This window comes from Pan paniscus, chromosome 5 (genome assembly GCF_029289425.2).
Source record: "Pan paniscus chromosome 5, NHGRI_mPanPan1-v2.0_pri, whole genome shotgun sequence".
In the NCBI taxonomy this organism is placed as follows: domain Eukaryota; kingdom Metazoa; phylum Chordata; class Mammalia; order Primates; family Hominidae; genus Pan; species Pan paniscus.
In genome coordinates, this window is record NC_073254.2 from 130,026,872 (window position 1) to 130,603,587 (window position 576,716).

A 576,716-nucleotide genomic window follows, 5' to 3' on the forward strand; every position below is an offset into this window, starting at 1 on the left:
GAAGCTATTTGTCTTGAAGAGGAAGATATTGTCCTTATTAACAAACAGGATGTCAGTGGGAAAAGAAACTTTTTTAAATCTCAATTTGGGGATTTTAGGAGTACAAAGTTCTTTAAGGATGGTCTGGGTAGTAAACTGGCACATGCCTCAGTGAGGCAGGCTGGGGGCCAACCAGTGAGGCACTTTGTAAATCTGGCTATGTAGCCTAATCCTTGGGGAGAGATTTTAAAATATTTCAGTTTCCAGGCCTCACTCCAGTTCTACAAACCATTTTCAAAGAGTGGAATAGAAATATGTGTTTTATAAAGCTCTCCTACAAGAAAATCACTCAGCTAGGGGACCATAGGCTGAAGACGAACAAGCTGTGTTTTATGAGGCTAAATAACAATACCATCCTCTCTGTGTTTAGTTCCCTTTTGTCCCTCAGCCCACAGCACAGCGTTGCTTAGACATTCAGCCTGGTCTAGTGTGTCCTATTAGCTGCATGTCCATTCACATGTCAGAATATGAAAAGTGGCCGAAGTGGTATCTGTGAGGCTTCCCTTCAGAAATTAAGTCAAAGAAAAACCTGGTTCCGATCCTGGCAGTTACTATAGGCTTAGACAACAATCTCCAACCCTCAGAGCACTGGCTTCCTGATCAGTTAAATAATTAGTGAATAAAGAATGCATGTAATACATATAAGACAATGCTTACTGGTGCCTAATACACGATATTTTTAAAAAATCTAGCTACCTTACCTATGTGGCGAGAAGTAAAGAGTCTCTCTTCACTGCCAGCTTTCTGCTATAAAATGCAGCAATTTCCTCCCATCTCTGGTCAAGGCGAGCCAGGCTCAGGTGGAGGATATTAACAATAATTGGGCCATGTGGGCGGCCCATGGGAACTAGGCCCAGGTCATGCATTAGACATTTACAAAAATATAAACTTGCATTTGAATGATGGAGGATTTATTTTTCATATTTCATAATAGGTCTATGTCGTAGAAAATGATTCAAAGTTGGATTTCTTCAATCAGCCCCCCTACTGTAAGATAAAACTTGTCTACATAAAGCTTTCTCCGGAAATCATCTCCAGAATTAGAGAAGACTCAGCATTTACCTTTATGAAAGATATTTCCAAATATAAAACCAAGTGCAAAGATGAATTGTATGCTGGGAGCTCTACCAGCTCTCATTTTCCAGGTCTTCTCACTAATTTGCCCTTTAATGTACACCCAAACCACCAGAGGTTATCATATTCAGCAACTCTTTATTGTATCTGCTATATGGCATTGGGATAGATGATGGGGCTGGTTTTGAGGTGTGATGGTTTGGCTCTGTGTCCCCACCCAAATCTCACTCTCAATTGTAATAATCCCCATGTGTTGTGGGAGGGACTTGATGGGAGGTAATTGAATCACGGGGGCAGGTCTTTGCCATGCCATTCTCATGATAGTGAATAAGTCTCACAAGATCTGATGGTTTTATAAAGGGGAGTTCCTCTACACATGCCCTCTTTCCTGCCACCATGTAAGATGTGCTTTTGCTTTTCTCTTTTGCCTTCTGCCATGATTGTGAGGCCTCCCCAGCCATGTGGAACTGTGAGTCCATTAAACCTCTTTCCTTTGTAGATTTACTCAGTCTTGGGTATGTCTTTATTAGCAGCATGAGAACAGACTAATACGGGTGAGAGTGGAAAAATCAGGATACATGAAGAGAAATACAGCATTCTCCCTGCCAGAAGAGCCAACAGTCTAGTTACAATAAGCCTATCTCCCTTCCATGGTCCGAGGCCCCACACCATCTTCCCTGCTCTCACTGGCCTCACCTCCTACCATTCTCCCCTTGCTCCCTCTCTCCCACCTCACTGGCCCCTTGGCTCTTCCTTGGTCCCAGCTTGTTCCTACCTCAAGACCTTTGCCATGTGGGCCACTCTGCCTAGATGCCCCCCACCGAGCCCACTGTGCACAGACACTACTTCTTGGATTGGAGGGGTCTGAGCACTAATGTCACCTCTTCTGGAAGGCCCTTTCCTGACCATTCGGTTCAAATTGGCATCCCCTTTCCTCTTCTCTCAGTCCCTTGTTGAATTCCTTCATGGTGTAAAACTTCTTACCATTTATTACTGTTTTATTTATTTGTCTGTTAGCTGAGATTTTATTTATCTCTCTCACAAGAATGCAAAGCCCATTGCAATATTCTAAATGTTTGTAATGTGTGGTTGGTGCCCAACAAAGACTTTTACATAAATGAATGAGTAGCAAGTTACATAGCAAAGGAAGAGGAAAGATTCAAAATTAAAGAAATTAGAGATTAGAGTTCAGAGGTGGAAGAGACAGCCCCCCTGGTGCTGAGATAAGATGGCTGGGATACCTTTTCTGAATGGTAAAAGGCTGACATTTTCCCTAGACTTGTAGGAATGGGTGTTGGCCATATCCCTCATGGTCATATCCCTAGTGGTCTCTTGGCAGAAAGCCACGGGGATAATCATCTAATAAGCCAGTTGATGTTTGGGGGTATCTCAATAAGATGCCAGAAAACAGTGTAGTGTTTTCAGGTCCCCTGAGTCCCACTTTATCAACATGAAGTTGACTCTGAGGAGCCCAGCAAGAGGGGCCCTGAGAGGCCACCCCTTAGGGCCTACATTATCCTTGCTCTCACATGAACAATAACAGTTCACATTTATTGAGCACCTATTTATGTGCTAGGCATTAGTATTATCAGTTAATGCCCACAGCAAACCTTACTCGGGAAACTGAGTCAGTTAAGTGACTTCCTAAGGTCACCTGAGCTAGGAATTGATAACACTGGGTTCAATCCAGGCATCCAACTGCGGAGCCTGTTCTCCGAGACCCTGAAAGATGCTGCCTCCCAAAGCTGTTCATACACACCGCCGGATGGTTTTACTCCCAACCACTCTAGCCCAAATGGAGTTTGCTAAATATTTAAAAGCCATTCTTTAGTTTGACAACTATTTTGGGAAACTCTATTAACCTTTTCTTTTGAGAAAGTGGGAGTGCAGTTAATTTATCTATGACAGTGGTGTGGTCTTCACACACACTATGATGTTTTTAACAATCTGATTATTCAACACTTTTCCCAGGACAGGATCTTACCCAGCTTTGGGGGCCACATGGTCGATCTGCTGATTTGCTGAAAGTCTTCAGAGATGTCCTTCCACCACTTGACAAATCCTCCTCCTCCTCCTCCTCCTCTTTCTCGACACGCTGCCTTTGGATTTCTTCCCCACCTTGGCTAGTGTACAATCTCAAATTAAAATGCCAGCTGGAAGACTGGCACACACAGTCACACGCCAAAAGCTCACGTGGAAGTGGCAAGTGCTGCTATTACTGAGAGATCGCTGGTAGCATGCAAGGGTGGCAAGGCACAAATCTTCCGTCTTTCTCTTCCTAAGTGATGCAGAGGCACAAAAGCACAACTTGACTGAAAACTCAGAAGTGGTGTTGTGGCTCTTGTTTGATGTTGACATCCAGTTGTTGGGACTGTCCATACAGTGTGTGGGTGAGTGTGTGTCTAGGAAGGGGACAGATCCTTTTGGCTAACTGTACAGAACATGGCAATATCAACATCTGGGTCTGTTAGGAAAGAGTTTGGAGAGATAAGAGCCCCCTGTTTTTTCTTCTCCACATGGGTGACAGCTCCCACAGGAACCAGGTATGCCCAGAGCTGCTTTTCATCTCAAAAGTCTTTGTTCTGATAAAATCTACATAAAAGTTTTAAAGGATCCCAGTGTGGTATTCCACACAGTGTTACAGAATACTATATTTCCCCTCAAAATGTGTGCTTCCTTAGGTCTGTTGCAATTCAAAACCAGATTGTTTTTCCTTCATCAGCCAACAGAAAAATATAAAATCATTGTTGGCCAACTTCTAGAAAACCACTAAAAGACATTTTTAATTTTAGGTGAAGTATCAAATAGTACCCTTTTTGCCTCCTGTTTGCTTTTTGTGACAAAGCCATTCCAACAAGTTATTTCGAAGACATTTCTAAAAGCCTGTGACCAGAAACAGGCAGAGCTGAATCTTCTTACTGAACAAGAACGTTCATATGCACCTTGAGGTATGTTATCAGGGGTCACCTTGAGGTGGAAATCAGATGCTGGCATGACCAGTAATAAAAGATGTCAGATCCTGAATACAGTTACTTCATTGGGTGATTGTTACATTTTCTTTGGAAAACAGTTTTGCATAATCTACGAACTTTGGACATACCCATGTCTTATGCCCCAACCATTTTCATTCCCATGGAATTAGAATTTCCCAAGGTACATTCTAGGCATTATAGTTCTATCAAATGCTTCAGATATGCAGACGTGTAAAAATGTTCACAGCAGCACTATTTGTAAAGGTGAAAACATAGAAACTGCCATCACGTCTCTCAACAGTAGAATAAATTGAGATCTAGTCACACAATATAATTCTACACAGCAATGACAGTGAAAAACTACTGCTACACACCCCATCGTGGACGAATGTCACACACACAGTGTTGAAGAAGGAAGCCATACACAAAGGCATACGTATTGTTTGGGTCCCTTTATATAACAAAGGTCAAAGTCATGACCAGTGACAGATACACTAGTGTTCACTTTGCCATCGATAATTGGGCTATATATTTGTGTTCGGCCTATTTTTTCACATGTGAGTTATACTTCACAATAAAAAATGACTTTTTAAAGAGAAAATGAATAGGGAGGAACTAAAGTCCATGCATATGTCCATATTCTCAATTTGGGAAAAAATGTGGCTTTGTCTTCATCCTCTTTTCCTGAGTGTATAAGGCCAGAAGCCAAAGGCAAGAGCAGGACATTCCAGGAGCCTTTGTGATTGCTCTAAGTCACATCTGCTCTCGAGCTCCCATTCCACTGTGAAAAATACCTAGTCTTGAACTTTGGAGTTCCAAATTCCACATGATCGACTTCCTCAAGGCTTTTCACTTGACGAACAAATTGCATGCCAAGAAATCGTCAAAATTCTATCAAGCTTAATTATGCAATTTCTGTCTATAAATGACATACCTCCTGTACCCTATGACACCCACCTATGCACTAATAAGATGTGACAGCTGCATCACCAACAAAGCCTCCCCCGCCTGCCATTCTCTTCGGAGGTGAGCACCTCCTACTCGGGAGGAACTGACAGCCCCTTTCAGAAATGTGAAGGCAGTGAAGTCCCAAACCAGAAACAGTGTGACCACCTAGGCTCACCCAAGGACCGTCCTGTGCTTCTGGGCAACCAATGGATGTAGGGGGTTAGGAGGCAGTGGGGATTCGTCACATTTTCACCTTTCACACCAAAACGCATTCCTGTTGGAAGTTGTAGTGTTCTTTCCATGAAGTCATGTGTTTTTTGTTTTTTTTTTCAGACGGAGTTTCACTCTTGTTGCCCATGCTAGAGTCCAATGGCGCAGTCTCGGCTCACTGCAGCCTCCACCTTCCGGGTTCAAGCGATTCTCCTGCCCCAGCCTCCCGAGTAGCTGGGATTACAGGCATGTGCCACCATACCCTGCTAATTTTGTATTTTTAGTAGAGATGGGGTTTCTCCATGTTGGTCAGGCTGGTCTTGAACTCCTGACCTCAGGTGATCTGCCTGCCTTGGCCTCCTAAAGTGGTCTTTTTTTAATAAGGTGAAAAAAAAATTTTTTGCCAAGGTCATGTGCCATGCTTTTCTATCCACTGGCCAGGAAATCAAAAGGCACTCCCTCCATGAGCTTCCTGCAGTGAGGACTCATCTGTAACCTCATAATGTTACCACCTCTAAGGCAAAGGGGAAAATGTCTGTTCTCCAGGTTCTCCTTGTCTTTTTTACCCTTTTTGAATCAGTAAACAAATGATTGAAAGCTAAGTTTCCGAATCTTAACAGAAATAAAAGTTCTTCCAATACTGGCTATAAACATGTTCTTTTCCAATATATTGGGGCTGGTGAAAGAAAATAACCAGTGGACTAGAAAAAAAAAAAAAATCCCCTTCCCAACTCCCCTGAACCACACACCGGATCCCTTGCTCCACTCTCACCTGCTTTGAGTTCAGAGGGAAGATGCCAGGAAAAAGGAGCTTAGAGATTAACCAGCATATGCAGCCTCAGATAAAGTAACAGGACTGGGATGTTTTTTATTTATTTTTTATTACTATTATCCAAACTCTTCTGTATACAAAGGTACAAATTCCAGTAAAGGCTGCAACATTATTCCATTGGTGCTGATTCTACTAAAAGCACTTGGATGATAGTTATTCTGGCATTATTTTTGCATGCAACAAGGCAATGCAATTGAATATAAGTATTGGGGGAAGTGTTTGTAGATGATTTTCTAGAGCTGGTTCAAAGGAAGGGGTGTGTTATTTGTTTTCCCTAATATATTGTTAATGAGAAAGAAAAGGGAACGTGTTAGCAATAAAGGGAAATTCAAGGGCTGAAAATTTATCTAAATCAGTGGCTGCCAAAGTGTGGCTCTTGATTGGTATCCTTAGCATCACTTGGGACCTTACAGAAATGCAAATTCTCCACCCCACTCCAGACCTCAGAATTTCTAAATGTTCCCAGTGCTTGGACTAATGTCCAATTCCATTTTCACTTTCTTTTACTCATGTAAAAATAGCTACTAGCACCTTTGGATTTTTTTTGTAGTCATCATTTTGGGGTACTTGTGTGAATGGGTCTTGTCCTCTTCATTCTAAATTATACGGTTTCACATTAATACAAAATCACCCAGTCCTGCCTTAGGCTGCTCAGTGTGAACTAGGTCAGTTCAGCAACTCAGTGATCTGGTTTTCCCATAGCTGGTAGGAGAAAAAGGAAAATTACTAATGCAATTTCCCCTCAAGAAGCAGCTTGTTTCTCATCTTTAATTAATTGTTCCTTTCTTCCGGAAACTCTATTATGAGTTAAACCATGAGTCCCTGAGCCTCTGTGAGACAAAAGAAGCTATTTTTTCTATCCCTGGACTTCTGTGATCTCCTGGGGGAAGGGGAGGGTAGGTTTGGCAGAAGGAAGCGTGAGAGGGGCTGGGTAGACAAGAGGATGGTGGGTAGCAGTGAAGTCCAGAGCAGATCGGGGGAGGGTGACCATGGGGAGCACCCTTGGGGGAAACAGAGCTGGGTGCCCCCGTAAGAGGAGGCCTGTCTGACTCTGTTCAAGACATATTTTGTCACATGAAATCATTTTGGGCAGAAACCGATGAAGAGAAACATGCAAGTGACGTCACCAAGGACAGAAAGCTCCCTGAGCTTTACCAGAGCCATAGTCACCCACACAGGGGCCTCTGGTGACTGTTATGAGGGGACCCCAAGGGACAGCCAGGGTCTTGTCAGAACACGCTCTACTTCAGCAGCTCCCCCAACCCCATCTACCCTCCACATATTTCCCAAGGGATCATGACTCCCTAAGAGTCCTGACACTTAAATAGTGCTTTTCCATTTACAAAGTCCACTCACGATGTCCTTGCTTCATTTATGGCACATAACAAGCTTGTTGTGAGTGTGGTGGGAGGAATGTTTGCCCCTCTCCTGAGAGAAGAGAATGGAGGCTCAGAGAAACTTAAAGTCTCAGTCAAGATCACCTGGCTGGGAGAGTGGGGTGTCGTACCAAACCCCTATTGACATTAGTAGGATGGCACCAGATTCAAGAGGCTGAAGAGACCCAGAGCCAGCAGAAGAGACATAGGGTTTTATTAGTGGGAACTTACACACAGGGCAGTCCCGGGGCTGCAGGCTAGACAGGAGGACTGCCACTGCTTGTGAAAAGCATGCAGTTTGTATAGCATTTTCACTTAGCACCCTCCCTAACAACCCACACCTGGCAACCTTCATTTAACTAAAAACAAAGGGCCTCCATCCTCTGTATGGCCTGAGTTCCACAGGATAGGTAGGGGCTCAGATGTTCCTCACAGATAAAAATAAAATAAGTACAGGGGCCACGCCCAGATTCCTTAGCTCAGAACTGGGAACACACAGTCAGGTGTTTCTGCCATGCAGGGTCATTCTCAGGGTGTGCTTAAGTGAATTTACTGGTGTCAGGTGCATCTGCCATGGACACGTGGTGGGGGGAGAGCGGTGTCCCAGGACCATGCCCCAGTCTCCTCTCTCAGGTGAGAATGCTCTCCTGTGCACAGCCTGCCTCCCTGGGAAGCAGCACTTAAAAGGACCCAGAGTGACTCAGAGACTGCAGAGGCTTAATGCCTGCAAAACAGGAGCAGGTGTGCTAGATTTCTTTACTCTGAGGTACCCTCGACCGCTTCCAGCATCTATTAACACCATGGGCTACAAGGTACCCACGCTTGCCAGCCACCCTGGCTGGGTGCATGTGGCTGTGTGTGTGTGTGCATGAGCCAGGAGCGCCACCATGCACGCACCCTTATTTCTGGCCTGCTGGCCTCAGGAAAATCCTTTTTCCCAGCCTTGGGCTATATTGAGCAGCCTGCATGGCAACTTCATCTTCTTTACCTTCCCAGGCTGTCCACAGTTCTGGATTCTGGTAAACCCTTCACTATGTTATTTGGTAATCTCACAGGTAGGTGGTGTTTCACTCAGTAACTAGTTATTGGAGAAACTGTTTCACACGATTCTAGCATTCCATAATTCCACAGCCTCTTTATATGCAGAGAGAGAGAGATTGTCATATGACTTAGGTACCTGTGGAAAATTCTGTGTACTGTTCCCCTTTCACAAAGAACATTAGCTTGTTAAAGGCTCTGAGAATTCCTACAGTCAAGAAACCTATTGAACTTTATTTGCCCAGCTTCCCCCAAATGCATTTGATTACAAACTGCTTTTTCATGGGAGACCTATATACTCACAGGACATTTTGGGGATGGGATCCTACATCCTGCCCTTCTCTCCCTCCGTTGATTTTGAAGCATGTTCACATGTGCAGCCTTCAGAGGACTGCTGCTCTGATTCTTGGTTATCCCTGGCCCAGTATCCTAGGTGTAGGAGCTACCCTGTCTCTGAAGCCTGGTTACTTCTCATGAGTTCCTCTCAATTGCAAAAAGGACAGCATAGCTCCCACCTCCTGTTCTGAAGCCCAAAGCCCACTCAGACTGCCCACCAGGCCCCCACTTTCCTGTCTGATGGGTGGTTTTGTTTTCTTAATTATAGGACAGAGAAGACTGTGGTGTTCTGCACTTGGGGAATGGTCGTGGGGCAGGACTTCAGCCCCACCTGTTACTCCCGGCTTCCCCGGTGAAGGACAAGTCAGGCTTCCCCTGCAAGTAGTTTCCCACTTGTTAGAGGTTCACAATAACAGAAACCCAGCCAGGTTCCAGGGACATTAACGTGGAGACTTATAGGAAATGACTGAAATGCAGACCTGGGCTTGGGAGGGAAGTCAGGGTCAGAGCTGGAGAGCTGAACTCAGAAGGGAGGATGGGAGGGAAGGCAGAGCTCCTTGAAGGTCGAAGGGAGAAGTAGAACATGAGAGCCTTGAATTATGAGGACCAAACTCTGAAGACAATCAGAGTTCATTTGGCATCCTCCACCTGAAAAAAACCCTCATGCTATTCTCATTAGACTTATTGAGTACAACTTGGAAAGAGCTGGCATGGGCACTATAAATACCGAGAGATTTCACAGGAAAAAAAAAAAAAACCAAGGAGGCAAATATCAAAGTTACCATTTTAAAATTTTATAAAAGGTACAAAGAAAAAAAGTAATGAAACAAATGAAACTCCTCAAAGAGTAACATTTTGTACAATGTGTTTCTGTATAATACCTTTGGGAGGCAGAGAAAAGGAGAACAGATGTGAGATCACTTCTATACAATAATTGCAATAAAAAATTTGGATATCTTTTATAAATGACAACTCATCATTAAGCTGAGGATGACTTTCAGTTCACCATCCACAGCTACCATCTAAAGTCTGCAAACTATCTCCAACCACACAATACTCACTTCCAAGCACTGTGGGTTTTGGAGCTCTCCATCTCCAAGGAAAAAATTCTGATTCCAGTAGACATGTCCTATAGGAGCAGGTCAAGCATATGAGAGAGAGCAAATGCAATTAGTTGTCAAAAATAATTAGACTATAACAAGAAAGCTAGAGATCAAAACCATTTTCACTATCAGGTCAAAATGTTTTGAAAGATGGAGCAGAGGAAATGAGAGGAGAAATCACAATCTTAGTGATGTTAAACAATGATCTACTGTGTAAAAAAGATGTTCTTTCTCTGCACTGAACAAGCTGCCCCTAAACTCCCCCTTCCAGGCTTGGCAAAAGATGATTTGTGAGGCAGTAGCACCAAGCCTAATGCGCTCATTGTCACAAAAAACCTGAGATTGCATTCTATTTCTCCTAAATTAGTCACTTCATGAGATTGGTTCCAGGTAAAAATCAAGTGTCCTCTTGCTATCTTTGGCTCTTCTTACAGGAGAGTCTGTCTCCAGCAGTTTCTAAAATTTAGCACTTGCATTGTAACATCAACAAAGATAACAGAAGGTCAGGCTGGGTATGTGCACAGTATGCCCCAGTGGGAGCCCGCATGTGTGTCTGTGGCCCACAGAGATTACTGCTCTTGGAGCCAGGCCTTGGTTTGATGGTCTTTCTTGGTGAGGTTTTCTCTTATCCAGAGGACACGTGAAGACAAAAATCCAAACGAAGTGTTAGCAATGAAAGGCTCAGCACCTTCCCTGTTTTTCTGTGGTCATCTTGTTTTAAAATGTACCCAGGACTTGTTTAAATCAGATGTGGTAAAACACAGAGACATGGAAATGACTGTTATGGAGGCAGAAGTTTCTACTCACAGAGCCCTAGAAACAGGAAGCCTGCCCACCATGCAGAGAACCACACAGGAAAGTACCAGCATTGGGCAGGAAGCAGAAGCAGCGAGAGGAAAGCTCAGGCAAAAAGCTCTATTGTGGCTATCGCAAGAGGGAATGAGGCAAGGTAAGTATCCCGTGAGTGGCTAGTGTGAATAATTTCAGCAGGCTCCAAGCAGCACTATCCCCTCATCTCACCTGTGCAGGAAGCCTTCCCACAGCACCACCTTATCACATTGCTTAAGCACCATGGTTAGGAGCCGGAGTTAAAAAGACACCTGCATGTCAGAATCACCCCGGCTTACCCATTAAAAATATAGTTCCTTGGTTTCCTCCAGACCCACAGAATCAAGATTTTCCAAGGTGGAGCTGAGATCTTATGTGACGGTTAATTTTGTGTGTCCACTGGGCCACAAGGTGCCCAGATATTTGGTTAAACGTGTTTCTGGATGCAATTAACATTGGAATTGGTAAACTGGGTAAAGCAGATTGACCTCCCCAGTGTGGGTGGGCCTCATCCAATCTGTCAATACGCTCTGTAATCTTATCACGTGCTTGGAATCTGCAGACACAAATCCAGGTGTGCATTCTCCATTTCTCTGTCCGTTCCCACCCATGAAGACTTCTCTGCTTCAGCCCACACATAGTTCTTTCTCTTAAATGCTTGGTGTACCAGTGATCAGAACTACACATTTTGCAATCTCCTGATCACTACAGCTTTATATGAAGTCATAAAATCAGGTATTGTAAATCCTGTGACTGTGTTCTTTTTAATCAAAATTGTTTTGGGTATTCTGGGTACAGATCTATTCTAGATCCTTTGCATTTCCCTACAAATTTTAGAATTAGCTTGTCAATTTCTGCAGAACTCCCTCAGGGATTTTGATTGGAAATGTGTTGAGTGTATAGATCAATTTGTGGAGAAGTGGCATTGTGATAACATTGAGTCTTTCCGTCTCTAAGCATAGTATAGGTCTCTGTTTATTTAGGTCTTCATTAATCTCTGTAAGCTATGTTTTACATTTTTTCATTGTGCAAGTCTTACACATATTTTGCTAAATTTACCCCTACATATTTAATATTTTCATGACATTATAAATGATATTGTTAAATTTCTAATTACTCACTGATTGTATAGAAAAATGATGATTTTTGTATGCTGGCCTTATACCCTGCATCCTTGCCAAACTCATGTATTAGCTCTAATAGTTTTTGTAAATTTCTTAGGATTTCTTTAGACAACCATGTCATCCACAAATAAATCATTTTATTTCTTCCTTTCTGATCTGTATGCCTTTTGTATCTTTTCTAATCTTATTAGATGGGCTAGGAACGATAGTTTAATATTAAATAGATATGGTGAGAGTAGACATCCTTACTTTGTTCCCAATCTTGAGGGCATTATGGTCAGCCTTTCCCATTTAGTTTAATGTTAACTATAGGTATCTTTGTCAGTGTCCTTTACCTAGGTGAGAATATTTCCTTCTATTCCTTGTTTTTTGTTTGGTTTTTATGAATCAGTGTTGAACATTATCTAATGCTTTTTATGCATCTGTTGAGATGATTATACTTTTTTTATTTTTAGTCTGTTTAATGTGATGGCTTACACTGACTGATTTTTGTATGTTATATAAATATTGCATTTCCGGGATAAACCCCACTGGGTCATGGTGGTCCATTTTGTACATTGCTGGATTCAATTTGGTAATATTTTTAAAGGATTTTTGCACCTTTTTTCAAAAAAATGGTTCTTGAATACTTATCTAATATTTGCATTATCATATTTTGATTCTCACAAAAATCTTTTGAAGATAATATGTCAGTGCATCCTAGGCCTCTGATATCCCTGTCAGTCAGGCACTTATGCTGACTGACTGACTTATTTATTTTTGGCTATTACTTGTTTTGTTGATTGATTGAGACAGAGTCTCACTCTGTCGCCCAACCTGGAGTGCAGCATTGTGATCTTGGTTCACTGCAATCTCTACCTCCCGGGTTCAAGCAATTCTCGTGCCTCAGCCTCCCAAGTAGCTGGAACTAGAGACGGGCACCACCATGCCCAGCTACTTTTTGTATTTTTAGTAGAGATGGGGTTTTACCAGGTTGGCCAGGCTGGTCTCGAACTCCTGAGCTCAAGTGATCCACCTACCTCGGCCTCCCAAAGTGCTGGGATTACAGGTGTGAGCCACTGTGAATGGCCACTTGTTGTTTTAATAAATCTCTTACCGCTTTGGAGCTGAAGAAATGAACTCTCACCCAAATTAAGCAACTTGCCCACAGTTTCAGCATCAGTTAATGATAGAGCTCAGAGTCTCACAGTCCCTGCACTGCCAGTGGTGAAGTTTGCCAAGAGGCATGGCAAAGGCATGACAGGCTCTTCTGCAGTGGTGAGGGTGGGCTGCACGTGGTGTGGTCCTGGCCAAGGTGAAATGTGTGCTATTAATGTCCTGCCCATCCTCTGCTCCCTATCGCTCTCTGATAGATGATGATAGAAGGATTTCTGCTGTAAAAGATACTCATAATTTTACCTTGAATAGTCTTCCTGGGAAGTGTTCAAAGAGCTGTTGATGCTTCAAGACTCGTTCTCTCCCTGGAAAGAGAAAACAAAGAGGCCCAATACCTCCCGTTCTTTTAGGGGAGAAGTAGTACTTTCATTTACACTGTGGCCCCAAGAGATACCAAAATGGGTGCTCAATAAATGTTGCTGACGAAATGACTTTTTCCAGAAAAATATAAGTGCTTGTACCCAGAATGCAAGATTAGCTGCTTTCAAGAAATGAGCCTGGTTACTACAAAATGCAGTGTGCTTGTTGTGGGTTCTGAATTTATTGTAATGTGCCTTTCCTCTTCATCCCCTCTGCCTCCTGCCCTTTCTCTCTTCACACTGGCCTGGAAACCTGCTCTTCCCATAAAATGAGATAGTGGGGAAGGAACATATTTTGTGTTAATATCCATGCCAGCATGAAAGGAAAGGGTGTCCTGGTTGAGTGAGGCCTGAGTCACGCAGGGTGGGCTCTGTCCCCACCGTGGGCCTGCAAGTGTGGAAGTTAAAGATGTTACCATGTTAGGGTGCCATTTCCAAAGGAACCTTGTGATGTAGCCTCAGCAGGAATGGCTCCACTCATGATGGCAACAAAACACAGGACATATTTAGCAATAAGCCTCACGTTACATACATGAGATCTTAAAGAAATCTAAAAAACATTAGCAAGAGACATAAATGAAGAAGGGCACTATATAAGCCCTGAATATGGAAAAGAGACATAAATGAAGAAGGGCACTCTATAAGACTGAGAGAACTGTTGATAAAATGCCAATTGTTCTTCTCATTACTTTATAGATTGGGAACAATCCCATTCAAAGTAAAGGACTTGGCATCTGACAAAAATCTTATTTTTGACTCCCTACAAAAATAGACTGATCAGGCTTTGGCTTCAGCTGTCTGACCCTTAACAAATTACTTGACCTCTCTAAGCATCACTTCCTCATCTGTACAGTGAGGACAGCAATAATCCCTACCTTATAGAATACTGGCAAAGATTAAATGGCAGAGTGCAAATGAAGAGCCTGGCACAGTGCCTAACACAAGGTCAGCACTCATTACATATTAGCTGTTATGATTATTAACTAATTTTAAACAAAAAATATTCCTTTAAAGAACATCAGAGAAAACTAGCTCGACCAGATATTTAAGTATGATTTAAAACAATGAGTAAAAGCAACAGGCTACTGACAAAAGAAAATGGACATGTGAATAAATAAAGAGAATAGAAAGTATAGGAGACTTACTCTTATTGTGAAAACTTAATTATGTGATAAAGGAACCATCACAAAATAATGAGGAAAAGAAGGATTATTTAAATGTTCTCAGGAATGATAATTAGGCTATTTTGAAAGAAATAATCTAACCCTTCATATCATACACTGAAAATAAATTCCATATGTGTATTAAAGAGTTAAACATTTTTTATAAAACAGAAAAATCAGCAGAAAACAAAACTAAGTTATTATCAAATCTCTGGGTTAACTTAAAGCTATTAAGTGATCAAAGAAAGTACAAAAGTAAAGATCAACAGAACCAACTACATAAAAGTGTAATAGTTTGATAGGATAACTAAGAAAATAGAAAAAATATTTTTATTAAAAATGTAATGAATATTTACATAATATGAAGAAATTATGATTTATGAAGAAATTATTGAGATTCATTATTGAGAAATGATACAATCCACACAGAAAAGATATTGTAGCGGGACGAGCCACAGACAAAACTCCTCAGACACCAAGTTAAAGAAGGAAGGGGTTTATTCAGCCGGGAGCATCAGCAAGACTCCTGTTTCAAGAGCTGAGCCCCCCAAGTGAGCAATTCCTGTTTCTTTTAAGGTCTCACAACTCTAAGGGGGTCCACGTGAGAAAGTCATGATCAATTGAGCAAGCAGGGGGTATGTGACTGGGCTGCATGCATCGGTAATCAGAATGAAACAGAACAAGACAGGGATTTTTACAATGCTTTTCCATACAATGTCTGGAATCTATGGATAACATAACCGGTTAAGTCAGGGGTTGATCTTTAACTACCAGGCCCAGGGCATGGCACCGGGCTGTCTGCCTGTGGATTTCATTCCTGCCTTTTAGTTTTTACTTCTTCTTTCTTTGGAGGTAGAAATTGGGCATAAGACAATATGAGGGGTGATCTCCTCCCTTAATATAAGTAGCAAAATACATATGAAAAAATGTTCCGCATCCCACTCCACACAACCAAAAATTCATACAAGAGGGAGGAACCAAATTGTATGTATTACCATGAACTATTACGCAGCCATAAAAAGAACAAAATAATGTCCTTTGCAACAACATGGTTGCAGCTGGAGGCCATTATCCTAAGTGAACTAAGGCAAAAACAGAAAACCAAATACCACATGTTCTCACTTATAAGTGGTAGGTAAACATGGGGTACTCATGGACATAAAGATGGCAAAAATAAACACTGGGGACTATCAGAGGGGGCAGTGGGAAGGGGCAAGTTTTGAAAAACTAACTATTGGGTACTATGCTTAGTACCTGGGTGACGGGATCATTCATACCCCAAACCTCAGCATCATACAATATACCCAAGTAACAAATCTTCACATGTATCCCCTGAATCTAAAATAAAAGTTGGAAGAAAAATAAAAATAAAAGGAAGAAAGGTTAAAAAGAAAACCCAGATGCATTATGTTAAAAAATTAAATAATAGATTAGCCAAATATAGAAAATCTTATGAAACCCAATGTTGATGAGACTGGTAAAACTTGTGTATTCATATATTGCTAAATGTTATTGCAATTTGAAGCAGAATTTTGACAATTCGTCAATACATATTAAAAGCCATTGAAATCTTCAAGCCTTTCAACTCTGAAATGCCATCTGAGTAATATATTCCAAAAGAAAAGAATGCTTTACCAAAGCACGATCTATACTTGTGAAGCAACTGGATAAATGTAAGTGTATAAGGAAATAATTAACTAACTTATATATGTAATTAATATTGTCATTTACAAAGACAATTATGAATATGCTTGCATAACATTAAATTTTTGTATGATATATCATTTGGTACAAAAGCAGAATTACAAAATAAGAATGATATATTGTATAGGATAATTGGGGTAAATTTTTTTCTATTTTATATTATGGCTATTAATGTTATCTTGCCAAAACAATTGAAAAATTAAAAGTTTCATAGCTAATAAATGTATCTTTTAACATTAGGCATTATAGGTATCTCAAAAATATGAAAATATCGTGCTCATTTATTTTTTATCTTTTAGTTAAATTACAAAATGGAAGAGATTTCCCCCTAGAATTAACATCTATTTTACCATGATGTTAAAATAGTAAATCTTGTCAAGAATGAAGACTGAAGTGAATGTCAGTCTTCCCCTCAGGCCAACTGGAATACCCTCTCTTCCTCAGATCTGGGGAACCTTTACTCAAATGAGTACTGACCTTTTCACTTCCCTAAGATATCTATCATGCCTAATGCCAGAAGAGCCTTGTATTTAGTAGCTATAAAACTTGTAATTTTTCCTTTGTATGGACAAGATAACATTATTATTCTGGCCCTTAATGCCCTGGAAGAATCCACTGTTCAGCTCTGGGTTCCCACAATCCTTGCAACATCCCAGAGGTTGTCTCTGATCAGTTACACTGGATCCAGAGAAGTCCGTTCCTCTCTGGAATCCACTTCAACAAAGGGATACTCCGGAGGCTCAAGAATATTGAGAATGTGGACTGGATTCAAAATCTACTGGCAAGTTTGTGATTTTCAACTTGGTCAGGAGCTGAAACATCCAACGTTCTGAAGTCATGATATTTCTAATTTACGCATGAGCAAGGATAGAATTTTTGCAAAGTCAAAAATAATAATGGTAGTAAGAAGCATTCAGATTTCCTGACAAATCTCATGTAAGTCCATATCAACAAGTCTTCTTTCTGCCCAACAAATCTTCTCAGAAAAATGATGTGCTAAATATACCATGTGTAGAAACAGGCTTGTTTTTATCTATGGCCACTGTGATTGAACTGTGATTATGTTTCCTTTTTTGCTTCAGTTGCTAGGAGGCTCAGTCAATTTTGCAGCCCACTTCTACTCTTGTATAGGACTTAATGTTAGGTAGCTCTCAGTCCCATTTTGTGCTGCTATAACAGAATACCACAGACTGGGTAATTTATAAATAACAGAAATGTATTTCTCACAGTTACGAAGGCTGGGGAGTCCAAGATCAAGGTGTTGGCATCTGGTGTGGGCCTTCTTGCTGCATCCTCACATGGCAGAACGGCAAGAAAGGAATGAACGTTGTGTCCTCACAGAGGAACAGAAGAGAAAGAACCCATTCCCACAAGCCGTTTTTATAACAGCATTAATCCATAGATGAAGGCAGAGCTCTCATGACCAACTACCTTCCAAAAGGCCCCACCTCCAACACTGCTGTGCTGGAAGTCAAGTTGCCAACACACAAATTTTGGGGGACACATTCAGACCATAGCAGTAGCTATCTTAGTGTTTTTGCCTCACTCTTAGCTTTATCTCTTTTCATTATTTTCCCTTTGTTTCCATTTCCTCAACTGTTTATCTTCTATCCTCTTACAGATAATTTTATAAGCTGATTCCAACCCATTTTTGAAAGAAAGCACACAGATTAATCAGATGTTGGATTATGCTTGTTGCCACAGTGCCTCTGATTGTATTTCTTTTGACATTAGACAACCCGAAGAGGTGCACCTGGAGACAGGTGCCTGGGCCACCCTGGCTGTGTTTGGCATGCTCCCTGATACGCCCTGCTCTAAGAAACCTAACTGTGGGATCAAAGCCATCGCTGATTTGAGCCCTAATAATTTCACCCCCACAAAAATTAATTAATTTGATCTCTTTAAAAAAGTAGGATATTGGCCGGGCACGGTGGCTCAGGCCTGTAATCCCAGCACTTTGGGAGGCCAAGGTGGGTGGATCACAAGGTCAGGAGATCGACACCATCCTGGCTAACACAGTGAAACCCCGTCTCTACTAAAGATACAAAAAATTAGCCGGGTATGGTTGTGGGCACCTGTAGTCCCAGCTACTCCAGAGGCTGAGGCAGGAGAATGGCGTGAACCGGGGAGGCAGAGGTTGCAGTGAGCCAAGATTGCACCATTGCACTCAAGCCTGGGTGACAAACAAATAATTTCAGCTATTCAAAAAAAAAAAGTAGGATATTAACATTTTTTAAATGCCAACTTTATGCACTGGTTTTGGATTTAGACCTATAAGTTTTAACAAAGGTATACACCTGTGGATCAATCACCCCCATTTAGGATATAGCAATTTTCAGCATCACTCCAAAAGTTCCCTTAAGTTCCTTTCCAGTCAATCCTTTGCCCCCATACCCTACCCCATCACCACTTATCTGATCTCTGTCACCATAAATTAGCTTTTTAGAGTTTCATACAAATAAAAGCATATATATTGTCTACATCAGAAGTTGGATTATTGGTACTGTTGAGTAGTAGTCCACTGTATGGATGCTCTACATTTTGTTTAAATATTCATCTGTTAATGGACATTTGTGCTGTTTCCAATCTGGGGCATGTATGAATAAAGCTACTATAAACATTTGCATGAAAATCTTTCTTGCAGGCCTATATTTTCATTTCTTTTGGCCAAATATACAGGACTGAAATTGCTGGGTCATATGGTAAGCATATGTTTAATTTCATTAAGAAACTGCCAGACTTTTCCATGATGATAATACCATTTTACACATCCTTCAGCAATGTATGAGTTCCAGTAATTTCAAATCCTTGCTAATGCTTTATATTGTCAGCTTATTTTTCAATGTTAGCCATTCTAGACAGAGTGTCATAGCATTTCATTATATATTTAATTTGTATTTCCCTGATGACTAATAACTTTGAGCATCTTTTCATGTGCTTACTGACCTTTTGTATATCTTCCTTTGTGAAATGCTTTTTCAAAGCTTTGCCCATTTTTTCAGTGAGTTTTCATCATCTTCTTGAGTCTTCTGAATATAAGCCTTTTATTATTTTAGATAGATTTAGATTCACAAAATATTCACAAATATATTTGATAAATACATATATTTAAATATTTGTGAATACAAATAATTTCATTTATATAATATGAAATATAAATATATATTTAATATTTATATATTTATATTTATAAATATATATTTAATATTTATATATTTATATTTATAAATATATATTTAATATTTATATATTTATATTTATATATTTATATTTATAAATATATATTTTATATTTATATGTTTATATTTATAAATATATATTTTATATATTTTATATTGATATGTAAAATATATTTATATATTTATAATTTTATATTATGTGAAATAAATATACATTTATATATAATTTATATTATAAAGAATATTTTCTCCCAGTTTGTGGCTTGCCTTTTCATTTTTTAAAATAATTTATTTTGAAGAGTAGAAGCCTTTAGTTTTGAATAAGCCCAATACTTCAATTTTTTGTTAGTGGTGTAGCTTTTTTGTCCTAAGAATTCTTCATCTACCCCAAGGTCACAAAGATTTTCTTCTTTTATGTTTTCCTCAGAAGTTTCACAATGTTAGTTTTTATGTTTAGGTCTGTGATCCATTTTGAATTTTTGCATATGGTACAACATAAGATTCTAGGTTCATTTCTTTCCAAATGGATATCAACATCATCTGCTAAAAAGACTGTCCTTTCCCCATCTAATTAGTTTTTATTGAAAATCAAATGAATGCACATGTGTGGATCTATTTCTGGCTATTTATTCTGTTTTCCTGATGGTTATGGCTATCATTATGCCAATACTAACCTGTCTTGATTAATGTCTTGTTAGGCAGATAGTATAAAATCTCCCAATTTGTTCTTTTTCAAAATAATTTCAGCTATTCAAGGTAATTTTGCATTTTCCTATGAATTTTAGAATCAACTTGTGAATTTCTATTTTTTTAAATACCTGTAAGAATTTTGATTTGAATTGTATTGACTCTGCTGATCAATTTTGGGAGAACTGATGTCTTAACAGTACTGACACTTCTAATCCATTTGTGTAAATGTCCTTTAATTTCTCTCAACATTGTTTTGTTCTTTTCTATATAGAGGGTTTATAGGCTTTGTTAAATGTATACCTAATTATTTCATCTCTTTGGATACTATTATAAATAAATGGTGTTATTTTAAAAATGTCATACTACTGGTTGGTGCAAAAGTTATTGTGGTTTTTGCCATTGCTTTTGTACCAACCTGATACAATTGTTTGCTGCTGCTAGAATATAAAAATACACTTAATTTTTGCATACTGACCCTGTATTGAGCAACCCTGCTGAACTCAATTTTTATTTCTAGTAGCTTTTTTTGTAGATTCTTTAGGATATCCTACATACACAATCATGACATCTACAAATAAGGACAGTTTTACTTCCTGACTCTTCAATTTGTATGGCTTTTTTTTTACCTGATTGCACCAGGTAGAATCCAGTATAATATTGCACTAGAGTTGTGAGTTGCCTTTTTCTTGACATTAGGTTAAAGTGTTATCTTTCACCATTAAATATGTAGTGAGATGCAGGATTTTTGTAGATGCTCTTTGTGTAAGTTTAACTTGACTTATATGTAGCTCCGTGCTTATTTCTGAAGACATATGGAGCCATGAAACTGACCCTTGGCCACTATAGGAATGAGATATTTTGGCTAGTGATTTATAATGTGCTATTTAAAGTTCAAAACTCCCCTAGAAACACCCTCCATCAGCTTGTCTGCATTTTTATTGAAAATGTATAGCCTGATGGCTGGAACCTAGTGTACTGAGTACACAATCTGGTTTGGCTATATGACTGTAGAAAAATGAGACTGGCTTGGGATTTTTATGGTAGTGATGGGGTGGGTCAGGGTGAGCGTTCCTGTGCAAGGTGAGGAAAGGGTCTTACATGGTTTGAACCTTCCGCCAATGACAAAGGAGACAGCACTTGGGCTATCAACTTGTCCAGATGTGGGGCACAAAGGGAAGAGCAAGGGGTGAGGCCTAAAAGCTTTCAGCAGTCAAACATCTAAAAATGGTGCCAGACTTTTTATAATGAGGGGTGGTCATATTTTCTACATTGTCAAACTTAGTAACATAAAAATATTCATAATATCCCTGTATTGTCCTTTTGATGTCTGTGGAGTGTTTGTGATGTTTCCTCTTTCATTCTTCATGTTGTCAATTTGTGTTTTCATTTTTGCTTGATTTGCTGAGCTACAGGTTTATCTGCTTTATTGAGCCTTTCAAAGAACCAGGCTTTGGTTTTATTAATTTTATCTATTGCTATCCATTTTATATTTCATCAATTTTCACTCTTTGTCTCTCCCATTCTTCACTTTTCCTTATATTTATTTGTATGTTTTGCTTCTTAAGGAGGATGCACAGATCATTCACTTTAGACCTTTCTTATTTCTAAATGTAGGCATGTAAAGCTAACACTTCCCCCCTAAAGCATTGCTTTAGCTGCACCCCACAAATTTTGTTATGTTGTATTTTCATTATAATTCACTTGAAAATATTTTCTAATTTTTCTTATGACTTGTTTGACCCATGGCTTGTTTAGGAAAGTATTATTTAATTCCCAAATCTTGGAGATTTCCCAGATTTTTCTTGGTTAATGATTTTTCACTTTGTTGTGGTCAAAGAATATACTCTGCATAATTTCAATCCTTTTAACTTATTGAGACATGATTTATGACCAGCATATGGCCTACAGTAGTGAATGATCCATTTACATTTGAAAAAAATGAGTATCCCGCTGTAGCTGGGTGGAGGGCCCTATAACTGGGGGCAGCTTTAGATGGAGTAGTCAGGAAGGGCTTCTCTGGGAAAATGACATTCAAAATTTATCAGTGGCAAAAAGGAGCCAACCTGGCAAAGATTGTGGAAGGAGCAGGCTGGACAGAGGGAACAGCTCGGGCAGAGACCCTGAGAGAGGGGAGGAGGTGGCTGGGTGAGAAACTTCCAGCAGGCCCTGTAATTGCTGTCATTAGAGGACAATAACCTCCTCACAACTTATGCTTAGGTTTTGGGGAGCTGCTGTTCTACCTGGCCTAATTCCTCATATCTACGATCCTCCTTTCTCCCCAGCCCTACCAGAGGCAGTAGGGACTGAAGGGCTGGGCGACCGGTCACCCATGTGGTGGGCCTGGCTCTGGCCTTTGCCCCAGGTATGATTTCCAGGAAGCTGCCTTATTCCCAAGACCCACCAGAATAAATAATATTTCTAAAACAATAATAGCAGTTGTCATAGGTCATACAGTGCCAAACACACACATAGCACATTTCATGTCATCCTTGTATAACTACTTTGTGGATAAGTATCATTATCCTTTTCGCCTGTGAGGAAAGTGAGGCTAGGGGAGGCTGGGAAATTCACACAAGTTCACACGGCTTTGAAGTGGCTGAGTGGGGGTTTAAACCCAGATTTGTCTCACATTGAAGCCTATGCTCATAACCATTAGGCAACACCGCCTTGACTATACCACCATTGATCCCTGAATTGCCATCTTAGTTCCTATCTTGATGCTGCCAAGTTTCTCAGCGTATTGAACACTGGGACCTGCCTTGTTCCTGCCAACTCTCCTGCCTCAGGCACCACCCCATGGCCAGAACCCTGCTCTATGCTGACACCCTAAACCCCACTGGCCACCTGTGTGAGCCTGGCCTGTGCCAGGATACCCTATAGTCACATCAGGGGCTGCGTCCGCTTTGCTGTACTGGTGCGATTCCAGTTTCTGCCTGCTGGCCTCGGCGTCCCCCCAGGCCTCCCTGACCAGGGAATGGGTCCAGTTCCAGGTCTCAGCCTCTTATTGGCAGCTTCACTCCTCTGTGATTCAATAGACTGGCCCCAGGATCTGGCAGAATTTATGCTGCCCACCAGCTTCCACATTCTTCTGGTGTTTCATGTAGTTTTCACTCCTGAGGTTTTTGGGGACTCCCCCTGCCCTTCGCACCCTGAACAACATCTCCAGCCATAGGCTGGAGAAACCATAGGATGGAGAAACCCCATCACTGAAACATTTTTACACTGTTACATCCAATATATGTATGTTTAGTTATACACCAATCATAGACATGCACTATTATACCAGTATAGTAGATATATGATAAAGCACAGCATTACACAGCGAGATAAATGCAACTCTCTAATGCATACAGACATATTTGTGTGTGTATAGAATATACACAAAGCAATATTTTTTTACAGGAATTTGCATGTGGTGCAGATGAGAGGTACATCCCTCCTCTGCAGACCCCTTAACCACAGGATCCAGACAAACCCCTCAGGGCAGCTCCCTGGCTGTCCATCCTGGACCCCCTCTCTCCTAAAGCTGAGCCTCCTTCTCCACCCCAGCCCAGGCCTCTCCCTCTTCCAGGCAGCTCACCCTCCACTCTCCTCCATCCCAACACAGGTTGGGGAGTCAGAACAGCCTGGGATTAACTTTGGACGGCTGCCTCCCAGCTGTGTGACTATGAACAGTGTATGGCGCCTCTCCAGGCTTCAGTTCTCTTCTGTAACTTGGGATCATAGCACCAACTTTTCAGGGTGGTTGTGAGGACAGAAAGAGGAAACACCTAGAAGGGAGCCTGGCCCAAAAAGGGTGGTCAACGAATGGTGGCCCTCACTGTTATCTTGCCAGATGAGTTCACTTCTGCCTCCAGCCCTGCTGCATACTGATCCTTCCTTCCCTGCTGCGGGCCCCTTACCTTTCCTCCCCACCACTCCCAATCCTCCAGGCTGGTGCTTCAGGACCCGGTTAAAGTGCTAACTTTTCTAACCACTCCAGCCCACTGAACTACTCCCCAGATTCTCCCTATGCCGGGATCCCCTGACCGGCTGCCCTTAGGCCCAGGAAGCCACAGATTGCTGATTAACCCTTTCTGTCTACTGTCACTGCCCCAGCTGCTTATAGGCTCCTAAAGGGCAGAGGCCACAGAGCTCCAGCATCTTTGGTACCCACCACAGACAGTGCTCAGGCAAAGCTGCTGAAGTGGATCAGTGCCGTCAATCACAGGGATCTGAGGTCTTCCAAAACCCTCCACCCCGTTGCATTTTACCACCCCTTGTCCATTTGCTGAAATCACAAGGCTGGGTCTGTGGGCCTGTGAAATCCCTCAGGCCCCTGTAGAAGAGGCCACTCCAACCAGACACTCCAGCAGGTTCTGCTGAGCACAGATCAGCATCTAATCACGTTTCCATCACAACACGGTGAGAAACGTGTGACTGGCCCTTAGCAACGGTCTCTCAAGAAAGCTACCCCTATAGAGAGCTCATTAAGTTCGCTGCACACACGTGAGGCAAAATCTAAAAACAGACCTGTGCTGTCTGAAGCCTCCTGCAGCACGTGGCAGAAGCTGGAAAGGGCAAGGACAGAGCTTTGCTCTAAATAAGGGCAGGGAAAGAGAAAGCCCCTGAGCGGGTCCAGATCCCAGAGAAAGATGGCACTGGACTCCCCTGCTGGGGTGAGCATCTGCAGAGTGGAGAGCCCTAAGGTGAGGCCAGGCCAGCCACCCCCACCCCATCCCACCCCACCCCAGCCACAAGCTGCTCCCAGGCCCCGGTGCTGGGGAGCTCTCCTTCACCCCAGTAAGCCCCTGTGTCGTTTGGAACCCAGGAAAGAGCATCACCTGGAATTGGCCGTGATGAGAGTTTGAAATAGTAAGATAAGAACTTAACATTTAAAACTTAAAATTCATTTCAATCCAGCAAACCTCAGGAACCTACCATGTTGCAAACCACTTTCCTGGGTGACCCAGTCCTCACTGTTAAGAAGTTTACAAGAACATGTAAGACTTACAACTCATACCCACAATTCAGGATGACACACAGTGAATGCTGTAATGGAGAAGCAGGCAATGCATTCTGAAGGCAGAGAGAAAGGAAAACCACCACCAAACAGGGAATCAGGGAAGGCTGCATGGAAGAAACGGCGCCTGCCCGGGGCCTTGGCTCCTAACTCCTGGTACCTGAAAGTTGTCTTCCTCAGTGTTCAATTGCATGCAGCTAGCGCTGGTTAAGTAGTTAATTAAGAAGGTGTCTTGAGAACTTGGTTACTGCCTGTTCCCTGGTTTGCTGAGGGAAAGTTGCGGCTTCTGCTAAGTTTTAAACATAGCGGAAACCACTTACAAATTAATGGTGGAATTAGGCTGGGGTGCAGGCTCACACCTGTTATTCCAACACTTCGGGAGGTCAAGGTGGAAGGATCACTTGAGCCTAGAAGTTGGAGGCCAGTCTGGGCAAGACAGCAAGACCCTGTGTCTACGAAAGAAAAAAAAAAATTAGCCAGGCGTGGTGGTGGCCTGGGTCTACAGTCCCAGCTACTCAGGAGGCTGAGGCATGAGGTCCGTTTGAGCCCAGGAGTTCAAGGTTACAATGATTGCACCACTGCACTCCAGCCTAGGCAGCAGACCGAGGCCCTGTCTCTAAAAAATAAAAGTTAACTATTAATGGTGGAATTAAAATAGAATGTATTGGTCCTCAAAATATGGTCCCCAAACCTGCAGCATCAGCATCACCTGAGAACACTGTAGAAATGCACATTCTTAGGCCTTACACCAGACTTACTGAATAGAAACTCGGGGAGTGGAGCTCAGCAATCTCAGTTTTATCCAGCCCTCTGGTGATTCTGACGCATGCTCAAGTTTGAACAGCTCTCATGTAATTACTTGAAGCTAAGATGAGAAATGATTGATTTCTGTGCCAAAAACAAACAAACAAACAAAAAAACCAAACTTGTAGAAACTGCCCAGCTTGACTGCCTCCCTCAAAAGAGTATTTGTTGTCCAGGCACAGTGGCTCACACCTGTAATCCCAGCACTTTGGGAGGCCGAGGTGGGTGGATTGCTTGAGCCCAGGAGTTTGAGACCAGCCTGGGCAACATGGTGAAACGTTGTCTTTAGGGAGCCAACTGGAAGGTGGCTAGAGGGACTGGGAGCACAGACACCAAGGACCCTGCAGCCTTAGTCCCTGTGCTGGTCTTCTCCCTTCCTTATGGAGACCATGGTGGTACCATGGGCTCTCCTTAGCTCACTGTGGTGGAAAAGTAGGAAAGCCAACGGGGGCAGCATAGGCTGCGGAGTTAGCTTCTGCTTTTAAAATGGTTTTGAAATGCAAGGCAGTCCCAGCCACCTTCATTGAATGCTATCCTTGATGCAAAATCAGCACAAGGGGTAAACACTGATCCTTTTCTGTGGAGTACACACACAAAAGACAGTCTTTCTGCATTAAAGGGATAGCAAACCTGGAAGGTGAAGCAAAAGGGATGTGCGTTCCACTCTGACGTGTGTTTGAAAAGAATGAAGAAGAGCCGGCGAGGGAGTCAGCATCTTCACCTAAAGGTCTTGGCAGGCCACTGGACAACAGTAAATGGGTCTGAAAAATAACATCACACACAGCTGGAGAGGGAATGTCCAGGGGAGCCCAGAGTTTGAAATACAGGCTATCAGACATGCGGGCACTGGAGCCTGGGTCAGAAGTGTCTGGGTCCACACAGGCTGCAGCTGGCAAAGGGGTGGCATGAAGATGGGGAGCCTCTGTGTAGTGTTAGCTGGGAGAGTCCTGCGCCATCCTCAGAGTCACCAGGAGACTCCATTCCCAGGAGGCAGACACTGAAACGTCTTTCTCTTAGCGAGGAGGCAGCTGTCACACCTGCTTCTGAGAGAGCCACACTCAAAGCTGGAACACTATGGACTGTGTTTCTCTTTCAGACCCATGGGTCCGGTAAAAGTTGGCAACAAAGGAGTTGCTGAGACCTGGATATGGGGATGATGAAAACATGCTTTGTGAACTGCAATGCACTATACAAATGTTAGGGGTTTTTTAAAGGAAATTAGCATCAACATGAACTACAGTTCATCAACATGGACTACAGTGTGAGCAGGCATCTATGGTTCCCAGGCTCTTAGTAGCTAGAGCTGGTTGCCTTGCTCTGACTCTCCTCACTGAAAATTAACCAGTTCATTTATTTCTTCCTTTACTCGGTGCATTGGAGTCACACTTACTGAGCACCTACTATGTGCTAGGCACTGGGCCTACTAAAATGAAGAAATGGATGATACCCTCAAGAAATTCACAGCTTGGTAAAAATGTTCCAAAGGTACCAGTCATGCCAAATGCATGGAAAAGGGTCTGAAAGGAAACAAACCAGAAGTGGCTTTCTCTGGGGAGGAGGGAAGGAGAGGGTACTATTGAATTCTTTACCAATAAAAGACTCAGCTATAGCACCCGTGTGTACCCCTGGGTTCCAATAGATGACTCTGATGTGAGTGGGTGTTTTACATGCAACCAGATGAAAATGGCTTTGATTTTTGATTTTGGAATAAACTGCTTTTTCGATTAGTCAGAAGTTCTATGAAATGTTCCCAGCTGGCTCCTGGGTAAATGTCCCAAGCCTGCAGACTACACGAGCTCCAGACAACATTTAATTATTTCCTATTTCACACTGCCCATGCAGAGGCTGAATTTTGCTTCACGTGCACGGAGCTACTTGGGCTCATTTTCCTGCTGTTTTCAACTTCCCATTGACCCAAATCCCTCTCTGGCCCTAGGGATTGAGACTTTGTGTTCCAGTTACATAAATTCTAGGCCTCAGAATAGCCACGCATGCTGGCAGCTCTTTACCCTGTCGCCTGGGCCCTCACATCCTGCCGTGGTATCCTTTCAGATGACCACAGCTCTCTTCTGCCCTCCTGGGTGGGCAGGGCCAGAAGGGCCAGGAAATAGCCCCAAATGGGAGGACTAAACCCCCTAGCCGAGCACCCTGACCACAGTGCCCACTCCTCATTACAGGACACGGGGGAAGAAGGCTTCCTAAGTGTCCTCCAAGAAGTTTTAAACATAGCAAAAACCACTTACAAATTAATGGTGGAATTAGGCTGGGGTGCAGGCTCACACCTGTTATTCCAACACTTCGGGAGGTCGAGGTGGAAGGATCACTTGAGCCTAGAAGTTGGAGGTCAGCTTGAGCAACACAGCAAGACTCTGTGTCTAAAAAAGAAAAAAAAAATTAGGTGTGGTGGTGGCCTGGGTCTACAGTCCCAGCTACTCAGGAGGCTGAGGCATGAGGTCCGTTTGAGCCCAGGAGTTCAAGGTTACAATGATTGCACCACTGCACTCCAGCCTGGGGAACAGAGTGAGGCCCTGTCTCAAAAAAATAAAATAAAAAATAATCATTAATGGTGGAATTAAAATAGAATATATTGGTTCTCAAAATATGGTCCCCAAACCTGCAGCATCAGTATCACCTGAGAACACTGTAGAAATGCACATTCTTAGGCCTTACACCAGACTTACTGAATCAGAAACTCGGGGAGTGGAGCTCAGCAATCTCAGTTTTATCAAGCTCTCTGGTGATTCTGATGCATGCTAAAGTTTGAACAACTCTCGTGTAATTACTTGAAGCTGAGAAATGAATGATTTCTGTTGGAAAAAAAACAACTTGTAGAAACTGCCCAGATTGACTGCCTCCCTCAGAGGAGTGTCTGTTGGCTATGCATAATGGCTCACACCTGTAATCCCAGCACTTTGGGAGGCCGAGGTGGGTGGGTCGCTTGAGCCCAGGAGTTTGAGACCAGCCTGAGCAACATGGTGAAACCCTGTCTCTACAAAACATTTTAAAAATTAGCCAAGCATGGTGGCACATGCCTGTAGTCCCAGCTATTTGGGAGGCTGAGGCGGGAAGATCACTTGAGCCCAGGAGATTGAGGCTGCAGTGAGCTGTGATTATGCCACTGCACTCCAGCTGGGTGACAGAGATCCTGTCTCAAAACAAACAAACAAACAAACAAAACCCAAAGTATTTGTAAGTGGCGATTCCTCAGACTTTAAATTCTACACATGAACTAAGTTTTTTGAGGACATGAGAACAAAATTGCATTCCTTTGCTAGGGACACACACACACACACACACACACACACACACACACACACACAAAGACTGGGTGGCTTAAACAAAAATGTATTTTCTCACTCTTCCGGAGGCCAGAAGTCCAACATCAATTTCCTCTTCAGGGTTGGTGTCTTCTGAGGTTTCTCCTTGGCTTGCAGAGGGCGCCCTCTTGTGGCCTCTGCATGCGGTCATCCCTCTGCGCACGAGGCCCTAATAGCTCCTTGCAGGTTCAATTTCCTCTTCTTATAAGAACAGCAGGCAGATTGGATTAGGGCTCACCCTAATGGTCTCTTTAAAATTAATCGCCTCTTTAGAAATCCAGTCTCTAAATACAGTCACATTCTAAGGTGTTATGGGTTAGGGCTTCAACATATGAGTTTTGGGGAAGCACACTGCCACCCATACAAGGAGTCTTCTCAAAATGGACGGTGTGTCAGCATCCACCAGTCCTCTCTGAAACCCTTTCCCTCGGTGTGTGGGACCAAGGTGAGGCACACTGGACCCTCTCTTTCCTTCCCCTCAGCTCCCTCATAACCTCACACCGCTCTCCAAGAGGCAGCTGATTCTATGGACCCAACTGCCTCTAAAGTAGAAAAGGAAAAGGAGAAGCTCAGGTGAGAGCATTCGTGAGACCAGCAGGGAGAAGGGGCAGCAGAGAGGGGGCCGCCTGCCTCTGTCTCTGCGCGCGGTGTCAGAGCCCCGGCACCGGGAAGTGGTCGACTGGGGGTTTGGTAAAAAGAATTTACCGACAACAGTACAGCTTTGAAAAAGGAACGCTTATTAGAAAGGAAGAACGCTACAAAAGGGTGCAGTGGGGCACCTCAGCGAGAGGACTGAGCGCACCCTGGTGGATTTTCCTTACCAGCATTTATGAACCTTTTAAGGTGGGAGTTGAGGGTTGTAAAATGAGTTTCAGCACGGCATTCCGGAGATGTATAGAAATTTTAGCTGCTTATAAAAGTTGAAAGAGGATTGGAATCTCTGAAAGTTTAAAGATGCCAACTTTATTTTATTTATTTTTTTGAGATGGAGTTTCGCTCTGTCGCCCAGGCTGGAGTGCAGTGGCGAGATCTCGGCTCACTGCAACCTCTGCCTCCCGGGTTCAAGCGATTCTCCTGCCGCAGCCTCCCGAGTAGCTGGGATCACAGGCGTGTGCCACCACGCCCAGCTAATTTTTGTATTTTTAGCAAATACGGGGTTTCACCATGCTGGCCAGGCTGGTCTCGAACCCCTGACCTCAAGTGATCCGCTCGCCTCGGCCTCCCAAAATGCTGGGATTACAGGCGTTAGCCACTGCACCTCAGCTTAAAGGTGACAACTTTAGATACTAGAGAAGTTTGATTACTTCTAAATTCCCCAGATAAGGAGTTTTGCCTCCAGATGGCCTGTTTGGTGGTCACCAGGTGGTCTTTGCTCCTTTCTGAATTGCTCAGATAAGTTTTTATCTCCGGGGCCTGTTCAGTAGTCACCAGGTGATTTTCGCTCTCCTCAGTCTCCAGAATTGAGACAGACAGGGAACCATCTTAGGGGCCTGCTGGGCTCCCCCAACCACTGTCCCCTGCCCAGCATGGAAAAATTTTGAGTCCCTTCAAGGGAAATTCCAGGCACCCAACTAGCCCTACGGCCAGCAATTAGAGAATTGAATAAATAACCCCCTAAGTGAGAAGATCATAATAACTTTTGCAATAGCCACCCAAATAAGTCAGAGTCACAAGATGTTTGTTTCCCTACAGAAACTAAAGATAACATCTTGACATATGTCCTTGAGTTGTTTTTAAGAAACCAGGACTCCCACCTGATGGAAAATGCCAGCTGTCTTCACAGTGATCTCAGACAGACTGAAGCCAAGAAGTAGATTTTAAAAGTTCCAGAAATTCTCTCACTTTGGAGACGCTCCCCAACACACCACACCCTGCCACCTTTAAAAACCCCTGCTTGGAAGCCATCAGGGAGTTCGGGTCTTAAGCGTTAGCTGCTCATTCTCCTTGGCTCTGCTCACTGCAATAAATGTCTCACTTTCTCTCACTGCAAATCCTGGTGTCATTATTTGGCTTTTTCTGTGCGTTAGGGAAGCAGACACAAGTTCGGTTTGGTAACAGAACCAGAGGTGAAGTAACCTCTCAACCCCACCCAATTTAAAAGGCTAAGCAGGGTGCAAGTTTGGAGCCAAATCAAGGCTAAACCACTTGGGAGCTGTGTGGTTATGGATCAGCCACTTACCTTCTTCGTGCTTCTGTTCATTCACTTGTTCTACAAAATAAGCATAGGCTTTCAGACACCACCCTAGATCTTAATTACATGTTGGTAAAATGGGAATAATAAACCCAATTTTCTGAGTTGTTAGGAACATTCGACATAAACACCTAGGACAATGTCTAACCTATTAGTGATTGGTTGGGGACTTGGTCTGTGTTTGTCCACTTCTGTGTCACTTCAGTACAAAGGAGAGTAACTGGGACTCAATCGATATTTGAGAAAGGAAAGAGAGACAGAGGTGAGGGGAGACTAGGAGGGAGAGGAGATAAAGAGGTGAGTGTGGGGGACTGAATGGTCGGTGTCATTACTGCTACCGCTTGGGATCGCCTGGACCCTGGGCAGTCTGAGAACATGGTCACTTTGGTACCAACCCTGAACCGCATCACTTCCTTTCTTCCCCAGCAGGGCTCCTAGGAACAGAAGACTTTGTTCTCCGAGAGATTCCAGATTAGATTCCAGGTTTTTTTTTTAACTTTATGTATACACATTTAATGAGAATAGGCATAAACCAAAAAGAAGAAAAAAATCAGGATAAAGTGTCACTATCATTTTGTTTGCAAGGAGGAGTCAGGAAATGGAACAAATTACCAGAAAAATATTCTAAGGCCATCCTGAAGTAGCTAGGTTACATAATCTTGAGTCAAATGCCAAAGTTAAGTATTATACCACTTAATCCAAATGAACAAAAGGGGAATCAAAAGTTTATCCTGTTTAGGGTAATAATTTTTACATAGAATATATAGTGATTTGTTTCTCACAAAGTGGTACTGGTCCATGAAGCAACTGAAATGTCCCTCTGACACTCTGTCTCCTCCATCTCCCTCCATTTTTGTTCCCCCTCACTTCTGACACCAGGACCTTCTTGCTACTCACAGACTGCTTAGGGCCCCTCACCCTGAAGGAAAAACAGGAGGGAGTGAGAGGACAGAGCCCTGGACCCTCCCACATTCTCCCCCTAACTCTGTACAAGGCTGGTCCCCTTCTTGATATTCCCAGACACCAAGTCTGTGGAATTAGCTAGTGAACAAATTCTCACTGTGGTGTGGTCATCACAGCGTAGTGTGTGACCCCTTCCAAGGGCAGCTGCCGTATCGTGGGGCCTTGAGGCACGGGAATAGGAATTGAAGGTAACGAAGGGTTAAGGCTTAAGCAAAAGAACAACAGGTACAGACAGTTCTAGGCAGGATTAGGTAGCACACAGCCCACATCGTGGCTCCTCTAATAACAAGACAGAAGTCTCCACTTCAGCCTCTGATTAGTCTCAGGCCAATCCTTCATAGGGAATAACCAATTGGAGGCCTCTAAAGGGCACCTAGGGGTGTTACCAAATTCTTTTAGCCTAATAAAAACCCTAAATCAGGGGGCTCTTGAGCTGCTTGCTCGAGCCTGCTCCCACTCTGTGGAACGTACTTTCACTTCAATAAATCTGTGTTTTCGTTGCTCAGTTCTTTTGTTGCTTTGTCTTTTGTTGTTTCATTCTTCTGTTGCTTTGTTTGTGTGTTGGGTTCAACACACCAAGAACCTGCACAACTCACAGTCAAGACCTTCCATCTGGTAACAGCCTGTGCTTTAAGCCAAAGACAATAATTATAGAAAGTTATCCAGGAAGGGACTTTTACAGACCAACTGGCCTGAACCTGCACCTCCAATGGCAAATCTGTAGCCCCACAAAAAATGCAAAAATGAAAACTAAGCCCCCAAACAGAATGTCTCCTTTTGACCCCCTGACCCCTAGTTTCCCTATAAACCAGACTGTTCATGATGGCCTACATTTTTGGCTTGGCAGAGACAAGCAAAAAAAAACCAAAAAAAAAAAACCACCTTCTGTCTCATTGCCTTCTTAGTGCCCTCAAACATTGCCAGGCATGTCCTATTATTACCTCTACATCTGATAACTAATTTCCTGACACGTGGAGCTCTCCCAAGAAGCCATTCCCACGACCAGAGGCTTCAAACTGGGCTGCTGTAACCCTAGTCCACACAGGACATTAGACCAGCACCCCCACCCCAGCTCCCCTTCTCCCCCACACACTCCCTTTGGGCCATAAGAGAAACCAAGTGTGCCTTGCTTCTCCCTGGGGCAGAAATCACCAGACCGAGAAAATAGCCACTTCCGTTTTTTTGTTGTTGTTTTGGTTTTGTTTTGTTGTTTTGAGACAGAGCCTGGCTCTGTCACCCAGGCTGGAGTGCAGTGGCACAATCTAGGCTCACTGCAACCTCCACCTCCCAGGTTCAAGTGATTCTCCTGCCTCAGCCTCCCAAGTAGCTGGGATTACAGCTAATTTTTTTTTTTTTTTCAGTAGAGACGGGGTTTCACCATGTTGGCCAGGATGGTCTCGATCTTCTGACCTCTTGATCCCCCAACCTCGGCCTCCCAAAGTGCTGGGATTACAGGTGTGAGCCACCGTGCCTGAGCTGTTTTGATGCCAGGAAATCGAGGGCCTGAGTTTCCTGTATCTCAGCAAAGTAGGTGGGGATTGAAAGGCCTTCCCTGCCCTGCTGCCCAAGCTGAGCTGAGAGCTTTCCTGGTGCCCGGGCAGGGGTGGGGTGGGGCGGGGGGCAGGGCAGACATGCACAGGCCTGTCCATGCCCACATGTGTCTCCAGCACAGATGCCAACCACAGAGTATGACAGGAAGACCCCACTTCACTTCTGCAGACCCAGCAGCAAGCAGAGAAGGATTAACCCTGAAGCGAATGAAGCTTTAGTACCTCACTTCAAGGATCTGGGAAGGGCCCCAGCAATGTGTTCCTATGTCATGTGTCTTTGTAAACTGTATAGATTTAAGCTATCTTAACCTCAGCCAGTGAAGACTCTTTCCCTCCTGGTGTCCCCTCCATCACACAGTGCCTTTTGTAGAGTGACAGAGGATGTTCTGAGCATCTGGTTAAGGGGAATTAAATACAGGAAACATTTAATTGGGATTTCTTGGGATATTTTATATGGTCCACCGTTACTTCTATGTGTTAAGTAATTGCTAGCTGTTGTGAGGAATGGCTTCAGGAAGTCTCACCGCCTTCTTGCCCCAGAGGTGCAAGGCCAGGGGCTATGCAGCAACGGTGAGGGAGAGGCAGAATTTGGAATGGATGGAGCCAGAAGCGAGTCTGTGGAATATTCATCCAGTTCTCACAGCTCACATGAGAAACCTGACACCAGGTTTCAAACATTTGACAACAAATCTGAAAATGTACATAACACTGCCAATAAACAGCAGGAAGAAACTTTGGTAAAATAGAATAAAGAAATGTTTTCCACCATGTTTGAGGAAAAGTGGATTATCTTTCTCTTCTCTCCATAAAAAAAAAAAAAAAGAATCACAAAGTTGTCATGTGAAGAGGCGATTGAAGAGTATGGAAGAAAAAAAAAAAGATAGGGAATGAATGAAGGGAATAAAGTGTTAATATAGTGTTATAAGGGTGTTTCAAAGAGTTAATTAATAAAAATAGTATGTTGTTTGAATTTGATATTTGTGGAATTTCTGATTCATTGTGACTTCTTTTCTCATTCTAAATAAATGCTTTTATACCTAGATTTTTAATGTGTATTTTTGTTTCAAGAAAGCCTCCAAAATTATATAAGCTTCAGGCCCCACAAAACTTGGATGCAGCATGGCAGGAAGTCACTAAGGTAACAATTTAGACCCATCAGAAAGAAGTCAACCATGTAACTAACAACAGCAATGGCATTCTGCCTTCTGCAATCCCAGAGAGCTTTTATATATAAGAAAGGCAATTTAGCACTGACAAGCGCTGGGTTCATAAGTAATAGAACCTTTCCTTTCCTTTAACACGGTTAAAGGAAACATTCTCACTTGCAGATGAATAATGCACACTAATTTGTGCAATTTGGTAGTTCGGACCTCCAAAGGAAGGAGAGATCCAATGTCAAGCGAACTTTGTCATTGTTTCTGGTAAGGTGGGGCTGGGGGGTCTCTGATGGGCATGGGGAATCCTGTCCCACTGCAGGGATATATGGGAGGACAGAAACTTCCCCTGACCTCAATTAGAGGAGGGGAAGACTCATATCTCTGGAACAAATCTCTCCACTGGCTCACCCAAGCCTCAGGAAAGGTATGAATGGTTTTAATTTTGAGTCTGCTTTGACAGCCATTTTTCCTTGACTTTCATTTTCTTCCTTTCTTTTCAAATTATTTTATATTTGGGGAAATGAGGCATCAACCAAAAAAATCAAGTCAACAACATACTTGTGTCTATTAGGAGGACAGCTGGGAGCATGCACTGGTGGTGGCTGAGGCTGGGATTTTGACAGGGTTCTCCCGGTTCCCATTGTTGTGACTCCTGAGCCACGACAAGGGCCCCAAGGAAGGCTGAACATGACAAATGGCTCACCCTGCCCTCTGTTTATTTCTTTAAATGTTCACTACATTATTTAGTAACTACTCTTAAAAATTATTGGAAGATTCAGACTTCAAACTATACTACAAGGCTACAGTAACCAAAACAGCATGGTACTGATACCAAAACAGAGATATAGACCAATGGAACAGAACAGAGCCCTCAGAAATAATGCCACATATCTACAACCATCTGATCTTTGACAAACCTGACAAAAACAAGAAATGGGGAAAGGATTCCCTATTTAATAAATGGTGCTGGGAAAACTGGCTAGCCATATGTAGAAAGCTGAAACTGGATCCCTTCCTTACACCTTATACAAAAATTAATTCAAGATCAATTAAAGACTTAAATGTTAGACCTAAAACCATAAAAACCCTAGAAGAAAACCTAGGCAATACCATTCAGGACATAGGCATGGGCAAGGACTTCATGTCTAAAACACCAAAAGCAATGGCAACAAAAGCCAAAATTGACAAATGGGATCTAATGAAACTGGAGAACTTCTGCATAGCAAAAGAAACTATCATCAGAGTGAACAGGCAACCTACAGAGTGGGAGAAAATTTTTGCAATCTACTCATCTGACAAAGGGCTAATATCCAGAATCGACAATGAACTCAAACAAATTTACAAGATAAAAACAAATAACCCCATCACAAAGTGGGCAAAGGATATGAACAGACACTTCTCAAAAGAAGACATTTATGCAGCCAAAAGACACATGAAAAAAAGCTCATCATCACTTGTCATTAGAGAAATGCAAATCAAAACCACAATGAGATAGCATCTCACACCAGTTAGAATGCCGATCATTAAACAGTCAGGAAACAACAGGTGCTGGAGAGAATGTGGAGAAATAGGAATGTTTTACACTGTTGGTGGGACTGTAAACTAGTTCAACCATTGTGGAAGACAGTGTGGCGATTCCTCAGGGATCTTGAACTAGAAATACCATTTCACCCAACAATCCCATTACTGGGCATATACCCAAAGGATTATAAATCATGCTGCTATAAAGACACATGCACATGTATGTTTATTGCGGCACTATTCACAATAGCAAAGACTTGGAACCAACCCAAATGTCCAACAATGATACACTGAATTAAGAAAATGTGGCACATATACACCATGGAATACTATGCAGCCATAAAAAATGATGAGCTCATGTCCTTTGTAGGGACATGGATGAAGCTGGAAACCATCATTCTCAGCAAACTATTGCAAGGACAAAAAACCAAACACCACATGTTCTCACTCATAGGTGGGAATTGAACAATGAGAACACATGGACACAGGAAGGGGAGCATCACACACTGGGGCCTGTTGTGGGGTAGGGGGAGTGGGGAGGGATAGCATTAGGAGATATACCTAATGTTAAATGACGAGTTAATGGGTGCAGCATACCAACATGGCACATGTATACATATGTAACTAACCTGCATGTTGTGCACATGTACCCTAAAACTTATAGTAAAAAAAATATATTGGAAGAAAGAAATACATGTTTATGCCTTTAAAAATCCCCTGTCTCTTCTGGTAGCAAGACCTTGGAGCCCAGGTCCAGATGCTAGTGAAGGGTACAAGAGTAGCTGCAGCTGGTACACCTAGGATTCTCCACATGAGGCCACCAGGGCACCTTTTCCAAAATCACCTGGGGCTTTTTAAGATGCAGATTTCCAGGGTCTCCCCTCTGAACTTTACCAAAGTGCCCAGATGCCATCCTTACCCTGAAATTCTGAGGTCCAACCCTGTGCCTGGAGGATCCAAGAGCAAGTCCCTTGGACTAGAAGTATCCTTTTGTGGAGTACAGGAATCCCAGGTCCCTCACTCTCTACCTCAGGAGGCTCTTTGGCTTTTGTAGAGCAGCTACTGGAGTGTGATGGTTAATATTTAGTGTCAACTTGATTGGACTGAAGGATGCAAATTATTGATCCTGGGTGTGTCTGTGAAGGTGTTGCCAAAGGAGATTAACATTTGAGTCAATGGGCTGGGACAGGCAGACCCAACCTTAATCTGGGTGGGCACCATCTAATCAGCAGCCAGTGCAGCCAAAATATAAAGCAAGCAGAAAAACGTGAAAAGCCTAGACGGTCCTAGCCTCCCAGACTACATCTTTCTCCCATGCTGGTTGCTTCCTGCCCTCAAACATGGGATTCCAAGTTCTTCAGCTTTGGGACTCAGACTGGCTTCTTTGATCCTCAGATTGCAGACAGCCTACTGAGGGGCCTTGTGATCATGGGAGTTAATACTACTTAATACACTTAATACTCCGTTATCCATGTAACTTCTGTAGCCCATGCATCAACTGACTCTGCCAGATGATTCCACAGTAGGGCATGGAGTCATTGACCAGAAGCCAGAGCTGATGACTCCATGCACCCCTCCCAGACGTGGAAGAAGAGCCACACCACAGTGCATGGGGGATGGATTCCTCAGCAGTTTCTAAAAGGGCCAGGTGATGCAACCCCAAAGTGTGGTATATGAAACTCCACAGGGGATGAACTTTGATCTGTTGAGGATAGGAGTCAGGAGGGATTCCGCAGATCAAGTCACCCTCTATTCCTTCCTCCAGGGGGCTTCGTGTCAGGCTCATGAAGTAGGAATGCAGGAATCCACCCCGTGGCTGCACTGGTGCCTGGATAGATAGTCATTAGTTGCTGTAGAGATCTAACAACACAACAGCAACTCAAGTATCTAAACCTTTCTGAATCTAGCTTGGATGACTCCCTACTCAAGCTTACTTTGGGCCAGAAGTCTTAGAACTTAAAGAATCTGGGGAATCTCATAGATGTATCTAATACATTATTATGTGTTGGAAAGAATTGCTGTCTGGGTTCTAGAGCTGTGACTGCCTGTCTGTTTGGTATTAACCCCACATCATAGGGCAAATCACTCAACTTCTCTATGTGTAGCAGAGGGTTAATGGTTAAAGGAAATATTCTCACTTGGAGATGAATAATGCACATCACTGTAGGATTGGTCAGTTGGGATCTCAAAAGGAAGTTGAGTTGGGGTTAGACTTCAGAGCTTCTGGGTAAGAAGAGGCAGTTGGACACCTTGTTAAAAATGCAGCTTCTTGGCTCCACCCCAGAGGTCCTGTTTCAGATCTGGGGTAGACTCTGGAAATCTGCATTCTGAGAAGCCTTCAGGTGATTCTGGTGAAGATGGCCTGGTGACCTTGCTTGGAGAATAATGGCATTAACATTAATTCTTTTCTTGCCGGGTTGTTATAAGACTTAAAGTAGAGTCACAAACATGCTTAGAACGGTACTTAGCACATCATAAAATACTAAACAAAGTTCACTCTTTTTATTGCTCTTGATTTTCTGTGCTAGGTTTTGAGGATATAGCAGTGAATCAGGTAAACGTGTTGCCTACTCTCAAGTAGCTCCAGGGAGGGGCGGTGGGGGAGGGGCGGGTTGCCAAGACCTGGTTTGGAATTGGAGAAGCTCTCCTGAACAGCAGCCAGGAGCTTCCTACCTTTCCCAGGGTGATCATCTCGGTTCTAGAATTTGAACATAGAAATACTCTAGGAGTGGCTATCTTGTTGGAAAGGGATAGGATACTTGTCTTAAAATCCTGTTTGCATGGCTCTTTACAGAATATCAAAAGATGCATGAGATACATGTCAATTGCACATACCAAACACTGGCAGGGGAAGGAGGATCTGGTTCCCCCGACCGCAGAGTGGGAAACCAGGCAGGAAGCTGCTGTTTACCAGGCATAGCACCAGGTCCTTTCACATCAATGGCATTATTTAATCCTCATAATAGCTTGTCAAGCTGGTGTTGTCACCACATCTTTATATGTGAGAAAACCAAGTCTCAGTGAGAGTACATTAAACCTAAGGTGTCATAGCTAGAGAATGGTAGTGCTGACTAATGTCAAAGCTGCTGTTCTTTCCAACACATAATAATAATGGACTCGATACATCTTATGAGCTGCCTTAGACTATTTAAGCTCTAAATCTTTCCACCCTCCATTATCCATGTAACGTCTGCAGCCCCTGCATCAACTGACTCTGCCAGATGATTCCACAGTAGGGCATGGAGTCACTGACCAGCAGCCAGAGCTGATGACTCCATGCACCCCTCCCAGACTTGGAAGAAGAGCCACACCACAATGCATGGGGGATAGATTCCTCAGCAGTTTCTAAAAGGGCCAGGTGATGCAACCCCAAAGTGTGGGATATGAAACTCCACAGGGGATGAACCTTGATCTATTGGGGATAGGAGTCGGGAGGGATTCTGCAGATCAAGTCGCCTGTTATTCCTTCCTCTGGCCTGTCCAAAAGGCATCTCCTGGGGCCAGCTGACAGGCCGTGTCTTCGTGAAGCCTTGGCCAGGTCAGCAGCAGGGCCTGGCATTTGCTTCCCATCCTTCCCTGCCTCACACTGGCTGCCCTAATATTGCACTTCATTAAAAAGCATTACTACTTCAACTTTGCCTCAGATTCTGTTTTCCAGGGAATCCAGATTAAGCCAAAAAGAATAGGAAACATTTAGATGGATTATCTCATTTAATACTCATGGCATCCAAATAAAGTGTTATTATCCCACTTTTACAGATAAAGTAACTTGTGGTTAAAATCATACACACACATGAACAGTGCAACCGGCATCCAGACTCAAGCAGCCTGACTAGGTCCCACTCCTCTAACTCGGCAGCAGGGACCGGAGCCTGATTAGGTCCCACACCTCTAACTCTGCAGCAGGGACCGGTACACTCCTATCAGCCTCGTTCATCTGATCCTCTATATGCCTCACCTCTGGTAAATATTTCCTGTGGAAACAAATGCTAGATATACTCGACTATTCATTCTCTCATTCTTGTAAAAGAATACAACTTCAGGACACTAATAGCATATTCCCAGCCTTCCTTGCAGCAAGGTACAGTCAATTAGTTCTGACTACTGCCATGTAAGAAGAAATGAGATAAATGGCTTCCAAATGGTGCCTTCGAAGAGAAAGAGACAGCTTCCCCTTCTCTTCCCCTTCTCCCTTGGCTGGAATGCAGACATGGTAAGTGGAGTCGTTGCTGCTTAGACAATCAGATGGAAGCCACATGTTGGGGATGGCTGTGGAATGAGATGAAAGAGCCTGCGTCTCCCACACCATTGAACCAGCATACCAGCCCTGGACTTCTAGGCTTGAACAGTTATGGAACTGTTCTTCTTTCTTGCTTTGTCCACTGCTGTTTTCGTCTTTGCTATAGCATCCGAACTTGCATCCTAATATACTTTTCAATAGGCAGTTAATTTTATGTGTCAATTTGACTGAGCCTTGGGATGCCCAGATTCAATATTATTTCTGGGTGTGTCTGTGGGGATGTTCCTGGACGAGATTGGCATTTGAATTGGTGGGCTCAGTAATCCCACAGTGGGGACTCCCCTCCCCAGTGTGGGTGGGCATCATCCATTGAGGGCCTGAATAGAGCAAAAGGCTGAGAAAGGAGGAATTCACCTATTTTTTTCTTCCTGCCTCTCTGCTTAAGCTGGGACATCTCATCTCATCTTCTCCTACCCTTAGACTGGGGCTTACACCTTGGCTCCCCTGTTTCTGTGACCTTTGGACTCAGACTGAATTACCTTTTCCTGGGCCTCCAGCTTGCAGATGGCAGATCAGAACCTCTCAGCCTCCATAATCACATGAGCCGCTTCCTCATTTTATATATATATTTATATATATATATTTATATATATATATTTATATATATATTTATATATATATATTTATATATATATATTTATATATATATATTTATATATATATTTATATATATATATTTATATATATATTTATATATATATTTATATATATATATTTATATATATATATTTATATATATATTTATATATATATATTTATATATATATATTTATATATATATATTTATATATATATATTTATATATATATTTATATATATATATATATTTTTATATATATATATATCCCAGTGCTTAGCCTCCATAATCATGTGAACCAGTTCTTTATTATATATAAATATCTATATCCTATTGGTTCTGTTTCTCTAACACAGACAGTACAGCACAAATGGTTAGGAACAGGGCTGCACAGTCAGACATCTGGGTTCAAACTCCGGAGGACGGCTCACATTCTTTCCTACTAGTTGCTATTCACCTTTGACAGCCACTTTCTAGACCTTCCTCAGGGACAATTTTCTCATTCATGTACCACACATATGCAGCGTAGCACAATGGCTGAGCCCAAGGACCCCGGACATTTAGGCTGAAATCCTAGTTCCGTATGTTCTAAGTATACGACCTCGGGCAGGTTACTTAACCTCCGTGTGCCTCAATTTCTTCACATGTAAATGAGAATACTAGTAGTGCCTCCCTCATAGGGTTTGGTGAAAGCAAGGGAAACCAGAGCCACCCACTATATGAATCCAGAGCAGACCAGCTTCCTAAGGCTTAAGGGTCCCTGTCATAGGACGTGGTATGTGATAGGCATTTAACAAATGTTAGTTGGTGTCCTTGCTGCTGATGATTATTCTTCCCATATGAGCCTTGTATATAACAGGTGTCAATCCTTTCAGAAGGATTGAATGAATAGAGGCCTAAACCACATTCTGTGGAGTAGAAGAAGTCACAAACACAAACCAGGTACAAAGGTGAGGTGTTTTACCCCAGATTGAGTACTGTGTGAGATCACTGCCCAACAGAGGGAACATGGCTCTCCAGTCTGGCAACTGTCGCAAGCATCACTCCAGTTTCAAATGGAAGGTTTCAGTGTTGTTCCTGCCAAATCCTGGCCTAGGTCGTGGCTCCTCACTGACCTCCCCAGCGTGGGTAGGCATTCCACGCAGCCCTGAGGACCCCACAAGACTCCATGCAGACTGTCCACAGTGCTTTCCCTCTGGGATGGGCCCCCTCTATTTGGGGGAAACCACAAGAATTTGAAATTATCATTCCAAATTGGTAAGTATAATTCTTAACCAACGATGGAGTTCCAAGTCAGTCAGTCCTCTCAATCCAGATGTGCAGTATGCACCCTCCCAGGACAGGGCGCCCTGTTGCACCGGAGGCCGACTCCACAGAGTTCCTTCTCAGCCAATGAATATGGCTCTTTTTAAAGAAACAGGGCCTCCCAGAGCTACTGCAGCAAGCCTCAACTTCACAAGCCTCTGCTCTCCTCTGTGCAGGACAGTTGGAGTCAACCAGTGGCAGGAGCATGGAGTCAGACTCCCTGGGTTTAGTGTTCAAATTCTGCCTCTGTTACTAATTATATGGTCAGGTTTTCCTCTCTGAAACTCAATTTTCCTTCATCTGTCAAACGGGTATAATAATAGTATCTACCTTCCTGGTGGTGGTAAGAAACAAATGAAAAACTTTCAACAGTGTCTGGCACATAGCCCGAATAAAAGTTGGCTGCTATTATGGCTCTGTCTATTTTTAGATCTGGGGCACACAAGCAACTGGCAATGGTCTGTGTGTTTTGGTGTAGTTTCCTCTCCTTTCTGCATCCTTACCCAACCTGGACCAGTCCCTTCAGCCCAAGGACCCAGCTGGCTGCATCCTCATCACCAGGCAGCAGCTCACACTGGACAGGTTGCCCTGTCTCCCCAGATCTCACCTCCTATCATGAACATGCCCCTCTATGCTTTCAAATTAAAAGCAAATGGAGAAGAAATATTTCAAAACACATTCTAAATTAAGCTTGAATAAACAACTCAGTTAAGCCCAGCATGGTCAGCATGGCTTTTCTGTCTTCCTCAACCCTTCCCCTCTGAGAGATGAAGGCGGGTCACTGTGGAGAAGCGTGCTTTACCCGGTGACCCTTCTATTACCACCTGCTAGCAAATAGGTGCAGGAGGCTCAGGGAGGACCCTGCTAGGCACTGCCTCATCGCTCCACCTGGCAGGGTTTCTAAAAAGTCCTTTGATTAGAGTCTAATCCCAGACTCACGAACAACATTCTTCCCTTGAACAGACTGGCAGGATTGTATAAAGCAGGGAAACACTGCCACCTGTTGATCATCCAGAATGCCTGTTTCATCCCAAACACATTTCCATGAACACTTTTAAAAAAGTAAAAAAAGCGTTTTACTAGTGCTGAGTACTTAACAATCCAATATCCTATATTTTTGTATAGTGCGTCAATTTTTACACAAATAATGAGTAAATCTACTTAAATCACCTTTTAATACCAGTTCCCTATTCTCAAAGTCACCTTTGAATAACCAGGTCCCCATTGCATATATTAAAGTTATGTAGGGTCAAAGGAGTAAAGGAGTCTTGAACTTCAAGCCTGGAGTTGTGGGCTCTGACTTGCACAGCCACTGCCTAGCTGTGGGACTGGGCAAGGCTCTTTGCCTCGAGGGCTTTCTCACCAGTAGTTGAGGGCAGGGGACTTCCAGCTCCCATACTGTATGGTTCTGGGGACATGATGGCAAGACATTATGAGTGAATTTTCTGAACTAAGGACAACATCGAAAATTCTACTGCACAAGTTCTTTTCTTGGTGTCGGGGTTGGTGTGTGGTGAGGGTCTCACTCTGTTGCCCAGGCTGGAGTACAATGGCACACTTACAGCTCACTGCAGCCTCAACATCCCAGGCTCAAGCGATCTTCCCACTTCAGCCTCCCGAGTGGCTGGGACTGCAGGCATGTGCCACCACATCCAGCTAATTTTCATATTTTTTGTAGAGATGGGGTTTCATTGTGTTGCCCAGGCTGGTCTCAAATTCCTGGTCTCAAGAGATCTTCCTGCTTTGGCCTCCCAAAGTGCTGGTATTACAGGTGTGAGCCACTGTGCCCGACCCAGAAATCCTATTTTAAGACAATTAAACAGAGCCCTCTCTGACACCTTCCCCAGTGTACCACACTGGGGCAGTTCACTGGGCCAATGGAAAAGAAGTACATGAAGTGAGAGACCGACTGGGGAAATGGCTGCGCATCCATTCTCCCCGCATATATCGGAATTGTTCCCTCCCATTCTTTCAGAGAGGGGGGTGTGCTCAAACTATCCTTGGCTGCAGCTGCCTCTAGGTGCCCAGATGCCCCAGACAGAGTGTTCAAGAGCAGGGACCTTCCCCAGCATGAGGAACCCCAGGGGCCATCAGCTGGAGACCCAGAGAGGTTTGTCACCTTTGACTGGCAGCAAGCCAGACCAGTCCCTCCTGACCACTGCAGACACCTGTGTGCATGGCCCTGGAGGGTGAGGGTGTGGTGCCAGTTAGGACTGTTTCTCACACCTGGTAAGACAGGGGCTCGAAAGTTGGAGAGTCAGCTGGAAAAGGCACTGGGGGTGGCAGTGCATCTCAGACTGGAGGCCACCAGCAAGGCGTCTTGCTGTGTTGAAAAGCCAGTAGATATGGAACTGCAGAATTCGCCTCACAGTCTGCAGTCAGGGGAGCAGCCTCAGCACTCATCAAGCCTTCGGGAAAATAACATAGAAAGCTGCAGCGTAGTCCCAGGGAACCCACAGGAAGGCGAAAATTGACATCATTTGGACCCGACTGAGTGGAAACCCACAGCCGACCATGACCTTTGCTCATCTTCCCCAGGACACTGAAGCTTACCAGGAGAGAAGTGGCCTCAGTAAAGTGTGAGGGGTGAAAGTGTGTTTTCACTGTCCTGTTCAGTTTCCTTCCTCCATCCTAATCCTCTCTTCCTCTCTGCATTTGCCCAGGTGTTGGCTGCCTTCCAACTATCAAGAGTATTGACCAATCTGCTTCAACCAAGAGCTCCCTTCAAAGAGCAATTTGCATCTTATTAATGGACTCCTGGAGACAGAGAGGCCTTCAGGAAATTAGCAGTGAGAGCAGGCATTTGGGGATGGGAGGCCGGGCTGTGGTCTCCAACGCTGGCCCTAAGAAGGCAAGGCGGCAGTGATTCAGGGAAGTTAGACACGCTGGTGTTCATAGAGAGGGTGACAATACCCAGAGGACAAAATAGGAGTAAATGAGTTCTCAGTTCAGCATAAGATATATAATGGCTATAAGGAAAAAACTACAGTGACAACCATTGTTTTAAATGATTTACCACACTGGAGTGGGCTATCCTGTCATTGTCTGACTTGGTAGTTTCCCTTCCTTTTCCTTTCAGGTGCTGCATTTTCTAAAACTTAATTTTTTAAATTAAACGGATAACACACAGTTTTGGTTTTAGAATTATCTTTTAAACTCCATTACCCAGTGAGATATCATGAGAACAATTTGGAAATGACAGTAGTTTTTAAAATCTTTGCACAACACAAATTTAAACAAAGTTTCAAAAGCACAAATCAACTTGACATGATGAAACAGAAACTTCTTTAACGTTGTATCCATTAAAATGACTTTACCCAGCTGTTTATGAGTTCCACACATTTTTTGTTTATTTGTTCGTTCATTTAAAAAAATGTATTCCTTCATCCACAGAACCCACCCTCATTCTTTTCCTATCACTTTCACATAGGCAAATATTCCATCAGATTATGTATGTGTATTTTGCTTTTCAGTGTTCCTATAAAATGTATGTTGTTATTTTGTATACTTGTACTTTATTTATGTGAGTGGTATTGTATTCTGTGGCTCGCTTTCTTTCTTACATTTTTTCTTTTCTTTTCTTTTCTTTTTTTTTTTTTTTTTTGAGACAGGGTCTTGCTCTGCCACCCAGCCTGGAGTGCAGTGGCACAATCACTGCTCACTGCAGCCTCAAGCCATCCTCCCACCTCAGCCTCCTGAGTAGCTGGGACTATAGGAGTGTGCCACCACACTCTTTTTTTTTTTTTTTTTTTTTGTATTTTGTAGCAACAGGGCTTCAACATGTTGCCCAGGCTGGTCTAGAACTCCTGGTCTCAAGCAATCCACCTGCCTCAGCTTCCCAAAGTGCTGAGATTACAGATGTGAGCCACTGTGCTCGGCCTCTTTGTTACATTTTTCATTGAGCATTCTGTCTTCAAGATCCATCCAAGCTGCCATCTCATAGTAACTTGGCTGGGAATGACTGCTGCAAAATAACCCATGCTGTGTGCCCATCACATGTCACCTCTGCTCTCCTCGTGAGGGGCACCAACTTCATTTCCAGCTCCTTACTCCAACAAACAAACTGTACTGAGCAATCTCCTTGTAGAGCTGGTGAGAGTTTCTTCGGGATAAATATGCAGGAGAGACTCGATGGGCATAGGGTTGCATATACTACGCTTTTTAAAATGGGACAAGATTGCTCTCTCCAGAAAGACTGAACCAGCCACTCCTTCCCTCTATCAGTGCATATTGGTTCCCACATTCTTATAAAAAACTGGCATCATCCAACTTCATATTTTTGCCAGACTAACTGGTATAAATTAATTTCTCACATTTTAATTTGCATTGTCTAATTAGTTATTTTTTAGCATCTCCTCATATGTATTATGTAGTGTTATATAATTAGCTTCTGGGGTGGCTGTACATTGCCTGTCCCTATACTTTACTCATTTTTCTATTGGAGCTTCTTTTTATTTTTTAGTTGCAGGAAGTTCTTGTATAACCTAAATATTAATCCCAGGTCTAGTTTAGACATCGCAAATATTTTCTCCTATTCTGTCATCTGTCCATCTTAACTTTGTCCCTGGTGTTTTTTATTGAACAGGAATGTTTAATCTTGATTTAATTCAGTTCATTTGTTTGCTGTTTGTTATGTTGTTTGTTGTTGTTTTGCAATGTGATTTGTGCTTTTGAAATTTTGTTTAAAAAGTCTTTCCCTGCTTCTGGGTCATAAAGATACCTCTTGTATTTACTTGGATTAACTTTATAATTTTATCTAGAAAACATTTTGGTTTCTAGTCTATTTCCAGTATGCCAGCGATGTGGTATGGAGTAGGGACCCAGTTTTATTTTTTTTCTATATAGTGAGCCAGATTTCCTAATAACATTTTTACTACACAATCTGTCCTTTCCCTATTGATTTGTGGCAACGCCTCTGTCCTTCATTCATTTCCACATATATCTGTGTTTGTCCCTGACCTCTCCATTCTTCTCCATTGACCAACTTGTCTGTTCTTACTCCAAAACTACACTTAAAAGATTAATTATGGTTTCACAGCATGTCACCATCTAGTAGGATTAGCCCCCTCCCCATCTTTACACTCTTTTTTAAGGTTGATTAGTCACGAATCTTTATGTCTTTATATAAATTAATTTAACCAAGTGCCTCAAAAAACAATCTAGCTGGAATTTTGATTAAAGTTGCATTTGATATGCAGCTTGATTTGGATAATAATTGACATCTTTTTAATACATGTCACACCATTCGAAGTTTGGTAAAATTCGCCTGGGAGACTGACTAAGCCTGTGATTTTTGTTTGGAAGGTAGGCTTTTGACTTCAATTTGTTTAATTCTACTGACCTAGTTCAAGTTTTATTTCCTGTACCAATTTTAGCATCTCATATTTTTCTATGAATTTCTTTCTTTCATCTAGCTAGGCTTTCATATCTAATGGCAGATGGGTATCTGTGCTCTTCTATGCTCTTCTCATCTTTGTGTTGCGATCTCTTTCTTCCCATTCTGTATTTTCATTTATGTCTTATTTTTTTCTTAATCCTTTTTTTATAGATCTCTTTTTAATACTTCAAAAAAAATTGGGCCAATCCTTTCAGTTGATTTTGTTGTGCACTATTTTATTTATTTCTGCCCTATGATGGTTTCCTTCTTTTTTGTTTGCTTTGTTGCTCTTTTGTGATTTTTCCATTAATTGCTGACTTCGTTTATCATTAACATATTGTGTTTCCTAATAAATGTATTTAATACTAAATTCTTAATTAGCCAGGCATGGTGTTGTGTGCCTTGTAGTCCCAGCTACCTGGGAGGCTGAGGCAGGAGGATCTCTTGAGCTCAGAAGTTCCAGGCTGCAGTGAGTTATGTTCATGGCATGGCACTCTAGCCTAGGCAACAGAGTGAGACTCTGTCTCAAAAAGAAATACAAAAAATTTTTAAAAACCTAAATTTTCCTGAAATTTTCAGCTGGATCCCACAATTTTGATATAGTTTTAATATTTTTAAAATTTATGATTTTCACTGAAAGGCTATTTAGTATGTTGTTCTGTTTCCAAACATAAGAGATTGTTTAGCTCTATTTTTCTTACTGACTTCTGCATATGTTTATTAGTTTATTGCCTGATAGATATTTTTGTCAATGTTCCATGTGTACTTGAAATCTTTGCTTGTTCCATTTCATTGGTAGGTCTTTGATATCTCTGTTCTTTTTTTTTTTTTTTTTGTCTGCTTGATCAACCTGCTTCTGTAACTACAATTATAGGATAGTCTATTTCTCTCTGCAGTTCTTTCAGTGGTTGAAACATTTTGAGGCATTCTAATTACACATATATATGATCAAAATGGATGTATCTTTTCTTTTTGTTACTTCTTTTATGAATATATATTGTCTATCATCTACCCTTTGTGATATTTTGTGCCTTAAATTCTTATTTTGTAAGATACTAAATATCTTACTTGCTACACTTTGTTTTACTTCATGATTACCTGGTATATATTTTTCTATATAATTTTATTCTCAATTTTCTGTTTTACTGTCCTCAGTGTGTGCTTCTAAGACAGCATATTGTTGTATTATATTTTGTTTTTTAATCCAATCCGACAGTGTCTTTGGTGAGTTTAACCCTTTTGCTGCTAAATTAGGATTTTGTTCCATTGTCTTATTTTCCACTTGCTTTATTCTGCTTTTTCTTTTCTCTGTTCCTAAATTCCATTGAATAGAACAAGCTTTCTTCTGTAAGATTAAAAATTATACATTGCTTTTGCCTTATGGTGGTTGACCTTCCATACTCACGTTTATATCTATTGTTTCATTAAACTTAGCAATGTCTAGATCATCTTTCTTGCTTTACTATGAATCTCATGTTCCCCTGGGCTTCCTCTCATTTTGCTACATCATGCTGATAGAACTTTAGTTCTGGGCTGCTATATAAATATATTCCCTCCCATTCTAATTTTTAAGACAATAGTAAACTCTACCAAGATATATGATTACCCTTTCTTCCTATAACTTGCTTCACCGTGTGGATTTATTTCTCTTATTATTTAAGGACTTCTCAAAGTGTTTTCAAGAATGGATCTTCCTGTGGAAAAAACTTCTTTTTTCTGTATATGCCTCGGAATATTTTTATTGTGTCATTACATTTGATTAAGATACTGGTGGGATATAATTCTTTAATTCCAGAAAATTTATCCCCATTATGTCTTCAAATATTGCCTTTTGTCATTTTTCCTTTTTTTCTTTCTAGGTATCTGATGCAGATGTAGACATTTCTCTGTCTTCCATATCTCAGCTTGTTTTTAAAAACTACATATTTTCTTTCTCCTCTTACCCTTTTCTGTTGTGTTCTGGGAGAGTTTTTCAATCTGATCTCCCAACTAATTGCTTTTTAGCTATATCCATCCTACTAGTTACCCCATCTATGGAGTTATTTCATTGCTTGCCTTTTCCATACCTAATATTTCTACTTGGTTCTTTTGTGTGATTTTTATTTTTGTTAATATAATTTCTTATTTCTTGAGACATATTTATAATGCTTATTTTAAATTCTTGGTCCACCTGTTCAAATACTTCTGCCAGACGGTACATGTTGTGCAGTTTGCTTGTTCATTTGGTAGTTGTATTGCTCTAGTCATTTTGGCTTTTGAACTTCTTTTTCTCTCCTCTCCTCTACTTACGCTACCTGGTAATGTTTCCTCTGTTCCGTTTTGTGATGTGTACTGGGAAAAGCCCAATGATGGCTTAGGCTCTTGGTGGAGAGCCCTATGCACTGTGGAATCACGACTGATTCCTGTGGGCTGTTGGCTTAGAGTAGCCAGAAAACTTCTCTGGTCAAGGTTTCATCTTAAAACCTTTAGGATAAGGCAAGATAGAAAAGAGATGGTCCCCATCACTTGGGCTGTGGAGAGGACATGATGGATGAATGTAGGAGGTTAGTTGTTCAGTCTACAGCTGTTTTCATCACTTTTCCCCTTTGGCAGGGCTTTGATGCTGCCATGAACTTGCCCTGCAGACACCTGCACCAATAGCCCAGGCTGCTGCCACAGAGCTCTGCACTGAGGAGGTGGCAAAGGACTGCCTTTCTCCACGCAGTCTCTTCACTGCTGCTTCGGGGTTTCTCCACCTCAGGATATAGCCACCCCTCCACAAACTGCAGTTCAAGAAAATCTTCATGCCCCAGGCATACAATTTCATTACTCACGCACACGCACACACACCACACACTTCTTTGTGCTAGGCTTTCTGCTTTCATGTCAAAAATTCCCAAAGGGGAGCGGGAAGCCCTAGGCCACTAAGGTGAGCTTCAAATGCCTTTGCAACTTCAACAGCAAAATGCCAGGCTCCAGGGGGATGTGACAGAGGGCTCTGGGTGATGGGGCTTCCCCTCAGTGCTGAGGTGGTGCTTTCCACGCAGGGTCCCCGAGAGGAGAGGCTGACAATGAAGCCCCGGGAATGCCTGCCCCACCATGGCTCCTGTTTATTGGGGAGTTTTGTTTGTTGCTTTCATTGTTGTTTTTGTTTGTTTTCCCAAATGTACATTTCCCCATTGCTTCTGTTTTTCTACAGCATTGATTAGCAAGTAGCCTGAGCTAGTTTTACCATCTTGCTAGCAACCTATCATAGTAAATAGTTAATCAATGTTTGTAATTGATTGGCAACGCTAACAAAGAAGTATGTCCTTCTTTCCAGTTTGTTTTCTTAACAAGAAAATGTTCAACTGGTTAAAAGGTATAGGTATATCCCTGACAAAAGGGGATAAAAAAAGGAATGGATTATTTTATTGTGTGCCCACTAAATCCAGGCATTTGTTAAATACTAAATATGTGAGTTGAGTATGAAATTTCCTCCATAAATTTCTTTTCATCTACTTCTCTAAATTAGATAAACCACTCTGGACCCCCACCCACCTGGCTAGGAGAAAAGTCAGTCTTGGTGATGAAGGAAGCTTTCCCTTCCTTGGATCTTACCGAAGTCCCAGAAGAATGAGTCTTCTGCAGCCTAGATCTTTGCTGAAAGGGCACCTGCTTGTTGGCTCCCACTGGCCTGTTGGGGGACTCTGTACTATAGTTGTGTACTGTTGCTATAGTGCACGGCCCAAGCCCTCCTCGGCTGGTGCAAGAGGGGATGGAGCGTTGGTGGCTGGGGGCTCACACAAAGTCTCCTTACCCTAGTCTCTGGAGAGAGGCTGCTCGGCTACTTCTGCGCCAGCCACCACCAGCCCAGGGATTTTTCTCTGAGATTTTCAAAGTAACAACCCATCATATACAATCTCCCTACCCCTAAATGCATATACCACCTCCTAGAGGACTAACTAGAAATGAGATGGGTCCAACATTCCCAAATTCCAGAATCCATGTCCACAGATCCGCTCTCAGTTTTAAATAACTTTTCTTCCTTTCCCATCACACACTCTATGTTTATTTATTTATTTGAGATGGAGTCTTGCTCTGTCACCCAGGCTGGAGTGCAGTGGCACAATCTTGGCTCACTGCAACCTCCACCTCCTGGGTTCAAGGGATTCTCCTGCCTCAGCCTCCCTAGTAGTTGGGATTACAGGCATCTGCCACCACACCCAGCCCCATCACACAGTTTAAAATCAAGGCTATTTTCATCTCTTTTACTCCAAACCTTGCCTCCGTCCAGCTGGGCTGGGACCATTCAGCCTCCTCCCACTAAATAAGTTTGAAACAAAAGCTTTTTCTCTCCTCTGAGGGCCATTGAGTTGAAGGACAGCTCAGAACTTTAAAAACATGAGTCCACTTTTTCCAAAGATAAGCCTGGGCAAGATGAATCAGTTGGTTTGCTGTTGTTGTCACCATACTATATATGTGCTGTGTCATTTGATTCCCTCCCACAGCCCTGCAGGAGTTGCTATAGTGCACGGCCCAAGCCCTCCTCGGCTGGTGCAGGAGGGGATGGAGTGTTGGTGGCTGGGGACTCACACTAAGTCTCCTTACCCTAGGAACCCTCTCCACAGTGGCCAGTGGCTGGCTGATGGGGAATTGTAGATGAGGTACAAAGACCCAGGCCCCCTTGACTGAAGGCGGTGCAACTCTGAAAGGCCATCCCTCAGAACATCCTGTGAAACTGGCCGAGGCCTTGTGATTGTCCCAACCACTCCCCTGCCCAGTCCTGAATCCTTCCTGCCCCTACAGGCATTGGCCTCCACTCCCCATCTCTGCCTCAGAGTCTGTTTCCCAGGAACTGGACCTAATGCACCCCAGGAGATAGATGGCAATATTCCTACTTTATAGATATGGAAACCGAGGCTCTGAGAACAGAAGTAACTTGGTCAAATGGGAAACTTGGCATTTGATTACAAAATCTGACTCCCAGGACTTTGGATACTTTTTGGTCTGAGGGATTCCCACCCTCACTTGGGCAGGAATGTGGAATATTAACATCCCCTGGGCTGTTCACTCCCAGTTCCCTCTGCCTGGTGCCTGTCACTCCATGCCCCAGGCCTAGTTTCATTACACACACACACACACACACACCACACACACCACACACACTTCTTTGTGTCAGGCTTTCTGCTTTCATGTCAAAAATTCCCAAAGGGGAGTGGGAAGCCCTAGGCCACTAAGGTGAGCTTCAAATGCCTTTGCAACTTCAGCAACACAATGCCAGGCTCCAGGGGGATGGGGTAGAGGGCTCTGGCTGATGGGGCTTCCCCTCAGTGCTGAGATTGTGTTTTCCACACAGGGTCCCAGAGAGGAGAGGCTGACGACGAAGTCCCAGGAATGGCTGCCCTGCCATGGCTCCTCATTGGCCCAACCTCCACCCCTTGCCCTCCACCCCCATTCCTGAAAAGACCAGAGCTAGGGGAATGCTGTTTTTCAGTTTCCAAGGCAGAATCAAGAGTTGTTGCATTCTTTAAGAACAAATGCAATCTGCTGTCAGAGCACAGCCAATAACTCTCCTTCTGGGGCAGTCATTATAATGCATTCACTCCCTCTCCCTCCCTCTCCCTCCCCGTCATCCCCATATTCGACTGCCACATGCTGAAACATTGTCTAAGTGTAAACACTTTGGTCTTTGCCTAGGATCTCATAAAGAGGTGGTCCTGTTCATGCTGTAGCAAAACCACCCAGAGCCTGCCTGATTCAGAAGGGAGCCCTGACTGTGAGCTAAACCTCATCTTGCACAAAGGGCCTGCTGCTCCCCACAGCAAAGCCCTGCCGGGCTGCCGGCCACAAGAAGCATCAAGAAGAAACTACAAAGAACCACCTGCTGTGTTTCTAACCACTAGGTCCTCATGTGCAAAAACCATATTGCTCATTTCATGCAGGGGATCCAAAATGACTGTGGGACTGCATGTGGCTTTGTGGTCCCCTGAGACCTGGCCCCGGGCTCACTCTCATGCTTTCCCGGTGCTTCTCTCATGAAAGTGCCCAAGTGTCAGGGCAGATGAGGAGAGGGCAGGGGCCATGGGGCTGTGCTGTTGCTCCTTGGAAAAATCCACAGTCAGAGATGCTCTGAAGCTGGGAAGGCCTCTGGACATAGGCTGGCGTCTGGCTTTCACACTTGCAGCCCTGGGCCTTGCTGCACAGTCAAGTACCCATGGTTTGGAGTTGCAGCTTTCTCTATTGGTTATTAAGGTGAGAGTTCCATTTGTCCTGCTTGTTTTTTTTTTCCCCTAAATGTTTTATTAAAATATGGAAAGGAAAAGAAAGTCGAGTGGATCACTTTAAAAGCTTAGAAGAGTTCTGCCATTTTGATAGCAGAGGACACTTCCAATGTCGGAAGAACAGAAGTCTGTGGGTGCCCCAGCCCCAGCAGGGGCTCCTCCTCTTCTGATGGTGATGGGGCAGCTGTGACCCCTGCAACCCTCGGTGTGTGCAGACCCCTCTTCCCCTCCCAGGGCCCCTCCCAGTGCTGAAGAGCCAGGCTGCTCCTCTCCTGTTCCCTGGATGCCCACCATTTCATTTGTGTGCTCAGCAGCATTTTCATCGAGTCCCAACCCTACATCAAGGCTGGGAACATGATGACAGTGAGGGGAAAGAGAAGTTTAACAGCTGTCACAGAGCTCACCAAGTCTAGGAAGGAAGACCAACACTAATCACAGAATCAGACAAATCAAAGTAAAATTATAACTGTGCCACGTGCCAAAGCAATGAGGCACATGGTACCATGAAAGCATGTAACAGAGGCCCTGCCCTAGTGAGGCTTCCCTAGGAAGTGTGACTGAGCTGACTCATGGAAGAGCAGGCAAAGAGGGGAGATGCCAATTCCAGGCAGAGGGGACAGATGTGCTAAGGTCCCGTGGCAAGAGGGAGTGTGGGCCTCTAGGGAACTGAAATAAGGCCAGGGACGGTAGAAATGGGAGACTGAAGGGAGTGTGCTATAATCTGAGACCAGAGGGGGACAGATCAGGTAGAAGAATGGAAAGTCTTTGAAGTATCTGACGCAGTCACGCAAAATAATCAGATTTGCATTTTTAAAAAGTCACTATTGGCTGCAGCAGAGAGCAAAATAGAATGAAATGGTAGAGATGGGTTAAGAGGTTACTTCTTGGACCAGAGGTGGCAGCTGTGCAGATGGGGAAGGAAACAGGCATCAGAGCTCTTTCTGAAGAAGGGTCACCAAGGCAGCAAGGCTAGGCAGTGGATTCGATGCGGTGGGGAGGGAGAAGGTGGTGTTAAGAAATATATGTGGGTTTTGGCTTCATAACTGGTTATGTAGTAGGAGGGGGATCAAATTTGAGGGAAGACAACGAACACGTTCAGACATGTTGAGTTTGAGATGCATAGAAACATACAGGTTGTGGAGTCAGAGGCAGTTGGATGTCTGGGAATCATTTCATCTATAATCAAATTCTATTTTATTTTTTTCTCCTAGAGATACAAAATAGATAATTACTGAGAAAAAAAATTGGGGAAACTTTCCACACACATAATTTGTGTCTAGAAACATAGAAACAAACATTTCTTTAGAATGTACAAAATGATTCCACATACAATCTGTTATGGTAGAAAGCCTTCTAAAATGGACCTGGTGCAAGAAATCCTAGTTGAAGTCCTAGTGACAGGAGCTCTGGACTAGAAACCTCATTTATGGTAGAGGTGGCTACCAAAGCCCTCGGCATGGTGAGTTCACACAGGCAGCAATTACAGAATGGGAGGAGACAAGAACGGGACGGTGGATGGGAGGAACTCCAGTAGTTAATGAGCCTGCCAAGGAGGCTAAGAGGAGCTTGTAGAGAATTAGAGACAAGGCAGGAGAACGTCAGGTCTCTGAAGTTAATGGGAAAGAAGTGTTTAATGAAGAAGAGGACTTTGCTTATGGCCATGATAGACTAACAGGGACCAGATTTGCCCGCCTTCTTTAAACAGCTACTAAAACAGACAAGGTATATCCAACGATGATTCTCAGACATTCAACCGTGGTTTTCAGGCAGCACAGGACAGTGATCCCTGAGAGAAGAGAAATAAATGAGGTGTGTCTCCTGCAATTGACACAGCCAGCTGTCTGAGAGTTTCCAGGTGCCAGCCAGGGAGGGAGGAGCAACAGAGCTTGATGGTCTTCCTGGGTCAAGAAGAAAGAAGTGAGTGTTTGGGGAGACCAATTTATTCTCTCCTCTCTCTTCTTCCAGAGAGCTTTGAAACCTGTGATCGCACTGAGCTCTCCCTGGGGCCTGGAACTAGCTGCAAACAGCCTCATGAGTGGGTGAAAACATGGCAGGCAGCCTAGGTGGGAGAAGTGATAGAGGGGCCCATTCTGCCTGGAGAGTGCAGGTCCATGGGGGAAAGGAGGGTCAGCCTTCCAGGTGTGGAAGGACTGGGTACAGGGGTGATGCAGGCTGAGTGGATTCTCAGGGTCTTCAGGACTGCCAGGGTCCTAGCCAGGGCAGGCACCTACTTCTCCGCCGACTGGTGGCTGCTCTTACTCAAGTTTGTCTTTGGAGAAACCTGTCTGGAGTTCAACACACCTGTTTGTTAACTTCATGGTAAGAAACAGCTGAAAGAAGCCCACCCACCAGGCCTGGAAGCCCAGCTCTGTGGGAGAGACATGGCTACCATTTTGTCCAACATTTGTTTTCCAAATCACTGTGTCTTGTTTTAGTCTATGCAGTCCCCAAGCTGACCCCATCCTTGCATACCTCAGAGGCGGTGACAGGCCAAAGGCCTCCTTTCTTTGGTGTCAGTCATTAGTTAGGACCAACATCCTTATACAGAGGCAGTGATCCCCAAATCAATCTGCCCAAGAGCCTGAGGTGTAGGTGCCAAAGACCTAGTGCTGCCAGCAGCAGCCCACAGAGCCACGAAGTCACACAGACCGGAGGGAAAAGCAAAGCCGAATCTCCACCCAGAAAGTCAGCTCTAAGAGTGGGCCAGGGGCTGTTCACTCCCAGCCATTCTGGAGCCTGGCCAGGTGAGGCAGCTCCGGGAGGCCAAGAGAGGATGGGGCTGAGGAAGTGATGGGAAGTGAGACCCAGGACCATGCCAAGCTCTGCCACCATGCCTACATTGTGATGCTGAACTAACTACAATTCTGGTTAGTGATGTGTGTGTGTTTCCTCGAGAGCAGCTCAATTCAGTGGGGAGAAAGGCTCTATGATGTTCACATAATGTTCATCACCCACTATACTAGTGTCTGAATTTCTACCCAGAACACTTGTGCCTGTCAGACAAGACAGCAGTTCAATTAGCCTCCAAATGTCACAATTTCTAGTAATTACAGTCATACACAAACAATAGAAAAAGCACAACAATGGGTCTGATTTGAAACATTAACTTTCAAAAATGCTCACAAATGAATCATTTCATCTATAATCAACTTCTATTTTATTTTTTTCTCCTAGAGATAGAAAATAGATAATTACTGAGAAAAGAATTGGGGAAACTTTCCACACACATAATTTGTGTCTGGAAACATAGAAACAAACATTTCTTTGGAATGTACAAAATGATTCCACATACAATCTGTTATCCTTGTAGAAAACCTTCTAAAATGGATTTGGTGCAAGAAATCTGAGTGGAAAAACAGCTGTGGTTTCAGGCATGTCAAACCTGAAATATGCATGTATGCATGTGTGGGTGTATGTGTATGCTCCCCATAATAGGACCCTGTTCTCCTCACTCTCTATGTAACCCACGCATAAGTGGGCATGAAGTGATTAAATAACAAAACCCCAAGCTGCGGTACCCAAGGAGAATATCTGATAGAGCAACATTAAAAAGTAGCATAGAGTCAGTGACTGCTATGCAGTGGGAAGACTTGGTAACTATAGCAACTTGCTTTAGAAGTTGTTCTTTCCCTGCCAAAAATCAGGTAAGCCTTGTCAGCACTCCCACTGACACACCACAGGGAGACAGAAGCTGTTCAAGAGAGGCAGCAGGCCAGCCACACAAAGGGCACATGAAGGAAATAAACCTTCTTAAGTTTCTGCACTACATGGGTCTATGGAGGAGCAAATTATGAACAAGAATGAGTAGTACAACTGAAGAAGGCTGAACATAGAGGATTTTTGAACTCTTGAAACAGAATGACAATTATGTGTAATGACTACATCAGCCCAGTTGTGACCATTCTAATATAAACTGGCATGGAGCACAGGAAAAGATCAGCACACAATCAGGAACCAGGATGAGTTATTAATAGGACCCAGACAGGGTACGGGTATTTCCTTCAGGCTCCTAGAAAAGGCTTCAGCAAGTCCACAGAAAGGAGGACCGGAGTTAACACTAGTTACCCACCATATATAGTTAGATTTTGTAGTTGGCAGCAATTTTTTTTTAAGTTTAACTTAGTAAACTGCATAGTTGATCCCATAGAAGAATCTCAGTTCTTCTCATCGAATGCTTTATATTAAAAATCCTGGAGCAAATACCATTAGACGAATGTTGCTATGCCAGGTGAACCTCAGTGACCTTCGGCAATCCAGTCTCTGAAGTCGGCAGAAGGTAGGCATCTCTCACACTGAATTGGTGTACTGTATTGGACACGGCCTGAGGCTCAGCTCACGCATCTTGCTGCAGCACTCAGTGCAGCTGATTACTGCCTCCTCGTCAAACATTCCCTCCATGCGACTTCAGGAGAACTCACTCTCTTGTTTTCCTCCGACCCCACCAAGGCTTTTGCTCCCTTCTGCTTGTAGGATCTTCCTTCTATTGCCCAACTCTACATGACCTAAGTCTTTGAAGTCTTCCTCTTCCATTTCCTGCATGGACTCTTTTAATGTCATGGTTCTCACTACCTCTGCATACTGATGACTCCTATTAATATCTGTAGCTCTGGACGGGTGCGGTGGCTCATGCCTGTAATCCCAGCACTTTGAGAGGCCGAAGTGGGTGGATCACTTGAGGTCAGGAGTTCGAGACCAGCCGACCAACATGGTGAAACCCTGTCTCTACTGAAAAAATACAAAATTAGCCGGGTATGGTGGCACACACTTGAAATCCCAGATATTTCAGAGGCTGAGGCAGGAGAATCAATTGAACCCAGGAAGCAGAGGTTGTAGTGAACCGAGATTGCACCACTGTACTCCATATTGGGCAACAAGAGGGAAACTCTGTCTCAAAAATAAAAACCAAAAAAATCTGCAGCTCTTGGACTCAAGACTGCTGTAGCTGACCTCCCTCTCATTATGTCCGCATGGATGTCTGACAGGCATCACAAACACAGCATGCCCCAAACTGTCTTCTCTTAGTAGACAGGTGGTTCCACCATGAAAGTACTTCCCAAATCGGAGCCCTCCAACTCTGCTCCTCAGCCCCTGTCTGCCCCCAGCCAACACTGGATTGCTCCTGTGGCCTCCTGAGTTCCCTGCCTTTGCCCTTGCCCTTTTCTATAGTCTATTCTCCATATCACAGCCAGGTTCTTTTAAAAATACAAATCAGATCCCATCACTACCTTGTTCAAAAACTTCCCTTGTTTTTGTGTCACAGGAGGAATAAAAACCAGAGTTCTTGCCGCAGCCACTGAGCATGAGCAGGTGTGCTTCCTCTTCAATTCCCTACCCTCTCCTCTTGGCTCACTCTGCTCCTGACGTGCGGGCCTTCTCTGCTGCTTCAAACATGACTGCAGAGCCTCACACTTGCTGTTATCTCTGCCTGGAATACCTGGAATCACTCATTCCCTTTATCCCAGTTTCTGTTTTCTCCTTAGAGAGAACCACTCTGCCTATTTTATTTAACAACCCCCACTCCTACATTCAATTCTATTCCTTTATCCTGTTTTATTTTTCTTTGCCACACTAGTCACTGCCTATATTATCATAGGTAATTTGTCTCCCTCAGTAGAATGTGAGGTTTATAAAAACAGGGACTTTTTGTTGTTGTTCACTGCTTCCCCCTAGGACACATGAATGGTGCCTGGCACATGGTGGGTGATCAGCAAATATCTGTTAATGAATGAATAAACACACACATAAAGAAAACAACTGTATTTTTGTGTAACACATTGGCTGTGACATATAATGGTCCAGCAGTTTTTAAACTTCTTTTGATTTCGTTGCTAAATGGTCTGGTTTCTTTAACAAATCAGGTGATAAAATAAATCATACTGCCAGAGAATTAACATTTGGGGTTAAACATGGCTATTCCATTCCTTTTCTATAAAAGAGATTTCAGAAATGTAGCTAATAGAGGAGTCTGAATAGAATTAGAAGTAGGATTTTAGACCTGGAAGAGTCTTCTCCCTATATCCTCCTCCCCAAGAGCAAATATAAACTGTGCCTTCCAACCTGCGTGAGTTAGGAGGAACCTGTCCTAAGCTCATTCACAAAGGCATCCTAATACAGGTGCTTTTCTCAGAGGACTTCTCTTTCTAGTTGCTAAAAATAAATAAATAAAATTCCCTCTATATCATTACAGAATTTTAAATATTAACTACCATGTACTGAGCATTAACAATATGCCACCTGTTTGATATTCACTTGTTTAATCCTCACGGCAATCTTGTGAGGTGGTACTGTTAGCAGTCCCATTTCACAGATGAGAAAATGAAAGCACAGAGAGGCTAAATGACTTGTCCAAGGTTACAAAGCTAGTAAGATGTATAGCTGGGATTCAAGTCAAGGAGGTTTGATTTCAACATTCATGCTCTTCATCACCTGCGTAGTCTCTCTGTACTTAGCTACAAGAGGCATTATAGACCACTAAGTTCAAATGACTCATTTTAACAATGAAAACCCTAAGGTAATGAAAAGTTGGGTGACTTGACTGAGGTCACACAGTAGGTAATAGTTGAATGGTGGGAGGTGGGAGTGGGAGGTCCAGGTCCATGTTCCCTGCTCTTCCCAGTTGGCTTGAAATATCCCAATGAGAGATTATTGCCCCTGGAGAGTGGGTGGTAAAGAAGTTTTATGATGGAATCAGTCCTAAGTACTAACTGCTAAACATAGGGCCAATGGAGCATTCTATAGAAGTGGCTAAGATTAAATAAAGCAAGTATTTGGAACTCTATCTTAGCTCAGTTTAAGAGGCAAAGAATGTCTTTTGTATTTGTAATATTTTTTTCCTTTTTACTTCTTTCATTATAAGGTAGTGTCTGGTGTCTACTTAGAAAGTACATTTAACTAGTTTCATTCTGTTGTTTTCATGTATAATGAGTGATTATACATCTTCTAAACTTGGTGCAGACTATACTCTCTCTGTTTCTTAATTTTGTTACATTCACAGACTATTTTGTGTTGCCCAGATGGAGTCTTAGTTCTAAATAGCATTGCCGGACACACTCTGATGTTACCACACCCAAATATACAAGGTGAAATATGAGACCCTGAGCAAGTCATTTATTTCCTCTGGGCTACGGTTTCCTCATCTTTAACTCAAGGGAATGGAGTTAGATGGTGTCCATCTTACTCTGTGGTGCCTTCTAATTCTATACACAGAATAATAACCATAGTCATAAGTAACACTTATTTAACTATTACCAGGCACTGCGATAAGTGATTTATGTGCATTCCCCTTTAAATCCTCACAGCATCACTAAAAAAGGGGTACTACTATTGCCCCAATTTTACAGATGAAAAAGCTAAAGCTTAGAGAGGTTAAGAAACTTACCCAAGGCTACATACACAGCAAGTGAGTAGCAGAGCTGGGATGCAAAGGCTGGCAGTCCACCCCAGATCCTATACTCCTAACCACTATGAGGTGGGAAGGTGCTCTTTCACAAAACCATGGAGAGCAGAGGCACCCACAGAGCACTTTCCATTATAGTACAGATGGAGAAATGAGAGCCAAGAGAATTTGAGTGGCTTGTCCAAAGACACATTGCCAGGCAGTGGTAGAGCTGACATGAATTCTCTTCTGGGCTATTTACTATGGCTGTTTGGCTGTTCCATCAGGTGGACTCTGGAGAATGGTCGTCTCCTCAATCAACAAGCTTCTGATTGGATTCTAGGCTTGGTTTATTCATCTTTTGTCCAGGAACAAAGTAAAAATAGATTTTGGCAATCAAGAACACAATCCCATTTACAGTGGCCACAAGAAAAATAAAATAAAATGCCCAGGAATACATCTAACCAAGAAAGTGAAAGATGTCTACAAGGAGAACTATAAAAGACTGCTAAAAAAATCAGAGATGACACAAACAAATAGAAAAACATTCCATGCTCATGGATGGAAAGAATCAGTATCATTAAGACAGACTTACTACCCAAAGTAATCTGGAGATTCAACACTATTCCTATCAAGCCAGTAATATGAATTTTCACAGAACTAGAAAAAACTATTCTAAAATTCCTATGGAAACAAAAAAGATCCTAAATAGCCAAAGCAACCCGAAGCAAAGAGAACAAAACTGGAGGCATCACATTTCCTGACTTCAAACTATACCGTAAGGCTGCAGTAACCAAAAAGCATGGTACTGGTACAAAAACAGACACACAGGCCAATGGAACAGAATAGAGAACTGAGAAATAAGGCCACACACCTACAGCCATCTGATCTTTGACAAAGTTGACAAAAGTAAGCAACAGGGAAAGAACTCCTATTCAATAAATGGTGCTGGGATAGCTGCCTAGCCATACGCAGGATGGCTGGGTTTTACAAGGACCCCTACCTTTCATCATATATAAAAAGTAACTCAGGATGGATTAAGAACCTAAACATAAGACCTGAAACTATATGAATCCTAGAAGAAAACCTAGGAAACAGCATTCTGGACATTAGCCTTGGGAAAGAATTTATGACTAAGTTCTCAAAAGCCACTGCAACAAAAACAAAAATTGATACATGGGACCTAATTAAACTAAAGGGCTTCTGTACAGCAAGACAAACTATCAACAGAGTAAACAGACAATCTACAGAATGGGAGAAAATATTCAAAAACTGCATCTGACAAAGATCTAATATCCAGAATCCATAAGGAACTTGAATCAACAAGCAGAAAAAAAAAGTAACTCCATTAAAAATCAGCAAAAGACATGAACAGAAACCTCAAAAGATATACTAGTGGTCAACAAACATAAAAACATGCTCCACATCACTAATCACCAGAGAAATACAAGCCAAAACCATGATGAGGTACTATCTCACACGAGTTATCCATGGCTATTATTAAAAAGTCAAAAAACTACAGATGCTGGTGAAACTGCAGAGAAAAGGGACGCTTCTACACTGTAGGGGAGAATGGAAATCAGCCCAGCTACTATGGAAAGCAGTTTGGAAATTTCTCAAATAACTTAAAACAGAACTACCATTTGACCCAGCAATCCCATTAGTGGGTATATAACCAAAACAAAATAAATCATTCTACCAAAAAGACACATGCACTCATATGTTCATTGCAGGACTATTCTCAATAGCAAAGACATGGAATCAACCTAGTTGCCCATCAGTGGTGAATTGGATAAAGAAAATGTGGTACATACATACCATGGAATACTACACAGCCATAAAAAGGAACAAAATCATGTCCTTTAAGGCAACATGGATGCAGCTGGAGGCCATTATCCTAAGCAAATTAATGCAGAAACAGAAAACCAAATACCACATGTTCTCACTTATGAGATCTAAACAGTGGGTACTCATGGACATAAAGATGGGAACAACAGACACTGGGAACTACTAGAGCAGGGAGGGAGGTGGGCAAGGGTTGAAAAACTATTGGGCACTATGCTTAGGACCTGGGTGATGGGATCAATCATACTCCAAACCTCAGCATCACACAATATACCCAGGAAACACACCTGCACATGTACCCACTGAATCAAAAAGTTGAAATTATTTTAAAAACTAAATAAAATCCATGTTTCTACCAAGAAAATAAATTTTGGAAGTTTATGCATCTCCCACACATTTGATTTATATTTTCATGATTGACTTAAGCTTGACCCTATGTGTCCTTTTTTCAAGAAAAATACAATTTTATTTGCAATTTGGATTCAGAATTCGTTCTGGGTTTCACAAGGATCTCTTTGGTTGTCAATGTCATGTTCAGTGCTTCTCCACAGAACTTTACCCACAAGTCCACTGAAAGATGGTATACAGAAAGCTGAGGCTGAATTGAACTTAAAGTGCCTGCATCTTCTCCACAGGCTAAGCCTTAAAATAGTGTTTGTTCTCCATCTCACTATCTACAGATTTTGAATTTAAGATCACTTTCAGATTAGGGCAATGATTCCCAACTCTGGCCAGACAATAGAATCATCTGAGGGACTTTTACAAAATGATCATAATTTGGGACTCACCTACCACTGAAACCACTGGAAGGTCAAATTCCATTGATGGCATTTGAGTGGGAACATGATATGGAAATATTATGTTTTAGGAATGTTGGTCAGGTTACTATATCCCTAATTGAGATCTTTTATATATATATATATATATTTTTATTATACTTTAAGTTCTAGGGTACATGTGCACAACGTGCAGGTTTGTTACATATGTATACATGTGCCATGTTGGTGTGCTGCACCCATTAACTCATCATTCACATTAGGTATATCTCCTAATGCTACAGTATTTTTTTTGACAGTCAGGTCTGCTGATGCTTAAACCTAGGTTGACAGAGTCCTGAATCATGGGTTCTCCCATGTACCTCATTCTTTCTTCCCATAGTTCCCTGGAGTTTACCTGACTTTCCTTTTTTGAAGTTCTCATTCCACATAGAACAGTTTGTAGAAAAGTATGTGTCCCAATACCATTCCCTGTTTCACTAATCTTGGAGAGATATTTTATTCACGTGTCACAACACTCAAAAGGCACACAATATAGAGCCAAACACTACTAGCCTGTCTACTTCTCCGTCTTTCGGCCTCAGTTTTCCTCCCTGAAGTCACCACATTTCTAGTTCTTGAGGTGTTCTTGCAGAGCTGGGTTATGCACACACAAGCAAATGTTGCATACATGGATTAACTAAAATGATATCCTTTTAATCACTGTTCAGTAATTTGCTTTTTCCCTTTTCTCTTCTATCCCTACAACTAAGCATGTAGGCCCTTCTTCTTCATTTAAGTATTTTTTAAGGAGAATGAAAAGGGCAATGACGAGGGTCCAGAAAGAGGATCCAGAACTGTAAAAGTTCTCACAGTGATATTTCTGAGGTCCTTGTACCTAAGAACTTCCTGCTTTTTCCCTTTTTCTCTACCTGAGGGTGTTATTCAATCTTATTTTCCTAACCCCTTTCAACCTTCTGAGTCCCTGACCCTATTCAGCATTTTTCTTCTGTCCTTTCTTCATGATACTGACTCTCACTAGGAAGTGGGTCTGAATTTACAGTTAGGATGGAACAATACTTATGAATAGCAAACCATTCAGGGACTTCCTAACCTCATTTGGAAATTACACATCTCAGAGGAATTTATCGTCACCTTGAGCAACCTCTCAACACAGTAAGTTAAGCAAGGGTCTCAGTTATGATGTTAAGAGTTGGAATTCAAAGAAAGGGGTAAATAGGAAAAACAATGCAAGAGAAATGTGATGCAATTTGATAAATGGCTAGGTTCAGGGAACGGAGAGAAAGAAGTGAACTCTCTACGCCTTAGAATCAAGATTTTAAACTCAAGAGACTGAAAGAATGGTGGGATCACTATCAAACAAGACATTCTTTCAAAAGCTGCCTTTTTTTTTGGTTGAATACTGTACACATCAGATTTTGGAGGCAGACCAAGCATGGGAAAATCTGTGGAGTAGCAGTTTGTCTCCAACCCTTTTCTGTACTTTTTCTGGCCCGCCCTTCTCTCTGACTCCATGGGCCATTCTTCCACTGGATTGCCTGTCATCTAACTCTTGCTAAAGTGATGAACAGTATCAGGTGTGGGCTGATAATGGCAAAAGTTGCACCCTGTCCCAGGGGTAGCTACAATTTAAAAGGAGACTCAGGAAGAAATAAAGAAGACCTAAGACCAAAAAAAAAAAAAAAAAAAGCATCTACAAGAGTGGAATTAATGTGTCCTAGTTAATTTTTTAGACAAGCTGGTAGACCTCAGATCACATGGTGGTTTGTTAATCACAAGGTTAATTCTGTTCTATTGGGACCACTTAATTCCAAAGCTTCTCTTGCCTGAACACAGACTATAGCCTACTGATAGGGTTTTAGGCCTATTATTCTGTGAAGCACAAAGTTACTCTGTAGCCATCCATTCAGTTATTTTAAAATATAACAATAGAGGCTGAATAATATTCTTCTATATTTCCTGATAGTCTTTTTGGTGGAATTTTCTGTGGTCCAAATTGGCCTTCCCTTACTGGGACTATGTAACATTTAATATCTTGTTTAAAAAGAGAGAAAGCTTCATCATTACAACCAAAACTTTAATAAAGACACATGGCTCTTTTAAAAAGAAAACTGCCCACATTCCTAGTAAGTTGAACACAACTGAAACAGCTGATCTGTTATTATGCGCATGTACACTCAGACCAGAGCCAGGAACTCAATAGTACACACATACAACAGTCACAAATTTAAATCCAGTTGAGTTTACCAGAGGTCCAGCTAACTTAGATATAAACTGCTTAACCTCCTCTAGGCATCTGACCTTGAAAATATTCACACTGATAAGAAGCAGTATCACACAGTGGTGAAGAGCACAGGCACTGAAGCCAGGCTATTTGGGCTCAGATACTAGCTCTACCACTTACAGCATTCCCCCTTATCCATGGGGGTACGTTCCAAGACCCCCCAGTGGATGCTGTAAACCAGATAGTACTGAACCCTATATATACTATGTTTTATCCTATACAGCCATAACTATGATAAAGTTTATGAATTAGGCACAAAGATTAACAACTACTTGTAAAATAGAATAAAAGTTATGTGAATGTAGTCTCTCTCCCAAAATAAGTTACTGTGCTAACTCTTCTTCTTGTGGTGATGTGAGATGATAAAATGCCTCCGTGATGAAATAAAATGAGGTGAACGACATAGGCATTGTGACATAGTGTGAGGCTACTACTGACCTTCTGCCAACACGTCAGAAGGCTCATCTGCTTCAGGGGATCCTGGATCACTGAGCCATGATGATGTCAGGATTTTGACATCATCATGTCATCACCTGCTTCAGGTGATCCTGGATCATTGAGCCATGATGATCCATGGCTGGATGTCAGGAGCAGCTCATGATATTAATGGCCAGGTAGTGTATCCAGCATGAATATGCTGGATAAAGGGATGATTGATGTGCTGTGTTGGACAAAGAGGGGTGGCACAAGATTGCATCACGCTACTCAGAACAGTGCATAACTTAAAACTCATGAATTGTTTATTTCTGGAATTTTCCATATACCTGTATTATTATTTCTGGACTGCAGGTAACTGAAACCTCAGAAAGCAAAACTGTGGTTAAGGGAGGACTACCGTACTACTTAGGTGACCTCGAGACATGTATTTAACCTGCTGTGCTTTGGATTCTGCAAAATGTGGACCACATTAATAACTACTCTGTAGAATGGCTGTGAATATAACATAATACATGGAAAGCACGTAGAATGGAGCATAGAACATCGTGCCATATAAGTGTTAGCTGTGTTCTTACTTAATAATAGAAACATTTTATATTCAGATTTTGTGGGCAATTTTGCAATTAATTTTAGTTTGTTAAAATGTGACCAATGGAAAAAAAGTATTAGCTTTTTTCTTTAATTACTTCTCCCTCTTCTACTGTAAGGTTTCCCTCTGACATCCCAGGGTCTAGTAATGGCATCCACATGTGACAATAAACTATAGCAGTTAAGCCACAAGCTAAGCGGCTGAGGTATCAAGGGCACTTTGGGGTCATCCTTAAATATCCACTACCCATGAGGGCAACACAAATCTTTTTATTTTTTAATTTTTTTGAGACAGGGTGTGACTCTGTCACCTAGACTGGAGTGCAGCGGCATGATCTTGATTTAGTGCAGCCTCATCCTCCTGTGCTCAAGTGGCCCTCTCACCTCAGAGGGGTGAACAGCTGAATAGCTCCTGAATAGCTGGGACTCCAGGCATGCACCGCCACACCTGTGCTCAAGTGATTCTCCCGCCTTGGCCTCCCAAAGTGCTGGGATTACAGGCACGAGTCACTGCACCTGGCCAAACCTCTTTTTTATACCCCTGCTTTATCATGCTTTCTATGGCCAGGAGATCCAGTTTTGACTGAACTTAGCCAACAACTTCTCACTTCTGTTTCAAGCAAGCACACCTGACAATAGAGACAAAACAGTTAAAAGACATTGCATAGGAAATACATTTCGTATTCTTGTCATCTTTTTTTTTAAATAGTGTGCATGTGAAAGTCCGATTTTAAAGAGGTGACATGTGAATATTAGTTCCTTCAGTTAAAGGAGATACAAAGTCCATATGAACATATCATTTCAATTGAAGGCAGATCTGTGGTACCTCAGAGTTTGGATAAAACTAATACCACTAAGAACTTAGATAACATCTGGATACTGAATGAACAGGTCTTTTTCATCACAATGTTTTATTAATATTGCACTGTGGAGCTACATAAATATTTGTTGAATATTTATACTAGGTGTTTTCCCTTTATATGAAATGTCTGTCGTGTAAATGTTAATATTTGTTGATCTGTTGCAGAGTAATGGTAATCTTAAGCATTTAAATAGTGAGGTTGAAAATATTTATTTAAAAGTATCATCATTTAGATACTATATCCTCTGTGTTTTGACATTAACTAGGATAGCTTTTTCTAAAATACCATAGCAGAAAAAAATTCTATTCCATCTTGTTTTAAACAATCTGTATTTTTGTGGAGTTCAGCAGCATTTCAATACAGAAACAGTGAGTTTACTACTTTTAACTTAGCTTAGCTAATGAACACCAAATTAAAGTCACAGCCTTAAGACAGTTGGTACTGCTGTTGATAAAAAAAAAATTTACTTTGATAGCATTTTTAGGTATAAAAGTGGAGTATTTTAAAAGAGCTTCAGAAATCTGCAAGTTTTCTGAGAAGACAAATTATTTCCTGCTAAAAATATAGGGCTAATCAAGTATCAATGTTAGGAATCTAATCTTGTTGACAAATTACAGAAACACAAAAAATATGTCTAAAATGTAGCTCATGCTAGGAGAATATATAAATTTACATGCTATATATATATATTTTTTTTTTTCCTTCAATCAATTTTCTGAGAAACAGAATGAAGTCTTTTAATTTTGTATCAGTCTAGGAATAGCTCTGTTTCATATTCCATTCTGTGTCATCTCATGTTTTACTCTTTTACCATATCTCTAGAAGTGGATCTCATATTGGATAATGGGATACCTGGCACAATTTATCCATGGATCTCAAAAGACCACATCTAGAAAAACATGACTTTTACCAAAGAAAAACACAGGGTTCTTCAGGGTCACATAACATGCAACAATGGGGCTGTAAGAGCTCAGCTGGCCACAACTGAATTAAGCACAATGCTCCTTTCTCTAAGCTGTGTTTGCTGAGACATCATTTACAGGGTCTCTCTCAGTATTAAAATCACAAGATACCTTAAGACACCTTAAGTCATAAAATTAATCCACTACCTCATCTCTTGGGTGTGAAGTGAGAGGGGCGTCTAGGAAACCTGGGCCCGAAACACTTCCTCAAAATGCCAAACATCACCTGTTAATTATCATTCTGTAGGTTGAAGTCTTTCTGGTCCTTAATATCTCCAGTTAAAGATCCTATAGACAATAAGTTATTAGTGATAAGCCTTTTTGGTGATTAGCTTGTTAGCTTACTGACAGTATATAATAAACCCACTGGAGATATGAAGAGGACTGGTGAGTTCTGTTGATGAGATGTGAAGAATTAATTTCTGCTCAGAAAGCCAGAAATGGGTAAGACATTATGATGTTAGGGGCCTGTAGAGTTGCCCAGCACAGAGAGGGATGTGTGGGGTGGGATGAAATGGAGAGGGCATCCTTTTGAGTGAGGTGGGAAATTTACACTGGAAGGAGAGAATGAAAGGTATCAAAAGTAAAGTCTTGGCTAGGCATGGTAGCTCATGCTGTAATCCCAGCACTTTGGGAGGCCAAGGTGGGTGGATCACTTGAGCTCAGGAATTCAAGGCCAGCCTGGGCAACATGGCAAAATCCTGTCTCTGTTGAAAATGCAAAAATTAGCTGGGCATGGTGGTGTTCCCCTGTGGTCCCAGCTACTTGGGAGGCTGAGGCACAAGGATCCCTTGAGCCCAGGAGGTGGAGGTTACAGTGAGCCGAGATTGCACCACTGCACTCCAGCCTGGGCAACAGAGTGAAACCCTATCTCAAAAAAAAAGTAGTCTCTCTTTCTCTGAATATCCATACAGATGCATGTATACACACACGTGTGTGTGGGTGTGTGTGTGTGTTTCCTTCCCTCCCACCCCTGGCTGGCCCTAGCTGGTGATTCTAACCTAGCATCAGTGTGGTCTTTCACAGATTTTTAACTCTAAGATAGGGTTTTTAAATATAACTTTTGAAACAAAGCTTTCTGTGTAGAAAAGCATACTTCCTGTTAAGAGATAATCCTGTGGTCTAAAGATATTTTGACATATTTAAGTGTTCTATGTGATTATATTTGCATAATTGTGATTATGCCTATAAGATTTTAAAAGAATCTGAATATATGTGTCCTCAACTCTAAAAAAAATTATTAAATGTTACCTTCAGGGGATTATGATTATCTTCAATGCTGTTTTTTTCTTGTGAGAAAACCTAAGAGCTGCTTCCCATGGTATACCTTCCGCTTCCTCCAAACTTGCCCTTTTGTCATGGTTCAATCATTTGCTTTGGTTTACTTTTAGCTGCTATTTAGAAGTTCTTCTTCCTCCACCCAAAGGGAGGCGGCTTCCTTAAGTTCAAGATTTTACTTCACTCTTCTTCCTTAGTTGAACCTCCATCCTTTCCCCTTCCTCTGTATCTCACCATGATAGCTATATTGTAATCTTTACTGTAGTACAATAGATATAAGGTAAAAATCGTTGACACATGTTAAAACTGTCCTGTTCAGACCAATCTGTGAGCCCTTTAGTTTTCAGTCTTGTGGAGGTGGGGGGTGGGAGAAGGGTTGGGGGACTGTTTGTCCTGAAGGCTTTTAAGCCCCATGCTAGGTTGAGTTCTCCCTTTCGGACACTGTCTTTGGAAAAGAAGTATATTTTCCTGTCTGGGGCCAAGTCCACCAGCTTTGACATCAAAGCTGCTCCCTTAGCTTTCTAGACCAACCTGCCCACTGTCTTCGAGGCTCTGCTCAGAATCAGACATACCTCACTCTACTCACCTTGGGCATCCATCTCCCAACCATCTCTCATTAGCAGATTCCAGACTTTAAGTTTATTCTTCCCTGTCCTTGCAATCAGATTCTTACAGTAGTGAGCTGAGTGTTCCCAGCCTCTCCCTCTATCGAATTTTCTCCCTCTGGTTCCCAGGAGAATATTTCTAGACCCACATCTTTGAAAAGCCTCCTTGGTGCTGTATATCCCATCGCAGTCCTTGGAATATCTAAGTCATACCAGGGAGGGTCTTTCTTCATGACAGTCACACTGTTTATGTGCACATGAGAATATCAGAAAGTTAATCATTTCTTCGTGGGAAAAGAGAAACTTCATAAGGTTCAACCCAGTGAATGTTAGCAATGAGAGATTAAATAAATCACTTACAGTCTATTCCTCCACTGGCATACTGTTCTGGCACTGGGAGTGAATGAACTAGAGTCCTACATATTATCATGGATGAAACTCACATACATATTGTTGAAGAAAAAAGCAAGCTGCAGAAAAATATGTAGTATACCATGAATATAGTTTGAAAGCTATTAACAACGCTATCTTTTATTTATTTATTTTTTTTGAGATGGAGTCTCACTCTGTCGCCCAGGCTGGAGTGCAGTGGCATGAACTTGGCTCACTGCAACCTCTGCTTCCTGGGTTCAAGCAATTGTCCCGCCTCAGCCTCCTGAGTAGCTGGGATTGCAGGCATGCACCACCATGCCCAGCTAATTTTTGTATTTTTAGTAGATGGGGTTACGCCATGTTGGCCAGGGTGGTCTTGAACTCCTGGCCTCAAGTGATCTGCCTGCCTCGGCCTCCCAAAGTGCTGGGATTACAGGTGTGAGCCAATGCGCCCGTCCAATGTTATATATTTCTTAGGGATACACACACACACACACGCACCCACACACATTTTCCTGACACCATATATGTGAAATATGCATGTAATAAAAATATAAATAAAGGTATGGAAATAACACACTAAATTCATGGTAGTAGTTACAACTGCAAGGAGACAAGAAGTAGCTTCAACTGTATTGGTTAGTGTGTATTTCCTCAGATGGGTGGAGGATATGTGGAAGAGAATATATTCGTTACATAGTTTACAAATTTTATTTATTGCATAACAAATAAAAATAAAATGCATTCCAGCTTTTGCTGTAACAAGGTAATTCAGGTATTTTATTAAGGTTAGCTAAAATGCTGATAGAATCATTTATTATTTGCCTTCCTACAATGTGAAATTATGGTAAGTTGTTGGTGGTTCCATTTTCTTAGAAAGACAGCCTCTGTCATTTTGACAGTCTGTTTCTCTTGTTTAAGCACAAGTCACAGTAGAAGACTTTACGCCTAAATAAAACCAGCTCTTTTCTGTCCTAAAATTAACTGGAATCAATGTGGATCTGGCACTAGGTTTCTAAACTGGCATAAACAAATTGGCTACAATTTCTGCTCGTATCTTCAGGTTTCAGTGTTATAAATCACCATTGGCCAATAATAGAATCATATTTTCATGAGGTATAAACCACTCCTAATAGTCTTCCTGAATTTATCAATTTTCTATTAAAATATTCAAAGAGTATTTTCTGCTTTTTCTGGCATCACAGTGGTGCCATGACCATGTGTACAGAATCCCACATAATTAAAAAATTAATGTTATCAAATGATTCATTTGTAACTTTTCTTTAAGCTACTTTTCTTTTTCTACACATAAGACTGGTACCATATGCAGTTACTACAAGCCATAATTAATAGTTGTGTGGTATTAGCATTTGTGTTTTCAATATGAGATTATCAAAGTTCTTTTGTTGTAGTTTTCTAGTACAAACCATATGCTACCAACATGTACAAAATCCTTATATTATTATTATTGTTTTGAGACAGTCTCTCTCTGTTGCCCAGACTGGAGTACAGTGGCACGATCTCGGCTCACTGCAGCCTCCGCCTCCTGGATTCAAGCGATTCTCCTGCCTCAGTCACCTGAGTGGCTGGGACCACAGGCGTGCACCACCATGCCGGGCTAATTTTTGTATTTTTAATAGAGACAGGGTTTCAACATGTTGGCCAGGATGGTCTCGATCTCCTGACCTCGTGATCTGCCCACCTCGACCTCCAAACTGCTGGGATTACAGGCATGAGCCACTATGCCCGACCGAGAAAATTATTAATATTTAAAAATTTTAAAATCATACATAATAGACTTTAATTTTTTTCTTTGTACTGTTCTTATTCTTACAACTCTTCTGGAAATTTTAAATTATTTCCAAATGTTTTCAGTGGTTTCCCAAGCTCCAATTCCCACATGAGTGTTACGAATGGACCTAGATAGATGACCCAGCACATGCAGTGGGTTGCATTACAGGAAAGCTTTGGGTAAATGCTGTTTTAGAGCTGGCAAGTTTATAATAAGCAAGTTTACTCTTTGCCCTGGAGGGAGACATTATCTCCTCCCTCAAGGTTGCCCACTACAAAAACAACCCTGAGAAATGACCCAGATAAACAGAGGTCAGGGCCTCACTGGAGTGCAAGAGTCATGGAGGACTGTCTCCCAACAAAGTCCCTCTCAGCAACAGTTAGATGACTAGTGGGAAGCATAGTGCAGGCTATCAGTCATAAACCAAAACATTTTCAGCATGGAGCAAATGTGGGTAGACTGTCTAGGAAAACAGTAGATAGGAATAGATGGATGGGAGGGGAAGTATAACTCATCCAAGGTCTCATCTTTGTTTATGTAGAAGAGGTAGAGAAAGAAAGCAGATACCTACCAAATAAGGAGAATGGAACCTCCCAAGGAAGATGGGAAAGAGCTCTCTTGCTTGTATTGTCTGTTTCTGTCCCACAATAGCTGCTTCCTCCTCCCTGGGCCTTTCCTTTCATCCCTTGTCCTCTATCAGATGGCACTTTGGTCTCTGCCTCTGATTTGGACTGCTTTCCTCTCTGGTTTGGATGTTTCCCTGTCCTGGGTATTAGCTGCAGTTGTTTGTATCCCGACCCTCCTTTGCATCTTAGAACTCACTGAAGGTTTATACTTTATAATGAAATTAATAGACTTTAATTTTTTTCAAACATTCAAAAACCTTTCTCTCATTCCCAAGCTTTCAAAGATATAGAGTCACCAACATGCTCAATTTTTTTTTTAATCAAGAATTTAAACTTTTAAATCATATATGGCTTTCATCTATTCCAGAAAACATTTATTGGCCACTCTCTTTGTACTGGTACTGTGTTAATGCAAGAGATACCAAGTTTAACAAGACGTTGTGTGTAAAATCCCAAGGATTTTACAATATCTACCTAGAAAATACAAGATAATCCATAAACTAGTAGAATTATTAGGCAAGTTCAGCTAAGCATCAATATTTAGAAAAATATTATGTATCACCACTTAGAAAACATAATTAAAAACATAACTTTAATTATAACTAAAAAGATTAAAGGTATCTAATAATCTAAGTATAAACAGATAGTGAGCTGGACTGTTTTCTATTCAGTTACCCTAGAACTGTTAAAAGCAAGGACAAAGTCATGAAGTACACCATCTACAGGAACACTACCATAAACAAATCACCTATGGGGTCAGAATCCTCTCTCTAGGAAATGCAGAATTACTGTCATCCACCACCATTCCTTCCCTGTGTATTAAGTAGAGGATTGACAAGGACAGATGGAGTGGTCAGTAGTGGCCTTATGAGGAGTGTGGTAATCCATGGTTATATCTGAGTAGGGACGGATAGGGCAGAGGGTTCAAGTGACTAACAGAGACTGTAGATCCCTAACAGTGGATTCTCTAGCAGGCTGCTGGCTGAGCTGCAAAATCTGGAGGCTGAGCCTGATGTTGCCATCTAAGTGTGGAAAGGAAGTCCTTGGGATTGGCTTGACATGTGTCTCCTGAAAACTGCTGTCATATTGTATCTGTGCAATCCATGCATTAATAGCAATCTATGCAATTCCAATCAAAATCTCAAAAAAGGTATTTATGGTATTGGGTAAATTGGTCCTTAAATTCATTTGGAAGAATAAAGGACCATGAATAACCAAGATTATTTTTAAAAAGAATCAAAAGGAGCTTGGCTTATCAGAAACTAAGACTTAGAAATGGATAGTAATTAGCGAAATGTATTGTTGCTGTAGAGGAGGACTGTTATATCCCCCAACTCACTCACACATGGGAATGCGATATACGAGAGAGGTGGCATTGCAATTCAGTGGAGATAGAAGGGACTGTACAATAGTTCATAAAGAAAAATGGTATTAGATTCCCTATATCATACCCTAAGCAAAACTAAATTCTAGAAGGTTTAAAGACTTAATGTGAAAAGCTAGTTTTTAAAGCTTTCAGAAGAAATTATATGAAAATATCTTTATGATCTCAGGGTACAAAAACATGTTTTAAACCTAACATGAAAAGTATAAACCATAAAGGAAAATAATATCAAATTAAATACTAAAAATTAAAACTTCTGCATAGTAAAACTCAAAAGGCAAGCTACAGATTGGGAGAAGATATTTATATAGTGCATATTATTGTATAATATAATAAGGAAAAGGCAAATATCCTATTAAAATGGGCAAAGGATATTAATAGATAATAGGATGGGGAAACTTAAATGACCAACATACATATGGAAAAATGATAACTAAAGAGATATTGCTTCACACTTATCAGAATTGCAAAAATTATCAGACAGTATCTATTCTTGTTGGAACTATCAGATAGGGAATTTTAAATCAACAATGAGTACTAGATGGGTTAATAGGTACAGCAAACCACCATGGCACATGTACACCTATGTAACAAACCTGCACGTGTTCTGCACATGTATCCCAGAACTTAAAGTACAATAAAAAGAAAACAATGACTACTATGTTACATAAGACTACATAAGTAGCCTTATGTGCCTGGCATATAATAATTATTAGTAAATATTAGTTAAATGAATGAAATTAATGAGCGAAAAAGAAAAATGACACCTGGAACCTTTCTCAAAGAAAGCAAGGTTCAAGAGTAAGGATGGAAACACTACCCATTTAACTTTTTGAAACACAGTAATTCGTTTTGTTTTGTTTTTGTAGAAACAAGGTATTGCCATCTTCCCCAGGCTGGTCTCAAACTCCTTGGTGCAAGGGACCCTCCAGCCTCAGCCTTCCAACATGCTGGGATTACAGACATGTGCCACCATGCCTGGCCACAATAATCTTTATCTATTTCTGCTTCTGTATTTTTAGCACCTCACAGTAACTAATTCTGATAATCATGATGCTGATTCATTCATTCTTTCATTATTTTAACAAACGTGTAGACCTCCTATAAACTACAGCCTATACTGAAGGTTGGGAACCCAAAAATGAACAAGATACAGCTCAAGATTTTCACAGTCTAATTGGAAACAGTAATATAAACAAATTTTTTTTTTTTTAGATGTTATCTCGCTCTGTCACCCAGGCTGGAGTGCAGTGGTGCGATCTTGGCTCACTGCAACCTCCACCTCCCGGGTTCAAGTGATTCTCCTGCCTCAGCCTCCCGAGTAGCTGGGACTGCAGGCGTGGGCCACCATGCTGGGCTAATTATTGTATTTTCAGTAGAGATGGGGTTATAATACATTTTAATAAATGCTACATTAGTATCATTTTTTAAATGGAAATCACATACAGAATATTCTTTTTTAAAAGTCAGAGAAATTCATAGTCGCTTTCGGTAACAACACTGACGTCAGACATGTGCTGTGGAGTCAGACAGACCTGGATTAAAATTCAGGCCTTATCCAGCCCTTACTCCATAGAAGCTGTGAGACATGGGCCAAGTTACAACTTCTCCAAACTTCAGTTCTCCTCTGCAAAATGGAGATAATACCTTTTCCTACCTTATCCTAATGTTAAAAAGATTAAATGAGGGAAAGAATGTAAACTGCTTAGGACGGACAGTGCCTAGCACAAAAATAATAGTGGTGGTGGGTGGGGGTGATAATAGTTAACACTTCTTTTACAGTATGCAAAATTTTAACCCTTCATTATCTGAAAAAGAGACTTATCCAGAATGATTTATTTCTTAAAAGACTCTAGAGTGCTAATATTTTGTTTTAATGAACATGTATTGCACAAAGAACTGGGAGCAGAAAGATGAGAAAGAGTCTCTAACCTCTAGCAGAAGTATGATGAGTGATACCTGCTAGGATATCATTTGTAATCAACGAAGATTCTACAGTCACTAAAAAGTTAAAATAGAACTGAAGTTCAAATAAATGTTTCACACATACTTTCCCTCCCTTAAGCAAGAATGCTTCAAAGTAAAGTGCCACTGGGGAATTTTGATTTTTGATGAAGTTTTTGCAAGTCGTTCAGCTTCAAATAGCATCCTGTAAGTTCCCGAGCAGTAAATCGGGAGCCAAATGGGAACCATTTGACAGGTCTGTCACTTGCTTTTTCTTATTCCTCAAAATACTACAGGGATGCACTGTCTCCACTTATGTAAGCCTCTGTATCTATGCTTTTGAACACTTTGTTAGTTAAAAATAAGCTGAATTGTTCACAGTTCTCTTTTTTTGTTTTGATATGTCTTTAAATGCAGCTGCATGCAACAAACGGTTTAATTGTGGTCTTAACGAACTCAGTCGAAATTTGGAAACTGTTTTTGGTTGTTGTTGTTTTGAGATGGAGTTTCACTCTTGTTGCCCAGGCTGGAGTGCAATGGTGCGACCTCGGCTCACTGCAACCTCTGCCTCCTGGGTTCAAGCGATTCTCCTGCCTCAGCCTCCCGAGTAGCTGGGATTACAGGCATGTGCCACCATACCCGGCTAATATTTTGTATTTTTAGTAGAAATGGGGTTTCTCCATGTTGGTCAGGCTGGTCTCGAACTCCTGACCTCAGGTGATCTGCCCGCCTTGGCCTCCCAAAGTGCTGGGATTACAGGCGTGAGCCACCGTGTCTGGCCTGCGTTTTTTATAAATCAGGGTAGAAAAAACATTTGGCTATTAATACCACTTTTTATAAGCATCAAAACTGGGCTTCACATTAATTTCCTTTTTCCTGATAAAGGGGCTGGCTAATCTCTTCTGATAATGATGGACTAGGTAATTTGGATCTACTATCTTTTGAGGACAATTAGAAAAGCTGCACAAACTATTAAAGGTATATGCTTGAAACTACCTGAGATATCCAAATAATAAAGAATTACCAGGCCAAGATCTGGGAGCATTTGATAGCTCAATTTTGGGGATCACGTTTCTCCTGGATAAGTTTATGATTCCTGAGAGGACTACTGAAAAAATAAGCAGTACTTCTGACACACTCAGAGTGCTAGGAGGATAGGAGCTAAAGTACGGAACTGGCCAAAGTGGGAGGTGAGGTGAACCTCCTCACTTTAGGTTGAGTCCCTAAAGGGCTGCACCCTGCAACTAAGGTTGAATCAGAAACAGACAGGCCTTCCAAGGGCTGCAATTCAATCTTACTGAATAGGGGCCCCAGATATTCGAATTATCCAACAGAGACTATAAAATAGCTATCCTTATAATGTTCAAAGACATAAAATATAAGATTAAAAATCGACAGAAAACTAGTAGCTTCTTAAAAATAGGAAATTCCAGGAATGCTAACAACGTAACAGAAATTAGGAACTTGGCCAATAGGTATAATAAGAGGTTAGACACAGATTAAGTAAATTACAAAAGAGGCCAAAAGAAAATATCCAAATGAAACACAGACAAAAAGATGGGAAACATAGAAGAAAGATTAAGAGACAAAGGAGAAAGTAGTAAAGTCTAATATGTGGGTAACTGGAATTTCAGGAGGAAAAGAAGGGCAGATAACTTTTTAAAGAGATAATGACTGAGAATGTTACAAAACTAATGAAAGATATCCAGCTGCAGATTCAAGAAGTCCTTTGGATTCCAAGAACAATAAATAAAAAGAAACTCCTGTCACCACAGATTCTATAGACATTAAAAGGACAATAAGAACATATTATGAATAACTTTATGCCAATAAACAATTTGGATGAAACAGACACAACTGAAAATCCAAATAATCTGATGCCTTTTAAATAAGTCTTTTATAAAAATCCATCACATAAACAAAACTCTAAGCCTGGATGGTTTCGCTGGTGAATTTTGTCAAACATTTAAAAAAGAAAATACTCATCTTACACAACCTCTCAGGAAATAGAGGAGGGAACGCTTTTATGAGGCCAGCGTAATACCACTAGGAATATCTGAAAAAGACATTCCAAAAAGTAAACTAATATTTCTCCTAAACAGCAGAACAAAAATCTTTATAAAATATTGGCAAATCAAATCCAGTAATATATTTAAAAGATCATGATCAAGCAAGGGCTTAATCTAGAAATGCAAGGTTGATTTAATGTTTAAAAATCAATGTAATCCATCATATTAATAAAAAAGGAGAAAAAGCATATCATCAGTTCAATAGATATAGAAAAACATCTGACAAAACTCAACTCCAAATCAACATAAAAACTTTCAACAAATTTGGACAGGAAGATAACTTCTTCAAACTGATAAAGGGCATCTACAAAAACTCTACAGCTAATATCATGCTTAATGGTGAAATACAGAATGTGTTCTCATTAAAGATGGGATCAAAGCAAGGATGCCTGCTCTTATCACTCCTATTCAATATTGCACTATAAGTCCCAGCCATGGTAATAGAACAAGAAAAATAAATAAAAGGCATATACAGATCAGAAACAAAGTATATTGCCTCTATTCACACAGTATGATTGTTTACATTAAAATTTATAGGAATCTACAAAACAACTATTAGAACTAATTAGTGAGTTTAGCAAGTTTGTAGGGCACGAAGTCAATAAACAAACTTCAACTATACTTCTGTCTGACAGCAAACAATTGGAAAGTGAAATTTTAAAATTTAAATACTGTACTGTCAAAAACATAAAATACTTTAGGAAAAAATATAACAGAAGACATGCCAAAACTACAAAACACTGCTGAGAATTCAAGAGGGCTTAAACAGAGATAAACCATCCTTATCAACTGGAAGACTCAATACTGTTAAGCTGACAACACTCCTTCAAGTTGAGCTATAGATTCAATGCAATTCCAGTGAAAACCCCATGAATTTTTTTAAACAAATTAAGCTAATTCTAAAATTCATTTGAGAATGCAAAGGACCTAGAATCTCTAAAGCAATCTTGAACAAATTGGAGGGTTTACAGTACCTGACCATGACTTACAAAATGTACCAGTCATCAGAACTGAGGTGCTGGCAGAGGACTGACAAATCAATGGAACAGTAGTGAGCCCAGAAATAGACTCATACTCATACAGTCATTTGATTCTTAACAAAGACACTGAGGCAATCTGTGGTGGCCATGAAAATGTACCATTCATATCTCCTGCTGAGGGAAACATAGTTGACTGATGGTCCCAGCTGCCAGCCTTCTGAGTCTACTACCACATTTATGCTATGACCAAGCTTACCTTATGCTACTCACAGCCAATGAGCACAGCAGGGTCAGTAATACTGGCCCATTCCTTTAACAGGCAACTTTGGCTTGAGGATTCCCCATATGCCTGGCCCAAACTTTCTTATAATAGCGCTGCAGTCTACAACACTTTCCAACCAATCCTCCTTTTTCCCTCCTTTCCAATTGGAAGGTTTTTACATGCTTTCTCTGGTCCCCTCCCTTTTTTTCGTCATAGGCATTCCCTCCAATAATTCTCTTACACATCTAATCCTTGTCTTGGCATATGCATCTCCAAGGGCCTACACTAATAATACAGGTGGTGGCAGAAGTAGTCTAAAAACATGTGTTAGAATATTGGACTGGCTTCTCTACTATCTGGTGGGCAAAGAGAATGTCATCCTGAGTGGTATGTGGGGCATGGGTAGTCCCTGGCACAAGGCAATGGCCAAATTGCTAAAGATTTCATCAATGGTAACCTGGAAAAACATACTGGTGAGAATGCCCTTGCATGTGTAATGATTCAGGCATTTGAATGAAATGGGGAAAACAATGCCTACAAGGACAGTAGGGTTTGCTGGTTATTGCTAAGTTGCTATGATGCTCTGCAGAGGGATAATGAGAAAGTGAGAGCTGTTAACAGGCAGTTAAAGTCTAAGTATAAAAGCTTAGTTTGGTAGCTTACGAGACCCTTCTTTCTGGCTATGGAAGAGCAGATACAACTGAGCAGCTGACTGAAGATCTGTTCATCAGAGAGTTCTAGAGACATTTAAATGCTCAGTTGAAGCAGGTGTGCTCTGTTAAGGCCAAGAAAACTTGCATGAGGGCACATGAACAGAGTGGTCATACTGACAGAAATAAAGGCTATATAATGAGCTCCCATGCTTACCAAGGCCAATATGGCTACTGCTGTCTCTGAATGTCCTGTTAGCTGCCCATCAGATTCTAAAATGTTGTTAGATACACAAGGAGCCAAGAATAATAATCTTGAAGAAAAACAATAAGGTGGACAGGCTTGCTTTCTGGATATTGACACCAGGGTCTCATTGTAAGCTACCAAACTAAGCTTTTATACTAAGGCTGTGACGATTAAAAAACTGTGATACTGTTATAAAAATAAAGTCTATAAACAGACATGTATTTGTATCTATACATCAACATTATACAGTTGTATATCAACATAAATAATACATGCATATTTATTTGTTGCCTGTATTTATGTATTCTTGATAAACTGGCCCGGCGGAGCAGTGAGGAAAGAACAATCTTTTCAATAAATGGGCCTGTCTTGACTGGAAAAAAGAAAACCTGAAACTTAACTCCCACCTCACACCACACACAAAGTTAATTCCAGATGGACTATAGAAGTAAATGTGAAAGGTAAAACAACAAAGTCTCCAGAAGACGATATAGGAGAAACATTTAACTTTGGCATAAAAATACAATTCTTAAACAGGACACAAAGATTGGATAATATGGATTATATTAAATTAGTAATTTCAAAGAAAATTAAAATAAGAAATAAGCCACAGAGAGGGAGAAGATATGACAATAAACACATAAAAAGATGTTCAACCTTACTAGTAATCAGAAAAATGAAAATTTAAGTCACACTAAGATATTGCATACTAGAATGCCTAAAATGAAACAGACTAATACCAGAGGGTGACAAGGATGTGGAACAACAGGAATTCTCAGACTGCTGATGGGAGTATAAATTTGTACAACGTTTTTGGAAAACATTTTTGGCATTATCCACTAAAGCTGAAAACACGCTTATTCTATGATCTAGTAATTCCACCTCTAGGTATACACTTAACAGAAATCCCTGCAAAAGAACAAGAAACACATGCAAAAATATTCACAGCAGTATTATTTGTAAGAAGCCCCAAACTGTATACTAAAATATTCATCAACAGTAGAATGGGTAAATTGTGGTATGTTTATACCATGGACTACTATAAAACAATGAAAAGGAACAAAATAGTTACATGTAACAACACGGTTAAATTTCACAAAATTTTAAGAGAAGTCAGACAATAAAAAGCACGTACCTAAAGATTCACTTTAATTAAAGTCCAAAATAGAGGCAAATTGAACTATAGTATTCAGGAACACATGCTGAGATGGCAAACGTCTAAATACAAGTGATTACCATCGATCAGGATAGTGGCTATCCTTAGGGTTGGAGTTAGGAAAGGGGTGGTGATTAGGAGGGTGCACAAGAGGCGCTTCTGGAGTGATGGCAATATTCTATTTATTGACCTGGATGGTGGTTACACTGTAATAATAGATTACTGAGTTGAAAATTTTATGTACTTTTCTGTATGCATGTTCCATAATACAAAGATTAAACCACCAAGCAAAAGGAATGAATCAATTTTTGAAATCAAGATGAAAAGCCTGGTATTTGGTTAGTAGGCCCTTCTCTTTGAGTTATTTTCTTAATACGTAGTTTACATTGAATTATCCACATTCTTTTGCTGAGACCCTATGCCAGACATTTCTGAGATGGCTGGCTAAGGTAAAAAGTTTATTGCCAAAGAGCTGTAGAAAATTAACCAAACCAGAAAACCTACTCATCTGACAAAGGGCTAATATCCAGAATCTACAGTGAACTCAAACAAATTTACAAGAAAAAAACAAACAACCCCATCAAAAAGTGGGCGAAGGACATGAACAGGCACTTCTCAAAAGAAGACATTTACGCAGCCAAAAAACACATGAAAAAATGCTCATCATCACTGGCCATCAGAGAAATGCAAATCAAAACCACTATGAGATATCATCTCACACCAGTTAGAATGGCAATCATTAAAAAGTCAGGAAACAACAGGTGCTGGAGAGGATGTGGAGAAATAGGAACACTTTTACACTGTTGGTGGGACTGTAAACTAGTTCAACCATTGTGGAAGTCAGTGTGGCGATTCCTCAGGGATCTAGAACTAGAAATACCATTTGACCCAGCCATCCCATTACTGGGTATATACCCAAATGACTATAAATCATGCTGCTATAAAGACACATGCACACGTATGTTTATTGCGGCATTATTCACAATAGCAAAGACTTGGAACCAACCCAAATGTCCAACAATGATAGACTGGATTAAGAAAATGTGGCACATATACACCATGGAATACTATGCAGCCATAAAAAATGATGAGTTCATATCCTTTGTAGGGACATGGATGAAATTGGAAACCATCATTCTCAGTAAACTATCGCAAGAACAAAAAACCAAACACCACATATTCTCACTCATAGGTGGGAATTGAACAATGAGATCACATGGACACAGGAAGGGGAATATCATACTCTGGGGACTGTGGTGGGGAGGGGGGAGGGGGGAGGGATAGCATTGGGAGATATACCTAATGCTAGATGACGAGTTGGTGGGTGCAGCGCACCAGCATGGCACATGTATACATATGTAACTAACCTGCACAATGTGCACATGTACCCTAAAACTTAAAGTATAATAAAAAATAAAAATAAAAAATAAAAAAAAAAGAAAATTAACCAAACCAAAAATCAAACCTAAAAATATGGCCTACTTTTAATATGCTCTAAAAACCACAATAGAATCGAGCATAATTATTTGTTTTTTGAGTGGAAGGAAATTTCTTTAAAGGAAAAAGGATTCCTGCCCACAGAGTAAATTAGGCAGATAACTCAGACACGAAAGGGACAGACAAAAAGTCAAATCCCTTTGCTGCTTCCTTGTTTCAAATTACATAACTTTCAAGGCAGAATTATCTTTGACAGAATCCTTAGAAGTAAGATTTTTAGATTTAAAAGATAGCGGTATAAAGGATAGCTGAGCATGTTAAAATGGGAATAAGACAGAAATTGTGTAGGTGTTAACATGAAAAAAAGGGGGAACTGCATAATATACCTAAGTAGAAAGAAAACCAAGATGACGTTGAGTCTAGGGGAGTGGAATGAAAAGTCTTAAAAAGATAGGAAGAGTCATCTGCATGATTTGACAATCCAGGAGAGCCTGTGAATGGACTTCATAAAACAAGATCAGACTTGCATTACAGCAAATTACATGTGAAGAACTTCTACATGGGAGTTTAATTGTGGGATTCAGATATTAAGGAGATTGGTCAATCTTCCTAAGAGATAGTCCTTCCACCCCACTCAAACCCCAAACTCTGTGCAAATTCAACTGTTTCTGGCAATTGTCTTCAGACTGCTGAAAAAAATCATACATGGTAAATTGGATCCACTATAAATTCATTGTCAGCAACCTTAACAATGGCTTCAATATTGTGATAATTTCCTATTTCCTTGGAAAGTTCTCCCATTTTTCACAATGACTATTGTTAAGCCATCTCTATTTTTCTTAACATTGTTTACACTCCTCTTATTCCCCAATCACCCTAAGCAGTGTTGTCATCTACTTCAAAGAAAAAATAAATCTCAATTTTTTGGCATCAGACCTTCAATTTAACTACTTATACCATCTTTTTCTCCTTCCTGCATATTGTTTCCTTCCACAAATATAAAATTAATTCCTCCCTCCATCCATGTCAGTGATCCTCTCCCTGCCTAATGTCCCAAACTTTATCATCCATTCTCCCAAACCTGTTCCTCCTCTAATGTTCCACCCAACAGTAAGTCAGCCCTGGAAGTCATCCTTGACTCCTTCCTCTCCAATTACCAAACCTCATATATTCCACATCCTAAATATCTCTTAAATCTATCTCATTATTTCTGTCCTCTGCCACCATTATAACTATCATCTGTCCACCCATTCTAACAGCCTGAGTGGTCTCTTGACCTCCAAGCTGACTTCTCTCTAATCCATTTACCACTTTGTAGCCATCAGCTATCTTTCCAAAATGCTGTACTGGTAACTCACTTCTTCAGTTTTATTGCCCATGGAATAAAATACAAACTCCTTACTATGTTTCCTAAGATCCTCTCATGATTTGCTCCTGCTTATCTTTCTAATGTATTTCCAGCTATTGCATTGCTTGTATGCTCTGCACCAAGCATTTGCTTACATTCACACGCATCTGTTTCCTTTGCCTGGGAGACTCCACACTCACTTCAACATTTATCTGTCTAGGTTGATCTCAAACCTTCAGTGTCATTTCCTTTTAGAGGCCTTTCCTGACTTCCTAGACTAGGACTGTTCTCTTTACTATGAGCTACTTGACAACATTCATTGTTCTTTGTTAATTTATCTGTATACTCAGAAAGTAGGGCTCTGTCTATTCACTGTTGTGGCCCCAATACCCAGCAGTCTCAAAACTCTGCAGGCATCAACAAATGCTGCTGAATAAATGAAAAGAAATATAATAAATATATAATAAAAAGATTAAATAAACCATTAATAATAGGAGATGTGCTCCTTTATCTGGAATGGTATAAACAGTTCCTATAGATTTTCATTAAAATTAGAAGTATAACATTTCATGGTTTGCATAGGTAAGAATGAAATGGATGCTTTAAGTAATATTGGAAGCTGTTACAATGGAAAACATACTGTGACTTAATGGCTTTTGTGTCTTTTATATTGTTTCCAGGCCAGAAAGGAAGATATGGAATTTTAATACTCCTGGAGACACTGGTGTCAGAAGAGTAGTATTGAAAAAGCTAGCTTAAAGGCAGGATAAATAAGAAATCTATCAAAAAGTCTTTGAGTATAACACATACATATACACAAGGATTACATTTATACAGATACTACAAAATATTCAAAATCATTACCACTAAACAAATATACAAAAAAGAAACTATAAATATCTTGAGAAAGATGACTTCAATACATACTCAGTTATGTTTTTTTTTTCTAAAGGAAAAACACAGCAGCTGGCCTTACAATAATGAGAAAAAGGTATTGATGACTAGCCTTCTAAAAAAAAGTGCCTGAAATGTTCATTCAAGGCTGGTATTCATTCTTTATTCAGAGCCTGGCTGTCAGGCTTGAAAAGCAACAGAGATTACTGATGCATTCTAGGGCCAAATCATGGAGGACATAAATTTGCTCTTAGTAGAGCAGTGAATAAAGGGAGGAAAAAACTTATTTGTATTCCAAGGGTCCTATGCATTCTGTTTGGCTTCAGTAAGATTATTTTAATTAATTATAAGCTATATGGCACAACTTGGAAATACCATAATTTGATATTCCATTTCATTAGTTCAACACAGCAAAGCCATCCTTTAAATCCTGATACTGCATGATTAGTATCTTGCATTGGTTTATTTGTACTTTTCTCCTAAGTAGATATTACAGAAATAATGAATTCTAAAAGGAATTTTTGAACTATTTAGGAGCTTTAAATTTATTTTAGGTTTGCTTCAGTTTGGAAAAGTGGTTTTAAAAAAAAGCTGGGGTCAAGATATATGTAGTGGAGTGAAAATGAAAAAATAAACAGCAGTGTTATGTTTGCTAAGTACAAACTTAAAGCTGTGTTTTGAAAGTAATTCATGAGAATTCCCATGAAATTAAAACACATGATCAATTTTGCTGTCTTAAGAAATGACTTCAGAAACACTAATAAGTTTCACATTTTGGTTAGAAGAATCATTCCTATACTTTTCATTTATTAAAATCACACATACAAAGTTTTGATGAAATCAGGATTAGTTTTAAATCAACTATGTTACTGAGATTAGTGGAGAAAGAAATTTTAAACAGGAGCAGTGCCTAGGAAGAAATAATTTTAAGAGGCCTAGTGGACCAAACAAAAAAGAATGTATTTCTGAACCTGTTTATGTGAAGAGATATTGTGAGCTGCGTATTTAAGACAACACCCTTGCTATTGGGCAAATCTATTTGGCAAGCTCAAATAGGAAATAACTGTGATGCAAAATGGTATGAGTATCACTTGAAAAAAGCTTATAATACAAGAATTACAGGAATTCAAAAGGAACTTGAACCCAGGAGGCGGAGCCTGCAGTGAGCCAAGATCATGCCACTGCACTCCAGCCTGGGCGAGACTCTGACCTACTGTCACTCCAGCTCAGAGTGAGACTCTATCTAAAAAAAACAAAGAAGAAATTCAAAAGGAATATGAGCTCCAGTTGTAATTAGAGAAGACTTCATGAAAATACAGATGTGAGATGGTTGTTAAGGGGCAGAGCTTTCTAAAAGTGGAAATAGAGGAAGACGTTTCATGATTTATAGAACACAACCTAAATGAACATTATTATTATCTTTCAATAAATATTTACAACATGAAAATGATTTGGAAGTCATCTCATCTGCCCAGATTGATTATAAGTCATGAAAAGCAGTGGTGATGGTTTAAAATGTCTTATAAATCTGAAGCTTATGACTATCCTTCATTAGGAAATGATACAGAAAAACTCCCTTTCCTCCATAATGATTGCATTTCATCCCAAACACCACTGCTGCTAGGTTATTTCCCTCTCCTCCTGTCTCATTCTCCTGGGAAGGAGAAGGAGGAGGAGGAGAAGGATCAGCATAACAAAGGCAACAGACTGAAAGCTTCGAGGAGGTAGAATAAACACAGAATATGTGAATTAAGGATTAAAAAGCATTCATTGGATTTGATAATATAGAGGTAAATGGGTGATGTCGACCAAAACAAGTGAAGCCAATTGTTTCCCCCGTGGTATACAATGCATTTTTTTTCCTGATCCTATGCTTGTGCATGACCCTGATGAGTAGTAAATCAATTCAACAAGAAGGTTGAATTGTTACCCAGTAACTTTCATTCTTCTTAGGGTATGAAAATTGGCCACTGAATGTTCTGTTCCAAAATTCCCTAAGCAAGTTAAGCTAAATATCTGGATTAAAAGATTTATTTTGATTTTAAAATGGACACTACATATCTGGTTTATTTAGTCTGCAGGCACTTTTTCATCTTCCAAAAATATTCTGAAAAACAAAAAAAGTCTATCATAGGCTACTGAGCATATACACTGCAGGGCTTTACTGATTAACATGTCTACTTCTATTATTAAGAAATCTTCACCAATTTCCTTTTGTAACATCCTTAGCTGCTTCAAAACCAGTACTATTATGTTTTGGTTATCTGGCCCCAAATATATATATATATATATTTGAGTTTTATAAAATATATATACTAGTTGCCTCCTTCTGACCATAAGAACACTTAGATAGACTTTAAACTGTGACATATTTTCTTGAGTTACATTTGACAATATACATTTTCATGAGGTTGGAAAGGAACCTCAAATGGCTCTCTAATCTCTTGTTCTTTCTAAGCTACCCAAAAGAGCAAATCAAATCTTTTATTAAAGCTATCAGAAAAAATTTTTTTATGTCCAAACTGAATTGCCACAATAGAACTTGGTTCATTATTCCTATTCTATAAAGATTACAGGTCATTAGTTATCTGCCTAAATAGCCTCCTCCAAATTATCAAGTTACTAAGTGACCTCACATATCAACTATCTATTGCCACAATAATGCTGGCAGCTCAAAACTTAGGTGTAAGACAATAAGCATTTATTTTTGCTCATGAATTTTGAATCAGTGGACTGGGCTGGGCTGGACTAGTCTAGGCAAACCTTGTCCAGGCTTGCTTATCTGTCTACCATCAGCAAGCAAGTGAGTTTGGGCTTGGCTGGTCTATGATGGTCTCACGTGAGATACCTCTCCCCCATGAGGTTTCTGATCTTCAGCCAGGCTAGCTTGGGATTATTCTCATGGCAGAGACAGGTTTGAGAGAGGGAGGTAGGGAGATGGAGGGAGAGAAAGCTAAAGCTTGCAAGGTTTCTTGAGACCCAGGCTTAGAACTGGCACAATGTCACTTTTGCTACATGCTATTATTAGCCAAAGCAAGTTTCAGGGACACCCAGATTCAAAGACATGGAACAGAACTCACCTCTCGATGGAAGAACTGGAAATTGTACTGCAAAAGGAGTAGATATAGGCAAGGCTGAAGACCACAGTCACTTTTACAATCAACTTACCCAAACTTCATGGAGTCGTTTCTTCAGATGAAGTAATCTGCTATTAATGGTGCTTCCCCTCCACCCCTAAATCTAAGCTGTGCAAACATTAACTCATTTTATCATCGCAAAATAGAATTTTTCTTTTTCTTTTTCTTTTTTTTCCAGACAGGGTCTCACTCTGCCCAGGCTGGAATGCAGTGGCATGATCTCAGCTCACTGCAGCCTCAACCTCCCCAGGCTCAAGTTATCCTCCCACCCCAGCCTCCCAAGTAGCTGGGACTAAAGGCACACCCCACCACGCCCGGCTAATTTTTGTATTTTTTTTGTAGAGACGGGGTTCTCGCCATGTTGCCTGGGCTGGTCTCAAACTCCCAGGCTCAAGTGATCCACCAGCCTCAGCCTCCCAAAGTGTTAGGATTACAGGCATGAGCCACCATGCCTGGCTGCAAAACATAATTTCAAGAACACTGTTAAACTGAAATTAAGGTATGCTGAAATTAGATGACAAGTTGAGGTTTTAATTTAAAACCACAAGCAGTTGAGAAATACAAAGTTTATGAACTTAGGGGGAAAATGACATAAAAGCTACCTTACACAGTAGACAATATGAAGCTGTGCAATTAAGAGGAAATTATGTAGCCTAAGTGTTTTTCAAATTTTCATTCACTATTTAAAGCCTACCATACAGTATTTGATAAATTATGATAAATCATTTTATTCAAAGAGCAACACTGATGAACTTTTAAAGTGAACCATTTATTAAATCAGACTGTTATTCTTAACAGTTATGTAAGTTACATGTATGTTTAAGTCAGAGTATTTCACATGGAAAAGTTTTTAACTCCTATAGGCAAGCAAAATCATATCACACAATATATAAGTGGGAAGGGGATACTGCTAAACATTCAAATAAGGCAAGTATATAAAAACAATAAAACAATAATGAAAAAATTCAAGCATTCCTTTAAGAGAATTCAACACTACAAGCTAAATGTACTTTCTGAGTGTATTCGTATAATCAAGGCAGTGTTTCTTCTTTTAAAACATCAGGAAATGGAATAAGGCTCATTAGTAGATACAGCTGCCCTCAAGATTTCAATTTCAGTTGCTTTCTTTAAATTAAAATTCACAAAGTACACAATTAAGATATATCAAAAAACTGAATCTGCTACTCTAACAACAGCTGTCCATGCTTAATACTTAGTGGTTTATTTGACCAAATTAGTCTTTTCAGGGGGAAAAAAAAGATAAGCCACTGTAAAACATTTAGTTTGAAATGTATGCTAATATTTTCCTTAGAAATCAAAAGTTATGGAGGAAAACGGTCATTTATTATAAGGAAAAGAAAGCAAAACACTAGAATGACCAAACATTTTCAAGGAACAAGCACCACAAAGGACATCTGCATTCAGTTTTGTAATATTTATCAATGCATTTTTCTTACTCCAACCAATCTACTTCATCAAATTCTGAATCATCTTCCGAATCACTATATTCAACAGCAATACGGCGAGACAGGATGGTGGCAACATCGTTTTCAATGCGTTCATGCTTAGCTTCCTGTTCACGCTGCTCTTCTACTTTGCGTAGCTGAATACCTGATACAGTGAATCCAAACCATTCATTTAAATCAAAATACGAGATACTAGATATTATTAATATTTCTGGAATAAAATCAAATACACATGAGAAATACTTATAGGAAAATAAAAAGATCAGAAAAGAATGTGAAGAAATCATACTGAGAGAGGCATTAAATCTTTATGTTATCTGTGTTATTAGTTGGTAAAACTTACCAGATATCCCAGTAGGTATCTACAGTTTATTTATCCATCATGGTCTACTATACCTCCCTGCTCACCACCCCCTAAAAAATTAATGAGGTGGTACATTTCTTCTATCACCTCAATGGTCAAATAAATTAAACATTGTTGAATATATTTTCTGTGGCTTCATTATCCATTGTATTTGAGGGAAAGGCACTATTATTCATTCTATATGCTCAGTGCCTGGCCTATAGTCATTGCTTAGGAAATAATGACAATAAATGAATGAATATGAGAAGTCTTTCCTTTGTTACTAAGGGAGGAAACTCACTCCTCTAAAGGCATCTGGTAGAGCAAGTGTCATGGATACCCAAAATGAACAGCCTTAACATTGAAGAAAATACCATTTTTAAAGGAGTTAATATACACATTAAGCATAATATAAAGGGTTTTAATTAAATGTTCTATAACATTTAAGTCTGATATATTAAATTTCTCATTCACTCAATAAAAATTTTAAGTATACCTACAAAGCATGAAAATAAAATGGTCAAATGTGATATATTTTCTGGAAAATAATTTTAAATATAAGTTGGATATAGCTTTACTTTCTAAAGGCCATTTGTACACAAACATGATCACCTAAAATTTTATAGATAAGGAACACATTTTTGTCTTAAATATTTAGAAAGTTTCCAATGCTACTATAGCAATGCTTTTCATGGAGCTGAGAAAATTACCTTTTCGTATTGCTTCCAGTAGCACACTCCTGGCATCACTGATTACAGGTAGGGTTGATGGATGGCGCTTTGGCTCCGAAGCAGGTATAACTTGTGATGGAGGAGATGGAGGCATTAATGGAACATGGGGACCTGGGGCAGTAGATGGAGTTGGATGTAGCCCAGAGGGAGGATGAGCAAGAGCTGTAACTGTGACAGGTGATGATGGTCGAATGCCAGGTGGAGGCAGAGGAGGCGGTGGTGGGGGTGGAGGCAGCCCCTGAACTTCACCTTGTGGGAGTGGATGAACTGGTACAGTCTCACATACTGGGGCAGCTCTAGCTACTGGTGGAGAGGGCTGTACTAGAGGAGGTGCAATTGGAGGAGGAGCTGGGTGAAGAACTCCAGGGGCAATCTGAAGAGGAGCTGGAGGTGGTGGTACTGCTGGAGCTTGCAAAGCAGTGGCTGGAGGTGGAGGTGGGGGAGGTACTGGAGGGGGAGGAGTTGAAGTCATTGAAGCTCTTAATGAGGAAGTTGACAAGGCAGATGGAAGAGGTGGTGGAGGAGGTGGGGGAGTGGGGCTCACAAACACAGGTGTTCTGCCTGTAGCTGGTGACTGAGGGCGATTTTCTATCAAACCTGTAGCAGAACTGAAATGACAAAGAGATTCTAGCAAGTTATTAAAAGAGAAAAACCTAAAGAGAAAATCTAACCACACAAACTATAAACAACTATCAGTAATTATATCAAAATAGATCCATTAACATGCTCCTATAGAAATTTAACATCTTCAACAGTATTTAGAAAAAAAAAGAACTAAAAGCACATCAATAAAAAAATTAATGAGTGGTGCTTTGGTTTGTAATAGTCTAAATAGTCTCATTCTCTCATGCAACTTTGGCATCCACTCAGATATTTTATGCTTACTTTAATAAATAAAATGCTCAATTCTATACTGACAGGAGTCTCTGTAATGACTCAACATTGATCATAATGCAATTTTGTAGCAATAAATGTGGCCAATACAATGCTATATTTATACTGAAACTATTAAGTCTCATCATATGCTATTTCAGTTAAATCAATGACAGCTAATTACAAACCACAAAAAGAAATTTACAGCTCTCTCTTTTCCTGAGGATGGAACACCAAATGAGTCAGTGATAGAAAATTGGATTTTTAACTGAAAATTGTAAAGCTGATCTCTATATCTCTATTAGAAAATTTCCCTAATATTTCTCTATTAGAAATTTATCATTTGGATAATAACTGACAAGATTAAACTTCAAAATAGCTTTACTGAAAGATTATTATAAGCAACTGCCAATCCTCTCTGAAATTCTTTAAGTATTTTCCTTAATACCAAATTAGTATTAATAATCACATCTTTGGTTCCCATTTCTTAGACTGTTACCCACATTCCAAAAAAATCCTTAATTTTTCTTAATACACTGCACATGATATGCTTGATAACAACACTATAATAAAATGAAACAGGCTTTAATCTTTAAATTCTTATTAGCTAAATTTTCCTAGGAGAGTGTGTCAGCTCTAACCAGAAGATTACAAATAATGTCCCACAGACCAAATCTGACCTGCTCCCTGTTTTTATAAATAGAGTTTATTTCAACACAGACACATTCATTTGTTTATGTATAGTCTATGGTGGCTTTCATGCAACAATGGCAGAATTGAGTACTTGTGACAAAAACTGTAAGGCCCGAAAGCCAAAAATACTTACTATATCGTCCTTGAAAGAAAAAGCTTACTGACTCCTAAGATAAAACATCATATGCTTGTTCCAACATACCTGATACAGGTGGGTATCGGTTTTGCATCTCCTGCTCCATGCATTGGTGGAGGCGGAGGTGGTTCATGTGGTCTGACTAATACCCTTTCCTCAGCTCTAGTCAGAAGCTCACTCATCTGACTAAATGGCAAGGCAGAAAGTGAGTAAGATCCATCCATATGATCCACGTATGTCTGAGGTCTAAAAGAAATATATAGTATCAGTGAATTATTCTTGAATTATTGGGAGGAAAGGGTTCTACATGAGATATTAAATATTTAAAGTTTATCCTTTCAATGCCAATATTTTAACTATTTTTAAGAAACTTTCAGAAATGTATTATATTAATCCTGCTTTTAAAACAAAGAATGCTGCTCACAATATAACCCTTACTTGTTGATTTAGAGATCTACTATGATGACCATCAGTTATTTTATTATTTTATAACAGAATACTAATTCAACTCACAGGATGAAAAGCATTACGTACATAATTTAATAAACAAGAAAATAATTAACTTTTAGCAAATTGTGTGGAAAGCTATCTGCCTCTATTTAGTTCTTTACAAGAAGATGCCAATGACAGAAAGGTAGAATAGGAAAATGAGTTTTCTACTACTAGTATATCTCGGTGTGCTCTTAAACTTAAATGACTTCTAAAAGTCTTGCACCAGAGAGAAAGGCCTCCCAGATACTAGCAGCACAGAGGTGGCTAGCTATATTGTTTCTGTCCTTCTGCTGTTTTCAAAGGTGCAAGGGTACTCAGAAAATAGCTGAGTAACATAGCAACATGTGACTTAGATGTAAGCAAAATTTTAGATAACTCGAACATGTTAAGATTTATAAATATTTGCTAGTACATTTTTGGGACAAAGTTGGATTTAACAGATGTGCACACAGCAAGTCAGAAATTATTGTATTTAGTGAGTCAGATAAGTACCTTAATTACTCAACTGTAGTAGAAATAAATGTCTAAAGTTTATTAATTTTTTAATGTCAATTCTTTCAGTAATACAGATAAATAGTATCTCTCAGATGTATATTTCTCCTAAAATAGGTCAAGATGTTGCACACTTATGGCCCAATCATTTATATGTATATTACTTAAAAGAAAACCTTAAGCTCTTTTCCATTAAAAAATCATATGACTAGGCTGGGCACAGTGGCTCACACATGCAATCCCAGCACTTTGGGAGGCTGAGACAGGAAGATCACTTGAGGTCATGAATTCAAGATCGGCCCAGCCAACATGGTGAGACCCCATCTCTACTAAAAATACAAAAATTAGCTGGGCGTGGTGACGTGTGCCTGTAATCCCAGCTACTTGGGAGGCTGAGGTGGGAGAATCGCTTGAACCCAGGAGGCAGAGGTTGCAGTGAGCTGAGAGCACACCACTGCACTCCACCCTGGGCGATAGAGCAAGATTCTGTCTCAAAACAAACAAACAAACAAACAAACAAACAAACGTATGACTATACCCAAATAAATGTCTTCATAGACAGACGCCAGTTTAATGTGTTTGCTGGTAGTATGTTATTTAGTTAGGGCCCCTGGCCACTAAGAAAGGAAAAAATCTTTTCTACAAAAGGGATCAATACTTTTGTTTGAAAGTCCTAATATATCTGAGGTGGGCAATGTGGCAAAGAAAGGAAGTCAGGGGAAAGTAAAAGGAACAAAACAGAACCCCTTCTTCACTCCTATTTTATATGCAATAAATCAACAGTATTTCAAAAAAAACCCCAGACCCTAAACTTTTATTACAAAATTCTAGCAGACTGTGCCTGAAATATCGAGAGGCTATTGAGACGTCACACTAAAGCTAAAACCCTAAAGATCAGCCACTCCAACCACTTCTTTCTAAGATGACAAAACTAAGGTCCAGGTATGAAAGTGACCTGCTCAAGGCCTGACTTTAGTAGGCTCACAGTGGTCAGGATTTTGAAATAATCTCTATATTTATAACAGGGTCTGCCTGTTCAACAGTTTAGGACTCAAGACTTAGAAGTACAGATACTACAAATAAAGCCAATGTTTTATCATTTAAAAAAAAAAACAAAAGTAAAGAAACCTTGTTTCAAAATGAGAGGCTGGGCCATTAGCAACTTCAATATGCTTATGTAAGAGATTAGCATCATCTTCAGCCAGCTCTGGACCTTGGGCCAGCTTCTGCCATTCTCGCCGCCTGTCATGAGGTGCTCTTGGCACTTTTTCTGGTTCATGAGGACGATCTAGATTTTTCTGCTATAACAGATGTATTGAAACAAAGTCAAATGCTTAAGCGCTAATTTTTAAAAAAGAGGTTATAACAATCAAATTAAACTCTAACATCAACACTGAAAAAGACAATGTCATCATAATATAGTAAAAGTAACACAGAAATGGTTTACTTGTACATTCAGTTAAATCTTAGCCAGTCTGCTGTAATCCCAGTTTCCTGCCATGTTTTGTTTAACCCCTAATTTGAACTGATGCACCAGACACAAAATAGTATGCCTAAAGAATACAATTTGAGGTCAGAAAGTCTTTCAGATGAAAAAAGACTCATGAACCCTTGCTCCACAGGCATTAGTTTGAAATTTCTACGATGAATGGCATTGTCTGCCTCTAATCAAAACGTAACAATTTACTAAGGTTATGTTATCTGGGAAGTAACTGATTAGCTAGCCAACACATTAGAAAAAAATCCAATTATCTAATTAACCGATAATAACTATATCACTCAACAGAAAACATTGTCTTTAAACAATAAAACAAAAAGTGATTCAAAACTGGGGGAGAAAGTACAGAAAGGGCTAGAGTAAGTGTTAACAAATTCAAACGCCCAAAGCGGCCAAGCGGATAACATACATGAATGAAGCCAGTCGGGTGTAAGATGGGGCATGAGGTGAGCTAGACAGATATGTCCATCTCAGGCACTCTAGTTCCAAAATTTAAAAACTTCTGTGTTTGGCAAACAAAACACTCCCTACAGGCATAATCTGGCTTGCCAGTCACCAGTTTGCAAATGTTAGCTAGAACACTGGGTTACCATCTAGCAAAGAAGACAATACAATGGCATTATACAGGGATTAGGGAAAGCAGAGATAGCTACAGGAGAACCAGAAAGATGATAAAGACAGAATTTGCCTCCTTCATAATTCAACCTAAATCTAACTTTGCTTCATCCTTCTGTGTTTTCAGTTATCATTAACATGAAATATAAAGCAGATACAAGTGAATTTTATTAGAAAGTGGAAAATGACAATAACAGAAATTTCATGTGAATATAATAACCTCTCCAAAACATTTAGGAGAGAAATGTTTAGGATGTGCTCTGTAGCAACAAAATACTAGCTTAATCTTCGTTACCAATATCTGTACAAGATTCCATTGCTCCTTACCAAAATGTTCCTCTCTTCCTTGGTACACCTAACTCCTATCTGTTCTTCAAGATTCATTATAAGCTTTGTGGGAAGGGTTTACCCTGCCTGCTAGCTAAAGCAGATGCTATTTTGTGTTATCTAAACCCTTTATGCATACCTCTGCTATGGCACTTATTATGCCATACTCTAATAATCTAACTGCTCATCTGCTCCCCATCAGACTGTGTTCTTTCTGTGGAGTTATAAAGACTTCAGTATTTAACTATATGGACCCAATAAAATAAAACTGTCAAAATACAAGATTAATGAAGTTCAATATATGCAACAAAACACAAATATACAAAAATTAACCTCAATTTTTTAATCTCTTGTAATACCTTCTGCTTCCTCTTTTCCTTCCTCTTATCCTCTGTATCTTGCAACATTTTTTCTTTCCATAGATCAAAGAAATATGAAGGATTGGTATAAAACTTCAGACCTTCTTTACCATCATCTCTGAAATATAAAATATCAATTAAAACACACATTAGTAAGACTTAGGCAATCAGAATAGAAATAATTTCACTAAAATGTTTATCCTCTTACATTAATAAAATACAGCATGTTAAAATAGTGCCAAAATAAAACTGAATATTGCACCAATAGAAAATTTCTCACAAATATGAGGAAACAAAGAAAAGTGGTAAAGCAGATGCTTTTCCAAGTTAGTACTAACAATTTAAAGTATAGCTGGGCAATTTTCATCCCTAATTTCTGCTGAATCCCAAATTTTCTAAAAAGTCCTTTGGGCAATTCCAATAATTACAAATAGCTCTGCCAAAGATAAAAGCCTGAAAAGACAGTAACATCATCTAGAAGACAGAAATTTTGCAGTTTCTGCCAATACTATGATTTATTTATTATCTTACTAAATCCAAAAGATATCACGTAATAGTCATTCTAACAGTCACATTTATATCTAATTATCTGCACACTGACTTACAATTTCAAATAACTCCGTGAATACTATTTTATTCAGGTTGTGTTGTACATCTTAAATTACCCATTTAACAAACCATGTGAAAGAACTTCAAAGAAAGGCTAAATAATTCCAGATTTTATTCTAAGTGGTAAAAAGCATTTTAAAAAGGTACTACCTATTCATTATGTAAGAAGTTAATGTATACAAATCAAATCAAGAGTAGACGAAACAGGCCGGGCGCAGTGGCTCACGCCTGTAATCCCAGCACTTTGAGAGGCCAAGGCGGGTGGATCACGAGGTCAGATCGAGACCATCCTGGCTAACAGTGAAACCCCGTCTCTACTAAAAATATAAAAATTTAGCCGGGCTTGGTGGCAGGCGCCTGTAGTCCCAGCTACTCGGTAGGCTGAGGCAGGAAAATGACATGAACCTGGGAGGCAGAGCTTGCAGTAAGCCTGGGTGACAAAGTGAGACTCCGCCTCAAAAAAAAAAAAAAAAAAGAGTAGACAAAACAAGCAAAAATTATAATGTTTATTTTGTTAGTAGGACAGAATTTTGAGCTTTTTCCATTTGATTAAAAATTAAATTAAAAGGACAATAATAACTCCTTATCTCTTTACATTAATAAGTTTACCAGTGGCTTTTCTTAACTTGTAAAAACAACTCTTTTAAATAGGTCTTGTCTTTTGTATGCCACAATCTTAAGAATTCATCCAGTGAATAAAAGCAAAGGTTTTCCAAAGGTGGTGGACAGAGAGGGCTCTCTGTGTTGGCTAGAACCCCAACGAAATAAAGAATGTTTGGGGATTTAGCATTTCAATCTGAAGTCTGAGATAAATAATAGGGCTACTATTTATTAACCTACCTACCTATAAGGAGTGAGTATATTGAGAGGTGGAGGCTGTTCACAAACATCGTATGTCTCCTGTAGTGGAATAGGCAAAGTCTTGCGATCGAAAAGCTGCTGGTCTTGAATTGTAGAACTTCGGAAAGCTTTCCTCATTGTTATATCTTGCAAAGACACTAAAACAAAAATCAAGAATTCATTTTATTTTATTTTACTAAGATGATTTAACATAAGGGCAAATTCACATACTTTATTTGTCTAAAAGTCAGCATGGCTCAAGAGGTTGTGACCTTAGTGGCTTATGAATCAGAAACCATATTTTAAATGTTCTATCATTATATTTACCCATATCATTCTGTGCCTAATTTTCCCATATCATTCTGTGCCTAATTTTCCCAATCAGATAGGTTTTAATTAACCTTTGATTTTGAAGGCTCAGAGGGCCCTAATGACACCTGAAACATATCTACATTTCAACCAAATACACCTTTTTCTTTCTTCTACCTGCCATCATGGGCCCCCACCAACTTAGGTTCTCTTCTCCTATAATCTTCTTTTCCATCTCCCTTTATTCCTTTTGTTAGCTTACACCAGTAACTCTGAAAGGAATTACTTATTAGTGGCATTGTGGGCTAAACACGCTGTTAACCTCTATGCTACATATACTATAAATATTGTATGTGTACTCTCAAGTTAAAACAAACTTTACTGTAAAGTAAATACTTTTAAGTATTAGGTGATCTATATTATTCTCTTTTTCACTTATCTTTTATCTGTACTATAAGGATTTCTACCTAACTATAAGCTCTTGAAGACTCAGACTATCTTGTACATTAGTATTCCCAGTCACTAGCACAGCCCCATCACATACATGATTTAAAAACAACTTCATTTATTTTGAACTGTGCAGCATGTTAAAATAAAAAATATACAAAAATGCTGCATTCTTAATTCTTACAGTGATATCCCGATATTAAAAAATAAGGTAATTTCTTGATATTTAATATGGCCTTAAGTATACAGACAAATGCCCTGTAACATAGCAAGGTCAGTGTAACAATCCTAACAATTCTTTTTTTTTTTTTTTTTGAGACAGAGTCTCGCTGTGTCACCCAGGCTGGAGTGCAGTGGCACGATCTCGGCTCACTGCAACCTCTTCGTCCCGGGTTCAAGCAATTCTCCTGCCTCAGCTTCCCAAGTAGCTGGGACTACAGGCACCTGCCACCATGGCCGACTAATTTTTTTTTTTTTTTTAATTTTTAGTAGAGATGAGGTTTCACTATGTTGGCCAGGCTGGTCTTGAACTCCTGACCTCATGATCTGCCCACCTCAGCCTCCCAAAGTGATGGGATTACAGGTGTGAGCCACCACGTCCAGCCAACAATTCTTAAGTTATCCTTCTCCTTAAAATAATATTCCTGTCATCCCCTCAAGTAAATTCACTCAACATGAACATGGGACCAATGGCACAGAAGGTACAATAGGCTGGGTCTGCAATGGTGGCACCATAATTGCATTTCTAGCAATTCCACTGCTGCATGACCTGTAACACACTTATAAATACTAAATTAAAATTCAGAGAAGCAAAAAGTTTTTCCCCACTATCACTAAAAAGTGGCACTGGAGATACAGTATTTAATGAGTACATACTATATGTGCTAGATGGTTTCACTAAATTTCATTTCATTTAATCTTTACAATTCAGTAAGACAGGAATTATTACTCCATTGTGAAATATAAGAAAGCTAAGGCTAGGAAATAGTATATAACTGACCTGAGGTTAAACAGTTAATAAACAGCAGAGCCAGAACAGAAAAGTCAGATCTGTCTACCTTTGAGGCTAATCTTTTTGCCACAATACCACACGCTGTTCTCAGGCTCCTGCCAGAAGTGGATTGTGTTTTCTGCAGTCAAAGTGGATCAATTCTTGCCACTCTCCTGCCCCACTTATTAATCAATAAGTATGTAATTAAGATGAAACCTAGTGTTTAATCTCGCCAAACTTCCTTGGTAAAGGATGTAAGAAACATGTAAACTAATAAGCATGATGTACTTTTCTATCTTCAACTCCTCTCATTTATCGTTTGTCTTATTATTAACAGACTATTGTGGTGAAGCTCCTTCCACTTGCCAACAATAACATCTGATATTAATAAAATAGAATTATAAAGCAATAAATTAGCATAATGCTTATAAACATAATTGACTTAAATATAATTGTACAAGTCTTTGTTTAAAATTCATTTAAAAAATATTTTCAAAATTGATAGTTTTTAGTTACTACAAAACAGTTAAAAAAACTGATACCACACTGTGCTATTTAGTACTGTACACATGATGTTTTTTTTTTAATTCCCACTGAATTAAAAAACCTAGGTTAAATAACTGAAAACTCCTTCAATACAACCTCTCCAAAACAATTTCAAATTAAGTAGTTCAGCTTTTAGATTCTGAATTCTTCCCCCACTGCTCCACAAAATTTTAAAGGAAACTAGGTATAATTCTGACAGTATAGCTGTTGACATATTAAAATTTGTTTTTTAACACAAACATCTTAATTTATTTACTGTTATCTGTATTTTCACTTTCAAGTTTAATGGTGGCTCTAAGACATTTGTTAAAATGTAACAATATTTTGAAACTAAATGTTGATTTTTATTTCTGTTACATATGAGAACTGCCTGTGTATTTCTCTATTATTTGATGGCATAAATTTATATTTAAGTGATAAACAGTTGAGTTATCTGAAAAACAAATTTTGGCTATAAATTATGTATTTGAAAGCATGACCATAAAATATTTTTTCACCACTAACAATGATTTTATTTCAAGAATTCCATGAGGTGTAATTAATGTATTGATACATGCACATGTTTCAAAGGATACCACCAAGAAAGACAACCTAAAGAATGGGAGAAAATATTTGCAAATCATATATTTGATAAAGGATTTAGATCCAGAATATACACAGAATTCCAACAAGTCAAAAATAAAAACACGAATAATACAAATTATAAATGGGCTAAGGAACTAAATAGACATTTCTCCAAAGGAGATATTCAAATGGCCTGTAAGCACATGAAAACATACTCAACATCATTAGCCATCAGGGAGATATAAATACATGTTATATGAATGAACCTTGAAAACATTATGCTAAAAGAAGCCAGTCACAAAAGACCACATACTGTACTATTCATTCATATGAAATATCCATACAGACAGATCCATACAGACAAATCCATACAGGCAAATCCATACAGACAGAAAGATCAGTGATTGCTAGGGGTTGAGCTGAAGGGGAAACAGAGTGACTGCTAATGAGTACAGGGCTTCTTTCTGGAGTGATACAAATACTCTAAAATTGATTGTGGTGACGGTTGCATAACTTGAATATACTAAAAAACACTGAATTGTACACTTCAACTTTAAATGGGTGAACTGCAAGGTATACGTAGGTTGTGAAATATATCTTAATAAAGCTATTTTTTAAGTATTATTTCCTTTTCTTCTTGTATCCAGAGCTCTGAGTTTACATTTTACAAGTGGTACAAATCTAGTATGCCAAGTATTTGCCTCTCCTTATTTACACATTGGATTATTTCAAAAGTAGCTGGTTCCATCACTAAGACATCTATCATTACATTATATTTTTGTTCTTTCCACTGACATCCTTTAGTATTTTTATTGTTAAAGTTTAGATCTATTATATAATTTGCATTTATACTAAAAATTAGATCTATTATATAATTTGTGTTTATACTATTTAATGCAACAAAAATATTTTGAAGAGAGTGTAAGAAATTCCATTAAACAATTCTCTGTGGTAGGTAAGTGCAAATTATGTTCTTAGTATTGCATTTCTTTTTGTGAAACAAACAAAAAGATGCATTTGGGAAACATTGGCATTCAATGTATTCTATCAAGGCATAAAACATGATTTTACCACTGAAGTTTCTACAATTATTTTAGCCTATCTGATTATTCCTGATTTAATATCTTGGTATAGAATGTTTACACCCTACATACTGGCAATTTGTTTTTGAAATGTTCATTTAAAGTAGGAAGTTGCATTCAGTTAAATAACTAACAAGACTTTAGCAATATGCACATACAAAAGCATATTAAAAGCAGTTACATGGCCAGGTGTAGTGGCTCATGCCTATAATCCCAACACTTTGGGAGGCCAAGGTGGGCAGATCACAAGGTCAGGAGTGCGAGACCAGCCGGACCAACATGGTGAAACCCCATCTCTACTAAAAATAAAAAAATTAGCCAGGCGTGGTGGCAGACACCTGTAATCCCAGCTACTCAGGAGGCTGAGGCAGGAGAATTGCTTGAACCTGGGAGGTGGAGGTTGCAGTGAGCCGAGATTGCGCCACTGCACTCCAGCCTAGTGACAGAGTGTCTGTCTCAAAAAAAAAACAAACAAAAAAAAAACCAGTTACATTCTTGTAGAATCAACCTAAAGATTTCAGGTAATTTTCTAATAATTTTTATTTCTAAGACAAAAGTATACAAATAAATTATAAGGGAGAAATGAAAAGAGAAAGATAATGAAGAGAATGGAGGAAAATGTCTGGTTAAAATGACTTCTTTATGCAAAAAAATTAGGAGCTGTTTAGTGTACAAAAAGAAGAGATTTAAAACAGAGTAGAAAAGAAAAGCCAGGAGAATCATACTGATGGCATTTTTAGATAATTCACTGATTTATTACAATATGTACACCAAAGGACATGGGTATGATCTGTAATAAATTCATGATTAATACTGTTAAGTATATCATTCATCTCATCTAACTTAAAATATATACGTAGAAGAAAATACAATATTAATAAGCTTACATTCTTCTTCCTTTGGATCAAGCTGTGTAACACTAACAGATAAACGGTCCACACGTTCTTGCAATGAATTGACTCTGAAGGAAAAACTATGTGCTTCATTGAATAATTCTCCAAATATATCTTCAGCATATTTACCTAAGCAAAAATGACACATATATCATAAAATTTAACATCCAGAGCACTGAGTTTTTATCTTTGCAAGCAGTAGAAATCTAGCATGATATTTGCCTCAGATACTTTGTGATCAGAGATAAATAATGAACAATGTAATATTACAACTGGTGACCTGTTGAATTTGGAATTTATTTGGAATTACAGTTGACCCTTGAACAAAATCGTTTAACTGTAATAGTCCACTTACATGTGGATTTTTTTCAATAAATACATTGAAAATTTTGGAGATTTGAGACAATTTGAAAAAACTTGCAGATGAACCACATAGCCTAAAAATACTAAAAATTTTAAAGTATATTTTAAAGATATGAATGCATAAAATCTATGTAAATACTAGACTATTTTATCATTTACTACCACAAAATATACAGAAATCTATTATAAAAAGTTAAAATTTATCAAAATTTACACACAAAACAAAAACATACATAGTGCCATTCACAGTCAAGAGAAATATAAAGAAATGGAAAGATGTATTAGGTTGGTGCAAATGTAATTGCAGTTTTTGCCAACCTAATAGTACTAAATCATAACAATAAATTTAAGTGTAATACTGTATTACTGTAACAGTTTTATAGCCACCCTCTGTTGATATTGCAGTTAGCTCTAGTGTTGTTACTATCCACTTAAAATGCTGTTTGAGCAGTTCTCTCCACTAAATTGCATATAAGAGTAGGAAGTAATCTTTCATGGTTCTTGTGTATTTTCCATCATGTTTTATGCAATACTGTAAACCTTGAATACATTGTGAGACTCATTCAAAGTGCCACCAGTGATGCTGGAAGTACTCTCAAGTACAAGAAAGTCATAACACTACAAGATAAAGTTGAATTGCTTGATATGAACCACAGATTGAGGTCTACAGCTGTGGTTGCTTAGCATTTCAAGATAAATGAATCAAACTTAAGGGCAATTATAAAAAAAGAAAAGGAAAATCATGAAGCCATTGCTGCAGATACACCAGCAGACACAAAAACCTTGTACTTTTTGCGAATACCTTTTAATCTTGTATCAAAATGCAATTTTTGTGGGTGCATGGCTGTTACAAGAAAGCATACATACAGACTCTAACATGATTTGAGAAAAAGTGAAGTCCATATATGACAACTTAAAGCAAAAGGAAGGCAAAGGATCTAAACCTGGAAAATTTAATGGCAGTAAAGGATGGTTTGATACTTTCAGGAAGAGGTTTGGCCTCAAAAATGTCACAAGAGAAGCTGCAGCTTTTGTCAGCAAAGAGGCAGCAGATGAGTTCCCAGATGCCATTAAGAAAATAATTAGTTTCCATGTATGCTGCTTGAAAAAAAAAATAATAATTGGCCAGGCATGACAGTCTGTAATCCTAGCACTTTGAAAGGCTGAGGTAGGCAGACTGCTTGAGCTCAGGAGTTCGAGACCAGCCTGAACAACATGGTGAAACCCCGTCTCAACCAAAAATACAGAAATTAGCTGGGCACGATGGTATGTGCCTGTAGTCCCAGCTACTTGGGGAGGTGAGGCAGGAGGATCACTTGAGCCTAGGAGGTCGAGGCTATTGTGAGTCGTGACCATGCCACTGTACTCCAGCCCAGCCTGGGTGACAAAGTGAGACCTTCTCTCTCTCTCTCAAAGAAAAAAAAAAAAAAAACAGAAAAAAGAAAAAAATTGAGTAGAAACAATATCTGCCTGAACAGAGTTTTAATGCAGATGAGAGTGTCCTATTCCAGAAAAAAAAAAAACTGCTACAGAGGACATTTATTAGTAAGAAAAAGTGAACACCAGGATTTAAGGCAGGAAGGGACATGCTAACTCTATTGTTTTGTGCAAATGCAGTCGGGTTTATCATCAGAACTGCCCTTATCTATAAAGCTGCTAACCTCAAACCTTGAAGGAAAAAGAAGGCCAAAAGAAGAAGGCAAGACAACAAGAAGGCATGGACAATGAGAATCCTTTTTCTGGATTGGTCCCATTGACGCTTTGTCCCTGAAGTCAGGAAGTACCTTGCCAGTAAGGGAATGTCTTTTAAAATTCTTGTGATAACTGTACAACATCTCTGGCCACTCAGAACCCCATTAGTTTCACACTGAAGGTGTCAAAGTGGTCCACTTGCCCGCAAACATGACAGCTCTAATTCAGGCTCTAGATCAGGGGTTCATAAGGACATTTAAGACTCATTACACATGGTATTCTATGGAAGACTGTCAACACTATGGAAGAGAATCCCAACAGAGAACATCATGAAAGTTTGGAGGGATTATACCATCAAAGATGCCATAGTTATTACTGAAAAAGCCAAGAAAACCATCAAGCTCAAGACAACAAATTCATAAAATTTGAGAAAACGGTGTCCAGATGTTTTGCATGACCTCACAGGGTTTGTAACAGTGCCAGTCAAGGAAATAATGAAATAGACAGTGGATACAGAAAAAAGGGTGGCGATGAAGCGTGGCAAGGTATGGATCTTGGAGAAATTCAAGACCCAATTAGACAGCACACCAGAGGAATTAACAGAAGATGACTTGATGGAGAAGAGTGCCTCCAAACCAGTACCAGACAATGAGAAAGAAGACATAGAAGAGGGGGTCACTTCCAAGACAGCTGAATAGGAACAGCTCCGGTCTGCAGCTCCCAGCGAAACTGATGCAGAAGACGGGTGATTTCTGCATTTCCAACTGAGGTACCTGGTTCATCTCATTGGGACTGGTTGGACAGCGGGTGCAGCCCACAGAGGGCAAGCTGAAGCAGGGCGAGGCGTTGCCTCACCCAGGAAGTACAAGGGGTCAGGTGATTTCCCTTTCCTAGCCAAGGGAAGCTGTGACAGACTCTACCTGGAGAAACAGTACACTCCTGATCAAATACTATATGCTTTTCCCACAGTCTTAGCAACCGGCAGACCAGGAGATACCCTCCCATGCCTGGCTCGGCGGGTCCCACGCCCACAGAGCATTGCTCACTGCTAGTGCGGCAGTCTGAGATCAACCTGTGACGCTGCAGCTTGACGGGGGAGGGGCGTCCACCATTGCTGAGGCTTGAGTAGCTCAAAGTAAACAAAGAGGCCGGTAAGCTTGAACTGCTCCGTAAGGTCTATTCCTTCTATAAATTCCACCTCTTGGGGAAGGACGTAGTAGAACAAAAAGCAGCAGACAGCTTCTGCAGACTTACACATCCTTGTCTGACAGCTCTGAAGAGAGCAGTGGTTCTCTCAGCACAGCGTCTGAACTCCGAGAACGGACAGACTGCCTCCTCAAGTGGGTCCCTGACCCCCGTGTAGCCTGACTGGGGAACACCTCCCAGTAGGGGCCAACAGACACCTCAAACAGGTGGGTGCCCCTCTGGGATGAAGCTTCCAGAGGAAGATCAGGCAGCAATATTTGCTGTTCTGCAGCCTCTGGTGGTGATACCCAGGCAAACAGGGTCTGGAGTGGACCTCAAGCAAACTCCAACAGACCTGTAGCTGAGGGGTCTGACTGTTAGAAGGAAAACTAACAAACAGAAGGGACATCCACACCAAAACCCCCTCTGTAGGTCACCAACATCCAAGACCAAAGGTAGATAAAACCACAAAGATGGGGAGAAACCAGAGTAGAAAAGCTGAAAATTCGAAAAAAAAAAAAACAAAGCGCCTCTTCTCGTCCAAAGGATTGCAGCTCCTTGCCAGCAAGGGAAAAAAACTGGATGGAAAATGAGTTTGATGAGTTGATAGAAGTAGGCTTCACAAGGTTGGTAACAACAAACTTCTCTGAGCTAAAGGAGCATGTTCTAACCAATTGCAAGGAAGCTAAAAACCTTGAAAAAAGCTTAGATAAATGGCTAACTAGAATAAAATGTAGAGAAGACCTTAAATGACCTGATGGAGCTGAAAAACATGGCACAAAAACTTTGTGACGCATGCACAAGCTTCAATAGCTGATTTGATCAAGTGGAAGAAAGAATATCAGTGATTGAAGATCAAATTAATGAAATAAAACGAGAAAAGATCAGATAAAAAAAGAGTGAAAAGAAACAAACAAAGCCTCCAAGAAATATGGGACTATGTGAAAAGGCCAAATATATGTTTGACTGGTGTACCAGAAAGTGATGGGGAAAATGGAACCAAGTTAGAAAACATTTGTCAGGATATTATCTAGGAGAACTTCCCTAACCTAGCAAGGAAGGCCAGCATTCAAATTCAGGAAATACAGATAACACCACAAAGATATTCCTCAAGAAGAGCAACCCCAAGACACATAATTGTCAGATTCACCAAGGTTGAAATGAAGGAAAAAATGTTAAGGGCAGCCAGAGAGAAAGGTCGAGTTACCCACAAAGGGAAGCCCATCAGACTAACAGCGGATCTCTCGGCAGAAACCCTACAAGCCAGAAGAGAGTGGGGGCCAATATTCAACATTCTTAAAGAAAAGAATTTTCAACCCAGAATCTCATATCCAGCCAAACTAAGCTTCATAAGCCAAGGAGAAATAAAATCCTTTACAGACAAGCAAATGCTGAGAGATTTTGTCACCACCAGGCCTGCCTTACAAGAGCTCCTGAAGGAAGCACTAAACATGGAAAGCAACAACCGGTACCAGCCACTGCAAAACATGCCAAATGGTAAAGAACATCGATGCTAGGAAGAAACTGCATCAATTAACAGGCGAAATAACCAGCTAACATGATAATGACAGGATCAAAATAAAACATAACAATATTAACCTTAAATGTAAATGGGCTAAATGCTCCAATTAAAAGACACAGACTGGCAAATTGGATAAAGAGTCAAGACCCATCAGTGTGCTGTATTCAGGAAACCCATCTTACATGCTCCATGCAAAGATGCACATAGGCTCCAAATAAAGGGAAAGAGGAAGATCTACCAAGCAAACGGAAAGCAAAAAAAAAAAAAAAAAAAAAAAAAAGCAGGGTTTGCAATCCTAGTCTATGATAAAACGGACTTTAAACCAACAAAGATCAAAAGAGACAAAGACAGCCACTACATAATGGTAAAGGGATCAATTCAACAAGAAGAGCTAACTATCCTAAATATATATGCACCCAATACAGGAACACCCAGATTCATAAAGCAAGTCCTTAGAGACCTACAAAGAAACTTAGACTTCCGCACAATAATAATGGGAGACTTTAACACCCCACTGTCAATATTAGACACATCAAAGAGACAGAAGGTTAACAAAGATATCCAGGACTTGAACTCAGCTCTGGACCAAGCAGACCTAATAGACATCTACAGAACTCCACACCCCAAATCAATAGAATATACATTCTTCTCAGCATCACATCACACTTATTTTAAAACTGACCACATAATTGGTAGTAAAACACTCCTCAGCAAATGTAAAAGAACAGAAATCACAACTAACTGTCCCTCAGATCACAGTGCAATTGAATTAGAACTCAGGATTAAGAAACTCACTCAAAACCACACAACTACATGGAAACTGAACAACCTGCTCCTGAATGACTAATGGGTAAATAACAAAATGAAGGCAGAAATAAAGATGTTCTTTGAAACCAATGAGAACAAAGACACAAAGTACCAGAATCTCTGGGACACATTCAAAGCAGTGTGTAGAGGGAAATTTATAGCACTAAATACTCACAAGAGAAAGCAGGAAAGATCTAAAATTGACACCCTAACATCACAATTAAAAGAACTAGAGAAGCAAGAGCAAACATATTCAAAAGCTAGCAGAAGGCAAGAAATAACTAAGATTAGAGCAGAACTGAAGGAGAGACACAAAAAACCCTTCAAAAAAACAATGAAACCAGGAGCTGTTTTTTTGAAAAGATCAACAAAATAGACCGCTAGCAAGACTAATAAACAAGAAAAGAGAGAAGAATCAAATAGACACAATAAAAAATGATAAAGGGGATATCACTGCCAATCCCCCAGAAATACAAACTACCATCAGAGAATACTATAAACACCTCTACACAAATAAACTAGAAAATCTAGCAGAAATGGATAAATTCCTGGACACATACACCCTCCCAAGACTAAACCAGGAAGAAGGTGAATCTCTGAATAGACCAATAACAGGTTCTGAAATTGAGGCAATATTTAATAGCCTACCAACCAAAAAAAGCCCAGGACCAGACAGATGCACAGCCAAAGTCTACCAGAGGTACAAAGAAGAGCTGGTACCATTCCTTCTAAAACTATTTCAATCAATAGAAAAAGAGGGAAACCTCCCTAACTCATTTTATGAGGCTAGCATCATCCTGATACCAAAGCCTGGTAGAGACACAACAAAAAAAGAGAATTTTAGGCCAATATCTCTGATGAACACCAATGCAAAAATCCTCAATAAAATACTGGCAAACCAAATCCAGCAGCACATCAAAAAGCTTATCCACCACGATCAAGTCAGCTTCATCCCTGGGATGCAAGGCTGGTTCAACATATGCAAATCAATAAACGTAATCCATCACATGAACAGAACAAATGACAAAAACCACATGATTTTCTCAATAGCTGCAGAAAAGGCCTTCAACAAAATTCAACAGCCATTCATGCTAAAAACTCTCAATAAACTAGGTATTGATGGAATGTATCTCAGAATAATAAGAGCTATTTATAACAAACCCATAGCCAAAATCATACTGAATAGGCAAAAACTGGAAGCATTCCCTTTGAAAATCGGCACAAGACAATGATGCCGTCTCTCACCACTCCTATTCAACACAGTGTTGGAAGGCTAGAGCAATCAGGCAAGAAGAGAAAGAAATAAAGGGTATTCAATTAGGAAAAGGGGAAGTCAAATTGTCTCTGTTTGCAGATGACATGACTGTATATTTAGAAAACCCCATCGTCTCAGCTCAAAATCTCCTTAAGCTGATACGCAACTTCAGCGAAGTCTCAGGATACAAAATCAATGTGCAAAAATCACAAGCATTCTTATACACCAATAACAGACAAACAGAGAGCCAAATCATGAGTGAACTCCCATTCACAATTACTACAAAGAGAATAAAATACCTAGGAATCCGGCTTACAAGGGATGTGAAGGACCTCTTCAAGGAGAACTACAAACCACTGCTCAACGAAATAAAAGAGGACACAAACAAATGGAAGAACATTCCATGTTCATGGATAGGAAGAATCAATACCGTGAAAATGGCCATACTACCCAAGGTAATTTATAGATTCAATGCTATCCCCATCAAGCTACCAATGACTTTCTTCACAGAATTGGAAAAAACTACTTTAAAGTTCATATGGAACAAAAAAAGAGCCTGCATAGCCAAGACAATCCTGAGCCAAAAGAACAAAGCTGGAGGCATCACGCTACATGACTTCAAACTATACTACAAGGCTACAGTAACCAAAACAGCATGGTACTGGTACCAAAACAGAGATATAGACCAATGGAACAGAACAGAGCCCTCAGAAATAACACCACACATCTACAACCATCTGATCTTTGACAAACCTGACAAAAACAAGACATGGGGAAAGGATTCCCTATTTAATAAATGGTGCTAGGAAAACTGGCTAGCCATATGAAGAAAGCTGAAACTAGATCCCTTCTTTACACCGTATACAAAAATTAACTCAAGATGGATTAAAGATTTAAATGTAAGACCTAACACCATAAAAACCCTAGAAGAAAACCTAGGCAATACCATTCAGGACATAGGCATGGGCAAACACTTCATGACTAAAACACCAAAAGCAATGGCAAGAAAGCCAAAATAGACACATGGGATCTAAATAAACTAAAGAGCCTCTGCACAGCAAAAGCAACTACCATCAGAGTGAACAGGCAAACTACAGAATGGGAGAAAATCCTTGCAATCTACGCATCTGACAAAGGCTTAATATCCAGAATCTACAAAGAACTTAAACAAATTTATAAGAAAAAAAACAACCCGATCAAAAAGTGGACAAAGGATATGAACAGGCACTTCCCAAAAGAAGACATTTACACAGCCAACAGACATGAAAAAATGCTCATCATCCCTGGTCATCAGAGAAATGCAAATCAAAACCACAAGGAGATACCATCTCATGCCAGTTAGAATGGTGATCATTAAAAAGTCAGGAAACAACAGATGCTGGAGAGGATGTGGAGAAATAGGAACACTTTTACACTGTTGGTGAGAGTGTAAGTCAGTTCAACCATTGTGGAAGACAGTGTGGCAATTCCTCAAGGATCTAGAACTAGAAATACCATTTGATCCAGCGATCCCATTACTGGGTACATACCCAAAGGATTATAAATCATGCTACTATAAAGACAAATGCACATGTATGTTTATTGTGGCACTATTTACAATAGTAAAGACTTGGAACCAACCCAAATGTCCATCAATGATAGACTGGATTAAGAAAATGTGGTACATATACACCATGGAATACTATGTAGCCATAAAAAAGGATGAGTTCATGTCCTTTGCAGGGACATGTATAAAGCTGGAAACCATCATTCTAAAAAAACTATCACAAGGTCGGAAAACCAAACACCAGATGTTCTCACTCCTAGGTGGGAATTGAACAACATGAACACATGGACACATGGTGGGGAACATCACACACCCGGGTCTGTCGGAGGGTGGGGGGCTGGGGGAGGGATAGCATTAGGAGAAAATACCTAATGTAAATGACGAGTTGATGGGTGCAGCAAACCACCACGGCACATGTATACCTATGTAACAAACCTGCACACTGTGCACATGTACCATAGAACTTAAAGTATAATAATAAATAAAAAAGAAAGTAAAGAAGCAGATCTCCGATTTTAAAAAATGGAATCCAAAAAAAAAAAAAAAAAAGAAGACATAGAAGAAGTGGTGTCAGAAAACAAATTGACATTAGAGAATCTGGCAAAAGCGTTCCAATTATTCAAGACTACTTTTGATTTATTTTACAACGTGAACCCTTCTATGATACAGTACCGAAACTAAAGCAAATAAAAGGAGGATTGGTACCATATAAAAACATTTTTAGAGAAATGAAGAAGCAAAAAAGTCAGAAATCAAGATGTGTTTTTGTAAAGTTACACCAGTGTGCCCACCTCTACTACTTCTACCTCCTCCACCTCTCTGCCTCTGCTACTCCTGAGACAGCAAGACAAACTCCTCCTTTTCCTTCTCCTCTTTGGCCTGCTCAATGTGAAGATAACGAGGATGAAGACTTTTATGATGATCCACTTCCACTTAATGAACAGTAAGTATATTTTTTCTTATGGTTTTCTTAATAACATATTCTTTTCTCTAGCTTACCTTATTGTAGGAATACAGTATACTACTACACATACAACATAAAATATACATGTTAAATTAAGCAACAGTTTATGTTCTCGGTAAGGCTTCTGGTCAATAGTAGGCTATAGGCAGTTAAGTTTTGGGGGAGTCAAAAGTTATATGCAAATTTCTGGCTTCACTGAGGATCTGTGCCCCTTACCCCTACACTGTTCAAGGGCCAACTGTATTTTAAACTTTAAACCCTATCTAAAGTCACTCAGCCATGACAAAGTGGGGAAAAAAAAAAGAGATACCCTGGGAAGCCTGCTTTTAAACCTTGTTCTACTACTTTCTGTTAAATGATTTGTGTCTAAAACAGAAATTACTTGCTTTATCTATATCTGTCCACCTGATGAGGGTTAGAGAAGATTATGATGTAAAGGTATATGCAAATAATATGCCTGTCAATCTGAAAGCATTTATATGTAGACTGTAGCATTTATATATAATCAGCATTTATATTAGCTAGAAATAAATTTTAGGCCAAGTGGCAGAACCCAAGATTCATCAAAGACCTAGAAGATTATCTGTCCCAGGGATGCCCAAGATATAGATTCAGAAATTTAGGAGATCTTTTACACTCTCTTGTTACAATTTCTGGAAAAAAAAATCATAAATCTAAAATCACTGTATTCCTCTAGTTGTGTAAGTTCTTATTACTGAAAAGAGTAAGCCAAAATAACTGGAAGAAGATCCCTGCCATTACTGAATTTTGAGCAGAGGGAGAACCAGACATTTAAGCAAATATTTAAAGCAATTTAATAAATAAGTCCAAATATTTGTTCTATTCACTGTGTGACCTTGGTATCAATTTCCTTATCTGTAAAATAGGAATAAAAACATCTGTCTCTAAAAGAAGCAAGAAAAGAGCCTTGAAGTGCACCTGATACAGAGGAGCTCAATAACAGGCAGCTCTTAATATAAGGTAAGAGCAACACAGCAGAGATAGAAGCACCTCACTTTCAGGTGTCAAAAGTTATTTGGTGATCAAGATACTTCCAGAGACAGTTTCTCTGGCAGATAAGGGAAGCATCCCAAATGGAAGAAAAAGCAGGTATAAAGTTACTCATTTATTCAACAATTGGTAGGGATACAAATGCTAGGTGTAGATATAGAGATGGAAAAGACTAATCTTGGCAATAAGAACTGACTATATTCCATAAGAGAAAAGCCAGGGGAAGAGATCCCTTAGGTATTCAGAATCCCAATGGTTGTTAATGAAAGGAGTTAGCTAGCTTGCTTTAGGCAGACAGTAAGGGAAGGGTCCCCAGAGAACCTCTGACCCACCCCACAAGGGCTTACACCAGATGCTTTGTGCAGATAAGGGAACTTGCACAGGGGGCTTGCTTAAACATGCCCACAGCGGACTAAGGGCCTGCATGTGCACTAGGGAAATGTGGTGAAGCCACCAGTAATCTGTGCCTCATACAAATAGGGAACCCAGCCCCATCAGCTTCTCTCTCTCTCTCTCTCTCTATATATATATATACATATATATATATATATACGCCCTTGTATTCAACTGTGACAGGGCAACCTGGAACCTGCTTTCAGGACCCCTCTCTTTGCTGAGAGCTTTCCTTTCACTTAATAAATTCTACTCCATTCACTCTTAGAGTATCTGTGTGCCTAATTCTTCCTCATCGTGAGACAAGAACATGGACCTAGCTCAGCTAAGGAGTAAAAAACCTTGCATCATTAAGAAAGCAATAAAATGAGAAAGAGGAAATTGATATAAAGTGAATTATAGGTTTGTGGTAATTACCTAATACAAAACAGAATTATGTTCTACTAGGAAAAATCTCACAAAAAACAGATGTACTGGCTGGGTATGGTGGCTCACACCTGTAATCCCAGCACTTTGGGAGGCCGAGGTGGGTGGATCACTTGAGGCCAGAAGTTCAAGGCCAGCCTGGCCAACATGGCAAAACCCCATTTCTACTAAAAATAATACAAAAATTAGCCAGGCATGATGGCACTCGCCTGTAATCCCAGCGGCTTGGGTGGCTGAGGTACAAGAATTGCTTGAACCTGGGAGGTGGAGGTTGTAGTGAGCCAAGATCGCACCACTGCACTCCAACCTGGGTGACAGAGCAAGACTCTGTTTCAAAAAAATAAAAAAAGGAAGTACATTTTTGTGAGGAAAAGGTCAGGAAGATATCCAGCCCTAAGCCATGTGGATCCCTGCAGTTTACTTTCATTGCTATATTCTCAAGCACTTTCAGTACTAATAATAGCACCAAAGTGAAAATCTCCATTATCTAGAAACATTTTGGATAGCCAAGTTTTCTAAGTAATTCAGAGATTATTATCTAATACATCAATTGTTATTTTAACTATTTTCGATGGAAACTTGTGAAATGTATTCTAAGCTTCCCTCTTCTTAAATGGAATATAAAATTAAACATAATTTAATTTTTTCTTAGGGACTCATGGGCATGAATTATGAAAATCAAATATTATCCTAGGCCAGAAAACAGCCCTGAAATGTATAAGGATATTTGCTTTACATTAAATGGCTTCTTTCCAGTTTTTATGTTGCATCTTCCCTTACATCACTTTGTCCTTTCCTGTGAACTACCTCCTTTTGGTTGGGTTCAGTGATGCCTCCTTCTAGTATCTCCTCCCATGCTTCCTCCTTTTATCCTCTGAAGCATAACTGTTTGGAAACCACATCATCAAATCTGTTTGAACTATCAAGATAAAAGTAAACAGGTTTTGAGAGAGGGATCAATTGGTTATTTTATGTGCATGGTATTTAGTGCATGAGTTTATTTATTCTGGCTATCTAGAGGCCTTTTAAATTTAATTCCAGGTTCTCAACTATGTCAAGTGGGAAAGCTGCCAGAGAAGTTAATTTCAGGGCAGTAAACTATTGTCACACCTTGCTAGAATATTTTATGGGTTTTCTCTTTGTTTTTGAATCTCTACAAACTGCTTAAACAATGCCTTCCAGGTCTCTGATTCTAAATGTGAAGCACCCAACACCTAATTTAGTTATATTGTTACAAGGTATTTATAATTTTCAGAGTTTCGCTACAGCATAACCATGTGCCTGATGATAGATGTTGCCTGTATGGACTATATAGACTTAAAAATCCCTTAAATTTTCATCTTTAAGTTTTGTAACAAATGGGTTAGTACTGCAAATTATCACCCTTAATCACAATATTAGTTCTAAATTCTATATTGGGTATATACCTAAAATAAGATGCCTGTACTGGATCCACAATTCATTTTAAGAAATATGTTATACAAAATTACTAATGCCATTTCTATGTTCTTAACATGTATTTTAATATTAGCATGCTTATATACTTCTGTATGTACATAACATATATAAAACAAATTTTATATGACATCATGTTATACTTGATTCAATCCGTGCTAGGTCACAAAAAATCTGCAAAATATCTTTAAACAATATAGTTAATCATATTTAATCTGGGAACTCTAACACTTTTTTTATTAGCCTCAAGTAAACAATACAATATTTTAGTGATTCACTAACCTGAAAAAAATGACCACTGAATGGAACAAGGAATATACTTAAAATTCAAATAAAATAGCCTTTTATTTATTCTTACTATTTCACAGGCAATGCAAAAATTTAGTACTCTCACAGAGAATATTCAAATTTAACTTTTTATGTTGCTCTCGCTACAGGTATGCCTAAACTTTCTTACGGGAAACAAATTAGATTAACAACCTCTTGTGCTAAGTACTCAATTATAAAAGAAAGGACAAAAGTTAAAAGGAAAAGAAAAGAAAAGCCAAGCCTGCTTATCAGGAGAATTTATATGGCTGATGAGATAAATCTAGGACCACTTGGTGGATATTATCTCTGCCAAGAACACCTTGTTTCACCTTTAAAATGAAATATCAATGTCTTATGAAAAAGCTAATCCTTCAATGCAAAAGACAGACCAGATTTTTAAAATTTTCTGATTAAACTTAGAATAGAAAATAATTTGTTTAATTCCTTAACCAAGTTGCTCTATTCTGTAAATCTGCAATGAGAACATATTGCCTGTCTCCTTCTCCCTAATCTGCCTCTTTCACTGGCCTTTATTCTCTGGCCAACCTGCCAGAGGCCAAGTTCATTTGCTGTTTTCACACAATGCTGCATATCAGATTCCTGACTTATATTCTAATGTCTCTTAGACATCCCACTTGACTAGCCTACCCCTCTGACTAATAATGACCCCATACCTCTCACCTTAGATCTTTGCTAATATAAAAATATTTCCCTAAACTAATTAAATATATATATAAAGAGAGGGACACTAGTGTTTGAAAACACAAATAGTTGAGGCCTCTAAACAGAGTAAATAGTGATAATAACCAAGGAAAAGTACAACTCTGGTCCTTTCGCAGATTATATATTTTTAAAACAATCTCAATAATTTTCATTCATCATGTGTTTCTGTTCCTAGAGATTCTGTCCGTATTTTCCTTTCCCAGAAGAAACATCATGCAGAAGAGGTTCTTGTAAAACTCAATAATTATACTCATGTGACTATATTTTTCAGGATAATTTTGTACTCTTCTCACCAAATCATACTCCCAAATTAATCAGAAGCACAACTTCTTAATACGCTAAAGCATAACATTCTGGTTTGTAAGTATATTTTTAATTGATATATACTTACTTAGGCTACTTAGTTGTCTAATTATATTTGCCAAGGAAATATTGGTTACACATTCCAGTTCATTCTTAATGCCTCTAGGCAGTGCTGTGTGGCACAAGTGCCTAGGATCGATGTTTCTTTTCACTAGCGGCATCTTGAGATTAACCTTTGTGCCAGTTCACCTGTAGGAAATCAAAAATAAATTAACAATATTAAATTTCAGCCAACGCAGAATGAGACTTTATTTTTCATTGAAGAATAAAGCACTGTTGACCCTTGAACAACATGGATTTGAACTGCCTGGGTCCACTTACTGGTGGATTTTCTTCCCTCTCTGCCTCCCTGAGACAGCAGGACAAACCCCTCCTCTTCCTCCTCAGCCTACTCAAGGTGAAAATGACAAGGATGAAGACTTTATGATGATTCACTTCCACTTAATAGTTAATTATCTTATGATTTTTAATAACATTTTATTTTCTCTTGTTTATTTTATTGTAAGAATGCAGCATATAATACATATAACATACAAAATATGTTAAACAACACTTTATGTTCTCGGTAAGGCTTCTGGTCAACAGTAGTCTGTAAGTAGTTAAGTTTTTGGAAAGTCAGAAGTTACACACAGATTTTCAGCAATGCAGAGGGTTGGTGCCCCTAATCTCTGGGTTGTTCAAGGGCCAACTGTATTTGCTTGTATGAAGACAATAAAAATGAAATTACCCAACTAAAATAATCAAAATTGATTTAACTTCCAATTACTAGAATATCAACATTATACAAAACGTTTTTTAAAAACTTGCTTTCAATGTCAGCTGTTGCATGGTGAATTCACAATTATCACCATTATTCTCCTAAAAACACTGTTTTTATTTACTATAATAGGGATTTTGTTCTAGAGAGTGTGAGATGTCCTCTCTAAGGAAGTGCATAAAAGGATTAAGGAAGCTGTAAGAGTAAATCAAATTTACATTATCACACAAAATGTATCAGGTGTTCAAAAGCTCAGATCAAATACTCCAAGTAGCCCTGCACCTGAAATCTCATTGGAATCTACCAAATCTTTATTTAACTGATCAAAAAGTTCAACCATCTTTGAATTATAGGCTGCTCTCACTTTGCATGCTTCGCATATGCACAAATTTGAGTGACTCGAGTTAGTAACAACACTGCCCAACACAATGATTCAAATTTCACTTACTACAGCATATTAACTGTGAGTAATTGCACAAATACAAACTTCATTTCTAGTACTCTAGTCCAGGACTCCCCAACCCCCCAGCTGCAGACCAGTAACAGTCAGTGGCCTGTAAGTAACCAGGCTGTACAGCAGGAGGTGAGCGGTAGGTGAGCAAGCATTACTGCCTGAGTTCCACCACCTGTCAGATCAGTGGCGGCATTAGATTCTCATAGGAGCACGAGGCCTATTGTGAACTGCACACGTGAGGGGTCTAGGTTGCATGTTCCTTATGATAATCTAATTAATGCCTGATGATCTGAGGTGGTACAGTTTCATCCCGAAACCATCCCCCACTCCACACACCCCCACCCCCTGCCCGTGGAAAGACTGTCTTCCACGAAACTAGTCCCTTGTGCCAAAAACAAGGAGACTGCTGCTCTAGTCTACAAATCACTGTTAAGAAGAGCTGTACATCATGATCAGTGACCAATCACCACTTCTTTCAAAGTCAGTTGATGATTGGTTACACCCTCATCTGTTAGTCAATTCACCTACAGACAGCAAAGCATGCATCTGTTGCCTTCTTGCCTCCCAGTGCTAAGTCTACATGAAATTTTACTAAATAGGTAGATGAAAGCAGGAATTGGCCAACAAAGACAGAAGTGCAGCAAAAAACAAACAAAAAAACAAAAACAAAAAAAATGGTAACACTGGAAATGAAATTCAAATCCAACGTAAGTGGGGTAACAGATGAAGTAGCTGACTGTGGAAATGTTGCCACTGCCACTGTTTGAGAGCTTCTAGATATGCAGCCTGAGGAACTTAGCGAAGGCAAACTTACAGACATAAATGAGGAATGTGGTTGTGACAAAAAGAAGGAATATGTTCCAAAGGAAGTGACACTAGCAAAAAAACCTTCACATTTAAGAAACTCTTGGAGCTACTTCGTGACAGTGGAAGCACAAAAGATAAAATGTTGGAAGCTAATCCTAATTTAAAAGAAAGGAGTGTGACAATTTGCCAAGGCACAGAAAAGATGCTCACTTTGCTAGCTCTGCTATTGTAAGTTACACAATGAGAACTGCTCAAACTGCCTTTGATAAGTTTTTTTTACAAAGAAATAAAACACTAATTCTAATTGATTCCAATATCTTCAATGACATTGTGCTAAGTAAATACTTTTAAATTTCCCTATACATTTTAACCTACAATAGAAGAGGTTTTACTGTCTTGATAAAAATTTTTAAAGAGCGTACGTTAAAACACTGTAATTTTCCCCATTTTTAAATTAAGATCATTTTTCATGGTTTCAACTTATACTGTCATTTTTTACAGTCCTGCACTACTGCAAAGTGGGAAATGACTGACTGTACTATCAGTGAACAACGGTTACTAAAGGAAACAATTTATTAATTACTGAGCTTTAATGACTAACAAATGAGAAGTTTGGGATAAACCTAATTGCAGTTAAGTGTTACTTATCAACATGCTTTTAAAAACTTTTGCATAAATTTGTTTCCTCTGACCTATTTGTTTAGCATTCTCTCCACATTTTTAATCCATTCTAAAACTGTGCAACATGAAATGTAGAGAAAAAAAGCATACAAAATTGTACACCTCAAAAATTTAACCAAACTCTCATGTAACCCCATTAAGAAATAAAATATTGCCTGTACCAATTGCCAGAACCCTTCCACTTTGGTCCTCTTCCCATTCTTGCTTACCTCCCCAAGATAGGTAACCTTTATTCTTTTTATAATAAGCATTTCCTGGTTTTTCTTTTTCTTTTCACAACTTACATAGGCAACTTTAAACACTATAGTTTTGATAGCTTTTTGAAGTTTATATAGACTAATATGATACATATTATTTTATGCCTTGCCTTTTTCATTCCACATTGTAACATTCATCCATACTGCTCTGTGCAGGTTGTTCATTTTCATTGCTGTATAATAGTCCACTATATGACAACACTACAGTTTATTTACCCATTCTAATGTTAATGAATTGTTTCCAGTTTGAAGCTATTATGAATAGGACTATACTGATCATTCATGCACATGTGTCTTAGTGTACACATTTCTATTGTGAATATACTTCAGGACAAGAACAGCCAAGTTAAGGATACACACAACTTCATCTTTAGGAAATGATGCCAAACTGTTCCAGAGACTGTACCAACACTTTACTTTTGGCAGTTAAGAGGCTGCTGCTCCACATCCCCATAACACTTGACACTGCCAGTTTTTAAATTCTAGCTGTTCTTGAGGGTATGTCGTGGCTACTTGTTGTAGTTTTGTGTTTCCCAATTATTGAATTTAAGCACCTTTTCATGTTTCTTGATCTTTTGGATTTTTCTCTTGGGAAGTGCCTGTTCAATCCTCTTGTCCATTTTTGGCCATTTGTTGTGTTAGGGCTGATGTGTAGAAACACTAGATATGAGCCATTTGAAGGTTATAGGTGATGGGAATCTCTTCTTTCACTTGCTATTCCACTTTCTTAGTGATGTCTTTTAATGAACAGAAGTTTTTACGCTCCATGTGGTAAGGATATTCTCAATCTTTTCAAGTTTAGAACAAAAGCATAGTTTCTAAAATCTTTTTCTACACCAAGATCATAAATATGACCTTTCACTTTATCTCTTAGCTTTGTTTTTTCTTATAATCTGTAACTGATGTGGAATTAATTTTGTGAATGGTGTGATGTAGCAGTTAGGTTTCTTATATATTATTTCAGCACCACTCATTGAAAAGCCTAGTATTTCTCCATTGCTCTATGGTGGCCCTTTTGTGATAAATCAAGTTTCTATGTATTTTTAAATCAGATTTTGAGCTACATACTATTCCATTGCTCTTTTTGACTAACCTAGAGCTAATGACAAACTGACTTAATTAATCAGGCTTTATAGTAAGTTCGCTCTGTTGCTCAGGCTGGAGTGCAGTAGTGTAATCTTGGTTCACTGCAACCTTTGCCTCTTGGGTTCAAGCGATTCTCCTGCCTCAGCCTCCGGAGCAGCTGGGACTACAGGTGCCACAACACCTGGCTAATTTTGTGTATTTTTAGGAGATGGGGTCCTGCCATGTTGTCCAGGCTGGTCTCAAACTCCTCAGCTCAGACAATTGACCCACCTCAGCCTCCCAAAGTGCTAGAATTACAGGCTTGAGCCACTGTGACTGGCTTATAGTTAAGTCTTGATACACAATAGGGCAAGCTCTCCAATCTCGTTCTCCAAAAATGTTCTGTTTATTCTTGACCCTGTGTATTTCCATGTAAATTTTTAGAATAAGATTATCAAGTCACACATAACACATACACCCACCTCTACCTATTGGGAATTAGACTGGAACTGTTATTAAACCTATCATATTGGGAAGTACTGATATTTATACATTTCTTTCTATCCACGAACATAATACTTTGCTCCAACTACTTCAGGATTTTTAAAAGTCTCTTAATGTTTTATAGTTTTCTAAAGAGAAGTCTTATACATCATTATTTATTTGTATGTAGATGTTTTTATAATACTGGAACCACAATATATATTGTTGTATATATAGAAAATAAATTGATTTTTTAATATTGACCCTATATCCCAAGACCTTCCTAATCTCTAACCTATCTGCAATTATTTTGGATTTTTAAATGTACACAATCATATGTGAATAGTGACGATTTCCTCCATTCTAATCCATTTTATATATTTTATTTCTTTTTCTTGCCTTACCACACTAGCTATAATCTTTAATACAATGTGAAATACGTATTTCATATACATAAGGATGATGGCAAACATCCTTGTCTTTTTAACTCAAGCGGAAAAGGCTTCAACATTTCACAAGGCGTCTGTAATACGGTTTTTTTGTGGTTATTTTGTTTTATAGACACCTTTTAATAGATTAAGGAAGTTCCTTTATTATTATTTTATTTTAATAAGTTTCTGGGGGAACACGTGGTATTTGGGTGCATGTATAAGTTCTTTAGTGGTGATTTCTGAGATTTTGGTGTACCCATCACCCAAGCAGGGAACACTGTACCCAATGTGTAGTCTTTTATCCCTCACCGTCCTCTCACCCTTTCTCCCAAGTCCCCAAAGTCCATTGTATCATTCCTATGCCTTTGCATCCTCATAGCTTAGCTCCCACTTATGAGTGAGAACATACAATGTTTGGTTTTTCATTCTGGAGTTACTTCACTTACAGTAATAGTCTCCAATTCCATTCAGCTTGCTATGAATGTCATTATTTTCATTCTTTTTTATGGCTGTGTAGTATTCCATGGTGTGTTTGTGTGTATATATATATACACACACATATACACCATGGTGTTTGTGTGTGTATTCCATGGTGTATACACACACACACACACACACACACACACACACACACCATGGAATACTACACAGCCATAAAAAAGAATGAAAATAATGACATTCATAGCAAGCTGGATGGAATTGGAGACTATGACTGTAAGTAAAGTAACTCCAGAATGAAAAACCAAACATCGTGTGTTCTCACTCACTTTTCTTTATCCACTTGTCGACTGATAAGCATTTGGGCTGGTTCCATATTTTTGCAATTATAAATTTGTGCTGCTATATACATACTACATACATCCATATTTTTGCAATTACAAATTGTGCTGCTACATACATGCTATATACATCCATATTTTTGCAATTACAAATTGTGCTGCTATAAACATGCAAGTGCAAGTATCTTTTTTGTAAAATGACTTCTTTGTACAATGACTTTTTTCTAGTATCTTTTTTATATAATGCCTTCTTTTCTTCTGGGTAGGTATCCCATAGTGGGACCGCTGGATCAAATGGTAGATCTACTTTTAGTTCTTTAAGGAATCTCCACACTGTTCTCCATAGTGTTTGTACTAGTTTACATTCCCACTAGCAGTGTGAAAGTGCTTTTTCAACACATCCATAACAGCAGCTATTGTTTTTTGATTTTTTTTATTATTGCCATTCTTGCAGGAGCAAGGTGGTATTGTGGTTTTGATTTGCATTTCCCTGATTATTAGTGATGGTGACCATTTTCTCATGTTTTTTGGCCACTTGTATATCTTCTTTGGAAAATTGTTTATTCATGTCCTTAGACTACTTTCTGATGGGATTTTTTTTTTCTGATATTTGAGTTCATTGTAGATTCTGAATATTAATCCATTGTCAGATGTACAGAGTGTGAAGATTTTCTCCTATTCTGTGGGTTGTCTGTTTACTTTGCTGCTGTGTAGAAGCTTTTTAGTTTAATTAAGTCTTATATATTTATCTTTTTTTTTTTGTTGCATTTGTTTTTGGGTTCTTGGTCAGGAACTGTTTGCCTAAGCCAATGTCTAGAAGGGTTTTTCCGATGTTATCTTCTAGAATTTTGTCTTGTTTTTATTTTTTTGAGACAGAATCTCGTTCTGTTGCCCAGGGTGGAGAGCAGTGGCATGATCTAAGCTCACTGCAACCTCCACCACGCCCAGCTAATTTTGTATTTTTAGTAGAGATGGGGTTTCACCATGTTGGTCAGGCTGGGTCTCGAACTCCTGACTTCAGGTGATCCACCCACCTCAGTCTCCCAAAGTGCTGGGATTACAGGTGTATGCCACCATGCTTGGCCTTGGGTTGATCTTTTTATAAGGTGAGAGATGAGGATCCAGTTTCATTCTTCTACATGTGGCTTGCCGATTATCGCAGCACCATTTGTTGAACAGAGTGTCCTTTCCCCACTTTATGTTTTCATTTGTTTTGTTGAACATCATTGGCTGTAAGTATCTGGCTTTATTTCTGGGTTCTCTATTCTGTTCCATTGTTCTATGTGCCCTTTTTTTTTTTTTTTTTTTTTTGGAGATGGAGTTTCGCTCTTGTTGCCCAGACTGGAGTGCAGTGGCACGATCTCAGCTCACTGCAACCTCTGCCTCCTGGGTTCAAGCGATTCTCCTGCCTCAGCCTCCCGAGTAGCTACGATTACAGGTGCCCACCACCACGCCTGGCTAATTTTTTTTATTTTTAGTAGAGACAGGGTTTCACTATGTTGTTCAGGCTGGTCTCAAACTCCTGACCTCAGGTGATCTGCCTGCCTCGGCCTCCCAAAGTGCAGGGATTACAGGTGTGAGCCACCGCACCCGGCCTATGTGCCTATTTTTATACCAGTACCATGTTGTTTTGGTTAGTATGGCCTTATAGTATAGTTTGAAGTCAGGTAATGTGATGTCTCCAGATTTGTTCTTTTTGCTTAGTCTTGCTTTAGCTATGTAGGCCCTTTTTTGGTTCCATATGAATTTTGGGAGTTTTTTTTCTAGTTCTGTGAAGAATGACAGTGGTATTTTGGTGGAAATTGCATTTTGTAGATTGCTTTTGGCAGTATGGTCATTTTCACAATACTGATTCTACCCACCCATGAGCACGTGTTGTGTTTCCATTTTGTTTGTGTTTTCTATAATTTCTTTCAGCAGTTTTGTAGTTTTCCTTGTAGAGGTCTTCCACCTCCTTGGTTAGGTATATTTCTAAGTATTTTATTTTATTTGTTGCAGCTATTATAAAAGGGTTTGAGTTCTGGATTTGATTCTCAGCTTGGTCACTATTGGTGTATAGCAGTGCTACTGATTTGTGTATATTAATTTTGTATCCTGAAACTTTACTGAATTCATTTATCAGTTCTAGCTTTTTGGATGAGTCTTCAGGGTTTTCTAGGTATATGATCATTTTATTGGTGAACAGCGACAGTATGACTTCCTCTTTACTGATCTGGATGCCCTTTCTTTTTCGTTGGATTGCTCTGGCTAGGACTAACAAAGTTCCTATTACTAGCTGCCCAAGATTTTAAAAAAATCATGCTATCAGATGTTTTTCCTACATTTATTATCATGTTACTCTTACTCTGTTAGTGTGGTGAATTATATTGACTGTGGGGTTTTTTTGTTGGTAAACAACCCTGCACCCTTGGAATTAACCTAATTGTATGAGATGTATGTGGTAGGGAGAATAATGGTCTCCTAAAGCTACCCATGATCTTATTCTCCTGAATCTATGAATATGTTACATTATATGGCAAAGGGCTTAGAATTAAGGTAGTCAATGGAGTTAAGATTTCTAATCAGCTGACTTCAAAATAGGAAGATTATCTTTTTTTTTTTTTTTTTTTTTTTTACCAATTACTGGATTTAGTTTGGGTTTGTCATTACTTTTTGGCCTTTTGGCTAAGATCAAGTGTAGTTTTGGTTTGTTAATATAATTAGTTTTTTGCATTTACATCCATGAGAGAAAACAGTCCATTATCTTTTTTTTTTTTTTTTGAGATGGAGTCTCGCTCTGTCGCCCAGGCTAGAGTGCAGTGGCACAATCTCAACTCACTGCAAGCTCCGCCTCCCGGGTTCATGCCATTCTTCTGCCTCAGCCTCCCGAGTAGCTGGGACTACAGGCACCTGCCACCATGCCCAGCTAATTTTTTTGTATTTTTAGTAGAGACGGGGCTTCACTGTGTTAGCCAGGATGGTCTCGATCTCCTGACCTCGTGATCTGCCCGCCTCAGCCTCCCAAAGTGCTGGGACTACAGGCATGAGCCACTGCGCCCAGCCAAAATGGTCCGTTATCTTAATGTAATGTCCTTGAAAAGTTTTTTGTTTTTGTATTAATTTCTAGAATAAGGACATTGTGGTCAGAAAATATACTTTGTATCACTTCATCCTTTTAAAATGTATTTACACTTTATTGTCCAAAATAGTCAATTTTTGTAAACATTCCAGGGATACTGAAAAAGAATATACATTTTATTATTGGTGGTTGCAGTGGTCTACGTATGTCCATTAGTTACATCTGCTAATGTACCTACATCTTCTACAGCTTTACTGAGTTTTGTCTACTGGTCTATCAGAGAGACATGTTAAGACTGTCCACTAAAACTATACAGTTGTTAAATTCTCCATATGATTTATATATTTCAAGACTATGTTATTAGGTATATTTACCATTATTAAGTTTCCTCTATCTCTAATAATATGGTTTTTGCTTAAAAGTCTATTTTTTGTAGCCGTACCAGCTCTTTTGGTTGTGTTTGCATGATAGAGCTTTTCCTTTCAACCTTCTTCTATCTTTGTTTTAAACATGTCTCTTCACAGAATACAGTTAGCTGCTGCCTTTTGCTTTATTTTTCTTTAACTTAGTTTGTTAACATCTTGACTACTTTTATTGGTATAATGCTAACGTTCTTTCTGCCCAAGATATTCTACTTGCCCTACTCCTACTTGTTCTTCAAATTTTAGCTCCAATGATAACATTCCCTGATCCCCCAGTCTCAATGAGATGTGGTCCTCCTGTTAAAATTTTCTCACAGCAACTTCTAATTTTTCCTTATGACACTTGTCTCAGTTTGTAATTATGTATCTTCATGATTGATTTCTGTCTCCTTTATTAGTCATAAAGCAGGTTTCATGTGTTTTACAGTATCCTTGGTGCCTGGCACATAAGAAATGTTAAATATGTATCTGCTGAATAACTCAAAATTTCTTAATTCCAGTTCATATCTCTCTCCTAAAGCTGCAGATATGCATATGCAACTGACTTCTAGAAATTTTTACTTGGAAGTTCCATAAAACCTATTAAATTCAAAACATTCAAAACTGAATTCCTTATATTTTCCCCTTCAAATCTAGGCATCATCTTCAATTCTGCCATACCACTGCAATCTCTTCTCTATATCCAATAGAGGATCAAGCCTTATTAATTCTAAATTAACATCTCTCATATTCTGATAATCCTTTTCTATTCTAACTGCTACTACTTTAATTCAAACCATAGTCCTCTCTCACTTGGTTAGACTTATGAAAACAGGTAATTCAAAATCTAAGCTGTTGGACTCTATTTTGCGCCTTAAAGGAATGTGATTATGGGACCTCAGTCACGTGACAGGCAGCTGTAACTTATGCAGCTGTAACCTTTGTTTCTGATTATATACTGGCCTCCTTCCTTACCTACACTGTTTTATAAAATGTTGCAGATGATGAAAGGACCCCAGGGAAGACCTCTTCCTTCCTCACTGCTGATTTTCATTATGGATTAACTTCCCTCTGACCTTTCTCACACAAAGACTTTGTGGCTATCACACTGATAAGATGGAATGTTAAGCATACTCTTTAAAATCAGAAAGGAAATTTAAAAACAGCTGTAAAGGAAAGAAAAGCCAGGTGGAAAAGAAAATAAACTGTAACTAATTACTGTAACTCATAAACCAGACTTCTATTAAAAAGAAGTTGCAATCCTATCAAATTTCTGTTTTCCTCCTATGTAAGTATCACAGGGTCCTTAGGGTGTGTCACTTTTCCAGCTGGAAACCTCTGTGGCCAGTGGCACCTGTGCCAGAGTTTTGCTCAGGGCCACTGGGCTTGTTCCGCTCACTCAGCCTGGCAGGCTGTGCAGCTCATACTACCAGCCTGGATCCCACACCTGCCAAGGGTGAGCCAGGCACGGAGTGGCAAGGGGTGTGTAAGCAAGCACAGGGTCTGGCCACTGTGCATAGCCAAGCATGCTGGCTGCAGTGGGGCAGGGAGCTCCAGGTGCTGGCACAGGTGTTGGCTCCCTGAGAGGCTGCGGCTGGACTAGGTATACCACAAGTGGCTTCCACCACAGGAACCAGGGAACACTGTGGTGCCCAGAAGCTTGGAGACACCAGGAACTGCAGAGCCCCAAAGAGAGTGTCACAGCAATGGCTTAGGAAGCTCCTAGGTCTGGGATCTCCAAAGGCCACAGCTGTTTTCACCTTCTCTCTTCTCTTCTTCTCATTGCCTACAACGTGGCAAGTGAGGATCATGTTTCAGCTGTGTTATAGCTCTTCCAGTCCTGCCATTCAGCAGGTCCCGAGTTCTTGTCCCACGTCTGGGAAGAATGAAGCATGTGAAGAGGAGCATCACTGAGCGACAGAACAGCTCTCAGGACACCGGAAGCGGGTAGTCCCTTTTCACAGGCAGATCATCCCAATGAGTGTCCAGCTCTCAGCAGAGAAGAGACCAGGAGTGGGTAGCTCTTCTCCATAGGGAGGTTGTCCCAATGAATTGAGGAGACCCAAAGTGGGTAGCTCCTTCCTGCAGCTAGTAGTCCCAATGTCTGTGTGAATCTGGCTGAGTCTGAAGTTTTTATGGGCTCAGAAGGGAGGAAGAGCATGCTGACTGGTCCATAGGCGGCCATGGGTGGGCTTGGAAAAGACACCATAAGTTCTCACTGTGGTCCACAGAACTGAGAGCCCAGCCCCCAGGCTACAGGCCTTCCCTGGCTTAAAGATGGGGTTTCACTTGGGACCCACCCTTTTCCACTCAGGAGCCTGTCTGCCTCCTGTCACCATCAACATGCTGTCCATGGCACCCAGGCTGTTCATGCTGAGAGATGCCTTCAGGCCTGAGCCGAGCTTCCCTCAGCCTCACTTCCATTTTCCTCCCATGCTCATAGGCACCCAAAGTCTGGAGGGGGTCAAGGTGGCAGGGGTTGGTGTGTCAGTACTGCCTTGAGCGCACACACACCTGGCCAGCTTGTGACACCACCCGGGCTTAGCCACAACTTTGCTCTGCCCTGGAACAGGTGCCGGGATGGGGGAGAGACCAGGGAGTGGGAGCAGGCACTTCCAAGCCTGTGGGGGCAAAGAGATTTCCCAGGCCCCCAAGAGCACGGGGATGGCCAGGACCACAGCCCGTGGCTGGGTGGCTGCAGTTGTGCCCAGTAGCACAGGGCTCCCACCCCACCAACTTGGTAGAGCACAGGGCTCCCACCTGTTCCCAGCCCTGACCGCTCCTCCCCCGTTGCAGCCAGCATCTTTGCAGCAGCTGCTACATACGGGCTGCTGCTGCCATCATAAGCAAAACCTTAACTTTTAACTTCAGAGCACTGACCCCATTTCTCTGGAGTCTGCATCTCCTGAATGGCTATTCCCAGCTTTTTGCTTGAATAAACTCTTTAAACTGGATTCTGATTCTTTCAATTATCTTAGGTTGACAGACTAGACTTTCTTCCTCCAGTCTTATATTTTCTCCTTGTCATTCCATCTACACCACCACTCCCACCAATTCAATCCATCCCACACCACTGCTTTAAGAATAGAGCAGATCCCCTCCAATCCATGGAGGATACATTCCAAGACCTCCAGTGGGTGCCTGAAACCACAAATAGTACTGAGCCTATATATACTATGTTTTTTCCTATTCATACCTGTAACATTTAACTTATAAATTAGACACAGTAAGAGGATAACCCAATAACTAATAATAGAACAATTATAATAATATACTATAACAAAAGTTGCATGAATATGGCCTCTTGCTCTCTCAAAACATCTAATTGTACTTGTAATATTATGAAATATTTATTTGGTTGGCTTTCCACCCAATTTTCTGGGATACAACTTCTAAATTCCTTAGAATATCTAAAGCATTGCTTTTTTGTAGGATTGGGGCTGGTCACCTGAAAGACAAATGCATGATTAGAGGGTTGGAACTTTCAGCCCCATCCCCCTAACATCCAGGGAGGTGAGACAGGCTGAATGTTAAGTTGACACCAATAGCCAAAGGTTTATTCAATCATGTCTATGTAATGAAGCCTCCCTAAACACTCATAAGGATGGGTCTGGAGAGCTTCCAGAGAGGTAAACACATGGAGGTTCCTGGAAAGTGGTATGTCCTGGAAAGGCATGAATGCTCTATGCCCCTTCCCCTATAACTTGCCCCATGCATTCTTATCTATGTTCCTTGTAATACCCTTTAATAATAAATTGGTAAGTATAAGTGCTTCCCTGAGTTCTGTGAGCCACTCCAGCAAATTAATCAAACCAAAGGGGGAGTCATAGGAACCCAACTTGAAGTGGGTAGGAACAGAAGCTCCAGAGGCCTGAACTTGCAACTGGTATCTCAAGAGGTGGCAGTCTTGTGGGACTGAACCCTCAATCTATGGGATCTGACACTATCTCCAGGTAGATAGTGTCAGAATTGAATTGAAGAACACCCAGCCAGTGTCTGCTGAAGAATTAATTGCTTGCTTGGTGTGCGGGGAAAAACCCCACACAACTGATCACACAAGTATTCTGTGTTGATTGTTGCTGTGGTGTGAGAGCAGAGGAAAAACACATTGAGTGTGTTTCTTCAACTCACAGTACTGAACTCCCCCTTCTTGTGATGGTGTGAAATGATAAAATGCCTACAGGATCAGATGAAATGAGGTGAATGACATAGCTACTGTGACATAGTGTTAAGCTATGTCAGAAGGAGCCATGACAATGTCAATGGTTGAAAGTCAGGAGCTGAGGATGTCAATGACCAATGAGAAGGAAGCATATACAGTGTGGATATGCTAGACAAAAGGATGAATCACATTCCAGGCAGGATGGCACAAGATTTCATCATGCTACTCAGAATCACATGCAATTTAAAACTTATGAATTTTTTTTTCTGGAATTTTCCATTTAATATTTTTGGGCCATGGTTGACCACTGGTAACTAAAACCACAGAAAGCAAAACCATGAATGAAAGGGGGACTATTGTATTATAAAAATTTTGAATCTGGAAATGTCCTTCTGCAAAATCAAACCCTTCCTTGGTTCCTTGTTGTCAGGGTAAAGTCCAAACATAATATACAAGGTTCTTCAGGATTTAGCCCCACCTCCTCACTTCTACCCTCATTTCTCACTACACTCCTACATTATACTCTAATTATTCTAAATATATCTTACTGTTTTATAGTCCTGCCTTTCCTCATGCTGCTCTCTGCCTGGGATGTATTTCACTTTTTTATCCTCAGAGAGAATATATAATTGTTCAAGACTAGACTCAGGCAGCAACTCTTTTCTGAAGACTAACTGAATCCCCCAGGCAGATGTAACCATCTACTCTTTGATGCCCTCAACTTGGATCCACAAATGCATCTACCGAATTACTACCAATTATACTTTACTATACTGTGCTTATTTGTTTACACATCCATGCCTGAATGTCAGCTTTTAGAAGGCAAAAATCTTGCCTTACTCGCCTTAGTCAACTTGTATCTCCAAGATCTAGAACACAGATGTTCAACAGCTAATCAATACATAAATGGAAGAAATAACAAAATCATGAGCTTTAAGGAAGCCAAAAAAGAAAAAATAGGTTGCTGCGGGAAGACAGACACACATACACTTATCTTTTTTTTTTTCTTTGAGTCGGAGTCTCGCTCTGTCACCCAGGCTGGAGTACAATGGCATGATCTCGGCTCACTGCAACCTCCGCATCCCAGGTTCAAGCGATTCTCCTGCCTCAGACTCCTGAGTAGCTGGGATTACAGGTGCGCACCGCCACGCTCAGCTAATTTTTGTATTTTTAGTAGAGACAGGGTTTCACCGTGTCAGGCTGGTCTCGAACTCCCGACCTTGTGATCCACCCGCCTCACACATACACTTTCTAAAGCAACTACTTAATCATGATTCTAAGGAACTGCTTTTTTGTATATGCATGGAAAAGAAATACATTTGAGAAAAATATCTTAGAAATGTATTACGGAATCATAGGCTTGCTTGTTTCACTCTCCCAAGAAAAAGCATGGATGGATCATATCTTACTCATTTCTTCATCTTTATGGGCTAGCTCAGAGTTCGAGGGTATAAAATCACACACATTTTGATGAAAGGAATGTACAGCATACAAACTAGTTTTGAAATATTATCCAAATCGCAAAAGAAAAATGGCTTTCATTGTGATTAAAATAGTGCCTTTAGGTACAATGCAGAAGCTTTTTAGAGAGAAGACCTTTCCTCATCCTTTCTTTTTACTTCAGTTTCAACACCAGATCCATTTTCTTATTTCTCTACCTTATTCCTTGGTGATTTCTAATGTCATTTATCTAACTCAACTATCAAAATCTCAGTGGCAGAAAGTAAAATAAAGCCTAATAACTTTATCTCCTAAATCCTGAGAAAACTGCCTGATTCCCATTTTAGAGCAATCCCAACACCATCTTTTTCATGGGATCCTTTGTCAGGCTAGAAAAGAATTTTTAAAAAATCAAAAAACAAAAGAAACCCTAAATGCTAAAAGGTATAATTTAATCATCAAGCAAATATAAAATCAAATTCATCTCAGTATTTTTAATACTGCAAATGATACACTGTTTAAGAATTTAAACATTGCATAGAATGAACCAATTACATATAATTTAACATCTTTTAATCCATCAGTGCCTAACTTGCTTAATAAGGGGGAACTCTTTTATTAAAAAGGGCTAAATTATACGGTGCTATAACATAAAATAACCAATTTTTGAATTTCCCAACTATTATATAACACCTGTGGTTCCAAAAGTAATTTGGTTTCCCAATGATGTAAAAAAAAAAAAAAAAAAAAAAAACTAAAGCAATTCCCAAGTTTCTTCGTTTATTTTCCTGTGTTCTTATCAATTAAACTATCAATTGCTGAAGCAAACATCAATAGATTGTTGAGAGTACGTAAACTAAAGAATATATCCCCTAAAAAGATTTTAAAATAGTTTTTAAGAATAACTTAGCTAAAATCTTAATACTCTGTTTTTAATTTTAAAAAAAACCTTTTCATGGGTATACTTTTAAATCCTGATATAGATTTTAACATTAAAAATAAAATGAGCTACAATACTGTTTATAAGATCTCACAATATCTTATATTGAAAGCCCTCTTTTAAGAAGGCAAGGAAAATGAAACTACTGAAATCTAACCATAGCAAAATGTTTGACAGAATTCTAAATTAAGTTTATTTTGATGGCTACTGCTAATATTGATAATATATTCTCTGTTAAAGAATGCCTTCTCTTGATTCAAAATGAGGCATATATATGTATGAGTATAAGCAATATATAAAGTATTAAAAATAACCCAAGATCAGATGTCATAATTATTTTATGAATTGAGAAATCAGAAAAGTACACTATCTAAATTCTGATTTCAGAACTCAAAAAATGGCCTGTAAAGTTTATTTAAAACGTTTAAAGGACTCCTTGTAGTTAACAATTCAGAGGAAAATAACTCTGAAAATAAAATAGCTGCTTATTTTAAGATGTCACAAAAATAATTACATTAACAGTTAATAATTGCTTTATGGGTTATATAAAGAACATAAGAATTAAAAGTATTTTATTACCTAATCAATGACAAGTGATTAATTCTTTACATTCATGGTCAATGAAATAATTTATGATCATTTAAAGGTGTTTCAGTATTTTTAAAATGACATTAATGTTAACTAAAAAATTATATGTCATAGAAATATAATTTTCATTGTTGGACATTTGGGTTGGTTCCAAGTCTTTGCTATTGTGAATAGTGCTGCAATAAACATACATGTGCATGTGTCTTTATAGCAGCATGATTTATAGTCCTTTGGGTATATACCCAGTAATGGGATGGCTGGGTCAAATGGTATTTCTAGTTCTAGATCCCTGAAGAATCACCACACTGACTTCCACAATGGTTGAACTAGTTTACAGTCCCACCAACAGTGTAAAAGTGTTCCTATTTCTCCACATCCTCTCCAGCACCTGTTGTTTCCTGACTTTTTAATGATTGCCATTCTAACTGGTGTGAGATGGTATCTCATTGTGGTTTTGATTTGCATTTCTCTAATGACAAGTGATGATGAGCTTTTTTTCATATATTTGTTGATGGCATAAATGTCTTCTTTTGAGAAGTGTCTGTTCATATCCTTCGCCCACTTGTTGATGGGGTTGTTTTTTTCTTGTAAATTTGTTGGAGTTCATTGTAGATTCTGGATATTAGCCCTTTGTCAGATGAGTAGGTTGCAAAAATTTTCTCCCATTCTGTAGTTTGCCTGTTCACTCTGATGGTGGTTTCTTTTGCTGTGCAGAAGCTCTTTAGTTTCATTAGATCCCATTTGTCAATTCTGGCTTTTGTTGCCATTGCTTTTGGTGTTTTAGACATGAAGTCCTTGCCCATGCCTATGTCCTGAATGGATATGCCTAGGTTTTCTTCTAGGGTTTTTATGGTTTTAGGTCTAACATGTAAGTCTTTAATCCATCTTGAATTAATTTTTGTATAAGGTGTAAGGAAGGGATCCAGTTTCAGCTTTCTACATATGTCTAGCCAGTTTTCCCAGCACCATTTATTAAATAGGGAATCCTTTCCCCATTTCTTCATCAGGTTTGTCAAAGATCAGATAGTTGTAGATATGTGGCATTATTTCTGAGGGCTCTGTTCTGTTCCATTGGTCTATCTCTCTGTTTTGGTACCAGTACCATGCTGTTTTGGTTACTGTAGCCTTGTAGTATAGTTTGAAGTCAAGGTAGCGTGACGCCTCCAGCTTTGTTCTTTTGGCTTAGGATTGACTTGGCAATGCGGGCTCTTTTTTGGTTCCATATGAACTTTAAAGTAGTTTTTTCCAATTCTGTGAAGAAAGTCCTTGGTAGCTTGATGGGGATGGCATTGAATCTATAAATTACCTTGGGCAGTATGGCCATTTTCACGATATTGTTTCTTCCTACCCATGAGCATGGAATGTTCTTCCATTTGTTTGTGTCCTCTTTTATTTCATTGAGCAGTGGTTTGTAGTTCTCCTTGAAGAGGTCCTTCACATCCCTTGCAAGTTGGATTCCTAGGTATTTTATTCTCTTTGAAGCAATTGTGAATGGGAGTTCACTCATGATTTGGCTCTCTGTTTGTCTGTTATTGGTGTATAAGAATGCTTGTGATTTTTGCACATTGATTTTGTATCCTGAGAATTTGCTGAAGTTGCTTATCAGCTTAAGGAGATTTTGGGCTGAGACAATGGGGTTTTCTAGATATACAATCATGTCATCTGCAAACAGGGACAATTTGACTTCCTCTTTTCCTAATTGAATGCCCTTTATTCCCTTCTCCTGCCTGATTGCCCTGGCCAGAACTTCCAACGCTATGTTGAATAGGAGTAGTGAGAGAGGGCATCCCTGTCTTGTGCCAGTTTTCAAAGGGAATGCTTCCAGTTTTTGTCCATTCAGTATGATATTGGCTGTGGGTTTGTCATAGGTAGCTCTTATGATTTTGAGATACATCCCATCAATACCTAATTTATTGAGAGTTTTTAGCATGAAGGGTTGTTGAATTTTGTCAAAGGCCTTTTCTGCATCTATTGAGATAATCATGTGGTTTTTGTCTTTGGTTCTGTTTATATGCTGGATTAAGAAAATGTGGCACATATATACCATGGAATATTATGCAGTCATAAAAAATGATGAGTTCATGTCCTTTGCAGGGACATCGATGAAGCTGGAAACCATCATTCTCAGCAAACTATCACAAGGACAAAAAAACCAAACACTGCATGTTCTCACTCATAGGTGGGAATTGAACAATGAGAACACATGGACACAGGAAGGGGAACATCACACACCGGGGACTGTTGTGGGGTGGGGGGAGGGGGGAGGGATGGCATTAGGAGATATACCTAATGCTAAATGACGAGTTAATGGGTACAGCACACCAACATGGCACATGTATACATATGTAACAAACCTGCACGTTGTGCACATGTACCCTAAAACTTAAAGTATAATAACAAAAAATATAATTTTCATTTTTCACAATACAGTATTAAATACTTATTCAAACTAAAGGATTACATTATGTGACCTAAAGGAACAGGTTAAAATAAGTATTCTAATAAAAACAATTTCAATATTTCAAATATGTTAAGAATTTTGGGTAGGGCAAATACTTATTAAGAAATGTCCTCCCTTCTTAAGAATAGAAGCCACTTAATTTTGCACAATTGGCAAGTTAAATAATTTGAGTATAAGAATGTTTAAATAGAGCTTTGCTCTTCATAGAAATAATTTTCTTAATAAACTCCCATGCCAATGACAAAATACTTTATAATTTTGACAGATATTATTAAATATAAAAATTTAAAATAAGAATGCATGAAGAACTGCACATTAAAAATATATCTAATTTTTTATTTAAAAAATATATATATCTAATTTTAAAACCATATTTCAATTATACAAAACCACAGGTCTTTAAACAGTGATTTAATATAAAATATATTTGAAAGGTTATTGTTTAGAAGTGTATCAGAAACAGAATTTTATAATTTACCTTTCCCTAAATCTATAATGCACATTATCTCAAACTGTTTCATTATTGTAAACTAAAAAACTGAAGTTAAAAATAACTTCACTTACCAGTGAAATAGAAGCTTGTGTTTCTTGTGTAAAACAACCTCAGGAATATATAGAAATCATAAATTTCCTCTTTGTTGTGAGGAGCAAACTTTAAAACTACTCACTACTCATGAATCTCTAAAGGAGATTCATAGGAAAATGACAAAACCAATTTAGGTACTCACAGGACTAAAGAACTAGTCATCATGCTGAACATCTCCAGTTATTTGCTCTGAGGTACTCTGGCTCTTGGTTTAAAAAAAACTGCCCTAAGAACAGTGCTATCTTTACCAAAAATAAATATATACATAATTATGTCACCTGAGGCCAGGCGCGGTGGCTCACACCTGTAATCCCAGCACTTTGGGAGGCCGAGGAGGGTGGATCATGAGGTCAGGAGATCGAGACCATCCTGGCTAACACGGTGAAACCCCATCTCTACTAAAAATACAAAAATTAGCCGGGCGTGGTGGCGGGCACCTGTAGTCCCAGCTACTAGGGAGGCTGAGGCAGGAGAATGGCGTGAACCCGGGAGGCGGAGCTTGCAGTGAGCCGAGATCATGCCACTGCACTCCAGCCTGGGCAACAGTGCGAGACTCCGTCTCAAAAAAAAAAAAAATTATGTCACCTGAAGTCACAATAGCAAAGCATTAAATTTTGATAGGCTACTAAAGTCGAAAATAACACATTGCTAAGCAAACTAAAGCAAAAAGGAAATGAAGAAATAAGCTATATACTCAGCAATTCATAACACTGACATTTCTGACAGAGTCAAGAAAACTGTATGCTAATGAAATAATCAATAGTATTATACACCTATAGAGTGGAAAGAAGACTGTATATAGTCATCTTAGTAATAAAATCCACTAAATAGTAGTATTTTCTTATGTGATTCCATGTTACTCTCAAAGAAAATATGCACTTTCTTTAAATTAATATAACCACTACTGAAACTTACTTGACAAATCATTATACAAGCATAATACTGCACCAAGGTTATTACTGTATTATTTTTCTTTTGAGACAAGGTCTTATTCTGTCACCCAAACTGGAATGCAGTGGCGTGATCACAACTCACTGCAGCTTCAACCTCCCTGGCTAAAGCAGTTCTCCCACCCTCAGTTTCCCAAGTAGCTGGGACTACAGGGTGTGCCAGCACCCTGGCTAATTTTTAAATTTTTTGAAGAGATGAGATTTTGCCATGTTGCCCGGGCTGGCCTCAAACTCCTGGGCTCAAGTAATCCTCCTGCCTTAGCCTTTCAATGTGCTAGGATTATAGACATGAGCCACTGCACCCAACCACCAAGTTTATTTTTAGTGGTTTAAAAGATGTTAAAATTGAAGTTTGAGGCATCTAAACCACAAATGCAGAACTAAGCTACTTGAAAAACAAGATTGTGTTCTTCATATTGCAAGTATTTCTAAAAACATATACCTATCAAATACATTGTACTTTATATGAAAAACGGCAGTACTGACACACTGCCATCCATTCATTCATTCATCTAACCAACCATTTACTGAACATCAGTGAAGCAAGTACTGTGTGCCAAGTGCTAAAGATAAAGGGGTGAGCAAAAGCAAACAATCCCCCGTGTATTTCCTAGAATCTAGTATCTAATTACACTTATAAGTATAATGGAGTAAAAGTAGGGGACACTATAAAGGGGACCTGTCTCCTTAAGGAAGTAATATTTAAATTAAGAACAAAAGGATTATTAGCTAAGCTAGCTAAGCTGGGGAAACTGAAGCTTGTGCGTGTGTTTTCATTCTTAGAATGAAAGGTGGACAGGGAATAATAATGAGAGCAAGCCATCATGGGTGAAGTGCAATCAGAGACTCTAGGGTTAGTAGGGGGTCAGATTAGGTAGGACCTTGAAGGTCATATTGACGATTTTCTATGTTGTCCTAATGGAAAACCCTTGAAGGGTTTTAAGCAAAGGAGTGCCAAGATCAGGAATGACCATTCATTCTAATTGCTCTATGGAGACTTGGGCAGTGGGGAATGGCAGAATAAATGCAGGTGGACCAGACAGAAGATGAATAAAGTAGTCCAGAGACAGAGATGGTAGTCACTTGGACTGTGTGATAGTGATACAGAAGCATGTCAACTCAAGATATATTCTGGAGGTAGAAGGAAACAGGCTGATGATTGATTAGATCACCAGAAGGGGTGAAGCCCAAGTTCTTGGCTTAAGAAACTTTCTATAGTCAACCAAAAACTGAAAATTATTTCTAAAGCAGATCAATTATATCAATATATGACTCCCTATCCACAAAGTCTATGGGATTAGGAAAAGATTTATGACTAACTCTAGTAATATGTACAACCAAGTAACTGGGCTCATGGAGAGAGTAATTTAATGGTATTTGGGACAGGGGTAGTGGGAGAATGATGAGTTTTAAAGCCAAAATTAATTGAGAAAGCAAGAGAACATTTAGTGGCTTTCCTTTTTTTTCCCCTTTCATTTTTTTCCTTACATTTCATTATTCTGTATGGCATATGCCCACTTTACCTATTTCAGCCTGAAGGATAAATCTTAGATTTACTTAATTGCTTTGTTCCCCTACATCGTTGCCATTCTCTATGCCCTGTAACTTCAGTCCACTTGACTTCTAGAATAGAGAGCCAGGGTAAACACAATATTCCTGGCATTTCACCTTCCAATGCCCCACAATTCATATGAAATGTCATCTTCTTTCTGTAGGAGACAGCATGGAAGAGGAAGACTCTGTCTAAAAAAAAAAAAAAAGGAAAGAAAGAAAAAAACAAAAAGAATCTTAACCTGGAAGAGAAATTAAAACACCAACTAATTCATATCCGATTTTTGCAGATTAGCAAACTTACCTGAAAAAGATAAGAAACTTCTCTAAGTTCACAAAATCAGTGGCAGAGATGAGACTAGATTTTGTCTTCAGATTTTGCATCTATTGCTTGCTCTACTGTATTTTTGTCAGTATACATATTTTAATTTTTTATTTCAAGTTTCTGGGGTACATGGATAAGTGATTTGGTAGTGATTTCTGGGATTATGGTACACCCATCACCTGAGCAGTGTACACTGTACCCAGTATGTAGTCTTTTATCCCTCAGCCCCCTCCCACCCTCTTAATCTGTTACTGTTTATTATTACTATTATTATTTTGTAGAGATGGGGTCTCCCTAACTTGCCTGCCCAGGCTGGTGTCGAACTCCTGAGCTCAAGCAATCCTCCTGCCTCAGCCTCCTATTACAGATGTGAGCCACTATACCCGGCCTTGTTACTGTATTTAAGTCTATTTTGTATTCTCGACAAATTGGCCTCCCAAATTTCACAATACCGTAAGAGATTTTCAATGGTATTTTGAAGCTCCAAATAATGTTCCTCAATTACCAGATGACTACTTCCTTCAATAAATATTTACAGATTACATATTATGGTTAAAATATAGAAAGTGAAAGGAATAGAAAAGAAGTAAAATAGCTTCACCACCCAGCAGCTTACAAAATAATCAGGAAGCAAAAATATGTAACAGAAAATGTAAAACAATAAAAATGAACATATAGCTAAGGTCTAAAGTAGACTAAGGTAAATTATTATGCATGTAGAGAGAATGAAATCAAAACAAGCTAAAGAGGTTAAAGGAAGACAGTAATTTAGACCTGTTCTGTCCAATAAATTAACCAGCTAGCCACAAGTTGCTAAATTAAAACGAAGTAAATAATTTAAAAATCAGTTCCTCAGTCACACTAGCCACATTTCAAGTGCTCAATAGCCATACTGGACAGGGTAGTTACAGAACACTACCTTCACTACAGAAAGTTGTACTGGACAGCACTGATGTCCATCACAAGTAAAACAGCAAGTTGAGAATAAGAGAGGAAAAATAAGGACACTTGCTTGAAAGGAAAACAGAAGCAGGAATAAAAGATTTTTTAAAAAAGCAATCAAATTGAAGATTTTGAACTTTGGTGGTCAACAAGGAACAAATAAGTTCCTTAAAAGGAGTAAAAGGGCTGGGCACGGTGGCTCACGCCTGTAATCACAGCACTTTGGGAGGCTGAGGCGGGCAGATCACCTTACATCAGGAGTTCGAGACCAGCGTGGCTAACATGGTAAAACCCTGTTTCTACTAAAAATACAAAAAATTAGCCAGGCTTGGTGGCACGAGCCTGTAATCCCAGCTACTTGGGAGGCTGAGGCAGGAGAATCACTTGAACCCAGGAGGCGAAGGTTGCAGTGAACCGAGATCATGCCATTGCATTCCAGCATGGGCATCAAGAGTGAAACTCTGTCTCAAAATAAAAGAGTAAAAGAGGACAAACATTTGATCTTAAAAAGATTTTAATGTGTATTATGGAGTAAATGTGGAATGACTAGAGAGAGTAAACCACTGGGTCATAGGGTATATATACACATACATACATACAGCTTTAGTAAATATTGTCAAATAGTTTTCAAAGGGCTTGAACTAATTTATACCCCCATCAGCAACTTACGAGAGTTCCAGCTGTTTGACATTCTTGGTAACACTTGGTATTACACACTAGCAATTTGAGGATCCAAGCAAAACTAACCACATTTCATTCTAAAGTTTCATCTAGTCTACTAAAATTTTTAATTTCCAAAACCTTTGGCCACAAATAACTATAATAAAATATTAAATGTATTACTCTTGATTGAATGCTTTCTAGGAAATAAACAAGGTGGAGATAAAAGCATCCTACATGTTATAAAAACAATTATTTCCTACATTCTGTAATATAAGAATTCTATAAACTCAAGAATTCCAAGATTGGTCTAAACAATAGGATCAACAAAATGCACACTTACATTCATTCATCTCTTGCACAAGTTTAATAAAGTAATAGTAATTTTTAAATACTACTTTATATTTGTAGACATACATGAAATCACAATATTAATCACAATTTTGAGTGAACTTAAAAAACTTAAAAATCACCTCTATTATGTTTACTTTTTAGCTACATCCTCAACTTTCTACTGTTTCTTAACATCATAGATGAAAGAAAATTTAAAAATATAGAAAAAGTGGTAAGTATATTATTATCTTAGTTCTATTTCCCCACTGGACATGGAAATGCTATGCCAAATCAAATCAGTGAGAAAAATCAACTTACATCTTATTTGGGTGACACAACCATCCCATTATATGCACATATTATTATATATTTTTGTCCTCTTTTTAGAAAAAAAATATAAACTTTATTGAGGTATACGTGAAGCACAACATACAGCATGTGGCAGGCAGAATTCTAAGATGGCCGCATGATATCCAGTCCCTAGCACTATCCCTATGATTATATTACATGTTAAGAGAGGTTTTAAAGATATAATTATGGTCAATTATCAGCTGACCTTAAAATTGGGAGATTATATGGGTGGGCTTAACCTAATCACATGAGCCCTTTGAAAGTAGAGCTTTCTCCAGCTGACAACGGAGAAAGGAGGCAAAGATTTGAAGCATGAGGGAGATGTGGCAGCTACTGCTGGCTTAAAGATGGAGGGAACCTGAAAGCAGTTCTAGGAGCTAGAAACCTTTTTCTGACATCCAGGGAGAAGACAGGAACCTGGAAACCAGGAACAATAATATTAAATCCAACAAAAACTTACTCTGGCTAACTATTCTCCTTAAGTTGGGATTCTGTTATTATTTCATATATGTCTGTATTATCAAAATTCTTCTAAACTTTGATTTTGTCTTCACAGTCCAAGAGAAACAATTCACAATACAATGAAGAATTATATCCATCAGGAAAAACAGAATCTGCCTCTGTACTTGTTAGATATTAAAAGAGAAGCTTAAGATTGTACAACTACCAGGAACTTGAATGAGCTTGCAAGGTGATTGTTCCCCAGAGCCAACAGAAAAGAAATGTAGCCGTCAGTGCCATGATTTTGGACTTCTGAGTCCCTATGCAGAGAATCCAGCCAAGCCTACTCATACTTCTGACCTATAGGACTATAAGATAATTACTAGAGATGTTTTAGCCTGCTAAATGTGTGGTAATTCATTAAGCAGTGATAGAAAACTAATGCATTGCACATACTGGTGTAAAATTTGATTAGGTTTAAAACAGTTTTAACATGGCTTAATACTGTGAAATCATCACAATCATCCCCCAAATTTTCTCCTTTGTAATCCCTTCCTCCCCTCATGTTTCCAAGGACCACTGACCTTTCTGTCACCATAGATTAATTTGCTTGTTGAATTCTATATAAATGGATTCACAGAGTAGTAACTATTGTCTGCCTTCTTTTGTTCAGCCTAATGATTGAGATGATTGAGATTCATCCATGTTGTTGCACTTGTTTATGGAAATTTGGGTAATATTCCGGTTTTGATTATTGTAAATAAAGTAACTTATGAACATTTTATACAAGTCTCTATGTGGATATGTTTTTGTTTTTCTTGGGTAAATACTTAGCAGTGGAATGGTTGGGTTATACGTTTAGCTTTGTAAAAAACTACAAAATTGCTTTCCAAAGCAGTTTAACCATTTTACATTTCCACCAACAGAGTTCTAGGTGAAGATAGGGAGCCAGGAAATAATAATGGCAAAATAGTTTAACCAAATCTACTGTTCTGGTTTCTGTTCCAGTTTGACCTTATGGCAGATAAAAATAACTAGCTGTACAATGTAATGATAAACTGACATTTTGAGTCCAAAAAGAAAGTTTAAGACTGATTTAATAAGAGCCCTAATATTTAAAAGAAGCCATAGATTAAATCAATGTTGATTTCTCACTGTATCCTCACCCAAACTTGGCATTGTCAACCTTTTTAATTTTAGTCAATCTACTGCATGTACAGTGGTATCTCATAATTTTAATTTGCATTTTTCTATCCTGCTTAAAGCTAACACAAGACTGGACATGGTGGCTCACATCTGTAATCCCACTTTGGGAGGCTGAGGTGGGAGGATCGCTTGAGCTCAGAAGTTCGAGACCAGCTTGGACAACATAGTAAAACCTGGTTTCTACAATGTGCTGCTACATTCCAGCCTGGGTGACACAAGATCCTGCCTCAAAAAAGAAAAAAAAAAAAAGCCAACAATAGGAAAACTTGGATTTGTGTGTGTCTGGTAATTTGAGGTTTATGCTATACGCCTGGATTTAAAAATACTCAATTAGAATGAATAGAATATTATAAAACATTTGATAAGAGGGACTGTGCTTGTATTTAAATGTGACAATAACATACCTAAGTTTGTTTTAAGTAGGGAGAAGAAGAGTTGAGGATACATTTGGAGTGAAAAATTAGAGGGATTTCTTTGAGTTCCAAAAGTAAATTTCAGGAGAAGTTGTGAACTCTCCTTTTCTATATCTGAAAACATGTTAGAGGAAGTGAGGTTCTACAAATTATTTGAATGATGGCAAGGAAGACGGACTCACAGGCAGAGACTTAAGTCTCTTTTCTCTAAGTTTACTTTTTTCCAACATAATTCTCAATGTTTTTATTTTGTGGTCTATATACCTAATATAATACAATATCATATGGATTACAACGATGTGAATGAACACTCCTAAAGAACATTCTAAAGTACCTAACAATATCATATGGAAACACAGGACTTAAAAACAGCTTTTAATATCAAAATGGAAGAGGATGAAGCAAGTAATTTATTGATTTCCTTTAGAAAAGAATTCTAAAGGTAATACCTAAAATATATTAATACAGGCATGGTTTGAGCCAGGACAGTAATTGCGTATTATAAAAAAGTACCTTAAGAGAAAGACATAAATAGAAAGTTCCACAAAATTTCACTTGATTGAATTTCCATACAGAAGCAATGGGCATAAAAATTGTTGTTCCCTAGACTTCACAATTTATCCATTATTAAAAACATTTTAATAAAATGATTATGAAGATTATACACTTTTCTGTTGATTAATAAAATTAACTATCCTAACTATACACCTGAATATAATTACCTTTGATTGATATTTTACTTTATATAGGAACAAACAAACACACCACAAATTTGGAAATATTGCAACGGAGTCATTCGAAGATTTTAAATATTTTTCAGCCATGGTTTATAACTTTATTGTACTAAAAAAAATCAGGGAATTTGGATAAAAATTGAAATGCAAAGACTAAAAGGATCCAAAGCCTGGATCTTACGTAAAGTTGTCCTTGGTGAAAGTCAGGCACATGTAAAAACTTCTGCTAAGCACATCCTAACGCCAAATAAGATATAAAAGGACATAATATGCTAAAAATATAAATGGGACAGCTAGTATTAATGAAACAGATACTTCTGAAAGAGATACCTTCACAGTGGAAGACTTCCAGCTAAGGCATTCAAAAGTAATGAACCAGGTGCTCCTAATACCCTGAAATAATCAGACTCTTTACAGATTTTCAGCTTTGTCTATAGAGTAAATCAATATAGATTTACTTAATCTATAGTTCTCCCTAAGTATCAGGGCTCTTACTAATTCAGTAACTCTTAAGCATTATTTTTGGCCTCGATATACCAACATACCATCACAATGTACACCTAAGTATGCTTTTTATCGGCTATAAGCACAAACTGGAACAGAAACTAAAAAGGTAGATTTGGTTAAACTATTTTGCCATTATCATTTCCTGGCTTGGAATGAGATTAAGAGAGTTCTTTGAAAGCAAATCTAGGATCAATAGCTTAAAGTGATGAGAAGACATTTAATTTGAACAGAAAAAAAATCTTTTTATACCAGACATTTCCAATAAGGAAATTATTTGCCTCTAGAAGAGATTACAGGTTGGACTACATTATTTCTAAAGTGCCTTCTTGTTTACAATCTTATATAAAAGGAGAATCTTAGGGAATGAGGAACCCTCACATGAGCTTCTTTGACCCCAAGATAAAATAAGTGAGTAATTCACTCAGGTGACTTGTCTGAGTCAATGTTAACTCCATAAGCATAGCAATTTTTTTTAAAAAAAGATATGATTCATGTTGGAGTTAAGAATGAAGATTAGAACCAGCTACTATTCTATTTAGAATGGATGTCTACTTTCTTCCCTATCTAGCTCAATCCAATTAATCCTTCAATGTCCTGAATGAATCCTTCCTTTGCCATGAAAACCTTCTTGATAAACCCAGTTCATGGTGAGTTAGTCCTTCCTCTGAATTCAGAGTTCTATTTTTCTATGCTAGTAATTATTATTATTAACCAAATAGCCATTTACTGCATTGTGATCTTTCTTGAATTGTTTCTTACACTATTTCAGTTTTCCACGCTTACATCTTGTCTATTCAGTCATACCATAAGCTCCCTGAAGACAGGGATCATATCTTACATTTCTCCATATGTCCCATAGCAACTAACAGCATTTTGCGTTTTGACTATTCAGAATTAGTTGAATAAGAACAGAAAATTACAGATTACTTTAAAAACTGGGGAAGGCAAATTCGGTAGACGCAAGCACAGGAAAAGAAAAAAGAGCAAATAAGTAAAAATAATACACAGGTTAGTAGCTAGAGTCAACCCTGCATTTGGAAAAAACACAAAAACGAAAACAAAAAACAGTCTGTTGAGTTAAAGACAGTAAGGTTCTAGACTAAGCTCCATGCATAGTTAAGGTGAGAACCATTGATATAGGGGATAACCGTGTGACACTGCCAGAATCTGAGAAAAGGAACATTATCACTGAAGTGAAGTGACATTACAATATTTTTTCCACACCTTTACTTTTATCTTTTGGCACCTGATAGGGGTCTTCAAATAGCAACTCCAACTGACACCAGACGGTACCTGTTGGAGCCTAATGCCGGGCTATGGCCAGCAAACCAAATAAATATCACTATTCATGAGACACAGTTAGAAGTTAAGCATCCCTTATCTGAAATGCTTGGGACCAGAAGTGTTTCCAGTTTCAAAAATATCTGAATACTGCATACATGTAATGAGATCTCTTGGGGATAGGACCCAAGTTTAAACATGAAATTCATTTATGTTTCATATATACCTTATACACATGGCTTGAAGGTAACTTTATGTAACACTTTAAATAATTCTGTGCATTAAAGTGGTTTTAAGTACCTACATGTGAAATTTTCCACTTGTGGTATCATGTTGGTGCTCAAAATGTTTCGGATTTTGGAACATTTCAGATTTTGGATTAGGGATGCTCAACCTATACCTTGGGAAGCATCTATTTCTTTAACATAGCTCTAAAAGAACAATGGCTTCAGCAATTTTTCAACTCCTATTTAGTATTAAAATAACCTTTTACATTCAAAAACACCATCTTGAAAGTTTTATCTAGTTAGAATAAGTCTAATTTAAAAACAGAATATACACTTCCATCATACACAAAATTATATTTAAAATGTTAGTTATACTTGTTACATCACAGTAAAAAACAGTATAGTAAGAAAAACAGCTGATTTAAAATCAAGTGTCTAATGAAAACTATGAGCAAGGAAGAATAATATGTTAGCTAACTGCTGGATGGACTAAAAATAATGGGAAAACGAGATATAGGACTCTTTTAAGAGCACTTGTAATTTACCACTGAAGAATTGATGAGGATTCGGGTTTTAGACTGTTGGTAGTTGGAAACAAGAGAAGAAAAATCATTAGATACGGAATAAGAAAGGTTTTGAGCCTAGGAGAGTGTGCTACCTTTAACAGAAATGAGAAGCTGGTTCCAAATCTATTGTAAAACCACCAACATTTTCTAATCCTGTCCCTACACACTTAATTTTTAAATGCAGAAGATGCTTTCAAGACCAGTCCACTTTTATTAGTATATAACTTTTGAAGCAGAAATGAGAAGTAGCTTTAAATTGACACCTGCTATCAGGAGTTGCTATTGAGATACATTACTTCTTAATTTTACCTTGAAGATTTTAACGATTTTGCAGCCATAGCTTCCACTGCAACTTTACTCCAACAGCTATCATCAACAGTTGTTTTAACATGCTGATTTCTCCAACACTGTTTAAAATTGAGAACAAAAATAATATCCAACATTTATTATTCCTTGTTTCTAATACTCAAAGAACCTACCTTTTTCTTTGAATAATTAGAACAATGAAACATGAGGCCTGAGGAATAATTTAAGCTTAGCCAATTACTTTTAATTATAATAGGAAATGAGAGGATCAATATAGTAAAATCCTTATTAATCATATTCTACCAATTATGAATTTGAAATTATCTCGATGAAATAAATGCAATTCTTGCTTACCCAGAAGTCTGAAACATTTTTTCATTAAAAAAAACTTTACCTATTGCTACTAAAGCCGTATCTGACTGGAAAATCTTTAGCTGTTAAAACTCAGGCTCAATAAATCACAAAGTCCTTTCAAGATGTCTTCCTCTAACTTCTAAGTTCAGAAGATAAAAAAGCGGTATTCTAAATTCATTAATTCAACAAATATTTTAAGTACCTTTTTACTTATGTTATAGTCTTTTACTCACGATGTACTGTTTAACTGTACTAAATAGTGTATTACATTTTCTACCAACTAACCTCATTTTACTCATTATCACCATCTTATTTAGAAGAAAACATATGTTCTTAGGAGGGAGGAACTAACTAGTCTAAAGTTTCATTTAACTAGCAATGAAACTCATCCCAAAATCCTACCAAATGTTGGATAAATTTGGCTATCCCTCTTTCTTCCACATACTGATCCCCCGAATAAGCTTATTATACTCACATGAGCCTCTTAGATAGCAGTGGACCATTCTTCAGTTAAGAGTACCTTATTTTACCAGATTAAACTTTACTTGTCCAGATATTTTTACATGGTCAAGATATGTGAGACCTCATTTATCGCACTGTATTATGTTTTCCCTGAAGAAAACTGATAGTATATGTTGCTTTCTATAGCTTTTTTAAAAAACTAAATAGGAATCACCCATTCCTTGCCATTCAGCAAAAAACTGGGGAGAAATTATACCTTTTACAATGAATTATTACAATAATGTTTACATTCCAGATTTCTCACTTACTATGATGAACCATGTTACTTTGCACTTTATGAACAAGCTACATGAAAGGAAGAACCAAGGCCCAGCCTTAACCTGACCTCTATGAAAGGACCACAATTTCAGCAAGAACCTAATCCCTATAGAAAGTATTCAAATAATATGATTACCCACATATGCAAATAAAGAAAAGAGGTCTAACACAAAACAAAATGGAGGACTTTGTTATCACCAAATGAGTTTAAATAAATCTAAAGTTTATTATTAAGCAATTTTGAAAGCGTACGAGTCGTAAAATTCAGAATTCTATCTGTATCACTGATGTATGTGAAGTACAAACTGGGCACTTCAGTGAATATATTTTAAGAAAATACATTCAATGTACTTTTCAAAGAGTAAAAATAATACAAACATATCAAGTATTAATACTTAAGAATAAAAAACTTTGTTTTTGGGGACAGGTCCTAGAATATAGACAAATTCTGCTTCTCCTCTCCTACTGTTTGGTAGACTCTTCTGAGAGTCGACTCTGACCTAATCACAACTTAACTTTTTCATTATTCAGCATTCTCAAAACAAGCAAGATATAAATTAAGATTTGTCATGCAGACAACGTATTTCTTGCTTCAAAAGGCATAAAGGAAAAGACAGAAGCAGACTTATTCTATAAGGTTAACATTACCCTAATGCAAAACTAGATAAAGGCAAAAAAAAAAAAAATCCAAAAAACTAAAGGCCAATATCTCTCATTAACAAAAATGCAAAAATCCTCAACAAAATATTAACAAATCATTCCAACAATGTGTAAAAATAATTACATACCAGGACCAAGTGAGATTCATCCTAGATATGCAAGGCTGGTTCTACATACAAAAATCAATTAACATTATTTATCATATCAACAGGCTAAAGAAGAAAAGCCTGCATGATCTTATCAAAAGATACTGGAAAAGCATTTGACAAAAACCAAGGCCCATTCATTACTAAAACTCTCCCCAAACTAGGAATAAAAGGTAACTTCCTCAACTTGAAAAGAAGATTTACAAAAAACCTACAGCTAACATCATACTTAATGGCAAGAAACTACAACCTTTCCTGCTAAAGTCAAGAACAAGGAAAGGATGTTCCCTCTTACAATATCACACCAAAAGTCTTAGTTAATACAAGAGAAGAAAATAAAAGTATGCTGATTGGGAAGGAGAAATAAAACTGTCTTTGTTCAAAGATGACATAATTGTCTACATAGAAAATCTGAAAGAATCAACCAAAAACTCTTGGAACTAGTAAGCAATTACAGCATGGATACAAGATTAATATATAAAAGTCAACTGCTTCCCAACATCTTAACAATGAATACGTCATATCCGAAATTAAAAACATAATAACATATGTTGCAAGCCCCACAAAATGAAATAAGCATAAATCTCATAAAATTTGTACAAAATCTATATGAGAAAAACTACAAAACTCTGATGAAAGAAATAAAAAAACTAAATAAATACAGAGATACTCTATGTTTGTGGATAGTTTCTTATTTGGGGCTGCTATAATGAAGTACCACAGAATAGGCATCTTATAAATGACAGAAATTTATTTCTCACAGTTCTGGAGGCTGGAATTCTATGAAACTAAGGTGCTAGCATGGTCAGGTTCTAGTGAGAGTCCTGTTCCAGGCTGTAGACTTCTTGTTGTGTTCTCATATGGCAGAAAGCTCGAGAGAGTGCTATGGGGACTTTTTTAAAAAGGCACTCATTCATGAGGACTCCACTCTCATGATCTAATCATCTCCCCAAAGTCCTATCTCCTAATACTATTACATTGTTAGGATGTCATCATATGAATTTGGGGGTGGGGGATGGGGACATATATTCAGTCCAGAACAGATAAGAAAACTCAATATTGTCAAGATACCAGATCTTCCCAACTTGATCTGTAGATTCAACACAATCCTAATCAAAATTCCAGCAAGTTATTTTGTGACTATCAACAAACTGATTCTAAAGTTTATTATAGAGAGTCAAAAGACCCAGCAGAGCCAACACATTATTGAAGGACTGACACTATGCAACTTCAAGACTTACTATAAAGTTACGGTAATCAAGACAGTGTAGTTTTGGAGAAATAGAAAAATAGTTCAATGAAACTGAATAAAGAGCCCAGAAACAGACCCGTGCAAATAGTCACTGATCTTTGACAAAGAAGCAAAGACAATACAAATGAGAAAAGATAGTCTTTTCAACAAATGATGCTGGAATTGGACGTCCACATGCAAAAAACTGAATCTAGACACAGACCTTACACGCTTCACAAAAATGAACTCAGAATTGATTATAAATCTAAACATAAAATCCAAAACTATAAAACTCCTAGAAGGTACCATAGCAGAAAATCAAGATGACTTTGGGTTTGAAGATGACATTTTAAATACAACACCAAAGGCACAATCCATGAAAAATAATTGGTAAGTTGGACTTCATTAAAATTAAAAAATTCTGCTCTGTTAAGACAATGTTGAGAGAATGAGAAAACAAGCTACAGACTGGGAGAAAATATTTGCAAAAGACTAATAAAAGACTGTTATTCAGAATATACAAAAAACTCTTGAAATTCAACAAGAAAATGAACAACTTGATTAAAAATTGGGAAAAAGTTCTCACCTCAACAAATACTTCACCAAAAGAGATACACTGACTGCATGATTGCAAATAAGCATATGAAAAGATGCTCAACATCATGCATCATGTGTCAGTAGGGAATTGCAAATTAAAACGAGATATTGCTACATGCCTATTAGAATGGCCAAAATCTAAAACACTGGCAATACCAAATGATGGAGAGAATGCAGAGCAAGAAGAACTCTCATTCGCTGCTATTGAGAATGCATAATTGGAAGACAGTTTGGCAGTTTCTTATAAAATGAAACAAACTCTTACCATACAATCCAGCAAAAACATTCTTTGATATTTACCGAAAGAGGTGAAAACTTACACCCATACAAAAATCTCAACATCGATGTTTTAGCAGTTTTATTCATAACTGCTGAAACTTGGAACCAACCAGTATGTCCTCGAGTAGGTAAGTAAAATAAAGTGTGGTACACCCAAATAATGGAATATTCAGCGCTCAAAAGAAATGAAATATCAAGCCATGAAAATACATGGGAGGAACCTTAAATGCATATTACCAAGTCAAAGAAGCGAATTTGAAATGGCTACATACTCTATGATTCCAACTACATAGCATGATAGAAAAGGCAAAACTATAAAGGGTGAAAAGATTAGTGGTTTCCAGGGGTTAGAAAGGAGAGAGGATAAATTGGCAGAGTACAGATTTTTGGGCACTGAAACTATTCTGTATCATACTAAAATGGCAGACATGTGAAATTACACATTTCTCGTATCAAAACCCATCAAATGTACAACACCAAGAGTGACCCTGGTATAAAATATTAACTTTGAGTGATTTATCAACGTAAGTTCATCAGTTGTAACAAATGTACTATTCTGGTACAGAATGTTAATAGGCTATACATATGTGGGGTCAGAGAATATATGGGAACTCTCTGTACTTTCTGCTCAATTTTGCTATGAACCTAAAACTGATCTAAAAAATAAAAGTATCTTAAAAAAGAAGTTGGAAGATGTGAATGTACTTAATGCCACTGAACTATATACACTTTCAAATGATTAAAATTGTAAATTTTAACTCGTGTGTATCTTACCACAATTAAAATTTTAAATGTCATAAAAGAGTTCTAGCAACATTAGAAACTAAGAAGGGATTCTATTCAGATGTCTGTTGCCTTCTATCTTTTCTCACTCTACCTACCTGACCTTTTGCCTCTCCTTTGAATTCATCTATTTTATAAACATGATCATTTAAGAATGTATTCCCTTTAAAGCAATACTTTTTCTTTTTTTATAATATATTGTTACATAAAGCAAAACTTTTTCTAACTACTTCTTTCTGACATGGATCTTCTGTACCAGTGAAAGTGTGGTCCTTAAACCAGCATCAGCAGCATCAACATCACCTAGGAACTTGTAAGAACTGCATATTTTGGTATCACCCCTGAACTTCTGAATCAGAATCTGCTTTTTAACAAGATGCATGATAAAGTCTGAGTACAATGTTCTAGAAGCCTTAGTTCTCGTGCACCCTTCTAGCTCCCTTTATGTTCCTGGCAAGATGCATGAATTCCAGGAATAAAGGAAGCAAAGCACAAAAGTCAAATAGATAGGTACAGTTTTTGTAAAAGGACAAGGGGTAAAAATGCAGTAGTGCAAAGTTATATTTTAAAGATGTCAAGGATATAGATGGGAAAACAGAATCATTCATGAAAAAATCAGTGATACACCAAGCCAAAATACGATAAGCCATTTATTCTCTATTATTTAGGGAATAAAGGAAATGGAAAAGCAGATGAATGCTTATGAAAAAGAAACAGTGTCTTGGATCAGGAAACCAGGGAGAAAAAAGACTAAGAAGAGAGTTTACCAATTGAAAAAAAAAAATGCCCTACAATAATTCTCCTAATCTGAGTCCTCATTTTGACCAAAATATTTCTGAACTCTTTTACCCTGAAAAGATTTTAAATGTCTTAAAAATATCAGTGGTATTCCCCAAATTACATTTTCACACCAAAGTATAGTCTTTACCAAGACTATCCTGAAGACAATGAGAACAGTTAGCTTACTCATTTTATAGAGAGCAAGGCTCAAAAAATGACCAGGGACACCAGAAAGTCAACATGAAATGAAAGGTCTTTCAGTTTTAGTGTTACATTCATTAAAATAATAAACTAATATTGGTATTTTATACCCTAGCAATGGATGAGAATTTTTTATTTACTGTGTCCTCAAGCAAAAATATTGCTAGTTGTATTTAATCTGTAAAATTTAAAAGCAGAGTAGATAAAATAGCAGTTAAAGGTAGACAAAATAGCAGTTAGGAGTACAGAGTCTGACCACAGATCAGATGGGTTTGAATCTTGGCTCTGCCATTTACAAACTGTGCAAAGAATCTTAACTTCTCCGTCCCTCTGTGGCTAGTCCTGCCTTCTTTGGCTGGCTGTTTATGAGGATCAAATAAGATACAATGATTAGCATAAAGCCTGGCATATAACACACAAAACTCAAAAATGTTTATTTTTTGTGTGTGAAAAAAATTTTAAAGTATTTCTTAAAGCAGAATCTTCCAAGGATAAAGGGCTATGCTATCTTAATATAACTGGAGTTGCAGTCATGAGTTTCAGTCAGTGATGGACCACATATATGATGGTAGTCACATAAGGTTCTAAGGGAACTAAAAAAAATTCCTATCACCTAGTAACACTGTAGCCATCATGCAGTGTTAGCCATCATACACAATGTAGACATCATACATAATGCAAAGCATTACTCACATATTTGTGGTGATACTGGAAAAAAAAACCCTACTGTGCCGCCAGTTACATAAAAGTATAGTTACAAATACTTGATAATAATAAACTACTATATTACTGGTTTATGTATCTACTATCCTATACTTTTTATCATTATTTTACACTGTACTCCTTCTACTTATTTTTTTTTGCAAAGTTAGAAAGAGCCTCGGGCAGCTCTTTCAGGAGGTATTCCAGAAGGCATTGTTATCATAGGAGATGACAGCTCCATGCTTATTACTGCCTCTGGAGACCTTCCAGTGGGACAAGATGTGGAGGTAGAAGACAGTGATATCAATTATTCTGACCCTGCGTAGGCCTAGGATAAGGTGTGTGTTTCTCAGTCTCCTTTGCTAGTGCATCCTTTTCTTTAACTTCTGTACCTCTAATTCTTTGAGGACTCCAGGACTTAGTCCTTGTACCTTTTCTCTTATTTTTATCTAAACTCACTTCATTAGTAATCTCATTCATATTATGTTTTCTTAAGATGAGATACATCTATAACTTACATGTTTCACTATAACCCTCAAATAAGGTCAACTATAGATAATTCTACTAATATTCGGTGAGGCAGCTACAAATAAAAAACAAATTCAAATAGAAACAACATAATTAAAAATAAGTGACTTAATTTTCAATAAATCATCACCATCTTTCTGTAGTTTAAGTTCAATATGATTAGTATAGTCACTTAAAATTCAAAATAATAAAGCTAAATTGATGATAACCAAAACAAATATTTGTTTATTCTAGTCACTGATTACATTGGAAACATTTACATACCACACTGAGTATTTAATGAAAAACGTAAATCATGATTTTGTCTACGGTCCTAGTTCCCTAGCCTTAAAATTTAACAGTAGCATCTTATGTTAATATAGACTTTTTCCAAAAGCCCTTTTATAACAATTATCTCTTATACCTCAAAGAATATTTAATTAGAATAGTAAAATAAATACTATTTTCACCACACTTTCTGGTTCTAACATGACCTCTCACATAACAGTTAATAACGAGTGAATTTAATTAAAATTGTTGAGGAACTCATAAATCCATCCCTACTATATGAAATACATATTGAAATTCATGTTTAACTGATAGGAAGTCATTAATGTCATCTTTCTGTACTTAGTATAGCATTACCAAAAAATTTACATTTTATTTTTAATGCTAATGAATGAAATTAAGTTCTGTATGTACAAATCCTCTGAAACACATGCTCTATTTCATTTCCTTCTGTGATAGTGAAAATGGTGATTTTTATGATGTTAACAATACTGTATATGAGGCATGCAGTTGTGCACTGCCTCTATCACAATGAAAAAGACTTGCTTTTGCAAGCAAGAAGAATACATTTTAAAATACAGGAATCAGCAGCAATACATAACCACCTTCATCCCTCCAAGATTCCCACTTCAAATGATGTGGCTTTACTACTTGCCAAGCCTAGAGCAACTGTTAGAAGTATATAGACAAGAGCAAGGCTTTTAAAACTGGACCCCATCTCTCTCGAGTACTCCACTGCCAGTACTTCCAGTCCTGAGGAGTAGCACCTTTCCTTCTACTACTAAGCACATCAAGTGTCTGTGCACAGACTTTTTTAATAGTTCTGCCTATGAGATCTCCATCTCCGAAGTGTCTCTTTCTGATATGAATATTCTACCCTATCCATTCATTGCCTCATTATTATAAAACAACTTTGTCCTTACCAAGTTCCTGCAATCCTGTCATTCTCCTCTACTTTCAAAACCATCAACACACTTTTGCTTTGCTTCCCTTCCTACTCACTAGCATCTCACATTCCTCTTCAGAGATCTGGCCAGACCACAAGGCCTTATCCCCTGTCCCAACAGAACAGTCATATTAAGAATGCAACACATTATATCCTTTGATCACAACTTCAGCATCCTCTTCTGTCTCTCCTTTTTCTTTCCACTAAATGTTAGGCATCAACAGTTTTGTTATACCTAGTTCTACACTTTCTCCTCTTCATAAATCCATCACTGCTAGATCTTTAACCATCAATTCTAAATTACTTACACAAACTTAAACAATCAACCCTAACAGTCCTGACAATATATACTCCTGTGCTATCAGTCTGCCAGACAGCTCCACAGGGACATCTCACTAACTCAAATTCAAAATATCCAAAATCAAATTCATTATCCATCATTCCCCACTCTCCCCAAAAAGGAAACTTATTCTTTGGGCTTCTCTATTTCTAGTAACAGCACCAAATCACTTAGGATTTGAGATCATCTTTAAATTAAAGCAAAGTACTGGATTCTCCATTAACCAGTTCAGTCAACTTTCAAATGTATGCAAATTGCTGGTAAAACAGTTGCATCTCATCAAAAGGACACAATACAGCCATTTTCATTCAACTCCTTTGATGGTACACAAATCTGATACACTGCACATGACTTGAACTCTGAAATCAGTCCCCAACACTCACCTCCAGTATTGCGACCTAACAAGTAAATCAAAATAATCCCATTTTTTCATTACATCTAGAGGAAGCTTAAGTCAGGGGTAAGCCCAAGGCAGTTAAATTTTAGTGACTATTGTAAAAAAATTCTGTAGTGGTCTATACTTAAAACTTAGTTTCCACCACAAATAATGAGAATCATACTTCTTCACAGGGTTGTTGTGAGGATTAAATCAAATACGTAAGATATTTAGTACAATGCCTAGCATATACAGGTGCTCAAAATGTTTCCAAAATTAAGAAACCAAACAGCAAATCCATGAAGCTCAGAGATCATCAAGCACGATAAATACCAGAAAATCTACACCTAGGCATGTGATGTTCAAACTGCAGAAAACCAAAGACAAAGAAAAATTTTGAAACACAGAGAGAAACCACTTTACCTATAGAGGGACAAGGATAAAAATTAGATTGGACTTCTCCTCGGTAATCATACAAAAAGAGAGGCAAACTAGGACAACCACTTACAAAACATTTTAAAGAGAAAGAAGTATAATTGATATGCTAAGAGAGGAGAGAAAAGGAAACCATACAAAGTGCTCAATTAAAGTCAGAGCAGAAAAAGAGAGGACATTTTTTGGGGGTGGAGGGGGTGAAACAGAGGTTCCTTCCATCACTCAGACCGGAGTATAGTGGCGCAATCTTGGCTCACTGCAAACTCCGCCTCCCAGGCTCAAGTGATCCTACTACCTCAGCCTCCCAAGTAGCTGGGACTACAGGTGCATGTGACCACACCTGGCTAATTTCTGTATTTTTTTGTAGAGACAAGGTTTCACTGTGTTGCCCAGGCTGGTGTCAAACTTCTGGGCTCAAGTGATTGGCCTGACTCAGCCTCCTAAAGTGTTGGGATTACAGGTGTGAGCCACCAGCCCAGCCAACTTTTTCTTTTTAATGAAACAAAGAACAAGTGCAATGAATAAAAAAAGTTGCAAATACAGTAGATTTTAATACAATTATATCAATAATCACTTTAAATGTGAATGGTCTAAATATGCCAATTAAAAGATAAGAGACAGAGTAGATTAAAAAAAAAAGACCTAACTATATATTGTATACAAGAAACCCACTTTAAATGTAGAAATAGATTAAAAGTAAAGAAATGGAGAAAGATATACCATGCTAACATGAGTCAAAACAAATCTGAAGTAGCTGTATCAATTTGAGACAAAGTAGGTTTCTGAGCGGGGGAAATTAACAGGGATAGAGATAGGCATTGCATTACGATAAAGGGGCAAATTCTCCAAGACCTAACGATTCTTAATGTATATGCACCTAACAGAGCATCAAAATGTGAAGCAAAAACTGATAAAACCAAAAGGGGAAACATGAACTCATGATCAGAGCTGGAGATATCAACATCCTTCTATCGGTAATTAACTGACAGGCAAAAAATCAGTAACAATACAGTAGAACTAAATACCATCAATCAACTGGATCTAACTGATATTTATACAGTACTTCAACCAACAACAGCAGAATACATGTTATTCTCAAGCTCACATAAGTCATTCACTGAGACAGACTATATTCTGGGCCATAAAACACACCTGAAAAAATTTAAAAGAACAGAACTAATACAGCATATGCTCTCAGACCACAATGCAATTAAACCAGAAAGCAATCTCAGAAAGATAGATGGGAAAATCTCAAAACATTTGGAGATTAAACATCACACTTCTAAATAACACATGGTTCAAAGTCTCAAGAGAAATTTCTTAATACTTTGTATTAAGTGAAAATGAAAATTCAATTTATCAAAATGTGTGGGATACATCAAAAGCAGTGCTTGGAGGGAAATTTATGGCACCAAGTATATATACAGATGGTCTGCAGTTTATGACGGGGTTGTATCCCAATAAACCTATTTTAAGTTGAAAATATCATGAAGTCTGTATTAGAAAAGTAGAAGGATCTATAAAACCATAAAAACCCTAGAAGAAAACCTAGGCAATACCATTCAGGACACGGGCATGGGCAAGGACTTCATGACTAATACACCAAAAGCAATGGCAACAAAAGCCAAAATAAGACAAATGGGACCTAATTAAACTAAAGAGCTTCTGCACAGCAAAAGAAACTACCATCAGAGCGAACAGGCAACCTACAGAATGGGAGAAAATTTTTGCAATCTACCCTTCTGACAAAGGGCTAATATTCAGAATCTACAAAGAACTCAAACAAATTTACAAGAAAAAAACAAACAACTCCATCAAAAAGTGGCCAAAGGATATGAACAGACACTTCTCAAAAGAAGACGTCTATGCAGCCAACAGACACATGAAAAAATGCTCATCACCACTGGTCACTAAAGAAATGCAAATCAAAACCACAATGAGATATCATCTCACGCCAGTTAGAATGGCAATCATTAAAAAGTCAGGAAACAACAGATGCTGGAGAGAATGTGGAGAAATAGGAACGCTTTTACACTGTTGGTGGGAGTGTAAATTAGTTCAACCATTGTGGAAGACAGTGTGGCGATTCCTCAAGGATCTAGAACTAGAATTACCATTTGACTCAGCAATCCCATTACTGGGTATATACCCAAAGGATTACAAATCATGCTACTATAAAGACAAATGCACACGTATGTTTATTGCGACACCATTCACAACAGCAAAGACTTGGAACCAACCCAAATGTCCATCAATGACAGACTGGATTAAGAAAATGTGGCACATATACACCATGGAATAATTAAGGCAGAAATCTATGAAATTGAAAACAGGAAATCAAGAGAAAAAAACAATGAAACTAAATAAAGATTCCTTGAAAATAACAAAATTGATAAATTTGTAGTTGTGTATTGTGATGTACCACACAGGGCTTTTATTTTGGTTTAAAAAAAAAATCAGTGCCACTATTCAAAATAGCAAAGATATGGAATCAACCTAAGTGTCCATCAATGGATAATTAAAGAAAATTTAAATGCAAACAATGAAATACTACTCAGCCATTAAAAAGAATGAAATCATCTCTTTTGCAGCAACATGGATGGAACCAGAGGCCATTATCCTAAGTGAACTAACTCAGAAACAGAAAGTCAAATACCATATTTTCTCATTTATAAGTGGGAGCTAAATAATTTGTATACATGGACATAAAGAGTGGAATAATAGATAATGGAGACTCGGAAGAGTGGAAGGATAGATGGTGGGTGAGGGGTGAGAAATTACTTAATGGGTACAATGTACACTATACTAAAAAGCCAGGCTTTGCCACTATGCAATATATCCATGTAACTAAACTGTACGTGTACCCTCTAAATCTATAAAAATAATTTTAAGAAGTGAGTGCTAGTCTTCATCCTCGACTAAAATATAAAATGCTTCACTGTTCCTCCCTTTTCGTTTAACCCTTCCACAATTCTCTGGCATAACCTCTAGCACATGCATGTTATAAAAATTTAGCAAATTTAACACATTTAGCAAGATGTCCCTATTAAAACAACTAGAAAACAAACTTACTTTTGTAGCATAAGGTGAAAACGTAACACACTTGATTTTTTTGGTAAAGGAATCAAACAAGTTATTCCATGCCCTGACACATAAGCTTTTCTTCTTTTCAAATAAGTTAGTCAATGTAACTTTATTGGAGTAGACCTGGCTAGGTTAGGAATAAAGAATGGCTACATGCTGGACTAACTACTATCAAGCACACCAAATTAAAAAAACAAAAAAACAAAAAAACTTTGCTGTCATCATCATCCAACAGATGTCATCACACCCAAAACCCACCTACTTAGAATTCCTTTAGGACTTTTAGTTTAAGAAATGGTACCTTTGCAGCATAAGGGAGTAGGAAAAAAATGGGACTTTGAAATCACACATATCTGTGCTCAAATTCCACCTCCATTTCTATTAGCCATGTGACCTTGAGCAAATTACTTGATCTATGAGAGGACTCAGTTTGCTGGTTGACAAGTACCACAAATACAATTCTAACAGTTTACGCAAAAAGGAGGGCTTACGACAAAGGTAACTAGGATGTCTCTGGAACCCAATCTCAGGACCATGGACAAAGGAACTCAAATACAGTCAGGACTCTGTGCATCTGCTTCTTTGCACTCTTTGTTCTAGAAGCCCTGGCTTATCTAGCCCACAGGGCAAGAAACAAGGCCATTAACAGTTCCAGAGTTTTGTATCTCACAGCTTCAGCAACTGAAGAGAAAACAAATTATTCAACCTCTGGGCATGGAGGACCCAGGAAAAGTTCTGAGTGACTTGGCTTAGTAAAAAAGTGTCTAAAACCAGGCCAATAAACCACAGAAATGAACAGAATTGTGATTGGTATCTCTGGCCCCTTCCAAGCCAAAGTGATCTTTACAAAAGACAGATCTGATCCAGTAATTAACCCGATTAAAACTCTTCATGGCCTTCCCCAATAGACTTAAAATCCTTAACCTCGTTAAACCAAGCCTCACGTAGGCCCTCTGCATAGTCTGGCTTCTGTTTACCTCTGCAACCTCATATCAAGTCACAATCCCTCTTACACTAAGCTTTAACTGTTTCACCTGTTCTTTGAATTCTCTTCCTTTTCCACCTAGCTTCCACTAATCTTGCCTCTAAGAAGCCTCCCCTGACTCCCAGTGTAAATCCAGTTCCCTCTTCTTTTCCTTTATAGCATTCACCAAAATTTCTAAGTACAAATGTATTTGTTCAACACCTGTTTTTTACTATACTGTTAACTCCAAGAGAATAGAGACCTATCCTTTTTAGCACCTACTTGGCCCTCAATAATTATGTGCTGATTATGAACTATGAATCACTGGTTTAACAAGGGGGACCCACTAAATGAACCAATTACAAATGAGGGGACAGTAGCAGGCAGGCAGAATTGTTATTATCAAGTTATTAAAATGACTGCTCCAACAGAAACTTATCAGTAAAAGGGGAGATAAAGCAGTTCTGAGACAATCTGGGCTTCCGCTAGGCAGAACAAACAACTTGTTCAATTCAGTTAACCTTTTTCTTCAATTAAATCCTTATAGGGCTATGATAGCAATTAAACAAGATAAATAATAAATGTGACAGCATCTATACAGAATCTTGTACATGTAGCAAGCAAGCAATGTCACTTCTTTTCCTTTTGGACCATGTTACACATTATTTTTGAATATCACTGATCTCCAAATAATTATTAAATACTCCAATGCATATGACAAAAATAGCTGTTTCATGACCTCTTCCCTCACAGCACCCTGATCTTTCCACATGGAACAGAATGACTTCTCTTTTATTCTGTAGTAATTGCATACACTCAAAATCCATTTAGCTTAAACCAAAAACAGGCACTGGGAACACAAAAATGAAGCAAAGCAAAATAAAACAACCAAACGCTTACAACAAAACTGTCCTCAAGGAGTTCACAGATTCACTTTCTCAATCTGCCTTCAGCTCCATCACATCCATACCAAAGCTCCATAGCACCCCAGGTAAGGCTGCTACAAATACAAGATGCCCCGTATTTTATGGGGCAATAATCCATCTTTATATCTTCATACTCCCACTTCATGACCTCATTCCAAAATTTTTTCCTTAAAAAAATTCTATGGAGACTGACTGGATATGATCTTTCTTCAAAGTATGAATAAAATCTACCCTGACTTTACCAATAGCTCAAAATAAGGAAACAAAGGAAACAATCCAAAAGAAAAATCCTGTTTCTTGACAGTGCTGGGAGTTTATTTTTAAAAATTAAAACAAACAAAAAACCCATCACAAAAATAACACCTTTAAGAGACTAAAAAATCTTGCTTCTGAGAACAGGCACGTGTGAAAGGATCAAGACTACTTTCTTTTTCAGAGGTAGGTCCAGAAAGAAGAAATGTCCTCATAAGAGGGACGTAAGCGGTAACTTTAGGGAAAATGAACTCTCAGGAAAAAAAGGGGGTTACACCAAGCTTCGAAGTATCTTAGAATTTTATTTGTAGCTAAAACAGATCTCCGAAGTCATCTACTTCCACCTTTTCATTTTATAATCAAACATCTTGAGAAGTAAAGTCATGCAGAAGACTGCATTTCCTTCTAATTTTTGTCATGCCCTAACTTCTTGTCCCAGATAATGTAAGCCTATGCCACTCACTGAACTGAGAAACAGCCTCCTCTTCAAGTCCACTGGGTGAAAGAGAACAAGTTCCTAATAATGTTGTCATGTCTAACACAAGAGTTACAGATCCTAGCATTTCAAGGTAGATCTGAAACTTATTTTTCCCATAGAAAGACTGTCATACAAATTATTATAGGTATTTTAATATACTTATGCTAATTATTAACATAATTTTATAATTTCTTTAGTATTAACATAATCCTATAATTCAGGTATTTTATTATTTAAATAGGCTTTAGTGGGCTGTCTGTGACTCTAACCACTAAGTATACCGTTTCTGAGAAAATAAGACTCAAGTTCCAAACCATTTTACAAGTTGTAAAATGTAATCAATTGTGTAGTAAGTTAGAACTACCAATTCACAAAGACTCAAAATTATAAGCTGAATGTGATAAACTTAAAACACAAGATTCTTAATTTTATAAAAAGTTCTACTTCAGGGGTCATTTATTTTTAACAACTAGGTACTCAAGCATTCAGCATAGGATTTAATTTACATATATCTTTTTATTACTATTTCACTAGAAAACGTAAGTCACAAAGAATCAAACACACTTCTATCTAGTGTAGGAAAAACAAAAAATATGTTAACATACATCTTCATAAAGTGAGCTATAAGAAGAAAATTGTTAATATTTCATAAATCAAAGACTGCTAACATATACATTATTAAGTATCTAGTGCCAGTTCAAAAGTGTACAGGTAATGGAATTATATCTGAGCAGGTAAATGAAGTTCAAAGAACCTCGAAATTCATTTTTCTCTTTTCTCCTGAGATAAAGTTATACATTTCATTAATTATAATGTTTGATAAATCTTTAAAAATGTTTCACTAAATATATTAATTCAATGGATATTCTTTACCCATTCATTTTATTTGTTCAACAAAGAAAATTGAGCCCCTGCTATTTGTTAAACACTATACTAACAACTTTGGATTTATGACAATAAGCTGCAGGTCAGTTTCTCTCCTCCAAGAACTAAGAAAAACCACGACTTTACTGCATTTACCCAAGTGACGGTGACAGCTAAATTTTAATTCATTTAAGAAAACATTATAAAACAAATTCTCAAAAACGAAACCATACAATAGTAACTTTAAACACACTTTAATAGTCTTATCTATATGAAGTTTTCTCACAAAGTAACCAAAAGCACTGTTTTGGTAAAAGTGCTAATAACATAATCTTTTGATAGTAGTCCAATAAGGAAATCACAAGGTACTATGTACTGTGATAATGAAAATCAAACACTTGGAAAAGATATCTTAAGTTATTCCTAAAATAAAGCAAAATGTATAATTAAATATAGTCTTATACAATATTAAAACTGTCTCTGAATATATGAATATTTACAAACATGAGTAATAAAGTAACTCTATAGCATACCTTATAAATGATCACAACTATGTATTTTGGATTGTAACACCTGCAAATTTGTAACAAAAAAGGCCTTAATATTTTTCGAATATATTATTCTTCACTAACTTAATTCAATATTCTACTTATTATCAAGTCATAATTTTTGTTTACTATTAACTATTTTATCTATATGTTTAACTATATGTTGGTATTAACTGTAATAACCTTTATGTCTGCAATTATTTAAAACCCTTGATAGATGAGAAACATTTTTCAGTTCAGAGGCATACCTCTCCAAAGCAAAAATCAATGTTAATCAGCCATTCTAATATGCCATGGAAAATCCTGACATTTTTTCATTGTATTTTTCACAGAAATTTTTTTATCATTCATCAGCTAAAAGATTTAAATTTTCTTTAAAAGGACTACAAAAACACACCTTTCCTGAATTTATGCACACTACCTACTAAATATTATCTCCATTTACATATAAGGAAACCAAGGCACAAAGGTGTCCATTTTGTAAATTGCAAGGTCATTTCCTAACCAAGCAACTAATCCTACACCATCAACTTATATTATATGTACGCCACTTCCAAGTGCCATAAAACAATTACTATACCTTAAAACTGCCTCTGCAATGCTTATGTGATTCTCTTTTATCAAAAGGGTAAATGCAACAAGCTTAAACAAGGAAAGATGGAAAAGGAAAATTATAAAAATAAAACACTTACTTTTTATAGTGAATCATTTATTTTTAAATAATGAGATGTAAACAGTTTTTAACATAAAAATCAAGTAACCAACAGTTGTTTCTTGTATTTGCAAAAAAAAAAAATTTCATCCTTCAGGTAGATCACGCAAAACTGAAGCCTACTCATACTTGTAGATTCAAGTTAAAAAAAAAACACTGGATTCTAAAACAAGTAATTAAATACATGATATTGCAAAGAAAAAAGTGAATAAAAAATAAAATCAGATAAATTAGGGAATGACTGATATGATGGTTAAAATCCTCATCTTAAATATTAAATCCTTCCATTCAATGGAAGGCAACGATTAGTAATGACATATTCTGCTACCGAAAAACAAATACAAAACTTTTCTTATTCAAAACTTCCGAAATTTTATATCAAATACTTCATTCAAATATTCAATATAAACAAAAATGTTTCCTAACAGAAACTTAGAGCATAAAGGATAAACTGTTCCTGAGAGTTCAAATTGAGACTGCATTTCTAATTATGATATAATGCTATGAACAATCAGAAAAATGAATGTTACCTACCATGCAAATTTAAATTTAAGAACATTAGACGGATTGAATAACCAATAAGTCAATTACATCAATTAGTGAACAGAAAAAAGACCTTAGCTAATCGTGAATCTAACACCAAAGAAAAAATTTAAGTCGAATCCACCGCACATCTTATTACATAGAAAAGGAAATGATTAGAGTAAGTCGTATTTAAGTACCTAGTCTAGCTGGGGATCAATTAATTAATCGGTTATAGGGCAGGTCGTGAATGTTGAGATCGGATGTGCTTTCTTTCATCGTTATTCCAGTTCATCATCCGCAAGTGCAAGAGAAGGTGTCAGAGTACCGAAGCTAGGGGGCATGCTGTAGCAAGGGGAAAAGAAAAATGGGAAAGGTGCAATGGATGCTGCATAGTTGAATAATTATCTGGGTGGCACAATGGGCGAGTCCTGCCGACATGAGCGCTGAGTGAGCGGCTCCGTAACTCTGCCCAAGGCAGCCCCCATGAACAGGCACCAGAAGCGACAGCACCGCTTCGCCTCCCCTTCCAACGAAGAAAAGGATGCCCGCACTCGCTTTACCGTTATGTTTTTAGACACCGACTCGCGGAGCAAACACGCAAACGCACGAGCTCGCTTTACCTAGCCTCGCGCACGTAGGGCGAGCAGGGGATTCTCTGTCGCCCGGGGCTACCGCCTCCCCCGGAAAGAGGCACGGGGCGGACCGCGGGCGCGGGTGGGCAGGGAAGCCCGGGCGGTGGCACCTCAGGTGAGACCCGCAGTCTCTCCAGCGAGAGCAGCCCCGGGGCGGTCCCTGCAGCCAAGCCCCAGGCGCGCCCGCCGCCGTCTCCCTCGGCACCCAGCCCCGCTGGCGGGTGGGCGGTGGGCGCTCGGAAAACCCGCGGATGGGGGTGGGGGCCGGGGCGGGGAAGGCGCGCCCATCCATCCCCGTCACCTTTGCGGGCCACACACCACTCGGTCTGCTCCGGCCAGTAAGGAAGAGTTCCTCTCCCAACACCCCCTCCCCGAAAAAAGCAATTCCTCAGGGACTCGCGCTCACCGTGAAATCTTGGGGGCTCACGCCTTACCCCTTCTTCATGCTTCGGCAGCGGTCGCCGGTCCCCCTCGGCTCGCGGGACTCCACCTAGGGCCCCCAGGAGGGTCGGGCTCTGGGGCGGAACCCGCTCAGGGCAGCGGCCCAGGCGCCAGGCCACAGGGAACGCCGCCTGGGGCGCCAACCGGCCGCCGGACCCACCGTGTGCTCGACGCGCGAGTGAACAACACCGCGAGCTGCCGTTCCCCCCGCCCCCTCCCCGCGCGAGACGCTCCACAACCGGGCGCAGGGACCCGCGCCAGAAGCAGGGGGGACCGCGAGACTCTTTCCGCCTATGGTCCCATCCTTGCCCCCCGCCCCAGGAGCTATTCCTGGCCAGTCAGAGGTCTCAAAACTTCAGATTCTCACTTTCCTCTTCAGCCTCCAGTGCCCAGGTGCAGCCGAGGTGGGAAACCCAGCCTCCGCCCACTCCCTCATTAGTGGGGCCGAAGCTCGCTCTTCCCCCCTTTCCTGAGGTTCTGTGGTATTGCCCAATCCTCAGTTTGGGGGAGGGGGACGAAGAGAACACTGCTTGGCGAGGGAATGAGGGAAGATGATAGCCAATTGAATGGAACATCCATTCGGGGGCGGGGTCAAAGAGGGACACGCCCCCGTTCCGCCCCCTCGTACCAAACTACACTTCCCATTGTGCCCTCTCGCGCTTCCTGCCGCGCTGCACGCTGGGAGTGCAGGACCGCGAGGCCTCAAGGTATTTTGGAACTCGTATTCTTTAGTCAACTAGGTCCTAAAAGTTATAAACTATTATAATTCTCCCTTTTTCCCTAGATAAACTTTTTTAAGCTCTCAGCTCGACAGTAGTTATTCTAATAATAATTAGCTTATTGTTTCAAAATGTAAGACATTATTTCTTAGCAAAGAAAGTTAATGATGTGTTCCATTGCAATCTGTCAGGACCTGGGAGCCTCTTCTTCCGCCCTGGCAGGGTCTCCGCAGAAGATTTGTTGCCGTCATGTCGGCTGCGATTGCAGCTCTGGCCGCTTCCTATGGTTCGGGTTCAGGGTCCGAATCGGACTCGGACAGTGAGAGCAGTCGGTGTCCGCTGCCAGCCGCCGACTCCCTCATGCACTTGACTAAATCGCCTTCATCAAAGCCGTCTCTAGCAGTGGCAGTGGACTCGGCTCCGGAGGTGGCAGTTAAGGTAAGCACTTTTGCTACTAATGCAGTGTGGGAATTGTTGGCTTCAGCTCCAGAACTGCCAGCCGCTTGTTAGGTACCGGGTTACCTCTTTCTCAGTGCTCAGAGATAAGTTGCTAACGTTTGAATTTCTTCTCCTTCCCACATGCATCCTCGGGAGAGGCAGAATTGGAAGTTCGGAATAGCCCTCCGATGCTCTCTGCCCTTGCCTCCCGCCATCAGAAAGCAAGTGGAAGGAGGGGATGAAATTTGAATTTGTGGATTAGGGACATAGCCTGGAAAGTGCAGGTGTAATCTCGGAACATAAGTGAAATTAGATCAGGACTTCCCAAACTAGAGTATTGTGTGAGCAGTGGCCTCGATTTGTCTTATTTTTGAAGAACTAGGTTCTAATCCTGACACCACCACTTATGTGAACTTGGACAAGTTATGCAGCCTCCTCTCTTTCCTCACCTGTACAGTGGAGATCATTTTCAAAACATCTGTCTACATGAAAAGATGAGTGTGAAAATTGAGTGAAATTACACAAATAAAGCATATAGCACAGAGCCAACTAGTGAGAGTGCAGTAAATGTTTTATGATTGTGTGTGTTAATACAGTGAGAAAAAGGCCTTGGATTTGAGAAACAGCTGCATGATCTCAATGGAGGAAGCTGATTAATAAGGCAAGAGTTTCCAGGCAGAGGTGACAGGCAAGCCTGAGAACGCAAAGAGCCTAGTGGGTTTGAAGAACTGAGGAAAAGCTGATGTGTCTAGAGCCTGATGAGAGCATCTACCAATTGGTAGTGTAGGCCCAGTAGAGCCCGAGGTAGGTGATCAGCTCAAGATGTGAAGAGGGGAGGCGGTGTCCAAAAATTCCTTTGTATCATGTCCCCAAGTCTAGTTTAATGACTTAAGAAGTGTTTTACAGGTTTTTAACAAGCTGTATGTGAATTTTACTTTTTAAAAATGGACATCTGTCATGAAAGAATGCTTAGAATCCTCCTAACTTCCTATCAAAACAAAACTTTCCAAACTTAAGCCCCTCCAGTAACCTCCTGAGTCTTCTCCTTTCACAGCTCAGCTTTTTGGAGCTCTCTTTTTGTCTTCGTCTCATTTTCTCCTCAACCCAATGCAGTCTGGCCCTATCCTCTTGGGAAACTACTGTCTGTGAGTGATGTCCCAGGTCTTCCAGTTGTCAAGTTCAGCCATCTGACTTAAATGTCTGCATCAAATGACACTGTTCATTAGTTCCTCTTTCTTGAAACTTTCTCTCCGTTTCACTTCCATGGGGCTCTACTCAGCATTCTGTTCCAATTATTTTACTCTCCCTTTTCAATACTGGTGTTTCCCAGGACTCTGCTCTTAGTCCTCTTTGCATTCCACATATTCTCCCATACCTTCAACCTCAGGCTGTGCTGCTTCTAGCTCAAGGTGAACACCGTGAAATGGTTAGCACAGGCTCTGGAATTAAGACTGTAATTCAAATCCTGCTTCCAGCACTTACCCACCTGGGGACCTTGGATAAGTTACTTAAATGCTCTGTACCTAATTTTTGCTGATCTGTAAAGTAGGAATAACAGTAGTACCTATCTAACAGAATTATAATTGTCATAAAAGATGTAAAGCCCTTTTAACAGTGCCACACACAATGAACACTAATTAAATGCTTGCTATCCTTTTATTTCCAGTTCTATCCTCCTTGCTAGCTTACGAACTTGAGAGGTATATAAAAATCTCCCACTGTAATTGTACATTTGTCTTTTGCAGGTTGGCGCTCAGCCACCTCCAATTCAGTGTGTCGAAAAATTATTTTCTTTCCCTCAAAATCCACTTCTGTTTTTCCTATTTTGATCTGTCATCCCACAATCCACCCACTAGTTCAAGCTGAGAACAAAGGAGGTATCCTTTTCTCTTCCTTCTTCCTCAGCCCCTGAAGCTAGTCATTCAATTGATTCTAACATTGCTGTTTCATTAATTTCTCTCATATCAACTCCTTCCTTGCTATTTTCACTGGTGCAGGCTTCATATCTTCCTTATTTCTCCCAGGAGTTATTCTTTTCTTTCTCTTTCAGCCTCTTTGGGTAGTGGGTTCTGTCCACTTTAACTCAATGATATTCATCAAATCTCTCTCTTCTGCTGCCACTGTTTAGTTCAGATTCTCATCATTTCTCTTCAGACAGTTGTAGCCTTCTAACTGATCTTTCTACTTCTTCCTTTCTTGTCTCCCAGTTTTATACCCCATTCTTTTCTCCACAGTGCACTTAGAATGATCTTTGTAAATTCCACTTACATCGTATCACTTCCCTGCCCAAAGACACCATGTTGTCCAATGGGTGATTTCTAAGTTTTTTTGGTAGCATGTGAGTCCTGCTATTCTCCCATGCTGAACTCTTTACAAAGCCCCGAAAGCCGAATTTTCTTTCTTCCTCTGAAGATTTTGCCCACGCTAGTCTTTCTGCCTGGAAATCCCTTGCCTAGTGCCTCCTTCCCCCACTCCAAACACTGTGGTCCTTCAGTCTCAGTGTATATGTTTCCTCCTATTTTACCTTAGCCCCTTTATCATATCTTAACTATAGCACTTAGCACATTGCTGTGACTTGTTCATCTTTTTCTTTCCTCTGGACTGTGAGACCCTGGGGTCCAGAGACTCTTGTATCCATTCGTTTGTGTCTCCAGTGCCTAGTACACAAGATTAGGGAAGTATATTTGGTAAGAGAATGGAATGAAAAAGAAAGTCTTGTAAAAGTATGCACATTAAGAATCAGAATTTTAGAGCTGGACATGCAGTGGCAGGGATGGGGGTGTTTGTCTAGAGCTCACTTAGTGCAATCACGAATAAATAAGGGAACCCAGGAGGAAAGGTTGCGTAAGGTACCAGAAGTCCATTAGAGGTAGAGCTGGGGCTAGTCCACCCAGTGGTCTGGGTTCTATGAGAGAGTAGAGGGCATTGCTCATTGTTGGTTTATGAACCAACACTTGTTTATATGAAGGGAAAACAAACTTACACATAGTAAATATAATGATTGCAAATGATTGGAAAATTGGAAAATGACCAAGGGAGATGTGAAGCATGCAAATATATTCATCTGTAGTTGACTAATTGTATTATGATTAATAGCAAGCATTTTGGCAGAGAATACATTTTTGCAGCGTTTTTAATCTATGTTTTTTCTGAGCTGTTTCCTGCAGTTGAGTATCTTTTAATATGTTATTGGTGATTTAATTTTTTTTTCTTTGGAAGCAACTATTGGGTTGTCATTTCCTTTTGATTTTTAGAAGACCTTTACATATTCTGGATACTATCCTTTGTCAATTGTGTGTGTTGCAAATTTTTTTTCTTTTGTGACTTGTCTTCTCACTTTTCCCTGTTGTTTACAAACAATTATTTATGTAGTCTGTGCTTGTCAAATTATTCCTTTATGTATCGGGTTCCTGTTGCTTGTTTGAGAAATCCTTAACTCATAGTCATGAAAATATTCTCTTGTATTATCTCTTGAAAGCTTTTCACATTTAAGTCATTAATCCATATGAAATTAACTTTTGTCTATAGTGCGAACATTCTTAATAATATGGCTTGATAGGTGATAGGGCAGTTCCCTTGCCCTTTTTTGTTGTTTAAGAATGTTTTGGCTGGCTCTTCTTGGCCCTGTAATTCTATATACAGTTTAGAATTAAGTTGGAAAGTTCTGCTAATACCCAGTTGGGATTTTGTTTGGAAGTACATTGAGTCATAGGTCAACTTGGAGATAATGTTATGTCCGTTCATTTGTTTAGGCCTTTTTTTAGTTTAGTTTTTTTTTTTTCTTCCAAAGTTTGTAATTGTCTCCATATCAAAATCTTGTACAGTTTTATTGGAGGTATTTCTCGGTGGATCTTATTTTTAGGCTGTTAATAAACAGTATTGTATTTTTCATTTATTTAACTTTCTAACTTAACTACTATGTAAGTACTTTCTACTACTTACATAGCCATATCAGCTGCAAATATGACAGTATTTTTTCTTTCTTTTAATCATTATTTCTTTTATTTATTGTTCTTGCCTTGCCATGCTTACTACCGCCTCCAGGAAGATCTAAAATAAAAATAAAAAGGATGTACCAGGCAAATTTTAACCAAGAAAAAGCTAGCACTGTTTGTGTTAACATCAATAAAAATAGACTTTAAAGCAGAAAGCATTACTGGAGACAAAAGAGTCACTTCATCATGATAGAAGGTTCAGTTCACAAAGAGATATAAAACAATATAAGCTCAAAATATTTCAGCAAAAATTGACAGAACTACAAAGAGAAATGGACAAATATACAATTACAGTGAGAGATTTTTATATCTCTCAATAATTGATAGAACAAGTAAAAAATATCAGTAATGATACAGAATATGTGAACAACAAAATAAGTAAACTGCATCTAAAGGTCTTAGGGAATATGGCACTTAGCAACACAGAATGTTGTTTTCAGGCACTGGAAACATTTTGAAACATTGAAACGTAATGAAACATTTTTTAAGTGACCGTGTGCTAGACCAGGGATTGGCAAACTTCAGTAAAGGGCCAGACAGTAAATATTTCAGGCTGTGCTGGCCCCATGTAGTTTCTGTCACTTCTTTCTTTCTCTCTTTCACCCTTTCTTTTTCTTCATCTTTTTTTCTTAACCCTTTAAAAATACAAATACCATCCTTAGCTTGTTGGTACAAAAAAGCAGACCGTGGCCTGGATTTGGCCCATACACTGTAGTTAGCCACCCCTGAACTGGAACATAAAATTAGTCTCAACAGATTTAAAATCTTGTTACCGTATTCTCTGGCCACAGTGCACCTACGCTAGAAACTAACCACAAAAAGATAGCTATAAAATTTCCGTATTTGAAAATTGTGAAATTGCAGTTCTAAGCAACTATACATCGGAACATGTGAGGTGCAGCCATGGCAATTTTTTTAAAAGTATAGTCATAAACACATATCACAGAAAAAAAGAAAGGCAGAAAGTTAGTATGCTAGGCATCCATTCTTTTGGATTTTTAAAATCATTACATTATCTCCCTGTGCTTGTTTTAAGTCATGCAGTCAGTTTCTATTCTTTAAGTGGTTACCCCTAGAAAGCACAGCACATTCGATCAGTACTTTCACCTTCTACTGAGCAATGCGAGAACCTTAGAACCCTTGAATTTTATTCACATCCCCTGTACTCCTACTTTAGCTGTTGTTGTCTGGTATAATACATGCACTTACATATACACACACATCCTCCACAAGATGATGGTGAATGATGATGATTCTTACATCTCATATGCAAGATACCACTTTCTGCCTGTAGCACATTCTTTACAATGTCCTTTAGTGAGGATTGACTGGTGGCAAATGCTTTCAGTTTTAGTTTGTCTTTTAAAAAGTTTTGGCTGGGCGAGGTGGGTAGATCGCCTGAGCCCAGGAGTTCCAGACCAGCCTGGGCAACATGGAGAGACCCTGTCTCTAGAAAAAATACAAAAATTAGCTGGGTGTGTTGGCGTGTGCTTCCCAGCTACTTGGGAGGCTAAGGTAGGGGGATCGCTGGAGCCAAAGAGGCAGAGGTTGCAGTGAGCCAGAATCACGCCACTGCACTCCAGCCTGGGAGACAGAGTGAGACCCTGTCTCATAAATAAATAAATACATAAATAAAATGCTTTCATTTAACTGTATTTCTCGAAGGATATTTTCACTGGGTCGTTTCCTTAGCTGGCAGTTTTCTCTCAGCACTTTTAAGATATTCTACTGTCTTCTGATTTTCATTGTTACTGATAAATCAGCTGTTGGTGTAGCTGTTTCCCTTTGAAAGTGATTTTCTTTTTTCTTTTGACACCTTTTAAGACCCGCACCCCATTTTTTTGAGATATGGTTTCATTCTTTAGTTTTATTATAGGATACACATGTGTAGATTTCTTTTTATTTTTTCTGTTCAGAATTTGTTGGATTTCTTTAATTGTGGATCAATTGGTTTGGAATGTGGACCTTTGGACATTTCTTAGCAGTTGTCAGTTCTTATCACTTCACATATTATTTTAGTCCCATTCTCTCTTCTCTTCTGGAACGCCAATTACACATATTTGTGTTCTCCAGTATATGTATGACAATGAGTATTTTCTGGATAACATTTTTTTTTTTCTTTGAGACGGAGTCTCGCTGTCTCCCAGGCTGGAGTTGAGTGGCGCAATCTCCGCTCACTGCAAGCTCCGCCTCCTGGGCTTACACCATTTTCCTGCCTCAGCCTCCCTAGTAGCTGGGACTACAGGCACCCGCCACCACGCCTGGCTAATTTTTTGTATTTTTAGTAGAGACAGGGTTTCACCATGTTAGCCAATAAAAATTTTTGAATGCAACATTGTAAGGTTTTGCACTTTAGAAATCATGCAATGGACCCTATTGGATTGCAAGAGTTGGTTATTAAGTGACTTTAAGGTTACAAAAACAAAAGCAGATCTGGCTTTCTCTCATTTCAACCAGTGACTATGTTACTTCCCCCGAATGTATTCTTTGCCTTAGCATAGCCAACTAAAGTAAAATAAAAATTCTGCCTCTAATTTTGAGGCATATTTTTCAGTTTTTTCATGTGTGGTATTTCTTGTATTTGTGAGCTATTCAAATGGACGACCTTTTCCCTCTGCAATCTGTTAAGGGCCAAACTCAGAGGATATCTTTATCTGAAGTTCTGTTCTTTTATATCATTCACCTAAATTCTTCTATTAGGAAGTTTAGTCATTTCTGTTTTCTGGGAGGAAAAAAAACTATGCCATAAATTGATAAGTAACTTATAATAATAATATTTGTGATCCGCTTTACAGTTTACATGGTGTTTTTATGTCTCTTTTCTTATTTGGGCACAGGAAGAAATGTGGAAAAGACTGAAAAGTGAATATTACCCAGTTTTATTCTCAAATTACTTTGAATCAACAAAAAGATAAACTATTTAAACTTATTTGACCCACAGGGTGCCCTTCACTTACTGCATTTTAATTTTTGTGGATAATTGAAACTGAATAGAAATAATTTGTTATTCTGTGGTAATTCCAATTGCATACCTAATTGGTATTGAATGCCTCATGGGTATTAAAACAAGGTTGTGGTATTGTCCAAGTTTTCTAATTAAATTTCTGTAAAATAACAGCCCTTCGTTTTCTTGAGAGTTGTTCAATTTGTTCTATAATTTTAGCAGGAGTCAGAGACTGGGATTTACTTATATTTTTTATTGGCTGCCAGTGTTGCTTATATAAACAGTAATTTCTTAAATTGTACTTTGCATTTAAAAATTGATGTGTCATGATACTCTTCAAAATAATTTCAATTTGGAATATTTTAAATACCCTTAATTGGAAAGATCTCATATCCCATATTATAAAGTGGTTCTAGCAACTATACACTATAAAATCCTTTGGGAAGATATGAATGTGGCTAAGCCTCATGTTATTTTAAGCAGTTTGTCACTATGGGTTGAATATTAAGCGGGAAAAGCATTTAATTTAGCTTTTATGCAGTTTAAGCAATTTGTATGTAACCTGTTAACTTTATAGTACTGAGTTTGCTATTGGGCCATGTGCAAGATAGTATCTTTCATCAGTAAAGATTCTAGTGTTCATTCTAGGGTGATATAGATAATATATGTCATCTTTTCAGTGGCCTAGCATTTGAAACCCCTTTCTTAAGGGTCTTAATTTGAAGAACATCCCTGTTCATCACCCATCTTCAGAAGCTGAAAACCCAGATTATTCTAATTCAGCTCCCTTTCAGCTGAGGCTCAGGACTGTTGGGTGGGTGTATCTGTTGGGCTCAGCCAAACAGATGCACCAACCTAAGCTTTCTAATCTGAAATTTATCCACAAAGAAGCCAGAAAGGAGGACTTAAACTGGCAATGATGGTCAATGTTTTCTAGTTTCTCAGGCCAGCAGTTTCAATAGCAGCATCCAGTGGTAGCCATAGCAGTTTAGTAGTGGTATTCAGTCATGGTAAACAATTATCCTCACTGGATGGGTTCTGTGATGATTAATTTTGAATTGTGATTTCATCTATTAAGCGTATACTGACCCTTTATTTCTGCCTACTTGTCAAAGCTGATTCTCCACACTTCCTGGTAATTCTAAGAGAAACTCATAAGGATTTTATAATGCTGAATCAGCCTGCTGCTTGCAACTAAGAACCCTGACTGATACACCTAGTTACTCTGCCAGTGATTTTTTAATTTGTCACTAGTTAGATCTCTTTAACATTGTTCATTGTGGTTACTTTGAGCTCTTCCCCTTCCCATTTATTCTATTAGTAGCTTGGGTTAAGTGACTTAATCCTGCTAACACTTAACCTCACAGATTATATGAAATAGTGTGTCTGCTCTGGTGCTAGCATATTAGTGTTGTTAAATTCTTTTTTTTCATATTATTTAGCCTCTTCTAGAGAGCTGTAAACTTATTTATATATTATATAGTCTATTGTCTGTCTCCTCCACTAGAATATAAACTCCATAAGGGCAGGTATCTTTGTCTATTTCTGTGGGCCCAGGACAGTGCCTGGCACATAGTAGGCACACAATCAAAATCTGTTGAATGAATATATGAGTCTGGAGCTCCATGCTTGCTTTATAAATTTGCCTGTACCCTGACTACACCAAGAAAATAAAAGGATCAATTATGATTCCTAACATCTCCAAACATCTGTCATCTATCACCCATTCTTACCTTTGTCATCTCTATTTCATCCCAAAGAGAGCGCTCCTCTTTTCAGAGGCTAATCTTCCAACTGTGTCCTGAATTTTATTCCCTCCTACCTCTTCTAGGGCAACTGTACCTTTATCTGGTCCTTTTTGTCATGTGTCTCTCCCTGCCATCACCTGCCTTCTAGCCTACGATTGACCACATCTTTGACTTAGTCTCTTCTTAAGGAAGAAGAAAAACTTGACCCTGAAAATCCTTCAACCTGACACCCCATCTGTTCTGTTTTTTACCACCAAATATTTTCAGTACAGATTTATATGGTGGTGTTTTTCTAGATCCTCATTTACACCTCTGCCTCTTGCAGCTGGCTTTCCATAGTCCTTACTAACAAAGTCACTCTCACAAAGGCTTTTTGTGACATAATTGCCAAATCCAATGATTGTTGGTCAGCCTTATCCTACTTAATTTCTCTACAGATTTGGCTTTTCTGTCTTCAATTTAATTTAACAAATATTTATTGAATATGTGCTGAATGCCCTGCGTTCTACTGGGCAGTGAGGATATATGATGTACATAAAAGCCATGTGCAACAAATAATATATCACAAGTACTATCAAATAGAGTACAGCATTTTTTTAGGACCACAAACAAAAACCCAACAGTTTTCCTGAGGCAGGAGGAGGGAAGGTATCAGGAAAAATAAGAAGGCGACATAAAATAATAAAGGCATTGCCTAAGGTACAAGGCGGTAACATTGCCTACAGCACAGAAAGCATCAAAGTGCTTGCTATTTTTAAAAATCAGCAATTAGTCTAATATGACAAAAGTGAGGGTGTATTAAAGCAGATAAGGAAGTATTACAATAGGCCAGGCAAGATATAATAAAGCCCTAACTAGGCCATTGTAGCTGGGATGCAAAGAGAGGAGGGTAGAAGTGAGATTACTGGAGAAGTATTCAGAGGTAGAATCAGCAAGACTATGCCTGATTTTTTAGTGAAGATGGAGTCATGGGGGAATGGTAAGTTCTATTTTGGACACAGCATAGTGTTTGATGCTGTGGGACATTCATATAATGAAATTTAGTAGGCAGTTGGATATGTGGATCCAACTACCACGTTGGTGGTCACATAGTTGAGAACACCTGGGGTGGCCTGGTTGTAGTAGGACACCTGCAGGGTGGGAAGCCAAGCTCAGGGGGACCGAGCTAGGGGAGGGTCCTGGGAAGGGGTGGGAGCCCAGTGGGCACGAGGCTGGTGGTGAGTCAGCCTTGCTGGCCTTCTGGGAGGGCAGAATATTCAACCCAACTCCCCAGGGTCTTAGATTACACAGTTGCCTGGCATGACCTCCTCCGGCTGATCTCCCCCAACCCTTCCTCGGGCGCTGACAACCCTGGCTTCCCATACCACACACCACATTGTCATCGTTAGGTGTGATTAAGGCTGCAGATAAAAATGGGGGGTGGTAATTGAAGTCATGAAAAGGATAAGATAGGGTAAAGATATGGGCAGGTTAGAGAGGAGAGAAGCTCAAGGGACCTGATAGGCTCTGAATCTTTAAGAAGTAGAGAAACTAAGTTGCCTGTTTTGATACAGGGGCCGTGGTAAAGTCTTTCTAGAGTGGTCAAATTTTGGAACAGTGAATGTGGGCTTATGGTATTATTTTTCTTGTCGGTTTTTTAGTCTTTGGTCATCAGTTGGTCTAACTCTACCAGATCTTCACTTGTCTGTGGCATTGCTGCTTCTCCAACATCAATATCAGCTTCATGAAATCCCACCTATTTTGCAGAATGTCTGATGTTACTTTGCATTATCTTTGCATTGTGTTAGGGGATATATCCTGCTGTGAACAAGAGGCCAGCAGATTAAAGATGGTGATATGATAGGGATAGTTCAAGGGTTTGGTTATACATTTGTGTGTGCAAAATCCGCCTTGTGTAGTTTACATTTTAGTGGAGAGAGAGAGAGATAATATATATATCCACTGAGGATAAATGTAATGGAGGAAAATAAAGCAAGATAAGGGGGAAGCAGAAAAACTGAGCAGAGACTTAAAAAGAGAGATAACAATCATGTGGATATCCACAGGAAAAACATTTCATTCCAAAAGGAAATAACGGTAAGTATAGAGACCCCGAGGCAGGATTGTTCCTTGGCCTATTCTAGGAATAGCAAATGAGTCAGTGAGGCTGGGGTAAAGTGAGCACAGGCATAGTGCTAGATGAAGACAGAAGTTGGTAGGGGCAGGGGGCTGATCATGGAGGGGAAATTCTCAACCAGTTAGACTCAACTCCGTCATTTTATGACAGCAATGTTATAATACTGACTTTATTGAAATACAATTTGTAGATGATATATAATTTCTTTACAATTTTTAAAATAGAACATGAGTGCACTATTTTACTTACCTTTACTTACTTAAGTAAGGAAAGGTACTTACAATCAAATATGTTTTTAATAGTGAATGTTCAGACAGAGCAATACAGGAAAACAAAAATGCCCTGTAAAACTACTCTAGGGAACCTGCCTACTTCCTGAGAACCAGTGGTTGTCAGGCCTTTGTTAGGCTTTTACTCTGACTGGGGAGGTTACTGGGGGGTTTAGAGCATAGGAGTAGCATAACCTGACTAATATTTTGAAAGAATCATACTATCTCCTGTGGGAAGTGAGGCTGTAGGTGGTCAGGGACAGAAAACAGGGAGACCAGGTAAGAAGCTACTCCAAAAACCCAGATACAAGATGTTAAGTTGAACCACTGCAATAGAGGATGTCAGAAGTGGTTGAATTCTGGATTTATGTAGAAGGTAGAAGACTTGATGATGGATTGGATACAAACTATAAAATAAAGAGGAATCAAGGAAAACTCCAGATTTTTGCCTGAGCAACTGTAAGGGTGGAATTGTGATTAACTAAGAGAAGGCTGGAAGGATTCATTGTGGGAGGGGAGGCCACGAGTTCCCTTTTGGATATATTAAGTTTGAGATGTCTGTTAGATATCCTGGGAGAAGAGATGTCAAGTTGAAGGTTGGATATACAAGTCTCTAGAAATCAGGGGAGGTCCAGGCTAAAGATACCAATTTGAGAATTATCGTATTTGTAAGTGGTGGAGTTATACAAAAGTTATACTACCAGTGATTCTTCAGTGGAGATGAGATGTTTATTTTCAGTAATCTGGGGAATGAATTTAAGATGTTTGAAATATTAACTGAGATTAAAAGACTTTAGATTTAGAAGATTCAGGCCCTGTCACTTCCTTTTGTTTCCTCTCCAGTACCCAACCAAGTGCAATTTGGTTGCATATCTAATACAGTTTGCTGAGTGAAAAAAGAAATACCTCTCTTGAATTTGGCAGTAGAGGTTCGGGTCTTTTGAGTTAATAACAAAGAAGAGTTGGAATCTCTTAAACTAATTTAAGGCTTTGAGTAATGTTAACTTATTTAGTTTTAAATTTAAAAATTTTAAATTGTTAATAAAGTCAGTATTTCAAAAAGAAAATTTTTTATGTATTTTAACCTCTAACTGTATACATTAATTTTATTAGAATTATTAATCATATGATAAGTTATAACCATAAAATAGATGTTAAAGATGGCTAGTGTGACTTTAATGTGGCTTCTAAAATAAAATAGTCATTTATCAGATCATTAATATTTATTTGGTATTCTTTTTAGGAAGATTTGGAGACTGGAGTTCACCTTGACCCTGCCGTCAAAGAAGTTCAGTATAATCCTACCTATGAGACCATGTTTGCTCCTGAGGTAAGAAAACATATTTAAGGTTCTGACTTTTGCTAAAGAATTTAAATCATAGTAGATAATTAGGTATAGCAGTGAATTTTTAAAAGTTTTATCACATAAGCATACTATTTAAGTTTTTAGAAAATACATGCTTCTTTTTTTTTTTTTTTTTTTTTTTGAGACAGAGTCTCGCTCTGTCGCCCAGGCTGGAGTGCAGTGGCGCAATCTGGGCTCACTGCAAGCTCCGCCTCCTGGGTTCACACCATTCTCCTGCCTCAGCCTCCCGAGTAGCTGGGACTACAGGCGCCCACCACCACGCCTGGCTAATTTTTTTGTATTTTTAGTAGAGACGGGGTTTCACTGTGTTAGCCAGGATGGTCTCGTTCTCCTGACCTCATGATCCGCCCTCCTGGGCCTCCCAAAGTGCTGGGATTACAGGCATGAGCCACTGCGCCCAGCCGAAAATACATCCTTCTATTCTCCAAAAGTTTAGGTAGTGTGCTTTTGTGAAAATACTTTTAAAAATCCACTAGCTGCTTATCTGTCTACATACAGATGTCTGATAACATGGAACTATGTCTTTTGAAAAAGGAAATCTGATTCTTAAATATGAACTTAGTTGACATCTTCCTCTCAGTCTTCATGAGGGAGTATTATAATTAACCATAAAGGAAAATATTGGGGCTTACCAGCATCAATATGTAGTATATTACAAAACATCTAATTACAGATGCCCCTGAAGTGTCATACTGATGCACTGCCAGAAAGTAGTCACAGTGTTTGATGCCTGCTCTGAATAAAACAAAGTACTGGATTTTTTTTTCCGTCTCCTGATGAAAAAAACCAGAAACCGCAAATATTGTTCATTTAAGAAAGTCTTTGAATATTATCCATTTAGGGAAGTTTACAGAAAAGATTAAATTTCTAGATATTTTGCCTTTTAAAATGGAAAAGAATGCTTGATTGATGAAATAGAGATGCCAGAAAATGGTAATTATAAAACCAAGAAATACAGCTTCGGTTGATATCAGAATCTTTAAGAAGCACTTTCAAGATGGAGGTGAGGAGCTATATCTTATGGTATCTTGGGGGAAAATGATGTAACATTTTTCATTTTGTAGCATGAATTAGCCCTTTTGTGACATGTTAGAGTCAGAGCTGTTTCATATAGTACTTTTCCTGCCTAGGTTTCTGTATTCACTTAAAAGATGACCATTGAAGTGTGTAGCACAGCCAGAGATGTCAGTGCTTGTGTTTAGACAGAGCTGCAGCGATTCACTGGGTCTGCACTTAGCAAAAATCTTCCCATGCTCTGACACGACGGCACATTTTAATTTTTATTCCATTGTGTCTTAAATCCTTCTAGCATATCAGACTACTGGTGGTCTCATATCCATTGGCACCATTTTAGCCACCCCACTGAAGAGAGGTTGTGTATTATATGTAAATATATGTTTCATGATTTTTTAAATGAAAAGTACTTTAATAAAATGGAGCCATTGAATTAGGAAAATAAGAAAATTTGGAAGCATTCTGATATGTAACATTCTCATGTCATTTTATTTTCTCTGAAGCCTGCTTTTTTCATGAGTTCTTAAATTTCATGCATAACTAATACATTGCTGTGTAATTAGTTTCCAAACTTTCAAGAAAAATTTAAAAGACCAGTTAAAATTTTTTTGTCATTCTCTTTGTGGGATTTCAGTCCTTTAATGTTCTTTTTCCTCGGGTTGGAGAACCTCACATTAAATGTATAAATTAGTTTATGTGAGGAGCACTACAGTACTTCTTTACAAGGTAAGAAAGGACTGATAGGACTTAAAAGGGAAGCAAAATTATAATTGTTCCTGGTTGCCAAATGAATCCTCTGTAACTTAACAAATTTTGAACTTTTGTCTTCTATGACTAGGATGTGTATCACTTGGCAAAGTCTGGAAAAGTATCACTAGGAACTTCACCAGTTTAAATTTTAAGTTCCTGTATTTTGAGTATCCATTGTTAGAAACAAGATATAATCCCTCTCCTCAAGCTAGTGTTTACCAGAGAGTATGTGCTGTTTGTTGGTTTGGTCAAATGTGTTTTTTTAAAAAGATAGAGACCAGACTATTTCTTATTATGCCTCTAAAGTACTACTCAAGCTTAAGGAAAAATTGCATCTGGTTGTAAATACTTTTAAAAATTCCCTGAAAGAAGTAATGTTTGAATTGGGCAATTCAATCCAGGTCAAGAACATGAGATTTGGAGTTAAGCGGAATACTTATTAGCTCTGTGTAACCTTGGACGTTCTTAGTTTTTTCGTAGGTAAAATGAAGATAATTTTTATCTTATTGAATTATAAAGATAAATCAGATAATGTATGATATAGTTAAAAAATCCTTCCGGCACAGAGTAGGCATTTAACAAATGGTCCCATCATTGTTATTTTTATTAATTATTGGCATTGGTGGCTAGGTAGGCTTTTATGAGGAGAGACTTCAAGAAGAGAACAAACAGCATGAGCCGAATCATAAAAGATCTAAAGAACAGGAATGCCCGAGTCCTTACCAGAAGAAAGAATTGAGAGATAAGACTAGGATGGTACTTTGTATAACATTGCGCAAGGCTTTGGGGGCCAAGGTGAAGAGTTTTATCTTGATTTAATCAATGATAAATAGATTTGTGAGGGTCTTAAATAGGGGAGTAGCATAATCAAAGCTGAATTTTTAAGAAGGTTTGTTTGGTATGAGTTTGCATTATGGAAAAGAACAGGGATATAGATTAGTGAAATAAAGCCACCATTTATTACTGTATGCCAGGTACCATACTGAAGGATTTACATACCTCATCTCCTTCAGTCCTCACTAAAACCCTATGAAGTAAGTACCTGTGTCCTTATTTTATAGCAAGGAAACCAAGTCTTAAGTTATACTGCCAGCAAGTGGCAAATTTAGAGATTTGAGTCCAGATCACTCTTAATTATCTCCCTATAATTGGAAGACCAGTTTGAAGGCCACTGTGGAGTTTGCAGGGTAACCCCTATGCCTTTGACTTTGCTAGTTCTGAACATTTACTCAATTGCTTATTTTATTTTATAAAATGTTGTTTCTCTCTTCTGACCAAGGACTTTTCCCAAATTGTCTAGCTGGTTATACAGATAATTTTTCTCACATAATGGATAGAACTCGAAGACATAGTAGCCATTGTTTTAGTCTAGTAATTTCTTCATTTCACTCAATTCTTTTTAAATCTGCTTAGACAAAAATGTATTAATTACCTTCTATAAACTCATAAAATCCGTAAGTCTCAGGAAGAATTCCAGACTCTTTAAAATAGTAGTACTTCAGAATAGAAAAAATATAAAAGTTAAGAGAAAAAAAAAACACCAGTTACTGTTAAAAATCTGGCTATAAAGGCTGCTATAAATATTAATGTTATGATGCACTTTAGAAATCATATAGCTCAAATCTTCTATTTGTAGATGAGGAAACTGAGACCGAAGATCATAGAACCAGCACTAATGAAATTTTCTCATACTAATATTTTTATGCCTTACTAGATATGACATAATATCCACTAATAAAATTGAATTGTGGGGATCTTCTCTTAATTTGCAGGAAATAATTAACAGACTCTTCTCACCTTAAAATTTGTTTATAAATCTTTTAAACAATAATGACTGCAGTAAATATGAATGAAAAATGTACCAACAATCTAGTATACTATTATATGTTCAGTAATTTGGGTTATTTTTCTTTATGTGAACTTAGAACTATGATTTTATTTAGCCCATTTTTAGTAGTATAAATTGTCTTAATTCCTGCAATGTTATAATATGCTGCTAAAATGCTGACTCACCAATACTCTACCGACTGAAGATTTTTGAGATCCACACCCTTATAGTATCAGATCTCTGAGAGTTATCAACCAGCATCTTCACAAATTAAGAGTGCTTTTCTCCCAACCCTGTAAGTAAACCACTACTTCATTCAGTTGACAGATGTTTAAGAATACTTTTCCCTTGGGAACATCATACATACTTTGGGTGTAGTGATCTGAATTAGTACTTACATACTTTTTAATAAATTAATTTTTTAATTAACAAAAATTGTATATATTTACAATGTACAATGTGTTTTTTTAATATGTATACATTGTAGAATGGCTAAATCAAGCTAATTAACATATGCATTACTTCATGTACTGATCATTTTTTGTGGTGAGAACACTTAAAATCTACTTTTAGTGGTTTTCAAGAATACATTGTTATTAACTGTAGTCACCATGTTGTACAATAGATCTTTTGAACTTATTCCTCCTAACTGAAATTGTACATCCTTTGACCAACATCACCCAAAACCCCTCCATTCCATTCCATCCCCACCCACCCACCCAGCTCCTGCTAACCATTCACTCTCTGCTTCTATGAGGTCAACTTTTTGAATCCCACATGTGGGATCATGTGATACTTGTCCCAGCACCTGGCTTATTCCACTTAACATAATGCCCTCCAGGTTAATCTATGCTGTCAGAAATGACAAGATTTCCTTCTTTTTCAAGGCAGAATAGTAGGCCGTTGTGCAGACATACCACATTTTCTTTATGCATTCAAACATTGACAGCCATTTAGGTTGATTCATGGGAATACAGATATCTCTGACATGCTGATGTCATTTCCTTTGGACACATACCCACTTGTAAAATTGCTGGGGTTATATGGTAGTTCTATTTTTAATTTTTTGAGGAGCCTCCATACCATTTTCCATAGTGGCTGCACTAATTTCCATTCCCACCAACAGTGTACAAGTATTCTCTTTTCTCCAGAACATCCTTGCCAACACTTGTTACCCTTTATCGTTTTTATAATAGCTACTCTGACAGGTTAGAGATGATATTGTGATTTTAATTTGCATTTCTCTGGTGATTAGTAATGTTGAGTACTTTCTCAAATACCTGTTGACTTTTTTTTTTTTTTTTTTGAGAGGAGTCTCGCTCTGTCACCCAGGCTAAAGTGCAGTGGTGTGATCTCAGCTCACTACAACCTCTGTCTCCTGAGTTCAAGCGATTGTCCCACCTCAGACTCCTGAGTAGGTGTCTACAGGCACACACCACCATGCCTAGCTAATTTTTTGTATTTTTCATAGAGATAGGGTTTCACAGTGTTGGCTAGGCTGGTCTTGAACCCCTGACCTCAAGTGATCCACCTGCCTTGACCTCCCAAAGTGCTGGGATTACAGGCGTGAGCCACTGCACCTGGCCCCTGTTGGCTATTTATATGTCTTTTGAGGAATGCTGAGAAATTCAAGTCCTTTGCCAATTTTTAATTGAGTTATTTATTTTCTTGCTATTGAGTTGAGTTCCTTGTGTATTTTGGATATTAACCCCTTACCAGATGTATGGTTTGCAAACATTTTCTCACTTAAATGTGTATGTTTTATGTAAGGAGATTGCAATTATAATTTACTATATTGTTCTTCATTATTGTTTGAGCTAAAAATTGTTAAATACGCATATGAACTTGAACATATTATACATTCATATTTATGTTATGTATTTACTTATATCTTGTTATAAATCACGTGAACACAAATTTACTCTTAAACTCAGTTAACTACCAAAACTTGAAGTGTTTGGAAATCAAATTTGTGTGTTTTCCATATGTTCTGTTGTATTTTTTTAATGGTTGTTCCAGAACTAAGCGAGTTGCATATTCACAGGGACCAAGAACAGCTGAGAGACCTATCTTGAGTAATTGGGAAGAGCTGAGTCCTGCTAAGTAGTGTTCGCTGCCTTCCTCTGTTAATATTCAATGTCTTTAAGGTCAGCTCCAATAGCTACCAGTAGATGAATCCTCCTCCCACTGATTCCTTGTATCACTGGAAGATTTTTTTGTTGCCTCAGCTTAAATCTGTATGAGACATAGGCATATGTAAATTTTTAGATTGCTTTATGTGTAGTAGGCATATGTGAAGTTTTAGATTGCTTTCGGTATAGTACCTTATATTATACATAGCCTTAATATATGGATCTGTCTTTGTATAGAAATCACAGTTCTTTTACACTGATAATTTTTCTTTAAAAAGTGGAGCTAGTGGCGGGGCGCGGTGGCTCATACCTGTAGAGATCCCAGCACTTTGGGATGCAGAGGCGGGCGGATACGAGGTCAGGAGATCGAGACCATCCTGGCTAACACAGTGAAACCCCGTCTCTACAAAAAATACAAAAAATTAGCCGGGTGTGGTGGTGGGCACCGGTAGTCCCAGCTACTCGGGAGGCTGAGGCAGGAGAATGGTGTGAACCCGGGAGGCGGAGCTTGCAGTGAGCTGAGATTGCGCCACTGCACTCCAGCCTGGGCGACAGAGGGAGACTCTGTCTCAAAAAAAAAAGAAAAAGTGGAGCTAGTTTGGTATGTATGGCCTGTAGAAAAATTGTTCTTTCTTTTTTAGTAAAATCTGAATTAAATAAGAATATGGAAATTGTAGTCTCCTTTTTTTAAATGGAAAGTTACTTAAAGCACAATGATTGGTCATCTGTTATTTGTGATGTGAGTAACAGTTAAGAACAATGGGGATTTTTATCACTTTAGATTCCCCACCATGCCCCCTCCACCCCACCTCTGACCAGAAATAGCAGATGCTGCTCTGTGGATGATAGCTTCTGTGGATGATAGCTGACCGTAGCGGGTAGAGAATCTAGGAAACTTTTAAATCATTTTGTTATCTGTAATTTTATGGCTGTTCCTGTTTTTGTAATAAATTTCATGACTGAATGAAGTTGACTGCTACTTCTAGCATTCAGCAATCTAGATTTTTTTCCCCGACATTTTTCACCCATCAGGAGGCACAGGAAGGACTAATATGGGCTGCAAAGTCTTGCACTATATTATAATTAAGAATATATACTAATAAAAGCTTTGCATATAAATCAGATATTTTAAAATTGAATCATTTTAAACATATAAATGGAAGCTGTCAATATATAGGAATGTTGTAGCAATTTATTTTCTTCTAAAGCAGAAAAAAATGTAAGGCACAGCTAACATTTAAATTCAGATTTTCATACATAGTATAATGTTGATATCTAGAGAATGCAATGTACTGGTTAAGAGAAGATGAGTAATTTTATTTGTGGCTCTGGAAATGTATCGTAGAAGAGATGGTTTCTAATGGTAATGACCTACAATGTTCTAATGTCAAAATAATTCATCATGACGGTGGGTCTTACAGAGTTCAGATGAAAATATCCTATTATTTTCGCCCTTTCCAAAATGGGAAGCTCATTTGATTCTTTATTTAAAAACAAACAAAAAAAGAGTTGGATTTTCCCAGTACCTTTTATAATAGCATTAAATTAATAGCACTTGACATAATATATTCTGGTAATTTTTTACTCAATTTTTAAAAGTTAGAGGCTCTGATGGTGCATTTAAGGAACTTTATGATGTAATAGAATGCTTGACTGCTGTTTATTCTAGCCCTGGTTCTACCAATTAATAAAACTTTTGATCCTAGGGCAGGTAAAATACATTGCCTTTGGGGGTTTTTTCTTCATTTGCAGCATGAGAAGGAGAATACTTGTTTAACTTGTCAGGATTAAATAGCATTTGGAAAAACATTCTGGAAACTCAAAAGTATTATAAGCAAATAATAATTTGGCACTATTCGGTGTAAGAAAAATAATGTGACTCTTCATAGTGTGACTTCTCAGAGTGGAGATATTTTATTGACATTTGCAATATCTTTTCCTAGGGTCTTTTTCAAGCACTTTATTTTTGTTGTCTGTTTTTCTATCCTCCACCCCCAGTGGAATTCTGATTAATCTTTCCTTCATTAGTACTTTCTGTATGCCAGGCACTGTGGTAAATATTGAGTATTCTGAGTCTCCCACTTTGAGGAACTAGTGGAAAAGGAACATGTAGTTTTTTTAAAAATTATATCACAGTACCACTGTTGATATAAAAGTCACCCCAAATCCCCGAAATCATGGTTTGGGGAAACTATAGTAACTCTCAATTATCTAGAGCATCACTGTGAAGTAGAACTTCTGCAATAATGTGAATGTAGTAGCTGACAACCACATGGGGCTACTGAGCTCTTGAAATAAATAGCTACATATAGATTTGAGTGAGAGGGGTTCCTCTCCTTCTGTCCCAGGGGCTGACAAATGGTGCTAATCAGCCATTGCCCAGCTGCACTGAACCGTATCAGGCTAATGTGTTCCCAGATAGGTTAATAGGCCCTTGTTTTGTACAGTTATTCCAGTAATTCTAACTTCCATATACTCAGAACTTTTGTGTCTTTCTTATTTTATTTTATTTTTTTTCTTGTAACATTGCAGTTTGGACCAGAAAATCCCTTTAGGACACAGCAAATGGCTGCCCCTAGAAATATGCTTTCTGGATATGCTGAACCAGCTCATATCAATGATTTCATGTTTGAGCAGCAAAGGAGAACTTTTGCAACATATGGTAAGGTGATAAGACTTAAGCAGTTTCAATTTTGGCTTTATTAGAAGTGTGATCTGTGTGTGTTAGTCTGTTTTATCTTCTGGCTTTTAAAATTCACTGGATTCCTTCAGAAAGGATAGTATGCCTTCCTATACATATCCTTAAATATTTATATAAATGGGAAGGTGAACTCATATTTTTAGCTGTCATTATAAATCCACTGTGATTTCTGAGTACTGGAAATATTCTGTGATCTTAACCAGAATGCTCTTTGTTGTCGTACTAGGTAATGGACATTTGTTATTTTATATCCATTACATGTAGGTTGCTGTTAAAGTTGGCAAATGAAAAGATAGTGTTAAGAGGTTACTTTTTTATCTTATTATAGGCTATCTAACTTTACTCTGTTTCTCAAATCTTATCTTGGAAATGCTTTCTCTTGATCACTGAAGGGTATCAGGAAAGAGAATAGTGAAAAATTCATTATGTAAAATAATTACATCCTACCAGTGGTGGGATTTTAAAAATTTAATGTGCGTGGAAACTGCTTGTATAGAGGATTATCATGTATTAGATCATATTTCACCATGGTAAGATTGTAATAGACTTAGAATGTACCAAATATCACAGCCAAGGCTATATACCACTTAAATCACCCAAAACAGTTCTATGACACTTCCAGTCCAATAAAATGGTTACAAATATGTTATACCCATTGCTTGTATAAGGGGTCCCATGTAAATCTAAAGTAATGTGCAGCACATAAAAATAAACTGTTACATCATGATTTTGTTATATTCTAACCTATAATAAGAGACTTTTAAAGACTTATTGTCTTCGACTTTAGAAGGACTTTAAGCAATAATTTAGTTCTCTTGTTTCCTTTAAAACAAAACAAAAAAAAGTCCAGGTAAGTTTATACCGATACCTACTTTTCTTCTTAAATTACCTTATAACAAGAATAAGGATTTAAAACTCTTCAGCTGGCTTTAGACCTGGTTTCAGAAATGGGTTGTATTTGTTTGTTTGTTTGTTTGTTTGTTTTAAGTATCTGGTGATTTTTGCCTCTCCCACTAGGAAGTGGTGAGGTAGGACACAGGTTGAACTATTGAGTTAAAGACAAAAAATGAATTTGGGGCTATAGTATATTAGGCAGCCTAAAATAAAGGCAGCCTATAGTATATTAGGCAGCCTAAAATAAAATAAAGTGGGAGATTTTTGCCTCTCCCACTAGGAAGTGGAGAGCTAGGGCACAGGTTGAACTATTGAGTTAAAGACAAAAAATGAATTTGGGGCTATAGTATATTAGGCAGCCTAAAATAAAGGGAATGGCCAGTTACAAAACTAAGAAAATTTTGGTTTGTCTCCTTTATGATAGATCTTAGATAAGGTCGATCTTATTTATTAAGTTCAAGTGAACTTAGTAAGATTTAGGTTTAAACTGAGGTTTAAAGAGACAGTTTATTAAGTTCAAGTAAACTTAATAAGTGAACTTAGTAAATAAGATCAGTCTTGTCTAAGCTTTAACAACTGTCTCTTTAAACCTTACTTTTAACACTGTCTGTTTTTTCTTTGCCCCCAGGTACTGAGCAAGTATATGACTTCTATTAGTTTGTCCTATAATTTTCTTATAGAAAGTTCTTATCTGACTTCTGATAGTAATTCCTATACCAGATTCCTATCAACTTTTGTTGTTGTTGTTCTTGTTTTTTAATCTTTCCACATGAAATGTAAGGCTGTGAGACCTTTCTGTTACCTTCCCTCATTTGCAAAGTGCTAGGGAGCAAACCTCTTATACCTTGTAGTGGTGTTATCTAACAGACATACAGGAGGTGACACATGAATTCAGTTTTACCTCAATCTCATAACCCTGGGCTATCACTGCTGGAATATAATACAAATATTTATTTTAATTTTCTTCCCATTTTTAAATGTTGTAAGATTGTTATAATCTCAGTGAATTATTTCTGGAAGATTTATATTCTACAATGCAGTTAGTTTATCATAGAGCCCACCTGTAGAGTCCTTATCACTGAAAATAGTCTCATTTACTGTGTCATCCCATTTACTTACTCTACAGTTTTGCTTTTAGCTTGCATTTATGGTATTTCTCCTGACTTCTCAGCCCCTCAGTGGTTGTGTGATTTTTGTCCTGTTTTCTGCCTGCTCCCCTGCCAGTCTTACTTGGGGCTTCTCAATGAAGTTTCTTCCTTTTGTTTGACTTTCATCTAGAATTTTCTCTACACCCACCTATAGAAGTGGAAAATAGAATTTTAAATAAATACTTTTAGTCTCACAATAGTCATTATTAACATGAGTTTTAACTTCAATATTTGAAATCCTTTATTAACATTTTTATTTTATTTTTTTTGAGACAGTCTCGCTCTCTTGCCCAGGCTGGAGTGCAGTGGCGCGATCTCAGCTCACTGCAAGCTCCGCCTCCTGGGTTCAACGCCATTCTCCTGCCTCAGCCTCCCTAGTAGCTGGGACTACAGGCACCCGCCACCACGCCTGGCTAATTTTTGTATTTTTAGTAGAGACGGGGTTTCACCATGTTAGCCAGGATGGTCTCGATCTCCTGACCTTGTGATCCACCCGCCTCAGCCTCCCAAAGTGCTGGGATTACAGGCATGAGCCACCGTGCCCGCCCTTATTAACATTTTTAAATGATTTTTTAAAAATAATCTACTGAACAAAGATATAATTTTTAAAAGAATTACTTGTATCATTTAGATTTCAGTTTGATTCCAGTTTTCACTATTAAAAATGTGATGTATGTTATGCTACAAAGTGCATTTTAAAACATGGTAGTGAATATTTTTGCACATAAAACTTTACATGTTCTTATATTATTTTATACTATTTTCTTAAATGAGTTCCCAAACGTAGGTAAAAGAATATGTGTTTTAAAAGCTTTTGGTATATATTATCAAATTGCTTTCCAAAAGAATTCTCTCAACCTACTCTACCACCACAGTGTATAAAAGTCCTATTTCTCTTTTTTTTTGAGACAGGATCTCGCTCTGTCACCCAGGCCGTGCAGTCGTGGGATCTCTGCTCACTGCAACCTCTACCTCTGGGGTTCAGGCAATTCTCATGCCTCAGCCTCCTGAGTAGCTGGAATTACAGGCGTGAACGACCACACCTAGCTAATTTTTTTTTTTTTTGTATTTTTCGTAGAGATGGGGTTTTACCATATTGGCCAGACTTGTCTCAAAACTCCTGGCCTCAAGTAATCTGCCTTCCTTGGCCTCCCAAAGTGCTGGGATTACAGGCCTGAGCCACGATGCCCGGCCCTATTTCTCTTCATCAAAGATCTATATGATTGTTTTTCCTTTGTTTACTTGATAATCAAAGTATTATATTTCTTTATTGCAACTTGATTTTTCCGGACTACTAGTGAGGTCGAAGGTTTTTTCATATATTTATGACCATTCTTTTGCAAATTGTTTATAGTCTCTTCTCATTTGCCTAATGGAATTAGTTTTAATAATTATTATTAGTTTAATAATCTTAAGGGTATAATAATAAAATCAATATTATGGCCATTTCAAATAAGACTGCCGAAGGGAAGAAAGTAGACATTAATTCCATTAAAAAGATAAAAGGGAAAACAAGCTTCAGGAAGATAGATAAGAATATTTAAGAAATGTAGAAATATTCACTTATTTGAGACACAAGATAGTGAGAAAACAAATTGGACTGAAATTTAGTAGTGTTAGAGTTAGATCTTGTTCTATCACTGGCTGATTTGTAGTAAGACATAAGGCCAAATATTTAACTCTTATTTGTAAAAGGAAAATAATACTGTTTCCTAATCACCTGGGGTGGAAGGCAGTAGTGGGGATGGTGGTATGGCAGTAAAGATTTTTACCACAGAGGATGTGGAGCAAGAGGAAAGCATAACTTATTTTTCTGAGTAACAAGACAGTGGCCAGATGAGTTGGGGAATGGTGCTTACACAGAGACAAGGACCAGGGATACCTCTTCCCTCTCTGTCTACTCCTTCACCCTTCCGGACGCGTCATGAAATGCCATTTATGTAGACGTTAAGTCTCCTTTCAAAGTAGAAATTTACATTCTAGCTAGATACGTTTTTTATTATTGAAATGGAAACTTTTAACTTGGTATGAGCTTATAAAAGTCTCATTTTTTGGAAAAAGTTATGTGTAGAACACTTCTGTACATCAAAGAGATTAAAGACAAAATAACTCATGGGATTTGAACCTGTGATTTCAGAGATTCTACTCCAAAGGCTGATTTTCTGCCACCAAGCTCTCTCCTCTGGTTAAGAACATATTTTAATGCTGAAAAAAACTATATGCAAATCAGCTAATAGCCAGGTGGTTGGTTCTGTTATAGCATATCATGAGGGTGAGTTCAGCACTTACATCCTTAGCTTGTTTGAAAAGCATGCTTCATGATGAATCTTTTTCTGTTCCCCAAAAGAAGTTCCCTATATTCTGTTTTTTTGTGTGTGTGTGTGTGAGATGGAGTCTCGCTCTGTCGCCCAGGCTGGAGTGCAGTGGCGCGATCTCAGCTCACTGCAAGCTACACCTCCCCGGTTCACACCATTCTCCTGCCTCGGCCTCCCGAGTAGCTGGGACTACTTTGGATGAAAAATGAAAATAATAAGTCTATCCTCTAGGATGTGCCCTTTAGAAAAAATGGGCTTAGTACTTTTTTATGTATTCTATTATCGTACACATGAGTTGTAGGCCATAAACTGATCAGTGATTTAGCACTCTTGTGAATATACCAGACTAATGTTACCAAACATTTACTGTGCTAGCACACCCATTTGAGAAAAAAACTGATTTGAGCTAACTTAGGTAGACTTTCTTTCCTTAAATTCCCATGGACCACTGAAGACCACATTTATATGTAGCTACATACTTTATAATTAGTTTAAAAAGCGCATTCGTATGCTGGTAGATATCCTTCCTTCTCTTAAGGAAATATAAAGAATGATTGATGAAATAGAAATATATTAAGATTGGGAAGGAAGACTGTCCTTACTGCAAATGGTATTTTCAAAATAATAGCTAGATTTTATGTAATCTTCTTACCCTTTTTTATTTAATAATTTACATAATTTGATAAACTTAGCCCTGCAATATCTATTACCAAGAAGAAAAGGAAAATGGTTTCTAGATTTCCAAGTGCATCATGTACATGTATTTTCAAGCTCTTAGAATATTTAAAACTAAAGTTTGATGTGTTGGCCAGAGAGGCTCTTAGTAATGTAATGTCAGTATGCAAAATTCATCCTATAAGAAACATATTATGCTGGAGTCTAGCCTGAGCTTTGGGTTCTAAATAGAAAAATATAGCTTTGGGTTCTAAATAGAAATATAGCTCAGGGGCTGGGAGTGGTGGCTCACACCTGTAATGCCAGCACTTTGGGAGGCCAAGGCGGTGGATCATTTAAGGTCAGGAGTTCAAGATCAGCTTGGCCAACATGGTGAAACCCCATCTCTCCAAAAAAATACAAAAGTTAGCTAGGGGTAATGACGCATGCCTGTAATCCCAGCTACTCTGGAGGCTGAGGCAGGAGAATTGCTTGAGCCTGGAAGGCGGAGGTTGCAGTGAGCCGAGATTACACCACTGCACTCCAGCCTGGGTGACAGGGTAAGACCCTATCTCAAAAAAAAAAAAAAAGGAAGCAATATAGCTCAGGGCAGAATTAGAGATCATTTTTGACATCTGGGAAAGAAAATGTGAAATGTGTATATTTGTATTATAATAATAAAATGAATTTAAACAGCAAAATGGAGTTAATAATTTTCACTTTTTTGCTTTCAGGTTATGCATTAGACCCTTCATTAGATAATCATCAAGTGTCTGCTAAATATATAGGTTCTGTAGAAGAAGCTGAAAAAAATCAAGGTAATTTATTTGAAACATTTGATATCATATATACCTACATATCTATAATTAGTGTCTTGCAGAGTGACTTTAATTAGACAGTAAAAAATAGTATTTAGCGCTTTTTTTTTTAAAGTTGAAACAATGGAGCGATACAGTTTAGAGCAATATAGTTCAGAAATGTTACAGTTTAGAGCTTGCTTTTGCCGCTTACTAGTTGTGTAATCTTGTAGGGAAAATAATGATACATATCTCTTTGAGTTACTTTGAGTACTTGGCACCATGCCAACCCTGTAGAAATCACTCAATAAATTACAACTAATGTATAGATAATTTTGGCAATTGATTTCTCAACATTAATGTCAAGCTTCATTTTAACAGAGTAGAAATACTTTATTTGGTAAGTCTGTGAAGATTGTCTTTGAAGAGTTGCTTTGAAGGCTGAGTTTGAATATGTGTTGTATGTATGCTTGTATTCATATTCATTTTGTACTTACGATAAGACAAAACATCATACGCTGAACGCTAACTTGTCACAAGCCTCATCAGTCCATTAGAATATTATCCATAAAATGCAATTTAAAAAGTAATTTGCTGGTTGGTTGCATGGGACATTTGTGCTTAGTAGCTATAGATCCTATGTGATCTGGCTGGTCTCTGTATATGAGCTAGATTATTGTTAAAATAGAATTTTAACAGGCTTTTGCTATAAAACATAGCCTGAATTAATATAGGTAGACATTTCTTCTTTAAGCTAGACCTCTGCAAGTCCCATCTAAAGGTAGCTAGATTCTTAGTTAACTTGTGACTATGATTCCACAAACCTTTCTTTTTCCAAGTTAATGACTATACACAGTATGCCACCTCCTACTAATCAAATCAAAATCTCAACCAGAAACACCCTCCTTCTCCTTTTCTTTTACTGTTAACGTTAATGATATTAGAGGTCAAGATGAGACTGAAATCACTTGGAAGGAATACCATTTCTGGTGAAACCTTGTTTGATTTACATTTTTGCATTACAAGTGAAGTGAAGATAAGTTATTAAGTACTTACAGTAATTTAGTTTAATTTAGTTTTAAAATGATAAATTACAGTTTATTCTTGCTTCCAAATGTCACTTTATTATTACTTAGCAATAATGAGTTTCTGAGTTTTTTCCAGAAAGTCGTACAAATCCACTGACACAGCTTTTTGATTCAATAAAAGGCTTGTGCGCCATTGTAGGAGTACATATTTGGGTCTCTTCTTTAAGTATACAGTATTAGAATTTGCAGAATATTGAATTAGTTTTAAGTGTCTTTGCCCAGAAGGTTGAATCCCTTTTTCTGTAGCATGAGTCAGCGTATGTGGTAGATTCATGTAGATTGTTTTTTAATAACTCTGGGGTCACTTGAACAATCATCTTTCTTTAACCATATAAAATAAAATTAAACATATGTTCATATTTCTTTAGAAAATGTACATCTTTGTAATCTCTCAGTTTTTTTTTTTTAATTTTTTTTTGTTAACGTAGGTTTAACTGTATTTGAAACTGGTCAGAAGAAAACAGAAAAGAGGAAAAAGTTTAAAGAAAATGATGCATCCAATATTGATGGTTTTTTGGGACCATGGGCAAAATATGTGGATGAAAAAGATGTAGCCAAACCTTCAGAAGTAAGCTTTGATGTTTTTAATTGTCAATTCAGGTATACGCTGTATCTCTATGAAGGATATCTACATTAATAAACTTGAGATTTCTTTAGAGAACCAACTGACTCATCAAAATTTTTCTGCCTTTAGTTGATTGAAAATATACAATAAAATTTATTTGTTTTTCTTTGGGATATTTTTATTTACCTTTTCTGCTGATTTGTTTTCTCTCGTGCTTTTTTATTAAAATACAATATTGAACAATTTTCATAAAGATTTCCTTGATATTGCTATTAAGCTGCCATGGTAGCTACTCTTCTGATACTAGACATTCAGATAGTAACTACAAAATCAGCCTTCTGTGACACTAGAATTGATTATAAATTTTATTGATTTATGAATTTATTTAAAATTTTCAACAAATTTTATCTCTATATATATCTTAAAAACTACTATAAAGTTTGTAAAGTAAATGCTCTGCCGTTCCCTTCCTCACCTCCTAATCTCACTGTCTCCATGAGCCAGAGAGTGTTCTAGGTCACAGGCATACAGCAGTGGACAAGATCAAGAAAATCATGACCTCATGAAGCTTATATTCTAGCTGTTACTTACATCCAGTAAATCTATGTTTATAATAATAGAAATAAACAGGTGATATCTAAGATGAATAAACTTATTCTACTATTTTTTATTTATTTTAGATTTTATCTGTTGACTTGTTATTATAGATAGAGATTTACTACTACCCCATCTTCTGTCCCCAGCTCCTCCCAAAAAAATTGTGTCACAAATGTATAGCTATCACTTATATCCTTAGGAGTATGTAAAAACAATTAACTGAAAAACAACATTATGTGCTAAAATTCAGTTTCCATTCTGAAACTAGATTTTCTGATTGCCTTGTCTTTTTACTTGTATAACTAGTATAACATGTTAAAATTTATTTCTAGGTGTCACAGAAGGATGAGTTTTGAAAACTGATTTTATATAGTTGAAAAGTATTATCTAGTATCCATTATGTATTTAGTACCATTTCATAATTTGTGGAAGAGGTAATCAGTCTCTGCTTATAGAATACTTGAGCTTGGCTGGGCCTGTAAGCCCAGCACTTTGGGAGGCCGAGGCGGGCGCATTGCCAGAGCTCAGGAGTTCGAGACCAGCCTGGGCAACACAGTAAAACCCTGTCTCTACTAAAACAGAAAAAATTAGCCAGGCGTGGTAGTGTGCACCGAGTAGTCCCAGCTACTCGGGAAGCTGAGGCAGGAGAATTGCTTGAACTAGGAAGAGGGAGGTTGCAGTGAGCAGAGATTCGCGCCACTGCACTCCAGCCTGGGCGACAGAGCGAGACTCATCTCAGAAAAAAAAAAAAAAAAAAAAGTGTTGAGCTTGTTATCCTGGGAACATACTCGGACCAGATATGTAGAAGTCATTATAAAGAATTTATAACCAACTTTAGGTATAATGAGGTTCTAGAACATTCATTTTAAATTTCACTCCTTAATTTTCTTAGGAAGAGCAGAAAGAATTGGATGAAATCACAGCAAAGAGGCAGAAAAAAGGAAAACAGGAAGAAGAGAAACCTGGGGAGGAGAAGACAATCTTACATGGTAACATATTTTTTGTACATCTTCATTTTTATGAAAAACCTTCATATTTACTCTGTTCACTGTTCATACGATATCAATTACCCTTACTATCAGCTGTAATAAAATCATTATGTTAAGTATAATTGTGTTAGACAATTTGTATGCCAAGGAAATTACAGCAGACTTCTGTATACTGATAAAGGAGAAAAAATAGCATGATTAATGATAGCCACAGATAATTTTTTTCCAAGTGTGAATGAATTTTATTAAATGGTAGATAAAAAAGAAACTTGAATAGTCCACAATCTATTCTTTCGTAAGATAAAGTTGACTCTTTTGGTGTATTAATAGTGCCCCAGTCATTTTAACTGTTTTTAATGAAGCCAAATACTCAGGTATCCTCACAGTTCATAATCGTTATTCAGCTATATTCAGAATAAACTTGGATTTTCATGTGAAAAGATGGAGCTTAAGGCTCTCATACTTATTTTGACTTGTAGAAGGAAATGTATATTCACCAAAATAAATCGTAAGTATTCTAGAATGTACCTGTTAATAATTAGTTATATTTAGGAAAATACATAGTGATTATCTAAAACTGTAAAGAATAGCTTACCGTTTACAGTGTTGCTTATTCTAATGTTATATTACATCAGATATTTAGGTTTGATGAAGCCATATTTGGTTCTTCAAGCTTCAGTTTTATCTCCAAGGAGTCTATTTAGTACTATGGTACTTAAAACTATAATAACAATAATATAATAATAACATTTATTGAGTACTTACTCTGTGCCAGGCATGCTGCTAATTGCTGTATATACACTATGTCATTTAATTCTCACAGGTGACTTTATTGTAAAATTTGTGATGAAAGTGGGAAAAGATAAATGAAAAGGAACTGGAAGGGCATAAGAGAGGAAAGCAGGGGAAAAGGATAGTTGATATATTTTGTTTTGTTTTAACTTCCTTCTTAACCTGTTTTATTTCTGCTTCTTTACCAGTGACTAACAAGGCCCAAGTATTATCTTCCCTTGCTATAATTATGCCACAGTGAAGTCTTTATAGATTACTAAGATGTGTAAGTGATGAAAAGAAGTATAGATCTTATCTAAAGGTCTATAATCTCTGGGTATTTAGGAATTTCGAAATACTACCTCTAGTTGTAAATGATAGCAGTTATTTTAAGCACTTAAATCTTAGCTGACTCATGATCTTGACATCATTGGAGTGTTATTACCTAAACCTTAATATGGAATGATATATCTGTGAATAAAATGTTATTTTAAGAATGTTAGGTTTCATGACTATGGGTTGTATTTGTTTATTGATTTTCTTTGCCTTTTTGTTTCAGTTAAAGAAATGTATGACTATCAAGGCAGGTCCTATCTTCACATACCTCAGGATGTTGGTGTTAATCTACGGTCAACTATGCCACCTGAGAAGTGTTATCTTCCCAAAAAACAAATTCATGTGTGGTCTGGACACACAAAGGTAAGCAAGTTGGTTGTTTCTGTTTGCTGTAATGTTATAATAATGAAGCCAACGTAAAGTTTTAGCTGTTGATGTGGAACATTTAGTATTTCTGGTAAAGGTACAGGGAAGTCAAATTGAATGTAAGCCTGAGTTATGCTTTGGAGATGCCCACACATCCATCACAAGTGACTAATCAGTCTTCAAGGCCATCTGAATTGGCCATGACATAGCATTCATGATTTAGCGTCCTGTATCCTTGTAGCCAGGCCTTTCCCCACAAGCTCCTGCTACAGTCTTCTTCCTTTTGGGCACCAAATCAGTGAGTAATGGGCTGGTACTAGCACCAAGTCTCCTGCTTAGCTTCAGTAATTTTGCTTTAGCTCTGTGGTTATCACACTTCAGAGATGAGATGCGCCCTGGTTTATAAACTATGGTAATTTTTAAACTAATGCAGAGATAAGGGTCATGAAAAATTTGATGTTGATATTCTTTGTCATCTGTACTATTCCAACTTGTAATTTCCAACTCTTTGCAAAGAGCAAAGGACTAAGTAAAAAAAGGAAGAGAAGTGGGGGCATTAGCAATTTGATTGACTCAGGATTCCATTGGGTGAGGAACTCAATATTAAAGGTTAAAAAAAAAAATCTTCAAAAGCTTAGTGTCAATAAGGCCTGCTCTTGGAATGCTAATGAAAGTTATTCTGGGGTGAGATTTTTGGAATGAAGAAAAATAGCAAATTAGGCTGCTTAATATATACTGTCTTTTCTTGATGCTTCATTTGAGCTGATCTTTTGAATGCTTCTGGTTGATAACTGTAATACCTTTTTATAGGGCGTCAGTGCAGTCAGATTGTTTCCTCTCTCTGGCCATTTATTGCTGTCTTGTTCCATGGACTGTAAAATTAAGGTGAGTTTTCAGTAACAGAGTAGGAGTGCTGCAAAGCTAGTTCTTTGTTTAAATCTGTTTGATTAATTATAAATAAATTTGGGTTTGTTAGGCAATTAGAAGCTAATTATTTTCTCTTAGATCCTGTAAATGCAGCAATTTATGAACTACTTCCAAACATAAAATCAACTATGGCTCTGTGGTCCAATTGGCTAGGCCCCTTTTTTTGTTGTTGTTTTTGTTTTTTGTTTTTTTGTTTTTTTTTTTGAGATGGAGTCTTGCTGTGTTGCCCAGGCTGGAGTGCAGTGGCATGACCTCAGCTCACTGCAAGCTCCACCTCCCGGGTTCATGCCATTCTCCTGCCTCAGCCTCCCCAGTAGCTAGGACTACAGGCACCCATGGTGGCTAGGCCCCTTTTTAAGCTTAGACAACTGATGAGAATGTAATCCAATCATTTTGGCTTTGGATATATAAATATTTAATCACTAATCATTATAGAGATTTTGTATATGTAATAGTTTATTTGTTTCTCCAAACCTTATGAAATAGAGAGGACATAGGTTAGAAATCCCATTTTTAGAAAGTAGAAAATGTAATTCATCCTTTTTCTTCTACATACTAGTAGACACCAAGTAACTGGACTGCTCCCAGCCCCTTCTTTTCACCTTTTCTAGTCTTGGGAAGCTCCATCTTTAGCTTCTGTTCAGTCATAGAATGTGTGGTAGAAAAAACTCCGTTGCCAATGCATCTCAACCTGAATATGCAGGATGTCTTGAAAAAAAATTTGAATCTGAAAGGATAGTTCTTACCAGTTTTGTGTCTTCTCTTTGTCCGGACCATTATGATGGTTCAATAAATACCAACCCTATAGTGCTCTTGGGGCTTGAAAAGTTGAGTCATTAAAATTTTATCATTTGTAAATAATTCATGGATATTAACAATAAAAAAGGCCACTTTTTTTAATAAGAGCAACCATTTAGGCATTTGTCTCTAATAGCTTAAAATGACAGGCCAACATTTTGGAGTAAAAACCCCCATTTTACTTAACTTTTACTTTTACTTTTACTTTGTACAAACCATGTTAATTGAGATGTTGGTCTTTTCTTTGACCAACCAAAAAAGCATAGAATTCAGTTAGTTCACTTCTATAAACATTCTATTATATGCAGGGGACTGAAAGTAAAAGCTTATAAAGGCACTGTCCTTCCCCTTAGGATGATCATTTTATTATGATATAAATGATTATTATAGAGGCAAGCACAAGATATGCTGGTTTCAAAGAGGAAGCATACCTTAGTAAGTTGGTTATCTAAGTAAAGGATGAGGAAACAGGAGTAGAGTATGCTTGAAAAGAGTGAAGAGAATGGATCAGCATGGTGTGTGCTGAAAATAACAGTTTTGTGCTTGCTGGAGCATAACATCTAAGAGACAAGGAATGATTGCAGTCATGAGCAAGAAACCAGGTCTCAGAGGTCCTTTCCTAGTATGCTACAGTAACTGAGACTGTGTCCTATTGGCACCAGTGGCAAGGAAATGCTTTCTATTTTAGAGTACTAGCAACATTGTTGAGAATTGGATTCAAGGCAGTCAAGAATAAAGCTAGCCTTGAAGCTATTGTATTAATCCACCTTAGATATGCTGAGAATTATGAGCCTTTTATTTTAGTCTAGATCATCATTTTCTTACAGCTTCTGTAATACTTGTTATTCAGAAAAGTAAACAGAAAAGGCTTTCAGTATCAAAATGTTATATACATGGCAGTTTTAATAACAATTCCTTTAAACGTCATTTGTAGTGCTACAAAAGTAGAAACTTCATCCTAGAAAATGTATGAAATAGAAAAGAACAATATGAAAATGAAAACTCACCTGAATTAACTCCATCTATAGTTAAGTCTCTTTTTTGATGTAAATATCTTTAAAACTCTTTAGTTTTGAGTGTGTGTGACTCTGTGTGTGTGTGTTCCAAATAATATAACACAAACTGGCAGCACCAAGCTATATTTAATGATATTCAGTGTTTAATATTTAATGATTGAAGCTGTGCATTTACACACACAGATGTGCACACACATAACCAGCATAGGGCTGTTGTTATTAATTGAAAGACCTTTATTAAATGTAATATTTCCATGTGTTGTTTTTTTTCTCCCCCAGCTATGGGAGGTTTATGGAGAACGGCGCTGTCTGAGAACATTTATTGGTAATGCTTCTTTTCTCTCCAACATAAATCTGGGAAGAATTTTTAAAGTAAGATAACATCATTGACAATAACTTTACTACACCGATAGGAAGTAAACTCTTCATAGATTTCAGCTGAATCTGGAAGGAGGAGTCAGTGTCCCCAGTTAGACAAAGAAAGAGAACTAGGAAGCAAGAGCAGCGGATGCAAAACAAAAATGGTGTGAGACAGCGTGCTGCTGAGGGGTTCCACGTACATTTCAGGATTGTCAGAGTATGGGGGATGGTGAGAGACAAAAGCGGAGAAAAGTAGCAAGAGAGGGACCAGAGTATGGAAGACCTCCTGTGCCATTAATAAAGAGTTTAGCCTCTGTTGTGAGGGCATTGGGGAACCATTAAAGAGCTCTTGCCGGAAAGCAACATGATTTGAAGTTTACAAAGATCAAATGACAATATGCAGGATGATTTGGTAGGGCAAGCCTGGAGGAAGGGAAATTAATTACACAGTTATTTCATAGGTCTGGTTTAGAGATGATGAGCGCCTGAACCAAAGCAGCAGAGAGAGAAAAGAAAGGAACTACGTATTAGAGTTAAAGTCAGTGAGATTTAGTAACGGCATGTGAATGATCACAGTGAGACAGGAATCTAGGGTGACTCCCATGAGGCTGGATGAACGATGGTGCCATTCACCAAGAAGGAACATAAGATGATGGTTAGGTTTTAGATACACCAAATTTGAGCTGCCTTTGGGATATTGAGGTGAAAATGTCCAGTAAGCAATTAGATAGCCAGAGATCGAGCTTTGAAGAGAGACTGGGAATTGACAGCTAAAGCATAAAAAAAGGATGAGATTGAGAGAACTCCTTGAAGAAAGAAAGAAGGCCAAAGGGAGGACAGCTTTGTGACAAACCAGACTTTTTGGTAGAGAAAGGTTTATTGTCTTTGTCAGATTTCATGTGAAGGCTAGTTACTCATTCCAAATTTAACTGTACCACGTTGAAACGGTGTGACTCGTAGTGGCTCTGTTTTTAGATTAAAGTGGGAGTCTGTTCAGCAGTGCTTTATGATTTTAAGGCCTCCCTGCACAAATTAATACTGCCTAAGATGTCACCGCAGCCTAAAGGAAGACTTGTGGAAGGCTCTCAGCTGTGTACAGGGGAACAAAATGTCTCCATCAGATAGAGTGGATTTGGTCCGCATCTGTCTCCCCTCTACTGGCAGACCATTTTTCTGTGGAAAACTGAAATTTTCCTCTTGAGGGAGATGATAGGAGCTCTGACTGGGACTCCAGCTGTAGAAAAGGATGCCTAATTACCATGGCACATACCTCCTGATGGGAGTTCACTGGAGGTGATGGTTTAGAGCTGCTGCATGTGGTTAACAATTTGTGCCATGCTCATTTTGCACAATTGTACGTGTCTTGGTCATGGTGGGGTGGCAAAAATAGGAACATTTTTGCTTTTGTTTAGCCACATTTTATTTTTCCCTGTAACTTTTAAAAGAGTTGAGTGATCTGGCAATATTCATTTTTAAGTAAAGTATAATAATCAGCACCTTAAAATTAGTGTATTATCAAAATATCATCTTAAAGCAAAAGAAGCTAGCCTGGGCAACATGGCAAAACCCTGTCTCTACAGAAAATACAGAAATTAGCCAGGCGTGGTGGTGTGCACCTGTAATCCCAGCTACTCAAAAAGCTGAGGTGGGTGGATCGCTTGAGCCAGGAAGGTTGAGTTTACAGTGAGCTGAGATCCAGCCACTGCACTTCAGGCTGGGCAACAGAGCAAGACCCTATCTCAAAATAAAAATAAAAAACCATGCAAGCTAATATAGTTTTCAGAAAGTCTCCTACATTCTGAATCAGTTTCTATGAAATTTGGTAATGTGATCACAGAAATATACAGTTATTGAACAAGGGCTACAGTTTCCTGAACTTTAGGTTTGGGGCACTTTGTTTTCACTTGCAGCCTGGTGGACAATCTGAGAGTGAACCTCCAAAATTCCAGCAGCCATTTCTTTCACTGGCAATAATTGGTCTTTTACATTTCCATAAATTCTTGGCTAGCTAGTCATCACTTGTATGTACTGCATATTAAGTAATTGCTATGGCAGACTTAAAAGAAAAGTTAAACCTTTTCCTCTTGGTTCTTAACCAAGATGTTATGCATCAGAATCACCTGAGGAGCTTCTTCAAGGGGAAAAAAACGCCCACATTCTGAAGCCCACACATAACATATTCTAAGTCAGTAAATCAGGCGGTGGCATTCCAGTGATCTTGACTCACAGCTGAGAACCACTGCTTAGTGCTGTTTCTCTTTATGGTGTTAATGTTTTAAGAGAAGAAGATATATGATACTTCACCTCATTGCTGTTTCTGTTGACTCCACCTTTAGGTCACAGTAAGGCTGTTAGGGATATCTGCTTCAATACTGCAGGAACACAGTTCCTCAGTGCAGCCTATGACAGGTATCTTAAGCTCTGGGACACTGAGACAGGTAAGAGTTCACTTATGCTAATACACATTCATCTTACAAGTTATTTATATTTGAAATGGTGTGAGTAGTCTTTTGTGGCAAAATGGCACCTTCTCTAACTGCTGATTCTCATACCATTCACTGTCAGCAAATATCACAAAATACATTTGTAAGTCGAAACTGAGCATAAGTAGCTCTTTCACTGTGAAACTTGTTTCCACCAGATAGATTTTATAAAGCAAACGTACTGACAAATAAGCAAAGTGGAAATCTTGTATAGGCCATCTAATTGATTTTTTTGTTCCCCTACATCACCTAGCACTGTGCATTGCACATAACAGAAGTGCAATAAATGTCTAATGAACAAAATTAAATGTATTTGCGCAAATTGATTAAAATGTAGGTCTAAACTTTCACAGGCCAGTTGGTTTTATATATTCACAGCCATACTAATTGCTGTTTATTAATTGATTCACATTAATATGTCGTGGCTAGTATAATTTTATGTAATTATAAAAATTATCTTACTATCTTATTGTCTTACTATCATTACCCTTACTGCATCTGAAGGATAATGATAATAGTTAATGTTTATTAAACATCATTTAACAGGCATAATTGCTAAGCACTGATATTCAGTATCTCCTTCAATCTTAATTTATCCCTATTAGGTAAGTACTATTATTATATTATAGATAAGGAAACTGAGGCTTAAAGAGCTAACTTTTTCAGGGTCACACAGCTAATAAGTAGCAGACTTGGGTTCAAACGAAGCTCTCTCTGATGCCAGAGCCCATATTCTTCAGCACTTTAGCAGTGGTTCTCAATTCTGGCCACACATTGTAATCATCTGAAGAGCTTTAATATTACTGATGCCTGAGTCCTACCTTCAAAGGTATTTATGTAATTGGTATGGCTATAGACTAGATGATTGTACTGTGTAGCCAAGGCTGAGAGACTACTATTTTGCAGGTTCTTTTAAAAATCAAGATAAAATACACATACAGTAAAATGTATGAAGTGCCTAAATATTCAGTGATTTTTTTTTTTTTTTTTTTTTTTTTGGTAAACATATCTATGCAGTTGTCTACCACAAAGATCAAGATATAGAACATTTGCAGCACTCAGTAAAGGTTTCTTATGCCCTTTTCCAGTCTGTGCCCACTGCCAGTAACCATAGTAACCACTTTTGTCATCATTTTCCTCTTCATTTTTCCTCTTCTTAAACTTCTTATAAACGAAATCATACCATTTTTTCTCTTTTGTTTCTAGCTCCAGCATAATATCTGAGATTCCCTCATGGCTTGTACCAGTAGTTTGTTCTTTTTTATTGCTTGCACTATTCCATTATATGAATGAAGTTATAATTTATTTATTCTACAATTGGTAGTACCGATTTACTTTTGAAAAAATTATTTTTAATCATTAAAAATCTGTGAAAAAGAACAAATGTAGTTTACAGTAAAGAGCAAGCAGGCAGCCCTTCCTCAAAATGTATTAAGTAGGTGACCTCTAGATCTTAATCTCACAGTCATCTTTAAGTGGTCAAATTTATTTTACCTATTTAATTTGAGTCTTTGGTTTTAGGACAGTGTATATCAAGATTTACAAACCGAAAAGTACCTTATTGTGTCAAATTCAATCCTGATGAAGATAAGCAAAATCTCTTTGTGGCTGGGATGTCTGATAAGAAGATTGTGCAAGTAAGTCTTTCACAGTATTTTGTTAAGACTCCTAAGCTTTATGTTGTATAAGGGGATGGAATAAGTTAATAAGCTAATATTACGCATTTAATGTTTGCTACTTTTAGGGACGGCTAATGCACCATTCTTAGCAGAAAAATTTACATTTATAAAAATATCGTGTTGAAGATCTTCTCCTTCTCCACTTTCCAGAATTATGGTCTTTCATAAATCCACTCTACTTCTGTCTTTACCTTTTTTCTTGCCTGATATACAGTGGGACATTCGAAGTGGAGAAATTGTGCAGGAATATGATCGGCATTTGGGAGCTGTCAACACCATTGTTTTTGTGGATGAGAATAGGAGATTTGTGAGCACATCTGATGATAAAAGCCTAAGAGTTTGGGAATGGTGAGTTTCCATCAGTAGAAAATCTGATTTACATAAAGCAAGCAGTTAAAAATTATATAGACAAAGATGAAGCCTGATAATATGCAACCATTTGAATATTTTTTGCAACTGTGATCCTGGCTTGCCAATCAAACTGTTTTAACTATTTAAGTACTGACAATATGCAGATTAAATCCAAACATGCTACCATTTATAGTCTTTGGATAGTCTTTCCAAAGGATGTGTATATTGAGTTGTTTTTCTTATACGGATGACAGATTTGTATTTTGCTGTCTTACATTCTTTATTAGGTACCTTATTCATCTCTGTAAAATAACTGACAAGCAGTAGGGGGACTGAGCATAAGATCATGGCCCTAGAACCACCCAAAGAAAATAGTGGTGTATATCTTAATTTTTTAAATGTCTACTTTTTATGATTTTTCAGTACTGAAAATGCCCCATGTATTAGTCTGTTTTCACACTACTGATAAAGACATACCCAAGACTGGGCAATTTACAAAAGAAAGGTTTAATGAACTTAAGTTCCACATGGCTAGGGAGGCCCCACAATCATTGATGAAGGAGAAAGGCACTTTTTTTTTTTTTTTTTTTTTGAGACGGATTCTTGCTCTGCCACCCAGGCTGCAGTGGCGCAATCTCAGCTCACTGCAAGCTCCGCCTCCCGGGTTCACGCCATTGTCCTGCCTCAGCCTCCCAAGTAGCTGGGACTACAGGCGCCTGCCACCACGCCCAGCTAATTTTTTGTATTTTTAGTAGAGATGGGGTTTCACTGTGTTAGCCAGGATGGTCTCGATTTCCTGACCTTATGATCCGCCCACCTTGGCCTCCCAAAGTGCTGGGATTACAGGCGTGAGCCACTGCGCCCAGCCAGAAAGGCACTTCTTACATGGCGGCAGCAAGAGAGAGAATGAGAGCCAAGTGAAAGGGGTTTCACTTTATAAAACCATCAGATCTCATGTGACTTACTACCACGCAAGAACAGTATGGTAGAAATTGTCCCCGTGATTCAGTTATCTCCCACAGGGTCCCTCCCACAATACATGGGAATTATGGGAGTACAATTCAAGATAAGATTTGGGATGGGACACAGAACCAAACCATATCACCCCATATCATGACTCTGGTACAAATGTTTTACTTATGGAATATAGTCATATTATATTGGTTAATTGTACTTTACTAGGGAAAAATATTTTTCTAAAGTTAAGCAATATACTAGTTTCATTACATATCATAGTGTGTTCTATAATTTAGTTGCAAAAAAAATGCTTACTAACCTTTTTGTTAAAACGAATGATTGGATGGAAGCCGCCATGTTTTTACAGTCAGTTATGAAGCACAGCTCAACCATGAGTCCTCCTAGCAAAGACTAAAAAGTGTGTCTTTCCATCCCCAGAAGCTTTTCTGCTTTAACAAGTGGAAAGCCTTGAATCACAGCCAGTGGTTTCCTCTTTATACTTAAGTCCCTTTGGGGACCTCAGCAGGTCCCTAAACATTGTCAGGACAATCTGGGTGACTGAGCATTTAATGTAATTTAATTGTAGTTTCTCCCACACTCACCACCACCACCACCACCACTATACCCCTTCAGATTATCCCCAATTAGTAGAGAGTAGTCTTAATATATAGCCCATGTTAGAGGGTACCTTACAGCTAAGATCTTTCTTAATTCAGAAATATTTTTTTACAGAGAATCTAATATGGACCCCAAGTTTTATATGAGCCACCTTAGATCACTTGCACAAACTCTGGATGCATATACATGTTCTGTTTTGTTTTATATACTTTAACAGGTTGATCATACTCAAACTTTCTGATGTTTCTACCTTCAGATATTTTCAATTTTAAATATAGAGTGGTATAAAAGAAGTTGGTAAATATTTAAATAATTGAACAATTACAGGGCTTAAGGACATGTGTATGTGGGTATTCTGAAGTAAAACATTGGTCAGGAAAGAATTTTTATTAAACTAACAGATAATGTTAGCATGTTTCTTTTTTTTTTTTTTTCATTTCCTCTCAGATCTTAGGAAATACTCCTAAAAAGTCATGATACTGTTTTGTTACAAATGATGACATTCTTTAGATTTTACTGTAACTTGGCTGGGTGCAGTGGCTCATGCCTGTAATTCGAGCACTTTGAGAGGCTGAGTTGGGTAGATCACTTGAACCCAGGAGTTTGAGACCAGCCTGGGCAACATTGTAAAACCCCATCTCTACAAGAAATACAAAAATTAGCTAGTGTGGTGGCACAGGCCTGTAGTCCCAGCTACTCGGGAGGCTGAGGCAGGAGGATTGCTTGTGTCTGGGAGGTCAAGGCTGCCGTGGTCTATGCTTGTGCCACTGCACTCTAGCTTGGGTGACAGAGCAAGACCCCATCTTAATAAAAGAATTAAAAATTAAAAGCCAGGCACAGTGGCTCACGCCTGTAATCCCAGCACTTTGGGAGGCCGAGGCAGGCGGATCGCGAAGTCAGGAGTTCAAGGCCAGCCTGGCCAACATGGTAAAACCCTGTCTGTACTAAAAATACAAAAATTAGCTGGGCGTGGTGGCGGGCGCCTGTAATTCCAGCTACTTGGGAGGCTGAGGCAGGAGAATTGCTTGAACCTGGGAGGTGGAGGTTGCAGTGAGCCGAGATCATGCTATTGCACTCCAGCCTGGGTGACAGAGTGAGACTTCATCTCAAAAACAAAAAAAACAAACAACAACAACAAAAAAAAACAGTTTTCAGCTTAACCCTTACTATGAGAACCTTCCTGACCAGCCCACAGATGAGGTTAGGTGCCTCCTCTCCATCATCCCACACTGTCATTGGCTTTCCACAGCTTTTAGCATACTTCAAGTACTTGTTTATTTGTTCTCTTTCCTGACAAGTTCTTAACCATGAGAGAAAGAACAGTGTGAGTCATGCTTACTGTCTGTTCCCAGCACAGTGCCTGGCACACAATAGTGCTGAATCTGTAAAGAAGTCATTATTGGTGTAATTATCAATGATGTTACACTGATTGAGCTCTTTCTATATGCCAGTCACTATCCTAAGCATTTCACGTGAACTATCTGATTTAGTGTGCAAAGCAATCTTATAAGATAGGTACATTTGTTATTCCCATTTTATGTATAAGGAAATAAGATAGTTTAAGTAATTTGCCCAAGGTTATACAGGACACGAAAGGGCCAGAGTTCACACTCTGATCAAACTGATTCCAAAGCTTGTTTTTGTTTTTTGTTTTTAAGAGACAGGATCTCACTCTGTTGCCTAGACTAGAATGTAGTGGTGCAGTCATTGCTCACTGCAACCTTGAACTCCTGGGCTCAAGCGATCCTCCTGCCTTAGACTCCTGAGTGACTAGGACTACAGGTGCGTGCCACCACGCCTGGCTAATTTTTAAATTTTTTGTAAGAATAGGGTCTCACTCTGTTTGCTGGGCTGGTCACAAACTCCTGGCCTCACAAAGCTTGAATTCGTGATCATATGAATGGATAGTTAGATGAATGAGGGGACTGGTAAGGAGAGAAGGTATTAATTAATAACTTGTATTTGATTTGATTAGTGAGAAAGTAATAAATGTGAGGGTCTGTCCTGCTACAAAGATAAATAGGAAGCAAAACCAACTCAGGATCCCCGGAACTGTGCTTCACTGCATAAATCATCCCAAAGAGCAATTACTAGTGATACTGGCCACTTGCTTAGGAGAGGAAGGGAGGCCCTGACCTCCTCAAAGTGACAGCTGACCTCCTCTATGGGAAAATTAGCAACACTGGGGCCTTCAGACAAGTGGTGTTTGCCAAACTTTTATACTTTGTACCTGCTTAGAGTACCATAATGATAAAAGAAAACAAAGGAAACGGCTTTCTTAAATAATACTATACAAACTAACTCTTATGTTCTAAAGGAGAATAAAAGCTATATTAGATATTCAGCAACTTGTAGGGTTTTTGTTTTGTTTTGTTTTGTTTTGTTTGAGACAGAGTCTCGCTCTGTCACCCAGGCTGGAGTGCAGTGGCACAATCTTGGCTCACTGCAACCTCCACCTCCTGGGTTCAAGCGATTCTCCTGCCTTAGCCTCCCGAGTAGCTGGGACTACAGTAATGCGCCACCATGCTCAGCTAATTTTTGTATTTTTAGTAGAAACGGGGTTTCACCATGTTGGCCAGGATGGTCGCGATCTCTTGACCTTGTGATCTACCCGCCTCAGCCTCCCAAAGTGCTGGGATTACACTGCACCCGGCCAACTTGTGGTATTTTAATCGACCAAATGCATGAAATGTCATAGGCATGTTTTTTCCAGAAGGCATTTATTTTGGTAAAATATTTTTTAAATAAAATTTTATAGAAGTTGACACTACTGTTTATCATTTAGCTTTAAAAATTCAGACTTTTATTAGGTTTTTTTCGTGAATTCATTTTTAAACTGGAGATTATTTGCAAGATGTGAGTTACTAGCTTATTATACTGAATTACAGTATCCAATTAGTGCTGTGTTTATTTGTTTATTTATTTATTTATTTTTGTGATGGAGTCTTGCTCTGTCACCCAGGCTAGAGTGTCAAGTACAATGGCATGATCTCGGCTCATTGCAGCCTCCACCTCCTGGCTTCAAGCAATTCTCCTGCCTCAGCCTCCCAAGTAGCTGGGATTACCAGCATGTGCCACCACACCCGGCTAATTTTTGTATTTTTAGTAGAGATGGGGTTTTGCTATGTTGGCCAGGCTGGTCTCGAACTCCTGACCTCAGGTGATCCACCCACCTTGGCCTCCCAAAGTGCTGGGATTACAGATGTGACCCACTACGCCCAGCCATGTTGTGTTTATTAAATATAACTATGCCTAGCAGGCATTTTTGCTAGAAATAATGAAGTCCACCGGGTAGTTCAAATTCTTCTTCCACAGCTCCTGGTATGAAGATTCCTTGAAATAAGGTATCCATTTGAATATTTTTGTTTACTTTTGTTAACACATTGATCAATATGAACCTGGACTATGCTTAATTTAGAAAATTCTCATGTTTTAATTCATGTTGTAAAATTATTAACCACTAACAATACGAGGAGGGAAGAAACAAGCCTTTTTTCATTTGCAGCTCTTTTTAATACTTTTGGGTCATTATAAATGTCAGTTCTCATTGGTACCATAGAGGTATAAAGGGTTGGAGATCTGACAAATGATGTTATTCCCCAGGTTATACCTGAAAATGTTTTCCTCTGACCATGACCCTGATAGAAGTTTTTTCTAGTCATTTCCTCCTTCTGCTGGATGGATGGATAAATAGAGAAAATCCTTATATTAAGGCAAATTACTATTATTTTCCAGTTAATCAAAGTATTGGAACTTGAAACAGGGTTTGAAATTGAAATTGCTGCTGTATAATCTGTGTTATTCATCAGATTACAAAAAAAAATATTTCTGGTCTCATGAAAAGCAACAAGACCAAAACTCCTTTCAGAAAAGAATTTTTAGCATGGAGAATATTAAAAATGAAAAGGCACTTAGAACTTTTGATGGTTCTAAATTTAGGTGGCTACTTTTTAATTTTTTTTTCATTCTTTCATCACTCACATGAGTTTGTTTTTTTTTTTTTTTATGTTTTTTCTCCTTCACCAAACACATTTGAAATGCTTTACATGTAAACTGAAGATAGTCCAGGTACCAAGCATTTATTTATCATCATTTATCATCATTTCTGGATGGGCTAGATCAGCTCACAGATCCCTACAGCTTTGCCTGCCATCCACCTGCATTGCTGCAGGCTGTTTAACACTCTCACCTCCTCAAGTTAAGGTAGGCTAGCCAGTAAATAACACTTCCCCATAGGCTTACCTCAGACATCTTGCTTCACCCTACCATGGTACATTTTTTATTTAATTTTTGTTTTTATTTCAACAGCTTTTGGAGTAAAAGTGGATTTTGGTTACATGGATGAATTATATAGTGGTGAATTCTGAGATTTTAGTGTATCCATCACCATGGTACATTATTAAAGAACTTTCTTTCAGTAACAAATTTTTTAACATAAAGGCCAAAGTTTAAATGAAATAGAAAACAAAATCACCGCCACTGCTATAATGATCATGGAAAGTGATTTATGAAGTACAGAATTTACCATAAGCAGTACAGTGTCATCTTGTGATTTTTCTTCTTCCAGAAAGTTTCATGAAAGATTTATTAAATATATAATATCAAGAGTTTGCTTTTATTTGCATATTATTCCTTTGTTCCAGAGATAATTCTGAAGGTACTTTTTAAAAGTTGCTTATTCTGATATGCTATTTAAAATTTTTAGGGATATCCCTGTGGATTTCAAGTACATAGCAGAACCCAGTATGCACTCAATGCCTGCAGTGACTTTGTCTCCAAATGGTGAGTTAGTATGTAGATTGTATTTTTAAATGAGCTTCTAAGATACAGTGTGATTTCTTTATTCAAAAGAACTTTGGCCCCTTCCTTCTTGGGGAAGTTTGTCACCGTGCCATTACTTGTATAAGGTAATCTTTACAATATTAGAAAGAATTACTGGTTTTCATATGCAAGTCACCTCACCTACTTTTCTGTGTCTCTTTTTAAATAAAAATAAAAGAAACAATGATTTACAGTTAACATTGATTGAACATCAGATTTTTATTTAACAGTTTTCTTTTCTTTTTTCTTTTCCCCTCCTCTCCCCTCCTCTCCTCTCCCCTCCCCTCTTTTCTTTTCTTTTCTTCTTTTCGAGACAGGGTCTCCCTTTGTTGCCCAGGCTAGTCTCAAACTCCTGGGCTCAAGTGATCTTCCCTCCTCAGCCTCCCAAGGTGCTGGGATTACAGGCCTAAGCCACTATGCCCGGACAGAGTTTTCTTTTCTAATTCTCCTTCCAAACAGAATCACGTTCAGTAAATCATTTAATAATGATTTGGCCAAGGCAGAAGAATCACTTGAACCCAAGAGTTCGAGACTAGCCTGGGCAACATAGAGAGACCTCATCTCTACAAAATAAAATTTTAAAAATCAGCTGGCATGGTGGTGCACATTTGTAGCCCTAGCTACTTGGTCAGGCTGAGATGGGCAGTTTGGTTGAGCCAGGAGATTGACTATGATCATGTGACTGTACTCCAGCCTGGGCAACACAGCAAGAACCTTCTCTCTAAAAAAAAAAATAGTAATAGTGATTTATTGTAAACTCTTTCAGGGGATAGGAAGTTTTGGTCTGATTCTCCATAATGAGAGAACACTTTAGCAATTCACTATAAAAGATTTTCTCAGGCAAAAATTAAGAAGATAAATCTATTTAATATTGTTTAATCCATTGTCTTTTAAGTACAAGATAATTTGTGCTACAGATATACTGACAATATACTGATGTAATTATAGCTTTACATGAGAGTCTTAAAGTGGGAGTTCTGATGTTTGGGGGACCTTGTCATTGAAACCACTGTCAATTCACATAATTAACTCCAAGTGTAGGGCAAGGAAGAATTTGCTGTTCCATCAGGGCCTCTGACACAAGCAAATGGTAATAGTTGTCAAATGCTCTATCATTTTTATGAGAAAAGCAACCTAACTGAACCTTTTTTTGATCATTGCTAGATTATATACTTCGTCACTGTGCATCTATATTTCATGTAGCGTATTTTTAAACCACCTATTACAGATTTTGTGCCCATCTTGAACAAGGCCATTTACCCACTCAGGCATTATTTAAGTCTGTTTCCTTAGTAAGTAATGTTTACATGTACAGTTGGCCCTTTGTATCCATGAGCACCATATCCTGGGATTCAACCAGCACGAATCCAGAATATTCAACAAAATAAACAATAAAAAATAACAATACAACAATTAAAAACAACACAGCATAACAACTAGGTACAAAGCATTTACGTTGCATTAGGCATTATAAGTAATCAAGAGGTGATTTAATGTATACAGGAGATATGTAGGTTATATGCAAATACTATGCCATTTTATATAAGGGACTTGAGCATCTGTGGATTTTGGTATTGGGTAGGGGTGCAGATCCTGGAACCAATTCCCAACAGATACCAAGGGATGACTATATATAGGATGCAAGTATAGTCATGCATTCCTAACAACAAGGGTACTTCTGAGAAATGCAGTGTTAGGTGATTTTGTCATTTTGTGAACATCACACAGAGTACTTACACAAACCTAGATGGTATAGTCTACTTACCCTAGGCTGTATGGTATAGCCTGTTGCTTCTAGGCTTTACCCCTGTATGGCATGTTGCTGTTCTGAATAATGTAGTCAGTGGTAAGCATTTGTGTATCTAAACATAGAAAAGGTACAGTAAATTCTCAACATAGAAAAGGTACAGTAAAAATTTGGCACTATAATCTTATGGGACCACTGTCATACGTGTGGTCCATCATTGACCAAAACATTGTTAAGTGGTGCATGACTATAGACGCTGCAGTTTAGGCTCTAGGGGCTTTGATGAATCCTAAGTAGAGAAAAGCATTGTAGCCTTTTAAAAAGTTACTATAATTTTTAAAATTATATCTTTTTTTGTATAGTTTTATTTAATAACCCTAGGCTTTCACCCCTTAATCTTTCTTTATTCTGTAATTACCACAGATAAGTCTCTTTCTCCTATTTCCCATAGTTCTGTTGTCTATACTTACTATAAATTAATTTCATTTCATAACTTTTAGCTTATTTCTTTAACATTAAGCTTGGAATTTCTATATTTCCTTATTTTTTAAAAAACTTTTATATGAGAGTACTCAATGATATAGGATCGTATATGCAAAAGCCATTAGTTTATATATTAATACCTCTTGCCAGTGACATATTTATAACATTTTACAGGTGGTATAGTAAATTTATTTTTTAGTATTATAAAGTATTTAGGAGCAAAACTTATATTAATCACAGTGAACATATTTAAAATAAAAAGTTTTAAAAATTGTTTTAGTCTTCCTCTAAAATACCTCATTTATTGAATTTACAGGAAAATGGCTAGCATGCCAATCAATGGACAACCAAATCTTAATTTTTGGAGCACAGAACAGATTTAGATTAAATAAGAAAAAAATTTTTAAGGGCCATATGGTAGCAGGCTATGCTTGTCAGGTGGACTTTTCACCAGACATGAGGTAAGTTTAAATCTTCTAATCCATTCTTGTATTCAAATATGATGATATAAACTGTTGTTGTACAAATAACACTTGACACATCACTCTCACATAATATGTTTTTATGAGAACTCGATAATCTGTCAAAATTGTCAAAATGCTGGATATAAAGGCAAGAACAAATTAGGAAAATTACATTTTGCTTTTTTTAGGTTCTTGCTTCAGTATATTCCCTTCTATTACTTAGGCTTATGCCCTTTAGCCACCTAATAAATCCCTGTCTATATAACCAATGCCTTATTTTCTCTGCTTTTCTAAGCAAGACTAGAAGTGCTATAATCACTGTATTGCTATGATTGAATGAACACCAGAAGAATTAATTGTGTATTACAGTGTTGCAGTTACAGCTTCACTACAGCTTGTCTGTGCTGAAACCTCAAATCCAGCTTTTGAATATTTCTAGGTCACACTGGATTTGTGAAGCCTACAGCATGGTTCTTAGTTAAAATGTATAGGCAGAAGTAATTTAGAAATCCCAGTAACTTTGTTTGTTTAGCCTAGTAATTGGGCCTACCTCTGATTCAGTCTTAGATGTATTCAAAAGATATTAAAGCCAAAAAGTAATTATGAAAGTGTTAGAGCCTACTGTGATAGAATAGATCTAAAGGTGTTCCCTAGCTATATGTGGAATTGGTTCTCCAGTCTCTGTTTCTGACTATCTAGAGACTGATTGTGTAACCTCATTCACTGTGGCTCCTGGGACTCCCAGTCTTCCCAGTTAAAAATAATTTTCAACTCTTAGATTGGTTGGGAGGTTTTTTTAATAGAATTTCAAATTATAGACTGCTTCATGTTCTACCATCTTATTCTGAGTATTGTATATTTGCATTGGATTTTTTTTTTAATGTTAACGTGAAAAGATAACGTCCCTATTCCTCATTCGCCTTACCAATTTAAGGTATTTTAATAATTTGAATTTATCTTTCTTCCCATTATAGTTATGTGATTTCAGGAGATGGAAATGGAAAATTAAACATTTGGGACTGGAAGACCACAAAACTCTACAGTCGATTTAAAGCTCATGATAAAGTGTGTATAGGTGCAGTGTGGCATCCTCATGAAACTTCTAAGGTCATAACATGTGGTTGGGATGGTCTCATTAAATTGTGGGATTAATGAGATTAATCCTTAAACTAGCTGGGATCATTTTTGATCCATTGTCATATTTATATTTAATTATTAAATGTATCTGATGATAACTTGATTTACAGATAATGTTGATGACATTGACCCTTTGTTTAAAAAAAGAAACTGTAAATTTGACATAATTTCATTTGCAACTTCATTTTGTTTTTTATAAATGTTATTTATACAGAAAGTGGCTATTGACTTTCTATTTGACAAGTAGTTATAATTGGCAAGCAGTTTGAGTTTATACTCATGACATACTGAAAGCATCTCTTTGGGGTCAAGAAAGAATCCCTAGTGGATTTGGGATTCTAGAGGAGGTGTTATAATTAATTATTCAGAAAAATGCATGTATTTACCTCTTCAACCAAAAGGGCAGTAAAGAATAGGGATAATATATTTTAATGTAAATTTGGAAGAAGGATAAAATCACCCACAGTTACTCTCCCTATTATTTTCACTGGGTCAAGTTTTAATCTTTTGGCTTCATGAGTTCCACTCCCTTTGATGATATATGTTGTATATTTTTAGTTGTAAAGCAGTAATCTTTAACTGTAGCATTCCTCTAATTATAAACAGTGAAAAATCAAAATCAGTCCAGAGTTCTTTTGTTGACTTAATTCCTGATCAGTATAGACAGGACTATATATATTTAATCAGAGAATTACATTATATCTGAAGATGGAACTCAGGAGAATGCACCAAGACTTTGAATTGTATTTACATTCACTGTCAGTAAAGACCTGGCTACGCTTTGAGAAATCAGGATCTCCTAGGTCATTGCTTCGCAGCTGTAATTACTGAAATCCTCCTCATAGGAGATAAAGTACGAGGGGTAGAGTCCAAGATGTCAACTTGTAATTTCTTTGAAGTCATATGTTTTATCTTTAAAATTATTCTTATTTTACCTGTGAATATATACAACAGGACTTTTTAAGATTAAAAAATTTTTAAACCTCTATGTCTGAAAAAAAAAAATGACACTCCTGGAAGATGGCTAGGGTTCCCCAGTTTGAGAAGCAGTGGCCATGGTGAAAAATAGTGTTTGAAAACATCAGATTATAAAATCAAGATAGGCCGGACGCGGTGGCACATGCCTGTAATCCCAGCACTTTGGGAGGCTGAGGCAGGTGAATCACCTGAGGTCAGGAGTTCAAGACCAGCCTGGCCAACATAGTGAAACCCCGTCTCTACTAAAAACACAAAAATTAGCCAGGCATGGTGGCTGGCGCCTGTAATTCCAGCTACTCAGAAGGCTGAGGCAGGGAGAATTGCTTGAACCCAGGAGTGGAGGTTGCAGTGAGCTGAGATCATGCCACTGCACTCCAGCCTGGGCGACAGAGCGAGACTCCACCTCAAAAAATAAAATAAAATCAAGATAACCTCTTGAATGTAATAGCTCATAGCACTTTAATTTGGCAAGCCATTTTTCCTGTTTTATTATAAATCTATATTAGATGTTTGAATATGGTTTGAAATATTTCACTACCGTGCTGAAAAAGGTTGGTTGATAGCAGCTTGGAGTGCTAACTGGAAGATCAAAATCATGTCTCTTGCTGATAACCTAAGAGCATTAAGCTCTGAGTCCAGTGAGGTCATAGCAGTGTATGCTCCTTGCCCTTACGGAGTGTCTGTTTTTAGAAATTTAGATTTTAAAAGGCGTGGGACATACGACCAGGCCCTATAGCCACATAAATATAAATTTCATAGAAAAAGAATAAAAGCGGAGATATATTTTTTGACACAGAGGCACCCAAAGAAATACAAACATTGCCTAGCTGCTGCCATTTCTGTAACTGCCCAGAAGGGTGACAGATTTCTGAAGGGGAAAGGATTCAGATATGACCTTTTCTTTAGTCCCAACCACTAGTTTTAACAAATGTGAATTATTGAAATGTGAAGGGACAAAAAGAATCATACATTTAAACTGTCTTGTTCAGCATACCAATATTGTATGTTACAAATCATCATTTCTAAATCTGGATTGATTCTGTTGTGTTTTTGACTGTTTCTAAAGTAAGTGTGTATAAAAGTTGTCTCCTTTTTAAAAAGATCATATTTTTAAATAAAGCATTTTTTGTAGAAAGTGCTATCAAAACGTTCATCTTGTTCATCTTTAGTCTCCTTTTGAGTCTTAAGTGTATTGAGACACTAGATTAAGCCATTTGCAGTTTTAAATGGGTCATATGGAGATAAATAATGCTTTAGAGGTGGATGTGGTTTATTCAGGTATATCAATGGGTTTATAATTATATAATAAAATACATGGCAGTACCCTCAGAGCATATTAACACATTCCATATTCATTTAGTGGTGGCACTAAGTCGTGATTACACAACATTTTAGAGTACATAAATGAGTGGGGTTATATTTCAGCATAAAAAGTCTCAAGATCACATTGTTACTGGACTTAGGTGGTTACCATCTGGCTCCTTTTCCTTATTGCAGCCTTTTTGTCATATCCAGGACAGATTTCCTTCCTAAAAGTTACGATAAAAGTGATGCTTTAGTGAAAGATTTACTAGAATGAATATTTAAATATTGAGTCACAAGCTGGAAATATTTTGTCCTAAACAAGGAACAAATTTTAAGATTAAAAAATGGGAGTAGTGTTACACAGCCACATTTCTAAGTAGTTCTTGAGGCTACATTGTGGGGCTGCCTGGTATCCTTGGTATATTTATAAAATACCTGTAAGAAAACATTGACTTTGAAATAGCAAACCCTTAGATGGTAACCATAAATATCACAACACTGGGAACAATTATAGAGACTTTTCTTGGAGAACATTGTTTCTCAGGGTATGGACTGAGAACCTCTGCATCTGAATTACCTAGGGGTTGCGTTGCTTACTGAGATGTAGAATTCAGAAGAAAGTAGGAATTATTTGGGGGAGCCATTGTGAATTCAGGTATGGGAAGGGATATAAAGTGGCATCCAGGCACCCAGTATCCTTCAGCAGTATTAAATGTGGGTCTCAAAGTGAGACCTGGGGAAACTGATTCCATGTATCATCACAGATGCATATTTTTCACATTTTGACATTTTTGAATAGGGCTCTAGTTAAAATAAATGAATGTCCTAGTTTAATGGGCAGCATTTAATTCTTTCTTAGTATATCATAAAATAATTGATGAAATACAGTAAAAACAAGGCAAGTACGAAGGGCCTGAGAAGAAGAGAAGATCCAGTGGGACGAAAGTGTCCATTGCAGCACTGGGCTCAAAATTCAGGTTATGAAATGTTTCTTTGATCACTGAGTAAAATGAACGATCTAACTGAAGATTCAAATTAAAAATATATATTTATATATATATGTAGACACACAAATATCTAATCACTAGAAAGCTTTTTTTTTTTTTTTTTTTTTTTTTTTTTTGAGACAGTTTCACTCTTGTTGCCCAGGCTGGAGTGCAATGGTGCGATCTCAGATCACCACAACCTCTGCCTCCCGAGTTCAAGCAATTCTCCTGCCTCAGCCTCCCAAGTAGCTGGGATTACAGGCATGCGCCACCACAGCCCAGCTAGTTTTGTATTTTTAGTAGAGATGGGGTTTCTCCATGTTGGTCAGGCTGGTCTCGAACTCCTGACCTCAGGTGATCTGCCCGCCTCAGCCTCCCAAAGTGCTGGGATTACAGGCGTGAGCCACCGTGCCCGGCCAGCTTTTTTTTAATGTAGAATTTTTGTTCCCAACTCAGACCTTCAAATCAAAGTCAGCACTTTTAGCAAGATCCCCAAATGAGAAGCACTGAGGGAGTCCCAAATTTATCTTGGGCATTTGGGAAACTAGACTATGTGGGACATGTAAAGTCAAAGAGAAATTTAGCTGGTCAAAAATATGCACTGTACACATGTGTATGTGCATGTATATGTGTGTATAATGTATGCACATAGTATATGTGTACATGTTCCATATTCATAGTCACTTTAATAATTGTGGAAACAACTTTCTAAACCTAATTGCAATTTTATCTGGAACTTAAAAGAAGTCACAGACTTGCAGCCAGCACCCTTAGAGTGACTATTTTTAGTGACAGTAAGTGAAAGTGAAACTCTTGATTCTACAGCTTCTTATATCTGCAATAGCTGTCATCAAATGAGTTTCTTTCATTCCCCACTCTCCAGCCTCCAGCGTTTTAGATCTGGGGGAGCAACTCAGATCTCCATTTTTTATTTGTTTTAATACACTTCTGTCCAATAGATATATGTCAGTCATATATGTGATTTTAAATTTTCTAATAGCCAGGTTTAAAAGGGACTTAATAATATATTTTAACATATCCAAAATTTTATCTGAAGATGTACTCAATTATTTTAAAAATTAATATTTTACTTTTTTCATATGGAGTCTGAAATCTGGTATATATTTTACACTTACAGCACATCTCAATTCAGACACTACATTTTCATCAAAGTATTTTATCTTTCATACGAAGTAGATTTACATGCCCAAATTGTTTCAAACATACTTAAAAGTTTTCCAATTACTAAATCAAGTGCAGTCACGTGTTGCTTAACAATGGGGATAGGTTCTAAGAAATGTGTCATTAGGCGATGTCATTGTTGTCCGAACATCATAGAGTTAATGTACGTACCAAACCTAGGTGGTATAGCCTACTCCATTGCATAGTTCCATTATAATCTCAGGGGACCACCATCATATGGTGGTCTGTCACTGAGCGAAAGGTTATTATGTGGTATGTGACTGTATAATATTTTAATTTAAATTAATTAAAAGTAAATGTAATTTAAAATTTAGTTTCTCAGTTAACCACAATTTTAAGTGCTCAGTAGCAACATGCCTCTAGAGGCTACCATATTGCACAGTACAGTTATAGTACCACATTTTACATAAGAGTGGCTCAGATATTCAGTATACTGCCTCATCTTCTGAAAAACATTGTAGGGTTCAATCTGATCGTAAAATATCTCATATAAAAAATACAAATGCTCATATTTTTCTTGCTACATTTTGGGTAATTTCCTCAGGCCTGTCTTCCGGTTTTTTGTTGTTTATTTTTTTGAGACAGAGTCTCGCTCTGTCGCCCGGGCTGGAGTGCAGTGGCTCGATCTCGACTTACTGCAAGCTCCGCCTCCTGGGTTCACGCCATTCTCCTGCCTCAGCCTCCCGAGTAGCTGGGACTACAGGCGCCCGCCACCGCGCCCGGCTAATTTTTTGTATTTTTAGTAGAGACGGGGTTTCACTGTGTTAGCCAGGATGATCTCGATCTGCTGACCTCGTGAGCCGCCCGCCTTGGCCTCCCAAAGTGCTGGGCTTACAGGCGTGAGCCACCGCGCCCACCTCCAGTTCATTTTAAGTCTCTTTAGTTGTGTCCAGGGTGCCGTTGTTCCATTAAACTTCTTATTTCCATGGCTGTTTTTCTTTTCTGGAAGGTGTATTTGTACTTTTTTATATTTACCTGTTCTTTTTCACAGTGTCGTATTTTCTTATGGCTCATATATAGTCCTTTATGCCTTTAATCATGATAAATCATGTATATTATACTTTCTTTAAGATTTTTATTCTGTTATGTCAAGTTCTTGGGCTGAAAACCACGTGGTTTATTGTGTCTGCTAACTCTACCTCATGGGGGACTGTTTATTTCCTTGTCCGTTCTAATATTTTATTATGGGTTTTGTTTTTCTAAGGAAATCCTTTGTAGCCTGGATTGGTGAAAAGTCCTTTTAGAGTGGTTTTGCATCTGCTTCTGCCATATACCCCTGAGGTATCACCCCTAGAGCCTGTTTGTTTTAATTTCCAACTTTTATTTTAAGTTCAAGGGTACATGTGCTGGATGTTCAGGTTTGTTACATGGGTAAACGTGTGCCACGGTGGTTTGCTGCAAAGAGCATCCTGTTACCCAGGTATTAAGCCCAGCATCCATTATTCTTCCTGATCCTCTCCCTCCTCCCATCCCCCACCCTCCAACAGGCCCCAGTGTGTGTTGTTCCCCTATGTGTCCATATATTCTCATCATTTAGCTCCCACTTAGAAGTGAGAACATACAGTGTTTGGTTTTCTGTTCCTGTGTTAGTTTGCTGAGGATAATGGCCTCCAACTCCATCCATGTCCCTGCAAAGGACATGATCTCATTCCTTTTTATGGCTGCATAGTATTTCATGGTGTATATGTACCACATTTTCTTTATCCAGTTTATCATTGATGGGCATTTAGCTTGATTCCATGTCTTTGCTGTTGTGAATAGTGCTGCAGTGAACACACATGTGCATGTGTCTTTATAATAGAATGATTTATATTTCTTTGGGTATATACCCAGTAATGGGATTGCAAAGTTGAATGGTATTTCTGCCTCTAGGTCTTTGAGGAATTGCCACACTGTCTTCCACAGTGGTTGAACTAATTTACACTCTCACCAACAGTGTAAAAGTGTTGCTTTTTCTCCACAGCCGTGCCAGCATCTGTTGTTTTTTGACTTATTAATAATAGCCATTCTGACTGGTGTGAGATGGTATCTCATTGTGGTTTTGATTTCCATTTCTCTAATGATCAGTGATGTTGAGCTTTTTTTCATGTTTGTTGGCCACATGTATATCTTCTTTTGAGAAGTGTCTGTTCATGTCCTTTGCCCACTTTTTAATGTTTTTTTTCTTGTAAATTTGCTTAAGTTCCTTATAGATGCTGGATATTAGACCTTTGTCAGATGCATAGATTGCAAAAATTTCTCCCTTTCTGTAGATTGTCTGTTCACTCTGATGATAGTTTCTTTTGCTGCGCAGAGCTCTTTAGTTTAATTGGATCCCATTTGTTAATTTTTGCTTTTATTGCAATTGCTTTTGGGATCTTCATCATGAAATCTTTGCCCGTGCCTATGTCCTGAATGATATTTCCTAGGTTTTCTTATAGGGTTTTTATAGTTTTAGGTAGAACGGGTTTTTATCTTAATTTCTCAGCTTATGGTTTTCCTCATCATGTGATTAGGATAAATTCAACTATTCAACTCCTTGCACAGGCCTGAGGTTTCAATTTCTCTTGAAAACTTTTCTTTGTACTCAGAGCTATAAGCAGAGATAAGCGTCCTTGTGCTGGTGGATGTAGAATTTTTAGGTCCATTTTTCACTGAGGTTGTAGCCCTCTCCCTCTTTGCTGTAGGTGTCCTTAGTCCCAATCCTTTCTCCCCAGTACCAGGTCTTATCTTGTGCTTTAGGCCTCTATCCATTACTATCTCTATCCATTACTCTATCCTTGGAGTTAGTGTAACTAAACTCCAAGGGCTACTACAGTGTAGATTCCTGTCTACCTGTCTGGCTCTAGGCTCCCTCCCTCTGGGCTTTTGTATCTGGAAAATGTTTTCTTCTTCGACATTCAGTCATACACACACACACACACACACACATACTTATATACCATATACACACATGTATGTACTCGCATATATACAAACACATATATACACATACGTGTATATATATATGGAAGGATCTCTAGGGATCTATGTATGATTGTATTTTGTATCTTTAGATGTCACCATGTTATTGGAAAAATCTAAAAACAGGAATGTAATGTAGTGCAGTCTAAAAAACGTACATTCTGATTTTTAGAACCATGTGAGTTTAAGTGTGTGATACTAAAAGGTACTTTCCTAAGGGTACTTCATCTTGATGACCAGAGAACCATCATAATGGATTCACCTTTCATCTGGGCTTTTTCTGCATAAGCACATCATTTGGATTCTTTTGAATTTATCAGAAGACTTCCCTTTATAGCACTTGTCTTAATCCATTCAGGCTGCTGTAACAAGATACCTTAGACTAGGTAATTTATAAGCAACAGAAATGTATTGCTCACAGTTCTGGTGGCTGAGAAGTCCAAGATCAAGGTGCCAGCAGATTCAATGTCTGATGAGGGCTAGCTCTCTTCTTCAAAGATGGTGCCTTTTCACTGTGTCCTCACATTGTAAAAGGGGGAAAAACTTTCCTCAGGCCTTTCATAAATGCACTAATCCCATTCACAAGGGCTCTGCCCTCATGACCTAGTTACTTTCTAAAGGCTCCACCTCATAATACCAACATGTTGGGAATATTTCAACATATGAATTTTGGAGGGTCACAAAATATTCAGACCATAGCAGCATACAAATTAAGAAATTATCTTACCATTGTCTAAGCCTCATCTAATCACAGTAGTCAAAATAATGAAATTTTCAAGCTAGAAGAAACTTTAGAAATTAAATATTCTAACCTAAGGAAATACTTCAAGAAAGGTGAAGACTTGCTTGATATAACACAGCTAGTTAGCAGCAGTATCAAGAGTCTCTTATTTCTTCCTACTGTCCTGCCTCTATATAATGTCACTTAATTGTATATTTTTAAAACTGTTGGATTTGTGTTATAACCTTTGTGGCTTCTAGGCTTGCTGTCTCTGAGCTAGGTAATTTAAAAGAAACAGCTATTTACATAGTGTTTATTTCATCCTTAGTAAAACAAAACCTGTAACTGAGGACATTCTCATGGCTCCTTCCATTAGAGTTGTGCTCCCATCACTTTCTCTTTGCCCAAAAGGAAATCTCTGGCTCATATTTCAGTCTCTACAGTACCTCTTCTCACCTTGATTTTACTCTTTCAACTATTGTTTTTATTATGCACTTTCTACTCCATGTCCTATAAAAACTATGGTTTGAATCATTTTTGTAAAAATACTAACCCCTATCTTTGGTAGAAATAGTCTCACATCATCCTTCCTTCCTTCTCTCATTAACTGAAAAATGTCTCCATGATACTATGAATTCTGGTTCCATATACTGACTCTGAAAAAGACTGCGGGGAGTTGCTACAAAGAAAGGACAATGAGAAAGATTGAGGTTTAATATCCCAGGACTCAGATATCTTCTAATAATAATTGAACCTTCAATTATTATTGTATTCATTCAATTCAACTATTTTATGGTTCTCAGTTCTCCAAGGCCAAGAAGATTTCCAGGTTGGCATCCTTTAATCAGGAATAGGGACTACCACATGCAGTGCAATGAACAGCCATGTCGAGAAAAGAACAAATTGTGTCCAAATTTAAATAACAAAATGACATACAGTGGTCCATCTAAATTCCAAAGGTATTTTTAATGCCAGAAAAAACTTCAATAACAAATGATGAAATAATTTTTTAGAAAAATTATATGGAAATAGCTTTTTAAATTTATATTCAACAAAAATTTATTGAGCCCTTTTTACTTAGCCACTGGGGCTGTAGACATGGCCCTTATCCTCATGGAGCATACAGTCTGCTGGGAAAACCAGACATTATACAAGCAGAGAAAGTACAGACACTGTTAAGACAGGAAGAATAGAGGACATTGTGGGGACACATAGCTGGGAGCCTTAAATAAGAGGGGTCCCTGAGAAAATGATGTTTGATCTGACATCAAACCTTGAGAAATAATATTTTCTTGTACTGATAATTTTTATTGACACATAGTTGCAGTTTCTCATGTTATAGAACACACTTGGACCTTTATTTATTATATAGATCCACCCAGGAGTGATATTCAAAATATCCAATGACAAGTAAGGCAGAAGATAGGCCAGTTAGAATAGAAGCAAGCCACAGTGCTGTGTCAGGATCCTGGAAGCTGCCTTTTGTGCTGTGCATTAGCCTTTAATTGCCCAGTCATGGGGAAAGGCCTGGGCATCCTGTGAGAGGGTCTCCAGTGCAGAGGGACCACTGGGGAACCACTGTATCTCTACTGGTACTTTTCAAAAAAGCATAAATATGTCCAGTGTATTCCAAGGGACATACTCTTTAGTTGACAAATAAATTGTATATATTTATGGCACACAACATGATATTTTGTTATATGTATACATTGTGGAATACTAAATCAACTAATTAACACATCCATTACCTCAAATACTTACTTTTTGTGGTGAGAGTATTTAAAATCTACTCTCTGAGCAATTTTCCAGTATATGATACATTGCTATTAACTATAATCACCATGTTGCACATAGCTCTTCTCTACTGGTACGTACTGATTAGATATCAGTCCTATGCACACTTGGTTTCTCTATTGAAATTCTCTAGTCTAGTCTTGAATAGTTTAGTCAAATTTGATCTCCCAAATTTAAATCCCTTATTATTTCAGATAGCCATATTGTACAAAACTAATCACTAAGAAAAAGTTAAAATAGTCTGAGAAAATAAGTTGCTGGTTTTAAGAAAGCGTTAAATTTTAATGTGTTGGAAACCATTTTTCCACATGGTTCTTTTTTTTTTTTTTTTTTGAGATGGAGTCCTATGGTGCCCAGGCTTATCTCAAACTCCTGGACTCCAGTGATCCTCCCATGTAGCTGGAAGTACAGACACATGGCACTGCACCCAGCCTCCATATAGTTATAAAGTGTGACAGCATTAAGAATGCTTGATTTATATTTCTTAAGAAATATAATCAAGTCATTTAAAGAATTTCAATAATCTCTAAATGTAAGCAGTTCTAAGAATATATTGAATCTTTGGGTTATGATTTTATCTCATAAGTTCAGGCACCTCTTTCAATGTAAGAAAAAGTAAGACATTTTAGCATAAGGTTAAATGTATTATTGAATCCACAAAGTATCAGCAATTGGCTAGTACAAAATGAATTATGTTACTGCTTAAGAATCAAACATAAATTTATCTCCACCAGAAAAGAACAATTACACTAATTGAGCTTGGAGGTACTGTTGTATTGTTAAGTAGAATGGTCTATTTAAATGAGGTCTTTTGTTTTGTTTTTGTTTTTTTTTTTGAGACGGAGTCTCGCTCTGTCACCCAGGCTAGAGTGCAGTGGCGTGATCTTGGCTCACTGCAAGCTCCGCCTCCCAGATTGACGCCATTTTCCTGCCTTAGCCTCCCAAGTGGCGGGGACTACAGGCGCCCGCCACCATGCCCGGCTAATTTTTTTGTATTTCTAGTAGAGACAGGGTTTCACCGTGTTACCCAGGATGGTCTTGATCTCCTGACCTCATGATCCGCCCGCCTCGGCGTCCCAAAGTGCTGGGATTACAGGCGTGAGCCACCATGCCCGGCCAATGAAGTCATCATTTTTACACTAGCAAAATATGGTAAGCCTGGCTTCCTGGGACTAATCTAAGCTTTGCAAAATCTAAACATTTAATGCTTAAAAAATGCAATTTTTATACTTACTAAAAGATCTTATAACTAAGGCAGAAATGCTTACATGAATAACTGATTTGGACTAAACACTGTAAACCCGTGAGTTTGTTTATGCCCTATCCTGAGGTAAATTTGGACCTTCAGTCAATTCTAGTAGAAATTTGTTCACTTCTCCCTGGTTCTTCATTTGAACATGTCAAATAGTTACAAATATTTATATGATAACCTTTTATATTATAGCTGCATCAAATACACGCACTGTAAGAAAAGAAGGGGAAAATTGTTTTTCTTTAACAAATTATGATACAGAGTTTATGCTAAAAGGCAACTTGTGAATCTCTTTCATCCTCATATGCCTTACACCTACAAAAGAGCATTGTTACTCATTTGATAAAAGCATTATCAAATGTGTATTTTCAGAATCATTTATGAACACTGCTCTAGTAAAAATGTAAGAGATGCATGTCACAGATATTCACATCTTAGCTCATTTATCTGCAAGTCAAAGACTAGTTTTAAGCAAAGGAGAATTACTTTGCTTAAGCAACTCCAAGTGACTAGTGACTGCCATTTCTAAAACCCAGGAGGAAAGTGACAAGTACTGGGACAAGCCAGAAGAAGAGTCATTTCCAGGCCTGCAAGAGCTTTTCTGGCAACCTAAATATATTGACAGAGAAGTTGTTGGGTCTCCATATTTCTTCAGTAAGCTTCCATTTGGCAGGCATACTTTAATCAAGTAGATGATTTAAGTCCAGCAAACCTGCATGCTACAAAATAATTCTGACTCAAACTTGCAGGCCTTTTCTATTTGTAGTTTCCCCCTACTCCCGTTTTACTAATAGGGAGGCAAAAATGAGTCCTTTGGACAAAGCATCTTATGTTTGGTACAGGCTTTGGAAGCTGCATTGTGGATGGGACCAAACACCAGCTTTTTGGGATCTGACAGACCAAAATGTAAATGACTGTTCCTCCAGCTACAACTTGAGTAATCTGAATAAGCCATTTAACCTCTCAGAGTTTCTTTTTCTTTTTTCTTTTTTTTTTTTTTTGAGATGGAGTCTCTGTCTGTCGCCCAGACTGGAGTTCAGTGGCGCAATCTTGGCTTACTGCAACCTCCACCTCCCAGATTCAAGCAATTCTCCTGCCTCAGCCACCCGAGTAGCTGGGACTGCAGGCACATGCCACCACGCCCACTAATTTTTTGTATTTTTAGTAGAGACAGGGTTTCAATGTGTTAGCCAGGATGGTCTCGATCTCCCGACCTCGTGATCTGCCCGCCTCGGCCTCCCAAAGTGCTGGGATTACAGGCGTGAGCCACTGCACCCGGCCTCTCTCAGAATTTCTTTACTCATGATATTGGAAAAAAATAAACTTCCTTGTTGGGAGAATTAGGAATAAGCTATGCACATGGTCCGGCAGACAGTTAGCTCTCAGTAAAGAGTAACTCTTGGTTTTGTTTGTTTGTTATGTGTTGTTTGTGTTGCTCTTGTGGTGGTTGTGGTGGTGATGATTATGGTTTTGCCCGTTCCTCATAAGAGGATCTTGTGTTTGCCTGTTCACAAGTAAACAGTGCTACAGTAGCCTGATCCTATTCTCATGGCCTGCACCAGTAGTTCTCCACAGTGGGTGATCTTGCCCCCTCAGGGACATATCCTACAATGCACAGAACAGCCCTCCCCCAGTAAAGAATTATCCAGCCCAAATGGCAATAGTGCTGAGGTTAAGAAATTTATTATGTTTATTTATGATAAACATAATAAACTCTAGAGGCAGGAAAACCTTAACAACCATCAGTATATTCATCACAAATTTGAAACTATCCATGAAGAGAATGAAGGACCATTTTAGAAATAAGCATAAAATAAGTATGGATAACTATTAAACAGGCTGCCTGGTCAATCAGCGTGGCTGGATGTGTTCATGATATATTCTTTTTTAACAGTACATTCATTCATGCTTCAGGTACATATAGCATGATGAAGTCAATGCTCAACACCACCAACCTGAAATAGTTAACTTGCCGTAGACAAAGGGGCTTTCAGTAATGCCCTAAATCTCCAATTCCACGAATTAAAAATCTTAATATGGGTGTGCTACATATCTAAAAGCTGATCAGACTGGACATTTAAGATGAATACACTTTCTACACTTTAATGTATAAAAATGTTTATATATTTCAGTATATAAAAATTTTATGAAAATAAATCTGTTATATAATCCAAACAGAACTGGGCTAAAGTTAGCTTTGCTTTGGAGATGACACCATATAAACTAACAGTATAAACCAATTTAGAGTGTGTGTGGACCCTTCTGCACATTGGAAATACCTCTGTACATTGAAATGACTAAACTGCCTTTTCAGATCACACTTACTCAAGCCAGTCCTCTCAGCTCAACAACTTTTATTAGTGGACTATGAGTTTTAAAATAAAAAGCTCATGTGTATATATTTTTTAATTATCACAACTAACTCAGAAAGTCCTGTTCTCTTTTCAACTCAAGCTAGTGAGGTCATCCAAGTCTAAGACAATTTGATTTCTCACTTGAGGAATGGCATTTTCAAACCACTTCAAGAAACAAAGAGCTAACCTGGGGAATGTCTGAGGGTAGAAGGAAGTACAAATTGGGAAAAGGGGTAAAGTCTAGTAATAATCGGCATTCTACTCTCTCCCCCCCGTTTTTGAGCAATGTACATACAGTTTTATACTCAGGATATAAAAATGCCAAAAAATATATTTAATTGACAATAAAGTAATAATGTGGTTTTTATGCTATTTATTTGAAATAGAATTTTAGAAAATTATGCACATGTTTAATCCTGTAAATAGTAATGAGAGAGAGCATTTGAACCGCTGAGAACCTAAACTTTCCACTTAACTTTTAATGTAGAAAGGATAGGTGCTATTGAAAAACTGTCTAACTATCCTACGAAAGTGAGACGATGGTCCTCAGGCCACAGTCGTGTAAGTGATGCCAACTGGGAGTAAAGAAAAATGCACTTAACATTATTAGAGATAATGTATTTTTTAAAAAAAGATTTGACAGCATAGGCAAGTCTGTGGGTGGTAAATCATGTTTGAAGGCAGAAGAGGCAACAGCAAAGATACCCAGATTCTGCTCTGTGCTTAGTTTAATAGGAAGTGAAGGGGAATTAAGGCTGAGTATAAAAAGCATCTTGAGTTGAAGCTCTTTTTTTTTTCTGTGAACAAATAAACTTTATTCAGGTATAAAAAGCAAGTGCTTTTTCAAATACGTAAAATCTAAAAAGTGTAATACCCAAAGTATTAGTCCATTCTCACACTGCTATGAAGATATACCTGAGACTGAGTAATTTATAGAGGAAAGAGATTTAATTGACTCACAGTTTAGCATGGCTGGGGAGGCCTCAGGAAACTTACAGTCGTGGTGGAAGGGGAAGCAAACACATCCTTCTTCACATGGCAGCAGGAAGGAGAAAAATGAGAGCCAAGTGAAGGGGGACACCTCTTATAAAACCATCAGATCTCATGAGAACTTACTCAGTATGATGAGAATAGCATGGAGGAAACCAACCCCATGATTCAATTACCTCTCACCAGGTCCCTCCCACAACACGTGGGGATTATGGGAACTACAATTCAAGATGAGATTTGGTTGGGGATGTAGCCAAACCATATTACTCATGGACTTATAATGAAGTAATCATTAAAGGCCTTACTTCAGTGAGGAGAGCACAGACCGAAGGAGCCAGATGGAAACCAGAATATGTGAGTCAAGAAAATGGTGAAACATGCAGTAGGAAAATCTATCTTATCTATCTATCTATCTATCTATCTATCTATCTATCTATCTATCTATCTATCATCTATTTATCTACCTACCTACCTACAATGGTTAATTTTATGTGTCAACTTAACTGGACTAAAGGGTGTCCAGATCTTTAGTTAAACATTATTCTAGGTGTATCTGTGAGGATATTTCTAGATGAGATTAATATTTAAATCAGTAGACTAAATAAATCAGATTCTTCACCTCAGTGTAAGTGGACCTCATTCAACCAGTTGAAGGCCTGAATAGAACCTAAGGCAGTAAGGAAGAATTAATTCTCTGTCTGGCTGTCTTCAAGCTGGGACATGGGTCTTGGTGAGGTCAAGACCTTCAGACTTGGTCTCGAACTGGAACTTACACCTTCGTGTTAAAGCTCTTGATAGTCTAGTCTCTTTAACTCAGTGACAGAATTTGGTGCATCCGAGTTCCCAGAAATCAGAAGTATTGCTGCTTAGAAAGCCACAGCATGGCCTCAGCAAAGGCTGAGAAGGAATGACTGAAATCTACAAGGTTGTAAAGAATATCATTAACAAGGTAAATAAGAAAAACCTTGAAAAAGGAGGCTCAAATTCAAATTTAAAACCCTATTTTAAACAGTAGGGGAAGAACTTAAAAATCTCACCAACCTAGTAAAAATAGGAAATTTATATAATTTCATTTCAATGTTGGTGAATTCATAGATTATAGATACATAGAGAATTTTAGGGAAAACTGTGATGAGTTGGGGATAATCTTCCAAGTTAAGGTGAAGGAAGAGTCTGGGCAAATAGGGGTGACTGTGTTTATCCCCTTAACAAGTATTGACTGTGCCCCATCACATGCCAAGCACTAGGCTGCATGCCCTGCAATAACACACTCCCTGCCTCAAGCAGGGCACAGGCTAGCAGGAGACTGGATGAGTAAACTCATGATTAGAATTATGGACATGCTCCATTCTGCAAATATTTTCTTGTGCTCTTGATGACATCCTGCATCCTATTTCCATCTTGTATTCACCCAACTCAGAGTATAACAGCTACTTGCATTGAAAATGTCTTTCTTCAAGAATAGCTGAGGTTTAGATAAGTCTTTGTAACTGTGAAAAAGCCTGAAATCCTTTTGTTCTAACTCTTTGAGAAGGCTGTACCAGAACCGCACAACGCTGCTGTCACTGCCACTGACCTCAAACCCAGGCCAGTGGAGATGGATCTCAAAGATGAGCTGTCCAATCTGCTCAAGAACATCTTCCAGAATAAGATTTTCCAAAACTTTCCATTCTGCACTTTCCAGATCTGCCTTGAGAACGTCAATCTGTAACAAAGCAATGAAATGAGATTAGCAGATTTAGTAAAACTATCTTGATGTCAGGAGTTTCACATTATAGCTACCTCTGAAGGAAACAGAATTTTTAAAATTTTAGAGCTGAGGGTGGTTTTCAAGTGGCCATTTGCATTTATGACATGAATTTCTAACCCCATTCCATACTAAATGTTTTGGTTTTTTGTTCTTGTTTTTAAGAGATGGGGGTCTCGATATGTTGCCTAGGCTGGTATAAAACTCCTGGTTCAAGCAATCCTCCTGCCTCCGCCTCCTGAGTAGCTGGGACTACAGGCGTGAGCCTGTTATGTTAATATATGTTAATATACAAATGATGAAATACCAGGCAAAAATCACAACAGACCCTCTTGCTTTCTGCCCAGTGGGAATGGATATCTGAGAAGGAGAAGGTAGAGTGAGTGTATCACAGACCTCTGTGTACCCCACAAACTATGCCACCCCAGGAAACTCAGCCAAGTCCTGACAGAAGGTGTCTATAGAAAAGAAGTGACAAAGGGCTACTGCCTGCAGGGACTATCTTGCAGGCCTCATCCCCCCAGCCCCAACTTCATCGAGACTGGACATTAAGGAAAAGTTATTGAGTATCTGAATATTGGACTATAAAAAAATAATATTATTATTCTATGATTTCTTTACAATGTACATACCAGTATAGCATTCTTAAAAAAAAAAAAAGCAGTAACACCATCCTCTGCTTATTTAATGAACACAAGTTCACATTCAAGTGAGACAGAATAAAGGAAGAAGAGGATTGGAATATCAATATTTTGCAATTAATCAAGTTATGAGAATCAGCTCCTTTTCGCTGCCTGTGCAAAAAATCCGTTAGAACACCAGAACCCTAAACACAATGAAAGCTCATTTTTACCAAGTAGTTATATGTGCCTGACACCATGCTAAGGGCTTCCCCTTGCAATATCCATTTAATCCTCTGTAAGGGTGATTCTGTGAGTATCCCTAATTAAAGTTCAGGAAACCAGACTCAGTGAGGAACCCATTCCCAGTCACATGGCTAGAGAGGCAGTGATGAACTCTGAACAGAGTCTGTCTACAGAGCCTGTGTTCTTAACCCCTACATAACATTGCCTCTTCCAATACACCCAAGAGGAAAAATGGGTAACTCAGAGTCTCAAAGAGGTTTGGAGTCTGGAAAATAAGGTGCTATCTGGAGAGCGAATATGGGTCAGTGAGTAAAGTATTATTATCAATATTGCCACTTTACATTTGCAGAGCACTTTTCAAGGGGGATAATTCTACCACATGGAGGAAAGCTGACAGCATTCAGACATAAACTGGAATAACGAGACTGGAGGAAATCATTGCAAAAGAGCAAAGGCTGTAGCCCCAAGAGGGGACAGCAGAACCTTAAGCAGCCCTTCAGGAAGCTGCTGACTGAAGTCATGAATATCCTGCCCCATGAAAGTGAAAATACCTTTGCTTGTTTAGAAAAACAGATAAACAACAAGACGTATGCTACCCATTCTTTCCTTTCTCATTGCATGTCTGTTTGATAAGTTTCTCATATGAGGCTCAAACGTGAGGCTCCTTGTGCCACATCCAAACTATTGTGACGTAGTTTGGATGTTTGTCCCCTCCAAATATCATTTTGAAATATGATACTCAATGTTGGAAGTGGGGTCTGGTGAGAGGTGTTTGGGTCATAGGGGTGGATCCCTCATGAATGGTTTGGTGCTGTCCTCGAGATAGTGAGTGAGCTCTAGCTCTGAGTTCACGTAAGATCTGGCTGTTTAGAAAGAGTGTGGCACCTCTACCCCCCTCTCTCTTGTTCCCTCTCTTGCCATCTGATAGGCTGGCACCTCTTCGCCTTCCACCATGTTTGTAAGCTCCCTGAGGCCTCACCAGGAGCAGATACTGGCACCATGCTTCCTGTACAGCCTGCAGAACCATAAGCCAAGTAAGCCTCTTTGCTTTATAAATTACTCAGCCTTAGATATTTCTTTATAGCAACACAAGAACAGCCTAACACACATTCCTTGGGTGATTTCAGAGTTGAATGCAAGAGAAGGTACACAGAATTTACATATAACAGCTACAAGAAAATGGGCTCTGTCCTGATGCCTGAGACTCTGTAGGACATGGTTTCACATTCTTGCCTTGGATTGTACCTCCTGGTCCACCAAGGAAAAAGTGATGGTAATACCCGAAGAATACTGAGTGCCTTAGGAAAGCCTGGGTGTCTGTAAACCAGTTTGTCCGTTCAATAGTTCCAAACTCAAAGAGAAAAAGTTAAAACAAAACAAAACCTTTCTTCATGAGAGGAACTGAGCAAAGACAGGTTGCATGTGAATACACACCAGGCTAAAATAATTCTTGTGAATCAGACACAGTGAAATTTAGCCAGGTGCAGTGGCTCATGCCTGTAATCCCAGCAGGTGGATCACTTGAGCCCAGGAGTTCAAGACAACCTTGGACAACATAGTGAGACCTCATCTCTACAAAAAAATATAAAAATAAAAATAAAAAAATAAAAATAAAACATTATTAATAAAGAAATTAATTCACTCATTTTTCCATCTCTCCTGCCCTGGCATGTCCATGGGTTTGTTTAATCTTGGCAAATTTTAAACAGAATACTCCTGGATTAAGGGGAATTAAGCTGCCAAAGGAAATATTTAATCAAAACTTTATAAAATTTTCTAATTGGTACAGAAAGTATCCAAAACCCAAAACCAGCATTTGTTCTATCAATTCACATAGCCAAGAATGTCTTAGGTTCCTTACAGATTCATGTTCACCATGGTTTTCTGTGAGTTTGCTTATGTTGAATGTGAGGAATACATCGAAGTATTAAAAAGACAGAGTAAAGTTCATCACCTTTAAATTAACCTAAAAACTCTATTAGTGATGTATAAGGAATATATTTTGTATATTTATTTCAAACGTCTTAAAAATAAACTATCAATCAGAAGTTATGAGCAAATCAAAGGGAACCAAATTATTAGGCTAAATCGTAGTAAACATAGGCTTTCTTTGAAAATCCAATTTTCATTTATAAAATACTAATCTATTCTAAAGAGCAAAAAGTATTTTCAAACACAACAACACTCCCACCCTCTTTTGATTCCAGTGACTGAAAATCCCCCACTTCAATCAGAATTGTATAAGTTGATCTAAATCATGCAGCCCAGGGTGGTGCCCCCTGGGGAGCACAGAAGCTCTTCTCTGCCTTCTGACCTGAGAGTGCAGGCAGCCAAAAGGCTGTGAATAAAACATGCTCTGCTCTTCCAGTGTGCTTTTTCTGTTTCTCACATTTTAAAACGTCCCATTACTGCAATGATTTTGCAAATGTGATTTCCATTATTACTCCATAATGCATCCAATATTATTGTTATTATAAAGCACTAAACATTGCTGAATAGGATATGCCACTTTTAAGATTCTAATATCAGTTTTCAACAATTATGCCACTAAAAATCATACAAATTATTAGATGGGAATAATCAAGTGCCGATCCTAATACAGTTAGGATAAATCAGGTTTGTGGAGAAAAACAACTTAAGGTTAACTCCCAGAAAACTCTGGAATAAGCGAAGACATTCTTGGGTAGAAAGGTCTCAAAGAAAGAAGGTGAAACAACTTAATTGGTATGATTTCCAGTGTATTAAAGGGGTCCTCCTATCAAAAATTATCTCCTTTTCCTTGTACCTGAAATATCCAATCAATTGACTTTCACAAACCTTTTGAAGAAATGAGAATTTTCATTTTTAACTGGATTAAGACCTGATGCCATCTGGCAGCTTCCTCATCATAGGCACAAGTTTATCCCTGTGATCATCCACCCAGAACTGCAGAGATTCGAGGAAAGGGGAGGAAGAGGCATGGGTGCTTGTATCCATTTCCAAGGGCTGCCGTAACAAAAGACCATGGATTGGGAGGTTTAAATAACAGAAGTGTGTTGTTTCACAGTTGTGAAGACTAGAATTCCAAGATCAAGTGTCCCTCTGAGAGCCATGAGAGATAATGTGTCCTGTGCTGCTTGCCTGGCTTCCCGTGGCTTGCTAGCAATCTTCAGCATTCCTTGGCTCCTGCATCACCTGATCTCTGCCTTCATCTTCACATGGTGTTCTCTCTGCGTGTCCAAATTTCCTCTTTTTATAAGGACATCAGTCAGATTGGAATAGGGACCACCTTCCTCCAGTATGACCTCATTCTAACGAATTACATCTAGAACCACACTATTTCCAAATAAGGTCACATTCTGAGGTATGAAGGTTTAGAATTTCAACATATTAATTTGGGGGAGACACAATTCAACCCATAACAGTGTTCGGGGTAGCTTTTGCAATAGGGCTTTTGCAATGTGTTTAGGAGCCAATTCCCAGGGCCAATAGTTAGGAAAAGCGCCCTACTCCAGAGATCCAAGGGCCAGCAACCATCTTAGACAATTACGGTTATCACTCTGACTAATGGATAAGTCCTTACATCAGCCAACACTGACTGCTCTGACCTTGCCAAGTGCCAAACCCAAGGCAGGTCAACAAGTTTCCAAAGCCAGTTGAAACCACCATTGTGAAACCCCTCTACTTCATGCCTTGGTTCCTTCTCAGCCACATGATCAGGCCCAGTAAGGGGCACTTTGTCTTTGGCCCTCTCCCATTCCCTATATGGGAACTCATTCAGACTACTCAATATCCTCACATCTACAGTTTCTAATCTGAGCCTTTTCCCCTTTAAGAGGGCTCTCAAGCAAAACACGTAGATTCTACGACATGCCTGCTGGCCTGCAGAGGGCAAAAATGCAACACCTTTTAAGTAAAGCCTAGCTCTGGGAGTCACAAACGTCACTTCCACTGCATTCCATTGGTCAAGCAAATTGCAAGTCTAGCGTGCATTCAAGGGGAGGTGAAATAGACTCCAGCCCTTGAGAGGAGGAGTGGCATACACAGAAAGGGGAAGAGAAGTTATTCATGGCTAAATTTGCAAACAATTGACCCTAGTAATTAAAAGCAATATTACTTTATCTAAATCCATAAATCAACTACAGTAGTACAGTGGACCGGAACTTTTACTGGACACAAATAATACTCCAGAAAAAATGAATAATAAAGCCTTTATTCATCAGAATGTTTTTAAAGATGGAATATTAATAAAACATGGCATCTGTTATTAGATTTGGTTTTACTTGACAGTTGACATAGAACCTGGGATATTCAATGGATTAAGATGACTAATAAAGAAAATAATAAGTAGGACAAGTAAAGTAAATATTTGTAAGTCTTAGTTAGATATTGTATTAGTCTGCTAGGTCTGTGTCTTAGTGTGTTTGCACCACCATAACAAAATACATTAGACTAAGTAATTTATAAAGAATAAAAATGTATATCATACAGTTCTGAAGGCTGGGAAGTCCAAGTTCAAGGTTGGCAGGTTTGGTGACTGGTGAGAACCTGTTCTTCAGAGATAGCATCACCTAAGTATCCTCACATGGCAGAAAGGATGGAAGGGGAGTAAACGGGCAAACTCCTTCCATCAAGCCCTTTTATAAGGGCACCTAATCCCATTCATGCGGGTAGAGCCCTCCTGACTCAAACACATCCTAAAGGCCACACCCCTTAATACTGCTTCATTGGGCCAGGTGCAGTAGCTCACGCCTGTAATCCCTGCACTTTGGGAGGCCAAGGCAGGTGGATCACTTGAGGCCAGGATTTCGAGACCAGCCTAGCCAACATGGCGAAATCCCGTCTCTACTGAAAATACAAAAATTAGCCGGGTGAGGTGGTACACTCCTGTAATCCCAGCTACTCAGGAGGCTGAGCCAGAAGAATTGCTTGGACCTGGGGGGCAGAGGTTGCAGTGAGCTGAGATGGCACCATGATACTCCAGCCTGGGAGATAGAGCAAAACTCTTCCTTAAAAAACAAAACAAAAAAAACCTGCTGCATTGGGATTCAGTTTCAACATGAATTTTGGAGGAGACAAAAACATTTAAACCAAAGCAGATCGGGTGGTTTAAACAACAAATTTATTTTCTCCACCTTTGGAGGCTAGAAACCCAAGATCAACGTGTCAGCAGGTTTGGTTTCTCCTAAGTCCTCCCGACTTGGCTTGCAGATGGCTGCCTTGTCCCTGTGGCCTTTCTGCATGCATTCCTGGTGTCTCCACTTTTTCTTACAAGGACACTAGTCCCGTTGGATTAGGGTCCCACCCTTATGACCTCATTTAACCTTAATCACCTCCTTAAAGGCCCTATCTCTAAATACAGTCACACTGGGAGTTAGGGCTTCAATCTACGAATTTCTTCAACCCATAACAAATCTAAAACAGGTATTTTTGCTATACTCTATTTAGAGGCAACCATCATCTCCATAAGCATTTTTACAATACATCCTTTTACTATTATGGCAGCCTGTAGTGTCTCCTCTATAGTTAATGGCTAACTCTGGTTTTAGCTAGTAAAAGTGTGAGCCATCAAATTAATTGGAGGTGAGTCACAGAGACTGTAGTAGGTATTATTTTCCAAAGATGTAACACCATTATCTCCCATCTAACATGATTTTCTGCATGTGGCCTTGACACCCCCACCACTGAGACATGGGATCAACCTATGTGGTCACACAGGGCCCCAAGCCTAGAAAGGCCATGCTTGATTTAACACTCTGCTGTCACTGTCTTAAAATTCTTCACTAGTTTTGAACAAGAGACCCCTCATTTTTATTTTGCACTAGGCCCCACAAATTATGTAGCCCATCCTCCAGAATTGTGATGAGCTGTGAATGACTGATTGACTAACACAGTCTGGTAGAAGTGATTCTAAGTGGCGTTCAAGCCTAGGCCGTAAAGGGTGATGCAGCTTCTACCTTGCTCAAGAGTATATTCATTCCTGAAAACTTTGGCCATCAGGAAAGGTGTCTGACTGCCCCGAGGCTGTACTGCTATGAGAAAATCCAAACTAGCCTTTGCAGAGAGACCAATAAAGAGGTCTTGAGTCAATAGGAATAGAGAGAGAGATGTCTGGCCAACCCCAGCTGCTGCAAGCCTTCAACTGGCTTCAACTGCATGAGAGACCCTGAGCCAGAAGCACCCAGCAAAGACCTTCCCAAAACTCTGCCCCACATAAACTACAAGAGAGCATCAAAGGATCAATTGTTGGGTTAAAAAGCTAAGCTTGGGGGCTAATTCATTATGCAGCAATAGATAACTAGAACAGAGACTAAGTGCTATTCATGAAAATCTTTTTTTAAAAAGGTAAAAGTTACTTGTATTGTGTCAAGTACTATATATTCTAAAGCTGTGAGTTCTAGAAATTAATATGCATTTAACCAAAAAATATTTTCTTATAAAAGCAATACATGGTCATTATTTAAAAATTAAAATCATAGATAAACAAAAAAAGAAGCAAAATACCTATAATCCAGAATTTTAAAACAGTTTACTTCTGAACTCCCAAACATTTTTCTTTGCTGTAAACACACACATACACATGCACACACAAACACACAAGGCAAATTCTAACACATGAGCATAACTGAAACACACATTTTCTACAAAATTGAAATTATCTATGTTTTCAAATCTGCTTTTTAACATAACAGACTATGAATATATTTCCAGGTCAATAAATTTTCCTCTAAAATTTTCTCTCAAACAGAGTCCCTCAGAGCTTTCAGAATCTGAAGGAGGTGACTGCAGGTCCCCAGGAGGGGTGAGGAAGATGGCAAGTGGGTGAAGGTCCAGACCTCAACTCAAGAGCAGCTCCCCTTTGATCTCCTTGACATATTTGGAATCCCTCACAAATTTGCATTTGGGAAAAGAGCTCTCCTGCTTAAAAAAAATATGAAAGCCTCTATCAGTAACTTATTCTTAACAGCTTTTGTAATGATTTAATTTATTTAATCAGTCCTCCTTCTGGTGGCCATATAGATATTTTCCCAAATGGATGATGTTACAAACTGATGTTATCAACAAACTGGGCAACTAAGTTTGTGTGTGTGTTCTGTCATTTTGTAAAACAGAATTCTGAAAAGAAGTGTGGTAAATGAGTTCATATTTTAAGAATTGTTATTTATTTGGCCACATCATCTAGTTATTTATGAATATTTTTTAAAATTGAATTATCAACCAGGCATGGTTCATGCCTATAATCCCAGCACTTTGGGAGGCTGAGGCAGGTGGATCATTTGAGGCCAGGAGTTCAAGACCAGCCTGGGCAACATGGCAAAATGATGTCTCTACTAAAAATACAAAAATTATCCGGGCATGGTGGCATGCACCTGCAATCCCAGCTACTTGGGAGGCTGAGACAGGAAAATCACTTGAACCCAGAAGGCAGAGGCTGCAGTGAGCCGAGATCATGCCACTGCACCCCAGCCTGGGTAGCAGAGCAAGACTATCTCAAAAGAAATAAAATAAATACGTAAAAATAAATAAATAAATAATTGAATTATCATCAATTCCCTACCACCCCAACAAATCAACATTCATTCTCCATATTCATTACAGTTTGGGTCAATATTCAATCACAATTTTAAAATAATTACATCAATACAACTTCTTGCTTTTTAGTCTACTGGTGAAAAGTTGTTATTTAATGATAAAATATATCTAGGCTTTTATATATCAAGTTTACTTAAAGGAAGACATATCTGTACCTGCAAAACTAGAAGCTAAATGCATTAGAAAGAGGGTCTTGTTGTTGTAGAAAAATAGAATAAATTAATCTATTGTGAATGTGAACAAGAAGAGTAAAAGTCTTTTTGAGAGCCTTAGACTTTAAACACCCTAAATCAGTTTCAACTATCACTGTCAACTGGCAGAAATGTAACAGTACAAGATTTCTGCTATCACTAGGGAAGAAAGAGATGAGGTTTGCCCTACAGATTATGAGAAATATGAAGGGTCACTCTAAGCTAATGTAGGACCAATTCTGAACTAATAATAAAATAAAATAATTTATGTAGTAATTAGCTCACAAAAATGACTTCTGCAGGGAACAACACTCTACAAATGAATTAAAAAGGAAATGAGGAAAACATTTACAAGCAAAGGCTCTTTTTTTCTGGCCAGATATGGAGCTTGATGAAATAATCCAACCTGAGACTGCTGAGCAAGAATCTCCTGAGCCGGGTGAGGTGATAGAATACACAGCCTAGAAACCCAAGTCAGGGACAGATGATGGGTGAGCTGGTGACCAGCCAAGATGTCAGAAGTCAGCAGGGTGATTCCTATGCAACAGCAAAGAACTAAGCAGGAACCAAGCAGCACAAACGTAGGCAGGACTGAGGCGGTGGCAAGGGACTTGACCGAGGGCAGAGTCAGGCAGAAGGGCAATGGCAGAACCACGGACAGCTCCCGGCAGCTGCTTTTCTGTCTTCATTTCTACCCTACTTCCCTGGGCAGCTGAAAACAAATCTTTGATCTTAAGATCAGAACTCAATGCCTTAAAGTTACATTACCTGGTTAATTTATTTGCAAGTGTTCCAAAGTATTTTTGGAAGGAGATGGGACATAAAACTCAGACATCTATAAATGATTCCTAAATGAATAGATGTATAAACAAATAACCCAAGTAAACATCCAAATAAAATCTTCAGGAAGACATGTTCTCGGGGTTCAGTAGGAGAATCTTTGCCCTTAGATGGTGGGACTGGGTCAACCTCAGAGCATGCTGGAGCCAGTAATGTGACTTAGGCAGGAAAAGAAAGAAAAAAAAAACAGCCCCAATGCAAAAAGCAAGCACTAATTTAGAGGGACACAAAACAAACACATTTGGTATTTAGTTTTTGCTTATGTTTTAAGCATATACTAAAATATAAGTGAGAAGAAACTAGGGATAAAAATAATGAAAGAATCAGCAGTGAGTGGGGTCAAGTGTTAGAAGCCAGAAATGAGAGGGGGTGAGAAAACATTAAGAAGTCTCGGGATGTGTGTGCACACACATGTGCATACACACACACACAACACACACACATGACTGAGGAATGCAGCTTTGAAAAAATATATACAGGAAATTATTTTTACCACTGAGCCTAGCTTCACCTCAGACTTTAGTATCACCTCTAATTAATCAATCTCCAAGTCTCAACTTTCCCTCCCTGGTCATATAAGATATGAGTCCCAGTGCTGCAGTTAACCCCAGCACGACTCATGCTAGACCTGTCAGAGTCAACTTGATGTCCTCCATTTCTGAACCCCATGCAGAGTTCTAGCAAAGTAGGTAGCATGGTCACTCTTGTGTTGATCTTTTGATTTCCTTACCTGGGCTGTAAGTTCCTTTAGGGCAGGAATCTAACTCCTTGTTGGGTATCAAGTTCCTATCAGAGGTCCTGGCTCACAGCAGGTACGATATCCTATCAGATAACGAGTCCCACCTATTCTGCCTCCATAACACCCTCCCCCTGGCCTTCCATCCTCCACCTCTGTGATCACCTTGCTTCAGACCTCACTGATGGAAAGAGAGGAGACAAGAGAGGTCAAGGGTTGGGAGTTAGGAATAACAGCAGTTATCAATTCCATTCTCCCACAGGGCACACATGTTGTGTTCGGGTCTTGATTTTCAACTCTTTATGCACATGACACTTAGCCAAATGTAATTCTTTGTCATTCCTCAAAATGCCACTAAAACCTTTCTGCCCATTTCTCTATTCACGTCACTTCTTTTTTGTGTGCCCATTTCTCTATTCATGTCACTTCCTTCTTGTGGAACACCAGGAATTTCTGCTGGTCATCTCCCCCTCTGAGAGCATACAGGGCACCACAACTGCCCTTCAAGTACAGGCTGCACTGCATCAAGAAATTTGCATTGTTGGATTTTTCTAAAACGCTTATCACCATGATCTAAAGCAGGGGCAATAATCTGAGAAAAGATGACTTAACATAAATTCTGACAGGACTTGGAAATAGATACAAATTGGTTTTATCTTATGGAATATTTCATTAGCATTAAACTACAAGGCTCCCATCTCAAATATGTTTTCTAGTTAAATGAGATCAACACTGAAATAAGGAAATGGATAATATCAATATTTAATTCTCCAAATGGCATTCAGTTTTTTATTTTGTTGTGGGTGTGTACAAGGAAGTGAACTGTTCCTAAACTGGAGTGTTTAGGAAAGCCACTGAGCTGCTCTCCTGTACAGTAGAAGCTTACCACATGTGGCCATTTTAATTTTAATTAATTCAGTAAAATTAAATCAAATTAAAATTAGTTTCTCTGCCACATTTCAAGTGCTCAATAGCCATATATGGCTAGTGGCTACCATACTGGATGGTGCAGCCACAGGACATCTACATTACCACACAAAGTTCTACTGGACTGTGCCACTCAGAGGATCACACACAGCAGCATCACCGAGATGGCTCGTAAAAACACAGTTTCTCACTCAGTAGATCTGAAGTGGAGCCTAAGTACTTGTGTTTCTACTAAGAGCCCAGCTGCCGATGATGCTGCTGGTACAACGACCACACTTTGTGAATCACTAGCCTTGGCTGATAACACCAGGTGAGCTTTTCATGGTGTATGCGCACAGCACTCAGCCTCAGCCCATGATCAGATGCAGAAAATATCCACATGCTGGTAATCTTTGGCCTTGGAAGGTATAAGATAGTTTTCTAACCAGCTGCTTTCTTAATTATGATATAACGAGGTTGGAATATCCTAAACACATGCCAAGGTTTCAGCGAGGCTTATAGTCTCTGGAACTGTGTGCAAAAATGTATGTCTGTGCACATAAGCACTTTTCTAAGAACAGTGTGGTGGCTGGGGCCTTGACTCTCAGGCAGGTTGTTTAGACCCTCAGTGATTCAGAGTAAAACAATAGGACCCATATCATCCATATCATTGGGCTGTGTTGAGGCTAAACAAGAAATGCACCATGCACAGAACCTAACACAGAGTAAGAGTGCCATCAGTGTTAGCTGTTGTTATTTTCACTCATTCTCCATAATCCAAAAAATATTAAGATGGTCTGATTTAAGTTACTATCAAAATGTGCCTTCTGTGAATAACAGCAGCTATATTTTGGGAGGTGTCTCAGAGGCAAAATTAAAATTTGGTACAAGAAATATACAGAAGTATCTCAAACATGATAGCCAAAAGCCATCTATATAAGTACATTAGCAGATGAAATTGAAAACAGTTTCTTCAACTGCATTTACATCTGACAAGAGGCAAAAGAGGTATATATTCCTTATGCCTTATACTGGACCATATGCCTGATAATTATTTATTTTTGAATACCTAGCCTCTATCACACTATAGGCACTTGGCAGGTGCTCAAAAATATTTGGTAGATGGATGGCTGGGTGGGTGGATGAATGGATGTATGGACAAACAGACCAGATGGAGAGGTAGATAGGTGGATGGGTGGATAGGTGGATGGTTAAATGGACCTCACAGGTTCTGGGTTATGGAAGATTAGAGCCAGTAGGGACTTTGTGAAAATCTGATCCAACTCCTTATTTAACACATAAAACCAAATAATATACTCAAGATCACAAAGTAATTAATTAGTGATAGGGATTCCACATCCCAAACATCATTCCTCTGCTCTGAGTCTTAGATGCATTTACACACACACACACACACACACACACACAACAAAACAAAACAAAACAAAACAAAACACAGCTTTGAGGCAAGTCTGCAACTCTAAGTCTTCATTCTCCTTGGAAGTTAAGGGCTAGCTAGGTAAACTTAAAGACAGCCACAATATTTTAGAAAGAATCACAGTCCCTCTTTTCCCCCAATATCGTTTGAAAGTTAATATCCCTTGATAGGAAAAGCTCCAGTCTACAGCTCCCAGAGTGAGCGATGCAGATGATGAATGATTTCTGCATTTCCAACTGAGCTACCGGGTTCATCTCACTGGGGACTGTCAGACAGTGGGTGCAGCATACCAAGTGTGAGCCAAAGCAGGGTGAGGCATCACCTCACCCGGGAAGCACAAGGGGTCAGGGAATTCCCTTTCCTAGCCAAGGAAAAGGGTGACAGACGGCACCTGGAAAATCAGGTCACTCCCACCCTAATACTGAGCTTTTCTGACAGTCTTAGCAAACGGCACACCAGGAGATTATATCCCACGCCTGGCTCAGAGGGTCCTACACCCATGGAGCCTTGCTCATTGCTTGCACAGCAGTCTGAGATCAAACTGCAAGGCAGTGGTGAGGCTGGGGGAGGGGCGCCTGCCATTGCCGAAGCTTGAGTAGGTAAACAAAGCGGCCAGGAAGCTTGAACTGGGTGGAGCCCACCACAGCTGAAGGAGGCCTGCCTGCCTCTGTGGACTCCACCTCTGGGGGCAGGGCATAGCCAAACAAAAGGCAGCAGAAACCTCTGCAGACTTAAATGTCTCTGTCTGACAGCTTTGAAGACAGTAGTGGTTTTCCTAGCATGCAGCTTGAGATCTGAGAACAGACAGACTGCCTCCTCAAGTGGGTCCCTGAACCCCAAGTAGCCTAACTGGGAGGCATCCCCCAGTAGGGGCAGACTGACACCTCACACGGCTGGGTACTCCTCTGAGACAAAACTTCCAGAGGAAGATCAGGCAGCAACATTGGCTGTTCACCAGTAATCACTGTTCGGCAGCCTCCACTGCTGATACCCAGGCAAACAGGGTCTGGAGTAGACCTCTGGCAAACTGCAACAGACCTGCAGCTGAGGGTCCTGACTGTTAGAAGGAAAACTAACAAACAGAAAGGACATCCACACCAAAACCCCATCTGTACGTCACCATCATCAAAGACCAAAGGTAGATAAAACCACAAAGATGGGGAAAAAACAGAGCAGAAAAACTGAAAATTCTAAAAGTCAGAATGCCTCTCCTCCTCCAAAGGAACGCAGCTCCTCACCAGCAATGGAACAAAGCTGGACGGAGAATGACTTTGACGAGCTGAGAGAAGAAGGCTTCAGACAATCAAACTTCTCCGAACTAAAGGAGGAAGTTCGAACCCACGGCAAAGAAGATAAAAGCTTTGAAAAAAGATTAGACGAATGGCTAACTAGAATAACCAATGCAGAGAAGTCCTTAAAGGACCTGATGGAGCTGAAAACCATGGCACGAGAACTACGTGATGAATGCACAAGCTTTATTAGCTGATTCGATCAACTGGAAGAAAGGTTATCAGTGATGGAAGATGAAATGAATGAAATGAAGCGAGAAGAGAAGTTTAGAGAAAAAAGAATAAACAGAAACGAACAAAGCCTCCAAGAAATATGGGACTGTGTGAAAAGATCAAATCTATGTCTGATTGGTGTACCTGAAAGTGACAGGGAGAATGCAACCAAGTTGGAAAACACTCTGCAGGATATTATCCAGGAGAACTTCCCCAACCAAGTAAGGCAGGCCAACATTCAAATTCAGGAAATACAGAGAACGCCACAGAGAGACTCCTCGAGAAGAGCAACTCCAAGACACATAATCGTCAGATTCACCAAAGTTGAAATGAAGGAAAAAATGTTAAGGCTAGCCAGAGAGAAAGATTGGATTACCCATAAAAGGGAAGCCCATCAGACTAACAGGTGATCTCTCGGCAGAAACTCTACAAGCCAGAAAAGAGTGGGGGCCAATATTCAACATTCTTAAAGAAAAGAATTTTCAACCCAGAATTTCATATCCAGCCAAACTAAGCTTCATAAGTGAAGGAGAAATAAAATCCTTTACAGACAAGCAAATGCTGAGAGATTTTGTCACCACCAGGCCTGCCCTACAAGAGCTCCTGAAGGAAGCACTAAACATGGAAAGGAACAACCAGTACCAGCCACTGCAAAAACATGCCAAATTGTAAAGACCATCAAGGCTAGGAAGAAACTGCATCAACTAATGAGCAAAATAACCAGCTAACATCATAATGACAGGATCAAATTCACACATAACAATATTAACCTTAAATGTAAATGGACTAAACGCTCCAATTAAAAGACACAGACTTGGCAAATTGGATAAAGAGTCAAGACCCATCAGTGTGCTGTATTCAGGAAACCCATCTCTCGTGCAGAGACACATATAGGCTCAAAATAAAGGGATGGAGGAAGATCCACCAAGCAAATGGAAAACAAAAAAAGCAGGGTTGCAATCCTAGTCTCTGATAAAACAGACTTGAAACCAGCAAAGATCAAAAGAGACAAAGAAGGCCATTACATAATAGCAAAGGTATCAATTCAACAGAAGAGCTGACTATCATAAATATATATGCACCCAATACAGGAGCAGCCAGATTCATAAAGCAAGTCCTTAGAGACCTAGAAAGACACTTAGACTCCCACACAATAATAATGGGAGACTTTAACACCCCACTGTCAACATTAGACAGATGAATGAGACAGAAAGTTAACAAGGATATCCAGGAATTGAACTCAGCTCTGTGCCAAGTGGACCTAATAGACATCTACAGAACTCTCCACCCCAAATCAACAATATATACATTCTTCTCAGCACCACACCACACTTATTCCAAAACTGACCACATAGTTGGAAGTAAAGCACTCCTCAGCAAATGTAAAAGAACAGAAATTATAACAAAGTGTATCTCAGATCACAGTGCAATCAAACTAGAACTCAAGATTAAGAAACTCACTCAAAACCGCTCAACTACATGGAAACTCAACAACCTGCTCCTGAATGACTACTGGGTACATAACAAAATGAAGGCAGAAATAAAGATGTTCTTTGAAACCAACGAGAACAAAGACACAACGTACCGGAATCTCTGGGACACATTTAAAGCAGTGTGTAGAGGGAAATTTATAGCACTAAATGCCCACAAGAGAAAGCAGGAAAGATCTAAAATTGACACCCTAATGTCACAATTAAAAGAACTAGAGAAGCAAGAGCAACCACATTCAAAAGCTAGCAGAAGGCAAGAAATAACTAAGATCAGAGCAGAACTGAAGGAGATAGAGATACAAAAAACCCTTCAAAAAATCAATGAATCCAGGAGCTGGTTTTTTGAAAAGATCAACAGAATTGATAGACTGCTAGCAAGATTAATAAAAAAGAAAAGAGAGAAGAATCAAATAGACACAATAATAATTGATAAAGGGGATATCACCACCGATCCCACAGAAATACAAACTACCATCAGAGAATACTATAAACACCTCTACACAAATAAACTTGAAAATCTAGAAGAAATGGATAAATTCCTCGACACATACACCATCCCAAGACTAAACCAAGAAGAAATTGAATCACTGAATAGACCAATAACAGGCTCTGAAATTGAGACAATAATTAATAGCTTACCAACCAAAAAAAAGTCCAGGACCAGATGGATTCACAGCTGAATTCTACCAGAGGTACAAGGAGGAGCTATTACCATTCCTTCTGAAATTATTCCAATCAACAGAAAAAGAGGGAATCCTCCCTAACTCATTTTATGAGGCCAGCATCATCCTGATACCAAAGCCTGGCAGAGACACAACAAAAAAAAGAGAATTTTAGACCAATATCCTTGATGAACATCAATGCAAAAATCCTCAATAAAATACTGACAAACCGAATCCAGCGGTGTATCAAAAAGCTTATCCACCATGATCAAGTGGGCTTCATCCCTGGGATGCAAGGCTGGTTCAACATACACAAATCAATAAACGTAATCCAGCATGTAAACAGAACCAACGACAAAAACCACATGATTATCTCAATAGATGCAGAAAAGGCCTTTGACAAAATTCAACAGCCCTTCATGCTAAAAACTCTCCATAAATTAGGTATTGATGGGACATATCTCAAAATAATCACAGCTATTAATGACAAACCCACAGCCAATATCATACTGAATGTGCAAAAACTGGATGTGTTCCCTTTGAAAACTGGCACAAGACAAGGATGCCCTCTCTCACCACTCCTATTCAACATAGTGTTGGAAGTTCTGGCCAGGGCAATCAGGCAGGAGAAGGAAATAAAGGGTATTCAATTAGGAAAAGGGGAAGTCAAATTGTCCCTGTTTGCAGATGACATGATTGTATATCTAGAAAACCCCATCGTCTCAACCCAAAATCTCCTTAAGCTGATAAGCAACTTCAGCAAAGTCTCAGGATACAAAATCAATGTGCAAAAATCACAAGCATTCTTATACACCAATAACAGACAAACAGAGAGCCAAATCATGACTGAACTCCCATTCACAATTGCTTCAAAGAGAAAAAAATACCTAGGAATCCAACTTACAAAGGATGCGAAGGACCTCTTCAAGGAGAACTACAAGCCACTGCTCAAAGAAATAAAAGAGGATACAAACAAATGGAAGAACATTTCATGCTCATGGGTAGGAATAATCAATATCGTGAAAATGGCCATACTGCCCAAAGTAATTTATAGATTCAATGCCATCCCCATTGAGCTACCAATGACTTTCTTCACAGAATTGGAAAAAACTACTTTAAAGTTCATGTGGAACCAAAAAAGAGCCCGCATTGCCAAGTCAATCCTAAGCCAAAAGAACAAAGCTGGAGGCGTCACGCTACCTGACTTCAAACTATACTACAAGGCTACAGTAACCAAAACAGCATGGTACTGGTACCAAAACAGAGATATAGACCAATGGAACAGAACAGAGCCCTCAGAAATAATGCCACATATCTACAACTATCTGATCTTTGACAGATCTGACAAAAAGAAGAAATGGGGAAAGGATTCCCTATTTAATAAATGGTGCTGGGAAAACTGGCTAGCCATATGTAGAAAGTTGAAACTGGATCCCTTCCTTAGACCTTATACAAAAATTAATTCAAGGTGGATTAAAGACTTAAAGGTTAGACCTAAAACCATAAAAACCCTAGAAGAAAACCTAGGCAATACCATTCAGGACATAGGCATGGGCAAGGACTTCATGTCTAAAACACCAAAAGCAATGGCAACAAAAGCCAAAATTGACAAATGGGATCTAATTATACTAAAGAGCTTCTGCAAAGCAAAAGAAACTACCATCAGAGTGAACAGGCAACCTACAGAATGGGAGAAAATTTTTGCAATCTACTCATCTGACAAAGGGCTAACATCCAGAATCTACAAAGAACTGAAATAAATTTACAAGAAAAAAACAAACAACCCCATCAACAAGTGGGGAAAGGATATGAACAGACACTTCTCAAAAGAAGACATTTATGCAGCCAAAAGACACATGAAAAAATGCTCATCATCACTGGCCATCAGAGAAATGCAAATCAAAACCACAATGAGATACCATCTCACACCAGTTAGAATGGCGATCATTAAAAAGTCAGGAAACAACAGGTGCTGGAGAGGATGTGGAGAAATAGGAACACTTTTACACTGTTGGTGGGACTGCAAACTAGCTCAACCATTGTGGAAGTCAGTGTGGCAATTCCTCAGGGATCTAGAACTAGAAATACCATTTGACCCAGCCATCCCATTACTGGGTATATACCCAGAGGATTATAAATCATGCTGCTATAAAGACACATGCACACATATGTTTATTGTGGCACTATTCACAATAGCAAAGACTTGGAACCAACCCAAATGTCCATCAATGATAGACTGGATTAAGAAAATGTAGCACATATACACCATGGAATACTATGCAGCCATAAAAAATGATGAGTTCATGTCCTTTGTAGGGACATGGATGAAGCTGGAAGCCATCATTCTCAGCAAACTATTGCAAGGACAAAAAACCAAACACCGCATGTTCTCACTCATAGGTGGGAATTGAACAATGAGAACACATGGACACAGGAAGGGGAACATCACACACTGGGGCCTGTTGTGGGGTAGGGGGAGTGGGGAGGGATAGCATTAGGAGATATACCTAATGTAAATGACAAGTTAATGGGTGCAGCACACCAATATGGCACATGTATACACATGTAACAAACCTGCATGTTGTGCATATGTACCCTAAAACTTAAAGTATAATAAAAAAGGAAAGAAAGAAAGAAAGAAAGAAAGAAAGAAAGTTAATATCCCTCTATGCCAAGAATCTCTCTGCACCAGGAGTGCCCAGAAAAGCACAACTGGTGTTTTCTAAATTAACTTCTGATCAATACCAGTTTGCACATTAATACAAATTCAGATCCTATGAAATGTACTGAGGAAAGCATTTTATAAAATAAAGAAAATAGCAATACATACTGTGGTTTAAAGGCAAATATAGCATGGCAGGACTGTTGCTTGCCCACGTATCCATTCTTCCTTCTTCAACAACAAAACCCTGACTTCTAGCTGACCTCAATGCTGCTCAGACAAATGACTATATTTTCTAGTTTCTTTATGACTGTGTGGTCATGTAACTAAAATCTGAGCAATAAGATATAAGTAAAAGTGTCATGTGGGATTTCTAGAAAGTTTCCTTAAAGGAAAAGGCTATACTTAGTGCTTCCTCCATCATTTCAACTGGAGTGAGGATGTAATGGCTGGAGCTCCAGCAGTAATATTGAACCATAAGAAGAAGGATTATATGCCAGGGGAGGAGGTAGGGAGAGCTGGATGGAACTTGGGTTCTTGATGACTCTGGAGTCTCCTTACAAGATTTGTACTACCTCCCTCCAGAGTTCTTTTATGTAAGAGAAGGAAGAAAATTTTTCTTTTTTATTCCTCCTCCTCTTCCTCTTCCTCCTCCTCCTCCTCCTTCTTCCTCTTCCTCCTCCTCCTCCTCCTTCCTCCTCCTCCTTCTTCTTCTTCTTCTTCACAGGTTCTTGCTCTGCCACCCAGGCTGGGAGTGTGGTGGTACAGTCACAGCTCACTGCAATCTCAAGCTCCTGAGCTCAAGTAATCCTCCTACCTCAGCCTCCTGAGTAGCTGGGACTATAGGTGCATACCACCACACCAGGCTCTTTTTAAAACAATTTTTTTGTAGAGATGGGGTCTTATTATATTACCCAAGCTGGTCTTGAACTCCTGGCATCAAGTGATCCTCCCACCTCAAACTCCCAAAATGCTGCAATTACAGGTATGAGGCACTGTGTCTGGCAGGAAAAAAAAAATGCTTCTATTTTTAAACTACTGTTACTTTTTTTCACATGCAACTCAACCTAATCTGAAATACATCCAACATATTCTAGTATTCTCGGCTACTTATTGAGTGATATCCACATTAGAAACATTATTGGGATTTCAAAGCTTTTGTAAAGAAGTGGTTAGTGGATGTGCGATAGACCAATAATCTGTATCTTTTGAAGGTTAAAGTTCCCACCTAAATGTCTACTGTTCTTATTTAGCACTGCCAAACTGGTAAGCAACTTTCTAATTCTGGGATCTCTATTCTTTGGCTAGATTCCCTATATCCTTCCCTCTTGCCTCCTCCTCCTTTCCTCCAGGATCATGGCAGTTCTCCTGCGACAGTTCTCATGACCACCACACTGTCCTATCCCTCCTCTCTTACTCTAGAAATCTACAATGCTTAGCAAAACTGGGATGCAAAATCATACTTGGTCACTTCCTTTGGGCTGAAAAATCTCAGTTTGAGGCAGCGTGTTCACAAAGTTAGGTGTCCTCTTCATCTATTCATTTGAAATTCTGGAATATACTTAAGCAGCCAGATACTGACATTATTTTGACCAGCCAAAGGACTTTAATGAAAGCATAGATTATTTTTCTTGAAGAAGCAGAGCAAAATGTAATCAGGACCTCAAGTAGAACAAGAAAACAAAAACATCCTTAGTCTCATAATGCTCTCATAGTAACGTTCACTTTTAACAATTTTAAGTTGAATGTGTCAAGTCTTTAACCTGAAAAAAAAAGCTGTAAGTTATAATTGGGGCAGATCCAGATTTTGTGGGGCCTCAAGCTTCACTTGAGGGACCTGCTTTTTTTTTTAAAAAAAATACAAAATTATAACATCTAATACAGAATTAAGTGAAGATCTTGGAAGGGGCCTATGGCTCATGCAAGTGACAGGCCCTAAAGCTTGAGTTTCACTAAATTTATGGTAAGTCCCCTCTGCTTATCATCAACACATATATACAAGGCCCAGCCCAAGAGAAAAGGAAGGATTAAGTGAAAGCAAACTATGAACAGATGTATGGCTAAAGGCCATGAACTAAGAAAGAAAAACCTGCAAGAAAAACTTCAAGCAGTACAAGTTTTGAACTTCCTGTTAAATTTATGTAGCGATTAGAATGAGAGGGGAAAAACTTTCTACACAGAAAGACCAGTACCTATTACTTATATATATCACTCATACGATAACCAAACAAATATACCAGATATTAGATATAGATTAGATCAAAAAACTTCATCTTAGTAAACATGCTTAGACAATTTACTTGCAGAAATAATCGTTCATCAGCTCTCACTGGATATTGTTGAAAAGTTCCTAACATTTGTTTTGGATGCACCATTCCACAGAACATGATGTTTATCTGTTTATCTTGTATCTACTGATGATGACACAACTAATAGCTAACTTTAAGCACTTGCTCTGTGTTCAGCTGTATTAGGCCATTTTTGCATTGCTATAAAGAAATACTGGAGGCTAGGTACTTTATAAAGAAAAGAGGTTTATTCTGGCTCACAGTTCTGCAGGCTGTACAAGCATGCCACTGGCATCTGCTTCTGTGAGGGCCGCAGGAAACTTACAATTATGGTGGAAGGTAAAATGGGAACAGCCATGTCAAATGGCAAGAGAGGGAGCAAGAGAGGGCAAGGGGGTAGATCTCAGACTATTTTAAACAACCAGATCTTGTGTGAACTCAGTGAGAACTCACTCACTATTTCGAGGACAGCACCAAGCCATTCATGAGGCATCCACCCCCATGATCCAAACGCCTCACACCAGGTCCTACCTGCAACACTGAGGATGACATTTCAACATTAGATTTGGAGGGGACAAACATCCAAATCATGTAACCAGCTAGTCAGCAGGCTAAACACTACATGGAATGCCTCAATCAATCTTCAAACAAGCAAATGAAATAAGCACTTTTGTTATCCTCATGTTACAGATGGGAAAACTGAGGCCCAAAAAGGTCATACAGTTTGTGAGAGTTGAAGCCAAGACCAATAGCAAACAGTGTCCATACAAACCTGAGATTCAGAGACATTAAACAATCCACCAAGATCACACATATCTATTAAGTGGTGGAATCAGGATTCTAACTGGGTCTGACTTCAAAACAGGGGTTCTTGCAGCATGTTCTTAACACCCCCATAATATTGAAGGATCCAAGCACAAAATACAACATTGGTGAGGGTTCATAACTTAACAGTTCCTTTGATAAAAATGATAGAAGAAAAGCAAATGTGGAGTAGTTATTAATCTCAGTCTTTGTTGAACTTCTAGCATGTGCATGGCCTGCTTGCTGCCATTCCTGGGGGTAAGCGGCAGAAATCCAGCCTGGCTGCAAACAAGACACACACATTTCAGCAGTTGTAGCTCACTACATCATCAGAACTAGTGCCTCCTCTCCCACCTCCTTGTTCCATGGACTTTTTTTTAGAGTAATGACATTGCCATTCCTATTAACTTCATAGGTTCTGTATGACCAAATGGCATAATTTGGGGCTGGGACATTTTCTTTGCCATTTCACGTTTTATAAAACTCCATACAAATTAATATAACCACATAATAAGAGAGCCATCATTTTCAACTGTAGAACCTGGAATAACTGCCACAAAGCCCCTCCCTGTTCTGCTACACAGGGGTTCCTCCCTCTAACTCATCCCCTTCCACACCAAAAATGGATTATGCTATTCTCTTTCATTCTTAGATTCAGGATTAGGTCTAATTGTAAGAGGCCAGGTCTACAGCCCACATCATATCACATGTTAAATTGTCAAAAAGAAAAAATTATTTGAGACCCAATATACCAAGAAACAAACATATGACATCCCAACCCCACCCCAAGCCTCTCCATTCCTTAGGAAGGGACAGTAATTTGGGAAGCTGTTGCTGTTTAAAATACAGTAATTGTTAAAAATCAGAAAAGTAACAAAGATATAAAGAAGAAAAACATTGTCCAAAATCCCAGTCCCAAGAGGAAATGTCTATCAACTTTTGGTTATATTTCTTGCAGTATTCTATCTACTTTAGAAAATATTAATAGTTGGGATCAAATAGTACATATAATTCTGAAATCTGTTTCTGGTGAGTTCTTTGCTGTTGTTGTTGTTTTCCCTTTAAAAGGGCATCATTTTTTAATACTCATGAACAGCTCTCTTATATTTCAGGAAAAGATCATTTCAACATTTTGACTTCAGCATTCCACTGATGACTGCAAACAGCCTAAGCTCCTCTTAGGCATAATTCAGTAGGCTGTCCCGAGACTTTTTGATCCCATAGTAGTAAAAATGCACCCACACAATTTAACCTACATAGAGCTATGATAAAAAATGAGAGCTGATCTTCCTGAAAAAATATTGTGGTCATTGTATTTTTATGCTAATATGAATTTAGGAAGAAGTTTTTTTGTTTGTTTATTTGTTTTGTTTTGTTTTTCATGTTTCACAACATCCACTGATTCACACTTGGCAATTTTTGAATTGCGGAAGCAGAAAGATTGCAAATTCAAAGGGAAGGAAGGGATGGAGGACTGGAGGAATGAGTAATCTAAATATTCATATGATGTTAAAAGCCTCATTTGTTTGACAAGAAGGAGGTAGAAGAAGAGCATATAAAGGAAAAGAACAAGGAAGAGGAGTGTTCTAGAGGACTCCTGATTGAGATTTCTCCTCTCTGACCGCCCTAAATTCTTTCTTTTTCCTCAGTCCCACAACAGAGAAAAGAGTAGGATGGCTGTCTAATAGTTAAAGTAAAAAGACACTTTTATTTCTTTGTTGATATGAATCGACATGCTGGGGATTTTGGCGAACGATGATCCTTTGAAAATCATCCAAAAATATATACTTCTAACTGAATCGAAGAGATCAATACATATAATGGATTTTTTTGAGTGCATATGTTGGCTCAGAACACAGAGAGTAGAGATAATCATTAAAGTTTTATGGGTTGTCAACCAGGGACTGTGTCATCTTACTTGACTTCAGTGGTGGCTCGTTTTAAAATTTTTAGATTGAGGTTTCCAGGATCCTCTATCCTCTTACTCATCCTCCTTCCTTAAAGGAATTGCTGATGCCTGGGAGGTTTCAGCCATGAGGCAATGCAGTTTTACTGGAGCTGGTTGTGGGGGGAGGGGTGGGGGTTCCAATGGCATTTTTTTCAATGGAAACAAAGGGTAGAATGCAGCTTCCCCAGTATGCGTACACCATTTATGGGGCTAAGCAGACAGTCAGTTGCTAACCTGTCGCCATGAACACCTTCCCAAAATAAAATGTATGCACTACATTTTGAGGAGTGGGTGGTTTCAGGCAGACATTTTTCAGGCGCCAAAGAGAGCTCTGAATTTAGTTACATAGAACGAGAATTGTTACCTCACAGCCTAAATAACGGCTTCCTTCAGGCATATAATAATATTTGAACTTCCTGTAAAGCCAAATCTCTTACAAGATGTTATATTAGCAAGTTTAAGTTACTCTAGGTTTTTTAAATTACTAAGGATCCTCATACCACTGTTTTCCATAAATGTCTTAAAAGAGACAAATGAGTTCTAATTGTCTTGTCTTACATTACATGAGGAGAGGAAGAACAGCACCATCTTGATTCTTTTTTTTTTTTTTTTTTTTTTTTTTTTGAGGTGGAGTCTTGCTCTGTTGCCCAGGCTGGAGTGCAGTGGCATGATCTTGACTCACTACAACCTCTACCTCCTGGGTTCAAGTGATTCTCCTGCCTCAGCCTCCCGAGTAGCTTGGACTATATGCATGCGCCACTACGCCCGGCTAATTATTTTCTATTTTTCTATTTTTTTTTGTATTTTTAGTAGAGATGGGGTTTTGCCACATTGGCCAGGCTGGTCTCGAACTCCTGACCTCAGATGATCCACCGAACTTGGCCTCCCAAAGTGCTGGGATTGCAGGTGTGAGCCACCGCGTCCAGCCATCTTGGTTCTTTTGAAGTGCAGTTGCCGAATTTGGTTACTTTACTTTGAAGGACTGTAAGTGGATGTTTATCTAATAAGTTCATGCAGAAGACAGCTTTCTAGTATCTTCAATTAAGAGCATACATGTTCGTTGTCTTTTTATTTTCTTTTTTGAGATAGGGTCTCGCTCTGTCGCCCAGGCTGGAGTACAGTGGCGTAATCTTGGCTCACTGCAACCCCCACCTCCCCGGCACAAGCAACCCTCCCATCTCAGCCTTCTGAGTAGCTGGGACTATAGGCACAGGCACATGCCACCACACCTGGCTAATTAAGAGCATACATTTTCAATTTTTTGTTTCCAAAAAATTCAGTGTGATGAACAAGGTTATATTAATGGTGAGCTTCTTGATCTGTGCGCTGAAAAATTTCACCCACACATACATTTGAACTTAAAACAGTTCACAGGGAAGGATCAACAAAAGCGAGTCCATAGTCCATGTAAAAAATCTATATAATCTACATTTTTTTCTAAAAAAGTCAATTTTCAGTTATCTATGGGGTGATTTCCAAACCCACATTTAAATGCAATTATAAATGCACAGTTCATAGCTAAATATAAAGTATTTATTCAGTGTTATCTGCAATTTAGATTAATAGGATTCCTGGGGAAATAATAAATCGCTGATAGTGCAAAAACAGATTTCATTGTTTGTGGAGAATGAGACATATGTCCATTTTCTTTCTAGACAAAAACCCAGTTCAAATTTTGTTTATACCAAGCCCTATAGGAATTTTTAAATACTTTAGGAATGAGTATTTCCTTTAAAAATAAATCATTCAACAGAGCTTTATTATTATTATTTTATTTCAATAGTTTTTGGGGGTCCAGGTGGTTTTTGGTTACACGGATAAGTTCTTTAGTGGTGATTTCTGAAGTTTTGGTGTACCCAGTATGTAGTCTTTTCTCCCTCACCCTCCTCCTACCCATTCCCCCGTCCACAAGTCCCCAAAGTCCATTATAACATTTTTATGCTTTTGCATCCTCATAGCTTAGCCCACTTACAAGTGAGAACATGAGATAGTTGGTTTTCCATTCCTGAGTTACTTCACTTAGAATAATGGCCTCCAGCTCCATCCAAGTTGTTGCAAAGGCCATTATTTCATTCCGTTTTACGGCTGAGTAGTATTCCATGGTGTATACATACCACCTTTTCTTTATCCACTAGTTGGTCGATGGGCATTTAGGATGGTTCCCTATTTTTGCAATCGTGAATTGTGCTGCTATAAATGTGTGTGCATGTGTCTTTTTCATATAATAACTTCTTTTCCTCTGGGTAGATACCCAGTAGTGGGATTGCTGGATTGAATGGTATTTCTACTTCTAGTTCTTTAAGGAATCTCCATTCTGTTTCCCAGAGTGGTTGAACTAATGTACATTTCCACTAGCAGTGTAAAGTGTTCCCATTTTACCACATTCACGCCAACATCTATTATTTTTCAATTTTTAAATTATGGCCATTCTTGCAGGAGTAAGGTGGTATCTCATTGTGGTTTTGGTTTGCATTTCCCTGATAATTAGTGTTGTTGAGTATTTTTTCATATTTGTTGGCCGTTTGTATATCTTCTTTTGAGAATTGTCTATTCATGTCCTTTACCACCCACTGTTTGATGGGATTTTTTTTTTCCTTGCTGATTTGAGTTCCTTGTAGATTCTGGATGTTAGTCCTTTGTTGGATGCATAGTTCATGAATATTTTCTCCCACTCTGTGGGTTGTCTGTTTACTTTGCTGATTATTTCTTTTGCTGTGCAGAAGGGTTTTAGTTTAATTAGGTCCCAATTATTTATTTTTGTTTCTGTTGCATCTGCTTGGGGGTTCTTAGTCATGAATTCTTTGCCTAAGCCAATGTCTAGAAGAGTTTTTCCTATATTATCCTCTAGAATTTTTATGGTTTCAGGTCTGAGATTTAAGTCTTTGATCTGTCTTGAGTTGATTTTTGTATAAGGTGAGAGATGAGGATCCACTTTCATTCTTCCACATGTGGCTTGCCAGTTTACCCAGCACCATTTATTGAATAGAGTGTCCTTTCCCTACTTTATGCTTTTGTTTGCTTTATTGAAGATCAGTTGGCTGTAAGTATTTGGCTTTATTTCTAGGTTTTCAAATGGAGATTTTAAGTGTTTTCTGCTAAAGCACAAAATTTTCTTGCAATGAGATTTGATTTTTCTCCTTTAAAAAGTGGGCAAAGAACATGAGCACAGCAAAAGAAATAATCAGCAGAGTAAACAGACAGCCCACAGAGTGGGAGAAAATATTCCCAAACTATGCATCTGACAAAGGACTGAAATCCAGAATCTACAAGGAACTCAAACAAATCATCAAGAAAAAAAACCAAATAATCCCATCAAAAAGTGGCCTAAGGACACGAATAGACAATTCTCAAAAGAAGATATACAAATGGCCAACAAACATATGCAAAAGTGCTCAACAGCACTAATTATCAGAGAAATGCAAATCAAAACCACAATAAGATACCACCTTACCCCTGCAAGAATGGCAATAATTTAAAAATTAAAAAGTAATAGATGTTGGCATGGATGTGGTGAAAAGGGAACACTTGTACAGTACTGGTGAAAATGTAAACTAGTACAACCACTATGGAAAACAATATGGAGATTCCTTAAAAAACTAGAAGTACAACTACCATTTGATTCACCAATCCCACTACTGGGTATCTACCCAAAAGAATAGAAGTTATTATATGAAAAAGACAGATGCACACATACATTTATAGCAGCACAATTCGCAACTGTAAAATTATGGAACCATCCTAAATGCCCATGGACCAACGAGTGGATAAAGAAAATGTATTCTATACACCATGGAATACTATTCAACCATAAAAAGGAACAAAATAATGGCATTCACAGCAACCTGGATGGAGTTGGAGCCTTTTGTTTTGTTTTTGAGATGGAGTCTTGCTCTGTTGCCCAGGCTGGAGTGCAGTGGCATGATCTCGGCTCACTACAACCTCTGCCTTCCGGGTTCAAGCGATTCTCCTCCCTCAGCCTCCCAAATAGCTGGGATTACAGGTGCCCGCCACTATGCCCAGCTAATTTTTGTATTTTTAGTAGAGACAGGGTTTCACCATGTTGGCCAGGCTGGTCTTGAACTCCTGAGCTCAGGTGATCCGCTTGCCTCGGCCTCCCAAAGTGCTGGGATTACAGGCGTGAGCCACCATTATTCTAAATGAAGTAACTCAGGAATGGAAAACCAAACATCAGATGTTCTCACTTATAAGTGGGACTAAGCTATGAGGATGCAAAGGCATAAGAATAATACAATGAACTTTGGGGACTCAGGAGAAAGGGTAGGAGGGTATAAGGGATAAAAGACTATATTGGGTACAGTGCACACTGCTCAGGAGATGGGTGCACCAAAATCTCAGAAGTCACCACAAAAGAACTTATCCATGTAACCAAAAATCACCCACTCCCCAAAAACTATTGACATAAAAAAAAATGTTTTTAAGTTAAAAATAATTGGTTGTAAAAATACATCTAAGGCAGAAACGTATAAAGCAAAAAGTAAAGGTCCCTCATGCCCACCCACATTTTACATTTTGGTAGCTTTTTTTTTTTTTTTCCTTTTCGTTCTTTCTTTCTTTTTTTTTTTTTTTTCTTTTTGAGACAGCCTCACTGTCATCCAGGCCAGAGTGCAGTGGCGCCATCTTGGCTCACTACAACCTCCACCTCTCAGGCTCAACCATTCCTCCCACCTTAGCCTCCCGAGGATCTAAGACTACAGGCGCACATCACCACACCCAACTAATTTTTGTATTTTTTGTAGAGACGGGGCTTTACCATGTTGCCCAGGCTGGTCTCAAACTCCTGGGCTCAAGTGATCCTCCCACCTCAGCCTCCCAAAGTGCCAGGATTACAGGTGTGAGCCACCATGCCTGTCTGCTTGCCTGATATTTTTAATGACCTATGTCTACTCTCTCAAGAAATCTTAGCTTGGAATTGTCCACCTTCCACAATGTTTCCAGAATTATCTATCTAATTTTGAACCTAGTTATTTCAGTCCCCTGCTGGCTCCCTGCAACTGCATATGAATCTGAATGCCTTTACAGCCACTCCAGCTCTTCAAAACCTGAGCCCAACCCCCCTTTCTTGCCTCATGTCCTTGCTCCCTCTACAAATTACCCTCTGTGCCAGCCATGCTGAGTTTTTTACCTTTCTCAGAATTTCTCATTCTTTCTCTTGCCTCTATGCCCTTGCATTTACCATTTCCCCTCCCTTCTTCTACCTTCGGTAAATTCCTATTCAACTTCCAAGAACCATCTGAAATATCACTTCCTCTATGCCCCCTCCTTAACTCCCCAAGCCAAATAAGCTACCTCTCTTCTGCTTCCCTTGTGGTGGCACCAAGCACTTTATTATATAATCTTCGAACAAATGTTTGTCTCCTCCTAGAGACCATGATGTCTTTTTGGGCAAGGACCTTCAGCATGCATTCCCTGTCCTTGGTTGAGTTCCTGACTGACAGGAGGCCTTCAAAAAGTGTTTACAGAATACCTAAATAATTCTCAGTATTATCCAGTAAATGCAAACAACAACAAAAAAATTCAATCTCTCTTCTTTACCTATGGCATAGAGTATGAACTAGATAGTAGTTAATATATAACAAGCATTAATTAACAATGTATGGTTCACCTGCATGAGGAAATCATACCATGAACCTCTGCAGACAGACATGTCTATATCCTCAGCCAAAATGGCAAAGAAGGCAAATGATCCCCAAGTGTCTCTCCTTTCCTCTGCATTTCTCTCCCACCTCCTGTGCCTTCCCAGCCACAGCATTCATTGTCAGATGCCCTCTGGCCACAGCTGTTATTGTAGAATGCACACACCAAGCCATACACCAACATTTCTCCCTTTCCACCTCAGCCAGCTTCCATTCTTTTAGCCAAGCATCATGAACAACTATGTGAGAAACCAATAAGATTACATGATTTCCTGGGTGTGGTGGTTCATGCCTATAATCCCAGCACTTTAAGAGGCCAAGGCCCAAGGATTGCATAAGGCCAGGAGTTTGAGACCAGCCTGGGCAATATAGTGAGACCTTCATCTCTACCAAAAAAAATTAAAAATAAATAAATAAAAAATTAGCCAGGTGTGATGGTATGTACCTATAGTCCCAGCTACTCAGGAGGCTGAGGCAGGAAGATCCCTTGAGCCTAGGAGTTTGAGGTTGCAGTGAGCTGTGATCACGCCACTGCACTCCAGCCTAAGGGAAAGAGTGAGGTTGTGTCTTAAAAACAAACAAACAAAAAACATTACGTGACTTGTACTCTGTCAAGAATAAACTCAGTCTCCCAGAGAGGAATATCTTTTTCAAAGATTAGCTCAATAGCTCAAATGAATCTAACTGGTAGAATACGCTAAAGAGATATTTTCATTGGAAGGCCTTTCAGAAGTCCCTTGGACTTTCTAGGCCACAAGATACCACCAGCTCCAACATGTTGAAGAGGTGGGGGTCAGCAGCAGGACCTCCCCCCATTTCTGAAAGGTTGCCGACACCTGGCCCTTCTGCAGGGATTTCCCAGTGCACCTTCCTTAGGGAATGAGTGTTCCTAAAATTGCAATCACTCAGTATTCACTGCCAGCCTAGTGGGGGAAAAACAAACAAAAGAAAAACAAAAAACAAACAAAAAAACACCATTATAATACAAATAGAATTAGGGCAAAAAGAACAAGGGAAAAAGGGCCAAGAGAAAGGTGGCAGATAAGAAGAATGACAATCCTGGGGGAACCACATAGAAGCTGCCACACCCAAATAGATGGCACTTGGCACTCACACAAGAAGCCTACTGAAAGAATCAGAAACGCACCCATTCCAACATTTTTTCTATTTAAAATGTTTTCCACCTAAAGCTGAGTGTCCTATAGTACATTAGCTTTTTTAAAAAATCACAAAAGATTGCGTGGGTCAGAAAAGCCCAGAGCACTTTTCTTCGTGAAATTACAAAAGCCTGACAAATGGCTGCAAATGTCCCTGCTCTTCCCTCGCTTCTCATGAGATTCGTTGCTATCCCCAATTTGATCTTATTTCCAGGGCAGCCTTTCCTCTTATAGCCATACATGCTGAGATCAAAGGAGGGAAATGCTGTTACATACAGGACTAACGTTACAGGGAAAAGAATTGGAAAGAGCTCAGACTTCATTATATACAAGAATAATTTCAAGGAATAAAAACCATTTCCAGAGGAAGCTGAAACCAAAAATAGTAGCAACTCTAAACTTCATTTTAGGAGCCCGAAGAATGTTATACCCCTCCATGAGGTTGCCTAGGGAACAGGACTCATTTATCCTTTGCTGTCCAATAATTTCTTGGAAATTGCTACCCCATACTAAAGCTATGATTGTTAAATTCACTCTAAATGGAAAAGGTCCTCAAGAAAGTGCTGTTTAAGTTATAGTAAAGAAATCTTTGTCAGGAAAACGTTATAGAAATCTAAACTTCCTTTAATATGTCTGGCTGTCCCAACAAACCTTCTTCTACTTGGATAGAAGATTTTTTTAATCCATAATCTCTTATTCTCCATTTCGATTTCTCAATGTAGAGTTTTCTTACAAATAAACGAATTTGTTTAGATTACAAACACTTATCTTAGCATGTCAAAAACTATAAATAGGAATATTCTATTCTGAACTAAACCATGCAAAACTATTCCAGCTTACCCCCAAACATTCAAGAAAAAATATCCTTGATAACAGAATGTGTAAGAAGCAAAAAGAAGGGTGTTTGGCATTCTTCACATGATAAATTTTCTTCAAATTTTGCCTGTTATAAGCCCATCCATGAGAGAGAAAAGTTTGTGTTATTGTCAGGGAGAGGCATATTGAAAGTGCCACCGATGATGATATTAGTGTGTTTGTTTTTTAGCATTGTTTGTAACAACACTATTGACCAAATTCCTATCCTTCCTATGCTCTGTAATTCTTTCAGGCCAAGGTAATTATTTCACAGGCATGCCGAGTCTTTCATTTCTGGTTCCCGTGTGTGAACTGTGAAAAGGGCATTCTGAACGCTACCTCTCCTGCAGGTGAAATATTCCTTCTGTTTATGTTCCTTGCTAATGCCTCAGGCTTCTCTACACATGATCACTTTTTACACGAAAGCTAGAAGAGGCTAAATTTTATCTCTGCACTTTCCTCTTTGGAACAGCTTGCATTAAAATCTAGATTAGGGGATGCGACTGAAAGCGATGGCTATAGTGGTGATAATCGGTAATTTGGTAAGTTTAATTTTTCTGTGAAATTTTAGAGCCTGGCTGTACTAGGCCTGAGACCAGAGACTTTTGTCCTCAAATACATATTCTTTAGTAGAACATGTCTGAAATAATAGCCATTAGCTGAAGAGAAAACTCACAATTAACCAGAATTTCACCCATAATAGAAAAACTCTTACTTATCACAAAGCACTGTCTTGGACACTGCTTAAAAATATGCTAAAATAATTTTTTCTCCAGATCAATTATAAGGGAGTTGCATTATAAGAGAACAGATTCATATAGGAAATCTTACTTTAAAAATAAAAACAGGCTGTTCATGGTGGCTCATGCCTGAAACACTAACACTTTGGGAGGCCGAAGTGGGAAGATCACTTGAGCCCAGGAGTTCATGACCAGCCTGGAGAACACAGTGAGACGTCATCTCTACAAAAAATAGAAAAATGAGCCAGTCATCGTGGCATGCACCTGTAGTACCAGCTACTTGGGAGGCTGAGGTGGGAGGATCGCTTCAGCCCAGGAGGTGAAGGCTGCAGTGAGCTGTAATTGTGCCTTTGCACTCAGCCTGGGAAACAGTGATGTTCCACAAAGAGTATGGTGGTCTGTAACAAGGGTTATGACCATAGCATACTCAGCCAGCTGAACAAGTTTCACTACTATCATTTCATTTTAGAAAGATGCTCACTAACAGCATGAAAACTAGTTCATCTCAATGCATCCAGTATTTATTTACTGTGCATTTCACATGGGCTAGGCATTATGCTGTGAGCTGCTGTGGAAAAAGGCAAATATGACAAAATTGCTATCTCAAAAATTTCAAAGTGTATGGTATAAATAGATACATGGTGTATTATACAGACAGATAAATAGTGTATCAAAGAGATACCCTAAGTACCCAGGTAATTATGATGCAAGGAACTAGCTAACTTCGATAAAAGACACAAAAACAAAGCTTTATGGGAATTCAAATGAGTAAGCAATTACATCCATTGGAAGAATCCCAGTAGAGTAAAATGGTACAAACTCTCTTGAGGGTAATTTAGCAAAGCATATAAAAAGCCTTAAGACTGTACCGTTTATGGTACTAAAAAACTGGAGATAATCTATATATCCAACAATTGGGAAGTGGTTAAATAATGTACAATACGTTTACTCATTAGAATACAAGTAGGCATTACAAATTACATTGTAGATAAGTATTTCATAAGATTTTATGGAAAAACTATAAAATATTAGTGCATATGGTAAGAAAAATGTTCAAACTCTTCAAAAGGACAATGAAGTGTCTTTCTCCCACCCCAGAATCCCTAGTAACTTTACCCAAATTGCCTTGACCCAAAGACACCCCTTAACCCCAAAACCCAAAGTACTTGTGTTAGTCCATTCTCATATTGCTCTAAAGAAATACCTGAAACTGCACTGTGTATAAAAAAAGAGGTTTAATTGGCTCCCAGTTTCACAGGCTATCCAGGAAGCATGATGCTGGCATCTGCTTGGCTTCTGGTAAGGCGTCAGGAAACTTACAATTGTGGCAGAAGGCAAAGGAGAAGCAGGCATGTCACATGGCCAGAGCAGGCGCAAGAGACAGGGAGTAGGTGCTGCACAGTTTTAAGTGACCAGATCTCATGAGAACTCACTATTGCGAGGACAGTACCAAGAGTGATGGTGCTAAATATTACATGAGAAACCCGCCCACATGAGCCAATTACCTTCTACCAGGCCCTACCTCCAACATTTGGGATTACAATTTGACATGCAATTTGGGTGGACACACATATCCAAACTATATCAGCACTTTTACCCAAAACCATTTCTCAAAGACCTGTGCCTCAGAGTACATAAACAGGCATGTGCTGTATGAACCCACTGTTTGGCCCTTTGCTTTGGGCCCTTAACAAATTATCTTGGATATTTTTCCATATCAGCAAAATATAGATATATACCATGTATTTCAATAGTCACCAGGTATTTAATTGCATGGGTTTTATTATACTTCACGTATTCAGTTCCCTATTAAAGAGCAAATATGTTGTTTCCAGAATTTTGCTATTACAAACAATGTTGCAATATATGTAGATGAAACGTTTAATACTATGTAAAAATGTTCAAGATATTTTAAGTTAAAAAAACTCAGACTATAAAATAGTATATATGGCCATCCCACCTTAATTTTGTTAAAATATATATACCACTGGGAGAAAAGTGTGGAAGCAGAGATTTCTTTTTTTTTTTTTCTTTTTTTTTTGAGGCAGGGTCTTGCTCTGTCACCCAGGCTAGAATGCATGCAGTGATGCTATTGTGATTTACTACAGCATTGGCCTCTTGGGTTCAAGTGATCCTCTTGCCTCCCAAGTAGCTAGGACTGCAGGCCTGTGCCACCACACCCAACTAATGTTTCAATTTTTTTGTTGAAACAAAGTTTCACTATGTTGCCCAGGCTGGTCTCAAACTCCTGATCTCAAGTGATCTGCCCACCTCAGCCTTTCTAAGTGCTGGGATTACAGGAATGAGCCACCATGCCTGGCCTGAGATTATCTATATTAATAGTAGTTATCTTAGCAACAGAATTACAGGTGACTTTAATTTTCATCCTTTTTCCTTTGGAGTTCTCTATTATATAAATTTTCTACAGTGAACATATGCCACTTATGTGATTAAAAATATTAAATGGTTTAGAGAAAGGTTTTGTGGAAGAGACAGCATTTGGGATAGGACTTGAAAGATGGGTGACTTTTTCACTTGTTCAGATACAGAGAGAATATTAAAGATAATAGGATTTATGATTAAAGCTAAATAAGATGAGAAAGTTTAGGCAAGTTGGAAGTAAAACCATCTAGTTAGGTTAGAGCATAGGATAGCCATAGGAAAGTAGTGGAAAATAAAGAGGTTGGGAAATTGAATTGAGACCTTGCACATCAAATGGGGTGATTACCTTTAACACATTGAGTGGCTCACACCTGTAATCTCAGCACTTTGGGGGGCCGAGGCGGGTGGATCATGAGATCAGAAGTTCGAGACCAGCCCAGCCAATATGGTGAAACCCCGTCTCTACTAAAAATACAAAAATTAGCCGGGTGTGGTGGCTCACACCTGTAATCCCAGCCACTAAGGAGGCTGAGGTTGAACCCAGGAGGCAGAGGTTGAACCCAGGAGGCAGAGGTTGCAGTGAGCCTAGATCGCACCACTGCACTCCAGCCTGAGCGATGGAGTGAGACTCTGTCTCAAAAAAAAAAAAAAAAAAGGAGCGGGGGGAGTAACAACAACAAAGACAGAGGTGTGCAGCAACACCACTTTCATGTAGTCAGAGAATTTGGTTATCCAGTATATTCCTGAGCACTTAGTTCAGCCAACACTTAGTGCTATACTTGACATGTCCCCAAAAGCAGTCAAAATGACATAAGGGAAGGTATCAGAAAGAGGGAGTTCAACCTCAAGGGAAATACAATGACATAAGGCAAATGTAGTGAAAAGTATCGAACTGTCACTAAATAAAATATTTTCAAAGATGTGAATACTCACCACCTACATTGTTTCACAATAATATCCTCAATAAGCCTGTGTGACTTTAAATACTTACACCCAGGAGATGCACAGGGGAAAGATCACTAAATAACAAGATGCCTACCAATGCCATGAGGCAGGTGGACTGTTTGAAACACACACCAGTTACATCCATGGCTGTCAATGGAGAAAGATGAGTCCCAAGGGCACTAAAGGGATGTCTGGATATCAGAGTCACACTGCTGCTGTTTTAAATACTTTCCGAATCCAATCCAGAAAATTGGCGCTCTTTAACATTTTCTGCAGTAAATGGTTAAACTAATAGAAGTTCCCCCATCACTAAGAAAGTGAAAGGCAATAAAATATACCAAATCATCCATACTGTGGTACTTCATCCCCAGTAATTGTATATTGGCCTTAAACAATTCAAAAAAATCCAACCCAATAACTACTTAATAAATAGTGCCCATGTGGGGAGTAACTGGCCAGCCACTGTACTAGTTTTTTTATAGTCCTTTTTGTCTTTAATCCCCTCAACAGTCTTTCATGAAAGGTATCATCACCCCCATTTCATGGAAAAAATGGAATGTGGCTCAAAGAACTTAATTTACCTTGCTATTCACACAACAAACAGCTTGTAAAGTTGGTATTCAGGTCTTGGGTTGAGAGCCAGCAACTCCCACTGGGCACCACGGCCCAATGCCTGCTACCTGACCCAAAGCCAGCATCTTGAAAATGTCATTAACATTGCTCTCCTGTGCCAATACCAAGACCAGAGTAATTATAAGAAACCCTCAGGACTCATTTCAGACCAACAACTGATCCCTCTAGCTGATCAGAATAATAACACCACAGCAAACCTGAAAACCAATACAAATTTCTAAAGAAAGAGCTGTGATATTTTTTTGTGGCCAGCCTCTTTCTTTGCCTGAATTGCTAGCAAAATGAAAAATTGGACAGAATAATAATTATGTCTTTCATTAGTCTGGGGATCTGATAAACAGATTCTTTTTTATAACATCAGGAACAAGAAGTTTAAGTCTTCAAATATAATGTCTATATATTTTAAATATCTGGAATTCTCTTGAAAAATCTCAAGAATGAAATTTCCATTTAAACTAGCTATATAACATAAAATGCTACTGATTTAAGCCAAATGAGAAACTGAGCAAGAGACCTTTTTGCTGTCTTTAAAGAACAAAATTATTTAGAAAATAGAAGCAATGCTCTAAGAATAGAAAGAACATTTTTCTCCCTGAATACCCCACCTCTTCCTAACAAGACTACACTTTTATATCCACTACACTTTTATCTTACATACACAACGCTTTCATCTTACATCCACAGGCAGGTTCCCTTTTTCTCCCCAAAGAAAAGGCAGGGACATATCTGGTAAAAACTATCCCAACATCTCTGAATATTACATCATATGCAGAATAAGAAAAAAAATTACTAGAAAAATTTTTTCCATAATCTTGCCAGAAAACAACAGAGGCAACCAAGAAGAAGCTAACAAATCCTCTCACTGCTCCCCAGAGCCATTCTATAGAAAGGAGGGCAGCTGAATAGCAGGAATGGAACAAGGGAGAGAGGTCTAATGACCAAGGGTCTGGATGGCTCATTCGCCCACCCACTCAACACTTACCAAGCCTCCACTGTGGACTAGGCATCAGAAATATGGGAACCGATGACAGCTGAGACCAGCTTTCTCTATTAAACATTTCCATAGCACACCGTATTTTTTCTTTATAGCACTTATCATACTTCTGTCTTTTCAGCTACATCTTAAAAGACTTGTTTATGGGAGTGTAAAATTATGTACCTGCTATGGAAAACAGTTATGGTGGTTCCTCAAAAAATTAAAAATAGAATCACCATGTGATCCACAATTCCACTTCTGGGAACATACCCAAAATAACTGAAAGCATGGCCTTGAAGAGACATTTGTACACCCTCAGTCACAGTAGCACTACTCATAATAGTCAAGGGGTCAAGCAACTCCCATGTTTATTGACAGATGAATGGATAAGCAAAATGCAATCTATACATATGGCAAAAAGCACAATTACTTTTGTACTAACCTAATACAATGGAACATTATTTAGCCTTAAAAAGGAAGGGAGTTCTGGCACATGCTACAACCCCAATGAACCTTGAAAACATTATGCAAAGTGAAATAAACTACACACAAAACAACAAAATAATGTGTGATTCCACTTACACGAGGTACCTAGATTAGGCAAATTCATAGAGACAGGAAGTAGATTAGAGGTTACCAGGTAGGAGTGGGGCAAAGGGAGTTATTGTTTAATGGGTACAGGATTTCTGTTTTGCAAAATGAAAAAGTTCTGGAGACTGAATGCACAACAATGTGAATGTACTTAACACTACTGAACTGTACACTTAAAAATGGTTACTTTGATAAATTTTATGGTAAGTGTATTTTTACCTCAATTAAAATTTTTAAAAATTAAAAAGAGACTTCTTTATCCTTCCACATTTATTATTTAAGCACAGGACGTTGCACATAGAAGATGCTTAATAAATATTTATTGGATGGATGAATAGATGAACAGACAGACAGATGGAGAGAAAGATGGATGGGGATGTGAACAGAAATGAAATATACATATAAGCTGATAATTACTAGATCATGGGAACATAGAGAAACGATCCCTGTGAATATGAAGTGAAGGTTTCTTATTATGGTTGAATTTGACATAATATTTATCATGTAGAATTACTTTGTTTTACTGTTTTACCCACCAACCCCACAAAAAAATTTTAGTATAAATCTGGTACTGTCTAGTTAATAATTTTTATTTTTTTAGTCTTATTTCTCTTCCGCTACTTATACTACAGTATAATCTGTCTTCTGAGCTACATGACATTAAAACAAAAAAAATCCATTTTCTGTCACTTTTGCTCTTTCCAGCACCTCTCTTAATCCAAAAGGGTAATGTGAAAGAAAGCTTACACTTAACACTGCAGAAGACAGATAGAAGCAAGCATGAGTTGGTGGCCCGCAGGTTATTAATCAGCTGGCCTCTGGGGCATAGTGTTATGAAGCTGCATCATGTAATAAACAGCAGGCAAAAAGAATAATCTCCATTTTCTGACTCTGAAGTGCAGGCATGTGCTATAAAACTAAATTGACATCTGTTAGCAGGCTTGTCACATGGGTGGTTTTTTCCTGCAGAATCTGGAATAAATTAAATCTTAAAATAAAACTGGGAACAGAGAGGCTGCTTTACATAATTCCTTCTAATAGTGTGCTGTGAACCCATCATGGTGATTTTAAAGAGAAGTTCTTGTAAGAAATGTTTCATTATCATTTCAACTGCAAAACTGTTGAATGCCACTCCATGCTAGGAAATTTGTGTTTTTTAAAAGGTCCTTATGTTTTTAACTAAAAACGGGGAAATGAAACCTTCCTTTCCTGATATTTTCACTGGCTGGAAAATAAATCAGGTTTTTCCTCTGAATGAAACTATGACCGCCTTTTCCCAAACACCTGGAGCCTGTTTCATGGGTGTGTCTGTTATGCTTGGGTACATATGAAACTGGCACTGCTGAGCTCCCAGGCAGAAATGGCCAGCATGGGTGTGACCTGGAAGGATTTGCTCAGGAATACACATTCCCTCAGATAATTCACTAATATGATAGCAGGTTCTCATGCTCTTCCTGTCAAAAGGCATTAGCTGCTTTTTTTAACACTCATAAAGGAATTGCAGAGTGGCATGACCTTGCAAATCTGAGCTGTGCTCACTGAAAGTAACATTCCTCTACAGACCCATCATCTCCTTTAGGAAAGGAAGTCACACAAAGGGAAACGCAGGTAACTACATGGGCTTACAGCCCTCTGCTCCCTCAAGAGGCACTTGGTTCTCATTCCCCAAACTTCTTGAAAATGGCAAGATTCTCAGACCAGTACGCCCACTCCTTGTACACAGCAACAAAGAAAAACGCCAGCTCCCTGGGGGCTGATTCCTTCCATATGTGAAATCTTCCTCTCTTGTAATAATACCGGGCCCTTTGAAAAATCTCAAAGAAGCCATAGTCAGTCATCATTCTCCATAAAATCACAAATCTGGTCTCATGAAAATTCCTTGCTCCTTTCTCTCACTAACACGTGCTCGTTTGCTTCCACAACATTCTCCAGTGGCAAGGGTTCATATCATGCACCTTACAATAGGAGAAACTGAGGAATGGGGAACTCATCGACTTGGTGGGGAGAGAGAGGGGATGCTGCAGAAACTGACAGCCAGGCTCCTGACCCCCTTCTTGTTTCAAGGGCTTTATGCACAAAAGAGGGTGCGGGATTTGCAAAGGGAAGGCTGAGCCATTTAAGTCCTTTCTACACACAGAGGTTCCTCAAAGGGATGATCTTCACATCACCTGGGTTAGAGATGGGTGGGGTTGGTTAAAAATGCAGGCTCCTGGGCTCCATCTCAGAACAACTAAATCACAATCTCTGGGGTTGGTCCTGCCTGGGTGACATTTTAATCAAGCTCCCTTTGTGGTGGAATTCTTTGCTTATGGTGTGTTGTTGATACTGTTTTGGTTTGTTGTCCAGCGTCTCCCATTCTAATATGAGAGTCTAAGCCGCACACAGTCATACAGCTGGGAGTGGTCTCCAGATTCCAGAACACCATGTACATACAACCTTGCCATTCATGGCTTCTGCCCAGGGAAAATGGAAGGTAGAACACCTCAAAGAAAACATCACCACAGCTGTGATAGTTAATACTGAATGTCAACTCAATATCGAATTGATCCTGGGTGTGTCTGTGAGGGTGCTGCCAAAGGAGATTAACATTTGAGTCAGTGGGCTGGGAAAGGCAGACCCACCCTTAATCCGAGTGGGCACAATCAGCTGCCAGCAAAGCTAGAATGTAAGCAGGAAGAAAAACGTGAAAAGGAGAGACTGGCCTAGCCGGATGCTTCATGCCCTTGAACGTCAGACTCCAAGTTCTTCAGTTTTGGAACTCGGACTGGCTCTCCTTGCTCCTCAGCCTGCAGATGGCCTATAGTGGGACCTTGTGATCTTGTGAGTTAATACTTAATAAGCTTCCCTTTATATATATGTATCTATTCCATTGGCTCTGCCCCTCTGGAGAACTCTAATACAACAGCTAAATCCAGATGTAGTTAATTCTGTCATCAGACGGGCTTTCTACTCTATTGCAGCTCCATGTTAGTTAAACACTGAATGGTTTGAAAAATATTCAGAAGAGCCAAGACATTTTGCTACACCTCAAATCTCACCTTTATGGATGAATTTTGGCAAAAACAAAAACAAAAAACATTTCCTAAATGTTGAGTTCGGAAGTTCTTGACTCATTTTCCCAAGATGGCTTGTCCTTAGGGTCCACTGCAGATTGACGGAGACCGACAGATGTCTCTGCATTTCAAATTGCAATTCAGCACCGTGAATGACTCATTACTGCTAAATTGCCACTGGCTTACTTCACAGAAACACAGCACCTTCCTGATTAAATCACAATTCTGCACGATGAAATTGCCTTCAAATACACAGAAAGATAGACACCTCTCTTTGAAAAAGGAATTTAAACAAATTTAGATAGAAATTGCCCTGGGACCTGAAAGAATCACCTGGACTTCCACCTTTACCACAGCATATCTGGTTTTCGGTAAGGTTTCCTGCCCAAGCATTCTGAAACATCAGGAGCTAAGGTCTCTGGACGTTCAAGGCTGCTGCTGGTTAACTCTAGGGTAGACTGTGCCCAAAGATAAGGTATTCAAATTTTCATGCCTTGTACGTTTTGTTTAGCAAGGTGCTGGAGAAAAAGGCCAACATGTATCCTGTATAGTTCCAGAGTGCCTGCTAGGTACTTGGAATGGGAATCCGTAAAATAAGGGGTCTCTGCCTGTGAGGCACACAGCTCACCTAGGAACACAGAACTCAGAAGCAAGGCTCCAGCTTGAGGATAAATCATTATCTAAGACTCAGGCATGCCTGGACCTTGACCTGGTGTGGCAGACCAGCAGGGAACACTTTTATAAAGGAGCTTCCCTCCTGAGAAAAAATGTGTTTCAGTACAACAGCTAGTACAGAAATCAGATATGATAGGCTGCATGGGAATAAAAACAATGAAACTATGACAGTGTCTGTCCTTCACACCAGGGTCTCAGGCTGAAGGCAGAAGACATCAACAGGGCACAGAGTAGCCCAGTGCTTGTGCTCTGCAGGGACTGCGTTCAAGTCTCAGCGCTGCCCATGACTATGAAGCCATAGTCATGGGCAATGTGTTTCTCCTCTGGTCCTGTTTCTCCAAGTGTGGTACACGCCTTGTTACTCAAAGTACAGCTTCCCAGCCAGCACTATCAGCATCATCTTGGAGCTTACTAGAAATACAGAACCTCAGGTCTTACCCCAGACCTCCGGAATCACTAGTTGCATGTTAATTACATTCCCAAGGTGGTTCACGTATACATTGCATTTGAGAAATAATGGTGTTGAATATGATTTGGAGGGAACATTTCAAAATCTTTCATTTGTTAGGTATTTTAAAAATGTACTAACAAACAAACCTACGACAACTGGCTCACAAGTCTATGGACATTATTTGTTCAGATAATTCTAAGTAAGAAAGGTGACTCTATTTAAAGTTGATTTAAAGAAAAAGATGAAGGTGAGATGCACCCCTTTCCCCCATGCCAAACACAAAGCAAAAATAGGGAGAACTATTTGAGAGGGAGAGAGAGAGAAAAAGAAACAAAAAGGACACAGCAGAGCTCAAAACCAAGATGAACATCTCCATGAATGAACACAGGGCGGTGAGCAGGATGGCAGGCCAGAAATGGTGGGCTTCCATCTTAAAGTAGGTGGCAGTGGTGCTGGGTGTGCATCTCCTACAGGACATAGGAACTCAAGGTGCTCCCCTGAGAGAGCAGCCAGAGCCCATTCATTGTTTAAAGCCAGGGGCGGGAGTGGAACTCCTTGGCTGCAGAAAGGAGACTGAAATAAACTAACAACCACTGGCTGGAGCTATAGCATAAAACTAGCTGCTGGCCTAAGAAGATGGGAGGAGAGTGACACACTCTAGCAAATAGCAAATGAGCTGGACCTCTGATGGTTCAGTGTCTGAATAGTCCACATACTACTGGGAAGAGTAAGAGCCAAATGCTTATAGAAGACCAGGTCCTGAAGGTTACTGCAAAGTCACTAGGCAGAGAAGGGCAAGCCAAAAAGAAAGAGAAAAGCAAAACCAAACCAAAAACCTTCTACTGAAAATACATCAGTAAACCAAAATTCCAAAATACACACTGAAGTCAAAGGCTAAGAGAAAGAGTCAACCAATGCAATAATTAGAATGTTACTTCATTCCAAGACTAATTTTATTGAAAAATCTGACAAAAGTTTAAAATAAGTATGTTTAGGATGCTCAGCTCAATCAAGAAGAATATCAGCTTTCACAAACATGCAAGCAGTGGCAACACACTTTTAAATAAAAGCATGCAAAACTAGAAAAGAACAGATGGATAGGAAAAATACCAATTAGAAACCTTGGAAGTGAAAAATATAGTCTTTTTTTTGTAAAAATACCAATAAATGGTATAAACTCTAGCCTGGATATAGTTAAAAAGAAAATTAAAGAATTGGAAGCTAGTAGTGAGGAATTTACCCTAACATAGGTCAGAGTGAATGAAAAAGCAATGAAGAGACAAGAAGGATAGACTTAGAGGCTCCAAAATACATCTAAAAAGAACTCCAAAAGTAGAGAATTAAAAAATGGATAAGAAAACATGGAAAATATTTTAACTGTTTGAATATTAACAAGGTACAAAATTCAAAAGATACAGAGTACAGAGTTTCTTCCTCAGCCATCTAGTTCTTCTCCCTGGAGCTTCCCAGCATCACTAGTTTCTTGCATATAATTTCAAAAACAATTATGTGAGTGGTAGAATGGTGGAAATCTACACACACTCTTCTGCAATTTGCTTTTATTGAAATATAATTTATATACAAGGAAATTCATACAGTTTAAGGATATTGGTCAATTACTGTTTTTTCTGACAGGGTTTTGCTTTGTTGCCCAGGCTGGAGTGCAGTGGCTCAATTGATCCTCCTGCCTCAGCCTCCTGAGTAGCTGGGACTACAGGTGTGTGTCACCACACCTGGCTAATTTTTATATTTTTTGTAGAGATGGGGTTTTGCCATGTTGTCCAGGCTGGTCTCAAGTTCCTGGCCTCAAGAGATCCACCCCCCTCAGCCTCCCAAAGTGCTGGGATTACAGGTGTGAGCCACCATGCCCAGCCAATTGACGACTTTTGACGAATGTATATACCCATGTAACCACCATAACGTACTCAAAATATAGAATGTTTCCATCACCCCGAAAAGTTCCTTTGTGATCTTTTCAGTAAATCTCCAACTCTGCTCCCTCACCACCTGCCCTAGGCAACCACTGATCTGATTTCTATCACCATAGAATACTTTTGTCTATTCTAGAACTTTATTTAGAGAATCACATAACAGGTGGTTTTTTGAATCTGGCTTCCTTCATTCAGCATAAATTCTGTGAGACTCATTTGTGTAGTATGTGTCACAAAGCTTATTCCTTTTTATTGCTCAGTGGTATTTCATCCTATATGGATGTGTGGTAGGTATATGGTATATTTAAGAGATATATTCATACCATAACTTCTCTACCCATTCACATATTTACAGACATTTGAGTTGTTTCCAGTTGAGGTTATCATGAATATAGCTTCTATACACTTTCAGTTACAAGCCTTTGTGCAGACATATGTTTTCAGTTATCTTGGGTAAATATCTAGGAATGGGTTTACTGGATCAATTGGTAAATATATGTTTAACTTAAGAAATTGTCAACCTCTTTTCCTAAGAGGTTGCATTCCCACTACAAATGTTTGAGCTTTCTGGTTACTCCATATCCTCATCATCACTTAGTAACATCAATCTTTTAAATTTTAGCCATTTTGGTAGTTATGAAGTGATATCTCATTGTGGCTTTAATTTTCATTACCCTAATAACTAATCATATTCAGCATCTTTTCATATGTGTTTTTGCCATCTGTGTATCTTGTTTGGTGGGGTGCCAGTTTAACTCTTTTGTTTGTTAATTGAATTGTTTGTCTCCTCATTTGTGGTTGTGAGAGTTCTCTATGTATTCTGGATACAAGTCCTTTTCTGATATATTTGTGATGAATATTTTCTCCTAGTTTTTATGTTCTTCACAATGTCTTTTGATGAGCAGAGAGTTTTGATCTTTATAAAGTCCAATTTATCTTTTTAAAATTTTTTTATGGTTTATGCTAAGAAATATACTGTCTAAAAAATGTTTGCATATGTCAAGGTTGTAAAGATTTTCTCCTGTGTTCTCTTCTAGAAGTTGTATAATTTTAGCTTTTATGTTTAGGTCTATGTTCCACTTCAAAACAATTTTCATGATGATGTGAGATTCAAGTCAGGTTTTACTTTTTTCCCATACAGATAACCAGTTGTTCCAGCACCATTTGTTGAAAAGACTATAATTTTTCCCATTGAATTATGTTGATGCCTTTATAAAAATCAATTAATTATATACGTGTTTCTCTTTTTTTTCTTCATTGCAGATTTTTTTTAAAAAACTTCTATTTTCCTTTTAGGAGTACATGTGCAGGTTTGTTATATAGATAAACCTGTACCATGAGGGTTTGTTGTACAGATTATTTCGTCACCCAGGTATTAAGCCTAGAACCCATTAGTTATTTTTCTGATCCTCTCCCTCCTCCCACCCTCCACCCTCTGATAGGCCCCACTGTCTGTTGTTCCCCTCTATGGGTCCATGTGTTCTCAGCATTTAGCTCCCACTTAAAAGTGACAACATGCAGTATTTGGTTTTCTGTTCCTGTGTTAGTTTGCTAAGGATAATGTATATATGTGTTTCCATCTCCAAATTCTCTTGTTGTTCCATTGATGTCTATCTTTATGTCAGTACCAGACTATCTTGATTGCTATCCCTTACGTTGTCTTGAAATCAAGTAGCGTAAGCCTCTAACTTTGTTCTTTGTTTTCAAAACTGTTTAGCAATTGCTTTGCATTGTAAATTCTCTTTCTTAAAAATGTATCTCAGAAATTGTTCCACATCAGTACGTAAAAATTTGTTTGTCGTTTTTTTAAGTGGTTTTGTAAGTTGTCCATGAAAAGATATACAATTCTCCATTTAACTACTTCCACAATGGTGGCTATGCAGATTGTTTTCTACCCTTTGCTATTACAAACAATGCTGCAAAAAACAATAACTTTATTCATATATCTGTTCACACATGTGGGATATGACTGGGGCAAACTCACAGAAGTAGAATTGCTGGATTTGCATTTGCAATGTGATAGATATTGCCAAACTGCCCTGCAGAAAGGCTGTAGCAATTTATATTCCTGCGACTTTTTATCTTTGATAATCTGATGAAAACATTGTATCTAACTATAGTTTTATTTGTCTTTATCTTAATATGTCCAAGTTTTAATATTTTTTCATATAAGCCATCTGAATCTCCTTTTCTGTGAACTGTTTTTCATCAACTATTTCTTCATCCAATTTTCTATCAAGTTGTGGATCTTTTTCTTAATGATTTGTTGAAGCCCTTCTATACCGGTGAAATTAACTCTCTGCTTATAAAATGAATTGTCAGTATTTTCGCAGTTTGTTATTTGTCTTTTAATTTTGTTTTTGGTAGTTTTACCATGTGGAAATTTTGTATGTAATCAAGTTAATTATTCTTTTCTTTTGTGACTTCCTAACTCCAGAATTTTTTTTTAAATCCCCATAGTTTTCTTTCTAATATTTTTATGGTCTTTAAAAAAACTTTATTGGTTTAAATTTTTTGGTAAAAGGCATCAAATAAAGCTGAAAAAACATTTTTAAAATAAATATCCATAATTTTACTGACACATCCATCTTTTCTCTATGACTTGAGATAGTGCCTTTATCATATATCAACTCTGGAGGTATGTGGATTTATTTCTGGAGTTTTAAAATCTGTCCATTAATCTGTTTATCTGTTCATGCAATAGTACCATTTTTATTATTATAGTTGTATAAGAAGATTTATTATCCCATAGGGTTAGTAAACCACCTTTATTACTCCTTTATCAGAATTTGATTGGTTATTTCTGCTTGTTAATTCAATATGAACTCTAGAATCAGCTTCTTTAGTTCTGAAAAAAAAATCCTATTGGCAATTTTATTTGGAACATGTTAAATCAGTAGATTAACATAAGAAAGGGTTAATCATTATGATGGTGAGCATTTACATCGAAGCATGTACTATGCCTTTGAATTCGTTCAAGTTTTCCTTTAAGTCTTTGAGTGGCTAAGTTTTCTTCTTGTAGACCTTGCACATGTCTCATTAAGTTTATCTTTAGCTTTATTTTTGTTGCTTTTGTAAATAAACTTTGCTTCCTTTTTATATTCTAACTGGTTTTTATTCACAAAAGTGTAGTTAAAATTTTTTTGTATACTGTTCTCAGACAACTCATTAAATTTACTTATTGTTTGATAGTTTTTCATTAGATTATCTTGAGTTTTCCAGTATACCATCATATTGTCTTCAATTAATATGTCCTTCAATAATAATAATATCTGCAAATAATAAAATTTTTACCTCTTTCTTAATTTATACTCCTAAATTTTTTTCTTATTGTATTAGCTGTTATCTTAAGAACTATATTAAATAACAATGGTGATTACACACTGTATGATTCCGTTTATAAACATTCTTAAAAATGACAAAATTATAGAAATAGAAAACAGATTAGTGGTTACCAGGGGTTAGGGAAGGAGGTAAGGGGAAGAAGGTAGGTGTTTTTATAAAAGGGAAACATGATCCTTAAAGTGCCAGAAATGTTCTGTATCTGGAATCTCTGTATCATTTCTTACAAGTGCATGTGAATCTATCTCAAAATGTGCAGTTTTTTTTAAAGAGCTCTAATCTTTTTTTTTTAATGGTGATGATATAAATCCTTATTTTTCCCCGACTTTAATAAGGATATTTCCACTGTTTCCACATTAATTATGATGTCAGCTCTTGGACTGAGATACACTAAAGTAAGAAGCAATTAATTCAACTATATCAGCAAAAACAATACATACAAATGGATTAAACTCACATATACAGATAGATTTATTTTGGAAGTACTCATCCATTGCTTTCTGTTGCATTTTTTATTTTTTTATGTTGCAGAGATAAGTGTATGGTGAGAGAGAGTGAGAGAGAGAAAGCAAATGTGGCAAAATATTAACAAATGGTGAATTCCAGTGAAAAATATGTGACGGTTCATTATATTCCAGCAACATTGGCATTTGAAATTTTTTGAAAATAAAAATATGTAAAACTCCAGATAATAATAATGTGGGCACCCAGGTTGAATGGGTAGTTAACTTTTTATGATCCTTATCATGTTTAGAAGGAATATAGAAATACTGGATAATTTTATATATTAAAATTTTATAGTTAATTATATACTTTTTAAATCTAAAGGTAACCATGAAGAATAGAAATATAAGCTTTAGCAAAAAGAGGGGGGAAAACTGCAGAAAACCAAAGGCCAAATTTAAGAGAGTAGAAATTAGTCCCAATATGTCAGTAATCCCAATAAATATAAATATAAAAGCATTAAACACACCTATTTAAAGACATTATCAGGTTGGGTTTAAAAATACAATCCAGGCATATATTGAATACACTGCTCTTATAAGCTATACATAAACTAAAACTATATCAAAATAATGGAAATAAAAGAATCTAGAATGTTATTTCACATAAATACTTATCAAAGGAGAGCTAGCATGGCAGAACTAACATCAGATAAAACAAAATTTAAGGCAAAAAATATTTCTAGGAATAAAAACTGACACACCATATACACATGGTCAAATTTTCTTCCTGAAAGAATGTATTATTTTCCATTTCCAGCAGCAAAGTGTATTATTCCCAACAAGCATTACAGTACAGGACAGTATCAATATCTTGTTTATATTTACCAATTTGATAAGTAAAGAGAAAAACAAAAAGCGAGTCTTTAATTGCTTTTCTTTTTTTCTTTCTTTTCTTTTTTTTTTTTTTTTTTTTGAGAGAGGGGTCTGGCTCTGTCACCCAAGCTGGAGTACAGTGGAGCAATCATGGCTCACTGCAGCCTCCACCTCCTGGACTCAGTCAATCCTCCCATGTCAGCCTCCCCAGTAGCTGGGACTACAGGCACATGCCACCATGCCCAGCTAATTTTTTAAATCTTTTGTAGAGATGGGATGTGCTATGTTGCCCCAGCTGTATAATTTAATTTCAAAGCCCATATTCTCTCAAATGTAATCATAGTGACCACACAACAAAACTGATGTTCTGGAATCAATGGCGAGCTCCCAGCCAAGGGAGGCAGAAACTGGTAGTCCTGTGAGGGTTCAAGTGGACACTGAGCCTTGGCCTGGGTGGTGACAAGGGCAGGTGAAGGAAGACACAGTTCCCTGAGCTGACAGGCAGGGAGGCCAGCTCCCCCAGGGCGTCTGACCAGAGGGCCCCAGCCCCAAGGTCTACATCTGTTCTGTGTGGCATGAATCTCAATTAATTCTCAGCAGTTTATTTAATTTCTATACAGCACAGTATTTACTTTCTATACAATCACCCACAAGGCTGTTCAGCGCCTGGAGGCAGCAAACAATAGTTCTCTACAACCAAGTCTGAAGGACCAATTGCCTTTCAGTTTCACACAAAGCTCTCATTAAAAACTCTTGAGTGGAACTAGGTGGTTAGCAACTTCCAGAGAAATGTCTGATATATTTTCCCCAGGAAAGAAAAGAAAGAAAGAAAGGAAGGAAGGAAGGAAGGAAGGAAGGAAGGAAGGAAGGTTGGTTCTCTATAAAATGTACTAAAATTGTTAATAAAAACCCTTTGAGTTTACTGAAAACAATTGAGTGACTAATTCACACCAGGCATTCTGCTGGAGACTTTCACACTATGTTCTCAGACCTACTTCTCAAAAAAACCCCACAATTTAGAAAGTATCATTGTCCTCATTTAACTGACAATCAAATTGAGTGCCAGAGAGGTTAAATGACTCGCCCAACGCCAAAAGCCAATAAGAGGACCATGCTTCAAACCTAGATTAATGAGCTTACATAGAGAAACCCTCAGGCAGCTCTGTTATTCAGAGTTATCAGCAGCATGGTTAAGACCAAAAATAATAGCTATAATTCCTCATTAACTAGCTCGGATCATTGAGGATACTCTGAATGTAACAAAGTCTAAAGTAAGAAAGACTTTAGAAAAAAACTATACATTATGATTAATATGAGCAGAAACTTCAGATTCAATATTTCTAGTTGCATTCTGAAAAAAACTGTATGCTTAGTTAACAATAACCACTTCTGCAAAGAGTAGACAGTTAATCATTTCACATAATGCTGGATCCAAGTGATATTATTCCCTGACAGACTGGGCTTCTAATCCACATGGTTTTGCTGATGCAGCTGCTCTAGCCTGATGCTTTAGAACAGGCTTTTGATTTATAGTTTGAAGTTAAAATTACCAAAGAGTTTTAAAAGCAGTACAAAAGCCATTTGCATCTTTCTGTCACTATCTCAGAATACTGCTTTCATTTTTGCCCATATTTTTTCTTGAGTGGCTGGAATCTACGTATGGATATACAGAATAGGAAAACTAACAGCGGAATAGGGAAATTACTACAAAACTATATGAGATATTTTAAAGTTCTGAAATAAAACAGCTAAAACCGCTTTGGTTTCTACACTCACTTTCAGAATAAATGAGTGAAGGTGTGAAGGCAGAAACGCTGACATTTGTTAGCGTGTTTTTTACTATTTGCTTCCCCTGCCACAGCCACATCCTATTTACCACTGTCTGTACCTACAGAAAAATGAAAACAGATCGTGCTTCCTACACGACACAAACAAGGTTTCCATTTATCTAGCCCCGCATAGCTCCTAGAAGCATTTTCCTAAGGAAAGCAATCACTCGCTGACGGGTTTAGTTTTGTTGTTTTTGTTTTAAAGCATTCACCAAAAAAAAAATCTCTATGGAAGAATATCAATATCTTTTAAATTCTTCAACAAGGAATTAAAACAAAAAAGGAGCAAATGCATTCCTGGCAATTCTGTGCCAGATCACTTTCATTGTAAATATTTTTTAAAAAAATAAGTAACCTTAGAAACATAAGCATTTCTCCTTTCTAGGCATCATTGTAAATATTTCTGCTATCTCAGGAGCAGCATTGCAAAAGGTCTCATGCTTTATCCTTAGCATAAAGGTTGGCCCACTGCAGCTCCCATGGAGCTAAACAAACACAATTCAGGTACATACCTTGTTATCTAAAATTAGGTAAATTATATCCGCAGATCACTTTTTCAAAGTCTTATTTTATCCTCACCTCTACCAAATCTTTTGCTACAGTATTATTGGGGAAAAAATAAGCAAAATGGCATTGAGTTTCTCTTTTTCTCCTACTCAGTCTTTTCTTTGAAGAGTGGTGCTGGAGAGGGCTAGGATGTAAAGAGCATAAAGGAGGAACAGCAAGACTCCTAACTGAACACAAAGAATAAGTAGTTAACTCTTTGAATAATCTAAAGTTGACATATTAGAGAATTAGGCCTGTAATTCTCAGCTGTAAAAAACAGATCTACAAAGGTAACGAGCAGCAAAAAAGAAAAAAACAAAACCCTAAATAAAGTTCTGAAAAATGCTTCTGCTTCTTCCCACACATATGAAAAACATTAACAGCATGTAAAAAGGAGTTATCTTCTGAGATTTTACCCAAAAATCCTATATGTGTCTCACTAAGGCTCCTGACTATTAAATGCCGCCAGTTACCCTTGGTGGCAAAGCAAAATACAAATTAATAGTTAATTGCGTGTTAAAAGAACAGCAAATTCTTTGAAGTTGTTCTTGAAGAAGCATGGGCTATCTAAAGGTTGTTTAAAGGATGAAGAGGAGGAGGAGGAAGAAGAAGAGGGGGAGGAGGGACAAGGAAGAGGAAGATGAAGAAAGGAGGCAGAGAAAAGGGAGGAAGAGGGGAGGAGGAGGAGGAGGAACAGCAATGCAGGGAAAAGCTTCTTACTGAAAATCAAGAAGCCAACTCAAGTTTAAAATTGAGTCTCATGCACACTGTTTCTCAAATAGAAACACCCATTCTGACCTATTCTAAATCACATGGCATCTCTGGCTGGGAACACAGGCCAAAATAGCCAAACCCAAGAAAGGCTGAAGATCAAACACAAGCCAACTGCACTCAGGAGAAATTCTCTAGTATCTGCCTACAGAATACAGTTAGCTCGGGTATACTACACTAAAAATTGCTTTCAAAGAACACAGTTCAAAGATTGTTTCTTTTTTGCTGTCCATTCATAATAAAATGTTTGCAGAGATTTGACATCCTTTGATATAATTATATAATTTGTAATGTACATAATGTCCATTCAATTTTATAAAGTAAATCTTAATCAAAGCTATATATATTTTCTGTGTAGAGCCTAGAGGTTCAAAATAGTGAGAAACATGTCACAACAGTGAGAAACATGATACACAAGCAATATCTTAGTAAACATAACCCCGATTTTTTTTTTGTATTTGAGGTCAACATAAGTAGTTTGCTCTTTCTGGAAAGTGTAAGTCAGTTGCCAAATGAAAATGGTATTCTTCAGCCTGTGCCAGAAGTAAGTTTCTTAGTCTTCTTGTCTAGTCTTGGACAAGACCATTAACATTACTCAACAGCAACTAAAATCTTCACATCAATTTAAATATCTCTATCCTTGCCAACACTTTATGTCTAGAGTTGACTCTATAAATAATGTTGGGTGATTAGTAAGATTAAAATTGGACCTTCAGCTATCCAATGTCAATGTTGCTATTCTTGATTTGCATTTTAAAAAGCTGATGGGTTTGTTTACTTTATTCAAGTATAAAATCAAATGAAAAACCTCACCTTGTGATGTCCAAATTCATTCAAAATGCTTCCCAGTTTTCTGGTGTTGCTACGTGGTTTTTGGGCAGCAACAGCTGGATGGGGATCCCGCCAGTCAATGGACAAGCGGTGATACCAAAGGTGCTGACTCTCCAGAATGTGAGCTGACTTGACACTAGGATCAAAACGATGCACTTCACATCCGTTGTTGGCCATGCTAACCTCAAAATGGGTATCATCACTTCCTAGCCTATAAAGAAAGAGGACGGAAATCAACAACAAAAAATGCAATGAAGCAAAGTGTTGGACTAACAAGATGACAGTTCCAAGGCCAAGGTTCTTAGTTATATCAAGCCTTCTCCTGTTTTAACCCATGGCTAATGTACACATTCAATAAACTTTCTTTCACAAAAAAGCATTATTGCTCAAAGCTTCTGGATAAAAGATAAATTATTTGCTAGACAAAGACCAGAGAATCACATACTCAAACATGTAGGCGCATCATCAAATTGTTTTTTTTAAGTGATGTAAATCACAGTAGCAATGAAACAAAGAAGACTATCCAGTAGTCTTAGATTTTCTTAGAATATGTCCACAAATATAAGCCCCAGGATTAGTTCTCTTGAGGAGAGATGTGTTCTACTAATGAGGTAATTTGTCTCCATTCTAATGGCCACAGTGTTGTGTATGCAATTTGACTTAAAGACAACAGCTGTTTTCTTAGAAATGTAATATATTTTTAAATAGTGCAAATAAGAAAAAAGGCAAATGTATGTGATTCTACTGCATCCAAAACTCAAGAAGCAGACGGTTTCCTCACCTAAATTCACATCAAAAGGGGAAGAAATTATGAATTAATTGTACTTAAGTACTCAATAGGTAGCACATCATATGGAAAATAATAAACTTACAAATATTGAATTGACTCAGAAATATTCCCTATTTAATGGTGCAAGGATCGTCACTTTGATTAAAGCACCAGTTTTAATGAAAAGCATGAAATTAACTGAGAATGATTTTTTAAATGGTGATTATGGCTTCTCTGCCCCAATACTGTACTCATATGTGATTTAGGATACCAAAATCCCACAGAGTAGCTACACTACTTGGCCGAACCTAAACCCAGTGCAGAAATACTTCATTCTCGTAGATTCTACAAGTATTTTGTAAGTGGATTTTTTTCAATAAATACAGTGAGCCCTCCACAGCTGTGGGTTCCACGTCCACAAATTCAACCAACATGGATCAGAAATACAGTATTGACGGGATGCAGGAGCCTACTGATATGAAGGGCCAATGTTTTGTATCTGTGAGTTCCACAGCCAGACTTGATAGTTCGTGGATTTTGGTATCCGTTGGTGGGGAGAGGGTGGCCTAGAACCAACCCCATACGGAGGGATGACGGACTATTGCATAATCTGGAAATACACAAGTTCAGTGGATAATAATTATCCACTGGGGTAGAGACTTCAGTTCAGAGATCATCCACCTAGACATGCTTTTTTTTTTTTTTTAGATGGAGTCTGGCTCCATCACCCAGGCTGGAGCACAGTGGCATGATCTCAGCTCACTGCAACCTCCGCCACCAGGGTTCCAGCAATTCTCTTGCCTCAGCCTCCCAAGTAGCTGGGATTACAGGTGTGCCCCACCATGCCTGGCTAACTTTTGTATTTTTAGTAGAGACGGGGTTTCACCATGATGCCCAGGCTGGTCTCAAACTCCTGACCTCAGGTGATCCACCCTCGTTGGCCTCCCAAAGTACTGGGATTACAGGCATGAGCCATGGCACCCCACCTAGACATTCTTAATACAGGCAGCCCTCTGTATCCACAGATCTGATCCACAAATTCAACCAACAGCAGATTGAAAATATTCGAAAAAACAAAAATAAAAAAAAATACAACATTAAAAATAGTAAAAATAAAAATCAATACAGTATAATCACTATTACATGGCATTTACATCGTATTAGGTATTATAAGTAATCTAGAAATGATTTAAATTATGCAGGAGGATGTGCATTGGTTATATACAAATACTACACCATTTTATATCCAGGACTTGAGCATCCTAAATTTTGGTCTTTGCAGTGGTCCTGCAACCAACCTCCACAGGTGCTGAGGGGTGATTATAGTCTTATTTGCCTCTTCCTCACCCTTCACCCAACTACACTGCTCTTTTTCCGACTGCATCCCATGGTAAGTCAGCCCTCTGATGTCCCTCAGCCATAGCTTTTTCAACCCTTTTTGCCTGGAGAAAATTCAGCACTCCTCTCACAAGCACTTCCATTTCTTCCACCTAACAGATCCTGTTCCCTATTTTCTACCACCTATTGAATCCACACAGCTCAGACCACTGAAGTCTCTACCCCAGTTTTCCATGATCTAATCTGGTGTGACAGATTGACTTGTCGACTCTGCTCCTTCAACCCTGCACCATCCACACTACTCCATGCTCATCATGAGAAAGAGTCCTTCCCTGCCCCTTGACTTTTTGGCTTGGCCATGTGCCTTGCTTTATGGAAGGAAGTGGGAGTGTGCCAGTCCAGATCCTAGGCCTTCAGTGCTTCTGTTCTCTCTCTTACACTGTCATCATGATAAAAACGTGCCCTCGAGAATTTGCACTCCAGCCAGTCCACCAGCCCTCTGTAAAATACAGAACCTCCCTCAGCCATCTCAGCCTGAAGTAAAGAAAGCCTCGCAGCTAAGCCCATCCTGGATCAACTGAAGCCCAGCTGACCTGCAGACATACAAGCAACAGTAAAGACATACAAGCAACAGTAAATAACGGTGATTGTTAAGCCACTGAGTTTTAGAGTGATTACACAACCAATAGCTAACTGATATACCTGGCATTAAATATAAATTCAAGAGTTGCAGTTGAAACTACAAAGCATTTCTTTAGTAGATAGATTTGTTTTTATATAGATCAGAATATTGTAGAACTCACCTATCCAAAAGGAATTTTCACTTAATTAAATTTGTCAAAACTTAGATGAACAAAGCAGTGTTATTGTAGGTCACCAGCAGAAAAGGGCAATTTTATATTTTCATTAAGAGAACGTTATGGCTGGGTGCGGTGGCTCACACCTGTAATCCCAGCACTTTAGGAGGCCGAGGTGGGCGGATCACGAGGTCAGGAGATCGAGATTACCCCGGCTAACACAGTGAAACCCCATCTCTACTAAAAAAATACAAAAAAATTAGCCAGGCATGGTGGTGGGCGCCTGTAGTCCTAGCTACTCGGGAAGCTCAGGCAGGAGAATGGCATGAACCCAGGAGACAGAGCTTGCAGTGAGCCGAGATCGTGCCACTGCACTCCAGCCTGGGTGACAGAGTGAGACTCCATCAAAAAAAAAAGAGAACATTATGTCAAAAAAAGTACTCATTACATATAATTTGTATATAAATCTAGAGTGAAATATGTGAATAATTTCTTCCTCTGAATTGTCAGAATGTTGTTTTCAAGAAACAATATTGAGGTATATATACACATATATATACACATATGTATATATACACATATATACATATATACATATGTGTGTATATATACATATATACATGTGTGTGTATATTTACATATGTGTATATATACATATGTGTGTATATTTACATATGTGTATATATACATGTGTGTATGTATATACACACATATATACCTTAAAAAAGGTAATTAAATTAGCCACATACAATTCTGTAACTGTTTGTTAAGACACTTTATTATATATTCATATGTTTTCTATTTAAACTAGTTGCTTATAATTAAACAAATACACATAGAAATACTCAAGTTGTAAGAAGTATGTAAATTGAAAAGAGTTTCTGGCAAGATATGGCTGAATAGAAACAGCTCTGGTCTACAGCTCCCAGCGAGACCAATGCAGAAGGTGGGCAATTTCTGCATGTCCAACTGAGGTACCCGGCTCATCTCATTGGGACTGGTTAGACAGTGGGTGCATTCCACAGAGGGCGAGCAGAAGTAGGGTGGGGCGTCGCTTCACCCAGAAAGCACAGGGGGTCGGGGAACTCCCTCCCCTAGTCAAGGGAAGCCATGAGGGACCCTGCCATGAGGGATGGTGCATTCCAGCCCGGATGCTACGCTTTTCCCATGGTCTTCATAACCCACAGACCAGGAGATTCCCTCGGGTGCCTACGCCACCAGAGCCCTGGGTTTCAAGCACAAAACTGGGCAGCCGTTTGGGCAGACACTGAGCTAGCTGCAGGAGTTTTTTTTTTTCATACCCCAGTGGTGCCTGGAATGCCAGCAAGAGAGAACCATTCACTCCCCTGGAAAAGGGGCTGAAGCCAGGGAGACAAGTGGTCTTGCTCAGCAGATCCCACCCCCAAGGAGCCCAGCAAGCTAAGATCCACTGGCTTGAAATTCTCGCTGCTAGCACAGCAGTCTGAAGTTGACCTGGGACGCTCGAGCTTGGTGTGGGGAGGGGCGTCTGCCATTACTGAGGCTTAAGTAGGCGGTTTTCCCCTCACAGTGTAAACAAAGCCTCTGGGAAGTTTGGACTGGGCAGAGCCCACCACGGCGCCTCAAAGCTGCTGTAGCCAGACTGCCTCTCTAGATTCCTCCTCTCTGGGCAGGGCATCTCTGAAAGAAATGCAGCAACCCCACTCGGGGGCTTATAGACAAAACTTCCATCTCCCTGGGTCAGAGCACCTGGGGGAAGGGGCGGCTGCGGGTGCAGCTTCAGCAGACTTAAACATTCCTGCCTGCTGGCTCTGAAGACAGCAGTGGATCTCCCAGCACAACACTGGAGCTCTGCTAAGGTACAGACTGCCTCTGCAAGTGGGTACCTGACCCCCATGCCTCCTGAAGGGGAGACACCTCCCAGCAGGGGTCGACAGACACCTCATACAGGAGAGCTCCAGCTGGCATCTGGCAGGTGCCCCTCTGGGACAAATCTTCTAGAGGAAGGAGCAGGCAGCAATCTTTGCTGTTCTGCAACCTTTTCTGGTGATACCCAGGCAAGCAGGGTCTGGAGTAGACCCCCAGCAAACTCCAGCAGACCTGCAGAAGAGGGGCCTGACTGTTAGAAAAAAACTAACAAACAGAAAGCAATAGAATTAACATCAACAAAAAGGAAGACCGGGCAAAAACTCCATCTGAAGGCCACCAACAGCAAAGACCAAAGGTAGATAAATCCATGAAGATGAGGAAAAACCAGCGCAAAAAGGCTGAAAATTCCAAAAACCAGAATACCTCTTCTCCTCCAAAGGATCACAACTCCTCGCCAGAAAGGAAACAAAACTGGATGGAGAATGAATTTGACAAATTGACAGAAGTAGGCTTCAGAAGGTGAGTAATAACAAACTCCTGTGAGCTAAAGGAGCATGTTCTAACCCAATGCAAGGAAGCTAAGAACCTTGATAAAAGGTTAGAAGAATTGCTAACTAAAATAACTAGTTTAGAGAAGAACATGGATAACCTGATGGAACTGAAAAACACAGCACGAGAACTTCATGAACCATACACAAATATCAATAGCTGAATCAATCAAGTGGAAGAAAGGATATCAGAGATTGAAGATCGACTTAATGAAATAAAGTGTGAAGACAAGATTAGAGAAAAAAGAATGAAAAGGAACAAACAAAGCCTCCAAGAAATATGGGACTATGTGAAAAGACCAAATCTATAATTGATTGGTGTGTCTGAAAGTGACGGGGAGAATGGAACACACTTCAGGATATTATCCAGGAGAACTTCCCCAACATAGCAAGACAGGCTAACATCCAAATTCAGAAAATACAGAGAACACCACAAAGATACTCTTTGAGAAGAGCAACGCCAAGACACATAATCATCAGATTCACCAAAGTTGAAACAAAAGAAAAAAATGTTAAAGGCAGCCAGAGAGAAAGGTCAGGTTACCCACAAAGGGAAGCCCATCAGACTAACAGCAGATCTCTCTCTGCAGAAACCCTACAAGCTAGAAGAGAGTGGGGGCCAATACTCAACATTTTTAAAGAAAATAATTTTAACCCAGAATTTCATGTCCAGCCAAACTAAGCTTCATAAGTGAAGGAGAATAAAATCCTTTACAGGCAAGGAAATACTGAGGTATTTTGTCTCTACCAGGCCTGCCTTACAAGAGCTCCTAAAGGAAGCATTAATTAAAATTAACTCAAGATGGGTTAAAGATTTAAATGTAAGACCTAAAACCATAAAAACCCTAGAAGAAAACCTAGGTAATACCATTCAGGACATAGGCATGGGCAAAGACTTCATGACTGAAACACCAAAAGCAATGGCAACAAAAGCCAAAATTGACAAATAGGATCGAATTAAATTAAAGAGCTTCTGCACAGCAAAAGAAAGTATCATCAGAGTGAACAGGCAACCTACAGAACGGGAAAAAAAATTTGCAATCTATCCATCTGACAAAGGGCTAATATCCAGAATCTACATGGAACTTAAACAAATTTACAAGAAAAAAACAAACAATTCCATCAAATATTGGGCAAAGGATATGAACAGACGCTTTTCAAAAGAAGACATTTATGTGGCCAACAAACATGAAAAAAATCTCATCATCACTGGTCATCAGAGAAATGCAAATCAAAACCACAATGAGATGCCATCTCATGCCAGTTAGAATGGTGATCATTTAAAAGTCAGGAAACAACAGATGCTGGAGAGGATGTGGTGAAATAGGAACGCTTTTGCACTGTTGGTGGGAGTGTAAATTAGTTCAACCATTGTGGAAGACAGTGTAGCAATTCCTCAAGGATCTAGAACTAGAAATACCATTTGACCCAGCAATCCCATTACTGGGTAGATACCCAAAGGATTATAAATCATTCTACTATAAAGGCACATGCACACATATGTTTATTGCAGCACTATTCACAATAGCAAAGACTTGGAACCAACCCAAATGCCCACAATGTTAGACTGGATAAAGAAAATGTGGCACATATCCAATATGGAATACTATGCAGTCATAAAAAAGGTTGAGTTCATTTTCTTTGCAGGGACATGGATGAAGCTGGAAACCATCATCCTCAGCAAACCGAACACCACATGTTCTCACTCATAAGTGGGAGCTGAACAACGAGAACATATGGGCACAGGGAGGGAAACATCACACACCGGGGCCTGTTGGGGGGTGGGGGGCAAGGGGAGGGATAGCATTAGGAGAAATACCTAATGTAGATGACGGGTTGATGGGTGCAGCAAACCACCATGGCACATGTATACCTGTGTAACAAACCTGCATGTTCTGCACATGTGTCCCAGAACTTAAAGTATAATAAAATAAATAAATAAATAAATATTATTTAAATAAAATAAAACTAAAAAAAAGAAAACAGTTTTTTACCACTAGAAATTTTAGCCATTAATTTCCAGAGATGATCATGTTTAGCAGTTTTTTATATATCTTTCCAGAAATTTTCTACATATATACAAGTGTTTCTCTATTATAAATACCATAAGCACACACATACACATATAAGTTAGTCATTAAATAGTGGGAAACTTTTATATAATGCATTAGATAACATAAAACGATTTGTAATTTTTTGGATTAATTTATGTTATACTTTTACTATAATCTTAATATATAAACATGTACCACATTGGAATGTAATAAACCATATTCATTTAATTGATATATAAAATTCTTACTTTCATTTATTTGCAATGATACTTCTTCAAGCATAGTTGAAATTGGTCAAGTTTGTGGTCACGTAAAAAGCAAGAGGAGGAGTAAATGTAATATGCACAGGTGTTACAAAACATGGCCCAAAGCGGTAAACCAGGAGTCAAATCCAATCCAGGTAGATCCAGAGCACGTGCTCTCTATATGCCACCTCGTTGCTGATGAGCACAGGACACAGGATCATGGAAGGAATATTTGTGATCTCAGGTCTAGGGAACTGTCAGTTACCAGACAATAACGCTCCATGAGGAAAAGGGCTATGTCAATCTTGCTCATTTCTAAGTCCCCAGTGCTGAATAGATGAGTGATGACAGACAGACCTACAAAATGCTGCCCTAAGTGAAATAAAACTATGAGGCAGGGTCTGGAATTCTCAGAACACACAGTACAATATTCAGTATCCAAATGTTGCCTGTGGTAAGCTATATTTTACTGACTTATTCATGTTCATAAACAAATATTTATAGAGCATTTTACATGTGCAAGGCACTACACTGGACACCAGGGACAAATGGATAAATTAAACATGGTCCTTGATCTGAAGAGGTTCACAAAGTAGTAATGAAGATTTTTGAACAAATAATTATAATAAAAAGACAACCATTATTTATAGCAAAAATGTATTTAGTCTATAAGGAAATCATGTTCTGCTGTTATTTAACTAGAAGGAGAATACATTATAGAAAATTTTGCTTGAAAGAAATATTTTATTTAATGTTTATTTAATGAGGCAAGAAGTATAGATCATATGACTTCCATCTCAAGGTCTTAGACAACTAGTCCATTTTTTGCCAATCTGTCTGTATCTTGGCCACAAGGAAAGGTAAAAGGGGAAGTGATAGTCTCATCCTGTCTTCTTGGGGAAGTTGCACACATCACTTCCATTCGTAGCTCACTGCTTAAAGCTATTCATATGGCCATTTACAGCTACATGGAAGGCTAGGAAATACAGCCATCAGAAAGGTGGCCATGCTCCCTGCTAATCTCAGGAGTTCTGTTACCAAAAAAAGAAAGGGAGAATAAATATTGAGGGACAATGAGTAGTTCCTGCTACAATCCATTTCTGAAATAATTAAGCAGTTAACATGTATATTCAAAGCTATATACCTTTGAATTAAGACAGCAACCTCTCCCTCTCTATGAGGAAGAAACAAAATTATGTAATTCATCCTGACAATATTGTTCTGCATATATTAATGCTGGGGTTAGAAGTAACTACAAACTTTTCAACATAGAAGGACCATTAAATCTGAGAGCTGTTGAAGAAATAGGAAGGGGGAGATTTATAGGGCTAAATTTTCAAAGGTAATAGAATAATAGTGGAGCCATCTTGATCCTCTTTCTCTGATGTCTTAGAGAAAAACAACCAGGATCCCTGCAGGCAGTTGTGTGGACTGTGCACTGAACAACTCTGGGAGATGTCATTCCCATCATAATCACCATAAAAATGATTTTCTAGCAGTAAAAGTTCTTGAGGGAGGGGTGCCCTTTCCCAAATTGTATAAAGGTATTCTTTGGACAAGCTGCAAGTGGTACTGCAGTCCCATGCCCTTTAACACTGCTGAAGGGCAGAAGGGGTGGGTTGTGGCACTGTTTCAGGCCCTTGATTATTCTTTTAAAAATATTCTTGAAAGTATTAAAGTGAGTGGGCTTTGATGTTCTCCCGGAACAAAAAACTCACAACGTAAGCACATGAAAAGATGCTCAAGATTATTAGTCAGTAGGAAAATGCAAATCAAAACCACAGTGAGATACCACTTCACATCCACTAAGATGGCTGTAATCAGAATGATCAATAATAATAAGTGTAGGCAAGCATATGGAGAAATTGGAAACCTCATAGATTACTGGTGGGAATGCAAAATGGTATATAGCCAAGAGAAATGAAAACATATGTCCACATAAAAACTTGTACAGGAATGTTCATAGCAATATTATCCATAAACACCAAAAAGTGGAAACAACCCAAATGTCTATCAACCAATGAATGAATAAATAAAATGTGATATAACCATACCAAAATTCATACAATGGAATATTATTCAGCCATAAAAGGGATGAAGTACTGATACATGCTGCAATGTGGCTGAACCTTGAAAATATTATGCTAAGTGAAACAAGCCAGTCACAAAACGCCACATATTATATGCTTTTATTTATGTGAAATGTCCAGAATGGGTGAATCTACACAAACAGAAAATAGAATAGTGATTGCCTAAGGATGGCGGACTGGGGATGAAGGGAAGAGGGTTGGAGGGAAATTGAGAGTGACTGCTACTGGGTACAGAGGCTTCTTTTTTGGGGTAATGAAAATGTTTTAAAATTGACTATAGTGACTAAAAGAGCCATAGAACTGTATATTTTAAATGGATGAATTGTATGGCATGTGAAATATATCTTAACAAGCATTTTTTTAAAAGGTAACAAAACAAATAAAATGAACTCAGAGCAAAGACAGGGAAAGTTTTTAACCCTCCCATTGAAGGCAGAGGGTTAGAAGAGGTAAGACAATTAGTGTTTTCCCTAGGAGTTTCAGTCCTCCATTCTTCATCCTAGCAGGAACCACAGAATCTGGCCAAATAACTACCTAGATCTTCAAGCTGCCAACTATTAGAGGGGGAGAAATAGGCTTCCTAAAGCATAAATGACACACTAGTGGGTAAAAACACTTATAATTGTTATTTTTTACTAAATAAACTTACACGCAATGCCACATTTCATCTAAAACATATCCTCAACAGGGACGATGTATTAGTTTGTTTTCATGCTGCTGATAAAGACATACCCAAGACTGGGCAATTTATAAAAGAAAGAGGTTTAATTGTATCACAGTTGCACGTGTCTGGGGAGGCCTCAGAATCATGGCAGAAGGTAAGGAGGAGCAAGTCATGTCTTACATGGATGGCAGCAGGCAAAAAAAGGTTGTGCAGGGAAACTCCTGTATTTAAAACCATCAGATCTCTTATTCACTGTCACAAGAACAGCATGTGAAAGACCTGCACCCATGATTCAATTATCTCAAACCAGGTCCCTCCCACAACATGTGGGAATTATAGGAACTACAAGATGAGATTTGTGTGGGGACATAGCCAAACCTTATCAGACGATATCACTCCCAAAGGGGTAAAATGTATTCTTAGGAGCAAAAAAAAAAAAAAAAAAAACAAAACAAAAAAACCCTTTCCTCTTTTTATGTATGAAGCACAGATATGCACGTATTACATAAATAGATGTACAGTATATCTATGGTTTTAAATTTTCATGAAAAGGGTAATTTGGGGAAAAATGCCCAAAAAGGAAGCTTGAGGTCCATGGTTTTCACATACACTAGACAAACACTCTTCCTGCTCTGTTAAACTATTATAAGATGAAAATATTTGGCTCTTTCATTCTTCTGGAAATGCTCATGGTAACCAAAGTTCCCAGATTTTCTGTATAAAATATGGGCTCTTGCTATCTAACCATGTTATCACTTATGAAATCATCTACTATCTTAGACTGAGAATTTATGTCTTGAAACAAAAGGCACAACCTACTACAAAACTAAAAAAGGGACAAAAAATATGTACCTATGTATTAGCCCTTTTCAAATCTTTCCTCTCATGCCCATGCCTACCCCTAAAATACAATCTTTGGCATAAAAAGGAGAAAAGGTGATTTTCCCCTTTCACTTTATCTACGACTCTCATCCCCACCCTCCCCTCCACTGCTCCACCATCACCCTTCCCCACTCCAGACATGAGAAGACTTGCAGGCCAGGCCCTGTCTGAAGTTATTATGTAGATGATATTGTCATCTGAACCCACAGCCTCTCCTTTTTTCTCTTCTCTATCCCTTTCTCCATAATATGTATCTTTTCAGTGCCTTCCCCTATCTTAATTGGTCTAGTCTACCTCATTTCAAAACTGAAAAGGATCTAATTTTCATTTTCAACTGAACATGACACAGAGTGCACACTCACAGACAAATGCCTTTTCCATTTACTGTGGAATAAAAAGCTTTGACTCCTAGTAAATAAACTTCAGCCATCAAAGAGAAGATGGAGGTGATATCTGCTTCAGTTCTTAGGGGTGGAGGAAAGGAGATGAGACAGATTAGAAGGTGGGGCCATCAGCCTCTGTCTTCTGACTCCCTGTGTCCTTGGAACCCTTCTTTCCCTCCTGCCAGGAATTTACTCCCAGCTGCAGCTGCATCCATTGTCTTCGGTTTGCCTGGGAATTACTGGGTATAGCAGTGGCATGGTCTTGTTGCTGCTGTGGCCCTGGGACAAGGAACACACACTGCCTGTATGGAGGGCCGCGGAATCCACTTACTACCTGCCCTCCCCACCTAGCTCAAAACTGTTCTGACACTCCCTGGTGCTGGGAACCCGGGGCCACCTTCCCTGTTCTCACTCCTAATTTCAGGACCACCAATTCTGGTCTGGGTCTCACTCTTCCCTCAGTATCAGTTGAGGTGTTGTCAGCCAGCTATCTACTTGTGCCCCAGGCAAGCAATTCACCTGAACAGGGGCATACTTGTCTGGGTCCTGGAGCCTTAGTAAGTGCAATCAACATAATTACCCACAACCCAAAGCCTCTTTTTCTAGGCATCAGAAATATCTTCTTTAGTGTCAGTTTTCAATTAAATGCTTTCATGTTTTTAGTCAAATATTGGCCCTTGTAATCTATTCATTGCTTTTCCCAGTGGAATTCAGATGCTCTTTACAAAGTTGATTTTCTTTTCTTTTCTTTTCTTTTTTTTTCTTTTTTTTTTTTTTTTTTTTTTGAGACGGAGTCTTGCTCTGTCACCCAGGCTGGAGTGCAGTGGCACAATCTCGGCTCATTGCAACCTCTGCCTCCTGGGTTCAAGTGATTCTCCAGCCTCAGCCTCCTGAGTAGCTGGAACAAGAGGCGTGCACCACCATGCCCGGCTAATTTTTGTATTTGTAGTAGAAACAGGGTTTCACCATGTTGGCCAGGCTTGTCTCGAACTCCTGACCTCAAGTGATCTGCCTGCCTCAGCCTCAAAAAGTGCTGGGCTTGAGCATGTGGGCTTGAGCAGTGGGCATGAGCCACTGCGCCCGGCCCCAAAGTTAATTTTCAATGGTAAACATTTAAATGAAAATAAGAAACTTCTTTTGAGAGATGTCTATTCCTGTCCTTTGACCACTTTTTCATGGAATTTTTTTTTGTTTGTTTTGCAATTGAGTTGTTTGAGTTCCTTGTATATTCTGGATATTAGTCACTTGATGGATAAATAATTTGCAAATATTTTCTCCCATTCAACAGGTTGTCTCTTCACTCTGTTGATTGTTTCTTTTGCTGTGCAGAAGCTTTGTGGTTTAATACAGTCCCATTTGTCTATTTTTCTTTTGAATAAATATATGAAAAACTGCTCAGCCTCACTAATCATCAGGAAAATGTATATCAAAACCAAAATGAGATCTTATCTTATCCCAGTTAGAATGGCTATTATTAAAAAGACAAAAAATAACAGATACTGGCAAGGATTTAGAGAAAAGGGAACTTTTACACACTGGTTTTGGGGATGTAAACTAGTATAGCCATTATGGAAAACAGTATGGAGATTTCTCAAAAGACTAAAAATAGGACTACCATACAATTCAGCAATCCTACTTCTGGGTATATATCCAAAGGAAGGGAAAGCGGTATATCAAAGGGATGCCTGCACCCCCATGTTTATTGCAGCACTATTCACAATAACTAAGACACGGAGTCAAGCTAAGTGTCCATTAGTGATAAATAAAGAAAATGTGGCATATATACACAATGGAATACTATTTGGCCATAAAAAAAGAATAAAATCCTGTCATTTGCAGCAACATGTTTGGAACTGGAGGACAGTATGTTAAAGGAAACAAATCAGACACAGAAACACAAATATTGCATCTTCTCACTCATATGCTGGAGCTAAAAAGTTGATCTCATGGAGGTAGAGAGAGTAGAATGATGGTTATCAGACACTGGGAAGGGTGTTTGAGGGGAAGTGAAGAGAGGTTGTTTAACAGGTACAAACATACAGTTAGATAAAAGTGTTACCGGTGCAGGGGTGTCCAGGTTCTTGGCATCTTTAACAAAGAATTGGACAAAATGCACAAACAAAGGAAGGAAAGAATGAAGCAACAAAAGCAGAGATTTTTTGAAAATGAAAGTACACTCCATAGCGTGGGAACAGGCCAGAGCACAGGGGTTCAAGAGCTCTGTTACAGAATTTTTGAGCGGTTAAATTCCCTCTAGAGATTTACATTGGTTACTTGGTGCACACCCTATGTAAATGAAGAGGATGAAGTAAAGTTACAAAGTCATTTACTGGGCATATGCCCTATGGAGAGGACATCCCCTGTCATAGCTGAAGTGTGAATTGGCCTTATGTTCCCTGCCTCCAGAGCCTATTTTCCTCCCTCAAAGGGAATAAGTTCTAATATTCGAAAGCAGAGTAGGGTGACTACCTACAGTCGACAACCATAAATTTTATATTTCAAAATAGCTAGAAGAGAGGACTGGAAATGCTCCCAACACATAGACATGATCAATGCTGGAGGTGACGGATACTCTAAATGCCCTGACTTGATTACTATGCATGCTACGCATGTAACAAAATATTACATGTACCCCATTAATTTGTACAAATATTATGTGTCAATAAAAATATTTTAAAATAGGAAACTACCTTTTTATATGTAATAATCTGAACTCTTACTGCAGAGCTATCTTATCCAACAGCTCTGAAGTATAAGGAAAGCAAAAAGGAATTTAGAAACTTTCCCCCCAAACAGCTTTTTAAGTTTGATTTTACTCAGTTATATCCTTTAAATGAAATTATCCCAGGGCGTAAAATATTAAGTAAAATATAGAGGCAATTTGGAGCAAGAAAATAGGACCAACTTGCACGTGGTGCTATGCAATTTTTTATGACCCACTTTCAGACATTTTTAATGTGACATGAAATAAATTCTGCTCTCACAACTTCCCATCCTCCCTCCAATCTTGAAGCATAGCTGGTGGGCTTCCAGAAAGAGAGCTCTGTTATAATCAATTGGCTGAGCATCTCATCTTCTAATCCACGGCCTCCACACTTTCATCACAGCATAACCAGCTTCCCTCCCTAGTCTCTCCTCTCAAGTGATCTTCTACATGGCAAGTATGTATTGTGTGCCTAGTATGTGCCAAGCTCCACCAATATACACCATTGCTCTTCATTTAACCCATATGAGAATGTTTCCTATCTTTAAACTCTTATTTTGTTTTTTTAAAGAATAAAATCCACAATGACCGGTAATTCTTGTTTGTTATAGTTTGACAGTGATGATGATCCTCTCTACACTGGAATCTTTGGGTAGGTCTCCACATCACCCAGATGTCTGCCCCTAACCCTGACCACCTAGGATTCTGGCTGGTGGTTGTCATACCTGGGCCTGAATGTAGACTCTAGAGGTACTGAAACCTACAGGTGAGGAGGAAGCATGTGACATGGAAACAATCAATGTCACATTAGGGTCCCCAGCGCTGTTTGTAAAAAGACTTCAGTGGTCTAGCCTGAGAATCTACATTGCCCTTACAAAGAGTCTATGGAACAGGATGTTCCAAACAAAAATAATTTCCTCCTGTCTTCTTTTTTTTAAGCCATATATCATTCGTAAGTTCAGAACTGTTTTTATATAAATACTGGTATATTTGGTGAAATAGTCCCATTACTTTGTAGCCATCCTTTCACAAAAAAGCTCACTTAATTCATTTGTACATCTAGGTCATTTTCAACCTGAATAACTCGATATCAATTTTTCTCAAACAGTTTTGACAAAATGACATAGTTTTTTATGAGTTCCCTTTTATCCTTTTTAAAAATGTAACTAGATATAGATTTATCATTGGTATAAAACATACAAATCTAACAATAGCCATTATTTGTTTTGGGTTATACATCATAACTGTACATAAAATTTCTAACATATGGCTGGGTGCAGTGGCTCACACCTGTAATCCCAGCGCTTTGGGAGGCCGAGGCAGGTGGATTGCTTGAGCTCAGGAGTTCAAGACCAACCTGGGCAACATGGCAAAACCCTGTCTCTACCAAAAATACAAAAAATTAGCCGGGTGTGGTGGGTGCATGCCTGTGGTCCCAGCTACTTGGGAGGCTGTGGTGGGAAGATCACTGGAGCCTGAGAGGCAGGGGTTGCAGTGAGCCGTGATCATGCCACTGCACTCCAGCCTGGGCGACAGAGTGAGATCCCCTTTCAAGAAAAAAAAAACTAAGTTTTTTTTTTTTTTTTTTTTTTTTTTTTTTGCTGCACGCAGTAATATTCTTCTCTCTTTATACTAAGGATGCTCTTAGTCTAGCTGGAAATCACTGGTTTCACCAAGAGGATTATCCACATGATGAGAACGGGGGCTTCCAACTTGCTATCAGCAGAATGGGAGGGAAAGTGCCTCTGACCAAGGAGACCTCGGTGATCCATACATGCCTCCAGTTACACAACAGACAGATCAGTCTGAAATGATGACAGGAGGCAAAGCATGGCACCTGTTACAAACTGCAACCATTTCTAACTTTGTATTGCTGAAAAGGTCTGAGCTGCCTGAAGCAGTGTTTGTGTTTTCTTCTGCTGTAAAAAAATGTACTCACCCTAAGGAGTAGAGGCGGCACTGCTTGTTGCGGATTTGATGAGCTAAATTGAACCTGTCATCAAGACACACTGACCAGGGCTTGCGTGTAGGACTAGAGTCAGTAGCCAGGCTGTCTGTATTCATGTGATTGCATGCAATCTGTAAAGATTGGAAATCAATGTGAATAATTTGAAATGTTGGATGATAAATAGCAGGTAGGGACTTATTGCTTCCCCATCCCTGAAAACCGTAATAGGAAAGTTATAATCTCCTCCACTGCTAACAACTCCCCTCCCCAGGGAACCACAAGACTGCTATAAAGTGTTTGGAGGAATTTCAATTACTAGATAATAAGTAATCTCATGGAGACTATATGCAGGTTTGGAGAGAAGTTAAGAGCTGCTGTAGCCATGTGCACAGGGTGTGCAGGAGAGAACAAATCAGGAGCAAAAGGTGGGAGGAGCGGCTGTGTCAGGAAGCCTTTGTAGAGGGGTGCTAGTCCTGGAGGATGAACCGAGAGGCTTGGACCAAGAAGGGCAGTCCAGACACAGAGAACAGTGCTCACCATGCATAGACGTCTTCGTTACTCACAGAGTCCCTACTATAAGATGTGAGGCACAATGATAGGCATAGATCTCAGAAGCATACTCCCAAGATTAGCTATCCCTTATTTCAGGCAGATAAGGTGGGGCCACTAAGGTCCAGAAAGATGGCAGGTGTTATCCAAGGTAAACAGCTGATCATGGGTCAAGTGAAATTAATAGGCAGTCCCTGCTGATAAGGCAGTGTTCCTTGTGATACACTGCTCTAATGCGCTTCCTACTGGGGGAGAAGGGCAACAGCCCCAGGCAGGAGGCTCTTCCTGAGCTAACAGAAGCACTTTTCTTAACTCATCCATCAAAATTAGATAAGAAAACCGAAGGAATATATGAGTAAGTCAAGCAAAAGCAAGTCTCTAATTTCAACTGCACACAAAGCAAATATACTTCATAAGGGATTCTGACTTGTGTTTGAGGCTAGTACACTTCGCACAGCTGAGGCTGTTGAAACCAAAGAAAATAAGGAAAATAAGTTCTGTGGCCAAGATATTTACCTTACTGAGCAACAGTATTTTCCCCCAATCCCTTAAAACTCTCATAGTCATCATGATGCTCCATGAATGCAGCAGCTTTTGCTGTCACAGCATAGACCACAGACCGCTCCAGATGCAAAGAACGTTTTGAGATTCATTGCTTTCATCCATTGGAAAACATTAACAGCAAGTAATTTTCTTCCTAAGAAGATATTCTAGGGCCGGGCATGGTGGCTTATGCCTACAATCCCAACACTTTGGGAGGCCGAGGCAGGAGGATCGCTTGAGCCCAGGAGCTCGAGACCAGTCGGGGCAACATGGCAAAACTTCATCTCTACAAAAAATATAAACATTAGCTGGGCATGGTGGCATGTGCCTGTAGTCCCAGCTATTCAGGGGGGTTGATTAATTGAGCCTGGAAGGTTGAGGCTGCAGTGAGCCATGATTGTGCCTCTACACTCCAGCCTGGGCAACAGAGCAAGACCAGACCCTGTCTCAAAAAAATAAAAGAAAGAAAGAAAAGAAAAAAAAAAGATATTCTAGGCTTGCCTAATCCTTTAACTGATTTTCCAAAATTTTAATCTAAGAAGAGCATATTACGTGGAGCCTATTCAACTAACACAGCATCTGCATTACTCTTGCTATCCCCTCCGGCTGGCCTGGCAAAATCATCCTGCACTATTTATCAGTGAATGTAAGTCTTCTGCTAGGATTTGGACATCTCAGAGGAAAGCTGAAAAAGTGAAAGCCCTATATATCTTTTCCTGGAATCCACTATTTTTCTACTTCTCTATCTCCAACAACTGTTTAAAGGACAAAATAATCAGAGAAAATGGAATTGAATCTTTTCTGAAGCAACAGCTACAGAATACATTTATTAACTGGGTGCGTCAACATGTTAATTTGATAATTCATCTCCTACTATTCTCCCACAGATAAATGGAAATTATGTCTCTGCCTGCCCACCTCCTATTCTCCACCCACTCACCTAAGGGAAGAGAAGTTGCTAATCTAGTTAGTCAGAACTCAGTGCGTTCATTGGACCCTGTTCTGCTAGTGGACAGATTACTGTGTCTTAAACATGGGCACCTTCCTGAGCTCCACCTCCAGTGGGAAACTAGTTAGTCCAGGGCAGCTGTGTGTGCCCCCAAAGCATGCCTGGACCTTATAAGCCTGAGCCATCTGCTTGGGGGAAGTCTCCTGGGATATTTTTATTAAAGTGGTATGATGATCCCCATTTGCTATTGTTCTTTGTGTACATATCTCCCTAAACACCTCCATAATGACAGATGAAGATGTGATGTTTGCAGGACCTTGCTCATCATTCCCTCCTAATGCCATCCAAACCTAGCTCTAACCTTTCCCACAGTGTTTCTCAACATGCGGTCCGCTTACATCAGAATCACCTGGGAGGTACTTAAAATGCAGATTCCTGGGCCTCCCTCCAGATCTACAAACTCAGAATCCTTGAGGCTGATACCTGAGAACATGCATTTTAATAAGCTCCCCCAGGTGATTTTTATGCAGATGGCCTTTTGAGTTTACTGGAGGCCTTTTGTAAAGCCCCAGTGAAAGGTTCCAGCCTAGTCACATCTCTGCCTCAGAAAATTAAAAGAGGCTATACTTGGGCCAGAGCTTTAAACTGAAAACATCAGCCCCTCTGACTCCCAACCCTAACAACGGGTTGAAGGGGTTAGCACTGACAGTTAGCCAGAGGCCTCCAAAAGTCAGGTAGGCATTGAAGATCCGGAGTGAGGGCTTTCAGGTCCAGCAGTTCCTCCTTTGCTAAAGTCAGGAACTAGGGTTTTATTTTATTAAAGATGACACTTTGTCTACTTTAAGCATTTCTTCTTATTCTACAGATTTCATCTTGGACAGATATATCTCTATTGAAGAGACATTCTTTTTCATTCACTCCCCCGATAAGGTCCCCTCTTCCTTTCTTAGCTCAGAAATAAAACACAAGGGCCGGGCGTGGTGGCTCACGCCTGTAATCCCAACACTTTGGGAGGCCGAGGCAGGCAGATCACACAAGGTCAGGAGTTTGAGACCAGCCTGGCCAGCATGGTGAAACCCCGTCTTTACTAAAAAAAAAATTCAAAAGTTAGCCGGACATACTGGCACGTGCCTGTAATCCCAGCTACTAGGGAGGCTGAGGCAGAATTGCTTGAAACCGGGAGGTGGAGGTTGCAGTGAGCTGAGATTGCGCCACTGCACTTCAGCCTGGGCAACAGAGCAAGACTCTACTTCAAAAAAAAAAAAAAAGAAAGAAAGAAAGAAAGAAAGAAAGAAAAGAAAAGAAATAAAACACAAAAATTATTCAATTTTAACCATTTATTAAACACCTCATTGATAGACATTAGCTTTTGTAAACAACTGAAAGTCCTCCATAAACTTCTGCTCCTAAAAATTAATTATTGATTTTTCAAACTTTCTAGTTAAGATTTATGGCCAGGGCTTCAATAAACTCTCTTGTAAGCAAAATAAGTGAGGGCAGTAACTTCTAGCTAAGTTCCAACTCAACTAATTATGTTCTCTGTCTCTCTTTAATTCCCCTTGTAATTTTAGCCAAATAAAGCAAATTAGGCCTAGACAAAGGAAAAAATATTTTGTGAATTTTTTTAAATTATTTAACTTAAAGGGATCTAATTTATTTTCATTTCGTTTTGTATCCCAAAAGCTTGAATGGTATTTCTGCCAACCCATAAGTAGAATCTGGCAAAGGGAGCCCTTAAAATTTTGGAACTTAAGAATCACTTCGATGATCTGCGTGTTTACGGAATGATCAACTCTATGCTCTATGTTTATACAGTACCACTATTTTTGAAAGACTCGAGGACAGAATTGTATGCTTATTGTTTTTATCCCTGTGTGTGTGTGTGTGTGTGTGTGTGTGTGTGTGTGTAGCAGTAAATATAACAGATACTATTGTTGTAAAGTTATCCAGAGCATGGGTTCTTATTCTTAGGTTATTCTTACAAATTGATAGATGGGTAGATAACTAGGTAGAGAGGTAGAGATGGATGGATAGATGGATAGATAGATAGATAGATAGATAGATAGATAGATAGATAGATAGATAGATGACAGACAGAAAAACAGGCTTTAAAACATATTTTATTTTTTCTTTTTAAAAACAGCCACTGTTGCTTAGATTAATTTTATACTGCAAGGCATGTTTCCTGGAGGCATATGGTTTGGGGGTTGCCATGAAAAGCTGAATCTGGAGACTTCCCTTAGAACAGAGCACTGTATTTATGATTTAACTATTTCTTGTTAGCAGCAGACAGTGTACCACGGACTACAGAACTCTGTCGTGTATCATGGTCTTTCACATTGAAAAAAAAAATAGTACCGAATTAAGCTGAGCTTGATGTTCCGCACACTCTACCCAAACACCATATCCTCTGGAATTTCATTTAAAAATGCATGGCCCCAACCATGCCTCCAGGACCACAATGCACAAGTTTAGGGGTGCCACGCCCATTGCTGTCTCATGCCATGCTGTCCTATGCCCTATGCCTCTGCTCCTCCGGCCTAGGAAGCTTTCCCCATCCATCTGTCTCCCCCCTGTTAGAGAACACCCAACTCTCTTGCACCCTACCTATTTACCAGTGTGGAGGGGTGTTTTATTGAGGCTTAACATCCCAAGGCCTGGCACAGTGCCAGCCATAAAGCAGGTGTTCAACAAATACCCTCTGGATTGAGGAATGAATACATCAATGATGCACATACCAAATGCTGGCCTTGCTGTACAAGCTTGAGCACAGATTTGAGGGAAGTATATTTCTTAATGTTAAAAAGCAGCATAAGAGGATGGGGGTGGATTTTGCATTAGTACCTTCAGAGCTTTTATTTTTTTTCCTCGCCCACTATGACTCACTTCTGCTAACTGAAATTTTTAGGTAACAGTGACTCTAATATTCTGCCAGTTTTGTAGGCTTTCATTGTCAAGATGAGTTCTAAATGAGGCATAAGCCACAAAAGCAACCATAAAGCTTTGCATTACATACAGAGGGGGAGGGAGCATTGGTTAGTAAAAGATTCTGATTAAGAACCATTTAGTGTCATCTCTGGTGACTCCCATCTGCTGGCCTTCTAATAACCCGGAAGTACATCAAAGCACAGAACCTTATCTGGCTAAAATGGCCCCGCATTAGAAACCATTGTGAGGTCCGGAATTTTACGTCATTCTTTCTGGAGGACAAAAATCCTTCTAGTGAGCTTCAACAACAAATTCTCTATTATCGCTCATCAAGCTGAATAATAATTATACATCCAGTTATCCACCTTCACAAAGAGTTGGTTAGATCCTTAAGGGCAGAGACTATATCCTCAGGGCCCAGAACAGTTCCTGGCACCTTGTAGGCACTCAAAAATACTTGGTTAATAACCATTCTATACTGCTCTGTGCACAGTACAAGCTCACAGAACTGGGAGGGACCTTAGAAATAATTTTGATACAATCTCTTCCATTTCAGGATCAGAACAAGGAGAGCCAGAGAAGCAAAGTGAAGTACCCAGGTTTACAAGATCAGACTACGGAGGATGCTTTAAAAAAAAAAATTTGGCCAGGCACAGTGGCTCACACCTGTAATCCCAGCACTTTGGGAGGCTGAGGTGGGTGGATCTCCTGAGGTCAGGAGTTCAATACCAGCCTGGCCAACATGGCAAAACCCTATCTCTACTAAAAATACAAAAATTAGTCGGGCATGGTGACAGGCTCCTGTGATCCCAGCTACTCGGGAGGCTGAGGCAGGAGAACCACTTGAACCCGGGAGGCAGAGGTTGTAGTGAGCTGAGATTGTGCCACTGAACTCCAGCCTGGGTAACAGAGGGAGACTCTGTCTCTGAAAAAAGAAAAGAAAAGAAAAATTTTCTCCTCTCAGCCCATAGTTTCTGGGAAAGATCCAAAAGAGATCTAAAAATGACCATTTCATGCCTCAATAGCTTCTTCTAAGCAAACACGCCTTTTATAAGTTATGGAACATTAACATGAAATACATATAGAAAGGAATTTGGTAGCTTGTGTTACATAAATTTGTTTTGGCGAGTGAAGCCCATAGTTCTCAAATCCGATTCATAAAATTAAAACCTCTTATTTTCTTCTGGAGCCTTTAAGGGCTTTTGAAAATCACAGTTAAAAGGTCCAGATTCTTATCGTTCATGTAAAATCAAACTACAAAACTAAAATTTCAGTATTTTAATTAAGTCTGCCTAAGTCCATCAAATTAATTTGCAGCAGCAAAATAAGATAAAATCATGAGAAGCACAGGGACTAATTCAACAGCCCATCACTTGTTGATTAATTCAACAAGCTTTTACGTCCATGTTTGGGTGACAAATACTAAAATTCCTATGATTGTCTCACTGCATTATATGATAAATGAGACTTTCTTTTACCCCTAAACTAACTAACCTCCTAAAGATCTGGAAATATATTCTCTCCTACAGAGGAAAAGCGCTTTGCTGCCAGAGAGGCTGGGGAGGAGAACAGGGATGTCAAGAGTGGGCTTGAGGGAGATTCTAAAAATCCAGGATCCCCCGTGCAGCACCAGCTCCACTGTGCAGCTTCCTGAGTGGGCCTCTGTGCAGCTCACAGGCAGTCTGAGCTGCTAATTTGCTAGCACCTCTCAGTTCAGGGCTAAATTTCCCTTGGGCCTTGATTTCCTTTTCTGTCTCTCTTTCCCCCTGGGATCAGGCAACTTGAGAATGGAACCTCCTGCTTAACATGTCAAGAGCCATAGACTGTCTTAATGGACAGTCTCTTTGCCTGCTCGGGGCGCTGGCTCAGCCTGGAGCTGGGCAGGAGCTGCCACAATGTGTTAAGTCACTAATAAAGGCCTGTGCTCAGTAATGATTTAAAGTGCTCTGAGATAGAGAGCCTTTGGATTCATTAACTCCTCAGCACACTGCCTGCAAAGCCTCCTCTGCTCTCTTGCCTAGCACATCCCTGGCTGCCAAGCATCTGTGACAGAAGAGTGGAAAGGCAAGTTCCTCCAAATACAAAATGGTGCTTGAACCTCTAGATGATGGTTTTGTTTTGTGACATACTCGACTGCCTACTCACGGGGACCAATCTGTCATTTCAAATGGTTTTCCAAAGCAATTTTCTAAAGTGGATCTTTAAAACACTTTGGGATGAATCATTTAAACATTTCAGGTTGGTGACACTCTTGGAGGAAGGAACATGCCCTAGCAAATGGAAGGCATCTTATCTGCCTCCAAGTGAGTGGATGAGTTTAAGCAACAATGCCTCTGAACACACTTCCCCATCAAGTCCTCATCAGGAGTCGCTGAGAACCTCCCCCACCTCCTTCTTTCAAAAGAGGCAATCAGGATCTTTCACATTCTTCTCTAACTCGTTTGAGCCTGAAACACAACCTGGGTGGTGCTGATATATCTCAGGAACCTCCAGGCTTCTTCATCCAGGGACTGAGCAGAGCCTGCCCAAGGCTGGAGATCTATATGCCACCGGGGACCCTGCAAGAGACAGAAAACATAGGTTGTGTGTAAGGAAGGAGGAACTGGGTGGGAGGAGAAGGACACAGTATCAGAGAGGAAGCAAGGCTGCTTTGGCTGTCAGCAAAACACACACATATGCACACAGGCAGCAGGAGGCTCTTTGCGAGCTGCTGTCATTAAGGCCACATCAGTCGCAGGGAGACAAATGAGGCCTGAGACAGCACAACTCCCAGGTTGGGGAATTTGCAGGAGAATGCAAAGGCCCCAGGACTGTCTGACTCTGCATGTATGATCAAAGGCAAACTCCACTTGACCCCATTGGGCTCTCCCTTAACTGCAGCTTATTTTATATGAGGCTGTGCTCCTCCGGGAAAAGAAACTCCCTTATCGACGACAGTCTCCCAAAGCTTAGAGCTTCAAGAATATGTGCCTCTCTAAACAAAGCACCATAATGCTGGGGGCTTGTCTTTGTTCTGGGCATTTGTTTATCTTCCTCAGTGCAGGGAGATGGGACCATGGCCCTTGGCTGCTGGGACCCTGCACAGGCAGAGCGAGGACCCCAGAACTGTCATCACCAGGGCTGGGGAGGGTGGCTTTCTAGCACTGTGAGGCAGCCACCACCTGTTAGCAGAGGTTACCAGGTGCTCCCACGAACAGAGTGGTTAAGGATGACCCGCTCAGCCCCCTTTTGCAGCAAGGATGGGTGGACGAAGGGTTGAGGGAATGCAATGGTCTGGAGGAAACAAAAATGGGAGCCCCTCCAGTAAAAAGGGGGCACTAGTCAGGAAATCCTTATTAGAGCTCAAAACTCCCACCTATAGTTGTTAGCACCATTGCTGCAATTCCCAGGGGTGGGGAGGGCTCGTGCAGGGTAGGGAAGGGCTGGGGGAAGGGAGAGCTCCAGCAGCTGGCAGGGTCAATATCTAGTGCCAGGAAAGGCTTTGGGCGTCATAGCATAGGTTTCCTGCAGTGTAGTGAGAATGGGCCCCTAAACCCCTTTTTATATGGTGAGGAAGTAGGCAGGGGAGGGTTCTGGGGGCAAGATAAAGGGATCATTCACATATACACAGTGTTCTCCAGTCAGGTACTGTGGTGGGAACTCTCAGCACCCAAAAAAGAAACATCTAGACAGGCCAGCCGTGAGATGCTTTAGTACAAATGTGGTTTGTTGCCCCTAGATGGGGTGGCCTAGGTGACTCGGGGTTACATAGAAAACAGGCAAGTAGTGGGGAACAAGGTTAGTCTATGTGAAGCCAGACCGTCTGGGTTTGGGGAAGAGGAATCCATTCTCACTTGGGCGTCTGAGATCAATACCAGCGCTTTGGAAGTGATCAAGGGTTATTCAGTTTCGGCATTATTAGACACACACCATTGCAGAATCCCTGTAGAGCCCACAGTCTCACATCCCCACAGCCTGTACTGCCCTTGTGGGGGCTGAGCCCCACGCAGTCCCTCTAGATTGAAGGAGGCCTCCCTGGTTTCCCGCAGGCTGCCTCTTTTTTCAGGAACCCATAGGGCAGGGCCAGCTGTATGGGCATGCAACCTGTGCAGTCTTAGGAGGCCATGCTCAGTTTAATGCTCTGCTGATGCTGTCTCGAAATTCTTAGTAATTTTATTATTTTTTTATTACTGCTCCTTGCAGAGCAGGGCTAACTCACAGGCAGTGTGCCTAGAGTCAGTCAAAATTCTTAATAATTTTTGAACAAGAGGCCCTGCATTTCATTTTATACTGGGCCCACGAATCATGTAGCCAGTCTTCCCTGAGGAACACCTTCTGGAAGAACAGCCTTTTCGTGTAGCTCTTCTTGTTCTGTGCAGGCTGAGCAGGCAGAGACTCTAGTAAGAGAGCTGGAGAACATTAAGTCATACATCTTTCCAGTTAATGCCTCCCACGCCCTCATTTCTTTATTCCTTCTCTGAATTCAATGTTGATTACCATTTGGTCAAACAATATTTATTGAGCCTTAGCCACTCTGTGCCAGGCACTGGTAAATACAGATATGACTAAAACCCAGGCTCTCCCAAGAGGCACTCATGGTCAGGCGGGGGAGACAGATATGTACAAAATAACTTCGATAGTAAAATGCTAAAATATTCAGGAGAGTTGTTCTCTTTAGGAAATTATTCGATTCTGAAATCATAAATTATCAACACATTTAAACACAAATGCCTCCAGTCCTGCTTGGTCACATTGACAGAGTGAGTGCTTCCCAGGTTGCTGCAGCAGCCAGCACAGCAATATGATGTCCCAGGAGCACTCAGCTAGGCCCGGGGTTTAAAACCTCCCACTTCACTGTCATGGACCACTCACAAGGGCCCCGAGCATCTGGCCCAGGAGTCCCTGGATGAAAATGATGAAGTTCACATGTTATGGTTTTCCTCAAAATCAGGAGTTGGCAAATCTTTTCTATAATGGGTCAAATAGCCAATGTTTTAGACTTTGCAGGCCACACAGTTTCTGTTGCAACTCTTTGCCTCCTGTTGTAGCTCAAAAGCAGCCATAGACAGTAAGTAAACAAATGGTTATGGCTGTCTTCCAATAAAGCTCCATTTACACAAACAGGCAGCAGGCTGGATTGGGCCTGCAAGCTGTAGTTTGCTGACTCCTGCTCCAGCTGATTCTAATTCAGAGGTAGGCTGGCCTAGAAGAGGGGGTTTACTGAAATAATGCAAGGGAGACAGACTATGATGTTGTTGGGGCTCAGAATATGATTCCCCAAAGTCTTGTGCTTTGGCATGGTATGAACTTTAAAGTGTTGTAGGACTTTCTCCTTAGTTCAGGTAAAATGGGGTCTTTGTCAGATGACCATGAGAGATTGGGCTCACAGACACTTTGAAGGGTGAGAAAAATGGAATTTACTGGGCAAAAAGGAAAAAAGGGAAACAGGGACTCTCAGCAAAGCAAAAGTTCTGCTAGCTGGCTTCCTGCCTCACAGATTGAATCCCAGTTTCCACCCCAGAAGAGGAGAGGCCAGGCTCCTCCCCACTGCAAATGGTGCAAAGTTCCCAGGGGCTCTGGCCCGTTGTGCATTCCTCCCAGGGCACAGGCTGGTCAGAGTTTCTCTGGGGTCCCCTTTATACTTGACTGTCTCAAAAAGACACTGGATGGGCCTCAAAGGCGAGTTCTCTCTGACCTTCTGTGGCCCTCCTGTCTCTCACTCCTCTTTCTTCCCCAAAGTGAGTTCTAGAAACCAGAATTCCTCTTCCGCAAGGCAGGTGAGAGAAACTGGAGACCCTCTTCCCAAAGCAAGCCATAAAATCTACAAAGGTCACTCTCTCCCTTCTCCCCAAATACCTTTGTTCCAGAGGGATCTTGCCCCATACCCAGGAGGAAGAAACACTACACAGAGAGACCAAGAGGAAGCTGAACAGACAGGCCTTGCTGGGGTTCCCCGCTCAGTCTATTACCATTAGATCAGACCCTCTTGTCCAATCACACTTCCACGTAGCTGTCCATCTTCATGGAACCTAAGCATTAAAATAGATCATTTTCCCTGCATCTCTAGGTCTTCATTTCTGAAGGCTTCCATGTCATGTAAAACTTTGATTAAATAAATTTGTTATGCTTTTCTCTTGTTCACCTGTCTTTTGTTAACAGTGTTGGCCGTATGCTTATGATGAGTGAGGAAAGGTGTTACACCTAGATTATAACCGATGTTGTTATCTGGGTGACTTGGGCAATCAGTCAGGGTCCCAGCAGGATCCAGTGGGCTCATTCAAACTGGCTAATTTGAGAGAATTTAACAAAAAGACTATTTACAAAGGTGTGGGCAGGGCTTAAGGAAACCAATAAAGAATAAATAATGCAATACCTGTGTCTGGTAACACCGGAGAGCCCTTACAAGCCTAAAGGGAACTATATGGAGAAGTCTGTAGTACAGGAATACAGCCAATCCTATTACATACTCCACCCTGTCTGCCCCACCCACCAATCTCCTGCCTCCTGTTGGCCAAACTCAAAGGGAAAGTGGGAAGACTGAGGCTGTGCTTGGTCCCTGCAGGTCAGCCTCCCGGGGTGGAGCAGGGTGGAGGTTGGGCCAGCAGGGGCAAATGGAAGGCTTCTTGTTCCAGCATTCTTTGGAAAGAGGCGGTGAGACTTGACCAAGGAGTCATTCATTCATTCAGTGGGCATTTGTGCCACATGCCAGGCTCTGTGTCACAATTTAATATAGGCCACAGCTGTGTAAACCAATAAATGCCATAAAGGTTATAGGGGCTCTGACAGAGATCTCTACAGGGTACACTGGGGGCACAAAAAGGTACAGCGCCTGAGTATTACTCCAAAATAAATGCCTGAAAATACAAAGGCAGAGCATGGGAAGCAGTCTCCACTACTAGAAGCCCAAAAGCACATCAAAGGTCTTTCCAGCATTATTAAAGAGACATCTTAAACACAGTAGCAGCATTTAACCTGAGCTAACATACAAAAGTAACTTCACAGATCAATAATTTAGAATCCATATGGTAAATCAATATGGTGAAACTATAGAATGATCTTAAGGGTCCGCAAATAGTATTCTTCTTGCAACCTAATATTTTTCATTTCCAACTGAGTGTTGACCACAAAGAAGCTAAGCACAGCAGCTGGAACAGTGAATAATGTTAAGTTGAGGAGTCTCAGATGGGGATATAATAGAAACACCGCAAATAGATGCCCTCAGAAGTGCTCTGGCTTAATGCTTTGGTTGAGCTGTTTAAAAAACATTTCACATAAAGCAATGTTCTTATTGGAATCAGTCTGACAGCAGTTTGTGATTATTTCCCCATGGAAACCACTAGCTTTTATCATCTCTTTCAATTATCATTTGTCTTAATTCTCTAGTGTATACATCAACATTTGTCCTTCCCAAATTCCCACAAAGAGAATTCTCTGAGCACCTTAAAACGTCAATGGCAGGTTAAATAGAAAAGGACAAAAATCATCTTTCCCTTTTTAAAAGCTCTTTTTAATCATTGTGATTTTACTCCAAACAATTCCCTAAATGCCAGCGTACATTAAATGCCTATCATCCACGTGTTTCAAATATCAAATGGCCATAACAACGCCACCCCTATTGCTCCCAGGAGGTGGGAACGTGGATTCCCAATCCTGCCTGCCACCTGTACTTCCTCTTCAGACAGGTAAAGCAGCAGCTTAAGCAGAGGTGGCTGGAAATAACATCATTTTGGATTGGTCTGTTTGTCTGTCCCCAGGAGGCCTGAGCTGAAATGTCAAATGAGGTATTACAATGAGTTGCCACAGAGAAGCAGCTTTGTTCCTGAGCTCCTGCAGGAGTGGGGACCCCCTCTATTTCTAAACCACCAGGGCATTCATACAAAGGGGCCTGCCCCACCTCAGACAAGCATTTCTCAGGGCAGGCATGGTCCTGATTTCCAAGGTAAGGAAGCAGCCTCCTTTCAGTTTTGCAAAGGCCTTATCTGGCACCTTGTCCAGAAAATGTGCATTGAAAAGTGAGCAGGCTTCTTCTAATGAGAGGCAAATGTTTTCATTACTAGAGAAAAATTCCAAAAATTCAGATTAAGGACAGCAGAAGATTCCATACGCAACTAGTTCATGTTATTTAGTGGCTATTTTGCAGATATCTGAGATTCTACTTCCCGAAGGGTAAAAAGTGATCACTGAGTCATTCAGTGCATGGAGATAATGGATTTGACTCAAAAAGACTGCAACAAGCACAGCCATGAGGCTTTGGGATATTTTTGTCATTTGTGATCTCAGCATAAAGTTTTGTTTCTTGAAAAAAAGAAAGTGATTCTCTCAAGCCATGAAGCTGAATTCCAAGATTTTACTCCTAAAAGATAATGCCAAAAAAAGGGAATATTTTAAAATACTCCTTTGCCTACCAGCTTACACTCGTGTACATAATAGAAATATATTAATTCAAGACCATGTAGCATTTAAAAACATTACAGGAAAAAAAGCAGGCCCACTCATGACCTAGAAAAGAGAGCTATCGATTCTGTGTTATGCAAAAGCTTTCTTTGTTGTAAAATTTGGAATAACAGCTTCCTCCTTCACAGACCATATCCTCACACCCATGAATGACCTTAGGCAGCCCATGAAGAAATTACCAAAAAATGGTGCCACCATCAGCTTGACAAGCATGTTTCTACATTTTTTGTATAAAGTAAACCAAAAGGATGCTTCTAATGCCCCATTCCTCTGTGTTTCAAGGCTACAGTCCTTTGGAGGATGAAATTATATGATGACTAATGTAAATGATCAGTTTCTTTATCACGATAGATAACTGATAGAGTGTTTGGGATATTTTTTATAAAGTCTCAATACTCCCAAATGCATGTTCCCACCCCAGTGAGCTCCTGAAGAGTTTTAAAACCAGCAGTTTTCTGCTGGGAAAGATGGCTAACCATCAATTCTGTGCATCACAGTTGGGTGCGTGGAAATGAACAAGGAACTAGGTTGTGAGTCCTCGACTCCAACTCAGCAATAAAGTGAGTGTGTGTTGATGTGTTGACGATGGAGAAGCCTAAGCTTTCTGGGAGAAACAAATCCAAAACAAGTAAAATAGATTTATTTAGCAATTTTGCTGCAATTTTGTGCTAATTAAGAGCATCTGTTAGTGGGCAGGAAACAATGACTGAAGGAAACTGTTTATTCCTTTTTAGAGGGGTTGGGGGTGGGAGTAGTTGGGGGAGGGAGAGGCACAAAATGGTATCTGAACAGAACATGACTCTAGCCCTGGCTGAGGCTGTGAGCACTGCCGTTACGTTTCTGTAACGCCCTCAGTGTGTGCCCAGCGCTTCTGAAGGCTGCGAGGGGAGTGCGGGGTGCAGTTTCACGTGCCTTCCCCTCAGCCTTCTCCTGTAATTGGCCTGTTTCTCAGACCCGGCCCTGCTTCAGAAAGAGCAAGAATCAGTTATACATTGTGCAGTGATGTTTAAAATTCAGGTAACCCATGCAAAAATTTCATTTAAAAACAAAGGATCTCAGTTTCCGTTCTGGGTAAGCACACTCCCACCCCGCGCCTCCCACGGAATGCAGCAGTAAAACCTGGACAGAATGCACAGAGCGGTTATTTGAGGAATCTGAAAAGTAAACAGTAGCAGGCAGATTGGAGAAGAAGACCAGAATTCAAAATACCTCGAAACTAGAAGCCAGGTCACCATTGCTTTTCCTTCTGGTGTCCTGCCCGCCCCTACTCTAGGCTGCCTGGCACCGGTGGTGGGCACTGGCGCAGCCAGGAAGCACCAGGAGCAGCCCCGCAGTTCAGGCTCCAGGAGGCGGGGCGTCTCCCGATGCTCAGGGATAGTAGAGGAAATCCTCACTTTTCCTCCTTTTTTTCCCTTTCTCCCTTCTTGCAAGTAATCCCACTAAGATGGTAGAAGCCACAGTGGGGGCCTGAAGGCACCTAGAACTCTGCGAAAATGGAAGTTTCCTCTCCTATCTGAGGCAGTGGACCCCAGAGAGTGGGGTGAATCCTCATTGACTATTTCTGTCTCTCTCTTCCCGCAGCTTGGCCTTGGACTCAGGCACAGTCACAGGAAGTGTGAAGCAGAGCGTAGGCAAAGCAGGGGTAAAAGCTCAAACTTTCTGGTCATAGATTCAAAAACCGTAGGGAACTGGATAATACTGGGGAAACTGGGGAGAAGGAGTAGCTTGGGAAGGCAGCCCCATTAACGGGTTTGTGAAGCACCTGGGCTCACTCTAGAACTGTGCATGTGTGGATCTGATCCTGCCTGGCACAGCAAAGACTGAGAAATGAGCTAATAGATGGACCTCTGGAGCTAACAGACAGACCTCTGCCCAAGCCCCAGACTGGCCACTAGGTGGGATACACATGGGACAGAGGTGAAACCCCTACCAAGCCTTTGAAAACAGAGCTGACATGGAAATTACAACCCACAGGAGGCTGGTGGGAACTTGAGGCCTGGACCCAACCAGGATAACTGCCTGTTAAAACAAATATATCGACATTATCCACAGTATTTAAACAAAACTCGGCCTTATAATATTCAAATTTTCAGGATACAGTCCCAAACTACTAAGCATATGAAGAATCAGGAAAATCCCAACTTATGTGGGAAAAAGATAATCAGCAGATGCCAATGTAGGCCTGATACAGATGTTGAAATTTTTGGCAAAGACTTAAGAGCAACATTTACAAAATAATCCATGAAGTAAAGGTGGACATGCTTGAAACCAAGGGCAAGATAGAAAGTCTCAGCAAAGAAATAGGAAGCATAGGGAGCCAAATGGAAATTCCAGAACAGAAAATACAATAACTGAAATAAAATCTCAGGGGATGAATTCAATAGCAGAAAGAATTTGACACAAGAAAGAGCCAGTGAACTTGAAGACAGATCAATAGAAAGTATCCAATGTGAAAAACAGAGAGAAAAATTATTGTGGGCAGGGGGGAAAGAGCCTTGGGGACCTGTGCAGCAATACCAAGCAGTCTAGCATTCATGTCACTGATATTCCAGAGGAGGGGAAGAAAGAATGCAGTGCAGGAAAAAAAAAATTAAAGAAATAATGAGGCCAGGCACGATGGCACACACCTGCAGTCCCAGCCCTTTGGGAGGCTGAGGCGGGCGGATCACTTCAGCTCAGGAGTTCAAGGCCAGCCTGGGCAACATGGCGAGACCCTGTCTCTACAAAAATACAAAAATTAGCTAGGCATGGTAGTAAATCCCAGCTGTAATCCCAGCTACTCTGGTGGCTGAGGTGAGAGGATTGCTTGAGACTGGGAGGTCAAGGCTGCAGTGAGTCATGCTGTGCCACTGCATTCCAGCCTGTCTGACAAAGTGAGACCCTGCCTCAAAAAAAAAAAAAAAAAAAAAGGAAGAAAGAATGACTGAAAGACCCCCCCAAATATGATGGAAAATATAGCCTAAAGATTCAAGAAGCTTTGCAAACCCCTCAGAGGAAAACTCGAAGAATTCCACACCCTTATGTGTCATAAGCAAAGTGCTGGATATTAAAGACAACAACAGTAAAAAACTGAGCCTCTGCTAATCTTGTGACAGATCCAGTAGTGGGCCAGGGTCAAAACAACAAGGTGAGAACGGGCAGAGCCAGCCCGTCCCATAGGAGCCTCTTCCCCTGAGGCTCCCTCCCTGTCAAGACCCAGCTCTCTCTCTGCAAGCCCATCTGCTAAATGTCTCTGGCAGCAGACAGCAGGCATGCTGAAATTCAAATCCAGAGCGCCAATCTGCCGCCTCTGCAGCATGACACAGAGGGTAGGCTGGGAGGCAGGGGAGCCAGAAATCAAATCAGCTCTGACAAGAAAAAATGCATTATAATTCAAGCAGGCCCTGATAACTTTTAGGAAGGAATAAAAAATATAAGACAAGAAGGAAAAAACACTCAACTCTGGATTTATCCTCTAAGTTATTTTGATAAGTTGGAAAGAGTGGCTAAACAAATTTGAGTTGGAGTTTGTTCTTAAATTGACATCTTTAAATTCACCACATTTTCTGTGTAGGTCAAAATGGTTCAAATATGAGCAAGACTGAAACACACCAGGGGATGGCTAAGAGAATAAAACGTAATATATTTTAGATTTTTATCATGGGCAGTAAAAACAGAAGCCATATACCTAGAGTGGATCCAGTGAAAGCCGAGATTTTCACTTGTTTTCATGAGGTGGAAACTATACAGTGTCTGCATACGTAGTAAAGTTTCAGATGTCAAATTATGGGTTTCATTGAGGTAGCACATCAACCTGGAAAGGAGGGACGAGTTTCAGTTTTCTTATGAAAGTAAGTTTATATAAGAATGTTTCGGCCGAGCACGGTGGTTCAGGCCTGTAATCCTAGAGTTTTGGGAGGCTGAGGTGGGAGGATCACCTAAGGCTAGGAGTTCAAGACCAGCCTGGGCAACAAAGCAAGACCCTCATCTCTATGAAAAGTTACAAAATTAGCCAAGTGTGGTGGTACACTCCTGTAGTCCCAGCTGCTTGGGAGGCTGAGGTAGGAGGATCGCTTGAGCCCAGGAATTCAAGGTTACAGTGAGCTATGGTTGCACCACTGCACTCTAGCCTGGGCAACAGAAGGACAACATTTATCGAAAAAAAAAAAAAAGCAAGTGTGCCTAGGAAAGCAAAGGGAATTTAGAAAAACACTAACCATATTTGTAAGGATTATCTCTCTCTCTCTCTGCCTCTTCTTGTCTCTGTCTGTCTCTCTCACACACCCTGCCTCCACATGTATACACACCCTATTCAAAATACGTAAGGTTACCTGGACTTTCTGAAACTCAGAATCCTAAAAGTTTAACATCATCTGAATCAACACCAATCTGCTATGTTCATCGACTTACTTCAGTTAGTTACCCTTCCCCCAAACATTTACCAGCCCTGAGACATCAGTGTATTCAGGAGGAAGGTCTGCTGCACCCCTATAAACCCATTTCAAAGATGCTTGGGATCCTGAGTTGCTATTAAAACCAAAGGGAAATGGGGGTTGGCAGAGGGTGGGGAGGACATAAAAGCCACCAGTTTGTTCCAGTTAATGCTTCTTGCCTTGAAATTTTGTCTGTCGATATTTGTAAACCGTGTTTTTATTTGAGATTTGTATTTTATTGGCATATTTTTCACTTGATTTTTATTTTATTATATTATTATTTATTTATGTATTTTTTGAGGGGAGTCTTGCTCAGGCTAGAGTGCAGTGACATGATCTCACTCACTACAACCTCTGCCTCCCAGGTTCAAGTGATTCTCCTGCCTCAGCTTCCCGAGTAGCTGGGATTACAGGTGGGTGCTAATTTCTGTATTTTTAGTAGAGATGGAGTTTCACCATGTTGGCCAGGCTGGTCTCAAGCTCCTGACCTCAAATGATCTGCCCACCTCGGCCTCCCAAAGTTCTGGGATTACAGGCGTAAGCCACCACGCCAGGCCTTGATTTTTAACCTATGTTACTTTGAATACTTCTTTTGTATACAGCACTTAGTTGATTTAATTTTATAAACTTTTCCCTTCAATAGTTACATTTCTTGATAACTGACACACTTAAGTGCATTTACATTACTTTATTTATACTTTTATTTTGAGGCTTTTCTTTTTATTTTTCCCATCCACTCTCTACATGTTGTCATTCTCAGATTTTCTGTATTTCATCATTTTTAATAAGAGTAATTTAGAAGTTATATATTCTATTTTCATTTTAGAGTAGTGTTCTCTATAAGTAAATAAGCCAGACAGAAAAAAAGTGGGGAGAGGAATGGAGACAAGAACAGGAAAAGGGGGGCCTGAGAGAAAACAGAGGAAAGGGGGGTCTTCCCGCAACACCTGCACAGCAATCTCCATCTTCCCCACAAGAGAACCTGCAACCCAGGGGGTCCATAGGGCTCCCCGAGGTCTCTTTGGTGGCTCTCAGCCCACATCAGTCTCAACTTCATTCAAACCAGGGAAAGTGTTTCCTTTCCAGGCTTTAAACCAGAAGTCATTTTTATCACGGAAAAGAATTAAAATGCCTCACCTAGTCAGCAAGTGCAGGAGAACAGGGATCGTGGCAGAAATAATGCATCCCAGAGGCCACAGAGAGCACCCAAAACACGGAGCAGCAGCATCCCACAGCCACCCCAAAGGCTGACAAGGGGACAGAGGCCACAAGTGGCACAGGACATTGATGGGAAGCAAAGCCTTTCTTGGAAACCAGTTGTAGACACTGGATGGTGCTTGAATCCTCTCCTCTGAGACAGGACAAAAGCAAGCAGGACATAAAGTGCTCTGCCATGAGTAGACAGGCCCAGGGGTTGGGGGATGGGGGAGAGCAAAGCCACACACCATTTATCACATGGTTAAAGAGTAGCAGCGGTTTCCTCATGAGGCTATCACATCCCACTGAATATGTCATTGGTTGCACATAACCGTGCATGTATACATATATGTATTTCTCAGTTCTCAGCATTCATTCATCCATTAACTCTTTTGTCATTTTCATATTGTTCATGTTTCATACTGACCTATCCTACTCTCTTGCCATTTGACAGTGATACAGTATTTGGTAGTCTCAGTAAATCCCACCTGACAATTACAGATAACGCTCTGGTTCCAGGACATTCCTTGCATGATTCTATATTTATAGAACATTTTTCTGTCTGAATGCACTATAAGTTATAGTGGCTGACAAGTTAGGAGAAGCCACATAAAAGCTTCTTTTGAATCTCTGGGAAGCTGCCACCAGGGCAGAACAAGGCAGGCAGAGTCGACTGGACTCCTCTGGAACCAAAAGTATTTCAACCTCAACCCTAAATGGAAGGAAAAATCCACAGTCTTTATTACGAAGTGGCCTTTTTCAGGGACATGAAGAATTGCTGAAGGAAGCAGACCTTTTTGGAAGTCAATCCATTCTGATTGGGTTTGCTGCTGTGGAACTCTCTGGACTCAGGATTCTTTGGTGAATGGGAGCAAGAATCTCCAAGGTTAGAAGCGAAGCTGCCAAAGTGGCAACTGACCTCGGCCCAGGCCCCTCTCCCCATTTCAGATTGGAAATAACGAGAGTACAGGTGACAAACTGTACAACATAGCAGATCTAAGCTGATGAAATCTCGAATATATTTCTTAATTGTATGAGAAATGACTAATATTCCTTTCATTAAAGAAAAACAACCTTCCATCCATAAGTAAAAACTTAAAATGAAAAAAGCAGTTACAGAATACAAAAGACACAAACAATTTCAAGCTTTAAATTTTACTTGCTTTGTACTTGTAGGGAATCATTGTTTTTTTTTTTTTTTTATGAAAAAAATGTTTAAGACTAGGGTTTCACTATATTGCCCGGGCTAGACTTGAACTCCTGGACTCAAGTAATCCTCCTGCCTCAGCCTCCCAAGTAGCTGGGCCTACACTGCACCTATTGTACTGGTAGGGGGTCTTTGCATTAAAAGAGACCTTAATAATAATCAAGACTAGCTGCTTCATATTGTAATTGAAGAAAACGAAGTTCAGAGAGGTGAAATGACATGGCAAAGTCACCCAGGTAGGAGGTGACAGTGATGGATTCTGGCCCAGGCCTCTAGGCTGCTGGTCCCATACTTGCTCCACTACCCCATGCTGCCTCCAACCCAGGTCTGAGTTTTATCTTCCCCAAAGCTAGTTGATAATATAGACATGGCATGCCCAGTAGTACTTCAGAAAGGATTCCCAGGTAAAAACCAAAATGGCTGTCTTGCACTGATAAACTCAGTGCAACAGGTAAGAAATCCATGAAATTCTTTCTCCAGAAGATACAGAACACACTAAAAAGTTCACTAGTGGTTCTGAAAATGTCATGGAGGATAAATCCTTAGTGAGTTAGAAAGGAGGATTAGAATGTGTCACGGGAAAGGAGTTGGGCCTTTCTGATGAGTGGCAGTGGTATATGTAAGTAGGGGCAGGGGCCAGCCCGAGTCCCTGAATGACAGCAACAAGCTGAGGCCTTGCCTCTCATCCCTACCAACCCACACTGGCCATGTAGCATAGCAAGAAATAAAAGTTCTTCATTTTAATCCACTGAAATTTGAAATCAAACACCCACATGAATGTTTGTTACTGCATCATAACCTAGCCTATCCTGATTCATGCAAGCACCTACTAAAAGGCACTCGATAAAAGATGGTTATCAGCTGGGTGCGGTGGCTCACACCTGTAATCCCAGCACTTTGGGAGGCCGAAGTGGGCGGATCACGAGGTCAGGAGATAGAGGCCATCCTGGCTAACACGGTGAAACCCCGTCTCTACTAAAAATACAAAAAATTAGGCAGGCATGGTGGCGGGTGCCTGTAGCCCCAGCTACTTGGGAGGCTGAGGCAGGAGAATGGGTGAACCCAGGAGGCGGGGCTTGCAGTGAGCTGAGATCGCGCCACTGCACTCCAGCCTGGGCGACACAGCAAGACTCCGCCTCAAAAAAAAAAAAAAAAAAGATGGTTATCATTTGCTGGCGAGGTTGCAGAGAAAAGGGAACACTTATACACTGTCAGTGGGAGTGAAAATTAGTTCAACCGTTAGGGAAGGCAGTGTGGTGATGCCTCAAAGAGCTAAAAGTAGAACTAATATTCAACCCAGCAATCGCATTATTGGGTATGTACCCAGAGGAATATAAATCATTCTACCATAAAGACACATGCACGTGAATGTTCACCACATCACTATTCACAATAGCAAAGACATGGAATCAACCTAAATACCCATGAGTGACAGGCTGGATAAAGAAAATGTGGTACATATACACCATGAAATACTATGCAGCCATAAAACAGAACAAGATCATATCTTTTGCAGGAACATAGATGGAGCTGGAGGCCATTATCCTTATCAAACTAATGCAGGAACAGAAAACCAAATACTGCATGTTCTCACTTAGAAGTGGGAGCTAAATGATGAGAACTCATAGGCACAAAGGAGGGAAGAGCAGATACTGGGGTCTACTTGAGGGTCGAGGGTTGGAGAAGGGAGAAGAATGGAAAAATAACTATTGGGTACTAGGCTCAATACTTGGGTGATGAAATAATCTGTACAACAAACCCTCATTATATGAGTTTACCTATGTAACAAACCTTCACATGTACCCTAGAACCTAAAATAAAAGTTAGAAAAAAAGAGTGCACAGAATAATAAAAAAGAGGTGGTTATCATTATGAATGTACCCCTACAGCACTTTCCCAATGCCACACCATCAGAGATTGAATGGTAGGCTAGAACAGACCATTGGTCTTATGCAGATTCTTGGATAGGGAAAGAAAAGTATAACCAAGGACAAGTCAGTGTCAAGATCAGATTCAGGGAAGTTAGGAAGTGCCCAGATAGACCATAAGGAAATTCCAGTTACAAAACAAATCCTGTTGCATCATGACCCTAACATACTTTTCCTCCTGCCCAGAATTCTCCCGCTTATTCACTAGTCAGTTCAGATTCCACTTATTCTTCAGACTCTAGTTTTAGTTCCACATATTCCCTCAAATTTCTTAATCCCTCAAGCCTCTACTATGTGCAAAATAGACCATGCAAAGCAGGTGCTTCAGCAATTATTACTTTTACTTCCCATTTTATACTTAATCAAACATTTGGTAAAATCTGTTTCAAGTGTGTCAATCTTGTTTCTCTAACCAGACTACAAGCCCTGTGAAGATGCCATGTGTTTTACTGCTTTTACAGTCCCCCACAGAAATGATTCCAAGGGACATTTTTACACTGATTTAAATGCCAGGGAGGAAAGAACATGATATAATCCTCAGGGCTGAGGACAATTTGTTTTAATGACTTTGGAAGAAAGAAGGGAAATTCACTAACTGGACTTTATAGTAATACCTTAATCTAGCTAAATATACATACTCTTTCTTTCGGTGGAAATAAATTATTATAAACCCTACATGTTGGCTGGGTGTGGTGGATCACACCTGTAATCCCAGCACTTTGGGAGGCTGAGGTGGGTGGATCACCTGAGGTCGGGAGTTTGAGACCAACCTGGCCAACATGGGCAAAACCCTATCTCTACTAAAAATACAAAAATTAGCTGGGCGTGATGGTGCATGCCTGTAATACCAGCTACTCAGGAAGCTGAGGCCGGAGAATCACTTGAGTCTGGGAGGTGGAGGTTGCAGTGAGCTGAGATCATGCCACTGCCCTCCAGCCTGGGCAACAGAGCAAGATTCTGTCTCAAAAAACAAAGCCAAAGCAAAACAACAATAACAAAAACCCCTACGTGTCTTTGATTCAGCTTTGTTCAAATTAAAATTAAAACCAGAGATGGCAAGTAGTTTAGCAGGAACCCTGAGAAAAACTACAAGGAAGCATTTTTGAGAATTTAAAACACTTCATTAAAACTTAGCATTTGTTTTAATAGATTAAAAAGTTAAGTATTTACATAGCAGTTATCATAAACTTTAAGCTAAATCTGTATAAGTTCTCTACTTGAAATCATTAAGGTTAGGTTTTGTCCAAATCATTTAACAGCACTGAGCTAATTAGTCTATAATATTGAAAGTTAGCTTTCATAATTCCAAAGACTGTTTGTATGTAACCTTGCAACTATCGATATTTGTTACTGCAAATTTTATTGGTTAAATGCAGAAAAAGTAGTTGGTAAAGGTGAAGATGAAAACAGTGTTTGTCATGGGAGGTTGATCCCACAGAGATGACCTCCCAGAGATAACCTCCTGGTCATAACTGTTCTGGTCTACTTCTAATCATTCATCCTGGATAGTGATGTTGTGCAGATTCTCTTAAAGTTAAGTAAGTGCATTCCTCCTTATAGGAATTTATTTTACAAGTAAAATAAAGTAGCTTCAGTGTACCTTAAAACATGGTGCCACAACTTTTCTTTTCTTCAACACATATTGCAGTACAAGCACTCTTAATCTGTCTCTACAAAACCAATTCAGAATTTTCCCTATCTGTGTACTCCTGCAGCTAACAGCTTGGTTCATTCTCCCCCTAGGAGTCATTTGGCTTGCTCCCAAACCAGTTTCTATCAGTTGTACAAGTTATTGAAATGACATAATTTAATTGAAAATTAGGTAAACCAATGAAATGTGTGCATAGAAAGAAAATGAGTTCTTTTTCCTATGAAAAAACAAGTCAATAAAAGCTATGTGCCATTTCTAAATACTGTGCATTAGGTATGGGTGAGGTAACTGCAAAAAAGAATAACAAAATCACTAAAATCTGGAGGTGTTCTGCACTTAGACTATTTTACAAGTGTCAGATTCTTGCTCCACTTTAAAGAAACCAAAACTGGGAAGGGTGGGTGATATAGTATAGATGGCTTTGGGCAAGAAAGATCAGAACTCCAGCCAGGGGCAATACACACAACAAAAGATTGGCAAACAAATGTACACATATATGTTTTCAGTTAAAATAGATGGTCTATGTATATGTTTTTGTGATTCACTGTTTCAATCATATTTTATTGTATATAACTGACCAATTACTACAGATTGGTGACTTTGGATATGGGGCTTCTACTCAACTTGTCAATTAAACAATTGTAGAGATGACACAAGTGTATAGCTAGAGACAGTGCCATGTTATTAATTAACTTAGAAGATGTCAGAGTAATGTTGGTGCCTAGCTGGAGGAATACGAACATAAACCAGGATGTGGACAAGGTTGAAGAGATGACCCATAACTTCCTTTATATTTATTTTCTCAAGAAGCTATGAATTTTCCCACCTTTAAAGACTGTTTTAGCATTCATCATTTTAACAGCATAGAACAAGCACTTATTTACAAATGAAACAACACAAAAATCAATAGGAGGGAGGAACCACTGGCTACTATCCTGAAAAGAAAACACAGCTCTTCTTCAAGGTCTAACTTAAGGAGTCCAGGGCGCTCACACATCTGGCACAAGGAGGATGGAGCTAGGCCAGGCCTGGGTTGCTGAGGGGCAGGGGCATGGGGGTGGAGAGGAGGGGTCCTGACTCTAGGGGCTGTTGTCCAGGACAGTAGGTCCACCTCCTGAGGGTTCAGCCCAGCCAGCAGTGAAGTGATTCCGGGAGAGAGAAGCCCATCACACTGGGGCAGCTCTCAGTTAAAGATGAACACCAGTTACTGAACTCTCTACCCCAAGTTTAGAAATCAACCATCACAACCATCCCTGGCCATGTCTTAACCTGGCACTCATGCCTCCCTGCCAGAGTGGTCCATCACAGGAGCCCTGGGCTAGGGGAGACCTAGGTATCTGTAATCTGAAAACTCCTATGGCCGATTCTGACCCACTCTTCATGAGCGACCTTCATGAGGATCATGAATATGCTGAAATCAACTGCAAATGAATGTGCATGTGTGCAAATGTTCAGTATTCTGGAGCACTTGTCCACAGCTTCCATCAAATTGTTTTCATCAAAATTTTGTAACTCAAAAGCATGGAGAACCACTGTTCTGAACTCCGTTCAAGTCTTCACCGTCCTGGTTATCTCCACAGTACGGAGAAAATCTGAGATGAGGCTGAACACAGCATTCCCCCGTACACAGCCTTCCTGCTGTACGTTCTCTATTTTTTTTTCCAGACTCCAATCTGTTCCTCTTTCTTCACTTCTATTTTTACACTGAGAAGTTTGGATTTCAAAATAACTATAACCTAAGAATTCCTCAGATAAAAGACACAGAAAAGTAAATTTCCAATTTCCCTTACCCTACTTCTCACATTCCTGTATGGTTTTATTATTAAAACTTTTTTTTTTTTCAAAAAAATGAAGGGCACTTTATGTCTGTTTTTCCTATTAAGTTAATGGCTTGAACAAATATACACATATTTATTTTAATTGTCAGCATCATGGCTTACCTATGTTTTTAAAATAACAAATTATACATATAGATGGCACTCTTTTCTCCTGTGTCTTGTCTCAACACATGACCATAACAAGAAAGGATACAATGTTGTATGTGTTAAACAGGCTCCAATCTGTGCTGGTAGTTTGGTTTTACAAATAAGAACATTCCCTGTCCAGGAATAAGGCCCAGGCATTTGGATTTTCCAAAACAACTCTCTGTAACCAGGATATCCAAATAAATTCAAGCATTTCAATTTCAAAACTGATGTAGCTATCTGCTCCTGATTGAGGTTCCTCTAAGTGCACATTAGTTAAATAAGCCATTTTCTGCTATTTCTGAGCAAAATGAATATTCACTATTCAAAAGGACATGCCCTATCCTAATTATATAACCAGTTCAAATTTTTTTTAAGAAATGTAAGATATACTTGAAATTCTAACCTGACAAAATTGCTGAAATTAAGCTTTAAGATATATTCGTTCATTTGGAAAATGTCTAAGAAGCCTTAATATCAAACCTAAAATGTATAGTAATCAACATATTTTTCTGAGATCCAGATTTCAGCATAGAGGCAGTCTCAGTATAAAGCAGAAAGAACATGGAATCTGACCTCATCTGACCTGGATTATAATCGCAATTTATCTCAATCCAGTAATTTAACCAGATTTCTTCTTGGTAGAATGGACATAACGTCCATCTCACTCACAAGGCTATGATGAGAATCACTTGGGATAACAACAGAGCAAGCCTTTGTAGGCTGGGAAGAGCTATTTAAAAGCAAGATACTGTAGCTGCTGTTCCCTTTTTAACGCAAAAGCCCTCCAAAATGCATAGGATGCTTCTGGCACACAAGTCATTAGAATGAGGTGACAACAGTCATCTGAGTGAGAATGAAGGTGAGAAAGAAGGGCCAAGGTAGCTGAAATCCTTAGCAGAACAAGCGCTCCCTTGTATAAGAGGTGCAATGGGCTGACAGCTTCCTGGCCACATCTTTTGACAACCCCCTGGTGGTCAGTGTCAGTGCTTTGTGCAAAAAGCTAATGCACTAGGAGGTCAGCAAGCTCACAGTGATGGCAGCTTGAGGCTCTCTCTGCTCTGGCAAACAGCAAGCTCCTATGTTTCTAATGCAGGGCTGTGTGTATCTGATTCTGCAATGTGTCTGCCATGCCTGGGGAGCTGTTGGGAGAGGGAGCACCATGAAGTTCACCAGCAGCCAGAAGAAGATTCCTGAGAGGCCAAGCCAAGTGCTACCTAGAGAGGCCAGCATGTGGGCTCCACATTTCTGCTGAAGACGCCTGTGCCCACAAGTGAGTACCATCAGGCTGAGGTCCCAGGGTACGCTCACAGTTCATTTCTCTTTATCTGAACAGAGAATATCATGTACTTTCACACCTGTCATGCATTCCATGGGCTTCTGCGCATTTTTGAAAAACGGAGATATGATTCACATGCCACAAAATTTACTATTTTAAATTTACCATTTCACTGTGGCTTTTAGTATATATACAGCTTGTGCAACTGACACCATTATCTAATTCCAGAATACTTTCATCACCCCAAAAAGAAACTCCGTTCCTAGTAGCAGTTGCTTCCCATTCCCCTCTACCCCCAGCCTCTGGCAACCACTAATCTACTTTCTGTCTCTCTAGATTTGCCTATTCTGGACATTTCATTAAAAAATGAGTAATGCAATATGTGGCCTTTTGTGATTGCTTTTACTTAGCATTAGGTTTCAAGGTCCATCCATGTTGTAGCATGTATCAGTGCTTCATCCCTTTTTATAGTTGAGTAAGTTTCCCCTGTATGGGTATACCACATCTTGTGTACCCATTCGTCAGCTGATAGACATTTGGATGGTTTCCAACTTTTGGCTACTATGGATAATGACCCTATGAATAATCATGGACAAGTTTCGTGTAAACATGTTTTCAGTTATCTTAGGTATATACCTGGAATGCAATTGCTGGGTCATTTCTGAGCACTTTTGAACCCTAAAGTTTATGTCATCACCCTCCGTGTACCCATTTCCATGGCAGATAGAAATAAATATAGTTCATCAGGAACCCCAAAAGCCAAAGGAGAAAATGAAGACAGGAAGAAAGGGAAAAAGGGGTTCTGCATGAAGCAATATATTGCTGCTCTCAAAGTACCACTAATAATATATTTCCCCTGTACCATAACACAGCAGTAGCCATAGCTAGGATGAGGGGACCAGCACTGGGCCTAAGTTGGCACAATCCTCTTAATAATAAGAACAATGAACATATAATGAGTGCTTCCTATGGACAAGGCACTGTGCTGAGCACATTTTATGAATTGTCTAGTAGTAGAGAGGAAAGGAGAAACAGGATTATTGAAAACAAACACTCACTGCAGCCAATTCTGCCTTCTGCCAGAGTGGCATAATTCATGCCTAGGACAGGCCTGGAAGGAAAGGGGAAAACAGAGGAAGCTAAATTGCCTGAGGAAGAAAATGACATTTATTTGCTAGAGTCAGGTAGGGAGTAGGGGTGTTGAAGGCCTGAAAATGGAAAAGGGATTGATGTGTAGATAAGAGAATGCAGGAACAATGGAGCAGGGGCCTAAGAAGAAAATACAGCCTGTAAGAAACCCCAATGGCCAAGAAAACTTTAATCAGTTTTAGTTGATTTCTGTTTTGAACCATGTTGATATTTTCCTCCTTTTCCCTGAGACCTTCAGTAAGGCCTGTGTTGGTGTCACTCTGGAAGATTAGAGAAGCGGGCAGTGCGGAGCGAAGAGGAGACAGCAGTGGCCAGAGGTGAAACACTGAGGTAGCAGCAGAAATTCAAAGAAAGATGACCAGGAAAGGTAAGCCCCATTATTATCAGAATATTGGAGGGAAGAAAAGGTACTGAACTTTTAGTACATGGCTCAAGCCATTTTAAGTATTAGGGGAAAGGGTGACCCCAGAAGCTGGAAGAGATGAGATCACCTGACTTTCATACTGTAATCTGCCCAACAATGCAACGGTTATGTTATAAAGGTGGGTAACAGGGAGTAGGAGGCAAATCCAAGATTTACCACTTCAATGTTCACTGCATGACAATGGACTCATGACCTTCGAGACTTTGCGGTGCCATTCCCATAAATGGTCAGAAAGTCCCAAAACATTCTCAGTGCCCTATGGAAGTCAAGGACTGTTCTCATGCTGCAAATGAAAAAAACTCTAGCACGAGAGTCTCCTGGACATGACTGGGTCCACTGAAGTTTTTTCTCACTCACCCTCCTGCAACAGTCACAGCTAAGGGGCCCTGAGGCCACTTCTGTAGCAGGGGTTGACAAAAATTTTCTGAAAAAAGCCACACAGTAAATACTTTAAACTTTGTGAGCCAAGAAGCAAAATCAAGAATATTATTAATAAATAGGTAGTTATATAAAAAGATAAATTTCTACAACTTTTATTGATGAAATAAAAAAATAATAATTGTGCACAAATTTTAGTAATACAGATCTGTTAATGAGAAGAATGAAATTTATTGATAGCAAATCCATTGGGGTATATACCCGGAATGTATATACCCCAAGTTAGTGTTTCCCAAGCAATGGGGAAAGGATTCTCTATTCAATAAATGTTGTGGCATAACTGGCTAGCCATATACAGAAGACTGAAACTAGGCCCCTTCCTTGTACCATACACAAAAATCAACTAAAGATGGATTAAAGCCTTAAATGTCAATCCTATAACTATAAAACTCTGGAAGACAGCCTAGGCAATACTATCCTGGACACAGGAACGAGCAAAGACTTCATGACAAAAACGCCAAAAGCAAACGCAACAAAAGCAAAAATTGACAAATGGGATCTACTTAAACTTAAGAGCTTCTGCATAGCAAAAGAAACTATCAACAGAGTTAGCAAACAACCTGTAGAGGATGGGAGAAAATGCCTGCAAACTGTGCATCTGACATAGGTCTAATACCCAGCATCTATGAGGAACTTACATTTATAAGAAAAAAACAGCCCCATTAAAAAGTGGGCAAAGGTCATGAACAGACATTTCTCTAAAGAAGATTTACATGCAGCCAGCAAGCATATGAAAAAGAAATCTCAATATTACGGATCAGTAGAGAAATGTAAATCAAAACCACAATGAGATACCATCTCACACCAGTAAGAAGGCTATTATTAAAAAGTCAAAAAGTAACAGATGCTGGCAAGGTTATGGAGAAAAAGGAACATTTATACACGGTTGGTGGGAGTGTAAATGAGTTCAACCATTGTGAAAAGCAGTGTGGCGATTCCTCAAAGAGCTAAAAGCAGAACTACCATTCAACGCAGCAAAACCATTATTGGGTTTGTACCCAGAGGAATATAAATCATTCTACCATAAAGACACATGCACATGAATGTTCATTGCAGCCCTATTCACAATAGCAAAGACATGGAATCAACCTAAATGCCCATCAGTGATAGACTGGATAAAGTAAATGTGGTACATATACACCATGGACTGTTGGGCAGCCATAAAAAAGAATGAGATCATGTCTTTTGCAGGAGCATGAAGGGAGCTGGAGGCCATTACTGTTAGTAAACTAATACAGGAACAGAAAACCAAATACCGTATATTCTCACTTGTAAATGGGAGCTAATGATGAAAACTCATAGACACAAAGAAGAGAACAATAGACACTGACTGGGACCTACTTGAGGGTGGAGGATGGGAGGAGGGAGAGGAGCAGAAAAAATAACTATTCAGTACCAGGCTTAGTACCTGGTTGTCAAAATAATCTGTACAACAAGCCCCCATGACACAAGTTTACCTGTATAACAAACCTGCACATGTACCCCAGAACCTGAAACAAAAGTTATAAACAAAACAAAAAACAAAGTTAGTTTTTCCTAACATCAAACCGATTACAAATGTTCATCTGTAGAAACCATTCTTAGCTTATGGGCCATACATAAGCTACATGTGGTTCTCAACTTCTGTTCTGCAGCCACTGTTACCTGAAGCAAAGTGAATGCTGGGTTATCTGTGTAAAGAGTCTGTAATGCAATACCCTGATTCGGAAATTAGACACCTCAAATGGACTTTCAAGTAGCGCTTGAAAGATCCAGCTGTTCCTCAAACCCATTGGTCTATACCCAGTGAGAGAAACAACCATTCTTTCAGCCAGTATTTCCTGAGAACCTACTATGTGCCAGAACTATCATAGTCACTGGGGATATCATGGTGAGTAAGACAGATGAGCCCCCTGCCTTCATAGGGAATGACTGCAAACAAAAGTTAAAGCAAGAAAAAATTGTCAGAGAGCGGTAATGCTATGGAGAAAACAAGAGACTATATTGGAGGAGTAGGGATAGGGAGCTACTTCAGGTGATACAGTGTAATAAGCAGTTCCTTTGTCCCTATATTATTCTCTCTCTCTTTTTTTTTTTTTTGAGATGGAGTCTCACTCTGTCACCCAGCAGGCTGGAGTGCAATGGCATGATTTTGGCTCACTGCAACCTCCACCTCCCCGGTTCAAGTGATTCTCCTGCCTCAGCCTCCCAAGTAGCTGGGATTACAGGCATGTGCCATCACGCCCAGCTAATTTTTGTATATTTAGTAGAGACAGAGTTTCACTATGTTGGTCAGGCTGGTCTCGAACTCCTGATCTCAAGTCATCCACCCACCTCAGCCTCCCAAAGTGCTGGGATTACAGGCGTGAGTCAGCGCACATGGCCATCAATCCTTTTTTTCAATCAGACATTTGTATTTTTTCCAGTATGATGGAGGTGAAATAGAAATCTCACTGTGTTTTGATTTTCTTCCCCTTATTAATCATCGTTATATGTAAATACATTTTTTTTTGACTTTTCAGGTTTCCTCTTCTATTAATCCCTGACTGATTTCTTGTTTATTTTTCTGTTCAGTTTTCTTTTTCACTTTGATGGCGTTCTTTTAAAATTTTGGACATTGATCCTTTATTGGTGCTATACATTGTAGATATCCTTGCCCAGACTATGACTTGTCTTTTAACTTTGTAGTGCCTCTTGTTTACAAGATTTTAATTTTTATCTGGTAAAGAATCCACTGTATATGAGAATTGGTTGTTAGCTCCCTTCTCAGCAGGCAAATATAGAAAAAAGCCTGGATTTTAAGTTTAAACCTTCACTTCATGCCTTATAGCTGTGTCTTGCCCAAATTTATTAAAGTGTTGAGCCCTGACTTCCCTGTCTGCAAAATGAGAACAATTCCTACCTCACGGTTTTGTTTTGAGAATTAAATGAAAAAATATATGCAACTCTCCTAGTACAGTAGGCCCCTCCTACCCCACTCTTAAATTATAAGCTGCTTGAAGGAATTATATTCCGCATAAAACCATGTGCAACACTGATACTTAGACTTTATTGTGTTGACTGAGTTTATCTTTAAAATGCATATAAAGTACCAAGTATAATGATATGCACTTAATTGACTAAAATGTGGAAGACAAGACTGGAAAAACAATTTAGCAATTAGCTCTTTAACCCACAATTGCTCCAACTGGCCTCCCTTGAACTAAAGAGGTAACAGAGGAGTGGTAGTAAGTGACCCAGTTAATAGGAAATTTGTAAACATTCTTTCGAGGGAAAATGGTATTTAAAAAGCCTGGAATCCCATTTATACTGTCAATCCTACTATGGACCAAAATCATTGAACAGCATGTTGTAAAAGATATTTGTAATTAGCTTTGAGAGGAAAAAAAATCACAAACTAATGTGAAAAATAAGCCTCAACCAATTTCATAATAAATGAGTTATATGGGGAATACATTTATAATACAAACACTAACAAAAATATACTAGTTATGGCTAGCTTTTATTTCAGATTAAAAAGAAAAATTCCAACTCCTCTGATCCCTGAGCATATTATATATGCATTACGTTTCAAGAATAATAAAATAAATATTTAAAATTGCAGGGAACATTGGGCTTTACCCACCACAAGCACACACATCTATACATTTTTGGTACTCACAGGCCAGTGCCCCAGCTGGAAACACAAGGCTGAACACAGATCATATTCATTGACTGAACTCTTTCCATGTGAACACCTGCAAGGTGCTTTCACCTTCCTGCTCTCGTTTCATCTTCACGACAACCCTGTGAGTTAAGTATTAGTAACTTTTTTTCAAAGGAAGAAACTCAAGTTCAGAGAGGATATGCCACTTGTCCATATCCACTAAGCAAGGGAGCAGAATTTAAACTGCTGACTGCAAGTATGAAAATATGAGCCCATCTTATAGATGAAGCTGCACCATACTGAAGTATTTTCATGAAATTTGTAAAACCATGTAAACAGGACTCCTAGATCCCACGTATTACTTTCACTGACTTCTCCCATACGCTACTCCCGAAACTGCTGAAGGAAGAGGCCCCCTTCTATGGCCTAATTACTCTGAGCTCAATGAGCATGTATTTTGCTAATCAGGATTTTTAAGTGATGTGCTCTAGTCAAAGTACATGAAAAATAAACTAAAATGACTTGCTGTTGCATTGTGCACAATAGCAAATGCTATAAAACACGAATATTGCCTCTGATTTGGGGACGGATTCTGAAAACATGTTTGGAGGTCGTTCAACCAGCTCCAACTAAAAATGAGTAAGTGATGGCCGTGAAGATGGATTGACTTGGAGTCTGATTCATCTCATCAGAGGCCTTTGGCCCACTTACACTCATGGCTTTATTTATTCAAATAATTTGCTTTATTCCACCCCCCTAGAGAAAAAGACCAGCAGACCATCATCCCACCCCTGCTCTGTGCAAAGAATCTAACATAAACAATGTCAACAAGAATCATTGCATTTAACAAACTCCAGGATGCACCACGGCACTGTTTGTAAGATGTAAATGGAGTCTTGTTTTAGTTCACTGTTCTGCTAAATTCAGGTGTCTGCTTCATTTTAGATCTCGGTCCCCTGAAAAGAGGCTCCCGTGAGCGAACGTGAAACATGACCTAGACGATGTCCATTTAGACACGGATGATTGAAGGGTTACTATACTGTGGTGACCGCTGGCATTGCTTGCTACCCATCTCCAACTCTCTGACTATGGCACACAGCAGGATGGTCCCTCTAGCATTGGGTGGGACTGAGCAACTGGCTCTGACCATTGGATTGTGAGCAGAGGCAATGTGTGTTGCTTCCAGGCTAGAGCTTTTAATAATGCCATGCAAAGATCCTCCAGAGCATTCACCCCTCTGCCAAGGTGACCAGCAATGTTCCAGATGGCAGTCACACTGCTAGCATGGGGTCCAGAGAGATGCAGTGACAGCACAGAGCAGCACCCTACACCTGCAACAGATATCTGGCACAAGCAAGAAATAAACCTCTGCTAGCATGAGTCCGGAGCATTGTTTGTGACCACAGCATAAACTGGCCCCTCCCACCTAATGCCTCAGGCACATGGTGCCATGAAAAAGGGCTTGGTGTTGATTAAATTGAGTTGATCTAGTAATAAGTTAGCAGATTGGTGTGATTTAGTATCTGAAGTAAAATGTTATTATCTTGTCAGGGAAAGGTCCTTCAGCCCTTAGTTCACTTGGGCCCCAATCACCATGTTCCAAAATCTGTATTAAATAGACCTAAGCAAAATTGAAAAGGAAAAGTTACAGTTGTAACCTTCCAAACTGCCAGCTCTAATTTATTGGTCTGCCAAGGTTCTTAGTTGTAAACAATAGAAACTACCCTGGCTAGTTAAGCAGAAAAGGATTGATTAAAGATTTATTAGCTTACAGAATCTCAAGGGCAGGAATACCACCTCCAGACATGCCAGTGTAGATGACATAGCTTCACTGCTGGGCATGGACACCACCCTGAGCTCTGGATGCCTCTGATAGAACCTCGGCCACTGAGCTACTCTGTGGCCCTTGTGCCACCTGCTTTGCATCTGTAGGGTATAATCCAAACTCTCATGCAGGTGTGTCTAAATGGTGAAGCCTAGGTCACATGAATGCACTTTGGGTGCAAAGACAAGTGGCAATTATTTTTTGTTTTGTTTCTTAGAAAGGCAGAGAATTCCTCACACACGGGAAAGATATTCAAAGGTGTGACCAAAAAGAATAGTAAATACTCACTATATCTGTGGTAGTGCCTAATATGGATAACTAAGGTCTTCAGTGCTCATTTTAGTCATAATCAACTTCCAGAGCCTTCCTGGTCCCTGCAGCTCTTCTTTTTCTCTCCAGGAGGGTTTCAATCAATCCTTGTTTGTATTAGTTTCAGTTGGGTCTGCCACTTGCAACCCAGAGAGTCCTAACTGATACAGAAATAATCATGCATTAAAGTATTCCAGGCTAGCCAGTTGCAAGGGGGGCTGTGAATATTCAGATGCCCTGAAGAAATTTTCAGATTTTTTTTTTCCTGCAAGGTAACTATGCATGACAGAAAAAAAAAAAAATCAAAGAATATGAGACTCTAAGTTTGGTTTGAGAACCCTAATTGGGATCATGGGCTAAATACTGATACTTACGTTCTCTACTAAAAGTCCTCGAAATGGGGGCCGGGTGCGGTGACTCACATCCGTAATCCCAAAACTTTGGGAGGCCAAGGTGGGAGGATTACTTGAGCCCAGCAGTTCAAGGCCAGCCTGAGCAACATAGTGAGACCCTATCTCAATAAAATAAAATAAAATAAAATAAAATAAAATAAAATAAAATAAAATAAAAAATTAGGCCAGGCTCAGTGGCTCATGCCTGTAATCCCAGCACTTTGAGACGCTGAGGCAGGCAGATCACTAGGTCAGGAGTTTGAGACCAGCCTGGCCAACAGAGTGAAACCCCATCTCTACTAAAAATACAAAAAATTAGCTGGGCGTGGTGGCAGGCGCCTGTAATCCCAGCTACTTGGGAGGCTGAGGCAGGAGAATCACTTGAACCCAGGAGGTGGAGGTTGCAGTGAGCCGAGATCGCGCCACTGCACTCCAGCCCGGGTGACAGTGCTGTAGTACCAGTTACTTGGGAGGCCTGAGTTGGGAGGTCGAGGCTGCAGTGAGCCATGATCGCACCACTGCACTCCAGCCTGGGCAACAGGGTAAGACCCTGTCTCTAAAAAAATAAACAAATAAGTAAAAAATTAATCAATGTCTTCACAAATAACTTTTTACTTTAAAAAATATTACATATACCTAGATCTTGTAGGCGTATATTCACTAAATTAAAAATGTCAGTAGTATATCCAAAGTGCCAACTTATTGCCAATGCTACTTGGAAATAAGGCTATCTATAAGACTACATGTAGATAGAGAAATAGTTAATGTTAAAGAAAGATAGAGCTAGCTAGATGGGTATAGACATATGTATATTCACACACACACACATTGATGTTAGGGTCTAGGATTAGTAAAACCAAAGCTACCCTATACTCTGTTTCTAGGTGCTCAAGTCCAAGGGTTGGTTGAAATAATAGAATAAAATATGAGAAAAACAAAAACCTAAGGGCAAAACTGCATAAAAATTATACCAAATACTTAAGGCATGCCAAGGACTTAACTTCTTAGGGTAACTTAAAGTTTCTCTTTTCTCTAAGAATGGCTTCCAGGATAGGGCAGGCACCCTTGGCCTTTGTTTAGGTCAAGTGGCCTGAGCTGGCTGATCCAGGGTGAATGTCAAAGAGACCAAGCCCTGGAATCCAGTGAGGTGACCTGTATTATAATAGCACTTGAGGGAGAAGATCAAAGAATTCAGAAAGCTGGGATTTCCGTAACAGCCCTATTCCTTCTCTCTTCCACATGGCAGTCATTAACTCTTCCTCCAATTCAGTGAGAAATCCCAAGGTTTCCCAATAAATTTAATTCTAAAAAAATTTAATTGTTAATTATTATAGGCACATACAGTTGTTTATTTTTTAATTCTTTTTTTCTTCCTTTTTTGTTTAAGTTAGGCTAGAGCCCAGTTCCTGTTCATAACCAAAAGAATGTTAGGTTAACTAAGTCTATTCCCCTACGATCTTACCCTCCCCAGTATCCAGCTACAGCCTTAGGTAACTCATCTTCCTTAACGGGAGCAATTTAAAAGGACCTTTGGCTTTTCTGAACCGAGTAGTCATGTGCCATGCCGTCACTGAGCTTAGCAACCTTAGCCTTGATTGTCACTTTTTAGGAAAATAATTGCTAATTTTAACAACCTCTGTCTTATAGTTGTAACTTCAAATGCCTTCAGAGATCAGACAGGTGAGGTAAATGGAGAGAATGGTGAGCTGGACCTCACTGGACTCACTATATGCCCCATATAAAGATATTTATGTTCAAATACTTAAAACACTGTGTGGTTCAAATAAAATTCGTGGGCCAAATTTACCTCCTGAACTGTCAACAAGCAACCCACCTTGCTATTGGTTTATATTACATATGGGTCTAGATTATAAGGCTCTTGAAATTCAATTTTCATTCAATTATTTGAACAGGATAAAAATGTTTCTTGCACAGCAAATTTTCGTATCTTTTTTTTTTTATCAGAACATAAGACATTAATGGAGCTCATGTGAGGTATCTAGAGGACCCAAGTGGTGTTTTTAAAAGAAGCTTATCAATGCTGGCAGATTCCTGCCTCGGTGTGTGTCCCACGGTAAGTAAAACAGGCTCATGTTACTTTCTATGAACCACAGAACAAAGCATGCCAAACTCCTTAGAAGCACAAGGACTCCAAAAGTATTACAGCACAGATGGAAAAACTCAAATGCCTACCCTTGACAGTCTTTGGTTTAACTACTTGACCTGATTCTCTTCACAGACTAAAAAGGAAATCCAATTCTATTTGAGAAAACTGACAAGACATTCTTTTCCTTGGAGAAAATGGACTGGGACAAATTACACACAAAAAGCTGAAATCTCCACCACCAGTGGTTGAAAAACAATCGAGCCTCCATTAGCAGTTCCTTTGCCCACAGAATGCTCTCTGAGGAACTACGGGGTTTGGAAAAAGTGCAGGCCTCTATTGTTCATCCACGACACATCAAAGTTGTAATAAAAACCTGCTTCTCTTTGTGCGACTAAGCAACTGCTATTTCACACCCACATATTGCTGGAGCTTATTCAATTACCCTCAATGACTTTGTTTAAAATGAAAATGCTTTGCCTCCTAAGGACAGTGTGAGAGGACTGATTAATGTTGCTCCCTGAGGAACAGAAGTGTAGGTACACAGGCAAAAACCTGAGGAGCTAGAAACTACTGCTGGGCCATGTTTCACAAGCAATTCAAACCTATCTTCAAGTATTTTGTAAAGAATAAGGACTCTTAAGGCAGTTAGACATATCAGGGGGCATCCCATACCATTTTTCCTCTTTCTTCTTGATGACAATCACAGAATTAGAAAACTAAGAAGATGACAAGAAGTGAGAAAGAAAAACCAAATTTTGCCATATGGTTTTTCAGGAGAAGAGGCAACAGTTCTTTTTTTTTTTTTTTTTCCGCCTGACACATGGTTCCAAAAGATCTGTAACTAACGAACCAAGCCAGCACATTGCTGGGTTCTGGAGCTCTGTGACTCAGAAGTCACTTTTCTATCCAACATATTAAATGTCAAGTAAAATATATCCAATAAGAGAGATGAAACTTTTTCGGGAAGCTTGGCCACTGAGTGAGTGTCTCTCTTTTGCAAATGGGCCCTGTATGTTGCATCTGTCTTTTAGGTGGATTGCCAACCTATAAGAGATAAAACATCCACCCAAGAGCTGCATTAAAAAGCATAAATCATGAAGACCATATCTAGTCCTCTATAAATCCCTTCAAAAAGAACTTTATCTGTAATCATAGTAAAGGTCTGTTTCATTTAAGAAAGAAAAAAAAACCCAAACAGAAACACATGCAGATAGAAAACAGAGAGAAAATAAAAGAATCACAGTGGTATTTTTATGCATGCATAGTATGCGAAATTTGGAGATGAAGAGTCCCGACAGAATGCTTAAAGAATCTGTAATACACAAGAATATATAGGTTCCAGGGTGGGCATAATCATAAAGGGCAGTATTTATCCATCATCTGTCATTGGCTCTCATTTTGCAAAGCTTGAAGATTAGAACCCCTGATGTCAAAAGATCTGAAAATATTTAGAGCTAGTTCTTGCATGGCTCCATGAAGAAGGGGACGAGGAAAGAAAGAATTACATGAGGACTACACTTCACTACTCTTTTTTATAGCAGATTGTTTTCTTTAAGAGGAGCATAAGCTGTGATTAAAGTGGCAGAATTTTGGTGCCTCTAACACCTGGAATGGAAGCAGAGTAACAAGAAATACTTGGCAACCCAATTATTTCATGCAGGTTTTCATCTACCCAGAAAGCTGTCCTCAAAATAGAATGGAACTTTTTCTCCTTTATCAATCTGGGAGGTGCCTGGGGCAAAGTAACCAAGAACCTAAGAATATTGTTGATCAGTATTCTCAACAAACAAAATCTAAATACACTGTGATCCAAGGAGTTTAACAAATAGCTTCCTAATTTTATTTCAATTACTTAATGGTACATTCAGCTTACATTACACTGCTGTCTTGATGTGAGGCAGAAAAGAAACAAGACTTGTCCCTAGAGAGATATGGGGTTATTGAGCTTTGTTCCCAGAAGTGGGAGGATGGATTAGATAACTGATCTTTCTATAGTTTTAAGGAATATTTTAATTCAACTGTGAAATAATGGGAGAATAAAACAAATTCAAGATCAACACTATCTAGGGATTTGGGAAGGTTAGATGTATATCCCGAAAATAATAGCTAGCGAGAAGGAAATCTAAGAAAATGTTTACCTTAGGAGACTAAAAACTTAATATTTTAGAAATAGCAAAAGGCCCATTTATTTCTTATAAATTTTTAACCAAAGACATTTACAGTTACTGAATAGGCTGAAATAGTAAGATTCTTATACTTTCACATACTGGGGTCTCAGGAGTAAACATTTACTAGGGGTCACTATGGGAAATGCAATCCTTCCCATCAAGAACAACTGTGGAGACAAAACATTCCATCCGAAATGGATTATCAGGCCTCAACTTGTACAAAGCAATGCACAAATCAGACTCTTTCTGTTGTCATTCCAAGTGGGGGAGGGGTCAGCATGAAGCAGGGTTGCTATGGGAAGGTTTCTGGGCTATGAACCTTGACCTGAGGAATGTCCAAGGGTGAAAAGGGCAGGAGTCATAAGAAAGGGGGATGGGGCCTTGCAGGTAGAGGAGTCAGCATAAGCCACCTTTGTAGGTTACAGTGAATGACGTTTGGAGACTGGCTGAGGCTAAAAACCTGGGTCCTACTGTAGAAAGCAAAGCTACCATTACTGAGAGCTAAACATGCCAGGCACAAAGCTAAACATTTCCTTTACTTTTTTCCCTAATTTAATTGTAATAAAACTGAGCCCCAGGCCACAGGCTCGGATTGCTTCTCTTTGTTAGCCACACTCACTTCCTAGATGACCACATACGATCTCTCAGTTTTAGTGCCATTTGTACTTGGATGATTCTCAAATCACCACCTTCAGCCTGGACATCTCCTCCAAGCTCTGGACTCACACGTCCGGTTGCCTATTTGACATTTTCACATGCATGCCTGAAGGATATCTTAAACTGAATTCCTGCTTTCCATCTATCCCCCAAACAAAACAAACAAGAGAGAAATAACTGCTCCTCCTCATCCACCTTCCAAACACATCCAGAAACCAACCACTTCTCACCACCTCCACACCTACCACAGCAAGCCACCCCCATCTCCAGCCTGAATCACTGTGGCAGCCTCCTAGCTCCTAGCAGGGATGAGTGTGAACCTCCCCTCCAGCGCCCCACTGAGTCTATGCATTCCAAACCTGTCCTTTGTAGGACAGGCTCCAGCCATCAGTACTGTCGTTTGAGGTACAGACAAAGAGTTAAGAGTAATTATTTGACAGATGACAGCAGAAACAACAGATGATGAGTGAATCTAAAAGGAAAACTGCAGGGAGGGGTTGAGGGTGTCAAGGATGGAACATTTGAGGACATCCAGAGGGGAATAAAAGAAGCCCCACTCTTAAGAAACATCACAGTGTTGGCCTGGCGCAGTGGCTCACGCCTGTAATTCCAGCACTTTGGGGGATTGAGGCGGGTGGGTCACTTGAGGTCAGGAGTTCGATACCAGCCTGGCCAACATGGTGAAACCCCATCTCTATTAAAAATACAAAAATTAGCCCGGCGTGGTGGTGCACACCTGTAATCCCAGCTACTCGGTAGGCTGAGCCAGAAGAATCGCTTGAACCCGGGAGGCGGAAGTGGCAGTGAGCCAAGATCAAGCCACTGTACTCCAGCCTGGGCGACACAGCAAGACTCTGGCTCAAATTAAAAAAAAGAAAGAAAGAAAAGAAAAGAAAGAAACATCACATTGTAACTCAAATATGTCCCCCGCCTTGAGCAGCCTTTCTTGACTCCCCAGGCAAAGCTGAAGGCCTCAATTACAGGATTGGAAATCACCGGATGCCTGTGCTAAGAGCCTCCCCCACGAGAATCTGAACTTGTTTTGTGCCTCCAGCACCAGATGCCTACCTGGTAAGCCCTTGGCAAAACTGTGCTGAATGTTTAACATGGTATCACGGACAGTGAATTAGGAACTTGGAGAGGAAGTGGCTGCTTTCTTCTGGAAGAGCTAATCAAGACTTTACACAGGAGGTGAGGTTTGCGAGATAGAAAAAGGTATTTCAGTTTATCCAGGAAGTTAGCACGATGGCCCAGCAAGGAACAGCAGTGGTGTGGAAAGACGGAGGGCGAGGCCCGAAGGAAGCTAGGAAGGGAAGCCCGGCAGGAGTGCTGGGTTGTGGTGCTGAAAAGTAGGCTAGCACTGGGCAGCCGAAGACAGCAGCGAGGCAAAGGAAGAGTTGTTCCCTCCCCTCCAGGACCGGTGATGGGAAGCGGGGTGGAGGTTGGGGTGGATGTCTAAAAGAAACGAGGAACAGCCGGGCAACGGAAAGTAGTTGCTTTGGAGAACGTGGTTGAGGCTGGAAAGCAGGAGTTGATGGGTAAAACGATGAGGAGAGCTCATACCTGTAGTTCTTTTCATTTCCATGTACGACGCAAACTACCGAGCTCCAGAAAGGAGATGAGCCCAAAACCTTAACAATCAGAGGCTAAAAATGGACTAATCAATGAGGTGTAAGCCAAGAAGTTAATGAGGTAGGAGGCACAACACGGTCGAGAGTTATAAGACAAACCCAGGTTATTACTTGGGTCCTCGAGGATCCAATTAACTTCTCATTAAGTGGGGCTGGGTGCTCGGCTTCTCAACTGGCGCCAGCCTCCCAGCCCCCAGCCAACGCCTGGAATGAGACTCCAGGGAAATTCGGCCAGCTGGTGGATCTTCAGCGAGATGAAGGCAGTGGCGTGGATAGGCCATTCACGGCGATACCCACCCAACTCTGTCCAGGCCTTAAGCAGAAGGCTGGGAGCAGCACAGCACATCAATGGCAGCCACAACGCCTTCCTTTCCCTTTCCCTGCCTATCACGCAAACACTCCCCTACTAAAGTGTACCCTCCGTGAGAACAGGGCTCCGTCCTTCTTCACGGGATGCGCGGAGCCTAGAAGGGCGCCCGGCCACGGCGACGCCCAAGTACTGGCTGAATAGTGAATGAACTCCGCTTGGCCGCACTTCAGTCTATCTGGGCACTGAAAGATGCGACCCGTGGAGCCGCCTAAGAGAGCACAGGGGGAAGAGAAGAAGCGGAAGCCTCCGGAGGTCCCAGCGAGGCGGCCTGCGGGACCTGAGCGCCGGGCTCCGTAGCGCGGTCGGGAGGGGGCTTCTGGTCCCAGGCCCAAGACCGACCGCTTTGCAACTGACCTTCCGGCGGGGGCGCCCGCGCGGGGCACAGCAGCCAGGCTCCGGCGTCCCGCTCCCGCCGCCCCCCGGCGGCGCCCGGCGACCGCTGCGCACGTAGGTCACCTGCCTCCTGCTGGCGCCGCGCGGCTGGCCCGGCGCGGGCGGCAGGTGCGGCCCAGGTGGCCGCCAGGCCGGGCCCGGCGGGGCGCTGCGGGTGGGGGACCCGGGCCCGGCGCGCCGCAGCTCTGCGCAGAGCCGCAGGCCGAGCAACAGCGCGGCCCCGAGTAGACACCGGCGCAGGACGCCGCAGCCCCTCCCGGGCGGCCTCTCCCGGGCCATGGCGCTACACTCGGGGTCCCGCGGGCCGCGCCTGGCCGGCAGCAGGGATGTAGCCCCACAGGCCGGAGCGGCCAACTGTGGGAACTCCCCCGCGGGCCGGGGTGCGGGCTCGGACCCGCCTCCCTCCCTCCCGACCGAGGAAGCCCCAGCGTAACCTTATCCTGCCCTGCCGAGCGCGCACCGCCGCTGGAACGGTGGTGGGCCGAACGCGGTCACAGGGGGCCCTCTCCGCCCCTCCGGAGGTGCCAGGGCCCGGCTGTGCAGGGTCCCTCAAGAGGTGCCCTCCGCCCCGGCCTCCAAAGCCTGACGGAGCTGAAAGACATAGGGCCAGAAAAAGCGCATTCCTAACGGGATCCCGGGCCATAACTTCATTTTCTGGTATTAGTGTTGTTGGAGAAACACAGGAGGAGGGTAGGTGAGCATACAAGGAACAGTCAAGCAGTTTGCACCATTAAGCACAATATAAAAATAAATAGCACTTATGCCCGGGCTTACAACTTCTCTCTCTCTCTCAAGAAAGAAAGGGATTGGGGGGCGAAGAGAATAGCACTCAATGCAGAATAATCAAATTAGAGTTATTCTATGTCTAAATTCTGCCTGAAGCCAATTCGTGCTTTCTTTCCGTGTTATGAAATGTGTGGGGGTGAAGAAGAAGAGGGAAAAAGCCAGCTAAGACATCTGACAGCGGGTTGGTGAGGAGGGGGGAGAGAGAACAGAAGTTACCATGGCATGATGTAAATCAAATTAATTTAGCTCCAAACACACACCTCCCTGCTGTCTCGCAGAAATACAGAGGGACAAATTTATCTTTCGGCAAAATGCTCCCCAGCTGGTATTTCCATCACCACCTTGACCTTAATTAATCAGACTGAACTCTCACAGCCTGAAGTCCAGTGGTGGATGTTCCATTTTCAATTGTTAGTAGAATCCTTTCCCACAACCCATTTGGGGTGGGTTTGGGTTTTAGGTTTGAGTTTGGGTTTAGATTTTTTTAAGCTGTAATCACTTCTCTTTTTTTCCTTGCTTTACTCTTGCATTTTCCATGCTTCCATGGGAGACTGCGCCTGCAGACCTATCCTCTTCCCCCGTAACAGCCTACAGCATGGACAAGAGAGAACAAATATGGGGCCCTACCCCCCTGCCCTTTTGAATGTTGGGTATTTTCCGTAGGGAGCCCTCGTCTCTAAAATCCTCTTCCCTTCCTGGCTTAAGAAAGACCCAATTTATTCCCTGCTAGTGAACAAAGCACTTGGGCTGTTTCTCTACATTTAACAAAATATCTCCACCCAGTCTAGTCCACCCCCTGGCCACACCAGATCTTCAGGCTCCTGAACGTTCCATTAGGATTGACTTTTGCTTTTTTCTTAGATGAGTCCAGGGGATATTGCAGATGGGTTCTATTTTAACAAATTTAAACAAGTACGAGTTTTTCCTTACACAAACTGAGAGCCAGCCTCACATCCTGTGACTATTTACTTGAACTGTGTTTGAACCAGGACCCTGCTGTTCAAGCACTATGAGACTTTCAACAAAGTACTGGACTTCTCTGAGTTTCCGTTTTCCCATGAATAAACAGATCTATATATATGGCAGGATTATAAATGTTGCATAAAATATTATATGTTTCATGCCCAAATAATACCTGGCTCACAGAAGGATCTCAATAGTAATTATTTTGTTATTTAGCATTGAAGAAAATCCTGGATGTTGTCATGAAAAACAAAAAGTAAGCATTGATTCCAAAGTGGGCAAAGATAAAGTATAAGGAAATTTACAAATAATTTATACAGTATTCTCTGGAATTCAGAGTACCCAATAATTTCAAGAAAATAACAATCATCAAGAAACGAACTCTGTTAAGTTGTATAAGGCTCTTTAAGACAGAGTTTGTAGGGTGCTTGATAAACCTGGATTGGTAATGTCTGATGTAGACTTTGCTGGAAGTTTTATTTTCTATGCAGTCAACATAGTGCCGCTAACTAGAGAAGTCATATTTTGAAGATCGTGGTGCCACTAGTGCGTACCCTCTGCTCCTCTGTTGAGTTTCTCTCTGGGGGTGGGTGGGGAAGCATAAGCACTCTCCTATATTATTAAAATGGGGATATTTAATAAGACTCTGGGCTGGGGGTGGAGGATGGAGTGGGGGTGCATACAAAACAGTGTAGTTCTTGAAGAGAATGGGCAGGATGACCTCATATTTTCCTTTATCTCATTTCTACAGTTCTCTAATAAAATGTTTTCATTATGGAAAAAAATTCAAATTACATGGAATATTTAAATAGCCTTTTATATTTTGCAGTTGTGTTTATGTCTATGTGTTTATTACTAATAAAAAAGAACTGTTTATATGTATGTAGCATCAATTTTCTGGAAGAAATCTATTTTTAACTTCCACACAGTATTTTCCTGTGTGGTGGATGATAATGAATAGTAAAATGGGTCAGTCTGTGGACTGAAGAGGCAAATCTAATGGATCACTGTTGTAGCTGACAAGCAATCTTTCATTCACGACCTTTGCTTTTCTTATAAAGTTGAACTTGTCTCAGTCCTTTCTGGATGTGTCTCAAAAATGCAGATAATCATTAACCGCTGTGTCATAGGCTGGTTAATTAAACAAGCAGGTCAGTAAACCACAATAGCGGCTTTCATCAGATCACAAATTACATCCTCCTAGAGGTTTTAGCCAGAAAAATGTGTGAAACAGAACATTTCTAATCTCCTAAACAACATGCATTTCAACATGGACACCTGCTGTAGTGCTGTGATTCTCAACCAGGGTTGGTTTTGCCTCCCAGGGGACATTTGGCAATGTCTGAAGATGTTTTTGCTTGTTACCACTGGAGGATGCTACTGGCGTCTAATGGCTACCTATTAGACTAGGGATGCGGCTAAGCCTCCTCCAATGCAAAAGATAGCCTTCCGCAACAAAGACTTGTCCAGCCCAGAATGTCAGGAGAGCCTAAGTTGAGAAAACCTGCTGTAACTATAGATGCCAATGTGGTCATTTTAAATTATAGACTGTCCAAAGAGAAAACAGAGCCGACAGTATCCTCACCTTTATCAAGTGGTTATTTATATCTCACAATGTGACATACCCAGTGTGTTAGTCCTTTTTTGTGTCACTATAAAGAAATACCTGAGGCTAAGTAATTTATAACAAAAAGAGGTTTAATTGGCTCTTGGTTCTGCATGCCATACATGAAGCATAGTGCCAGCATCTGCTTTTGGTGAGGCCTCAGGAAGTTTACAGTCATGGCAGAAGGCAAAGGGTGAGCCAGTGCATCACATGGTGAGAATGGGAGCAAGAGAGAAAGGAAGGAGCTGCCAGCCTCTTTTAAACAATCAGATCGCCCATGAACTAATAGAGCAAGAACTCGCTTATCACAAAGGGGGGATAGTGCTAAGCCATTCGTGAGGGATCCACCCCCATGATCCAATATCTCCCGCTAGGCCCCACCTCCAACACTGGAAGTCACATTTCAACATGAGATTTGGAGGAGACAAACATCCAAACCATATCACCCAGTCTGAATTAAAGTGATCAAATTTACAAAAGAATGAAGTTAGAATGTCTGACATCAACATCCCCCATCCTCTCATCACCTTTTCTCTGTGTACATGCTCACTGTGGAAAATATACACAAGCAAAAGAAGATACCAACATTCATAACACGATTCAGATATAGCTATCCTACACATGTAGATGGTTTTCAAAAATGAAATCATATTATATATATTTCTTTATAATGTGCTTTTGTAACATAATATGTTATATAGTTTATGTATTAAATAATATGTTGTTTGGAATTTGCTTAACAACAATCTAGTGGGGAGATGGGAGAGAAGTGGGAGTATAAATGCAGCAAGAATGGCTGTGAGTTGATCATTGTTGTAGCTAGATGATGGGTTCACAGCTCTTTATTTTTGAGCATGTATGAAATTTTCCATATGGAAAATGTCCTTAAACAGTAACCTGTTAACTACAACATGTACCATATTAACCATTCTTCCATTGTTGAACAATTGGATAATTACCAGTTTTTCATTTTTATAAACAATGCTGTGATGGACTTCTTTGTAGCTAAATCTGACGGAGCAGATATGCAGTGTGAGAGAAAGAAAGAAGTCAAGAATGATTCCGAGGTTTTTTCCTGAGTAATTGGAAGAATTAAGTTGCCGTTAACTGAGAAGGGAAAGACTCAACTAAGAGCAATTAGAGGAGAAAATCCAGTAAGATTTTGGTAGTCCCGTTAAGTTTGGGAAACCTATTGGACATACAAATGGAGATGTGGCATAGGCAGTTGGATCTAAAAGACTGAAACTCAGGGGAGTGGTGAGGGCTGGAAATAGAAAACTGGATCGTCAGCATACAGGTGTGAAATATCTGAAAGCTTAGTTCTGGGGTTCACCAGTTTAAAGTCAGGAAGATGAGCATCCAACAAAGGCTACTGAGATAGATAAGCAGTAAGGTAAGAGAATGTGGTGTTCCAGAAACCAAATGAAGAGAGTATTTCTAGAAGGAACAGACTGAGAGGTCTAATAAGATGTGGGCTGGAAACTGACTCTGAGATTTGGTAACATAATGCCTTGTTTATGATGTCTTCCCCAACTAGAATGTAAGCTCCACGAGGTCAGGGACTTTGTTTCCATTGATTATTGCTATAATCCTGGTGCCTAGAACAGTATCTGGCATGTAGTATATGCTCAATAAATAGTTGCTGAATTGAAGAGTGAGGAATGAATCAAGTCTGTGTTCATTCATAGTTATTTTGTCACATTAAATTCTTAAGAGTAGAATGCTACATGAAGGCAAAATCATAAGTCTTTCAGTGTGAAGTTCTATCATTAATTTTTAAGTCCACCAAAAAAGGCTGTTTTAATCCCATTTAAAGCCATCAAATATTCCTTTGTTATTGTTGGGAAACCTCAAAGGATAGCCTTAAGCCAGCGCCTAACAGAAGGATGAACTAAGCAAAGTTTATTTTTAGTTTCCTCCTATTCTCCTGTTGCTACACTTGAACCCATTCTTCAACTCCCCTCAAATGCCAATCTCAAGCCACATCCCAGATAGGATTTGTGTTCACTGGACTGTCAATTAGTTTTCTCCTCTCCACCCTAAAGGTATAGCTAAATATTAAGATACTAGCTCAGGCCGAGCAAGGTGGCTCAGGTCTGTAATCCCAGTACTTTGGGAGGCTGAGGTGAGTGGATTGCCTGAGCTCAGGAGTTCGAGACCACCCTGGGCAACATGGTGAAACCCCATCTCTACCAAAAATATCAGAAAATTAGCCAGGCATGGTGGTGTGTTCCCATGGTCCCAGCTACTCGAAAGGCTGACTAAGATAGGAGGATTGCTTGAGCCTGGGAGGTTGAGGCTGCAGTGAGTCGAGATCATGCCACTGCACTCCAGCCTGGGTGATGATGGAGTCAGACCCTGTCTCAAATAAATAAATAAATAAATAAATAAATAAATAAATAAGTAAGATACTAGCTCACCATGACTTAGGACCCTAACAGAAACATCTGTGTTCAAGAAAGAACCCACCACGATAAAAGCTTTCGAGACCTAGAACAAAGTTATAATAGAATGACAGACATTGGAACTGCTATTTGAGGCTGGGAGCCCTGCCTAAAATCACACCACTGCCTATTCCACAACCAAATAAAGCTGGCTCTGGGCTGGTCTTATGGAAAATGCCTGGGGAATGTCTTAATGCCCAGGCCTGGCAGAGAAAGACAGCACAAGGCTTCCCTGCCTCTTTTTAGTTCCCCCGTGTTCTCCCATTCTTACTCTAACATTTGTGGACTTGTTTTATCCTTCCTCTCCCGGGGATGTTTCTCAGGCATTGGGATGGGGGTCTTAATCACTTCTGCACCACCAGCAATGCCTTGTATGGGGCAGGCCTTAATCATGTCTCTGGAATTGTTAACAGACAACAGACATCGCACCCCAATTCTGCTGGCGTCAGACTCAAGATACCACAGTTCTTGTTGCTAATCCATCCTAACCTAAAAAGAATCATAGTCAAACCCATATTGGCTGGCTGACAAATAATAATACCTCCAACCTGGTACCTTTTTGTTTCCCTGAAGGAACTTGGAAAGAATCAGGGAATGCATCACATAAGCCTCAGGGGGACAAAGAACTAAGGTCAAAGATGTGGATGTGGGGAGAACAGTGCATGGACAGGGTGAACACTGCAGTGGTGGCTCTGAGGGAACCCTAGGCTTTGGAGCCCTTGGGCAGGAAGTTCTGATGAAAGACGCAACATACACAGACACACACACCCACTTTCTTGGATGTGTTCGGAAAACACATCTGAGGCATTGTTAGAGAGGTTTATTTACAAACATTAGCTCCCACAATGAGGCATTCCTGGATTCTATGACAATGAAAGGGCTTAGGTTAGGAATGATCAAAACATCTTTTCCATAGGACCACCTACACAGTGTGGACCCTCCTGCACCTTCCACTCATCTCAGCATTATGACACATGCCAGAAATAATCTCCCAGCTACAGATCACTTTGAAGTCAAAAACATTCCTGGTTAAAACTTTCCCAAAGTCAAGGGCTTTTAAAAAAACCTTTTAAGGTCAGAAACGATTACCAGGCAACTGACAGGATAAAGTGAGGCACAGCATGCTTAAAGGCAAAAATCTCAGGGCTGTGTCATTTCAACTTAGCTTGTGAATATATTAAAAATCCTGAGGTCAAAAGCCATTTTTCTTTCTCATCGCGTTACTGCTTTTGCCCTGGGGAAACGCTAAGAACTATATTATTTTCAGATCATAATACGGAGGCTCTCACACTTAAGTGTACATGAGAATCCCCCAGGGAGTTATTCAAAGGCAGGTTCAAAAGCCCCACCTCCAGAGAGTTTTAAGTCAGTGGTGACTCCCCCAAAGCTAAGCTACAGGTGGTCCATGATCAAACTTTTAGAAACCCTGGCACACTGGCTCCCACCATGGTGACGGTTGAGGGTCAGGGGGCAATATGTAGGGAGCAGTTTATTACAAGGTGTCCTTGTACCCATGGGTGCAAATGTTCTCCCTCAAACCTCTAAGCACAGTTACTAGCAGTTTTAGGCATTAACAAGGGGCCTTCATATTCAAAAGAGCAGGAGCCCCCTTGGCAGCCATTCCGTTCTCCCCCCAGAACCTCACGGGGAAGTGAAGGGAGTGCAAAAGGAACTTTCCTTCCTTCCTTCTTTTCCTCCCTCCCTCTCCCCCTTCTTCCTTTCTTCCTTCCTTCCCCTATTTGCTCTGGGAATTTCCTAAAGCTGTAGAGTGAAAGGAAGGAGTTGTGATTACCCATATGTAGCTTGTACAGTGAGAGCCTGTCCCTTGATTATTCTGATGAGGCAGTAGCACCCAGAAATCTTCAGTGCCCTAGCTGGGATGCAATGCCCATCAGCTCACGAGTTACCCTTACCCTCTGTGCTTTGTTCCCTCATCTTTAAAATGAGAATAATAATAACAGTAATAATAGTAACTTCCTCATAGGGTACTGAGGTATTGTCATGAGATGGTTAAATGAGCTAACACTCATTTGAAGCACTGGGCACACGGTGCTATCATATATAATTTGTTATTGTTGCCATTCACTATAAATCATAAAAGACATTTATTTTAGTTTTGCACCCATTTATGCTCCTTTTTCTCTTGCCTTCAGGTTGAATTGTTTGGGGATTGGGCTTAATGGATCTCAACTCAGCTGAAATAAGAGGAGAAATGAAGCTGGGCACCGTGGTGTGTGCCTGTGGTCCTAGCTGTTCAGGAGGCTGAGGTGGGAGGATTGCTTGAGTCCAGAAGTTGGAGGCCAGCCTGGACAACATAGCGAGACCCCTCTCTCAATTACAAAAAAAAAGAGAGCAAGAGAGAAGAGAAATGGAAACCAGAGCTGTGCTGCTGTTGCTACTAGCAAATCCCTAGTCTTTTTCCTTGGAGTCATCACATGCCAGGGAGTATCTCACTAAGGTTTCTGTTATTGCTGGGAAAGCACATTGATCCTATTTAACTAGCGGATCTTTCCCTTCCCTTTCGACCTGTGCTATTCTAAAACAGCTCCTTTCTTCCTTTCATCTCTGCTTTCTGTGGGGTTTGTGTGCCATGTAACCACACCACTTTTCTCTCCTTCACCTTTCTCTTCCTGTTTTCTGTGCTCACTTCACACTTTATTTCTCTTCAAAGTGTGCTCTTGGTACTCTTCCAGCTCTATCACCTGATTCCTTATCACTGGCCCCTTGGAATAGCTTCAGCCCTGATCATTTGTGAGTTAGCACCATCAGTATTTGATACAAATCCAATTACAGAGCACACTTCACCCCATCCTTCCCTCAAAAATGTTTCTAGTGTTAAAGACAAGAGTAGCTTCCTCCCCAGAGAACAGAAGGCCAGGGGCTACTCTGCCTCTCCCACCCCAGTGGCTCAGGTGGTTGTTCAGAGAGGGAGGCAAATGCTGTCTGCAAGAATGTTGCTGTCGCTAAGACAGAAGGAAGAAGAAATAGTTCCCTATAAGAAAGGGCGGCCAGGAGAAAAGCCCCTGTAGGATGGATGACAAAGAAGAGTGGGGAAGAGTCTGTGTCTTGCTGTTTTCCTGCTGGCGTGTGCACATTAGCTGCTTCAACCACCGACTATGAGATCACTGGCAAGGTTTTTAACAGCAGTCCTTATTTTAATGTCTTTGTGGTTTTTAAATTCTGCCTTAATGTGGGGAAAGAGTATGTAAAATTCAGGAAACAAATTCCCATTATTGCTATAACTTTGGCCCCACCAGGTATGAAAGCATGTAGCTGCCTCTGTGGTGACTGTTTACCAGTCTCAGTCCCACAGCAGATGCAGGGTGGGATGTAGATGGTGAATTATTCATTTTGCCTCCCTGCTGGTAACCAGTCTCTGGCACCGAGAGGAGCTCAGTGAACAGAAGATGCAACAGAGGATGTCAGGAAACCCACAATGCTGAACTTGGTGTATGTGGACCTGACCTTCAGGTGCCCCCATTCACTGTACCCCAGCACCTGCTGTGCTTTCCTGCCTCTGAAACTTGTCACTCCCCCTGCCTGAAAAGAACACTATGAGCCCTGCCATGGAAATGGGATGGTTCTAGATAGGTCTGGAAAAGAGCAGGCTGAGAAGTTTGAATTGCATTAAATGGGCCATGGGGAGTCACTGATGGTTTCTGAGCAGAAGACACTGGCATGATTTGAAGTAGGGCCTCATTAAGATCTGCATGGACTCCAAGAATGCAGGTTGTGGTACTCCTCAAGCCCCCACCTTATATTATTCAAAATAAAACAGTACCAAACTGTAAAACACAAAACATCAGATATGCTGACATTGAAAAAGCTTGATTCTAGACCTTCTGAAGCCAAGAAGAACCTTTTTCCAGGCCTTTTTCTGTTTCTTACCACCAAAGACTGAAATGAGTCTCTTTCTTTACCATAGAACATTCTACCAGAAACTTACAGAATGTTATAAGTTTTGAACACAGAGATTTAACAAAATAAAGTGGCCATTGCCCAACTGTGCATTTTCTTTACACAAAATTAGATAATGATGTAACATAATTATTTTAGAATAAATCATCTCACTTTTTTTTTGCAGCCTCACGGAATGCACCAAGAATAGCCTCATAGCAATGTTATAATGTACATCTAAAGTGTCTTTCTTGAAGCACTTAAAAGCTACACTGATGAAATTTCTAGGGAATCTTGATTTCATACATTTGATACATTAGATTAGAGCCTTCCTAAGTTTGGTGGATGATAATGAAAATTGTTTGCAAGCCACATCATCATATTCCAGCACTCAATTTCAGCATAACAGGGGATGTGGTGAGCATTAAGCGTTACAATATGACCAGATAAATCCTTCATGTTACCTAATTCTGGATTAACAGCAAAATGGTGTTGACTTCACAGGGGCCCTCCAGCCCTGAGCTTTGTTAACAAATTAAATGTGAAAAGGAGGTACCTAAACTTTCATTGATAAGAAATAAAAATGAAAGCTAAATCCATAACCCGTCACAATCAAATCTCTTTAAAACATAGAAACCCTCTTTAACACAAAGGTCTTTATCTTTTTGACCATAATGCCTTAATGAAGTACAACTATTTCTATGTAGTCTGCCTCAAATCCCACGTTAAACAAAGGAGAGAAGTTTCATTATGTTTCAGGCTTTAACAACCCAGGATAAATTGGCTGTGTTTGTCTATTATTCATCACTATTGTTAGAACTTAAGTCTTTGTTACTGACAGGGGTAAAACTTAGCTGGGCAGATCAATAGAATTAGTTCTCCCCTCAGACAATAGGAAGTATGAAGATAATGACTAGCAATGACTTAAAAAAATTTCTGCCTTTCATTAGCAGTTCATGTTCCAGGAAAGGCTTTTTGAGCTGCTGAACAAAAGATTGCTCCTAAGGTTCAACAGCTTCATGTATCAGAGAAATTTTCTGCAACTCTAAAACCTATAAATGCCTGGCCAAAAAAATATACATATATATATACACACACTATGCACATTCCACTCTCAAAACCATAAGGAAGCCTTTATAACTAAGGTGATCAACGGTAAACTCTGCATTACTATATTGAAAGCCATCAACAGCCATAAGGTCAGAATAGAAAGTAGAAAGTATACACCAAACAAAATGCTTCAGCAAGAAAAACAGCTTTGCTCTTAGAAGACAGACTTCTCTGACTGGCTTTGCACTTTGGCCCCACATGGTTTTTTTGGAAAATACTTGTCATGAAATTTTATGATCTGCTAAAAAAAAAACAAAAGTGTAAAAATATTCCTTCTTACCTACCTCACAAGGATGTTGGGAAGATTAAAATTAGATAGTTGTGAAAGTTTCTAATTCTCCTAGGAAAGCCTGCAGAAATGCTTTGTGGATAAACCCCTTTGTTGCAAGCTTAAAATAGTCATAATGAACCCATCTCAGCCTTCTCCCATTAAAAGCCCAGGATTATGCTGATCAAGCAGTCATTTCCCTCGTCTCTGAATAGCTCTTTTAAATCATTCCACTCATAGCCCAAAAGTATTTAATACATGACTGACAAAAAGGAAAAAAACAAAACAAAACACATAGTTTCTACAAACCCTTCCTGGGTTATCCGACAGAGAAATCTCAGCAGCCCTGCCTTGTCTAGGATTGAAAGTATTCCCCTGTGACCCCCTCACATCTTTTCTTCTGAATACATTTTCCTTTGTCTCCTTCCAAATATAAGAACTAGCAAATGCATTGCCTACTGTTCATATACCCACCTTACATTTGTACATGTCAGTATTTTCTACTCTTTCACATAAGCCTTAATGGGTATAGGCATGGCCCACCCTCAACAAAACGTATCTTCCTATACCTGTGTGCTCAGCACACCACCACCCCTTGGAAACAAACTCTTCTGACCTGAGCAGAGACCTAATATATGTGGATTTCCCAAACATTTCCACCTTTTACTGCAACAACCCTCCTCATCTCCAACTCTACATTATCAAAGCCAACTCTCAGATGAGACCTGCAACACATTCACATTAAGTTGTAAACCCACTAGTGTCTGCTTGAAGAGCTGTGCCTTCTCAGGCATTGTTCCTTTTATGCATCTCCTTCAGACACTGACACACCATCCCTCTCCACGCTTCATGTACGACGGGTCTTCAAAAAGTTCATAAAAAGTGCCTATTATGAAAAAATTATGCATGAATTTCAAAAGTTTCTTGCACCCAAATCAACTCCTACTAACTTGTTATAACATGACTGAACAGGATCTAGTTATAAGGCACTAAGAAGGATAAGACATCAGTCTAAAAGAGCCCTGATCAGAGCAACACGAATTCTGCTAAAGCTGGAGCAAGAACAAAAATAAAATTTACAGTGAAGCTTGGGTAAAAGAATGGTGAAATCACTGATGCTTTTTGAAAAGTTGATGGGCACAATGCCCCAGAGAAATCAGCAGTTTATAAATAGATAACTCTTTTGAAGAAGGGATGAGATGATGTTGAAGATGAAACCCAGAGCGGCAGACCATCCATGTCAATTTATGAGGAAAAAATTAATCTTGTTCATGCCCTAATTGAGGAGGACAGACAATTAATAGCACAAACAATAGCCAACACCACAGACATCTCAATTGATCTGGCTTACAGAATTCTGAGTGAAAAACTAAAGTTGAGCAAACTTTCCACTTGATGGGTGTCAAAACAGTTGTGCCCAGATCAGCTGCAGAGAAAGGCAGAACTTTCAATGGAAATTTTAAACAAGTGGGATCAAGATCCTGAAGCATTTCTTAGGAGAATTGTAACAGGAGATGAAACACAGTTTTACCAGTGTGATCCTGAAGACAAAGCACAACCAAAGCAATGGCTACCAAGGGGCGGCCATGGTCCAGTCAAAGCAAAAGTGGACCAGTCAAGAGCAAAGGTTTTTTGGGATGCTCAAGGCATTTTTCTAGTGGGCCAAAGAATGATGATACCTGTTTATGATGAGAGTGTTTTGAAAAAGTTAGCCAAAGGTTTAGGAGAAAAATGCCTGGGAAAACGTCACTAGAGTGTCCTTCTCCTCCATGACCATGCTCCTGCTCATTCCTCTCATCAAACAAGGGCTATTTTGTGGAGTTTTGATGGGAAATCATTAGGCATCCTGCTTAGACTTAGGAGTACAATGCAGCTCCTTCTGACTTCCTTCTGTTTCCTAATCTTCAAAAAAATGTGTAAAAGGCATGCATTTTTTCTCAGTTAATAATGTAAAATAGACTGCCTTGGCATGGGTAAATTCCCAGGGCCCCCAGTTCTCTAGGGGTGAACTAAATGCCTGGTATTGTGACTTACAAAGGTGTCTTGAACTTGATGAAATTTCTGATGCAAATCAAGTTTATATTTTCTACATTTTAATTTCGTTTTTCCATGAACTTTTTGAAGTCTCCTTGTATATTCTCTCCCACAACTTACCCCCAGTGAGAACGGAGAGGAAATTCTCTTCCTATTAAAAGTCACTACATATAACAGATAAAATTTCAGGTTAAATTTTAGGGCAGTTAAGTCAAGAAACAGAGGATATTCTGAGTACCCTGAAGTCACTGGGCTTGGGTGCTTTTTAGTCTGCCTGCAGGCTAACCTGGCCCTGATTACAGGGTTACATGGTTCCAAGGCACTGAGAACTGAATGGTGGTGATGGCTCCTCTGGCACCTGATTATTTGTACCTCCCACCCCTTCACTAAACCTTCTCCTCCCTCAATGTTTTCCATCTCAGAACACAGCAGCTTCATTCATTCAGATGCTCAGACCAAAAGCCTTGGAGTCAGCTTTACCTCCTTTTTTATTTTCACATCCAACATCTATCCATTAGCAAATCCTGTAATTCGAACCTTCAAAATACATACTGAATGCAGCCACTTCTTGTCCCCTTTGCCACTCTAGGCCAACCCATTCTCCTCTTCCTGCTGGACTGTTGCAATGGCCTCCTCACTGCTTTCTCTCTTTTCATTTTCTTGCCCCATCTTCAGTTAATTATCTACATAGCTGCCAGAATAATGAGATCATGTCATTTCTTTATCCTCAACTCTCCAACAGCCTCCCATTGTGCTTAGTACACAATCCAAAAGCCTTACCATGGCCCCAAATCCTGCAGGATCTGACCTGGGTCTACATCTCTGACCCAATCTTCTCCCACTTCCTCCTTGCTCATTGCACCCAGCCATATTGGCCTCCTTGCTGTTGCTTGTACATGCCAAACACACTCATTCTCTTAGAGCATTTGCACCTGCTGTTCCTTCTGCCTGGAATGTCCTTCCCCAGATATTCACATGGATCATAATTCCCTCACTTCACTCAGGCTTCTATTCAAGTGCCACCTGCTCAGAGAGGCCAAACCAAAGCACTCTATGTAAAATAGCAGACACTGATTCTCCCTATTAAAAATACGTTTTTTTCTTCACAGCACTTACCACTACCTCAAATTAGGGTATGTACTTATGTATGGTGTCTCCTCCAGTTGAATATAAGCTCCATGAAGACTAGACTTTTGTCTCATTCACCACTCTTTCCCCCTGTTTGAAAACATTAGTGACCACACCACTGGCACTTAATAAATATGTTTGTTTAATTAATTAGTTAATTTTGCAGACTTGGGGCACCACGAATCTAGGATCACCAACCTCCAAGCATTACTTGGTGATCAATTTCATGTGCCCCTGGTCAGATATCTTTCATATGGCTCTTCTAAAACTTCACCCCTCTCTTCAAACTCCTTCTCCATCCTGCAGTATCCCACCCATTATCGGCAAATGATTCTGCTTTCCACCTTACAGGGAATAACCAAGGTCATTAAATAAGAACTCCAGCAGAGTCTTTATACATGCCTACAAATGTGCCTACATCCACTTCCCCTTGCTAGCCTTCCTCCGCCTCAGTGGAGGAGTTCTCTCTACCATCTTCTCCCTTGCCTTCCCCAAGGGATTCTGTACATCAAGGTCCCTTGGCTTTTGCCCACATTAACCCTCTGTGGCTTGGATCTTCCTTTTCTCCCATCCTAGGGCCTGTTTCCCTCAGCATCTGAGCATTTTCAAGTCTCTCCCATCTGAAATGGCTCTCCCTGTACCTTGCTTCCCATAGAAACCAACAGATGGGCCGGGCGCAGTGGCTCACACCTGTAATCCCAGCACTTTGGGAGGCCGAGGCAGGCAGATCATGAGGTCAAGAGATCGAGACCATCCTGGCTAACATGGTGAAACCCGTCTCTACTAAAAATATTTTTTTAAAAATTAGCCGGGCGTGGTGGCAGGCGCCTGTAGTCCCAGCTACTTGGGAGGCTGAGGCAGGAGAATGGCGTGAACCCGGGAGGCGGAGGTTGCAGTGAGCCGAGATTGCAGCCCTGCACTCCAGCCTGGGTGACAGAGTGAGACTCCGTCTCAAAAAAAAAAAGAAACCAACAGATGAGCTTCCTGAAAGAGCTATGTTTGCCGTTTTCATTTCCTCACAACATATTCACTCCTTAATCCCCTGCATTTTGGTTCTCACTTGCAACCTCCCAGAGAAACTACTGGGCAAAGTCCCCAGTATCCTCCTAAATACCAAAAACAGTAGGTCTTTTTCTCTTTTTATATTATTCTTTTTAAAAATTATACAATTAACATCCCTTTATAACACAAAATGTAATCACGGTAAATCTATGTGTAGATGAAAACAAACATCTCCCACAATTCTTCTCCAAAACAATCAAGGTTAACATCTTGAGGATATATCTCCAATTCTTCTTTGGTATACAATGAAATGTAAATATTTATACTTTGTTATTAATATTTTTTCAAAAAAGGTATTAGAGTACATCATTATTTGCAACTTGCTCTATTTAGCATATCCTGGTCACATTTTCATATTTGTACATATAGATTTACAATGTTTTGAATGATTGCATAGTACTCCATCATGTAGATGTAGCAAAATTTATTTAGGATAAATTACTAGGAGAGAAATATAGGGTCAAAGGGAACAAATATTTTTTAATTTTTAAAACAACTGAGACTATTTCCTTCTAAAAAGTAATTTATACATTCACCTATAGTTTATAAATGTCTATTTCTCCACATCCTTGGAAATCAACTTTCCCTATAATCTTTGTTGGTTTGGTAAGTGGAAAACTAAATCTCATTGTTGAGCTATAATTATTTAAATAAAAGTAACATTGGACATATTTTCACAGATGTGTCAGTCAATTGACTAGTCTTCTGTGACTTTCTTGCTCATATCATTTGTGTATTTTTCTATTGGGTTGCCCATTTTTAAATCTTACTGACTCGTAAGGACTCTCTCAGTCTTACAGATATTAGCCTGTTGGTCATTATTCATCACACAATAGTGGTTGAGAACCTACTGTGTACCAAGCACTGACTAGATATTGGAGTTACACCGGTGAGCATCACAAAGAAGCCCTTTTCCCTGCTGGAAGGAATGGAGTAGCTTCTAGAGACTGAAGAAAGATTCCTAGCATGATGGAAGTGTCTTGTTTCACAGATTAAAGGTATGTATTTGTAGAACTATGTCCCTGCAGAATTAGAGAAATCATTTTCTTTCTAATTCTGGGTGTAGACTGTCCTACTCTCAAAATGATTGTTTATACTAGAGCAACATGTGCAGAGAACGACCCTATGGCTACATGGCTGGGGGTTTGGGTTCCAATATCCAGGAAAGGTTCAAGGGAAGAGGGCTTGAAGCTGCACAAAGAAAGGATTAGAAATGACATCCCTGCATGAGGCGTGGGAAACCCGTGAAGTGTGAGCCTATCTGTGAGGAGAATCATAAAAACTCTGTCTATCTGCTGAGGAAAATTTCAAAGAAGTTTACCTCAACACAGGATTCTGGGCATCTCCTGTGATGCAGAAATTCCCAAACAGAAATTAATATAAAAACTGGTTTTAGATTGGTGATTGTGTTGACAGAAGTCAATTCAAAACTTTTCTGGAAAGACAGTTCCCCAACCCAGGCTACAGGATTTCCACAGTGGAAAATATCAACTGAAGATAGTCCCACAACTCCCAAATTACAAAATACATGAAGACGTAATCCACCATATGTATTAATTTCCATGTAAATCAAATAGGAAGATTAGCACCCTCCCCCAAAGTCTTCAGATAATAGAATAAATTTTAAACTAGAATTTTTTTGAATACTGGATTATACAATATGTATATTCAAAGTGATTAAGGAGATAAAAGAAATAATTAACACCACAGGAAAAGAATAAGATATAATGAAATAAGAAATAATTTTAATACAATTAAATACAATTTCTAAAATTAAAATACAATTACTGAAACATAAAACTAATTAGATAGGTTAAAAAGCAGATTGGACCCAGGTGAGAACAGACTAAAAACTGGAAAATTAATCTAAAGCAATTACTCAGATGGAACACAAAGAGGTAGAGATTTTTAAAACATGAAATTAATAGGCATGCAGCCCGGAGAAGGTCTAATAGGAGATCCAGAAGGAGAGAATAGAGAGAAAGGAAGAGATGACATTTTTGAACAAATAGTGGATGAAAAGTTTCTGGAATAATAAAGGCCTAAATCCCCAGGTTGAAGAAGCAGTCTAGAAAAATGGAATCCACACCTAGACATATTATTTAAAAATAAACTGCAGAACAAACATCAAAGACAAAGATAAAATATTTTTCAAAACAATCAGAGAGGAAAAACCAATTACCTACCAAAGGACAACGGTTAGACTGACAGCACACCCCTCCATAGCAACAATGGGAGCCACAGAAACAGCATAATATCTTCAAGAAGCAGAGGGAAATTACTTCAAACCCAGAATTCATACACAACTCACCCGTCATTAGAAATGGAGTCAAAATTCAGACTTTATAATTACCAAGAGAGTTTAACAGTCACGGACCCTTGAGGAAAGAAGAGTACACTTCAAGAAGGACGTTGAACTCAGGCAGAAGTTAACTGCAAGAAGTGATGAATATCTAAGCAAAGCTGTAGTTACATCTGAATAGTTACAGATTTTTTAAATTCTTTTTTTTCTTTTTTGAGACGGAGTTTCACTCTTGTTGCCCAGGCTGGAGTGCAGTAGCACGATCTCAGCTCACTGCAACCTCCGCCTCCGGGGTTCAAGCAATTCTCCTGCCTCAGCCTCCCGAGTAGCTGGGATTACAGGTGGGGTTCACCATGTCAGGCTGGTCTCAAACTCCTGACCTCAGGTAATCCACCGGCCTCAGCTTCCCAAAGTGCTGGGATTACAGGTGTGAGCCACCAAGCCCAGCCTTTAAAATTCTTAATAGCAAATATGGAGGACTTAAAAACGAGTGGAAACAAAATATAAGACAACAATAACGTAGAAGATGGGAGAGGTGCTTGGGATTACAGTATTCTAAGGTTCTTATATTGATTGGGAGGAAAATGATGAGGTTAACTTTACACCTTTTAAGTCAAGTATGCATATAAAATATTTAGGTTAACTACTAAGGAAAATAGGAAGGAAGGGAAGGAGGAAAAGAGAAAGGAGAAGGAAGGGAGGAGGGGAGAGAAAGAGAGAGAGGGAAGGAGTGAAGTGTAACATCTTAACTAGTGGCAGTGGAGAGGGGAAGGACTAAAAGAAAACTTGATCAACCTAGGAAGACAGGAATGGGGGAAGGAGGTAAAAAAAAAAATCCTATGGCATCATGTCTAGGGCACCATGGGCAAACCACAGATTAAGGGAGAGGGGAGCATGAGTAATTCAGCTGGACTGGCTATTTAGACAAGCAGTCTAATTGGTGGCTCTAAGGAAAAGGAGCTCCTAGTATTTTGAGGGGGAGGTGGAATGTGGGAGGGAAGACTAGATCCTAGGTTGAGGCAAAATTTCCAATGCTTTTTTTTTTTTTGCATCATGATCACCTGAGGAACTTCTTCAAAATTCTAAATCATGAGCCATATTCCAGACCTAATAAATCAGAATTTCAGATAGTAGGACCTAGGAGGTATATTTCTAAAATCGCTTCTGGTGCTTCTCGGGCACAAGAAGCAAGTCTGCTCCTGGGGAGGAAGAGGAAAGGAGTTGGCAAGATCTAAGCAGAGGCTCAAGTTCTCAAAGAAACAAGATGGGGTTCAACACAGGATCCTACTTCTGGCACAGAAACCAGCAATATACCAGAACCCCCCAGGCAGCAGATAAGCCAGATCTGCAGAGCTTGGCCTCAGGCCTGCTGGCTGGCAAGTGCTCAGGCCTCCCAGATGCCAGCCTTGGTGTCTGATCTGGTTAGGCATTGTGTCCCCACCCAAATCTTACCTTGAATTGTAGCTCCCATAATCCCTATGTGTTGTGGGAGGGACCCGGTGGAAGATAAATGAATCATGGGGGCGAGTCTTTCCCATGCTATTCTTGTGATAGTGAATGAGTCTCATGAGATCTGATGGTTTTGTAAAGGGGAGTTTCGCTGCACAAGTTATCTTCTCTTGTCTGCCACCAAGTGAGATGTGCCTTTCACCTTCTGCCATGATTGTGAGGTCTCCCCAGCCACATGGAGCTGTGAGTTCATTAAGCCTCTTTCTTTTGTAAATTGCCCAGTCTCGAGTTATGTCTTTATCAGCAGCGTGAAAACAGACTAATACAGTGCCATGACTGATTCAGTGTCCTGGGCATGGTTGATGATGGGCATCCCTTGCACTGCCAGGCTTGGACATCACTGGCCAAGGGACTAAGGTGGGCATCCAGGTCAGGGGTCTTTGGGACCTGGGCTGGAGGGCTGCAATGCCATCCATCTTTTGGCCTAGTCCAGGTTTTCTGTCCTCTTCAGAGGCTCAGGTGGCTGAGGTTCTAGCATGCCCATGCCCAGGCCCACGAGTATGCTCTTGGCATGGCCTAAGGCCTGGTTCTCAGCCCTAGCTGTTCATCAGGAAGCTCCCAGAGAAGCTGTCAAACATAGACATTCCTGGTTCCCACCCTGTGAGATTTTGATCTGAGAGGTCTGGAATAGAGCTTAAGCACCTGTATATGTTTAACCCCCCAGGTGATTCTAATATATAACCAGGACTGGAAATCTAAATCTGTGGTTCTCGATCCTGGATGCACATTAAAATCACCAAGGTGGGGGTGGGAGCAGATTTTTTAAAAATACTAATACTTGCCATCTGTATCATAAAGATTCTAACTCTCTTGGTCTGGCAGTGGGCCCAGGTATGTTTTTTAGTTTGTTCATTTGGTTGGTTTTGGGTTGGTTTTAGCTGCCCAGGTGATTCTAATGCACAGTCAGGGTTGAAGAACCCTGGTCCAGAGGATTTTGTTCAGGGAAGTTAACTCGTATTTGAGTGAGTGCCAGGAAAAGGCAAGCCCTGGGGAAGATCCGACATACTGAAGGGCTATTGGTGGGCCAGGTAGACAGCAGTGCGCTGGGGCAGTGTGGGAAGGGCCAGGCGGAGACAAGCCAACAGCCTCAACAGAAGGCTTTCTGGCCAAAGCAATTTGTTGACACAGGTCTGACTTTTTAAAATCTATTATCTTGGGGGCCAAGATGGCTAACTAGAAGCAGCAGCGCTGAGAGGCTCCCATCCAAAATAAGCCATAATAAGTGTATGAATTCTTCACCAGCAACCAAAGTATCCAGGTTCTGTCATCAAAATTGACTAGAAGGCTGGCGTGACCCACAGAGAGAAAGAAGAGCAGTGTGGTGGGGCAGCCCACCTGAGAGCCACACAGGGAAGGGGAACCCTTGGGCCCCCTCACTCACCGCCTCCCTCCTCCAGCCGAGGGAAGCAGTGAGTGAGCACTCTACCCAGCAGGGGAAACTGTGCTTTTTCCACAGAACTGTGCAACTCACGGATCGGAAGTTCTCACTGATGAACCCACTCTACCGGGCCTAGCATCCTAACCGTGGAACACGCAGATTTTTGAGGCCTCTCAGCTGGAATCTGCTTAAGCCTACCAAACTCCCTGAGGGAGGAGTGACCAGCAGGGGCTGCGGCTGCCTGCTGTCTAAGCCCTTTGAGCTCTTTGGGGGCGGGGCAGCAGCCAGCACTGGGACTCACAACTGCCTAACACGCTAAGCTCCTGGGCAGGGGAATGGCGGCACCCATCTCTATACCTCCAGGCTGCACTTTTCCCCTGCTGGAGCCAGGGAGGCTGAGTGGTTTGGTCCCAAGAATTATCCCCACAGCCCAACACACCACCTGTGGCAGTCTGCGGCCAGAGTGCCTCTTCAGGTCTAACCCATCTTTCCTAATTGGGCAGGGCTACCCTGCAGGATCTCCAATAATGCCAGCCAGAGGCTTAGGGACAGAATTTGGATGTCCCTGGGCCTGAGCTCCTAGAGGGAGAAGTGGCCCCAGTCTCTGCAGACCAGCAGACTTAGCCTCTCCGGAGTCCTGGTAGTTCTGAGGAATCTGGGAAGCCCAGATGAGTGGGTTTCCCTGAAGTGAAGCCCACCTTCTCCACCAAGGGACAAAGTGCTTCATTAAATGGGTCCTGCTCCCTGTGCTGCCCAACTGGGTGAGACCCTCTACCAGGGGTTGTCAGATACCCTATACAGGAGTGATACTACTGGCATCAGGTTGGTGCCCCTCAAGGTCAGAGGTCCCAGAAGAAGGAGCAGGCACCCATCTTTGCTACTCTCCAGCCTCCTTGAGTGACATCTCCAGGCACGGGAGCGAATCAGATGAATAGGGCCTGAAGTGAACCCCCAGCAAAATGCAGCAGCCCTACAGAAGAGGGGCCTGACTATTGAAAAAAAAACAAGCCAGCAGAAAGCCACAACAACAACAACAACAAAAGGCCCCCACAAAAACCCCATCCAAGGGTCAGTAGCCTCCAAGACTGAAACTAGACAAACTCAGAACAATGAGAAAGAATCAGTGAGAAAATGCTGAAAACCCAAAAGGCCAGAGTGCCCCTTCTCCTCCAAATGATTGCAATGTCTCTCCATCAGGGGCGCAGAACTAGATGGAGGATCAGATGGACGAATTGACAGAAGCAGGCTTCAGAAGATGAGTAATAAAAAACTATGCTGAGCTAAAGGAGCATGTTCTAACCCAATGCAAAGAAGCTAAGAACCTTGATAAAAGATTAGAGGAATTGCTAACTAGAATAACCAGTTTAGAGAGGAACATAAATGACCTGATGGAGCTGAAAACCGCAGCACGAGAACTTTGTTTAGCATACACAAGTATCAACAGCTGAATTGACCAAGTAGAAGAAAAGATATCAAAGTTTGAAGACCACCTTACTGAAATAAGACATGTAGACAAGGATAGAGAAAAAAGAATGAAAAGGAATGAACAAAGCCTCCAAGAAATATGGGACTTCGTAAAAAGACTGAACTTACACTTGATTGGAGTACCAGAAAGAGATAGGGAGAATGGAAACAAGCTGGAAAACACACTTCAGGATATTATCCAGGAGAACTTCCCCAACCTAACAAGAGAGGCCAACATGCAAATTCAGGAAATACAGAGAACACCATTAAGATGCTCTATGAGAAGATCAATCCTGAGAAACATAATCATGAGATTCTCCGGGGTCAAAATGAAGGAAAAACTGTTAAGGGCAGCCAGAGAGAAAGGCCAGGTCACATACAAAGGGAAGCCCATCAGACTAACAGCAGACCTCTCAGTAGAAACTCTGTGAGCCAGAAGAGATTAGGGGCCAATATTCAACATTCTTAAGGAAAATAATTTTCATCTCAGAATTTCATATCCAGCCAAACTAAGCTTCATAAGCGAAGGAGAAATAAAATTCTTTACAGACAAGCAAATGCTGAGGGATTTTGTTACCACCAGGCCTGCCCTGCAAGAGCTCCTGAAAGAAGCACTAAATATGGAAAGGAAAAACCATTACCAGCCACTGCAAAAACCACACCAAAATATAAAGACCAATGACACTACAAAGAAACTGCATCAACTAGTGTGCAAAATAACCAAATAGCATCATGATGACAGGATCAAATTCACACATAACAATACTAACCTTAAATGTAAATGGGCTAAATGCCCCAATTAAAAGACACGACTGGCAAATTGAATAAGGAGTCAAGACCCATCAGTGTGCTGTATTCAGGACACCTATCTTACATGCAAAGACACACACATGCTCAAAATAAGGGGATGGAGGAAAATTTACCAAGCAAATGGAAAACAAAAAAAAAAAAGCAGGGGTTGCAATCCTAGCTTCTAACAAAACAGACTTTAAGCCAACAAAGATCAAAAGAGACAAAGAAGGGCACTACAAAGTGGTAAAGAGAGCAATTCAACAAGAAGAGCTAACTATTCTGTATATATATGCACACATTACAGGAGCACCCAGTTTCATAAAACAAGTTCTTAGAAACCTACAAAGAGACTTAGACTCCCACACAATAATAGTGGGAGACTTTAACACCCTACCGTCAATATTAGACAGATCAACTGGACAGAAAATTAACAAGGATATTTAGGACTTGAACTCAGCTCTGGGTCAAGTGGACCTAGTAGACGTCTACAGAACTCTCTACCACAAATCAACAGAATATACATTCTTCTCAGTGCCACATGGCACTTATTCTAAAATTGACCACATAATTGGAAGTAAAACACTCCTCAGCAAATGCAAAAGAACAGAAATAATAACAAACAGTCTCTCAGACCATGGTGCAATCAAATTAGAACTCAGGATTCAGAAACTCACTCAAAACCACACAATTTCATGGAAATTGAACAACCTGCTCCTGAATGACTCCTGGGTGAATAATGAAATTAAGGAAGAAATCAAGAAGTTCTCTGAAACCAATCAGAACAAAGAGACAACGTACCAGAATCTCTGGGACACAGCTAAAGCAGTGTTAAGAGGGAAATTAATAGCACTAAATGCCCACATCAGAAAGCTAGAAAGATCTGAAATCAATACACTAACATCACAATTAAGAGAGCTAGAGAGGCAAGAACAAACTAAATGAAAACCTAGCAGAAGGCAAGAAATAACTAAGATCAGAGATTAACTGAAGGAGATAGAGACATGAAAAAACCCTTAAAAAAAAGTCAACAAATCCAGGAGCTGGTTTTTTGAAAAAACTCCGGGGACTGTTGTGGGGTGGGGGGAGCGGGGAGGGATAGCATTAGGAGATATACCTAATGCTAAATAACGAGTTAATGGGTGCAGCACACCAACATGGCACATGTATACATATGTAACAAACCTGCACATTGTGCACACGTACCCTAAAACTTAAAGTATAATAATAAATAAATAAATAAATAAAAGAAATTCACAACCAAAAAAAAAATTAACAAAATAGATAGGCCACTAGCTAGACTAATAAAGAAGAGAGAGAGAAGAATCAAATAGACACAATAAAAAATGATAAAGGGGATATCACCACTAACCCCACAGAAATACAATCAGAGAATACTATAAACACCTCTATGCAAATAAACTAGAAAATCTAGATGAAATAGATAAATTTCTGCACGCATACACCCTACCAAGACTAAACCAGGAAGAAGTCAAATCCCTGAATAGACCAATAACAAGCTCTGAAATTGAGGCAGTAATTAATAGCCTACCAACCCAAAAAAGCCCAGGATCAGATGGATTCACAGCTGAATTTTACTAGAAATACAAAGAGGAGCTGATACCATTCATCCTGAAACTATTCCAAACAATTGAAAGGGAGGGACTCCTCCCTAACTCATTTTATGAAGCAAGCATCATCCTGATACCAAACCAGGAAAAGACACAATAAAAAAAGAAAACTTCAGGCCAATATCCCTGATGAACATCAATGCAAAAATCCTCAATAAGATATTGGCAAACCAAATCCAGTAGCACATCAAAAAACTTATCCACCCCAATCAAGTTGGCTTCATCCCTGGGACGCAAGGCTGGTTCAACATGTGCAAATCAATAAATGTAATCCATCACATAAACAGAACTAAAGACAAAACCCCTGCATCAATAGATGCAGAAAAGACCTTTGATAAGATTCAACATCACTTCATGTTAAAAACTCTCAATAAACTAGGTATTGATGGAACATATCTCAAAATAATAAGGGCTATTTATGACAAACCCACAGCCAATATCATATTGACTGGGCAAAAGCTAGAAGCATTCCCTTTGAAAACCGGTACAAGACAAGAATGTCCTCTCTCACCACTCCTATTCAATATAGTATTGGAAGTTCTGGCCAGTAAAATCAGGCAAGAGAGAGAAATAAAGGGTATTCAAATAGGAAGAGAGGAAGTCAAGTTGTCTCTGTTTGCAGATGGCATGATTTTATATATTAGAAAATCCCATCATCTCAGCCCAAAACTTCTTGAACTGATAAGCCACTTCAGCACAGTCGCAGGATACAAAATCAATGTGCAAAAGTCACAAGCATTCCTTTACACCAACAACAGGCAAGCAAAGAGCCAAATCATGAAGGAACTCTCATTCACAATCACTGCAAAGACAATAAAATATCTAGGAATACAGCTAACAAGGGATGTGAGGACCTCTTCAAGGAGAACTACAAACCTCTGCTCAAGGAAATAAGAGAGGACACAAACGAATGGAAAAACATTCCATGCTCACGGATAGGAAGAATCAATATCGTGAAAATGGCCATACAGCCCAAAGTAATTTGTAGATTCAATGCTATTCCCACCAAACTACTACTGACATTCTTCACAGAATTTGAAAAAACTACTTTAAATTTTATATGGAATCAAAGAAGACCCCGTATAGCCAAGACAATCCTAAACAGAAAGAACAAAGCTGGAGGCATCATGCTACCTGACTTCAAACTATGCTACAAGGCTACAGTAACCAAAACAGCATGGTACTGGTACCAAAACAGACATATAGACCAAGGGAGCAGAACAGAGACCTCAGAAATAACACCACACATCACCATCTGATCTTTGACAAACCTGACAAAAACACCATCTGATCTTTGACAAACCTGACAAAAACAAGCAATGGGAAAGGATCTCCTATTCAGTAAATGGTGCTGGGAAAACTGGCTAGCCATATGGAGAAAACTGAAACTGGACCCCTTCCTTACACCCTATACAAACATTAACTCAAGATGGATTAAAGACTTAAATATGAAACCCAAAACCATAAAAACCCTAGAAGAAAACCTAGCCAATACCATTCAGGACATAGGCATGGGCAAAGACTTCATGACTAAAACTCCAAAAGCAATTGCAACAAAAGCCATAACTGACAAATGGGATCTAATTAAACTAAAGCGCTTCTGCACAGCAAAAGAAACTATCATCAGAGTGAAAAGGCAACCTACAGAATGGGAGAATATTTTTGCAATCTACCCATCTGACAAAGGTCTAATATCCAGAATTTATGAGGAACTTAAACATATTTACAAGAAAAAGCCAAACAACCCCATCAAAAAGTGGTCAAAGGATATTAACAGACACTTCTCAAAAGAAGACATTTATGTGGCCAACAAACATGAAAAAAACTCATCATCACTGGTCACTAGAGAAGTGTACATCAAAACCACAGTAAGATACCATCTCACGCCAGTTAGAATGGCAATTATTAAAAAGTCAGGGAGCAACAGATGCTGGTGAGGCTGTGGAGAAAGAGGAACGCTTTTACACTATTGGTGGGAATGTAAATTATTTCAGCCATTATGGAAGACAGTATGGTGATTCCTTAAGGATCTAGAACCAGAAATACCATTTGACCCAGCAACCCCATTATTGGGTATATACCCAAAGGAATATAAATCATTCTACTATAAAGACACATGCACATGTATGTTTATTGCAGCACTATTTACAATAGCAAAGATGTGGAACCAACCCAAATGCCCATCAATGATAGGCTGGATAAATAAAATGTGGTACATACACACCATGGAATACTACGCAGTCATAAAAAGGAAAGAGATCATGTTCTTTGCAGGGATATGGATAAAGCTAGAAACCTTCATCCTCAGCAAACTAACACAGGAACAGAAAACCAAACACTGCATATTCCACTCATAAGTGGAAGTTGAACATTGAGAACACATGGACACAGAGAGGGACCTGTTGGGGGGTGGGGGTTGAAGGGAGAGAACTTAGAGGACAGGTCAATAGGTGCAGCAAACCACCATGGCACACATATACCTCTGTAACGAACCTGCAAGTTCTGCACATGTATCCCAATTCTTATTTTAGAAGAAATAAAGAAAAAAATCTATTATCTTGTTGCTCTTGTGGCAGGAGCCAAATCCTAGGTACAACAGGCCTGGAGGCTGCAGAAGGCATAAAAACAGGGAAGAGACATGGCTTTCAGCTGCTCCTTTACCAGAGGCACCCTTACCTTGCTTCATGGCCCCTGCTTCATGGCTTAGTAGAGTAATGCCAGGAAGATATGCAGACCTGGGTGAAGGCATACACATGCTGGCTTTGCTCCCAAGAAAGTTTTCTACAGCCTGTTCCTTCTAGCTGGTTAGATAATTCAGCTGTCTGAGAATCTAGGCCATGAATGTGTTCTCAATGGTATATTCAAGCTGTGAAATTTTAGTAGTAGATAGATTTTTACATTTTAAGGAAAATCAATCAGCAGGCCAAAACAAGAGCTTGTTGAATGGGGCTTGCTTTTTTAAAAAAATCAAATTTAAATTGGGATAATCTATCCATTGATGTTGCATTAACAGTTCACTTACCTAGTCACTCAATAAATGTTTATCAAGTACCAGGCTTGGTGCCTGAGCTGGCTATAAAGTGCTAAATCAGACATCTCCCTGACCACACAGATCTTATTGTCTAATATAAGGTGAACTATAGTCCTCAGGCCAAATATGGTACGCTGCCTGTTTTTTTAAATAAAGTTTTATTGAAACACACCATGATCATTTGTTTATGCGTTAGCTATGACCACTCTCAGACTACAATGGTAAAGTTGAGGAATTGAGTGGTTGCAACAGAGACCGTGTAGCCTGCAAAGCCTTAAATATTTACCACTGGGCTCTTTACAGAAGCAGTTTGCTGACCTTTGGTCTAGTGGATAGTTGAACTCTGCTTTTCCATCACAGTGATCCACTTGTTTTTTATCAATTGACTTATACAGGGTTTTTGGTTGAAAGGAAAGAATCTACTTAATGGGCTCAAGGAAAAAGGAGGATTATGATAAAATATTCCCCCAATAGAATCCATAAACAAGAAACTAAATACAGATGTTACTCCTAAAATATGAGTTTTGCCACACAAATTGGCCATAACTCAGTTCTATTAATTAAAGAAAATAATCTGCATTACCGAGGTCACCATTGGTTATAACAAGATCTTGACTAGGAACTAACAATACGTTTAGAAGCTAGTACCAATTGAAAAAACAAAACAAAACAAAAACAAAAAACTGTTGCCTGAGCAATGCAAAGGCTTTGTTTGGGTAGCTTTGACCTTATTTATCTTAACAATAAATGGGTTATAACAATAAAGAAAAAAGGACTTGTAAAATATCACATTAGTGATAGGAAAAGAAGGAACAATATTTTTAAGCAAAAGTTGCTAAATGCTGGATTTGATCTGTGATGTTTAGATTTTACTCTACAGCTATCAAAAGCATTCTTATTATTGAAATTATTACAGAAAAAGCAACTACTTTGTTGGGAACCTGAAATTCTTCAGCTCCCACTTTTTTTTACTTTCTTAAAACAATAATTGTTTTAAAAGCATTTTTTTTTAATGTGGGGTTTCTGAGGAATATAGAGTTGACTGTCCAGTGAGACAGAAGATAAGAAATAGGGCTGGATCAGAACCAAGGTCATTCTCGTTGCTTCCCCAGCAGTACGTGGGCCCTGGTGCTTCCGTCTCTGCCTTTTCTCCTCTTCTCTCTTGCCTGGCTTCCACTGTGTAAACCTAAACAACCTGGATTGCCAAGCCCCAGTCTACACGTCTCCAGAACCTACCATCACCAGGAAATCCTTAGTACAAAGTCTTAATCTGACTAGTGTAGGGGCCAAGGGAAATTTTCCTCTTCACTCTCTAAAGGTTCACTGAAAATCAACTGATCAAAGGCAGATTAATAGGAGAAAAGGCATACAAATTTCTTAACATGCACAAGGGTGAATTAGAGTGAGTCCCCATGATCCAATGGGGTACAGATGGTTCTATACCCTTCTTCTTAGGGGAAAGGAAGATGGGGAAGTGTGGATGATTTTAGGGGAGTTGTAAATGATCTTTAGGGGAATTCAGTGGGTTTAAAGAACATATAATGGCCTGGGACAAAGTTGGTTGGGTCTGCTTAGCAGACAATGGTTTGTGACAGAAGTCTGTCCAGGTGTGTTGACAGACTTCAGTCTTTCTTCCTGTCATATGAGTTCAGTTCATGAAAACTCAGAGAAGGTACCAGAGGTAACTGATTTTTTTCTTTGGTGGTTTGGACTTCAGGCAGATAATGGAACTTCAGAGAACAGCTGCATCCTGTGCTTTGGGAGAGACAGGATTGGGGTAGAGAAGGTCAGACAGACCTTGAGACTTCTTCAGTTCAGCATGTCAATGTGCCATATTCTGGGGTTTCAGTTTCAGAGCCCAAACACTGGCCTAACTCAATTTATAGTTTGATACTTTTGCAGAGCCTACTAAAACCTTGACTTTTACATTGCCACCAAGACAAAAGACTACATTCCCAGCTTCCCTTGAATCTCAGTGTAACCCTGAGGCTAAATCCTATGAAGTGAAATACAAGCAAAGGTGTTATGTGAACCTTCTGGGAAGTGTCCTTGGAGGGTGGATATAATGATGTGCTGGAGCTCTGACTGCCATCTTGGATGTGAGCACAAGGGCCACACCCTTGAAATAGCATAGTATGAGCTGGAAGGAGCCTGGATCACTGATGACCATTGGAGACCTCACAACAGCCCTAAACTGCCTGTATCTAGGCTTCTTTTATGTGAGTGAAATACATGACCACCTTGTTTAAGCAAATATTTAGGGGGTTTCTGTTACCTGCAATGGGGCCTAAACCTGACAGTTTCCTCTGCTCCAATAAGCTGTGACCAGAGAGGTAGGGCCTGAGGGATACTGCCCACACAGTGAATCTTCCAGGTCTGACCAGATTTCCCAGGAAAGGAGTCCTGGGCAGAGCAAAAAGACCATGTGGAGTTTCAACCACAGTGGTTGAGTTCCATTGACAGACGACTTGGATCTGCAAGGAAGAGAAATACTGGGATACATGAAAAATTGGGTCCTGGGCTTATACCATAGAATGTGCACCAGTATAAAAAAAATATAATTCAAGGGGAACAGGCTCTGGGAGGTGGAATTGTGGGAATCATGGCTGCAGGCCAGGTTGACAGGTGCCTTGAGTAGATGGAAGTCAATTGTTCTGCTAATAATTGAAGAAGCATTGGTTATATTTATAAGAGATCTGGCTAACGCATTCCCTTTGGCTACTTAGGGCTGTGATTTATTGGCAGCAAAGTCACTTAGAATAATAAAACCCCCAGGCCTGGTGGCAAACTGCTGAGATTTTTCAAGAAGAAAGGGAGCACTTAAATATCTCAATTGGCTTTTCTTGAGTGAATGATATCCTGAGGAAGCAGGTTTCAAATGTGTCTCCATCATTCACACCCTTAAGAAGAAAAACGAGAGAAATTTAAAAAATGCTACATTTATTTCAAATATTTGACAAGTTACGAAAGTCCTGGAACAGGTTTCTAAGAACTACAACTCCCAGCGGACACATGTTCCACCATCCTTGTCTTCCTTTTTTCTAAAAGCTTTTAATTGATTGAGGAAAAACCGGTTCAAATATCAGTTGATTTGAATGCGTTATTCAATAAAAGGAAGAATATATGTCATTTTTAAAAATAGCCTTTCTTCTATACAACTGTGTCCAACTGGGCTATGGCCTTTCTGTTTAACTTTTTTTTTCTTCCTAAGCAAATAAAATCCCAAAAGTTAAAAAAAAAATCCTAAAAGTTTGTGCATAACCTTTGCCTGCTGAAGAAGAACACGCTGGCAATGACAGGGCTCAAAGCAGCCTCGTTCCTCTGGGTCACAGACACAGCAGGCAGACACTCAGCCACAAAGGCCAGACACTTGAAAGCAGAGATTTAAGAAGGAAATCAGTGGTTCTTCATGTTCAGAAAAAAATAAAAGATGTTCTGAAACAGAAAACAAGAAAGAAAAAATAAAGCAGTCTATTCTCAGGCAGTAGCATCGATTACCCAGGAAGACCTCAACTTATATAAACATTGAAATCTTTGAAGTAAATGAAGATCAGCTGTGATGGTTAATTTTATGTGTCAAATGGACTGAGCTAAGGGTGCCCAGCTAGCTGGCAACACATTATTTCTGGGTGTATATATGAGGATATCTTTGGGAGAGAGAAGCATTTGAATCAGTAAGCCAAGTAAAGAAGATTATCTTCACCAATGTGAGTGGACATCATCCAATCTGTTGAAGGCCTGAATAGAAGAAAAAGGTGAGGAAGGACAAATTTGCTCTCTGCTTGAGCTAGGACATCTGTCTTCTCCTGTCCCTGGATTTCAGCACTGTGGCCTTCAGACTTACTCCACTGGCTCCTCTGGGTTTCAGGCATTCAGGCTTGGACTAGAACTACATCAGCTCTCCTGGGCCTCCAGCTTACAGACAGCAGATCATGGGATTTCTCAGCCTCCATAATTGTGTGAGCCAACCCTCATAAGAAATTTCTTTCTATATGTCTACATATGTCCTACTGGTTCTGTTTATCTGGAGAACCCTGACTAATATACCAGTCAAATGAGAAATGCAAAGGCTATTTCTGTAGATTTTACTATAGCAAGGGAGTCAGCCCATCACACTTACATTTGGCAGAGATTCAAAGGTAGGCAGAGGGGTGAGAAAGCTTCACAACAGAAAAAAGAGAAGACTTCGCATATGTCCTGATAGGCATGGGGACACTGTAGGCAAGTTAACTAGAAGCAAAGCATCCTATATGGTTGGTCCTAAGTTAGAAGTGGGGGCAAGCATATTTGTTTTCTCTGATTTGTTCTAAGTTAGAGGTGGGGGCAAAAATTAGGGATGCTGTCAATTATTAATCAAGTCCTGGCCATTTTGTGCGAATTGTTACAGAAGTTATTGTTTATCTTTCTGGATTATTTCTAGAGATAGCAATATGGCTTCCTGCAAGTCTGATATACTCGTGTAGCAGGCTGGCTTCCTGTGTTGTTTATTGTAGATAAGGGAATTGGTTTCCTGGGCAGGTTGCTGCAGCTTGTGGGCCAGAGTTCTATTTTTATATGTGGTCTAGCCATTGTCCATTTGTACATTCAGTCTGTTGTCTTTCAGATAAAGAGAGATAGCTGTCTTGGAGCAGCTGACTGATAGCCAGCAAGGTGATTCCAGTATTTCTAGAGAGCTATTTTGGGACAGCTAATTCCTCTAGGCCACCTTGCCCAGAAGTGCCTAAGGACACACTTGCCTAAGTGAGCACATCCCTCTGAGCTCGATGCCCCAAGATGGCGAGGAAGGAAGGGAAGGATAATGGTGACGCTAGCAGTGGGGGCCTAGAAGGAGGGGAGGGAAGTAGTGCTCAGTGGTTCTCAGCCCTGGCTCTCAGAACTTTGTGGTCAGCTTTAAGTAAACACTGATGCAGCAGCTCCGCCCCACCCACCAAAGATTCTAATTTCATAAAGCAGGCCTGGGCATCAACATTGTTTAAAAACTTCCCAGGTGATTCTAAGTTGCAGCCCAGGTTGGCAGCTACTGACCAAAATGAATAATGTTTCGGAGACACTGGGAACAATATTTAGCAATTAGTGAAAATGAAATCAGGGCATGCAGCCACGACCACTTTCTCAAGAAGCCTCCAGTCTTGCACTCTTGTAGCATTGCACTTTAGAAATATAAAACGCAGAGTGAAGCTGAACTAGAGTAACAAATAGGCAAAGGTCATAGAAGGTGAGCCCACAACACACAATAAAAATGCCACAGGATCTGAACCACAGGCATAGTGAACAAAGGAGTACACTTAAAGCTGCTTCAAAATGACTGAAATTCTACCTATTCTGAACAGTGGCCTTCATTTTTATTTTTAACTATTAAAAAATTATTTCCTCCTTTAAAAAATGCTGTTTTATCATAACCTTTTATTTCTCGCAGATTATGTATGATGCATATGTGTTTCCAGTCTGTCTAAACTTATACATTTCTCAAATACTTAAAACAGAATTCAGAAGAGTTGCACTTGGAGTATATAAACTCCAAAACCGCAAAAGAAGCACGCACACTCTATATACCTGGTATCCATCTTTTATTTCTATTCATTTCTAAATTTTTGAATGTACCAATGTATCTGAATCTGATACAACACCACCCCCTGGTGGAAATCTATAGAAAAGAGCCCACACTTGATTTTACTTGAGAATGTTAATACTGCAAGGAATGATTATGACTGCATAAAACACTGGTGGGCTTCTCTCACTGTCTACCCGCAGAATGTTCTCTGCAAACAAAATCATATGCAAGTTCTGAATGAACCCAACAGTAAAGCTGTAAATGTGCTGAGAGCTTTCTCTTTCCCACACTTTCATTGGCAACCCTGTATCTCACTCAGGATGTCCAAAATATAACTTACTGTATCATTTAACAGAAGTCGCCTTCCCCAAATATTAAAATTAAATCCATTTCTCCTCAAGCCTTTTTTTTTTTTTTTTTTTTGAGACGGAGTCTTGCTCTGTCACCCAGGCTGGAGTGTAATAGTGCGATCTCAGCTCACTGCAACCTCCGTCTCCTGGGTTCAAGTAGCTTCCTGAGTAGCTGGGATTACAGGCACCCACCATCATGCCCAGCTAATTTTTGTATTTTTATAGAGACGAGCTTTCACCATGTTGGCCAGGCTTGTCTTGAACTCCTGAATTCAAGTGATCCACCTACCTCAGCCTCCCAAAGTACTGGGATTGCAGGCGTGAGCCACCGTGCCCAGCCTCCTCAAGCCTCTTTACCTCAATACCAGCACTTCATTTTCCGTCCACCCAAGCTCTCTAGAGGATTCACAATACACGTGAACACATTAGAGGCTCTGAGTAGGCCTGAGTCAAAAAACAGGTTAAATTCATTTAACTCAACAATTCCAACTCATTTTATTGTGAGACACATTCCCCTCCTCCCCAGTACTTCTTAACAAACTGTGGAGTACTCTGATTATATTTCATTCAGAATGATTGTTCCACCTTAATTAGCAAATTAGTTCTTTGGCTGCACATGCTGTTCATCTTCAAAAATGCTTAGGCAAAGCCAACCATACCACAAACCAGCTCTCAATCATTTACAGTAATGGAATGTACAACCCCTAGGTGTTTGACCCCAGGCAGCTATTGAATTGATATGACATACATAGGCAGCTTCATCTCTGTCTCCTACCATCATTACCAGCTGAGGGGAGGAAAAGGTTGCTGCTAGTACTAGGAGCAAGCATGCTTTGTCTTCAATTAAACGTAATAATCCAGCATTGTGTGAGCACAATGTAATTTTATTTAGAGGAATTATGTTGCTGACTTGGCTATAACCTAAGAAGATCACAGGCAGCTCTGCAATTGACAGTGATTTAAATGTTTTCCATACATTATCTCCTCCTGTGGATTTATAAGCCAAATGATATCAAAATCTCTATAGCTTCCAACATTCATATAAATCTGCATAGGTCCTTGGACATCAGTTCTAAAGAAATTTTACTCTATAAGAAGTATTTTTAACAAAAAATAGAGCTTTATGCCCTATGCCATTAATGCTAGACTTCCTAAGTAAGCCTACATGTTGCATCATTTCTTTTGTTGTTGTTGGTTTTTTTAGAGGTGGGAACTGGTGCCTCTAAAAAATGTTACCCAGATTGCACTCAAACTTCTGGGCTCAAGCGATCCTCCTGCCTCAGCCTCTCAAGTAGCTGGGACTATAGGCATGCCACTGTGCTCAGCTTACATGTTACACCACTTCTAATGTTGAAAACAAAGAAATGTCTAATTAAACTTTCATGCAGTGGAAAAGTTATTTGAACCTGTTCTGTGCTTTGATCAACAGTCTCTCAGTCTATTTGCTGTCATTTTATGTCATCTACAGGTTTGACTTGGGAATGGGGGTCCTGAGGGCATGGACATACTCGCTCACCAGCCTGGCGGCCTCCAGAGCAGTGCCCCAGTGCACTGAGATGCCCCCACTCCCATGGCCGTAGTGGTGGACTACAGGCAGCCTCTGTCCATCTCGCGCAAGGAGCTCTGTCTGCAGTCGCACGCCTGGCCTGTAGGGCCTCAAGCCTACCTTCTCCCTGATGTTGCAGGCTCTGTGGAGGGAGGGCTCCAGAGCACAGCATCGGGAAAGAATCTCTCTGCTATTTTCTGCATCCGGGGACAGATTCCAGTCCCCTTTTTGCCTAGTTCCACCTAGGGTTACATGGGATGTACCAGGATAAATATATGTCAGCCCACTGCCATCTCGGATAAAATGCTCCACCCAGGGAGCCTGAACTTGGAGGACTTGGCCCCTTACAGGGAAAATCTTTGAGTCTCCTGCAAGCTGTCTGCTTCCAAGGCCTGAACAGTTGACCACGATGTCAAAGGACGGATGAAGTTCCCACAGGTCTTCTATTCGCCGAGTGAGTGTCCAGCCTCCACTTCCCTTTATCCTACAGAAGAGAGGCCATGAAGTGAATATTTGTTAGCGTCCTGATCAACTACTTCCAGGAAGTAAAGAAAAGGAACCCAGGAACAAAAATTAGGTGATGATCTGATGAACAAACACCTCAGGAGCTTCCAGGACCCAATCAGGCCAAATTCTAGCCATCAACTGCTTCACATCCTAGGAACTGGGGATTTCTAAAGTTGAATCTAAATGGAAACCACTTGAAAATTCAAAACAAAGGAAATTATATGCTTTGCCCTTTTAAAATTTTGTAAAATTCCTATATTATTCTAGATGCTGAATAAATGCCAAGTTGATTTGGTATTTTAAATGTCCAAGCATTTCTTATTTATACCACTTATTTAACACCTAAATTTACTACCTTAAACATTTTACCTCATATTGTTAACTCTTGCATGATCCTTTGTATTAGCCTGGTCTCCCTAACTAAAAGGTACAGGGGTCATATCCCCACCAGCTTTATGTCTACAACTATGTTAGCACGAGAAGAACACAAAATATTTGTAGCTGATGAGCTAAATGGCAGCTGTGGTTGGTAATTATTATATTTTTTGGACCAACTATATCAATAGTGAAAAGAAATGGTTTATCCAGTACCTGTAGTCTTTATTTAAATCAAGGTAAAATACACATAACATAAAATTTATCATTTTGACGATTTTTAAGTGTAAAGTTCAGTAGTATTAAGCACATTTACCTTGTTGTGCAACCGTCATCACCATCCATATGCACTATCCATCTTCAGAATTTTTTTTTTTTTTTCTGAGATGGGGTCTCACTCTGTCACCCAGGCTGGAGTGCAGTGGCGTGATCTCAGCTCATTGCAGCCTTGACTTCCTGGGCTTAAGTGATCCTCCCACCTCAGCCTCCTGAGTAGCTGAGACCACAGGTGTGTGCCACCATGCCCGGCTAAATTTTTGGATTTTTGATAGAGACAGGGTTTTGCCATGTTGCCGAGGCTGGTCTGCAGCTCATGAGCTCAGTCGATCCACCTGCCTCTGCCTCCCAAAGTGCTGGAATTATACGCATGAGCCACCGCGCCTGGCCTCCAGAACTTTTTTAATCTCGCAAAATGGAAAGTCTACCCAATAAACAATAACCCCCAGGACCTGTAATCTTATTCACAGGTCACTTGTAGAATAGAGAAAGATACTATCAGCAGCTCTGTTCAATAGACGCAGGCCGAATGCTTGCATGCAGGGCGCGGCTAAGAGGGACCAGAAGCGTGTGAGTGACAGTGCCCTTCCTCAAGGGCTGACAGAGGAACTGGCAGACAGAAGTGTAAATGCTTGGCAGAATGGACTAAGTTCTACAGGAGAAGTGGTGTGAAATCAGAAAGCCTGGCTTTATGTCCCAGCTCTGCCTCACATTAGCTTTGAGCTCTTGGCCAACTCACCTCACTTCAAATCTCAGTTTCCTCCTCTGCATCATGGGGAGGATACCTCCCTTGCCTGTCTCACAGGATGGTTGTGAGGTTCCAATAAAATAATGGCCACAACTTTGAACAGTCGTCAATCACAATACATTTTAGAGGACCGATATCAATAAATCACAAATTCCTCAAGGGGAGAGATTGTATCTTATGCTTCTTACCATCCCTATGACCCAGCTAAGTGCCCCACACTAAGTGGACTGGAAGTAAGTGTTAGCCAATACTAAAGACAATATGAAATCCTGGTTTGGACCTGTGATGGTTAATTTATGTGTCAACTTGATTGGGCTATGGGGTGCTCAGATATTTGGCCAAACATACTCCGTGTATTTCTGCAGAAAGTGTTTTTGGATGAGAAAAACATTTAAATCAGTGGGCAGAGTAAAGCTAATTGCCTTCTTTAATGGGGGTAGGCCTCATCCTATCAGTTGAAAGCCTGAATAAAACAAAAAAGTTGACTCTTTTCCAAGGAAGAAAGAATTCCTTCTGCTGGACTGCCTTCCAACTGTGACATTGGCTTTTTCCTCTTTTTGGATTTAACAAAAACATTGGCTCTTCCTGAGTCTCAAGCCTGCTGGCCTTTGGACTAGAGCTACACCATCGGCTCTCCTGGGTCTCCTGCTTGCCTGCCAACTCACCCTGCCGATCTTACACATCCTATTCATTCTTTTTGTCTGGAGAGAAATACAGGGTGGCAGAACTTTGGCATCTTCTCCCTCTGACTGCCGCAATCCAAGCCGTTTCAGGGAGAAACTGGGAAGGGCTGACCTTGAAAATGGAGGCAGAATGCTTGTATCCTGCATGCCCCTAAGAGAGCAGAAGTGATCATTACAGCAGTTCTGAGCGCTATCTACTTTCAAGGCCAGATAAACAGGTTTAATGTGAAGGAAAATAATAAAAAAAGACAGAAACTTCTGCAATGGTGGTCAATGATGGCATGGGTTTGACAACTAATTTTAACTTAGCAAGGAGGGACTCTTTGAAGTGATTCTAACTTTCCACCCCACTTCCTGGTTGGAAAGTTTAACTGAAACTTGTGTTAAAATCAGCAGAAAACTGGCCTTCTGATGCTGGATTGCATTTCTAGAAAATGTCTCATGTTCATGGTGGTGCATGCCTATAATTCCAGCTACTCAGGAGGCTGAGATGGGAAGATCCCTTGAACCCAGGAGGTGGAGGTTCAAGCCGAGATCCCGCCACTGCACTCAAGCCTAGGAGACAGAGCAAGACACCATCTCAAAAAAGAAAGAAAGAGAGAAAGAGAGAGAATGCCTCACGTTGATGAGCATGGAAGAGACCGAGATTGCTACTCAATGGCATCTTAGACTCTGACCCCAATAGCTCAGCTTCCTATTCCATCAAGTACAAGCCACAGGCTGTCATCTCAGCATCTTTGCAGTTCTCTGCATCTGACTGAAGTTCAAGCTGCTGGGCAGAGCTCCATCTGCTCAGTCTCGTCACACTCCCTCCCTCTCAGAGACCTCTGAAGTATGTCCACTGAGCAGTTTCAAGAACAGTTTGAAACCTCTGGATTAGACTCATTGATTATTCAACAAGTATTTGTTGGGGCTTGTACTGTGCCCAGCACCCTTAGGAGGCAAGAAGAACTCAGAGGCTATGCTTGCTCTGAGATCACATGAACCTGCATTGCACTTCCTATTAAATGCAAGCTGCATTGCCAGCATCAATGCTTCAAACAACAGAACCTAAATTTGGTTGCTTTTTATTCTAAAAATCCAAGGAAGGGAGTATATTGTTTACCTGAGACAAGGAAACCAAAGAAAAGAATCTGGCAAGCATCTACACTTTGGGGCCACAGAGAACCAATAAAGCCAATGGATTACTTTTTGGTGTAATTAAAAGTAGTTAAAAGAGAGAGAATGAAGCTGGAGCTACTGTTTTGTTTGTTTGTTTGTTTGTTTTATAAGTAAAACTGTTCATAGATAAAAAGTACTATATATAGCAAATTTTATGGGGACAGATTGTTTTTGGCTCTCTCAGTAAGAATAACCAATTTAGAAGCTTAAATTATGTTCTTAAACATGTAATAATAGATAAATGTTTTTAAAGGTAAAATAACTCTGTAAAGGTTGTTTTCCCCCTTAACATTGGCATAGAAAGAAAATTGGAGTTTTGTAGTAATACTGAGCAGCACGTTTCTGTGTGTTTATAATCTTCCAAAAAGTGAACACGAAGAAAAGAACTTTAAAAAGAGCTTAGGAGGCCTCTACCCTTTACCATTCATATGACCTCGGCCAAGTTATTCCACTTCTCTAAGCTTTAATCTTGTATCCATAATATGGGGGTAATAATACTGACTCCCTAGGCTCGTTGTGAAAATGAAATGAGACAACATCTGGAAAAAGCATAACACTGTGTCTAACACACTATAGCTGCTCAATAAAGACCTTTTATTTTTAAAAAAGTGCTTAGGGGTTTTTCATGCTACTGTAAAATACAAGACCCAGTGCATTATCTATGTGTATTCTTATCCTCCATACCTGTATATCACTTACGTTTCATTAAGGATGATATTTCAATTTTGAAAAGTTTTAACTGACCATTATTTGAATATTATTTTGATTTCGTGGGTTTTTTAAATTCTTACATTGTAGATTCCATGTGTTAATATTTGAACATTATGTTCTGTGCTCTAGATATCCTAATTAATTAAAACTCAGAATTATTTTCATAATTTGGGGGAATAAGAGAATCTGCCAGCCTTGGGATATCAGCAGATTTTTTAAAACTCACTGAAATTGTTTCCTAGGGATAAGAATGCCTAGCTTATAGGGTTTTTATGATGATTATGCAAGAATTCAATAAGTGCAAATGTCTTTTCTTTTCCATTTCAAGGGTTCCCTGCTGGTCAAGCTACTGATAAAAGTCCAACCTGTGCCTGGTGACTTCTTAAGCTATGCTAGTGGCTGGGCCTTGTCAGGCTTCCTGTGCTGGATTGCTCCCAGGCCTTGGATCCCAGAGGAAAACTCACTAAATGTGCCTGGAGACTGGTCACCTTTATGTTGTTGTAATGCAACCACATAGTGATGCCCAGTCATTATTATGTATCCCATGGGCAATGCATAATATGGCACCAATACATAGGAGGAAACTGTACCCAGAAGTCAGATGTTAAATTAGGTGACCAAGTGCCTACCAGGCTGCTTTTATGACCATATGAGGTAGTTATTCTGGAAGTTTGGGGTGACATGGTTGGAGGTACAAGAAGCATGACGACTCTCCTCTTGGGGCTTCTTGCAACTGAGCAAGACCTCATCCTGGAGAGAGAGAATACCATTGTCCCAACCTCCCATGAGGAAATAGGGTTAGGGGCACTCAAGAAGCAGGGCTCATGAAATAGCCCCAGCATCCTCTGGTCATCACCCTAAAACATAAGAGTGTCCATTTCCCCAAGCTTAAGTTAGCCCTCTGCTGGACTGCATCAACCTGACCCACAAACAAGGAGGATGGTCATCCTCAGCGCCTTTCCTTCACCTCACTGGGAGTTTCAGCAAGGAGGTAAATTGAGTTGGCTGTGCCCCTGAGGAAAATAAGGGTCCACTAAGCAAATCTTAAATGCGTACACACACACACACACACACACACACACACACACACACACTTGGCCTCCCAGGAGCAAAGAGTCCCTCATCCCCTCTCTGCTCTTGGAATCAGAGGCAATTCCCATACTCCACTGAAGCTGAAGCCATGGCGAGAAAGGAATCTCAGGTAGCACTAAACAGGGAGGTGGGGGCCGTGATGCGGACAGCCCGTGGCTGGCAGCGGGGACAGGGGAAAAGACAAGCTCCTGGTGAGCTCCAGGGCAGACATGGCTGGCTAATGGGGCTAATGATGGTGCCGAGGAAGCCAGTTTCTTTCACAGGCATTGCTGTGAGTCAGGCCGAGCAGGAGAACACAAGATACAGGAGAAGAAAAAGATGGGCACTAGAGGACTCCCCCAGAGAAAGTTACAGAGATGCCTAATCAGAGGAGGGGTGAGGAAAGTACAGGGCAAGTAGCTCAGTGTGGCCAGTGCTGCGGTCAGCATGGGGCCTCCTTGGGGACACAGGATAAGGCATGGCCTCTTGGAAAGAGATCAACGTGTCCATGTTACAGGGCCCAGCACAGAAATGGGCCACCCAGTTTTCTGAATGTTGTCAAAGGCAGGACAATCCTGGTCCCTCTGGGAGGACTGATTTAGGTGGGCTGCCTGGAGGAAGACTTAATGCCTCGCTGACTCATTTCCTGGAAGGAGCCAGTAATAAAGCAGCAGAATTTAACTCCACTGGCAGAATATGATACGAAATATGACCTGCGTGGGTGATTCAAACTCTGTGGGGTTTTTGTTTGTGTTTCTTCTGTATATTATTGGGCATTATTGTTTTACTTTTTGTTTGAGAACAAGATGATCTCTTCTATCTTTTGAAAAATAATAAAGATCTAATTTGTAGTACAAAATTTTTTTGTGGAAGCTTGTATTATTTCAGAAGAATCGTGCTTAGGCTGAAGCCATCGCTGTGTGGCTTGCTGAGCAAATGCTTCTTTTTGAGTGAGAACACTGAAGGCTGAACACTCACATCGTGTGGAAGAGGCGTAGGTGGCAACAAAATAGACCCTGAGTGTGAGGAGCAAACAGAGATTGTGTGGCGTCCCATGTGGGTCGCCTGGCGGGAGGTCAGTGGGTGGCAGCCCAGAGGGAGCCCCAGGTGTCGCCCCCTCACCGGGACGCGGCCCTCCCGCCCACCCCGCCTGAAATGCTCGCCCTGAAAGGCCCGACTTGAGCTGAGAGGAGTCCCGTGCTGCAAAGCCTCCTGCGGGAGGAAAGGGGACACGTGGCCTTGTTCCTCCACCAGCCTGGTCGGACGCAGGCTTCGGGCTGCAGGGAGCTAATCTGCATGGCCAGGGGCCACCGGGCGCTGTCTGTGGAGGCCCCACACCGGGGTCAGGAGGGAGCCAGGTCTCAGGGGCACAAGGGGGTGAGAAGCAGAGGCGCTTAAGTCCTCCCCCGCAGCACACCCTGTGCCTTCTGTCTGAGGCACTCACATCTCAGCCGCCTTCCTGGCGGGCACGCGTATCAAACAAACGGACTGAAGAAGGTCTCCCCAGGACTCGGGTAAAAGGGCAGCCCTCGGTCCTCTCCTCCCCGCTGCCCATAACCGACCCACAGCCGGGAGGCGGCGTATTCCCAGGCACCGCCCCCTCCGCCGGTCTCCGGCCGATGGCGTTGCGGTCCTCGCAGCCCCAAGCCCCCTGGCTGGGGGCCATTTTAAGTGGCGGGAAATGCTGACCGCAGGCCCGCAGCCCAGGACGGGGTGGCAGGGTTGACCCAGGCCTTCCTCCCGCAGTCAGGGGTCAGGTCTGAAAACACAGAGATGATGGAACTACGGGGCCTGTCTTCTAGAAGGCGATGCTTTGGAAGCAGGAAGAAGACATTGTTCAGATAACATTTGATTCGGTGTGGAAATGACGGGGGCTGCCCGGAGCTAAAACACTCTCTCTCGGAGTAGTGGGAGCTGGGAGGGTGCGCAGGAGCGGGCCGGGGCGGGGACTGGCGCCCACTCACGGTCGCGCGTGGGGACCTCCAGCCCCCGCAGAGGAGGACGCTGCCCACGAGGCAGGGAGCCACCAGGCCAACTGGGAGACTTATGAGGACTCCTCAGAGGAGGTGACTGTGTGCTGGGGGGGGGGGTGCTGGCGTCCCTGCCTCTGCCCCCTCCTACAGTGACACCTCTTCAGGTGCCCTGGGCCTTCATGCCCCCTCCCTGCCCCATCAGAACTCTACTCATCTCCCCAGGGCCTTATCAACAATTTGCCCCTCAAAGCAAAATGAAAGCAATGAGCCCTCTCTCCCAGGAGGAGTTAAGCATTTGCATTTCACTTCTAGACTTTAGAGCCAATGCTTCAATGAAAGCTTGGGCCAGAGAAAGTTTGTGAAGAAACGCTTCACACCGCCTTCCCTGATTACCCATAAGCTCAAGGCTATCACTAGGACTCAAAACTTACTCTGGCTCATCTGAGCCGCACCTTCTTTCAGCTGGGCACCCAGAGGACCCCTGTCTGGCCCTTCTCCAGCCATGCTTTCTTCTTGAGGCAGTGTGTGGGGCTCGGGCATGTGCCCAGCCAGAGCCCTCTCCCTTCACTTCCAGCCCGTCTTCTGGGGACCCAGGATCCCCATATTCCCTGTCCTCTTCCAGGACCTGCACTGTCTTCCTCCCAGGGGCAGACTGTGCCACTGTGTGCACCCCGGAGCCCAAGGAGTGGCCAAGGACAACTGTCTTCAGGGAAGATATGGATAGAGCGAGGGTGCTTCCCGGCATGCTCCTGGGCCCCTTTGCTGCCATGTGAAGATGCAGGACTCTTAGGAATCTAGAAATTCTAAATGTCACCTTGGACTTCCAGGTGGTTGTGGTAGAGGTGTGTTCTTTAGCCACACCTCAAATCGGGATTTACACTGCAACAGAGTGAAAATTTCAGGGCACAGAGGAAAAGAGAAAAGACAATTTCTTTCTGCACTGAATTCATAAATTTAAATTGTGGCATTGCAGCAGGTTTGTGTTAAGGGAAAGACGGTGGAAAATATTCATGAAAAGAAAATGTTTTATTTGGGGTGTGTGGAATTTTGTTGTGCCCCAAAGTAAAAAAGTGCTTTAAAAAAAAAAGCAAATCAAGTGAACATATCAAAAAGACACAAGAGCAGTTTGAAAGGGCTCCTACTCAGCTAATCTTGGACAATTTGAACATCAAAATGATGGGGGGGATAAATTATAATTCATTGAATAAAATAGGTATCAATGAGTTCATCCTGATATAAATACATATAGGAAAAGGAAAACTTCTTTACAGTAGAAAGCAAACTATATAGATGGAGTTATAAAATGATCACTTGGAAAACATCACAGTAATAAATAGTTCAGGCAAAAATCATCAATGGATGCTAAAACTCGTAGGTGAAAGTAGTACTTTCATAGGAACTCGTTTCATGGGAATAGGATATTTACATAGTTTCAGGTATATCACAACAAAATATTTAGTAATTACAAAGAGAAAAAGTAGTAACCTCACAGTAGAGATAACTGGCATTCTAGGTGATGAAAGTTAACAGCCCCAATAAGGGGATAAACTGATATCATCTTCCTCCTGCTATGATGCAATAAGGATTCAACATTACTTCTATGCATTCTCAATCCCAACATGCAGGACCTCAATCCGATCCCAAGGAAACATCACACAAACCCCAACTGAGGGACTTTCTATTATACGAAACAACTGGTCTGTACTATTCGAGCTTGTAAATGTAATAAAAGACAAAGACAGACTGGAGACTAAAGAGACATGACAACTGAAGACAATGTGTGACTGTAATTGGATCATGGACTGGAAAAAAATTATGTGTTGTGTGTATTTATATTTACATGTGGACATTATATGGACAATTGGCAGAATATGAATAAGGTCCATAGATTATAGTGTTGTATCAATATAATGATATTGATTTTATTATACTACTGTGTTTATATAAGAGGATACCCTTGTTCTGAGAGCAAGTATTTAAATATTTAAACATGGGTCCAGGCACGGTGGCTCATGTCTGTAATCCCAGCACTTTGGGAGGCAGAGACGGGTGGATCACCTGAGGTCAGGAGTTCGAGACCAGCCTGGCCATCATGGTGAAACCCTGTCTCTACTAAAAATACAAAAATTAGCTGGGCGTGGTGGCGGGCACCTGTAATCCCAGCTACTTGAGAGGCTGAAACAGAAGAATCACTTGAACCCGGGAGGTTGCAGTGAGCTGAGATCACGCCACTGCACTTCAGCCTGAGCCACAAGAGGAAAACTGCAACTTACTTTCAAATGGTTCTGAAAGAAAATATGTATAAGGAGTAAAAAGAAAGCAAAAATAATGAAGCAAAATGTTAGGAATCTGTATGAAGAGTTTATTAGAGTTTCTCTACCTCCCTTAGCTCTGTGTCCATTACCATCCCTAACACATACCCCTGGCCATCCCCACGCAGGAAAGCCCTTAATCAGCCCTTGACCATGTCTCTGAGGGAGAACAACACTCTTAGGTTCTCACTCATCTGCCTCTTCGTGATCTGCTGGAGACCACAGGGCTCCAGCCAGGTTTTCTAGAAAGCTTACTGATCATTAAGACAAAAATCCAAGATGAGAAAGCCACACAATGGACTTGGTGGCAATAATGAAACTTCAGCCCAAACCACTAATAATACCAAAAGAAGTTAAACTCCTTAACGACACCTCACCTTTTATCACAATATTTTGTACATGTTCTTCCATTTTGAGATCTTTTTGAGTCATAATCTAAAAACGTTATGCATTGTATTGAAAGGAAACTCTGCCATTTTTGCCATGCCTAATAATTTCCACTTACCTAAATTTTATTTTATTTTATTGCCTTTTTCCATGTTTTAACTTTTTTTGTTTATTTTATTTTATTTTATTCTGGATTTTATTAAGATAAGTTATATGATGCCTCAATTCCTTATCACTAGCATCAATGCTTCTAATTTTGTATTTCTAGTCATTTTTAGAAGGGGGAAAATTCAACACTACACACTATTGCCACTCAGGAAAGATGGTGATGCTGCTAAAATTTGCTTGTTGGCTGGTGGGCAACTCCATCATGTGATAGCTCAAAATATACGTCTATCAGCTGATGTAGACAAGTCCAAACTTGGCATATGAACAGTGGTTTATGGGCCGGTGAACAAGGCCTGAAAAGGCATGGGTTTTATGAAACTAGAACTTACAGAAGCAAAATGTCCCATATAAATTGCTAAGAGGTAAAAGTGAGAAGAGCACTTGAAAAGCTACAAAACTAGATCACGATGCCACTGACATGTGCCTAGCAGATCTAGGCTTCCTCCTTTCTGCTCCCATTCTAACCTGCGTAAGTCTGTACTTTATTTTACCATGTGTGTTACCGTCATTGTTAATTAATATGCAAACACATACACACACAGTCATCCACAATAGACCATGAAATTATTTTAAAAAGATATCATATTTTATCCTTCTTTTTTACCAGCTTCTAGCATAATGCCAGATATATATAAGCGTTCAACAAAAGTTGTGTAATTAATGAATTATATGAATCAATTATCCTATAACCTACATCTGGTACCAGATCACTGTTGCCCCGGCCTACTTCAAGTCACTTTCCCAACATTTACACAATAATTCACATCGTTCCTATTTACCAAAATATACACATATGGGAATTGAAAGGATCAATATTTCACAACTCTCAACATGCCTGCAAGTCCAGACTAAACTAAAGACAGATTTACTGATGTATCTCAAATGAAGATACTCTTGATGTGTTTCCTAACTGGAAGCTAAGTACTAGTTTCCTGAAAGTCCTGAAAAGTAAGCCGAAGTGCAAGTTCAAGGTATCACGGGCTGAACTTAATGAGGAAGCAGTGACATAATTAGGATAGGTCCTTAGTTTCAGAGTTCTTATTTAAGACAAAAGGAAATAATGAAACTTTTTTGCTTTACCAAAAATGAGAAAAAATTCAAAAATAATTTATAATAAGCAAAGATTCTCTCGTCCAAAGAATTAGAGTAAATCATATCATTCTGTAGCTGGAAATATATTCTCCAAACTGTTCCATTTTACAGATGAGGAAAACTAAGATGCTGTTTCAATAAGAGGGTTTTACCTGGGGCAAGAAGGGTAGGGAATAAGTCAGGCATCGAAGTGCACACCAAAAATAGAAGACAAATTACTAGAAGCATGGTGTGACTTAGTCCTTGTGACATAAACACTGTCTTCAGATTGTTTTACAAAGCCCTAGCCATTTGTGAGTGGCAAGGCAACGCGAAAGAGCTCTGAGGGATGCCAGAGACTTTTCAGTATGTATTTTATGAATAGCTACGAAGTGATTTATGGCTATGACAGATAAGGAAATATCAGGGAGCATTTCAACTGACCTTTTCTCCAACCACGGGAGGTAGGCAGGGCATTCGCATTTCAGGGTTGTAAAAGCCTGACCAAACACATACTGGGGGAATTTCTTCAGCTCAGCCTCAGTCATCTTTCGAAATCCCAGAACCACGTCAGCCCAGAATGGCACTTCTTCAGTCGGAGTGCTCTGAAATATCTGCCAACTCAAACGTATTAAGTGAACATTTTTTCCTGAAATTTGTGAAATAACATATTTCTAGTAAACTTCACATGACATTCTCTAGAGCATTTATTTTATTTTATTTTTGAGACAGAGTCTCACTCCATCACCCAGGTGGGAGTGCAGTGGCACAATCATGGCTCACTGCAGCCTCAACTTCTGGGGCTCAGGCAATCCTCCCACCTCAGCCTCCCAGGTAGCTGGGACCACAGGTGCTTGCTACCACACCTGACTAATTTTTAAAATTATTTGTAGAGCCAGCATCTTACTATGTTGCCCAGGCTGGTCTCAAACTCCTGGACTCAAGTGATCCACCCACCTTGGCCTCCCAAAGTGCTGGGATTACAGGCATGAGCCACTACACCTGGCCTAGAACATTTTAAAAATTTAGTTTCTATAAACACAAAGAGAAAATGATCTATTTTACTATCCTCTTAGGTTCAGATAACTCAGTAGCTAAATAGCAGATGTTGGTGACTGGGCAAATAAAACATCTTAAAAGTAACATGCTTTTTAAAGATGGAATTTAATACTCCTTTTCTAAAAAGCTCCTGCCTAGATTTGGTTGTTAACAAGAAGGCTGTAATAGTACTACTAATAGCTGCTATGCAAATGTTTAGATTTGTAAATATTGGGTTGTTTTCATCAGTAAATGAATAAATGTTATAATGCCAGGCATGGTGGCTCACACCTATCTATGATCCCAGCACTTTAGGAGGCCGAGGGGAAGTTCGAGACCAGCCTGGGCAACAAGGTGAAACCCTATCTCTACAAAAAATACAAAAATTAGCTGGGTGTGGAGGCACAAGCCTGTAGTCCCAGCTATTGGGGAGGCTGAAGTGGGAGGATCAACTGAGCCCAGGGAGGTCGAGGCTGCAGTGAACTGAATTGGACCATTGCGCTCCAGCCTAGACGAGTGAGACCCTGCCTCAAAAAAAAAAAAAAGTGATAAATCATCATTGCTCAAAAATAGCAAGGAAAATAATCTGAGTGCTAAGCATAGTTGCTAATAATTCCCCCATCGGAATATGTATCTCTAGGTAATTGATTCAGAGCAGTCCCCATGAAGGCACAAATGTCCTTTACTGCAGGGCTCTGTGCTGGCCCACTCTTGCGCTGGGCTACCTTGCCCTCTTCCATATCTTCACCATGACCTACAGGCCAGACACTTAGAAGGCTACATTTCCAGTCCTGAGCACTTAGAAGGTTATATCTCCAGTCCATTCTCTCTCTTGAGCTCCAAAAACAGATCCAGACCCATGTTACCTACTCCCCACTAGATAAGTCCACTTAGAAGTCTCATGCATTTACACACACATGCACGCATGCATGCACACACACACATCCACTCATGCATGCACACACACACATCCACTCTTTTCCCAGTCCTACCTAACTCAGAAAATGGTATCCATCCATGCAGGTGCTAATGCCAGAAACCCAAGAATCATCCTTGATTCTCTCTCCCTACTCACCTCTCATACACCATCAACTGACAAGTCCTATCAAATCTCCTCTTAGGCATTTCTCAAGTCCATCTACTCTCTGTTTCTACGATCCACACCCAATCTGTCTCATCATCAACTCTTCCCACAAATCTATTCTCCACACTATAGAAAACATATTTTTGAAATGCAATTATGACCAGTCACTTCACTGTGTAAACTCCCTCAATGGCTTCCCATTTCTCTGGACTTCCTTCAGTCCCTCCCACACACCACAGTCACCCTAGACTCAGGTCTAGGTGTATGCTGTTTCCTCCACCTGGAATGCTGTCTCTTTCGTCTCCCACCCTGCCTCGCCCCCACTTCACCTCTACAACATCACCAGACTAACTTACACTCTTCCTGATGGTCTCGGATGAAACACCTTGATCTGGATGGCTTCTCATCACTTCTCAGAGCAAGTTTCTTCTCCAGACATATGCTTCCATAGCACCCTAGCCTCTTCCTTTTGGTAACTCACGTCCCAGTGAATTTGGTAACTCATTTGATTTACTGCATTCCCTAGAGACCATAAGCTACATAAGGGCAGGACTGTGTCTTCCTTAAAAATTACCTCAACACATATTTGTTAAGCATATGCCAAGTGGTATTACTAAATTGCTCACTGCTATATCCCTAATACCTAAGAAAGAACCTGATACTGAAGAATGCTGAATATGTTGTTTTGAAGGAATAAATAGATGAGTAAGGCTATATACTTACGCCAAAGATGCACAGGGGATTTTAATTCTGGACATGGCTGTTTCCAAAAATTACTTAGAGCCAAAATTTGTGAATTAGATGGACTCATGTTGGATTTGGACAAAGAGTGTGACCGTAAATCAAAGAAAATGTTTTTTCTACTTGGCTCATCAACTGGCTCCAGATTTAGTTATACAGAAGAATCAATCCATAGATTTATAGGAAAGCAAAACTGCTACTTTGGGGAGGGGCTTTGGGAAATTACTGACATCAGCATCATCTTGGTGTTTGCGATGGTGAGGAAAAACAAGAAGAGAAAAAGGGTAGAAATTCACCCAATGCAAGTGTGTACACTAGACTAGCAAAAAACCCCAGTGGGCAGCCTGACATCAAAAGAGGAGATAAGACACATTTTTTCAGAAGGCCGCAGAAAGACTGTGTTATCACACAGGATAACACATGTATGTTACAAGTGTAACATGCACCAATGACATGTATGTTACATCATATGATGACACTGAGAAGTAAATTGAAAGTGATAGAATATTAAGTGATCTCAGTTTAAGAAGATATTAAAAGATGTCATGTTTTAAGTGCTCGTCTTACTAATAGAAATGTCAAATAGCATTTATTCTCAAATTTTCATTTAATTATGCATGCCTACTGAAATTATACATTAAAAATGAAATAGAAGTGTGCTAACGGTTTCAGAAATATTTTTTTCCACATGGCACTTCAAAAGGCAAGTTTAGTGACCTACAAAATTTCCTTCTTTGGAATATCTCATTCTCCAAGGACACCGAATAAATAAGAAGTCCCTCTCCCTTAGGTCTCTGGAGCCATCCCAACATCATACCTGTTTGCTTTCCATCGGCTGTACCATCCCCACATCACCCAAATCCAGCATTTACCTCCTGTGTGTTTTTTTAACCAAATTTGCAAATCACTGCATGGTCTCTGAGGAAACCCAAAATCAATCGTATTTGTGATGAGAAACTCTGATTGTTGTTTATTGTTAAAAAGTCTAATACCATAACTTGTCTTTCTTCAGTTCTTTGGGGTAAAGCCTATAATGCTCTTTCTGAATCCTCCTGCATCTAAGTCAGCACTCTGCTCACAACAGCTACTCAGTAAATATTTTATGTTGAACTCTAATGCCTGTTAAGATCATGCTACACTCTAAAATAACTTCAAATTTCTTCACTTACCCTGATACCAAATGAACACCAGCATCTCCAGCTTCTGCAGAATTGGCAATTGCAAAGAGGTGATTAAAGGTTTCTCTGAACCACTGCTTCTGCGTGTGAATGGGTGTATCTGTAATCATGGAGAAAAGCAAAGTGGAACAGAAAGGAAAATGATGATAATGACAGTGCTTCAAATAAGCTCCTTCCTAGAAACTTGGAAAAAAAATAAGGAGGCAAAAATAAAATAAGGAGGCAGGGAGGAACATTAATATAAAGTGCCACATTGTGGCAGAGGATCTGTCAGCAACAAGAGATTTGCATGTTGACACATGCTGTCCAAATCTGCTCATATGATTAATCAATGGAGGGAAAACAGGCCAATAAGGGCAAAACCTGGCATGCGAGCTAGTTGGAAGGTGGTTTTTGGTACTAGGTATATTCCAGAGGTCCTTGGCAGGTCTATAACCACCCTGAGCAGAGCTTAGTTCATGGCTGTGGGATCCAGCTGGCCACACAGTTGAGACAATAAGACCAAGGACAGAGGGCCTCTTTCTTGGGGGCTGAAAACATAGTGGATGACATGGGCAGGTCTGTGGGGCCCAGGCCAACCGGGACAGAGAACAGACTGCACCTCGATGGGGAGTTCCAGGGGCTTGCCTCCTGGTACAAGGAAACAAGGCTTGCATGCTGGAGGCGAGCCCCCTGCAGGCCAGACTTCCCAGCAGGGGCTGCCATTACCCTCCACACCATGGAATCAGGTGCCAGCCAGAGTAGCACTCCTGAAGCTAGCAGGGGCGTGCAGGGACCATACCATCCCCCAGGCACCTCTGCCAGAGCACATGGGGTTGGACCCAGACACAACTTTTGGAAGAGTGCCAGGCCTGTTGGGGAGGAAACAAGAGGCAGCGTTTAAGCCTCAAAATAATAGTGTCCAGTGTAGGCACAGAGACGGCAGGAATGACCCAAAATCACAGACAAATCCAGCTGTGGTTGAAGTATGTGGCCGTCTGATTCCTGTAGAAGGATCATGAGAGAGTGGCTAGGGTTAGGCCAGGGACCAGGGAACAATAAGCCTCAGGGGCTGCTATGAGGGAAGCCACAGAGGAGATGAGGGAACTGAGGCAGAGAGGATGCTAAGTTGGTTCCACTTGGAGAGGTGTCCCTGAAATTCAAGGAACAGATAGAAAGACCTTTGGAGACATCCTGCTTCCCAGGCGAAGCCCCCAGGTCACTGAAGTCATGTCAGTAGTGGGATTTTCAGACAATTCGCTTGTTATAGAGCCAGTAAATATTTCTTTGGTAGCGAATCTGTACTGCCATCTTTAAACATGTGCCCATGTGAAATTAACACTATATTCCAAAATTTCACAGTGGGGATGCTGCTTTAGAAATAAGGAATAAATAAATAATAAGCTGCAGAGAGAACTAAATTCGGCCTCAAATAGATTTTACCCAACAATCTATGCCACTGTGTGAGGTTGTATTAAAATGCAACTCCCTGTTCTCACCCCAAACCTTAAAAACAAAATAGTGGCTGAGATTCACATGCTGCAGAAGTCATCCCAAAGAACAGACAATTCCCATCCAGCAGTGGGTCTAGGAAGCCTGGTGACCTAATTCATGTTCAAGTCCTGGTAAAACAGAACTATAGCTGGAATGGTGAGAACAATAGCAAATGCTGATATAGCACTTACTATGTGCCAGGTACTGTTCTAAATGCTTTACATATATCAACTCATTTAATCCCCACAACAAACCTATGGGACAGGCATGGTCTCCATATGGTATTGACATTTATGAGCACAGGAGATAGTTATGACTGGGGCTCATCTGAATAGTGTCTAGGAAAGAAACCCAAAAAGAAGACCAAAGTCTTTATCTAGCAGCATCACAGAGAGAAAAACCCTGGTCCAGGAGAACCAGCCACCTGGCCAAAGAGACAGTTCTGGCCTCGATGGCCCTATGAGCCCTCAGATGAGCGACTGTCTTTGAGGGATGATTCCATGACTAGCTGGCAGCCTTCTGAACACTCACTCAGGCCTGGTACAGGCAAGTGAGAGCCTGGAAAATGGTCCCAAGAACTCTCGTCACAAGAAAAGCACTTAGTGTAAGCTGGTGTATTAGTCTGTTCTCACACTGCTAATAAAGACATACCCAAGACAGGGTAATTTATAAAGGAAAGAAGTTTAATTGACTCACAGTTCAGCATGGCTGGGAGACCTCAGGAACCTTACGATCATGGTGGAAAGGGAAGCAAACAAGTCCTTCTTCACATGGTGGCAGGAAGAGAAGAATGAGAGCTGAGCTGAGCAAAGTGGGGAAAGCCCCTTATAAAACCATCAGATCTCCTGAGAAATCGCTCAGTATCATGAGAACAGCAGCATGGGGTAACTGTCTCCATGATTCAACTACCTCCCACTAGGTTCCTCCCACGACATGTAGGGATTATGGGAACTACAATTCAAGATGTGATTTGGGTGGGGACACAGCCAAACTATATCAGCCGGCATCTGGTGGATACACCAGGTGCCTGTGTTTGTTTCCTGGGAGGCAGTTCCCAGGAGCTGACCAGCCAAGCTCCTGGACCTGCAATGCCAAGGCCGCTGCTATTACCACCCTAATAAAAGATATGTCTATTCTTTCTTAGGGGTCTTTGGACTGGAAAACATAAAGCACCAGCAAAGGCAGGGATACCGTGCTGAAAAAAGGAGTGTTAAGGAAACACATGCAAACTGGATGCTAGGACCCCAGCCTCTTCCCCTGTCACCTTCTCAAATGTCAGCTGGCATCCGGGCCTTCACCTTCCCCAGGCAGGACATGGAACCCTCTTCACTGGGAAACAGGACCCGCCCAAGAAGAAAAACTTAAACTGAATGACATCACAGATGTCCCCAAATAAATGGCCCTGCTCTCTTACTCCAGTGAGCTCACTGGCAACAAGCCCTGTGCAAACACTCAGAAATTCCCATCTGCTGTTCAGGGTCCACTCATAAACATCAGCAGACAGGTAAAGAATACCACACGGCCAAGAAAAACCTCTATCATGAAAAATGAGAAAATCAAAAAACAAAAACAAAAACCTCCCACAATTTGGAGATGACAGATACTCAGATACTATTCAGGGAGAAAGTTTTTAAAAACTGTTATTAGTATCTTCATAAAGATAAGAGAGGACATTGCAATCTTCTAACACAAATAAGATGTTATAACAAACGAAAATTCAGAGAACAAAAAAGAGTTTGGAAAACTGAGTAAGTCTCCCAGAAAGTAAAATAGAGAGAGATAAATAGGAGGGGGACAAAGCTAAAAGAATTGGAGGACCAGTCTGGGAGGTCCAGCATATTAACTTTTCCAGAAAGAGGGAAAAGGACTTCAGAAGGGAGGATGGTTTAAACTATGGGCATATATAACTTTGATAAAAAATAAAAAATAAAATTAAAGAGGAAAAATAGAGTGGAAATGAAGAAATGGGGACAGTGAGTATAAATTTCATTACCGCAGCGTGATTTTGGTTTCTATTTAATGCTATTTTCTTCCTCCCCCATTTCAAGTGGAAAATACAGAAAGGAAAGGACGCATGGACATGTTCAAAAATCAATGCATTGGTGGGGCATGCCAGCAGATTACAGGTGTGAGCCACCATGCCCCACCAGTGGGAGGATTGGGAGGCCAGGAGTTTGAGACCAGGCTGGTCAACATGGCAAAACCTTGTCTCTACTAAAAATACAAAAATTAGCCGGGCGTGGTGGCTCATGCCTGTAGTCCCAGCTACTCAGGAGGCTGAGGCATGAGAATCTCTTGAACCCCAGAGGTGAAGGTTACAGTGAGTCAGTGAGCCAGGATCGTGCCACTGCACTCCAGCCTGGGTGACAGGGCAAGACTCTGTCTTAAAAAAAAAAAAATCCATGCATCTTCAGGTCTTAATACATATTAACTAATTATGATTGACTGATTACAAACATATTGATAATTGTTCTTATACAGGCTTAGAAGTTAGGATAATTTTAGTTCCCTTACAAGTAATTTCTGACTTGATAGTCATTACTGTTATCAGTGGAAAGACAGAGCCGCCAATCATGTAGTTGTCAGTACTGTTCATCGCATGCTTCTGCTATCCATCTTCCGGGAACTATAGAATCACACTTTCTGGCCTCCTGCTGAGGGTGGAGACATGTGGCCTGCTCTGCCAATGAGCCATCATCAGAAGCGTTGAAAGTCGCTTCCTGTCCAGAGTGTTTAATCACAGAGGCGAGAACCTCAGAGGTCCCCTCCCCTCCGCCCCTGGGCACATGCGCTGATGACAATCAGGATGACAGCTGCTCCATCAGCTTAGGTCCCTGATGACAAGCTGGCCCCTTGCCGATGCTCAATCCACATGTAGTGTGAGCAAGAACAAACTTTTGCCTTTTAAGCTGCTAAGATTTGGATGTTGTTTCTGTCCTGCAGCATAACTGAGGCTGTCCTAAGAGATGAACCAACAGGATGTTAAAACCACACATTATGGCCAAGCATGGTGGCTGTAATCCTAGCACTTTGGGAGGCCAAGGGGGATGAATCGCTTGAGGTCAGGAGTTGAAGACCAGCCTGGGCAACAAGACAAGACCTTGTCTCTACAAAAATACAAAAACTAGCCAGGCATGATGGTGTGCACCTGCAGTCCCAGGTACACGAAAGGCTGAGATGGGAGGATCACTTGAGCTTGGGAGGTTGAGGCTGCAGTGAGCCAAGATTGCACCACTCCACTTTAGCCTGGGTGACAGAGTGAGACCCTGTCTCAAAAAAAGAAAGAAAGAGGAAAGGAAAAAGAAAAAAACCTGCATATTACACTTACACCTATAGCCAGCCGTCTTTTGTCAATAGAATTCCACTAACATCATTCTATCTGATATCTATTGTATCTGATAGAGGAGTTGAAGTCTCTCACCTGGATAAGTGTGAGGAATAAGCATTCCGGCTGCCACATCACTGGTGGTATCTGGAGTAAACTTGTCTGAAATGATGGTAACGGAGCATCGGGGCACCAGTTTGGAGATGCACACAGCCGTGGAGAGCCCCACCACACCTGCCCCGACAACTGCAATCCGTGCTGTGTCCATGAGCCTGTGAGGAGGGAAATAGGAGCTATACCCCTTGTTTTAAGGATTTTCCCATCCAGACAAAGTTTGGTCTTGACAGTTTTTTCCTTAGGTCTTCAGCCACTCAGAATAAGACTTAGCCTATTGGTGTTTCTTGTGAGATAAAGAGGATAACCCCATAAGCTCACTTTCCATTAAATATTGGCGTATAAGCAAGAAGATCTCCATGGGCTTTTAGAGAGTAACACAAAACTGGCTTGGATTTGCCTTTAGAACACCTAGCCAGTAAGTAGGTCTGCATTTGGAGGAGTTTTCTACTCATTCTTCACCCTTCCCTTTTTTTTCCCCCTGAAATGGGGTCTTGCTCTGTTGCCCAGCCTGGAGTACAGCGACGAGATCTCGGCTCACTGTAACCTCCGCCTCCCAGGTTCAAGCAATTCTCCTGCCTTGGCCTCCTGAGTAACTGGGATTACAGGTGCCCACCACCACGCCAGGTTAATTTTTGTATTTTTAGTAGAGACAGGGTTTCAGCATGTTGGCTAGGCTGGTCTCGAACTCCTGACCTTGTGATCCACCGGCCCCAGCCTCCCAAAGTGCTGGGATTACAGGCGTGAGCCACCATGCCCAGCTTCATCCCCCTTTCCTAAACCATTTTCCCTATGGGCACAACCTAGGGAAGCTTGACAGAAAACCACAGAGCTGTAGTCTTTGCTCCCAGAACTACCTGAGGAGCAGTGGTGAGGGGCATGACCCATGAGCAACTCAAAACTCAACTCTGTCTACAAAGTTGTTTCTAATAATAAGGACATTACAGAAAGTTTCAGCAGCTGAACTCAGTCTCCTCCGCCATCTGCCACTGTCACCAGCCCCCTGTCTGTCCTGGACAGGTTCTGTAACCTGAGGAGCAGTCTGTGGTCTCCTAGCCTCCACTCCCTCATCTGTAACACAGAACAGATGGATTACTTGCTCCTTTGGGTGGTAAATAGGAGAGACCCAGTGAGGCGGTCTCATAAAGGGGGCTCCTTGGGAGAGTCTGAATGGAAATGCAGGGGACAGACATCCCGGAGCCCGGGCCAGGTGTCCTGAGGCTGGCACCCTATGTCCCACCCCTCACCCACGGAGCCTTGCTCCACTGTCAGCATCCCCGCCTGCCTTTGCTTCCCTGTTTTTGGCTTTCCCCATCTGTTCCTGCTCTGACTCTTTCTGTATGGCTCAGGTTTAAACTCCAGAGAGAGAAAATGCAGTTGTACCAGTTGATCATTGCATCCCCTGTTGGACAAAATTCTAGCACCAGGCCAACTTGCTGGGCTAAACCAGCCTTTGAATGTGCCCTTGGCATAGTTGCCCTTCTCTGTCCAAAGCACAGTAATCAGGGCACTGGGCCACATGGTACAAACCATGGCCACCCACACACAGAGGTTCACCTTTCCTCTGGAAGGCTGGACAGCTTCCTCAGCAAGGGCTGTTGGCAGGAAAAACGTGGGCTTGGTTGTTAGTGGCCTCTGCTTTCTCTTCCAGTTCTGAAGATTCTCGCACTATGAGACTTTAAAGCCCTCCAATGAAGTTTAGTGTGATATTCCTATTCCTCGAGCAGTCTATGCATTTCTGTGCTAATTTGATACGTTAATTTGATTGCTGTACAGTGGGCTTGTCAGCTGAGAGAGAGTGGGCCTGCCAGGGCTGAGGGAAGAGAAGGGAACGGGCCCAGGCCAGAGCAGTCTGGTGGGGGCCAGCTTGAGGAGAGCTGTCCTGCAGCCACCAATGACCTTATTGACTTCGCTGTTTCACATCAGCCTCCCATGTCCAGCAACTCTCTCAAAACAGCTCTAATAAACTAAGTTGAAAGGGCAAGCAATCTGTGGCTAAGAATAACCAGCTGCCAGGGAGGAGAAGTGAGCGAGCAATGTGGTGTGTCCTGGCACAGTGGCCTGTCCATCACTGTCCCCTGACCCTATTCAGACACACCCCCAAACTCCCAGAGCATGGACGGAACGACCCCTCAGCTGAAAGCAAGAATTCAAGTACCTGTCTCTGAAAAAGCAGTCTTGGAAGCCACCAAAATCTCTGGCACCAAACCTTGTTTCCCAGTGCCTGGCTGGTCTCATGCCCTGAGAGACAGAGGGAAAGCGAAACTGATTCCCATTGGTGACTTGATTCAGGACATTCCCCCTGGTCTTCCTTTCCATTGGCCTGCATGGCTGTCTCTGTCACCCATTGCCCCGGAGAAAGGAGCAAGTGACCTCAACCTGTCATCTCCATGGCACTGTCTCTGCCAAGCCCTTCCCTTTCTGGCCCACGAGCCCTCTGTCTGGCCGCCAGCCTGGGCTTTCTCCAGCTGATTTGTAGGTATGGTGAATAATGGGTGAGCCTGTCCAACTTCCAACCTCGTTTGGCTGCCCACAGTTAGCCGGGTGCCTGGCTCTGCTGGGTCAGCTGGTGGGGGAAGCAGGAAGGAGGGGGTGACGGCTGAGTAATGTTGATTGATTGGAGCTGGAAACACTATTCAGGAGATAATCTAGGATAGAACCACATGATTCTTTAGCCCAGCAGTCCCCAGCCTTTTAGGCACCAGGGGCTGGTTTCGTGGAAGACAATTTTTCCACAGACTGGGGATGAGGAGATGGTTTCAGGATGATTCAAGTGCGTTACATTTATTGTGCACTTTATTTTTATTATTATTCGTTGTAATATATAATGAAATAATTATACAACTCAACATAATGTAGAATTAGTGGGAGCCCTGAGCTTGTTTTCCTGCAACTAGATGGTTTTCTCTGAAAGTAATGGGAGGCAGTGACAGATCATCAGGCATTAGATTCTCATAAAGAGCACACAAACTAGATCCCTTGTGTGCGCAGTTTACAGTAGGTTTGTGCTCCTATAAGAATCTAGTGCCTCAGCTGATCTGACAAGAGGCAGAGCTCAGGCAGTAATGCAAATGATAGGGAGTGGGTGTAAATGAAGACAAAGCTTTGCTTGCTCACCCACGGCTCACCTCCTGCTGTGAGGCCAGTTCCTAACAGGCCACGGACTGGTAGTGGTCTGTGGCCTGGGGATTTGGGATCCCTGATTTAGCCCACATATTCAAAGAAGGGATTCAATATTTGATGAGTGTCTACTGAGCTCGAGGCATGAGGCACAGTTAACAAGTTTGTTTCCAGGGAGGCAGTGTGATGTGTCAAATTAGTGACAATAATAATTTCAATAATGTATATGTAGCATTAACCATGTGCTAGACACATGTATGGCATCATATATCACAACCACCCTATGAAGTAGGTACTATTATCACTATCCCCATTTTGTATATGAGTACATTGAGGCTCCAAGACAGTAAGGAAGGGCCCAGGGTCTCTTAAATGGTAAAATCCAGTCTGGATATCTGACGTCAAGGCTCAAGCTCTTTTTTTTTTTTTTTTTTTTGAGACGGAGTCTCGCTCTGTCACCCAGGCGGGAGTGCAGTGGCTCTATCTCAGCTAACTGCAAGCTCTGCTTCCTGGTTTCATGCCATTCTCCTGCCTCAGCTTCTCGAGTAGCTGGGACTACAGGCGCCCGCCACCACACCCGGCTAATTTTTTGTATTTTTAGTTGAGACAGGGTTTCAACATGTTAGCCAGGATGGTCTCGATCTCCTGACCTCGTGATCTGCCCGCCTCGGCTTCCCAAAGTGCTGGAATTACAGGCTTGAGCCACTGTGCCCAGCCAAAGCTCAAGCTCTTAACCAAAGCACAAACTTTCGTTTCAAGAGACCTGCATTTTTACCTTGAGCAAATCACCTGACTTCTGAGTTGGATTGCCCATCTGAAAACTGAGAATGAACTAAGAATCCCTTGCAAGTTGTTGTAGGTCTCTGATAAGTTGAGATAAGTACAATTCTTTGTAAGGTGGTCTGAGGGCCGGTGAGGGGGTGGTGGGGAAAAGCAACTTTTTCTCTGGCTATGCTCAATACTGTCACAGTCACTGAATACAGAACACTTTCTGTGACCAGGTGTGTGGGGGTTGTCTCCCTACACACCAAGCATCCCATTCTGCAGATTCCCTAGCAGACACTTCAGCTGCATGTCCTCTAATTCAATTCAGTTCTGACACCAGCTACCTGGAGATAGTGTCAGATCCCACAGGTTAAGGGCTCAGTCCCACAAGACTTACCCTACTTTGGATGCCAATCACAAGCCCCAGGTTGTGGGTTTCTGACTGGTGGGCTATAAATCGGGGTCCCTACAAGCCCCTTTTCAGGTTCAAATAATAATGGTTCAATTTGCTAGAGTGGCTCCAGAACTCAAAAGAACACTTTGCTTACCTTTACCCATTTATTAATATGGATATTACAAAGGATGCAGATGAAGAGCCATGTGGAAGAGAGGGCCAGGGCTAGGCATGTGGGAATGGGCAAGGAGCTCCCATGCCCTCTCTGGGGGCACAACCTCCAGGAACCTCCACATATTCAGCCATCTGGAAGCTCCCTAAACACTGTCTTGTGTTTTTCCTTTTTTTTTTTTTTTTAATGAAAGCTTTATTATGTAGACATGATGGTTAAAACATTGGCCACTAGTGACCAACTTAACCTTCAACCCCTTCTCCCTAGAGGTTGGGGATAGGGCTGAAAGTCCCCACTCTCTAATCATGTCTTGTCATTTCCAGATGACCAGCTCCCATCCTGAAGCTTACTACAGGGCTCCAGCCACCAGATATCTCATTAGCATACAAAAGACACTCTTATCACTCTGAAGATTCCAAGGGTTTTAGGAGCTATATGTCAGGAAATGGGAATGAAGACCAAATACATAGTTCCCAGTATCACAGGTGGTATACATATTTTATTGAGCACCTACTATAAAAATCAATCCACAAACATTTATGGAGCAGTCACTTTGTCCAAGACATACTGCAAGGGCTATAAAAGATTTAAGAACTTCTGAGATGTTTGCTCCCTCAAGAAAGGAAACAAGGCAGAATAAGACTGTCCTCTAACCAACAGCACATACTGCTGGTGCTGGGAAGGATCAGGAGAGAGAGGAGTACAGTGGACCCAAGTGGCTAGTCCAGGAGCATACATGGGAAGTGAGGAAGGCCCTAAACAATCAGTGGGATTTCGATGGACAAACAAGAGGAGGGAGAAAAATCTCTGGAGAGACAAAGCCACAGAGGCAGGAAGTTCAAAGTGAGCTGAGGAAAGAGAAGGGGGTTCATGGGGAGGTTTGTGCAAGACCAGGGTGTGAAAGTGCTGGAAATCTGGCTAGGATGCAAGACTGTGTTCAAAAAGTAATGGGAGCCACGGAAGAGATCTGAGAAGGCTCTTTCTTCCCCCCGCCCAGGTTAGGACTCCATGTTTTCCTGAAAAGCAAGAAGAGGAAGACATACTCAGAAATGAAACCCAGAAAGAAAGCTTCTCTGTAGTAGTGCAGAGTCTATACAGATAGGACTAATAAATCCTTTTTTTTTTTAAACGCAGAGCTCTAGCACTATGACTTAAGTGAAGGGTCCTTCAGAAAATGGATGGGAAAACTGATTTAGGTATCATTGAGGGTAACTTCTAAAAGGGGCCTCAGGAACCACCTGGGGAGAATCTAGCGTTGTTTTCCAGGTTAGTGGTTGGGGTCTGAAGTGTTGACGTGATCTCCCTGAGACTGCAGGGGAGCTGGGCTTCATCATCTTCCCAACGCTTCTTCGGAGACTTTTAAACTTGGGCTGCAGAGGTCCCCAGGGCCTCACCTCTGCAGCACATTTAGGGTCTCTCTAGCCACACTCCCCCTCTTGCTGTGCTCTCCATGGGTGTTTCTGGCTTGCAGGGTGTTAGCCTTGCTGGTGTGTCTGTGGCCAGTAAATGCAGGACCTAAGCCTGCATTCATCAGAAGACTATTGAAGATATCAGGCTCAGGGGCCAGGGATTCCCATGTGTACAGCAGTTTGGGGCAGGGAAGTAGGACAGTGAAATCGTCCTCATAGGGTTAATGAGATTATAAGCCAGGCTTTATGGAGAATTCTAGTTAAACATTGACCAGGGTGGGTTGGTGTACTTTTGACCTGCTCCCCTGAAACTGCTAACTAATCAAGAATCAGGTAGCATGCTGACCACCTGCTCCCCCAACTTGTTCCTACAGATAAAATCTCTGACAGTGGATCTTTTACCCAAGAATTGCTTAAGATGTTCTTCAGATCCTCAATTTCAGCAGAATGGCTGACACCAACTGGCATGGGTGAGCCCAGAGAGAGGCCGGGAATTAAAAAAAAGTTTACTTAGAGAACAAGCAGTTGCCAGTGAAATGTTGGTGCACTGTAGACTTCAGACATAAAAACAGCAGCCATCACTGACTTCTGGCAAATTCAAGTAAAACAACAAACATCGAAACTTCCAGACATTCTGTTGAGGGAAGTTGCCAAAGACGTTGGCTGCCATAGTCAGCTTTACCATCTTCGATAAGAAAATACTCCTCTTCACCATATACAAGAATTTATTAAGTACCTGCTTTGCCTACGCCATTTTGCACTTAGTATGTTTTCGTTACATATTTGATAGGAATGAGAGAAAGGGCACAGGTGGGCCCCTCAGAACAGAGCATTTAATTGAGTACGTTCAGAGCATATTTTGAGTATGAGCCTCCCTAACAACACACCTTTTAACAGTGATTCAGGGGAGAGATTCAGCTTTTGTGGGGTCTGAAGTTTGTACAGTTTCAAGAGCCCTTTTAAGAGGAAAAAAAATACAAAATCACAAAAGAAAAGAACGCCTGTGACCACTTTGATAACATCTGGCAGAGGAGGAATGTGATAGAAGGGAAAACCAAGTGGAAAAAGATGGTGGTCTCAGCTGATTGTAGTGACTAGATCTCACTTTTGCAAAATGTACAAAATTCTGTGAAAGCTTATGTCCAAGTGGACCCATTACTATGCTCCATCACAGGAGCCTGTCCAACTGAAGGAGCCTGAAGTTTATGCATCATTAGCTTCAGTGAGTCTTCCCTGCAGCTATCATGGACTGGAACTAACCACTGGAGCAAAAGGGAAACTGCAGAAGTATCTCCAGGTAGCTAAACTGCAGAGTCCATGAGGGAGGACAACAGTGTGTGGTAGGGCACAGTCAGGACAGCGACACATGTGGAACACTGATAGACGGGGCCCCCATGCCCACTGGCCAAGACCAAGACTGGGCAGGACACCTAATGAGGGTGGAATCACATACAGTGAATGGAGAAATAGCCTTGTAAAATATCGGGACTGTGCAGAGTGGCGTTAAATGGTGTTGATATATTATTTCATTTAATCTTCCCATTCCCAGAGGGACATTGTATGATAATCCTGAATTTCCAAATGAGAAGATTGGAGTAAAGAGAGATTGGTTTGCTTAAGCAGGAATGCTTATAGTCAGGGCTTTTTTATTTCCAGGCTTCCATTGCCTCTCACACTTCGTAGCCTGTCAAAGTCAAGTTAGTGCATTAACCTCAGTGACATAGAACTGAGAAACAAGGTCACCTATCTGAAGTTTACCTACTTGTGTGTGGTTTGTTCTTTGTTCATTGTAATGCTATGGTAAAGTACTCCTTGAAATATTTGCAATCAGAGACAGATCGGACGTGTTATGACTAGGTTCCAACTATTATAGATCATCACCATTTTCCAAGTATAAAATCAGAAGGTTACACATATTAAGAAATGCTGAAGGAACAAAGTATGTTTGGCTTCCTGCACGATAAACATTTGTGAATTTTTACAACAAAAAGCCTAATTTTTCTTCCGGTAAAGAAAAAAAAATTTTTTTTTTTTTTTTAGACAGAGTTGCCCAGGCTGGAGTGTAATGGTATGATCTCGGTTCACTACAACCTCTGCCTCCAAGGTTCGAGGAATTCTCCTGCCTCAGTCTCCTGAGTAGCTGGGCTTACAGGTGTACACCACCATGCCTGGCTAGTTTTTTTGTATTTTTAGTAGAGATGGGGTTTCACCATGTTGGCCAGGCTGGTCTCGAATTCCTGGCCTCAGGTGATCCACCTGCCTCAGCCTCCCAAAGTGCTGGAATTATGGGCATGAGCCACTGCACCCTGCCCCAATAAAGAAAATTTTTTGCTTTTGAATTAAAAATACTTTAATCAAGGTTGATGGATACAAAATCAACATATAAAATCAATCTATTTTATGCCAGCAATATACAGTCACAAAATACAACTATTAGAAACTTCTCATTTCTAATTATAATGGAAATTTACATATAAGAATATAACAAAAAACATGTACAACCTTTATGGAAAAAATTATACTTCATTAAAAGATATTAATGATGACCTAACTAAATGGAGAGAGATAACCCATGGTAATGGATAGAAGAGTCAATACCAGAAAAAAGAGTGAATTTTCCCTAACTTAATCTAAAAATTCAACCCCTTCCAGTTGAAAGCATAATAGGCAGTTTCAGTAGAATCAGTGGGGGTGTGGGCTCCTAGGTTTCTGGTCAGCAGCAGAAACGTGGTTTCAGCCCAAGCAGTGGAAGCAGAAAGTGCAGGCTTGTGGGCTCCCAACCCAGCCATGGTAGCGGCTTCCTGATCCCTAGGTAACTTCTGCATTTTGTTCCACCAGTCTTTCCTACACTTTTATAACTAACTGTGCATGAAATTCCTCTCTGTTTGAATTATCTCCAGTGGTTTCTGTTTTCCTGACTAGACATTGACTGATACAGTCATACATACGTAGATGTCATGATCTGAAAATTCGTATGTTGAAGCCCTACCCACCATCAATGTGATGATATTGGAAGATGGGTCTTTTGGAGGTACTTAGAGTTAGATGAGATCCTAAGGGTGGGGCCCTTGTATGGGATTAGTGCCCTTATGATGAGAGACACACCAGAGAGCTTGCTGTCTCTCCACATCTGTGCATACAAAGAAATGGTCCTGTGAGCACACAGTGAGATGGCAGCCACCTACAAGTCAAGAGAGAAAGCCCTGGAATAAAACCTACCTTGCTGTCACATTAATGTTGGACTTCCCAGCCTCAAGAGCTGTAAGAAATACATTTCTGTTGTTTAAGCTGACCAGATTGTGGTATTTTTTGAATAGCAGCTCAAGCTGACAAAGACAGTGGGCAATAAAAATGTAAAGAAATGCCTCAAGATTCATATGTTGAAATCTCAACCCTCAGAATGCAACCATATATGGAGATGAGATCTTCAAATGGTTATTAAGTTAAAATGAGGTCATTGGAGTGGAGCCCTAGTCCAATATGACTGATGGCCTTAAAAGAAGAAGGAAAGATACCAGCCAGGGGTGTGTATACACAAATAGATGACCATGTTAAAAGACAGCAGGAGGGCAACGAGCTGTTAGCCTGAGAAGTGTCAGAGGAAACCAACCATGCTGGCACCATGATCTGGAGCTTCCAGGCTTCAGAACTGTGAAGAAATAATTTCTCTTGTTTAAGCCACTCAGTCTGTGGTATTTTGCTATGATCACCTTAGCAAACTAACAGAATATAAAAGTAAAGTCAAGAAAGTGTTGCCAGGCGTGGTGTCTCCCACCTGTGTAATCCCAGCACTTCAAGAGGCCAAGACTGGTGGATTGCATGAGCTCAGGAGTTTGAGACTAGCCTGAGCAACATGGTGAAATCCTGTCAAAAAATACAAATCCTACAAAAAATACAAAAATTAGCTGGACATGATGGCAGGTGCCTGCAGTCCTAGCTATTCGGGAGGTTGAGGTGGGAGGATCGCTTGAGCCCAGGAGGCAGAAGTTGCAGTGAGCCCACTGCATTCCAGCCTGGGGGATAGAGCCAGACCTTGTCTCAAAAAAGGAAAGGAAAAAAGTATCAAATGTTAACTAAGAGGAAAAATGTTAATGGCAGTAGAAAAATGGGCTGAGGGAAAAGAAAAAAGAGACAAAATAAGAAATAAGAGAAAGGCTCAATAAATGTCTTCCTCCTTTTTCTCCATAAACTCCTATATATGTTATTTTCTTTTATAAAGGAAGAAAAGTTTTTGGCTTTATTTTTTCTTTGTTAATGGAAAGACCAAGTGAAGAACTAAGCAATTACCCAAGGAACTAAACTCATATAAAAAATCAATAATTCAGGTTAAATCCCTCCTTTTTTTCCCCCTTGGAAATGCTTTTCAAACTCACAACATCTATATAACTGCCTTCTTTTACTTTCCTCTGCAGATAATGCTAACGTTTCACCAATTCAAATGCAGGATATAAGACATACCTAACAGCAAAATCTCAAGAGCAACAACAAAAAAAATGAAATTATGATGAAACCACAGTAAGGAAAAACCCAAAACCTATGGGAAACTGACTGTAAATCTGAAATGCATTCTTCCACAGATAAGATGATGACATAATTTGCAGTTGAAGTGTCCAGGATATTAATGTTTTTGAAAGACTATGGTTTTAAGTAGAGTTGGGAAAAAAAGTATAGTAAAACAAAAGAGTAAAATCTTCATGTAAATTATTTTTTTAAAGGCAAGAATACTTACAAACATTTTTACAATGGCAACAAATCCAGATGGTACTTAAAGTCAGTTTCCTGGATGATCCGCCAACTGAAAAAGTTTGCAGTGGGTTAAAAAGTCACAGCCTCTGTGGGCTGTAAAGGAGACTTACAGGGAGAATTTGGTAAATTTGGGAAAAATAAGAATACCAGACTAGAAAGCTCACTCTTGGACCCTAGCAGGTGTGTGTCCCTTATCTGAACCAAACACAAGCACAACTGTCTGCACATTCAAGCCTTCTTGGCTCAAGGTTCTGGGAAGCACGGCATCATTTTTGTAGCTCTGATTTTTTATGGTTTAATTGTGAAGGCAAGCATTTTTTGAGAGGGCATTTCTGAATAAGAATTGTTTTTAGAGCTATGATTCTCATAAGAGGGGAAAAAATATCAGAAATAGAATCTGCAAGGAGCTTTGTCAAAAGAAATGCATTCTCACATGCCCCTTCTTTTGGGAAGCCGTGGAGGGGTGGCATTGGCGTGGATAGAAATAGGTGAACTCCGGGAGGCTGAGGCAGGAGAATGGTGTGAACCCGGGAGGCGGAGCTTGCAGTGAGCCGAGATCGCGCCACTGCACTCCAGCCTGAGCGACAGAGTGAGACTCCATCTCAAAAAAAGAAAAAAAGAAAAAAAGAAAAAAAAGAAATAGGTGAACTCCCTCTGGCATGCATGGTAGGGGGGTGGTGGGGAAAGGTTGAGAATCGACTACATAGAAGAACAAATGTTGAAAAATATTTTGCAGCAATAAGAAAGCAGTTTTTAAAACTGAGAATTTTCATCTTAGTTTTTATTTCTTTTATAACACATTTGCTTTAAAATTTTCTTACAAAATTTATTAAAAAGACATACAAACAACATACGGGAGATGAGAATAAGATTCCTCTAATACAAAGGCATTAGGGTAAATAGTATTTCAGGTGCTAGACAGCAGGCATGGCACATTTATTCACCAAGACCAGAATCCCTGGGGGTAATCGCTTCCGTTTTTTCCAGCCCACTATTATTAGTTGTGGGAAGTAATTTGCTTGACTTGCTTTCATTCTCTGACTCCAGTTTTGCAGCCTCCTCCCAAGTAGTTGCTAGCCGTTTCCCAAGGGTTTCTGGAAGCTTTAGTGTTAACACTCCACTCAGGAGGGCCATAGTCCCAACAAACAACTAGAAGGAATTAAAAATAATGATAAGTGACACATCAAGAAAGGAACGCACCCTTCGGAGAATAGAATTTCCTAACTGTTTTCAGAGGGTAATGGAATTGAATTTGACATAACAGTTGTCACTGTGATTACTCGGTGAGATCTTTGGTTACTTCTGCTGGACTTCGAGTTCTTTTCCTCATCAACGAGGTTTAATCTCATCACTCACTCATTCATTCCTGCATGACCCAGCATGGAGCGCCTCCTTAATTGCCAGCTACTGCCTGCATTATTACTCCTGAAGGTGCTGTCCTAGGAGCTGTGGTCAGAAAGAAAAAAGACACTTACCCCATCTTTCCAGACCCCAGAATCTTGTGGAGAAGACAAGTAACTGAGCCCTGGGTCAGGACATGCCAAGCAGGGACTGTCTTAGTCAACCCCATCCCTGCCCCAATAATCAGTACACTATCAGAGTTCAGTAAATGATAGGGAATGAATGAATGAAAACAGGTTTTAATCAACCAGAATCTACGGAATTTGGGGGAAGCTAAACAAAGGCAGTGAAAACAAATTGCTACTTTATGGGGCAGGGAGCCATATAATTTCCTATACAGTTCAGTGTGATTTCTTTATTTTCCAGATTTTGACACATAAAAGGCAGCCTTTCAGACTAGTGCCAAGGCGTTTGCTTTTAAAAATGCAGGTCACATTAAAAATTAAAGTCTGCATATCTATTCTCTCTTTATCATCATGAAGATGCTGGGTGGTTTTTATTAACAGAGCTAAATCTCTATACAATCCGTAAAAACACAATCTGTCCTTACTTAATTTAAACTCCTTTAGCAAAATATATTTGCTGGAAAGACCCTATAAAAATAAATTAAGGTATGGCTTTTCTGATAAATCTACACACTTGGTATGTTTATAGCCTCTGAGAATGAGAATCATAAAATACATAGAGCAAGTGTGAAGTGATGCCAGATCACATCCATAACAGACGAGACCTGGGAAGGCAGTTTTTCATTTTGTTTTGCAGAGCACTGATAACCTAATTCTTAGAAATATATGAAATATATGAGTAAGCTTAACCCAGATGCAGTAGCAGAATTTCAAGTGACATTCCAAAGGAATTTTAAAGACGTTTTCTGGTCTCTCAAGACACGGCAAGTATATCCAGTGATCTAGAAACCCCAGAAGAGCCCTAAGTCAGGGTCTGAAAAACACTGAGTAAGTCTAAAAGCAAAATAGAATCAAATGGAAGGTCCAGAACAGAATGGAATTTTTCTTCTTAGCTTGGTAGTAAGACTAGTCAGGCAGGAAACAAATCATACCTCTCCACCTCCTCCTCACTCCTGCTCCCCTGACCAGCTCCCCACAATCCCCCAAACCCCAAACCAAACTTTGAAATAAGTCCCCCCTTTCCCACCCCTCCCTCCTCCTGGAGGGAGGCCAGGCGGATCCTTTCACACTCTCCAGACCCCATCGCCTCTCACCTCCTCCTCAGAGATCTCCCTCCATCCATCGTCCAACCTCCTTCTCACATATGTTTGATCTTTTCCTTTCTGCTGGCTATTTTCCCTTGGCAAAAAGAAAAGCTCTCAAAGGGCCGGGCATGGTGGCTCACGCCTATAACCCCAGCATTTCGGGAGGCTTGAGGTGGGTGGATCACCCGAGGTCAGGAGTTCGAGACCAGCCTAGCCAACATGGTGAAACTCTGTCTCTACTAAAATTACAAAATTAGCCGGGCGAGGTGGCACATGCCTGTAATCCCAGCTACTTGGGAGGCTGAGGTACGAGAATTGCTTGAACCCAGTAGGCAGAGGTTGCAGTGAGCCAAGATTGTGCCACTGAACTCCAGCCTGGGTGACAAGAGTGAAACTCCGTCTTAAAAAAACAAACAAACAAACAAAAAAAAACTTCTCAAAGACTGGGTGCAGTGGCTTACATTTGTAATCCCAAGACTTTGGGAGGCTAAGGCTGGCGGATCACGTGAGGTCAGGAGTTCGAGACCAGCCTGGGCAATATGGTGAAATTCTCTATGGAAAATATAAAAATTAGCCAGGTGTGGTGGCACATGCCTGTGGTCCCAGCTACTTGGGAGGCTGAGGTGGGAGAATTGCTTGAGCCCAGGAGGCAGAGGTTGCACTGAGCCAAGATTGCACCACTGCACTCCAACCTCAGTGACAGAGACCCAATCTCAAAAAAAAAAAAAAAGAAAAGAAAAGAAAAAAAGAAAGAAAGAAAGAAAGAAAAAGAAATGTTCTTGACCCTTTTATAATCTCCATACCCACATTGCCTGGGTACTTGCCACCTGCTACCTGTGTGGCTTTGGGCAAGTTACTTAACCTCTCTGCTCCTCAGAGTCCTTTTCTGTAAAATGGATGAAAGAATAGTATCTGTCGCAAACGACTGTTGAGAGGATGAAATTAAATATTACGCAAAAGGCACTTAGAACAGTGCCTGGCTGCAGTAAGTAGCCAATACATGTAAGCTCTCATTACTGCATGCATATATATATATATATTCTTAGCTTGGTAGTAAGACTAGTTAGGCAGTCAGGTTCAAGCGATTCTCCTGCCTCAGCCTCCCGAGTAGCTGGGACTACAGGCACACACCACCACGCTTGGCTAATATTTGTATTTTTAGTAGAGACAGGGTGTCGCCATATTGGCCAGGCTGGTCCCAAACCCCTGGCCTCCCAAAGTGTGGGATTACTTATGTGAGCCACCGCGCCTGCCCTACTGCTATTATATATTGAAAAACAAGATGTTTCTTAATGTTCCATCATTACTGCTGTTGTATCTTTTAAATCACCATACCTGGCATTTCCCCACTCCAGCCCTTCTCTTCGGGACTGGTGGTGATTTGCTCTCCTGCCCTTCCCACCAGACTGGACATCTCTCAAGACAGGCTATTTCTTTCATCTGCTCCTTAGCACCTAGCAGGGTGGCTAGTTCAAAACCAACACTCAGTCAATGATTGCCAAATGAGTTAATGAGCACACAAAAAGCTAATTACATGTCCACCTTTTTTAGATTACTAGAAAATAATGGTTAATAATAAAAGCATCAGAATGAGTGATTTTTCATGTGCCTCTTTTCAAAAGAGAAAATATAAACATCTTCCAGATCAGAGTTTTCATTTCTCAAAATGAAAACACTGGCTCCCCAGGCAGTTTGACATCCATAAACAAGTTTAATGGGAAATCTGATTTTTTTTTTTTGACTCATTACAAACAATAGGTAATACTCCTTAGATCCAAAGGAAGCACATTCACAGACTACTTCCATAAATATACACCACACCCTGTGGCCAGAGGCTGTCTTAGAGAAGGGACGGGCCACTCAGGGCCAGGCTGGACAAGGAGCTGACTGCTCTGTGCTCACTTTTGTATAGATTGTTTGTTGGACCTTGTGTGAAAGGCAAGGGAGCATGGTATTTGGGTTCAAATCCCAGCTCTGTCACCTTTAAGGCGTGTGACCCTGGGCTAATAACTTTCTGTCCATCAGTCTCCTCATCTGTAAAATGAAGAGAACAACAGTATCTGCATTATATGAAGACTAATTTTTGTAAAGCATGTTCAAAAAGAGCTTGTTTAGGCAGGGCATGGTGGTTTATGCCTGTAATCCCAGCACTTTGGGAGGCCAAGATGGGCAGATCACCTGAGGTCAGGAGTTCGAGACCAGCTTGGCCAATATAGTGAAACCCCGTCTCTACTAAAAAATATTTTAAAAATTAGCCAGCCTTGGTGGCGCACGCCTGTAGTCCCAGCTTCTTGGGAGGCTGAGGCAGGAGAATCTTTTGAACCCGGGAGGTGGAGGTTGCAGTGAGCTGGGATCAGACCACTGCACTCCCGCCTGGTCGACAGAGCAAGACTCTGTCTCAGAAGAATAATAAAAATAAAAGGAGCTTGTTTAAATATCTGTTAAATAAAATTAGAGATCCCTTCTGAGTCCGTAGTCCTTAACTGAGCCTTACAGAAATCCATTAAAAATATATTTATTTGGCTTTATTTCTGCTAATTACCTTTTATAAATTTATCTATTTTATATTTGCACGTTTCAACTTATTATTTTAATAAACACTTTTTCATTTTATCTTTTTTGAAAAAAAATAATAAGGAAAACAAGTGCTAGCACAAAGGAGATTCTTCTAGAAAAGTTCATGACCTAAAAAGGGTGGTAGACTCCCCCAAAACACCTCCCACACAGCCCACATGGTTTCTTAACCTCAGAGTCAGCCTGAGAAAGTGGCTGGGATCTAACACCCCAATGGCACATCCAAGCGCTTTACTGAGCGCCTGCTCCGGGGACGTGGGAGACACTCATGCCAAGCCAGCGATTCCCGAAGAGCCGTATGTGTACCTGCTGTGTGTACAAGGCAACTCCAGGGGATACCAAGCACTGTTTTATTACTTGTGAGATTATGTTAGTGTCTTTTAGAAAAACACATAATTAGTATAACACCCATGACTTCACTGATATTATTGTTTAGGACAAAGCTAATTTCCAAAAGTCAATCTATTTGATTTAAAATAGCAGGTGAATGACAGCATGGGTGACACACGAGCTGAGGGAAACACTTGGCTAGGCCCAGCTGTGGGGATGCAAAATGTCCTGCTCTGCAAAGCACAACAGCCTGACTGGGGCGATGAAGACACACGCACAAATAATAAAGCCACACTGCGACAGCAACTGAAAGAGGCACCCACTAAATGCTGTACAGACATGCTTGAGAAAAGGAGAGGTGGGGTCACTAGATCTGGCTGGCCTCCTGGAAAGCGGATACCTGGAAGGCTACTTAACAGGTACATGAGAGAGGAGCGCTGTCTTTGGAGGGGCCGTTTGGGCAGTGGCATAGAAGGGGAGGAGGTGGGATGAGGACAGGGAGGAGAAGGGAAGGCTTGCAGTGGGGCTGAGTCTGGAGAGGAGGGGAAGCTGCATGAGGAACAGAACAGGGGAGCTGTGCAGGGGGTCAATCGGGAAAGGCCCTGGATATCAGCTGAGTTTGGACTTTTATTCTGAAGCTGACAGGGGCACTGGGTCATGGCCATGGTGCCTTCTATGCTACACAGACAGGGTGGGGGAAGCACAAGGAGAAGCCTGGGAGGCACTGGAACCAGGCATGCAGGGGTAGTTTTGAAGGAGAATGTGAGGATTTGGTGATGAAAGAACAGGATGAATAAGAAGCCGATGCCACAGTGTCATGCTTGAGGCCACTGACCTATCCTTAACCAAAAGTGGGAGACAGGTGTCACTGGCCAGTTCTACTTGGGAGACATTGAGTTTATGGTGAAACATCCAGGGAGAATGTACATGAGGCTGGAGGAAACCCTCTCCTGCAGCCGGGAGGAGAGGTGATGCATGCAGGGAGCGGGGAGGAGGCTGGGAGGGAATCCGGCAGCCTGAGTCTAAGGGGCAATCAGAAAAGAGAAAGGAGGCACTGGAGGGGAGGGAGAGGGAGGAGCTGCAGGCTGGCAAGTCACACCTGCCCTCCACCCATCCCGCATCTTCTTCCTGAGCAGAAGAGTCCACTAAAGCCAGGTGCAGCGGTGCTCACGTGCCTTCCCAGCCTCTCAGCCCCTACCTGAGGATCTGCAAACTAAGCATCCCTGCTCTCACTCTTTGAAAGCCAGGCAAATGGCTCACACTGCTGGAGCCCCTCAGGTTCAGGTCAACTGAGAACCATGGGTTCCTAATGCTCTCCATTAGGCATCACATAATCTTTTTGGAGCAGGCAGCCCCCAGAATTCGCCTTGCCCAGCAGGTACTCAGTGGGAACACAGAGGCAAGGCCGGGCCAGGGGGTGGGGGCAGATGCCCTGAGGAGGACAGAGACCAGAGCTCTCCCTTCCCCAGGCCTGGCTTCCAGGGAAGGGTGAGGACACGCACTTTTGTGGCAGGCAGAGTTGTAATGAACAGCTCAGCAGTGGTGGAAGGCCACCAATGGCCAATCGCACAGCAGCCACCACCCTACTCACCAACTGGCCAGCTGTTGGTAATGGGGTTGTTTCTACAAACCGCATTAGGAAATGATGTACTGGCTTTCAATAAATAACAATAGAGAAGTTGCTAATAGGCAATTAGAAACTGCCTCCGTGACCCCTCGGGAAGGATCTGCAAACTGAAGCACACCTGTGGTATGAAGATCCAAATGCTGCTGAGGTCCACAGAGAACGGTGCCAGGATGCTGGCCAGGCGACACACCATGCTGCCGCTTCCCACAGCCAGCGATCTGGAAACAGAGGAGAGAGGCTGAGACAAGTAAGGCACAAGTGACCCAGGGATTGAAGGACCTGCTTCCTGTAGCTCCTTTCCCACGCTCCCCAGCAAGGATAAGGGCGGTCAGGCAGTGCATTACAACGTTTCAGTCAACCTCGGTGGCCCCACGAGATTATAATAGCTCATTTTTACTCGACTTTTTCTATCTTTCAATATGTTTAGATACACAAATACTTACCATTGTGTTATGACTGCCTGCAGTATTCAGTGCAGTAACATGCTGTGGAGGGTCACAGCCGAGGAGGAATAAGCTGTGCCACACAGCCTGGGTGTGTAGTACGCTGGGCCATCTAGGTTTGTGTAAGTTCACTCTATGACGTTCTGACAACCACGAAATCACCAAAGGATGCATTTCTCAAAACGTGTGCCCATCATTAAGCAACACATGACCGTAAAAAAATGTAAGCTTGAAAATAATTTTACTTAAATTTTTCAAGAATCACAATACCTACATTGTGTGAAACAGTGGTGTATATAAGCATGCACATAATTCAAGACAATTCATGACAAAAAAAAGGTAGGAGTGTGGAGGTAAGCCATTCTTCATCTGCTGTGCAGGTGAGGCCCTTGTGTGTACTGATCCAGCCTAACATTAAGAATAATTAGGTTTTCTAGAGCAGGAATTTGTTTCACGTAGGGAGTGGGAATTTGAGAGAACAAAGTATCTGTATACCTGTGTACTGTTCTATTTCAACTTTTTAGAGTCAAGGAATATCTTAATGTGCTTTTCTTTAAAAGTTACTTAGAGAAAATGTATAGAATGTTAGTAAGGAAAGACTGTCCTTTTATGTGAGTAAGTACCTCTATAAATTAACGGTGCCTCATCTTTTCCAGTCACACACATTTATAAAGAACTGATAAAAAGTATGGCATTCTTCTGAGAAAGAAATCATACATAAGTAAAGTTTTGCATGCAGTGTTAGGGTGTTTAGGGAGCTCATAGAGTTGGTTAAAGATTTCCTGTATTAAATATTTACATATTGGATTTTTTTGAGGTCATGTACCTGTGGCTGTAAACCAACAACCAAGCCAACAAAGAAAAGATCTTAAAAAATACTACAATATTCATAATTGCAATGCACATTGACATTATTTGATGGGATTGTCACCTTCTTAGCGTATAACATGCATTCACTCAGCACATGTGTGTCGAGAGTCTAATGTGCCAGGCACTGCATGGATCTGGTCCAATCTGAATTCTGAACTGGGAAAATCTGAAGCTTTTCCTGGCTGAGCAGAAATCCACCTGAGAGGCCAGAAGGGTCCCACAGGACATGACAAAGATATTCTCCCTGATTTAGAGCAGCTTCTTCCCTGGGTCAGCCACAACGGAGCCAAAGCCACAACGCAAGTTGGCAATTATGCAACTTCACTCTCTATTGCATTCAACTAGTCTCCACCATTGTCAGCCTGTAAGTGCTAGAATGTAATCTGTTATTCTGCCTGTCTGCTACTGTACATCTGCGCAGGGCTGCCACTTTCACAATATGATCTGAGAAGAGTCCACAAAGCCCTTACCCCAAAATACCTTCTTCCCCTCTGCTACTAAAGCTCTACTGCTAGCAACTTATCCCTCGCTAATGTTAAGCACTGTCTCCCATAAAAATTCTCATGTATTTCACTGGGTGACAGATAGGGCCAAAAGATGTGGATTTGAGTTCTGACGGGTCACTGACTAGCCAGGTGCCTTTGGCCACGACCCTAATCTTGTGTGAATTCCAGTTCCACAACCTGTAAAATGGACAGAAGATGTATTTATTATTAGACTGCAAGAGTGGTCTAATAATAGCACTCTGGGTGACCTAGAGGGGAAGTATGGAGGAAGAAGAAAAACTCTACTCTCAGACAACTGGGCTAATAGACAATTACATAGGGAGTTATTCCTCTGCTATTCTATACCCCCGGTCACATATTAGTCTGATAAACTTTTTTCTTAGATATACATGTGTACCTACTCTATCTATCCATTCTTCCATCCCTCCATCCATCCATCCATCCATCTAGATATCCATTAATCTATCTACAGTCAACACAAATGTACTTACCCATCCTGGTCCACAGGGCTGCCTGCCCTAGCATTTCAGCAGGCAGGTGTGTGGGCATGGAAAGTTCCTAGGGAAGGATTTATGCTATCTCTTGACTAATGGATTTTCTAGGTCCTACATCCCTCCTGCTTGTGGAGACAAGGAGGAGGCATCTCTGGGCTGGTGTTATATGGACTTATCTCTATAGAAAGTCACTTGCCTTTCACACTTGTAACACATGACAAATAATATACTCCTAAAAGGGATGAACCCACTAGCTAAGCAGTTGGATTTTTTAATAAGTTTCCTGTGAAAAACCTTAATATCTTGTTTGTTTATTTGTTGCCATTAAGATTGGGTCTTTAATAGGCTAAGAAATTATCCAAGCTCACTAACAAATTTTTTCCCTTAGAAAATGAAAACTTCCATTGATAAAGCAGGTGTTAGGAAAATGCCACTTGGAGGATTTAAGGGAGGACTGCAGATAGGAAACTGTTACGGAATTTCCCAGAGGGAGATCTGTGGGACAAGTGTCTCTTGGCAGCAGTGTGACCCTAATCACTATTTACACTTTAAAATACAGGATCATTTTGCAAAAAAAAGAGTCAAAAAGTCTGACGGGCCGGGCCCAGTGGCTCACACCTGTAATCCTAGCGCTTTGGGAGGCCAAGGAGGGTGGATCACTTGAGGTCAGGAGTTTGAGACCAGCCTGGCCAACATGGTGAAACCCTGTCTCTACTAAAATACAAAAATTAGCCGGGCATGGTGGTGCACACCTGCAATCCCAGCTACTCAGGAGGCTGAGGCAGGAGAATCGCTTGAACCTGGGAGGTAAGGTTGCAGTGAGCCAAGATCACACCATTTCACTCCAGCCTGGGCAAAAGAGTGAGACTCTGTCTCAAAAAAAATAAAATAAAATCCAATGGAGAATCAGAGAAAAGATCCCTTCCCTTTATAGCTGGGGTCCCAGCTGTGTGTCTTGCACCAGGTACTTGATCTCCCTGGTCTCAGCTGTCTTATCTGGACATGAGGGCTGCAACAAGAAGTGTGGTTTACAAAGGATGTACTGTTAAGGCCTGGAAGTTCTGCTGCAGCCCCCTGGAGCAAGAAGGCAGGAGCACTGGGGGGATTCCAGGTACTCAACAGAGCTTCCACAAAGGACCTCTGTCCTCTTCACCACATAAAGAGTTTCCAAGTAAAATGTGTTTGTAAAAGCTTGGAAGTCCCTGAGGTTCCCAGATCAGTGGGAATCACATCAGACATTCCCAAAGGGTGTCGGGGGGGTGGGTGGGGTGGGCAGGGTGGCAACTCAGAGTCACCTGCAGACTTGTTAAAAATCCCGAGTCTCGGCTAGGCGTGGTGGCTCATGCCTGTAATCCCAACACTTTGGGAGGCCAAGGCTGGCGGATCACGAGGTCAGGAGTTCAAGACCAGCCTGACAAACATGGTGAAACCCCGTCTCTACTAAAAATACAAAAATTAGCCGGGTGTAGTGGCATGCACGTGTAATCCCAGCTACTCTGGAGGCTGAGGCAAGAGAATTGCTTGAACCCAGGAGGCGGAGCTTGCAGTGAACCAAGATCACACCACTGCACTCCAGCCTGGGCAACAGAATGAGACTCCATCTCGAAAAAAGAAAAAAAAAATCCCCAGTGTCATTCTTGGATTGATCCAGCAGGTCTGGTGTAAGGACCCAAGACTGATATTTTTTATGAAATGCCTCAATGACTCTGACGAGCTGCCAGCTTTGAGAACCTCCAGATAAGGTAATCTCAGGGAGCCAATGATTACTGATGTTATGGGCTGAGTTGTGCCTCCCAAAGTTCAAGTGTTGAAGTCTGAATCCCTAGTACTTTATGATGTAATGGTATTTGTAGATAAGGTCTTTAAAGAGGTGATTAAGTTAAAATGAGGCTGTTAGGGTGGGGCCGTAATCCAATATGGCTGGTGTCTTATATGAAGAGGGAGGGACATCAGCGGTGCACACAGAGGTAAGACCCCTTGAGGACATAGCAAGAGGGCACCACCTGAAGACCACAGAGCGAGGCCTCAGGAGAATCCAAACCTGCCGACACCTTGTTCTTGGACTTCCAGCCTCCAGTACTGTGAGAAAATAAATTTCTATTGTTTAAGCCACCCAGCCTGTGGTATTTTGTTACAGCAGCCCACTCGGACTAACACAATTGGCATCAGAACATCGAGAGACACATCCTGAGAAATTACCTTTGAGTCAATACAGAGACTCAGTGGAAGTCTATGGTACTTGAAACTTAAAATGTTTTTGGAATAATAGAGTGTTATTTCAAAATAATTCGTCTAATATCCTCACTAATATGGTACAAAGCCTCAGACTCAAAATGAGTATCAGCATGTCATTTTCCCATCTCAGAGATCCAGGTAACTTCTATGAAAAAGAAGCATTTACATGTAAAGGCCAAATACAATGAAATGACACACAAGTGAAAGATAACAGGAAAACAACCAGAAAACAATTCATCCTTACCTTACAATGGTTGGATACAGCTCAGCTGTATAAAGATAAATGAGGCCAAATGCTGCCCCGATGGCAAATTTTCCAACCATAGCTGTCACCACACCCAAAATATAATGTTTCTGAAAAAAATTTAGCAGAATAGATCATCACAAGTGGTATTTTTAAAGGAGAATAGAAAATCTTTTAAATCATTACTTAAAACATTCTAATTCCTTCCGTATTTTTTCAGAACAATGAAGAGCCTTATTTTTCTGTTTGAATGTATTAAACTCTACTCACAGTCTGAGAAAGCTTTCCATCTTTACGAAATGTGGAGGAAAGTTTCAGTGTGTCTCTTCTCCCCATCCACTTTGGAGGGTTCGAACTGTGATGAAAGCCAGTTGGGAAGACTGTTTTGGAAGGAGACACGCCCTGATAGTGCTGGTGGCACCAAGAATTTCCCTACTCCTTCTGGGACTGATCCAGCAGAATGAATCAAGGAGCCATACAAACAAATTGTGAGCCGGGCCTAATGGCTCACACCTGTAATCCCAGCACTTTAGGAGGCTGAGGCAGGAGAATCACTTGAGGCCAAGAGTGACATAGCAAGACCCCATTTCTACAGAAAAACAAAAAAATTAGCTGTGTGTGATGGTACATGCCTGTGGTCCCAGCTACTGGAGAAGCTAAGGCAGGAGGATCATTTGAGCCCAGGAGTTCGAGATTACGGAGAGCTATAATCACACCACTGCACTTCAGCTTGGGTGACAGAGTGAGATCTTGTCTCTATTTAATCTATTTACTTTTCTTAAAAAAAACAAACAAAACAAATTGTGCCCTTTGTGGCAGTAATCCCTGGCTTATAAATTATCTTCAGAAAATATTTGAAAGTGGTAACTATTAGTACAGACTGTTTTGTTCATTTGTTTGTTTGTTTGCAGCTGATACATTCCTCAATGGCAAAACCTTTACCTCCACCTCGGTTTTTATTCTCCCTAATGTGTTCCACTTCCAAAGGTAACTAACAAAGACACCCTATATTTCAAAATCTCCCTCCTCCCCCATCTGCCAGCTGGATGCTGAGACCCAGGGTGGCCTTGGGGCTGATGTGTTAAGGACAGCAGTGCCTCTGTCAGCCTGCATCCCTGAATGACTCCATGGACCCAAACACCCACTCACCACTCCCACTTTGGCCAACTAGGTACAAATACATGGAACTTTCTATGAGCAGGTAACAAACATCCTTTATGTTAAGTCACTGAGATTCTGGGATGCCTCTATTAAAGAGCTAATGTCACCTTAATTACAATTGTAAATTAAATTAATTAACAATTGTTAATTAAATTAGTATTTGTATTGTGTTGACATTATCACTTGGGGAAAAACTTATTGGATGGGGAGAGATTTATCGTTGTGGGTTAATGCTCTATTTCTAGAAATCTCCATCAGCCTCTTTCTCATCTTCCCTATTAGTGTAGAACTCAAAGGTTCTGGTGTTCCCCAACTCTTCACCAACTTAAAGGCAGCTGCGATCTACTCAACTACCATCACTGCAAACTACTTTTTTAAAGGTGTGGATGAAGTTCTCTCAAATTGGCAGAGACCTCCTTGTCCTGAGTAGTTTTATTGCATTCAATTAGTTGTGTATCAATCACCTGGAAATTTCATTACATAAAATATTTGGCTCACCGACCCTAATCATTAAGTAAAGTGCTACTATAAAAGGAAGACACTTGTTAGCTTAAATTAAATTTCAAACGATATGCAAAACTTAAAATGCTTTGCTCTAAATGTTGATATACTATTGCTTAATGATTATATAATCACAGGAGAACTTTAAATAAAATATTTTAAGTACTGTTATAGTGACATTTTGCAAATCAAGAATTAAAATACAGATCTGAAAACATCTTTTTTGGGAAGAGGGGAAGCACTTCTGGATGCAAGAGGTATTTTGAGGGGATGCAGTTTGCCGAAATATGGGAATGTGAAAGTCATTTCAGGAATTTCTGGGTAGTGTTTCTCACTAAGAAACTGTTTTTAAAAACAAGCTCCTTGGGGTGTTTATGCATACCAGGCATTGGAAACTACTAATCTCCTGCAATGAAAAACAGTGTACTGAAACTCTACCAGTCTTGAATATCTGACTCATATCCTTCAGATGTCTCCATGGCTGCCTCCCTCATTCAGGTTTCTGATTACATGTCACCTCCTCTGAGAGGCACACCATCCCCGACCACCCTAGACAAAAGAGTACACACGGGTGCCATATGCCCTCTCGTTACACTTACGGAAACTTGATGCACTGTGTGTTCTCAGCACCTGGCACATAAAAGATGGTGGATAAATGTTTGCTGAATGAATAAATGAGTGAATGTTCAGTATGATGATGCTGGAAGGTGTGATCAACTTTTCTCACACAAGATTATTGCGTTTACAAAATACAACACTGGTCATCTCTGGGAATTAGGATTATGAACTTTTAATTTTTTATTTTTTGAGATGAGTTCTCACTCTGTCATCTAGGCTGGAGTACAGTGGCAGTGATCAGAGCTCACTGCAGCCTTGAACTCCTGAACTCAAGCCATCCTCCTACCCTCAGCCTCTTGAGTTGCTGGGATTATAAGTGTGAGTCATTGCACCCAGGTTAGGCTTTTTTTTTTTTTTTTTTTACATTTTTCTCTTTAAATTTTCTAAAATGAACATACATTACTTATATAACAGAAAAAGAATGTTTTAAAGAAAACAGATTTTTAAATATTATATACTCTGTCCAAATCATACTCTGAATTGACCTTCATACTTAACTGTAATAAGCTAAATTCTTCCCATCAAACTGTCACAGTATAACTAACAATTCCCTAAATAAAACATAAGATAACTCACCTGGGGGATCACCATAACGACACCACAGGCCAGTGCACTGCAGAAAAGAGAGCAGGCCAGGACTGTTCTCCTCCCGACCTTGTCCATGGCGATGCACACAAAGGTGTAGGCGGGAATTTCCACTACACCTGTCATTGAGCAAGCAGCCCTCTATAAGTCTAGGCACCCGACTGCAAAAGGGGACCCCCGTCTTCTAACCCACTACCTAAAAGGCATGAGCAGCCCTCTCCTCACTTCCGGGGCCTTTAGAAACTCTCTAAGAATTGCTGCGAGGCAGCCAGCCCCGCCACTTTTAAACTCACTACAGTAAAGATGAGCGTTTCCTGTGAAATGCTCTAATGCTCATAATCCGCCTGGCACCTGCAAATGGCACAAAGCCAGAGCCCAAATTCCCACCAGCCCCAAACTGTCTCAGGAGATAAAAACTTGTTCAAAAATTTCACAGCCGAGAATTATTGAACAGAAGCACCCATCTGCAAGAGTACTAGTGAAAAATCCAAAACGGTAGATAATATAAAACCATGTGTGTTTGTCTTTGGAAACATTTTTGTATTTATGAGATTGCCCAGTTTTTTGACAATTTATGTCTTTGGCAAAAGTAAAAAACTATGTCATGAAGATCTAAACTTCTAGCCTTCCTAAGCTTCTGCATCCACACTCCACCCCACCTACCATTGGCCACTCTGTTCTAGGGATACTGCACCATCTCAAATTGTCATAGAGAATGAGTTTGAAGTCAAGACAGGCTCTTTCTATAAACTTGTTAGTTTGCTTCAAAAAAAAGAGTAAATCTTTTTTTCTTAAAACGACTTCTCTCATAATTCCTGCTGAGCTATAATAAACAAAAACAGATGTGTCTGCTGAGGAAATCAGAAAAAATAACCAGATGTGCCGTCAGAGCACTTTAATGAGATGGCACGATGTCTACGTACAAAAATTTAGAAGCAAGATGTTTTGAGGATAATATAAAATACAGGCAGCCTACACAGAAATAAGCAGGAGTTAAGACTAGATGGATAAAAAAAGGTTTCTAATATTTCTCTCACGTTTTAGTTTAAATTTGGTTTACACTAGGAGTCACATCTCAAGCTATCTAAAGTGATTTAACCTGCCATTAAAATGAAAGAAGTACAACAACATAAATTATAGTTGCATGTATTTAAAAGTTATTTTACCAACTAAAATTTATAAATTAAGGACACTTGAAGGTTGAGAGATGCCAGATAGCCAAGGCATATTAAATTTTAAAAGGGAAGCAACTTACAAAGAACAATATATAGTGAGTGATCTCATTTATGTTAAAATATAAAACATTAATATGCACAAATATATGAAAATGCGTAGAAACAGATCTGATCAGCACAGGAATTTTGACCTGCTCCATTTTCGACCAGGGCCGGTTCACCCCTCCTTAGGCAACCTGGTGGTTCCCTGCTCTCAGGAGGTCACCATACTGATACTGAACTTAGTGTGGACACCTGATCAGCATAGAGTACTGCAGCCCAGAACTCCTGGGCTCAAGTAATCCTCCCTCCTCAGCCTCCCGAGTAGCTGGGACTACAGGCACATGCCACAATGTCTGGCACAAATGCATAGGAATAGATCTGAAAGGGCACAACCCAAACATTATAGAAGTTACCCCTGGGAGGAGCTCTGGGCTGGGGATGGGTGTGAAGAAGGTGAGCAAGGAGAGAAGGCAGAAAGGGAGAGACTAAATTCTTCTGATGCATTTTTTTCAAATGGAAAATACAAGGAGTTTTTAAAAAGGTCATGGACGGCGGGGTGCTGTGGCTCATGCCTGTAATCCCAGCACTCTAGGAGGCCAAGGTGGGTGGCTCACCTGAGGTCAGGAGTTCGAGACCAGCCTGGCCAACATGGTGAAACCCCATCTCTACTAAAATACAAAAATTAGTTGGGCATGGTGGCATGTGCCTGTAATATAATTTATTCAGGAGGCTGAAACAGGAGAATCGCTTGAACCCAGGAGGCAGATATTGCAGTGAGCTGAGATCACACCACTGCACTCCAACCTGGGCAACAGAGCAAGACTCCGTTTCCAAAAAAAAAGTTAATGGAAAGTGCATATTATGAAAAAACTATGCACGTGTTTTCAGATTTTTTCTGCACTAAAAGAAATTTGCACTAACTTCTTAGAACGTGTCTGAAGAGGAGCTAGTTTGAGGCACTAAGAAGAATAAGATATCAGTTTGAAAAGAGCTCCCACTAGAGCAACATGAATTCTGCTAAAATTGAAGCAAGAACAAACATCAAATTTATGGTGAAGCTTGGGTGGTAGAATGGTGAAATCATTGATGCTTTATGAAAAGTTTATGGGCACAAAGCCCCAAATAAATCAGCAGTTTACAAATGGATAACTTAGTTTAAGAAACGACGAGACGATATTGAAGATGAAGACCACAGTGGCAGAGCATCCACATCGAGGAAAAAAATACATCTTGTTTATGCCCTAATTGACAAAGACTGAGATTAACAGCACAAGCAATAGCCAATACCATAGATATCTCAATTAGTCTGGCTTACAGAATTCTGACTGAAAAATTAAAGTTGAGCAAACTTTCCACTCAATGGGTGCCAAAACAGTTGTGCCCAGAGCAGCTGCAGAGAAGGGCAGAACTTCCCACGGAAATTTTAAACAAGTGGGATCAAGGTCCTGAAGGATTTCTTTGGAGAATTGTAACAGGAGATGAAACACGGTTTTACGAGTGTGATCCTGAAGACAAAGCCCAATCAAAGCAATGGTTACCAATGGGGGCCATGGCCCTGTCAAAGCAAAAGTGGACCAGTCGAGAGCAAAGGTCATGGCAATGTTTGTTTGGGATGCTCAAGGCATTTTGCATGTTAGCTTTCTGGAGGGCCAAAGAATGAAAATATCTGCTTATGACGAGAGTGTTTCGAGAGAGTTAACCAAAGCTTTTGTAGAAAAATGCCTGGGAAACATCACCAGAGAGTCCTTCTCCTCCATGACAATGGGCATGCTCATTCCTCTCATCAAACAAGGGCAATTTTGCAAGAGTTTTGATGGGAAATCACTAGGCAGCCACCTTAACAGTTCTCATGGTGGCTCATTCTGACTTCTTTCTGTTTCCTAATCTTAAAAAGTCTGTACGCGGCACCCATTTTTCTTCAGTTAATAGTGTAAATAAGACTGCATTGACATGGGTACATTCTCAGGACCCTCAGTTCTTTAAGGATGGAATAAATGGCTGATGTCGTACAAAAGTGTCTTGACCTTGATGGCAATCATGTTGAGAAAGTTTATGTTTTAAATTTTTGTCTTTTAATTCCATTTTTCCATGAACTGGTTGAAGTCCCCTCATATGTACATGTGTTACAACATAACGCTGAGAGATATCATAATAATATGGTTGGCAGTATTGTTCCTGGTTTTAAAGGGCCTATTAAAAACATACTCTTTTTCTCAAATTCACACAGAAACAGACACACACACACAAATGGTAGAAATCTCACTTCACTGCCAAATTTAAATATACTGTAACTACTTACCCAGGAGGAAGAGGTTTAAGTATTCATTGCCTCCTAAATTAACAGAATTCAAGGAAAAGGAGTAGAATCCCAAACTTCCCGTGAACCAGATTAGCCAAACGGTAAGTGTCCTTTTCGTAATGCTCCAGTTATAAAACAGATATGATAGGTTGTGCTTCTGAACTTCAGTGGGGCTATTACTAACAGGACCTTGTAGGTCCAGTGATAAAAGTTCTGACAGTTTACAGGAGCTTGCCCTGTTCCACTTGGCCATGATGTCAACTATTTTTTGTGCTTCTTCATATCGTCCCTCTGAGAGAAGCCAAAAAGGTGTCTCTGGGAGCACCCAACAGCACAGGATAAAGGGGACAGTCACTGTGGAGAGGATCACCTGGTAAAGCCACCAGGTCCTGACCAAGTATCCTGTCAAAGCCACCAGCAGGGTTCCAACTGCAAAAAAGGAATGCAAATGGACAGATGCCCATGTCCGAGACTTCATGCCAATGAATTCCATCACATAGACAAACCCCACCACGAGATAGCCACTTGCAACCTGAAAAACAAATAATAGGGGTCTATATTCAAGGTCACATTTATAACTATTGAGGAGTCTGACCCCATTGCAAATCACATGTAGGCAAAAAAGAAAATGACAAAGACTTGCTTTCTGAAACCCCTATCAGATGTATAAAATGACATTCAATCCGATCTATCTTTTTTTCTTATAGGTCCTTTCATCTTCCCTCATCCTCCCCACCCCAAATGGCAAAACTTGAGAGATTATTTATGATATAAATGTTAGACATTGTCTTTTGTGTCATCTAAATATTTCATTATACTGTGGATGTATTTCTCCAGTCCTTGTAAATGCATACATCAAGTTATCTGTATCCAGGAGGTTCTTATTGTTAAATCCTAACTGCTAAATGGAGACAAAAAAATTTACGCTAACTAGTGGTAAGAAAAACTGATTTAATTAAAATTCTATTTTGACAGGCAAAGAAAAGTAGACAAATTAGACTTCATGAAAATTAAAACTGTGCATCAAAGAACACTATCAATGGAGGGAAAAGGCAACCTGCAGAACTGGATAAAATATTTGCAAATCAAATATCTGATAAGGGATTTTATGGAGAACTCCTAAAACCCAACAACAGCAAAAACACAGACAATCCAATTCAAAAATGGGCAAAGGCTTTGAACAGACATTTCAAACAGAAGAAATACAAATTTTTACCAATCATTGAGAAATGCAATTCAATGCTACAAAGAGATACCCCCTCATACACATTAGGGTGGCTAATTAAAAAAAAAATAACAAGTTTTGGTGGGAATGTAGAGAAACTGGAACCCATGTGTAATGTGTGAGAGAAATGTATAATGGTACAGCCTCTAGGAAAAACAGTATGACGATTCCTCAAAAAACAATTACAGCATGATCCAGCAATTCCACCTTTGAGTATATACCCAAAGGAATTGAAAGTGGGGTCTGGAAGAGATGTTTGCACATGCCTGCTCATAGCATTATTCACAACAGCTAAAGCATGGAAGCAACCCCCCAAGTGTCCGTCCATAGATGAATAGATAAGAAAAATGTAGTCTATGCATACAATGAATAGTATGCTAAGGGAAATAAGCCAGTCACAAAAAGACAACTATCATATGATTCCGCTTTCATGAGGTACCTAGAGTGGCCAAACTCATAGAGACAGGATGTAGAATGGTGGTTGTCAGGGGCTAGGGAGACAGGGAACAGAGAGTTATTATTCAATGGACGGAGTTTCAGTTTTGCAAGATGAAAACGAGTTCTGAAGATGCACAGTGGTGATAATTGCACCACAGTATGAATGCACTTAATATCACTCAACTGTACACTTAAAAATGGTTAGGATGGTAAATTTTGTGTTATATGTACTTTACCACAAGAAGGAAAACTGGGGAAAAACTTTATTTTGGAAATATGCCTATCTTTAATAAAAATTAGATTACAATATGTGATTAGAATATAATATGTGACCATTCTTGGAATAAACAAAGAATGAGTCCATTGATAGGCTTTTTGGGAGGAGGAGGAGAAGAATTTTTTCTACAAAATTTTTTCATATTTGACTTCTACAACACAAATCGTAAAATTAACTTTTGTAAAATTATTCGAGAGCACCACTCCCCAAAGGCTTCTCTTAATCATTAGATATTTGAATCATACTCTTTCAAAGGCTCATTATGTGATTATCCTTGCAGATGTTAATTTCTTCAAAAGTTAACAGGTCTCTCTGCCAGATCCCCACTGGCCAAAGGTTGTGGGCAGGATTCAGGCAGTGTTCCCCTGTTCCCTCACTGCTTTTAAAGATTTTTTGTAAACATGTGTCCCTTGTAATAACTACAATTTCTCCTTGCATCGGACAGTCACAAAGAGGCCAGCCTACAAGGATATTCTGGCTGTCAGAAAGGGTTGACACTAGCAGGAGGCAGGGAGGTGCTTGATGAGGACTACTGTATTCATAATCAGTTTAATATTTTTGTGACAACAGCTTTTATTTCCCTGTGCAACTTTGTAATGGCAAGACTCAGATCATCGGGACCCTACATCCAAGAATCCAGAAGTCGCTTTTGGTAAGCGCTGCTGTTACATTAACAAAGATTGTGATAACTTTCAAATACTATAAATTTCCCAGTTAAATTAAGCTGTAATATTTGTCCCTGTCAGGTTTTTCAATGCTAATTATTTCTCATGAGTCAGCTACAACTTCCTCTGTCATTGGATTCAGAAAATCCATATACAACTAACTCCAAAACACTCTGTGAATCCACTCACACCCATCCCTTCCACCGATAATACTCCTCACATCTTCTCGGAATCCACCCCCTCATAGCAGCCAGAATTCCCGGAATCCCTTTTGTGGATTGCCATTGCCTTTAGGAGATAGAGCAAAATCCTGACAATCCTACAAGGCCCCACCTAACCGCCTTGATCCCTTCAGCCTCATCAATGCGTCTCTCCTCCTCTCTATTCTCCAGACATTCCGGCTTTTCTTTCTCATCTCAGGGCCCTTTCATCCGCTTCTATCTTTGCTGGAATATTCTTCTCTCACCCATCCCTCACAATGAGAAAGCCCTTGACCCTCCAGACCCTGGTGAACGCTCCAGACCCACTGATGTTATGCCCTCACTGTCAACATTTTACTTATTTTTGAAGATGGCTGATCAACGTCTTGCCTTTCCTACTAGACTTACTGAGACAGCTGGGTCTGGTTTACTTAGCATTACACTCTGTAGACAGATCAATAAATGTGTTGAGTAAATGAATCTGCCTGCACCTCCCATCCACAGAATTCCACCACAAATCTATTCCCCATGAACATCAAAGGAAACAGTCACAGAAAATTAAGGCCACATTTCACGGATGTATTCTATGGGTGTGGCCTTGTTTCCTTGGGTATAGAAGCCAACGCGTGGTATTTTGCAAGACTGAAACAGATATTTTCAGAAATATCCTCTTAAGTCTTCCAAAAGATGATGTTTATACTTTCTTAGTACCTGTGCCTTTGTGGAACCTTCAGTCCCACCAGAAGGTTTCTCGTGTTGAAATCTCACTCTACAGTCACAGAGTTATGACCTCAGTGGAAACGGAACTACTGGTTGCTATCTTGTATTTAAAACTCTTTACATTCCTAAATATATATATTTACTTTTTAATGAGGTACAACACCTTCTAGTCTCCTAGATTTATTTTTATGCATCTTCCTTATCCTTGGCCATCTGTATGGTTTGCTAGAAACCCTTTCTATCCATCAAAAAAGACTCCAAAACTGACACCCCATCTTGTTCTCTGAGGGGGTGCAGAGAGATTGAAGCCCTTTGCTTCTCTCCGGACCCTCAGACCATCCAACCTGCTGCTCTGCGTTTAGCAAGATCACAAGCTCCTCCTCCAGATGGAAACTTCCCTCTATTATTCTTGATGTTGCTTGATAGTTGGAAATCTATCTGGAAGCCTCACTGAGCATGGAAACAGCCTCCTTGCTCGCTAGTCCATTTCTAGTAAGTTACCATTGTAATCAGGTGCTGTACTGCGGTTGTTTATACTTAATCTCACTGAATCCTGAGAATAATAATAAACACAGATTCTTTTCTACAGTTTACAGACTGCAACCAAAGGTTCAAAGAGGATACTGATCATACAACTAACAAGCCAATATATGACAAAGCTGGTATTCAAACTCATGCCCTTTCCACTAAACTGCCGTTCCTGGTAACATAAGGACCTAATGCCTTCCTGTTTTCATTCTTCCTGTACATTATACAAGTGACTTTAACCACACACCTTAACTGTCTGTTTGCTCATGTGAACAGGCCCTGACTAGACCAATATAATTACTCAGAAAGAAAATAATGCCTCAGTAATTGTGACATGTGGACCACATGCCCGACACAGAGGCAAACACACTTCTGCCTAGCCAGCAACAATTTTCACTTTAATGAGTTCCATTCTAAACATAAGGCATTGGTATTCTGTAGACAGACTTCTGCAGTGGAGTGGACAAAGATGAGTCCTTGATCTCGCTCACTAGATCTTAAATGAGCAAAATGATGAGAGTTAAGGTTTCCTATGAAAATACTGCAGCAGAATTAAAGAAGTAAAAAACACAACTCACCATGGCAAGAAAAAAGCGTGCAGCCATGAAGGTGTAATAATCAACTGCAAACGCCGCTGCTATTCCAAACAAAAACATGCTACTGCTTGTGGCCCACAAGACCACCCGGCGTCCTAGCCTGAAAAATAAGAGTCACACAGTGGAAGAGGAAAGGTAGAGTTGTAACAGTTTAAACATCCACTCCAATTCATAAAAGATAGGCGTTACCTATATACCTTGAATAGCTTATGTATTGATTGTTTTTCTTTTATTTATTTTGAGCAAACCATAAGTTCCATGGCTTCTTTAAAAGACCAGCTGTTCAGTGGAGAGGCCTTTACCTGAGTTGCTAATATGCATACCTGATCACTCTGAGTCATCCCCACAGGACCCCTTAACCTGGGATTGGGGGAAGAGAGGGGAGAATTTGTCTTCTCCCTTTCAGGACTTTGGCTCTCTGTGGAATCATCTTCCCTGCCAGGCTGGCTCTGTCCACCAAGGCTATGACAGCTCTTGCCAAGCCCCTCTAAAAACAGAGGTCTTGCTACCTTCTGCTTCTAGAATAATGTGCTTACTTGCCCTATCTTTTCATAATTGAAAGAGGCATCTCTTTGTTTAAAAAACAAATAATATCTGACAGATTTTAAAATTGTGATATAATTCAAATGCCATAAAATTCAACCTTTTAAAGTAGACAATTTGGTGGTTTTTAGTATATTTGCAAGGTTGTGCAACCATCATCATTCTTTAATTCCAGGATACGTTCATCACTCCCAAAAGAAACTCTGTGCCCAGAAGCTGCCACCCCCTCTTCCCTGCTCCCTCCAGTCTCTGACAACCACTCATCTACCTTCTGTCTCCATAGATTTGCCTGTTCTGGACATTTCCCATAAATGGAGTCAAACAACATGTGGCCTTTTGTGTCTGACTTCTTTCCCCTAGCATTAGGTTTTCCAGCTTCTTCTGCGTTGTAGCATGTATTAGCACTTCATTCCTTTTTTCTCTCTGAGTAGCACCATTATACGGATAAACCACATTTTATCTATTCATCAGTTGATGGCTCATTTTCCTCTTCTTGGCTATTATGAATAATGCTGCTCTGAACATTCATGAACAAGATTTTGTGTGAACTTAGGTTTTGAATTCTCTTGGGTATATACCTAGAGTGAAATTCCTGGGTCATATGGTAACTCTATGTGTAACATTTTGAGGAACTGCCAAACTGGTTTCCAAGATGGCCGCCCCATTTTTCCATTCCCACCAGCAATGTATGAGGGTTTTGATTCTCCACATTCTCCCCACTACTTGTTACTGTCTGCCTTTTTTATTATAGCCAGCCCAATGGCTGGAAGTAGTATCTGATTGTGGTTTTTATTTACAATTCCCTAATGATTAATGATGTTGAGCATCTTTTCAAGTGCGTATTGGCTATTTGCATATATTCTTTAGAGAAATCTTTATCCAAATTCTTTGCCCATTTTTGAATTAGTCTATTACTTTTTTAATATTGAGTTGTAAGAGCTCTTTATATATTCTGGATACTAGACCCTTATCAGATATATAATAAGCAAATATTTTCTTCCTATGGGTTGTCTCTGACAAATAGTTTAAGGCAAAAGAATATTGTCTGGAGAGTCCAACCAACAGGTTTGCTTGGTGCAGCAGAGGATATGCAAATAAATAAGAAACCATCATCTTCACACTTCAGCCTTCTTTGCTCCTTTGCACATTAGTAGAGATTGTTGGCCCTATATATGAATGTTCCCCAATCTAATTTTATCCCTGAATGCCACCTAAAACTATTTTTACCTATCACTGCTTGACCCTCTCTCCCACCTCAAACATCTTCTCTCTCTGTAGATGAACAGCCATCTCCTGCAGAGAACAGAGACCATCAAAGAGGAAGACCCACAACTTCCTGCTCTGTCCACTTACCAACATGACCTGCATCTGCATTCAGCCTTCTCTTCCTGCCTCTCTGAAGACACATGCCCCTTTCTCTCCAAATATCATTTTGCAATCTTTGTATCGGATTGTGCCTCTTCCCACTTCCTCTGAAACCCATCACTTCTTTTTCCTTTGTTTTTCCCTCTCCTTTGACTTCTTCCTTTCAGTTTAGTCTCCTCCAACCAAAGACAAGAACCTTCTCTTGACCCCATTGCTCCTTTAGCCCCCTTGCATTTCCTCCCTTGACAGATATATCAGAAGGGAGTATTTCCCTCCTCAACTCCTACATGTTTCCTCAGCCAATGATGACCAGGTGCAACCAACTTTTCTGAGCTCACTTTGCAGTCACCAGGGGCCTGCACATTGCCTCTCCTGGTCCTTTCTGCCTGTCCTCTCTAATGCCACTGACCATGCCTACTCGTCAGACCCCTGCTGTCCTTTGGCTTATAAAACATCCCTCTCACCTGGTTCTGCTTGTACCTCCCTGATGACCCGCCTGCCTCAATGCTGGACTCCCTAAAGTCCTCTGCTGCACACTCTGCCCTTGTGATTTCATCCACTTCCCTGGCTCTGATTCCTAAGTATGGGCTATTAACTCCCCACCCACCATCTGGCCCCAGTTGCTCTTCTCTGCTTTAATGTCCTGCAGAGCTGCAATCTCTTGTTGCTGTTGTAATTGGTATTAACTTTGAATACATCTTCACTTTGTTTTTCTTAATATAGGGATAGGACTTTGTTTTTCTTAATAGGGATAGGACAAGCTCACTGGAATATATCCAAACGTGTTCCCTTCTCTTCTAAAACTGCTCTCTCCCTGGTATTTCCTGAATTGGTTAGCAAAATCTCCTTCCATTAGGCTTCTAAACCTTAATACATTCCTCCGCTCCCTCCTGCATATTCATCATCAAATTATGTGAGTTTAGAAATGCCTCCCAAATATGTCTTCATCTTTTCCTCCCTGCTTTTCCCGCTTTCACTCAAGTCTTCACCATTTCTTACATCATTCATCCCACTAGCTTCCCAGCTGGTCTTCCTAACCTCATGTCAGTACACCTTCCACACTTCCTAGAAATAAAATAATCCCCATTGTGGTTTTGTCTCTTGTCATTTCCTTTCACAATCTGCCCTTCTCTACTTCTGCCACACTGACTTTCCCACAATTCTCTGAACATGCCAGGTTGTTTCATGACACAAAGCTATTCCTTTCCCTTGGGGGCCTTCTCCATCTGACAACTTCCATTGATCATTCCTTGGGGTCTCATAGCAAAAATTCAGAAACAGTGTGATGCAGTAGTTGGGGATGCTGGCCTGGGCTCAAATCCCAGCTCCATCCCTTATTTTCCATGTGAACTTTCTATGCTTCCTTTTCCCTACTGGTTAAAAAAAGGGGGGGGGGGGCACAATAGTGTCTATCTCACAGACCTCTTTAAATAATTAAATGAGATGATATATAAGACATTTAGAATAGTACCTAGTGTATAATAAATTGTCCATAAATGCGAGTTTTTATTATTTTAAAAGCATTTACCGGCTGGGCATGGCGGCTCATGCCTGTAATCCCAGCACTTTGGGATGCCAAGGCAGGCAGATCACTGGAGGTCAGGAGTTCAAGACCAGCCTGGCCAACATGGTGAAACCCCTACTCTGCTGAAAATACAAAAATTAGCCAGGCATGGCAGCACATGCCTGTAGTCCCAGCTACTCGGGAGGCTGAGGCAGGAGAATCACTTGAACCTGGGAGGCAGAAGTTGCAGTGATCCAAGATTGCACCACTGCACTTCAGCCTGGGCAACAGAGCTAGACTCCTTCTCAAAAAAAAAAAAAAGCATTTACTACATTTCATTGAAATTGTCAGTTCAAAAGTCTATATTCTCCACTGTTAGCTCCTTAAGGGTGGGATCAGATCTTATTTCTTTGCTTTTTTAATTATAATATTTTATACATATATAACCATGCATAAAATATGTACAGTTTCAAGAATAATAAAAAATCAAATGCCTAGAAATTACAACCCAAGGCAAGAAAGAGATGATTGCCAGCCTCCTGATAGCTTCTTGCACCTCTCTTTGTGACTACAAATCCCTTGCCCTTTCTAGGAGGAAATATTTTTCTAATTTTGGTGATAATCTCTTGTTTTTTGTTTCATTTTACTACTTTTATAAGCAATGCTAAACAATACAGGTTACTGCTTATAAACAGTATAGGTAAGTTTTGCTATTATGATTTTAAATTTTCCATAACAGGACAATACCACATGTATTATTTTATGACTTGCTTCCTTTATCAAACATTATGTATAGGAGATTCATCTACGTTGTTTCATGTAGCTGCGGCTCATTCATTTTCATGCCCACATATCCTACTGTAAGAATATATTATAATACATGTGTCCATGAGATGATTGAAGGACATCTGGGTTGTTTAGAGTGCAGGGCTGTTAGGAACAATGCTGTGAGGGCACTTTTATGCATGTACCTCTGTGGACCTGTGCAAGATCATGCTCAGGGTATATGCCCCAGAGCATGTGGCTGTGCACATCACCAACTCTATATGATACCAAATCAGTCTTCAAGGTTAACCCAATTTGGATTCTCAGTTTGCATTCACACCAGCAGGATGAGAGATCCTATTACTCCATATCCTCACCAACACTTAGTATTACAAGACTTCTGACTTTTGACAACTGGTCAAAAGTAAATGGTGTGATTATATGTCACTGTCAATTCATCTTTTCATTAGCCATTTGGATTTTCTTTTCTATGAAGTGACTTCAAATCTTTTTCCCATTTTTCTATTGGGTTGTCTTTTTCCCATTGATGTAAGTAAAAATCCTTTGACTATTCTGGACACTAATAATTTAGTTATATGTAAAGCAAATATTTTCTCTCTCTTGTGTGCACACATTCATGTCTTTCCTCTTTTAATGGTGTCTTTTGGTGGACATAAATTCCTGTAATGAAGTCAAATTTATCCATTTTTTCTTTCATGATCAATGTTTTTTGTGTTTTAGAAAAATCACCCTTTCTTCCATTAGGTCCTGAAAATATTCTCCTAAATTATCTTCCTAAAATCGTATAGTTTTGCTTTTCACATATGCACGTTTAGTCCTTCTGGAACTGCTGTTGTACTGTAAAATGTTAGAAAATGAATCCAGTTGTATTTCCTTCTATATAGCTAGACATCTGTCCCAGCACCACTTAATGATTGATCCTTTTCCTGCTAATATAAAATGCCTTATGTGTCTATACTTATGTTTATGAATGCACCAGTCTATTCCAGGAACCTCTAAGGGAGCCTCAATCTGTTTGTCTAGTGATATATCTATTTACTTTAATGATTTGATTCTTAAAGTTTATAATTGTCTCCACAGAGGGCCTTCTTCACTTTTTGTTATATTTAACCATTTATATTTCATATTTTTAGGTTTCTGCAATGATATTTTTAAAATTTATATATTTGTTACTGGTATATAGAAATATAATTTTAAATGCTCATTAATTCTAATAACTCATATGTAGGACTTTTTTCATACAAAATTGTAATAACTACAAATAATGACTTTTTATTTCTCCTTTCCAATCATTATTCTTTCCTTGCTTCCTTTCCTTCTCCCTCTTTCTCTCTCTTTTTCCTTACAGCACTGGCTAGACTATCCAGTACAATGCTAAGTAGAAGACATGTTTCATACATCCTCGTCTGTTCCTAATCTCAAAGGAAAAGCTTTTAACATTTCACAGTTAAGAGCTGGGTGCAGTGGTGCATGCCTGTAATCCCACCTACTTGGGAGGGCTGAGGCAGGAGAATTGCTTGAGCCCAGGAGTTTGAGAACAGCCTGGGCAACATAGCAAAACCCTGTCTCTAAGCAAAAAAAGAAAGAAAGAAAAAAGAAATTAATATTTTAAACTTCACAAGTAAGATATTCATGGTAAACCTTATTGTAGAAACCTTTTATCACGTTAAAGGCATTCTTCTATTTTTAGTTTTTATGATGAATGGATTTTGAAATTCATCAAATGCTTTTCCTATATGTATTGAGTTGATTGTATGAATTTTGTCCTCTAATACGTTAATGTGGTAAATACCATTGATTAGTTTCTAATGTTAAGTAGATTTCAGACCTTTTCTCTTTTCAGCCTCCATAAATTTTAATCTCTCATATTTCCCACCTCTCTGTCTCTCTGAGCTTTAATATTGATGACTTTTTCTGAGTTATTATCCATTTCATGAATTTTTTGTAGCTGTGTGTGACAGGTTGTTAAAACTATGCAGGTGATTTGTTATTCATTTATTTCACTTTGTATTTCTAGATGTCCTGGGTATTCTTCAATTTTATGTCAGTTTTAATGCAATGTCCAGTTTTTATCAATATTTTTAAGCTTGTCTTCTATTTCTTTAAAAATAGTAAGTGTGATTATTTTATTATTTGTGCCTGATAATTCTAGTATTTGAAGTCTTTGTGCAGAAGTCTGCTTCTGCTGCCAATTGTTTCTGTTGATTCTCACTCATGGTCCCTTTTAATTATGTCTTTTGGTTTTCACTGAGCTACTTATTCACCTTGAAAAATAATTTATGAGAATCCTCTCAGGCCCAAGATGAGGGTATACAAAGAATATTAAATTTTATTTTACTCTAAGTTAATATGTTAATCTGTACTGTTTAAGGGATGCTGGCAAAAACACAAGATGTTTGGGTCAGAGACAAAGAACTTCATTACTTACTTCGTTAGCAAGCAGTAGGGCAGCAGCATCTTTGTCTCAGGTCCTCTAATCCCCAAGTCCCACAATGAGTCCAGATGACACTTCACAGATAGTGGGTTGAATTAGAGAGGAGGAGCACTGGATGTGGAGAATCCACTGGTTTTGTAGCAAGCAGTTAGGAAGCCTACTCTTTGTGGCAGAGAGGGGACATTATCTCATCATATTAGTTAGTTTTATGTTGCTATAAAAGAACACCTAAGACTGGATAATTTATAAAGAAAAGAGGTTTATTTAGCTCATAGTTCTGCAGGCTGGGAAGATCAAGGGTACTGGCTTCTTGCAAGGGCTTTCATGCTACATTACAACATGGCAGAGAAGGTCAAAGGTGAAGCAGACACATGTAAAGAGAGAGAAACCTGAGGGGTGTCCTCACTTTAAAACAATCCACTCTTGCAGGAACTAATCAATTCCTGCGAGAATTAATCCAGTCTTGTGACAGCCAGAACTCATTCACTCACTGCCATGAGAACAGCACCAATTCATTCATGAGGGATTTGCCCCCATAGCCCAAACACCTCCCACTAGGCCTCACCTCCCAACACCGCCACACTGGGGATCAAATTTCAACATGAGCCTTGGTGAGAACAGACAAATCATATCTAAGCCATAGCACTCATCTTTTAAGGTACTGGCTGCATAGACAACTCTGAGAAATGGCCCACATAAAAAAGTGGTCAGGGACTTGCCATCTTGGCACATCCAGCAAGAAGTATAGAAGACTACAAGAGGTGCAAGGAGGCTGTCTCTTTCGACAAATTCCGCTGAGAGAATACAGACACTGGGAGTCAGGGACCATGTCAAACCAATTTTTTAGCTTAAGGTTTTTCTGGAGCTCCCAAGTAATTTTAATTCAAGCTACCCATCCAAATGAATACCAGTTAATGGTATGCAACTTCTCAAGGACTTTAAAAAATATACATCATGGCTGCTCTGCCTATGGAGTGACCCTTCTTTATTCCTTTACTTTCTTAATAAACTTTCTTTCACTAATATGTATATTATATATAATATTTATATATAATATGTATTTATATAATATGTACATATAATATATATTATATGTACATATTATATAAATACATATTATATGTACATATAATATGTATTTATATATTATATGTACATATTATATATATACTTATATATAATATGTACATACTATATATATTTATATATGTACATATATATTTATATATTATATGTACATATAATATATTTGTATATATATTATATGTACATATAATATATATATTTTTATTTATGTATATGTATATGTATTATGTATATGTATATTTATATATGTATGTAAATATAATATATAAATATAATATATATTTATATATTATATGTACATATAATATATAATTATATATTATATGTACATATAATATATATGTACATATAATATATTATTATATATTATATATATAATATGTACATATAATATATATAATATGTACATATAATATATATAATATGTACATATAATATATATTATATACATATAATATATTTATATATGTACATATAATTAGTGAAATATATATATAATTTCACTAATATATTTTTTATTTATATATTTTATATATATATGTACACACACATCTCTGCATCTATCAAAGTGACTGTAAGTGTTCAATATATGTCTATATAACTATACCAAGTTCAGACAAAGGAACTAAATTTATTTTCAGTTAACATATTTTGTACTCTGACTGTGTTATAAGCATTATTTATATCCCGTTTTTGTCATACAGCAAATGTATTTTAGTACATTTCATACAAGTAGTTGCAAATATTTTGAGTTTCAAGAGTCAAGCAGTGAACACATTTCAACAGAAAAGCCCCAAGTGATAATTTGTATAACAGCTTGCTGAATGAAAACACTAATACCTAGCACCTTTGACATACTATGAGAGGTATGGCCCTGCCCATAACAAAGCCCTATAATTTTTCTTTTGACATGTTTATCAGCCCCATTAGACTGGTATACCTCAAGGGCAGGGATTTCTGATCTAAGCTATTGTCTTTAGGTCCTCAGTGCCCACCATATGCCTGTAAAATCCACAACTATGGAGACCAAATAAGTTCATCTCTGTGCTTTGGTATGGTCCATGTTCATACAGAGATAAACTTTGCTTTATTTTAAGAATTACATATTCATTTTAATGTAAATTTTTAAAAATATATGGCCAGGTTATGCTTTGAATGATAGTATTCCCTCCAAAATTCATGTTGAAACTTAATCTCCAGTGCAACAGTATTAAGAGGGATGGGCTTGGGAGGTGATAAAGTCATGACAGCAGAGCCCTTAGCACCCTTAGAAAAGGGCTCAAGGTGGAAGGGAGCACTCTCCTGCCCTTCCATCCCTTCTTCCATGTGAGGACACTGCATTTATCCCATCCAAAGGATGCAGCAATAAGGCACCATCTTGAAAGCAAACAACAGCCTTCCCAGTCAGCAATCCTGCTGGCACCTTATCTTGGGCTTCCCAGCCGCCAGAACTATGGGAAATAAATTTCTATTGCTTGTTAATTACCCAGTCTGTGGTATTTTGTTACAGCAGCACAAAAAGACTAAAAGGGGCTGTTATAGCAAGCCCATAATTTTACAGATATACTGCTTAGGATCAGGCTACTCCTATTAAAAAGCAAGTCTATTTAAAGAGAAGAAAATATTCAAAGTAATAAACCGTATCTATTGAGTGATTATATGTCCAGGGTACTTTTTTTCTGTATTAATTTTGCAATAATCCTTTGAAGTAAGTGATATTATTTTTTATCACCAGCCTATAGACAAAGATTCTGAAACACAGGTAAGTTAGGCAATTTGCCTGGGGTCCACAGTCAATAAGTGGTAGAACCAGGATTTGGATCCAGGTATACTGTCTTCAGAGCCTATCCTTATCATTATACATCCCTAAATAATGGATCAGCAAAGAGGTAGGTATTTAGATAGGAAGTATAAAAATGACAAGTTTTAAACATAATTCCTTGTGTCCCAAGAAAACCAGATAGGAAAATAAACCCTACACTGATACAACAATCCTAAATATTTGATTTTACCTGTCAGAAAAGTAGCCAAAAGTCACCGATCCCAGTAGGACTCCAAACATAAATAGGGGCTGGATCAGCATTGCAAGCCATTTTCGGTCACAGACCAGGTTCCACTGGGTCACCGCAGTGCTTTTCCATGTGTTCTGGTCATATATGTAGCCATCCACACAAGGAAACTCTTTCTTACTGCCAGTGTATTCATAGCCCAAACTCGATGTGTTCTCCCTCTTGTTCCTGCTACACCTTGAGAGCTCCCAGATCTCACCATTCTGCAACTGCACCGTAACATAATCTTTCTGGCCTGAAGACAACAGGGCCCCGGTGTCCTCCAAACTCCAATTAGAGTGATTGTGGAAAACGACCTGACTCACATTGCCTGGGGGCCTGCAGACATGATGAGGGGTGACTCCCATGAACACAGAAGCCAAGTAGTGAATACCACAAGAGATGTTCTGGAAGGCACATATGAAATAGAGGACTCTCTGGAATCTGCAAGAGAAGAAAAGCTAATTATTATATCTGGTCTATAGGCTGAAAAAGAACATAAGCAAATTTGAAGGGTCTCCATCATGTTTATCTTAACATATACACAAACGGATAAATATAGAAATAATTATAGACATATTTATATCTATGGGTTAGTATATATACATATATTACTTAGCTCCATCTACTGAGAAGGCCTAGAAGCAATGACATCCCAAGAGCAGCAAGCACACCCATTGCCCAGATCTTAGTTTCTAAATACCATTCTCCAATGAGAGGAGCCAGAAAAAGTGGCTGATTCTAAAGCCAGGACAAGAAGAATACAAAATAAGCCTGGAATATCTTACAATACCATAAAGTAAGGAAATACTCAAAAAACAAAAGGATAAGGGCATATGAAAGGGGCCCAAGTAGCAACCTGAAAAAGTTCCCAGTGGCCAGCTGCGGGCGGCAAGCCACCCAGGTGCCGAGGCAAGAGACTGAGCACGAGCTGTTCCATATAATAAAATATATAAAATAACAAGAGTTATACTAGATATATATAGATCATAGACATGATTATATATAAGTATCACCAATCATTAGTTTGTAGTAATTACTCTTTATTTCAATATTATAATAATCCTAGCTCTACAACCGTAACCTAAGAAAAACCAGGCCATACAGAGACAGGAGCTGAAGGGACATGGTGAGAAGTGACCAGAAGACAAGAGTGTGAACCTTCTGTTATGCCCGGACAGGGCCACCAGAGGGCTCCTTGGTCTAGAGGTAATGCCAGTGTCTGGAAAGATGCCTGTTACCAAGCAGACCATGGTCTAGCAGTAGCATCAGTGCCAAAGAAAAGCACCCGCTACTTAGCAGACCGAGAAAGGGAGTCTCCCTTTCCCCAGGGGAGTTTAGAGAAGACTCTACTCCACCACCTCTTGTGGAGGGCCTGACATCAGTCAGGCCTGCCCGCAGTTATCCGGGGGCCTAACCATCTCCCTGTGATGCCGTGCTTCAGTGGTCACGCTCCTGGTCTGCTTTCATGTTCCATCCTATACACCTGGCTCTGCCTTCTAGATAGCAGTAGCAGAATTAGTGAAAATATTAAAAGTCTCTGATATGCAAAAATAATGGCATAAGCTGTCTCCTCTCTCTCTCTCTCTCCCCGCCTCGGCTGCCAAACAGGGAAGGGCCCCCTGTCCACTGGACACATGACCCACGTGACCTTACTTATCATTGGAGATGGCTCACACTCCTTACCCTGCCCCCTTGTCTTGTATCCAATAAATAACAGTGCAGCCTGACATTCAGGACCACTACCAGTCTCTGTGTCATGGTGGTAGTGGTCCCCCAGGCCCAGCTGTCTTTTCTTTTGTCTCTTTGTCTTGTGTCTTTATTTCTACAATCTCTCGTCTCCGCACATGGGGAGAAAAACCCACAGACCCTGTAGGGCTGGCCCCTACAGCCAGGTGGAAGCTGAAACAATTTGAGCAACAAAATAAATGGCATAGTATATCCCAAAGCATAAAATAAATATACATGAATCCATACTGTGTGGTTAATTTTATGTGTTAACTTGACTGGGTTAAGGGAAGCCCAGATAGGTGGCAAAACATTATTTCTGGGTGTGTCTGTGAGAGTGTCTCTGGAGGAGATTAGCATATGAATCAGTAGACTAAGTAGAGATCACCCTCACCAATTGAGGTGGGCATCATCCAATCACTTGAGGGCTTGAATAAAACAAAAAGGTGAAGGAAGAGCAAATTTGTTCTCTGCATGAGCTGGGACATCCATATTCTCTGGTTCTCAAATATCAGAGCTCCTGGTTCTTGGGTTTTTGGAATTAGATGAAGACTTACACCAGGCCTTCAGTCTGGGACTGAATTACACCACTAGCTTTCCTAGTTCTCCAGCTTGCAGATAGTAGGTCATGAGACTTCTCAGCCTTTATAATCATGTAAGCCAATTCCTATAATAAGTCTCATATATATGTGTGTGTGTGTGTGTGTGTGTGTGTGTGTATCCTATTTGTTCTCTTTCTCTGGAGAAGCCTGACAAATACAATACACCATACTCATATAAATAAATTAATGAAAAAATAAAAGAGGGAGAAGAGACCAATCTTTCTTACATTAGAATTCAATTACTATCTGTAGACATTCCCTCTCTCCAGGAAGTAGAGTTTAATTCCCGCAATTTACTCCTAAAGGGTGGGCTAGGCTTAGTGACTTGCTTCTAAAGAACAAAGCAGGAAAAGAGGAAAAATAGTAACTTTACAGTGGGGAAACCTAGAAACTTGCAAACACTAAAGTCACCAAGTGATGAAGATTAACATCCCCAATGACATCATGTGGATATGCTGTATCCCTCCTATGATCTGATGAGAAGGGCACTTCAACTCTGTTGTTGTCTTTCCAAAAACCATAACCTTAGTTTAATAATTTAAAAAAAGACCCCAGATTGGGGTCATCTACAGGTTACCTGGCCAATATACCTAAAGACTGCCAAGGTCACCAAAAATAAAGAAAGACTGAGAGACTGCTATAGACAATTAAATGCAGTGTGGTGCTCTGGGACTGGATCCCGGAACAGGAAGAGGACACTTGGAAAAACTGGTGAAATTCAAATGAAGTATATAGTTAGTTAATAGTAACATATTAATATCAGTTTGTTAGTTCTGACAAATATGGTAATGTAAGACGTTAACAATAGGGGAAACTAGGTGAGGGTCATATCAGGACTCTGTACTATCTGTGTAACTTTTCCATAAATCTAAAATTATCAAAAAATAAAAAGTTTATTTAAAAATTTAAAAAAATACGGTCTCCAAATTTATAGACTCAAACCAACAGTGACATATTTTCTGAAATAAAAAATTGCCTCATAAGGACAATTATGCCCACAGGACAGCAGGATAGAACAGATAAATTTGGATTACCCCACAAAATTCCAACCCCTGAAATTAAGAGGCATAGCAGACCTTTCAACAGGTGACTTAATTATTTATATTGAAAACAGAATCAGTTAAGGCAATCACCAACATTCCTATAAAACCATTAAAATAGGAGGTAGGTGATAGGTCCTGTCCGATCAAACTGAGGTCAAATTGCACCATTGACACATGTGATCTCCATCGCCCTTCTTCCTTTGCAGACCTGCCCACCCCGCTGCATCCTGATGCTCCCTCTCACTGGAAGATGCTTCTGACCATCCCTCAGCTCAGCAGTTCTCACACTTTTTGGTCTCAAGAGCCTCTATATTTTTACAAATTTTGAGGATTCCAAAAGGCCTTTCTTTATGTGGATCATATTTATCACCTTTTATGTATTAGAAATTAAAATGGAGAAAGAGAGGAGGAAAGAGAGCCAAGGTCTGCCAGGGAGCCCACAGGAAGAAGCTGGGGCAGAGAAAAGGAAAACAGCAAGAATCTGGCAGAGACTGGCCCCTGGGGAGCCCAGAGTCTTACAGAAAGGGTGGATAGGGGTGCATCCCTTCTCACTTCATCCCCGTAACAAACTGCTGACTACCAAATTGTGGGAGAGCCCCTCTGCCTTCGTGACCCTGGGCAATGCTGTCAGTGGTGATTTGGGAACTTCCTGAGAATAGAGTGCCAGGTGACCAACTCATGCAGGAGTGCTGGCACTCCCCTCAGGCCTGAACTGAGATGGTGGACACCATACTGGTTGTGCACCTGTTCTGAGCCACTGCCCTGCCCAAGCAACCTCAGCCTTTGTGATGTTGTATCACCAGATCCCCCAGAAACATACCCCACAACCACTCTGACTTTGGCAACCATGGGGGACCAGCAGGACCCTGGGAAGCTACAGGAACCCCAGAAATCTAGCCCTCAGTGCAGGTTGCTTCTAGAGGGAGCACAGCCCACCAAAGTGCTCCTTGGGACAAAGGAAATGCAGGCACAGGACCAATCTCTGAAAGGGGCGGTAGTAGTAACTGGGAAGGGACATGGAGAGGGGACTATTTCCTACTCAACCCATTCACTGTTGCAGATGCAGCAGAGGCTTTCCCTGCTGGAAGCTGGCATTCGTGCAATTGAAGAAAGGCTTTCTAGCACTTTTCACAGTGGCTGCATCCCCACTGAAAGTGAGGTGGTACTACCTGGGCTTTCAGAAAAGGCAGGGCCCATCTACCGCTCCCTACACAAAGTAGCAATGTCCCTGCAAGGACAGACAAGCCACAGAGCTGACTGTTCTGGACTGGAGAAAGAGGCTCTGACCCGAGGCCATTTTGGTGGTAGCCACAATCGAAGCCTTCTCACAGACCTCAGGAGTGGCCAGGAGCCAAAGGACAGTGTTTATAAGAACTGAGGGTTATGAGTGCTGCGAAAGGGGCATGATAGGTAGTGGATCATGTTCTTGTCTGCCCAGGATGAGGAGCTGGTGCAGCCCCCTGCTGCCCCCTACCCCTGAGACCTCAGCACCCCCATCAAGGAAGGGGCTTCCACTCACCTTCGGATGACCTGAGGGTGAGCTAGCTTTTCTTACCCTCAAGCGTCACTTACTGGACTAGAGACTGAACTGCATCATCAAACAAAAAACCTGCTGTCAGAAGAGCACAGTGCTAGTGTATGAGATAAGCTTCCTGAGACCTCCACACTCCTAGCCCTACAGAAGATAGTGTGTCAGCTCATACACCCTACACATCACTGCAACAAGCAGCATCTGGGAAAGCCACCACACAAATGATATCCATAACCAAGGAACCCATAGAGACCCTTGGCCCCCTGAAAGCACCCAGAAACAAAGCCAAACAATCCTACACAATATATACTACAGCCACACCCTCAAGCGAAAAAAGAATACAAACTTTAAAAGTCTCATTCAAATGTTGGCAAATTCAAAAATAGGAGGCAACAGCTCTGTATTTGTCCATTTTCACGCTGCTGATAAAGACATACTGAGACTGGGCAATTTACAAAAGAAAGAGGTTTATTGGACTTACAGTTCCACAAGGCTGGGGAGGCCTCACAATCATGGCAGAAGGCAAGGAGGAGTAAGTCACATCTTATATGGATGGCAACAGGCAAAGAGAGAGCTTGTGCAGAGAAATTCCCATTTTTAAAACCATCAGATCTTGTGAGACCCATTTACTGTCACAAGAACAGCACGGGAAATACCTGCCTCCATGTTTCAATCATCTCTCACCACATCCCTCCCACAACACATGGGAATTATGGGAGTTAAAAGATGAGATTTGGGTGGGACACAGAACCAAACTATATCAAGCTCCTTCAGATGAGAAGGAGTCAGCATAAAAGCTCCGGCTATACAAAAAGACAAAGTGTTTTGACACCTCCAAAGGATCATACTAGCTCTCTAGCAATGGATCCTAACTAAAATGAAAATTCTGAAATGACAGATAAAGAATTCAAAATACGGATTGTAAGAAAGCTCACTGAGATGCAAAAGAAAGTTGAAAATCGACCCCCAAAAACTTAGGACATGAAAGACAAAATAGATATATTAAACTTTAACTATAGTAAAAGACTAGACCAAGCAGAAAAGATAATTTCAGAGCTTGAAGACCAATCTTTCTATTTAAACAAGTCAAACAAAAATAAAGAAAAAAGAATTTTTTAATGAATAAAGTCTTTGAGAAATATGCAATTATGTAAGGGGACCAAATGTATGACTTATATGTAATCCTGAGAGAGAAGAAGAAAAAGTAAGCAATTATATTTAAGAGAATAATTCAGGAAAATTTCCCTGATCTTGCTATAGAGGTAGACATTCAGATGCAAGAAATTCAGAGAATATCTGGGAGATACTATAAAAGATGAATGTCACCAAAGCATATAGTCATCATACTATCCAAGTTTAATGCTAAAGAAAAAAATCTTAAAAGCATCTGGAGAGAAGTGTCAGATCGCCTATAAAAGAAATCCTGTCAGACTAATGAGACTTCTCAGTAGAAATCTTACAAGCCAGAACAGATTGGGGGCCTATTTATAGCCTTCTTAAAGGAAAAAAAAAAAAGCCTCCCAAGAATTTTATATCTTGCCAAATAAGCCTCATAAAAGAAGGAGAAATAAAGTCTTTCCCAGACAAGCAAACACTAAGGGAATTAATCACCACTTGACCAGTTCTATAAGAACTGCTTAAAGAAGTTATAACCATGGAAATGAAAGGACAATACTTGCCACCGTAAAATCACACATAAGTAGGAAGTTCACAGATCCCATAAAGCAATTACACAATTGAGACTACAAAGCAACTAGCTAACAAAACTCTGACAGGAACAAAACTTCTCATATCATTATTAACCCTAAATGTAAACAACCTCAATGCTCCACTTAGAGGATATAGATGAGCAAAATGGATTTTTTTTAAAAAGACCCAACCATCTGCTACCTACAAGAGACCACTTAATATGTAAAGATACCCATAGTCTAAAGTAAAGGGGGGTAAAAAGATATGTCATGCAAATGGAAAACAAAAAGGAGCAGGAGTTGTTCTTCTTATATCAGATAAAACAGTCTCTAAAGTAACAACAGTAAAAAAAAAAAAAAGACAAAGAATAGCATTATCCAATGATACAGGGTCTAATTCAACAAAAAGATTTAACTATCCTAAATACATATGCACCCAGCATCAGAGCACCCAGATTTATAACACAAATACTACTAGACTTACAAAAAGAGATAGACAGTCATATAAAAAAGTGAGGGACTTTCAATACCATACTGACAGCAATAAGCTGTCAATGATGACAGATCATTGAGCTTGATCTGTCGATTTGATTATATAAACTTGACCAAATGGACTAAGAGACACCTACAGAACATTCCACCCAACAACCACAGAATATACATTTTTCTCATCTGTGCATAAAACATTCTCTAAAATTCACCATATGCTTGCCCATAAAGCAAGTCTCAATAAATGCAAAAAAAAAAAGTCAAAATCATATTAGGATCTTCCCAGACCACAGTGGAATAAAATTAGAAATCAATACCAAGAGGAACTCTCAAAACAACAGAAGTACATGGAAACTAAACAACTTGCTCCTGAATGACTTTTGGGTAAACCATAAAATCAAGGCAGAAATCAAAAAAATGTTTTGAAATGAATGAAAACAGACACAACATACCAAAACCTCTGGGATACAGCAAAAGCAGTGCTAAGAGGAAAGTTTATAGCATTAATTGCTTAAATCAAAAAGACAGATCTCAAATTAACAACCATTTATGCCACACCTCAAGGAACTAGAAAATCAAGAACAAACCAAACACAAAGCTAGCAGAAGAAAAGAATAATAACAAAGATCAGAGCAGATTTGATCTCAATTAAATTGAAACCAAAAAAATCATACAAAGGGTCAACAAAACACAAAGTTGGTTCTCTGAAAAGGTAAACAAAATTGTTAGACGGCTAGCTAGATTAACAAAGAAAAAGAGAAGATTCAGATAAGCACAATCAGAAATGATAAAAGTAACATTACAACTGATAACACAGAAACACAAAGGATCATCAGAGACTACTATGAACATCTCTAAGTGCACACACTAGAAAACCCAGAGTACATGAATAAATTTCTGGAAGCATACAACCCCTCAAGAGAAATAGAAATTCTGAACAGACCAATAACGAGTAATGAAATTGAATCAGTAACAAAAAAATGCAACAACTATGACAAAAAAAGAGCCCAGGACCAGACGGATTCACAGTTGAATTTTATCAGACGTACAAAGAGCTGGAACCAATCTTACTGAAATCATTCCAGAAAATTAAGGAAGAGGAATTCCTCCATAAATAATTCTATGAAACCAGTATCATAGTGATACCAAAATCTGATAAGAACACATCAAAAAAGAAAACTACAGGCCAATATCTCTGATGAACATAGATACAAAAATCCTCAACAAAATACTAGCAAACTGAATCCAACAGCACATCAAAAAGATAATCCATCACAATCAGATGAGTTTTATTTTAGGGATGCCAAGATGGTTCAACATATGCAAGTCAATTAATGTCATTCACCATGTAAACAAAATTAAAAACAAAATACATAAGGTCAACTCAATAGATGCTGAAAAAGCATTTGATGAAATCCAACATCCCTTCATGATAAAAATACAAAACTCAACAAACTAGGCATCAAAGTAACATACCTCAAAATAATAAGAGCCATATATAACAAACCCGTAGCCAACATCATACTGAATGGGGAAAAATAAAATGCATTCCTCTTAAGAACTAGAACAAGACAAGGATTTCACTCTTACAGCTCCTAAATAGCACAGTACTAGAAGTCCTAAACATAGCAATTAGGTAAAAGAAAGAAACAAAAGGTATCCAAACTGAAAAAAAGAGTGAAATTATCTCTGTTCCCTGATAACATGATCTTATACCTAGAAAAATCCTAAAGATTCCTCCAAAAGACTCCTAGACTTGATAAACAACTTCAGTAAAGTTTCAAGAAACAAAACTAACGTACAAAAATCAGTTGCATTTCTATACAACTCTCAAGCTGCAAACTAAATCAAAAAGTCAATCCCATTTATTATAGCCACACAAACACACAAAATACCTAGGAATACACTTAACCAAAGAAGTAAAAGACCTCTACAAGGAGAACTACAAAACACTAATGAAAGAAATCAGAAGTGACACAAAAAATGGAAAAACATCTCATGCTCATGGATTAGAAGAATCAATACCATTTAAGTGACCATAGTGCCCAAGGCAATCTACAAATTCAATGCAATTCCTATAGAATCAGCATTATTTTTCACAGAATTAGAAAAAACTATTCTGAAATTCACATGGAACCACAGAAGAGCCCAAATAGCCAAAGCAATCCTAAGCAAAAAGAGCAAGGCCAGAGGCATCACATTACCTGACTTCAAACTATACTACAAGGCTATAGTAACCAAACCAGCATGGAACTGGTACACAAATAGACACACAGGCCAATGGAACAAAATAGAGAATCCAGAAATAGAGCCACACACTGACAACCAACTGATCGTCAACAAAATCAACAAAAATAAACAATGGGAAAAGGACTCTCTATTCAATAAATGGTGCTGGGAAAAACTGGCTAGCTATATGCAGAAGAATGAAACTGGATCCCTATCTCTCACCATATACAAAAATTAACTAAGGATGAATTAAAGGCCTAAATGTAAGACCTGACACTCTAAAAGTCCTAGAAGAAAACTTAAGAAAAACTCTTCTGGACATTAGCCTAGGCAAAGAATTTATGACCAAGTCCTCAAGGGTGAACGCAACAAAACCAAAAATAGACAAATGGGAATTAATTCAACTAAAAAGCTTCTGCACAGCAAAAGAAACAATCGATAGAGTACATAACCTACAAAATGGGAAAAATATTTGCAAACCAAACTATGCAGCCAACAAAGAGCTAATATCCAGAATCCATAAAGAACTCAAACAAATTAATACAAAAAAAAACCATTAAAAAGTAGGCAAAGGACATCAACAGACATTTTCCAAAAGAAGACATACAAGCAGCCAACAAACAGGAAAAAATGCTCAATATCACTAATCATCAGAGAAATGCAAATTAAAACCACAATGAGATACCATCTCATACCATTCAGAATAGCTATTATTAAAAAGTCAAAAATAACAGATATTAGTGAGGCTGTGGAGAAAAGGGAACATTTATACACTGTTAGCAGGAATATGAATTAGTACAACCCCTATGGAAAACATTATCAAGATTTCTTAAAGAACTAAAAATAGAACTACCATTTGATCCAGCAATCCCACTACTGGGTATTTCCCCAAAGGAAAAGAAATCATTATATCAAAAAGACACCTGCATTTGTCTGTTTATCACAGCACTATTCACGATTGCAAAGCCAAGGAATCAACCTAAGAATCCATCAATGGTTAACTGGATAAAGAAAATGTGATATATATATATAGATATAGATATAGATATCTGCATTCAATCTGATGAGTTATTACACATCATCTAGCCTCTGGAAAACTCTACTGTACTTTCATGAGAGAATGAGAGTTTTTAAAAAGACAGCTAATATCTTAGTATTGCTAGAAAAAAGTTTTGCCCTTGCAGACTTCAAAGACCTACAAGAATTCTCACGTTTTGAGACCTGCTGGTCTAGCCTGTTGCTCTCATACTCCTCTCTCTCCGCGTTTTTTTTCCTTCCAACCTAAATGCCGATTTTCAGTCTCTTTATCCTTCACTGCCAGCTTCTCTCAGTCCTGTCTTTTTACTTGCTTCCGCCTTTCCCATTCTCACTCATTTATGCATTTTCTAGTCCCCATTTTTCCTTCTCTTCCTTCTCTTCTATGAACACAATATGCAGCTGAAGTACCATTCTGTTATTTATGTTGATTTTTTTAAAGAACACCAGGTGAATGTTTTCTATTTCTCTACCAAACCAACAACAGAAGTCCTATAAAAGGTTGAGTTAAAGTCTCATCAGAGCAGAAACTGTGGTTCAGCCACTTTAGTATCTCCTGTAGCACCCAGCACAGTGTGTAGTGCAGTGGCTATAGAATGCTGGAGAATACCTTGGGCTGAAAATGAACAGTGCTGAAATTGACTCATACTCAGTACCCTGCTAAAGAGAGATGTTCAATAGGCCAGTGTATCCAAAAATTTAGCCTGGGTCCCCCATCAGTTAAATTTTAAAAAGTGTATGTGTGCACAGATGTGCATGTAGACATATAAAGTGAACATATATACACACACATATTCATATAATGCTAAATTAACATATTATGTATATTGAAATATAAACTTCCATTTGTACATATTGACTTCTGTGCACACATTCATATATAAAATGGGTGTTTTTTGGTGGCAGTCCAAGGGATCATCTCTACCGCCCACTGGTGAACACACCCCACTTTGGAGACTATCGCAACCTAGTGACCTCTCCAAGTCCTCACAGATAACTGCCAGGCTGGCATGTAGCCACCATTCCTCACTTCTCATAGAACCTCATGTAGATAAATAATAGGTTAAATGGAATGAATTTCAAGTCTTGTGGCTATCAGGACACCACAGGCTGGTCATGTTGGCCACAGTTTCAAAACTGAACTCTATCTATGGCACTGGCCCTTGTAGCTAGCTAGTCCATGAAAGAAAACTACAAAGCAAAATGCAGGCAGGAAGTAAGTAGTGTTCTTCTAGCTCCAGGATGAGAAAGAACACACTAATTCCTATTTTAGGGTCTCTTTGGGATGGGCAGCCAACAGAAGAGCTTGGAGCCCCAGTGCTTGATGGGCTAATGGGAGCTAGCTCTGTTTTTTCCAAAAACATTAATATGTCCCTGCCAGTAGTAAAATGATCAGAAATCAGGCCAGGCATGCTGGCTCATGCCTGTAATCCCAACACTTTGGGAGGCCAAGGCAGGTGGATTACCTGAGGTTGGGAGTTCAAGACAAGCCTGGCCAACATGGTGAAACCCTGTTTCTACTAAAAATGCCAAAAACTAGCCAGGCATAGTGGCACGTGCCTGTAGTCTCAGCTACTCAGGAGGCTGAGACAGGAGAATTGCTTGAATCTGGGAGGCGGAGGTTTCAGTGAGCCAAGATCACACCACTGCACTCTAGCCTGGGTAAGCGAGTGAGGCTCTGTCTCAAAAAAAAAAAAAAAAAAAAAAGGAGAAGAAGAAGAAGAAAAAGAAAAAGAAAAAAAGAAATCAGCCTCAGTCCATCCTAGACAGAGGGGTTGGGCAGGAACAGTAGGCTGAGAAGACAGGCCGGTGTTGCTCTTGCTCAAAAGACCCCACAGGCTAACATCTTGGCTTGAAGATGAGTGGTGCTGACCCTCACACCTGCAGGTCAGAATCCCTCGTCCCCAGCCCCTGCACTGGCTGCCGTGTCACCACAGAGCCTTGGGGTTGCTATATTGCCTGTGGCCTCATGGGGGTGAGCACCTAGCATGGCTGGTGGGTCACCTGCCCTTGGGAAGCAGGCTTGTCCATTCAGAAGGTGTTTCTTCCTTCCCTGGCATTTTCTCAAGAAGCATCTTCCAGTCAATAAGAATGGCTCTCTTAAGAGACTCCTTGACCCTACAGTGCCATCCAGTCTGCTTCTATTGCACAGATTGTAGATGGGCTTCATCTTACACAGCAGAAGTCAATTCTCCCCTCTTTACTCTCCTCTATTCACTCCTGCCTGTACTGTACATGGCAGCTTATTCAGCATTGTCTTGGTCACTGTGCATAATACTAACATCTTAGGCCGGGCGCAGTGGCTCATGCCTATAATCCCAGCACTTTGGGATGCTGAGGCGGATCACTTGAGGTCAGGAGTTCAAGACCAGCCTTGAACTCCTGGTGAAACCCCATCTCTACTATAAATACAAAAATTAGCCAGGCAGTGGCCTGCAACTGTAGTCCCAGCTACTCAGGAGGCTGAGGCACGAGAATAGCTGGAACCTGGAAGCATACGTTGCAGTGAGCCAAGATTGTGCCACTGCACTCTAGCCTGGGCAACACAGAGAGACCCTGTCTCAAAAATAAATAAATACTAACACCTTACATTGGATCATACTTTAAAGCATGTTCACACTCATTATCTCATTTAATCATCCCAACATACATCAGAGTTTGTGAGCCAGCTGACAAACTAAAAAAAATCTTTGCTTAGTGAATCGCCGATGTAAATAAAGTGGGAAATTAATCTTGTTTAAGAAAACAGTTCATATGTACTAATTTTTTGTAAAATCAAGCACCTAGGTGTCTCTGCTTTGCTAAAAGACATTACACTAATGGGTGTTATTGTATGCTCTTGTTAATAATAAAACTTGACTTCCCTAAAAGTAACCAGTAGTCAACATCACAAAGATATCAACTCTCCCAAAGTTAATTTATAAATTTTATTTTCAGCAGTGTCTGTAACTGCAAAACATAGAAAACTGAAATGTCCATTGACAGGAGACTGGTTAAAGAAATTATGGTGAAAGTATAATAAAAGTGTAGATACTCCTAGGAGATCCCAGAGGGAAAGGGTAGCATGTAGTTTTTAACTAAAGGAGTATTCCTAGTCTGAGAATCACCCCATCCAGATCATTACAGTGTGGCTTGTGGTGGGCCAGCATCTACCCGCTAGACACCATGGCAATAAGGGGCATGAAAATCAGGTCCTCTTGAAACTAAATTTTGTTGAGAGCCTAAGGAGCACCCTATAATAACAATCCCATATGAATATGACTGGAAATAGAACATAAATCATGTATGTATGGTGCACATATTTATAATTATTTGACTCCCATCCCTGAAATTTCAACTCAGCAAACGACAACACAGCCCCTGCAAACAGCAGGCATGTTTAACTTGCCTAAAGTTTACCTGAGGCATTTGGGTTTGTTCCCTAACTAGTCTCTACCTGGAACAGCTCCACCACTGAAAAGCTCAGGTTCTGAGCATGACCTCCCACCCTCTTACTTCCCCCATCCTTCCCACTGACCCCATTTCCAGCACCATTCAGACGTCCAGTCTTCAGATCCTACCAGCTTCTTCAGTTTGTTTCTACCTTCCTGGCCTCAGTTTTTTTCTTCCTCAGCCAGTGACCCCCACAGTCATCACCACATCACCAGAACTATTCTCTCTCTCTCTTCCCCTCTCCTTCTCTCTTTGTGTCTTTTTCTCTTGTGCACACACACACACACACACACACACACATACACCAACACAGCACCCACCCTGGCAGGCCTCTGAAGCTAGGATTTGTCTTTTCTGTCCCCCTCTTAGCAATCGTGATTCAGGAGGTCTAAGGTGGGGTCAAGGCCCCTACAAGCTTAAGAAGCTTCTTAGGAGATGCTGATACGGATGAAAACATTGCCCCAGGATATCTAGTTTTCTGGTTAAACTATGTACTGGTACAAGGTTTGACATTCAAAATACTGGACAATTGTTGTGGAGCAACTGAAAAACCAATAAACAGCTTGTGAGGGTGACATTTGTTATAACCATTTTGCAAAACTCTCTGGCAGGGGACCACATGCACCGCCTGTGACAGCATCTCCTAGGTATCTACCCAGCGAAATGCATACACAGGTAGAGCCACATGCCACAAAACGACGTTTCGGTCAATGATGAACCACATATACAACAGTGGTCCCATAAGATTATAATATTAATACCATATTTTTACCACACCCTTTCCATGTTTAGGTACACAAATACTTCCCATTGTGTTACAATTGCCTACAGTATTCAGTACAATAACATGCTGTGCAGGTTTGTAGCCTAGGAGCAGTGGGCTATACCATAGAGCCTAAATGTGTAGCAGGCTGTACCATCTAGGCTTGTGTAAATAAAATCTGTGATGTTTGCAGAACAACAAAATCACCTAACGATGAACTTCTCAGAAGTATCTCTGTCGTTAAGCAAAATATAACCCTACCCTAAAAGACAAATGCAAGAAAGGCAACTCATAAAAGCCCAACCTGGACACAGTCTAAATGTCTGTTGACAGTAAATGAATGAACTGTGAAATATTTGTGCCATTAAATACTATGTAGCTGTGAAAATCGACTAACCTCTGTGACACACAATATGGGTGGATCTCACAAACACAGTGTGGAACAAAAGAAGCCAAAGGGCAAGTACCTTTTACCCCACTTATGTAACATTTAGTATCGTTGATGTAAGGACAGTAGTGAGCTTGGGGGACAGGGACGGAGTAGGGCTTGGGAGAAGGCATAAGAGGAGATGATTTGGGTGGGGGTAACACAGGTGTGTTCACTGTATGACAACTCATCAGGCTGTAGATTATGGTGGACACTTTTCTGCATATATGTAATATATCAATTTAAAAGTTTTCTATCTACAGCGCCCAGCGAGAGGGAAAAGTATTCAGCAACACCCCTGCTGAGGCACAGCTGGAACAGGTGCCAGGCATGCCTAATCTGTCCACAAGGCACTGGGCCAGCTGGACTGCAGCCCTGGGTGGCCACCTGATCCCTATTGACAAGGGGGCATTTTCCCTGAGCAACAGATTATCTACCCAACTTCCACTTGACGTCTCCACCTGGAATTCCTACAAGGAACTCAAGGTAAACCAATCTCAAACTGAGCTCGATATCTAGGCCTGCCCCGCCTGGAGGGTAACTTTCTGAGTTTAGGCTACCATCACCCACACAAACTAGAAATCCAGGGCATGGGACATGGGGTGGGCTAGGAGGGGCATGTGGTCCCATTCACTTCTCCTTCATGCCTTAGGGCCAAGAGCTCCCATCAACTCCACCTGCTAAAACTGTCTGGTTCTCCCTGCCCACACTCCCACTCTCCAGACCCTCTTTCTCTCACACCTGGGCTCTTATCTAGGTCTTCACTGGCCCCCTTGCCCCACTCGCTGCCCCTCCAATCCACCCTCTGCACTGCAAAGTAATCTTCTGATACCCAAACTTTGCAAAAACACTCGTGGAGATGACTGTAAGCTTACCTCTTGCCTCTCTCACTCTCATATTTTATACCCCCAAAATAATAAACCACTAAGTGGCCCCCAATCAAGCCATGCTACTTCACATAAACACGCTTTCCATGTGCTAGAAAGGTCCTAAGCACTCCTTCAATTCAAATTTCCCTTTCCCTTTTGCAAGAATAACCTCTTGAAAAAAAACCAAGCCCCATTTCCTTAGGCGTCTAGCATTCTAACACATCACTCTCTCTTTTACAAAGATTCTTGGCCCTCAGAGGTGTCATGCATGTACCCAACCTAGGGGTCCACCAGGACAACAGGCTTATAGATATGACACAGTAATGGAAAAATAATCACACAAACACAATCGGCAGAAAACCCAGAGGCGAGGAAAAGCAAGGGCGGCCAGAAGCCCCAGGGAATGGACCCATGCAATCTGAGTGACGGATGAAGAAAACTGCTTTCAGTCCTAGATTATACCATTCCATATAAAAGCATAACTGGTGGAGCCCATCATGGCTAAGAGCATGGACTCTGGAGCCAGACTGCCAAGGTTTGATCTTGGCCCTGTTACTTACCACCAGGGACCATGAGCAAGATCCTTAGCCTTTCTGTGCCTCAGTTTCCTCATCTAAACTATGGGCTTTGTGGGAATGAAATGAGTTAACACATGGAAAGCACTGTATGACACACCGTAGCTGTATATAAATGATAGATGTTATGATGTTCACACACTGAAGTCAAAAAAGAGCCAGAAAAACTCTATATACTGAAACAAAACAAAACAAAACCCTACCTCTATCCATCGATGAAGGTCTGCCACAGGCTCCACATTCCAACTCTAAACTTTTAAGCCGTCTCTCCTCTTAACCCAGGACAACTAACTCAGGGATCCAGGTTCAGATCCTCCCAACACAGGTGCCTAAATTTCAGTCTTCTCAATTTCTTTTCATGTAGAGCTTAAGCTGTGAAGTTTATGGAAACGATATGGTTTCAGGAGAAATCCTGGAATGGTATTTCAGTTCTTCTCAGGTATCCTGTTTTCCCTTTTTTTTTTTTTTGAGACGGAATCTCGTTCTGTCGCCCGGGCTGGAGTGCAGTGGCGCAATCTCGGCTCACTGCAAGCTCTGCCTCCTGGGTTCACGCCATTCTCCTGCCTCCGCCTCCCAAGTAGCTGGGACCACAGGCCCCCGCCACCATGCCAGGCTCATTTTTTTGTATTTTTAGTGGAGACGTGGTTTCACTGCATTAGCCAGGATGGTCTCGATCTCCTGAACTCGTGATCTGCCCGCCTCGGCCTCCCAAAGTGCTGGGATTACAGGCGTGAGCCACCGCACCCAGCTTTTTTTTTTGTTTTTTGTTTTTTGTTTTGAGACGAAGTCTCGCTCTGTCGCCCAGGCTGGAGTGCAGTGGCGTGATCTTGGCTCACTGCAACCTCCACCCCCTAGGTTCAAGCGATTCTCCTGCTTCAGCCTCCCGAGTAGCTGGGATTACAGGCGCCCGCCACTGTGCATGGCTAATTTTTGTATTTATAGTAGAGACGGGGTTTCACCATCTTGGCCAGGCTGGTCTCGAGCTCCCGACCTCGTGATCTGCTTGCCTCAGCCTCCCAAAGTGCTGGGATTACAGGCATGAACCACCGCACCTGGCCTGTTTTCCCCTTTTAAAGGTGACTAGAATAGTGCTTCCTTATTCTAGAAATGACCAATGAGAAATGAGAGGTAATCAGGGTTCTCTACTTTAGGGGTCCCCAAGCCCCGGGCCATAGACCAGACGGTCCATGGCCTGTTAGAAACTGGACCACACAGCAGGAGGTGAGCAGCGGCCAGCGAGCATTACCTCCTAAGCTCCACCTCCTGTCAGATCAGCGGCGGCATTAGATTCTCATAGGAACGTGAACCCCATTGTGAACTGCGCATGCGAGGGATCTAGGTTGAGTGCTCCTTATGAGAATCTAATGCCTGATGATCTGAGGTGAAACAGTTTCATCCTGAAACCATCCGCCCGACCCCACCACAGGTCTGTGGAAAAAATGTCTTCCACGAAACCAGTCCCTGGTGCTAAAAAGGTTAGGGACCAGGTCTGTGGAAAAAATGTCTTCCACAAAACCAGTCCCTGGTGCTAAAAAGGTTGGGGACCACTGCTCTACTTAACACTTTCACTAGGATCCCTTAAAGAGAGGACTAAATAATCATCACAATAACTTTCCTTTCTGTTTATAAAGAATAGAGACCAATTAGAACAAATACCTGAGAAAAATGTGGTACTGTGTTGCAGTCACACAGTCTTCATCTTCTGCTATATAAGCAGTGGTTTGTTACCCTTTTCCCTCCTGTAAGCTGCTTTCACGAGTCAACCCTGACCACCAATATGGGAACTCAGGTAATGATAATAGCCATGACTTATTGAGAACTTACTGAATAATAAGACTTTTGCATACATTATGGTGGCCAGCTAAGAGCTGTCTCCTCAAACCCATTTGCCCCCTCTTCACCGTAGTGAGCTGTCATCATGGGTGAGCAGCTGCTCCAGGCACAGACAGGGAGCCCCATGCAGTGGATGACAGAGCTGTCCCACTTGCCAGGGTCCTTGAATGGCCTCGTGGCACAGATCCTGCTGTGGGCAGTTACTGGAGAGGTATAAACTTCCATCTGAGGAATCTGTTTGATAGGGCACTTTAGTCAAACACCAACTAATATAATTACCTCAGCTAATCCCTAAAAAACGCAGGGGAACTAAGATGTTAGTACCACCTACCTCATTGAGTTACTGTAAAGATGAGAAACTGCATGCAGAGTCCTCATATACACATTTTCACTACTCCTATTTGAAAACATTTGTACTATTATTAGCCCCATTTTACAGATAAGAAAGTGGTAAACAAAATGCTCAAGACCGTATAGTTAATGTGTGGTAGCGCCAGAGTGGGAACTTAGACATCCAGCCTTAAAACTGATCTTTTAACCTCTGTGCTATTCTGCTTCCAGAAGGATGAAATGAGATCATACATAAAGAGCTTGGCCCAGCCGAGGAGCCGTCACCTAACCGTGCTCAGGAGTGCATCATGGTTGAGAGTGTGAGCTGTGGAGGTGATGGGCATCCAACGGCATCCAATTCTGCCCTGCTAGTATTAGATTTGTGCTTAGGCAGAAACCTTGGTTTTCTCATCTGTGAAAAGAGGGTGATACTACCAACCTTATAAGGCTGTAGTGAAGATTAGAGGAAGTAACATGTACCAACGGCTTATGGCCGAGCCAGGCACAAGGCAGCGTTCAATGATGCAAGCAGAGGAAGCAGGGAACAGCTGGGGCTTCCTGCCCGTTTCCTCTGTCCTAACAGCTCCTTTTTGCAGACACTGGGAATCAAAACCAAAACGCATGCAACCTTCCACCTTGAAGAACAGCACCACATCACCTCTTTGCTAAGCCTGATTCCCGTTTTCTGGATAGGAAACTGACACACAAAGTATCTCCAGAATCATATCAGAGGTAAGTAGCAGGCCAGGATTGAGACGCAGCTCCAAATCTCCGGCCATAACGCTGCATGGCCCCTCACCCGGCTACCTCCCCTCTCAAAACACTCTGAGTCAGATAGAGGAGCTCTGTCCATGAGTGAACGAACGAATGAATAATTTAAATTTTTTAAATCAATTTGACAAATGAAAAGAGGGTGTACGGAGGTTAAACGTGGTTCCACCATGCGTTGGCTATGAGTCCTTGACCCCGCCAGCTTGTTTCCCAATCACAAAAATAAGGATTTGAACACCTCCTTTGCAGGGTCCCGGTGAACATCAAATGAAGAACTATGTGTAAGCGCCAGGTACAGTGTACCTGGCACGTATTAGGTTTTAATAAACGGCAACCAACTCTGACTAACGGTTGTCCCTGAGGAATACCTGCCAGGCACAGAGGGAAGCCCTACGGAGGCGCGGGGCAGAACTGGGCAGCAGCCGTCTAGGGAAGTGGCGGCGGATTAGAGAAACGGGCGGCCAGGCACAGGCACCCCCTACGAGTGAGATCTGGCCCCTCGAGGGGGGGCCTCCAGCATCTGCTGCCGCGGAGAGCACGCGCCAGGTCCCTCCTGCCCGGCAACAGGCGCACTCCGAGCGAGCCCAGCGCCTCTGCTCACCATGCCAGGTCCCGCTGCCAGAGGCCTAGAGGAGAAGCCCAGCTCGGGCCCGGCGTCTGGACGCCTGTGTCCCGACTGCGCGGGGTAAGGAGGGAGTGGAGATGTTTTCGGATCGCGAGCGCCGCGCGAGAACCCCGCCGCAACTGAAAGAAACAGACCCCTCGGCGCCGCCTCCCGCGTGGCGCGCCCCACCCCCCTCCCCCCTACCTGCCGAAGTGCCCCACGTGGTCATAAATCCCCTCGAAGTGGCGGGACCCCATGGTGCGGCCGTGCACTGGGCGCCGAGTTAGCCGAGCTCCAGGGGCTGCGGGTAGCGCGCCCCGCCCCGAACCTCCCCGCCCGGCCTCCTGCTCTCCCCGCGCGTCCCAGTACTCGGGACCAGCGCGAGGCTGTACTCTGTTCCTCCCTCCGTCGCTTGGCCCCTCGGTCCCCCCAAGTATCTTCGGCTTTTTTCCTGCCGCCTCGGCCTCCTCCCCGGCGCGCTGTGGTCCCGGCGCCCGCGGTCGCATGGTGCCCTCGCCCCCAGCCCCGCCGCTCTCCCACCCGCCCCGCCGCCCACCCTGGCTCTTGGCACCATGTCTGCGGGGTCGCCACGCTCGAGGGAAGCCCCGACGCCTGGGAAAAGTTGTTGCTGAGAGAGAGCCCAGGGTGGGAATGCAAGGGCTAGGCTTGGTCCGGGGGCCGCAAGAATATATAGCCTTCAGCATGACGCCCCTCAGAAACATGGCTCTCAAACTTTAATGCCTAAGAATCTGCTGCAGAACTTGGTTTAAAAGGTACATTTAAGGCTGGGCGCACTTGCTCACGCCTGTAATCCCAGCACTTTGGGAGGCCGACGCGGGCGGATCACCTGAGGTCGGGAGTTCAAGACTAGCCTGACCAACATGGAGAAACCCCGTCTCCACTAAAAATACAAAATTAGCCGGGCGTGGTGGCACATGCCTGTAATCCCAGCTACTCGGGAGGCTGAGGCAGAAGAATCGCTTGAACCCTGGAGGCGGAGGTTGCGGTGAGCCAAGATCGTGCCATTGCACTCCAGCCTGAGGAACAAGAGTGAAACTCCGTCTCAAAAAAAATAAAAGTACAATTAGGCCGGCGTGGTGGCTCAGGCCTATAATCCCAGTGCTTTGGGAGGCCGAGGCAGGAGGATTGCTGGAGCCAAGGAGTTTGAGACCAGCCTGGGCAACATATAGCGACACCTCGTCTATACAAAAATAAAAAATAAATAAATGTACATTTATTTTGAGACTCCATCCCTGATGATTCAGGATGCCTGGGGAACAGGAATCTGATTTTTTTTTTTTTTTTTTTTTTTTTGAGACGGAGTCTCGCTCTGTCGCCCAGGTTGGAGTGCAGTGGTGCAATCTTGGCTCACTGCAAGCTCCACCTCCCGGGTTCAAACCATTCTCCTGCCTCAGCCTCCCAAGTAGCTGGGAGGTGCCCGCCACCACGTCCAGCTAATATTTTGTATTTTTAGTAGAGACGGGGTTTCACCGTGTTAGCCAGGATGGTTTCGATCTCCTGACGTCGTGATCCGACCGCCTTGGCCTCCCGAAATCTGATTTTTAATAAGCAGACCACGGCATTCCAAGCCACACTTTGGAGTGGGCAGGGGTTTGGCCCATAGCCAACCCAGGCAGGGGGTGACCTTCCTTCTGGAAGGTATCAGGTGAATGAACTTTAGGGAAGAAAGGACAATGGCTGGTCCACAGCACTGAAGCAGAAAAGCCAGTTTCCGACTATATCCACAGTGAGAGTTGCCTACTCTAGTCAGCCTGGCAGTCACTGGCCCCACTGTTGGCGTGCTATTCCACTCTATAAGGCCACTAAACCTTGAGTTCCTAGAGAACAGGGATGCATTCTCTTCGTCACTTTGGTAGCCTCAGTTCCATAGCAAATGCCCTCTCTCTGAACTTCTCCACCTCATCCTTAAAATCTGAGCACACATATCGCTTCCTCAGAGAAGTCCAACAGTTTGAGGGCCAGGACAGAGCTCTACCAGAGCAGAGCATCAAGAGTGGGTCTGATGGCTCCGAGAAGCGGCAGGATCTTGCAAGGCTGTGTTGAACATTTTACTTTGACCAAAGGACAAAGAGAACTCCCTGTAGACAGTCTTAAAGCAGAAGAGTAACAGGAGCAAACTTGTACTTGAATAATATTTGAAAGAGAGGAGAGTCCATTTCCCAAAGTGCTTCCCTCCCCTACTTGTCACAGAGCCTACAATAACACCATTAAAAATTGACTTATTTTTGTTATGCACAATCCTATCTAGACATTCTCTTCTGAAACATAAATACTCTTGGAAGGACTAATCCCTTAAGTAATAAACAACTTGGAGAGGGTTTTTAAATTAGATAGTTTCCTGCTAACTAAAGAGACTTAAGAAAGCCTAAGTTCTTCAGGTGAGGAATGCTGGAGGGATACAAGGTGGGGGGAAGATGAGAGGGTAGTGAGGAGTAGTTATGTCAAGGGCTGAACCTAGGAGGAAAGGTGGGGGCCATGGCAGCCAGTCAAGACGCCATATTGCTTCAAAGCACCAAAGGGAGAGTTACCTGGAAAAGTTATGGAGAAATTGAACTTTGATATGAACACTATTCTTATTACACCAGATAGAAATGTCACAATATGGATAAAATGGACAAATTACTGAAAAATACAATCTAACAACACTCAAGAAGAAATAGATAACCAAAATAGGCCTACATCTATTAAAGAAATTGAATATGCAATTAAAAACCTTCTGATATAGTTTGGATGTTTGTCCTCTCCAAATCTCGTGTTGAAATGTAGTCCCCAATGTTGGAGGTGGGGCCTGGTGGGAGGGGTTTGGATCATGGATCCTTCATGAATGTCTTGGTGCCATCCTCCCCAGTAATGAGTGAATTCTCAGTTATGAGTTCACACAATATCTGGTTGTTTGAAAGAGTCTGGAACTTCCTCCTCCTTCTCTCTTGTTCCTTCTCTCACCATGTGATTCAGGGACCACTTCATCTTCTGCCATGACTGGAAGCTTCCTGAGGCCCTCAACAGAAGCAGATGCTGGCACTATGCTTCATGTACAGCCTGCAGAACCATGAGCCAAATAAATCTCCTTTCTTTATAAATTATCCAGTCTCAGGTATTCCTTTATAGCAATGCAAATAGACTAACACATGTTTCCACAAAGAAAACCCCAGGGTTGGCCACGTGCAGTGAGTCACACCTGTAGTCCTAACACTTTAGGAGGCTGAGGCAGGAGGATCGCCTGAGCCAAGGAGTTTGAGACCAGCCTGGGCAACATGGTGAAACCTCATCTCTATAAAAAATGCAAAACATTTGGCCAGGCATCATGGTGCACGCCTGTTATCCTAGCTACTTGGGAGGCTGAGGTGGGAGGATTACTTGAGCCTGGAAGGTCGAGGCTGCAGTGAGCCGTGACTGGGCCACTGCACTCCAGCCTGGGTGACACAGTGAGACCCTGCCTCAAAAAAAGGAAAAAAGAAAAAGAAAAGAAAGAAAGCCCCAGATTCAGACATTTAAGGTAGAAATAATATTGATTCTGCACAAACTGTTCAAGGAAGTTGAAGATGAGTGAATACGTCCCAAATCACTGAATGGTCCAGCATTACTCTGATATCAAAACCAGGCAAAGACCTTACAAGGCAAGAAAACTATACACCAATATACCTATATGAACATAGATGCAATAATTCTCAACAAAACTTTAGCAAATTGGATGTCTCTTTATATTTAAAAGGACAAGTACATCATGAGCACATGAGATTTATCACAAGAATGCAAGAGTGATTTAACATCTGAAAATCAAGCAATATAATTTATCATACTAACAGACCATATGAAAAAACATGATTATCCCAGTCAATGCAAAAAACACATTTGGGAGAAGCCAACACCTTTTCATAATAAAAACACTGAACAAACTAAGAATAGAAGGGAATTACATCCATCTCATAAAGGGCATCTCCAAAAAACAACCCATAGCTAACAGTATACTTCATGTGAAAGACTGTATGTTTTCTCCCTAAGATTGGGAACTAGATAAAGATGTCTGTTCTCACTGCTTCTATTCAGCTTTGTATGGGGGGTTCTAACCAGAGCATTAGGTGGAAAAAAAGGCATTCAGATTGAAAAGGAAGAAATAAAACTGTGTTTATTCACAGATGACATGGTCAAATATAGAGAAAATCTGATGGAATCTATTTTTAATAGCTACTAGAATAAGTGATTTTAGCAAAGTTACAGGATATAAGATTAATATACAACAGTCTACTGTATTTCTATATACTAGTAAGGAACAATTAGAAATTGGAATTTTTTAAATACTGTTTTCTTCTTTTTTTTTTTTTTTGATATAGGGTCTTACTGTGTTGTCCAGGCCGGACTGCAGTAGAATGATCATAGTCCACTGCAGCCTCAACCTCCTGGGCTCAAGTGATCCTCCCACCTCAGCCTCCTGAGTATTTGTGACTTCAGGCATGCACCACCATGCCCAGCTAATTTTGTAAATTTTTATTTATTTTTTCTTTTTTCCCCTCTTTTGTAGAGAACACGGTCTCGCTATATTGCCCAGGCAGGTCTCAAACTCCTGGGCTTAAGCTATACCCCACCTTTGCTTCCCTAAATGATAGGATTACAGGCATGATCCACTATGCTTGGCTATTTTTATTTCTTTTGTAAAGTGGAGGTCTCACTATGTTGCCTAGGCTGATCTTGAACTCCTAGGCTCAAGCAATCCTCCTATCTCAGCCTCTCAAAGCCATGCTGGGATTACAGGCATGAGCCACCAGGCCCAGCCTAAAATACCATTTTCAATAACACTAAAAATATACTTAGGGATAAATCTGACAAAAATATGCAAGATCTGTACACTGAAAACTAGGTATGAATATGTATTGTGCAACTTGCTCTTTCCCTTGAACATCTGTTTGTGAAATTCATCCATATTGATACATGCAGCTCTAATCCATTCTTTTTCATTGCTACATAGTATTCCATTGTCTCAATAAACCACAATTTACTTAACCATTTTCTTATTGATGGACAGGCAGGTTATAGCCAAAATCTTACTACAGCAACATTGCTATAAACTGTCCCTCTGTACATATTTGTGAGTTTTTCTAAGGTATATCTCCAGGAGTTGCTGTGTTATATGTATACCCTATAACACAACAACCCCTGGAAAACTGCTTAGAAAAGCTTAAAATATTAAATATTGCCAAATTGCTTTCTAAAGTGATTATAACAATTTACCTTCCACTCAAGAGAGTATAAAAGTTCTAATGTCCCCACATCTTTGCCAATACTTGGATCATCACACTCTTAAAGATTAATCCATTAAAGAGATGTAAAATAGTATTATATTGGGGTTTTAATTTGCATTTCCCTAATTAGTAGTGAGGTTTTACATCTTTTCATATGTTCATTGGTCGTTTGAGTTTTCTCTTCTGATAATTGTTTATTCATATTTTTTGCACATTTTTCTATTAAGTTATTTTTATTTATATTGATTTGTAAGTGTTCTTTGCAGAATCTGGATACCTATCTTTTGTCAGTTAAGTGTTATGAGTAATTGTGTTTTCAATCTCTTTAATGTGTCTTTTGATAATCAAAAGTTTTTAAAATTTTAATGGTGTCAAATTCATAAATGTTTTCCTTTAAGGTTTGTGATTTTGTGTCTTATTTTAAATTTTTTTCATTACCATGAGGCCACAAAAATATTCCCTTCTATTTTCTTCTAAAAGTCTGTATTAGTCCCTTTTCACGTTGCTATAAAGAAACACCTGAGATGGCGTAATTTACAAAGAAAAGAATTGTAATTGGCTCACTATTCTGTAGGCTGTACAGGAAGCATGGTGCTGGCATCTGCTCAGCTTCTGGGGAGGCCTCAGGAAACTTATAATCATAGCAGAGGGCAAAGGGCGAGCAGGCACGTCACATGGCCAGAGTGAAGCAAGAGAGGTAAAGAGGTGCTACACACTTTTGCATGCCCAGATCTCACAGTAACTCACTCACTATCATGGAGAACAACACCGAGAGGTTGGTGCTAAACTATTCATGAGAAATCCCCCTCCATGTTCAGTCATCTCCCACCAGCCCTCACCTCCAACATTGGGGATTACAATTCGACGTGAGATTTGGGCAAGGACACAGATCCAAACCATATCGTCTTAAATCCACTGGAACAGACTGATTTGTTTGAGGTAGAGATCCAGTTTTGTTTTTTCCTCATATAGATGACAAATTGTACCAGCCCCATTTATTGACTACTCCATCCTTTTCCTGCATTACCATCTCTGCCGTCTACAAAGTTTCTATTTATGTGTGGGTTTATTCTGGGATCTCTAACTCTGTTCCATTGGTCTATTTATTTACCCCTGTGCCCATGTGTCTTTATTATTATAGCTTTATACAATTTGCTCCAATCAGTCTTTCACCCTTCCTACTCCAAAATAGTTCTTATCAAAGTCACCATGATCTGTATGTTGCCAATTTTGTTAATTCTTAATATTTATTTTACTCAATCTCCACTGTCAAATAATAATTATTTCAAAAAGTGAAATCATGGCTCACATACACATATAAAATGAATACATGTAAATGATTTTATTTTATTCACTAATAAGGGAACCGGTAAGATGTTACAACCAGTTTAAAGAAGTTAATGAAACTCACATACAAAAGCAATAAGGAATGCTATTCTAAATTTACAAATACAGTCGCGCATTGCAAAACAACATTTTGGTCAACAATGGACCCCATATATGTTGGTATTCCCATAGGGTATAATGGAGCTGAAAAATTCCTGTTGCCTTGTAACATCATAGCTGTCCTAACATCATAGCGTAATGCATTACGCAATGTATTTGTGGTGATGCTGGTGTAAACAAATCCACCGTACTGCCAGTTGTATAAACGCATAGCACATACAATTATGTACAGTGCATAGGACTTGATAATGATCATAAGCAACTGTATTACTAGTTTACGTATTTACTATACTGTACATTCATCATTATTTTAGAGTGTACTCATCGTACTTATAAAAAAAGTTAGCTGTAGGCCGGGCTTGGTGGCTCATGCCTGTAATCCCAACACTTTGGGAGGCCGAGGCAGGCAGATCACCTGAGGTTGGGAGTTTGAGTCCAGCCTGTCCAACATGGAGAAACCCCGTCTCTGCAAAAAATACAAAATTAGCCAGGTGTGGTGGCGGGTGCCTGTAATCCCAGCTACCCGGGAGGCTGAGGCAGGAGAATCGCTTGAACCCGGGAGGCAGAGGTTGCGGTGAGCCAAGATCACGCATTGCACTCCAGCCTGGGCAACAAAAGTGAAACTCCGTCTCAAAAGAAAAAAAAAGTTAGCTGTAAAACAGCCTAAGACAAGTCCTTCAGGAGGTGCTCCAGAAGATGGCATTGTTGTCATAGGAGATGACAGCCCCAAGGATATTATTGCCCTTGAAGACATTCCAGTGGGACAAGGAGTAGAGGTGGAAGGCAGTGATATTGATAATCCTTACCCTGTGTGGCCTAGGCTAATGTATGTGTTTCTGTCTTCATTTTTAACAAAAAAGTTTAAAAAGTAAAAAAAAACAAAAAAATTAATTAAAAAAGTTTATAGAATAAGGATATAAAGAAAAAATATTTTTGTACAGCTGTACAATGTGTTTGTGTATTAAGCTAAATATTATTAGAAAAGAGTCAACAAGATTGTTAAAATTTAAAAGTTCATAGGATAAAAATGTTACGGTAATCTAAGGTTAATTTATTATTGAAGAAAGAAAAACACGTTAAATATATTTAGTGTAGCCTAGGTGTACAGCGTTTATAAAATCTACCATCAGGTACAATAATGTCCTAAGCCTTCACATTTACTATCTCTCACTCACTGGCTCCCCCAGGGCAGCTTCCAGTCCTGTAAGCTCCATTCATAGTAAGTGCACTACATACATGTAGCATTTCAAATCTTTTTTACTGTATTTCTACTGTGCCTTTTTAATATTTAGATATGTTTAGATGCAGAAATATTCACCACTGTGTTCCAATTGCCTACAGTATTCAGTTCAGTAACATGCTGTTCAGGTTTGTAGCCTCGAAGCAATAGGCTCTACCCTACAGCCTGGTGTGTAGTGGGCTATATCATCTAGGTTTGTGTAAGCACACTGTATGATGTTTGCACAACGACAAAATTGCCGAACAATACCGCATTTCTTAGAACATATCCTTGTGGTTAAGCATCACGTGATTATAGATGCAAAACTGGTTTATTCACAGGGCAATTGCATTCTACCAATTCCATCAGTGCAATTAATTGCATTGAACTGGACATAATTTGTTTTCATAGACAAGAATCATTTGCATTATTGTCAGTTTTCTACAACTTAAAAAGTTGTAAAATAGCTCGAAAGCAATGAAAAATAAATATAACCCTGAAGGGTATACTAGACAGAACACTCAATTTTTTTGTCCATTTCAGTGTATTTCACAACGTTTATTGGCACCATAATATTGGTTTGTCCTTCTTGAAACATCTTCCATCTCCCATGCCACCCCAATCTCTTAATTTGCCTGTTCCTTTGCTGCTTGCTATATCTCATTCTCTTAGATCCCTCTCTTCCCAGTTTCTAAGTGTTGGGTGCCCCAAGGCTCTGAGTTCTTCTCTTTTCTTTTTACAGTCTACCTAGGTAATACCACCTTGTCTAAGATTTGGCAAACTATAGCCTATGGGCCAAAATCTGACCCACTATCTGCTTTCTAAAATAAAGTTTTATTGGAACATGGTCATGATCATTCATTCACATATCGTCTGTGGCTGCTTTCATATTATAATGGCAGAGTTGAGTGGTTGGGACAATCCTAAAACACTTACCATCTGGTTCTTTACAGACAATCTTAATGGCTTTCAAAACATACATTGATAATCCCCAGAGTTACATGTCCAACATGACCTCATCCCAGCACTCTAGACTTGTTAACACCTCCACCTTCTCCACATCTCCACCACACATCCCAAAGCCACATTTCACCGTGGCCACCCTCACTCCTGTTCCTCTCCAGCACTTCCCATCTCGGTAAATGACACCCCTGTCCCTGAGTTGCTCAGGCCAAAACACTTGGTGTCTTTTACTACTCCTCTTTTGCTTTCACACTCCATATCCTTTTCCATTAGAAAATTCTGGTTGCTCTTCCTTTAAAATAGACCCCGATTCTGTTATACTCTGTCTCTCCCAGCTGCTCTCCTTGCTTCCTCCCTCACCCCACATAGCAGGAAGGGGCTCATCAGAAATAGAATCCAGATCAAGTCCCTCCCTTGCTCAGCTGCTTCCTATCATGCTCAGAACAAAATGCAAAGTCCGGCCGCAGCTCTGGCTGCTTCTTTGACCCACCTCCCTACCACTCTTTCTCAACTCCTGCTCCTCTCCAGCCACACTGGCATCCTTGCTCATCCTCAAAGACAGCAAACACAGTAAACACCTGCCTCCCTAGTCTCTGGATTTTACACGTGCTATTCCTCTGCCTGAAACTTCTGGTCCTGGAGAGCCACATGGCTCATTTCCTCACTTCAGTCAGGTCACCGTTCTCTGCTCCTCCTAAAATATCAGTCCTCATCACTTTCTAGCCCCTTACCATGCTACCTTGTTTTGTTTTTCTTCAACCTAATTATATATATATGTAATACATTCATATATAATACATATATAATATGTGCATTCTGATATCATTACTCTCAAATACGAGCTCCACGAGAGCAAGCATTTTGACATATACTAGGTGCTCAATAAATACATGTTGAATAAATGAATGAATGGACATAGTCCAAGCATAGGGAATAATAAAACAAAATGTAAGCAATTTCCTAAAAGCAGTTTTTCCACACATGAATGGAGGAAGACTGGGGTCCTGGCTCTAACCCCACCCAACACTCAGGCAAGCCTTTTGGCTTCCTAAAAGGGAGCCTACCAACAACACACTTGCCCTTTAGAAATACAATAAAGTCATCTTAACACAATACAGGGTGGATATATTTCTGCCAGTAAGTGGAAGGGAGGTGGGAAGAGAGGGAGGGGAGAAAGCAGGGGCCTGAGAGGAAACTATGTATGTGCATTCTTCTAAATCTAGAAGGTGTAGTTGTTCAGTTGGGTGACTTAGAGTCCCTGGCACGTGAGTAAATGTTCTGATGTCCAGTGGTCCAAGGGGCCTCCAGGCCCAACCCTCATCTCAGCCTGGCCTTTCTATTCAAAGTGTCCCTGGAACCACATCTAGGTCCATACAAGGTATCCAGAAAGTAGAAAGAGGACAGACAACAAACACCACAATTGAGTTAATTGATGGGCAAAGAGTGACCCAGAGCTATACTTATAAAATGACAAGTATGCATCCGATTATAAGGTTAGCTATAAATGGACCGGAAGCATCCAGAGCTAAGAAATCATCAACAAAGTGGGAAGGGGAGTTTGTGTGGTGGGGGAGGGGGAGGATGGCAGCTCACTGAGTTATTGCAGTAAGAGTCTTGCAGCCATTCTCATAGGGTCTGCCCCACCCTGTCCTCCCCTTGGCCCAGGGAACCTGCTCCAGCTACCAAGCCGAACTCCTTCCTCAGGAGAGCCCAGTCAGAGCCTGCCTGGGGAAATTCCAGAGTCAAGTTTGTCTCAGCACCCTCTCACTTCACTTCCCACACTTCTCTCCAATTCCAGACACCCCATCACCTCTGTCCCACCACGCATCAGGCTGGGGCTGGTTTCTAATTGCCACCCTCACCTGTACCTAGCACTCACTGTGTTCTACCCATCTGACGGCTCCTGGTTCCAAATTACCTCCTCTCCATTTCTCAAAGTCCTGCTTTCCAGGGCCTGTGAATCTAGATGGAATTTAGGCTAATACTGGATTCTCTGTCGAAAAATTACCTTGGCTCCCCCACTGCCTTTGAATGTTGATGTCCCCTGCATTTCTTTTTTTCTTTTCTTTTCTTTCTTTTTTTTTTTTTTTTTTTTTTTGAGATGGAGTCTCACCCTGTCACCCAGGCTGGAGTGCAATGGCACAATCTTGGCTCACTGCAACCTCTGCCTCCTGGGTTCAAGCAATTCTCCTGCCTCAGCCTCCCAATAGCTGGGATTACAGGCACATACCACCACACCCAACTAATTTTTTTTGTATCTTTAGTAGAGACGGGATTTAATCACGCTGGCCAGGCTGGTCCTGAACTCCTGACCTCGTGATCTGCCCACCTCAGCCTTCCAAAGTGCTGGGATTACAGGCGTGACCCACCACACCCAGCCGTCCTCTGCATTTCTTATCCCTGGCTCTTCTTCCCCTCTTTCCTCTCTCTCTCTTTTCGTAAAATTAGAGACAGTGTCTCACTATGTTGCCCAGGCTGGACTCAAGTGGGCTCAAGTGATCCTCCTGCCTCAGTCTTCTAAGTACCTGGGACTACAGGTGCTCGTGCCACCATGGCTGGCTCCCTCTTCTGATTGAGCAGATTCTCCAGGTCCAGATCCCAGAAAATACCACCCAAACTGTAACAACCTAATGGGTTCGTCTTGCCCACTGTCCAGAAAAGCTAATGCACTAAGAACATCAGGTATTGCAGCAAATAAACAGTTTAATTAGCTGGGCATAGTGGCTCACACCTGTAATCTCAGCACTTCGGGAGACCAAGGCAGGAGGATCACTTGAGCCTGGGAGTTTGAGACCAGCCTGGACAGCATATGAGACCTCATCTCTACAAAAAATAAACAAAATTGTCAGAGGTGTTTGAACCAGAGCACCTCCATTTTGAATAGGAGCAGGGCAAAATAAGGCTGAGACCTGCTGAGCTGCATTCCCAGCTGGTTAGCCATTCTAATTTACAGGATGAGATAGGAGGTTGGCACAAGATACAGTTCATAAAGACCTTGCTGATAAAACAGATTGCAATAAAGAAGCGAGCTAAAACCCACTGAAACCAAGATGGCCATGAGCGTGACCTCTGGTTGTCCTCACTGCTACACTCCCACCAGCGCCATGACGGTTTACAAATGCTATGACTATGTCAGGAAGTTACCCTATGTGGTCTAAAAAGGGGAGGCAGGAATAATCCACCCCTTGTTTGGTGTATATTTTAGAAATAACCATTAAAAAGGGTAACCAGCAGCCCTTGGGGCTGCTCTGCCAATGGAGTAGCCATTCTTTTATTCCTTTACTTTCTTTATGTACTTATTTTCCCTTTATAGACTCACCCTGAATTCTTTCTTGCACAAGATCCAATAACCCCCTCTTGGGGTCTGGATCAGGACCCCTTTCCAGTAACATCTTTCTGGAGAGCCATGAAGAGACTACATTGAGGAGACCCTCGACTCCAAGGAAATAGACTAGCACTGACTGACTGATTTTGGGTACATGGTGGAGTACCCGGGTCAAGGATGGGATTGGGTTAGGGGCCCAACTTAGGGGAGTTAGAGTCTCTCCTAAGACAGAGAGGGTTAAAGACCCCTCTTAAGAAAAGGCAAGGATGCTTGACCAAACCTGGGTTCACGGCCCAACTTAGGAAGATTAGAGTCCTTCCTAAAATTTAGGGGGTTGGAGGCCTGTCTTGGTAAAGTCCCTCTCAGCTAAGAACAGGTTTGGCATTACAGGATGTTAACTGCTATTTCTTTGGATAAGTCTGCCTTGCACTCTTTGCTGATGGCTGTGGGTGACAGAATTAGTCATGTACAGGATCATGGGACATGGGGAGCTTTTTCCTCCCTAAAGGAGGAAACTTGAGAGCTGGTGAAACTGCTGGAAGAGATCCCTTCGTGACTGACAAGAAGCCACCTGAACTTTTGATTCAGCATCGCTGGGATGGGTGGGTTTTTCTCTGGCCTCTCTGAGCTCTTCACCTTCCCCACCCTACTGCAGACTACGCTTCATTCCTTTTCTCTCCTTTCTCCTTCTTATCTTTTCTATTACCCAGGGCTACCATCTTGCCCAGAGACCACAAATTGAAACTCCTGGTTGGAGATTGGATTAACAATTACGGGGCCAACCGGGGGCAAGTTTGAGCTTTGCCAGTTTGATATTGGGTGCTAAGCAGAGTGGCTGATGTCTGTGTTTTGTCACACGTATTTTGCTCCAGCCAGAATGGAAAAAGATAATTTTCCTTTGTGTTGAGGGTTGGCCCCCAGGGCTATGGTGCAGCAAGCCAGGTCACTAGGGCCACTCAGGCAAAGGGAACCCAGAAGCCTGGCATGCTGGCAAAAGGGTAAGAATTTCTTACCAGTCAGACTTCTGGCCTCTCTCTCTTGCTGTGCAAACTGATTGAATGAATGGTAAAAATCTCTGTTTATCTTCTGTAAAGTTTTAATTAATGAGAAAAAGGATTTGTGAGGGTAATCTTATGCTGTAGCAAATCTGGTGTGCTTTGTGTGTCTTTCTGTATTGTTCTGTCATAAAGATGGGTACCGTAGGATAGAATGCAAGCCTAGGACCCCTGTAAACCCACTGTTCAAGATGGTCCAGCAAACTGGGCAGTTACAAATTTTGCTGCAGGTCTCTGAAACCAAAAAAACTGGATAAAGTTTCCCTGTCATCTTGTTTCATGTCCTTGGGAGCTTGACCTTGTAACCATGTGGCGATACTGTCTCTTGGTCTCCGCCATTTTACAATGATGGCCTGGGTTCAATTCCAGCTTAGGAGATGACCCCTTTCTGGTTTGATTTCTGCATGACCTTTAACATTTGTTGATTCTCTTCCCCTCCATGTACAATTTCTGGTTCCCTTCTTGAATCTTCCTTTCTTTTAGCTACCACTGGAGATTCTAGATCTTGTAAAAACTGCTTACCACCTTTTTGAAAATACCTCATACACTCGTGATTAAGCCATAACTTTAGTTAAGACTTGTTGGTTTCACCTGTGAGGTTGCTTTTGGTAAAGTTCAAAAGCCAGAAATCTTGGCCGTTTGGCCTGGCTAAAGTCTGGTAATACGAGATTTAAAAGAACTTTTTAAAAGAGCACTGTGGTTAAGTCAGCTTATTCAAGCTCTAACAGCCTGGAAATCCTTGGGGAAAACATAGGAGGAGCCACAGATCCCATTTTGGGAAAAACCTCTGTTTTCCTCATGGAACCCCAGGAATTTAAAAGTGGATAGATTCCTCTCAAAATCTAAGGCTTTGTACTGTTTTGCATTGCATTAACTGACATTTTTTACTTTTGGGGGTATTAAAAATTACTTCCCATTATGAGAGAGCTTTGGTGTATAATAACTAGGTAGGCAAATATTTTGTCAGAAAAGTAAAAAGTGTGATGCATTTTAGTTCACATGACTTGAGTAATCTTTGAGAAATAAAAATGGTTTTAAAGATTACTGGTAAAATAAAAATATCTTCCAAAATGTAGACATTTGGTCTAAATTATGCAGGTCATATATTAGGTTTGCAAAATGCTTTAAGGTAATGAACTGCTTCTTTGACTTTTTGGAAGGTTTCTGAAAAATTGGTCTTGCAAAAGAAATTATGTGTGTGAACATATTGGCTAAAGTTAAAGGAATAATCTTCAGTTTTTCAATAAATTGAATATTGGAATAAAAGCACAACAGGTTTCTCTTAGAGCACTGATCTGCTCTTTAACAAAAATTATAAATTATGTCTTTTTCTGACTTAATTAATCTTTTAAGATATTAGGTTTCCTAAAGTCCAAAAATAACATAATTTGGCTTATTTGGCATAAAAATTATACAGGAAGCATTGTCAAATATGAAATAATGTTTGACTTTCTTTGGGCTGTATTTGTATAAATATCTTACTGGTATGTGTTCAAAAGTTATGTGAAACTCCTACAATTCTGGTAGGACTTAGTATACATTATCAGTAATAACTGTTACGTTAAATTATTGTGTGCCACAGAGGTAACAAATTTCTTTGTCAATCGTGGTTTTTTGTTTTTGTTTTTGTTTTTGTTTTTGTTTTGTTTTGTTTTGTTTTCTTGAGACCGAGTCTTGCTCCGTTGCCCAGGTTGGAATGCAATGGTGTGATCTTGGCACTGCAACCTCTGCCTCCCAGGTTCAAGTGATTCTCCTGCCTCAGCCTCCTGAGTAACTGGGATTACAGGCGCACACCACCACACCCGACTAATTTTGTGTTTTTAATAGAGATGGGGTTTCACCAGGTTGGCCAAGCTGGTCTCGAAATCCTGACCTCAAGTGATCCAAGTGATTTTTTAAAAAAAATTTTAAAAAAAATGTTAATTATCACCAACCGAGCAGAAGGACAGGAAACATTTCTCAAATTCATCTCCCCAAAAGCTCTGAGGCTAGGGTTTTTAGGTATAATTTGGCAGGCAGGGGGCTAAGAAATGGGTGCTGCTGATTGATTGGGAATGAAATATGTTAGTGTCCGAAGTGTCTTCGCATGCTGAGTTAGTTTCTGGATGGGAGTTTCTGTGTGGGTGTCACGTTCCTTGGTATGAGTCACGGGTCCAGGTGGAGTCAGTTGGTTGCCAGAATACAAAAGTCTGAAAAATATCTCAAAGATCAATTTTAGGTTTTAACAATAATGATGTTATCTGTAGGAGCAATTGGGATTGGGGAAGTTACAAATCTTGTGCCCTCCAGCTCCCAGCTACGTTACTCTTGAGCTGTAAGGACTTACAGAAAAGCAAGCTAGGGAACAATAGATGTTAATCATTTAACTACGCCTACATTTTAGCAGAATTCAGGCCCCTCCCATAATCCTAATCTTGGGGACTTTCAGGAGTCTTACAAAGACTGTTTCAGTTCCTGGGCAAGGAGAATATTAGTTTTGGCTGTTATTAGAAGAGTCTGTTATTCTCTTTGTTTTACAGTTAACAAAGGGGATTAGCTTGTGAGGCTAGAAGCCAGATGACGCCAGCTATATCAGATTTCTCTCACTGTCATAATTTTTGCAAAGGCAGTTTCACTACTACTTGATAAAGCCAAGCCTCACAGCAGTAAGGGAAACTACTTACTTGCCAGAGTCTTAATAGTGTTCAGAAAGCAGAGGACGAAAGGAGATGAGGTTTTGGAGTCTGATTCCAGGCAGGTATTTCAATGGAGGGGCTGGATTGGGGTTTGATAATGATCTTGATATGAGTTTAGGATTGGAGGACACAGTGAGGTGGGGATTTTGAGGCAAGGGGTTCAAAAGATTCTGGGGAGCAAACTGTTGTTTCACACTTTCTACTGAAAAGTTTAACCATTTGATATTCATTTAAATGAGTTTGGGAAGTTCCTGAAATGAACCACAAGGTATTTGTAACATATATCTTTCTGGGAGTTTCCTGGAATAGTAAAGTCATGTTAATGAAGACAGCGCAATAGTAAAATGATGTCAATGTAGAAAGCCAGCTGTGTGGAGGGAAATTGTTTCAGTTCTCATCACACACCTACAGGCTCCTCAGCCCACCTCTTCCTCATCGGCTTAGATCCTAAGCCCCAGCTCTCCACTGAATGAAGTAACTCTCTAAGATTCCCATGCGAATAGGTCACCCTGTCTAATATCCTCCCATGGCTCCTTGGCTTTCAGAATTGTGTCATCTCCTCATCATAGCTTTGAAGGACTCCCAGGACTAGATTCCTGCTCCCCTCTCAGGTATCACCTCCAGTCACGTTCCCATACAACTCCTCTGCTCTAGAATTGCAGGGCTCCGTCAGTTCCCATGATGCATGGTGCCCACTCACACCACCACACCTTTGTCCATGTCAGCCTGTCAGCCTGGAAATCCCTCCCTACCTCACTGGATAAATCCTATTCATTCTTCAGGATGCAGTTACAGTGCCACTTGATGTTTGGTCTCTGATGACAACCAAATAAAGTTCCAACTCCTTTCTCCAGCTTCAGAAAGTGAGCTGTGGAGTCAGAAACACTACCTAACAGCTATGTAATCCTGAGGGATTCATTTAGCCTCTCTTTCTCTTGAAGGTAACAATAGTGCCTACCTGGTTATGATTATTAAATAAGACCAGTGTTTCCCACACTTCAGCATCCCACGACTGATGACCACCTTCATATCTGTCACATCGCTATAATTTTCTAAATAAATTGACTCACATTGTAAAATTCCTTTTTTAAAAAGAGATGGGAGTCTTGCTCTATCCCTCAGGCTGCTGGAGTGCAAGTAGCGCTGTTACAGGTAGTTAGACAAGCATGAATGGGGCTGGAGAGGGCTCTTCCCCCACCCGCTAGGAATGTCAGGTGATGTTTTGGCAATGATCACATTGCCTCTCTAAAAGGGATACATTGGCAGCCTACACCAGGGAGAAGCCATGTCCTGATGGCCTGCACCTGTTGCACTGAAGTGTTAATTGAGTGCAGGCACCAGGGAGACACAACTTCCTGGGCATGTGCATTAAGAGATAAAATGGAGGCCAGGCACGGTGACTCATGCCTGTAATCCTAGCACTTTGGGAGGCCAAGGCGGGCGGATCACCTGAGGTTGGGAGTTCAAGACCAGCCTGACCAACATGGAGAAACCCCATCTCTACTAAAAAAAAAAATACAAAATTAGCCGGGCGTGGTGGTGCAAGCCTGTAATCACAGCTACTTGGGAGGTCGAGGCAGGAGAACCACTTGAACCCGGGAGGCGGAGGTTATGGTGAGCCGAGAGCGCACCACCGTACTCCAGCCTGGGCAACAAGAGTGAAACTCCGTCTCAAAAAAAAAAGGGAGACAAAATGGCAAAGGATGACCTTCTGAGGGCACTCCACCAGAAAAGGGAAGAAAGCCTCAGATGGGCATGTGTACAACTTCCTAAGCACTGTGAATGCTCATCTCCCAAGGATAAGGAGGGCACTGTGCATGCGGGCAGCCCACTCTGAGAGAAGAATCATGGGAAAGGGGCCAGCCTATAAAGTCCTAGGATCAAAGTTCAACACTGCATTTGACCTTCAGGTGCCTGTTTGGGTGCTAGTGAATTTTCCTTTCTTTCCTGTTCTAAAGCCTTTTTTTTTTTTTTAAATAAGCCTTTTTAAATAAACTGCTCTGAAACTTGCTTCAGTTTCTTTTTCTGCCTTATGCTCCTCGGTTGAATTCTTTCTTCTGAGAAAGGAAGAACTGAGGTTGCTGCAGACCCATACAGATTCACCAGTAACTCTGATATCTTCCACCGGTAACAGTGCAATCATAGCTTGCTGCAGCCTCAAACTCCTGGCCTCAAGCAATCCCCCCACGTCAGCCTCCTGAGTAGCTGGGACTATAGGAGTGTGACCATACCCAATGTAAAACTAGTATTTAATATGCTTGTTTTTATATGCTATGTGTATTAATCAGAGCTAAGTAGTGGAAACAGAAACCCCTCTAAGTATTTCAAGCAGAGAGGGATATAAGAAAGATAATTATAGGCTTTCAACATTGTTGGAAGAGCTGGAGGAGAAGTCAGGGGTCATAACATGAGTACTGGTTTCAAGGTCACACCACCAGAGTTTTAACTCAGAGGTCAGGAAGCTGCTGGGCAGCTGCTGTTACCGCCATGGCAGCACCACCACTGCACCGCTGCCTCACGCCCGCTTATGAGGAAGATTGAACTGGGAACGCTGCACAATTCCAAAAGGAACAATGCAGCCTATGTCATTGGTCATCTCACCCCGTGTCCTCTAAGAAAAGACAAAGTAAGGAATGAAGCGTGGGTCATCTAAGGAACAAAGCTAACCCTGGTTCTTGCCTCGCCGGAACACCTGCACTGCTCTTATGATGGCCTTTCTTAAAAGGACGTTTATTTTCTGACTCCCATTTCCCTCCACCTCTCTTCCATCCTGCTGCTTCCAATTCTCTTTAGCTTCTTTAAGCAACTACAGTGGCCAGTTGCTATCAAAGACTAGGAGAAGGTTTAAAGGAGGGATATTCATAAGATTTGGTCCTTCATTTAATAAGTACGTGTGTTACCTGCATCTGCTCTGCGTGCAGGGGCAAAAATGAGTTGAAGATGTAATCCTTTATGTAAAAACATACATACATGGCACCAGCCACTGTGCTAAGCCCTTAGCATTCATTATCCCATTTACTTCTCTCAGCTCTCTAAGATCAACACTGCTGTCATCCTCATATTCAGATAAGAAAAATGAGACTCAGAGAGAATGGGTAGTCTTTTTAATGTCACCCAAGCTCTAGAGTTGCAGAGACAGATTCAAACCCAGCCCTGTCTTACCCCAAAGCCACTGCCCATTCCATGACAGTGGCATTTCTTGTTATCGAAAAGTGTGGTGTTTTGCCGAGATGCCATCAAAATAACTAGAACCTAAATCTGGTAACTTCAAACTGTCAGTTCCCCACTCTCCCTAAGAAATGCCTACAAGTTCCTGTGCCATCAGCGCTCAAAGGCAGCCGACTGGCCTGGGGGTCAAATCAAAAGCCTTAAGACTCCAGGGAGGAAGTACTTGCTTCTGAGTATGGTATTGAAGACTTCCAGAAACACTCAACATTTGATCCAAGATTGGAAAGATAAGTAAACATTGCCAGGCAGAGGTGGGGCAAAGAGCATGTTCCAGGTAAAGATGCAGATGTGGGGAAACCCAGGGCCTGTTTGAGGGGCGTGTGGAACACGCTGGAAACAGCAGCAGATGAGGAGAAGACAAGTGTATGGCACTTAGCCTAGTACCCGGCACATAGGAAGTACCGGGTACATTTTCCTGGAAGGCCTTGGAACTTATCGTTAAGAGAGGAGCCTCGGAGTCAGAGGCCTGGCTGTAAATTCTGTCTCTACCACTTAAAAACTGTGAGGCCTTGGGCACTGGCTTATCTCTCAGGTGTCACTTCCCCATCAAAATGGTGAACTAGCAGTCTTGCCTCATGGTGGTCATGAGGATCAAATGACATAGGCCATCTTAAGTGCTCTCTCTGGCGTCCTAATTAGGGAAAGGGAGTCAGGCTGGTGGGAGCAAGGGAAAGCAAAAAGAAGCAGATAAGCTACAAATCTGCCTTTCTACATGCTCCAGGACACACAGCCCTCCTGCACAAATAACTCGCAATCTTCCTACACCGAGCTATCACCAGACCTTCAGCTGATACGAAAAAATGCAAGTTAGCTCCCTGCAACCTTGGCGTTAATCAGTACTGAATGAGACACTCTGCAGCCTCAGAACCAACCTATAAATCCTCCAGCAAGCCTTTGTTTCTTTGCAGTCAGCGCCTCTTCTGCTGAGCCTGTCTGTTGCTTCCCTGAAAGGTATTTTCATACTTTCTCTAATGAATCTGCCTTTTTCTACCTACAACTGTCTTGGTGAATTTTTTTTTTTTTTTTTTTTTTTTTTTTTTTTTTTTTTGAGTCGGAGTTTCACTCTTGTTGTCCAGGCTGGAGTGCAATGGCGCAACCTCGGCTCAGAGCAACCTCTGCCTCCCGGGTTGAAGCGATTCTCCTGCCTCAGCCTCCCGAGTAGCTGTGATTACAGGCATGCGCCACCATGCCTGGCTAATTTTGAATTTTTAAAGAAACAGGGTTTCTCCACGTTGGTCAGGCTGGTCGCCAACTCCCGACCTCGGGTGATCCGCCCGCCTCAGCCTCCCAAACTGCTGGGATTACAGGCATAAGCCACCGCACCCGGCCTGTCTTGGTAAATTCTTTTATCTCCCCGCCACCTGTCCAGATAGTCGTCGCTCGCCTCCGACACTTTCTTCATGGCTTCAGCTGCAAGTAACAGCAAACCCAACTCAAACAGGCCGAAGAAAACAAGGGACGTTTTTGACTCACTCTGGGAAAAGTCCAGAGGTGGAACAAGCCCCACGTGCCATGGGATCCAGAGAGACAGTGTCATCAGGTCTCCTTTTCTCTCTCATTCTCCATCACTTCTCCTCTCTGCTTCTCTGTGTAGATTTCAAACCCAGAAGAGAGAAGCCCCCTCTCCACCACACCTACACATCACATTTCAGAAAGCTAAGGATGGGGCCGGGCGCGGTGGCTCACGCCTGTTATCCCAGCACTTTGAGACGCTGAGGCAAGAAGATCACCTGAGGTCAGGAGTTCGAGGCCAGCCTGACCAACATGGCGAAACCCTGTCTCCATTAAAAATACAAAAATTAACCAGGCGTGGTGGCACTTGCCTGTAATCTCAGCTACTCTGGAGGCTGGGACAGGAGACCAGCTTGAACCCAGGAAGCAGAGGTTTCAGTGAGCCAAGATAGTACCACTGCACTCCAGCCTGGGCGATAGAGCGAGACTCCATCTCAAAAAAAAAAGAAAGAAAGAAAGAAAGAAAGAAAGAAAGAAAGAAAGAAAGAAAGAAAGAAAGAAAGAAAGAAAGCTGAGAGTGGCGGTGGGGCGGCAGAGGGTAGAATGCTCGGATTGGCTGGCCTGTGGCCAGGCTGTGAAAATCTCTCATTGGCTGGCCCGTGGCCAGGCTGTGAAGGGTTCTGATTGGCTGGCCTGTAGCCAGGCCGTGAAATGCTCTGACTGGCTGGCCTGCATCATATGCTCATCTCTCATCAATAGCAGCGCAACACTTCAGAGAGTGGGAGAGGAAGTGGGGGAGAAAGCACATTCCTGGAAAGGGATTTTAGATGGACAAATTAACATTTAGATGCTTTTAACAGAGTACCTGGCTTGTGATAAGTGCTCAATAAAGTTGGGGCCACAAGGAGGAGGGGAGCCTTGAATTCTAGGCCAAGACTACTGAGCTTTAGTTAATGGACAGTGGGGAGCTTACTGAAGGTTTTGTCCAGAGTGGTGCTGTCAGAAGATTGGTCTGATAATGGGGGTGTAGCAGAGAGTGGAGGAGGGTGGAGAAGCTGATGGCAGAAAGATCCTCTGGGAGCTTAGTATTCACCATCCAGGTTAAAGAGATGATAGTAGATACAGAATAAAGGGCTCCACTCAATGATGGAGAAGAATGACAGGCTATAGGAACCTACTCCCTGGGGTCAGCAAATAAACGTGAGGAGGGGAGAGGAGGTTACAAGACTGAGTGTCTGACAGGATGGTGGTCTGACCTTTCCAGCTTCTCTCTTTCCTCCTCCCTCTTTTCCGCCTTTCCCTCCCTCCCCACTCTCTTTCAAAATGATGCATGTTTCCCTCTTATCCTGGACAGCACAGTCTTTCTCTGATGTATTTCACGTGCACACCTGCTGAGGGCTCTACCTGGAGCAGTTTTGAAAGGATTGGTTCCTAAACAAATGCAGCGAATTAAGAAAGGTTCCAGTGAATGAAATGTTTTCCCTCTTAGCATAAAAAAAAAAAGAAACAAACAGGGGATCTGTAGAATGTGCAAAAGACCTGGAATACCTACTATCAGTCTCTTTCAAAGAACATGAAATGGATAAAATTTTGGCTTAGGAACCTTGAATGTTATAACATGTTGATGTTAGAAATGCAAAGAATGTAGCAGAAGATGGGTTCTGCCAGCATCAGTAGAGAGGTGCAAGGTGTGTGTGCATCTGTGTGTGTGTGTGTGTTTACAGGTCTGTGAGTGAGCTGAAGAATAACAACTAACACCTTCGAGATAGCTAGCTGCTTCCCACGGTGACACTGACCAAAGTTATCAAAAAAATAAGGAGCAGGTCTGAGGAAGGCAACAGAGAAATTTTTCGAGCTCTGCTTCCAAAGTGTATTTCTTAAGGGGCTGGGGTGTGAAGCAGAGGGTTGCAGAATGTGATGCACTGAAGCTACCTGGAAGCAACCTGTCCCTGCTCCACGGAGCCCTCAGCCCAGGCAGAAGCCACAATACATTTTTTTAAAGCAGTGATGAAAATTTGCTCTTGTGTTTCGCCTTTGAAACTTGGGTGTGTTACTGAGTCTTTTGACAATCTCAAGAGGAATGCTAATCCCCCTCTTCATAATCTGGGAAGTAAAACCCACTATAAACCACCCAAAGAAGTAGTTATGGCATGGCCTATTATTTGTCTGCCAGCTTCATTCTTTCACAACATAACCTCTTGCATAAAGACCACATAGGGGATGGCAGAACAGCAAGTTAGAAGGTGCCTATGACTCTGAAAATCTGATAAAGACATTAATAGGGCAGTGACAGTTGGGAGCAGGCCCCCCAAAATCTGGCCATAAACTGGCCCCAAAACTGGCCATAAACAAAATATCTGCAGCACTGTAACATGTTCATAATGGCCCTAATGCCCACACTGGAAGGTTGTAGGTTTACGGGAATGAGGGCAAGGAACACCTGGCCCACCCAGGGCGGAAAACCGCTTAAAGGCATTCTTAAGCCACAAACAATAGCATGAGCGATCTGTGCCTTAAGGACGGGCTCCTGCTGCAGTTAACTAGCCCAACCTACTCCTTTAATTCAGCCCATCCCTTCGTTTCCCATAAGGGATACTTTTAGTTAATTTAATATCTATAGAAACAATGCTAATGACTGGTTTGCTGTTAATAAATATGTTGGTAAATCTCTGTTTTGGGCTTTCAGCTCTGAAAGCTGTGAGACCCCTGATTTCCCACTTCACACCTCTATATTTCTGTGTTTGTCTTTAATTCCTCTAGTGCCACTGGGTTAGGGTCGCCTCGACCGAGCTGGTCTCAGCAAGTGGCATCCATCGTGGGGGCTCAAATCTAGGTCGAAGGGTCACCAGAGCGACAGTTGGAATGGAAAACTAGCTGGAGGATACCTGAGTACTCTTAAAGCAATCCCCGTGGTGAGTAAGAAGGGGAGCTCTGAAGCATCAGGGTAACAATGGGACAGATGTGGGGTCTGGTTGGTTTCACCTTGGAACTTTTTCACACTGATGATGAGGAGGAACAAGACTATAGAGTATAGCGAAGTAACAGAAGAGGTTACAGAGCATGTTTATTTACCAGCTAAACTAAAGCGGCAAAGGAGGGAGAGGTTCATCCCTACCCTTCTGCACCCCCTCCTTATTATTTTGAAGAAAATGACCCTCCAGATCTTTCTTTTCCAGAGGACACTGGGCAAAAATTAGTTGCCCCAGTGACTGTTTGAGCAGCACCTTGAGCAACCACTCTTAGTTCTATTCAGGCAGGAATCCAGTAAGCTAGACGAGAGGGTGATTTAGAGGCTTGGCAGTTCCCTGTTAGAATACAGCCCCCAGATCAACAGGGAAATATTATAGCTACATTTGAGCCTTTTCCTTTTAAATTACTCAAAGAATTTAAACAAGCTATAAATCAGTATGGACCACGTTCTCCTTTTTTAATGGAACTGTTAAAGAATGTTGCTGTTTCCAGTCAGATGATTCCTACTGACTGGGACACTCTTACTTGAGCTTGTCTAACTCTTGCTCAGTTCTTACAATTTAAAACTTGGTGGGCAGATGAAGCTACCATTCAGGCTGCTCACAATGCCCAGGCCCAACCTCAAATTAATATAACTGCAGACCAACTTTTAGGGGTTGGTGGCTGGGCTGGTTTACATGCACAAGTGGTCATGCAGGATGATGCCATAGAGCAGCTTACAGGAGTGTGCATTGGAGCTTGGGAAAAAATCACTTCAGGTGGAGAACAATACCTTTCCTTTAGTGCTATAAAACAGGGACCAAGAGAACCATACATTAATTTTATAGCTCGGTTTCAGGAGTCTCTTCTAAAGATGATTGCAGATTCGGCTGCTCAGGATATAGTGCTGCAGTTATTAGCTTTCAACAATGCTAATCCCAATTGCCAGGCTGCTCTGCGACCTATCAGAGGGAAAGCACATTTAGTTGATTATATCAAGGCCTGTGATGGCATCAGAGGTAATCTGCATAAAGCTACTCTGCTAGCACAGGCAATGGCAGGACTGAGAGTGTATAAAGGAAATACTCCATTTCCTGGAGCTTGTTTTAACTGTGGGAAGCATGGTCATACTAAAAAAGAATGTAGAAAAAATCAGCGAGTCAGGCCGTCAGATAGGGGAAAAAAGAAAACTGCTGATCCTGAAATATGTCCAAAATGTAAAAAATGAAAACATTGGGCTAATCAGTGTCACTCTAAGTTTGATAAAGAAGGGAACCCAATTTCAGGAAATGCCATGAGGGGCCCATCCTGGTCCCCATTCTAAACTGGGGCATTTCCAGCTCAGGCCATTCCCTCACCCCTGTACAATGTCTGTCCCCCTCCACAGCTGGTAGTGCCACAGTAGATTTATGCTGCACAAAAGTTGTGAGCCTTCTGCCTGGGGAACCCCTGCAAAAGGTCCCAACAGGAGTCTGTGGACCCTTGCCAGCAGGGACAATAGATTACTTTTAGGAAGGTCTAGTTTAGGTTTAAAAGGGATACAAATACATACAGGAGTCATTGATTCAAATTGCAATGGGGAAATTCAAATTGTTATATCTACTTCTGTTTCCTGGAAAGCAGAGCCGGGAGAGCACATAGCACAGCTCCTGATCGTGCCATATGTGGGAATGGGAAAAAGTGAAATTAAACGAACAGGAGGATTTGGAAGCACAAATAAACAAGGCAAAGCAGCTTATTGGGTAAATCAAATTACTGATAAACATCCTACCTGTGAAATAACCATTCAGGGAAAGAAATTTAAAGGTTTGGTAGATACAGGAGTGGACATTTCGATCATTTCTCTGCAGCACTGGCTGTCCACGTGGCGAATTCAACCCACTCAATTTAACATAGGTGGAGTTGGTAAAGCCCCTGAAGTATATCCAAGTGGTTATATTTTGCATTGTGAAGGGCCCGATGGACAACCTGGGACTATTCAACCAATTATAACTTCTGTACCTATAAATTTATGGGGAAGAGATTTATTACAACAATGGGGAACACAAGTTATAATTCCAGAACAATTATATAGCCCTTGAAGTCAACATACAATGGATGAAATGGGGTATGTCCCTTGTATGGGACTAGAAAAAAATTTGCAAGTTTTGAAAGAACCACTTCAAGCGGAAAATCAAAGTTCCTGCCAAAGATTAGGAAATAAGTTTTGATGGTTGCCATTGTTAAGCCTCCAGAATCTATACCTTTAAAATGGTTAACAGATAAGCCAATTTGGATAGAACAATGGCTGCTAAGTAAAGAGAAACTGGAGGCTTTAGAGAAATTAGTTACTGAACAATTAGAAAATGGGCACACAGCTCCAACATTTTCCCCTTGGAATTCTCTAGTTTTTGTAATTAAGAAAAAATCAGGTAAATGGAGAATGTTAACTGACTTAAGAGCTATCAATTCAGTTATACAACCTATGGGAGCATTACAGCCAGGATTGCCTTCTTCTGCTATAATTCCAAAAAATTGGCCTTTAATAGTCATAGATTTAAAAGACTGTTCCTTTACTATCCCCTTAGCTGAGCAAGACTGTGAACGGTTTGCATTTACAATTCCTGCAGTAAACAACCTGCAGCCTGCTAAGCGTTTTTATTGGAAAGTGTTGTCACAGGGCATGTTAAACAGTCCCACAATTTGCCAGGCCTATGTGGGGCAAGCAATTGAACCTACTCGTAAAAAATTTTCACAGTGTTAAATTATTCACTATATGGATGATATATAGTTTGTGCTGCCCCCACTCAGGAAATATTACTCCAATGTTATGATCACTTGCAAAATTCGATTTCTCATGCTGGTGTAATTATAGCTCCTGAAAAAATTCAGACTACTACTTACTCCTACTTGGGGACCTTAGTAAATGACACTACCATTGTGCCACAGAAAGTAACCATACGTAGGGATCAACTGAAAACATTAAATGACTTTCAAAAATTACTAGGGGATGTTAATTGGATACGACCTGCTCTAGGCATTCCTACCTATGCCATGAGTAATCTGTTTTCTATCCTTAGAGGAAATCCTAGTCTCACTAGCCCTCGGCAATTAACAAAGGAGGCTGAGGCAGAGTTACAACTGATTGAGAAGCAAGTCCATAAAGCTCAAATAAATAGAATAGATCCAGAGAAGACTCTAGACTTGCTATTTTTTTCAACTCAGTATTCACCTACTAGTGTTTTTGTCCAAGAACAGGACTTAGTAAAGTGACTTTTTCTTCCACATACTAATTCATGGACTCTAACTCCTTATTTAGATCAAATCGCTACTATGATAGGGATTGGGAGAAATTGTATTGTTAAATTACATGGATATGATCCTGGAAAAATTATTATCCCTCTCATGAAGGCACAAATACAGCAAGCTTTTATAAACAGTCTTACTTGGCAAACCCATTTAGCTGACTTTGTGGGTATTGTTGATAATCACTTTCCTAAAATGAAGCTGTTTCAGTTTTTGAAATTAACTAATTGGATTCTCCCTAAAATAACTAAATTTAAACCAATTGAAGGTGCTGAAAATGTTTTTACAGATGGGTCTAGTAATAGCAAAACTTCTTATTCTGGATCAAAAAGTAAAGTGTTCCAGATGCCCTATACTTCAGCTCAAAAAGCAGAGCTTGTAGCTGTAATTGAGGTATTGACTGCTTTTGATATGCCTATTAATGTGATTTCTGATTCTTCATACGTAGTTCATTCCACACAATTAATTGAAAATGCTCAGTTACGATTTCATACAGATGAACAACTGATGACTTTATTTACCCAATTGCAAACAGCAGTTAGGAGTAGAATGCACCTTTTTTATAACACTCACATTAGGGCTCATACACCTCTTCCAGGACCTTTGACTGAAGGGAATCAAATGGCTGATCGCCTAGTTGCTAATGCAATATCTAATGCTAGACACTTTCACAATTTAACCCATGTTAATGCCTCTGGTCTCAAACACAGATACAGCATTACCTGGAAAGAAGCTAAAGCTCTTATCCAGTGATGCCCAAATTGCCAAACGGTGCATTCCTCATCTTTTACAGGAGGAGTTAATCCTCGAGGACTGGAACCTAATTCACTTTGGCAAATGGATGTCACACATGTTCCCTTGTTTGGGAGACTAGCTTATGTACATGTATGTGTGGACACCTTTTCTCACTTTGTCTGGGCTACATGCCAGCCAGGAAAGTCTTCTGCCTGTGTTAAATGTCATCTTTTGCAGTGTTTTGCGGTGATGGGCATTCCAGCTTCTATTAAAACAGATAATACCCCAGGCCATACTAGCCAAGCTCTAGCTACATTTTTCTCTATGTGGAATATTAAACACATTACTGGTATCCCATACAATTCTCAAGGACAAGCCATAGTGGAAAGAATGAATCTCTCCCTAAAACAGAAGTTGCAAAAGCAGAAAGGGGGAGACAGACAATATGGAACCCCACAGATGCAACTGAACCTAGCATTATTAACTTTAAATTTTTTGAGCCTGCCCAAAGGCCAGATGTTATCAGCAGCTGAACAGCATCTACAGAAACCAGCTGCAAAGACAGAAACAGAACAACTGATTTGGTGGAGAGATCTGATAATAAAAAGTTGGGAAATAGGTAAAATAATAACTTGGGGTACAGGCCAAAATCAACAGCAAATTTGGATACCATCAAGACACTCGAAACCTTATCATGAGCCAGATGCTGAGGAAGAGATTTCGGGAGGATCCCGAGGACCCCCCGGTTGCAGCCATGTCAAGGCTGACGCTGAGGAGGACCCCAACTGTCAATGAGCAACTCCCGTTGAACACAGTCACCCACCTGGGGACAGATCAAGAAGCTGTCACAGATGGCAGAAGAAAACTTGAGGAAAGCGGGACAACCAGTCACAATGAATAATTTAATGGTAGCTATGATAGTGGTTATCACCACTGTCATGAGTATTCCTTCAATAAGGGCTGACACAGAGAACAATTATACTTATTGGGTGTATTTATCAATCTTGGCTGGCAATAATGCCTGGATGCAATCACTTTATGACACAGTTACACATGCTTTCTGATCTCAGTATTTACCATAATCAATCTGCTCCTATAATTGAGGCATACTGCCCTCAAAAACCTACTTGTAAACAGGATTGGACCCAGTTAGAAAAAATGAACATACTTGTTTAGGAAGATTGCATTGCAGAACAGGCAGAGGTGTTGCACAACGATTCCTATGGAATCATTAGTAGTTGGTCCCCTAAGGGGATGTTTAGCTCAAATTGCACCTCTCAGTCTGTGTGCCATGGCCACACTATGTTCAGCTGGTCTGAACAAAACGGTCAGATGGTAGATATAATAATAAGTATGGCAAGAGTTCCTATTATCTGGAACCATGGCAGTATAGTGGCACCTCAACCTCAAAAGATATGGCCCACTGTAGGAGCTTAGCATAAGGATTTAAAATTAAAAGAACAAATATTTAAAGCATCCCAGGCACACCTGACCTTAATGCCAGGAACTGGTGTGCTTAAAGGAGCTGAAAATTGATAAAAACACTTGGAAGCTCTGTGATTTCAATGATGACTGTGCTTTTAATCTGTGTTGTTTGTCTTTGTATAGTCTGCAGATGTGGATCCTGACTCCTGCAAGAAGTAGCTCACTGTGACAAAGCTGCCTTTGAGTTTATTGATTTGCACATCAGAGAAAGGGGACATGTTAGTAGCAGGCCCCTCAAAATCTGGCCATAAACTGGCCCCAAAACTGGCCATAAACAAAATATCTGCAGCACTGTAACATGTTCATAATGGCCCTAACACCCACGCTGGAAGGTTGTGGGTTTATGGGAATGATGGCAAGGAACACCTGGCCCACCCAGGGCGGATAACCACTTAAAGGTATTCTTAAGCCTCAAACAACAGCATGAGTGATCTGTGCCTTAAGGACATGCTCCTGCTGCAGTTAACTAGTCCAACCTATTATTTTAATTTGGCCCATCCCTTTGTTTCCCATAAGGGATACTTTTAGTTAATTTAATATCTATAGAAACAATGCTAATGACTGGTTTGCTGTTAATAAATATATGGGTAAATCTCTGTTCTGGGCTTTCAGCTCTGAAGGCTGTGAGACCCCTGATTTCCCACTTCACACCTCTGTATTTCTGTGTGTGTGTCTTTAATTCTTCTAGCGCCACTGGGTTAGGGTCTCCCTGACTGAGCTGGTCTCAGCAGTGACAAACAATCTTAACCAAAAAGGGTTGAAAGATCCCTCTACCCAAAAGTTTCTGTCTCCCAGTCTACCACAGACAACTGACATGGCACCCTAAGTATCCCACTTAAGGATGAAATATTGTCTCCTGAAAGCACAGGCCCTCCCTTTCTTTATACCAAATACCTATTCATCCTTCCTTATTCAGCTTCAGTGATGGGCCTTTTCCAGGAAACTTGCTCTGTCCCCGATACTCTTTGTCCTCCTTCCTCCATCTCTGTTTCCAGCCGGGAGCTGACCATGAGGCTCTGTAAGCATTCATTTTCTCCAGCCACTATCAGCCCCTAGAGGGCAGGAGGCTTATCTTTTTGGTTTTGCATCCCCAGCACGCAGCATAATACCTTGTACTCAAAAGATGAATGAATGTGTATGAGACAGTGGAAAGGCCACTAAACTTGGAGTTAAGTGCCCATGCTAAACAGGATCCTTGCCTGGTGCTATGGTTTGAGTGATCTCCTCCAAAATTCATGTGTTGAAACGTAATGGTTCTTGTGATAGTATTGAGAGGTGTGGCATTTAAGACGTGATTATTTTTTGTGAATGGGATTAAAGCCCTGAGGCTCCATGTAGCACTCAGTCCTTTTTTGTTCTTCTCTCTTCCACTATGTGAGGGGACAGCATTCATCCCCTCTGTAGGATACTGCCCCAAGGTGCCTTCTTGGAAGCAGAGGAACTGAGACCTCATCAGCTGCCACCTTGATCTTTGAATTCCTAGCCTCAAGAATAGTGAGAAATAAATTCTGATTTTTTATAAGTTACCCAGTCTGTGGCATTTTGTCATAACAGCTCAAATGGATTAAGATAGCTGGTGATCATGGAACTCTTGAATCTTGGCTTCCTTATCTGACAAGTAAGAAAAATAGTCTCGCCTGTCCTTCCTGCCCTTCCCGGGTTTTCCATGGGATGCAAGTGAGATAAGGGATTTGAAAAATCATTTAGCCAGAACAGAGCTCTGTAGGAAGGAAATCTGAGGACACACTGGTCCAGCTCACTCATTTTACAGATGACAAAACCGAGAGAATGCATGTGGTGGCACATGCCTATAGTCTTATCTACTTGGAAGGCTGAAATGGGAAGATCCCTTGAGTCCAGAAGTTCAAATCCAACCTGGGTAACATAGTAAGACCCTGTCTTTGAAGAAAAAAACAAAGATCCTCAGATCGTGTGCGTGTGTGTGTGTGTGTGTGTGTGTAGAGACAAGGTCTCCCTATGTTGCACAGACTGGTCTCAAACTGCTGACCTCAAGTGATCCTCCCACCTTGGCCTCCCAAAATGCTGAAATTATAGGCATCAGCCACTGAGCCCACCCCTCAGGTGTTTTGTTTTTTAAATCAAAATTTATTATCCCTTTGTAAACCAAAAAAAAAAAAAAAAAATTCCAGGACCCCCCAGCCACTTGAATGGACTTCCTACTCAGCCAGGGCTCTTTTAAAATTTACCCTGAGAGATTGTTTCAGGCCATGATGGGAAGTAGTGGTTGGACATGGCTCATTATACCTCTCCAGCATTAACATCAACACAGACTTTAAGTCACATAAGAAACATTTTACAACCTATTCTCTCTGAAGCCGACTACCTGCAGGCTTCCTCTGCCAATAAGAAATTTGGCCTCCACAATCTGTTATCTTAATCCAAACATTCTTTTCTATTGATCCCAGGTCTTTAGATAAACTCAACCAACTGCCAACCAGAAAATTTTAAAATCTACTTATAAGCTGGAAACCCCTGCTTCAAGTTGTCCTACCTTTCAGGACCAAACCAATGTATTTCTTTTTTCTTTTTCTTTTTTTTTTTTTTTTTGAGACAGAGTCTCATGTTGTTGCCCAGGCTGGAGTGTGCAGTGGCGCCATCTCGGCTCACTGTAACCTCCACCTCCTGGGTTCAAGCGATTGTTGTGCTTCAGCCTGAGGAGCCAGGATTACAGGCACACACCACCACACCCAGCTAATTTTTGTATTTTTAGTAGAGAGGGTTTCACCATTTGGCCAGGCTGGCCTCGAACTCCTGACCTCAGGTAATCCACCCACCTCAGCCTCCCAAAGTTCTGGGATTACAGGCATGAACCACAGCACCTGGCTTCCAATGTATTTCTTAAATGAATTTGATTGAAGTCTCATGTCTCCTTAAAATATATCAAACCAAGCTGCAGCCTAATCATCTCAGGCACATGTTCTCAGGACCTCCTGAGGGCTCCTTCATAGGCTATGGTCACTCAAAGTTGGCTCAAAATAAATCTCTTAAAATATTTTACAGAATTTGACTCTTCATCAACCACTTGTCCCATTTCTGTAGGAGCCTGCTGTTAGAATCTGACCTGCAAGTAGGAATCTGATAAATTCATTTTTTCAGGAGTTAATAATAGTTGTTGACAGTGTAAGAGTGATATGGACAGGAGACAGAGAAATACTGGGTAGAAGAGGGTGGTTCCCCAGCAAAGGCCCCATCCTCAAGCCTGGATACTCATGGCCCTAAATGGGAACAGGCATTCCTGTTTTCATGCCCCAAAAGTTGTCTTTTGACCCCCCTATCCTGTACCCATATAAACCACAGACCTCAGGTTCCAGAAGCAGATGAGCAGACAAGGAGATGAGAAGATGAACAGAAGAGCAGAAGAACAGCAGAATGATGTGGCAGAGAAGAGAAAGAGCATCTAAACTCCAAGGGAAGATCATCTTCCCACACCATCTCCCTTCTAGCTCCCCATCCCTCTACCACCCGATAAAACCCCCACATTCACTACCCTTCAAGTCCATGTGTGACCTGATTCTTCTGGGATGTTAGACAGGAGCTTGGGATACAGTAAGCTGTCACACTGGCCCTCTGCCTTTGCAAAAAGGCAGAGGATCCACTGAGCTGGTTAACACTTACACCATCTGTGGACATCAAAGCTAAAAGAGCTCACTGTAACACATGCCATGCCCACTTGGGTTTTGGGAGTCACAGGCACCCACTCCAGATGCTGCTATGGGGCTGGAGCCTCAAAGCACTCGCCCCAGCTCCTGTGCCTGCCCCTCTGTGTGCTCCCACTCCTGTTAGGGGTTTGAGTGTGTGGCGACCAAACACATGAGCCATACCCCTGTTGCATGTCCTGTAAGGGTGGTCAGGGAACTCTCCCTTTTCAAGAGCACTTCTCCTAGAAATATTTGCAATTTACTTAAGAGATACTACACAGTAGTGGGATTTCTTCTAAGTTTTCTTTCATATTTCTTTGAGCAGATTAATAGATGAGTACTTTTGGATGGGACAGTTTCCAAGTCTTTCTCAATTTGCATGATATACATGGTTGCCTCTCTATATACCATATCTTGCATTGAATATTGGAGAAAAATTGCATTAATGTGTGAGGAAACATCATTGACCTCCCACAAGTGGCCCCCATGCCCCTAAATCTAAAGGATTCCCCTTTAGATATTGAAAACTAGAATACTCAGACATTCTGAAGTCATGAAAGCAGTAAACATCTTCAAAGAGATGAGAAAGTAATCACAGCATATTGGAAAAAACCTTCAAACAGAAGTAAGGAAACCTGAGGTCCATCTCTGACCATGGCAAATTATGTGAACTTGGGTAACTCAGTCTTTCTGAGCATCCCCCCAACTCTCAGTATTACTCAGTATTAATACTTCTGTGTTTGTTTGTGTGTGTGTGTGTGTGTGTGTGTGTGTGTGTGTGTGTGTGTGTGTTTGTATACATAGGTCAAAATTCAAAAGGTACTGTTGTCAGAGGCATTCAAACCAGAGCAACTCCATCTCAAATAAAGGCTGGTTAAAATAAGGCTGAGACCTACTGGGCTGCATTCCCAGGAGGTTAGTCATTCTTAGTCACAGGATGAGATAGAAGGTCTGCACAAGGTACAGGTCATAAAGACCTTGCTGATAAAATAATGTGGTAAAGCCAACCACATCCCACCAAAACCAAGATGGTGATGAAAGTGACCTCTAGTTGTCCTCACTGCTCATTATACACTAATTATAATGTATTAGCAAGCTAAAAGACACTCCCACTAGTGCCATAACAGTTTATAAATGCCATAGCAACATGAGGAAGTTGCCCTATATAGTCCAAAATGGGGAAGAACCCTCAGTTCCAGGAATTGCCCACTCCTTTCCCCGGAAAACTCATGAATAATTCATTCCTTGTTTATCATATAATCAAGAAATAACCATAAAAATGGGCAACCAGCAGCCCCAAGGGTTGTTCTGCCTATGGAGTAGCCATTCTTTTATTCCTTTACTTTCTTAATAAACTTACTTTTACTTCACTCTATGGATTCACCTTGAATTCTTTCTTTCATGAGATTCAAGAACCCTCTCTTTGGGTGTAGATCAGGACCCCTTTTCCTTAACACTGTGGTAAAATATAATAGAAAATATATACTGAGTCTTTGTCCCTGGTTCATGACACAGAGCTCCTAAAACACTTGGAGTTTTCCTCTGTGATAGGGAAAATAGGAGCATCTTTTACTGTTCATAACAAGCCCCTTTCAACTGTACCTGAGTTTATGCTAATAAAGTGACTCCTGGAGGACCTCTGGATAGCTTGAGGATAGGGGCCCTTCTCCTGAAAGACCAAGTCTTGATTAGATGATTGGAACCTTCACTCTCCAACCTCTAGAAAGGGAAAAGGGGCTGGAAATTGAATCGGATCACCATTGGCCAGTGATTTAATCAATCATGCCTATGTAAGAAACTCCATAAAAACCCCTTAACAACAGGGTTTGGAGAGCTCCTGGGCTGGTGAACACATCCAACCCACGCTGGGAGGGTGGCTGGCTCCAACTCCACAGGACAGAAGCCTCTGCTCTTGGGACCCTGCTGGGTCCTACCCTCTGTACCTCTTCCTCTGGCTGTTCACTTGTGTCCTTTATAAAAAACTGGTAAACATAAGTAAAATGATTTCTTGAGTTCTGGGGGACATTCTAGCAAAATACTCAAACTGAGGAGGGATTCATGGGAATCACCAATCTATAGCTAGTCAGAAGTATGGGGCCAGGCGCAGTGGCTCATGCCAGCACTTTGGGAGGCCGAGATGGGCGGATCATGAGGTCAGGAGTTCAAGACCAGCCTGGCTAATATGGTGAAACCCTGTCTCTACTAAAAATGCAAAAATTAGCTGGGCATGGTGGTGCATGCTTGTAATCCCAGCTACTCGAGAGTCTGAGGCAGACAAATCGCTTGAACCCGGGAGGCGGAGGTTGCAGTGAGCCGAGATCGTGCCACTGCACTCCAGCCTGGGCGACAGAGAGAGACTCCATCTCAAAAAAAAAAAAGTATGAGTGGCCCATGACTTAAGGCCAGCACCTGAAGTTGAGGCGGTTTTGTGGGGCTGAGCTCTTTAACTTATGGAATCTGACAGTAACCCTAAGTATATATGAGGTAGAATAGGAATGGGATGTGGTTCCTCCTACATAATGTTTAACTATGCCTTTTACTTAAAGAATTCTAGGAATTGCCCTTAGGAAATCTACACATCAAACCAAGGTTGTGGAGTGTCCCACCTGGGAAGGAATGCTGAACAATGGATTACAGCCTTGTTGCTGCTGGCCAGACCATCAGGTGGTCCATTACTCAAGATAACCATCCTGAGCAGATAATGCTGACCTGCATACCCTACCCTTCAACCTGCATAATCTACCCCAGTGTCTCTCTCTCTCTCTCTCTCTCTCTCTCTCATGCTGCCTTCCTGTCTGGGCATAAGCTCCAATGAAGTCTTATCTGGAAAAACTCTTTCAGCCTCATGTTACTTTCTATGGAGAGTCCAAGAACATGTGGTCAGTGACACAGTGGGTCAGAATTGAATTGAATTGTTGGACACTCGGTTGATATCAGATAGAGAATTACAGAGGTACAAAGAGCAAACAATGAAAAATCACCTTTCCAATTCTATTCTCGTACATCTTGCTTTCTTCCCTGGGCCCAGCAGCAACTACTATGATCAAATAACTTGGTACTGTGGACTGAATTGTGTCCTCCTCAAATTAATATGTTGAATTCCTAATTCACAGTGTGATGGTGTTTGGAGATGAAGGCTTTGGGTGGTAATTAGGTTTGGATGAGCTGATGAGGGTGAGACCCTCATGATGGGATTAGTACCTTTGGAAGAAGGGATACTGGGCCGAGTGCAGTGGCTCACGCCTATAATCCTAGCACTTTAGGAGGCCGAGGCAGGCAGATCACCTGAAGTCAGGAGTTCCAGACTAGCCGGGCCAACATGGTGAAACTTGGTGTCTAATAAAAATACCAAAAGAATAGCTGGGTGTGGTGGCACACGCCTGTAATCCCAGCTTACTCAGGAGGCTGAGGCACGAGAATTGCTTGAACCAGGGAGACGGAGGTTGCAGTGAGCCAAGATTGCGCCACTGCACTCCAGCCTGAGTGACAGAGCAAGACTCCATCTCAGAAAAGAAGAAGAATAAGAGGAGGAGGAGGAGGAGAAGGAGAAGGAGAAGAAGAAGAAGAAGAAGAAGAAGAACAAGAACAAGAACAAGAACAAGAAGAACAAGAACAAGAAGAACAAGAACAAGAAGAACAAGAACAAGAAGAACAAGAACAAGAAGAACAAGAAGAAGAAGAAAGAAGAAAGAAGAAAGAAGAAAGAAGAAGAAAAGACACTGAAGAGCTTTCATACTCTCTCCCCCTCAACAGAACCCAACCATGCTGGCACCCTGATTTTGGACTTCCAGCCACCAGAACTGTGAGAAGATAAATTTTTGTTGTTTACACCACTTAGACTATGGTATTTTGTTATGGCAGCCCCAGCTAACTAAAGTATTTGGATATCCTTTCAGAAATATTTTATGCATAAATAAGCAAAAAAAATCAATATATTTATTTCCTTCTTTGTTTTACACAAATGGTTCTGCAACTCGCTCTACTCTCTTAGAGGACAGTTCAAACCACTATATTTCTCTTTCTGAATAGTTGCACAATATTTTTCCATTATTTAAAAAAAGAAACAGTAACCAAAAACATTGTAACCAAACTTCTATTGTTGAACATTTGGATTGTTTCCAGTCTTTCACAATTACAAATAAAGCTACCAAGAATAATTTTGCCATAATAATATGTGCTATTTGCACATGTGAGAGCTATTGTTGGCTAAATTCCCAGAAGTGAATTGCTGGGTGAAAGTATATTTATATCTATAATCTTGATGGATATTGCAAAATTACTCTTCATAGTCATTGTGCCAATTTACACTCCATTCAGTATGTTGTAATACGGTTTATTTTTCTCTCACTTTCACCTACACAGTATGTTAGCAAACTTTTGAGATTTGCCAAATTGGCATGTAAAATGTTACTACTTTATAGTTTGTATTTTCTCATACTTTCTTATGTATGTAATTGAGCATCTTTACATATGCTTAAGACCCTATTGTGCTTTTCTTCTACAGTTCACATCTCTTTTTTTTTTTTCATTTTTCTGTTGGTTGTTGGTATTGTTCACTGTTTGTAGGGGTTTTTTATATAAGGAATATAAAACCTTTATGTTTGATGGAAATTGTGTACTTCCCCCCAGTCTGTTGTTTGAATTTTCACTTTCCTTATGGTTGTTTTTGTCATATTGAATTATTTTATTATATAGTCCAATTGATCAAATTTTTCTTTTCTTTTCTTCTGGGTTTCATATTATGCTCAGAAATTTCTTCCCCATTTCATGATGAAAACATTCCATATTTTCTTCTACTTCTCTTTACTTCCTTTATTTAAATATTGGACCCATCTGAAATGTATTTTGGTATAAGATGTAAAATATGAATTCAACTTATTTCCAGAGAGTATCTGGTTTTTCTCACTTCCATTAACTAAGTAATCCACTTTTTCCTTCTGTATTTGAAATGCACCGTTATCATATTGCAAAACAACAGTATATATCATAAACGATGTCTGATATGCATTTCAGGATTTTATACCCTGTTCTGTCAAGCTGCCTATAATATGTCAGCACTGTGCTACATAAATTATTCTGGTTTTATATAATAATATGCTTTAATACTTGAGAGGCACCTTAATTGGTCTCAAAAAAAAAAAAAAAACTCCTTACAGAGTTTTTACTGAGATTGCATTAAAATAAAGACAGTTGACATGATTATGATGAGTCTTTCTACTCAAAAGCAGAACCTTCCAATTGTTCACATTCTCTCCTGTATTTCTCAGTAGGGTTTAAATGTTTTTGAACTGGAACTTCTATATTTCTCTTAAGCTTAATCTACTTTTTCAGCTACAATGTAAGTAGGATCCTCTATTCCATCTACTCATTGATTATTGTTTTTGTATTTAAAAGGCTATTTCTGGGCCAGGTGTGGTGGTTCACACCTGTAATCCCAGCACTTTGTGAGGCCAAGGCGGGCAAATCACTTGAGGCCGGGAGTTTGAGACCAGCCTGGCCAACATGGTGAAACCTAATCTCTACTAAAAGTACAAAAATTAGCCAGGTGTGGTGGCACATGTCTGTAATCCCAGCTACTTGGGAAGTTGAGGCATAAGAATCGCTTGAACCTGGGAGGCAGAGGTTGCAGTGAGCCAAGATCACACCACTGCACTCCAGCCTGGGTGACAGAGTGAGACTCTGTCAAAAAGTAAAAGACTATTTCTCTGTATTTATTTATTTTTACCAAGCCAAATTACTTCCCATATTGTTTGACATAATTTTTCAGATGACTCTTTTTAAGTTTTCCAGATATATCATGATATCATCTGCAAATGATGGTTATGTGACTTTTTTTTTTTGAGATGGTGTCTCTCTGGAGTGCAGTGGCAGGATCATGGCTCACTGTAGCCTCAATCTCCCCAGGCTCAGGTGATCTTCCCATCTCAGTTTTCTTATGTTTAGTAGAGTTGGGTTTTGCCATGTTGCTCAAGCTGGTCTTGAACTCCTGGGCTCAAGTGATCCATCCACCTCAATTAGTGCTAAGATTACAGGCATGAATCACCATGCCTGGCCACTTCCTCTTCTTTTAATTGATGCCTAGTTTCTTTTATCTAATTGAATTAGCTAGTATCTGCAGAATAATGTTAAATAATTGCAGTGTGCCTGGACGCCTTTGCCTTGTTTCTGACTTTAATGGAAACATATGGCGTTCCTCCATTCTCCATTATGCTCAATGCTAGGTTTTAGACTAAGATAGATATATTTACTCATGCCGAAAGTATCCACCTACTGCTGGTTTACGAAGTTTTCACCAGGAATGAATACTGGATTGTATCAAATGCCTTCTTAGTACCTACTGAAAAGATAATATTAATTTTCTCATGTCATAATAAAAGAGTTCGAAATAAAGAATGGTCATTGGCTAGACACAGTGGCTCACATCTGTAATCCCAGCACTTTGGGAGGTTGAGGCGGGCGGATCATGAGGTCAGGAGTTTGAGACCAGCCTAGCCAACATAGTGAAACCCCCATCTCTACTAAAAATACAAAAAATTAGCCAGGCGTGGTAGTGGGTGCCTGTAACCTCAGCTACTCAGGAGGCTGAGGCAGGAGAATCACTTGAACCCAGGAGGCAGAGGGTGCAGTGAGCCGAGATTGTGCCATTGCACACCAGCCTAGGCAACAAGAGTGAGACTCTATCTCAAAAAAAAAAAAAAAAAGAATGGTCATTGCATTCCTGTAATAAACTCTAATTGTTAATTTTATTATCCTTTGACGTGCTGTTGAAGTCTGGTTGCTAATATTTTATGTTAGATTGTTGTACTGATATTAATAAATGAGATTGTCTAGAATTTTCCTGTGCAAACATTGTTGCACACTGTTTTCAATGTTACGTTGGCTTCCTATAAAATAACTTGGGTATTTTCTCTTTTTATGCTCTGAAACAATTCAAATAGCTTTGAAGTCATCTGGGTCTTTCATAAAATTTCTTTTTTTATGATTCTTTGCTTTACCAACTTTTTCAGTTAATCGACTATCTACTGGTCCTAATTGCCTCAGATAAAAGTATTTTTATTATTTTTGTATTTTCTATAATAAATACTGTATACAGTATATTACCCCTATAATCACAAGGGTATTAAAATGAGGAAATAATCAGAGAAATGTGCAATTGTCTATGTGCAGCATTTTCAGTATAGTATTATTTATAAGAAAAGCAAAAAGGAAGCAACTTAAGGGCCAAATATTCACAGGGGACTGGTTAAGTAAATTATGGTGTTTTCTATATAAGAAAGTACTATGCAGCTATTGAAAAGTATATTTTGGCATAGGGGAATATACAGTCCTGAATCGTCTGAGGTTTTTATACTAGGATGTTATTACTTCTGTAATAAATAATGTATATTTTTTCTTTTTTCTTTTTTTTTTTTTGAGACAGAGTCTCTGTTGCCCAGACAGGAGTACAGTGATGCAATCTTGGCTCACTGCAGCCTCTGCCTCCCAGGTTCAAGCAATTCTCATGCCTCAGCCTCCTGAGTAGCTGGAACTACAGGTGTGCACCACCACAGCTGGCTAATTTTTGTATTTTTAGTAGAGACAGAGTTTCACCATGTTGGCCAGGCTGGCCGTGAACTCTTGGCCTCAAGTGATCCACCAGCCTCGGCCTCCCAAAATGCTGACATGATGGGTGTGAGCCACTGCGCTTGGCCAATAATATATAATTTTAAAATTAAAGTAAAAATGGTGGCCTAGTTGCATATTTATTAACATGGAAAGATGTTCACAATATATGACAATGCATACACCTGTGTTTAATAAACCCCAGGTATTCTGAAGCACACTAACCACTTACATAAATATCCTTAATCCAAAATGATTGTCTGAAAGGATGGACAGACTGCTGGTAGGGAAGAAAGGTCTCTTCCCTCTAAGAAATCTTGAAAAACACTACTTGTTCCCAGAAATTTCTGGAAAGTTTAAAATCAGTACTTTAACTTCTTTAACAGTACAGTACTTTAACCTCTAAGTTTTGAGGAACTATTTCCAATGTTAACCAAGCCTTTTAACATTTGTCTGAAAGTATCTGTGTTCCTGAAAATAGAATCCTAGAATAAGAGAATGTTGCAGTTAACTGGACCTCAGATTCATTCTGAAACAACCCCCTGGTTTTTACCAGGGAACACTGTTAAAAAAAAAAAAAAAAAAGAGGACACTCTGCTGAGAGAGGTGATTTGACAAACAGCAAAGCACAAACAAGGCAAACAGAAGGTAGATGCCAGTTTATTTGGATTTGTTCCCAACAAACTCCAAGAGGTCAAACTACAGTTACTTAATAATGTACCAACGTGTCACCCAGAACTGCCAAATGAGGACATTCTGGAAGAAGACAAAGATTCTACGGGAGTAAGATCCTTCCCTCTCCAGACCAATGACAACAGTCTCTGGACAAACCTGACAAAATCCATTCTCAACACGCTTTCTCACTGCAAATGAATTTCAATTTACAGCAAAACCTAACATGAAACCCAAACCTCCTGGAAAGGCCAAGGGGAAGAGTCTAATTTAACTATTTACCTCCCAAGTAAATGCACATTAACTGTTTCCTAAAACTCATTTTCCAGATTAACCTTTAAAACAAATATATGCTCCCCGAGGATGTTAGAAAACACTGAGTTACATTTAGCAATTCTTAAATTAATCATAATCTTTCATCAGGCAAGATTTCTTACTGTAGCTGAAGTTCTGTTCAACAAATACTAGAGATGCAGCCAATAGATAATTATTTGAAATTAGTGGGTCCACGTCCAAGACTTGAGTCATTGTTTTGTTCTGCAAACATGTTTTGCTATTGTTGTAATAATCTTTCTCTATACAGCCTTTTGAGTTTATGATGTAACTCCTTTATGGAATTTGGACTCCTCCATGAAAATTTTATGTGTTCAAGTAAAAAAAAGTACAGGCGACCCTTGAACAACACAGGTCTGAACAGCACAGATCCACCTATACGTGGATTTTTTTCAACCAAACGTGGATTGAAAATACAGTACTTGAGGGATATGAAACCCACCTGTACAGACAGCTGAGTTCTCCTATGTGCAGGTTCGGCATGGCTGACTGTGGGACTTGCCTTGAGCATGCATGGATTTGGTATATAGGTGAGGGGGTGGGTGAGGCGGAGAGGTCCTGGAACCAATCCCATGTGTATACCAAGGGACGACTGTATAATCACTTTGGAATCACTGTACTGGAAAGAAGTGTTAATATATCAATATGTTCTTCCACACAAGTTAGTTCGCTGATTACTGGGTGCACAACCAGAGAGGTTTAACACATAATCCCTGCCTTAAAATAGCTTCATTGCCAATAAAAACATTTATCAGCCTCATAGAGGCAGAATTCAAAGCAAAGAAATTTCAGAAAAGGTTTAAAACTTTACTGGTCATGCCCTGTTTTTGCCATTAGGTGTCCTTTCTCCTGCGTGTGCACAAAATCTTTCCTCTGGGAGCAACCTCACCCTTTGCTCAGCAGAGACAGATCCAGGTTTTGTGAGACTTAAAGTTTATACAACTTGGGGGAACCATTTTAGAAAATTAAAAATTATAAATACAAAGTTATTTAGAATAAGAAAAGAAATCACAATATTTTACACATTTTAAAAAGCTGACAAGTACATATGTGAAGTAATGCATATGTTAATTAGCTCAATTCAGCCGTTCCACAATATGCGCGTATTTCTTTTTTTCTTTTTCTTTTTTTTTTTTCAGACGGAGTCTCACTCTGTAGCCCAGGCTGGAGTGCAGTGGTGCGATCTCGGCTCACTGCAAACTCCGCCTCCAGGACTCAAATGATTCTCTTGCCTTAGCCTCCCAAGTAGCTGGGACTACAGGCCTGTGCCACCACACCCAGCTAATTTTTTGTATTTTAGTAGAGACGCGGTTTCACCATGTTGTCCAGTGCGGTCTCGAACTCCTGCCTCAGCCTCCCAAAGTGCTAGGATTACAGACGTGAGCCACCACGCCCAGCCATAGGTACATATTTCAAAACTACATGTACACAATAAATACATGCAGTTATCATTTGTCAATTTAAAATTTTAATAGGGCCAGGAGCATCACTAATGCCTGTAATCCCAGCACTTTGGGAAGCCGAGGTGGGCAAATCACTTGAGCCCAGGAGTTTGAGACCAGCCTGGCCAACATGGCAAAACCCCATGTCTACAATACATACAAATATGAGCTGGGCATGTTGGCATGCGCTTGTGGTCCCAGCTACTCAGGAGGCTGAGGTGGGAGGATTGCCTGAGCCCAGGGAGATTAAGGCCCCAGTGAGCTTTGATGGTGCCACTGCATTCCAGCCTGGGCAACAGAGTGAGACCCTGTCTCAGAAAAAAAATTAATTAATTTTAAAAATATACATAATGTTAAAATTTTAAAAAAGAGCACAACATGAAGGTAGAGGCACACAGAACCTGCAAACCAATTCAGATGCACACATGTGGACACACACCCGCCTGCAGCAAAAAAAAGACAAATGCTGACAAATAGTATTTAAAAATCACAAAATCTCAAAACCTAGCCTAACATTTGTATTAATGAATGTCCTGGTCCTCTCTATAACATTTTTATCCTACATAACATTGTTTTCTGGATCAGACCTTATCCGAGTTCAACTACCTGTGAATTTTCTGTTATAGAAACCAATATGTTTCTTTGTTATTTGAACTACTTTGAGTTAGTTATTCATGCACAGATATATGAAGAATTCATACTAAGCTTTAAGGATAGATAGACCTACAATCATGAAGAAAAGCACTTCAAGATTTATCCCAGCTTACAAAATACAGAATGATTTGTGCAATCACATACCAATTTCTTCCAACAGCAGAAAAAACTTAGAATCACTTAATTTTTAGCATTGTGTGATTAAATATCATTGAACTATACAAGAATACATGGGAAAATAAGAATATCTGTAAGGCCAGAACAAGAAAACAAAACATTATTATTGCCTTTACCAACTATTTAGTAATGAGACCTTAATAGAAAGTGCTAATACAGCTTCTTTGATGTGATTGCCTAGAATTAATGATTGCCAAGTACTGCTTTGTGTCCAGTGGAATAAAGAAATAATCAAAGATTAAAAAAAAAAAAGGTAGAAAAACGTTTGACAAAAAACTGTACTTTCTAAAAATTCATTAAGGAAGGGCATTTATAAGAAGCAAATGAAAATCATAACGTGCAGTAAGCATTAGGTAATGTACCTTTGAGATATAAATGTGCCATGGGAAAACAATAGCGGCTCTTAGAAAATGCCGCCCCACTTTCTGCAGTGTGGGGAAACAGTCGTTTTGAAAGTGTGTGAGCTCAGTGGGATTCTGTTTGCAATAATGAAAGAAAGGAGTCAGAACAATAACTGCAGAATATGATTTGGAACGGAGTCCTGCTGGGGTTCATTGTTTTATTACTGCCGGCTAAAGAGCAGAGGCGGCCAAGCACACTAAGTCTTAGCATGTCTTTTATAATTGGGGCTTATTTAATGATGACCTTCTTGGATTTACTTGGAAACATAAAAGAGGAAAGGGACAGAATGACTTAAGAGGTTTATAAAAACGGTTAATATTTGGGATGGATTTTCTTTATGTCTATTTTAAAAACCAACTTCTCCCATTATTGCTCAGGAAAAATAGGTCCCGTGGCAGAATCATTGGGCTGTGGGCTGGGGCCCACCTCTTCCAGGACGTGCTTTGCACATAAAGGGACTTGTCAAAGTCCACCCAGGCACCTGGTAGCACAGTGTGTGGCAGCAGCTAGCTCTGCATAACTCAAGTAAAAAGGAGAGTTGATCCTAACGAGGAAAGCGCATGTCTGTTCCAAGCTGTAAAAATTGTGCCTCCCATTTTCCTGCAAATTCATTCTTCAGTTCTCCCAACCTCCCTTCTCTCTTCTACCTGCTCTCACCAGATACCTGAGGATATCATCTTTTTCCCCCCAGTTATTTCGATTATAAAAATCAGATTTATTCTTACAGAAAAATATATCTCCATAGATTACCCAGTCGAAGAAGGGGTGGCCTGTCTCACCCGCAATCACACCTCACCATCCTAGCCTAGTGCCGGCTCTCAGCCGGTGTTTAAGGGAGTTGTTCAGTAAAGGGGCCCTCCCCGGCACCGCACGGCCCAGCTGGCCTTATGCTTCATTGGTTTTTGGTTTGCTAGGACAGCTTACCAGCTTGCCTTGCCAGGGGACATGACGGTCTTCACTTGCCAATTCAGGTTCTTTTATGGCACAACCGTGACCATCTGTCCTTCGTCATAGGCAAAACTTAACATTCACCCCTTGCGTGACTGCCTTTCATCACCTAGCCAGTCGGTCTCAGCTGATCCTAACTTCCTATTGCGCCATGAAAATAGAAACAGTACAGAACTTCTACACGTTCCCAGCTCTACATCTAACCCCTCTCCTGCGTTTATGCTCATGTATTTTGTTTTCCCATTGCTATGAAGGACAAACTCTTGTGCTCCTACCTAAGGCCAGCCCTACAACCTGTGCGCTGGGTCCCTAGCTCCTCTCACATACTCAAGGACGTCAATCCTCAGTTGAATCCTTAGTGCCTTTCTTCCCTGCATTTTCCTCCTCTCGACTTGGAATCTCCCAACATCCTACAAGAATGGTGTGATCTTAGCATCCTCACTTGATTCCACATCCCTTCAAGCCACTGTCCCTTTTTTCCTGTTCCCTTTTTTTTTTTTTTTTTTTTTTTTTTTTGAGACAGAATCTCGTTCTGTCGCCCAGGCTGGAGTGCAGTGGCACTATCTCAGCTCACTGCAACCTCCGCCTCCCAGGTTCAAGTGATTCTCCTGCCTCAGCTTCCCAAGTAGCTGGGACTACAGGCACGCGCCACCACGCATGGCTAATTTTTGTATTTTTAGTAGAGAAGGGGTTTCACCATATTGGTCAGGCTGGTGTCGAACTCCTGACTTCGTGATCCACCCGCCTAGGCCTCCCAAAGTGCTGGGATTACAGGCATGAGTCATCGCGCCCGGCCTCCTGTTCCCTTTTAAAGCAAAACTCTCCAAAGAGTTGTAATTCTAATGACTGTCTCTAATTCTTCTTCTCCCATGTTCCCTTGAACCTACACCAGTCAGGCTTTTGTCCACATCGGTGAACTCCACTTTGCCAATTCCTGTAGTGCTTTGTACATCTTCTCTTATTTTACCTGTCAGTAGCATTTAAGAAATTAGATCACTTCCTTTCCCTGGAAACCAGGACTCTGTGCTTCCTTGGTTTCCTCCTGTCTCACTGGCTGGTTTTTCTCAATGCCTGTTCCTGGATCTTTTCCTTCTTTCTTAGTTTTTTGACATCTCACTGGGAAGTCTGATTGGCAACCTTAATATGTCCAAAACAGATTTTGTGACATTGATCCTGTCCCCAAAGCTGCTCGTCTCCCAGTGTCCCTTACCTTGGTAATTGGTAACTTTATTTTCTTGGTTGTTTAGGCCCCAAACTTTGGAATCTTCTTTGATGTCTCTTTTCTGCTCACACTCTACACCTAGGGGTCAAGAAATCATGTTACCTTACCTCCAAAATGTGCCCCATTCCAACCACTTGTCACTACCATCCTTGCCACCACTGTCTAGTACAAGCCACTTAGTCACTTATCTGGACTATTTGCAATGGCCTGCCACTGTCACTGATTTTGTTCTTGATCCCTGATGCCATGTCTATTCTCAACACCATAGCCAGGGTGATCCTTTGACTGTATGAGAACTGCTGTCTTAGAGAAATTTTCATAAGAGGACAAGTACTAGAAACTATTGTTTGTAATAGAGAAAAGTTGGAAATAACCTGTCAATGGATTAATACGTTGTGGTATATTCCTAGAGTGGAATAGTATGCAATAGGAGAAAATAAGGTAGAGGTATCTCCCATAATTAGATCCATATGGGCTATATGGGAAGACCATGAAACATTGCCATATGAGAAACGCAATTTAGGAAAGTGTTTAAATAAATATGATGCCTCTATACAGTGAGATACTAGGCAATCATTAACAATGAGTTGGTAGAACAATATGTACTAAGTGGAAAGATGTTCAAGATATTAATATTTTGCCAAAAAAGTGAATAGAATAATCTTGTCTATCCAATAGAATGTCTTTTAATAAAAGTATACACATATATGCTTAAATATATACAGAATATCTCTGGAAGGACATGCAAGAATCTGATAACTTGTTTTCTCCCTGGGAATAGAACATGAAGGTTGGGTGAAGAAGGGGACATTTATTTTTTACTTTACACCCTTGGGTGCTACAAAATTTTTACATGAGTACATGAATATATGTATGTGTGCACATGCACATATGCATACATACATATACATGGGTTTATTCTGTTGCTTTTAGGTTTGTGTTTCTTTGTGTTTTACATATAAAACTTCATCTGTGATATGGTTTGGTTCTGTGTCCCTGCCCAAAACTCATCTTGAATTGTTATCCCCACGTGTCAGAGGAGGGGCCCAGTGGGAGGTGATTAAATCATGGGGCAGACGTCCCCCTTACTGTTCTCATGCTAGTGAGTGAGCTCTCATGAGATCCGGTTGTTCAAAAGTGTGTGGCATCTCCCCCTTTGCTCTCTGTCTCCTGCTCTGCCATTGTAAATATGTGCATACTTCCCTTGACCTTCTGCCATGATTGTAAGTTTCCTGAGGCCTTCTAGTCATGCTTCCTGTTAAGCCTGCAGAACTATGAGTCAATTAAACCTATTTTCTTTATAAGTTACCCAATCTCAAGTAGTTCTTTATAGCAGTGTGAGAACAGACTAATACAATCTGGAATTTTTATTGGTAGAAAGAGTAAGATCACAAGGAGCAGTGGCCCGCACCTGTAATTCCAGCACTTTGGGAGACTGAGGCAGGAGGATCACTTGAGCCCAGGAGGTCAAGGCTGCAGTGAACTATGATTGTGCCACTTCACTCCAGCCTGGGTAACAGAGTGAGATCCAACTAAAAAAAAAAAGAAAGAAAGAAAAAGGTAAGGATACATAGATTACATTCTTCCAAATAACTGCCAATTGTCCCAAGACTGTGGAATGACACTAACACATTTTTTCTCCATTGATTCAAATGCTGCCTTTATCATATACTACATTGCTATTGCTACTATTTTAATTATTACCCTCATCATCAGGTTTTTAAAACTCAAGTAAATTATCAGTTTAAAAAATTTTCCCTTGGGTTTAAACTACAAGGTTATAAAAAAAAATCGACCCCAAACAAAGGTACATATGTATATACACATCATCAATTATGTATTAATTTATTTTAATAAAAAATGTGTCTCAAACTATAAAGACATTCAAGCATAAATATTGGCCTTTTCCTTTAAAAAAAAAAGTGGAGGAGATCCTGTATTTCTTTTATAGCCATATTACTAACCTTGAGAAACTGTGCTCATTGCCTGACTACGTGCTTTCAGTCCATTCTGTGGGGGTGTAATTGTGTGTTTTACAAGCACTCACCTGGATTTATATAGTCATTCTGCAGGAAAGTGCCTCGGAACCAGCATGTGGTTAAGATTGTTCATCTCCCATTTAAATGCTGCTATGTAACATTCCCCAGCTGGGAGGTTTAGTACTTAGTACTCACAAGAGCTACATCTAAGTATTGAAAAGGACCTAGAAATGTTCAGATTTTACTGAGATCTGAGCACTTTTCTTCTTCCCAATATATTCAAAAGGCAAAGTATTACTCTATTTCTTCTGCCTCCCCAAAAAGGATAGTTCTGTGTTCTGTGACAAGATTGCACTACAGAGAAACAATTTGTACATTCCATATGATTGATCTATAACTATAATGGTAACAGGAAGAAAATAGCAGCAATAATGGGTAAGCAAATAATTGCAAACTTCTGTTTCTGGGACTATTGCAAACTCAACTCCCTGAACATCCCTTCCTCTATAAAACAACTAAAAATTCTAGATGAAATTATCTAAACGTGTAACATTTAAATTTAGATGAGTAACAAAACATTGAATTGGAAGTGTTGAGTGAAACACCAAGACATGATAAATATTGGACACAAAGCAAATTTTGAGACAGACCAAGATGAAGACATTCAATGCAAGTGGCCAAGAATACAGGCCACATAGAAGGCACAAAACAGTCTCGTGGCTCTCCCCTTGGAACTCCACTGGGAGTGGGCTTACGGGAAGAGTTCCTGGTGAGAGCTGCTGCTACCCTGTGAGGGGTGATGACACTTTCTCACCATAAGTCTGAAGAGGAGCTTCAAGGAAACCTCTCAGAGAGCTTGACACATGTCCCCTGAAATTGTGAGCCACGGGACAGGTTATCCAGGGTTGAGGAAACTAAAGCAAAGAGGCTATGGCTCTTGGCCTGGGACAACAGGGCAGAAAAGGGGATGCTCTGGCATGGCGATGAACTTGCATTCTAATATTTTATGAAAATGTTAAGCATCTAGAATAGCCAAATATCTTTGGTGAAAAAAGAACAGATGAAGTTGGAAGACTTATTCTATCTGATTTCAGGAATTATTAAAAAGCTACAATAAGTAAAACAGTGTGCATTGGCATAAAGGCAGATACATAGATCAGCTGAGCAGAGAGCCTAGAAACATGAGGCCAGACACAGTGGCTCATGCCTGTAATCCCAGCACTTTGGAAGCCCAAGGTGGGTGGACTGCTTGGGTCCAGGAGTTGGAGACCAGCCTGGCCAACATGGTGAAACCACATCTCTACTAAAAATACAAAAATTAGCTGGACATGGTTGTGCATGCCTGTAATCCCAGCTACTCAGGAGGCTGAGGCACAAGAATCACTTCAACCCCGGAGGTGCAGGTTGCAGTGAAATAGACATATATATGGCCAATTGTCTTTTGACAAAGACTTTGATATGGTTTGTCTCTGTGTCCCCACCCAAATCTCATCTTGAATTATACTCCCATAAATTCCCACATGTTGTGGGAGGGACCCGGTGGGAGAGAATTGAATCATGCGGGTAGTTACCCCCATAATGTTTCCGTGGTAGTGAATAAGTCTCATGAGATCTCATGGTTTTATAAGGGGCTTCCACTTTCGCTTCTCTCATTCTCTCTTTCCACCACCATGTAAGAAGTGCCTTTCAACTTCCACCATGACTGTGAGGCCTCCCCAGCCACATGGAACTGTGAGTCCACTAAACCTATTTTTCTTCCCAGTCTCGGGTATGTCTTTATTAGCAGCGTGAAAACTGACTAATACAGATGCCAAGGCAATTCAGTGGATAAAAGATATATTTGCAACATTGGTTATTGGAACAATTGGATACCCATATGCCAAAAAGAGAAAAAAGTCAAAAAAAAAAAAAAAAAAGAGAATGTCAGCCTGTACCTGACAGTGGGAAACTTGCACCATCTATAAAAATTAACTTGAAATGAGGCCAGGCATGGTGGCTCATGCCTGTAATCCCAGAATTTTGGAAGCCCAAGGTGGGCGGATTGCTTCAGTCCAGGAGTTGGAGACCAGCCTGGCCAACATGGTGAAACCACATCTCTATTAAAAATACAAAACTTAGCTGGACATGGCTGGTGCATGCCTGTAATCCCAGCTACTCAGGAGGCCAAGGCACAACAATCACTTCAACCCCGGAGTTGCAAGTTGCAGTGAGCTGAGATCCTGCCACTGCACTCCAGCCTGAGTGACAGAGCAACACTCTGTCTCAAAAAAAAAAAAAAAAAAAGCAAAAAGCAACTTGAAATAGATCAAAGACCTAAATGCAAGATTTAAAATTATAAAACTTTAAAAGATAAATGTACTAGTTATCTATTGTTGAGTAACAATGTTACTGCTCAACTAGAGGCACTTATTGGCAGAATTCAGTTTCTCATGGTTTGGGGACTAAGGACTTCAATATACTGCCCTCAGCTCCTAGACACCACCCACACAGTTCTTTGCCATGTGTTCCCCAATGTAATCACTTGCTTCCTCAAAGCCAGAGAGAAAGAGACCCCAGCAAGATGGGTACTAATATCTTATGTAACACAATCATGTATTCACACATAATCACACACATCCCAACAGCTTTGCCGTATTCTATGGCTTAGAAGCAAGCCACAAGTCCTGCTCACACTCAAATCCAAAAGCAATAGGAGAGTAACTGCAGAAAGTATATAGCTCTACTGCTCTGAAGGGGAGAAATGTACATGACTATACAGATCTTTTGTGTATTTGTTTAAAAAATAGTTCTACATGGCCGGGCGCGGTGGCTCATGCCTGTAATCCCAGCACTTTGGGAGGCCGAGGCGGGTGGATCACGAGGTCAGGAGATCGAGACCATCCTGGCTAACAAGGTGAAACCCCGTCTCTACTTAAAAATACAAAAAATTAGCTGGGCGTGGTGGCGGGCCCCTGTAGTCCCAGCTACTCGGGAGGCTGAGGCAGGAGAATGGCGTGAATCCGGGAGGCGGACCTTGCAGTGAGCCAAGATCGCGCCACTGCACTCCAGCCTGGGCAACAGAGCGAGACTCCATCTCAAAAAAAAAAAAAAAAAAAAAAAGTTCTACATGGATATTCCTTGTATACTGCCTCGTATGGCAGTTTCTTTTGCGTGTATGTTTTTATTTCCCTATTTAGGCCATAAGTTCCTGAAGGATAGGAGTATATTACTTACACCTTGTCAATTCCAGGGGACCCAGCAACAGAGTCTCACATGTATTCAGTATTCAAGAAATATTTGTCTAGAGAGTCAGCTTGGCAGAATGGAAAGTGCATAGGCTTATGGAAACATGGGAAGTTAAATCAGATCCCAGCTCTTCCATTTACTAGTTAGGTAAACTACAGCATTAGTTAATATCTGCGATCTTCAGTTTCCTTATATTACCTTATAGTTTTGAGATTAAATGAGATACTGTGCATCAACTGCCTGTTTCACTAAATAATAGCAATTACTGTTATTTATAGATGAGGATAACTAGTAATAAAATATTTTAAATGAGCAAGTGTAACATTAGACAGACAATTGAAGCAGCATTCTGTGATGGGTATTTCTTAGCATGTGTTAAAACATCAGGAATCCTTTTGACAGCTGCTCCCCTGGCTAAGAACGGCCCCTTCCAGGTGTGCACCCTCTAGAGTGCCCCAGAAACAACTCTTTGCCAACACCTTCTGCAAACCATCTTTTCACGTGAACTGACTTCCCCTAAACAAACCTGATTAATTACTGAATAAAATACACCAGGGCGTGTCCTCGGAGCACAACAATATTTCTGCCACAAGAGGGCACAATGTGACTGTGTATACTGTAGTTTCTTAACAATTACAATCCTAAAAGTTCATATTCATTACAGGATACACTGTGTTCCAGTAATTGTTTTTATTTGAATATTGTTTTTTATATACTTGAATTAATTTTATTTCTTAAGGCAAAAATAATGGAGAGCAGGAAATTTCCACAATTTCCTTGTGGAAAATTGTTCTCAGGCTATAACTGGTTAAGTACAAACATAACATCATTATTTTCTGTTTAAAATACTGTGATTCATCTGCTTTCTGGGAGTCATTTCCTGTAGGGCCTTAAGAGGCTTTCTAGCTCCAAATTACTCTACATTCCTAGTTCTTGTTATGTTTCCTGCAGGCCATCAAGTTCATGGATTTTATTATAGCCTTGCAAATTAGCAGAAAAAATTTACTAGCCCATAAATATTTTATCAGCTTCATCTTGCTCCTGGGGGCAGATTGGTAATGAAATCGCTGAAAGCACTATTATTCATAACTTACTCAGCTATAAAACTAATGATTGTTACATAACCAGTTTCTAGCTTTTTTTTCCCTCTCCTTGGGAAGAGTGTGCATGTCTAGTGGATGTGGGCATGAATGTGGCCAAATAAACCTGTTGCCCAATATCACATGCAAACCATGGCATGGATGGCAAGAGTGATACATACACAGTCTGGTTTCATTGACAAATGGAAGTCACTCTCTGCTATGACCTGAATATTTGTGTCCCCCTCAAATTCATATATTGAAATCCTAACCCTCAAAATGACGGTATTAAGAGGCAGAGCCATTGGGAGGTTGTTAGGTCGTAAAAAGCCCTCATGAATGGGATTAGTGTCCCCATAAAACAGGCCCCAAGAGACCCCTCACCCCTTCCGCCTTGTGAGGTTACAGTGAGAATTTGGCCATCTATGAGGATCAAGGCCCTAACCACACACCGAACCAGCTGGCACCTTGATCTTGGGGGTACCAGCCTCCAGAACTGTGAGAAATAAATTTCTGTTGTTTATAAGCTCCCTAGTCTATGGTATTTTGTTATGACAGCCTGAACTAAGATACCTTCCTTTGAGAAGTCCTGCTGGCAACAATACTCATCCCGTTTGAGAGAATTACTGGCCAGAACGCACCTGTTTCCTCCTCCTCCTCCTCTTTATCCTCCAGCCACCCATTTCCCCGGACACCTGGTGGGAAACTGGGCAGAATCTTGTTACACTGTTTTACAAACATTTCTATCTCTGGGCTGGAGATGGATGTTTCTGTGCTCAGGAAGCTGGTGTGCTTCTGGTATGGTACAGTTGTCTGAGTCACTGTCCATCTGTCTCTCTTTGCAAAGTCACATGTTTCCTTGTGGTTGCCATATCCATTTCAACTAAGACTTTATGTTCCATGCCAGCCTCCACCTGGCTAAGGGGAAGTGCCCTTCCCCTTGTACTTTGGGGTTGCCTGCCTTTTTCTGGAAGAATAGCTGTGGGTCAGCATCCTTCTTCACGCATTATGTCTATGCCCCGCTCCAACTGGTCCACAACTAGAATAGGATGGCAAAAGAACTATACAGTTATTAATAGTGAAAGCAAATGTGCCACACAAGAGAAGCAGTCCCCGGTAGGCAAGAGGGTGGGTGAGGACAACCATGGAGAAGAGGCAGCTTTTCCCTCCACCGTCAGCTCCCCTCCCCTCTTAGTTTAAGCTCTGAGAAAGTGTGTGGGACCCTGATCTTCCCCATTGTTGAGCCCTGTCCCATAAACAAAGGGAGTCGGTGAGGATCAGTGGAGAGAGGGCAGCAGCAGGATGGGGCAGCTGAAACCAGGATTCCCGGTGGGTGAATATGCCTGAGGATGCTGAAAATTTGAACTTCAAGACAGATTTCAGGACATGTTTTCCTCATGACTGTACTGAGAGAGGTTAATAGATGTCCTGTGAAAACAGAGTTCCACAAAATGTCTTTGTCACAGGACTTCTTGGAGCCTTTAATATGCCAAAACTCTTACCTCCCAAAGGGAGGTATTATTTTAACCACAAAACTTGTTTTTGAAATAGTGTCATACAAACCTACTGTTTTGAGTTACGTCTATGGGAACTATTTTTCTAATTATCTAATTTGGACCAACTATTCTAAAAGCAACAATCACAATGTGTTTTTCCCTCATTAAATAAGAGCAAAATGTGTTTAGTTATGTGTGATGCAGAATAAGACGGAGGAGTACTTTGGGGAGGGTTGTTGGGGGATTGGAGGTGGCATTGTCACTATAGATTTGCAAATGCCTAGAGTCTCTGTGAAGGGTACAAAGCTTGTCTGTTATCCAGGTATATATTTATTTCATCATGTAACACCCAGTGAATTCTTCTTGCCCACTGCCCAGATAAAGCCGACTTACCAAGGCAGGGGAATTGCAATAGAGGAAGAGTTTAATACACATAGAGCCAGCTACACAGGAGACCAAAGTTTTATTATTACTCAAATCAGCCTCCCAGAAAATTTGGAGGCTATGGTTTCTCAAGGAGAGTTTGGCGGTCAGGGGGCTAGGGAACAGGTGCTGCTGATTGGTTGGGGATGCACTCATTGGGGTGTGGAAAATGGTCCTCTTGCTCTGAGTCCACTTCTGGGTGGGGCCACAGGACTGGGTGAGTCATGAGTCTCGGGTCCAGGTGGAGTCATCCGGTCATCAGAAATGCAAAAGTCTGGAAAAACATCTCAAAAGGGCTACAATAGTGAGGTTATTTATAGGAGTAATTGGGGAAGTTACAAATCTTGTGACCTCTGGAACGATGGCTGATAATCCTTTATGCCTACATCTTAGCAGAATTCAAATCCCTCTCATAATCCTAAACTTGTGAACTTTTATCAGTTTTATAAAGGCAGTTTCATTTTGAGAAGAGTTATTATCATTTAAACTATAAACTAAAATTCTCCCAAAGTTAGCTTGGCCCATGCCCAGGAATGACCAGGGCAGTTTGGAGGTTAAAGGCAAGACGAAGTTGGTCAGGTCAGATCTCTTTCACTGTCATAATTTTCTCACCATTATAAGTTTTGCAAAGGCAGTTTCTAACAAGCCTGCAGTGCTTCCCTGGTGTCACCTTGTAAGAATTCCCAAGTTTGTCAGGTGTGGTGGCTCAGGCCTGTAATCCCAGCACTTTTGGAGGCTGAGGTGGGAGGATCGCTTGAACCCAGGAGTTTGAGACAAGCTTGGGCAACATGGCGAAACCCCATCTCTACTAAAAATACAAAAATTACCTGGGTGTGGTGGTGCATTCCTGTTACCTGAGCTACTTGGGAAGCTGATGTGGGAGGGTCACCTGAGCCTGGGGAGCTAGAGGCTGCAGTGAGCTGTGAGCTGTGATTGTGCCACTGCATTTCAGCCTGGATGGCAGAGTGAGTCCTTGTCTGAAAAAAAAAAAAAATTCCCAAGTCCTAGAAACTGGTTTAGAGGTGGCCCAGCCCATGGTGTGATGGATGGGTAAATGAAGGGGCTCATGTTCGTTAGGCAGGATTTGAACGTCTAAGATCTCAGGGAGATATACCCAGCCCCTGTGTCTTCTTAGTGAGGTATAAGAAGCTGTCTTTTCCAGAAATCACAGGTTAGACTATTCCCCCATATGTAAATCAATACAAGTTGATGATCTGAAAGAACAGAAATTGATTAAAAGGAGGCAGACTGTAGGCAAATAAAATCCCAGGAAAACCTGGTATAACATGTAACTTGATGGTGTTACCATTGTCTTATATAGTAGGAATTGCTATGGTAGCACACAGCACAAGAGTGCTGAAAAACATTTTGGCTGGTTCCTTTTGCAGGCTAGGGAGTGTTTTCACTCATGTGCAATATGTCCCTGAGCCCTGCTGATCTTGCTTGCTTGGGACCATGAGGATAATGAGAAATGGCAGTGTCCTCAGAGCACGTTCAAGGATGAGGGGATTGGAAAGCATTATCTTCTGAATTCCTAATAGAGGAAAGCAAACCAACGATGTTCAGGGCTCGAGAATAGAGAGCAATAACTACGTCTATATCTAATTCTGCCCATGCCATCTAGCCACAAACCATCAACACTTTGCACTTATAGAAGCTTCCTCTAGAGTTCTGTGAATACCTGTGCAGAGTTGGCCCAGAAGGATTCTGGCCTGCGACCAAATTCGGCCATCTATTCTGAGAGACCAAAGTCTGAATTCAAAACCAAAAACCAGAAACTGAAGAAAGGAAGAAAAAAACAACAACCCTTAGTCTCCTGAGAAACCTAGGGAAAGGGAGGAGGTGCATACAAACACCCAGGGCCACACGGAGAGAGGACTTAAATGGCCTGAGAAAAAATGTGCCATTGTAAGTGGAGAAGAAAACAGCTATTGTCTAACACTTAAATAAAAAATACTGTATAAACAGCTAACAGCTGTTTTTCAGCCTTTGCTTTTTAGAGCAAAAGCCAATAAAAGAGAAGACATGTGCTTTCAAATGTGGTTTTTGTTCAGAGCCCAGATTTTCTACAACTAATTTACAACCCAGAAGTAAACCCTGTTTCAGATAGTTTTGTTTTGAAGAATAGAGAAAACTACAAAGTTCAGTAGAATGCCACAGGCCCAGATGGAGGTTGAGCCAGACAGACTTTGCTGTACCAAGGAAAGACTTTGCTGACTTGATGGACAAGTCAGCGGTGATTTTAGTGTTAAAAAACAGAAACCAGAACTCTCAAACCCCGCCTCAATAAGTGGACAATGAAAGGAAAAAACAGCAACTTTGCATGCAAAAGTAGAAAACAAGGTGCATCTCTCTGAGACGCTGTTGCTTGATTGATTTCAGCACCCTAGCTACCATGATCATCAAAGGAGTAAATAATACAGTCCATATATTGTCCACATGTAAAAGCCACCTGATAAGACTATGAGGACTTTAATGGGCATCCATATTGTAAATAAGGAAATTATAGGGGACTCTCAAAAGGGATGTTTGTATACAAAATTACTAGCTAAATTCTGCAATTATGAAGCCAGAAGGATAACAGTGAGGCAAGGCCCTTGTTATAAACAGAGACACAGAGATGATCCCATACTTATTCCCTCCTAGCACCTCTGTTCATGCTGTTTCCTCCACCCTGAGTACCAGCTTCAGGCCCTTAAAGGAAATCCTACACTTACTCTGGGTATCAGTTCTTCACCCATCTCTACCTTTGTATTACATGTGAGGACATTTAGATGATACAGCTGTAGATATAGACATAGATAGACAGATGTAGACAGAGAAAGAGAGATAGAGCTTTGAAATGTGCTCTAGTTCTTTCCTATGTCTATGTCTTATTGTTTCTAAAATTTTGAAGTGTGGGCTACACCTACTTGTGCCTGTCTAATTCTTGCTGTTGTGTTCGTATGCCTTGAACATTACGAACACACACTATCCATTCTCACTATTCTGACAAAACTGATCCTTTGAAGGCCTCCTGCTATAATTCTACTACATTCTGGATACAACATGTTTTTTAATGCACTGCTGGTCTTGCAGCAATGGCAAACAAACTCTCCAAGCAAAGAAACAATGGCAGTGAGCTGAAATCCAGGAAAGAGCTAAAAGGTAAGTGTGGGACAAAATCTGACACTAAGCCCCAAGCCCATTACAAGGTGCAAAAGTCAACTTCAGGTCTCCCACTGTAAACCATGACCCCTAAAGGAGGCTCAACCAGTCCTCTGGGCCATGGAAGAAGCAAGTGACAACCTCTTCTGGAGTACATAACTTCAACTTAGGACCCCAAGACTCCCAGTGATCAAGCACAATGTGTTCAGGATCAAAGACCACGACCAAACAGCAAGAGAATAAGCCAGCATATGAAAAAGAAAGCAAAAATAATAAACAATAAATTTACACTCCCAAGACTTTGGTATTAGAATTATTAAATGCAAAATAGTGCATTTTAAATGCAAAATCATGCATACCAAGTGTTGTATAGGAAATATTTAAAGAAATCCAAGATGAGATCATAAATGTGTGGAAGTAACCCAGATACTATGAAATATGACCAGGCAGATTTGAAAAAGAGCCAAGTAAAACATTTATGAATGAAAAATATAATTGTTGACATTAAAAACTCAGTGACCAAATTAAACAGTATATAAGAAACAACTGAAAAGAGAATTATTTAACTAATATATCTGAAGAAATTACCTGGAATATAACACAAAGAGACAGGAAGATAGAACATAAAAGAGGGGTTAAGACATAGAGGATAGAATAAGATTTAATATAATAGGAGTGGCAGAAAAGACTAGAGAAAATAGATGAAAAACCAATATTAAAAAAGATAATAAATGAGAATTTCCAGAACTGATAAGAGATGAGTTCCCAGATATAGAAAGTTAAACTACCCTTGCAAAAATTACAACAGTGAGAAAGTTATGACAGTGAAAGAGATCTGACCTAACTGACTCCATCCTGCGTTTAACCTCCAACCTGCCCCTCTTCCTTCCTGGGCATAGGCTGAACTAACTTTGGGAGGAATTTAGTTTATAGTTTGAAACAAAGACGATAACAGCCCCGCCCTGAAACAAACCCCCTCCTTGTGTGGGGACCAAACAGCCTTTGTAAAACTAACAGATTAACCACAAGATTAGAAATTATGGCTTAGGAGTTATACAGCCAGAGGGCACCAGATTCCTAACCTTCTAATTGCTTTTGTGAATAACACCTAAGATTGGTGTTTGGGATATTTTTCAGACTCTGCACTCTGATGGATCCAGTGGCACCACCCAGACCAGTAAACTGGCTCCTCTGGTCTTGTGGCCACCATCCAGGAGCTGACTCAGAGCAAGAGGACAGCCTGGACTCCCTGTGATTTCATCCTCAACCCAACCAATCAGCACTCCCCATTCCCTAGCCCCCTGCCTGCAAGACTGTGTTTCAGGGAGGCTAATGTGAGTAATAATAAAGCTTCAGTCTTCCATTTAGCCTGCTCTATGTGTATTAAACTCTTCCATTCAGCCAACTCTGCATGAATTAAACTCTTTCTCCATTGCAGTTCTTCTGTCTTGATAAATTGGCTCTATCTGGGCAGCAGGCAAGAAGAACTTACTGGGCAGTTACAGATGCACACCATATACCATGCAAGATAAAGTTTTTAAAATCTACACCCAGTCTGCAAAAGATAGTAATAAAATTGCAGAATGCTAAACTCAAAAAGATCTTAAAGCAGAAAAATGATAGATCATCTACAAAAATTATTAGCAACATACCTTTATACAGCAACAGAAACTAGACAATTGTGGAACAATATCTTCAAAGTGATAAGAGAAAATAAATGAGAATTGCATATGCAGCAAAACTACTTTAAAAAAAAATAGGGGAACAGATGGCCAGGCACGCTGGTGCTCGCCTGTAATCCCAGCACTTTGGGAGTCTGAGGCAGGTGGATCATTTGAGGTAAGGAGTTCGATACCAGCCTGGCCAACTTGGTGAAACCCCATCTCTACTAAAAATATACAAATTCGCCAGGTGTGGTGGGCACCTGTAATCCCAGCTACTCAGGAGGCTGAGGCAGGAGAATCGCTTGAACCTGGGAGGTGGAGGTTACAGTGAGCCAAGATCACGCCATTGCACTCCAGCCTAGGCGACAGAGGGAGTCTCCGTCTCAAAAATAATAATAATAAATAGGGGAAAAGGTATACAAACTTATTTAATGTGTACACATGGGAACCTTCAGAATGAAGACCCAACTTCTCAATGTGGTACAGCAGCTTACATGCCATCTTGAGGTTACAGAAAGAATGGGGGCTTGAATCCAGGTAGAATGGGTTATGGGAATGGGGAGGAGAATAATTGTATTGAGGGGCAATAAATGATCACCAGGGAAAATGGTTGGATCAGGGAGCAGAAATTAACTTGTAAGTAGTTCTTGGAATGTAAATGATCCTTGGAGACAGTCGTTACCTCAAAAAGGTTCCGTTCAGGTGAGGTTACATTCTTGGTCTTCTTTCCTGTAATGGATAATGAGATAACGGAGGAGAACAAGAGCAATTGTTCTCCTCGGTGGATCAGTCCTATCTTTATGTAGATGGGAAAAGCCTCTTCCAGTGCTTGTTGATCTCTGAGGGTGTTGAATTCAACATACTCACTATACCAGGGAGCCATATTTTGGGGTGAAATATTTCAGTCATCACTTTGAAACTTAAAAAAATTCACATACTAAAAGCCAAGCAGATAGCTTTGGAGAAATTTGTTTTAGAGCTTGTTAGAGATAGACAAAGAAATGGAAAGACAAATTGGAAGGAACAGAAAAGAGCAAATTTAAATATATCATCCTCGTATCTTCTTTAGTCAGTCTCTTAGTCCTGAGAATAGATCAGTTAAACAGCTGTGTCTCATTCTAGGAGGTGGCATTGCAGATGGGGTGGGCCACTATATATGATGCAGGCAAACAGATCTTTAATAGGAGGCATTTCTACAGAAACAGAAGGAAAGCAAAGGTGAATGTCCTGGAGCAGTTGATAGACTAGTTTTTCTAGAGTCTCTCAAGCATCTTCAGGTTGCAGTGGCAACCTGACAGATTTTTCTGGATTGTGGCTTGAATCGGGTGTTCAAGTGAACTTTCTGAGAAGTCCATACATCAGCAGGCAGGCACAAAAGTTGTATATATATATATATTAATTACATATGTTGCTATTGTTTCTCCCGAAGTTTAAGTTGCTAGCTTCAGTTTATAGAGCTTTAAGAAAAGCACAGTTTTAATTTCTAGTGATTCCAAGTCAGAAAAATGGAAGAAAATTTTGAAAACAGTTGTTTGGAGACTCAGCAAAATTACTTTTAAGAATAAGTGTGAAATAAAGAATTTCCAGGTAAACATTATGTATGAACAAGAAAATGAACAATACAGGGGGTGCTATGCTTAAGCTTCTTTCTGGGCTTTATACCAGGAACACTTTTATGTGAAAAAGAAAAAGATTTAAGTATGAGGTTAACATTTACTCCACTGAGTGACAAAGAAGGTTTTTTCATGTTCTCTGACTCTCTGGGAATTCAGGAAAACAATTGAGTTATTGGTGGTTTAAAATGTCAGAGAGCAGTAATCACTTGCACAATGTGCTTCCCACTCTCAATTACTTCAGGCATTGTCTGATTTTGAGGCTATTCTTGAGAACTAAAATGTTTTTCTAGTGTATATTGTGTAGTTTCCACGTGCTCAGTATGACTAATGCATTAGTCACAGGTTACACTATGAGAGACTGAAGACAGTCTTGATCTCTAGAACGACCTTGCTTCCCAAGTCTAAATTCCTCCTCTCCACCCAATGATTCCCCTCTGCCTCCACCTCTGAGACTGGTTCTTTTCCTGGCAGGAGATACTTACTGAGCAGGTATTTGCCAATTCTTGAAGCTGTTAGTTCAGTAAGAAATCTCCACCCTCCTTCTTATGCAGACATTCTCTCTGGATTCCTCACCCCTTTTCTGGTAATCTCTTGTCTAGCGGTGGGAAAATATGTGAGCCCAACTGTTAGAGAACCGAGAAAGGAAGAAACGAGAAAAAATTAGGTGGGGTTGATGCAACTTGAACAAAAATATTTTGATCTGTGCTTTTTGTAATATGGAAAAGCATGAACCAACCCATGTATCCCACAATCAAGAACTAGCTTAGCAAATTTGAGCACGTGAAGAAAATGGAATATTATATTGCCATGCCTCATGACAAATGCAAGGACTATGTGACCAGTGGCTACTTGGGGACTATAGGGCTATCAAATTGCTACGTAAACTAAAGTCAACTCATAAACTTAGAGTGCAGACTCAATTATGCACGCAGGTTACAAATACGGAAAAATCGGACAGATAGCCAAGAACTGAAAGAAAATATAGAATCTTCTAACTTAGTAAATTAATAGTGAAAGTGTTTTCATACCGGTTTTGTTGCTTCCATGTTTCTTGCAGTGTTTTTCATGTAAAGGGAGTTACATTTTTATTTTAAATGGTGGGCTGAAAAAATATGGTGAATGTACTAAACTCTGAACAGGAGACAAATCAGTAATTTCTACAAGAAAATTAACTATAACAAATTAGTAACAGGGGATTGAAGTGATGAAAGATTGGCTAGTAACCAGTAAAGGGAGCTCTAAAGAATATAGGAATAGCTGATACAGACAGCAGTTATCTCCCCTAGGACTGAGATAGAGCATTCAAGGAAGAGCTTAGATCCAGGCCTCATGGAAGAGGGTCTGGCCAGGGCTTTCAGGATGGGGGGAAAGTTCATGAGGGGCCTCACTGCTGAGGCTGTCCAGAAACCTGTCTCTGGAGTGCTTAGGAAGGCACCCACTGCAAAGCTGCCCAAGCGGGTGCCAGGGAAGCCATCCAAGGGGCGGTACCCCATTTTGTGCACCCTACTGCAAAGCTTCCTGAGGGGGATCTGGCAGAGGTCATTCACAGGGAGGTGCCCAGGGAAGCTGTCTGCAGGAAGGCATCTCAGGCTGCTGGCCACCTGGGGCTGCAGAGAAAGCTGTCCAGGCTGCAAGAGCCTGAGAAAGCAAGCCCCCTGGAACTAGGAAGAGCAGCCATTTTCTCTCACAATGTCCCTCCAGGACTTCCTACTGACAAAGCCTAACCCTCATCATTCTCGAAGAGCGAGTAATGAAGGGTGAATTTGGAGCTGAGAGGCAACCAATTGATAATTGTCACAGTGAATTAAGCTGCTGGTGGAGCTTGGGCCATACATATGCTCATTCCAGGCTCAGAGCCCTGGATTTTCCTATCAGAAAGCCAAGCTCATGCAGAAAGCCTGAGCTAGTGATCAGACAGCCCAGCAAGCTGGTTCTTAACTTTCCTTGTGTGCAATATCTTATGAAAGCTCGCTGGCTTTCCATATGAGTCATTACTATCATGTGCCAGGCCCTAAAATATATATACTTTACATATAATATATATGTTTATATATATTCTTTTTTAAAAATATCAACCGTTATTTTAGATACAGGGGGTACACGTGCCAGTTTGTTACATGGGCACATTGCACGTAGTTTGTGAGCATAATGCCTAATAGGTAGTTTTTCAGCCCACATCCTGCTTCTTCCCTCCTCCCTCTAGTAGTCCACAGTGTCTGTTGTCCGCATGTTTATGACCATGTGTGCTCAATGTTTAGCTCCCACTTATAAGTGAGGACACGGGTATTTGGTTTTCTGTTCCAGAATTAATTCATTTAGGATTATGGCCACCAGCTCCATCCACATTGCTGCAAAGGACATGTTTCATTCTTTTTTGTGGCAGTATAGTATTCCATGGTGTATACGCACCACACTTTCTTTATCCAGTCCACTGCTGATGGGCACCTACGTTGTTTCCATGTCTTTGCTACTGTGAAGAGTGCTGTGATGAACATACAGGTGCATGTGTCTTTTTGGTATAATGATCTGTTTTCCTTTGGGTAGATACCCAATAATGGGATCGCTGGGTCAAATGGTAGCTCTGTTTTAAGTTCTTTGAGAAATCTCCAAACTGCTTTCCACAGTGGCTGAACTAGTTTACATTCTCATCAACACTGTATAAGCACTCTCTTTTCTCCACAGCCTCACCAGCATCTGTTGTTTTTTACTCTTTCATAGAAACCATTCTGACTGGTGTGAGATGGTATTTCATTGTGGTTTTGATTTGCATTTCTCTGATGATCAGTGATGATGAACTTGTTTCATATATTTGTTGGCTGCTTGTATGTCTTCTTTTGAGAAGTATCTGTTCATGTCCTTTGCCCATTTTTAATGGAGTTATTTGGTTTTTGCTTGTTGATTTAAGTTCTTTATAGATTCTGGATATTAGACCTTTGTCACATGCATAGTTTGAGAATATTTTGCAACCCATTCTGTAGGCTGTCTGTTTACTCTGTTGATGGTTTCTTTTGCTGTGCAGAAGCTCTTTCATTTCGTTAGGCCCCACTTGCCAATTTTTGTTTTTTGTTGCAATTGCTTTTAAGGGCTTAGCCAAAAATTCTTTGCCAAGGTCAATGTTGAGAAGGGTATTTCCTAGGTTTTCTTCTAGGATTTTTATAACTTGAGGGCTTATATTTAAATCTTTAATCCATCTTGAGATAACTTTTGTATACGGTGAAAGGTAAGGGTCTAGTTTTATTCTTCTGCATATGACTAGCCAGCTATCCCAGCATCATTTATTGAATAGAAAGTCCTTTTTTTTTTTGGTCAGCCTTGTTGATCAGATGGTTTTAGGCACACAGCTTTGTTTCTGAGCTTTCTATTCTGTTCCATTGGTCTATGTGTCTGTTTTTGTGCTGGTATCATGCTGTTTTGGTTACTGTAGCCTTATAGTATAGTTTGAACTCAGGTAGAGTGATGCCTCTGGCTTTGTTCTTTTTACTTAGGATTGCTTTGGCTATTTGGTTCCATATGAATTTTAGAATAGTTTTTTCTAATTCTGTGAAGAATAACATGGTAATATGATAGGAATAGCTTTGAATCTGTAAATTGCGTTGGGCAGTAGGGGTATTTTAATGATACTGATTCTTCCAACCCATTTGCATGGAATGTTTTTCCATTTATTGGTGTCATCTCTGAGTTCTTTCAGCAGTGTTTTGTGGTTCTCCTTGTAGAGATCTTTACCTCCTTGGTTAGCTGTATTCCTAGGTATTTCATTTTGTTCATGGCTATTGTAAATAGGACTGTGTTTTTTATTTGACTCTCAGTCTAGATATTTTTAGTGTATAGAAATACTACTGATTTTTGTACATTAATTTTGTATCCTGAAATCATGCTAGAATCATTGATCAGTTCTAGTAGCCTCTTGGCAGAGTCTTCAGGGTTTTCTAAGTATAGAATCATACAGTCAGTGAAGAGAGATAGTTTGACTTGCTTTCCTATTTGGATGACTTCTTTTATTTCTTTCTCTTGCCTTATTGCACTGGCTAGGTCTTTCTATATGTATATTCTTATCTTCCCCAAGGCAGACTGAACCAAATGGGTCTTTCCATTCTTGTGATTTCAAACATGCTATATAACAGTACAAATATGCCTTTCAGGTATTAATATACTATGTTAAGGAAAATAATGAATAAAGAACACTGTAAAAATATTTAGTGTCTGCATAAATGCACATGTCATGGTTTTAAAGTTTCTGTCCCATACTCTTTGACAATGGAATGATCAAGCACGTGGGCCCTCAGCTACTTACTGTGTGACCTTGGGCAAACTATGTACCCTTCTGTTCCTCAATTTCCTCATCTGTAAAGTGGATATAATAATAACATTTACTTCACAGGATTGTTGGGAGGTTTAAATGAAGTAATATATGTAAAGCTGTTAGGACAGGGCCTAGAGAGAGTAAGCACTCCACATGTTAGGTATTTGTATTAATATTTGAGAATGTCAATACGCAGACCCATGTGTGCCCAGACCCCTCTTGAGTCCCCTACAATCTCTGCCAGTCTCCTTCCTTAGAATGTTCACCTTCCTCACAGACTGTGTGCCTTCTAAACACTGTGTGCCTCCTAAGGGGCACCTGGGCATGGTGCCACCACCAAGCCATGCTGATAGCCCATCACTGGCCACGCAGGACACAGGCCCACTCTTCTATCATCAATGCTGAACAGAAAGGATGAAAGCCAAAACAAGTAAACTGGCCTCCACACAACCGATCCAAACAGCCTGGGGCCTGGCAGTGCCAGGGGAAGAGCTTGAAAGGAAAAACAACCAAAAACAACACACAGGCTTGTCTTTGTCATGGCTGACCCAGCTCACAGCCAGGCACGGAAACAGAGTGGCTTTATAAGAAAATGCCTTTCTTTCCACGCAGTAATTGAATCCAGTTGTGGCTTGAGGTTATACATTAGTGGGTTTTAAAAAGGTTTGTCTCTTAGACAATTCTGCTCCAGCTGAGCAATCTTATATTTCTGTTAAATTCCTGTGAAGCAGCGTGCTAAAGCATCCATCATATCATATAATCCTTTGGGATCTGACTCTCACACTCACCCAACAGATAAGCCAGGAATCCTTTAGGCTCTTTAAAAGCTAAACCTCTTGAGTGGAGTCCAGGACAACCCCTCTGGATACAGAATTCTGCTTTGCAGTAAATAGCATTTGGGGCAGTTCTAGGGCCGCTGAATTTTCAGAAGGCTTCAGGTTGACTTTAGCACCATTCCTCTTCAAGAGGGCTCTCTCTCCTTGTCCAATCAATACTCTTCTGGCGACCCCCTAAGGGGGAAGAGCTCAGCGGTGGCTAGGACAGGATGTTTCAGAGTCAGATTGGGTTGCATCTTGTCCCGTGGCTATCACTGCCGGCTGACAGCACACTTCACTGCTAATGAAATGAAACAGTCCCTCTTCTAGCAACTGCCACCCACATCAGGACAGCAAGTCTTACACCACCAGTTGGAGTCCTGCCCTGGAGCCCTCAGGGGCACAGATTCAAAGGCCGTCGCCAGAAGCTCTTCACTAAAGCAGGCTTTTTATGAAGTTTTAATGACTTTGGTCATCCTGCAATGATAAAATGATCCACATGGGCACTAGAGTGGGATATGGGTTGAATTAAGAAGAGTGAAGTTCTTTTGTAGACATGAGTACGCACTCTGTGCACTGGACTCTGGTTGTGTGGAAGCTACAAAGAGTGTGCAGTCTCTCTTGTCCTCAGCACTTTATGTGCCTCTGTCCTCCAGCTTCTCCCTGGTTTCAAAACGCTTTCACTCAGGGTGCTGGGCAGAAAGGAAATGGCACATATAGACACTTGGGAGAGTTTAGTAAAGACGCTATTTGCAAAGGTGTGAGCAGGGTATGGGGTTGGGGGCTGGGGGGAGGGCTCCACCCCTCGCCTGAGGGTGAAGGGAACAGGCACTAGATCCAGAGACAGCAGAGTGGGAACTAACAGGAATCGTGACACAGCCGACAGGGTGACCCCACAGCGAGGTGCAGGGGAATCCAGCCCCTGCAGCTTCAACCTCTGCTCTCCTGGGGGGGCTCCCTAGCCACAGCCCACCAGAAGCCAGAGGGCAATGGGGCCTGTGGATGGCGCCATACAAGTCAGCCTCTGCCCTGCTCATGCCAGCTCTCCCCTGGCACTGCCAGGCCCCAAGCTGTCTGGTTTGGTTATAGGGGAACCAGTTTGCTTGTTTTGGCTTTGGGCCATTTTGCCCAGGGCATGAGCAGAGCAGAGGCTGGATCTGGAAGAGCCAGTGGGAGGCACTCAGCATACATACCACACCTGGAGACGTCTAGAACTCAGGGATTAGGTTTTACTCATCTTTATATTCTAGAGCCTGGTGCATAATGGCACATGATGTATTTTTTTTCAGAACAAATGTTAGAAAGAAAGAATGAATGAAAGCGTACATACATATGTGGACATGTAGCAGCACCAGGTGGCAGGTGAGGAAGTTCCAGAGGCGATACTATTGCACAGGAAGGAAACTGTCACGGGAGAGAGAACTCTGTGGCCTGGAGCAAGTGGAAGTGGCTCTATGGGGGAAGAAGGAAAGTTCGTTCTTAAAGGAGTGTGTGGTAGGTCAGCAGAGAGGGCATTCCAGGTGGAGGAAGCAGGAGCATGGAGGCAGGAGTGGGTGCCGTGTGTCCAGGAAACAACAGTGCAGTGTGGTCAGAGTGGGAGGTTCATGCAGAGACCAGGAGGTATTAGGGGGAGCAGAATACAGAAGGGTCTGGGTGGTGGCCAAGGAGTCCAGGATGTCCCCTGAATATGGTGGGCAAGCACTGGGACCCAGGCAACGGAGCAGCTAAGGGCAGGCCAGGAGGTACAAAGACCAGAGGTTCCAGATAAGGACTCTTGGGCAAGCCAGCTCAAGAAAGAAGGGCAGAGGTGCATGAAGTGAGAAGCAAAGGACTCAGTGCCTCGCTGGCCCGGGGAAGATGGAAGAGAAGGGCAGGCACCAGGACCAGTGAGGCTGGGTCTGGGTGGCTGGGAAGTGACAGTGTTGGCAGCGCAGAACCCTGCTGCAGTCTCTCCCAGGGCCACCCTGCCCAGCAGTCTCCCCTAGGGCTGCCAGACAACAGCACACAAGAGGACTGGAGCGGTTCCTGGAGGTCCTTACACCTTGAAAGTCCCCAAGGAAAAATGTTTCCCAGGCACGGGAGGGAGGGCAGCTATGTCAGCTCTCCCTAGACCAAGATCCCTCACCTCCTTTGGTCCTCAAAAATAGAACCTCAGGTCTGGCTTGGAGGAGGATCTCAGCCAGAGCAGCACCTATCTCCACCCAGGCAGAGTCAGGGGGGAGACAGGGATCGCCATTCCTCAGGCGCCTGGCCCTGAGGTCCCCTGTGCAGTCCAGTCTCCCTGGTTGCTGAGAGCTGACACCTCATGACCCTTAGAAGGGTTGGGACAATCCCCAACAGCAGCTCAAATGCACAGCAGTTATCAGAGGGAGGTCTCCCTGGCACCCTGCCCTTTGCCACATGCTGCCCTGCTCGGTCACAGTCCCCCCGTCACCTGGTCTGTGTGCCAGGGCAGGAGTGAGACTCCAGGGAGGAGCTCCCCTTGCAAGCCCTGGGCCCCGCTGGCGCCAATGTCCCAGCTTAAAAAATGAAAGTGAAAGAGAAAGATATCAGTACGAAAATATTTGTTGACTTTCTATCCTCTGGGGTAAAAGTGTGAGAAAAAAAATTTAAAAAGAAATAAAATATCTGTGGATTTTCTAAAACCCACTGGGAACGAGACAGGAAAAAAATGAAGACAAAGTTATCACTTTGAGAGAAATACTGTCCTGTGAATTTAAGCCCCAAGTGAATAAACTCATAATAACTGATTGTGTTGGCCCCGGGTGGGGCGTGGAAAATGAGAAGCCTGAGACACAGCCCCACTGCTCAGGACCTCAGACTGTGGCCAAGCTCCCCACCCCTGTTAGATTCCTAGGGCTGCTTTAACAAATCACCACAACAAATATGGTGGCTGCAGACCACAGAAATACACTCTCCCACGGTTCTGAGAGGGCAGAGGTCTGAAATCAAGGCGTCAGCTGTGCCATGCTTCCTCCAAAGGCTCTAGGGGAGAATCCTTCCTGTCCTTTCCAGCTTTTGGTGATACCCAGCTTTCCTTGGCTTGTGGCTGCATCGCTGCCAACTTTTGCCTTTATCTTCACATGGGCTCCTCCTATTCTCTCTGTCTTCTCCTCTTCTGCCCTTTATAAGGACACTTGTCATTGGATTCAGGACCCACCTGGATAATTCAGATGCTCTCATCTCAAGATCCTTATGAATTACCTCTGCAAAGATCCTCTTTTTAAATAAGGTCACATCCACAGTTCCAGGAGCTAGGACGTGGACGTACCTTTTTGGGGGCCATCACTTACCCACCACCTGGCCCCCATCTTCAGTCTCACCTTCACCGTGTTGTTTCTAGGTTGAGTTGTTTCCAGGTTGAGTTGAGTGTGAGACTCCACAATGAAGGCGAGAACAAAGGTGGGGGGCACGTGGTGGGTAAGCGATGGCCCCCAGAAAGATAAACAAGTTGCCTCATCGAAACAAACGAAAAAACAAGTTCTTTCTTTCCTGTTACCCGTTAAGCTGAGTCACTCATGCTTTCCCTCCTTCACTTAGCTATCACATTTCTCCAAAGTGTGGTTTGTATCAATACTTCTGTTTTTGACCTACCACTTACTTTTCAAAGCAATTTATTATGTTTTAAGCATACAGAAACATGTAGAGAACAATATGATTTTTTTAAATGTTAATGTTTTTCTCTCATTTACTCATTTATAGCAAAATATAACATAGAATTTTCCATTTTAATCATTTTGAAATGTATGGTTCCATTAATGATTCCCACTCACTTTTAAATGTTTGGAATTGAGAGAACTCTTACTGGACAGGGATGAGGGTAAAAGCCAAAGTCTGCCAGTGTCCATCCTCAACCTTCTCAGCCCTTTACTAAATCAGATACTGCTAACCACACCACTCTTTTTTTTTTTTTTTTCCTGAGACAAGGTCTCATTATGTCACCCAAGCTGGAGTGCAGTGGTATGATGGCTCACTGCAGCCTCGACCTCCTGGGCTCAAGCAAGCCTCTTGCCTCAGTCTCCTGAGTAGCTGGGACTACAGGTGCACACCACTGCCCCAGATATTTTTTTTTTTTTTTTGTAGAAATGTGGTCTCAGTATCTTGCTCAGGCTGGTCTTGGACTCCTGGCCTCAAGTGATCCCCCTGTGCCTTGGCCTCCCAAAGTGTTGAGATTACAGCCACCACACCTGGCCCACCCTTTTCTTAAAACTCCTCCCTCAGTTTCGCAGATCTCTGTCCTTTCCTTTCTCTACTATTTCTCTAGCCCCCTTCCTCTACTATTTCTCTAGCCCCCTTCCTCCTCATCTTCCTGGACTTGTCTGAGTTCCACTGAAGGCTGGACTTGTCTCTGAATCCACGTTTGTATTTCCAACTGTCTTCTACGCATCCCTACAAAGATGTCCTATTGAAACCTCAAACTCAGTATGTTCAAAAGTGGACCCATGATCCCTTCTTTCAACACTTGTGCTTCCTCCATGTTCGCCCCAATCTATACACAGCACCACCACCCATGCAGTCACCCAGCGCAGCACCATCTTGTCCTTCGTTATCCACTCTGACCCATAACTTCCATCTCTATAGTAGCTTCTCCCTCCTGACGTCTTTTCCATTCTGACCCTTGATGCTAACGCCTGCCTTCCAGTGTCAGCCTGGGACTCTATAGTAGACATCTCACAGGCTTGCCTACGTCCACCCTCTGTTTCTGTTCTATTTCCTATATTGTTAATAAATTGTTCTCCCTCAAACAGTTCTGGCCAGGCACAGTGGCTCACACCTATAATCCCAGCACTTTGGGAGGCTGAGGTGGGTGGATCACTTGAGCCCAGGAGCTCAAGACCAGCCTGGGCAACATGGTGAAACCCCCTTTTCTACAAAAAAAAAAAAAAAAGTACAAAAATAAGCCAGACTTGGTGGCATGCACCTGTGACCCCAGCTACTCGGGAGGCTGGGGTGGGAAGATGGATGGCTTAAGCCCAGGAGGCAGAGATCGCAGTAAGCTGAGATCGTACCACCGCACTCCAGCCTGGGCAACTGAGAGAGACTCTGTCGCAAACAAACAAACAAACAGACAGACAAACAAACAGAAAACACAATTCTGATACATCTAGTCAAAAACCTTCATTAACTCCCACTACTTTGAGAATAAAGCCTGAACTCCATGGCTGAACCTTCGATGCTCCCTGAGGTGGCCCTGTCCCTCCACCCCCATGCCACATTTCCTTTGCTCCAGTCAAACAGACATGCTGCCTTTTCTCTGCACACATCCCACGCTTCCCTCCTTACCTGTCCCCATGCAGAGTGTGAGTTTCACATTATTCTAAAAGACCTCTTTTCTTTCTGTTAAAATAAGCGTAACAAAATAAGAGATACTGACTGAACAGAAGACTGTCAAATTCCACAAACTGGAATCATCCACCTCTTATTTCCTGTACCAAATAAAAAACACATCCCAGATTCTTCTTCTGTGACAGGGTTACAAACAGAGCTTTGTATGCTCATGGAATTCACCAGCTAAGAGTGGAACCATCGCCTTTTGAAGACTCAAACATTTTCTTCGTGACTCACCTGTGGGGGAATGCATCAACCTTCCTGCTTCTAATTTCTTTGACAGAAAAGGGGCTCTGGTAGCAAACACTATCACTTCAAACTTGAAATCTTGTGAATGAGGTTTCTAGGATGTCCAATAGTGCTAAAGATGTGATGCAAAAATTAGATGGAAACTTCAGCCTGCAGAAATGATGGGAGACACGAAGAGGATAGACTCTCAAGTGTTTCACTGCATGTTTATTTCTTGTACCTTTCAGTTCCCAAGCCCTAGGCTTTACCAGGAGATGGCATCAGAATGCTTTTAAGAAGCCCCTACACCTCACCAGTTCAGCCACACCAAAAGGAATGAATTCTTTGGAAAACCTAGGTGTGGCATCCCTTCATCCATTTGGAAAGACCTAAGTAGTATATCTTTGTGTCTATATAATAGCTGAAGTTTTAGATTCTTCTTTTGGATCCTTTTTCCACTTAGTGCTATTTCTGTCCCTGCAGTCGCTGAGATGTTCAAAAGCAGCTGAAGCTGCAGCTTTTGAAGCAGCAGGAGCACTGTGGGCACTCAAAGCCCTCAGAAATTCAGCCAAACACAAGTTAGGGAATTTTAGGTTTTCTTAGCCAAGAAGGGCACTCCAGTACATACAACCTGGGCTTGACCACTTGGTGGGCACTACTAGTGCTGTCACTGTTGGAAGGTTATACAATCTCTCTCAGCCTCTTTTTCCTCCTTTGGAAATGAAGAGTACTAAGATTGCTTTGTAGAGGTGTTGTAAGAATTAAAAATAACAACACATCAAGAGCCTAGCTCAGGATCTGGCACTGAAAAGGTTCTCAGTTAATAGTAAAATTGTTTATTTATTTATTTATTTATTCATCTATTTATTTTATTTTTTTGAGATGGAGTCCCACTCACTCTGTCGCCCAGGCTGGAGTGCAGTGGCACAATCTTGGCTCACTGCAACCTCTGCCTCCCAGTTTCAAATGATTCTCTTGCCTCAGCCTCCTGAGTAGCTGGGATTACAGACGTGCTCCACCAAGCCTAGTTAATTTTTGTATTTTTAGTAGAAATGGGGTTTCACCATGTTGTCCAGGCTGGTCTCAAACTCCTGACCTCAAGTGATCCTTCTGCCTCGGCATCCCAAAGTGCTGGGATTACAGATGTGAGCCACCACACCCGGCCATAAAATTATTTTTAACACTGTAAATTTTGGGTGAAAAGGAAGACTAGGTTGTCCTTCCTTAAGAATTCCTTGTGTATATATAAGATATAAGGGATTTTTCTTTAAAGAAAAATAACCCGTGTATTAGTTAATGTATACCCTTCAGATTTGTGTCCTGGGAGCACACGTTTGCAGTTGATCTATTTTAACACTCTTAAATTTTTAATATTATTTTCCGTCATTTCTTAGGTATGACACTGACAATTCTTACATTTAAAAGCAAAATCTTCACGTTTGTCATATCCTCCCATAGGCAAGGAGAGTTTCACTGTCTATGGGAGATTAATGCCCCAAGGATATTCCCACTATTCCCAGAACAGAGCTCGACCTTCATCCAAGGGCCCTCCTCTGCCCCACTTTTACTTCCTGTGGGCTGGGTGAGGCTTCATCCCAACTCCAGGGATCCACCAGGTGGCCCAGATGAGGCCACAGTGAAGATCGGGCATAGTCATTGGTTCAGAGATGGGCTTGTGACCTACACCAAGCCAATCAGAGAGTCCCTAGGGCATTGTGGGAGCCACCAGAAAAGACCTTCACTCTTCCCTGCAGGACACAAACCTGAGAGGGCAGGAAGCCGACGCTGCCGCCACGGGGTCACCACAGGGAGCCTGGTGGGGACGCGGGTAGGAAGGCAGGCGAAGCAGTGAGGGACATTCAATGAGGGACATTCAATGGAACAGAGTGAGGTTTGAGCACTGGAGGAAAAATCCAGAGTTGAAATAGCAGAAGGGGCAAAGGGTGAAGGAATTAAAGGATGAAAGAGAAGACCAGGGGAAGAGGAGCCTGAGAACGGAGGGAAGGATTAAACAGGGAAACCGAAGGAGGCAAAGGTGAGGGGCAGCTTCCCGAGCCTCCCCTGAGGCCCAACTCCTCCCATGCCTCCATCTCCTTCTCAAGGTCCTCCTCCTCCACCACTACTAGCTAGAAATTCAGCTACTAGACTTTAAAAACGTGCAGCTTCCCTGGTATAGCTTCCTTTTGGGAAGTTATTCGAAGGAATTATAAATTATGCACAAAAAATTATGAGTAAAGGTGTCCATCACACCTTATTTAAGATAACAGAAAGTTGTAAACAATATAAATGTCCCACATATGCGTATGGAATATTAATCCATTTTGTTTGTATATACATATATATGTATATATATAAATATTTCATACTCGATCTCAGAGGAAATACACAAAAATGTTATTAACAGTGGCTGTTTGGTAGTGAGATTATGAGAAGTATTTGTTAATTTATTTGCTTATTTGTACATTCTAGCTGATTGTATAACGAACATGTATTATTTGCAGAGTAAAAAGAATAGAAAATAACCAAATATCAAGACTGCAACTGGGGTGGAGCCAAGCTGCTGCGGATGTTGCCAAGGGCCCTTCCCGGGAGAGCCAGGTGGGGTACCCACATGCCACCTTCTCCTCAGGTGGAGCCACCGCCTGTGGCCTCCTGTGGGGCCAGCCTGGACTGCAGCTGCCAGGACCTAGTGATGGCCCCAAACCTGAGAGTGGGCCCAGAGTCCCACCCCGCTAACCCTGCTGAAAAAGGCCACAGGGCACGTGAAGCCTTTGCTCCCTGGATCAGGTCACGCTCTCCAGTTTTCCTTCCAGGAGGACAGGCCATGCACTAAAAAACAGCTGCAAAGGAAAGGCTGGACCAGGTGTGCTGGGAGTCACCAGGAGCAAGGTGGTGAAGGTGAGTTTTCTCCTGAGCCCCTCCTGGGACTCATTAGCACCTCACCATCTGCTGGGAACCATCTTTACAAATGTAATTGTGCCTGTTGGGGGAAGACAGGGTTTTTGTTCTTTTGTTTTGTTTTTGTTTGTTTGTTTGTTTTCTTAAAGACAGAAAAGGCTTTTTCATTTTCTGAAACCCTTTCAAATGTGCTCAACCTTCTCCAGTGGGTAGCAGATCTCTTAATTACATCTTGGGCGGGTCCAAAATTTTACCATTGTTTTCAGGTGTTAACCCTCAGTCCACTTTAAAACATCAATTCCAAACGATTCTACTCTCACCTCATCTCCCAGCGCCACTGCCCTCTCCCGGTCCAGTGCAAGCTTGGACCTGGACCCTGAATGACGGAGGTCTATTTCTGGGACACTCCTCCACTCTCGCTTTCCGCTTTGGGAAACAGTTCCTCTAGTGCGCTGGGCTGAGAGGTAGGACAGAGAAAGGGCAGAGGGTCGTAAACTAACAGGGCAGCGGTAGCCTTCTCTCTAGTGGTAGCCTTCTCTCTAGTGGTAGCCTTCTCTCTAGTGGTGTCCCACTGGGACTGGCTGTGAGGCAGGCATCGATGTGCTAGCCTTCCCTGGAAGACACATCTGGGTTCTTTTAGAGAGACTTGCAGGGCACGGATATGGTAAATCCAGGCTCAACCACCTCCATGCCCCTCAACTCCCATGACTGAATATGTACTCTACGGACTCTTTGAGCTCCCCGGTAAATAGGAGAGAGAACCCTGTTGGGGTAGGGATGGAACAAATCCAGCTGCCTTCTAAGTAGCATCCACTTGAACTGCAGGAAATGCATTTTCTGGCCCTGACCAACTGGGTGAGTTCAGACTGCCCCTGCAGCTCTTCTTTGTGCCCTTTCTTCTTTCTCCAAGACCCTCCTCTATCCCTAATGATGTATGAATAAGCCAGCAAATCCTTTTCCTAATCAAATGTCCAACAGGGGAGCTACTTTGCATCCCAATATTTGTGGAATCATTTTATTAGAACCTTACTAGGGAGAAAGCACAGCCACCCCATTACCCATAACCACAGGAAGGGCAGGAAGTCCCCTCTCCTCACATGTCCTGTGCTCCAGTGACCCTTAGACTTATTTCTCTCTCTCCCTCTTTCCCAGTCTTACTGCGTAGAAGGTGGAATTGGCGGTAACACAGCCACATATATCACCTCTTAGGAATCCTTGGTTCTCAGCTCTGGTGGGTGTCAGCTCAGGCAAAGAGTACTTCTCTGTCCTCACTTTTGGGTCCTGGAAGCCTCCACAGAAAGACTCCCCATTCACAGCTTGTTGCATGTTTAGAGTAGTTGAAGTTCCACTTCCAGAACTCTTCATTCTTTTTGTAGAGCCAGAATTTTATCTGGTATCATTGTCCTTCTGCTTGAAGGACATCCCTTAACATTTCTTATAGTATAGGTCCTCAGAGGATCATTTTTTTAGCTTTTGTATGTTTGAAAAAGTCTTTTGCATTTGTTTTTGAAAGACATTTTTGCTAGGTATAGAATTAGTGGCCATTTCATGTGAAAGACCAAAAAAAAAAAAACCAAAAACCTAGAATTCAAGGTTGACAATATGTTTCTCTGATTACTTTAAAGATTATTGTTCCTCTGTCTTCTCACTTGCTTGCTTCTGACATGAACTCTGCTGCCATTCTTATCTTTGTTCTCCTGTTTTTAACATAATTTTTTTCCTGTGGTTAATTTTAAGATTTTCTCTTTATCACTGGTATTGAGCAATTTGATTATGATGTGTCTTGTTATAATTTCCTTCATGTTTCTCTTGCTTGAATTTTACCTTGCTGAGTGCTGGATATTCTTTTTATTTTAATTTTTTTGAGATGGAGTCTCGCTTTGTCGCCCAGGCTGGAGTTCAGTGGCACAATCTCAGCTCAGTATAACCTCCTCCTCCCAGGTTCAAACGATTCTCCTGCCTCAGCCTCCTGAGTAACTGGGACTACAAGCACCTCCCCCACCACACCTGGCTATTTTTTGTATTTTTAGAAGACACAGAGTTTCACCATGTTTGAGGCCAGGCTGGTCTCAAAATCCTAACCTCAAGTGATCCACCTTCTTCGGTCTCCCAAAGTGCTGGGATTATAGGTGTTAGCCACCATGCCTGGCCTGGATATTCTTTAAAAAACAAACAAACACACAAAAAAACTTTTGAGTGTTGTTCTAGGACACAGTTAATTTACTTGAAAACAGTTCGATCCTTTCATGACTTGTTTTTTGTTTGTTTGTTTGTTTTGTTTTTTAGATGGAGTTTCCCTCTTGTTGCCCAGGCTGGAGAGCGATGTGCGATCTCCATTCACTGCAACCTCTGCCTCCTAGGTTCAAGCGATTCTCCTGCCTCAGCCTTGCGAGTAGCTGGGATTACTGGCCTGCGCCACCACGCCCGGCTAATTTTGTGTTTTTAGTAGAGACTGGGTTTCTCCATGTTGGTCAGGCTTGTCTCGAACTCCCGACCTCAGATGATCCACCCACCTCGGCCTCCCAAAGTGCTGGGATTACAGGGTTGACACACCGTGCCCGGCCTTTTTTTTTTTTTTTTTTTTAAAAAAAAAAGATACAGAGTCTCACTATGTTGCCCAGGCTGGTCTTGAACTCCTGGCTTGAACAGTCATCATCCTGCCTCAGCCCTCACCCTCCCGGGTAGCTGGGACTGCAGGCACGCACCACCGTGCCAGCCAAGACTTGCTTTTAAGCCTTGTTAGGAGGGGGCCACAGGAGCCTTTAGAGTAAGCTGAACTGGGCTGCATTACTGAGACAATACTCAGAGTGTTCTACTCAGTGCCCCATGAATTAGAAGGTTTTCAACTGTGGCTGGTGGCCACAGGGGCTATTCTCTGGCTGGTGGGAGCTCTAGGAATGGTTCCCTCTAATCTTTTTGGGTGATTCTTTTTCTGGCCTCATTTCTTTTCCTCACATGCATGTGCTGATCAATACTTCGCTGAAGACCCAAAGATGACACTCTGCAGAGCCCAGAGTTCTCTCCGTGTGCAGCTTTCTTCTCTCCAGTATTCTCTCCTGTGAGTTCTAGGTGCACAAGTGTCCCTGGGACCCCAGCCCCATCCCTCTACACAGGGATATGGCTGTGCTTCACCTGTACTCCGTGTCCCTGTTCCATGGCCTGGAAAGTCTCTCCAGGCAGCAAGTTGGGGCAATCATAGGACTCACCTCACTTGTTTCCATTCAGGAATCATTGTCCTGTGCCACCTGTGCTCCAATGTCTGAAAATCATTGGTTTGAATATTTGGTCTGTTTTTTTACTTGTTTCAGAACCTTAGTTTTAGTGTGCATTTCCTGGAATTCTTGGAATTGTGGATGTTAGCTCTGAGCTTGGCTTTAAAAATCATCTAATTGCATACCTTCCATTTGCTAGTGAAGAAACTGAGATAGGAGAAGGGACGGTGCCTGAGTCTGCGGCAGACCCTGAACTGGGCCACGTCTCCCAACTTGAGATTGAAGTCACTTTGAAAGCAGTGAGCGCCTGGGAGAAAAGAAGGGGCTTAGGGAACTTCAAGTCAAGACTCTTTTGGGTCAGAGATTAAGGAGGCTCTGTTGCTGCCTGTGTCTCACTGTCTTCTTCATTCCAACATCTGCCATGTTTCGTGCAATAATGTTGGCCTCTTGCCTCAATTTCTGCATTGATAATGTAGAGGCTTCCATTCTCTTTGATGCCTTCTACTAAGTCAGTCCCACAATAATTGAAGGATATCATGGAATCTCAGCACCAAGAAGAGGTAGATAGCAGAGCTAGGGTTTGAGCTGAAGCCTCAAGGACCTCCCAAGGGAGCCTGAAGATCATCAGAACCAAGCTATCATTTTATAGAAAAGGAAACTAAAACCTGGGCAGGTTTACTGGTACACTCAGGCAGGCTAAGATCTGGGTGATGCACCTGGACACTCATCTCTGAAAGATACCGGGCTTAAGTCTTACCCAGTCAGCTCTTAAGGGTTTGTATTTTTAATGTATGTTCAGCTCACTGCATCCTTTGCCCACAAGAACCACTCCAAACCCAATGGAACTCGATATCAGCTTTTCCATGTGTTTTTTGTCCATGTTATCTGAACACTTTTAACAGTCGCTTTGCTTGTTCACCCACACAGTGGGTGAGACTTCCCGACAGGAGCCTGGGGTCACTATGAGAGGAAGTTTTTAGAGAGGAGGGCCAAATGTCAGAGAAAGAGGAAGAAGAAGGAAGGAAGCAATGAAAGCAATAAACCTATTTCTCAGGTCATTTTAAAAACCTCTACTCTGGGACATTGAGCAGATAGTATCTATTTTTCTTTGCTTTGGGTATTTTTAAAGACACTGCCCCTCCCCATTTACTTTAATACAATACTAAGCACACATTTCTCAGCACGTAACAAGTCAGGATGTTCCAGGTTTTGATGCACGGGTCAAACTTTGCTTTGCCTTGTTGACCAGCCTTGTTGACAATAGGGCCTTTCATTGCAGGAGCACATGAATCCGGGCAACGTGACTTAAGAGCTGGCTGATGTTCCAGGACAGCACAAAAGAACGGAACTTGTTTTCATGCTATGAGCGCGCAAACCAATGGGCAGTTTTTGGGGTTACTCGTGATTGCTCCTCGGTCCAGAGTTCAGGCAGCAATCTGAGCCACTCAACTGCTCTTCTTTACCCCTCTACCTCTGCAGTTCATTGGGGGACAGAGCTGGGCCAGGATCCTGGGACAGAAGGAGGAGGCGGGCCCAGGAAAGTCCACTTGGGGTAACACACAATTTGTACATAAAAAAGAAATGTTCACCTCTTTGTATGTACCGTAGTAATTATTTCACCTTCTTTTATGAACTTGCACATTTTCAGAGAGAGTTAAATTAAGCAGAGTCTGAAAGTGGAGAATTCTCACATAGATAAAAGAATGGGGACCTGAAATTGGGTCATCAGGAAGTGTCTTGTGGCAAAATACACTTAGTATCGAACTGAAGGAAGAAATATTTCAAACATTTTCTTTAAGGAAAACTTAATGGATGTGACTTAATATTGTCCAGACTGACCTAGCAGCCCGAGGTGGTGCGTTCAAGGACTTTTCATCTCAATCCACAGGAAAAGGGTTCGATTTAGATGAGAAAGAGGGGGCGGGGCACAGCTAGACTGGAGAGGCATCCTGTCCACGGATTAGTCTTCACTCTTCATGTGGGCAGTAGAATGGTAAACGGGACCTTCTTAAAACAGCAGCTCCCAAACACTGGGAGGTTGACGTGCTTCCTAAACCCTCACTGACTCATGATGTTCGGCACAGCGTGGAGCCTCCCGAAAATGGTGCTGATCATATGGAGTTTGTGGAACATCTCCTATGTGTACTACCGGGACTCTACTATCCTCCGTGATCACAATTTCACTGGGGGCCAGTCGCCTAGAAGATCTCACGGGGTGTCCAGTCTTTTGGCTTCCCTGGGCCACATTGGAAGAAGACGAATTGTCTTGCACCACATATAAAATACACTAACACTAACGATAGCTGATGAGCTAAAAAAGAAAATTGCAAAAATATCTCAATGCTTTAAGACAGTTTACAAATTTGTGTCGGGCTGCATTCAAAGCCATCTTAGGCCACATGTGGCCCGTGGGCCATGGGTTGGACAAGCTTGAAGATAGCCATGAGACTACTGATGACAAGAATAAAGGTGGTTTATTGAATCCATACTGTTTACTAGACTCTTCACATGCAGAGCCTCATTTAATGCTCGTAACAATCTCTTGAGGCTGGGACAAGCGTATCCCCCATCTTACAGAGGAAGAAGCCCACTCAGAGAAGCTAAGGAACTAACCCAAGATCACACAACTAGAGTAGGGATTCAAACCCAGACAATGTGGAACCACAGACCACAACTTACCCACCAGCTGTTGTAAGTACACAGGGAAACCAGAGCAGGAGGGCAGAAAAAAGGAGGAGATATATGGGGGTTATAAGCAAGGTGTGGGTTATAAGGAAAGTCAGTTGACATCTTCTATGAATCCCCTGAAACCAGGATGAAGAATTTCAGACCAAAACACTATAGAGAGAGAAAAAAACTCCTGCTCCAAATGAGAGAAGAGAAAGAGTGTTGACGGTAAAATATCAGCGAGATGCTGTGATTTGTGCCTTTTGTCTTTTTCTATCTGGCTCCCCTAGCAACAGTTAAGTAGTAATGAATGTAAATGCTCAGTAACACGCCGGCGAGACTGTTCCACCAGGCGCAGCATCCCTGGTAAACAGAAATGCATGCTAATTTCTGCTCTGTGAAGCATAGGAAACATCACTAGGGGCTGCCCAGTGGAAAGGAACAAAAAGCAGATGGAAAAAATGTTTAAATCTCAAGTTTATGTGAGAACAGAAAAGAAGGAACATGTTGTAAATTATTTTTTGAAATATTAAGCTACTAACAAAATCCTAACACCAAGACAGACAACAGGGGTGGTAAAAGGGGAAGGAGAGACGGAGTCACGATGGAGACGGTTTTGCTACAGCACATCATTTACTGCCACGTTTTTCTGGAGTATCTGAAAATATCAGTCTTGGAAATACCTATGCATTATTTTTTCAGAGGTGTGTGTCTATGGCCTCGGGGCTGGAGCTGGAAAACAAGCTATTGCCGTGAGCTCATGCTGGAGTCTGTGTAAATTGTTTCCTCTCCTTATGTATAATGTTTCTAATTAGGACTGTTACAGAGGATGAACTCTGTGGGCTGTTGAATTGACTCTTTGTGCTCACTGCAAATCTAGGGCTTTATGCCTGCCCATGCTTGGGCCGACCTGCTTCTTAGAGGCATCGCTAAATGGGGAAGGTGACCCTGTCCTGCTTCCTGATGTCTGATATCAGGGCTGTTGGGGAAACACCCAAGAGATCTGCTGTCACCCCTGGAGTGAATAGATACATGACTCTGGTTTCTAGATGCATAACTCTTGTTTCTAGTTGGCCCTTTTATCCAATTATACCTTTAATAAACAAAAGTCCATTTTGAGGTCCTTTCTCTAAGAGACAACTATTTACCTAAAAGTTGTAGGGTGAGCAGTAGACACTAGTTCCTCCCTCTGCATCAAGAATTTAAGAAATGGCCTGGGCACAGTGGCTCACACCTGTAATCCCAGCACTTTGGGAGGCCAAGGTGGGTGGATCTCTTGAGATTAGGAGTTTGAGACCAGCCTGGCCAACATAGTGAAACCCCATCTCTACTAAAAATACAGAAATTATCTGAGTGTTGTGGTACATGCCTGTAATCCCAGCTACCCGGGAGGCTGAGGCAGGAGAATCATTTGAACCCGGAAGGTGGAGGTTGCAGTGAGCCAAGATTGTGCCACTGCACTCTAGCCTCGGTGATGGAGCGAGACGCCATCTCAAAATAAATAAATAAATAAATAAATTTTAAAAGAATTTTGGAAATGTTTAGGGAAAGTGGAGTAGGACTCTGCTTCCCCAAGATGCTGAGGTTTTGCAGAGAGGATGTGACCCAGAGGGTATGAGTCTCCCCGGCTTGGACCCACTCCTGCTCCCGACCTCTGACATGTTTCTAGGTCAGACACACTTAGAAAATTAATCCTCAGCCATCTGAGTAGCTGACTATCAGCAGGCAATTCCCTTCCACCGGTAAAACTTCAGTCAGCTACGCTGGGTGATGCATAGAAATATAGTATTGGCTTGGCTTAGAGGTCTCCAGACACTTGGTCCCAGAGGACCAAGTAAAGGTTGCTTGTTAATCTAGTACGACATTCCCACTGTGGGACCTGTTAGGCTCCACACTGAAGAGGTGCCAGGAATTCAAGGAGAGTGGAGGCTGGTGCTGAAAAGCTTCCCCCAGTGATTCTGAGGGGGTGATGGTGGTGGTCTTGGGCAGGCTTCCCATTGTGTCAGGCCCATGGTCACTAATTCTTGTCCAGACCTGCAGAGCCAGAATAGCCCAGCCCACAGAGCAGAAGCCACAGTGTAAGAAGCCCAACCTGGGCCAGAAAGCCTGACGATGTCAGAAAAAAATCCCTATCAGTGTGATGCCATGGAAACCCTAGACAGCAGGCAGATCTTTCTGCCTACGAGCCCATTGGCACCTCCCTGGGAACTGGGAGCTGAGTAGGGAGGTAAATCCCGGAAGCCAACAGAACACAGGTTTCATGGAGAGCCTGGATGCAAACCAGCAGTAGAGGACTGCTGCTCGGCACTGTGGAGGTGCTCATGCCTTGCACCTGGTGGTTTGCCAATGGACAATTTCTCCATGACCTAGTTTTCTACCTGGTCTGAAATGAGGAAAAATAAGTACAGCATAGCAAGTTTTTCATTAAGCTAAATTTGTTCTATTTAAAGAACTGCCATTTGTTCTGGAACTATGTCCTTTCTATTTTTTTTGGTGGAAGAAAAGTACTTTTAAGAAACAGATGTGACAATGTGGTAGTGGATGACAACATTTTTTGGTGTTGCTTTTTAATATTTCTATTTTTCAAAATAAAACCTGGCAACACTGTGTTAGTCCTCTGTTTTGTTTGTTTGCATGCTTGCTTTTGCTTCTGTGTGTGGCGGATTAGGGATGGACACAAACTCTTTGGAACTTTTCATACTGAAAGGTGCACCTAATTTGCCTTCTCTTAAATCTAGGCTGGCCTTAGTGACTTACTTGACTAATAAAATGTGGTGCGCATGACCGCGTAGGTCTTCTGAAACTAGATCACTGGAAGCCCTGCAGCTTCCTTTCCAGGCCTCTTGGAACACTTACTCTTGGAACCCAGCTGCCATGCTGTTAGGAAGCCCAAGTGGCCAAGGCAGAGGCCCAGACAGAGAGGAAGCAAATACCTACATGTTTTGCTTTGGTTAATCACTCCAGTAAAGTTACTAAAAGACACAAACCACAACAATTTTTTTTCTTTCTGAGACAGAGTCTTGCTCTGTCACCCAGAGCTGGAGTGCAGTGGTGCAATCTTACCTCACTGCAACCTCTGTCCCCCTGGGTTCAAGCAATTCTCCTGCCTCAGCCTCCCGAGTAGCTGGGACTACAGGCACTCGCCACCACGCCTGGCTAATTTTTGTATTTTTAGTAGAGACGGGGTTTCACCATGTTGGACAGGCTGTTCTCAAACTCCTGACCTCGTGATCCGCCCACCTCGGCCTCCCAAAGTGCTGGGATTACAGGCATGAGCCACTGTGCCCAGCCCACAACATTTTTAGAGACAAAAATATCTACATTACATATTCTACTTTACAGATTATGTGGCTTTTAACAATGCTCTATTTTTAAATCTCATCATTTCCTTTAATTACACATTATTATGTTTTCATATGCGTATGTGGTACAAAATTCAAAAGGTACAAAAGAATACAATGAAAAGTAAGTTTTCTTTTCATCCCAGCCACCCAAAGGTAACCAAAGTAGTCAGGTTCTTGTGTATTCTCCCGAAGATACCAAGCCATATAAAAATATATATACATCTATTTTTTTATTTTTAATGAAGGCCAGCCCCTGCACTGTGGTTGTTTCACCAATAATACTATCCTGTGAGGCCTCTCAAGAAACAGCCTCCTTTCTGTTGGCCAGGTGAGAGCATGTTTCCTTGTATAATACTTTTTTTATGCAAATAGAAATTTACCATACCCAGTGTTCTGCTCCTCACATTTCTTACCTAACAATAAATTTGGGAGATAAATAACTTATCATCTCTCTTGTCATAACTATATTCCCTATCACAGCACCTTCTGCATGCAACAGGTGCTCAGTAAATGCTTTTTAGCTAGTGGTAATGACAGTTTCCTGTTGAGAATTGAAGTATGGAAAAGCTGTTTACAACCATAAACCACCATAGAAAGGTAAGCAATTGTCACGACTGTGTGTAGCTGCTATGAAATGAAGTAGGTCCTGTGTTGATCAATGTTCCTTCTGTTTTAATGGCCAAACTCAAACTAGAGTGTCCACTTCTTCCTCTGGGTTCTACGCTCAGCAAAGCGGAGGCTGTCAGTCCAGACAATACTATTTAACAGAAGCCAGAAGGTGAACTTCCTGTTAAGTCAAGCTCATAAAGACACAGAGAAGGTGAAATGGTTGGGGCAGAAAAGGACCTCAAGAGAATTGTTTATTTACTCTAGAGGAGACACTGCAGAGTGACTTTTATACCCTAAGGGAGCCTCAAACAGGAAGGAAAGGGCTAGAACCACAGGAAAAGTAGAGTGAGCTTCAGAAAGATCTCTGAGCCAGGTGCGGTGGCATGCACCTATAGTCGCAGCCAATGGGGAGGCTAAGGCAGGAGGATCTCTTGAGCCCAGGAGTTCAAGGTTGCAGCAAGCTATGATCACTCCACTGCACTCTAGCCTGGGTGGCAGAGCAAGACCCTGTCTCCGAAAATAAAAATAAGAATAAAAAGATCTCTGGGATAGCACTATGGACTGCAGCCTCCACCCCAACATTTTGGCAGGATCCCCCTACCTCTGCTAGCACATATGGCCCTTTTGTAGGATTGAGGCAGACCCAGCTGAGAGGACTCAGGTATTCAGTGGAGGAAGGCTTTGTCCCAGGACAAGACTTCAGTGCAGGGCGCCAGCTGGATTTCAGCCCCACTAGCCCCATCCTTGTGCAAAGTGCGAACTCCCACCCCTAGGCAAAGGGTCGTGTCCCTTCCCCCAGGTGTCATTCATTTGTTCATTAGATATATATGTATTGATACCCACTACATGTCATGCACCATACTAGGTACTGGGAACACAGCATGAACAAGGCAGGCTCCCAGCTCATAAGGAGTTTATTTCCTAATGGGAAAGGTACAACAAATCTGCAAGAAAGGCAATTTCAGAGTGAAAAGTGCAAAGAATGTATATGGGATAACCTGAGAGTGATGTGAGGGTGGTGGGCAGTGTTTGGCCAGAGTAGTCAAGAAAGGCCTTTTTGAAAAGGAGACCCCTCAATTTCCAGGCTCCAGGCTGGAGTCCTTTGAGACTCTTTCCCCTCCTTTTCCATCCCTCAAGTGGGTTTGAGCCAGGGTCTTATGTTTCCTGGTGGAAACAGCCTCCAAGATAGCCCCTAATGAGCTTCCTTCTTGGTGTCCATGCCCTTGAGTAGTCTCTTTCCACATAGACTCAGGGTTGGTCTGTGTGGCCAATAGAACACAGTAGAAGTGATGGTTGTCACTCCCAAGGCTAAGTCATCAGAGACTTCATGCTCCCCTGCCCTGCCCTCTCTGTCTGTCTCTCTCAGGTTGCTTGCTCTGGGGGAAGTGAGCTGCTGTGTTATAAACAACCACATGGCAAGGAACTGAGGCCTCCTGCCAACAGCCATGCACATAAGTGAGCTTGGAAGCAGATTCTGCAGCCCCAGTCAAGGCTTCAGATAACTGAAGCCCCAACTGACGTCATGATTACAACCTCATGAGATTCCCTGATTCAGAACCATCCAACTAAGCTGCTCTCAAATTCTCTTTTTTTCTTTAATGAATGAGGCAATTTATTAACCCAGGATCATTTGTTTTAATGCTTCTTGTTGGCAGCTGCCACCTATCCAGTGATTCTGTCCAGATCTTTCTGACTCTGAGGTGTCAGTTTGTGGCCCCTATCTTGGTCCTTTTCCACCATTTTCAGCCCCTCCAGGGCTTGGAGGACCCAGTGGGCCACACTCTTGGAGACTCGGCTGACGTGGCTGGGCAAGACACCATTTATCTGACATTCCCCATAGATCTTGGTCATGGAGCCAACCCCAGCGCCACCTTGGCGGTATAGGTGCTACGTTGTGGAAGCAGCTCATGTGTAGAACCACTTCTCATCTCAGAGAGTAAGCTCTTTGCGCTTGGCCAGTTTGGTGGTATCCACCCATTCAGGGACTTTCAGCTTCCTGGACTTTTTGAGGAGGGCTACCGGAGCTCTGATGAACTTCTGCTGATTCATGTCTTCTACAGTAACTCCAGGAATCATGACACCTCTGCGCTGCCAGCCAGGGGAACAGCTGTTCTCAAATTCTCAAAAGAACACTTGTTATTTTAAGCCACTAAGGTTGGAGGTTGTTTGTTACACAGCACTAGATAACCAATACACAATAGATAGCCCTTACACATCGATCTCACTGCACCCTGCAATCCAGACTTCCTTGTCTCCTGTGTCCTGTCCAGCATCTAGCCTGCCCAGTACTCAACTACAGCATCTAGCCTGCCCAGTATTCAACTGTGACACCATCCCAACCCCCTCAAAGACCATCCCCCACCCCATATTTCTCAATCACCTCCAGGAAAAAGGTTAAAGCAGCCTGGTTTCTAAGTCTGTCCATAAATCTAATTCCGCAAGCATTTATTGCAAATTTTTGATGTGTTTAGCTTAGTGTTTCATGCTGCAGGGAAAACACAAGAACTAGTTATTATAGTCCCTGTCCTTGGTGTTGTTGGTAAGATAGACTAATGTCTCTGAAACAATCAGAAGACAGTGCAGAATAGTTAATCAAAGGCTTGTGGGGTTGACAGAAAGTGTTAAGTGAGAGGTTGGAGAGCTCCATGTTGGCCAGAGGTGGGGAGCAGGGAGAAGCTGGGGCCTGGGTCAGTCCAGCACAGGCAAGGGAAGAAGGGTAGGGCCCAGACAAGCAGAGGGGCTGAGAGCAGAGGTCGGTTTAGAGAAACAAAGCCTGGGCCAGCTGAAGATGTAGAGGGCCTTGAAAGCCTGGTGGAAGAACCCAGCAGGTGGAGGTTGCAGAATTCACTGCAACCTCCGCCTCCTGGGTTCAAGCAATTCTCCAGCCTCAGCCTCCCTGGGTTATAAATTGGGTGGATTTATAACCCAAACCAGTGGGCAATAAACAGTGCTGTGAACCTATTTAGATCGATGAGATTAAAGGTAGGGAGTGAGATGGAAAGAAGATTGAGAGGAAAAGAAGGTGGGAAAAGAGATCGGGGCTGGGGCAAAATGAATTTGGAGTGATTTGCCATCACTGAGATGTGAGCACCTGAAGCTAGACAGCAGGAACAAAACCAGGGGCATTGCTCTGATTTGAGGCTGCACAATTGAGGTGTCACCCCCACCCCAGGCCTGGCAGCCACCTCTTACCTGGGGGAGCATAGATTCTATGAGACTGGAGTCAAGAGCAGGTCAGGCTCCTGCTGAGTCTATAGGAGAGGTGCTTAACCCTCTATGGACACCTGGGGAGATGTGTAAGGACACTTGGGGGCCAATTTGAAGCACTTTAGCATAATAGTCTAGTGCAGAAACTGACAGACCACCTGGCTCTACCCCTCACAGACTGAGGGACCTTCAATCAGTCACTTAACTCCCCAGAGCCCCATAATCCTCATCCAAACATGAAGGTAATGAGAGTACCTACTCCACAGGGTTGTGGAGATTCAGCAAAATGAAAAGCACTTAGAACGGTTAACTTCTTTGTTATGCAAATGTTCTTGCACTGACCTGGGTTGCAGTTTAGGCATAAACATTTTTAGATTCCTGGGTACAGCCAAGATTAAGAATCAAAAATTCAGCCACGCACATTAGCTCAAGCCTATAATGTCAGCACTTTGGGAGGCCGAGGCAAGAGGATCACTTGAGTCCAGGAGTTTGAAACCAGCCTGGGCAACATAAGGAGACCCCATCTCTATGAAGAATAAATAAATAAACAAACAAACAGAAATAAAAATGTAGCCGAGCATGATGGTGCTTGCCTGTAGTCCTAGCTTCTTGGGAGGCTGAGACGGGAGGATTACTTGAGCCCAGGAGGTCAAGGCTGCAGTGAGCCATGATTGCACCACTGCACTCCAGCCTGGGTGATAGCACAAGACACTGTCTCAAAAACAAACAAACAACAAACAAAAATAAAAAACAACAACAACAGGCCAGGTGCAGTGGCTGGTGCCTGTAATCCCAGCGCTTTGGGATGCCAAGGTAGGAGGATCACTTGAGCCTTAGAGTTCAAGACTAGCCTGGGCAACATAGGGAGACCCCGTCTCTACAAAAAACAAAAATAATTTAAAAAAAAAAAAATCAGAAATCCACAAGGACAAAGAACTCACCCCCCCATCCTTCCTACCATCCTCCCTACCATCAGAATAGGAAGTTAAAACTATCACTTCAGACATGCTCTTTGATTCAGATGAAGGTGAGACTTGGCTAGATTATGGCTTTGACTCAGAACCATGGGCAAAGTTCATGGTTTGGGAGTTTCTGCAGGAAGCTTGGGGACGTTCCGCTGTTTTAGCTGAACTTGACTCTGAGTTCCAAGTCTATGAAATTCCAAAACTCAAAGCAAAACAAAGGCACCCTCAAGGTTAGGGATCATATGCTATCCATCTCCACCCCCTGGCACCCAGCGTGGCACCCACACTTGCTGGTTGGCTGGAGGAGCGAGGCAGGCCTTAACTCGGTTGTTGTACAGAGCTGACTGGTCTCAGATATGGACCACAGAGGGTAAATTTGATGAAACAAAGACAAATCCATAAAGGAAACAGGCTTTGTGCCATTTAGGAATGCAAATTAGATTTTCTTCATTGCTGAAGAATTCTCATACTGCTAAACCAGGAATATTCAGACACCCACCTTCCACCCCCAGTTTAGGATATTTATGTTAACGGAAGACTCAGAGGGAGATGACTTTTTGGGTCCTTTGAGTTGGTACAATGCAGATACAGGTGCCATATTTAAAGCACACCTGAAACAGGTGGGCAGCCTCCCAACACCCTTCAGGCCAGTGCTTCTCAAACACTGATGCACACGCCACTCACCAGGGGAGCTTGTTCACATGCAGAGTCTAATGCGGTAGGTCTGAGGGAGAGCCTGAGATTCTGCATTTCTTTCTTTCTTTTTTTTTTTTTTTTTTCTTGAGACAGAGTCTCGCTCTGTCATCCAGGCTGGAGTGCAATGGCGTGATCTCGGCTCACTGCAACCTCCGCCTCCTGGGTTCAAGCAATTCTCCAGCCTCAGCCTCCCGATTAGCTGGAATTACAAGCACCCCCACCACCACCACGCCCGACGAATTTTTGTAATTTTATTAGAGACGGGGTTTCACCATGTTAGCCAGGCTGGCCTCGAACGCCTGACCTCAGGTGATCCACTCACCTTGGCCTCCCAAAGTGCTGGGTTTACAGGCATGAGCCACCCCACCCAGCCGAGGTTCTGCATTTCTAACAGGCTCCCGGGAGATGGTGATGTTGCTGGCCCAAAGGCCAGCACGTTGAGTGGTGAGGCATCAAAGTCCACTTTGGGACGGAAGCCAGCCCAGGTTTGGCGTATCGCCTGGATAGTAGCCCCGACTTGGGTTAAAAGAATTAACAAATCCCCGCCCACTGGTCACATATTTATCATTTTTTCTGCCTTAAAAATATCCCCGCTGGGTGTGGTGGCTCCAGCCTGTAATCCCAACACTTTGGGAGTTTGAGGCAGGAGGATCGCTTGAGTCTAGGAGTTGGAGACCAGCCTGAGCAATATAGTGAGATCCTGCCTCTACAAAAAGTAAAAAAATAAAAAATTAGCCAGGCATGGTGGCATGCACCTGTAGTCCCAGCTACTCAGGGGGCTGAGGTGGGAGGATCACTTGAGTCTGGGAGGGCAAGGCTGCAGTGAGCAGTGATTGTGCCACTGCACTGCAGGGTGGGCCACAGTGCAAAATCTTATCTAAAAAAAAGAAAAAAAAAGAATCCTTAAAGTTGAGAGTCTGAACAGTTTTAATTATCTAATGGGCTCACTGGATTTTTACATTGTCCTTGTCACTTCTGGTGTGGTTTGGCATTTTGAGCTTTGCTGACTCTGAAATACTCTCTGTAACTGGGAAGGACATAACCATGAACACTCACCCTGCTTGCTGCATAATCAGGGGTCTCCTTGAGCTCCAGGGCTAGGACAGACCTCTGGGTTGATGATTTAACTCTAGGGCTGGTTAATAAAGGCCCAGCTGAATCTGGAGCCTTGCCCCATGTCTCACAGCTGGTGGAAGAGCCAGGAAGATCTGAGTTGTGTTTTCCTGGTATGCTGTTTGGTGGTGGTGGTTTATATAATATCCTGCTTCCATCTCAGGGCACTGGTTTAGTTCAGGAAGCAAACTGGCTCCTTTTCAGGGACCAGAGTCCAAAGAGTAGCCAGTGGTTATCTCAAAATGCCAGGTGAGAAGATGGGAAATGAATGTCTGGCCTCAGACATTTCACCCCACCCTGGGTGAGATCTATTAATATTACACTCTCTCAGCACCGCACTGAAAGCACTCTCACAGGGTTAACGAGAATGTCAAGCCAGGCTCTAGGCAGAGTTATAGCTAGGCACTGACCAGGGTGTGCTGGTGCACTTTGACCCACTTCCCTGCAGTTGCTCGCTAACTGAGAGTCACGTAGCATACAGACCACCTGCTCCCTCATTGTTCCTATAGAGAGAATCTGTGACACTGGACCTTTTTACTAAAAAATTGCTTAAGGTATTTTTCAGATCCTGCATTCCAGCAGAATGCCTGACGTCAACGAGTCTGCAGAACGCCAGCCCCAAGGTGTCAATCCAGCACAGAAATGTGATTCCTTCATCTCCTTGTCCCATAACTGCACCCATCACTTCTCGACCAATCAGCAATCCCTAGCTCCTCAGCCCCCTACCCACCAAAATTCACTTAAAAAGTCCAGTCTAAAACTCCTTAGGGAGGCAGATTTGAGGTTCCCTCCCACCCCCTTGTTTGGCTGCCATATGATTATTACACTGTTTCTCTGCTACAACTCCCACCATTTCTGTGTATTGGTCTGTTACTGTCCGATGTGCAGTTGAACCTGGTGGTCCTATAACAGCACCTCTTCTTTAAGCACTGTGTACCATTATTTACAGTACAATTATTGATTAAAGTCTAAATGTCCCTCATTTAGACTAGAAGCTTCCTGAGGGCAAGATCAGTGCTTCTTTGTATTCACCATTGCATCTCCATCACTTGATGCAGCACATAGCAAGTGGGTGTTCAATACACATGTGCTGAATAAATAAATAAATGCACAAGAGCCAAGCCTTATGCCATATGCCAGTCATTATTCAATTGTTTATATGGGCCGGGCGCGGTGGCTCATGCCTGCAATCCTAGCACTTTGGGAGGCCAAGGTAAGCGGATCACTTGAGCCCAGGAGTGGGAGACCAGCCTGGGAAACATGGCAAAACCCTGTCTCTACAAAAAACTCAAAAAATTAGCTGCGTGCAGTGGTGCACACCTGTAGTCCCAGCCACCTGGGAGGCTGAGGTGGGAGGATCTCCTGAGCCCAGGAGGTCAAGGCTGCAGTGAACTGTGATCACACAACTGCACTCCAGCCTGGGCAACAGAGTGAAACCATGTCTCAAAAAATTGTTTATAAATATTTACTCTTTCTATTCTTACAAGCTTATGAAAACAGGTGGTATTATTATCCCTTTCACATAGAAGGAAACTAAGACAGAAGGTGCATAAGTAACTTGCCCATGATTGCACAGCTAATAAACGCCTAGCACCAGAGCCTATCTTCTTAACTGCTGCATGATTCATTGCCTTTAGACAATTGAATTTAGACAGCTGCCTGAAGAGTGAGGCTCAGGTGGCAAATAAAGCAATATGCGCTTGCAGAGCCCAGAAGACAGAAACATATGCAAGACCAAGGACACGGAAGCAGAGTGAAGAAGCAGGAAGACAGTCTTGGCTCTGTGAACAAGGACACAGGTGCTGGAATCAGAAGACTTGACCTTTAAGCCATCTCGGTTTCTTCATGTGTGTCCTGGCCATGGCAAAACCCTAGCTAAAGAGATTCTGAGGTGACAAGGGGTGGGGAGTGATATTTAGGACTTGCAAAGAGAGGCCAGAAGGAAGTCAGGCAGCCTCAAGGGAGTCAGGGCCTTCTCCACCACCACAGTTGGGCTCAGGGAAACTGCTGACACACAGGCACACTAGTGACTCCAGGCCCTGCCCTCAGCAGCTTCCACATCCTCCTTGCGGGCACCTTGTCACCTTGTCATCTGCTGTCCCAGGGCAGCTCTCAGTCTCCCTGCCTGCTTCCTCCCGCCCAGTGCTTCTCACCTCTCTGACTTTTTATTTTATTTTTATTTTTTAGAGACAGGGTCTTGCTCTGTCATTTCACTCTGTCACCTAGGTTGGAGTACAGTGGCATGATCACAGCTAACTGCAGCCTTGACCTACTGGGCTCAAGTGATCCTCCCCCATTAGCCTCCCAAGTAACTAGGACTATAGGTGTGCATCAACACGCCTGGACAATTTTTTTAATTTTTTATAGAGACTGGGCCTCACTATGTTGGCCAGGCTGGTCTCAAACTCCTGGGCTCAAGCAGTCCTCTCGCCTCAGCCTCCCAAAGTGCTGGGATGACAGGCGTGAGCCACTGCACCCGGCCTAATTTTGTTTTTTGGTAGAGACAAGGTCTCAATATGTTGGCCAGGCTGGTCTGGAACTCCTGAGCTCAAGCAATCCTCTTGCCTCAGCCTCGTAAAGTGCTGGGATTATAGCTGTGAATCAACCACACCTGGCCTCATTCTGACTTTTGTCCGAGGGACATCCTTCACGTTACTGTTCCTCCTGCTGAATCAGGCCTGACACCTTCTCACTTATGAGTGGGAAGCTCACTACTCTTGTGGTGCTGAAGGGGCCCTGCAGTGTGGTACCTTGTGTATGAAGTCAGCCATATCACCTGATAGAGTTGCTTATACTGCCCAGAGTCCCCAGGAATCTTAACTTGTTCTTTGGCAGAAATATAGACATGGGTTTTAGGTCTGATGAAAGATGGCATCCAAACACAGGCAGAATCGTGTAGGCAGGAGGCCTCCGTTCAGACACCTAGAACTCTCAGCAGGCTGCTCCCTGAACTGGCTCTGTATCAATCGCTGCATTTTAGTTCGAACTAACTCCAGCCTATGGTTCTCCTCTCCTGCAGTTAGCATTTTAGACTTTCTGTCTCTAATGTAAGTAAATACTTTTTGTTAAAGGAATTTGGGGCATCGTCAAGTACGTGAGGAGGCACACAGGGCCCAGGGAGGGAGGGATCCCACATTGCTCAGGCCCAGGGATACCCAAGCCTGTGACTGCGGGTTCTCACCAGCATCAGCTCAGTGAGTTCTGCCTCAGCTGTCCCAACAGTAAGTCTCCACACCTGCCCACTCTGTTACAGACTGAAGCAGGGGAAGAAGTTGTGTCACCAGAACTCTGAGCCAGAATTTTGGGAAAGATGGCAGATTGGTAAGGAAAGAAATTACTCAATTTATATCACCCATCATTTCCTTTTTCAAATTGCAAAATAAAATAGGAAATAGAATAGAAAATTAAATAAAATATCCCTCTTGGTGATTTTGGAGGTAGACCAGTTCTGGTTTCCTGCCAGCGGAGATTACCCTTCCCCGTGGCACAGTAGTCTCATTCAGCTTTTGGTACTAGAGTAACTATTTAGAATAAAGTCCAAGGTCCCAGCTAAGAACAGAGAATGAGGAAAAACTTATAAATTTCTTTTTTCTGCACATGCCATGCCATTTACAAACATGGCCACTTTGATGACTTCCTCACTGCTTTGCCCTTGAAAAAGGAGTTATTATAACATACCTTCCAAATGACAAAACCTGATTGTGTCCTTGTGCAAATGTCCCTGTCATGCAGGGGAGGTGGTTCCTCTGTGTGATTGGGGCCTCAGAGGCCCCTGCTTGTCACTGAGGACTCTGCTGGACCCCTGCTTGGTCATGGGACAGATGAGGGGGCATCCTGCTACATTTGCTGTTTTTAATTTCATGCTTTCATCTTTTCCTTATGGATCACGAGGTCAAGAGATCAAGACCATCCTGGCCAACATGGTGAAAGCCAGTCTCTACTAAAAATACAAAATTTGGCTGGGCGTGGTGGTGCACGCCTGTAGTTCCAGCTACTCGGGAGACTGAGGCAGGAGAATCACTTGAACCCAGGAGGCGGAGGTTGCAGTGAGCCAAGATCATACCACTGCACTCCAGCCTGGGCGACAGACCAAGACTCCATCTCAAAAACAAAAACAAAACAAAAAAGAGAGAGAGAGAAATGTGTTCTCTTTTACCCAAATCAGCATTTCCACTCACTGTGGAAAATATTGGAAGAAATATTTGGAAGAAATATTTCTCCAGAAAATATTGGAACTCCAGAAAATATTGGAAGAAAATTCATTGTATTTCTTTTAAATTGCAATATTTAAATTATCATTAAAGAACTAAACCATGTTCATTATTGAAAATTTGGAGGAAAAAGACTCCCCATAATTTCATCATCCAGAGACAAATTATTCATAATTTAGATTACCAAGATAAACCCCTCTAGGTTGTGATGTATTATCTTTTTATTTATATTGCTGAATTTGACTTGTTAATATTTTGTTAAGGATTTCTGCATCTATGTTCATGAGGAATTTGGGCCTATAATTTGATTTTTTTTTGTAATATCTTTTTGTAGTTTTGGTGTTAGGGTATCATTGCCCTAATTAATTGAGTCAAGATGTGTTTCTTCTGCTTTTATATTCTGGGAAAGACTGTAGAATTGGCATTATTTTTTCCTTAAATGTTAATAGAATTTACCAGTGAAAACATTTGGGTCTAGAGTTTATTTTGTTGGAAAGTTTTTAGCTACAAATTCAATTACTTTACTTGTCATAGATGAATACAGAATTTCTGTTTCTTCTTGAGTTAGTTTTGGTAATTCATGTCTTTCATAACAGTCCCCTAAAATCCTTTTAATTTGTTTTAAATTAGTAGTGATGGCCCTCATCATTATTGATTTTGATCATTTGTGCCTTTTCTTTTTTTTTTCTTATTTAGTCTAGCTAAAGGTTTATCCTTTAAAAATATTTTCATACTTTTCATTCAATTAAATTGATTTTCTGTATTGTTTTTCTGTTTTTATTTTACTGATTTCTACTATAATTTTTATTCTTTCTTTCCTTCTGCTTACTTAGAGTTTCATTTGTTTTCTTTTTTTAATTGCTTAAAGTGAAAGCTGATTTGTAATATTTTAGTAATTTTTTTCCTTTTTGATATAGGTGGTCAGTATTTATGAGCTGTGCTAAACGTTGGTTTAGCACAGCTCATAAATTTTAACATGTTGTATTTTGTTTACTTTAAAATTTTTTTAAATTTTTGGTAGAAATGGAGTCTCATCATGCTGCCCAGGCTGGTCTGGAACTCCTGGTTTTAAGCAAATCTCCTGTCTCAGCCTCCCAAAGTGTTGGGATTACAAGTGTGAACCACCACTCCCAGCCTCTGAATGTTTTTAAATTTCCTTTTTTATTTACTTTTTGGTGCATGGTTACTTAGAAATACATTGTTTAACTTCCAAATATTTGGGGATGTCTCAAATTTCTTAACTCCATTGTATTCAGAGAACATGTTTTGAATAATTCAAATTATTTCAGATTTGTTTATATTTGTTTAATGGCCTAGCATATGGTCTATCCCAGAGAATGTTTCATGTGCACTTAAAAAGAAGGTGTATTCAGTAGCCGGGCCCAGAGGTGGGTGCCTGTACTCTCAGCTACTCAGTAGGCTGAGGTGGAAGGATTGCTTGAGTCCAGGAAATCAAGGCCAGCCTAGGCAACATAGTGAAACATAAGACCCCATTAAAAAAAAAAGAAGAAGAAAAGAATGTATAATCTTCCATCATGCTTTTTTCCGGCATTACTAATCTTCTGTCCAGTTGTTCTATCGATTATCAAAAGCTGTGGAATTGTCAATTTCTTCTTTCGATTCTGCCAATTTTTGTCTTATATATTTGGGGGCTCTGTTTTTAAGTGTGTATATACTTATATCTTCCTGATGTACTGACATTTTTGTCATTATGAAATATCTCTCCTTACTTCTAGCATATTTCTTGTCTTAAAGTCTATTTGTCTGATGTCTGTATGACCATACCAGCTCTCTTATTGTTACTGTTTACATAGTAAAACTTTCCCTATTCTTTGTCAATCTATATTTATCTTTGAATTTCAAGTTTGTCTCTTGTAGACAGCATATTATCAGATCTTGTTTTGTATCCAGCCTGAGAATTTCTACCTTTTCATTAGATGTTTAGGAAATAATATACTTTTAATGTACTTGATAGGATTGGATATCTATCATTTTGCTATTTAGTTCCTATATGTTGCAGATTTTTTGTTCCTTTGTTGCTCTTTTACTGTCTTGTGTTAAACAAATATATTGTGTAACATTTTTATTTACTTTTTATTTATTTATTTTATTTTGTTTATTTATTTATTGAAACAGGGCTTTGCTCTGTTGCCCAGGCTGGAGTGTAGTGGCATGATCGCAGCTCATTGAAGACTCAACTTTCTGGGCTCAATTGATCTTCCCATCTCAGCCTCCCAAGTACCTGGGACTAGAAATGGACACCACCATGCCTGACTAATTTTTGTGTTTTTTATAGAGATGGGGTTTCACCACGTTGCCTAGGCTAGCCTTGAATTCCCCAGCTCAAGGAATCTGCCTGCCTTGGCCTCCCAAAGTGCTGGGATTACAAATGTAAGCCACCATGCCTAGCAGCTATTTTAAAATTTTATTTTAGTAATGGTTGCTTGACAGATGAATATATACATCTTACCTTGTCACAATCTACTTCAAGTTAGTACTGGCTTAGTTCCAGTAAAATATAACAACTTTTCTCCACTATAACTTTATTTCCACCTTCCTTTATGTGATTGGTATTTATATGTTACACATATATGTGTTATAAGTTTAAAACTGAGTTGTAATTATAGTTTTACAGAATGTTTTATGTTTTTCAAAGTAATCATGATAAGAAAAGATCAATGTTTGTATAAGTCTTTACATTTATCCACATATTTACCATTTCCTGCATTTTTTTATTTCTTTATTTTTTGTAAACAGATCAGTTAGCAACAAATTATCTCATTCGTTCTTTATCTGGGAATATATTTTACCTTCATTATTAAAGATTAGTTTTTCTAGATTTTGAATTCTTGGTCAACAGTTTTTTGTTTTTTTGTTTTTTTGTTTTTTTGTTTTGAGATGGAGTTTCACTCTTGTTGCCCAGGCTGAAGTGCAATGGCACGATCTCAGCTTACCGCAACTTCTGCCTCCCGGGTTCAAGCAATTCTCCTGCCTCAGCCTCCCAAGTAGCTGGGATTATAGCCATGTGCCACCATGCCTGCTAATTCTGTATTTTTTAGTAGAGATAGGGTTTCTCCATGTTGGTCAGGCTGGTCTCGAACCCCCGACCTCAAGTGATTCACCCACCTCAGCCTCCCAAAGTGCTGGGATTACAGGCATGAGCCACCACGCCCAGCCAGTTTTTTTCTTTTTCTTTCAGCAATTTGAATATATCATTCTACTGTCTTTTGGCCTCCATGGTTTAAAGAAGTTGACCATTAATCATATTGTCCCCTTGTATGTGGTGATTTGTTTTTCTCTTGCTAGATTTAAGATTTTCTCTTGTCTTTGGTTTGGCTTCCAGTGGTTTGACCATGATGTGTCCAGGTGTGAATCTCTTTGTATTTATTCTACTTAGAGTTTCTTGAGCTTCTGGAGTCTGTGAAATGATTTTTTAAAGTCAAATTTGGGGAATTTTCATCCATTATGTCATTAAACATTTTTCTTTCATTTTTCTGGAGTCCCCTTCTGGGATTCCAAATACATGTATGTTGGTATGCTTCATGTTATCCCACCAGTCTCTGAGGCACTGTGTATTTTTCTTCTATCTTTTCCTCTCTTTTTTTCACACTAATTTCTAATGATCTATCTTCAATTTCACTGACTCTTCTGTGACCTCCTCTAGTACTTTTATTTTTGCTATTATTTATTGCAACTCAGAATTTCCACTGGGTTCTTTTTTAAAAAATAATTTCTGCATTTTAAGTGAGATCATCTATTTGTTGAATCATTGTCATTACACTGATTTAGTCATTCTTAAGCATGGTTTTCTTTAGTTCTTTGAACATATTTATAATAGCTGCTTTGAAATCTTTGTCCAATAATCTAATTTCTGGAACCACTCATAGTTTATATTTGCTTTTTTTTCCTGAGTATGGGTCAGATTTTGTTTCTTCATGTCTCATAACGTTTTTTGAAAACTTGACATTTTAGATAATATACTCTAGCAACTCTGGACTCTAATTTCTTTTCCCGAGGCAGTTATTATTGTCTTTATTTGCTTTCCCAGAGGTAATCTGCAGAATCTTTGCCTCCTGCAGCACATGGCCACTAATGTCTCTGCTCAGCTTTTTTGTTTTTAAGTCTTGTGTTTAACTTTCAGCCTGGCCTTCTGAGAGTAGTCCCTGTAGCTTAGTTTAGTGGTCAGCCAATGATTGGGCAGAGGTTGTGCTCAAACACCTTAAGCCTACAAGATCCATCCTCTGCTAATGGATCTGTGTGTGGGATGAAGAATACATTTAAAGTTCACTCTGTTTTCAAGTCTGCCTAACTTTTACTTTTGTCAAGGCACTCGTGGCTTTCCCCTGTGCATATGCATAGTTTCCTGGTCATTCGGGGTCTGTGGAGCGCTTTCATAGCATTTCTATGGCTTTCTTGTTGCTAGGCTTTCTCCATGAAATTTCTAGCTGGTCAGCTGCTCACACCAACCAAGACTGTGTTTGCAGACTAGCCGAGCTGTGAGTTTTCCTTTCCAATTTCTGCTGAGTTTACTGCTTTTACTGACAACGCTGTTGGGTGTGCAGTTACATTTCCCCTCCAAATCAAATCTATACCCCTCTGACAGTGAGGCTGATGGTTTTCACAGCCAGTACTGCCCTGGTAAAATTGCCAGGTGGCATGTCCTCAGGGCACAGGGAAGGGGGAAGCTCCAGGCATGAAAACCATACATGCTTATCAATCATTTTTACATAAAATTTTAGTAACTTTTCTTTTTCTCTTTTTCTTTTTTTTTTTTTTTTTTTTTTTTGAGATGGAGTCTTGCTCTGTCATCCAGGCTGGAGTGCACAGAGTGTGATCTCGGCTCACTGCAACCTCTGCTTCCTGGATTCAAGCAATTCTCCTGCCTCAGCCTCCCGAGTAGCTGGGACTGCAGGCGCCTGCCACCATGCCTGGTTAATTTTTGTATTTTTAGTAGAGACGGGGTTTCACCATGTTGGCCAGGATGGTCTCGATCTCCTGACCTCAAGTGATCCACCCACCTCGGCCTCCCAAAGTATTGGGATTACTTTGGGAGGTGTGAGCCACCACGCCTGGCCAGTAACTTTTCAAACTAAAAACTTCTTAATTCCTTGTTTCCTTTTGGTTGATTTCCATAGCCCTGAAATTGTTTTTCACAATGTTGCCCAGTTTTGTGGTGAAAATTTGTCAACCTCTTCACTCTGCAATAGCCAACAGTCCCACCCTATATGTACTTTATAAATGCAACCACACAGTATATCCTGTTTTCTACACTAAAAAGTCTATATATTCTAGATTTTGTTTGATTTACAGATTTGATAACTAGGCTTTTTTTTTTTTTTTTTTTTTTTGAGATGGAGTCTCACTCTGTCACCTGGGCTAGAATGCAGTGGCTCGATCTCAGCTCACTGCAACCTCCACCTCCCAGCTTCAAGCAATTCTCCTGCCTCAGCCTCCCGAGTAGCTGGGATTACAGGCGCCTGCCACTACGCCCAGCTAATTTTTTGTATTTTTAGTAGAGACTGGGTTTCACCATGTTGGCCAGGTTGATCTCGAATTCCTGACCTCGTGATTCGCCTGCTTCAGCCTCCCAAAGTGCTAGGATTACAGGCATGAGCCACCATGCCCGGCTGATAACTAGGCTTTTTTTAGTTGATTTTCTAAATTCTCACATTAAACTTTTGGGATCATTATCTCCTATTAAATAAAATTTATAGGAGGCCACTGATTTGGACTAGGTTCCTGCACTAGACCCCACCAGACCAAACCAAAATGGAGTCACTCATGCTAAAGTTTCATATCACCAAACTGAAACTAAGTTGTTTATCTAACCTTCCAGATAAATCAGGGGAGAGATAATAGCCAAATCCTCAAACAGGCCAGTTTTAGCCAGCATAACAAGGAAATCCCCCCAGCTTTAACCATTTCAAGGAAAACAACCTTGAAATGATCACTCCATCTTTTATTCTTTGATTCTGCATTGTTCAGCCTTTTCTTGTCTATAAATATTCACTGGCCACATTGCAGAGCAGAGCTCTCTGAACCTCTTCAGGTTGTGAGGGTTACCTGATTCTTGAATTATTATTTGCTCGAATAAACTCTGTTAAATTTATTTTGTCTAAGGTTTTATTTTATTAGATGTAGGGTCAAAAGCAACGGTTCAAAGGAGATCCCCATTGATGAACTCCAGGATTAACAAGCAAACAGACTGGCTACTCTGCTGAGTTCCTTGTGCTCACTGCTTCTCCTTGCACATTTGGAGGGTGTCACTGGTAAGTCCCCCTTGGATATGAGCTTCATTATTTGTGTCCAAGTTTATATGAACAGTTTTGATCCAGACTATCTGTGGAAGTCACAAGAGAAACTGGATTAGGTTCTATAAGAAGGCTTTAGGTATCCGACTAAGTTAGACAAAAACTGAACTGGGTTTAGTAAAAGACCTCTAGTAGGAAAGGTTTCAGGAAGACAGAAAATAATGAGTTCATTTAAATTCAGGGAGTCTGGGACTCTGTAGGGGCAAGAGAAAAGTTCTCTTTGGCCCCTGAAGATTTGCTGAAAAATCAACTCACAGAAGGTAGAGTAATTGGATAAAAGGCAAACAAATTTATTCAACAGGTATACATGGGAGCCTTCAGAATGAAGACTCAAAGATACAAGGGAAATTTCTGTTGACCAAGAATTCAAGTGAAGTTTTATGCTTAGGTTCAACAAAGTAGGAACAGCTATGTAGAAACATGATTGGACAGAAAGGGTATGATCTGATGCTAATAGACTGAGCGGGGAAACCCAGCACGGCCCGTCTAGATTCCTGTTGGCCTCTCTGAGCACGCATTCCTGCCTCTGGGTGTGGGGCAGGACCCCCTCTGGATTGAGGGTCTCATGACCTACAGTCAAATAAGATGGATCAGATCATTTCTTTACAGCCAGTTTTTACACAGAAAGGTGGAAGGAAAGGCAGAGTAATATGTTTTTTTTTCACAGCTGGCTTTGAAGAAAAGGGGTTCTGGTTTCTATGACCTGCCTTGGGGAAGAGCAATTCTAGTTTCTATAGCTACCCTTGGGGGAGAAAAGGACTGAAGCAAGAGGGGAAAAAAAGTTCAGAAGAAAACTTTCATTTCTGAGGCTGCTTCTGCTGCCTTCATTTTGGGGTATTGTTTTCTGAGCCCCAACATGTGTATTTATGTATGTCTCTTTATATGTTATGTATATCATATTTTCCTATCTCAGATACTATTTCCAAATTAATTTATAAAATCTCTTAAAGAAGATCCATTTGATTGGCTTAAAGGAAAAGATGTACTCTTAGGAATTAAGGATTCCTTAAACTCTTTGGAAGTTCAGAAACTAACCCAAATGCTTTCAGAGTTTACATGACTTGGGTAAACCTTTGGTAAATAAGATTTGTTTAATATTGTTGATTTTTCTAAGATAATTGTTGTAAAAATAAAGAGAATTTTAAAAAATATTTTTTGGTTAATGATAAACAGCTGTGTCTCCTCTCCTGACTTACATGTAAAAAAACATGTATGTAACTTTTAGTTTCTTGCTTTGATGATGACTGCCTAATATGCACATGCTGTAAAAATAGTTAACAGGGAAATGACTTAAGATAATGGCTATTTCATCCAGGGATGTGAGAGTAACACTGATGCCCTAAGTTTGGTCACACTCACCTAGGTGATAGCCTGACCAAAATGGGAGACTATTGTTACATAACATTTATAGGAGACCGTTAATTTGGACTGAGCTCCTGCACCAGGCCCCATCAGACCAAACCAAAATGGAGTCACTCATGCTAAAGTTTCATGTCACCAAACTGAAACAAGAAATCAGGAGAGAAACATAATTAATGCCAAATCTCCAAACTGGCCAGCTTTAGCCAGCATGATAAGGAAGTCCCCTCTGCTTTAACCCTTACGAGGAAAGTAACTTTGAAACAACCAATGCACTTTTTGTTCCTTGTTTCTGCTTTCTTCAAGCATTTTCCTGTCTTAAATACTCACTGCCCATGTTATAGAGCGGAGCTCTCTGGACCTCTTCTGGTTGTGAGTGCCACCTGATTCATAAATTGTTCTTCACTCAGATAAACTCTGTTAACTTTATTTTTTCAAAAGCTTTTCACTCCCTGGACCTAGAATCTCTTTAAAAACCTGAAAAAAACTTTAAGCAGTCCTAACAAGACCTAAAGGTGGGAGAAGGTAGTAACAGAGACAGGGAACAACACTAATAAGTTATTTTCAATATTTGAAAGATGCCACATGGAAACTGTACAATTACTAGAGATAAGGTGCTAAGCTAACCATAATGTCCTGTTTCTAAGTTTGGGTTGGAACTACTTCAATTCACTATAAGAATTCTGATAATCGTATGCTGATCAAGGGTTTTTGTTGGTAGTTATAAATAGCCTTCGTTAACAAAAGTGGGAGGGTAAGCCAATCATTACCTAATAAAGCAGTTCATTTCCATCATGGGTGTGGGTCCAAGAGAACAAAGACACAATCACAGGGACCCTTGGAGATAAAGTAGATGGAAACCTCTGATGTGACTGAGCCTCCCTGGTACAGAGGAGGGAATGTAAAGCCAGTCAGGTAGGCTAATAGCAAGTTAATAAATAGGATTCAAACCTACATCCATGGACAACTCAACTTACCCTTTAAGCCCACAAACATATTACAGCACAGGGGATACAGCCACTGTCTGTCTACTAAGTCCTGTGACTTAAACAATAGAAAATACAGACCCAGCAACGTCTAACAGAACTTTCTGTAACTGAAGCTGCCTGTGCAAAAATTATAACAGAAAATTATGACAGTGAAAGAGATCTGACCTAACCAATTCCATCTTGCCTTTAATCTCCAAACTGCCCTTGGTTATTCCTGGGTGTGGGGCAAGCTAACTTTGGGAGAAATTTATAGTTTAAATGATAATAGTCCTCAAAACTAAACCACCTTTGTAAAACTAATGGAAGCTCACCAGGTTAGGAGAATGAGAGGGGCCTGAACTCTGCTACCATGTAGGCATAGCTAAATGATTACCAGCCATTATTCCAGAGGTTACAAGATTTGCAGCTTCCCCAAATACTCCTGTAAATAACACCACTGTTGTAGAACCTAAGATTGGCCTTTAGAGATGTCTTTTCAAGCTTTTGCCTTTCTGACCAGATGGACCCACCGGGACCAGCAACTCTTCCGTGGCTCCCACCCAGAAGCCAACTGAGTGCACCAGGACCAGCTTCCACACCCCGATGGTTGCATCCCCAACCAATCAGCAGTACAAATTCCCTAGTCCTCTGTCTGCCAAACTATCCTTGCAAAACCCTAGCTTCCACATTTTCGAGGAGGATGATTTGAGTAACAATAAAACTCCCGTCTCCCCTTTAGCCAGTTCTCTGTGTATTAAACTCCTTCTCTTTTGCCATTCCCCTGTCTTGAAAAATCTGCTCTCTCTGGGTAGTAGGCAAGATGAACACATTGAGCAGTTACCTAATGATGAGAATGTTCATATCTGTGCTGCCCAAAGTGGTAGCCAGTAGCCACATGTGGCTGCTGAGTACTTGAAATATGACCAATGTGGCTGAAGAACTTAGAACTGAGTTTTTAATTTAATTGTAATGGCTAATGTTTGGGACAATGAAGATGGAGATAGACATTTGCATCATTCGTAAAATTAAATTCCTCCTCTAAACTATTCAAAGCATAGGCAGTTATTTTCAAACTTTTTTTTTTTTTTTTTTTTTGAGACAGAGTCTTGCTCTGTCACCCAGGCTGGAGTGCAGTGGTGTGATCTCGGCTCACCGCAACCTCAGCCTCCTGGGTTCAGGGGATTTTCCTGCCTCAGCCTCCTGGGTAGTTGGGATCACGGGCGTGTGCCGCCATGCCCAGCTAATTTTTTGTGTGTATTTTTAGTAGAGACAGGGTTTCACCATGTTGGTCAGGCTGGTCTCGAACTCCTGACCTCAGGTGATCTACCCACCTCGGCCTCCCAGAGTGCTGGAATTACAGGCATGAGCCACCATGTCCAGCCTATTTTCAAACTTTAAATCACAGAATTCCTTCTTCAAGGAAGAAAATATCATTCCTATACCAATTTAAATGCAAACTAGCAGTGTGAACATAGGGGCAGGCCTAGAGCCCAACTCATCCCACTCCCCCACTGTCCACTCTTATCAGTTCTCACCTACTCTTGCTGGCTTCACCCACCCTGGCCCACTTGGGCCCTCAGGCACCCCATCAGAACTCCTAAAACTGCACTGAACACAATGTGAAAGCCACCAATTAAAAAAGCAGAAGAGACCAGCATCAGGTAATTCCCCTAATAAATATTTACTGAGCAGCAACTGAGAACCAGGAACTGGGCTAGATGATGTAGGGGTGCATGGGAAATAAGGCCCCTGCCATGAAGAGACAGGAAAAGGCGATCATGTTTGTCAATAACATCTTAGCCGGATGCTGGATGATCCTTAGCTCATTTTGCCCTGGCATGAGCCCTGTGGTCTTCCTTTCACAGTTTAATACACACTGGGCTCCAAAGAGCTCACCGAGGGGCATACACACCATGCACCAGGGAGGGGCTGGGACCCAGATCTTCCTGACCAGAGCTGTGCTGTGCCCTCCAGAGCTCGCCATCAAGATGGGGAATTTCTCTGTATCCAGATACGCAAACACAGGCCCTCGGGAGCTGGAAATGTGAGAAATAACATGACTCTCTGAGGGTTATGCTGTCAATAGATCAAAGAGAAGATATTCACAAGTAGCTCCCAGGCTGAGGGCCTCTACTATAAACAGATAGAATATAGGCAGTGTTTAACTAAATAGAGTTGTTAGATGCAGGGGCGGTGGGGGTCAGCCATGAAAGGACAGGAAAGGAAAGGCCGAGGCAGATGTATACAAGGTGGACACAAGCACAATAGGGGACCAGAAGCTGGCTGAGGAGTTAGGTATGTCTAACCCATCCCAGGCCCCCACGGCATCCTGACTGTGGGATGAATTCATCAGCTCTTGAGCTTGAAGCCAGAGAGTCTTGTGTCTTTCCAGCTCCTATGTTCTGAGTCCAGGCCCGCTGCATCCTCTCTCTCTGCTGGCAAGAGGAAGAAGTGCTAGTGGGAGGGGTCTTCTTTCTTCCTGGAGATGCCCAGCATTGCAGTGCCTCCAGAAGGCCCAGACCACGAAGCCAGGCCACCCAGCCCTGCTTAATACTTCTTTCTCAGCCCAGAGTCATCTCTCTTCAGCTGTTCCATCATTAGAAGTTTCTCTCCTTGGACAGGGATTTCTCATGATGAATTTTAAAAGTGGTTATGAACAATGATGTGGTCTCCCATGAAGTTTTGACCACAGGAAGTGAATGTGCTGACTGAACCCTGAGATATGAGGTTCAGATGAGGGACCAGCAGTACTCATTGACCCTGCATGGGCCCAGAAGTTAGTTTCAGCAAAGACTTCAAAGCAGCTATTACATATATGTTCAAAGAATTAAAGAAAACTATAATGACAATGACTCAATAGACAGGGAGTCTCAATAGAGAGGTGGAAACTATAAACAAGAATTGAATTGAACGTTCACTTCTGGCATGATGGGGTGAGAAGATAAACATGTCCCCTCTCAGAAAGGCAATTATAAAGCTGCACCCAACTGCCAAAACATATGTAACACTTCTTAAAATGGAGGAACCCTTTGTTCAAACAGAAGTATGCATGGGAACTCAACTGGTGCATGGAACAAATGGAAACCTGAGGGGGAAGCAGACCATCCTTCTCTCCTAGTTTGACCTGCTGTCTCCTTTGATGGGTCTCAGCACCCCCTTGAGAACCAGGGCAGTGAACCAGTAAACTGGCATTTGGGGGTTCACCTTAGGCCCTTAGGGTAAAGCTGGATTATATGGTAAAAATCCTATCTCCAGGGGGTCTTGGTTTAGGTCAGTGGATCTTACTATAACCATTACATCCCAGGAGCCTTTCTAGAAATTTGTAGGGACTTTTGAGGTTATCTAAAAATAGGGGGTTAGTGTTGGCCTGTAGAGGGTGAGGGCCAGAGTTGCTGGGTGTGCCAAAATATGCCAGACTGTGCCCCACAATGAATTATCCTGCAGCCTTTACAACTTTTGAATGTCCTGAAATCTGTTTATAATTTTATAAACTAATAAAAGTGAACCTAACTCACTTTTCATATAAACAAAATATACTTTTTGCATAGTTTTAATATATGCTGAATTGCTAGAAATAAGACTACCACGTAAATCAAGCTAAGCTGATTGGCTTCTTTTTTTCTTTAACATCACCAAAAGTTGTTCCTCGTTTCAGAAAGTTGCACCATGACCACAGAAAAGATCTACAGAAAAATCATAATAAATAATAAAGCCACATCACTGATAGTACCATGGCTTGTGGCATCTGAGTTGCCAATACAATACCTCACATCAATCTGCATTTTCTTACTAGTTAGTAGTAGCTTCTAATGAAGTCATGCCAAACATATATACAATGAAATACACATCGTAGATGGTCTCCAACTTATGATAGTTTGACTTACAATTTTTCAATTTTATGATGCTGCAAAAGTGATATTTACTCAGTAGCTCCTAGATTTGTGATGGATGTAATCCTGTCATAAGATGGGGAGCATCAGCATTTTATCGTAAGTTACTTTCCTTTTATTCTCTCTTATAATATTAACACCTAGAGTATCGTATCAATGTATTTGGAAATTGCATGTGGAGGTCAATTATATTATCTATGATTTTCATGATAGATAAAGGGCATAACAAAAATATTTCTTGTAAAAAGGGGAGGAAGGTCTGACAGAGAACTACTGACTTAAACAGTACTCTTATCATTTCCACCACCTCTACTACTTTCTTTCAATGGGGTGGGGTAGAGAAAACATCAGCTAATATGAGAAAAATATAGGTGTATACAATTAAATGCCAAACCACATGGTTCAGCCTGGGTATCTAGGATAAATTCTTGAAAAAGGTTGCTCAATGGGAGCTGGAGTAATTAGGGAGGCTTCATAGAGATGAGGCTTAAGCAGGACTTTTGGGGTGGGGGATTAGGGTTTAGAGGACAGAAGAGAGGAACCTCTTCTAGTGCCTTGCAATATAGGAAGGACTCAATGCAAATTTGTTGAAGGTGAAGGGGAGAATAGTCTTAGCCTAGGCACTGCAGCACACGAACAGACAGCCATGCAGAGGCACAGGGCTGCTAAACGTGTTCTGCCTCCTCAGAGGCTCCAAGGGAATTCAGCACTTAGTTATGGATTTCACTGTTACAGTGCTTTGAGAATTGTTTATCATTACAGCCTGTCACTGCTGCTAAGGAATAAATGTTTAATTTCCTAATTCAGAGGCACTAGAAATAGTAATATTAGAGTCATTCATCTAAACATAAAGATGGCAGCCCTTAGTAATAATAGCAGGAGACACTCAGTTTGTAATCAGCCACTGCTTTGTAACAATAAAGATTTCCAAACAAAATGCTTTGAATGTTCTGTAATCATGCTAATGGCATTAAATAAGTCTCTGACTGGTTAAACTCCCCGTATCTGAATGATTTTGACTGCTAATATCAGAAAATCTAAATAAAATTTATTTTTAAAATAAGGTCATTTATAATCTCCCAGAAAGGAAATCCAGAGATAGGGCAGTTCCAGGACTGATTAGATCACAGATTCGATGCTGTTCTTAAGGATCCCAGCTCTTTCCACCTTTGTTCTCATTGGTTCTCACGTTTCAGCTTGGCCTTTGAGACTAGCTCCCTTCATGGCCCTGACATGGCTGTCACAGTTCCTTAGCTCATTTACAGATATCCACAGGTAGAAAAGGGAATTTTGGTGTCTTGGTTATCTTTTTAAGCTGAAAAAAATCCTACTAGAAGCCCCCTAGAAGATTTTCCCTCCAATTTTATTGGCCAGAATTGTATTACATTCCCTGTGATATGGTTAGGAGGCTTGCCCCCTCTAAATCTCATGTTGAAGTGACCCTCAATGTTGGAGAAGGGGGGCCTAGTGGGAGGTATTTGGGTGATGGGGGTGGGTCCTTCATGAATGGCTTTATGCGCTCCCCATGGACATTAGTTCACACAAGAGCTGGTTGTTTAAACAGCCTTGGACACTGCCTTCTTTCTCTCCCTCTCTCTCCCTAGTCATGTGACACAACTGCTCCTCCTTCACCTTCTGCCGTGATTGAAAGCTTCCTGAGACCTCCCCAGAAGCAGATGCCAGTGCCATGCTTCTTGTACAGCCTGCAGAACCATGAGTGGTATAGTTTGGCTCTGTGTCCCCACCCAAATCTCATATAAAATTGTAATCCCTATGTGTTCAGGGAGGACCTGGTAGGAGGTGATTGGTCATGGGAGTAGTTTCCCCTGTGGTGTTCTTGTGACAGTGAGGGAGTTCTCATGAGATCTCAGGGTTTAAATGTGGCATTTTCCTCTGTGCTCTCTCTCTCTCCTGCCACCTTGTGAAGAAGGCACCTGCTTCCCCTTCCACTATGATTGTAAGTTTCCTGAGGCCTCCCCAGACATGCAGAACTATAAGTCAATTAAACCTCTTTTGTTTATAAATTACCCAGTCTCAGGTAGTGTCTTTATAGCAGTGTGAAAATGGACTAACACAGTGAGCCAAAATAAACCTCTTTTCTTTATAAATTAACCGGTCTTAGGTATTTTTTAATAGCAATGCAAATGGACTAACACACCATGCTTAAACCAATAGCTTGGCAAAGAAAACATGATGCTGCAGTTTGAATGTCCACTCCAAAACTCATGTTGACATTTAATTGCCATTGTGATAATATTAAGAGATGGGTTGACCAGGCATGGTGGCTTATGCCTGTAATCCCAGCACTTTGGGAGGCCGAGGTGGGCAGATCATGAGGTCAGGAGATCGAGACCATCCTGGCTAACGCAGTGAAACCCCATCTCTACTAAAAATACAAAAATTAGCTGGGTGTGGTGGCAGGCACTTGTAGTCCCAGCTACTCGGGAGGCTGAGGGAGGAGAATGGTGTGAACTTGGGAGGCAGAGCTTGCAGTGAGCCGAGACAGCGCCACTGCACTCCAGCCTGGGTGACAGAGAAAGACTCCGTCTCAAAAAAAAAAAAAAAAAAAAAAAAAAAAAGAGAGATGGGACCTTTTAAGAGGTGATCAGATTATGAGGGCTCTGACTTCATGAATGGACTAATGCCATCTTCACAGGAGTGGGTTAGTTATGGCAGGAGTGGGCTCTTGATAAAAGGATGAGTTCACCCTGTTTCCTCTCTCTGTCTCATGCACTCTTGCCCTCTTTGGCCATGTGATGCCTTCTACAATGTTATAATACAGCGAGAAGGGCCTCACCAAACATGGCTGTTTGATTGTGAACTTCCTATCGTTTAGAACCATGAGCCAAATAAATTACCCAGATTGCACTATTCTACTATAGCACAGAAAATGGACTATGACAGAGTTCAGTGTATTTGGTTAGGTCCAATCAGTATTTATCTGGAGCTGAGGAAGGGGCCCACCCTTCTCAGAAGGACATGGCCACTCTGGGCAGAGTGAACAAATCAAGCTTCTGACAGCAAGGAGGAAGCAAAGGATGGCTGGGCAGGAGGCAACAACAGCATCTGTTGCAACCAGGGATTTCCAAATTGTTTCATCAGAGCATTCTTTGGAGGTACAAGAAAAAAACAGTTCTTTGGCCAAGTAAGCTTAGAAAGGTTGCACTATATCACCTTTTTGGAAATTCACAATGTTATCAGCATATTAAATGTTTGGCTGGGCACCATGGCTCATGCCTGTAATCCCACCATTTTGGGAGGCTGAAACGGGTGGATCACTTGAGCTCAGGAATTCGAGACCAGCCTGGGCAACGTGGTGAACCCCGTCTCTATGAAAAAAACAAAAATTAGCCGGGTGTGGTGGCACACGCCTGTAGTTCCAGCTACTTGGGAGGCTGAGGTGGGAGGATCACTTGAGCCTGGTAGGCAGAGGTTGCAGGGAGCCAAGATTATGCCAGTATACTCCAGCCTGCATAATAGAGCAAGACTCTGTCTCAAAAAAAAAAAAAAGGGGGCTCTGATGAAGTCCTATTCTTTTTGTTTGTTTTGAAACTGGGTCTTGCTCTGTTACCTAGGCTAGAGTGCAGTGGTGCCATCACAACTCACTGCAGCCTTGACTTCTAGGCTCAAGGGATCCTCCTGCCTCAGCCTTCAGAGTAGCTGGGACTACAGGCATGAGCCACCATGCCTGGCTAATTTTTTTTTAACTTTTTGTAGAAATGGGGTCTCGATTTGGTCAGGCTGGTCTCAAACTCCTGGGTTCAAGCAATCCTCCCAGGTCAGCCTCCTAAAGTACTGGGATTACAGGCGTGAGCCACCACGCTGGCCTGGTCCTGTTCTTTTTAATGGTGTTAACCCACAATTTTCCAGATGTATTTGGCCATGTAATTTTTTGCTTGTGAAAATCTGTGAACAAGACAATAAAAGTAGTGTTTCATGAAACATTCATTTGTGACACACTAGGATGGATATTGAATATTTGTTTGGCTTTCTGAACAATATTTTAAGTTGGATTTAGATGTTAATAAGTTTCATGTGCAGATACATTGATAAGGAGGATTTTAGGTAGTTTTAACTTGAAATGTTCTGCTGATTTTTTAAAACAGCGTAAAATGTTGCAGAATCCATTTGCTGCTTTCTCTGAATTAGAAAGTGTGTGGTGGCCGTGGCAGGCTGGAGATTGGCTTGTTTGCTGAAACTATATCTGGTGAAAAGATCTAGATTCTAGAGCCATTGTTTTTATTCCTTAGCCTTGGGAGCAAACAAAAGTTCATTCTGTTGGCCAGGGCAAGTCCCAGATAAGATGTTCAGCCTTTCTATTATTTTTTTTTTCCACAGAACATAGGGACAGGAACAATACAAAGAGCCTGTCAAAAGCCACGTAGTATATAAACCACCCCAAGGGCAACGGAATGGTTGATGGTTTCCAACAGTGAGGTTACATGGTCTTGTGTAGATTAGTAACCAATTAGAAAAGTTTCAATTTAGGAAGTTATTCCATATGCCCAATCAATCTTCTATAGCTCACTTAAACAATGTAATTGGACATTCATTATATGTACAGGGCCCTGGGGAGATTCAAAGGTGAACAAAAACAGAAATACGGTACTTGCTCTAACAAGTACACTATTTAGTTCATGTCAAGATACAAGCCTAAATGTTAAATGAGAATAGAACAACTAAATAATGCAGGGCAATTATACGAGAAAAGTCACCAGGCAGTTTTAAGACTACATGAGGCTGGGCACAGTGGCTCACACCTGTAATCCCAGCACTTTGGGAGGCTGAGGTGGGCAGATCACTTGAGGTCAGGAGTCTGAAACCAGCCTGGCCAATATAGTGAAATTCCGTCTGTACTAAAAATATAAAAATTAGCCAGGCCTGGTGGTCGGTGCCTGTAATCCCAGCTACTGGGGAGGCTGAGGCATGAGAATCACTTGAACCCGGGGGGGTGGAGGTTGCAGTGAGCCAAGATCGTGTCACTGCTGAGCCAAGATTGTGTCACTGCACTCCAGCCTGGGTGACAGAGTGAGACTGTGTCTCCAAAAAAAAAAAAAAAAAAAGACTACATGAAACACACACAAGAATTTCTGCTTCAAAACCTATTTTTCCTCATTGAGAACTTGCTAGAAAAAAAAAGAACGTGTTACAAACAATTGCAGGAGAACTTTTCATACCATTTAGTTGGTAGAAGCCTCCATTTGGCCTGTAATTCTTTTTTGAGTCATCTTGTTCAAGTTCCTATTAAGCAAATAAGTAATTATATATGAAAATATGTATACTCATATATTACAATTAATGCTAAGCTCCTTGCTCAGGTCAAAAAAGCTTTTATAAACATAGTATGAGCAGAAAAGCAAATACAAATCTATTCCTTGCCTATGTGAAAATATGTGTGGGTTTTTTTAAGCCATTGGAAAATTGAGAAAGTGTTTTTTAGAAGATGTTTAGATATGTGGGTAGAATTGAAATGCTCCTGGTTAGAAAAACTTAGAAAGTTTCTACAAATTCTCTAGGGAGAAATATGCCTTTGGGTTTTCTGGATCCACCTCTTCTCCCTTTTCCACTTGCATTTGAACCTTCTCTTTCCTTTGCCCTGCTCAATTGGGATGATGCTTCCAGCAGTTTCTCCTAAGGGCAGGACTTTGGAAGGGAGCCCTGTTTTATTGGTTTAGAGTTTATAGACCTTGACTGCTCCAACTCCATCAGGCCTCACCGAGTGGTGCTTACCAGCTAACTGGAATCTGAGAGTTCCTACTCCCACCCACTCGTGCACTAGGGGCTGCTGTAATCAGAGGGACCCCTTGTGCTGTCTACTTGCAGATGGATGATCTCTTTTTCTCTCAAAATTCACAAGTTATTTTTGTTCCTGGCTGTCTTTCTCATATAAACGGTACAAAAGTATTGGCAACTGAGAAGTTTTGTGAATCTCTAGGCCACGCCTTATAAGATATGATCACTTAGGAGTTGGAAGTACGGATGGTAATTTATGAGAACCACAGTGTAGAAATAGAGGAATTATGTTCCCTTTAGAATCTCAGATGCAGGTGGATCCAGACTAGCTGGGTGGCTTCTTTTTAATGTTGCAATTGAACGTCCAGAAAAGATAGTTGCTCCTTGGTAGAACCACAGCTATAAATGGTATAGAAATACAATCTAGTGAACTTTTC

At 40.6% G+C, this 576,716-nt stretch overlaps 5 protein-coding genes, 2 long non-coding RNA genes and 1 pseudogene across 36 annotated transcripts; 1 reads left to right on the forward strand and 7 right to left on the reverse strand.

Moving 5' to 3' along the window:
- Positions 1-9,197: 9,197 nt before the first annotated feature.
- Positions 9,198-30,128, reverse strand: LOC129398032 (uncharacterized). Of its 2 annotated transcripts, XR_008625743.2 has the most exons (6): positions 29,294-30,128; positions 28,180-28,311; positions 26,567-26,697; positions 25,453-26,020; positions 13,279-13,340; positions 9,198-9,954 (listed from the first exon to the last, which is right to left on the reverse strand). It is a non-coding gene; the product is annotated as an uncharacterized LOC129398032 (long non-coding RNA). The 2 variants fall into 2 exon arrangements; XR_008625744.2 differs by lacking the exon at positions 25,453-26,020 and having other exon boundaries at positions 9,199-9,954.
- A 60,370-nt stretch (positions 30,129-90,498) lies between these two features.
- On the reverse strand, positions 90,499-177,245 carry WASF1 (WASP family member 1). Of its 16 annotated transcripts, none has more exons than XM_055114045.2 (12): positions 167,410-167,601; positions 166,167-166,311; positions 164,718-164,757; positions 148,215-148,312; positions 118,097-118,257; positions 104,049-104,183; positions 99,227-99,380; positions 97,774-97,891; positions 96,103-96,275; positions 94,057-94,236; positions 92,268-92,896; positions 90,499-91,359 (listed from the first exon to the last, which is right to left on the reverse strand). In XM_055114045.2, the coding sequence occupies exons 5-12, from the start codon at positions 118,227-118,229 to the stop codon at positions 91,202-91,204; spliced, it is 1,680 nt and encodes a 559-aa protein (XP_054970020.1). In that variant the 5' UTR covers positions 118,230-118,257; positions 148,215-148,312; positions 164,718-164,757; positions 166,167-166,311; positions 167,410-167,601; the 3' UTR covers positions 90,499-91,201. The 16 variants fall into 16 exon arrangements, with proteins under 16 accessions (XP_054970020.1, XP_054970024.1, XP_054970016.1 ...); XM_055114049.2 differs by having other exon boundaries at positions 96,103-96,272; positions 167,008-167,580; XM_055114041.2 differs by having other exon boundaries at positions 167,008-167,580.
- Positions 166,419-219,548, forward strand: CDC40 (cell division cycle 40). Of its 2 annotated transcripts, none has more exons than XM_055114040.2 (16): positions 166,419-166,716; positions 167,953-168,199; positions 180,515-180,601; positions 188,894-189,023; positions 194,808-194,891; positions 196,387-196,526; positions 198,013-198,109; positions 199,440-199,579; positions 200,393-200,467; positions 202,603-202,648; positions 205,020-205,121; positions 206,688-206,803; positions 207,060-207,193; positions 213,477-213,553; positions 216,139-216,283; positions 217,261-219,548. In XM_055114040.2, exons 2-16 carry the CDS (start codon positions 168,011-168,013, stop codon positions 217,436-217,438), a joined length of 1,740 nt encoding a protein of 579 aa, XP_054970015.1. In that variant the 5' UTR covers positions 166,419-166,716; positions 167,953-168,010; the 3' UTR covers positions 217,439-219,548. The 2 variants fall into 2 exon arrangements, with proteins under 2 accessions (XP_054970015.1, XP_008976232.1); XM_008977984.4 differs by lacking the exon at positions 166,419-166,716 and adding an exon at positions 167,571-167,749.
- On the reverse strand, positions 213,860-345,717 carry METTL24 (methyltransferase like 24). Of its 6 annotated transcripts, XM_063604985.1 has the most exons (7): positions 345,042-345,531; positions 309,981-310,079; positions 302,544-302,683; positions 286,265-286,493; positions 233,526-233,654; positions 231,920-231,988; positions 213,860-215,454 (listed from the first exon to the last, which is right to left on the reverse strand). In XM_063604985.1, exons 1-6 carry the CDS (start codon positions 345,357-345,359, stop codon positions 231,923-231,925), a joined length of 981 nt encoding a protein of 326 aa, XP_063461055.1. In that variant the 5' UTR covers positions 345,360-345,531; the 3' UTR covers positions 213,860-215,454; positions 231,920-231,922. The 6 variants fall into 6 exon arrangements, 5 of the variants coding, with proteins under 5 accessions (XP_063461055.1, XP_063461054.1, XP_024784827.2 ...); XM_063604984.1 differs by lacking the exon at positions 231,920-231,988 and having other exon boundaries at positions 345,042-345,717; XR_008625745.2 differs by having other exon boundaries at positions 215,377-215,454; positions 231,920-233,654; positions 345,042-345,717.
- Positions 345,718-377,901: 32,184 nt separating this feature from the next.
- Positions 377,902-402,592, reverse strand: DDO (D-aspartate oxidase). 5 transcript variants are annotated; one of them, XM_003806036.5, is made up of 5 exons: positions 402,484-402,592; positions 400,308-400,483; positions 395,405-395,513; positions 391,817-391,993; positions 377,903-380,413 (listed from the first exon to the last, which is right to left on the reverse strand). In XM_003806036.5, exons 1-5 carry the CDS (start codon positions 402,561-402,563, stop codon positions 379,846-379,848), a joined length of 1,110 nt encoding a protein of 369 aa, XP_003806084.1. In that variant the 5' UTR covers positions 402,564-402,592; the 3' UTR covers positions 377,903-379,845. The 5 variants fall into 5 exon arrangements, with proteins under 5 accessions (XP_057158558.1, XP_003806084.1, XP_003806085.1 ...); XM_003806037.5 differs by lacking the exon at positions 391,817-391,993; XM_055114052.2 differs by lacking the exons at positions 400,308-400,483; positions 402,484-402,592 and adding an exon at positions 397,583-400,298.
- An 8,670-nt stretch (positions 402,593-411,262) lies between these two features.
- Positions 411,263-463,954, reverse strand: SLC22A16 (solute carrier family 22 member 16). Of its 2 annotated transcripts, none has more exons than XM_055114054.1 (8): positions 463,815-463,954; positions 443,626-444,105; positions 433,878-433,995; positions 429,247-429,778; positions 425,722-425,849; positions 422,866-422,975; positions 418,192-418,291; positions 411,263-412,080 (listed from the first exon to the last, which is right to left on the reverse strand). In XM_055114054.1, exons 1-8 carry the CDS (start codon positions 463,865-463,867, stop codon positions 411,868-411,870), a joined length of 1,734 nt encoding a protein of 577 aa, XP_054970029.1. In that variant the 5' UTR covers positions 463,868-463,954; the 3' UTR covers positions 411,263-411,867. The 2 variants fall into 2 exon arrangements, with proteins under 2 accessions (XP_054970029.1, XP_054970030.1); XM_055114055.1 differs by having other exon boundaries at positions 411,263-412,377.
- Positions 463,955-517,971: 54,017 nt separating this feature from the next.
- LOC117980671 (uncharacterized) lies at positions 517,972-535,321 on the reverse strand. Of its 3 annotated transcripts, XR_010112501.1 has the most exons (4): positions 535,106-535,321; positions 524,908-525,048; positions 523,492-523,538; positions 517,972-518,272 (listed from the first exon to the last, which is right to left on the reverse strand). It is a non-coding gene; the product is annotated as an uncharacterized LOC117980671 (long non-coding RNA). The 3 variants fall into 3 exon arrangements; XR_004672115.3 differs by lacking the exon at positions 517,972-518,272 and having other exon boundaries at positions 522,789-523,538; XR_010112500.1 differs by lacking the exon at positions 517,972-518,272 and having other exon boundaries at positions 522,789-524,002.
- A 14,140-nt stretch (positions 535,322-549,461) lies between these two features.
- LOC100980674 (small ribosomal subunit protein eS19-like) lies at positions 549,462-554,305 on the reverse strand (annotated as a pseudogene).
- Positions 554,306-576,716: the final 22,411 nt, after the last annotated feature.

Bases quoted from the DNA above. Each gene is read 5' to 3' on its own strand.
- WASF1 (XM_055114046.2), bottom strand. From the start codon at position 118,229: ATGCCGCTAGTGAAAAGAAACATCGATCCTAGGCACTTGTGCCACACA. The intron at 104,184-118,096 runs GTAAGTATATAT...ATTTTTGCTTAG, and splicing joins TAGACAACTAAGTAGCCTAA to GTAAATATGCTGAAGATATA. The intron at 99,381-104,048 runs GTAAGCTTATTA...TTTTTGTTTTAG, and splicing joins TGATCCAAAGGAAGAAGAAT to TGTCTTTGCAAGATATAACA.
- METTL24 (XM_024929059.4), bottom strand. From the start codon at position 345,359: ATGGCCCGGGAGAGGCCGCCCGGGAGGGGCTGCGGCGTCCTGCGCCGG. The intron at 310,080-345,041 runs GTCAGTTGCAAA...TGTCTCTTGCAG, and splicing joins GCGGGCGCCCCCGCCGGAAG to GGTCCCCGGTGGCATATAGA. The intron at 233,655-286,264 runs GTGAGGTTTTTC...GCTTTGTTACAG, and splicing joins ATGAATTTGGACATCACAAG to ATTGACGTTCTCAAGGCAGA.
- DDO (XM_003806036.5), bottom strand. From the start codon at position 402,563: ATGAGACCAGCCAGGCACTGGGAAACAAGGTTTGGTGCCAGAGATTTT. The intron at 395,514-400,307 runs GTGAGAGACTTC...CCATGATTACAG, and splicing joins TATTCCTCACACTTATCCAG to ATACACCCATTCACACGCAG. The intron at 391,994-395,404 runs GTAAGTGAAGAA...AATACGTTTGAG, and splicing joins GGTGTTCATTTGGTATCAGG to TTGGCAGATATTTCAGAGCA.
- CDC40 (XM_055114040.2), top strand. From the start codon at position 168,011: ATGTCGGCTGCGATTGCAGCTCTGGCCGCTTCCTATGGTTCGGGTTCA. The intron at 189,024-194,807 runs GTAAGGTGATAA...TTTTGCTTTCAG, and splicing joins GAGAACTTTTGCAACATATG to GTTATGCATTAGACCCTTCA. The intron at 202,649-205,019 runs GTAATGCTTCTT...CTCCACCTTTAG, and splicing joins CTGTCTGAGAACATTTATTG to GTCACAGTAAGGCTGTTAGG.
- SLC22A16 (XM_055114054.1), bottom strand. From the start codon at position 463,867: ATGGGGTCCCGCCACTTCGAGGGGATTTATGACCACGTGGGGCACTTC. The intron at 425,850-429,246 runs GTAAGTAGTTAC...GCTCAATGACAG, and splicing joins CTTAAACCTCTTCCTCCTGG to GTGTAGTGGAAATTCCCGCC. The intron at 418,292-422,865 runs GTAAGGATGAAT...CTCTGTTTCCAG, and splicing joins CTGTATCCAACCATTGTAAG to ATCGCTGGCTGTGGGAAGCG.